Source organism: Amblyraja radiata, chromosome 6 (genome assembly GCF_010909765.2).
Source record: "Amblyraja radiata isolate CabotCenter1 chromosome 6, sAmbRad1.1.pri, whole genome shotgun sequence".
Classification (NCBI taxonomy): Eukaryota; Metazoa; Chordata; class Chondrichthyes; order Rajiformes; family Rajidae; genus Amblyraja; species Amblyraja radiata.
In genome coordinates, this window is record NC_045961.1 from 39,680,654 (window position 1) to 40,146,357 (window position 465,704).

General features: G+C 42.1%; 2 protein-coding genes and 1 long non-coding RNA gene across 12 annotated transcripts; 2 read left to right on the forward strand and 1 right to left on the reverse strand.

Annotated features, from left to right (window-relative positions):
* Window positions 1-20,255: 20,255 nt before the first annotated feature.
* Window positions 20,256-40,640, reverse strand: LOC116974275 (RPA-related protein RADX-like). Its single transcript, XM_033022582.1, has 2 exons — window positions 39,919-40,640; window positions 20,256-20,415 (listed from the first exon to the last, which is right to left on the reverse strand). The coding sequence occupies exons 1-2, from the start codon at window positions 40,364-40,366 to the stop codon at window positions 20,405-20,407; spliced, it is 459 nt and encodes a 152-aa protein (XP_032878473.1). The 5' UTR covers window positions 40,367-40,640; the 3' UTR covers window positions 20,256-20,404.
* Window positions 40,641-112,071: 71,431 nt separating this feature from the next.
* map4k4 (mitogen-activated protein kinase kinase kinase kinase 4) lies at window positions 112,072-410,414 on the forward strand. 10 transcript variants are annotated; one of them, XM_033022583.1, is made up of 34 exons: window positions 112,072-112,085; window positions 114,338-114,340; window positions 132,327-132,566; window positions 132,911-132,976; window positions 274,793-274,849; window positions 315,548-315,673; window positions 321,121-321,231; window positions 323,251-323,341; window positions 324,611-324,741; window positions 329,322-329,376; window positions 333,494-333,572; window positions 337,106-337,281; window positions 339,929-340,001; window positions 343,430-343,640; window positions 347,896-348,057; window positions 354,657-354,743; window positions 358,436-358,615; window positions 362,626-362,787; window positions 365,324-365,430; window positions 366,831-366,982; window positions 371,244-371,338; window positions 373,749-373,757; window positions 376,380-376,561; window positions 378,261-378,384; window positions 379,267-379,437; window positions 384,990-385,107; window positions 387,316-387,486; window positions 388,146-388,289; window positions 389,215-389,349; window positions 395,267-395,367; window positions 405,075-405,224; window positions 405,720-405,879; window positions 406,024-406,163; window positions 406,270-410,414. In XM_033022583.1, the coding sequence occupies exons 3-34, from the start codon at window positions 132,510-132,512 to the stop codon at window positions 406,351-406,353; spliced, it is 3,867 nt and encodes a 1,288-aa protein (XP_032878474.1). In that variant the 5' UTR covers window positions 112,072-112,085; window positions 114,338-114,340; window positions 132,327-132,509; the 3' UTR covers window positions 406,354-410,414. The 10 variants fall into 10 exon arrangements, with proteins under 10 accessions (XP_032878474.1, XP_032878476.1, XP_032878477.1 ...); XM_033022585.1 differs by having other exon boundaries at window positions 376,386-376,561; window positions 406,270-406,434; XM_033022586.1 differs by lacking the exon at window positions 373,749-373,757.
* LOC116974278 lies at window positions 160,533-175,450 on the forward strand. Its single transcript, XR_004412322.1, has 3 exons — window positions 160,533-160,543; window positions 165,749-165,752; window positions 175,346-175,450. It is a non-coding gene; the product is annotated as an uncharacterized LOC116974278 (long non-coding RNA).
* Window positions 410,415-465,704: the final 55,290 nt, after the last annotated feature.

Sequence of the window (465,704 nt, forward strand, 5' to 3'; positions counted from 1 at the left end):
ATCTATTACATTTGGTGCCCCTGATATGGCCTCCTTACGTCGACGAGACCTATGGTAGGTGACCGTTTCACTGAACACTTGCACATACTCCTATTGTTGACAATATAGGAATGCTAATTTTCTGCTTCCCACTCGTTTCAGCAGTCTTGGGTAAGAAATTAGTTGGTGTAGTTTTTGGGCACATCCTCAAATTATTTTCTCCTGTAGTTTGCTTGTCAGGATGGAGATCAGAGTCCAGTACTTGCATCGGAAGTTCAGTCTCATTCATGCAGTTGATGAGGAATGTTTATCAAAGCTGGTTGCATATGAGCAGAGTCACAATCTTGGAGATGTTGTCTTGGGAAGAGACATTAACAGGGGTTTGCCCAAAGATTTTGAGGACTATACAGAAGTATTGCTGGTACCTTTCTAGTGATCTGAAGATGGATGTCACTGCTCATTGGTATATTTAAGCACTCTGCTAGGTTCAAGAGCATAGTCTTTAAATATTCTTTTGCTCGAGTAGCAAAGGTAATAATGGTGAATTGGATGCAAAAGGTACCTTTGCTAAGAGGTAGTTCCTAAGATGTAGGAAATAATCTACATTTATTATCATCATATATCTAGACTGTCAGAAGAATGTGTTGTGCACGTGAATCAGGTTGTATAAGGATATTGATCTGGGTATTTAGTGTGAAACAAATTCTTAGAAGCTTCATAGAAAGAATTCAGAAGCCAAAAATCTTGCTTTACTGCTAACAATAAAAGCTATTACATAGTTTCAACTTTCTAACTATACCTTTAATATGTTGACTGCACGCCTGGAAGCTTGATGGGAGTGGAGGAAAAGAATAATATCCTCCAACCAGAGACTTTTTCAGAAAATCTTTTTCACATTGTGATTTTGCCCACTGAAGAAACCTTTTGACTGTGGCATCAGTTGTGTATGGTCTTCCCTTGTGATAACCTGCATTGGGAACACACACCAAAGCACACAATTAAAGCGTAAAATCACCTCACTAATGTAGAAATTAACTAATTTTAATCTTACGATTGAGTGCTTTTCATCAGGGGCAGTTAATCCACAATGCTAGTTTTACTTCTTGTCAATTAATTTAAAATCTAGCTCCTGATCTCCAAAAGTTTATCCTAATCTCAATCAAAAGAAGAAAAAGATTTTCTCTGTAAGTATAATGTCTTCATATATTAATCCACTATTTTCTTTAATAAAATAATAAAACAAAATTGGAATAAAATCAGGATCTGTATATTTTAGCAGAAAAGAAAAGTAGCTCCAAGTTAGCTAGCTGATTTTAACAGAAAACTTTGAGAGGCAACATGTATCAAATTTACTGTAACATTCACATAGAAGTTATACAACAAATAGAACTTTGAGAAGATAGCATGGCAATTCACACGTAAAATGTTAAAGACCTATCTTAACCAGTAAAATAATACAGGCAACAACCACGTTACGGCCATCGAGTTACAGAAATTTTCCATTGCAGAATTCAGAAATCACTACCCAAGAATTTGAAATGTGCAATGAAATTCGCCCTCATGGAATTTGTAAATTAATTAAGATGTTTTTGGCTCAGCTTGTGTTTTCTTGATATATGCGCATAATTTGCAGCTTTGCAAAATGGAAAATAGCAATATGGCCTGTTTTCTGAGAATGCAAATACCCCTTCCCCCCAACCCCATCCCCACCCCACTATCACCCCCCACCATCCAAACCCCCATCATGAGGGTGTGCCTGTAGATTGCAAGGAATTCACAAATAATCAATTTATTAAATGTATTGGAAAATAGCATCTCCAATGAATTTGATTCCACATATTTTACAAATTTTATCGAGGCCCATCTAATCAATAAAAACACACGTGATTGCATATGCTTCCATCTTAAGCAAAAAACGATGTGCTGGTGGAACTCAGCAGGCCAGGCACCATCTGTGGAGGGAAATGCACACAATAATTTTTGGGTTGGGACTTTTCTTCAGTCTGAAGACGGTCACGCACCCAAACATCGTCAGACCATTTCCTCCACAGATGCTGCTTGATCTGCTGAGTTAAACCAGAATTTTTATTTTGCCTATCAATGCCAGCTCTCAGAGAATTCTCATTCTTCCATTTGCTTCTCATTAACTTAAGGGCCTGTCCCACGAGCATGCGACTCCATGCGGCAAGCGCGACCTAACGTGGTCGCTTGAGCCGTACGGCCTTGCGGGGCCTGTCCCACTTCGATCGCCGGAGCCGTATGGAGTTATGCGGAGCTGGTCCCGACATCACGCGGGGCTCCGAAAAACTGACACTGTCCAAAAATTCCGCGCGGCAACGGCCTGCTGGCCTGCAGCCGCATTGAGGCCTTACACACCGCCTCGACGGGCGTACGCACCGCCTCGACGGGCGTACGCACCGCCTCGACGGGCGTGCGCGGCGTCCTGATGCCGTACGCAGCGTCTTGACGCCGTACGCCTTCGCTCGAACTTCACGTCAACTCGTACGGGATCACTCGACCTCCACACGGCCCCCGCTTCCGGTTTGGTCGCGCTCGCCGCATGCAGTCGCATGCTGGTGGGACAGGCCCTGTACGGGGATCACTCGACCTCCGCGCGGCCCCCGCTTCCGGCTTGGTCGCGCTTGCCGCATGCAGTTGCATGCTCGTGGGACAGGCCCTTTAATGTCCTTCACATACTCATCAACTGATTCTCTTGCCATTTACCTACACTAAGAGCAATTTCAAAAGTTAATTAATCTACAATTATGCCTTTGGGCTGTAGGAGGTATCCAAAGTATCCAGGGGTGGTAGCGGGGAGGGGAGAAGAAACCCACATGGTCACAAGGGGTGTGCAAATTCCATGCAGATAGCATTCAAGATCAGGATCAAACTTGAGTCTCTGAAACATTGCAGGCTTTTAATGTATTTCCTTGTAAAGATATATCTCCCTCAGACCTTTAAATTACAGATTTCCTTGTCAAGTATGATCAGTCCAATAAATTGGGGTAAGGCAAAATTTTATGGTATGAAAGACGGACTTGCTCAAGTTGATTGGAGTAGGTTGTTTGAAAGAAAAGGAACGTCAGGAAGGAGTAATGTTTAAAAACTCAGGACACGCATGTCCCTGTTAGAGTGAAGGGAAGGCAGGGAAACGTAAGGAAGCTTAGATGACGAGGTAAGAAGGAGACATGGGCCAGGTATAGGCAACTGGGATCATGTGTATCCCTGGAGGAGCTTCGGGAACTAACGAGCAAACTAAAAAAGGAAATCAGAAGGGCAAAAAGGGAACAGGAGATGGCTCTGGCAGAGAGCATTGAGGATAATCCCAAAAGATTTTATAAGTACATAGACCGAAAAAGTGTAACCAGAGAGAGAGAGAGAAAGAGAGAGAGAGAGAGAGAGAGTGGGACCTCTCATGAATCAAAGTGGTCAACTCTGTATGGAGCCACAGGAGATGGGAAAGGTCCTCAATGAGTATTTCTCCTCTGTTTTGAAAGACAAGCAGATTGGGTAACTAGGGGCTGACTTGGGGAAGTCTCTTGACAGTCAAAGAGGTGCTGAAGGTCCTGATGCGTAGACAAATTCCCGGGCTGGATCAAATATATCCGAGGACACTGTGCAAAACCAGTGAAGAAATTGCGGGAGCCCTGGCTGAAATGTACGAGTCATTAAATACAAGTGAGGTGCTGGAAGACTGGAGGGTGGCAAATGTTGTGCCTCTATTCAAGAAGGGCAACAGGGAAAGGGCTGGGAATTATAAGCCAGTGAGCTTAACATCTGTAGTCAGAAAGTTACTGGAGAGAATTCTGAGGAATAAGATATCCATGCATATAGATGGACAAGGGCTGATTCGGGATAGTCGGCATGGTTTTGTACATGGGAGGTCATGTCTCATGAATCTGAGTTTTTGAAGATGTGACCAAAAAGGTTGATGAGGGCAGAGCTGTGGATGTTGTATATATGGATTTCAGCAAAGCATTCAACAAGGTTCCACATGCTCTGGAAGGTCAGATTGCAAGGGGAGAAATAGCTTCATGGAAGTATGCAGAGGGTGATAGTGAAAGGTTGCTTCTCAGACAGAAGGCCTGGGACTAGTGATGTGCCTCAGGGTGTAATGCTGGGCCCATTTCTGCTTGTCCTCCATATCAATGATTTGAATGAGAATATATATAGCAAGATTTGCAATTTTGCAGATCGTGAAGATGGTTGTCAAAAATTGCAGCGTGATCTTGATTGGTTGGCCAGGTAGGCTGAGGAATGGTTTCTGAGGATGAAATTTAATCCAGAGAAATGTGATGTGTTGCATTTTGGAAAGTCTAACATGGACAGGACTGACGCAGTGAATGTTAGGGAGCTGGGAAGTGTTGGCGAGCAGAGGAATCTCGGAGTGCAGGTCCATAGTTCCTTGAAGGTGGCATCACAAGCAGATGATGGGGTGGTTAAAAAGGGTTTTGGCACATTGACCTTCATCGTTCAGAATATTGAATATAGAAGCTGGGAGGTCATATTGCAGTTATACAAGATGTTGGTGAGGCCGCATTTAAAGTATTGTGTTCAGTTCTGGGCTCCATGTTATAGGAAAAATGTTGTTAAGATGGAAAGAGCACAGAGTGGATTTACAAGGATGTTGCTAGAACTCAAGGGTTTGAGCTATAGGGAGAAGTTGAGCAGTCTGGGACTCTATTCCATGGAGTACAGGAGGATGAGGGGTGATCCCATAGAAGTGTATGAAATCATGAGAGGAATAGATTGGATGGATGCACAGTCTCTTATTCAGAGTGGAGGATTTGAGAACCAGAGGACATCGGTTTAAAGTGAAGGGGAAAGATTTTATAGTAACCTGAGGACTAATTTTTTCACGCATGGATATATGTAAAGAGCTACCGGAGGAGGTAATTGAGGCAGGAATTATTGCAACGTTTAAGAAGCAGGTACATGGATAGGACAGGTTTAGAGGGATATGGGTCAAACAAAGACAAGTGGGGCTACTGTACATGGGACATGTTGGCGGTGTGGGTAAGTTGAGCTGAAAAGCCTGTTTCTACACTGTATGACTCTATAACTAAAAAGAATAATCAAAAGATAGTTTTATTTGAATACTATTTACCTGTGATAAAAATTTGAGTCTTATTAGATGAAGTCAGATAGGTATTGCCATTGATTTTCTCTCTGACAACTCTCATCTGAGTGCACACCAAAAAAGTAACTAAAAACACAAAGCAGATAAACATCACTGTTAAACTTTTGATTTGTTGTAGAATAAACATTCAAGGCACTTCATAATGTAGTACCGATTTATATTAAACAAATTACATCACTTTTGTTCAGGTCACAAACTATCAAAACAGTTGACAAAACCAAAATAGTGAAGATGGTGGAAATCTTACTGATAAAGATGGAAACACAGCATCTGTGTAGAGAAAAGCAAAGTTAACATTTTGTTCAATGGTCTTTCCTTAAATATGGGAGAAGTTATAGATGTGCAAGCTTAAAGTTGTGAATTTTTTAAACTTTAATCAGTTTTACATAACTGCCTGAAACTTCCACAAACCATAAATCGGTGGTATAAAATACCTCGGGCCGGGACACTCTTGGCAAGCAGGCCTGACACGCCCGCAGCAGTTAGACGATGGAGGAGGACTCGCTCCATGGGGCGCCGGGGCCTACGAAGTACCGGTGGTCAGGTCGGAGCCTCGAGGTCAAGTCGGGCCGAGGACAAGTCGGAACCCCGGGGTCAAGTTGGAGTCCCCGTGGAGGAGGTCAGGCCGGAGCCTCGAGGTTGGTCGTGCCGAGGATGAGGTAGATCCTCAAGGTCAGACCAAGGTCGAGTCAGAGCCTCAATGTTGGGTCAGGCCCAGGACGAGGTTGGGTCGGAGCCTCGAGCAGAGTCGAGCCTAGAGGACGAGATTGGGCCAAGGACGGGATCGGGACGTGGTGTATGGGCTGCATCGCCGAGAACAAAGGGGAACCTGGCGTGAAGGGGCCGCCGAGAACAAAGGGGGACCTGGCGTGGGGAGGTTGTCGTGAACAAAGGGGAACCCAGTGGGGGGGGGGGGGGGAACGAAGAAGGGATGAGTACTTTTTGTAACTTTGTCGGTGCCTTTGTGGTGACTCTTTTGTGTACTCTGTATGCAAAAACAAATATTTCACTGCACCTAGCTCGGTACAAGTGACAACAAAGTATCATCATCATCATGAAATACTTCTCCCATTTGCAGCAAATTCCTGTGCTTGCCATACTCCCAAGAGTCGCATATCATTAAAAAAAATCATTCTGTGCAATTATTGAATTTCCATCATTACCACTGTTAAAGCTGCATTCCATATACATTCACAACATTAAAATCACTCTCCAGTAGAACTCAAACACACTTGCACTTAAATGGTATGAATCTAAATTGCAACTAAACTCAAAACTCTGAATGTTATCCTATCATCTTAACCTATACCCTCTTATTTTTTGATAACACTACGAAAAAAAAATGATTTTATCTATCCTATCAATGCCTTGTATAGTTTTATATACAACTATCAGCCTCCTTCACGACATGGAAAACAAACCCAGGTCATCTGATCTCTCCCCTTAAGTAAACTCCTCCGATCCAGGTGAATCTCCTCAGTATTCCTTCCAGTACAACTACATTCTTCCTATTGTATATGACCAGAACAGCACACTATGCTCTAAATGCAGTTAAAACAAGTTATAAACTTACCACATAATGTCCCAACTTGTATATTCTATTCCCTGGCCTAATGATGGCCTAATGATGGCAGCATGGCACTGGCCTTTTTCACTACCCTATCTATTTGCATTGCCAGTTCATGGAACTGTGGACTTGAACCCCATTGTGTTCAACATTTTTTAATGACCTACTATTTCTTATCTCTACTTGACTTCCCAAAATGCATAACCTTATACTTTCCAGAATTATATTCCATCTGCTATTACTCCACCCAACCTTTTATTTGCTATAGCTTTAGACAACCTTCCTCGCTATCCACAACACCATTGTTTGTGTCATTTACAGACTTACAAATCATACCTCTTACGTTCACATCCCAGTTACCAGAAATATTTAAAATCTTTTGAAATTAGTTCTTACATCTATGCTTTCTTCGCTAACTGTTCCTTTCATTCATTGGCCAGATAGCCTTGTTTACAGTTTATCCCCACGTCGCCCTGATTTTACCCTATGAACGACATCTCCCTGTCCCATCCTCCCTGCAGCTTAACAAGCTTAATTTATTTTCTTAACAAAACACAGCTAGAGTAACTCAACGATTCAGGCAGCATCTGTGGAGGAAATTGATAGGTGACATTACAAGTTGAGACCAATCTTCAGTTCCCTGTGTCACTCATTTATGATGAAGGGTCTTTAGCTCTGCTTGTCTCTCCACAGTTGACATAGAAACATAGAAAAATATGTGCAGGAGTAGACCATTCGGTCCTTCGAGCAGCACCGCCATTCAATGAGATCATGGCTGATTATATAATATCAGTACCCTTGGAAGTGACCTGCTGAGTATTTCTAGTATATTTACTTTAAAATTAGTAAGCGATTTAAAATTTGCTACTTGAAATCTTGCACCCCTACTTTTCCATTAAAATCTTATTCTGGTGAGAGGAAACATTCTATGTGCCTCTTCAGACTTTGTAGATAATGGACAACTAGCCCAAATTCATATATGATTCTCATATTCATTTTAACATTCATCAGCACAGCCAGCAGAGGTGGCTGTGCTGATGAAGCACAGCACCATAAAGCATTAATTCAAGCTATTAAAAATATACCTCAGTAATTAAAATAAATTTTCAGCAATACACTGTGATATAGCAAGAAAATAAATTAACTTCCTGGCCAGCGATAGGGCACAGCATTTTGAGTACACTGACAAAGGCTCTGTTAATTTACTCTATCATTACAGAAATAAAAATAAGTATATGATATCTGTGAGAAACATATCCAAAGTTTGTTACCTGGGTGAAGCCGTTCGTAAATTTCTGGTTGGGATGTGCAGTAAAGTTCCAGAACAAATGGTTTTGCACTAGTTTCATCCACCATTTCAACAAATCGTCGAACCCAAAATTCATCACCATCTTCTACACATAATGGGCAATAGAAACATGATTAAAATTATATAATTGTCACAAATTCCAGAAAAGTAATTTTATTGTGGAAAGTTATTCATGGTTGAAATCATTTTCATTTTTCAAATGCCACGGCTAAGTGAAAAATGATAATGAAGAAAGAAAATGCTGCTCCAATGCGTGCATAGGACTGGTTTCTACAACTCCCCCAATTTTCTTGACCTGAATCTAAACTCAAAGTAATCAAACAACCCCACCACTTCCCTCCACCCAAATTAAAAACAGAAATTCTCTGTGCAAGATCAAAATATTAAAAATAATTACAACGCTGACCATTTAAAGAATGAATTTAAATATGTACATTTTTTGTCATTCTAAATGTATTCCAGATTCATTTGTTCAAAGCACCAATTTAAGAAGATGGATAATTTATTCACTGGAAATAGACCAAGATAAATCGAATAATAATTTTGAGTATCCATGAATCAACATGTTTGGAATTACATCTCAATTACCCTTACGTGGGAAAAACTATAGAACGACAATTTAATGATTCAAATGAATCAATTTAATGCATTTAGTACTTATACGTTTGTATAAGTGCTAAATGCATAAAATTGATTCATTTGAATACGTATGTATAAGTGTACTGGACCACCAAGTTAGAACAGCAAAGTCAATAGAAGTGAGTAAAATAAGGATTTGCCAATCTGAAATACTTGAAGTTACATCTAGTGTACAAATTGCAGTGTTTCATTTATATTTTCAAAGAACCTTGAAAAGTAGACACAACACCAAAATCATAGAATCATAGAGTGATACAGTGTGGAAACAGGCCTTTGGCCCAACTTGCCCACACCAGCCAATATGTCCCAGCTACACTCGTCCCAACTGCCTGCGCTTGGTCCATATCCCTCCAAACCTGTCCTACCCATGTACCTGTTTAACTGTTTCTTAAATATTGGGGTAGTCCCAGCCTCAACTACCTCATCTGGCAGCTTGTTCCATACGCTCACCATCCTTTGTGTGAAAAAGTGACCCCTCAGATTCCTATTAAATCTTTCCCCTTCACCTTGAACCTATGTCCTCTGGTCCTAGATTCCTCTACTCTGGGCAAGAGACTCTGTGCATCTCCCTGAACTATTCCTCACATGGCTTTATACAGCTCTATAAGAACACCCCTCATCCTCCTGCACTCCATGGAATAGAGACCCAGCCTACTCAACCTCTCCCTATATCTCACGCATCCGTAAATCTTCTCCGAACCCTTTCAAGCTTGACAATATATTTCCTACAACATAGTGCCCAGAACTGAACACAATATTCTAAATGTCGTCTCACCAACGTCTTATACAACTGCAACATGACCTCCCAACTTCATGTCATCAAACCGACAGAAAACAATGACAACCTAATTGGCACCAATTCCAATTAGTTTACATACAAAAGGATCATAAGGAATTAGATACATTACGAAGATTCATACTTGTGATTTTTAATCTATTCATGAAGTAGTGTGAGAATCTAAAATAAACAGTATGTCAGCTCATAATGGTTTATTGGATAATAGGACATCAGTACATCAACCTTTTGCATGGCGCATTGTAAGATCAAATGGTCAATTTCTTGAAGAATTAAGCAAGGCAAAGAGATGATCAAATTCAGAGGAATGAAGCTGGAAGAGAACCAAATTCAGCTGAACTGATAACAGCAAAAAAATGAACAAAGGGGATTACAAAAAAAGAATGCTATTAGCCTACTTTAAAAGTTAATTAATAGCTTATTGTGACGATTAATTGTGTCATCAAGAACAATATCTGGGCTACCCACTCCTCCTGAGAAGGGGCTATGTTCAAAAGGCTTCAAATTGTTCAAGGTACTTAATTGGGATTTGAGATTTTTTTAATGTTCAGAGGAATTATTTGCACTTGATAACGCTAGTCCCCTAATGCAACTGTATAACGTTGAAACTTTTGGTTTAAAATATAGCAAAAATCTTGATGCTGCAAGTTCACATTCCACGGATGTTCCATCACCGAAAAAGAACATATCTTTAAGAGATGGGCTAAATATTTCAACTCTGTCCCAATAGACCATCTAGAATTAGTGAAGTAATAGATTGCATGCTGCAGTTCCCAATAAACCTTGCTCTTGCTTCAACCCGATGGAAGTTTAAAGGTCAGTGTCACAATTATCATGTGGAGAAGATGCAATACCAACAGAGGAAATGGGCCTGCGGTTGATTGAGAATCTGACCTTACTCTAAGTTTGCGAGACATGGACAGTGCACAGATAAACGATAGACACAAAACCGAAGCAGCTACTTTATGCTGACTGAGGACAAATTGCAGTGTAATGGACAGACAAAAATATTTAAAGACTCTCTTAGAACCATCTTGAAACTCTTCAGGAATGACACACAACTAGAAACAACAAACATAGAATCATCCTGTTTGGCAAATCCGCATAAAAAACGGAACTTGAGGAAGCTAAAATAGAGGAAGCAAAAGAAGAGTATCTTGAAATCAAGATCCACTGATGCTATGTTATTCATACACCTCTGTAATCTGATTGGATGGAACGATCAAAGCCAGAATCAGCGACCTCTATAGACATAGACAAGATGTCATGGACTTATTCAAGAATGAGTAGCAGCCAACATAATATTTAACTTCAAATTATCAATGGGAGAAATTAAATATTTAATTCTGATTCATGTAGAAATTATGATACCAGAGAGTGCTGATGACATCTTAAAAGAGATTGGTTTTGACAGTTCTGACACGGCAGATAGATAATTGTTAATGTGCTTGCTTGAATAATGTCAGAAATATAGAGCAGGTTTTTTTTCTATTCTAAATTCCAAGAACTGATGTATTCTGCATGTCTTGAAGCATGAAAATGTTTACAGCATTTGCATATCCTGAAAAGGGCAGCCGAGTCAAATAAAAATAATTTCAGTCATCAACAGTACAGGATAGCATGTGCAAGATTGCCTGTCTTCAGTGGCATAAACAATATTTCTACCCGTCCTCAAATATGGTTTCAACAGAAGCCATCATGTCAGACTAATCTATCCTTTCACGGTGAATGGAAGATTCAAAATAAAGAATATTACTTATTTTTCAAATAAGCACTGTGGACACATTACCTGTTTTTCTGATTCTTTCACATCTTCCAACAAAAGTGACAAGGCCTATGACATCACAAACATAACTAGTAGACGCAGTGTCAAGCCTATCCCTGAGAAAAATATATTGTTTTACAATTAGAATTAATTATTCTCCAATATATACCAGATTTGGTTAAAAAAAATCTAAGAGAATGATAGCTTATTTTGTCATAGAAAATATTGTATTACTTTGGTTCATGTTTTTAAACAAATAGCATTATCAAACACATGGCTACGTACTTAGATGGGTGATTGAGAAATTCTTGGAACCTCTGTAATTTATTTTAAATTCTTCGCAATGTCAATTAGAAATATACTTAACGAAAAAAATATTGTAAGTACTGTGTACGTAATCAAAAAAAATACAGGATTTCATATCCCATTCAAAATATCATAACTGATTGTCTACCTCTGCTGCATCTTCTTTCAGTATGTTCATAATTCCCTTGGTATCCAAAGAACTGTCTCAATAAAAAGGATTGGGGTTGAGACTCCCTTACGCTCAGCCCTAAATGGCCATCTTGATAATTTGAAACTACTGTATATGCCCTCTCTTGGCGAAAGATCAACATTTACATTCTCAAATCCCTCAGGAATTATTTCCTAACTCTCATTCTTCTAGTGGGGTATGTAGGCCTAATGTACTCAAATCTTTGTCAGATGTCAAATCTAAAGAACTTCCTTTAAAAGAACTGTACACTGATCTCAAATGTGTCTTACAATGCTTCTAAATAATTACTAATAAATGGATTACTTTACATATATACACCAATCTATTTGTAATGAAGGGTATTATATATTTTGCTCTCCTAATTGTGCAGATATCCAGAAATTTTCAGTATTGAATGCTTTTTGAAATAGCCTCTGGAATTTGAATTTGAAATTCTGGAAGATTACAAATAATGCTTTCATCATTTCTACAGATGCCTTCAGAATCCTATGATATTGGCCAGCAGATCAGAGGATATGTCAACTATTTCTCCAGGACTCCCTCTTCACAAATTATTTAAACAAATAAAATCATTCTTGATGAAAACTAATTTCAAAGAATTAAAACTTACATGTAATTGAATTCCACTAATATGAGACAACTAAAATAGAGTGGATATGGAATGAAATTTATTTTAAATTTAATATTTTATTTTAAATAAAATTGTTTCCTCTTTATTAATAATTTGTGAGTGAGTACATATTTAGAAAACCATTGCAATTGTAGCTCACCTTGTAATAAACCGATACTTAATTTCAGGAAGTTTCCACTCAGGTTTAATTTGTCTTGGTGGAATAACCTTGATATCAGTTGCTGATTTCCAAGAGTTCAAAGAAATCTCTGCAATACAACAGAAATGTAAACCTATAATAGATTATTCTGTCTATAAAACTTTAAAATATCTATTTTAATCCATTAACCAAGTTCAAGTTTACATATATTTGATGTACTATTGTTCTGTTTTCATATCAACAGTTAATGATCCATAATATCAACATTGTAATTTGAAACTGAAATATTGAGTAACCAAAATTAAAGAAATACACACTTTCATAAATAAAATGATTAAATTTATCTGCTAAATTCTCTTCGTTATCCTTTCATATTTCTGTTAAGAAATTATTGAAGGAGTCACCTCCCCAAAAAACAATGGTTTGGAGTTGATATTTTCCTAACTACTGTTAGTATAAATGTGGACTGCTATCTTGTTTGTTCAGCTTGCTTATACATAAAAGATTCAAATGTACTGCTCCAGTCAATTACATTGAAAATGTTTTTTTCCCCAAAAACATTTTCAGAAAATAAGACTTTAAGTATTCAAAATTGGAAACTAAAGATGTTTGTGGCCTGTGTGGGGCTTATTTATTTTATTAAACTCTGCTGTCAAATCCATTTGTTAGGTTAAAAGAACATGATTCAGGAGAATTAAACAGAAGTAATGACCTGGTCAGTAATTGAAACCAATAAAAGACATAATTAAATGTTTCTTTGTGATATTGACACATATGGTGCCCTTCATAATGTTTGGGACAAAGACCCATCATTTATTTATTTGCCTCAGTACTCCACAATTTGAGATTTGTAATAGAAAAAAAAAAAATCACATGTGGTTAAACTGTACATTGTCAGATTTTAAATAAAGGCCATTTTTATACATTTTGGTTTCACCATGAAGAAATTACAGCAGTGCTTCTACATAGTCCTCCCATTTCAGGGCACCATAATGTTTGGGACACAGCGAAGTAATGTAAATGAAAATAGTCATGTTTAGTATTTTGTTGCATATCCTTTACATGCAATGACTGCTTGAAGTCTGCGATTCATGGACATCATCAGTCGCTGGGTGTCTTCTCTGATGATGCTCTGCCAGGCCTGTATTGCAGCCATCTTTAGCTTATGCTTCTTTTGGGGGCTAGTCCCCTTCAGTTTTCTCTTCAGCAAATAAAAGGTATGCTCAATTGGGTTCAGATTGGGTGATTTACTTGGCCACTCAAGAATTGACCATTTTTTAGATTTGAAAAACTCCTTTGTTGCTTCAGCAGTATGTTTGGGGTCATTGTCTTGCTGTAGAATGAACCGCCGGCCAATGAGTTTTGAGGCATTTGTTTAAACTTGAGCATATAGGATGTGTCTATACACTTCAAAATTCATTATGCTACTACTATCAGCAGTTGTATCATCAATGAAGATAAGTGAGCCAGTACCTTTAGCAGCCATACATGCCCAGACCATAACACCCCCACCACCGTGTTTCACAGATGAGGTGGTATGGTTTGGATCTTGGGCAGTTCCTTCTCTTCTCCATATTTTGCTCTTGCCATCACTCTGATATGTTAATCTTCGTCTCATCTGTCCACAAGACCTTTATCCAGAACTGTGGTTGCTCTTTTAAGTACTTGTTGGCAAACTGTAACCGGACCATCCTATTTTGGGGGTAACCAGTGTTTGCATCTTGCAGTCAAACAGGTGTTTGAGGATTTTTCTTTAATATAGAGAGAATTCTTCTGTCATCAGCTGTGGAGGTCTTCCTTGGCCTGCCAGTCCCGTTGCGATTAGTAAGCTCACCAGTGCTCTCTTTCTTCTTAATGTAGCAATGTTACAAAATTTTGAGATTTAAAAAATCAAGTCTGTAATTTATCCCATCAGATAAAGCATAAAAGGAAGTTTAATTTGACACCTAATTCACTTTCATATCTCAAGTATTTAAAAGGTTATGGCCATTTTCATACTCGGAAATTAGCATATTTTTCCCTATTGATTTTCTATGGACATAACAAAAAAGCTGTGATCGTGTGCAGTCAAAAGCCCATAACCTTTTTAAAAATTAAGAGAACTGAATGAAATTTTCAGTTATCGTAGATTGAACCATTCTGAAACAAATATAAAATAATCTTACTTGGATGACCTGAAATTAAAGCATATAATTAGTTAGTTACCCAAGTGTAGCTAATTTCAAACTTCAATTACTAGATCTAAACATCTATCCATTTCTTAATAAATGATTAACATTTTTCACATCTCTCCCAAACATTGAAAATTACCACATCATTGTGGGTGGAGATTTTAATCTGGTCCAAGACCCTATACTGGACAGATCTTCGAACAAAGCCTCCACTTTAACTAAATCAGGTAGGACTTTGCATGCTTTTACCAAACAACTTGGGCTCACTGACCCATGGAGACATACATTTCCCACGACTAAATTATTTTCATTTTTTTCCCACGTGCACCGTACCTATACCCGTATAGACTTCTTCCTCTTAGATAACAGACTGCTCTCCAAAATCAAATCCAGCGAGTATCATAGTATCGTGATATCAGATCACGCTGCGACTTCCCTCGATCTTCACTTTCGTAAACGAACTAACCCCTTTAAACAGTGGAGGTTCAACTCCTCATTACTAGCAGAGGCTCACTACATGCAATTCCTGCACTCCCAAATCACCTTATATTTTGAGCTGAATGACTCGCCGGACATAGCAAGAGGTATACTCTGGGAAGCTTCAAAAGCCTATATTAGGGGCCAACTTATCTCTTTTGTCTCCAACCTGAAAAGAGCCGAGACGTCCCAAATGGCAGACCTGTTACGAAAAATAAAGGACATTGATGATAAATACGCATCTGACCCAGACCCTAATTTTTATAAAGAACGCTTTAGGTTACAAATAGACTTTGACCTCATGTCTACCAATAAAGCCAAGTTACGACTGCTTAAATCTAGGCAACACTTTTTTGAATCTGGGGATAAAGCTGGGAAGCTTTTGGCCCATCAGGCCAGAACCGAGGCGACTTCACGGCTAATTCCAGCCATTAGATCCAGCTTAGGGGAGATTCATACCGATCCTCTTAGAATTAATGAAGCATTTGCTAAATTTTACGCTGAGCTATACACTTCCGATTGTCCTCCCACTGCAGATGACATGTTCCATAGTATGATGTTTCCCCGAATTGACGATGAAGCCACGAAAGTCTTGGGTGGTCCCATAACTGTCACTGAGGTCCAAGCAGCCATCACATCGCTGCAAAGCGGAAAGTCGCCCGGCCCTGACGGCTTCACTGTAGAATATTACAAAGCTTTCTCTGTTCTCCTCGCACCAGTCCTGAGAGATATGTACAATGAGGCGTTTTTACATCGCCGCCTACCGCCCACCTTGTCGTTGGCTACTATCTCCCTAATTCTTAAAAAGGAGAAAGATCCTCTGCTTTGTAGCAGCTATAGACCAATTTCACTCTTGAATGTGGACCTCAAAATCCTCTCTAAAGTTCTTGCGCTCCGTCTTCAACAAGTGATGCCCTTTATTATCTCATTAGATCAAACAGGGTTTATGCCAGGCCGACAGTCCTCCCACAATACCAGGCGTCTCCTTAACATCATCCATTCACCAAGTAGTGAGACCCCGGAGATAGTGGTCTCCCTCGACGCCGAAAAAGCTTTCGACAGGGTCGAGTGGAAGTACCTATACGAGGCGATGGACAGGTTTGGCCTTGGCAATAGTTTCATTCATTGGGTCAGTCTATTATATTCGTCCCCGGTGGCCTCAGTACAAACAAACGACACACTGTCGCCCCACTTCCCCCTTCGGAGAGGTACCAGGCAGGGTTGCCCGTTATCACCACTTCTGTTTGCTGTCGCGATAGAACCCTTGGCGGTCTGGTTACGCTCAGAGAAGGGCTTTAAAGGTATTACACGGTTTGACACAATTCATAAAGTCTCATTGTATGCGGATGACCTGCTCCTGTACATCTCGAATCCAGTCAGCTCTCTCCCTGTGATTATGAATATTTTAGAACGGTTTGGGGTGTACTCTGGTTATAAACTTAACTACCAAAAAAGTGAATTATTACCGATTAACTCATTGGCTAAGCAGCTCCCTCGCTCTTTAACCTCATTCAAATGGGCGGAGGAAGGATTTCGCTACCTCGGCGTTTTTATCACAATACCTATATTTGATATGTTCCGCACAAACTTCCAGCCTCTGGTTGAGAAAGCTGAAAGAGACTTTGACCGCTGGTCAGTCTTACCGTTATCCCTCGTGGCCCGGATAAATCTGGTCAAGATGGTCGTCCTACCCAAATTCCTGTACCTTTTCCAGCATGTTCCTATATTTATCACTAAATCTTTTTTTGATAAATTAGAAAGGAGAATATCTAAATTTTTATGGGGTAGCAAACCGGCCAGAATTCGAAAGACGCTACTTCAGTCTCCTAAGAGTGACGGCGGTTTGGCACTTCCTGACTTTAGGCGATACTACTGGGCTGCTAACTTGCAAAAAATCCTGTACTGGATGAATGATGATTGCGACCACCTACCGACCTGGGTACACATGGAAAAGGCGAGTTCACATCTCCCGTTGCGGTCTGTCCTATGCTCTCAACTCCCCCTTTCTATAACATCTGCGGGTGCAGGCCCAATTGCGTCCCTCTCGCTCAAGATATGGAGTCAATTTAGGAAAAACTTTGGTTTACAAGGCCCTTCCATCTTGACCCCACTGCTTAAAAATCACATCTTTAATCCTTCAAGTACAGACTCCGCATTCAAAACCTGGCATAGTAATGGCATCAGTAGTATCAAAAACCTATACAAGGATGGTATTTTTTCGTCTTTTGCAGAGCTTTCGCACAACTACAGCCTCCCAAACTCCCACCTTTTTCGTTTTTTCCAGATTAGGAATTTTGTGAAGAAGATATTCCCCCATTTCCCAAATCGTCCCCCTGAAACCCTGACCGATTCCATCCTAGCTCTAGATCCCAACCGGAAGAAATGCATCTCTTTTTTGTACAACTTATTAGGGTCGGTTATATTGAAACCTCATACCTCATTAAAAGCTGCGTGGGAGGGCGAGCTGAATATGAAACTAACAGACCAGCAATGGGACTCTGCCTTGGATTTGATCCATTCTTCCTCCATATGTGCCCGTCATGGCCTAATCCAATGCAAAGTCCTTCACAAAGTCCACTACACAAACGCAAGATTATCTAGAATATACCCCGCTGTTAAAGACACCTGCAACAGATGCAATCAATCCCCTGCCAACCATAGTCATATGTTTTGGTCTTGCCCTAAGCTAGCAACCTTTTGGAGGAGTGCTTTCGACGTGCTAAGCAGAGCCTATGGCCAGACTATTCCTCCAAACCCACTGTCAGCTATTTTTGGTATTCCCCCCAACACCAACCTCTCTGTTGCGTTGAAGCGGGTCCTGGCTTTTACAACCCTGTTAGCCCGGAGACTGATTTTGCTTAACTGGAGACTTACCTGTCCCCCGACACACGCCCGCTGGATCAAGGAGGTGCTCTACAACTTAAAGCTTGAAAAACTTAGGTTCTCTCTCAAAGGCTCTACCAAGACATTCCTAGATACATGGAACCCTTTCCTGGAACTTGTTAACTCTCTTAACTTGTTTCCGGACTCGGAAGAGGACTGAGTGTCCTCTATCACAGCTCTGTCTTATTGCAGCTGCTATCCCCTCAACCCCTCCCCCCCCCCTCCCTCCCCACAATCTATTTATTTATCTATTTATTTATTTATTTATTTTTTCCTCCTTTTTTTTTTTTTTTATTTTTTTTTTATTATCGTATTTGTGTGGATGTGTACGTATGTGAGTGTTGTTTGTTCCCGGGTGGCGAGGGTGGGTAAGGGTAAGGGTAAGGGTTTTGAGGGTCGTTTACATACTGTTGTACAATTATGTCCTGATTATCACTGTCTGTTATCATTGTATGTATGCAAATTGCTGTTAAATTCAAAATTCAAATAAAAAAGATTTAAACTAAAAATAAATGATTAACATTTTTAAATAGCCTAAGTGTCCAAATAATATTCATAAATAATTCACAATAAAACATGATTTTTAAATCTCATTTACATTAATTTATAGGCCAAATGGAAGGAATTTAGTGTTCAATTGCTGTAAATTAAAGTCCATTTAAATCAGCTTTCTAGTGGGATCCTGTGAACGCGCTGGTTTAGAACGTTCACATTGCGGTAGATTTGTGCCCTCAAATGCCCAGAAAAATACTGCCGGATATAATGGGCCCAAAATGAGCTACTCGCAATATTAAACTTTGTATAAAGGGATCTTAAGAAGCCCTTTTTAATGTTAAAATAAGCAGCCTACCTTCTATTATTTGCTCTATGCGACCCTGACAGCTGCCGGTGGTCGCGGGTTTAGAGATTGATTTTTAAACTACTATAACTATTATACGAGGCCTTTAAAACTAATAATAACTTTTGCGACGGGGTCTTCCAGCGATTTTTCGTTAATAATTAACTAGGCTGAACATCTTCGATTTGAACAGCCTAGGGAAAATCGCGTTTTAAACCCGCCCCCCTCTAAACGGCGCCAAAATCGCGCACACCCGCAGCGACAGATTTTCAGCGACGCTTCAGGTAGGCTTTGCAACATACCTACTTAATGATGTTCCAAACGGTTGATTTTGGTAAGCCTAAGGTTTGGCTGATGTCTCTAACAGTTTTATTTTTGTTTCTCATTCTCATAATGGTTTCTTTGACTTTCATTGGCACAACTTTGGTCCTCATGTTGATAGAGGAATAAAAGTTTCCAAAGGTGAGGGAAAGACTGGAGGAAAGACGAGGTGCTGAGAGCTCTCTTATACCTGCATTAAAGAGGCATTTAAACACACCTGAGCAATTACAAACACCTGTGAAGCCATGTGTCCCAAACATTATGGTGCCCTGAAATGTGGGGGACTATGTATAAACCCAGCTGTAATTTCTACATGGTGAAACCAAAATGTATAAAAATACCCTTCAATAAAATCTGACAATGTGCACTTTAACTACATGATTTTTTCTATTACTAATCACAAATTGTGGAGTACAGAGGCAAATAAATAAATGAAGGGTCTTTGTCCCAAACATTATGGAGGGCACTGAAACTTTATTTTATGTCATCCAGAAACATGTCCACTTTATTTCAAATGAAATTGAAGCAAAAAATAAAAATATTAACATAAGATGCTAAGCCAGTCAGTCTTTCTAACTAGTAGTAAATAAATGAAAGAGGTTACCAAAGACCAACATTCCATAAAAAGAGTATTTAAATGTAATTAGAAAGATGCTAAATCTAAAAAAAAAACTGGAAACGCCCATTTAAGCAGCATCCGTACAAAGAGAAACAGAATTTACATTTTAGTTCAAAGGCCCTTCATTAGAATATTTGACAAAGGGTATTCAACCTGAAATGTTATCTCTGTCCTTCTTTGCACAGGTGCTGCTTGACCTATTGTGTTTCCAGCACTTTGTGTTTTTTGCACTACATTTTTATTTTAATATATAATCTTCAATCCATTACATAATGGACATTATGAAAGATTTTGTAAGCTTTATTTAGTATGGGAGACCAGCCACAGCAGTTACGCAATGATCAAATCACTTTCAACCTGTTCATTCTTACTGCACAATATCATCCATACAAAGAAAATTCTCTTTCAATGTCCTACAATTTATTTTTACAAATAGAACATTATCACATTACCTATTTCATCATGGATTTTTAAGTCTGGGTAGGATGAAACTGGTTGCTTTCTCTTCTGATATGCATCCTTCACAGAGTACTGCTTCACAAATATTACTGACCCAACCTCAAGACTCCTGAAGAATCTTGGACAATATGAGTTCCACAGAAACATTGACACCATACCTGAACAGTCACCAACATCAAAGTGTGCCTATAAAATAAGATATTTCATAAAGTTTAGCTGTCAAAATAACATCAAAAAATAACATACATTATATGCTGCTCCAACCAAGATTTGAAAATGTCCGAAAATACTCCATGAATGTAACAATGCTAATAAAAGGTATGAAGGGGGGGGAAGCAAAAGCATGGTAAAATTGGTAGGTGTGGAGAGTATTTCAAAACTTTTAAACAGTGGTATATAATTTGTAATTTTTAATCTACCGATAACGTCTTTGGGATATGAGAAGAAACCCATGTGTTCACAGGAATAACGTAATTTCCCCAAGACAGCACCCAACGTCAGGATCAAAAGTGGGTCCTTGAAACAGTGAGGTAGCAGTAATAACCACTGTACCAGGTAATGTTGTCAACTAATAAGCATAATGTGCAAGCAAACAAGCAGTACATAATATGTTTTACTGAGGGATTTTTTCTAACATGCTATATATCTGATTGGTAGCAAAAACACCTCTGCGAAAGGGCAGCTGACAAACTGGGAAAGGCCTAGTGACGGCCTGGAGAGACTGCTGACCGGAAGGAATAGACCCCACTGGGGCTGGCATGGGCTAGCTCCTCATGCCAGCAGGATCCATCGCTAATCAGCGTTTTGGATCCACCCTTATATTGCTATGGAGGGAATCTACTATGAATATGAAGAACTAGCACAGCAATTGACAGAGCAGCAGCCCCGGCAGGACATAAGCTATGAAGCTGCATCTATGGCTGGGAAAAGATAACATCAGAGAAGGGTCTCAAGATCCCCCAGGACAGGGAAAAGTGCCTGGGAGTGCTTGGTGTGGGGCTTCGCATTGACCATTACCTTCTAAGAGGTAGGCCAAATCAGTCGAGTGAAGCCCAGTGGCAGGTTAACCACCACAGTCCACAGGGTATCAGCACCCCAGGCGAAGCTCAACCAAGTACTGTCCCACCAACGGACACGAGTCCAGAGCCCAACCAGCCACAGTCAGCGGTAGAGAGGAAGATGGAAGGAAAAAAGCAGAATGGAGCAGTCACTGGCTGTGGCTGAAGAGAAAAGATGCTGTCTGAGCTGCCACATGACCATCTAGAGGCTAACCATAAGACACACACCCAGGGCAGATCACCCTGCGGTGGGCCTGCCTCGACTGAGGGTGTCTTGTGATAAAAGGCCGAAACACCCAGTGATGTTGAGGTACACAACTGAAGATGTGTCTGATTGGTAGCAAAATCACCTAGTGGTCACCCCCAAGAATACCGGGTGTCAGTTGTGGTGAAGAACCTTAGGGATTGTAACATCCAGTCCTACTAATTAATATCATGTTCTTTGCGTGGGGGGTGAGGATTTAAAACAAATATACTACATTTCAGCTAATTTATTTTATATTTAAATCTTCAATTTCATTCCTTCCATATAACAGCAATCTTAAATTTAGAAAACGTAATCCTTTGATAAAGTTACACTTTCAATCCATTTATAGTAAAGTAGAAATCATAAGAAGGCCTTGCCTTATAAGGCCAATCAATGTTCTTGCCAGTTTTTCCATAATGCCGTAATCTGGATTTATACATTATTCTCACCAACAGTGGAGCCAATTTCAACCCTGCTCTCCAGGCAAGTACTAACTCCGTTAGCGTGATTATTCTCAGACCTGTATATGGTAAATTTATTAAAAAAAGAACAAATCTAGATTTAACCATCTGCCTGCATTTAATCCATTCCTGTTCAATCCACATATCTTAAATTCCATTATAATATCTGCCTCCACCAGTAGCCCCAGCAGCACGTTCCAGGCATTCACACCGCGTGTATGAAAAAACGTATCCCACACATCTCCTTAAAACTCTGCCCCTCTCATCTGAAAGATGTAAGTATTTGATATTTCCTGTGGAAAGGATTCTGAATGGCTACCATATTTATGCATCTCATAATTTTATTTGATTACTAGACCAAGTGGGACCCGTTGGGTCCCGTCCCCTCAACGCGCAGTTGTGGGGGGGGGGGGGGGGTCCACATCCTTCCTGCGTTGGGGCAACCCCAATTGATTGCAATGCAGCCTCACCAAAATCCTATAAAGTTGCATTAAGAATTCTTGACTTTATACTCAACTCGACCAATCCCGTCTAGGCGGCGGGGGGAGCCTCTGTGGCAACGGGAGCCTTGGCGGCAGTGGGGCCTTGCGATCAGCGTGAGGGGAAATGAGGGGAAGACAATGCGGACCCAGCGTTGGGGGACCGCAGTGAAGAACAATGGAGGACCCGGTGTGGGGGGGCGCCGTGAAGAACCAGCCTGGGGGGACCGGTGTGAGAACAAAGGGGGACCCGGTCTGGGGGAGGGGGGGCACTCTAGTTTTAGAATCCACTGCCCAGGGGATAACCCTGCGTATGTTTGTTCTGGTGAAGGCGCTGTGCACATGGCAGCCAGGCAACAATCACTTGTCTTTTTCTTTTTTTCACATTTAATTTCAAGTTTTCGTGTACCTTGTGTGTTATGACTGCTGGCAGACATATTTCCCTCAGGGATGAATAAAATAGTATCGTATCGTATGGATATGCGTTCTTTATCACGCTATCTATTTCTGTTACTACTTTCAAAGAATAATGGACTGGACCCCAAGATCCCTCTGTATGCTGTTAAGGGTTTTGCCGTTAATTGATAATTGCCCATTACATACAATCTCTCAAAGTGCAACACCTCAAACCTACTCAGATTAAACTCCACTTGCCATTTCTCTATTCATTTCTGAAGCTGATCTACATCCCGCTGTATACTTCCACATAACCCACAACCCAGCAATCTTGGTTTCATCTGCAAACTTACTAATCAACCTATCTGCAATTACGTCCAAGTCATTTAAATATAATCACAAACATCATAAGTCCCAGCACAGATCCCTGTGAAGATTCACTGGTCACAGACCTCCAGCCTAAATAGTGTCCTTCCACCATAACTGACTAACTGATAGAAGACAAAGGGTTATGAATCCATATGACCGTCACTGTTAATCTCATGCATCTTCTGGATCAGCCTACCATGGGTACTTTATCAAATCTATATAATCAAAACTCATCTTGACCACTTCCTATCTGCGCTGTATATTGATTTTAGAAAAAACACTACCCTGTATTGCTGTGATTTTTGGCCATCTTACAATCCTCCTCTGCTGAGTCAGCCCCGAGGATTTTTCCCATTGATGATAAATAAAAAAGTTATGAGTGTTTAAAAAACCTTAAGATCAACTGATTGGTCCTCTCGCTTGTCAATCACTGCGATGAAGGTAACGCCCCTTCCGGGGGGGGGGGGGGGGGGGGGGGGTGGGACAGGACTATAAAACTCCGGATGCCTGTACGCGAGTCAGTCACTCTGCAAGATCGCGAGAGAGAGGCCACGACTGTCATTCTAAGCTGTGAATCAACTGAACTGTGAGTCTGCAATGTACTTGCAATAAATGATTTGTTAGCCCTTAATGACTGCCATGAGTTGTTTAGCCTGCTGCCCTTGAAAGTGCAATGCTTAATTGGAAATGAAATGAAATGACAATGCCATGAGTTGTTTGCCAGCAGCCCTGCCTGTGCTGGAAACTGCAATGCTTTATTAGGTCCGACTGTGTTTAGTCCAAAGGTCCTGCTAATTTCGTGACTTCTGCTTAATGGACAGGTCGTGTTGATTGCGTAACTTCTGGTGAGTGCAGAGGTCGCGCTGATTGCATAATTTCTGGTGAGTGCAGAGGTTGCGCTGATTGCATAATTTCCGGTAAGTGCAGAGGTCACGGTGATTGCGGAAGTGTCGCTGACTGCGGAAGCCCCACAGTGCAGAGGCCGCGCTCAGCCGTGTGAGTAGATTCAAGAAAGTTTACTGTCATATCTACGGTGTGTGTCAGTGTGTGTAAGAGTGTGTGTGTATATGTGTGTGTGTCTGAGTGTGTGTGTGTATGTGAGTCTGTATGTGTGTGTGTGTCTGTGTATGTGTGTGTGTGAGTGTATGTGTATATGTGTGAGTGTATGTGTGCATGTGTGTGTGTGTTTGTGTGTGTATATTGGAATTGGTGGAGAGGTGGAATATTGCGTTTGGGACCAGCCCTCCCCTGTGAAGCTGGAATCTAATGAGTCCCACTTCGTCTAGTGCCTTACTAAAATCCATATAAATAACATCCACCTCCCTTCTCTCATCGATCACCTTTGTCACTTCCTCAAAAAACGTGATCAAGTTAAGGCCCTGTCCCACTTACGTGTCCTTGGCATGCAAATTCCGCGAACTCGTCATCGCATTGAGGCACACGGGCATCGTTTGGCCGCGCGGGGCCGGTCCCACTGAGAAGTGCGGAGGGGTATGGAGTTGTGCGCGGTATCGCACTGCGGTCCGGGATTTTGTACCGAACAAAATCTTCGCACGCCACCGGCCTGTCGCGTAACTGACGGCCAAAGTGGGACAGGCCCAAGACCCTGGCACGACGCAACATCTCACCTCCAACAGCAGCAGAAGCAGGCAAACGATCGTCGAACTCGGCCTGGAGCTCAAGGCCGTTGCGGATCCGCCCCCACTTCTACTCCCAGAGCGGGGCCAAGAAAGTTGAAGATAGACACAAAATGCAGGAGTAACTCAGCGGGACCGGCAGCATCTCTGGAGAGAAGGAATGGATGACGTTTCGGGTCAAGACCCTTCTTTCAAACCGAAGAAGATTCTCGACCCGAAACATCACCCATTGCTTCTCTCCAGAGATGCTGCCGATCCCGCTGAGATACTGCTGCATTTTGTGTCCATCTTCAAATGATGTCACGTGCTCCAGACGGCTGTGCGGGCGCATGAAGATGCGCGCGACTCTCGCAGGACCGTCACGCCTCAACGCGATGATGAGGTCGCGTAATTAGCGTGTCAAGGACACGTAAGTGGGACAGGGCCTTTAGTAAGACATGACCTCTGTGTACAAAGCTGTGCAGATTGTCCCTAATAAACCCATTCTGTTCCAAATGGGACCAAATCCTATCCTGAAGAATCCTCTCCAATAGCTTCCCTACCACTGATGTGAGGCTCAAACACTTTTCATTCCCTGCATTCTTTCTCCTTCCCTTCTTAAGCAAAGGAACAACATTAGCTACTCTCCAGTCCTCCAGGACCTCAATTATGGCTATGATTTAAAGATCTTTGTCGAGGCTCCTGTAATCTCCTATCTTGTTTCCCTCAATAACTTGGGATATATCCCATCAAACCCTGGGGAGTTATCCACCTCAATGCTCTTCAAGAGCCTCCTGATCTCCTTCTTCTTAATCTCAAACTGCCCTTAATCTGCACATTAATATTTGTACACTGATCTCACTACCCTTCAAGTGCTTCTCATTGGTGAAAACAGATGCAAAGTACTAATTTAAAACCTACCTTGCCTACATCCCGATTCCAAGCACAAATTCCCTCCCTTATCCTTGAACGACCCTACCTACTCCCTGGTTACACTCGTTTTAAACATAGGTATTAAAAAAAACCTTGGCATTTTCTTTAATCTGACCTGCTAAAATCCACTTCAGCCCTTCTAATTGCCTGCTTGAGCTTTCTTCCCTGATTTATATTCCTCAAAGGCCCAGTTTGAATTACAACCCATTTGCATATTATCAAAATCTGCACCTTCAGTATTAACATACCCAACACCCTCACATAAGGCAGCTGAGTTTAATTTGTCAGTCTTAAAAATATACAATTAGGCTACGAATTCCGAACACAGAGGATTAGTTTCTGTATCCATATTATTAACATCCAGCTCTCTCGCTTCATCATCAGCGACAAAACCTCAATGTTATTATACCAATTGACTGACATCTCGCTTGGCTCAACCAGCCACATAAAAACGACCATAAGAGCAGATCAGAGGCCAGGTATACTCCAACAAATGGCCTAAACTCCACTCACCAAAGCCTTTCCCAACATTGAAATAAGAAAGAGCAGCCTGTTTAAATAGTTTAGTTTACTGTCACGTGTACCGAGGGACAGCAAAAAGCTTCTGTGCATGTTATCCAGTCAGTGGACAGTACAAGATTACAATCAAGCCATTTACAGTGCATAGATACATAAGGGACTAGTGTATACAGGGGATACAGTATATAGATACATGCTAAGAGAATAATGTTTAGTGCAAGGTGAAGCCAGTAAAGTCCGATCAAAGATAGTCCAAAGCAAAGATTATAGAGCAGAGCAAGATGCGCCACTCTGCGAAAAAGCGTCGTATGACATGACGCCATTTTATTGAGCTGCAATTTACAATAATATTAATAACATTTACAATAATATTAGCTAAATATGTGAAGTGATCGATGCTATATAAAACACTGTTCCCTACAACACTGATTACATCAAAGATGATAAAGCGGATCAATCTTTGGAACGGATTATACCAAAGATACTAAAGGAGCATTGCCCGCTGCCTCGGGAGCACCGACCACGGGCAGACGCTTGAGGCTCTCCCGCCAGCCACCTTCATCTGGTATCGGGGGGGACCGAGAATCAGTCCTGGATCAACTCAGGAGTGGAGGAAACGTCCTCTTCCCCCAAAGATACTAGAGGAGCATCTAGTATGTTTGCTTTTCCCTGTGACCTGATGTAAGAGCAGATTGTATAACTGTGGAGTCCGTCCCCGCTACCAAAGATGTCGCGTTTGGCATAAACAAATGGCGGCCGTGACGTTCCGTTACGTACTACACGTCAGTCCATTGGATTTCGGAGGAGTGGTCTATCTTGCTCTGCTCTATAATCTTTGGTCCAAAGGTCTCCAATGAGGTAGATAGTAGTTCATGACTGATCTCTAGTTGTGGTAGCCTGGAAACAGCTGGGAAGAAACTGTCCCCTATTATGGAGGGGTTAAGCCCCTGTCCCACTTTCACAACCCAATTGGCGACCTCTGCCGAGTTTGCCTTTGCCTCATACTCGCAGCATGGTCGCCACAAGGTCATAGGAGGTCTTCGTAACTCTTCCTCATGCTCGTGTGTGATCTCCACGTACTCGTGGCCTCAAGTAGGTTGCGCCGTTTTTTCCAGCCTGATGTACACGAGTTAAAAAAAAGGTTGGCACGGAAAAAATTGATACTTTTTACTCTTACGTAGGTCGTAGGTAGGTCACTGGCCCGAGAAAAAAAAATGCAAACATGACATAATTTTATCATGTGATCATTTTCCACTCGTAGCTAGTTGTAGTTGGTCTTAGGTGTGGAAGACTGAGGTCGAGGGGGGTCGTAGACATAGTCGAAGGAGGTCGTAGACATCGTCGTAGGAGGTCTTTTACTTCGGCGAGTCAACACGACCTTGACATTTATTTCAACTCGTCTAGGGTCTTCTAAACTCGTGGATTAGGTCGTCCAAGTGGGACAGGCCCTTTAGTTTTCTCACTTCTATACCTTCTGCCCGATGGAAAAGCGGAGAAGTGGGAGTGGCCAGGGTGCGACTCGTCCTTGATTATGCTGCTAACCTTGAATAAATGAATTAATACTTTATTGTCACATGACAAGTCACAGTGAAATTCTTTGCTTGCAAAAGTCACCACACAAGGGTGCTAACAAAGTTCCAAAGTATACACAGTATCCGCGCCAGGTCCCCCCTTGTCTTCCGCCTCCCTCTACCCCCCTCCTCCTCACAGTGCCCCACCCCCACACCGGGTCCATTGTCCTAGCCTTTCCCTCACAATGGTCGCCCCACCTCAGATCGCCATTGTTCTTCCCTCTCCCTCACGGTGGTCCCTCCACGCCGGGTTCTCCTTTGCTCCTTCCTTCGGCAGCAGCATCCTCACTCCATGTGGTCCGTCCTCTTCCATCGGCCAGCGACCCAATTGACTGCCACATCAACCTCTCCACTATCGCTGCCGAACGCCTCCGTGGTGTCGATGCAGGCCCTCAGCTGGATGGCACCGTCGATTCGCGAGCTCTGACCTCGGCCAATATCTCCAGGCTCCATCAGCTGCGAGTTCTGACTTAGGCAATAGTCTCCGCCGGCCAAGGGCTCCGACCCTCGGGAGCACTTGACTCGCCGACTTTGACCTACGGGGGATCTGGCCTTGGCTTCTCCGTGGAGTGGCATCTGCTGCAACGGTATAAATGGAACGGAGGTGCCCTCGTCTCTCACGGTAGTCCCCCCACTCCGGGTCCTCCTTTGTTCCTTCTCTCGGCAGCAGCACCCTCAGTCTACATAGTCCGTTCTCGTCTGTCAGCCGGTGCCCACATTGACCACCGCACCCACCTCTCCACTATCACTGCCGAGTCCTCTCCGGGACACCTCCGTGGCGCCGACAAAGGCCCCAGTCGCTTAGCTCAGTCGACTCACAGGGCCTGACCTCGGCGTGGTCTCCACTGACCCAGGCTTCGTCAGCCGTGAGCTCAGACCTAGGCCGCAGGCTCCAACCCACAGGGGCTCCGGCCTCGCCTCCACTGACCTACGGGGGTTCTGGCCTCGTCAGCTGCAATTTCTTGCCATCTTGGATGGAGCTATTCCCAAACCAAGCTGTGATACATCCTGATAAAATGCTTTCTATGATGCACCTGTAGAAGTTGATGAGAGTTCTAGAGGACATGCCGAACTTCCTGAGCCTTCTAAGGAAGTAGAGGCATTGCTGTGCTTTCTTGATCATTGCTATAATACGAGTGGTCCAGGAGAAGTTGTTGGTGATATTGACTTCTAGGAATTTGATGTTTTCAACAATCTCTACTTCGGCGCCATCAATGCAAACTGGGGTTCGCTTCCTGGTCAATCACTATCTGCTTTATTTTGCTGACATTGATAGAATGGTTGGTTGAGGTTCTCAATCTCCTTCCTGTACTCCATCTCATCATTATTTGATATCCGGCACACAATGGTGTCATCTGCGAATTTGAAAATAGAATTAGATTTGTACATGGCTGCACAGTCGTGGGCGTACAAGGAGTAAAGAACAGGGCTGAGAACGCATCCTTGTGGAGCACCAGTGTTCAGTGTTGAGGATTATCGTAGAGCAGGGGCCTCCAAACTTTTCAGCATGAGGGCCACGTTATATATTTGGTACATTTTTGCGGGCCGTACATTAGGAAAAAATAAAGAAATGTCAGTTTTATAAATTTAATGAACTCAAAAAAGAACTTAAGTAAAACAAATGGAAGAAATTCAAAACAAAACTTGTAGCCATCAATCAAGGTTTACCAACTAAATCATAAATGCAATGCAACCACATTAATGGGAAGGATGGAACTGCTTTTTTGATTTTGACAGTGGTTGCGCTGCCGACTGGGATCGGGCCCCGTGTGAGTGGTGTGGAGATCCTCCAGTTCTCACTGTAAACACAACCCTCCCGAAATTCAGTCTACCCGAGGGGGTTCGCCTCGGGAATCACAACAAGTGCTTTTCCTGGGAGGTAGCTCCTGCTTCGGGCAGCTGAAGCCAGCCCTGTGCATGTACATAGCGGATAAAAACAGATTGGACAAACTAATCAGGAAGGCCGGCTCAGTGGTCGGGGCTGAGCAACGAACGGTCCAGCAGGTGGCAGAGGCCAGAACTCTAAATAAACTAGGTTCCATAATGACAAACCCCACTCACCCACTCCATGCCCTGAAGGTGATCAAGAGCAGCATCTTCAGCCAGAGGCTGATTGCACCAATGTGCAAAACGGAGAGATACAGGAAGTCCTGTTTACCAGCTGCTATAAGACTTTTTAATGAGCATAAATAACTGCACTTTTTTAAATTAATTGTATTTTAACTTGTATTTTAACGTATTTTAACTTGTTATGTATGAAAGCGTGGTGTTATGTTTGTCTTGTAGCTGTCGTGGCAAATAATTTCCTGAAAAGGATTATTAAAGGAATATTCTATGTATGTCTGTGTATTGAGGTGTGAGACAATTAGGGCAACAGTGGATGTGGGATTTGCATGGTGGCCGGAGGGTTGCTGTCAATCAATCGCTTATCCAGGTGGGAGTCTCCGGATTCTCCCGTTGGATCAGGGCGAGGTGGGGAAGGAGGGGGAAATTTGTTTGAAAGAACTTCATCCTCCCCTCCTTCGCTGGTTTCTGTCAGCTGCTGTGCCGATCCCCCAACAGGACACTGGAGGCACAGCCCAGGGAAGGACAGGCTTGGCACCAGCACAGACTCGACTCTATCCTGCTCCACTTCGTTCCACACCACAAAGCCAGCGAGCACCTCGCACCATCTCTCCTTCCACCGATCTTTAACCCCTGCAGCCCCGGAGTTCCTTCCAGCACTTGAGCAGATAAGATGTGGCCCGCTATCTGCTCACAGACATGGGTCCTTGCCTCTATGCAGAACAAGTTTGCCGACCCCTGGCCTACGGCAAACTGACATGTAAGTTCCCGCGCTACCACAGAACCCGCTAAATAGCCCGCCACACGGAATGCGTTAAGAGTTTGCTGCGGGCCGGATAACATCTCGTGGCGGGCTGGATGTGGCCTGCAGGCCAGTTTGGAGACCCCTGTCGTAGAGGATGATTTGTCCCCTATCCTCACTGATTGGGGTCTGTTGATCAGAAAGTCGAGGATCCAGTTGCAGAGATGAGTAATGACACCAAGTCCCGCGGGTTTGGTGATAAGCTTGGATGGTATAAAGGTGTTAAAGACAGAGCTGTTGTCTGGGAATTGGAGACTGACAGAGGACTCTCTTACCCAGGTGTTCCAGGAATGACTGTTGGGCTAGGGCGATGTCCATGGACTGTTCTGGTAGGTTAACTGCACTTGGTAAAGGAAGCTGGGTAGACTGGATTTAATGCATTTCACAATTAGCCTCTCAAAACATTTCATGATGGTGGCCACTGGACGGTAGTCATTTAGGCATGAGATCTTGATAGCAATCTATTCACATGAACCTTCAACACCTGTGCACTCCGTTTGGAGAGTACACCAAATTCAAAATGCACTCTAATTAATTATCAATGCTACTTTCACGTTGACATCATCTCGCACAATAGAGACTTCTGTCACCATGGACATTAGTAACAGGGCATGGGAACAACACTATTTTAGGTTCCCCTGCAAGTCATACTCCATCCTGATTGTGGCTTGTCCAGATCCTGGAACTCTCCACTCAACAGTAAAATGGTAGTACAAAGACTATTGCAGAGGTTTAAGAAGACAGCTTGCCCTACCTTCTCAAAAGCATCAATGATGCTTGATAAATGCTGGTTTCCTGTAAATGAGTAGAAATTAATGCAATTTTCCTCAAGTGATCAGGGGGAAGCACCAAGGCATTCTATTTGGTCCATGCTGCATTTTGTGCACAGCTGTCACTAATTCAACCTTCCATCATGTCAGAATGAGCAAGGCAAGAGGTTAAGGAATATTTACCTTTGATTCAAGAATCAGATTTTGTATGCATACCAACTTCCTTTTCCATAACATTAAATGCCTCTGCATGTCTGCTGTTGTTGGCATTTTGTTGGCTTTTTTTTTCAATTCTTGATTTGAACATCTCAAAGCTCTCCGGCGTTTCTGCCCATCTTCAACATCTACTTTCAGCTTATTTGAAATGATATCAGTTCCTATCACGACACCCATCCGTTCCGTAATACTTCCTCTATGACTCTCAGGCCTCGGGGCTGTGGCAGCGTTCCGGCGGCAGCGGCGACCCGACCCGACCTCGGAGCTGTGGCGACCCGACCCGACCTCGGAGCTGTGGCGGCGTTCCGGCAGCAGCGGCGACTCGGCCTCGGAGCTGTGGCAGCGTTCCGGCGGTAGCGGCAACCCGACCCGGCCTCGGAGCTGTGGCAACGTTCCGGCGACCCGACCCCGGAGTTGTGGCGGCGTTCCGGCGACCCGACCTCGGAACTGTGGCGGCGTTCCGGCGGCAGCGGTGACCCGACCTCGGAGGCTTGGCCGCGGGCCCAGGTGGACTCGGCCGCGGGCCCAGTGGACGACATCGTCGGGAGCTCGCAGGTCACAGGTTGGTGACCTGTTTTTCCGGAGCTCCCGCAACAACAGCTGCGTCCGCTGGACTGGAAGGCCGCAGCTTCGGCGGCTTCGACCACCCCGGGCCGCGGAGTTATAACCGGCCCGATTTTAGGAGTCGCGGACTGTGGTAGGAGGTGCCTGACTCAGATGTTAAGGCCGCTGAGGTCCTCCAGTCCCGACGTCGGACTTCCATCTCCCCGATGAGCGGGCCTGAACATCAGGCCGCCCGTAGCAACGACTGCGGCGGGCTCTTGGGAGGCCCCGACCACGGGTGAACATCAGGAACATTAGAGGAAGATGACTGACTTTGGTGCCTTCCCTCACAGTGGGAAACTGTGTAGAGATGTTTTATGTTGAACTCTATCGTGTGTTGTGTTCTTTATTTTTATTGTATGGCTGTATGGTGATCACATTTCACTGTGCCAACTGGCACATGTGACAAATAAATGTATCTTGTATCTCAGCATCATCAAAATTAAGGAGCTGGTCAGATTTGGGAAGTGGAATAGAATACACTCTGTCTGTATCAATCGTGCTGAAGTGGAGATGGTTGAGAATCTCAAGTTCCTTGGTGTAAATACCACCACAATGTGTCCTGGTCAAATTAACACCATAGCCAAGAAAACACACCAACTACTCTATTTCCCCAGCAGACTAATGAAATTCAGAATGTCTCAATTGACTCGTACCAGTTTCTATAAATGCACCACTTCAAGTGCATCATTGCTCGGTATGGTCACTGTTCTGCTCAACACTGCAAGAGCATTGATAATTCAGCCCAGTCCAACTTGCAAACCAGCCTCTACCCACCTCCCCCATGCCCGACCCAACAACACTGCCTTGGGAAAGCAGCTGACATAATCAAGGACTACTCACACCCTGGTCATTATTTCTTCTCCATTCTCCAATCGGGCAGAAGATACATAAGCTTGAAAGCAGATGCCACCAAATTAAAGAACAGCTTCTTTACTGTTATTGTAAGGAGGAGGAGCCATCTTGGGGAACGGCTGCTAACCAGCAGCCGTCCGTTTAATTCACTTTTTTTTTGTAGTTCTAGTGAGTCCTGTGTTTTGTCAGGAACCCCAGTTTTCCAGGAACATCGGGCCTCCGTAGAGGCAATAGCGGAGGCCTCAATAGGCCTGACTTTGGGAGAACTGTGGATGGGGACTGGACATTGTGCCTTCCCCCACAGTGGTAACCATTGTGGGGGGATGATTTTTGTGTGTAAGTGATTATTTTAGTTTGTGTCCAAGATGGCTGTCGGAAGGGAGAGTGTAAGCTGGCGCGGTTTAGCTGCCGCTGCTCTCTCTTCACATTGTGTTTTTGATTTTTTTGTCTTTGGATCGAATTCTGTCTTTAATTTGTATTGTATTGGTGATGTCTTTATTATTTATTTTACTCCGATTATATGTTTTTTACTCTTGTTAAATTCTGTAAGGTGTCCTTGAGACTTTTGAAAGGCGCCCATAAATAAAATTTATTATTATTATTATTATTGTCAGACTTGTGAAAGAACCTCTCATATGCCAAGGATGAATTCCTAATCTCCCAATTTATTTTGTTGCAGCCCTTGAACTTTATCTGTACTTTCTTAGCAGCTGTATCAATATATTCTCCATTCTGTTTCTTTCTCTCCCTTGCACTACATTGACGTACTTATTTATGGTATGCTTCGACTGGATAGCACACAATCTTTTCACTGTAACTCAGTGACAATAACTCAGTATTATGTGACAATAATAAACCAATACCAATTATGTCCTTTGTATTAGTCCCCAATTAAGGGCACTAAAATAATAGATTACATATTGGCTTCTATGTCTTCGATTACAGTCATAAGAGTGGTACAGTATTCTGAGTCTTCAATTGGACAGGCTCTTCAGCCCACCAACGGGTGAGTTAGAGCCCTTGGGGCAGAAAGTAAAGACATGCTTATCTGCAAAGAACTTCCTGGTCTTCAGAAACAGCACATTCTCTCTCTATCAAATGAACGACGTATTCAAAAGTGATCATCACTGAAGTATGTGAAATGTCGTGTGAAAACCTCCGGTCACATTCTTTGGCGTGGACTGTTTCCTCCATAGGGGTGAAAGTCGTGTTGACTCTTAATTTCCTTACAAGTGAAGCTTTTCAAATGTCCACAGCATATTTCTGCCATGTGTCACAATTTTCAACATACTGGATTATCAGATATATGTCCTGGAATTGTAGTCACAAAGAGATGATTTCATATTTAATCTCATTGAAGAATAGCACTGTTATTTCCCATGATCAATGGCTTTGTATCGGTGAAAACAGCCACTGAGAGGGATTATTAATATGGCTTCCTATTAATAACAGACCTTTTCCCTCACAGGATTTATTTCCATTTCCTCATTGTTAAGGATAATCAAAGAATTTCCAGATTGTCAGTGGCTTGTTTTCAAGATCGACACAAGACCTTCTTCAGAAAGATGGAACCACCTGACATTTTCTATGGCCAAGAATTGAATACTTGATAGACATCTATCTTCCATTCCCTTGGCTCCTCATGCCAGTACATTCTCCAATAATATCAGTTTGGCAAATATTCAATATAAAGCATATTACTCATGAAGATGGTCATGTCAATTACACCCACAGCTATTTTGACTACATACCCTAACACCATATTTCCTCTAAGTACCCATTCCATTTTCTCTGGTCTATTATATATGCTCTGATGGCATCTCTAACTGTTGATCCATTTCTCTTTTATTTCAGATTTCTATAAACTGCACTTTTATATCTTAAAGATCCCACGCATTTTTCCTCATCTGATTTACAGGTCCTCTTGATGGAGCAGCTGATTAACAAGACTTCAGCAGTGAATCAATCTTCCAAATTGGCCTTTATTTTTGTTAACCATGGCTTCCCTTCCTTTGGAAACCATAGTTTACACAGCTCTCACTACATCTGTTCCATATCCCGTACTTCAACTCCTGCCTTCTCTTCCCATCCACAGCAAGGTTAGAATTGCCCTGGTCCTCCATCTTCCTAACCATCAATGTTCCATCTCTTCCAAAAGTTCAACATGCTCCCACCATCGGATACATCTTCCCAACCTTTTAACATTCTGAAGGGAGCATATCATCTTCCCAACCTTTTAACATTCTGAAGGGAGCAGAAACAAAGACTCCAGTAAGAGCAAAGGAGGGGGGTTATGCATCTACGTTCACAACAACTGGTGCACAAATACCACAATCATAGACAGATACTGTTCTGCTGATTTGGAGTACCTGATAGTTAGATGCAGGCCTTTCTACCTTCCACGTGAGTTTACCATGGTCATAGTTACAGCTGTGTATATCCCACCGGATGCTAATGCTAGCATAGCCCTAGGCTACCTCCATAGTGCTATCAGCAAACAAGAGAACACCTACCCCAAAGCAGCCCATATGATAGCTGGTGATTTCAATCACGCAGACTTAAAATCAGTTCTCCCCAAGTTTGAACAACACATCAAATGTGCAACCAGGGGAGAAAATACATTAGACAAGGCCTACTCAAACATCAAGAAGGGGTTTAGAGCCACACCACTACCACACTTAGGCCAGTCGGATCACCTATCCATTCACTTAGCACCAGCATACACCCCCCTCAACCCACCACCAGGACTGTTAAAACTTGGCCTGAAGGAGCTTCCTCACAGCTACAGGACTGCTTTGAAAGGACAAACTGGGACATTTTTGGAAATCAGGACTTGGAGGAGTACACATCCACGGTACTCTTTTACATCCAGAACTGTGTTGACAATGTCACCGTCGACAAACTCATCCGGGTGTACCCCAACCAGAAGCCGTGGATGACAAAAGAGGTCCACACTCTCCTCAAGGACCGCAACACCGCCTTCAGGTCTGGCGACAGAGCCCTGTACAGCGCTGCTAGAGCCAACCTGAAGAAAGGCATCAGGGATGCCAAAGCGGCCCACAAGAGGAAGATAGAGGACTACTTTAACAACAACGATCCACGGCGGGTGTGGCAGGGCATCCAGCACATCACCAACTACAAGCCCAGCAACAGCACGACGGCCGACGGCGACGCCTCACTGGCAGAGGAGCTGAACTGCTTCTTTGCTCGCTTCGAGGCAGAACCAGAAGAGCTCGTCACCATTCTCCCACCAGCCCCTAACAACAACAACTACACCCTCACTGTGCAGGAGCATGAAGTGAGGCGGGTGCTCAGGGCGGTGAACCCGAGGAAGGCTGCCGGCCCGGATGGCGTGACAGGAAGGGTTCTGAAGGAATGTGCAGACCAGCTCTCCGAGGTCTTCACGAAAATCTTCAACCTGTCCCTGTCCAAATCCATCATCCCACCGTGCTTGAAGTCTGCCACAATCATCCCACTACCAAAAAAGCCTGTTATCAGCGGCCTTAACGACTACTACACCAGTCATCATGAAGTGTTTCGAGAGGCTGGTCCAGCAGCACATCAAAGCCAGCCTCCCGCCCACCTTCGATCCACACCAGTTTGCCTACAGAGCAAAAAGGTCCACTGAGGATGCCATCGCCACTGCTCTTCACACTGCACTGACCCACCTCGAACACCAGGGGAGCTATGTGAGGATGCTTTTCATTGACTTTAGCTCCGCATTCAATACCATCATCCCCAGCAGACTGGTCACCAAACTCATGGATTTAGGACTCTCCCAACCCATCTGCCTCTGGATCAAGGACTTTCTGTCTAACCGCCCCCAGACCGTCAGACTGGGCCATCACCTCTCCACCCCCATCACACTCAGCACCGGCTCCCCACAGGGCTGTGTGTTGAGCCCCCTCCTCTATGCCCTCTACACCCACAATTGTGCCCCCGCCCACTCCACCAACACCATCGTCAAGTTTGCGGACGACACGACTGTGGTTGGACGTATCTCAGGAGGAGATGAGACAGCCTACAGGGAGGAAGTCCAAAGACTGGCAGCGTGGTGTTCAGACAACAACCTCATCCTAAACACCACAAAAACAAAGGAAATTATCATAGACTTCCGTAAGAACACTGCAGCCCCCAAACCCCTATTCATCAATGGGGACTGTGTGGAAAGGGTCTCAGACTTCAGATTCCTGGGCACACAAATTACGGAGGATCTCTCCTGGACTACAAACACCACCACAGCAGTCAAGAAGGCCCAGCAGCGACTCTACTTTCTGAGGATCCTCAGGAAAAACAACCTGGAGGAGAAGCTGCTGGTGTCCTTCTACCACTGCTCCATCGAGAGTGTGCTGGCGTACTGTATAACCACATGGTATGCCAGGTGCTCTGCAGCGGACAGGAGAGCCCTTCAAAGGGTCATCAACACCGCACAAAAAATCACTGGCTGCCCACTGCTCTCCCTGAAGGGCATCTTCAGCTCTCGCTGCCTTGGCAGGGCAGCCAACATCCTGAAGGACCCTTCCCATCCTGGACACAACCTGTTCCACCTGCTGCCCTCTGGCAGACGGTACAGGTCTTTCAAAACTCGCACAAACAGACTCAGAGACAGCTTCTACCCCATAGCCATACGTGAACTTAACAATGCAAAATAAGTAATAACACTCACATTCAACTGAATGGTTCTACCTCAGCTGCTATTGGTATTTATCTGTAATTTTTTTTTAATATGTATATATTTTTACCTTTTCTTATATATTTAAAATTGCTCTTGTGAATCGCACCGTGGGATTGACTTTTAAATTTTGTTGTACCATGTGCAATGACAATAAAGAGATTCATTCATTCATCATTCACAACATCCTGCTTCAGCCTTTCATCTCATTTTCTTATGCAATTTCAGCAGACATAATACCTCCCCTTTTACATTTTCTCACCAACCAGACCCAAACGCATAGCTTCTTGGTAAAGAACAGATTAATTAGCATTTCTTCCAAAATGTGCAGCACTCATTGCTGACAAAATAGTTTCCCATGCAATGGAAAAATCAAACGCAGGTCGGGTGCCTGCATTACAGAACGCCTTCATTCAGTTGATCTTTCCAATATGCCTGTAGCTTTAGTTTTCCAACCACTCTCATTCTGACCTCTATCTTTAGCCTCTTAGACTTGCAATAAAATCCAATGTTAATTCAAGAACATGCATTTTCACTTGGCATATTATAGCACTCAGAATGTTGCTTGTGGCTTCACACAGGCTCAGAAAACTAATCTTTGCCATTTGCATCAAAACTGGCAAGTGCCAATTAAATTCCTTCAAATTATAACATAAAATTGGCCGACTCTCTTCACTGATGCTGCTTGACTTTCTGAGCATTTCAGTATTGTTTTTATTACTGATTTGCATCATCATTTTGCCTTTCAACCTAACATATCTTGGGAGGAAATGAAACTGATTTCTGTGTCACTCAAATGAATTGGGATTTTGATACTTTGGGTAATTTCCTACCAGCTTATTCCTGTGATGGCTTTGGTGATTATTCAACCATTTGACCTGAGGATCTCTCTTCCAGTACATTTATTTGTCTCTGATGAAGAATTTTGAGTTCCCTTTTCTCACCCATTGATAATGACTCCTCCAGGCAGCCATATGATATTATTGCTGGCGACTGGCTGCCTTTGAGTTGTCCTATAAAAGATGACACCCTGTTCAGATTGGTGTGCACCAAATTGTTGGAATCTGCATTCAATCAAGCCTGAAGAAGAGTTCCAACCCAAAATGTCATCTGTTCATTCTCTCCCCAAATCCTGTCTGAGTTCCTCAAGCACTTTGCGTTTTGTTCATGATTCCAGTATCTGCAGTTTCTTCTGTCTTCAACCAAGCCTGGTCAGTTAAATAACAATGCAGGTCATGTTTCAGCACATTTGTGGGTGTTAACCATCCTAACACCATTTCAAAATTAGATTTTGACTAATTTCATTATCTATTGCAATGGACTTGATGAGTCATTGGCATGAAGAAAAAGTTCAATTTTTAGGCAACTGAGCAAACAATTACATGAGAAATAAATAGTTACATATTTTTATATTGACTATTCATGATGGAGCAGTCAGATTAATTGTCTCCTATCCACATCCAACAAACTTGAGAAAACCTTTTCTATTTTCTTTATAATGAACAAAGATACATGTTTAAAAATAAGGGAGCTCATTTTTACAGTCCCTGTAATCTTTGAATCCAATACAGTTAGTAACATTGAACTGATCATATTTTGGATTTTAAATCCAAAGAATACAGAAAAAGTGTATAGGCGATTCATGGTGTTGCTGCCAGGACTAGAGGAACTGAAAGGGAGAGTTAGGGTAGGCTGGGATTTTATTCCTCAGAGTGCAGGAGGCTGTTATTTTATAGAGGTTTATAAAACATGGGGGGCATATTAAGGTGAATGCACAAACTAAAGGGCATTGGTTTGAGAGGAGAAAGGTGTATCAGAACCTGAGGAGATACTTCCCCCACCCACATAGAGCACAGATATGGAACCTGCTGTCCAATGAAATGGTTGCTGTAGATACAATGACAACCCTTTGAAGATATTTAGACAGATATATGGCACGGAAAGGTTGAGTGATATGGTCCAAATGTGGGCAAATAGAACATAGGTGGGCATTATTAAAGATTAGTAGGGCCAAAGGGTCTGCTTCATCGTTGACTATAAATCGACATTGGGGCAGACCTTCCATGTTGACTTGGTCTTGGCTGCAAGTTTGCACGGTCCATTTCTCCCCATAATAGTCGCTTTCCTCCCAAAGTGGCAGGTAATGGCTTGTGGGGCTGAGCAAAGGGCGGGATGCAGGTTGAGCCAGAGTCAGAAGTGGGGGAGGTGTGCAATCCCTCAGCACCTCGACTTTCTCCATTACTTTCACCCCGTCCGCCCGTACCGACCACTGCCCCACCCTGAGCCGGCAGCCCAGGCGCACATCATTCCTCTGTACCAAGCGGTTGAGTTGCGGTGCGAGCAGACATTTGAGTGGAACCGGATGGTCGAGTCCTCCGCCGTGGAGGGTCACGTCGTATCGGTGGGAGCGGGCCTCGTTCAGCAGGTAGCGCTCCACCGCCAACACCCACCAGAGTGAGTTGTCAGCGGGCCACGTCGGCGTCGATTCGGTCTTCTCGGCGGCCATGAGGTCAAGAACCGCCTCACACACTCGGTCTCCTTGCAGTCGTTGGGCGCGCACCCACCCGGGTCAGAGCTCCAACTGTCCGGCGCCCGCCCGCCCGGGTCAGAACTCCAACTGTCCGGCGCCCGCCCGCCCGGGTCAGAACTCCAACTGTCGCTCGCCCGCCCGGGTCAGAGCTCCAACCGTCCGGCGCCCGGGTCAGAACTCCAACTGTCGCCCGCCCGCCCGGGTCAGAACTCCAACTGTCGCTCGCCTGCCCCCGGTCAGAGCTCCAACCGTCCGGCGCCCGGGTCAAAGTTCCAACTGTCGCCCGCCCGGGTCAGAGTTCCAACTGTCGGGTGCCCGAACGAAACAAGGACTAGCCGCTTCTCTGCAAACGTCCCCACGCCCAGCTAGATTTATTCGCTCCAAAACTATTCGGTCCATTAACTGCTAAATGTCAAGGCCTCGTCCCACTCTCGAGAAAAACATAATGCCAGGCCTAATGGCGGATTGGATTGGATTCAATTTTATTGTCATTGCACTTTTCAGTGCAACGAAATGGTTTAGCCTGCAGTCATCACATAGAATAAATAACAAAACAAACACTCAACAGTTTAAAGTCCAAAAGTAATTGTCTCTTCCCTCCTTGCTCTCCCTCTGCGCGGAGGCAATCCTGGCCTCCGATGTTGTGACCCCGCCGGGTGATGGTGAGCAAGTCCCACGGCTGAATCCGAGCTCCGCAAACGGGCCGGTTCAAACTCCGCGGCCCGGGGCGGCCGAAGCTGCCGCCCTCGAGTCCAGCGGACGCAGCTGTAGTTGCGGGAGCTCCGGAAAAACAGGTCAGCAACCTGTGACCTGCGAGCTCCCGACGATGTCATCTACTGGCCGAGCCTCCGAGGCTCCAAAGTCGGGTTGGAAGTTGGGTCGCCCCGCAACCACAGCCCCGAAGTCGGCTAGCCTCATGTTGGTAAGTCCTGGCTCTGCTTCCGGAGCCTCAAGGTCGGTCCCAGTTGGAGGCTGCCAGCTCCGCGATAGGTCCTCAGCGCAGACGGAGACGGAGACGGGGGATACGGTAAGAAAGGTCGCATCCCCCCCCGAAGGAAGAGTCAAAAAAACATGTTCCTCCAACCCCCCCACACATACACAACTAAAATAAACCGAAATAAACTGTTACAACGGGCCAAAAGAAAACAAAAAAAGAAAAGACAAACGGACTGTAGGCGAGCCGCAGCTGCAAGGCAGCGCCGCCATGGCCAGCCCCATACCTCAAAGACGCTCTGATTGGTAGTTTATTGATTAGATACTGTATATCACCCTCACACTCGATAGATATGGATTAAAAGTTAGGGAATTGTAAGTGAGAATAGGTACAGGATATAAATGGGGGAACCGTCATAAGTTTGAAGGGAGACATTCATCCCATCGAGTCTATACCAACTCAGTGAACTCCCATTTCCCTGTAACCTATCTCTCGTATAGGCCCTTTAATTCCCTACCTACCCAGAGTAAGGGTCATTTATGTCCATGGGGCGTGGGAGGAACAAACGGGAGAATATGGAATGGAGGGTTATGGTCTGAGCGCAGGTATATGGGACTAGGGGAGATTATGTGTTCGGCACGGACTAGAAGGGTCGAGATGGCCTGTTTCCGTGCTGTAATTGTTATATGGTTATATGGTTAATATAAAGATGGAGAACATTCAAAACTAGGCACATGCAGCATCTGAAGTTAGAAATGAACTAGGATCACCAGGGCTGTGAGGCAGTGATACTTGCTGCACCAACTGTGCTGCTCAGCTCCTATTGTACTGAGAATTTTAGGAATGACAGAAATGAACACTTTCCTGCACAACCAATTACTTTTAGCTATCACTCTGATTTATTATGACCACGTTCAATCCCCCGTCCACATGCCACTTTCAATTTGATGCATAAATTGGGGCTCCTGGAAGATGGATAACATTGAGCAGATGCTTACTTTCATGTGAGACCTTACTCCTTTTTCTTAACTTTTCACCAAATTTTTCACCTTGGGGGTTGCTGTTGTAAATATTACACTGGGAACAAAAGAATAAACGATTTTAAAGTTGGAAATCAGCATTATATCTGTCACATCCAGAAAATCATCGAAACTGTAATAGATTAATTATTTTGTAATCTTATGTTCCACTGCAGGAAGGCTTATTTTCAATAGAAAAACATCCCATATTGTCTCTTGATAAAAGGTATCTCATTTGCATGTGAACTTGAAGTTCGTTATATTAGCTACCATTCTATGTGAGACATTGCATTCTGGGGAATGTAGCGGGGACACAGGAGCCCCGCCAAAAATGAGTCGAACACAAAGTTGTGAGAACGAAATGTAATTTATTATTGTCACTGTGCTACTCCTTACTCCAACCCCGTGACTGGGTGTTACTCGACTTAAATACCCAGGGCTAGACCGCATGACCAAATGCCTCCCACTTCGAAACGTTCAATACCTCCCTCATGAGCCGAGGGTTCGCTATGCCCGTGGCTAATCACCAGGTGCCGCCACATGACCACCCCCAACAGAACCAGAGGCACAGAAACGAACGGGACGCCGAACGGGGTGTCCTGACCGCGTAAACACGTCCATCCGAACAGAGTCCTTAACCCGTTCGGAGAACTTACAGGAACCCGCGACGTGGAGGCTGGACCACCCGAACTGGCTCACTCAAGTCCAAATGGGCCGGCTTAAGGTGCTCCACGGACACAGTCTTTTGCCGGCTCCCCATGTCCAGTACAAATGCCGCTGTCCCGTGCCGCAGCACCCGAAAGGAACCTTCATTGGGCCGTTGCAAGGGCGTTGCGGCGCAGAAAGACGAAAGGGCAGTCCGCCAGCGTCAGCGGCACATGGAAAGGGGCCATGCCATGCCAAGAAGTCGGAACGGGAGACAGGGCACCGACCCTCTCCCGCAAGAGCAGCAGCATGGAGGATGGCGGTTCCGGGACCCATCAGCCGCCAGGACGAACGCTCCCGGGACGGTGAGCGGAGCGCCATACACCAACTCTGCCGAGGATGATGCCAAATCCTCTTTAGGGGCAGTACGAATCCCCAACAACGCTCAGAGCAGCTCATCTATCCATTCCGGGCCCGTAAGGTGAGCTTTCAGGATGGCCTTGAGACGGCGGTGGAACCGCTCCACCAACCCATTCGAATGGGGATGGTATGCTGTCGAATGGTGGAGCTGCTTCGCCAGCAAGCGGGCCATCACGGATCACAGCTCGGATGTGAACTGGAGGCCCCTGTCCAAAGTGATATCCAGGGGAACCCCGAAGCGGGCAATCCAATTTGCCACAAGGGCCCGAGCGCATGACTGGGCGGAAGTGTCCATGAGCGGGATGGTCTCTGCGTTAAATGATCTACCACTGTCAGTAGATGCAACAGACCCCGGGATGGCGGCAGCGGCCCCACAATGTGCACGTGGTCGAACTGCCTCTGTGGTACCAAGAAATCCTGTATCGGTGCACAGACGTGCCGATGTATGTTGGACGACTGGCACGGGACGCACGTCCGTGCCCAGCGACCGACCTGCTTCCGCAGACCGTGCCAGATGAACCTTGCCATCACCATGGCAACCGTGGCCCGGATCAATGGGAGGGCCAGACCGTGGATCACCTCGAACACACGAACGCGCCAGGCTGCCGGGACAACTGGACGCAGCTGTCCCGTGGACACTTTGCATAAAATGGAAACACCCGAGGGACCCAACAGCACATTCTCAAGCAACAATCCGGAGATCGCGGTGCAGTAAGCTGGCATTTCCTCGTCCATCAGCTGCGCCATCGTCAAGGTGGAGGAGTATATCCTGAAGGCCGGGTTAAGCACGGCTGCGATTGCCAGGCGGGCCCATTGTGTCCGCCACCAGGTTGTATTTACCGGCAATGTGCCGGACGTCGGTGGTGTATTCAGATATGGTTATCAGCTAGCGCTGCTGCCATGCGGACCAAGAATCCGAGGCCTTGGTGAATGCGAATGTGAGGGGCTTATGGTCCATGAAGGCCACGAAGTGCCGGCCCTCCAAGAAGTACCGGAAATGCCGCACCGTAAGATGCAAGGAGAGCAACTCCCGGTCAAAGGCACTGTAGCGACACTCCGCTGGGTTCAGCAGTCAGCTGAAGGCAAGAGGCGAGAGACTGCGGAGACCGAGGCATCCACGGTAAAAGCTGTGGGGGCGTCTGTTCGCGGGTGCCCCAGCATGACCGCCCGAGCCAGTGCATCCTTTGACCCTTGCCTGGTCTGCGGCTTCACGGAGCCTCTTCTGGGCGTGGTCCTAGGCCACTGTGTCTTCCAGTGTGCTGCATCGATTCGGTCCAGGGCTCCAGCCACAGTTTGTCGGCACGCGCCGCTAGCCTCAGAGGATCTTCGAAGCTCTCCCCCGAGAGCTGCCGGCGGATGTCACGTGGCAATTGCTGCAGGTAGGTGTACTCGAACAGGAGGCAGGGCCGGTGGTCGCCCATGAGCGCGAGCATCTCGCTCATGAGGGCCGAGGGTTTACGGTCGCCGAGCCCGCCCATGTTGAGAACCCGCGCCGCTTGCTCCATGTGACTCGGCCCGAAGATCCGGAGCAGCAGCTCCTTGGGGCCTGCGGCGGATTATCCAGGCACGGCACGACCAGACCGGCCGTTTCCTGGTCGAGAGCGCTTACCACGTATTGATACCGGGTCTCGTCGACTGTTACGCCGCAGACGAAGAACTGTGATTAGACCTGACGGTACCATACCCCCGGCTGCGAGGTCCAAAAGGTAGGCAGCTTCAGGGCGACTGCGTTGAGCTCGTCCTCGTAGGCGGCAGCGGTGGGTTGAGCGAGGTGCATTTTTTGGGGGAAATTTTTCCAGGATTCCAGTCCTGGTCATCGGGGTCACCCGTGTAGCGGGGACTCAGGAGTCCAGTCAAAAATGAGTCGAACACAAAGTTGTGAGAACGAAATGTAATTTATTACTGTCACCGTGCTACTCCTTACTCCAACCCCATAACTGGGCATTACCCGACCTTAAGTACCCAGGGACAGACCCCATGACCAAACGCCTCCCACTCCGAGCCGTTCAACTCCTCCCCCATGAGCCGAGGGTTCGCTATGCCCATGGCTAGCCACCAGGTGCTGCCACAGGAACAATGATAGCAGATGCCATACCAGTGTGATTTTCACTGCAAACTGAAGAGTGTTCTGTGCTTTTTATTATTGATTTACTGGCTATCCTCTTCTATATTCAGCCATACAATGAAGGACATGCATTGCTTAAGCCTTCACCATCTTAAAGTTACTGAAGGTTATAGGAAACAATTTGTCTTAAGGGCCTGTTTCACTTACGCAATTTATTCGGCGACTTGCCAGCACCCGTCATAGTCGCAGCAGGTCGCCGTAAATTTTCAACGTGTTGAAAATCCAGCGACGACCAGAAAAACGTACAACTCATTGGGCGACTACTCACGCCCAAACAAGCGACATGTCGCGGGGTGACGCCTGTATTGTCGACCATGCTGTGAGTATGAGTCAAGGGCAAACTCGGCAGAGGTCGAGAATTAGGTTGTGAAAGTGGGACAGGCCCTTAACATTCCCAAGGTAATTCTGCTATGTTTGAGAAAGAAAAAACTAATCAGCCCATAATGTGCAGGGAATAGATATTTGTAAGCATAAATGCATTAAACTAAAATTTAAAGGTTATTTGCAAAAATTCTAAAACCTAAATTAGAACTGGTTCTTTCTGACCGTCAATCAAAAAGTAAGTGATCTTTTGGCACTTTATGAGTATGTTCCGAATTTCTGTTGCTTTCAAGTTCTCACTGCTTCTCTTTGTACCATTTTCTGATGCTTTCTTTAAAGTATCTGTGACCAAGAACTAATTTTACTTCCCAACACTGAGGCAATTTTATTTGTATCACTGTTGATGGTGCAAATGATATTCAACACAATTATATAAGACAATGGTAGTTATACCTATATTTAGGTATATACCTATATACCTGCATGGGGGAACATTTGAAGTTAGTGCTTGCAAAATGACTCATAAATGTATGGCGCAGAATGCTGGTTGGCACAGCGCTTGCTGTTCCCTCCATGTGGATAAACATCGGATGCCATACTGCCTGAACCCAAAATTCATCTTACCATGTTGCAAAGCTGAAAATTCCTTTTCAATTTTTAAGCTGAAGAATGAATGTTTAGTAACCAGTTGAATCAGGAAATCACAAAAGAAAATCTTGACTTGTTTTTGTAGGTCAGTATTGAGTGTGAATAGCTAATCACTGGCAAGAATTTTTGGTCTTATTATAGTTTGTCAAACACGGCAGAACTATGGTTCTCAGTCAAGTTGCTGCAAGAAGGAGCTTAATTTTTACTTGCAATAGTACTCAGTCAGATCTATAGCATAAAATGTAATAAAATGAAAAAGAAGGGAGAGATGCTGGAGGTACTCGATGGGTCAGACATCATCTGTTGAGAGAAATGAATAGATGACGTTTCAGGTTTAAACCCTTCATCTAGACCCTTCTTCCACCAGGGTCCCGAGCTGAGAAGTCAACTATTCATTTTTCTCCACACATGCTGCCTAATCTCCAGCAGCTCTCCTTTATGGCTCCAGGTCCTGGCATCTGCAGTCTCTTGTGCCTCCAAAGTAAAATGAAATTGTGCTGTATTTAATGTTTGGAATACAAGGTATAAATTCAATATCATTAGAATTATAGTTTATGTTTTCAATAATGGTATCGATATTATAAAGATAGTCGTTGTTAAAGGCAGAGAACTAATACTTGTGAATGCCAGTCACTCATTTGTTATATCATTGATTTCACATGATTAAGTGGGTTGTGCTAATCTACAGGGTTGTTTTAGCTACCAAACGTGCTATTTTTGAAAACTATAACAGACATTTGAAGCTATCCTGCACGTGAATTAGTGAGGATTGATATTATAGCATAAGTAACAGATACGGTAACACTGGAGCAAATGTACTGCTTGCATGAGTAATTAACTGTCTGAACTGAGTGGGCCTGATACGAGAGGGTGTGGAACTGAGAAGGAATGAAGGACTGAACTCTGTCTGGTTTCCTTGGAGACGTTACTTGGTGACATTGATTTTTACTAGACTGGTAATTCAATATACGTGGTAGTATTCCACAATGGACAATTAATGTAAAAAGCATATGTATTAGTGTGCAAGGATTTAAAAGGTGAGGCCCAGCATAAGAAAATGTTCCTTGCCTGCTTTGGTAATGCATCCAGTTCAGTGACACATTGCAAGTGTGGTCTGAATTGTTAATAGAGTAACAATGATAGAGAAATTGTGTGACACATAATAAATACAACAGTGACCTCAATACAAACTACTTTTATATAGCTTCAAAGTACAGTGTTCAGGAGTATTAGACTAAAATAAATTACATTAAGTCAAGCAAGTAAAGTTAACAATATTTTTAAATAACAAAAAAAATCAAATATCACGAGATTGAGGTCCTTATTGTACCTGACATAAAACATTATTTTAAAACAATTTTGGAACACTTCAGAAAATAAAATAATAAAGATCCATTAGAAAAAGTGCAAAAAATAAAATGTCAAGTTATTTATTGCATTTATCTAGTGAAGCAATTGGTTTATTTTTAACATAATTCTAATTTCTACTGTAACATTTAAGGAATTTGTGTATAATACTTCAGAACATCTGTAATCTGTGAAGATTATTCCAATGGGTGACTGGTGAAATTTTACGAAATGCATTGATAAATAATTTGCATGTATTAACTATTCCTGATACATAATTGCAGAATAATAATTAAGAACAAGTGATTTATTAGGCTGTAATCCAATCTGAGGTTTCAAATAACTTCATGTCAAAGAGTAAGCCCAGGGAGTTTTGATGTCATTCAAACCTTTGAGATGGATTCCTGTTTTAAATTGGCTTAAATGCACACATGTTACTTGTAAAGTATATCAGGCACTTGATTTTTATTTAAAAAATATCATTTTTCTTACTGTCACTATGAGTGTTTCTTAGTCTGAAGGTTTTCCCAATGTCTCCTGAATTTGAAATGGATAACGTGTGATGCGGAACAAAGGCTGATTATGTAATTTACAGACACTTGCTTTTAAATTACACCTTTATCGTAGTAAACATCTCAATTAAGTTAAGTCAAAGAAATAGACATTAAAAAGAAATAGACGTTAAGAATGGTGACTAAATAAAATACCTAAATAAAGAATGAAAAGTTAATTGATGCATTTCCAAGAATTGACGGATGGCTGAAATGAGATGATAATTTAGGAGATTGTAAAGCAGCCAGAGGCAGCAACATTGTTTCCTTCAATACTGTAGGACTGGCAGAAGGTACAAACATAGCAAATAACAATGTCATGAAATAAACTCACCATGAGCTCAAGCATTTTAGATTTGACATGTTGCCGATTGATAGAAAATATAGATGAGTGAGCATGAGCTGATGGGCGAGTCAAATGGTGCATCATAGGTAGCAAGGAGGATCTGATAAAGAGTGGAGGATAGGAGATTTTTGAAGAAAACATGAGAATTACTAATTCTGGATATGGCAATGATAAGGATGAGATTTGTATCAGCAGCAGCTTTATGAGGTGCCGTTCCTCATGAGAGAAAGAATTGTTGCTGATTCACTGACTACAATTTGCCAGGTGGATTTTGTGCAAGTCATGCGCAGCCTCATTGATCTGGACAATGGAAGTGCTTTGGAAGAGTGAGGGAAGGTACTATCTCTCTTCCAAAGAGAGATCTCATGCGAAGAGGCTGCTTACCATGTTATTTAACATTATTAATGTTTTGGATCACTGCAGGATTCCACTTGGGAACTTACAAACCAATGTAACAAACATTACATTTTCCAATTTTAGGTGAAGAAGAGGAACAGCACCTCATATTCTGCTTTGGTATTTTACAATCCAATGGTATGAACGTTGAGCTTCAAATATTTGGTAACAACCCCTCCCCCCCTCTTTATTCCCCCTCTCTTTCCCATGCCCCACTCTAGACGCACCCATTTTTGCCACTTTCCCTTTTTCACGGTCGTCTTCCACCTATATTCCTCCCTCTGGTATTACATTTCACTCATCTCCTTATTTGACATGCTTTTGTCTCCTTTTCATCTTTGTCCACTCATCTACCAATCAAACCCCTTCAATTGTATCCACCTATCACTTGTCAGGCTTCGTCCTGCCTCCACCTCTTTTCCAGCTGTGTGTCCCCTACTACAATAAGTAAAAAGAAGGGTCCTGACCTGAAACATCATCTATTCGTCCTCCAGAGATGCTGCCTGACCCACTGTGTTACTCCAGCACTTTGTGTTTTTATGAAAACTGGCACCTGCAGTTCCTTTGTCTTTCCAATTTGGATTACATGGGAGGACTATGATTTTTGCATGCTTTTAAATATTCCTCAAAGCATGCAAATAGAGTTAATTTGCATGCTTTGAGGAGTATTTAAAAACATGCAAAGATCATAGTCCTGGCATGTAATCAAATATATAATGTCATAACGAATATACTATCACATTATATGATGTACTTGCATTGATAAAATACTAAAGTAGGACTCAGCACAATGACACTCAAAAACATTTTTGCAGAATGTGATTTCCCATGTGTATTTTCTGTTGCTTTTATTAATGGGAGAGTGAAAAGTCAAAAGGCAAACTTCCACTTTTTGTAGTGCAGGAATAGTTAAAAACTAGGAAATAATTTGAGCAGTTTTCTTTTGGCAGTGGTGGAACAAAGCTGTTGCCATGGACAATGCTAATTAGCTGCACAATAATTGCATTTTGCAATTGATTATAATTGTGCACGCATCTTTCTCTTTTATAGCATAAATTATCATGTGAAACAAGAGCTGTGAAGTCAAAACTAGAATAAGTCAATCAAAAAATATTGCTTGTCACTCCTCAAATGCTTAACTAAGTTCACAAAGGATTGGGGAAAAGGTTAACTTTAAAAGTAATGCACTACAATGTCATGATGTGAATAGAAAAGTTGAACAAATTCCTTGGTTGAGTGCTATCTGTTGACCACATTAGAGGAAAGATGTGGAGGCTTTGGAGAGAGTGCAGAGAAGGTTTACCAGAATGCTGCCTGGATTAGAGTGTTTCAGCTGCAGGATAGACTAGGATTGTTTTCTCTGGAACATTGGAGGTTGAGGGGGAGATTTAACTGAAGTATATAAAAATATGAGAGGCATAGATAGGGTAGACAGTCAGAATCTTTTTTCCAAGGTGGAAATGTCCAACACTAGAAGGCACAGCTATAAGGTGAGAGTGGAAAGTTTCATGTTGACGTGCAGGGCAAAATTTTACACAGAGGGTAGTGGGGGCCTGAAAGGCATTGCCATGGTTGGTGGAGGTGGCAGATATAGTGGCGTTCACGAGACTTTTAGATAGGCACTTGGATGTGCAGGGAATAAAGGGATATGAATCATGTACAGGTAGATGAGATAAGTTTAACTTGGCATCACGTTCGGCACAAAGATTGTGGGCCAAAGGGTCTGTTCCTGTGCTGTACTGTTCAATATGTAGGAAGAAACTGTGGATGCTGGTTTACATCAAAGATAGACACAAAATGCTGGAGTAACTCAGCAGGTCAGGCCTCTCCCCCCCTCCCCACTGCTGAATTACTCCAACGTTTTGTGTCTGTACTGTTCTATGTTCTGTGTACTGCATCAGTACTGTACAGATGACTCCCGTCCCCCTCCTCCTGCATTACAGGAGCCCGAGTAATGGAATTAATAAATCACTACCAATAAATCTGGGATATACAAGAAAAATTTCTCTTCAGAAATCTAGTGGAAAAAAAGTAAGGAAATAAGGACATTTTTTTCAATTCCCATTTCTTGATGTATGTGTGGATGACGTGACTTCATTTTGCAGTAAAAATCTATATGGACCACTCTCTGGGAATGCAATTCCATCAATAACCTGGGTGTCACCTTTATTTTAACATCATTTTGTATTTTATTTAGATGAAAAACTGTCAGCAGGGAAACTATAGCATTCATCTCTGACCCCAAACAAACTGCTACAAAGTTTCTGAGGCTTGCTCTTCCCTGAGGTTGCTCGTGGTTTCAGCCCGTTGACAACGAACACACATATTTTTTGCTTAACTGTGGCAAAAACTTCAACATTCAATGCAGAAATATCTCATGAGGCCAATTTGACTCAGTTCTCAGTGTGATTCAATCAATTCCCTTCTCCAATTATTCCCTCTAACCTATTCTCCCACTTGCCCATCAACATCCTGCACTTCAACTAGCACTTTGTTGGGAGAACCCATGGGAAACTCACTCAGTCATAAGGAGAATGTGCAAACTCCACACAGTCCAACACAAACAAACTGTTTTTCACTTCCAACCACCAGATGGCAGTGCTAATCAATGGCAGGATACAATAGAATATGTGTGCATTTTAAATAAATCCCTCTGAGGACTGCCCACTGTAGCATTCAAAATCACCACTATCTATCCCTTAGTTTCTTGAACCCTGCCAGATGCACCACTCGAGTGGTCTCTGGCCTTTGGTGCCTTGGGTCTGCTCCTGTTAGCAGCCCATCCAAAATTTGCAGATAATGGTAGTAATGAAAATCAAAGAGAGCCCAGTAGTCTTACAGTCATACAGCATGGAAATAGGCCATTCGGCTTGACGCCCAAACCAACAAAGTTGCCCCATCCTACACTGATGCCACTTGCCCAATCAAATATTCACTCACTTTAGAAGGTTGCTATCCTATTTGTGCTTGGGAAAATCAGAGAATTATTGGCACTAACATGCACACCGCACCTACATGTTGCTTGCTAATTGCTCCCTTAATCTATTTAATGGCTCAAGTTCCCACCGTGTTTATCTCATCTAGTGATTGGGCAGGTTATAATATCGTTATTGTACATGTGCGGAGTATGTCTTAAGATTATGTGTTTGCTTTTATTGGACAAGATAAAACACTTCACAAATTAGTATTTCACTTCATGATTACCACACCCAGACACAAAACAAAATAAATCATTACATTGTCCACAAATATGTACAGTAGCCTTGTTATGGTGTTAGATTAACAACTTGGATATGCTTTAGAAATTCAATAACATGTTTCTGAAGCTCCACGGAACTGTAGTGCTTTGTAAAATGAATTACAACCACAATCAGTAGATTATGACACACCCTGAGCAGAGTTGCTTGTATGTTTCTGTGTGCTTCATGTATTCATGTCCAGAGCATATAGAACATGCAGGGGTGGTGTTAATCAATGTAAAATGCAGAATGATGCCTGCCCTGTTAAATTGATTAATGTACACACAATTATCACTCGTTGGGGGCCACAGACATGAAAATGCGGTCTAAATAATTGAACCGTACCTGCATCATCAAATATTTGCAATTTGTTAGGACTGGAATCTCACAGGTGGAGCAGCATGGCCAGGGAGGGAACTGCGAGGAGTCTCTGGAAGAATTCAATAACATAAGTACATTTTTCATGGGGTCTGCTACATCCAACATTTGAGCTGCAGCAACCGTAGACATAACTGGTCATTTATAAGGTGATGGCTCAAGAACCCAGAGTCAATGATTTGCCCTAGATAATTTTGTTTTTGGTTCAGAGATACAGTGCAGAAACAGACCTACGGTCCAACGAGTCCATGCCGACCAGCGATCCCCATACACTAGCGCTATCCGGCACACAAAGGACAATTTACAAATTTTACGGAAGTAAATTAACCTACAAATTCGTACGTCTTCAGAATGTGGGAGGAAACCGGAGTTCCCGGAGAAAACCCACATGGTCATGGGGCGAATGTACAAACTGTAGAGACAGCACCCATAGTCAGAATCAAACCCGGGTCTACCACTTTGCCACCGTGCTGCCCCTAGGTAGCGATGACTGACTTACACCACCTCCTGCAGTTTGAGTTCCATTCATGTACCTATGTTTAAATCACTATTATCCTCAATCTCCAGACATTTCCAGGTAACAGCAACTAACACCTTCCACATGTAAAAAAATACAACCTTGATTCTCACTTAATAGAGAGGAATTCACCTTGTTATCCTCAAATATCAAACAGCGTTGGCACATGAATTTGCCAGTGCTTCTGAGATTTAGGAACAATAAACAGCACTTGTGCTGCTCTGGAGCATTTGTCAATGTTAGGTGTATATCAGCTTAATACAGTCTCACTGAAGTTGGAGATGGTGTGTTCACTGCCAACATATCTGCGTGGTAAGCCCTCATACTATACACCTGGGAACTTCAATCATAAGTTATAGCAAATTTGGCTATTTAGCTCATCAAGTCTATTCTGCCTTTCAATCACGGCTGATCTATCTTCCCCTCAAAATCCCATTCTCCAGCCTTCTCATAACCACTGACATGTGTACCAATTAATAATCTGTCAATTCCGCCTTAAAAATATCCATTGATGGCCTCCACACCCTTCCGTGGCAATGAATTCCACAGATTTACCACACTCTGACAAAATAAATTACCCCTCATCTCCTTTCTAAAGGTACGTCATTTTATGCTGAAGCTACAGCCTCTGGTCCAAGACACTCCCGCTAGTGGAAACACCCTCTCCATATCCACTCTATCCAGGTATTTCATTATTCGGTAGTTTCAATGAGGTCTCCACTCATCCTAAACTCCAACAAGTAGATCAGTGGATGACGCCATCAACCTAGGCCTGCACTTCATCCTCCAGCACCCAGACTGCAAGGGGACCTATGCAAGGATTTTGTTTATGGATTTTAACTCTGCATTCAACACCATTGTGCCATAGCTACTGCACTTCAAACTTTCCCAGTTAACGCCTCTGTCAGTGGGGATTACCAACTTCCTGACAGACAGGAAGCAGCACGTGAGGCTGGGAAAGCACATCTCGGACCCGTAGACCCTCAGAATAATAATAATGGATGGGATTTATATAGCGCCTTTCTAGAATACTCAAGGCGCTTTACATCGCATTATTCATACACTCCTCAGTCACACTCGGTGGTGGTGAGCTACTTCTGTAGCCACAGCTGCCCTGGGGCAGACTGACGGAAGCGTGGCTGCTAATCTGCGCCTACGGCCCCTCCGACCACCACCAATCACTCACACACATTCACACACAGGCAAAGGTGGGTGAAGTGTCTTGCCCAAGGACACAACGACAGTATGCACTCCAAGCGGGATTCGAACCGGCTACCTTCCGGTTGCCAGCCGAACACTCTCCCGTCTCCTTTACTCTGCACCAATGACTGCACCTCCACAGACTCCTCTGTCAAGCTTCTCAAGTTTGCGGACGACACAACCCTGATTGGACTGATCCAGGATGGGGAGGAATCTGCCTACAGACAGGAAATGACACAGCTTGCGTCCTGGTGCCTTCGTAACAACCTGGAGCTCAATGCTCTAAAGACGGTGGAATTGATAGTAGACTTTAGGAGAGCTCCCCCTCCCCTTCCCCCACTCACCATCAACAACACCACAGTCACATCTGTGGAGTCCTTTAAGTTCCTTGGAACAATCATCTCCAAGGACCTTAAATGGGGGGCCACCATCGACTCCACAGTCAAAAAGGCCCAACAGAGGATGTACTTCCTGCAGCAGCTGAGGAAGCACAATCTGCCACAGGCAATGATGGTCCAATTCTACAAGGCCATCGTAGAATCTGTCCTCACTTTATCCATCATGGTCTGGTTTGGCTCAGCCACCAAGCACGATAACCGGAGGCTGCAGCAAATCGTTCAATTAGCTGAGAAGGTTGTTGGCTGCAACCTTTCCTCCATTGAAGAACTGTACACTGCAATGGTCAGGAAGCGAGCGGGCAGGGCCGGATTTAGATGAAGAGAGGCCCTAAGCTATTTCACTTGTGAGCCCCCCTCCCCCTCCCAATCCCCCACCCCACGACTAGAGGACCATGACTACCCGACAGTGACAGTGTGACACTTTTAGATCCTACTGTATGTTGTCATTAAACAGTTGGTTTTAAAATACATATTGGATTCATCGCAGAGCAGGCGATGCCTTACCTGGATCGCCGTTTGAAGCTCCGGAGTGTTGGGCCTCCTGCTTCAACATCATGGAGCTATGGTTTGCGGAGCTCCCAGCTTCGGGCCTCGCTGATTTCAACATCTCGGAGCCCTGGGATCCCTTTGCTGAGGGCCGCCAGCGTGAATCTCCGCCCAGCTCAGCCTGTGGACTTTGGCAGCGCGGTCTCCGGTAGGAAGTGGCCGATTCGGAAGTCCAAGCCGCTGAGAATGTTCTCCCGTTCCGACGTCGGATGGTGACCCCAAATTTCATTGTACCAATTGGTGCATGTGACAATAAGTGTCTCTTGAATTGAATGTGGAATATTAAGAAATAAAGAAACTACAAATACACGAAGAGCAAAAATGTTTTTTTCTCGCCTTCTTCATCGCAAAATCATCCAGAAGTTCACCAAGATCTGTTTGTCTGGATTTGTCACTCTCAATGCACAGAATGCTCATTTCAGCCAACCTCTCTTGAGACATTGTGGACCTTAATTCATTTTAAATTCTTTTGAGTCTTGAAAAAGACCTCTCTCCCGAGCAGTTGGTGACCATTAAGCTAAGAAACAGCCGCAAGATTGCTTCCACATTAGGGAAGGCCATCTGAATTGTTTCCTTGTATATTATTTGATAAAGGTCTGTATGAGACAGAGAGTTCTCTTCTGTATGCCTATGGTTGTCTCACGTACGAGTGAAAGTGCAAATGTTCGTCAGTAAGTTTCAGGTCAACATCCTCTGGGTATGCTTCCATCAACAGTTCAACACCTTGCTGAATTTCTTGCTTAGATGCGGTCAGATTAGCAAGAAAGAAAAACTGTTGTGCAACTTCACTGTACACAGTATCTCTTCTTTTTAAATTGGTTTCAAGTGCATCTAGTATAGGAATAAAGGATTTTATCCTAAACTTATCTCTTGAAGAGAGTTTATCTAAAGCATTAGGACCAGGTGCACCTCCATCATTTCCTTGCCATTTCCTTACTCTTTGTCTCCCTGCGGCAGTTCTGTAGTTAACATCGCCTTATTTCATCATACGTTGTATACTACAAATTCTCACTATATTGAGGGCACAAGCTTAACCAGTTGTGCTGTGGCAAGAGGAGGATAAGGAAGTAGAAGATGGCAGTCAGTGACTGAAGAGGCATTTTCTCAATGTATAGTTTCCATCTTACTCCCTGAATTTTGTATGGTAACCTCACTCACCGAGTTTAGACAAAAATACAACCATTTCCACGTGCCGTAGTGTCATACAGCGTGGAAACTGGCCCTTCGGCCCAACTTGCCCACGACAACCATCATGCCCCATCTACATTATTTCCACCTGGTAGCGTTTGGCTCATATCCATCTAAACCTATCCATGTCTGAATGCGTGAGTCTGAAGCTGGGTCTCGACCCGAAATGGCACTCTCTCCAGAGATGCTGCCTGCCCTGCTGAGTTACATCCAGCTTTTTGTGTCTATCTTCGGTTTAAACCAACATCTGCAGTTCCTTCCTACACTATCCATGTACCTGTCCAAATGTCTTTTAAATGTTTTGATAGTATTCTGCCTCAGCTACTTCCTCTGGTAGCTTGTTTCATAGACCCACCGCCCTTTGAGTAAAAGCGTTGCCCTACAGGTTTCTATTACATTTTTCCCTCCTCACAAACCTATGTCATCTGGAATATCATAACATTAACCAAGAAATAATGTTCCAAAGTCTCAAGATAAGGAATTAGCCAATCAGGACATGGATGAAGAGCAATGTCTTCACCCAGAGATAGTGAGTCATTGTCATTTGCTATCCAGGAGGGCTGTGGAGGCTTGGTTGTTAATGCATTCAGGAAAGAGATTGATTTGTTTCTAGATATTAAAATAATCAGGGGATATTGGTCTGTGCAGGAAAGTGGCACTGAGGTAAAAGACCAGCCAAGATCTTGTTGGGTACTATAGCTGGCATGAAGGGCTGCTCATTCTACACTTGCTTTGCTGCTTATGATCTCATGGCAGTGAACTCCTCATTTAACAAGAAGCGTTGCCATTTTCCCATGCCCTTGAATTGTCCATTATTGCTCAATAACAACCTGGAGATCATCATTGACCAGAAACTCAGTTGGACCAGACACTTAATACAGTGGCTGCGGAAACACATCAGAGACTGTGCATGCTGCAGCGAATGACTCAACTCCTGGCATCACAATGATTTTCCATCATCTATAAGGGATTATGTGGAATTACCAGAAAGGCTCCTTACAAACACACTTAGGATTGTTTTTTTAATTGGTTCTATGAGTTCATCGTGGAAGACAGTAAAGAACAGTCTAATATAAAAATGTATGGAAATACTGGAAATATTCAGCATCAGTTGGGAGATAGATTTAATGGTTGTGATTGATGATGACATTTGTCAAAACCAATTGATCATCTCTTGTGAGGTCACTCAGCTGCAGCCTCCAAAGCACTAAGGAATGCTCTTTTCTTGCTTTTGCTAATACAGCTCCTAAAAATGTGAAAGAAGTTTAATTCATTCCGCATTCTACTTTCTTTGCTTTTGAAGCATAGTCTGCAATATGCATCAAATAGATGTCAGTAAAATAGCCACCCATCACATTGAAGGGTTTTGATCTCTACCATGTGGAGATCAGCAATTTCTTGAGCCTTTGTATTCCTGCAAGCTAGGCTCCTGATCACACAGCAGTCACACAAAAATCACAAGCACTGTGACAAGTTAAGAAGACAATTGCCACACTTGGTGGCAATTAAGGGATGACAAATAAATGCTGACGTCTAGTGGTTCATCAGCTATGAATGGAGTGAAATCTCTATGGCCATTGTGATACTGATCATCTCAAGATCAATGGGCAGAAATCTTGAAAGAAAGAACTAAACAAATCTCCATGTAGTAACTAGTGACTTTATTCTTTAGAGATACAGCGTGGAAAGTGGCCCATTGGCTCACCGGGTCAGTGCCGACCAGCGATGACCCCTTACACTAGCACTGTCCTAAGCACTAGGGATAATTTACTTTTTTTTTTACCAAAACCAATTAACCTACACACCTGTACATCTTTGGAGTTTGGGAGGAAATCAGAGCAACCGGAGAAAACCCACGCTGTCTTAGGGAGAAAGTAGAAACTCCGTACAGATAGCACCCGAGTCAAGATTGAACCTGGGTCTCCAGCGCTGTATGGCAGCAACTCTACCGCTTTGCCACTGTGCATTCAAATAAATGGTGGTCAAATAAATAATATCAACCATCTAAGACTGTAGAACATGGTAAAGTGACCTGGCTACATTCCAGACATGAATGTGACATGGGAAGATGCTGAGAACAATCTTAAAAAAACCCAAAGAAACCACCAACAAATGGCAATACAAACGGGATACAATGCAAGTTTTCACAGTGCAATTATCTCCTAAAGTCACGTGAGAGACAGAGTTGATTGTAGTACTTGACAACAAAAAAACCAGAGGAAGATTGGAATCAAAACAGAGGATAGAAGATATTAAAGAGACAATAGCTGATAGCATTATCTGCGATTGTGGGTAGCAAATAAGGAAGACAAGGTTAAGTATAATTAGGGTATCCATTACGCAAAATGTCTTCTCAATTTCTTTTTATTGTTTTTGCAGATAGTATTTGATTATATTTTAGCAAAATAGTTTGTTGCTTTGAGAAACTAATATGTTTTATGAAAAAAATTGCCATTGACTTGAGTTTTTTCTTTTTAAAAGATTTTATATTTTGTGCATGTTGTGGAGATGTGAGCAGATTGTCCAAGTACTCATGTGTAAGAAAGAACTGCAGATGCTGGTTTAAATCACCGGGTGGCACCCGCAATGGCCGCCTCGCCAACAGTCTGTCTCATCCCTTCCTTCTTTGCTGTTATTTAGTAGGTGTTAGAAGTATGTTTTAGTGTTCTGCAGCTTGTTAATGTGGAGGGGGGAACTTTTTCTTAATCTCTGACCTCAGCGGAGATGCAATTTTTTTCCATATCGTAGCTCCGTCCGCACTGCGACCTAACATTGAGGAGCTGGCAGTCTCTGCTGGAGACTGACTTCGGGTGCTCCAACCGCTGGAGCCTGCGGACTTAACATCATGGAGCTGCCGATCCTTGTTGGGGATCGACCTTGCAGACTTTAACATCGTGGTGCTCACAGTCCCTTGTTAGAGACCGAGTTCGGGAGCTCCAAGCCGCAGGAGCTTCGACGAGGGAGCGTCGATCGCCCCGGCATGGGAGCTTCGATTGCCCCGACTGTGCCCCAACTGCATATGGTTCAACTGCCCTGACTGCTGGAGAATAAAGAGGAAGAAGATTGGACTTTACTGCCTTCCACCATAGTGAAGAATATAGGGAATCTGCCGTGGTGGATGTTTATGTTAACTTTTATGTGGTTGTGTGTCTTGTTGCTTTTTTTTAGTATGGCTGCAGGGTAATTTGAGTTTCACTGTACCTTAATTGGTGCACGTGACAATAGACTGACCTTTGAACCTTTGAAATCAAAGGTAGACACGAAATGCTGGAATAACTCAGCGGGACAGGCAGCATCTCTGGAGAGAAGGAATGGGTGACGTTTTGGGTCAAGACCCTTCATCAGATTTCTGTGTGAAGAAGAGTCTCAACGCGAAACATCACCATTCCTTCTCTCCAGATATGCTGCCTGTCCCGTTGAGTTACTCCAGCATTTTGTGTCGATCGTCCAAGTACTCATGTTTGATTAATGGATGCAAAGTGAATGAAAACGAATGGGAAACCATTTGTGATTGCAAGTGATTTCCACCCATTTAACACCTTTTCAAATGTTCTGATCAGGAGTTTTCCCTCGGCACCAGAGGCAATCAAGGATAGGAGATTAAAAACATGGACAAATTATAAAATGCAAGTTCCCATTGTTTACAACTTAATAGCATTCAACCATCCTTGTATCAATTTAAAGGGCATGAAGAGCTGCCAATCTGTTTTTGGAACTGTACCAAAAGAGACCCAGTCTTCAGCAATGTTCTCAGGTTTTTCTACCATTCCTGTCCTTGTTGATCTACAATAACGTTATTTTGGTGTTAAAGTCTTTGTCGATGTCTTCAAACCCAGCTCATGCTATTTTACGTGATTATCACCTTTGCTTCTGTAATCTCCCAAAAAGATGCAAAATGCTGGAGTAACTCAGTGGGTCAGGCAGCATCTCTGGAGAACATGGATTGGAGGTGATTTAGGTTAGAACCCTCTTCAAACTGTAATCTCTAGGCTGAGCATCTCTCCACATTTTCCATCCATCCACACCTAGAATTCCAACTAACAATTTTTTGTATTTTCTGTTTACAGGATGTGGACATTGATGGCAATGCTAAAATCCATTGTCCACACCTAATTACCCATGAACTGACAGCCATTGAGTCAACCACATAAAAGTCAGATGGAGGGCATACTTCAATCTCTGACAGATATTAGTGAACCATGTGATGTTACAGCAAACTGCTGGTTTCATGCGGCCATCTTATTGCAGATTAATTACTTGAATTAAAATTTTCCTGCTGTTGTGTGAGTTGAAAAATATCTCTGGATTAATTATTTGAGCCTCCAGATGCTAATCCAGTAACCACTCTGCTGCTGGGAAACAAAATATTACAGATCTGAAAATTCAGGTCCGAAGAAGGGCCTTGAATGTCACCAATGCATTCCTTCCACAGATGCTGCCTGACCTGTCGAGTCCTCCAGCACTTGGTATTTTGTAAAAAATATTACAGATGTTGGCAACCTGAAATGTTGAAAATATTTGGCAGGTCAGGCAGCACCAGTGCATTCCGTGTGGTATATTCCCTTCGCATTGCTTCAATATTATTCTGAAATTTGATATTTCACCTTCTACCTCAATCCTCTTTTAAAGCTCTCCTTTTGCCAAGCCATTTGCCAGAATTTCTAATACCACCTGGCTCAGCATCCATTTTATGATTCCATATTTCGAAGTAGTTTGTGACGATTCAGCTTTTCTTACTACACTATTGTCCGGGATTAAATCAATGAATTTAGCTAAGGTAGGCTTTGAATCCAGTACCTTTCTAATCAATACAAAACTATATGGGAGTTATTGGGAGAACAGTAATCCCTCTTCCAAGTCAAGATTGATAGATTACTAGAACAGTAAAACCAGGGGGAGCATAGATAAGAAAGAAAAAATGGGCGTAGAGGTCACAGTATGTGATTAACTCACACAGTTTCTTGTAAAGCTGATATCATGTTTTTTTTTTGCTGACTGCTGTTTTAAATAAATTACATTCAACCCAGGTGCTGATCATTGGCCGTTGGCTACAGCCGGGAGCCAAATATTGCAGGTGGCTGAAGTTGCTTAAATAGAAGGTGCAGCGTAGCTTCAAGAAGTGATGGCAGTTTCTTCAGAATTAATTCTGTGCTCTTACAGGTTGAAGAATGAGTGAACACAGTGGAGCTCATAGCTCATAGCTCAATGTTTCCTGATGATGTACTGAAGGCCTTTGAGAATATAATGGGACGGGTGTGAGCTATCCCATACTCCTGAGGGTACACAAGACCCAACAGGCACATGCTCTGCAAAAAGTGGGAAAAATAATGGCAATGCCAGTGCCAAGGCTGTTCTTCATTAAATATGGATGCGGTGCAGGAAATTATTAAATCATCTCACACAAGGTGTTGTGGTGAGTATCTGCATATTCAAATAACACATCCCACCAGCTGCACCAAAATCATAATACCCTGTTTCAAAGCCTTGTCAGTCACCTGCCAACATTGAATATCAATCAGGACTCAGTTTTAACAATCATTTGCTTTACCCCAGAATTACACGGCTAGTGAAGCCACTGACTAATAGCTCCATTGACATTGGTTCAATCCTTACCTCATATAGCTATTTGGAGATTTGCACTTTCTTTCAGTAACTGCGTGGATTTCCTATGTGCTTTAATTACTCCCACAATTCAAAAGCATGCAGTTGGTAAGTTAGATAAGAAGACACAAAGTGCTGGAGTAATTCATCTGGTTAGGCAGCATTCTGAAGACATGGGTAGGTGACATTTCGGGTTGGAGGTCCTTCTTCAGACTGATTGTAGGGAGGAGGAAAAGCGAGCAAGTAAGGGCAAGACAAGGTCTTGCAGACCACAGTATATTCCACAGGGTGTAGTAAATGGTTAAATCCAGGGGGATGATGAAAATATGGGAAGAATAAAATCAGATTTACAAAAACTGGTGGTTGATGGTCAGCATGGACTCGATGTGCTAAAGGTGTTCGAATTGGCAGAAACACTTCTTCCTCATTAACAATCAGTACGGGAGCACGTCAAGGCTGTGTGCTCAACCCCCTGCTCTACTCTACTCATGACTGTGTAGCCAGACACAGTGCGAACTCCATCTTCAAGTTCGCCAACTTGAGTATAGAAATGAGATCGACCGATTAACCAAATGGTGCCAGCACAATAACCTGGCTCTCAATATCAGTAAAACCAATGAACTGATTGTGGACTTTGGAAGAGGAGGGATGGGGACCCACAATCCTGTTTATATCAACCGGACAATGGTGGAGAGATTCAAAAACTTCAAATTCCTGGTCTTGCATATTTCCGAATATCTTTCCTGGACCCAGCACACTGATGCAATTATAAAGAAAGCACATCAATGCCTCTACTTCCTGAGAAGATTACGGAGATTCGGTATGTCGGAGAGGATTCTCTTGAACTTCTACATGTGTACAGTAGAGAGCATATTGACTGGTTTGGCAACTTGAATGCCCAGGAGCGAAAAAGACTGCAAAAAGTTGTGAACACTGCCCAGTCCATGACCTCCCCACCATCGAAGAGATTGATCGGAGTCGTTGCCCCAAAAAGGCAGCCAGCATCATCAGAGACCCACACCACCCTGGACACACACTCATTTCACTCCTGCAATCGGGAAGAAGGTACAGGAGCCTGAAACTGTAACGTCCAGGTTCAGGAACAGACTCTTCCCCACAGCCAAGCAAGCAAGAATTTAATTGTCCTATCTGGGACAGCGTGTGGCCAGGATGGTGGGGGGGAGGGGGCGGGCGGTGTGAATAACCGGGGGGGCAGGGGGGTGTGAGTAACCCGGGGGGAGGGGGCGGGTGGCTGTAAATGTTGGGTGCCTTTTTGAGGCAGCGGGGGGGGAGGGGGTGTGTGAATAACCCGGGGGGGGGGGGGGGGGGGTGGAGGGGGCAGGGTGGTGTGAGTAACCCGGAGGGGGGGGGGGTGCGTGGGGTTTGGCACTCGGCATCTTGAGAGCCCATTGTGATTGGTGAACTGTGAGTGGCATTGTGACATCATCATTGGAAAGTCCTGGAAAAAGGTTGTGTGTGAGAACTGTTTTTGCCTTGTTTTAAACTTGAATCGTCAATAACATGTGAAATATAGGATGAAATATTAAGTGAACCTGGTTACTGTGTGGAAGGGAAAAATGTGAGTCAGAATATGTAAAGTTTTAAGCCTTAGCGCGTAGCGTTTTGACGAAGGTAGAAAAACACATACGAAACAGGCACACACGCACGCATACATACAAGATGAGACTTTTAATAAGTACTTGACTAAGTGCAGGCCCTCCCCCTGACGTCACTGGACAGTGATGGAATATTCCATTTCACTCTACTGTTGGGGGGGGGGGGGGGGCATTGTGAACACACAGGGAGCTGGTGTTTTAAAAGGTGGTTATGGCTTTTTTTGAAACATTAATCATAAATAACCCGGGGGTGAGGGGGAGAGGTGTGTGAATAACCGGGGGGGGAGGCACTCGGCAGCTTGAGGTCATTGTGATTATCATCACTGGAAGCTCCTGGAAAAAAGGCTGTCTGTGAGAAGCTGCGGTTACCGTTGGTAACGTCCCATTGCGATGTCATTGTGGCACTCGGCAGCTCGAGAGCCCATTGTGATTGGTGCACTGTGAGTGGATTGTGACATCATCAGTGGAAAGTCCTGGAAAAAGACTGTGTGTGAGAACCGTTTTTTGCCTTTTTTTAATCTTGAATCATCAATAACGTGAAATATAGCATGAAATGTGAAGGGAACCTGTTTATTGCGCTGACCGTGTTTATGTGAGTAATAATCTGCAAAAATGTCAACTGTAGCGTGTAGCGTTTTGACGAAGGTAGAACCATAACATTCCACCAGTTACCCGTTCCCCCAACGCAAGCCATTCCCGCAACACAATATTGCACCACTCACGCATAGCCCTCAACTGCACAGTCGCGCCTCATTTCTCCTTATCCTCCTCCTCTTCACCCTCACTCTTCAATCTCTAGAGAGGGAGGGGGGTTAGAGAGGGGGGGGGGCAGAGAGGGAGGGGGTAGAGAGGGAGGGAGAGGGTGGTAGAGAGGGAGAGGGAAGAGAGGGAGGGGGAGGGGTTAGAGAGGGAGGGGAGGGCAGTAAAGAGTGAGGGAAGAAGGAGGGGGGTGTGGAGAGGGGCAGAGAGGGAATGGGGTAGAGAGGGAGAGGGGGGGAGTAGAGGGAGATGGAGGGGGTGGAGGGAGAGGGAGGGGAGTAGAGTGGGGGGGAGGGAGGGTAGAGGGAGAGAGTGAGGGACTGAGAGGGAGGGGGATAGAGAGGGAGAGGGTTAGAGGGAGGGGGTAGTGTGGGTGGGAGTGAAGATAGATAGGGAGGGGGCATCTCCCTCCTCCACCCCTCCCCATCTCCGTCCTCCACCCCCCCCCCCCCATCTCCCTCCACCACCCCACTCCCCACCCCATTTCCCTCCTCCTCCCCTCATTCCCATTCCCTGCCCCAGGACCTAGCCAGGTCGTAGAGCAGCACCAGGGCCTGGAACTCGGCCTGCTTCTCGTACTCGGCCCAGCCCTGGTTGTAAACTCCAGCCGTCAGCTTGGCCGGCACCTGGGCTCCAGTGCAAGCCCCGACTTCATCTCTGGGCTTGTCCCTGACCCCGGACCCAGGCTCTTGGTTCTAGCGGCGGCTTATTAGCTCCACCTACATCAACCGACTCCAACTGGTCCAGAACGCAGCCGCCCGACTCATTACCCACACCAAATCCTGGCATCACATCACTCCAGTCCTCAAACAACTTCACTGGCTTCCCATCTCCCACCGGATCAACTACAAAATCCTGATCCTCACCTACAAAGCCCTCCACCATCTGGCCCCCCCCATATCTCACTGACCTCCTCTCCCCCTACCAACCCTCACGGTCCCTCGGATCCACATCAGCCGGTCTCCTCTCCATCCACGTCCAACCTCCGCAGTTTTGGGAACAGAGCCTTCTCCAGGGCAGCTCCCAGGCTCTGGAACTCCCTCCCCCAACTGATCCGCAATTCTGTGTCCCTCACCATCTTCCAGTCCCGCCTCAAGACCCACCTCTTCACCCCTGCCTATCCTTAGCCCCACGTCCCCCTCCTTTTTCATCTGTGCATTAATTGCCTCATATTGTGTTTTGTATTGAATTCAGTACACTTTGTGTACTAGTCATGTCTCTACTATTTATTTCATCCCTCTTACATGTTTTTCCTCTACCTGCTAAATTTTTGTAAGGTGTCCTTGAGACTCTTGAAAGGCGCCCATAAATAAAATTTATTATTATTATTATTATTTCTTGGCCCCGGTCACGGACCCATCCCGAGCCCCGGGCTCGACCCTCACGCTAGCTCCAGAACAACCCTCCCAACCAGCGGTCGGGCATCGGGCTCCGGCACCCGCCGCCACTTCTCGCGAACGCTGGAGTGCCCCTCCCTCCTGGAGTGTCCCGTCTTGCCTTGCAGTAGAGAGTCACTTGGGTTTTTTTCCCGAAAAATGTGAGTTGTCGGGCTGTTTTTTAAACTTTAAACGATTATTAACTTCGGAAATATAGGTGGGAATGCGACGGGAAGATGGTTATCACCTCAACGGGATAAATGTGAATAGAATGTGTGAAAATGGGAAGGCTGTGGCCTAGCGTTTGGAAGAAAATCTGAATTAACCAGATATTAACACACACACACAGCCACAAACAAGAAGAAGACTTTTAGTGCGCGTGTGTGTGTGTGTGAGTACTTGTGAGTATGTGGGTATATATACACACTGAACTTTTTTCTCTCGTTTATTATATTGTTTACAGTGTACTGTTTACATATTCTGTCGTGTTGCTGCAAGGAAGAATTTCATTGTTCAGTCTGGGACATAAAACACTCTTGACTAAGGCCTTTTTCTATGCAATTTCCATGACTCAGCCTCACTCTGTGATAGGCTTCAAACCTCCTGCTCACATCTATTCATCCTTGATAGTCAATTGGTCCACACTCATGGGGATACTTCATTTTTGCAGGAAAAGAAAACCCACAGCAGCAGGCATCAGTAAAGTGCAGGAGAAGAAGTGCAACTCATTGCTTGTACACGTGGTTTGTGAGAAGATGGTTTTGATACTCAGATAATTTTACCATTGATTGCTTCAATATTCACTGCTCATGTCATTTAGGGCTGCTCCTTGCAATGAAAACCAGCACTCCATTGGGTGTTGGTGAACGGAATAAAGAAAAAAAAACTGCTGATGCTGGAAATCGCAAGCTCAAATCTATGAGTTTCCCTTTCTGCGAATGCTGTTAGACCTGCTGAGTGTTTTCAAACATTTTGTCAGTAAGAAGAAACAACCCAGCTATTAATCTGTAAGGTGTTAGGGATTCATTTAAATCAGGGATGTCGGGGCAGACAGGCACACACAAATAGTCATTTAAAACATATGTCATATAAAGGATGACTGTGCAAGGCTGTTTGTGCCCTTCCATAAGCTGATAACCCTAAATTCCAGGATGGAACAATACTTTAAGTAAGGGAGGAATGATGCTACTCTTGTTGGCTGTATGTCAAATTGCACGAGGTTAAGGCAGAACACTGACTGGATTGTCGTTATGAGAAAGGAAGTATAGAATGACAATTAATTAGACATCAATATCTATCTACTCATATGTATGTAAATATGGGAAAACTATTGTACCAAAGTGCTGCTTGTTGTGGCCCTTCTATTGGAAATACATCCAGGACCTGACTTTCTGCCTTTAAGAGGATGATTAATGTTGAGAAATGAACTATATAGAGATCCCCTCCCCCCAAGTAAATGGGGAAATCTTCATTGGAGATTTGAGGAAGTTTATCAAAGCAAAGTTCATTCTAATTTAATGTTGACACCATAATTCCCTAGTGCTTCAAGTGGTGAATAGATTCACAGTGTGGAACTGAGCCATAAAGGAAGGATGGCTTGATAGCTTGAACTAGTTGATTTCAGTCTGTGTAACAGCATGCAGACTATAATTAGTGCATTTGTTTGCATATGGGCACATTTGAAGACTTAGTTCCAAATCATTATCATTTAGTTTACTGAAGCATACTGAAGATTAGACCGCACATTGAACATATGCAAAACAAAGGACCTCTGCCACCTCAGCACCCCACCATACCCTGTTGGATCGATCAAGACATCAATAACAAATGCTTCACCACCTCAGACGACCAGCACAACCTTTGTCCATCTGAAGAAAGAAATATTTGATGATAAAGACCTCAGACCTGGCATGAAGTTTTTGGTCAACCAGGCAACAGTGAGAACCACAAGTCTACTTGTCGGGAGATCACAGAAGCCCATTGTGAGCAGCAGAATATGTGCACCCACTTGCCCATCTAGCTGCCTCCCTGCCTCATATGTGACAGTCTACGCTTCCAACTTTGGCTTCATCAGCCGCCCCAGTGGGCACAGAATCAAAATGACAACAAGTTATCCCAACTCTGATGGGCTGCCTGAGGAGAGGAAGATAAAAATGTCAGCAGTTCAGGCTAGGGTGCCATAATTCTGCCTTCATCCAGTGAAGGCAGAATTAAGTGGCGGAATCCGGTGGGGACACCCCTCAACCAAAGGACAGGATTCCAACCCCAGGGGACTGACTACATGTGTGGCAAGGCAGTTTTCTTTAAAGATAAATGCAAACACAACTGAGTATGACATTATTGAATGTATAGACACTGAAAATCTATGAAGAGTTTCTGCACAGTTTTAGTTTTGTATATATGTTATTCTGAATAAAGTCTATTTTTTGTAATTTAAAAAATTATGTCAAGTATTTATGAAGTTATAAAATAGAAGGTCTCTGCTCAAAATTCTTTGGGACCTACAAAATTATAATCTGATTTTAAATGCTGATCTTTAACAGGGCTTTTTTGCAATACCTGACAAAATTCACAAATATATTTGTAGGTAACATTGTAATTTATGCTGTAGAAAACAGTCCATTCTTGCATGTACCCAAATAGATGCATCTGGCAGTATAGGGAATCCTGTCAGCAGGAATATTGGATAAATTAGTATTCAGATTTTGGATGTTTTTGCACTTTGGCTATGCAGACTAGGCTTTACTTTAGAATTTTGACTTTAGAGATACAGTGTGGAAACAAGCCCTTCGGCCCACCGAGTCCATGCCCACCGGCGATCACCCCATGCACTAGCACTATTCTACACATTAGGGAAAATTTATAGTTTTACTGAAGCCAACTAACCCCAAAACCTGTACATCTTTGGATAGTGGGAAGAAACTGGAGCACCTGAAGAATACCCACATGTTCACACATGCAAATTCCATATGGACAGCACCCATCGTCAGGATCAAACCTGGGTCTCTGGCGCTGTAAGGCAGCAACTCTACCACTGCGTCACATTGCCGCCCTTAAAGTTATCTCCTTCTGCACTGGAGAGTGTGATCAGTGCCACTGAAAGAATATCGTCAAAATGACAGCAAGTTATCCCAACTCTGATGGGCTGCCTGAGGAGAAGAAGATAAAAATGTCAGCAGTTCAGGCTGGGATGCCATAATTCTGCCTTCTTCCAATGAAGGGGCGGAATCCGGTGGGGATACCCCTCAACAGGGCTGCCAACTCACACGCATTGAGCGTGAGAATCACGCATTTCGACAAATTCTCACGCTCTCATGCTAATCACAAATTTATCACACTCTGTCATGAGAAATTCTGTGATCAACGGGAATTTCAAAACTCATATCAACTGCATGGGCCGCGGGTGTTGGTGAGCCGGGGCTGAGGGAGGGATGGAAGCAGGAGCAGAGGCGGGGACAGATGCGGACGGGGAACCGGGGCTGGCGAGTGTTTGCTGGGCTGGCGAGTCGCTCGCTGCAGCTCCAGCCATGGAGCAGCCTCAGTGCAAGAGTCCCGATGCGTCGGAAGCGTTGCGCCACTGCCGTTAGAGTCTCTGTGCCGAATTCACCCTGGTGACCGGCATGGATCAGGCAGTGTCACTGGAGAGAAGGAATGGGTGACATTTCTGGTCATGACCCTTCTAAGGGTCTCGACCTGAAACCTTTAGAAGGGTTTCTTTAACATCCCCTCTCTCTCCGTCCCTCCCTCACCTGAGTGGTACTAGCTTCAAAGTCATCTTGTTGGGTCTCATTGTTGGAGAAGGAAATGCAGATGCTGGTTTAAACCGAAGAGAGACACAAAGTGCTGGAGTAACTCAGCAGGTCAGGCAGCATCTCTGGAGGGAAGGAATGGGTGATGTTTCGGGTCGAGACCCTTCTTCAGACTGAAGGTCTAGTTAATTGGCTTGGTATAAGTGTAAATTGTCCCCAGTGTGTGTAGGATAGTGTTAATGCATCCTGGAGTAAAACCAGTGGCTGCTGGAAGTAGGTACCAAGCACTGGGTAGAAACAGTGAAAGATAGTGGCCTTCAAAAAATGGGGGTGGGTGGAGAAAGCATCCTGCTTGCCTGCTAGATTTTCACTTACTGTAACTGCAGGAAAAATGTTCCCTATGTTGGGGGAGTTCAGAACCAGGGGTCACAGTGTAAGAATAAAGTGTAGGCCAGTTTGGACTGAGATGAGGACAAACTTAATTAGCCTGATTTGTAATTAGTTGACAAAACGTTAATTTATTAATCCAGATGAGAATATCCAGGGGGATGGGATAAGTGTAATATTCATTCATTCTTTCATTCAAGATGGCGGCGCTGGCTTAACAGCTGTGGCCCACCTGCAGTCCGTCTGTTTTTTTTCTTTCGTTTTGTTCCTTGTCATGTTTTAGTTAATTTTGTTTTATTAAGTTGTGTATGTGTGTGGGTGGGGTGGGAGAAACATGCTTTGGTCTCTTCCTTCGGGGATGCGACTTTTTCTTCGGTCGTATTCCCCGTCCCCGTCTCCGTCTGCGCCGAGGCCTAATGGCGGAGCTGGCGGCATCGGAGCTGTAGCAGCGGCAGCAGCGGCGGAGACCCGACTCAGCACCGAAGCTGTGGCGGCGGCGGCAGCAGCAGCGGTAGCGGAGACCCGACTCGGCCCCGAAGCTGTAGCGGCGGCAGCAGCAGCGGAGACCCGACTCGGCCCTGGAGCTGTGGCGGCGGCAGCAGCAGCGGAGACCCGACTCGGTCCTGGAGCTGTGGCGGCGGCGGCAGCAACAGCAGCAGCGGTAGCGGAGACCCGACTCGGCCCCGAAGCTGTAGCGGCGGCAGCAGCAGCGGAGACCCGACTCGGCCCTGGAGCTGTGGCGGCGGCAGCAGCAGCGGAGACCCGACTCGGTCCTGGAGCTGTGGCGGCGGCGGCAGCAACAGCAGCAGCGGTAGCGGAGACCCGACTCGGCCCCGAAACTGTGGCGGAGGCGGCGGAGACCTGACTCGGCCCCGAAGCTGTGGCGAAGGCAGCGGCAGTGGAGACCCGACTCGGCCCTGGAGCTGTGGCGGCTGCAGCGGCTGCAGCAGCGGTAGCGGAGACCCGACTCGGCCCCGAAGCTGTGGCGGAGGTAGCGGCAGTGGAGACCCGACTCGGCCTCGGAGCTGTGGCGGAGGCAGCGACCACCCGCGGGGTTTGAACCGTCGCCCCGGCGCAGAGGGAGAACAAAGAGGGAAGAGACAGAGACTTTAAGATTTTGCCTTCCACCACAGTGAGGAGGTGTTTGGTGAACTCACTGTGGTGGATGTTAAATTTGTGTTGATTGTGTGTTTTTGTCATTTTTTAAATTATATGTATGACTGCAGGGAAACAAAATTTCATTCAGACCGAAAGGTCTGAATGACAATAAACGAATCTAATCTAATCTAATCTAATCTAATCTAAGTGTAATATTTAAATGACATGCAAGGTGTCAGGCTGTCTGTCACAACATACAGCCCCGATAACCCATTATTTCCTTCAGTTAAATATTTGGAAGGTAGCACTATTGTCATTTGCCACTCAACTATTATGTTAGTTTACCTCACTGACTATTTCTAAACTCCCCCCCCCCCCCCCCCCCCATCCCCAAATTCCTTTGACAGGTTGAATAGAAATGTCCCCAATCTCGTTGTTTTATTAATTGAACACGTAGATGAACATCCTCAAGAAGTGTAATCAGGTAGAAACTGCTTCAGATGCGATGTTTAAGAGCTTGTTCAAAGAAGGGGCATATTTTAAAGGAGTGACAGAGATACATGCAGGGGAATGTGTGAGGAGGTTATTATTTGTCTTTAGTTTTAGCTTGAACCAGGACACCTGAAGATTCAAAGTTTAATATACTAATTGTGCTGATACTGACTCCAACCAACGACATAATGAATATCATCCATTCCGGAGGTTTTATTTTTCTGATGCCATTTAAACTTAACTTGGATTTCAATCACTTCAATGTAAAAGTAATTGGGAATGGGGAGCATTGGAACAAGAATTTGCCCTTTGTACATATTAACTGTAATATAATAATGTATGCATGTTGGTAGGTGCAATCAAAACAAAGATCTTTTTTTTAATCATTGTTGTGTTATGAATACCACAGAAAATATTATGTACTCTCAAGATCACATAACTGAATGTATTGAAAGTATTGGGGGTGAAAATGACTTCAGGGCAGTTTGTTGGGAAAATGAAGGAAATGGTAACAGAATAATTATACAGCTGAGTGAGTATAAATTTATGGATGAGAAATTGTGTTCAACCAATTGATGATGACTTTGACAAAATAACTAGCATGTTATATAACAATGGAAGCCAATGGATGTAGCAAATTTTGTTATACAAAATTTGGTCCGTGAAGTGCCCCATAGAAAATTACCACATTAGATAAGCACCTGTGGACTTGAACGTAATAGGTTAAGTCTAGGGGGTCAGATATGGGGCTTTATGTGTGGGCCAGATAAATTGTCAGTGTAGAGGAGCTAGGAGCAAGGGCAAGTGTGCACCCAGAGTTAAGGACTGGAATAGTACTAGGTGTGCAGTCCAATCTGGGACAATGGGAGTGTTCAGCACTGGGAACCTAAGCAGGTAAGCAGCTATGATCAGGGTAGAATAGGGGGCCAGGTGTAAGGCTGGACTCAGGGTCAGGAATGAGAGAAGGTATGCAACTGGAGTCAGGGTCAGGAGTAGTACTAAGTGTGCCATGAGACCCAGGTTGGTCAACATGGGCCAAGTGTTTGATTATAATCTGGCTTCCATACATGAATAAACTAAGATTATTCATGTGCTGCACTTGTTGATCAGAGCCTGGCTCTACTGTGGAATGTAATTAGGAATGTAATATAGCCTAACCTTATTCATAGCTGATCCAATTTAAAGCATAAATATTGCATTCAAGTGTAAGTTAAAAGACTCGCTGCTGTATGCACCAGATTGCTGGCAGCCCTGCCCCTCAACCAAAGGACAGGATTCCAACCCCAGGGGACTGACGACATGTGTGGCAAGGCAGTTTTCTTTAAAGATAGATTCAAAACTACTGAGTATGACATTATTGAATGTATAGACACTGAGAATCTATGAAGAGTTTCTGCACAGTTTTTATATTGTATATATATTTTATTCTGAATAAAGTTTATTTTTTGAAATAAAAAAATGATGTCAAAGAAAGAAGGAATGAAATTAGAACCAAAATCATTTTAAAAGCACATCCGTGCAGATGTTGGTTCTGAAATTCAAGTAATTATTTTCCAAAAGTGTAACGCAACATGTGTGGTCATATAAGGAAGGCATGAAATAAACCTCAGGCAGACATCTGTGCTTTATGTCAATTTGCATTTGTTATAAGCACATTTCTTCTGTGAGTTAACCTGTGCCTATTGGAACAGGAATGAAGCTTTCATACTTCATTTTTATTAAAATCTGACAGCTTGATAGGTGGGGGGTGGGGGGGGGGTTGAAGATAACAACAGTTTTCTATATTAAATGGACTATGTTTAATTATTCTTAGAACACAATAAGTTATATTTCAGAGAAGGTATATCAAAATGAATGAAGTCATGTCTTGGTATCAATAAAGAGCTATTAGACAGCCTGCATTAAAAAAAAACAAATCCCTGGATGGAATTGGGCAGCACAGTGGTGCAGTGGTTGAGTTGCTGCCTTACAGCACCAGACCCAGATTCTGTCCTGACTACGGGTGTTGTCTATACGGAGTTTGCACGTTCTCCCTGTGACCATGTGGGTTTTGTTTGGCTGCTCCGGTTTCTACCCACACTTCAAAGATGTACAGGTTTGTTGGGTAATTGGCTTCGGTAAAAGTGTAACTTGTCCTCAGTGTCGGATAGTTTTAGTGTACGGGGGAATTACTGGTCCCCGCGGACACGATGAGCCGAAGGGCCTGTTTTCACACTGTATCTCTAAAGTCTAAAGACTCATTTAATCAGGCAACATCTGTGGAGAGAAATGAACAGCTGTCATTTCAGGTTGGGACTGGGGTACAGAGACTGGAGTACAAAGGAGATAACTGGTGGAAAGAAGTGAAGGGAAAGGGTGGGGAAAGAGATGGCAAGTGATAGGATGATCCAGGTACATTCCATCCCCCTTCTCTCTCCTTCTGATCAACCTCAATCTCACATGCACTTTTCAATCCACTCCCCTGCCCGTTGCCTATTTCCAACGTTGCCTATTTCCTTCGCTCCATAGATGCTGCCTCACCCGCTGAGTTTCTCCAGCATTTTTGTCTACATTCGATTTTCCAGCCTCTGCAGTTCCTTCTTAAACATTTCACCAACGCAAAAATTGGGGGAGGGAATGATCAAAATGAAAACAACTCTCCCAAACAAAATAAACAACAAAAAAAACATTGTTCATATGGCTTGGTTTCCTTCAGTTTTGGCACAGCTTTCCAAAGACAATTTCTAACTTCTAATCTTTCACATGTGATTGTATTAATGTTGATACGTAAATCTAATTGGAGACCATGTACAATGACAACCAAAGCAGTATGCATTTAGTGGAAAAAAATCCCCCCCAAAATGCTCAAAAATACATATATTTTACAAATTCCTCAGATGTAATGGTTCCTGCTGTGTCTTTTGACTAACCTATGTAGAGTTTGTTTCAGACTGCAATAGACTTTCATCGTAGTAGTGAATAAAGTTTAGCAGATGTCAACGGTGATAACATTTGCAATTACCAACATTTGATGGCTAACCCTGTATTCTATAATATAAACCAGTAAAATGAGGTGATAAATTGTTGTATGAAAGTGATTCACAATCTGAATCCGTGACTTTAGTTGCTTCAAGGCTGTGTGGAAAGACGAGAGATGGCAGATGCTGGAATCTGGAGCAAGAAACAAACTGCTGGAGGAACACAGAGGGCCAAGCAACATTTGTGAGGGGAAAGGAAATTCCCGATGCAAGGTCTTGACCTGAAACACGATAATTCCTTTCTCGCCACAGTTGCTGCTCAACCCGTTGAGTTCCTCCTGTGGTCTGTCTTTTGTTCAAGGTTATGTGTTTTGCTATTATGTACCTCCATGTGATCATAATTTGAATTTATACAAAAAGGATCTTCAAATTTTAAGAATGTGGTGTATATATTTCCTCTCTTGCAGCATTTTGATTAATAGAATTGCATTGCAAAATCTGTAAATGTATAAATATTCATGAAATTATTGCTTTTGATAACAGTTGCTCAAATTCAGCTTGTGAAACACTATACTAGCCAAAGCATAGCAAATGATGATTAACTGCACTAGAATTTCTGCAGACTTAGCACAGTGTGAAGCAAGGATGATAATATGGTAACCTACAATTTTATGCCAATTTACCATAGTATGGATAACGTTTGCCAAGCACATAAGAGCATTAATTATATCGGTTCATATTTTCCAACAGAAATTTGCACAGCTGTTAAGTTTTTATATCGACAGACATAAACATGAATTGAACTAATTACTGAGTGAGGCAAACCATCTATTTAATTTTAGCATCATTGCATTTTCTGAATGAAACAGTAAGTGCTGGAAACATTCAGCAGATCAGGAAGCATCTGTGGAAGTGGAAACTGAGTTAATATTTCGGGCTTCATGCTCACAAATACTTCCTTATTTTATTTCTGATTTCCAGTCTCCACACATTTTTTTAAATGTTCCTTTATTGTAATATCTTGATCTGGACTGACCAGTCATTTACTGTCTAGAGCTATACTTTATTGCAGAAATGGAAAGTCATTGTTTTAATGTCTGTACCTCTCCTCTCAATCTCTCCCCCTCCCCAAAACCTTGATAAGGTTCTCCTGGTCCATTTCGATAAATAGCAAGCACTCGAAAGACCAATGCTTTGATCACTATAATCATGGTATCATAGTCACACAGCGTTGGAACAGGGCTTTTGGCCCAATTTACCCACTCCGACCAACATGTCCCATCTACACTAGTTCCACCTGCCTGCTTTTGCCCCATATCCCTCTAAACCTGTCCTATCCATGTACCTATCTAAATATTATTAAACATTGTGATAGTATCTGCCTCAGCTTCTTCCTCAAACAGCTTATTCCATGCACCCACCACCCTTGTGTAAAAAGGTTAGTCTAACATCGGTGGTGGGTAAAATGTTAGAGACAATTATTAAAGAAACACTAACGGGGCACTTGGATAAACATGACTTCATCGGACAGAACCAGCATGGTTTTGTGAAGGGGAAGTCCTGTTTAACGAATCTGCTCGAATTCTTTGAGGAAGTAACAACCCGGGTGGATAAAGGGGAACCGGTGGATGTGGTATACTTGGACTTCCAAAAGGCTTTTGACAAGGTGCCACATAAGAGACTATTGCTAAAAATAAAAAATTATGGGATTGGGGGTAATATATTAGCATGGGTAGAGGATTGGCTAACAAATAGGAAGCAGAGAGTGGGGATAAATGGTTCATACTCGGGATGGCAACCGGTAACTAGTGGGGTTCCGCAAGGGTCGGTGCTGGGACCCCAGTTGTTCACAATTTATATAAATGATTTGGAGGAGGGAACCAAGTGTAATATATCAAAATTTGCGGACGATACAAAAATGGGAGGAAAAGTAGGGGATGAGGAGGATAGGAAGAGTCTGCAAAAGGATATAGATAAGCTAGGTGAGTGGGCAACAACTTGGCAGATAAAATTTAATACTAATAAATGTGAAGTCATTCACTTTGGGAAAAAAAATGATAGGGCAAGTTATTTTCTAAATGAGGAGGAGCTGCGTTGTAATGCAACGCAAAGGGATCTAGGGGTATTAGTACATGAATCACTAAAAGTTAGTATGCAGATGCAGCAAGCAATCAGGAAGGCCAATGGAGTTTTGGCCTTTATTGCTAGGGGGATTGAGTATAAAAACACGGAGGTCTTGCTGCAGCTGTACACAGTATTAGTGAGACCACATTTGGAATACTGTGTACAGTTCTGGGGTCCATACTTAAGAAAGGATGTACTAGCCCTGGAGGCAGTGCAGCGAAGGTTTACAAGATTAATTCCTGCAATGAGGGGATTGACATATGAGGAAAGGTTAAGTAGGCTGGAACTCTACTCTTTGGAGTTTAGAAGAATGAGAGGCGATCTCATTGAAACATATAAGATCGTGAGGGGCCTTGATCGGGTGGATGCACCGAGGATGTTCCCAATGATCGGGGAAACTAGAACTAGGGGACATAGTTGCAGAATAAGGGGGGGCTCTTTTAAAACTGAGATGAGGAAGAACTTCTTCACCCAGAGGGTGGTTAATTTATGGAATTCACTGCCCCAGGGAGCAGTGGAAGCAGAAACGTTAAATATATTTAAGACTAAAATAGATGGTTTTTTAGCTGCCAAGGGGATAAGGGGCTACGGGGAGAGGGCAGGGATATGGACCTAGGTATGGTTAGTATAGTAAGACCTGAGTGATCTCCTGGACAAGTGTCGATCGCCTGGATTGGGGTCGGAGAGGAATTTCCCGGATTTTTTTCCCGAATTGGACCTGGGTTTTTATCCGTTTTTTTGCCTCCCCCAGGAGATCACGAAGTTCTTGGGGTGGAGAGGGGTGATAGCGGTATAAAGGGGAGGGTAGTGTCTTGTGTTCTGTGTCTTGTGTCTACTGTTTGTGGGTAAGTGTGTCTGTTTAGTGTTCAGCCATGAGCGAATGGCGGTGCGGGCTCGACGGACCTGGTGGTCTACTCTCGCACCTACTTTCTATGTTTCTATGTCTATGTTTCTATGTTACACCTCAGGTTCCTGTTAAATCTTTCACCCCTCACCTTGAACCTATGTCCTTTGGTTCTCAATTCCCCTACTCTGAGGAAGAGACTGTATTTACCCAATCTATTCCTCACGATTTTGTGTACAGATGGTGATGTTGACAGAAGGATGAAAATTGATCAAAATGCCAGGGATAATTTCATTGCTTGTTTTCATGTTACTGCCATGTTATCTGCTATATCTGTACGAGGCTGTGCTTTAATATCAAAAACTAATTAAGCTGTTGTGGATTATTTTAATATTTTAGATAGGCAGGTACGTTGGAATAGATAGACACAAAGTGCTGGAGTAACTCAGCGGGTCAGGCAGCATCTCTGGAGAAAAAGGATGGGTGACGTTTTGGGAACCCTTTTTTGTCATCCATCCTTTTTCTCTAGAGATGCTGCCTGACCCGCCGAGTTACACCAGCGCTTTGTGTCTCTCTTTGGTGTAAACCAGCATCTGCAGTTACTTGTTTATACATTAGGTACTGTATGTTGGAATGTTGTAAATCTCCTTGCTATGCTTCCTTTCTCTTCCTCCACCACTGTCCCCTAGCCACCGATAGCAGTTTGGGCATGTTAGGAGTATAAACAATGGGTCTTCTTCCCATATGCTGTGTTATAAAAGGATCTCTAAATTGAGATTGTAGATACTGTATATTGTTGTATAGTGCTGTCATTAAAAAAAATTTTTTAACTGCAAGTGCGATACCACATCACAGTTGGATATCGCATATTCTTCCAGTAATTATTCAAACTACTTTCCAAGTGCACTTCCCAGGCTTTACCTGTCTTGTTGCCATCACAAACCGCTGGCCCTGTGTTCCATGAAATGGGGAACATAACACACACCAATTACACTGCTCTCACAAGCAAATTCAATGTCATGAATGCTGCTCCCTTTACATCCCACATAGGGTTGCCAACATTGCCTTCCAATGATTAGGGACAATTGTGGTTGGGGTTCCTTGGTGGGCAAGGTGCATTTAGAGATTCCTGGAGCAATGGGCCAAACAATCATTGGCACTGTATAAAATACACTGTATGAAATTAGAGGAAATATTTCAACAAAGTGAATGAAATGCACCATCTGTACACAAAATCGTGAGGAATAGATCGAGTAAATGCAAAAGGAAATTATTTTTTAAATGCATTATAGCCATTTTTATCTTTTCAAAAAGTGAGTGATTCACACTTTAATCTTTGAGACCAAACATTTCCCATTTCCCTAAGTCAGGAAGCTGGATGTATTTCCTTTCTCCACCATCAAAAAGGAACAACCTCTCAGAGTGTCAGTTCTATCCGGGAATCCTTCAAGTTCATGACCATATGCCCAACAAGATTAAAGTCTGGGAGAGAAGCTCGCTAAGTATAATTATGTCTTTAAAAGAGCTCTTGAATTAGCAGTTGATGCCAGTGAAAGACAGCTAGATAGTTTGCGCATGTTAGGAGTAAGCTTGCTTCTAGTGGTTTGGTCCAGGTTATTGCTTACTGCCCAGACCTATCACTGGGGTCTGACATTTTAGACTTTAGAGATACAGCGTGGAAACAGGCCTTCGGCCCACCGAGTCCGTGCTGACCAGCGACCAACCAATACAAGACCACTATCCTACACATGATGGACAATTGACAATTTTTTTCACTGAAGCCTAATTCACCTACAAACCTGCACATCTTTGGAATGTGGGAGGAAACCGGAGCACCCAGAGAAAACCCACGTGGTCACAGGGAGAATGTGCAAAAACCGTACAGACAAGCACCCGTAGCCAGGATAGAACCCGTGTCTCTGCCACCGTAATGCAGCAACTCTACCACAACGCCACAGTGCTGCCCTGGATGGTGTGTCTAGATTGGGCCTATACATCATGAGAAGTCTAGGCCCAATATTGGATAGACTCCAGTAATAGGCCAGACTATGTGGGGAATAAAAATTCTTACCTCAGGTCTAGCTCCACAGCATCTGTGCCACACAGCCCAGAGATTCAGGGTAATCCGGTGATGATGTTGCAGCTCACAGTTGTTAACGAGTTAAGGGACTGTCCCACTTAGTTGTCATTCGCACGCCATTTACACAACCTGCTAGCGTGTGGGTAGCGTGTGGGTAGCGCGTGGGTAGCGCGGGACGGGCACATGGAGTGGTGTGGAGGAGTGTGGACGTCGTCCTGTACGAAATCTTCGCGCGCCACCGGCCTGTCGCGTAATTGATGGCCAAAGTGGGACAGGCCCAAGACCCAGGTGCTGCGCAACGTCTCACTTCCAACAGCAGCAGAAGCAGGCAAACGATCGCCGAGCTCGGCCTGGGGCTCATCTTTGCGGTCCGGATCCACCCCCACTTCCACTCCCAGAGCGGGGCCAAGAAAATTGAAGATAGACACAAAATGCTGGAGTAACTCAGCGGGACCGGCAGCATCTCTGGAGAGAAGCAATGGGTGACGTTTTGGGTCGAGACCCTTCTTCAGACTGAAGAAGAGTCTCGACCCGAAACATCCTTCTGTCCACAGATGCTGCCAGTTCCGCTGAGTTACTCCTGCATTTTGTGTCCATCTTCAAATGACGTCACGCGCTCCAGACGGCATGATGACACGCGCGACCGTCGCGCGTCAGTCACTACTGGCCTGTCACGTAAATGACGGCCTAAGTGGGACAGGCCTAGGCTTCCCTGTGGCATTCCGCCCACAATCTCTGCTGATTGTAAAGGGAGATTGGAGCCTCAGGTCAATATCAGACATAAAAGACTGATTCAAAAGTTATTTAAAAGATATGATAAAAACAAGAAATGCTGCTCAGATTATACCTGCGGGGAGAGAAGCGATTAGCATTTGAAATCAGGTGTCTTTCAGTAATACTGTCCAACTCTAGTTGTACACACATACCTTCTTAAATGGCTTATTCTGATAGAGACCAATTCTCTAATGGACACAAAGTCCTGGAGTAACTCAGCAGGTCAGGCAGCATCTCTGGAGAACATGGATAGGTGACATTTCGGGTTGAGACCCTTTTTCAGACTTGATAGGTGATGCTTCGGATTGAGATTTGTATCAGAGATGCTGCCTGACCTGCTGAGTTACTCCAGCACTTTGTGTCAGAGACCAATTATCTGTCTACTTGCAAGAAAAAAATAATGCAGGCTAGGGAGGGTGGAGGATGGGGTGAATTTGGGATTGGGTTTTTGAATCATAAGTAAAAAACTTTGGAAGCAATGAACAGCATCATTAAGTCTTAAGTAGGGAAATGTGCCGGGAAGAGGAACATGAGGACTTTCCTGGTTCTTAGTAAAAGCAGAATTATTTACGTAGCTTCCTTCAAAACTTCAGGATATCCCAATGTGCCTTATGGCCAAGGAAGTATTTTTGAGATATAATCATAGTTACAATGTAGGGAAATGTAGCAGCCAAATTGTACAAGCAGGTTTCCATAAATATCTGAGATAATCTGCTTATAGTTATCTTATTTGTGGAATAACTATTAGCAGGTGAACATGGAGAGGTCCCCTGCAATTTCAATAGTGCAAATAATTCTCCATGCCCACATACAAGATCAGAGGGGGGGATTTTAACCTATCTATTCATTTCAAAGTAGTATGCTGAAGTGTCAGCTTGGTTTATACTTTCAAATCAAGCGAGACTTGAAACAACGATTTTTGACTTAGAGACAAGACTCTGCCCACTGACCCATGACTGAAATGTGAAGAATGTTTACTCTCTGCTTCTCAATCTTTATTTTGTGCCATTTTAGTTCACAAACCTAAATTCTGCAGAGAAATCACAACAGAATCTTGCCAGCTGAAGCTGTCCTTAGCATGCCAAACATTTTCCTCCTCTTCTCTTGTTATTTGAAACAAGGGACATCAGCTTGTCACATAACCCCAAATGATCCATAATGCTGAGCATGAGCATAGATTGTGGTACAATGGATGAGCATCAGGCATTGGGCTGTTGAAGGCAGTAAAATATAGAGTGTAAGTGAAATTGCACATGGAAATGGAAGTGTGCAACTACTTGACTGAGATTTCAGTAATTGAAAGCCTTGCGTGAGCATTAATTCTCACAAGGTTTTCCTGCAAATATTCTTCAGTGCAATGCTACTGAACTGCTTTGCATTACCCTTCTGTTCAGAAATGAAATTACTGCAATTACTAATGAGATCTAATTTGTGGAATTTTAGAAAAGCCTTTTCTGATTTTGCAGAGGAGCCATATTGTGATGTAAATGAGTATGCAATTGTAAACGACTTAACAAACACAAGTCTGGAGTTTAAATGATCTTTAATCATAAGGTGTAGTAGAGCGGTACAGTAGGTTGTTAGTTCGTTGTTACCACTAGCATGACTATGTACTGTAGGAAATGGGTGTTAATATAAAGTGTACAGTAAGGTGGAGTTAATGATGCTACACTACTCTGATTGGGGGTTCACATGCAATAACCAATCTACAGCAATATTGATTTGATGCCTGGCCTGTCAAATTGGAATAACAACGCTGCTCACACCGCGTTCAAGTCAACTATGGAGGACATAGTTTTCAGCTCCTGTTCTCTCACCTACCTCCATTAATCCACAATGACACCTACTTTATTTGGATGCATCAGCAACCATTTGTAATTTTTTATTATTACAGTGCTGGTTGGAATGAATTATGAATTAATCTATTATCACTCTCATGTCCATTTTTCTAGTCTGCAGAAGAATAGAAAATGTGGACAATGTTTTAGCAGAACTTTCGCAGAACCCCTCCAAAACAAAGGATGCACTAGACTGGGATCAATAACTCCTATCACTTTGCTGAAGGTTGAAAGTAGACTGACTAACTGGTAATCATCGGAAATAACATTGGCTATTCTCTAGGCCTCTGGGCCTCACCTGTGGCTAGAGATGATAAAAAGATCTTCGTAATACCCCAGTAATCTCCTTTGTTGACTCTCACTGTAAACCTGAGATAGATCTTATCAGTCCCTGGGGATTTATCCACCTTAATGCTCTCCAAGAGACCCAACACCACTTCCTTCTTGATTTCAAAATGTTTTGAGCATTTAGTGCCCACTCTTTTTCTTCTTCTTGTGTATGGCATGCACAGCCTAAAGTTGTAGGACAACTTGTTCTATTTGATCTTATTTGATTGTGCACGCCGGGTTGATTGCATTTGTCGAAACAGAGCGGACCACATGAAGGTTGCAATCTCCCACCCCGTACCTACTCTGATCGCACTATGATGTGCCAAGCCAAGGAACGTGTAATTAATGCTGATAGGTTGTTGAAATCATGATTCTATGAAATTTGCATTCCAGTTTGCAAGCCCAAAGCACACATATCAATAGGTTTACACAATGGATTAAATCCTCACAAAAGCATAAACCTAACACCATGTTGGACACAAGTGAAACAGTTCCGCCTGCCTGCACCAAGACACCATCATGATTTTTAAAGTGTAATACTGTCCTTAATTGACCGTCGTAAATCTCAAATGGTTTATTCCACACATCCTGTTGATGCAACATAATTTCTTTCCTGAAAGAAAGGACAATGAAGTCTGGTCACGTGTCTTCCTTATTTTTTCCCCGCTGCCGCTTGCCTTCAGATTTGGAGAGGCAAACAGATGCTTCCTCGTCTAACAGTACAATATCCTCTGACTTTTTTATATAATGTTGTGATCGTGCTTACACGTCTGCACATTCCTTTGGCTGAGTGTAGTGCTCGTGCTGTACTGGAATTTGTGCTTTCACCCTCAACCTTGGTTTTGTTCCGTGCAACTTATGTCCTTTGAAACTATTCCAATCCCAACCAAAGAGAGAACAATTAAACTAAACAAACCAAAAATATAACCGTGTGCAATTAAGATATTTATGCAACCTATGAAAATGTAAGTTGTTAATAAAAACATACTAATAAACTATCATTTCAGTTAATTTGAGTCCAAAGAAGGGTCCCGACACAAAACATTATCTATCTATGTTCTCCAGAGGTGCTGCCTGATTCCTGAGTTACTCCAGCCTTTTGTATCTGTCTGCAGTTCCTTATGTCTACATTTTGATGCTCCAGTGCAAAATCTCCTCAAGGTATGCCTGCCTTGAAGAAGGTCTCCTCCTCTCTCTGACTGTTCTGTGAGATCCTTTCTCGCTGTGCATCTCTATGATGCCTGCTGTTCTTTAGTCTGATGCGTCCTGACCCGAACCGTCACCCGTCCATGTCCTCCAGAGTTGCTGCCTGATCCGCTGAGTTACTCTAGCACTTTTTAATCATTTCAGTTATATATTTTATATTCAATGGTGTGGATTGACTAATGTAATTTATAAATAGCTAGAGGAAAGCAGGTTTTTTAAGACATAGAAGCAGATTTTGGCTGTCATTTATTGCAACAAACTCTAACTTCATATACGTAGGTGGACAAAAATGCTGGAGAAACTTAGCGGGTGAGGCAGCATCTGTGGAGCGAAGGAAATAGGCAATGTTTCAGGTCGAGACCCTTCTTCAGACTACATATACAGTATTTCTTTAAAGAATATAGATGTTGCCCAAGATTTTCCATGACAACACACCCCAAATATGAATGGTACAGAGACAAGAAAAATGTGGTGGCATGGATTTGCACTGATGCCCCATCTTAATAAAAAATCAAAATTATTTCCCTGTGATAACCTTGTTGTTATCTGCATCTCTCCAGTCTGTTCAACTGCTTATCGTATGCATGCCAATCTGGTCTGATTACACTTGTTTGGAGTACCTTGATATCTTCTTAATGTTAAAGCCACTGTGTGAATGTGAATCGTAACAGGAGTTGAAGTTGCAAACGCTAAACATCTCTGTGTTCATCTGTTTCCCTCCTCTGGGGAGTATTGTGAAGATCAGGATCCACTGGATGAAATGTTTATGCAGAACTATGAGGACCTGATCAATTATCAAGAGAACATAGTGTCAGGATTTAAACATTGCTACTTGAATTTTAACAGAATAAATCATAAATAAATAAATGGATTTCCTTCTTGGAACTGTAATGCTTTCATGAATTGAGGGTTAGTCCAATAAATGCAGAAAGAAAGTGGAACAACACCATTACATGTCAGGTAGTTGGAGGCTTGAATTAAAGTGATTGAGTCTCTGAGGACTGGAGGTACATGGATATAGTGGTGCAGATCAACTTGTGGGAGCTAACTTTTGCAGCTCATTGCTTGTGTGTCCATTATCTATTGGGCCCAGGCCAGAGGATAGCTTTAGTACTCAGGATGATGCATTACATTATCACAAAAGCCAAGGTTATATCACAAACACCCCATGTGACCCATTTGTGCGGGCATGATTTTAAGTGGGCTGAAAATCGACATTAAACGAATTTGAAGAGGTCCGATTAATTCATGAAAACACTGAATTAAGATGCTCATGGAAATCTATAGTAGCCATTGTGACTACCAATCTAACAACAACTTTGTATCAAATAAAAATGGCTGCCCACAATATTTTGTTGCTGAAGAAATATCCTGAGCTCCACATTTACCAGGGGGTCTGACCTCTGTGCTTCATTGTGTTGTAGGTGCAGTTCATGTACTCTCCAAATTTGGGGTTAACATTAACTTGAAAGCCCTGATTCTTGGGGAACTCAAATGAGGAAAGTTGTTTCTACTCTTCCTGGGAATGGACCCCACCGCACCTCCTGAAATCATACCCATTCTAAGAAATACTATCTGTCTGACAATTTCTTTCTCGGGTAAGAATAGGATACAAGATGCTTGACAGTCTGCCTACAGAACAATTACCTCATAGTTGTGATTCAGAAAAACAGATAGGTGTCCCATTAATTAATCACAATGATGTATTGAAATAACCATCTTATAATTAATAAAGTTATTTCTTGTTTCTATATATGTAATTAATAAGTAATAGATCATGAATGTAATTATTGATTTTTTGTATTCTTAGTTTATAATCCCAGCAGCTAATTTGTACAGAATTCCAGGATAACAATATCAGCAGATACTGTATGGTGACTTGGAATGAGGCAGGGGATTAACCTGGACCGTATAAAGAAGATCAAGCTTGAGGGAACACACAGTCTGATTTGTAAGTTCTTAAGACTGTTGTGACACTTCAGGAAATTAAAGAATAATTTCCTGAACACTGCTGTGGGCAATCAGAATAAACAAAAGGATACTGACCATCTCCCCTTTTTTGGGGAAATTTTCATTTTGAAAAATACATTTTTTCAGAAAATTGAGGAAGAGTCAATATGACAAAATAGAGATCCCCAATCAAATCCAAAACTTTCAATTGTTGCAAGAGGTATGCCAAGTAATACCTAATTAAAGTTTATTTGTTCAGTTTAAGGGCATTACCGACCATTCCAGCATTTATTATCCACGTCGTAACTGCTCCTGAACTGAAGAGACTCTTAAGAACCAACAATATTGGTCTGAAGTTACATGAAGACCCTACTGAATAAGGACAACAGATTTTTTTTTCTCTGAATGGTATTAATGAACTAAAGCGCAATAACCCAATAAATTCATTGTTCCCATGACTTAGACTAGCTATGTTTAAAGACCAAGTTTGCTCATAACCACATAAGACATATGAGCAGAATTAGGCCATTAGGCCCATCGATTTTACAGTTTACAGATGCCAATGAACCTAATAACCTGCATGTCTTTGAAATGTGGGAGGAAACCAGAGAATACCCATGCGATCACAGGGAGAATGTACAAACATTCTGCAGACAATACCAGTAGTCAGTATCGAACACGGGTCTCTGATGCTTTCAGGCAGCAACTCTACCGCTGCACCACTGTTCTGTCCTGATCTATATTTTCCTCTCAACCCCATTCTCCTTCAAAGTGCTGGGGGATCTTTGAAGTGCAGGCAGCATCTGGAGAGGAAATATACATCGACCCAAAACTTTGCCTGTCTATTCCCTCAAGAGTTGCTGCCTGACTCATTGAGTTCCTCCAGCACTGCTGACTCTTGTGTCTCCTTCTTAATAAATTTGTACTTGCCAAGCAAACCACAGCTTATTGACTTGTATTTAGCCAATTTTAATTTTACAAAGTTATATTCTCAAAGCAGTATCCCACAACAGGTCTGTGAAAAGCTTGATTATTACTTGTGGCATAATTTATGTAAAAGTAATTAACATATTAATAGGATTATGACTCATTTCCATGTTGGCTTTATAAGATCTCTTACGTTTGTTTTGAAAATCCTTCAATCTATTTAAAGGAGCAATGACAAAATATGTTACTTCAAATAGAATTAAGAGTTGTCCAGATCGCAAACAAAGTTTATAACTTGCCTTTACAAGTGAAGTATGGTGGAAAATATAATAGCCATGCTGTAAACAGCAATAAGGTGGTTAGTATAATAATAAGCTATTCCAGGCCACCAAAGAAGTTAAATTTTGTTATAATCTTACCACACTCTGCAGTTCTGCATTTGTTTATTTTATTGTTGTATTTATTCGTGCGGACGTGGCGCCGACGGACGAGAAACCGAAGCAAAGAAGTTGAAGCCAAATAACCGACACGGCTGTGGGTCGGGTGGAGCGGAGGTGTGGGACAATGTTCATCCCTCCACAGTGATGTGATGGATGCGGGGGTCTGGACCAATCGCTGACAAGTCCCGCCCCCGGCACCGTCATGTCCGTTATTTGACTTTTCTGTTGAGCGGCATTCGGTTAGTTGGCTTGTAAGTGACGCTACCTTTTGGGTAGGTGGCGTTTCGGCAGAGCGGCCATTCAGTGAGTTTGCTTTTAGGTGACGCAGCCTTTCAGTTAGTTGGCTTTTAGGCGTCCCTCCCTTTCGGTTAGTTTGCATTTAGGCGTCCCACCCTTTCGGTTAGTTGGCTTTTCGGCTTCAATTCCATTCGGTTATTTGGCATTTTGGCTTTGTTTCCATTTGGTTATTTGGCTTCCACTTCTTTGCTTCGGCTTCTCGACCGTCGACGCCACGTCCGGGTACCGTATTTCTCATTAATGTATGTATTTTGCTGAATCGATGACCTTCATGTGAACAAAAAACATAATTGCACAATAAAATAATCTGAATCTGAATTGGAATCCGAATTATAATAGCCCCTATGAGTTGCACTGGTTACGTAATGTAATTATCTCACAAAAAACAATGTTGGAATCCACGACCCAGAGCTCAATATGCTGAGCCATCCTGTTGAGTCATAACTAAGGCAAACCCTTAATTACTGGTTGTTATAACAAATTGGGAGCAAAAAGAAAACTGAAGCATCAATCATTGCATTAGTATTGGTATTTCTGTGAATACATGTAATACTGTGAATTTATGGAATTCCCTGCCACAGAGGGCAATGGAGGCCAAATCACTGGATGGATTTAAGAGAGAGTTAGATAGAGCTCTAGGGGCTAATGGAGTCAAGGGATATGGGGAGAAGGCAGGCACGGGTTATTGATAGGGGACGATCAGCCATGATCACAATGAATGGCGGTGCTGGCTCAAAGGGCCGAATGGCCTCCTCCTGCACCTATTTTCCATGTTTCTATGTTTCTATGGTACACTTTACTGAGCATAAAATCAGACAAGGGAAGGGTGTTTATGAGACTAGCTAAAATCTTATGCCAAATTACTGAAACTATTCATTTACCTTAGCTTTAAATTGTGAACATTGAATTTTGTTTTCACGCTCTGTTGTGTGAATCTAATTCCAATATTTCAACTGCTTGCCCAATCCACTCATTTATTTGGCTGTAACACATTATTTATTCCCGTCAACTGACCAATGTCCTCACACCATATGACAGATCAGCATCTAACTCAACTGCTTGACTATCTCAATAATCTGCCCATCTTCTGCCCCATCATTAATCTGATGTTCTTCAGCTTCTGCCTGACTCTCCCATCATTAACAACCACTCTTCCCCATGCAATTGTCTCTCCAACCTTTCCAACCATCCCACTCTCCAACCTTTCCAACCCCCCACTCCACAAACTCCATCTCCAATTGCACCATATTGCTAACTCCAAGGATACTTTCCCCCCACTTACTTCTTCCAAGATCTCCACAATGACAGGAGATAGCAGAGGAAAATACTGTTCTACTGCCCATCAAGCCTTCTGCCTTTTGCACAAAAGAATATTGCAGGCCCATTAGGAAGTCAATGCAAGTTCTACTGTGGGTCAGATCTGGCATACAAGCTATAGTTTGAGAATTCTTGAAATTGATCAGTGACAGAGCTAAGCAATCCCATAACCTTCCGAAATCTTCTTGAAAATATTGGAGGACAATCAAGCAATTAATTGGAGCCGACAATTCCATAAATACCCCTGTTCTTAACTATGGAAGAGCAAAGTATGTACATACAAAATCAAGGGTGGAAATGTCCAACATAGGGCATAGTTATAAGGTGAGAGGGGAAAAGCATCATGGAGATTTGCGGGGAAAGTTTTTTACATCAAGATTAGTGGGGGGCTGAACACATCAGGGCTAACAAAATCAAGGGATATGGGGAGAAAGCAGGAATGGGGTACTGATTTTGGATGATCAGCCATGATCATATGGTGGTGCTGGCTCGAAGGGCCGAATGGCCTTCTCCTGCACCTATTTTCTATTTTTCTATGTAACACATTGCCAGGGTTGTTGGTGGAGGCAAATACGATAGTGGCTTTTTTGAGGTTTTTAGATAGCCACATGGAAACGCAGGGAATAGAGGGTTATGGGCCATGTACAGGCAGATGAGATCAGTTTAACTAGGCATCATGTTTGGCACAAACATTGTGGGCCGAAGTGCCCATTCCTGTGCTGTACTGTTCTATGTTCTATGTGTAGGAAGGAACTGCAGATGCTGATTTACAACAAAGATGGACACAAAATCCCGGTGTAACTCAGCGGCCTGTCATTATGTTCAATGTTCTATAAAGGAGAAAGTATCAATGATAATCTGCCTCCAAAGTACCATGTATTATCCATTCAATTTGATTTAATGAACAAAGAATAATGGGAGACAGCATGGTTTTTCAAGGAGAACAAGAGCACAGTGCAAAGCATTTCACGCTAATGGATGTGTCTGGTGTTCTCCCGGGACCTGGAACAGCCAGGCACCGTATACAAGAAATATAAGAAAGAAAAGAGAATTGCTGGAGGCACAGAACGTTGTGCAGATGGAAGTAGAGTAGACGTTGCCTGAACAAAACAGGAGCAAATGGTTTTATATTGATTCAGTATCATTTTCAGAAGGTCAACTACTTTGGATCACAGAAATATAGAATCAGAACATTTGTTTAATGATTAGAAACTATGCACACCTAAGGAAAAAATAAAGCTGGCAGTGTCCATGTAGGCACAGCACTAAAATTGAATGAAAGTAATGAAAAAGGGAACTGAAATGTTTTAGTGCTTGAATACAAAAGGACACTTTGGTTGTGTAGAACTTTGGTTAGGTGACATCTGGGCTAGTTCTCAGCAAAGTAAAAGAAACAGTACTGACCTTGGCACAAGACAGATTTACCAGAATAATATAGCTTAAAAGTCTTAGATTACAAAAGCAGGTTGCATAAAATTGTCTAATATTTCATGGGATATGATCAGATAGACAATGGAGATAATAATTCCTCAAGATGAAATCCAGAGCAGAGGGCAGTGTTAAAACTGGAACAGGGCCATACAGGAGCAAAATCAAGAAAAACATTTTCATACAAAAGTTAATGAACCTCTCAAATGCTGTCCTCTATATACTGTGGATTTAATGACATGTTTTGATTATACTGGCAATCATATATGGGTGTGCTTGCTCCTGTTTGGAAATTTGCCTAGGCTTTTCTGTTTGGAATTTGCCTCTAATGATTCATTACTGCACTAATCATGCCCTATTTGAACATCCTAAATCTTCCCCACTTGCCGGCATAATCCACGGCCTTCTGTAATAGGCACAGGAACATATTGTGCTACTTTGTTGGTACCATGTCCATTTTAAGGGATATTCTTCAGACATCAGGAGTCCTGATTGTTGCTGCACAATGCACTGAAAGCTGTTCAAACACCTTCTTAAGATTATAGAATCTGAGGCAATGTCCTCTCCCATCATAGGACAAATCCAGGAGATTTAGTTTTGTTTAGTTTAGTTTAGAGATAAAACATGGAAACGGTCCCTTCGGTTGACCATCGATCATGTGTTCACACTCGTTTTATGTAATCCCACTTTTGCATCCATTCCCTACACATTAAGAGTAATTTACAGAGGCCAATTAATCTACAAACCTGCACATCTTTGGGATGTGGGAGGAAACCGGAGCACCCAGAGGAAACCCACGCAGTCACAGGGAAAACGTGCAAACTCCGCACATATTACACCTTAGGTCAGGATGCAACCAGGGTCTCTGGTACTGTGAGGCAGCGGCTCGTCCTGCGGGCCACTGTACCGTGATGTTTGCGGCAAAGTGGAATACAAGCCACAAAGTAGCTATAGGTGTATTCAACACTGACTTGTGATCGCATGAAGTTACCTGACATCAAATCAAACAGAAGCAAGAATTCTCCTCCTGATTATCACCCACCATTCCCCCCTAGCTGATCAATCAGCATTCCCCCATGTTGAACAACACTTGGAAGTAGTACTGGAAGTAAAAAGGCCACAGAATTTACTCTGAATGGTGAGACTTCAAAGCCCATCGTTAATTGGCAGTTTGGTACCACCACCCCTGACCAAGCTGATTGATATCTGGAAGGCAGAGCTGAAGAAGGATCCTGACCTGAAACATCATCTGGCCATTTATTTCGCAGATGCTGCCTGGCATTTCACTGTGCTGCTAATTCACTCCAAACAACAAAGACTGGATGCTGCAAAGGGATATGACCAAAGATCCTATAGCAAGCAAGATAGACCACTCCTTCTAAATGCAATGGGCTGATGTGTAATACGCAACGGAGCGGAACGTGGGCCTTTTTTTGATCTATTTCAGTAACCCGACCCGACCCGACCCGACCCGACTCGCAGTGTAATCAAAGTTGCGGGGGAATAGTTTGTGTTAATAAATTATAATTCTGAAAATGAGGTGAAGATTTTTCCCAAATAACTTTTATTTTTACGAGGATGTTTCCGTAACCGGCTTCCGTCTCCGCACTAGTATCCTATGGGATCTTTGGTGCGGAGACGGAAGCCGGTTATGGAAATGGGGCCGAAAATGACCCATGAATCTGCCCATGACCGTACTTCGTCTTTTTTGTCGAGTGATCTATCTTGATTGCTATAGGACCTTTGGATAAGACTACATAGTTTCCTGGCTGTAACACTGAAGACCTGAGATCCAGATTCACTTTACCTGGAACACCATATTCTGCATTCATTTTATTTTATTTTTTGCATGACCTGCTGTACTGACGTGTCATATCATTTTTCCTGTGTAGCATTCAAAACAAAGATTCTCAATATATCTTGGTACACGTGACAATAATAAACCAATACCAATACCAAATAAGATGCTGCAGAAACTGCAGCATTTTCAGCAACACTGCACCGTCACGGCCTAGTGTTCTGGCATGGGATTTGAACACATGATCTTCCTCCATTTTAGAGCAATCCAAAAGTGTTTAAAATACCAAGCCCAGATTAACAAAGAAACCCATCCTTTAATATTGTAGTCGTCAGACTATTAGTATCTGAATCGTATGCTGTCAGGTAAGAAAAGTGGCAAGTCTAGTTTCGACCACAGTATCTTGTAGTTGCAGGAAAAGGGTGACTGGGATTATTAATGAGTTATTTGTTTCTACAACTGGTTGAGTCATGATGCTGGGAGGCAAATTTTAGAGAAGGTAACAAAAGTAGAATTAAAAACAGGAAAGAAAAGGAAAATAAATTATTAACCTTTAGCTAAACACAAAGTGCTGGAGTGACTCAGTGGGAGAGGTAGCATCTGTGGAGGGCATGGATAGGCAGTATTTCAGGTTGGGACCCATCGCCAGCCTTTCTTACTTTTTACATTATTTTGGTTTAGTTCAATAAACCAGAGATTCAACATGGAATCGGGCCCTTCAACCCAATGAATTGCTGCCGCCCATCGATCACCCGTTCCCACGAGTTCCATGTTATCTCACTTTTACATCCAATACTCCCTACAGACTAGGGGCAATTATTTTTTTTCACAGAGGCCAATTAACTTACAAACCCGCATCTCTGGATCGTGAGTCCGAAATAAAGTTTATTATTATTATTATTATTTTTGATGTGGGAGGAAACTGGAGCACCCGGAGGAAACCCATGCAGTCACAGGGAGAACGTACAAACTCCGCACAGAGAGCACCCGAGGTCAGGATCAAACCCGGGTCTGTGACACTGAGGTAACAGCTCTACTGGCTGCATCACTGTGCCACCCTGATGTTACGCTTATCCCGTTGATTGTGAGGGATTCCCCCAGGTGAAGCTCGTCATTTTTCCTTGCATGCTAAAGTTGTGCCGGTTGGTATTTTAAATGATCACTGTAAATTCTGCCCAGTGTAGGTGGGGGGCAGGATAATTGGGGGCGACGGGTGGGATGGTGAGGGGTAGGAGGAGGAAATGATGAGAATGTCAGAGGAAGAATGGGATTAGTATAGATGGGCGCCTGATGATTGGGAATGAGGTGGTGGGCCGAACATACACGTTGCGTGTCTCATTGACTTGATACCTTGAATACTGTTAGCACTTTTAATCACGACATTATTATGCCTCTGAATTATTCTGAAGTTTGTTGATTTTAGCTATAAAAAAACATTCTTTAGGTTGAGGTGTGCAAACTTTAACAAAGATTAAAGTTCAGGTTTTCATTTTGTTAGAAATATTTTGTTACAGATTTTGTTGCAGAAATTAGGCCATAAAATGTCACTGCTGCCAAGCAATTGATCTGGTGAGATTCGTCCATTCCTGAAGTGTGCCTCTGGCAGTATGACATGAAGGATGGAGCATGATCGCTCCTTGGCTAACTCGAGAGCTGTCACAGTTGCCAAATTAGACAGTAACCCATTGTGAAACATTGCGACATATCGTCGGGGTGAGGTTGAAACTAACAACAGTCAGAAATAAAACGTGTGTAGTTCTAAATGAATACTCTGCACTGGCTTCACAGAATTCCGAGGTGATACGTTAAGGAGCAAGAGAATTAAGTTTTGGAAAAAATAAAAATGGAGGACAATATTGTAGGATCCAGCATTTTTTTAAAGGTTGATAAATTAATGGAATCATATTAAAAATGTCACAGGCTCATTTTCCATTTCGCCTTGGCTAAGGACATAGTTTTAGAGGATTAAAAGTGTTCTCATGCTTCACCATTGTTTAAGAAAGGAGAAAGGAACACTATGAGTACTCTAGCCCGGTCAGTCTATTAAACGCAATGATCAAGTTATGGCAAAAAACTTTGAAGGAACAGCACTGAACTTTTGTGCAGGTTACAAGGAGGGTAAATGAAGGTAGTGAATTTATGTAGCCTGCATAGACTTCAGCAAGGTGTTTAGTCATATCTCACATAGCAAATTTATCAGAAAAGTGAAAGGTTATGAGATCCAAAGTAAAATGATAAGTTGCATTAAAAAATGTTCCAATGAGGGAAAAGAAAGGTTCATGGTGCAATGCTGCTTTAGTGACTGTGCAGTGGGATTCTGCTGGCCTCAGTAATAGGTTTGCTTTTCACGCTCTTTATGGGACAACATTCCGGAAGTGGCGGCGCTGTGAAACGGCTGCGGCTCGCCTGCAGTCTGTCTGTTTTTACTTTTTTGTGTTGTTTTTGTTGTCTAGTTCAGTAAAATTTTTGGTTATTAGGTGGTGTTATGTGTGTGGGGGGGGGGGGGGGGGGGGGGGGTGAAACAGGGCTTTCTGTCTCTCCCTTCGGGGGAATGCGACTTTTTTTGTCGTATCCCCCTTCTCTTCCCCCGCCTGAGCTGAGGCCTAATGGCGGAGCTGGCGGCCTCCAACCTGCGACCAACCTCGAGGATCCGGAGGTAGAGCCAGCGAGGCTGGCCGTCTTCGAGCTGCGGCGACGTTCGGGCAGCGGCACGACTCGGCACTCCGGCGAGGGCGGATGGCGCGGGGCTGAGACACTCCCGTGCGGGCGGCGCTGCTACCGGCTGGAAGGCGGTCCCGTGAGGGCGGCCTGGGTCCCGGCTGGAAGGTGCTCCGGTGTGGGCGGACCGGCGCCCGGCTGGAAGGTGCTCCCGTGTGGGCAGACCAGCTCCCGGCTGGAAGGTGCTCCCGTGGGGGCAGCCCGGTCCGGGGCTGAGACGCTGCCATGTGGGCGGCCCGGGGCGGAGACGGTGCTCCGGTGGCTGAGGCGGCGTTCTGGCGGCAGCGACCTGAATCCGGGGCTTGGCCGCGGGCCAGTGGACGACATAGTCGGGAGCTCGCGGGTCTCAGGCTGGTGCCTGTTTTCCGGAGCTCCCGTGGCAACAGCTGCGTTCGCTGGACTGGAGGGCGGCAGCTTCGACCACCCCCGGGCCGCGGAGCTTGAACCGCGGGACTGACTTACCATCGCCCGGTGGGGTATCGCCTCAGCGCAGAGGGAGAAGAGGAGGGAAGAGACAGTAACTCTAAGACTTTTGCCTCCATCACAGTGAGGAGGTGCTTGCTGAACTCACTGTGGTGGATGTTAATTTGTGTTTATTGTGTGTTGTTTATTATTACATGTATGTCTGCAGGCAACAACATTTCGTTCAGACCGAAAGGTCTGAATGACAAATAAAGGATTCAATTCATTTCAAGATTAACAAATTTCCTAATGATACCAAAGTTGTTGATAGTGAAGAATACATTTCCAATCTGCTCTCAGGTGTCATTTGAACTTCTTCAGTAAAATTCTTTAATTATGGGCCCAATCTAATAAACACATTTCCCCCAGGTATTAACTCTGTGAGCCTTTCCTGAACTCTCCTCATTGCAAGTATCTCTCTCCTCAAGATGATTTACAGACATTCAAATAAAAAAGTGATTAAGAATTAATAGAATTTTACTTGGTTTGATGACTAAAATGATATATGATTTACTGATAAAAGACCGTGACACGAAACGTCACCTATCCATGTCTTGCAGGGATGCAGCCTGACCCGCTGAGTTACTCCAGCCCTCTGTGTTTCGCTCAAGATTCCAGTATCAGTAGTTCCTTGCATTTCCATCTTTTTTCTCGTTAGTGGAATATCAATTATCCCCAGATTTTACTTTGGAGTCACGTGAGTGACTACGTGAAGAACCCCGCCATGAAGCATGCGTGTCATATCGCTTTCACGCTTGCGAAACGACAGGCGGGGTGGAGTGTCCCCCACAGCGGTAAGTTTGAAACCGCGACCTGCAGATAAGTGATTTACTCTGCGGTAGTTTTTGTCCCCGCGCTGTTTTTACACAGGGGGGAAAGCTGGACAAAATAGTGTCCACAAGTGCTGCGAGTAAAGCTGGCTGGGGAGGACCGCGAAGTTGCGGGAGCCAGCAGCAGCTGAAGGCACAAGCCCCGTAAGGGATGAGATGTGCCGACTTTTGGTCCCGCGCCGGCCAGAACACCACGGCCGGGCGGGAGACTATTCAAATGGGGCCTTCGACTTTTTGGACAAGTCGAAAACGGCAGGAGACGGGGTGGAACGACGTTCCCCCGTAGCGACAATTTTAACTTGGACCTGCAGGTAAGACCTGCGGTCTTTTTGTGTTTTTACCATGCTAATTACAGGTGGAGAAACCAACGGGCTGCGACAAAGCTAGTGGGCTAGATGGGATCAGCTGTGCCCGATGTCGCCTCCGCACCGGCCAGATCCACTCCACAGCAGTAAGGACAAAGCTGGTGAGGGAGGACCGCAGAGCAGCGGGCAGCCAGCAGCAGCCAGCGGCACTCGGTTCACCGATAGTGGGATCAGCTGTGCCCGATGTCGCCTCCGCACCGGCCAGATCCACGCAGCCAGGCGGAAAGGCTAGACACAAAAACAAACAAGGTCGTGAACTCAGAGGAGTCCGACTTTGAACAACCGCGGGCGGCCAGCGACCGAGAGCGCTGGAGCCGGATGGAGCGGTGTGTGGAGCATTTGCTCCAATGTGACAGACTCCGGGAGATGGAGTCGGTCACTGTGGGCCCTATGATAAACCCACAGCAGTACCTCTTGAAGGGCTGCACAGTGCTTCTACCTCATCAGAGGGGAGCACTGCGGGTCAGTTCTGGGCTGACCTGGAAGAGGGGTCCGCAGAAGGAAAGACAAGTGTGCAAGGGGTGCAGGAACAAGAGAACCTACTGGACTAATAAAATGGACTCCATCAAACACTACAGCCAAAGGCAGCACCCCTACGCACCCACCAGCAGAACTGGTGAAAGCTCGAATGCCCGGTATTCAAAACATGAGTCTTTTTAGGCCATGGCCCAGGCCGGCCTTCTTGGAAGATGCGGGGACCTCCAACGCCAACCAAACCGAAAATCCAGACAACAGCGCAACAACAGCAGCGAAGAACCTACAAAAAGAAGTAAACCTGCCACTGGTAACTATGGAGGTAGGTGGGTCTGGTTCCCTACAAAATACAGGGAGCACGGAGGTTGGGGGGAGACTACACTCTTTTCTGAATGCATGGAGCATGTTAACAACCGATACTTACATCTTAAGCAGTATCCAGGGATATACAATAGAGTTTATACACAAGTACAGCCCTCCAGTTCAACATATACCGAACCGAATGTTCGTGCCTTCTGATAAAGAAAAATCAAAAGCGCAAGCTGAACTGGAGCGGCTTTACATAAAAGGTGTAATTGAGAAAACTCAACACGAACCATTAGAATTCGTGTCCAATGTATTTATCAAAAACAAAAAAGATGGTGGTTGTCGCATCACCATAGATCTGACAAAATGGATACCTTTGTTACTGCTAAACAATTAATTTCCAAAGGTTGCTTCATGGCCAGCATCGATTTAAAAGATGCTTACTATTCAGTGCCTATACGAGGTGACCACAGATGTTACTTAAAATTCAACTGGATGGGCAACTCTGGCAGTATAAAGCACTGCCAAATGGATCATCAGCCCCAGGCTGTTCACAAACATTTTGAAACCAGCCCTAGCGTTTCTACGGAAACGTAAACACATGGTCATGGCATATTTAGATGACATACTCATTGTGGGCAAAACTTTGGAATTGGCCAAACAAACTGTAACAGCCACAAAACAGTTATTTGAAAAACTGGGATTTATTATCCATCCAGTTAAATCTAAACTAACGCCTTCCACGACTATGGACTATTTGGGGGTTTCACCATTGACTCAGTTCACATGTCGGTGACTCTGCCTAAGGGAAAGGCTAGAGATTTAATAGAGGCTTGCAATAACCTCATTGACATCAGCAAACCATCCATCAGATTGGTAGCAAAAGTAATTGGCAAATGGTGGCTGCCTTTCCAGCCACACAATTTAGACCTCTACATTACCAAAACAAAAATACAAGCACTCTAAATTAATGCAGGTCACTTTGACAGACATATGAAACTACCAATCAAGCTAAAATGGTGGATAGATAACATCTGGCTTTGTTCCAATCCAATCATTGTCAGTAACCCTTCCATGGTACTACAAACTGATGCCAGTGCACTTGGGTGGGGAGCCACCAATACCATCACCAGCTGTGGAGGTAGATGGACTGCTCAGGAGGCATCATTATTACTCACACTGGGCATAAACTACCTGGAAATGTTGGGTGCATTCTATGGCCTAAAGTCATATTGTACTGGATCATATCACCAGCATGTTAGACTACAGATAGACAATACCAAAGATCATAGAGGAGCAAGATAGACCACTCCTCCGAAATCCAATGGACTGACGTGTAGTACGTGACGGAACGTCACGGCCGCCATTTCTTTGAGCGACACGCGACTTCCGGTATGCCAACCGCTGTGATCCAAAGCAAAGATTATAGAGCTCCTCTATAATCTTTGATCCAAAGCAAAGATCCTCGAGTATCTTGTAGCGGGAACAGCCCCCTCCTTTGCGTAGTTTCCCTTGCATTGTATTGTGCAGTTTCCCTTTAACACACACTGCACAAAATTAAATTTAACGTATATATATTTTATATATTTATATGAATGTGTGTCTGTGTGTGAGAGGCAAGTTAGATATAATAAAGTTTATTCTCAAGGATCAGAAGCAACTTTGATTTAAATCATCACTATTAATTCATTTGTCTTGTAAGATGATGTGCATAAACCATAAAGGCAATTATATATATAATTATATAGTAATAATAAATATATGCATATATATATATTTATACACATACATATATATACACATACATATATACACACATACATATATACACATACATACATACACACGTATACACATACATATGCACACATACATATGGATAAATTTATATGCATACATACACACATATATAAACATATATATACATACATACACACATATACATGCATATATACACATACATGCATATATACACATACATATATATTTATACATATGATCATTTTCCAACGATCAATAGATTTACGATCAGTTCCTGTGGATTGGAGGGTAGCTAATGCTATCCCACTTTTCAAGAAAGGAGCGTGAGAGAAAACGGGGAATTACAGACCAGTTAGCCCGACTTTGGTGGTGTGAAAGATGCTGGAGTCAATTATTAAAGATGTAATAATGGGGCATTTGGATAGCAGTAAAAGAATTAGTCCAAGTCAACATGGATTTATGAAAGGGAAATCATGTTTGACTAATCTTCTGGATTTTTTTGCCGCAAGGCTTGGTGTTGGGGCCGCAACTGTTTACCATATATATTAATGATTTTGAAAGGGAATTAGGAGCAAAACTAATGCATACATACCTACATATTTAAATTCATCTGATAAGTTGGTCAAATAACATGGGCACCTTCTTGCTTTTTTTGAGACATGGATTTTTTAAATGTGAATGTCTCATAGCAACACATTTGTGGGTCAGCAGTATTTTGTACCAACCCCCACAATTTCAAATAATTGTAAATTGAACTTCTTAAACAAGGAAAACAATTTTTATTTACATCATTTTGTGTGGCTGTCAAGGTGGCTGTGTTGACTGTAATTATGAGACTGCCGGGCAGTATCACTGTGAATGGCAGTGGCTGTGTGTTTTAATGCAAGTGTGAAAAGGAGAGTAAATTTAAAGAGACAATGTGAGAACCATCAGGGTTTCATCCAAGAACCAATTTAAAGGCAAGGTTCCATCAATTACAGTATTTTAATTGAAAATCTTACTCTTAATATTCTTCCTAATTAGGCTTTTTGTGTTTCCTCTTGAACCTTGTGTCTCCCAGAGCCTCTGGGGAGGTTCTAGAGATACAATAATCCAATCTTGAGGCAAATAACCATCTTTAAAACTGGCATTGCCTGCCTTTAATTCTACATTCTCCGAGGATGCTGGATGCCACGACAATCTCTTGCAACAAGTACAGAAAGGCAGGCAACTGCAAAAAGATCAGAGAGGAAAGAGTATGGAAGGGAAAGGCTTTTCAGAATCAGAATCAGATTTTATTTGCCATGTTTTGCAACATACGAGGAATTTCATTGGCCAGGTCAGTCATACAATTAAAAGCAACAGCACTCAAAAACACATTTTAATACGGACATTCACCACAGTGACTCCTACACATTCCTCACTGTGATGGAAGGCGAAATAAAGTTCAAGTCCCTTCCTTTTGTTCTTCCTCGGTCGGGGGCCTCAAGCCCCCCGTTCAAACTCCGTTCAATGGTGAACTCCTCTTGGTCTCCAGGCCTATAGTGCTGCACAAATCACTGCACCACATGCATCTATTTATTCCCTTTTCACATGGTTCATGCAGCTGGATATTGACTTGCCGACATGGAAAGAGATGCAGTCAGCATTCAATAGTTCAGACTTCTGGGTGAATTAAGGGGCTGCTTGATGGGCTGAGGGTATTCGAGATTGGCTGATTGTCATTCTTTTGGAAGAACTGATGGGAGTTCTTATGGAAAAGCTGATGAATTGACTACGGGATGAGCTGGTGGGCTCGAGGATTGCTGGATGAGTGTTCTAGAAACATAGAAAATAGGTGCAGGAGGAGGCCATTTGGCCCTTCGAACCAGCACCGCCATTCATTGTGATCATGGCTGATCAGCCCCAATCGATAACCCATGCCTGCCTTCTCCCCATATCCCTTGATTCCACTAGCCCCTAGAGATCTATCTAACTCTCTCTTAAATCCACCCAGTGATTTGGCCTCCACTGCTCTCTGTGGCAGGGATTTCCACAAATTCACAACTCTCTGGGTGAAAAAGTTGTTCTCTCACCTCAGTCTTAAATGGCCTCCCCTTTGTTCTAAGACTGTGGCCCCTGGTTCTGGACTCGCCCAACATTGGGAACATTTTTCCTGTATCTAGCTTGTTCAGTCCTTTTATACATTTATATGTTTCTATAAGATCCCCTTGCATCTAACAAGAGTGTTTTATTGTCATGTAGAACAATTTCCTGCATCTAGCTTGTCCCAGATAGAACAATTAAATTCTTACTTTCAGCAGCACAACAGAATCTGTAAACATAGTACACTGTAGACAATATGATAAGATCCCCCCTTATCCTTCTAAACTCCAGTGAATACAAGCCTAGTCTTTTAAATCTTTCCTCATATGACAGTTCTGTTAGGTTATTTGATGGTTAGGACAGGTTTAGAGGGGTATGGGCCAAATGCAGGCATGTGGGACTAGTGTAGATGGGACATGTTGGCCAGCGTGGGAAAGTTGAGCTGAAGGGCCTGCTTCTAAGCTGTGAGACTCTATGACTAGGTGATCTGTTGAGGCTGGTGGTATGCCATGAGGAACAATGGGCATGGACCTTTGTAAACCACCACCTGGTTGAGTCTCCTTGAGTCTCCATCGGCATTGATAACATCAGTCAGGGGTTGATGATCTGCAAAAAACAAGTTGGTCTCATTCTTGTTCTCTCATGCGATACAGGCAGCAGATCTGAACTGCCTGTGTTTGCCCTCTTGGCTGTCTTGTCAAATTACACTGGAGATTAGAGTCACCCCTGAAACAAACAGTGCCTTGTGATCCACAGGGGAAAAAATAAAATTTAAATGCAGAACAATGGATGGTTTAAATCAAAGAAAATGATACAAAGAGGCCATTAGAGCAATACCGATCTAGGAAACTGACAGCAGATTTTACAATGCATTTAAACCTCTCCCATTTTAATGAGATGCATTCCTGGAATATGTAGGAAGTTTATTGTAACCTAGTGCCCTAGTGGATTAAGGGCGGCATGGTGGTGCTGCGGTAAAGTTGCTGCCTTACAGTGGGTGCTGTCTGTACAGCGTTCGTAGGTTCTCTCCATGACTGAATGGGTGTTCTCCGAGGTCTTCGGTTTAATCCCACACTCCAAAGACATACAGGTTTGTAGGCTTGGTATAAGTGTAAATTGTCCCTAGTGTGTGTAGGATGGTGTTAGTGTGCGGGGATCGCTGGTCAATGCGGACGCGGTGGGCCAAAGGGCCTGTTTCCGCGCTGTATCTCTGTAAGAAATAGAAGCAAGGATAAGCCATCTAAGTTCAAACCACTATCAGTAAGATTATTGTTGATCCTGCAACTCAACACCTTATTCCCACATTCTCTCCATTATCCTTCATCCTTATCGTATTTGAAAAAAAATATCTCTCCTTTCAAGGGCTCGACTTCCACCATCTCACGCGATAAAGAATTCCAAGATTTCCAGCCCTTGAGTGAAGAAACTGCTCCTTGTCTCATTACTAAATATCATGACCCATATTCTGAGACTTTGGCCCTCGTTCTAGATCACCAGACCAGCCGCAATCTCCACCCACGAGCCCAATCTAAACAGAGATAGACACAAAATGCTGGAGTAACTCAGTGGGTCAGGCAGCATCTCTGGAGAAAAGGAATAGGTGACGTTGCAGGTCGGAAGCCTTCTTCAGACTGCGATCTGACACTTCTTCTTCTTCTTCTTGCGTATGGTGTGCACAGCCTAAAGTTGTAGGACAACTTGTTCTATTTGATCTTATTTGACTGTGCACACCAGGTTGATTGGATTTGTCGAAACAGGGCGGACCACGTGAAGGTTGCAATCTCCCACCCCGCGTTCTGACACCAAAGAGCAAAATGTCCAACGTAGATACAATAATAAATATATCGCCATTTGCATTAGTTTTGTGCAGTTAACAAATCACAATTTCACACAATGTACATAAGACAGCAGTTATTTGACAAATACTCTGCAGTTCGGTGCAGGAGATCTTGTCGACGAATATTCTGGACCCACTGTTGACATCTGAAATTACAGGAGATATCATTTAGGATTAACTAATAAGAAAAAAGATGATCATAACTACATGCCTGAACAATGGATGATATGTCACTTAAATGCAATTGTTTTCAGTTGTGTGGAGAGACCTGTATGTTGAAGATGCTTTTTGCCTCTAATATGTCAATTTACCTTAAATGTAGAAGAGCTTATTAAAATCTTCTTACAAAGACCATTAAGTATTTTCTTTCTATCCTCTTTTGGACCCAAGGCATAGCTGAGCTGCCAACTCTCACGAAGAGGTAAGGGAGGGAGAGAGGGAAGGGAGGGAGAGAGGGAGAGAGAAGAGAGGGAGAGAGAGAGAGATCGAGAGAAGAGAGGGGAGAGAGAGATCGAGAGAAGAGAGGGAGAAGGGGGAGAGGGAGATGGGGGGAGAGGAAGAAGGGGGTGAGGGAGAAGGGGAAAAGGGGGGAGAGGGAGAAGGGGAAAAGGGTGGAGAGGGAGAAGGGGGACAGGGAGATGGGGGAGAGGGAGTGGAACGATAACACATTATAACGTGCAGTCATCCCATTCCGACCAAAGATTATAGAGCAGATCTCCTCTCCTATCTTTGATTGCGGCCGCCGCCGAACCCCCCGGCCCACCATTGCACCCAATGTGTCCCACGGGCCATATTTTGGAGACCAATCCCTTACAAGAACAAAACCAAAAACGTACAGAAGTGTTAAAATTGTCTTTATTATAGTGGTAAGTAAAGATCTATTAAAAATAAGTCTAATAACTTTCTAATGTACCGACAAACCTAATTTCCCAATGGCCGTTGATAGAACAGAAAATAACATTTTCACGACAGAATATCGACAAAAAATAATAATAATATTTTCTTACCTTTCTTTTTTATCGGGGAACCTAAAGAATGACAGGTCTGGTCGTTTAGATTTACGATTAGAACAATTTATTGCGGAGCAGTGAGATGAAGATTTACATGAGGACGCCATGACAGTGTGGGGGAAGCCCAAAAAAATGCTCAATAAAATGGCGTCGACAGTCACACACGTCATACTACGCGTTTTTCGAGGAGTGGTCTATCTTGCTCCTCTATGATCTTTGGACAATACCACCGTGGTAGCATACATTAACCACATGGGTGGAAACAAATCGACATCATGTGACAATCTGGCTAATACAATTTGGCAATGGTGTATCCAGAGAGATATTTGGATATCAGCCATTTACCTACCAGGAAGACTAAATTTAGTGGCAGACACCAGGTCACGCAAATTTAATGAAAACACCGAATGGATGTTGAATAAAAAAGTATTTGCTGATATTACAGCAAAATATGGAACACCAGATATCGATCTATTCGCATCCAGACTTAACCACCAGTTATCAAATTATGTTTCATGGGAACCAGACCCTGGGGCAGCGGCGACAGATGCATTTTTGTTGCATGGGGGGGGGGGGGGGGGGGGGGGGGGGGGGGGGGTGGGGGGGAATTGTTTATTTATGCATTCCCTCCTTCCTGCCTCATCAGTCGGGTATTAAGGAAAATACAACAAGACTCTGCGTCTGGTATTGGTAGTACCCGATTGGCCTACTCAACCATGGTTCCCAGTGGTATTAAACATGGTATTAGAACCATGTATCACCATCCCACATAGACCAGATTTATTGCTACATCCCGTAACAAGGGATAGCCACCCATGCCATAAACATTTGAACTTATTAATTTGTAGAGTTTTAAAAACACCTCTACTACAACTGGGACTGACGGACCGAACAGTGAACATGATCTCGGCGGCCCAAAGACAGTCAACCAAAAAACAGTATCTGGTCTATATCAGGAAGTGGGCGATGCACTGCCATAAAAACAACATCACCTACAGAGACATGAACATCCCGTCTGTTCTGGAATATCTGGCAGGCCTCCACTATGATGAGGGGCTCAGTTACAGTGCCACCAACTGCGCCAGAAGTGCCCTATCGACTTACCTATGGCAGGGGACAGAGCGTTACTCTGTTGGGACTCACCCACTGGTAACAAAACTTATGAGGGGAATTTTTAATACTAATCCCCCAAGAACCAGGTACTCCCAAATATGGGATGTAAGTATTATCCTGAAGATGCTCAGGAATTGGTCTCCAGCAACAGCTCTGTCCCTACACAGACTGACATTAAAAACAGTCATGCTAATGGCATTGGTCACGGCACAGAGGGTACAGTCACTGCATAAACTAAGACTGGACAACATGACTTCCTCAACAGAAAATATTACGTTTCATATCTATGAGTTAGTAAGCAGAACAGACAGGGATCAGCAGGCCTCAATATACAATTTAGATCATACCCAAACAGATGACCGTCTGTGTATAATAAGACATCTGTCGTTATACATGGAGAAAACGAAAATCCTAAGAGGCAATGAGAAGGCACTTTTTGGTCAGCCACTAGCAACCACACAAAAGAGTGACGGTCCAGACCATCTCAAGATGGCTGAAACAGGTGCTAACACAGGCTGGGGTGGATACTAATATTTAAATCTCATTCCACCAGGGCTGCAGCTACATCGGCAGCGATACAGTTGGATGTACCAATGGACCAAATCCTCAAGGCAGCAGGATGGTCTGGGGGAAAAAACATTCCAATTATTTTACAATAAACCAGTAATGAAACCTGGAACATTTGCAGAAACAAATTTAAGTTCTGTAAATTAATTTAAACCCATAAAAAGGGGTTATAAATTTGTGTTAATAAATTTTATGATTTCAATGTCGAATTCATGTCCAAATTATGTCAACACAATTCCTCCTACAGTCATCAAGGCAGACGTGATGCATGGACTCGTTTCCACGGCATGAAATCACAGAGCTTTAAAATCTTCACGTAGTCACTCACGTGACTCCGAAGTAAAATAGTAAGATCAAACGAGAACTTACCAGTTTGAAGTTTGATCTGTATTTTATGAGGAGTTACGATGAGGGATCACGTGCCCTCCGCTCCCACCCTTGATCATATACTTAACTGGTATCTCTTCTCTAATCTTACTATGTTTAGTCATTACAGTCATCTGTGATTTCACACCGCTGCTTTGAAGAATGACACGCATGCGTCGTGGCGGGGTTCTTCACGTAATCCCTCATCGTAACTCCTCATAAAATACAGATCAAACTTCAAACTGGTAAGTTCTCGTTTAATCTTACTATTAAATGGGATGAGAATGTTTGGAGAATGGGATGCAGGGGAAATTAGTGGAGGAAAGGGAATAATTAGTGAGCCAGTACAGATATAATGAGCCAAATGGCTTCCTTTTCTGTCATGAAGACATATGGATATATGAACACGTATGAGCACTTCGGGATGAGCTGACTGACTGTAATAGGCAGGGTTAGATAATTAGAATTCATGATACAAAGATTGGTGGAGTCCTGGTTAGCATGGAGGGTAGTCTTAGGGAAAGAGTGATCTCAATGCGTTGGTGACAAGGATAGATAAATGGCAGATGGATGTGAGGGCATTAATTTTGGGTGTACTACTAGTTAGGACATATACTGTACATACTAAGGTATTAGGGAGCATTGAGAAATGGAGGGACCTTGAAGTACAGATCCAGAATTCATCACATTTAAAATCTGCCTACATTGGAAGAAACCTTTGATATGAACAGAGATTTTGCCTCCACCTATAGAAACAATGAACTGCAGATGCTGGTTCACACAAAAGAACACAAAGTGCTGGAGTAACACAGTGGATCAGGCAGCATCTCCTGGGATAGGCACAAAACACCTTGGTTCACATTTTTTGGGTTGGGCCCCTTCTTCAGATTCCAGAGATGCTGCCTGATCTGCTGATTTACTCCAGCATTTTGTGTCATGTTGATTCCACAAGAATTGTGTAGTGTTCACTCCTTTAAATACTGTCATGAACAGATAATTCTTTGATAGGGTAGATTAATGAGAACATGTTCAGGTCTGAGTGTTCAAGAAGGAACTGCAGATGCTGGAAGATCTAAGGTACACAAAAATGCTGGAGAAACTCAGCGGGTGCAGCAGCATCTATGGAGCGAAGGAAATCTGAAGAAGGGTTCAGTCTGAAGAAGGGTTTCGGCCCGAAACGTCGCCTATTCCCTTCGCTCCATAGATGCTGCTGCACCCGCTGAGTTTCTCCAGCATTTTTGTGTACCTATGTTCAGGTCTGACTTTGCCTCTGTAGTTATTTTGCCTCTGGGCCTGTTAGGCAGCCGCAGCTTGAGATAGCCATCTTGGCCTGTGACTGAACTGCTAAACGGTCACAATTTCTCAGGAAATTAGTAAGTTTTTAAGCTGTTTCTTAAATTTACACACTACAAAAAAAAAGATATTCAACACTGCAAGCAAAATGTGAAGGCAGTTCAACAGTGTATCACCAGACTCACTATGTTTAGTTTAGCTTAAAGATACAGCATGGAAATATGCCCTCTCACCCACCAAGTCCGTGGTGACCAGCGATCACCCCTAGTGCACACTAGGGACAATTTACAATCTTTACTGAAGCTAATTAACCTACAAACCTGCACGCCTTTGGAATGTGGGAAACTGGAGCACCTGGAGAAAACGCACGCGGTCACGGGGAGAACATACAAATTCCGTGCAGACGTCACCCATAGTCGGGATTGAACACGGGTCTCTGGTGCTGTAAGGGAGCAACTCTACCGCTGTGCCACTGTGCCACCCCAAAATAATGTTATGAAAGAAATACTAAAACATATAAATCTGACGGTGCAGAAGCTTCAACATTCTGACTTCCAGCCAAGATTTCAGTAGTAATTGAAAAAATATGTTCGACTAATATTTGCTTTGAAATGGAGCGACTTTGTTTTGCAAGAGGATGCAAGTTATTTTGATTTTTTTTTGCCTTGTACTGTAACTTTTTAACTTGAAGGATTGTCTCTGTTCAGTCTGCACAGCTTTCTCTGTAAATTAGCATCACATTCAATAATCATATGTCATAAAACTAACCAAACTAAAACATCCTGTGATTATCAAATCATCTTCTTCTCTTAAGAATGGGACTGATGAATGATGCGCTTCCATCCTAGTTTTGGGGGTAAAGAGATAGCTAACAAGACCAATGGGGGATCCATGTACTCCCACTCAGATGGGACAGGAGGTGTAACTTCAAGGACAGTTATTGAAGTGGTGCACTTCTATGCAAGGTAACTATGTGCTTTGCAAAAGCATCCCTATAGCTCCTCATTCTGCACAAACGGTAGAATTGCTGCCTTACAGCGCCAAAGTCCTGGGTTCAATCCTGACCTCAGGTATTGGTGTACAGAGTTTGCACGTTCTCCCTATGACCACGTGGGTTTCTTCCAGATGCTCTGGTTTCCTCCCATATTTCAAAAATGTGCAGATTTGTAGGTGTGTAGGGAGCGAATGAGAAAGTGGAAAATCATCGAACTAATGTGAACAGATGATCAATGATTGGCATGGACTCGGTGAGCCGAAGGGCATGTTTCCACAATGTATCTCTAAACTAAATCGCTCCTCTTACCTTAAAAAGGATATAGTGGCTTTGGAGGCAGTCGAAAAAAGATTCACAAGTATAATTCTTGGATGAGAGGACTGGCCAGATATGTTGGATCTGTGTTCTTTGGAGTTTGATACAATAAGGAGTGATCTTATCATAATCATCATCATAATCATACTTTATTAGTCACGTATGTTTTGCAACATGCGAAGAGTTTGTTTTGCCATACAGTCATACTAATAAAAAGCAACAGAACACACAAAATACATTTTAACATGAACATCCACCACAGTAACTCCTCTACATTCCTCACTGTAATGGGAGGTGAAAAAAAGTTCAATCTCTTCCCTTCATTGTTCTCCTGCGATTGGGAGCCTCGAGCCTTCCATTGACGGGACGATCTTGACTCCCGTAGCCGGCGGTAGGCCTCCTCATCGAGGTGATCAAGCTCCTGCATCGGGGGGGATGTCAGCTCCCCTGCGCCAGCGATCAGACCCCGGGTCGAGGCATGTCGAACCTTCTGCGTTGTTGAAGCACCTGACTCGGCCTCTCCTGAGACTGCGAACTCTTGATGTTAAAGTTGCTGGCCGCGGTTGGAGCATCAATCCCAGGCAAGGAATCGTCTCCAATGGTAAGTCCACGCCCCGTGGTGGGGCTCAAAGTCAGTCCCGAGCAAGTCTTCCAGCTGCACGACGTTAGGCCACATTGCAACCGGAGATATGACCCAGAAAACAATCGCATCTCCGGCAAGGTAGGAGATTGGAAAAAAGTTTCCCCGACCCATCCCCCAGCCCCCACATAAAACAAACCAGAAAACATTAACACAAACTTTTAAAACACGCTAAAAGTAATTTAAAAAAGGACGAAAGGACAGACAGACTGTTGCAGAGGCTGCCATCGCGGCGCCACCCGGTGGTAATTGTTGGTTATTGAAACATTATTGAGGGGGTTATTACAGGGCAGACATTGAGGTGTTTTCACCATTGGGAATCTCGAACCAAGGGCCATAGTTACATGATAAGGAACTCATCATTTAAAACATAGCATAGAATTGTTTTTTGCAGATGGTGGTGAATCTCTGGAATTCTCTATCCCAGTGTTATGGAGTCTGAATCATTAAACATATTTAAGGTGGAGGTAGATTTGTTTTTCGTAGATCAGGGAATGAGTGCTATGTAGAACTGGCAGAATAGGAGTGGACACCAGTGTCGATTAGCCTTGATCACACTGAATGGCGAGGGAGGCTTGAGTGACCAGATGACCTCTTTCTGCTCCTATTTTCTTGTGTTTTCCGTTTTGAGCAGGCATGGGTTAACAATTCCCAAGAATCAATAGGGATGATGCATTTCTTCAAGAAAGCTTTGCGTTCACCCTTGAATCTTTTACTCTGCTTGCCTGTCAATTTTCTCCTGTTTTAGAGCTCAGGGCAGAGTGCTGGGCATTGGAATGACTGACCGAGAGTAACTAGGGCCTCAATGTTGGAAATGTTGATCTGTGAGAGGTCACTGAAAAATTTGACTACACTTCAAATAACTTTGTTGTATTTGTTTTGTGGCATTGTGTTGAAATCTCTCTCACTTTAATGATAAAACTTCTAGAGTTCAAGAATGAAGTCCATTCTACAGTGCAGCCTTAGAAAAACAAACATTTGCAAATTCATCAGGAACACAGCCAGATAAGATCAACTCTCATATGTCTGGCACTGTCTGCAACTTTTGCAGCCAGACTGTGTATGCATAATTCACTGAAGTGACTTCAAAACTTGATTAATTGTTGTTCAACCTATTCATAAGATAAAACAATGTGCAAACTTGTAAATTGGCGAAATAATTCATAACATACTTTTACTTATATCTGTAAGGTTGTTACGCACAATTAACCATATGCTGGTGTGCAGAAAAGTGAGTGTCTTCCTAAAGAGGACTCACTTAAAATTATACCACTAAGTTCAGACCAATTAAAGTATGTCAAAGTTTTATTTTGGGGACAAGATTGGGACGCCACTCATGGATATATTTGCATCACCAGTGCACGAGATGAGTACCCAACATCCTCATTTAGACTGATTTTGGTTATTCGAAAAGATATTTTTGCGTGGAAAACATGTTACATGATCAAAACTGGAGGCCGTTTCAATGCAGATCAGAAAGCAAGCGATCAATCAGTCATGAACGTAAAAGATAAAGCGTGAGAATAAAGTAAATATTCTGCAGGAGGGACAGCATTTGTGGAGAGAAAAGTTCGCTTCAGAGGATGGTGACCTGTTGTGGGTATTTGTAAAATGTGTTGCTCATCCTTGCGAGTGGATGGAATGTTGGAAAAGGCCGAAGGGGAAGATGGAGGAGATATTTTGGACGCCTTTTAATTGAGCTAAGGTGCACAAAAATGCTGGAGAAACTCAGCGGGTGCAGCAGCATCTATGGAGCGAAGGAAATAGGCAACGTTTCGGGCCGAAACCCTTCTTCAGACGGGTTATTTGATACGTGGTTAGCAACTGCAAGAAATTACACGGGGCGAGCGCAACTGCGAGATCATCAACAAAGAGCGCAGACATTCAATGCAATTTTCGTGACAAGTGTCATGCGCAAACTTTAAGTGCAAGCCTGTTAATTTAAATAGAAAAACACAACACACAAATTGCAAGTCAGTGTCAGACTTGCAAAACAGTTTTGAAATTCTGAAATAAGAGTACGAGAATTATTTGATAATCCTACATATATGGGCACTGTGTCCCACAATTTTAACAAGGAGTTGCTTCAAGGTGTAACTCGTATTTACAGTACATCGCCGTGTGTTGCATTTGATTGGCTTAACATTACGATGTGTACGGCTCTTTTGGGAGATAAAATTGCCATTAGTAAAAAAAATCAGGCTCAATGTGCAAAACTGACAAGAAGCAAACACTCAGTGAAATTTCAGCGAACGTGAACGTGTAGGCGTCAACAAGAAGTTTTCAAGAAGTCTGAAGAAGGGTTTCGGCCCGAAACGTTGCCTATTTCCTTCGCTCCATAGATGCTGCTGCACCCGCTGAGTTTCTCCAGCTTTTTTGTGTACCGGCGTCAACAAGAAGTTTGTTTACCAACATTTGATCATAATATAGGAACGAATTGCTTCATACTACTTTTTGATTAATTTCCCCGGAGTATGCAAAGGCTTTTTATCAGTTGTATTCCTGCCGAAAATGTTCGTTTTATCGGCGATACAAGCTACTTTAAGAGGGATACAACATTGACTGAGGTGTACAAGATTTGCTTTAGATACAATTTATACGACGAACGAAGCGGACATTGCGACAATGTATTCAAACCTGCGGTCGAAGACAAACCTGATGGGGGGTGGCGGGGAGAAGAAAGGAAAAAGGAGGAGGAGGAGCCCGAGGGCTGAGGGATGGGAGGAGACAGCCCAAGGGCTGAGGAAGGGGAGGAGACAGCAAGGGCTAACAAAATTGGGAGAATTCAATGTTCATGCCCGCAGGATGCAGACTCCCCAAGATGGAATATGAGGTGCTGTTCCTCCAATTTCCGGTGTTGCTCGCTCTGGCCATGGAGGAGACCCAGGACAGAGAGGTCGGATGGGGAATGGGAGGGGGAGTTGAAGTACTGAGCCACCGGGAGGTCAGGTTGGTTATTGCAGACCGAGCGGAGGTGTTCGGCGAAACGATCGCCCAACCTCCGCTTGGTCTCACCAATGTAGATCATCTGACATCTAGAGCAGCGGATGCAATAGATGAGGTTGGAGGAGATGCAGGTGAACCTCTGTCACACCTGGAACTGACCAGGCACAGGCGTTGGCTCTGACCCAGTCCTTCCATAAAGAAACACCATACCTATTCTTCTGGGTGCAATACCTCTCTCTGGCCCTCTACGCCATGGAACACAGCAATGTGGTCCATATAGCGATGGGCAGTAATGCAGTGTAGAATACTGCATTGCAGAGCAGTGCAGGGACCCTTCCCTTGGAACATCCCCGACACCTTTTCAGAATCTTATCATTTATAAAGAATACATTGATTTCATCAATTTTAAATGCATAGTTTTAAGAACTAGCAGAAATAGAGAAATGAATTCAAAAGTAAAAGTATTTTTCTCTAAATAAAAACAATTTAAAACAAATTATTACACATGGAAGTAACTGAGAACATTAAATGAAAACTTTTTTTTTTTTTTTTTTAAAGCTACTTTCCTTCTTCCTGACCTAATTTAGTAACTAAAGGGCCTGTCCCACTGTGGGGGCCTAATTCGAGAGTTTAGAAGAGTTTGCTCACGACTCATACTCGCAGCATGGCCGAAACGAGGTCCTAGGAGGTCCTTGTAACTCTCCTTCATGCTCGAGAGTAGTCCCCACGTACTCGAGGCCTCAGTTAGGTCGTGGCGTATTTTTCAACGTGCCGATAAATGCCCGCGAGTAAAAAAAGGTCGCCATGGAAAAAAATTTTTTTTTACTTGTATGTTAAGTCGAGGTAGGTTTTTTTAAATTGTCATATTTTAATGGATGTGAGCTTGATTAATTAGGTAGGTCAAAGGCCATCGAAGGTAGTCGAAGGTAAAGCTCGTTGAGAAAAAACAGTTAAGTGTCTCCACTCCTTCTCCCCCCTTCTCTCCCCTTCTCTCCCCCTCTCTCACGCTCCCCCCTCTCCGCGTTCTCTAAAGGACTTACCGTAACTGTGCCAGCTGTCTTTTACCTTCCTGTTCATCGCGGGTGTGAATTTCAGACAGCGCTTCCCCGCTTTCCTTGGCCCCCGCCCTTGGGACGTGTTTGTGTGTGTGTGTGTGTGTGTGTGTGTGTGTGTGTGTGTGTGTGTGTGTGTGTGCAGATGGTCGATCCGGCTCGCGATTTCATCGCTAACGGTCGATTCAGCTCGAGGTTTTTCAGGCGAGTGCCCTCGAGCTTGAAGGTCGAAGATAGTCGCTGAAAAGTCACGTTAGTGGGACAGGCCCTTCACACTGCTTGTCAAATTCAGTGTTGTATCTAAACGATTTAATGCTGGGGAATCTCTGAAAAGTTGGATCCACTTGTTTTTTCCATGGGGAGTCCAGTGGCAGACTGAGCTCTCAGATGTCCCCTTACAATCCCTCAATATATCTTGGCCTTCAACATTTCACCACACACACACGCACAAGTCAAAAACTTTATTTCATTTTAAATGACTGAACCCTACTGTTTCCTGTTGGAACTGCCAACCATTGGTTGGTAAGTTGCAAAGCCATTGCAAATTAACTGCAGTGTGCAGATGCATAATGCAGGGTGATGAGAATGTGGAATATTAGTATAAATGGGTGCTTGAGAACTGACATGGACTTCATGGGCAGTAGAGCCTGTTTCTTTCCTATGACATAGCAAGTGTGACGTGGCCCAATGGTTTTGATTGATCAGACATACATTGATGAGAAAGACGATTCAACTAATCTAAAGCTGATCCATCTAGAAATATTATTGTATTGCAATGCACTACTTTTTATTTTCTTCCCATCTATTACTGATAATCAGGAAGTTTTCTCAAACATTAATCATTCTTTGTGTGAAGACTTTCCTAATATTAGTCATAAATTTGTCCATCATGCAAAATAATATTCCAGAATTATTTTTCTATTTTCTCAACTATCCGAAACCCTTCTTTAAGACCACCTCTTAAATACCCTCATCTGAGGTGACGCATCCATCTTTCTCCAGTCTTTGGAGTAGCCTTGTGATTTTTCTCTGGAGTGTCTTCAGTGGTAGCACATTTCCTTTGCACTGTGTTCTGTGTTCTGAACTGGACATGTTTCTCAGAATGCAGATTGACAAAACACTTAACATTGTGATCATAATTTCCAACAAATGTTGTTTGGAGGGAAAAACACATGTTGAGAGAGTATGATTGAAGCAGAAAAGGACACAAAGTGCTGGAGTAATGCAGCGGGTCAAGCAGCATCTCCAGAGAACATGGATAGATAGCATTTCTGGTCGGGAACCTTTCTCAGATGTCACCAATCCAGAGATGCTGATTGACCTGGTTGTGAGACCTGGTTTCGGCCCGAAACGTCGCCTATTTCCTTCGCTCCATAGATGCTGCTGCACCCGCTGAGTTTCCCCAGCAATTTTGTGTACCATGCTGATTGACCTGCTGGGTTACGCCAGCACATTGTGTTCTTTTGTGTAAACCAGCATCTGCAGCTCATTGGTTCTATACTTTGATTGAAGCTGAGATGAAGTTTATTATGATTGAGGATTTTGTGTACTGTATTATGCTTTGAAGATTGCGACTGTCGATGCAGAATACAGCTTATGAACGAAGGGGTGAAGTGCTGGGTCTAGGAATCCTTGGTTTGCTTACCTTCTTCAAACATGTCTTCTGAGCAACACTGAACCCACCTGACCTAACAACGTTGTTGAGGGTGGCAAACACCCCACTTTCATTGACGCATCTTCGCGCAAATGGATGAATATTTCATTCCAAACCACTGTCCTCTTCCATGACTAACTGCTATCCCTTACACCACCGGAAGTTACGATGAGGGAAATTCCATATGAATCTGGATTGCATGGAAAATCAAAATATTTTTTAAATTGTCATATTTTAATGGATGTGAGCTTGATTAATTAGGCAGGGCCTTGGGGACATTGACTTTCTCCAAGGCCAAATTGCACACACCCTTACTCTTGTTCAGCCTCGGTGTAAAAAACGGAACACTCAGGACACCCACCAGCTTCTCTGCAAGGGGTTCAAACCAGGATTCTCCAACATAAGCAAACTATTCTGTTTTTTGCAGCAGCTTTTGTTATTTGGTCCTTCAGTTAGACCTATTTCCACCCAAAATAATTCTGGTATGTTTCATTTCACTTGGTATGCAAGGTTTTAATCATGCATTGCAGATTCATTATGAACAAGGGAAGCAAGAAAATATGACATTGCATTTTTCTGCCAACTCTTGGCCTGACTGACTCAAGGGGCAGACAACATTGTGTATAACAATGGGTATAACTTGTTTATAACTTGGGAACCTATGGTCCTTGAAGACACCAGGGGGTATGGTCAGTCTAGTTATAAACAAGGACAGTCTTGTTATAAACAAGACTGCCCAGACCCCCTGGATTCTTTAAGGACCATAGGTACACATGCACTCATTATCAGGTTAGACAGAGGTTCACTTGCACCTCCTCCAATCTCATCTACTGTATCCATTGTTCAAGATGTGGACTCTTATACATCGGCGAGACCAAATGCAGACTGGGCTATCGTTTTGCGGAACACTTTCGCTCAGCCCGCGTGAACCAACCTGATCTCCCGGTTGCTGGACACTAATTCTCCTTCCCATTCCCACATAGACCTTTCTAGGTCTCCTCCATTGTCAGAGTGAGGCTAAAAGCAAATTAGAGGAACAGCATCTCATATTTTGCTTGGGCAGCTTGCAGCCCAGTGGTATGAATATTGATTTCTCTCACTTCAGGTAACCCTGGCATTCTCTCTCTTTCCCTATCCCTCCCCCACCCAAGTCACACTAGCTTCTCATTTTCACCCTACAAACAGCTAACAATGACGTTGCTTTATCATCGTTACTTTTTTGCATATCTTTCATTCATTGTTCTTTATCTCTCCACATCACCGTCTATATCTCTCATTTCCCTTATCACTAACCAGTCTGAAGAAAGGTCTGGATCCAAAACGTTATCCTTTCATTCTCTCGAGAGGTGCGGCCTGTCCCGCTGAGTTACTCCAGCTTTTTGTGCCTATTTCAGTTTAAACCAGCATCTGCAGTTCCTTCTTACACAAACTATGTAGTGTAGTCATTAAACTATACTGCGTCTTCTAAGAATATTTGCATATCACCAAATGATAAGGATAACTTATGTTACATTTTTGTAGTAGCAGCTTCTTTCTGACAAGCTGATTTATGGAGCTCACTGTGTCCAGCGAATCACAGACTGATAAGAATCAAAAGACAAACAGATTTATCTCAAGCAGAAAGAGTTCATTATATTCATAAGGTGGCATGAATCTAATTGTACCATAAGTAGCACTCACCGAGTCAAGTGGTCAAGTGGGTTCTTAGACTCTCAAGATTAATTAGAATCAGGAAAATGTTTCAACTGACAAATATATAACTTTTTTTCCCAACTCTGTTGCATTTATGAAAGTGAATGCCAGATGTCACAACAGCTGCCACTCAATTATGTTTTCAAAAGAAAGCAGGTAGGATTTGTAGGCGAAAACCACAAAGTGCTAGAGGAACCTAGATGGTCAGGCAGCATCTCTGGAAGACATGGATAGGTGACTTTATGGATCAGGATCCTTCATAACTAATTTTAGTTGGGTGGAGGTAAAGCTGTAAAACAGGTTGGAGCAGAACAAAGCCTGACAAGTGATAGGTGGATACAGGTGAGGGATTTGTAGGGACATGTTGCCACTTTGACAGATCCATGTGTTCTATAAGGGTTCTGTTCATGAGAACTGTCTGCAAACTGAATTTCTCCAGAAGTCAAAAATGAATAACTTTTCCCAAAAGTATTAATGTAAAATCTTTAGCTTCAACAGCTGTTAGAGATTGATTTGCCAAGAATAGACTGGGGAAGGTCAGAGTAGGTGGTAGGATTTGTTACCAGCAAATGAACTGTGACAGATGTTTGTCTGAATGCAGCCTGGACCGAGTGACAGGGGAAGCTGATCTGCTAATCGGCAAGAAAACTATTGGCAATTTAATAAAAGAAAATGTACATTCATGAGAATTCATTTTCAGCTGAAGGAGAGTTTGGAAAAGGCACTGGTGATCTCTCAATTGGTTCCTAGTGAAGAAATGTGAGTACTATACTTGAGAGTAGAGTCTAGGAGAATCTCCGTGGTTGGATTTCTCCAAGTCAATCTTCTGTAACCCAAGGACCCCTCTCTGTATACATGCAACAAAATGTAAACCTGAATCCAAGCCTGGATTTGTTTGAGAAAATGATTAGCTCATCAAATTGATCATGGTCTGCTGCAGGTCCCAACCTGAAAGATTACCTATACATGTCCTCCAGAGATGTTGCCTGACCCGATCAGTTACTTCAGCGTTCTGCATTTTTTTTTTTGTAAACCAGCATCTGCAGTTCCTTGTGTCTGGATTCTGGTTCAATGGTTCTTTATCGTCACATTCTGTATGCACAGCACAGTGAAATTCTTTTGCACAACCACAAAAGCAGTGTCACCACAAATTTGGCGTTGTTTAAAAAAAAAAGAAAAAAGGAGAAAACACAAAGAGTCCAAAGTCTAGCCCACGTGTCGGAATTCCTGGAGCGTCCCAATCCAGGTAAGTTTAGGTAAGTCCCATCCAACATCCCTCTCTTCTGCCGACCATCTCTGTTTCCTGGTGGACGCCACCTATGGCTTACCTTGAAAGCTCTGTAGGCAATACAGAGCTTTCCTGACGGCCCACGCTTCGCATCCGTTGCTGTCAGCAGCTCGACTTTCTGGTCTTCAGGGCTCCGAGCTTCCACCGCACGTGGCAGTTTGGGTCTTTGTTCTCGGTTGTCAAAGGGTTTTTGTTCTCATTGGCCCCTGGGCCCGTCCTTATTCCTTGTTCTCTGCTGTCCTTCTCCTCTCCTGAGGAGACTAAAGAAGGTCCATCTGTCTCCTCAGATTCTGGTGAACTTCTACCGCTGCACCATCGAGAGCATCCTTACCAACTGTATCACAGTATGGTATGGCAACTGCTCTGCCTCCGACCGGAAAGCACTGCAGAGGGTGGTGAAAACTGTCCAACGCATCACCGGTTCCTCACTCCCCTCCATTGAGTCTGTCCAAAACAAGCGATGTCTGCGATAGGTGGATACAAGGACTGCTCTCACCCCAGCCACAGGCTGTTTACCCTCCTCCCATCGCTACAGGTCTCTCCGTTGCCGGACCAGCAGGTTCAGGAACAGCTTCTTCCCTGCGGCTGTTACACTACTCAACCTTCTGTACTTGTATACTGCACAATGACAATAAAGATTGAATCTGAATCTGTCCTTCTACTGTCTGTCCTCGATCTTGGCGATCACTTTGGCAGCCAGGCTCAAACTTGTGCAGGGAGGCATCACTTTGTGGCAGTAGCAGGGAGAAACTCAGGAAAAAGATGCAAAGTGCTGGAGTAACTCAGCGGGTCAGTCTTATGGAGGGTCCTAACCAAAAACAGCATTTATCCATGTTCTCCAGAGATGCTGCCTGACCCGCTGAGTTACTCCAGCACTTTGCGTCTCAAGTATCTGCAGTTCCTTGTTTCTCCAAGAAACTCAGGAAATGGCTTTAGTAAAACTAGGCTAGGAGGTAGAGCTTGCATATTTAGACCCACTGCCTGCAAATCTCTATCTAAAACAGGCTGCAGAGTGAATCCCACTCCCACAATTGGGTCCAAATTGTGTTCAAAACATTTGAGGGGGATCTCTCCCATCAATTATAAATGTAATACATTGGTGTGGTCTGAACACGGCGGTACGGTGGTGCAGTGGTAGTGTTGCTGCCTTATAGCGCTTGCATAGAAACATAGACATAGAAATTAGGTGCAGGAGTAGGCCATTCGGCCCTTCGAGCCTGCACCGCCATTCAATACGATCATGGCTGATCATCCAACTCAGTATCCTGTACCTGCCTTCTCTCCATACCCCCTGATCCCTTTAGCCACAAGGGCCACATCTAACTCCCTCTTAAATCTGGCCTCAACTACCTTCTGTGGCAGAGAATTCCAGAATTCACCTGTGTGAAAAATGTTTTTCTCATCTCGGTCCTAAAATATTTCCCCCTTATCCTTAAACTGTGAACCTTTGTTCTGGACTTCCCCAACATCGGGAACAATCTTCCTGCATCTAGCCTGTCCAACCCCTTAAGAATTTAGTAAGTTTCTATAAGATCCTCCCGCAGTGCCGGAGACCCTGGTCCAATCCTGACTACGGGTGCTGTCTGTACGGAGTTTGTACGTTCTCCCCGTGACCGCGTGTGTTTTCTCTGAGATTTTTGGTTTCCTCCCACACTCCAAAGATATACAGGTATAGAGGTTAATTGGCTTGGCCATATGTGTAAATTGTCCCTAGTACGTGTAGGATTGTGTTAATGTGCGGGGATCGCAGGTCGGTGCGCACTCGGTGGGCCGAAGGGGCTGTTTCCACGCTGTATCTCTAAAATCATAATCATAATCATAATAGTACTTTATTAGCCAAGTATGTTTTGCAACATACCAACTAAACTAAACTAAAATCTTTGCAATAGTTTGACGTGGGAACGACAATGAGCTGTCATTGATAATATGCTCCATTCCTGCAAATACACTGTAGTAATAAGAAGAGAAATGTAACTTGTTCCTCATTGTACAGAAGAGCCATGAATGAAAGGAGGATAATAAAGGAAATTATTTGTGAGCCCAGCCTTGAATCCCTGGATTAATATTTTTGATCCTGCTATTGCTGTCATTTATATTTTTGTTCTGGTCAGCAAGCAACAAAAGCTTTTCACTATGCCTTGGTACACATGACTATAAATAAACTTTGACTAACATCTGATTCAATGCAGAATTACTACTAGAAAACTTCAGGATGAAGAACACTTGCAAACCTCTTCCACCCAGATTTTCTGTTAAATCAGGCTGCGGAGAAGCCGAGGCTGGTGCCTTGCAGGTTGGAACCCACGGCCGGCCCCTGGGTTGATGGAGCTCACGGCTGGGGTCTGCGTGGGCGCCATGGAAGCAGCCGGAGAGGACCCGAAGGCAATATTGGAGAGCTCAGAGCGGTGGTCGATGAGGGCTCCGACTGACAGACAAGGACGGACCACATGGAGTGAGCACGCCGCTGCCGGGGGAAGAAACAAAGGAGGACCCAGCCATGAGAAAGAACAATGAGGACCTGGTGTGGGGGGACCTCTGTGATGGAGGGGGAGGGGATGAAGGCAAGAACAAAGGGGGACCTTCGTAATTTTGTTTGTGACGACTATTTGCATACTTTGCATGTGACAATAAAGTATTCATTCATCCATTCATAAAAATCTGCTTCCAACTTAGTATAGAAAATGGCAAATAATTGCTGTTGAATGTTGTATCCATTATTTGGAATTTTTTCCAATTTCCCCTTGAGGAAAAGCAAAATGCTTATCTTGATGTATACACATTTGTACTTCATCCTTTCAGCCTGGCAACACATAATGCATGGTCCTTTCTGTCTGTAACAGTAGACTATTGTCTGGGTTATAATGGAGCCAGGTCTGCTCCTAGAAAACATTAGCTGGAGTAACATTCTGCCAAGGACAGCATTAGTATCATTCCATATACGTACCGGTTTAGCAATGAGTATATAGTTGTCACTGTGGTATAATGGTAAATTGTAAATTGTAAAACAGTCAGGTATTAATATATTTACTTACCTGGAAATCATTATTGCAACAACTTTTGGTATCTCTGTTGTGGTGAATCTATGTTAGGTTGACAAGTTAAACATGGCTACTTAGTATATACCTACTTTCTCTGTAAATCTAATGGAAAAACAAAGGAAAAAATCAAGACTAAAGCCAACCTAAATAATTAGAAAAACTTTACTTAAATACCCTGTTTTAGTGCTGAATACTCCAATGTGAACATCTCTTTTTAGGAATGTATTCATATTATTTAGTATTTAATTTTACACGTGGTTACATCATGGGAGTTTCCTGCCACACCATACCAGATCCATTGTAATAATGAATCGACTGGGCTTATATTCACTGGAATTTAGAAACATATAAAACATATAAAATATATATTAGGGGATTGGTCAGGCTAGATGCAGGAAAAATGTTCCCCATGTTAGGGTAATTCAGAACCAGCGGTCACAGTTTAAGAATAAGGGGTAGGTCATTTAGGATTGAGATGAGGAAAAACTTTTTTCACCCAGAGAGTTGTGAATCTGTGGAATTCTCTGCCACAGAAGGCAGTGGAGGCCAATTCACTGGATGTTTTCAAGAGAGAGATATGGCTTTTAGGGCTAATGGAATCAGGGGATATGGGGAGAAAGCAGGAACGGGATACTGATTTTGATGATCAGGCATGATCATATTGAATGGCGGTGTTTGCTCGAAGGGCCGAATGGCTTACCCCTGCAAACTATTTTCTATGTTTCTAACATCAGTTTCACAGAGGGATAATGATCATTAAGATAAGATATTCAATATAGGAACAGGCTCCTCAAAATGTTGTTCAGATAGAACACCTTGAATGGTATGGACGTATTGGGCCAAAGGGTCTGCTTCCGTGCTGTATGGATCCATGTGATTGAATATATCTTTGCATTTCTCCCACAGGCACCCTGCACTTGCTTCTTATTATTTCTGTGAATAAGAACATCAAGTAATTACTACGCGTCCACCGTGGGCCAACGCCGGAGGAGTTGTCCATCGCGGTCAGAGGAATGAGGAATGCCCGCAGTGGATGACGGAGGACCCTCTTGGTATGCCCGGCTTGCCCACCGTGAACTCTGAATTGGCCCCGAGTCACTGGTGTCGACGCCACCAAGAGCAAGGAGGGACTGATTGTGAGGCGGACCAGCGAGAGCAATGGGGAGACCCGGCGGCGGATCACCGAGAACAATGGGGGACCCAGCGTGGGGGGTGTTGCGAGAACAAAGGGAGACCAAGTACTGGAGGGGCCGCCGAGAACAAAGGTGGAACTGGTGGAATGGGGTGGGGGTGGAGGGGGGGGGGATGACACAGGCAATAAAGAGGACAGCATCGGAAATGTCCTAATTCTTCAGGGAACGGGGGTTCCCCTCCCCTAATATAGATGAGGCTCTCACCTGGGTCTCTTCCATACCCCGTAACACTGCTCTCTCTCCCCATCCGCCCACTCGTAACAGGGGCAGAGTCCCCCTAGTCCTCACCTTTCACCCCACTAGCCGTCACATACAACAAATAGGAAAATGGGAAGGTTATTTTAATCTGTCCCATATATGAAGTGAAACCTTATAAGCTTGCACCCTAAATTAATCTACATATCTTTCCGAAAGAGATTAATCAAGGATTCATTTGTAAGCTATGTGTGCAAGGGTGAAGATGTCACAAGCATAGGTCATTTTCAAACAGAGTGCATTGTCTAATGATGTTCATTCCGATTACAAGGATCATGGAAAGAGTTGCCAATTGTTCTTCTCCCTGCACCAGCACTGCCTAATTACCTTCCTAAAACGTTGATAAGACTCTTTGTTCTTTTTACCTCTCTATCTTCATCAGTCTATCAGTCAGATGGCTTCATCATAATTTATTATCATGGCAAACCTGTCCAATTCAATGGGAGACATTCTCTTTGCCCGGTCCAACCCTTCCCTATCGCTCAGACAACTTAAACCTCACTTGCTTCTTCCCTTTCCCAATTGGAAGAGGATGGAGGATCTTCAACCAGAAATGTTAACTCTTTCTCAATTTCCACAGAATCTATCTGCCCTGTTGAGTGATTACAGCATTTCCACTTTGCTTTAAATTTCCAGCATCTAGTTTACTCTTCAGTTTCATTAGCTAGAAAGCAAGTCCCAAAGTGACCGGTGGCAAATGCAACTACAACTACTGCCTAAAACAATAATATACAGAGAATTAAGGTTACTCTGGGGTGTAAGCTGCCCAAGCAAATTTTATGGTGCTGTTCCTCATATTCCCCCAACAGCACCTCATATTTTGCTTGAGCAGTTTACACCCCAGCAGTTTATAGACTTCTCCAACTTCAAGTAACCCTTGCTTTCCTTCTCTCTCCACCCTTCCCCTTCCTAGTTCTCCAACCACCCTGACTAAATTGTATCTTTGTATGCTTCGTTGTCACCTTCTCCTAGCTAACAATGATATCTCGTTTTCACACCCTACACTTCTTTATCTCTGTGTTGTATTGTATTGTATTGTATTGTATTCAAATTTATTGTCATTGTCTCAGTTAGAGACAACGAAATGAATTTCCCTTACAGGCAGTATCATAAAAATAAAAATAAAAAATAAATAAATAATAATAAATAATAAAACATATTAAAAATAAAATAGAATTTAAAAAAAAGCACAAACACTGAAAGTCCACGACACAACATAACACAGTGGCACCAAGGTGAGGAAGGCACCATAGTCCAGCCAGCATCCCCTCCGTTCTTCCCAGATGTTCACTCGTGGTCGAGGCCTTCCTAGCACCCGCAGTCGCCGCCCCGGGTGGCCCGATGTTCAGGCCCTCACGCCGGGCTGGTGGAACGCCGACGCCGAACCCCGACGGTGAACATCCTCCTCCTCAGCGGCCCGGACCTCCTGATCAGCCGTCTCCCGCAGCCGGAGTCCGCAGCTCCCGAGTCCGCAGGCAGAGTCGCAGGACCCCGCGTTGTCTATCAGCGCCGCCCGCGTTGGGAGCTCCGCAAACCGCAGCTCCATGATGTCGGTGCCACAGGTCCAGCACTCCGGGCTCCAGACGGCGACCCCCGGTAAGGCATCGCCAGCCCCGCGATGTATCAGCGCTGTCCCGCCGCTGCTGGAGCTCTGGTCGATCCTGGCAGGAAAGTCCACGCCAATCCAGTAGGCCGCTGGGGGGGGGGGGGGGGGGGGGGGCGAGGACGCGACTCGAATAATAGTCGCGTCTTCACCAGGAAGCGGCTGAAGGACGGTATCCCCCGCACCATGCCCTCTTCCCCCACATCAAAACACAAAAAAAACACAAAAAAACACACTTTTACATAACTAAATAAACAAAAAAACAAAAAGATACCGGGCTGTAGGTGGAGGCTGCTGGCACCAGCGCCACCGGAAGTACAACACTTGTGTCTCTCTCTCCTCTGATTCCTAGTCTGAAGAAAGGTCTCGACCCGAAACATCATCCATTCCTTCCTATACTTAAATATGGTTATTGTGTCGTTGTTTATCCGAAGGCCTGGGCTTTAAATCAGGAGATTAATTTCAATTCTCAATGTGGCTGGGAAATCTAAATTCAAGTAATTAAGTAAATTTGGAACAAAAGGTTAGCATCAATAATGGCAATCGGGAAGCTACTGGACTTTTGTAAACGTTGATCTGTTGGTAGCTACCTTTGCATGGAAATCATACAGATCATAAATGCCAGCTTCAATTCCCATTTGATGCTGAACTAGGTACGAATAACGACTATTTCAGCCTGTGAGACTAATGTCCCAAGGGCAATTAGGATATACAATGAAATTAATTTGGGTAGTTCAATCCAATTCACAATTAATATGAACCTAGAACCATCTTTTCCCAAAATGAAAACAAATTTCAAATGAATTGTCAATCTCACTTTAATATGGCAATATCTTTGTTTTAATAAAAGGTTCCTTTCTAGGTGGGGAATTAAATGACAGTTTGGGTGATGGTATTGTACAGGTATAGATGATTTTCTTTCAATTGGAAAATTTATAAGATGAACACGTTGTGCCATTTAATTCCAAAGAATTATCATTCTTATTTCAAATATCGCAGGAAATACATCTCGGTTTGCTTTCCACATGGTACCTATCCTGAGCTTTACCTGAGAATGCTTTGTTGGAAGTGACCCAAGGGTGTGAAAGTGCATAAGAGGATGCAAAGGAATTTCAACAGGATGCTGCCTGGGATGGAGCAGAGAAGACTGGAGAATCTTGCTCTGTTCTCCCTACAGCATACCTGGTTAAGAGGGATACAACATTGACTGAGTTGTACAAGCTTTTGAGGGCAGACTTCAGGAAACCTTTCCCAACATCAGAAGTAAATGAAATGAGGGGACATAAATGTAGGATATGGCATAAGAGAGTGAGTGAGATGGAGGGATTTCTTCATCCTCCAGAGAGTATAGCTGGAACGAACAGGGTTCCCGACCTGAAACGTAGCCTATACCTGTTAGATAAATCAATAAAGCTAGGGAAGCGTCTTGTTAAAACTAAGACCTGTGAATTTTTAAATACTTATATAAAAAATAATAACATAGCTGATATTTGGAGAATAGCAAATCCATGTGGTAGGGAATACTCATTTTATTCATCAGTTCACAAAACTTATTCGCGAATTGACTATTTTTTATTGGACACAAAATTAATCCCGTATACGAATAAACCATCATATCATAATAGTATTATTTCTGATCATTCACCATTGACTTTTATACTTAAAATTGAGGGAATGCCGAGTATAAAACCTTTTTGGAGATTCAATGTACATATATTAAATAACCCGCAGGGTTATGAGTATATAAAAGAACAAATAAAACTTTTTTTCGAAATAAATGACACGCCGGGTATTTCTGCACCGCTATTATGGGAAACCTTCAAGGCATATAATCGCAGTGTCATAATTTCTTACCAAAGTTTTCAAAATAAGGAAAATAAAAGAGAACTTCAGCGGATAGAACAGAAAATAAAACTACTAGAACTGGACAATGCAACTGACCCAACCATAAATAAACATAATAAGATAACTTTATTGAAATATAAAGTCAATAGAATACTTTCGGCTAGAGTAATAAGATTCAGATTCAGATTCAGATTCAATTTTAATTGTCATTGTCAGTGTACAGTACAGAGACAACGAAATGCATTAGAGACAACGAAATAAGATCATTCCAAATTACAAAACAAGCACACTTCGAATTTGGGGATAAGCCACATAAACTACTTGCGAGGCAACTGAAGCAACGAGAAAAGGAAAAAACTATTACTAAAATTAAATCGGATAAGGATGAGTTTTTAACACTGCCTAAGGATATTAATAAGAGGTTTGCCCAATTTTATCACAATTTATATACATCTAAAATAAATACAGATGTAAGTAAAATTACAAATTTTTTAGATAACTGCAAGCTCCCAAAATTGGATAGTTTAGAACAAGAGCAATTAGGAGCACGGATTACTAATGAAGAAATAAAACAAATAATAAACTCACTGAAAAATGGGAAGACCCCAGGACCAGACGGTTTTAGTAATGAATTTTATAAAAGATTTCAGGAGTCAATTGTACCAAGATTATTCAATTTATACACGCAGGCTTATACTGAAAATAAACTACCAGAAACCCTAGCAGAAGCAACAATAACACTTATACCAAAAAAAGATAAAGATTTAGATGAACCGGGTTCTTATAGAGCTATTTCACTACTAAATACGGATCAGAACATTTTAGCAAAGATTCCAGCTAGAAGGCTAAATAATTATATTAACAATTTAATAAATACGGATCAAACGGGATTTATACCCAAAAGACAATCATTTAATAATTTGAGAAGGCTTTTCAATATAATGCACTCTCATAATGAGGACAATGAAGATATTTCAGTTGTCACGCTGGATGCAGAGAAGGCATTTGATCAAGTGGAATGGCAGTATTTATAAAAGGTACTCCAAAAATTTAATATGGGAGAGAATTTTATTAGATGGGTTAAACTACTTTACGATAGACCTACGGCAAGAATACTAACTAACAATACGCTATCTCCCAAAATTTTACTTATCAAGGGGTAATAGGCAAGGGTGTGCCTTATCACCATTGCTATTTGCCCTTATGATAGAACCGTTGGCCGAAAGGATTAGAAATCACCCGAATATTCACGGATATAACACTAAGGACTCAAAGAATAAAATCTCACTATATGCTGATGATATCCTTTTATATATTACTAATACACAAACGAGTATACCCACCTTATTAACACTAATTGAGGAATTCGGCTCTTTTTCAGGATATAGAATAAATTGGAATAAAAGCGAAATTATGTCTTTAAAACCACAGGATTCAAGACACTTACTAAAATTCCCCTTCAAAATTGCAACAGAAAAATTCAAGTATCTGGGTATTCAAATTACGAGAAGACACAAATCATTATTTAGTGCCAATTTTATACCACTATTAAATAAATTGAATGATATGATTAAATTTTGGAAAACGCTTCCGCTCTCATTGATAGGTAGAATTAACGCTATAAAAATGACTTTCTTATCACAATTAATATATTTGTTTCAAGCGATCCCAATATATATTCCAAAATATTTTTTCAAAAAACTAGATTCCACTATCACTAATTTTATATGGGATTACAGAACACATAGAATTCAACGAAAGCATTTGTGCAAATCTAAAGAAGTTGGGGGTTTATCATTACCTAACTTTATGTATTACTACTGGGCAGTGCATATTAAGAACATAATGTACTGGCTGGATAGTTCCACTCAGCAGTTGGAGTGGATAAGAATGGAGAAAGATGAGTGCTATCCGCACGATATAGGAACGATCCTGCTCTCACCGATAAAATTGAATAGTATAATATATAAGAAGAACCCAATTATTCACAATATAATAAGAATTTGGAAACAAATAAAAGTATCCTTGAAATTAAATAATTTATCAGTACTAACCCCACTATTGAACAACCCCGCATTCAAACCTTCTCTCATCGATAACACATATCAACAATGGGATAGACTGGGGATTAGGAAAGTAGGGGATATGTATGAATTGGGCAAACTGTTATCATTTCAACAATTAAAATTAAAATTTAAATTGAAGGATAATCAATATTTTAAATATATACAGGTATGTGACTTTATGAAGAAATATATACATAGATTTCAAACTATATTTTTAGACCCTTTAGAAGAAGCAATGAATATTAAGGCTGATTCACAAAAATTAATATCATACTTTTATAATAATATATTATATAGAGAATCACCCTCAACAGAAGCACTAAGGGAAGATTGGGAACATGAGCTAATGATAAAGATCTCGAAGGATAGATGGGAAAAGTATCTGATGAATACACATAACTGTTCTATTAATGCAAGACATAATTTAATTCAATTCAAATTATTACATAGACTATATTATTCAAAAACGAGGTTGAATAAATTTTATCCAAACGTCTCTCCCAGATGTGATAAATGTTTGTTTCAAAACGCTAATATAACACATTCATTTGTAGGATGTACAAAGTTGAATACATTTTGGAGTGATATATTTGATATATTTACAAAGCTCTTCAAGTCAAGAATAGAACCCAAAATGGAATGGATTATATTTGGAATAATAGGAGAAGATACCAATTTAAATAAAGACCAAAATGTTTTTTTAAATTATGGGTTAATAATTGGAAAGAAATTGATACTTAAATTTTGGAAAAATACAACCATACCAACTGTTAAAATGTGGATTAGGAATATGATGGACATAGCACGCCTTGAAGAAATGAGACTCCGACTAATAGATAAATATGACCAATTCTTAAGGAGTTGGTCTCCTTTCATCGACTTTTTGGAATCATGTGATGCAGCGGTACCATAAGGATTGCTGATTTCAGTTCATGACGTGGATAGATTTACATCTCCGAATATAGATTTGAAAAATTCTCTTTTAAGGGGCCTTCTCTTCTATTTCTACTTTCCACTTTTTTTTTCTTCTTTTTTTTAATTATTATTTTTTTATATACACACTTCACGTTTTTCTACTCTCTACCATCTATTTTTCTACTTTTTCCCCTTTCTATTGTTTTCTTTTTCTTGTCTTGCTTACTTCCTTCTCATAACATAAAACTAGAGGTTGTACATAGAATGGATTACGGTATGACATAGTTGGCACCTAAAATTAGGTGCCACTGTATTGTTTTGTATTGTATTAACTTCTAATAAAATAAACAAAAAAAAACAACAACAAAAAAAAAAAATACTTAAATATGGTTATTGTGTCGTTGTTTATCCGAAGGCCTGGGCTCTAAATCAGGAGATTAATTTCAATTCTCAATGTGGCTGGGAAATCTAAATTCAAGTAATTAAGTAAATTTGGAACAAAAGGTTAGCATCAATAATGGCAATCGGGAAGCTACTGGACTTTTGTAAACGTTGATCTGTTGGTAGCTACCTTTGCATGGAAATCATACAGATCATAAATGCCAGCTTCAATTCCCATTTGATGCTGAACTAGGTACGAATAACGACTATTTCAGCCTGTGAGACTAATGTCCCAAGGGCAATTAGGATATACAATGAAATTAATTTGGGTAGTTCAATCCAATTCACAATTAATAAGAACCTAGAACCATCTTTTCCCAAAATGAAAACAAATTTCAAATGAATTGTCAATCTCACTTTAATATGGCAATATCTTTGTTTTAATAAAAGGTTCCTTTCTAGGTGGGGAATTAAATGACAGTTTGGGTGATGGTATTGTACAGGTATAGATGATTTTCTTTCAATTGGAAAATTTATAAGATAAACACGTTGTGCCATTTAATTCCAAAGAATTATCATTCTTATTTCAAATATCGCAGGAAATACATCTCGGTTTGCTTTCCACATGGTACCTATCCTGAGCTTTACCTGAGAATGCTTTGTTGGAAGTGACCCAAGGATGTGAAAGTGCATAAGAGGATGCAAAGGATTTTCAACAGGATGCTGCCTGGGATGGAGCAGAGAAGACTGGAGAATCTTGCTCTGTTCTCCCTACAGCATACCTGGTTAAGAGGGATACAACATTGACTGAGGTGTACAAGATTTTGAGGGCAGACTTCAGGAAACCTTTCCCAACATCAGAAGTAAATGAAATGAGGGGACATAAATGTAGGATATGGCATAAGAGAGTGAGTGAGATGGAGGGATTTCTTCATCCTCCAGAGAGTATAGCTGGAACGAACAGGGTTCCCGACCTGAAACGTAGCCTATACCTGTTCTCCTGAGATGCTGCCTGGCCTGTAGAACTACTGCAGCACTGTCTTCACTTGGAATGAACAGCCTAAGAGCGTGGTTGATGTTGGGTTGCTGATAGCATTTAAGTGTGTAGATGAATATTTGAATCGGTGTAAGAAGTCGACAGCCGAAGTGAGGGAGATGGGATAATTGTGGAAGGGTGGTACTCAGTGGTTTGCGCGATGCGAGTTGGCCTTTCAAAAACATTTAGTTATCTCTTTAGCATTTATTACGAACAGTTCGTTACGTTTAACTGGATTTTTACTGCAGGTTTGTCTTCGACCGCAGGTTTGAATACATTGTCGCAATGTCCGCTTCGTTCGTCGTATAAATTGTATCTAAAGCAAATCTTGTACACCTCAGTCAATGTTGTATCCCTCTTAAAGTAGCTTGTATCGCCGATAAAACGAACATTTTCGGCAGGAATACAACTGATAAAAAGCCTTTGCATACTCCGGGGAAATTAATCAAAAAGTAGTATGAAGCAATTCGTTCCTATATTATGATCAAATGTTGGTAAACAAACTTCTTGTTGACGCCGGTACACAAAAAAGCTGGAGAAACTCAGCGGGTGCAGCAGCATCTATGGAGCGAAGGAAATAGGCAACGTTTCGGGCCGAAACCCTTCTTCAGACTTCTTGAAAACTTCTTGTTGACGCCTACACGTTCACGTTCGCTGAAATTTCACTGAGTGTTTGCTTCTTGTCAGTTTTGCACATTGAGCCTGATTTTTTTTACTAATGGCAATTTTATCTCCCAAAAGAGCCGTACACATCGTAATGTTAAGCCAATCAAATGCAACACACGGCGATGTACTGTAAATACGAGTTACACCTTGAAGCAACTCCTTGTTGAAATTGTGGGACACAGTGCCCATATATGTAGGATTATCAAATAATTCTCGTACTCTTATTTCAGAATTTCAAAACTGTTTTGCAAGTCTGACACTGACTTGCAATTTGTGTGTTGTGTTTTTCTATTTAAATTAACAGGCTTGCACTTAAAGTTTGCGCATGACACTTGTCACGAAAATTGCATTGAATGTCTGCGCTCTTTGTTGATGATCTCGCAGTTGCGCTCGCCCCGTGTAATTTCTTGCAGTTGCTAACCACGTATCAAATAACCCGTCTGAAGAAGGGTTTCGGCCCGAAACGTTACCTATTTCCTTCGCTCCATAGATGCTGCTGCACCCGCTGAGTTTCTCCAGCATTTTTGTGTACCCTCAAATAACAACTACCATTTCCCACAAGTTTTATTGAAAGCCTCACTGAAGAAGGGTCTCGACCCGGAACGTCACCTATTCCCTTTCACCATTGACGCTGCCTGACGCGCCGAGTTACTCCAGCATATTGTGTCTAATCTCAAAAAGGTTGCTGTTTAATTAATTGAACATTAATTGCCTCCCATGTATGGACAGACAAAAACGTAGCCCTCAGATTACACGTTACACTATTCCTATTGATAACACCAAAATATTCTCGGTGATGCTTTCGTCCGGGTATATTTTATTTACCTTTACTCCAACTCTCCCTTTACATAAATAACCATGCGTAACTTGTGACACTCTTGTTAGAATTGACAAACAGTAACATTAAACCAGAATTGCTGATATTAAATTATTGGAAAGTTGACCCAAAGTCTTGTTTTTCAGCCGTTACCACACCCCTCTATGAATATGAATAAGCTTTTTGTCTGGCTTTGCGAGGAGTCTCTCCCTCTCCCTCTCTCCCAGCGCTGGGGAACTGCTAGAATGATGTTACCCAGAAGCCAAAAGCTTGCGTGTTTTCCGCTGGTGTTTGACGCGTTGTACGAGTTTCTGGGCGCGCGGACGAGCTGTGCGCGCACACATGCCCCGACCCTGTTCTTTGTTTGCACGGGCAAATAGTTAGCAAAAAACCTCCCCCAACCTCATATAGCTGGCGACATCGGGGAACAAAAATAAAGAACAACAGCAGCAGCAGCCGTGCACTATATCCGTGCGGTTGCGCGCATTCATTGGCGAGCAGCGCATCTGGTGACCAGATCATAATCTTTGGTCCAGATTGTTAGCAGCGGCATCGGCAACTGCAGGACGGGCTGTAGGTGCCGCGCCCTGACTCAGGTCTCCGGCTCGTCCTGTCCCGGGAGCGCGCATCTCGCTGGCAGTGCGCGTGTCCGCGTCCACATGCACGCGCCTCGCGCGCTCCTGCGTCCGGTCGCGCGCCTCCCGGGGCGGGGTGGTGCAGAGCGGAGACTCGCTCTCGTCCAAGTCACTCATTCAGGCAGATAGACAGAGCGGTTTCCTGTGTTTGTGTGGCTCAGGCGAGGGTGAGCTGGGAGAAGCAGCAGCTGTTGCCACCTGAACATGGTCTAAAGAAGAGGAGAGAACTTCCCGGCAGCTCGCATCCACGCCTAGATGCACGGATCATACCCGACCGGAGAGTAAAGAGGGAAGAAAATCCGCAAATTTAACGAAGATGGCGAACGACTCTCCTGCTAAAAGTCTGGTGGAGATAGATCTCGCCTCTTTACGGGTGAGTATAGGCTTGGCTTTGAAGGAGGGATAACAGTTTCATAGAAAGACAATGTGAACTCTTCAGCCGGAAACAACAACCAATTTATTCGAGCTTTAAAACTTATTTACACATGGCATTGAGGTTGTTATGTTAAAATCCAGCCAGTTGTCAAATTATTTATGCAGTTTGTTGGGCTTTGATGGGGAAAAGCAGGAACAGTTCGGAGCTTTCTTTGTTTGTGCATGTATTGGCATGTGCATGGAAATGGGGCGCAACAGCTGCATCTCACTCACCATCATCCGGCTAGACCAGATTTGGGATTTATACCAATAATTACATTTTAAAAACATTTATTTTTCTAGGACCCAGCCGGCATATTTGAATTGGTTGAAGTGGTCGGAAATGGCACATACGGACAAGTGTATAAGGTTTGTTTAGTTGTTATTCCTATGCCCTTTTTTTCTTGTACATGTTGTATTTATTCCATCGAACCAGAATTTGTATGATTTGGAACTTGATTTGTTTGTTTAAATTTGCAATGAGAATTTATATATTTTTGGCTTCATTATTGATGATTGTGATTTCAAGAGTATTACATCCAGACAACGACACAAATATAAAACTGGAGAAGACAATACATGTTACATATTATCTATTATTTCCTCTGTAATTCTGTTACTATGTGGATTGAGCTATCGTTACATGTCAGTTTGTAACAAACTCTTTGGGCTATTATATGATCGACATAGCCACAAACAATGCATCACTCGTGTAATGGTTGGTTGTATCGACAAAGTGAGAGCAGATCAGGCTGAGTTTAGCTTTATTTTTTCAACCTCTTGCTAACTTTTGCCAAACTACAGTGGTTCTTGTTACATTCACCAGAAGAAGAAGGGTCTCGACCCGAAACGTCACCCATTTCTTCTCTTCAGAGATGCTGCCAGTTCCACTGAGTTACCTGGATTTTGTGTCTATCTGCAGTTTAAACCAGCATCTGCTGTTCCTTCTTATACATACATCCACCACATAGTTGTGTTCTGGATATTCTGGCTAGCAGGGATCTAGAAATGAGCAAGTCTTTGTTGATTGTGCTTCCTTTCACCAATTACTTCATTCAATTGGACCACTGCCACTGAAGATGCAGGAAGAATTGGATGGAGACTTTTTTAAAACATTTCACTAACAGTTTTTGCAAGTAAGCAAGGCTTTAGTCTGATGGTAAGCATGATAAATAATGTCACAAACTGTAATCACTTCAGAAAATGGAAGGGGAGATGAGAGGAAGTATGGGTTGTTAAAGTCTTTTTGTTTAGCACTAATCACATTCACCATGCACAAACTTAATGCCAAATCTAATGTGAAAAGATTTATTTGAGTGAAAAGGTGGCTTTGTTTTGATTTTTTTTTAAATATATACTATTATGTAACAAGGTTATTTGTTCAAAAGGGCTTTTATTTTGGATGTTTTGGCTGTTAGGCAACTTTGCATCCAATTCTATTCAAAAGATTCACAATGAATGTTAAGTACTGGTTCTTGAAAACTTTTTTTTGCAGTTCTAGGAGATTTTCTGTTGCTGATTTGTATAGTTTGTTAAAACATCATCTTATTTTGGGAGGTTTTATAGTAACCCATTGTGTTGTTTGTTACAATTGTAGCATTTCTAATTCCTTCATTCCAGATAAAAGATTTGTTTGTGCACGTTCTACTCTTTTGTCCTACACCGTGGCTATTGTGCAAATTTGCTGTGTGTCCATGTTTTTGGAATACTGTATTTTAATACTTGGCTGTGCTCCAACTTTCAGAGGACCATTAGAATTTGTAGTGCTCATCATAGAAACATATAAAATAGGTGCTAGAGTAGGCCATTCGGCCCTTTGAGCCAGCACCACCATTCAATATGATCATGGCTGATCATCCAAAATGAGTACACTGTTCCGGCTTTTTCCCCATATCCCTTGCTCCCCTTTGCCCGAAGAGCTAAATCTAACTCTGTAATTTTAATTACCTGTAATGATGCTTGTGACATGCCTTGTTTTGTCAAAGGTAAATGTAGGAGCATGGTTTTGGAGATTATATTGTGAATAAAGGAATTCATAAAATACAATCACAGTCATAGCACAGAAACAGGCCCGTCAGCGCACTTGCCAATATTGACCAAGATATCCCATCTACACTACACCTACACCTTCCCGTGTTTGGCCCACATCCTTCTAAACACTTCCCATTAATGTCTTTTTAAATGTTGTTATAATACCTGCCTCAGCAACCATCTGGCAGGTCACATACCTACAGTGACAAAGACCCAACATTTATTTTTTTGCCTCTGTACTCCACAATTTGAGATTAGTATTAGAAAAAAAAAATCACATATGGTTAAAGTGCACATTGTCATATTTTAATAAAAGCCATTTTTATACATTTTGGTTTCACCCTATAGAAATTACAGCAGTGTTTATACATCGTCCCCCCCCCCCCATTTCAGGGCACCATAATGTTTGGGACACAGCAATGTCATGTAAATGAAAGTAATCGTGCTTAGTATTTTGTTGCATATCCTTTGCATGCAATGACTGCTTGAAGTCTGCAATTCATGGACATCACCAGTTGCTGGGTGTCTTCTCTGATGATGCTCTGCCAGGCCTGTCTTGCAGCCATCTTTACCTTATGCTTGTTTGGGGGGCTAGTCCCCTTCAGTTTTCTCTTCAGCATATAAAAGGCATGCTCAATTGGGTTCAGATCGGGTGATTGACTTGGCCACTCAAGAATTTACAATTTTTTAGCTTTGAAAAACTCTTTTGTTGCTTTGGGAGTATGTTTGGGATCATTGTCTTGCTGTAGAATGAACCGCCGGTCAATGAGTTTTGAGGCATTTGTTTGAACTTGAGCAGATAGGATGTGTCTATACACTTCAGAATTCATTATGCTACTACCATCAGCAGTTGTATCATCAATGAAGATAAGTGAGCCAGTACCTTCAGCAGCCATACATGCCGAGGTCACAACATCCCCACCACTGTGTTTCACAGATGAGGTGGTATGCTTTGGATCTTGGGCAGTTCCTTCTCTCCTCCATACTTTGCTCTTGCCATCACTTTGATATGTTAATCTTCATCTCATCTGTCCACAAGACCTTTTTCCAGAACTGTGATTGCTCTTTTAAGTACTTCTTGGCAAACTGTAATCTGGCCATCTTATTTTTGCAGCTAACCAGTGGTTTGCATCCTGCAGTGTAGCCTCTGTATTTCTGTTCATGAAGTCTTCTGTGGACAGTGGTCATTGACAAATCCACACCTGACTCCTGAAGAGTGTTTCTGATCTGTTGGACAGGTGTTTGGGGATTTTTCTTTATTATAGAGATAATTATTCTGTCATCAGCTGTGGAGGTCTTCCTTGGCCTGCCAGTCCCTTTGCAATGAGTAAGCTCACCAGTGTTCTCTTTCTTCTCAATAATGTTCCAAACAGTTGATTTTTGGTAAGCCTAAGGTTTGGCTGATGTCTCTATTCTTTTTATTCTTGTTTCTCAGTCTCATAATGGCTTCTTTGACTTTCATTGGCACAACTTTGGTCTTCATGTTGATAAATAGCAATAAAAGTTTCCAAAGGTGATGGAAAGACTGGAGGAAAGACTAGGTGCTGAGAGCTCTCTTATACCTGCATTAAGGAGGCAATTGAACACACCTGAGCAATTACAAAGATCTGTGAAGCCATGTGTCCCAAACACTATGGTGCCCTGAAATATGGGATGATGGGGGGGGGGGGGGGGGGACTATGTATAAACACATCTGTAATTTCTACATGGTGAAACCAAAATGTATAAATATGGCCTTTTGTAAAATCTGACAATGTGCACTTTAACCATGTATGATTTTTCACAAATCTCAAATTGTGGAGTACAGAGGCAAATAAATAAATGATGGGTTTAAGAAGGAACTGCAGATGCTGGAAAATCGAAGTTACACAAATGATGGGTCTTTGTTGCAAACACTAGGGAGGGCACTGTATCCTCTGTGTGGAAAAAGTTGTCTCTCAGGTTCCTATTAAATCTTTCCCCTCTCACCTTAAATCTATGTCCTCTGGTTCTTGATTCCGCTATTCTGGGTAATATCCATTCCTCTCATGATCTTATAAACCTCTATAAGATCACCCCACATCCTCCTGCATTCCAAGAAATAAAGTCTTAGCCTGCCCAGCCTATAGCTCAGGCCCTGAAGTCCTGGCAACATCCTTATAAATCTTCTATGCATGCTTCCCAGCTTAACAACGTCATTCCTACAGCAGAGTGACCAAAACTGAACACAACATTCCAAATGTGGCCTCGCCAATGTCTTGTACAACTGTAACATAACATCCCAACTTCTAGACTCAATACCCTGACTGATGAAGGCCTGTGTACCAAAAGCATGTTTGACCACCCTATCCACCTGTGTCGCTACTTTTAAGGAATTATGTACCTGCACTACTAGATCTTTCCATGCTACAACATTTCCCAGGGCTCTACCATTCACTGTGGCGATCCGACTCTGTTTAGACCTCCCAACATGCAACATATCGCCTTATCTACATTAAACTCCATTAACCATTCCTCTGCCCATTTGTCCAACTGATCAAGACCCTAATGTACTTTCTGTTAATAAATTGAAATTAATTGATAAAAATGTATTAATTTAATAAATTAAATAATTCATATAAATCATTATTTTGCTATCATTCCAATTTATTCATTTTCTTGAGAGGTCATATAATTTGCATCCTTTTATACAGTTTACATTTGTATTGATTAAGGTATAATTGTCAGAACGGGGTGGCTTAAATATTTATTAAATATTTTCTCATTTTTTGTTTGATTTTTTTGCTGAGTGTTATTCCTTGGGTGCCATGTTTCATATCTGAAAACACAAGGCACTGCAGGCACAAGAAACTTCTCATATCTGAATAAACTAGGAACTGCAGATGATGGTTTACAAAAAAAATGACACAGTACTGGAGTAACTCAGCAGATCAGGCAGCATCTCAGGAGAACATGAATAGGTGATGTTTTGGGTCTTGACTCAAAACATCACCTATTTATGTTCTCCAGAGATGACTTGCTGAATCACTCCTGCTCTTTGTGTCATTTCACATATCTGAACTTTGCCAGTGAGCGTATTATTATCACAACAGAATCTAATCCTTTTCACTTAATCTCCATTTGCACTTTCCAGGTAGGCATCAAAGAAAAAGAGCAACACCCAAACTGGTTGTTTTTGTTGCTTTTCGTGTTACGTGCAGAGTGGGTGAACTGTCTAGGGATGGTTCAAACTAGGATCTGATCTGCAGGACCCCCACTAATCGCTGTGGTTTAGTGCCATGTTAGACAACCTGTTTTGTGCTATCTTGGAAATTTACTTTGATTTATCTTATGGAAGATGCAGTTCCCTTAGGAGTGCATAATTTACCATCTGTGCGAAATTTTGGAACTGTGGATAAACTATTTGAGGAAATATCCTTTTTGTATTCCTACTGTGTAATGCACTGAAGAAATTGCATGGTCAAATAAATAATTTGTCCTTTCCAAGTCTAGCACAAATTTCTTTATGGTAAATATTGGATACCTTAATGCTTGTAATTCTTTACCTCAACAATGAAGAATTTTTAATATTGTTTTGTATCCGATTATGCATGTATGTCATATCTGAGGATGCTTCCTGTTGGGCCTTTTTAAATTAGGTCTTCGGTATCATGGGACTACTGAAGGTTTAACACCTACTTAATGAATAGATTGAACGCAACTGACTACATGAAATAATTGACAATTCTATATTTAGTAGACTAATGAAAAGTGCTCAAAAATGCTAACTTTTTAGTCAGGATAAATGCACGTAGCAGAGAGAACTATGGAATGAATTATGCCTACACTGTTAGAGCACATTTTGTGTGGTTTGTGAAGTACATCTGAGCCTTAATCATGAACAAAACCTTTGTGATGTATACATTTTCTGGTTTGCATAAGAGGCGTACTATATTTGTTTAGTTCAATTAACATTGGTATTGCCTATAGTTGTGGCTATTATATCAGATCTGCAAAAAGGACACTTATGAAAACATGGTGATCTTCGTGAAAGACTGATGGATGCTGATTTCATACATTCTTTTTTGTGGTTTGTCATTACATAGGTAAATGCTCCAAATTTCGAACGCATCCAGTGGCTGATTATTGGTTCTCTATTTATACATTTTTCATTCTTACTTGAACAGAGAAAGTGGCTTTCAGTTCTTAAAAGGACTGAGTTAATGTCATCTAAGTTGTGTTCAATTGCACTTCTATGAGGCCGTATAGTTTGTATTGTAACTGTTAGTTATTTAAATGACTTGAGTAGGATCAGGGTTAAGGTTGTAGAAGGTTTAATATAAAAGTATGACATATTCTGACTTGGATGAAGGATTGTGTGGTGTACAGAAATTTGCTGGTGAAGTACAGAAAGGTGGGTTAACGCAAAGAGTTGGCAAAGGGCTTGAGTGTACAAGACAGGTGAAGTATGATGCGAGAAGGGTGAATTTATCAACTGTGAAAGGAAGAATGAAAAGTAAAATTCTTACTTAAACAGGGTGGTCTTTAAAATATAAACAAAATGCTGGCGTAACTCAGTGGCTGAGGCAGCATCTCTGGAGAACATGGATAGGTGACATTTTGGGTTGGGACCATTCTTCAGACGGATTCAAGGGAGAGGGAAGCTAGAGGCACAGAACAAATCAGACAGGTCATCGATGACTCGGGAAAGGTGGAATGAGTCCAGGTTAAAACGTGGTCAGAGAGCAGGAGGAATTACAGAGGGGGAGCAGGGAGCGAGGGTGCTGCTGAACTCCTGTCGGAGAGTGGATGAGGACTTCAACGTAGGCATACCTTGAGGCGATTTTGCAGTGGAGCAGCCAAAATCTGTAGGAAGAAACTGCTGCAGCTCAGAGAACTTTCAAAGTAGGGTAACCTGGTACACAAAACTGAAGAAGTTAATATGCAGATGGAGCATATAATAAGGACAATGGAATTGGCCTTTTTATTGCAAGGGGCTTTGGAGGATAAAGCAGGGAAGCTTTGCATCTTCCCTGGATGCAGGTGACATTGCACTTGGAGTACTGTTTTGCTCTCCATATATAGATACATTTGTGCTTGTGTTGAGGCAGTGGAGAGAAAGTTGATTTATAGAGTTGTGGAACTGTTCAGCTGGGCCACAAGCCCTTTAGCCCACTTTGTCTGTGCTGACTATGTTGGTATACGGGGCTAATCCCATTTGCCTGCATTTGGCCCAGGTCCCTCTTTAACCCTTCCTATCCATATCTGTTCAGCTATCTTTGGAAAGATACTCTGAGTGAAAATGTTGTCTCTGAGGTCCCTTAAATCTCTCACCTTTCATCTTAAGCCAATGTCCTCTAGTTTTAGAATCCTCTTCCCTGGGAAAAAGACGGTGAGCATTCAGTTTATCCAATCCCTTAACAATCTTGTACACCTCTACAAAAGGTCCTCCTATGATCCAAAGAAAAAGTCCCCAGCCTGTCCAACCTCTTCCTGTAACAAGGAAATGAGTCCAGGTAACATCCTGGTGAATCTTTTCTGTACCCTTTCCATCTTAATTTTTCTTCTTGTTGATTGGCCAGAACTGCCTGCAGTCTACCCAACAAATGAGGTCTAACCAACAACGTACAGCTACATCATGCTGTGCCAACCTTTGTACTTAATACCTTTCCCAATGGAGGCAAGTGTGCAAGGTGCCACCTTTACCACACTGTTCACTTAACGCGCCGTTTTGGGGAACCTGATCTCCCTGCTCTGCAACACTCCCCAGTGTTTTATCTGCATATACTGTGCAAGTTTGTCCTTGTTTGACATAATGAAGTGCAACATGTCACATTTGTCAGAGTTAAATACCATTTGTCATTCCTCAGTCCACTTTCCCAACTGATCTTTATCTTGTAAACTTGGATATCATTGTTCACTGTCTACTATACCACTGTGAAAAAAGATGTTTATATATGAAGAAAGTTTGAGCAAGTTGGACCTGTACTTGAAATTTAGAAGAATTAGAGGTGAAATTATTGACACAATAAATTCTGAGAGTCACCGAATGTTGAGAGAATATTTTTTCTAGAGGCAGTATTTGAAGTTGGGCATTAAGTTTTAAGAATAAGGGATTGTCCATTTAATACTGAGAAGAGGAGGGATATTTTGTCATGGGCTATAAAACTTTGGAATTCTCCTCCCCAGATAACTGGAAGAGGCGTCATTTGTATTCAAGACTGAGATTGACAGACAGCTGAACTACAAGGGGAGTAATGAGCGTGGACATGGTTAAGCTTGTTAACTGCAAATTATGTACAAGACCATAAGACATAGGAGCAGAATTATGCCATTTGGCCCATCGAATCTGCTCTGCCATTCGATCATGGCTAATCTATTTTTCCTTTTAAACTCCATTCTCGTGCCTTCTTCCCTTAAATTTTGACACACCACTGAATCCTTGCTTTAAAAATACCCAATCACTTGACCTTCGCATCCATCTGTGACAATGAATTCCACAGATTTGCCACCCTCTGGCTATAGAAGTTCCTCCTCGTCACCATCCTAAAGGTGTGTCCTTTTATTCTGAGGCTGTGCCCTCTGGTACTAGACCCCCCCCCATTACTGGAAATATCTAGATGAGATAAATAAGGTAATTTGCCAGAGAATAAAAGTGCTATGTAATAGTGAGAAAACTGCAGTAGTTAGATATCTGAAATAAGAGAGTAGCTGAAATTCTCAGCAAATCAAATAATATTTGGAGAGGAATATAGACTTGGTCAGATCTGATGCAAACTGTAAAAGTTAAATTTTCTGAAATTATTCAGTTCATTGTTGAACCCTGAATATTAGCTTAGTTTATTGTCATGTGTACCGAGGTACAGTGAAGAGCCTTTTGTTGCGTGCTAACCAGTCAGCTGAAACACACTACATGATTGCAATCGATCCTTCCACATAATTCCATGACAAGATGCACCTCTCCCATCATAATTCCAAAGAGTTAATTCCTTCTACAACTCCCTGGTTCATTCCTCACTCCCCACCAACACATGATTGTCTTATCATGGTACCATCTCATGCAGCTGCTGGAGGTTCAGCACTTGCTCTTTTATCTCCTCCTTTACACTAACTAATGTCGAAATATGCTTTTGTGAAACTGTAATCTGGTCATATTACTTTCCGATCTAGTCTACCGCATTGGATGCTCACAGTGTTGCCTCCTCTATATTGAAAAATCCAAATGTGGTTTACATGACCATTATCCCTAATCTCCCTGTTGTCTTTTAGTTTAATTCTCTCTTATATTCACATTCTAACCAATATCTTTGATGTCTGAAAGAACTGCAGTTGCTGGTCTAAATCGAAGGTAGACGCAAAATGTTGGAGTAACTCAGCGGGACAGGCAGCATCTCTGGAGAGAAGGAATGGGTAACATTTCGGGTCAAGACCCTTCTTCAGTGATGTCAGGAGAGTTGGCAGGACAAAGATATAATGTAGTCAGAGACAGTAAGACTGGTGGGAGAACGAGGGAGGGGATATAAAGAGAAAACGAGGGCTATTTGAAGTTAGAGAATTCAATGTTCATACCGCTGGGGCGTATACAACCCAAGCGAAATATGAGGTGCTGTTCCTCCAATCTGCCTGTGCTTGGTCTCGCCGATGTAGAGAACTTGACACCTAGAACAGCGGATACAGTTGATGAGATTGGAGGAGGTGCAAGTGAACCTCTGTCTCACCTTGAAAGACAGTTTGCACGTTACTGTCCTCGGGACTCGGCATTGAATTCAACAGTTCTGATGAAATACCACCAACCTGTTCACTCTCTGTCCAAATACAGGCCAACGAGAGTATTTCCAACATTATTTATTTCAGCTTTCCCATAACGGCAATAGTTCCAGTCCTATTTTTTTTTTTTTTTTTTTCCTTTTCTGTGCTTGTTTATGCATTTGTTTATATCATCTGCACTCTGGTAAACTACAATGAACAAGTCTTCAATCTCTGCCTCAGCGGCCACCGCCACTATTTGCATTGTTTAGTCTCGCATCTCCTTCCTGCCACAGACTCGGCCCATGTTATGTACAATTTAAAATGTTCAATTTTTAATTTTTTATCCCTCTTATAAAGGCTCCTGATAATTTAGCTTCCACTCATCTTTTCATTGATGCTGCCTAATCTGAGTATTTAGCACTTTTTGTAGTATATTTAGTAGCAGAATACACACTGGATATTCAGTAAGCCCATGGTTGTATCAGGCTTCATGTAATAAAAAGAAACCACAGATTCTGGTTTATACCAAAGATAAACAAATGCTGGAGTAACTCAGTCGGTCAGACAGCTGGAGAAAAAGGATAGAAGAAGGGTCCTGGCCTGAAATGTCACCTTTTCCTTTTTCTCCAGAGATGCTGCCTGACCCGCTGAGTTACTCCAGCTCTTTGTGTCTGACTTTGGTTCAGTCATTGCTGGCCATCTTTATTCCATTTGCCTTACCTAATCTGTCATTGGTAGACTTTAACTTCAATTCACCTGCATCCAGTTCTAAATTTCAAATATGTTGTAGAAACCAGTCAGCTTTAGTAATATTGTATTGGATTTTATGCCATGGAAGTTGTGACATTGGTTTTGGAGATTTATAATAAATCATTTTCATTGATAGTTATATTCTGGAATTTTATTGGTGCTTTCAGGATTGAATTTCAAAGCACTTTCCCTTATTCCATTGACAATATATCTGCGTCTGAACCGTTGACATTTCTGGCTTACTCATGTTTATGGATGCACATCAGGATGTTGTGTAATTTGTACTAATTTGAGGTAGTGCAGAGATATTTAATCACAGCAAAAATTAATCACCAAGCCGGAGGTGAGTAGTGTATAATTGCACCTTGGGGCAGTATTGTATTTTTCACTTCACTGGAGTTGGTCTACAGGATGTGACTGTCCTGGAATTTGATACTTCTATGATGCTGCTGGAGTTTGTGACTCATTTGACCTGAGATTTGACACAACTAAGTTTCAGCCCGCTGGTGCTCTGACCTTTCCCATATCCTCTCCATCTGTAAGACTTGTCTACCTCTGCATCATCACCCGCTTCACCCTTTCAGCACATCTGCTTAAATCCTCATCTATATTTTTGATGTGTCCAGTCTCATCTGCTTCAGTGTGACTCGTACAGCAATTCGAAATGCACACTACTTTAAATTTGAGTTATCTAAAACTCTGCCTATGGTATGACTTGTACCAAGTTCCTTTCATTAATATGCATTTCAGAATGAATAACTGTAGTATGTATCTTGGAAACTGGGCACACTATCATCCGTATCAACTATTTAGTTGTGGCTATTTGAATGGCATATTTGGCCCTGGGTGTCTACATGATAAAGTGAGGCTATTTCCATTTTAATGAAATGCCCAATAAGAGTAGAAATTGAAATATTTTGAGCACATTAAAAGAGCAAATTGCTTTGGGGTTACTGAAACTTTGGTCAGAAGTGGTGCCTGATTATTTGCAGAATGAGTACCAACTTCCTGTGAATAGTCATGACTTCACCTTGATTTATATTAAATCCTATATATTTAGCTTTGTCTAAAAGCTAAAATTTTAAGAATTCAACATCAAAAATAAAATTATGCATCAATTTATGCCTGTCCTTGAGTTTTGCACTGTCTTTTTGAACTGCATTTTATCTCTATAAAACAATCTTAAGTTTTGTTTTTGCTGTTTTGTTTGTGGATATAAAAGTTGTGTTGGTAATGTAATGTGCTCTTCTATCAGAGATGATGGAAGTTAAATTAGACCGAAGATAGACACAACAAAATGCTGGAGCAACTCTGAGTCAGGCAACATCTCTGGAGAAAAGGTGACGTTTCGGGTTAGATCGCTTCTTCAGACTGAATAAGGGTTTCCCAAAACGCCACCTATTTCTTTTCTCCAGAGATACCTCCTGACCTGCTGAGTTACTCCAGCATTTTGTGTCTGAAGTTAAATTAGTATTGGTAGACAATTTGGAGGCAATTTGCCATGAGCTGAGAAGGGAATGTTATTGTGAATTGTAATATGTATTCAAAGTATTAAAATGTTTGGATATGTTACACTTTTACAGTTAACTCGACCTAATCTACAGGAGATGTATACAACTAAAGCTTGATATACTAGAAATCAGTTAAAATTAGTCAAAGCGATTTTGATCCAAAGTGTTAGCATTGTAGTTTACTCTGTATTGTCCAGAAGTATTACAATTTGAAAATAACTGAGCAGCAAAATGTTTATTGTTGTAATGAGAATTTTCAATAGCATTTCATCTCCTCTTGGATGCACAATTTCAGAATTTCAGGTTTCACAATTTCAGAAACTTCAGGTTTCCTTAAGGCTTGGAAATTTCAAGCAATGACACACTTTACAAAATTAATCATATCCATGCATAATAGTTGTACTTTGGGAACAATTTAATTAGCCTAAACAATAACAGTCTATTTCCTTAGAAGCAAATAGTTATGATAATTTCCTTTTGGGTGCTCTTTCAAACCTTGTGCCCTTCGTCAATGTAGTCATGAATGGCACTTTTTCCCCCCAGAATTGTCTATTCATAGTCACACAGCACTGAAACAGGCCACTCAACCCTCGATGTCTGTAAATTTCGTAGAGTGTTTGGAAACGGGCACTTAAGCCCAACGTGTACATGCCAACCAAGATGTCTACCTAGGCTGTGGTTTGCCTGCATTTGGCCCATATGCTCTCAACCCTCTACTATTCATGTACCTGCCTAAATGTCTCTTAAACGTTGTAATTGCATCTGCCTCCACAGCTTCCTCTGTCTGCTCATTCCATGTACCCACCACCCTCATGGAAAAGTTGCCCCTCTGGTCCCTTTTTAAATGTTTTCTTTCACCTTAAATCCAAGTCCTCCATTTTTGGACTGTCCTGCCCTCGGAAAAAGGCTGGGACCATTCATCTTATCTTTGCCATGAAAACTATGGAGTACCCATATTAAAAATCCCATTCACCAGCACTTGCTTTAGTCCTATTGCCCCTGTCCCACTTAGGTGATTTTTTTTAGGCGACTACAGGTGACTAGGCTGTTGCCACATGTTCGCTGGGGTGTCGCCTGTAGTCTCCTCAGTTGCCCAAAGAATTGTAACGTTTTTCTGGTCGCCGCTAGAATTTGAAATGTTCAAAACATTTTGGTGACATTTGGCGACATTTGGCTTGTCGTAGCTTGTCGCCAGGATGACGTAGCTTGTCGCTGGTGCTGACTTCGGTGAATTCCATTGGCGACTACCTACGTCAACTGGCGACTGAATTGTCTTCAGTTGTCGTCGACAGGGTCGTAGCTTGTCGAAGGTGGTTGGCGTAGGTGGACATTCTAATGGGTCGCCGGTTGTCGGTAGCTTGCCATCGACTAGGTGGTAGACAGTCGCAGGGGGGTCCAGTCGCCATTTTTTTGGCGACGTGCTACGACCATGACAGTCGCCGAAAAAATTGCCTAAGTGGGACAGGCTCAGTAGCCTGCCATGTTAAGATGATTCAGTGCTCATCCAGATGCTTTAATGTTGTGAGGGTGTCTCCTCCATCACAATTTTAGGAGTGCATTCCAAACTGCCACCTCCCTCTGGGTGAAGACAAATCTTACTCACTTTGGGAAGCTTAAGTTGCTGGCAACTGCATGTTGACCAAATTCAGAGTGATAATAAAGAGAATATGAAATGGGGTTCTAACCTTTTCTTAAGAAGTAGCTGTGGAGCTGTTTGCTAAACGTATTTCACATTTTTGTTTATATTTTATTTAGTTGAGTTTGCAACATAATAGAAACTTTAATGGAGAGATATTGAGTTACCACTGCATGATGTAAGGAGATGCCATGTAGATTTGAAGGTGAGGGTTGCTTTTTTATCGGTTCTGGTGATTGCCATCTGATCTCCATTTGAGACTAGAATGGGCTTTTGCTGTGGACGGGGGGGGGGGGGGGGGGGGGTTGAGAGGGAGAGAGACAGAGGGAGAGATCCATTCTGAAATTAATCTTACACTATTGAAGTTGCCATTGTCATGTTTTTTGTTATTAAATGGATGATTCTGTTGATGTATACTTGATACTGCAATTTTAAACAATAAATAACAATTCAATGCAGATTTCTAGGATGTTGCATTGAGCTTTCTTGTATTGTCAACCTCTAAAATGCTTTGTTTCTTACATTAATGTGTTTGCTGACAAAGATATCATTTAACAGAACAGTGAGTGGGCAGAGAGACCTATGATTTGCTGGCATTTGTTTCTGATTGCTAACAATAGTATCTTGCATTTTTCCAAAAAGTGTATATTGGAGACATTTGAAAGGTTACCAAGAGCTCTGTTGGCATTAGATCATTGGTTTGGAACACTGAAATCAGTGATGGCAGTACAGATGCTCCCCGATTCACAATGATTCGACATACGATATTTCGACTTTACGATGGTGCAAACATTGGGTGACGGCAGTGAGCGGTAGCTCACTTCTGGTCACGTGATGAAATTGTATTAAATGTGTTTTCGACTTACGATATTTTCGATTTACGATGGGTTTATCGGAACGTAACCCCATCGTGGGTCGAGGAGCAGCTGTAATCCAGAGAGAGAGAGACAATATTAGTAGTGATGTATTCTGTTTGTAGTGGGGGTAGTAAATCTTTCCTTTCATTTAAGCAGTATGACAAAGTTAATATTTATTTAACATTAATTACCCACCTGTGTAAATCAGTGGGATTTTTTTTTATCCAGATGTTTGTTAGTCTTGAATACTTGTGTTACTAAAAAAACTGAAAGTCATGTGGAACTAAAACTTGTTTTTTTTTTACTAATATGATTAGAAGAACAGTGGAAGGAACAATGCAGTGCAGCATAATTTGGAATAAAGATATTTATATTTTAATGGCTAGATGGTTGAACAAGCTCCTATTTGGCTTAAGTTAATGTCTGTGTTTGAACAATTTAAGCAAGTAAGTTTCTAGGTTGTGACTCCTGAAATACGCAAGATAATCTGAGTTTGATTTGTGTGTAAATGTGTGATTAAATGCATGATGAAGACCCAATTGCTTCTGCAAGATCACACACAATCTCTACTAGTCCAGTGTAAAATGCAATAGGATACCTATTATTTGTGGAATCGTGTTGTGGACAGGAGTGTGAAAGGAGAAAATTGGTATCAGGCCAAATGAAAATTAAATTAAAGGCATTGAAATTATGGAACTTTAATTTAGAAATGAAAGCTGCTGCATTTCATTTGATTAGTTCACACAGCAATTTTCACAGCATACTCCATGAGTGGCATTGCTCTGTCTTCACTACATTTTGTAATGGGATGTCATTACTGACACCAAATGTAAACTGTGTGATGGAATAATACCTATCCAGAAGTTCCGTTGATGATTGATTTGATCCGTTTATGATCCAGTTTCACTTGAATCTTTGACCAGTTTCTGTTTGAGTGCCAGATCCCACAGATGTTACTGTGGTTGAGTAAGCTATGTTTGCCCCTAGTCTGTTCTGGTATAAGGCCAAGGCATTACCCGATGAACCATTAAATGGTTTGGTACTAGTTCTTTAATGTGATTTGTAAGGGGAATTTAGAGAAAAATTAATCAGTTCCAATGGTTGGGACCTACAAAATAGGTAAAACACAAAGTGCTGGAGGAACTCAGCTGGTCAAACAGGATCTGGGTAGGTAATATTTTGGGTTGAGACCATTTTTAATCACCCAGGTGATGGGTTCCCTTTCTTTGAGTTTTGTTTTGTAAGTGAATTTAGTTTTGTAGCATTATTTCCTCACCAATCACTTTGAATTTAAATATTGGACTCGTGGCTGTTTAGGCCATTGTCCTAAACATTGGCTACTGCACTTTCTTTTGCTACTGGGATTGGTAATTTCAGTTATAGTGGAAAATGCTTTCAGAATTACATAATTGGAATGTCTGTAATATATCAAATGAACTTACCAGCAGCTTGGCTCATTTTAAAAACATTACTGGAAATATTATTTACACTGCCCTCATGTTTTAATTTCCTTTAATATGGATTATCTTTCTCAGAGGGAGCTTTGCCTAATTTCATTTTGCTGCTTTTTTGGCACTGGTCAATGTTGCTGGAGCAACCTATGCTAGAACAATAGGTGGGCTGCAGTTAAAGGTCATTGAGGACATCTGTTAGCAGAGTCAAAGATTGTGTTTCTAGGAGGTGGAAATCTCTATTTTACACTTAATTGTTCGAGAAAATGTTTTAAAAGTCTAGAAATGTTTGCAATGACTCTAGCCCTCATACTGCTAGATCCCCCTTCCTCGTCATTTGGCCATCTGGTTTTACTTAAAGTCAAATGCAGTCGTTTCACCATGAGCTTTTCCCTTAGGCTATATCAGCCTTCAATCTGAAACCAGATGGGCTATACTCTCTGTCATGTGAGATTGTTTCATGAATTGATATAGGTTTTAGGATTAACAGCTGATTTACTGGAGAAGCCTATCTCTTTTTCCTGATGCTCAAAAAAAAAAAGATTTTCTTTTCAATAGTTGTATAATATTTTTGACCACAAAATGAAAATGTATCTGTAATGCTATTAGTTTGGTAAATTTAGTGTATAGATAAAAAGAACGGGAAATTGAAAATCCCGTAATCTAGGTGTGTTTTCATTAAAAAAAAAAAACTGCTTTCAATGTTAAAACAACAAGCTGGTAGGAAAAGCAGAATAGGTGGGAGAGTGGTGGGTATAAGGAATGAGCTGTCAGAGGAAGCTGCAATCATAGGTACAATTACAATATTTAGACATCATTTGGACAGGGACACAAATGGGAAAGGTCAAGAGGAATATATGTAGTTAGAACTGTTTCTTCCTCTCCCCTGACACCTCCAACCTTGTTAAATGGTTTTAAAGTCACCGAATGCCTTTTTAGCATTTTAAAAGATGAAAATATTTGGCAAAAATCATACCGTGGGTAACTTCAGAGAAAATCAAAATCAACAAACAACCTTCACGGAGTTAGTAATGTTAGAATATGTGACAATAACAATTACCTGTGCAGTGCGAACATTAATTTTATTCTGTTCACCGTCATACTCTTTGTTAATCCCGAGATAACATTTCTCATATTAAAGTAAAAATGGAAGAACTTGGTTTTATTGTTGTTACTCTGTCTGTTCACCTGCTACCATAATGGTGTGATATTAAAAACTGTTGGAGATTGTGCACAAGGGAACAGTTGTGATCTTATGATCAATAAACAATGCATTGGTGTTGGATTTGAATCAATTTTGATAATGATCTCTGCCTTCGGGGGCTATCACTGCATTAATGTTGTCCTTGCTGCATTCTTAATTAAAGAATGAAAGACTGATACTTGTTACATTATTTACGATAGAAGATTATCCTAGTTTTCGCCTTGATCTTGTTCCTCTTCCGGCTGAAAATTGTGCGGCAAGATGTATGTGAATCATGTCCATGACCTCTTCAGAGAGTAAAATGTGCAAACTTGTGCTAACCCATTTGGCAAGTGTGCTGGTGGGAACTATTTTTGTTAGACTGATTAAAGTTGTGGTTATTCTTTGGATTCAAATCTTATCAAAATTAAAATGGAGGTAATCATTTGCAGAATTCAGTTACATTGTTGAATGCCCTTAAATATATTGTAAGCTTGATCATGTAAGGAAGTTTTCTTTTGCTTCGTTATAACTCAGTTTGAGCAAATGAAAAATCAGGCTGACAACTTGACTGTATTTCCCTCAATTTAACACTCAGCTGTGAAATCTATAAATATGTTGTAAGGCCTAGTTACAATATTTGTTAGAATTGATTGGGGAAAACATTCCCTCATATTCTGCTTTGACCAATCGTGAATTTAGTTATTGCCGTATGCTTACGAAGTAATTGAATGTTTTATTCAATAAAACCAGTAGCCAATGATAGACACAAAATGCGGGTGTCTAAAGAATGGGCTCGACCCGAAACATCACCTATTCCTTTTCTCCGGGGATACTGTCTGACCCACTGAGTTACTCCAGCATTTTGTGAATATCTTTGGTATAAACCAGCATCTGCAGTTCATTCCCAACCTGCTTAATCCAGTAAAGTGTTGCTTAAAGATTCCTAATGACTGGGCTTAGTTTCAATTTTCAGATACTCACAAGATGGGTAAATGTTCTGATGCACCTTTTCCTAATGATGTTTTGCTCTTCAGTCCGAGTGCATGAGGAAAGCAATAGATGTGGAATATGTGATCACATGTGAAGGCATATATATTTTTTAATCAATGCCTACTGATTATTAGCATGTTTTTAAAAATACTAACTTGTAAAAACAAAGTCAAAGCAGCGTATGGTTGCTGGCATTGAAGTCCATGCTGTGAATGCTTTAGTTTTGATTGTGCACCCATTGCGGTTCTCAATTAGAGCTTGCGACATAGTGTAGTTTTCACAGTATGCTATTCTTTATATTTGTAGGTTAACATGAGAGGGACTTGGGGGACAAACTTCACATTTACTTACTGATTTCATTAATCTAGACTGTTCAAAATCTAGAGATGGATGTGAGCATTAAAACATCTGCTGATCTTCCCACCTTTTAGTGTTTTTTACTACTCCGATTTAAATTACATTTTAAAAATTTTAAATTCTCATTTGCACCTGCATTTTCAGATCAATAGCTTGACATTTATCTGCGTACGGTTTGCACATAACTTTTCTTTCACTTAGATTATTCAGTATAAATGAATAATTTGTCACCTAACATGACATGTGTGGGTGGTGCAGCAGTTAATGCGGTGGCATCAAGGACTGGGGTTTGATGCTGACCTCGGAAGCTATCTGTGTGGAGTTTTCTTTTTCTCCCCATGATCGCATGGGTTTCCCACAACCTGTTGGTCTGCGAGAAAGTTAATTAACCACAGTCCTCATTTCGGACCTCTTTATAACAGACTCCAGTTATAGTGGACAGACCTACTGACCTTCACCGTCAGGCTGGCTTGCCGATGTCGGCCTGCACCGCTTCCCTGTCCGCTTCCAAGACGGTCCAACTGCCACTGCTGCCAGCCCACACAGCTTCCTCAGCCGCTTCCAGGCTGTGCCTGCCCCCAGCCCCTCCCACCGACCCCTACCTGCACTCCAGCCACCGTGGTCTGTTAGAACGGGGGTTTACCGTTCTAAAATTTGCCCTTGACATAGATAATGGACAAAGAAGAGGAATTGATCAGCATGAGAGAATAAGATGCAGGGCTATAGGGAAATAAGACGTGTGGAATAGGCAGAAAGGAATGTTTTACTGGAGCCAGCATGTCGCTGCTGGGCCAAACTGCCTTCAGTATCATATAGGTGAAGAGATTAAGACTAATCTAGAATTCTTACTGGGAAAAGAAGACTATTTTTCCTTTTCATTTGGGGAATTTCTCCTCTCCATTATCACATACGAGTTAAGTAGGTAAAGATTTTATATCCAACTAGACCAAGCGGGACCCGTTGGGTCCCTGTCACACGGGAGGCCTGGTCCCCCAACGCAATATTCCACCACTCGTCCATAGCCCCCAACTGCACTGACGTGGCAATAACTAAAAAATAAGATCAATGTGAAAGCATCTCACTCTCCCTCTTAAGTCCCCTATTCACCTCCTCCGTTATCCTCTCTACCCTCCAGCAACCCTCCTCTGCTTCCTCCTCTCACCCCCTCCCTCGCCTCCTCCCTCTTCCCCTCCCCTCCTCCATTACCTCGCCATCCCTCTTCCTACTTATATCCTCCTCCATTCCCCCCTCATAGAAACATAGAAACATAGAAATTAGGTGCAGGAGTAGGCCATTCGGCCCTTCGAGCCTGCACCGCCATTCAATATGATCATGGCTGATCATCCAACTCAGTATCCCGTACCTGCCTTCTCTCCATACCCTCTGATCCCCTTAGCCACAAGGGCCACATCTAACTCCCTCTTAAATATAGCCAATGAACTGGCCTTGACTACCCTCTGTGGCAGGGAGTTCCAGAGATTCACCACTCTCTGTCACCACATCCCCAGCACTCCCTCCCCCACTCCCTCCCTGACCTCTCCTTCCCTCCACTTTCCCTACCCTGTCACTCTCTCCATCCCTCCATAACCCCCCCCCCCCCCCGCCTGCTCCCCCACTCCTCACCTCCCCCTATCCTTTCCCCCCCCCCTTCCCTACAATTAAAATATCCTTGTCCTGGATGCCTCTCCTCTCCCTTCCCGTGTTCGTCCTCGCGAGCTCAGTGCCGCTCCTCGGGGCGGTGGCTGTTGGGGCTGATGGGCCAAGCAGCGCAGAGCCGGGAGGGAGAGCTAGATAAAACAGCTAGACATAGAAAATGCGATCGCCTCCTCTATTATAAAACATAATAAAATTGCTGCTCTCAAATATTGGTTAAATCATATACTTTCAGCTCAAATCTTAAGGCTTTTCCAGCATACTAAACAAAAACACTTTGAATTTGGAGACAAACCACAGAAATTGTTAGCTCATCAACTCCACAAACTAGAAAACAAACACACCATTTACAAAATCAGATCAGACAAGGGAGACTTGCTTACAATACCCAAGGACATCAACAATAGATTTTTACAATTTTATCAGACATTATAGTCATCAAAAATAACAGCCAGCTCTGCGAACATGCAAAACCTTTTGCAGAAATGCAACCTCTCTGGTTTAAACGAGAGAGAGAGAGAGAGAGAGAGAGAGTTATTGGGCGCAGAAATAACTACGGTAGACATTGAAGAGACCATTAAGTCTCTGAAAAACGGGAAGACCCTTGGCCCCGATGCCTGAACAATGAATTTTATAAAAAATTCAGTGACTTGGTCTCCCCACGCTTACAAACTTTATATAGCTACGCCTTTAAACAACAGCTATTACCACCAACACTGACTGAATCAACAATAATACTTATCCCAAAAAGAGATAAGGACCTTGAAGACCCTGGCTCGTATAGAGCCATAGCCCTTTTAAACACGGATTAGAAGATATTAGCTAAAATATTAGCCCACAGATTAAGTTTAGTTATCGATAAATTAATACACCCTGACCAATTAGGTTTTATATCTTTTAAAACAATATATTTTTATTAGATACAAGCACATATCATAATAAAAACATTTCATGTATATCAATCATACATTAATAATATCAGTTACTAGTTTTTTTTATAGATAGAAAGTAAGAGAGAAAAAAAAGGCATGCTAAAGAAGAATGGAATAATTTACTAATAATACATCATTGGAGATAGGTTCGTAAGTTATAAAGTATAACTTTTCATCTAATCCTGAGTTCAAGCTTCAGTTAGTTTCCCGCCTGAATCAAAGCCTGAATCTTTCTAGTCGGTGAAATTGTTAGGTTTTCCCACAGTAATATGATCCAATTTGATCTATATATTTGTTTTCTTCATCTTTATGCCTCTGAAAAACAAACCGGAAATTAGTTGATTAGTTGTTGAGGTATAATCTTAAATAAATTATGGGAGTTCAATGCAGCGGTTAAGAGCGGCTTCACTTTCAATTTCAAAAATATACTATGTATTTACTGAACATAATGAATCATTATCTTTCTCTGTGTTAATCGTACCATTTAAATCAATGCATTTGGTAAGGATCAATGCATATGTTTACAGACCTGGATAAACACACAGTTTTGGATGAGGTTTAAGATTTAAGATAGACACAAAATGCTGGAATAACTCAGCGGAACAGGCAGCATCTCTGGAGAGAAGGAATGGGTGATGTTTCGGGTCAATGATATTCTCTCCTGCGCCACAGCCACCAGGGGCAGTGTACAGTGTGAATAATTTTAGGTGTACGGGAAGGATCTGACAGGGTGGCCACCTCTCAGTGCCAGCCAAATAGGCTTGATGCTTGTTTAGGTTCGGCTGGTGAGGCATCCTGCCAAATGATTGACAATCTGCTCAAGAAACTTTCCCCATGATCTTTGACTTTCTGCATTCCAGCGGGACATGCGGGATATTCTATGCTCACCACTGCCTGATGGACTTGTGGTCAAATATGCTTATCTGCAGAAACCTTCTAGTAAAGATAGGTAATGTAGCAATGTACAACTGAATTGAGCATTGTGTGGCGATGAAGTCTGAAGAAGGGCCCTGAGCCGTGTAACCATGTTCTCCAGAAATGTTGCCTGACCTGCTGAGTTACTCCAGCACTTTGTGCCCTTTTGTGTATTACCCAGCATCTGCAGTGCTTTGCTTGACTCCAGATTTGCAGGGGAAGCTTTGTTTCCCACCTGTTAATTTTGACAGCATGACTGATGTCTGTCGAGTTGCTGAAATCAATTGTAGAAGACAAAGTACTGGAGTAGTTCAGCTGGTCAGGCAGCTTCTCCTGGAGGAAATTTCAGCATCTGCACTTCCTTGTTTCTCCAGCTGAATCCAATTCCTATTTCCTCCCTAAACTCCATTTTGCAGAGTACATCCACATAGTAAGCGTATGATATATTGTTAAATGTCTTCTCCAGGTTCAAGCCGACCAGGCGCAGCCCATCCTGCTTTCCTACATGTAGGCAATAGTATTCCAGAGCAAGGCAAGACTCTTGGAGAATCCCTCATTGGGAACTGCCCAGGTTTGGTCAGAAGGAATCGCCTGTACCAGAACAATTGGTGATGACCTTGTAATCCACCTTCAACTGTGATACGAGTCATTCATTTCTGATGCCCTCCAGCTTTCCCCTTCTGCTTGTAGATCACATTGGTGATGCCCTTCCTCAAGGATTCTGATATGCTGTTAGTTTGAACCATTGTACAGTATATTTGCATTAAGATTGGGCCCGCATAATCCCACAAAGCCAAATATAACTCAGTTATGGTGCCTTAGTTTCTGGAAATCTTATTTCAAGGAAAGTGGTGAAACTAGCGAGCTCCTCCAGTGTCAATAACTAGTCCAGACTCTCCCACATTTTGTGGTCTAAAACCTCCAAGACAGAGATAGAAAATCCCAGGAAGCTGTGTTGTCTGTGGTCTTTTTGATGCTCAAACCTACAAAGAAGTATTGCAGATCCTCAGTGGGAATGTAAACATTTTGGAAATAATGTGAGCAAATGTTATCCTGAGTGGCTAGATTTTTACTCTGAGTTCCTCCTCTACACTCAACATTGCATATGCTTTCCAGGAGTTGACACTGTTTCCTTTGTCTTACTTCCTGCATGCATTTTGAATATGAAGAACTTGTCGATGCCCTCTCTTTTTCCACAACATTGGATCACAGGGATTTTGTATCTGCGTAATCCCTCCTCAGTCTTCACTATACCTGTATCTCATTGTGCACTTGTACATATGACAGGCTTGACTTAATTTATTTGATGGTTTCTGGGGCAGGAGCCTCTTTATTGGTGTGTCAGAAAAATGCCAACATTTGTTTTTCAGTGTGAGGGAGGGGAGGGGGGTTGTTGAATCCTTGCATAAATGCAATAGTTACCACAGTAACATGTACATTTCATTTTCGTCTACATTAATTTTGGGAATTTAAATATTACATTACATTTCTGAAAAGTTTCTCTTTTATCCTTAAGGTAGACAAAAATGCTGGAGAAGCGCAGCGAGTGAGGCAACATCTATGGAGCAAAGGAAATAGGCAACGTTTCGGGTCGAGACCCTTCCCTCACATCAGTCTGAAGAAGGGTCTCGACCCGAAACATTGCCTATTTTCTTCACTCCATAGATGCTGCCTCACCCGCTGAGTTTCTCCAGCATTTTTTGCCTATCTTTGATTTTCCAGCATCTGCAGTTCCTTCTTAAACATTCTTTTATCCTTAAAGTCAGTTAACAGACAAAAATCCAACATCACCTCTGTTTATTTATTTTCCAGATTGGCAAATGCTTGCATATGTTAGTGAGTTGCCCTGAGGCAAAATAGCAGCTATTTTATGAAACAGTGGGTTTCTATGTTCATAATTTAAAGTTGCATGCTTTTAATCAGTTCTGCGAATAAAGGTTACTGAACTAAATATGACTCACAAACAGTCCATTACTCTTGCTAAGAGTTGATATTGAGATGCAAAGTAGCTTTCATTCTGATTGTCTGTAAAACGTTTATTGTATGAAAGCATGAACCATTTAAAAATTGCCATTTTCCTCATTAACAATTTATAATCAACTGAGATTAATAGAGGCTTGAATGAAATTAGTGGCTTTGCAGGAAAGAATCTGAATACTGTATTTTGTGCATGAATATTGTCCTTGTTGCTGTAATGATCAAGACAAGGCAATCTATTTGTGTGGGGGGGGGGGCAGATTGGAAAGTTACACTACTAACATTTATTCTTTAAATATTCAATATGATCTTGAGGATTTGCTACTTTCCTTCAATCGTGTGAACTAAAGTGTAGGATGACTTCAGTTCAGTTTAGCAGTTCTTCCTCCCCCTCCATTTATCTACAGTGCCCTCCATAATGTTTGGGACAAAGACCCATTATTTATTTGCCTCTGTACTCCACAATTTGAGATTTGTAATAGAAAAAAAAAATCACGTGTGGTTAAAGTGCACATTGTCAGATTTTAATAAAGGCCATTTTTATACATTTTGGTTTCAACATATAGAAATTAGAGCAGTGTTTATACATTGTCCCTCTATTTCAGGGCACCAAAATGTTTGGGACACATCAATGTAATGTAAATGAAAGTAGTCATGTTTAGTATTTTGTTGCATATCCTTTGCATGCAATGACTGCTTGAAGTCTGCAAATCATGGACATCACCAGTTGCTGGGTGTCTTCTTTGGTGATGCTGCCTGATCAGATAATTTACTTCGGAACTTTGTTCAGCATTGCGGGAAAGATACTGCCTTTAGAATGAGGCATTAAGCCAAGATTTCTCTCACATTTAGACAATTAAAACTGTTGTCTATGATATCTTAAAGACGAATATGAGAGCTACACCTGAAGTCCTGGACAATATTTATTGATAAATAGACGTCACTATTATAATAAAGACACATTAATTGATTGTTCTCGCATTGCTCTCTTTGGAAGCATGTTGCCATGTTTTCAGCAATACGATATTGTCAACAATTGTTGTGGCAACCTGGGCTCTGTTAGTAGTTCTCTTTTCAAGTCAAGGCATTTGAATGCAATTCCCACTCCAGAGAGATGTTTGCAAATATTTAGTCAGACACTCCAGTGCAGTACTGAGGGATAGATAGTACATGACATTGAAAGCTGCCAACATCCTTAAATAGATGTGGAAAATAATCTTCAGTGTCCTATTGAATATGGTTTCTGTACTCAACTTTACTTGTATTGATATTTTGGGTAACATGCTGTTTGCATGCAGAGGTTGGCAGTTCATTTCTACATTAGTTCACGACCATGACTGCAATTCGAAATTATTTCTCTGATGGCGAAGCACTTTGGGGGCGATGTTGATGGTGCTATATAAATGCAAGTATTTTTCTCTTGGTGTTTGCAAAGCTCGTTCAAGTTATGAATTTGGATTATCTTTGCAAGTAAAATTTGATCCACAGGGATCACTTGTGAGGCTGGCTTGCCCAGAGTTAACATGCTGCTCTCTGGAGAATGTTTTATTTGGTATTTAACTCTTCTCATAGTTCATGCATTTTCCCAAATGCTACATGCAATGCAGTGAAGAAATACATTATTAACATTACCCTGAAATATGTAATTGAAGATTTTAACCTTTTTGGCAGCAGCTATATACCTAGTTGTTTGTTTGTGACTTTGATACAAATACATCTATAGATGCTCCTGAACACATCATCAGTGATGTAACCTGGGGGTCATTGGGTGTTTTGGGTCTTTCAACATCAGACACCCTCACCCAGGCGACCCAGCCGTGGTTGATCAGACCACGACTTGTGTTCAGGTAGCATTCGCTCCTCCCCATGGACCTCTCCTGATCCAGAGCCATCTCGAGGCCTTCTCCACTGCCTCTGTGGCGTTCTTGATGGCCTTTCTCCTCACCACTCCGTTGATGCCCAGTGCACTCAAGGCTTCGTAAAGCGATTGCCCTGCAAAACCTCTGCAGCCGACCTCTATGGGCATACAACTTGCCTTCCAGCCCTGCTTGCGGCAGTCTATGACCAGCTCTTCACACTTGGCCATCTTCCTCTCGTGGGTCTCCTCCAGACGGTCTTCCCACGGCACTGTCAGTTCCAACAAGATGATGTTTTTGGTCGCCTCTAAGACCAGGAGGATATCTGGCCTCAGGGTGGTCGTGGCAATGTGCTGTGGGAACTTCAGCTGTTTCACCAGGTCTATGGAAAGCTGCCAGTCCTGCGCAGTCCTGACGGATTCCTGGCTGCAGAGGTTCTTGGCAGCTGCACTCCGGCCTTCACGAAGGTGATCATCTGGGTGGTGGGGCGTTCTCGTCTACAGCTGCTGATTCCTATGCTGATGGCTTCTGCAATGGGTTTAAGAATCTGGTCGTGACGCCAGGTGTACCGGCCCTTCCCAAGAGCCTTTGGGCAGCAGCTCAGGATGTGTTCCAACGTCCCCTTGCCTGAGCATTGTGGGCCATCAGGAGATTCCGCTTTGCCCCAGATGAAAAGGTTCGATGGGCTGGGCAGGACATCATACACTGCCTGGATCAGGAACTTGATGCGCTGTGGTTCAGCCTGCCAGAGCTCAGTCCATGTGACTTTTCGGTCCATGGCCTGCTCCCACCTTGTCCAGGCTCCCTGCTGCCTCAATCCAACCGCTCTGGTACACCTCTCCTCCTCCACCACTGCCCTCACTTCCTCCTGGACCAGCCTGCGCCTCTCCTTCCCCTTGGCCTTGTCGAACTGGGGAGTTGGGAAGATTCCCAGGCAAGCTCTTTCCCGAGTCACTGCTCCCACCAGGACTCTGTGGCGTATCCGAGACTCCGCTTGCAGCACGGCTTCGCCGGCTCTCCACCCCTGCTTGAGCCACCTTGGGGTCGCAGGAGTCCCTGTACAGCATCACCTCTCTGGCCCGAGTCACCTTAAACTCTTCCAGGGACTTCAAGAGCAGCTGGAGCTTGGTGTTTTTTCTGTAAAGTGCGATGCTGCTAAGGCTCCTGGGCAGTCCTAGCCACCTTCTGAGAAAGCTGCTGATTTTCCTCTCCAATCTCTCGACTTATTTTAGTTCATTCACAAAATATTCAACTCTGTTTTCCAAAGATGGGAAGAACGTCACCAGTTTTTGTTTGATGGAAGAATATTTTGGGTTTCCATATAACAAATGGAAGTTGAAGCAGTTCTGGAAAGAAAAATTAAAAAAAATGTTTTATTGAAGACATCAATTCCTTTAAAATAAAAATGGAGATATTCCTCATTTGACCAAACAATATCAGTGGAGAGGGAAAGTTCTAGCTAGTGACCCTGTGCTTCACATTAACCCGTGTTGGGGGGACCTTGCCGAGCAGGATTTGTCACTATTATTCTTTGGGGACAGATGAAGCATTACATACTACGCTAATTTATGACTAATACACTAACATTTCATCAATCACTGGATTTTCACCAACTTGGAGATCCAAAGTCAGTCGCTAGACCCATGCCGTTTACGTAGCAGTACACTGTAGAAAGTGGCTCGGCTGCTAAGAAATCTGATGTTTTCACAAATGTAAGAACATAAGAAAATAGGAGCAGCAGAAGGTCACTAGACACCCCCTAGCCTGGCCTGCTATTTAATATAATGGTAGATCCGTGTTGGCTTTCTACTCCCCTCCTGTTCACCAATTCCTTGACATTTCAACTCTTTGTCTACCTTACATTAAATTATCTGGTCTGTTCGTCCCTTGTGGGGATGTAGAATTCCAGAAATTCCCTACTCTTTGAGAGAAGACATTTCTGTGCATCTCAGTTTAAAACACCTCCATTGTTTTGTAGCTGTGCTTCCTTGTTTGTATATAAACCACTGGTGAAATTATCTCTTTGTCTACCCTGTCAAGCGATGTCAGGATCTTGTATATTTGAAGAAGGTTTCCTCTCATCCTAAAATCCAAGGAATGAAGATACAAACTGTCTTGCCTTTCATAGTCGGGCAACCCTCTCATCCCAGGAATTAGCATGAAGTATCTCATTTAGACTGCCTCCAATGTGATTACATTTTGTTTTAGGTAAGTTGACTAAAACTGTGAACATTACCAACCATCACACCAACCCAGAGTAAAAGAACGTACCTTTAGAAAGGAGATGAGGAGGAATTTCTTTAGTCAGCGGCTGGTAAATCTGTGGGAATTCATTGCCACAGATGGCTGAGGAGGTCAAGTCATTGGGTATTTTTAAAGCAGAGATTGACAGGTTCATGATTAGTAAGGGCGTCAAAGGTTATTGGGAGAAGGCAGCAGAATGGTGTTGAGAGGGAAAGATAGATCAGCTACGATTGAATGATGGAGTAGACTCGATCTGCTGAATGGCCTAATTCTGTTCCTTTGACTCATGAACACCTTAAACAACTAACAAAACCACCTTTTTTTCTAAACTCTGACCCTATTGCAATAAAGCTATGATGGTAGCTTTAAGGTAAGGTAGACAAAGATTTGAAAGGTCAAGGAATTTTGGAACAGGCACAGAAGGGGAGTAAAAGGCCAACACAGATCTAGCATTATCATTACATTAGCAAATTTGCAGATGACACAAAGCTGGGTGGCAGTGTGAACTGTGAGGAGGATGCAATGAGGATGCAGGGTGACTTGGACAGGTTGGGTGAGTGGGAAGGTGCACGGCAGATGCAGTTTAATGTGGATAAATGAGAGGTTATCCACTATGGTGGCAAGAACAGGAAGGCAGATTATTATCTGAATGGTGTCATTAGGAAAAGGGGAAGTACAACGAGATCTGGGTGTCCTTGTTTATCAGTCACTGAAAGTAAGCATGCAGGTACAGCAGGCAGTGAAGAAAGTTAATGTTGGCCTTCATAACAAAAGGACTTGAGTATAGGAGCAATGAGGTCCTTCTACAGTTGTACAGAGTCCTAGTGTGACCACACCTTGTTGTGTGCAGTTTTGGTCTCCAAATTTGAAGGACATTCTTGCTATTGAGGGAGTGCAGCGTAGGTTCACGAGGTTAATTCCTGGGATGGCGGGACTGTCAGTGTTGAAAGAATGGAGAAACTGCGCTTGTGGCGGCGCGGCTCTGGCTGCAGCGGCTCTCCGGCAGTCCTGTTTGTTTTGTGTTTTTTGTGTTATTTATTTTCGTTTTGGTTAGTCTAGTTTTGGTTTTTAGTTTCTGTTTTGGGGGGGGGGGGGTTGAAACGGGGCTTGCTGTCTCTCCCTGTGGGGGAATGCGACTTTTTTGTCGTATTCCCCTTCTCTGCCTCCGTCTGCGCTGAGGCATAATGGCGGAGCTGGCGGCCTCGAGGCTCAGGAAGCAGAGCCCGCCAGGACTCGCACTGGGCTCGCTCCCGTGAGGTCGGCCCGGCTCGGGGCTGGAACAGTGCTTTCGTGAGGGGCTGTGACGCTCCCGAGAGGACGGCCCGGCTCGGGGCTGGAACAGTGCTTTCATGAGGGGCTGTGACGCTCCCGGGAGGGCGGCCGGCCCGAGGAAGGAACGGTGCTCCCGTCGGAGTGGCCGAGCTCGGGGAGGTATGGCGTTCCCATGTCGGGGCGGCCCAGCCCGAGGGAGGAGCGGCGCCCATGTCGGGGCGGCCCAGCCCGAGGGAGGAGCGGCGCCCATGTCGGCGCTCCCAGCCTGAGGGAGGAGCGGCGCCCATGTCGGGGCGGCCCAGCCCGAGGGAGGAGCGGCGCTCCCAGCCTGAGGGAGGAGCGGCGCCCATGTCGGGGCGGCCCAGCCCGAGGGAGGAGCGGCGCCCATGTCGGCGCTCCCAGCCCGAGGGAGGAGCGGCGCCCATGTCGGGGCGGCCCAGCCCGAGGGAGGAGCGGCGCCCATGTCGGGGCGGCCTGGCGCGAGGCTGAGACGGTAACGGTACTCACGTGAGGGCGATCCGGCTCGGGGCTGGAACGGTGCTCCGGTGGCTGGGACGGTGTTCTGGCGGCGGTGGCCTGAGTCCGGGGTTCAGCCGCGGGCCAGTGGCTGCGTCAGCAGGACTGGTGGGCGGCAGCTTCGACCACCCCGGGCCGCAGTGTTTGAGCCGCGGGACAGTTGTAACATCGCCCGGGGGGTATCGCCTCAGCGCAGAGGGAGAAGAGGAGGGAAGAGACTGGAGACCTAAGACTTTTGCCTCCATCACAGTGAGGAGATGCTGGGTGGACTCACTGTGGTGGATGTTAATATGTGTTTATTGTTGTTTTTTATTGTATGTATGACTGCTTCAATTTCGTTCAGACTTCGGTCTGAATGACAATAAAGGCTATCTAATCTAATCTAATCTAATATACACTGGAATTTAGAAGGATGAGAGGGTATCTTGTTGAGACGTATAAGATTATTAAGGGATTGGACACACTGGCAGCATGAAACATGTTCCTGATGTTGGGGGAGTCCAGAACCAGGGGCCACAGTTTAAGAATAAGGGGTAGGCCATTTAGCACGAAGATGAGGAAACGCTTTTTGCACCCAGAGAGTTGTGAATCTGTGGAATTCTCCGCCTCAGAAGTCTGTGGAGGGCAATTCTCTGGATGCTTTCAATAGAGAGTTAGATAGAGCTCTAAAAGATAGCAGATTCAAGGGATATGGGAAGAAGGCAGGAACGGGGTACTGATTGTGGATGATCAGCCATGATCACAGTGAATGGTGGTGCTGGTTCAAAGGGCCGAATGGCCTACTCCTGCACCTATTGTCTATGTCATTTGCTACCTTAACTTTGTTGGACCTGCCTGCTGACATTTTGTGATTTGTGCACTCTAACTCCTCCATCCTTCAGTCGTTCACTCATTTGTAATCTCTCTATTTAGATCATTTGCCCTTTGATTCCTCTGGCTGAAATGCAGGACCTAGCAGTTCTCACATTGAACTGTCATTTGGGCGCAAAGTATTGGAATAACTAGGCAGGCCTCGCAGCATCCCTAGAGAACATGGACAGATGATGTTTTGGGTTTGATCCCTTGTTCAGATATATATGAGATATAGATGAGAACAAAAACACAAAAGCTCCCGTTCCCGAATCATAATGTCTTCACCACAACATGTCTTTCCACTTAATTTTATATTATCGGCAAGCATGGAAACCGTGCATATTTGGCCCCCTTTAACATCATTAATGCATGTTGACCAGGTTTGATTATGTCCAGCTTTACTAACTGATTAGTTATTCCCTCTTTGATTATAGACTGGAGCATCTTGCCTACGACAGATGTTGATCTAATTGATCTATGTTTCCCTGCCTTTGTTCACCACAGATTGTGCCTCTTTCTCACAGAATCCCTCTTTCCAATTGAGATAAATTCGCACTGAATGTTATGGACCAGTTGTTTGAATATGTCCCACTGTTCATCTAATGACCTGTCTCTTAACTTATTTTCCCAGTCCAAATTAGACAAATCCTTCACACCATTATAATTGCTCTTATTTAAGTTAAAGGCAAGTACTGGATATGCTAATACTTCACACATTGTACGGCAGATATAATATCCATCCACCCCATACATTATCCTTCTGAAATGCATGTCAAACATTCCTCTTTGGAAAATTATATATTTAATAATAATAATCTAATACTTGGCCTTAATGTTTGTTTTTTAACTAGCATTGAAAATAATGGTCATTTTATTACAGTTCAATACATTGTCTGTTTAAATGATTTGATCTCTGTGAACACCAATAATAGCACATTTTAAATTTAATTGTATTGGTTAAGTACTCTTCAGATTTTAAACCCTGATTATGGCTTTGTTGCAGGGATAAGTGGGGATTAGATTGCTTCATGCTTTAAATGCAGCAATTATTTTGATAGCTGTGAGAGCAATTCTTCAAAGATTTTTGAATGTTTTTATCTTATGGTGCATATTTGTGTATTATGTATGCATTTCCCACAGATTTCTATATTGGAATTATCTGCATTTTCGTACCATCCTTTGGATAACTATAATTTGAGAAATGCAAGTATCACTATGAACCACTGTCACTCTTTTCTGCATTTAGCACAGCAGCACAACTCTTTGTAGAATACATTTATTTTCAGATTGTACGTACCTATATCCAGTTGTGAAGATTTCGCTTATGAGAGCATGTGCTTTGTAGTTTGAATTGTAAATGTGTAGTAGAATAGACTTGTGTAATTTTAAGATTTGTTATTTAGTTTAATTTAATTTAGAGACACACAGAGTCCACGCCAACCAGCGATCACTCCGTACGCTAGTTCTATCCGACGCATTAGGGATAATTTACAGAAGTCTATTAACTTACAAACCTGCACATCATTGGATGAAACTGGCGCACCCGGAGAAAACCCACGTGGTCACGGGGAGAATGTGCAAACTCTGTACAGACAGCACCCGTAGTCAGGATCGAACCTAGGTGTCTGGCATTGTAAGGCGGTGACTATGCCACTGTGCCACCCTCTATGTATCATGCTGTGTATCGTGATCCTCTGTAAATTCCTTTGGAAATTAAAAAATGTGCTTAAATAGTTTATCCATTACTAATTATTCTGAAAATATTCTATTTATTCACAGAGCTCAGTTAATGTGATTCAAAATTAACCTTATTGACACTACTGGTGACATTTTTTTTAGAAATCTAAATCCAGTTGCATTCTCTCTGGTCTAGAAATTAATTAGAAATTCACTCCTAAAGGAAATCACGATCATTACCCTGATGGAGATTTTATTGAAGCAAGGCTTCATCTTTGTCTTTCCTTTTGCAAATCAATGCTCAGCTGTAATTCTCACCATTGTTGACGGACCTCTTTAAGGAAGTGTTGTTTAATTTAGTTGTAGTTTATTTAGCTTGATAATTGTACATAGGCCTTGATTAATAGGCTTTCTGTACATTTGTAGAAAAAAGGCATTAAACAAGTCGGAATACAACAGGGCTCTCACTTAACTTTTTTTCCCTGTTGCCAGCTGGGCAACCTTGACAGCTTTTTAGGTTGCCAAATGACAGTTTAGGTGGTCATTTAAGACGGTTTGCATGATGCGTGCGATAATGTGCTCGGACGAAGTGCGTAGTTACCAGTCGGAATTATGCTCAATGAAGCATTCACATATTATGTTCAAGAAGGAACTGCAGATGCTGGAAAATCGAAGGTAGACAAAAGTGCTGGAGAAACTCAGCGGGTGCAGCAACATTTATGGAGTGAAGGAAATAGGCAACGTTTCAGGCCAAAACCAATCAGTCTGAAGAAGGGTTTCGGCCCGAAACGTTGCCTATTTCCTTCGCTCCATAGATGCTGCCCCATCCGCTGAGTTTCTCCAGCACTTTTGTCTACATTCACATATTATTTCTGCTTCAAATGTATTCATCAATCAAAACATGATATATGCCACAATGACATGCAGTAAAATTAAAATACAATATCTCAACTCTTTTTACACGTTGCAATTTCTATTAGTTCTTTCCACTTCCAAACAAAAATGTGGTTGGATTATTCAGCATATGATCAACCTGTGTCAATTAATCCTGGACCATGGTAACATATATGCTTAACCATGCACACTGCAGATTGATGCAAGCATGTTCTTTGTGAAGGACCGAAAATGATCATGACATGGCCTTAGCATGGGTTGTTATTGCTATTGGTATAGAAACACTCTCGCTTCCCACATAATTTATCCATAACAAAGTATACAGGTTGCAAAGAAATTTCTAAAGGCATTTTATAATAATAGCTGTTAAAACCGACTATACCCATCTGACAGGTTAAACATTACACTAACTGACAAGAGATGGCCAAAGGACATAACTGCAGCTAATGTTCTTTTGGTAATATGTTTAAAGGTGTCAAAACAAATAATAACATTGGGAATTAAACTACATTTGATTGCATTCCGTTATCAAACAGTCAATGTTCGCTCTGAAGACCATGAAGCATAATAGGGTCAGGGTGTGTGAATGAATCAGTGGGTGTGTGAATCAGAGCGGGGTGGATAGATGGGGGGGGGGGGGGGGGGGGAGGGGGGGGGTTGAGAAGGCAATCGGTGCGGAATGGATGGATTGAGGTGGGTGAATTAGTACGTGTTGGTTGGAGTATGTAAAATTGTGAGGGAGAGCACGGGGGATGTCAGTGGTGTTGAATGGGGGGGTTCAGTACGGGAAGGATAGGGAATCAGTACAGGATGAATGGGGGGTCAGTACAGGACGAATGGGGGTAGACAAAAATGCTGGAGAAACTCAGCGGGTGAGGCAGCATCTATGGAGCGAAGGAAATAGGCAACGTTTCGGGTCGAGATCCTTCTTCAGACTGTTCCCCCCCATTCTTCTTGAATGGGGAGGATCAGTACAGGATGAATGGGGGGGGGGATCAATACAGGATGAATGGGGGGGGGGGGTGGTCAGTACAGTGTGGATCAGAGGGTCTGTGCAGGATGAATGGAGAATCACTACAGGATGAACGAGGGGATCAGTACGGGATGAATGAGGGGATCAGTACAGGATGCTTGTGGGGATCAGTACAGGATGCTTGTGGGGATCAGTACAGGATGCATGAGGGGATCAGTACAGGATGAATGGGAGGTTCAGTGCAGTATGAATGGGGGGAGAAGTGCAGGATGGATGGGAAGGGGGGTCAGTACAGGATGAACTGGGGGATCAGTGTAGGATGGGGGGGGGGTGGCAGGAGAATCAATACGAGGTGGGTAGGGTGATGAATAGATTGGGGGGGGTAGATGGGGAGGGAAGCACAGGGGATGTCAGTGAGGATTGAAAAGAGGAGGGAATGGGGATCAGTTTGGGATGGAGAGGATGGGTCCCAGGATAAGATGGGTGGAAGGGGGCGTACGAGAGAGCGAAAGAGAGAGAGAGAGAGAGGGGGGGGGGGGGGGGTGAAGGGGCAGAGGAGATGGGGAGGAAGGAAGGTCAGCGCTCCTCGGACAACATCGCCCCGCTGCCTTGGCCGTCCCTGTCCAACGCCAAAGTGCCGCTGCTAAAGGGGGTGGCGGTTGGATCTCCTCGCCACCGCCTCCGCTCCTCCTCCAGCCAATAGGAAGGTGCGGGGCCCAGCGGTGCAGCTCAAAGACCCTATAGCTATAGGATCTTTGGTGCAGCTGCTTCAGACAGCGGAAGGAGGCCTCCGCCTCCCTCTCCCTCCCTCCTCCTGGCCTCGGCGTGCGAGAGGGGTTGTTTTGAAAGCGCCGTTGGCGGATTGGCAAGCAGCGGCTGTTATCAGGGCGATAGCGGTCGCTACCTGCAAATCCGCCAACGGCACTTTCAAAACAACCCCTCTCGTATGCCGAGGCTGGGAGGAGGGAGGCCGGCCTCCTTCCGCCGGGCAGGGTGCGGGAGGAGGAGGCGGTGGAGCCGCTGTCGTTGCCGCTGTTCGGGGCCCGTCATTCGCTCCGACCCTTCGTCACCAAGCACCTAGTATCTTTGCACCACAATACAGCCGTCGCCGACACGAAACGTCACGTTCCTATTCGCCAGAGATGCTGCCTAACCCGCTGAGTTATTCCAGTTTTTTGTGTCTATCGGTATAAACCAGTATTTGCGTGCCATGCCGGGCAAAATGACTCGGCGTTTAGGTTGCTGGCGGCACTTTGGGTGGTCAATGGCACCTGGGCAACCGCTAATTTCGAGCCCGGATGCAATGACAGCTTTGTGTTTAGAGTTACTTCATTGTAATGATCAACAAGTTGTCCATAAGTCCAAATATGACAATATTGTGACCAGGTTTGTGGTAAAGAGTTGGCAAAATAACTTTTTTTTTAAATTGATACTCTTACAATTCTGGGAGTAAGATTAGTTGGTTCATTTAATGATTGTTTCTTGACTTATTGGAGTTTCGTTTGCCACCAGTGTGCATAAAACAAACTAAATATTATATTGCTCCTATAAAGTCAACAAACACATTTGAAGCCAGATTCAGATCATTAGGTTTATATTTACAAGCCTAATATCAATGCTTTTGAATCTGATTGTTTACATTAGTTAGGGAAGGTCCCTTGAGGTCAAGCATGAGAAACTCACTGGAAGAATGACTGTGCTGATTGTTAACAGTGTGTTGGGAGCAGTAGTCATGTCGTAAAATTGCTAGATTCAGTGACCATTTGTTTTGAGCTAGAGTGATTATTGTGGTCAACTTATCAACTTCACCACCAATTTTCATCCTGCACTCAAATTTACTTGGACCATCTCTGACACCTCCCTCCCATTTCTTGATCTCGGTCTCCATCACAGGAAATAGATTATTGGCTGATGTCTATTACAAACCCACTAACACTCAACTATCTCAACTACACTTCTTTCCACCCTGCTTCCTGTAAAGACTCTATCCCCTACTCCCAATTCCTCCGTCTACGCCGTATCTGTACCCAAGATGAGATGTTCCATACCAGGACATCCAAGATGTCCTCATTCTCAGGGGTTCCCCTTTTCCATCATAAATGAGGCCCTCACTTGTGTCTCCTAGGTACCCTGCAGCTCTGCCCTTGCTCCCCCTCCCCCTAGTTGCAACAGAGACAGCGCCCCAAGTCCTTACCTTCCACCCCATCAACCGTCTTATACAACAAATAATCCTCTGAAATTTCCGCCATCTCCAACGGGATCCCAAGCAACATTCTCCCATCTCCACCCCTTTCCGCCTTCTGCAGAGAACGTTCTCTCTGCAACTCCCTTGTTTAACTCGTCCTTTCCCATCCAAACCACCCCCTCCCCGGGTACCTTCCTCTGCAACCACAGAAGATGCAACACCTGTCCCTATACCTCCCCCCTCGACTCTATCCAGGGACCCTGACAGTCCTTTCAGGTTAGGCAGAGGTTCACTTGCACCTCCTCCAACCTCATCTACTGTATCCGTTGTTCAAGATGTGGACTCCTATACATCGGCGAGACCAAATGTTGCTTCGCGGGACACCTTTGCTCAGCCCGCCGAAACCTACCTGATCTCCCGGTTGCTGGACACTTTAATTCTCCTTCCCATTCCTACACAGACCTTTCTGCCCTAGGTATCCTCCATTGTCAGATGCAAGAGGCTAAACACAAATTGGAGGATCAGCATCTCATATTTCGCTTGGGTAGCTTACGATTGGGCAGTGGTATGATTATTGATTTATCTCACTTCAGGTAGTCCCGACATTCCCTCTCTCTCTCTCTCTCTCTATCCCTCCCCCACCCAAGTCACACTAGTTTCTCATTTTCACCCCACAAACAGCTAACAATGGCCGTTTCCTTTACTATCGTTACTTTTTTGCACATCTTTTATTCATTGTTCTTTATCTCTCATCATCGTCTATAACTGTCGTTTCCCTTATCAATCAATCAATCAACGTTTATTGTCATCTTGCAAAGCAACAGTTGTACAGTGCAAAATTAGAAGACGTTTCCCAGAGAATACCAGAGCATTGCACATAAAACTTAAACATTTCACACATAAACAATCCAGTCCCTGATAAAAACAATACGAATAGTTAAAAAGTGCAGGTTAAAAACAGCAACATTAAAATACAAGTAAAAACAGTCATAAATTGTCCAGGGCAGCTGATTTACGTGGCCAGTGCCAGAGTTGTTATTAAAGTGTCAGTGCAAAAAAGCAGCAGCCTCACAGCCTGTGGAAGGAAGCTGTTTAGCAGTCTGGTTGTCCGGGCTTTGATGCTAGGGTATCTCTTGCCTGATGGCAGGAGATCCAGATGTGTGTGGAGGGAGTGCAGTCTGTCCTTTGCTATGCTCAGTGCTTTTTTTCAGGCAGCGGCTCTGGAACAGTTCTTGTACCGAGGGTAGGGAGACGCCAATGGTCCTCTCTGCTCCCCTCACTACCCTCTGCAGGGCCTTCCTGTCTGAGCAGTTGCAGTTGGAGTACCACATGTTAATGGAGTACGTGAGTACAGACTCCACCGTCCACACACACACACACACACACACACACACTCTGAAGAAAGATCTCAACCCGACACTTCTCTCCAGAGATGCTGCCTGTTACTCCAGCTTTTTGTGTCTATCATATGAGCTGACTAACATTTAACCAGCTGAAAATTACATAAAGTTTGAAACTAAAGGATTTGTATATTTGATGCACTAACTAATGACTTGTAATAGTACGGGAAAAATATGTTCATTTTTTTTCTGTGAAAATTACTTCATGACCTCCAATAATAATTATGTGTGGTTGTATTTCCATGAAATTCAATGTTTAGAAATAGTTATTGCGTCTTTCTGCAGAACTTGATCTTTAACCTTGAATTTAAAAATAGAGTTTGAAATAGTAAAAATCAATACTGTATATTTACAGATTTGGTTTGGGCAGTAAACCACAATGACAAAAGAACATCCTATTTAGGCTCGATGCTGAGTTTGCTATTTTCTTTACCAGATCAATGATGGAATTCTCTGGGTCATGGATGGAAACATGGAGACAAACCATTTGGCCCACTGTCTCTACCCCACCCCACCGCACCCCCACCCCATTAACCACATTGTTTTTACACTGGTACCCATTTTCTCATGTTCTCACATTTCAATTCTTCTTCATGTTCCCATCAATTCCTTCTCATTTTCTGCCTTTAACCTACATATTAGAGGCTATTTGCAGTGGCCAATTAACCTACTAACCTACCCTTTTTTTTTGATTGTGGGAGGAAAGTGGAGCACCCGGAGAAAGTCCATCTTTACAAAAAAGTAAACTGCTGGAAGAACTCAACTGGTCAGGCAGGAAATAGGCAGACGACAAATGGGTCAGGGCCTTTCTTCAAACTGCTTTGCCTTTTGTTTGCCTCTTATTATGTGGCAGTGGAAAACGTTGGACACACTAATACTCATCGTTCCTCATGAAGCTGAGTATACATATGTATCTCTAGATGATTTGGGTGTAGTTTCCTATGAATAGTTGTCAGAAGCACATTCTCAGATAATGAAGAGCTGGATGTGGACTTCTCAGGTGGTCCTGTTATGGGGAGATGACAAGAGAGTGGGGTTAGGAGGGAGAGGTGGATAAGCCATGATGAATGGTTGAGTAGACTCATCACTTATGGTGATGGTGATGGTGATGATGACTTGGTCTTGATGAAAGTCTAGCCTATTAATAATTGATTTGATTTTGAAAAAAAAATTCTCATGCTAACCTGATAACCATGAAATGGATGAATTTGTATCATACTGCCTCCTTGAGCAATGCCAGTTTCGTTTGCCATCAGAATTTGTTGAAATGCACTGTAACGTCTAGGTTCCAGATCAGCTTCTTCACAACAACCATCGGGCTATTGAACACTACAGATTACAACTAAACTCTGAACTATGAATTGTGGGTTGCACTAGGGATTTGGGGTTATGCTTTGCACTATATTGTTTTTTTTTCATTTATCAAACTTTGTTTTGTTTATGTTATCTATTGAGTACTGTGTTTATAACCTGTTCTGCTGCTGTTGCGTAATGATTTCATTGTTCCATTTCGGGACATACGACAATAAAACACTCTTGGCTCTTGTATACAAAATAAATGGTGTGGATTACAAGAGCGTTAGTTTCTAATAGACAAATAGCTTTGCAAAACAAAATAAAAATAAATAGCTGGAATTTATTTGGATGGTGATATTAGATCTGAGTAATGTGTACATTGTCCGAATTAAAGCTTTTGCTACTAACAATTTAGAAAAAACACAATTATTGTTACTATATGCAAATTCCCGTTCATGAGATGGGACAGGTTCGCACGTGGGGAGAAGTAACTTAAAATGCCCATCTCAAATGTTATTCCAGGTCCATTTTTAAAGGATCATAAAAAGTCTGAAGAAGGGTTTCGGCCTGAAACGCTGCCCATTTCCTTCGCTCCTTAGATGCTGCTGCACCCGCTAAGTTTCTCCAGCACTTTTGTCTACCTTTGATTTTCCAGCATCTGCAGTTCCTTCATAAATATATTTAGTTGGAAGTGTGGTTTTTGAATATGTAATTTTAGTGTACAAAGTAATGTTTAAAGTACAAAATGTCTTACCATTGTGTGATGTGGTGCCCACTTGGAAGAGATTAAATAAGACCAGAAATGCTAGTTTTGTGCTGTTTCTGGCTCATAATGTGGTGCTTGTCGCTTGCTGAGTTATTCCTAGGGCCACGAGTTTCGTCATTTCCTTAAAATTGGTTCTAGTCCTTTCACTAGAACACTAGTCTATCAAGTGTTGAACTTAAAAAGCTGTTTCATTACTTGTTTTCTATCCTGTCCCCTAACTCCTCTCCTGCTGTGTATCTAAAGTTTCCTGATTTTATATTGTCATGTTGTATGGGAGGTGATATAATTGGATTGGTCTTCCATCTGAATATGGAGAGCATTTAGTCTGGTGAAAAGCTTAAATATAACAGGTACTGAAGTTAAAGTATGCTTCTTTAAGTTTAAATCCCTGTGCCATAAATGTTTCAGTAGGCTTAATTATTCTGCGCCGTGTTAACACTGCCTAAAATATGAAGAGGATGCACTTTTACAGTGGAACATACTAAAGAGAATGGTTTTGAGTTGACCACAGCAAGTATTTCTCTGGGACCCTTCAGCACTGTAAAACATCCCGTAATATTTCAGCATGCCATATATGGAGCTAATAAATTGGATAACCTAAACTCCTCTTGTAATGTACTGTTTGCAAAGATTCACAGAGGTATACTGCACAGAAACAGGCCCTTCAGCCTAACTCGTCCGCGACCCAGGGACAGCCATGGATCTTTTTGGATCCCTTACAGTTTACTGACATCTTTCTTATAGGAGGGAGACAAGAACTGTACATACTCAAAGTATGTTTCCAATCGTGTGTACAGCTACAACATGAATTCCCCACTTCTGTGCTCAAAATCCTGATGATGAACACAACCATACCAAATGCCGCCTTGACCATCCAGTCAACCTGAGTCACTGTTTTCACGGAGCTGTGTACCTGCACCTCTAGGTCTCTGTTTACAATCCATTCCTGTTCCCTTTTAGATAATTTTAGATAATCACCTTCCCTGTCCACACCACCACAAATTTAGTTTAATCCGCACCAATCCCTGCGGTACCTCAATTTTTAAAGGTCTCTGTCTCCAAATGGCCATCTTACCCTGGATTCCAAGTGATCTAACCTTCCAGAGCACCGAACATGCGGTACCTTGTTACAGGAAGAGGAGGGTAAAAATTGAGGGGAAGCATGACCCTGGGCAACTGAGGTACAACTACTGGCAATTTTTTTAAATTAAGGTGCCCTGAGTTGAGAGTTGGATCTCCAAGAACATGTGGTTTTAGTGAAGGAGGTAGACATGGAGGTGCGAAGTAGTGAGGCCTTAAGATTTGAAAACACACGGATCTCTTGGGCAGTCCTGAGAGGTGTGATCATTAGAGTTTACTTGGTGGTTCATTTATATTGGTTGCAATTGCTATGTATCTTGTAATGTAGGGTGTGAGCATTGGTGACAGAGCAAATAAAGGATTGATATCTTTGCTCAGGGTCGGATAGGATACGAAGTTGCCAGTAAAAGTCCATGTTGAATATGAGTTACAGTTCCTAATGTTGTATGGTTTCAATTGAGTTTAGTTAATTTTGCTTATTATATCTATATAACTAAAAGTCTCATCTTGACCACTTCCTGTCAGTGCTGTATATTGATTTTAGAAAAAAACGCTACACTATATCGTTATGATTTTTGGCCATTTTACTCACAGTCCTCCACTGAGGCAGCCCCGAGGATTTTTCCGATCGATTAAAAATAAAAAAGTAATTAGTGTTTAAAAAATATTGAGATCAGCTGATTGGTCCTCTCACATGTCAATCACCATGATGAAGGTACTGCCCCTTCTGGGGGGGGGGGGGGGGGTCAGGACTTTAAAACCCCAGATGCCTGGACATGAGTCAGTCACTCTGGAAGATCGCGAGGGAGAGGCCACAACTGTGATTCTAAGCTGTGAATCAACTGAACTATGAGTCTGCAATGTACTTGCAATAAATGATTTGTTAGCCCATAAAGAAAATGAAATGTTGTTTGGCCTGCCCTGTGCTTGAAACTGCAATGGAAATGAAATGAAAATGCAATTAGCTGTTTGGCCTGCCCTGTGCTTGAAACTGCAATGGAAATTGAAAGGAAATGAAATGAAATTGAAATGAGTTGTTTGGCATGCCCTGTGCTTGAAACTGCAATGGAAATGGAAATTAAATTAAAATGAAATGTTTGGCCTGCCCTGTGCCCACATGGCCCCTATTAGCCGAGAAACCAGTCCCTTTTGCCCACAATGCACATATTAGCCCAGGGGGAGCATTTTGGCCCAAAAGGCCTGTGCCAGGCCAAGAAAAAGTCCAGAAAAAGTGCCTTTCACTCAGATTTCATTCAGATTTTTTTTACAATAAAATTCAGATTTTAGCCCAACAGGCCTGTACTAACCCAGGAGGAGTCCCTTCGGCCCATCAGAAAATATTCCCCCTGCAAGTATTAAACCTCACTCCGGTATTTTTCTCCCTCCCTGCATTGGCTCCCTGTGAGATCCAGGCCAGGATAGACTTTCTTCCTTCATTGCTGTGATCTACAAAAAAAGATGAAAAATGTCTAAAATTGATTCTCCACCCTCTCCCCCTTCTCTCTCACAGTGTCTCTCACCTGTTTTGGGCAGAATTTCTGGCAGTTTCTGAGCTGCCAGCCCACCAGGCCTGTGACTGAGCTGCCAGCCCACCAGGCCTGAGTGACTGAGCTGCCAGCCCAAGAATCCATTCGGCCCACAATGTTTATACTAGCTCTCTGGAAACCAGTCCCTTCGGCCTACACTGCCCATACTAGTGCTCCAGAAAGCTCTCCCCCCCCCAATTGGCCACCAATATTGGAATTGGTGGAGAGGTGGAATATTGCGTTGGGAGATATTCTATAGATGGTCCTGCTGCTTGGAAAAACAAATCAGGGAAACTAGAGACAGTACACCAAGAGTTTCAGATAAGATGCCTCTTGAATGAACATTTCTAACTCAAGTTCAAGTTCAAGTGAGTTTATTGTCATGTGTCCCTGATAGGACAATGAAATTCTTGCTTTGCTTCAACACACAGAACATAGTAGGCATTTACTACAAAACAGATCGAGGTGTCCATATACCATTACATAAATATATACACGCATGAATAAATAAAATGATAAAGTGCAAATAACAGATAATTGGTTATTAATAATCGAAGTTTTGTCTGAGCAAGGTTTAATAGCGTGATGGCTGTGGGGAAGTAGCTATTCCTGAACCTGGTTGTTGCAGTCTTCAGGCTCCTGTACCTTTTACCTGAAGGTAGCAGGGAGATGACTGTGTGGCCAGGATGGTGTGGGTACTTGATGATACTGCCAGCCTTTTTGGGGCAGCGACTGCAATCAATCCCCTCGATGGAAGGAAGGTCAGAGCCGATGATGGACTGGGCAGTGTTTACTACTTTTTGTAGTCTTTTCCTCTCCAGGGCGCCCAGGTTGCCGAACCAAGCCACGATGCAACCGGCCAGCATGCTCTCTACTGTGCACCTGTAGAAGTTAGAGAGAGTCCTCCTTGACAAACCGACTCTGCGTAATCTTCTCAGGAAGTAGAGGCACTGATGAGCTTTCTTGATAATTGCATTAGTGTTCTCGGACCAGGAAAGATCTTCAGAGATGTGCAGGCCTAGGAATTTGAAGCTCTTGACCCTTTCAACCATCGAACCTTGATATAAATGGGGCTGTGGGTCCCCATCCTACTCCTTCCAAACTCCACAATCAGTTCCTTGGTTTTGCTCGTGTTGTGGGAAAATAAAGACCAGCTAAAAAGAGCCATGTTAAATAATGAATTTTAGCAGTTACTTCCAGGGGGGAGGGAGGAATTTGAGGAATTCTTGGCTTGAGATGTTGAATCAAGATTAAATACCCTTCACCTCTCAATTTGCCTGTAAGAAATTATATTGGTATCTTTTTTAGATACAGATTATCTTTTAGTCTCTGTTTTCAGAGCACATACTTAGGATGGACCCATTGAGCCATACACAGGCCTTTTGCTGGCCACGCTGACCAAGGTACCTTTAAGGTAGTCCCATTTGTCTGCGTTGGCCCATATCCCTCAAATCCTTTTGCTATCCATGTACATGTCCAAATATCTTTAAAATTTTATTGTACCTATCTCAACCACTTTCTCTGGCAACTTGTTCCATATACGCACCACCCTCTGGGGGAAATTCTCTCCTCGACATTTTAAACCCTTGCCTTTTTGCCTTAAACCTATGTTCCCTAGTTTTTGGTTTGCTTCTCTGAAAAAAGACTGTTTTCACCTTATCTGTGCTGCTTGTGAATTTATAGACCTCTATAAGGTTGCTTCTTAAGGGCCTGTCCCACTTGGGCTATTTTTCAGCAGACTGCCGGAAAAAGGAGTGGAGACACTTTCAAGAAGCCAGACAACTTTTAATAAGCCAGAGATACACAGCTGTGAAGTTTGGCAGGCATTTAACATTACCGGTCGGTTATCCTTGGTTCTGAAAACTCAAGCTTACGTTTTTTCCCCCCAATGAGCCTATGAAAATACCCGGTCAGCAAAGGCGATTAACTAAAACTACCTACGACTACCTCGACTACCCATAACTACATGGCGACCCCACTACAACTGCACCTACGACTACAGGATTATCGATTTTCTCCATGGTGACCAATATTTGGTCGCAGAAAATGTTTCAACATGTTGAAAATTTTGTGGTGACCATACTGAGTAACTAGTTCCCAGAATGCAGGAACTCCTCACGGCCATGAAGGAGACTCACCAGAGACCACCAGCAAACATGTGGTGATCATGAGGCAAGCGCAGAGTCTCCTGCACTCGCCTAAAAAGTCACCTAAGTGGGACAGGCCCTTTAGTCTCCTACACTCCAAGAAATAAAGTCCACGTCTACCTAATCTCTTCATATAATTCACACCCTCGGGTCCTGGCAACATCCTCGTAAATCATCTTTGTACTCTTTCCAGATAATGACCATCTTTCTTAAAGCAGTTAACCAAAACTGAGCACAATAGTCCAAGTGAGGCTTCACTAACATCTTGTAGAACTGCAACATAATGTTCCAACTCCTGTACTTAATTCCCTCACTGATGAATGGTTATGGCAAATACTGCATTCAAAATTCTGTCCGTCTGTTTTGTCACTTTCATGGATGTGTGTACTTGTACTCCTTGGTGTTCAACAACACTCCCCAGGGCCCCACATTTCACCCTGGTTGAACTTTTCAAAATATAACAGCTTGCGCTTATTTGAGTTGAACACCATTTCTCATCCCACTCTCCTGTCTGATTAAGATTTCACTGTAATTGTTAACGACCTTCTACACTTTCAACAAAATCACCTATTTTAGTGTTCTCTGCAAACGTGCTAACCATGCCTTGATGTTATCCAAATTGTTTAAACAAATGATGGACAACGATGGGCTATCTTTGATCCCTATGGCACACCCTTTGTCACAGGTTTCCAGTCTGAAAAAAAACCTGCTGCCATAACCATCTGTGTCCTACTATCAGACCAATTACGTGTCCAATTAGCAGGTTTGCCCGAGATCCCATGTGATCTAACCTTCCAGACTAGCCTACCAAGTGGGACCTTGTTAAAGGCCTTGCTAACCACCATAAAGACTATATTTATTACCCTGTCCCCTTCAATCTTCTTGATTACTTCCTCCAAAAAAACTACAATCAAACATTTGTGAGACTTGATTCCCCATACACAGCCATGCTGGCACACCCTGATCAGTCCTTATCTATTCAAATGCTGCCGATGCTAACATCCTGTATCCCCTCAAGTAACATACCTTGTATGGATTAATCATGATCTTTCATTTTTGGTTACAAAATATCGCTTGGCGCAAGTCTCTTAAGAGAGAAAGAAACAAATTAAGAATGAATTGCACGTATTTTGTGTCTTTCACACGTAGGGGATGTGCCAATCTACTTCAGAGTCAATTAATGACTTTGTGGTGTAATCATTATTCATTGCTTGGTTAGTGGTTTTGATATAAACTAGTAATGCAGGGAGTGCAAGTTCAAATTCTCCCATTGACAGCATGAAAATTTCAATTCAATTTGTGAGGTACTGCTGGATATATTCAATAGACAAAAGACAATAGGTGCAGGAGTAGGCCATTCGGCCCATTCAATGTGATTCAGCACCTCAAGCAATATTTGGAGAGAGAATCACTTAATGATTCAAGTCAATGACCTTTAATTGGAACTAAAAACAGCTTTGATTTCCAGTATTGTTTTATTAATGTCAGATCAGCAATGTTTTGCTTTGCATAGATATCATATTAAAGCTTTGTTCTCCAGAGCTAGCTGCACCCCAGGTAAGTAGCTCGAGTGCACTTAAATCATTAATTTCAACACGGCAATGTTCATATTTGGTTGGACATGTCTTGGGTAAAAAGGACAAATCCAGTCATCTGGTTCCTCCTCAGTTAGGCCATTGTTAACCCCCTTCTGACACACTGCTGATGATTATCAACAGTTTTATCAAATGGTGCATACATGGCAGTTCTGATCATGGCATCTTAACTTGTACTTTGCACTAAAGAAGGTGGTTGTTGATAGTTGATCATCCTGGCCTGCAGCTTTTCAGGATGGTTGTGGCTCATGAGGGTGATTCGGGTAATATATTAGCCTTGCCAATGACATTGAAATTGAAATCATAGATAGACACAAAATGCTGGAGTAACTCAGCGGGACAGGCAGTATCTCTGGAGAGAAGGAATGGGTGACGTTTCGGGTCAAGACCCTTCTTCAGTCTGAAGATGGATTTTGTGTCTATCTTCGATTAAAACCAGCATCTGCAGTTCCTTCCTACACACAGGACTGAGATGAGGAAAAACCTTTTCACCCAGGGAGTTGTGAATCTGTGGAATTCTCTGCCACAGAAGGCAGTGGAGGCTAATTCACTGGAAGTTTTCAAGAGAAAGTTAGATTTTGCTCTTAGGGCTAAGGGAATCAAGGGATATGGGGAAAAAATCCAGAACGGGGTACTGATTTTGGATGAATAGCCATGATCATATGAATGGCGATGCTGGCTCAAAGGGCCGAATGGCCTACTCCTGCACCTAATTTCTATGTTTCTGTGAAATCATACAAATGTTTGCTACTTGCAATGTGCAATAAAATGCTGGCCATTGTTTGTCCCTGATTCTATATCTATGTAAATTGGCAAACAGTTTTAAAAAAATGCTTTTAAACTCACGATTGAGAAGCATATTTCATGCTACACTCCAAATAATTATTCTAATGCTGAATATGAAAGATTAGTCAGAAGAAGGGTCCCCGACCTGAAACATCACCTATGCCTTTTCTCCAGAAATGTTTCTTGACTGGCTGAGTTACTCCAGCATTTTGTCTATCTTTGGTATAAACCGGCATCTGCACTTCTTTATTTCCACATGAAATTATTCAGATTTGATTTGGATTGGAGATACAGCGTGGAAACAGGTCATTTGCCCACCGTCCACGTCGACCAACGATCTCCGTGCACTAGTACTATCCTACACACACTTGATACAGTTCACAGATGCCAATCAACCTACAAACCTGCACTTCTTTGTAATATGGGAGGAAACCAAAACTCCCGGAAAAAACATACGTGGTCACAGGGAGAACGTACAAACTCCGTACAGACAGCACCCATAGTCAGGATTGCACCCGGTGTTGTAAGGCAGCAACTCTACCGCTGCGCCACTGTGCTGCCCCTTCTCCAACATAATAAGGAAGATTTTTCCTGAATTATTTTTCAGTGCAATGAAATAGTGTGCTGATTGAATAAAAAATAATCCTTTATAATTGATAATCTGTAGGGGTGCTGTTGCATTTAATATTGCATTATTTATCAGCATTCATAGATATAATACTCCAGATATTTTTACTGTCAAAATTGTACTTTGTAAAGAATGTTTGTACCACTTCTAGAAAAGATATGTTATACGAAAAGATATGTCGAGAAGGTTCCCGACCTAGCATGCCATTTCCTGAGTTTCTTGGAGAAACATGGAAGTGCAGATGCTGGTTTCCAAAAAAAGGACAATGTACTGGAACAACTGAATTGGTCAGACAGCATCTCTGGAGAACATGGATAGGTGACATTTCCATGTTCTTCAGAGATGCTGTCTGACCCACTGAGTTGTTCCAACACTTTCTCGTTTTTAAAAATAAAACCAGCATCTGCAGTTCCTTGCTTCTCCCCCCCCACCCCCCACCCCCCACCCCCCCACCCCCCACCCCCCACATAAAAAGACTAGACCTCCAAAACAAAAACTTTCAACACACTTTAAAAAAAAAAAAATGTGAAAGCACAAACAGCGGCAGGCAGGGCTGCCCTACTCGACGGTGCCCCCAAGATACTTGAAATACGGTTATGATTTTAGCGTAATCTACCCACCATATTTTTAACAAGCAATATGGGGAACATTTTCCTCACCTTTTCCTGCAACAATATCTGTAATGTTGTTTAATTTTAATTAAATGAATGCAAGTGGTGGACAAAAAAAGATTCTTCATAGATCATTAGGCAGATCACTGATATCTTACCAGAAGAAAGGAGCTGCACAAAGTTTTGTCAATTGTTCTTGGCAGTCCATTTATCATTTGGAGGGATTGTATTCTTCCTGGCTCTTAATATGGTTCCTCTTCATAGTAAATTAACTAAAATTAGATTTATTTTTCTGCTGTTTTCAGTCAGACTGGGGAGTCTATTGACAATTGACTTTGTCCCTGAATTTAGATCCACTTTGTGGAAATTTATTGAGAAGACGTAGGTAACATCTGAGGTATGAGATTCATTGTCCTGTGGGCATTCAGAGTGGATTACACAGATTGTTAGGTTAGCCCTTGCCAATGCCAGATTTGTTTATCTCAAGTGACTCCAAGGGTTATTATGACATACGGAAAGCAGAAGCTGAATTTCCATGACCAACTTTCACAGCTGATAAGAATGATACTGTGGATAGGAGCCATTATCATTTGAGGTTGGTAGCTTCTTGTTTTAATTGTTAGCCCAAGGTTGGAGGATTTGTCAGTTTTCACTTTGTTGTTTATCAAAGCAAAGCAGATTAAGTTGAGGCAGCAATTTGATATGTTATCAAATTGTATTATTGATACAGGTTGGTCATGACGTGACATTATTTATTTGATGCTGATTGTGATGCTAAACTGTGTTTTAGGTGAGTTAGGGATACATATATATAATCTGCAAATCCTAAACTTAGCATGTCTTTTACTCTGGAAGTAGCTGTTCTTTTGGCTAAGGGGATCAGAGGGTATGGAGAGAAGGCAGGTACGGGATACTGAGTTGGATGATCAGCCATGATCATATTGAATGGCGGTGCAGGCTCGAAGGGCCGAATGGCCTACTCCTGCACCTAATTTCTATGTTTCTATGTTTCTATGTTTGTTTGGTATGGAGGAGGAACAGCAACCTCCACACTGGAGGTTTTCTCAAGGATAGGGGATTAATGGGGAGGGCAGTTGTTGAGATTAAGGGCATCTTGATTATGCAACTATCATCTTTGATTAGGTGATTACTACCATAGGATGTCAGGGTTAAAAACTCAGTTCCATTTTTAATTAAGTTATTGAGTATGTCATTGCCTTTCTATCCATTCTTTTTCACTTCACTAGGTGGAGCCTTGGATTCTAGTGGCTCAATAAATGTAGACTTTCTGGAAATTGGCTCTTCAGCTCCTAAGGTAATCCCATTTTGCCCATGTCCCTCTAGATGGCTTCTATCCATGTCCCTGTCCAAATATATTTTAAACATTGTAATTGTACCCTCCTTTGGCACTACCATCCCATCATCTTCTGAAAGGTTTGTCCTCTCGGGCCCTTTTTACATCTTTCACTTTCGATCTATACCCTCTAATTTTTGACTCCCTGTGAAAAGACTGTGAATTTATCCTTTATATATGTTATATCCATTGAAAAAAATCCCAGCCTATCTAGTCTCATGCATTTTTCAGTCCTCCCTGTCCCAGTAACATCTTTGAATTTGATAAAATGTAACTGATGATCAAAGATTCTGTTATACATGACATCTGTCAACAGCTAAATTAGAGTGTATAGACAGAGCCCTTTTATTAGTGGTATAAAAATCGTTTGACCCATAGCCTAATCTTTCATTACTAAATCACAAACAATTAATAGATCATTGTTTGCCATTGTCGTATATCTGCTCATCTAGTGTTTTCAATTCAAGCTTTTCAATTTGCTTCTGTCACCTGCATGTTATTTTAAAATTGAAAATGGTTTCAAGAAATGAAAACGCACAAAGATCCAGTTGCACAAATTCAAAGATATGTCCTGGGCTCAGCCATTGATTAGCAAAATTAGCAGCATCTTTCTTTCCTCAAGTTTTAGGAGATTTGGCAAGTCGCTGAGTTCTCTCCCAAACTTCTGCAAGTATATGGTAAAGAGCATTTTGACTGGCTTGGTAATCTGAACCTCCGAGAACAAACAATGCTGCAGAAAGTGATGGGCATTGACCAGTACATCGAGGATACTGATCTCCCCACCATTGAAAATGGAAATGCTGCCTCAATAAGGCAGCTTATATCGTCAGAGACTTCCACCACCCTGGCCACTCTCTCATCTCGTTGATGCTATTAGGAAGAAAATGCAGGACCCTGAGGACCATTATCTCCAGTTAACCAGCTGAACGCTGCCCTCAAACCTATTTTTCATTGTTCTGTTTCCAGACAATTAAGCTCTCTTCTTGACTAGATAACTAGATTTTCAATCTCCCAAACCTTTCTCCATGCATCAAATGTACCAAGCTAGCAGTAATAGAATTAATGCTAATCTCAAGGCATAAGGTTTAATAATTTTCAAACTGCAAAATTGAATATTTACATTGTTCTCCAGGAATACCTCCTTTGTAACTTTCAAAATAGTCTCATTGTTTAAAATAGATGTGGTTAAATGAAATACTAATGTGCAATACTGTACTTCCGTTTTTTTGAGAGACAAGATTTCTTCCAGCATCCTGCCACTGGAACTAATCCTTTAACATATTATTTGGGTGATTTAGAAACATTCGTTAGGTTTTGGTGTTAAGAACATACCATCTTCTTATGCAGTCCATCAAGATTGAGGAAGATTTCCATTTTGATTTTGTACAGCCAGGAATTACTGACAGAGGACTTTGTCTTGCAGACATCAAATACAAGGCTCATTCTTTGAAATGCTCCAGTTTGCAAGTCACAGTTGCATGAGGTTGGGGGCACAAAGTCCTGGAGTAAGTCAGCAGATCAAGCAGCATCTGTGGAGGACATAGAAATGCTACATTTTGGGTCAACCCAACTTCTTCAGATTGATGAAGAAGGATTCAAACTCAATGTCCATGTTTTCCAGTGATACTGCCCGACCCGTTCAGTTACTCCAGCAACGTATTTTTTTGTAAACTGACATCTGCATTTCCTTGTGTCAACAATTCCTTTGTTCTCTACTTCCAAACACCACCAGCATGCTAAGGTTCATGTGACCAATGTCTGATATCTGCATAAAAGTAGGATTTTTTTATCTGTGTTTAATGTGTTTAGAAGTTAGCCAGACTATAGAGCTGTGTGCAGCAGACTTGCCATTGAATGAACCTTCATATTGACCTTGTAAAATGGTTTTACAATACTGCTGAGCTAAGGACAATTTTGGAAGGCTGCACAAACCTCTGTGCAGTTTGCTTTTAATTATTTATAGAATGTCCTGCAGATTGATAATTTACAAAGTGGTATCTTTTTTGTGTTGTAGATAGGTACTAAATAATTAAGCTTTAATTTTAGGTACACTCAATTAGTTTGTTCATATTTACCAAGTGAAAGCAAACCGTGCAATTACTCCTTGGATAGTGAAAAGTTGATAGTTGATGCCAAAAGCAAAAATAGGGACAATGACAAAGCAAACCTGAAATGTGTTTTTACAAGGAAATTACTTATTTAAATAAAAATATACAACTGTGATGCACAGAAGGTTAATTTGTAGATTGATAGAGGTGAAGGAACAGATGTTGTAATATCAAATCAACTATTTCCAGTTGACGGGTTGTAATCAATATTATTTGTTTTCTTTTGTTACTGATCTGCCCTTCCAAATTATTCCAATTCAATTGAGTGTGAGCTATTTCTCTGGTTATCTTAGAGTGATAAAGAATCTTGGTAAGTGCAGAAACAAACGGAAAATTGTGTAAAGTAACTAAGCATGCACTTTAGGTGTGAGAATCATCTTGTCTAGTTTCACATCTTGGTAACATCCAGAATTTGGGGACTCATTGGGACTAAATATAACACCGTTCCAATCCTGATTCCAATTTTTTTTCAAAATAGCATGAATTCTGAACTTGTATGACAGGAATGTACAAGTGTACTTATTAGTGTATTGAGCCAGGAAAATTTACTTTCATTTTGATTTTTTTTTAAAAGCATTATTTGCTCCTGTGGAAACTTGGTAAACTGTCATAATATGATTGTTGGTTGTGCTCCAACAATTCCCTTTAATTTCCCTTTCCAAAACTATTGTACAATTGGCATGAAATCTACAATATAATTATAACTTTCACTAGTCATCAATTTATTAGAAAAACTTTTCACTAATCTTCATGACCAAGTAGCAATGGTTGAACGTAATATCTAATACACTGCTCCCAATAGCGTTCAATTTCATAATTTCACTGATTTGCCTGATGCAGGAACATTTCAATCTCAGTAGTAACATTAAAAAAAAATAAAAGGCTAAGTCTGAAATATTGATATAAAAAGATTGCTGGCCTGTTTGAATAACTTTGCACAAACATTTTTGTTGCTGATGTAGGTAGTGGGAATGTGTGTGATTATTCTTTTAGACATTTATATGCTTGTTTAAGTACATTGCCTCCGAATAACCATTGTTGCATCATTGTTGCATTTTTTCAAGTTGTTTTTAGCGATTCTACGTTTAGTACTGTTTTTGGCACTTGTGCTGATTCTATTTTCTACAGTTAGCTCTTTGGGGTATTACATTTATTTTTATTGAGTTCTTCAATGCGTAAAGCTATATTTTGTGAAGCCATTGTTCAAGATGTATCCTAAGCTCATTGTATGTTGCTATACATTCTCCTGCCTAATTAATGGAGTCATTACACACATTGATTATGAATAATGAGTAGTGGAGACAGATGGACCGCAATGGTAAGCAGCCCAACCGGTTTGTACCTGGGTTTAGGGTTGCTTGGCTTCTTGGGCAACTTGTTGAGATCCAGTTGGTTGCAGCTACTGGTCTGCGGCTAGTTTGTAATGCATGTTGAATGGACATGACACAGCTTCATGTATTGGAGTGACAAGAGACTGCAGCTGCTGAAAGCAATCTGTATGCAAAACATCAGCTCATTCCCTCCATAAATTATATCGCGTGAGTTCTTCCAGCAGTTTTTTTTGCTCGGCTTAATGTACACTTGTATAAGTTGTATTACATGATGTTGAGCAAAAAAAGAAACCACATGATTGCTAAATATCAGTTATTTAAACTTGTAGATTTCCCATACACTGGTCATCAGTGATTATTTTCAATGTGCTGCACTTCACAGAAAAGGTATTCATGATTTTGAAGCGGGTCATGTGTGGTGCTTTTCTCTTCAATGTAGGAGAATCTTTCTGTCTGTTGACTAGGTCTGAAAAATAGTGTGATTTTGCTGCTTGGACAGGGTGGGCAAGTTGCTGCAAGGAGAACACATTCTGGCTTTTGATGACCATTGTGTGGCTTCTGATTTAACACTCTTGTCCTGTGAAAGATCCTCTTTCCAGTTTGGCCTCTTGCCATGTTAGTTGATGCAGCTGTAGGCTTATGTGTTAGGATCCCCAGGACAAGCTGAAATATGCTAAAAGCTGTGTAGTATTATCAAGGTTCTAGAAGTGCATGGACGACAAAGAGCACTGTGGAGGATACAGCCGGAGAGGTCCTGGTGGAATTGAGTTCTCCATCCTTCTCCCTTTTCTCGCCCCCTATCCACCCATTCCCTGGGGTCCAACCAAGCTGGAACCTCTCCCACACTGAGAATCAAGGGTTTGGCCGAGCCAGAACAAGCTTACTTGAAAAAAGATACCGATTGGCCTGAAACACATCTTGAGGCCCATGTTCATTCACTGTTTATATCCGACTGTAGGCTAGTGCATCTATGACCATAGATCTCTCAATGTACAACACTGAGGAACACAGTTAGTAAATGAGTCCTTGCCAGCAGCGATAGCAATAGGTTGATAGTGTTAGAAATGTTTTAAAGAAAAATTGTTACAGGCAGAGCCTAGTTTTTAGTAAAAAGCATTGCAGTCATTTGATAATGAACATGAGTGATTCATAGATAAAGCTGTTGTTGGGAGGTATGGTGGTTATTGAAGGTGAACGGGGAGGAAATATGTCCAGCTTCCTGACTGTGAGGTGTGGGAAATGTTTGTCTCCTGAGAGAAAGGTGTGAACAGCTACGTGTTTTTTTAAAGAGAAAGTACTTGGCACTCGAACTCCTTCAGAAATATACGTGAAAGCTATTTTCAGAGTTAAAAAAATTGTAATAGATTAACTCTGCTTAAAGGGCTCCACGGGAACCTAGTAACCGATTGAACCATTGAAATGAAAACTTTCTCAACAAAGACGATGATAAATTTAGAAAAGAAAAATATTACAGATGTTGGAAAACCTGAATAGAATAATATAAATGTTGTTAGCAGAATACAAATGCTCTCAGCAGGTCAGAGAGTGTCTATGGTGACGAACATTGTGTGATGCAAGTCATTGACTATTGGGATTTATAGATATAGTGTGTAAACGGAGCCCACGCTGACCAACGATCATCCCAGAAACTAAAACTATCCTACACACGAAGGACCATTTTACAACTTATCAAAGCTAATTAACCTACAAAACTGTACGTTTATGGAGTGTGGGAGGAAACCGGAGCCGCCAGCAAAAAGGCACCACAGGGAGAACACACAAACTTCGTACAGACAGCACCTGTAGTCGGCATCTAACCCGGGTCTATGGCTCTGCAAGGCAACAACTCTACCGATGAGCCACTGTGCTGGTGGCCTGAAATGGTTACCTCTGTGTCTCTCCACAAATGCAGTTTTCCCTGCTGAAAGTGTCCTCCAGTTTCTAGGTTTAAGTTGTGGGCAAAGTGAAAGGGAGCAGCAGAAATGTGGTGATTGGAGCAAGAAGATGGGAGTAACAAAAGCCATGGAATTTATGCCTTGTACATGGAACCATCATTTGCTGGTTATAAGTAGTTAAATAAAAGTTTCTTGTAGATTCTAAAAATGGCCATTTCCACAAAAAGTGAAGTACCACTGAACTTCAGTGACTAGAATGTTATCTGATTAGTAAGTTCATAAAATAGAGTTTACATGCATTGTTACTTGTAGTCACTTTGGGACAAATTTTGTGATTCCTCTGCCCATTGCTGCTTCCTGCATGATACAAGAGATTGTCTCTCATCTGATGTGTAGGAAGGAAATGCAGATGCTGGTTTAAACCGAAGATAGACACAAAGAAGAGTCTCGACCCGGAACATCACCCATTACCTCTCCAAAGATGCTGCCTGTCCCGCTGAGTTACTCCAGCTTTTTGTGCCTATCTTTGCCTCTTATCTTAAATGGGCAAGTTGTAAATATTCTTGTAGAAAGTGATCAAACATTTACAACTTGAGAGACGCACAGCTTTGAAACAAATAATTTCAGAATTTGATGTGCATTTTCAGTCAAATTCACATTTGACCTTTTGTTGTAGATCTAACTATGATGTGAGGGGTGTTATGGATTGTTTCAGCCAATGAGGCTTTGAATTCCCAGAATAAGCTTGTGAAATAAGTGTACAGAAGCTATCAAAGCTTTCATTCGTTGATCATGCATGATAATGTCCATAACCTGCAAGTTACCCACTGACTTGATGGTTCGATTTAGTGTTATTGAGGCTATGGCATCCTACTTTCACTGAACAGATTTGGAAAGATACAATGTTGAAATCAATTCCATTTATCAACACTGAAATTAATTTGTCACTACTTGGGTGCATGATGGCACAGAGGTCGAGTTGCTGCCTAACAATGCCAGCGATCCGGGTTCAATACTGACTACGGGTGTGCGTAGTTTGACATTCTCCCTATGACAGCGTGCGTTTTCCCCGGGTGCTCCGGTTTCCTTCCACACTCCAAAGAAGTACGGGTTTGTAGATTAATTGCCTTTGGTAAAAACTGTAAATTGTCCTCACTGTGCAGGGATCGCTGGTCGGCCTGGACTCTGGGCCGAAAGACCTGCTTCCACTCTGTATCTCTGAAATAAATTCTGTTAATCTTTCAGAATTAGCTGTTTAATACTTTGTTTAAATGGTTGAAGAAATTGAGTTCTCGACGGTGAGGAGATCAATGGCGGTTTTTGCTTCTGCAGCCAATCAAAGAAAAATGCTCCTTGATGTAAAACTAAGTGCAGGGTCATGCAAGCTGCGATTGTCAATTATTATTATTTTGTTTGGTTTTAAATGTGCTAATTAAAAGTGCTAATGTATACTTAAATAGATAAAAGCATTAACATTAATTTGATTTATTTTAAGAAATGGTGTGCTTCTCTGCATCCTAAATATTTGGCCAGTATTTCACATTGAATTCGCTGGGAATTTGGATCCAAACACTTGCAACTTGAGAGACATTTGCAACTTGAGAGTGGCAATTCATGGTGTAATTTAGAGGAATCCCAGCTCTGCTGAATCTGCCAGTAAATCCTGGATTTAAGACGTGGCAAAAGTCAGCATGGTTCTGCCCAATAACTTTAAGTAAGTGGAGAAACAAGAACTGCAGTCTGAAGAAGGGTTCCAACCCAAAACATCACCCACTCTTTTTCTCCAGAGATGCTGCCTGAGCCGCTGAGTTACTCCAGCATTTTGTGTATCTTCCTGAGGAACTACAGATGCTGGTTTGCAACAAAAAAACACAATGCTGGAGTAACTCAGCGAGTCGGGCAGAATCCCTGGAGAACGTGGATTGATGACATTTTAGGTCTGAAGACTGGTGCCAACCTGAAGTCACCTATCCATGTCCTCCAGAGATGGTGCCTGATCTGCTGAGTTACAAACGTGTTATGTTTATGTCTACTTTAAATAGGTGATTGGGTAGTCATGGTGGTTTAAGTGTCTCATACCTGACTCAATGAAATTCTTTGAAATGAACTATTTTGTGGCTTCTGTTGATTACTTCCTGATTCTAGTTTGTCCCAAGTGCCCTACCACTGAAGGACCTCTGAATATCACTGATACCAGGTAGTTAATCTGGGTGAGAAGCGGGATGATCACAGAGTTCAGAGGGCGCACTAGTGCACAGCTTCATGCTCACAATGTATTCCCAGAGTGTTTATGGGATCAGCAACTAAATGGGTCATTGTAGCATTGTCTAGATACAGCAGTGCTGTTGGTAACACAACTCTCCCTCGGGCAATGATTTTGCTATGGCAACGAGCGCAATGGTGTTTGCTGCTTTGTGGAACCAAATGGAGAGAGCAGCAGCAGCTTCATCACATTCAACAGGAGGAAATGAGAGACAATGTAGGATCTGGGCAGTCAGTCAGCATGTGAAGCAGATGCCATCACTTCCCAGCTATGACCTGTGCTTTCCAGTGCTGCCCTGAGCATCACATCTCTGGACTGAGCAGCTGCACCACTTACCCCAGTCTGTATAACTCGAGCTCTGTAATGTTCAAAAATGGATCTGTAAGATTTGCAGTGCTGAGGAGAGAAGGTGAATGAGTGGGATTAGCTGGATTGTTCTCACATGGAGACAGTACGGACTTGACTGGCCAAATGGCACATTTCCAGGCTGTAACTGCTCTGTGGTTATGTGAAGCCTAGTCGTTCACAATTGGGAAACTTGCTCAAGTTTACTTTTGCATAGAGAGTTTCAGAAGCATGGAAGCAGATGAAGCCACAAAGGACTCCAGATTCTGCAATCTGGAGCTAAAAACAAACTGTTACCAAAACAGTGAGTCAGGCAGAATCTATGGAGGGAAAGATTTTGGTCAAGAGCCATCCAGAGGAATATCTCATTGCTTAGCCTTCTGCAAAATAAATGTAGCAATATTTGGTTCATCTACCAACATGGCAGATACAGAGTTAAATTTACTACAAAAAAATTAGGCTTCATCTGCAGTCCAGATACTGTTTTTAACAATGTAATATGTCTTAATTCTTGCCCAACCTGCCCGAGCACTGAAAATTAATCTTATTGGCATAGATTCTCGATCATTCAATCTTTAATTCTCCCTAGTTTCTGTAAAACCTGATTCCTTCTGTCTCCTATTTTGCTCTCACAAAACAATCACATAATTACATTCCCCCTTCACATTGAATTCTGAGATGAAACCTGCATTTCTTGGTTTTTACAGCACACTTTTAATAATGAACAGCTGATTGGTGAACCTGCGCAAGATAATCACTGATGAGGTGTTTGTGCAGTAATCAACCAGAACCAGAAGCAGGCATAACTGCTTTCTCCTTTTTTAATTGGTACCTGTTTACTTGTGGAAAGCAGCCAGAGCTGGTGCAAAAGATGAAAAATTAAATGTTGAAGGCATTGTCACTCAGCTGCAAATCTCTTTTTATATAATCCCGTATGCAAACCTGAAATAAAAACAGACATTTGAGTCTGAAGAAGGGTCTCGACCCGAAACATCACCCATTCCTTCTCTCCAGAGATGCTGCCTGTCCCGCTGAGTTGCTCCAACATTTTGTGTCTACCTTCGATTTAAACCAGCATCTGCAGTTCTTTCCTACACTTAAAAACAGAAATAGCTGTTGGTAATGGGAACACTGCAGCGCTAGAGTTGTTGCCTTACAGCGACAGAGACCTGGGTACGATCCTGACTACGGGTACTTGTCTGTACATAGTTTGTATGTTCTCTCTGTGTTTTCTTCGGGTGCGCCCCACATTCCAAAGACGTACAGGTTTGTTGGCTAATACGCTTGGTATAATTCTAAATTGTCCCTGATGTGTAGAATAATGTTAGTGTGCGGGGATTGCTGGTCGGCACAGACTCGGTGGGCTGAAGGGCCTGTTTCCCCACTGTATCTATAACTAAACTAAATTATCTGTGGAGAGAGAGAGAGAGAGAGAGAGAGAGAGAGGAAAGCAAAGTTGGCATTTGAGATTTGTAACTGCATCAAACAGAAAAAATGAGGCGTAAAAGCTACTAATGTTTTTTTTTATTTTACATTTGCAGCATTCTGAATTCCTCATGTAAGAGCACACTCTGCAGGCTGATAAATCACTTGGATGTTGGTAGCCTTCAATCTCAGATTACCCAAGGTGGTGATAGAAATAATGGGTACGGTGCAGTGGTCATTTTAGAGAGAGAATACAGCATGGAAACGGGTCCTTTCATCCACTCAGTCTACACTGAGTAGCAACCACCCATTCACACTAATCTGATATTATTTTAATTCATCTTTATTTGCTTCATATTTTCATCACTTTCCCCAGATTTTACTACTCACCTACACACAAAGGGATGTGGGGCGGGGGAGGAGGAACTGGAGGACCCAGAGGAAGTTCGTGCGGTCATGGGGAGAACGTGCAAACTCTGCACAGATGGCACCTGAGATCAGGATTGAACTTTGGTCTCTGGCGCTATGAGGTAGCAGCTCTATTAGTTGCATGACTCTGCTGCCCCTGAAGGTTTTAGGATTTAGAATTGTTTATAACGGATTGGAGAACAGTTAATATAACACTGCTAGCTAAGAAAAACAGGAATTGTTAAACCTGACAAATTAAAGTTTATTATTGAACCTGTATTAGCAGAATATTTGGAAACAGTATTGGTCAAAATCAATATGTTTAAGAAAGGAACATAATAAATACCTCATAAATTTACTGGAATCATTCAAGGATATTGCTAAAATGTTGCATTTGGACTTTTAGAAGGCTTTGGAACATGTTGAGTAGAAAAAATGCTGGAGTAACCCAGCAGGTCAGGCAGCATCTCTGGAGAAAAGGAATGGGTAACATTGGGATCGAGAACCTTCTTCAGACTGAGAGTCAGAGGAGAGGAAAACTAGACGTACGATAGGGTACAAAGAGTAAGAGAATGAAAGGTATGAAAAGGAACAAATCAAAGCCAGCTATGATGATCAAGGAAAGGCAGAGCCCACAATGGTCCTTTGTTGGCTGGGGAAAAGGTGATAAACGAGAAACCTAGCAGGACTACAGTGAAACTAGCAGGCCGACTAGGGTGGGCGGAGTAAGAGGGAATGCAAGGGTTACGTAAAGTTAGAAAGTTATCCACATTTGTCCAGATGATATTCTGCCTCTTCCATGTGCCTATCTCAAAAACGTCTTAAATGCCACTATTGTATTCTGCTTCTTCCACTACCCCCAGGAAATGCGTTCCAGGCCCCCACTACTGTGTTTAAAAAGAAATGCCTGCATATCTCCATTAAACTCTCCCCCTCTCACCATATAGCTATGCTCTCTGGTGCTGCACATATCCACCCTGGGGACAAAGGTTCTGACTATTCCCCCTATTTCTGCATCCCATAATTTTTATATACTTCTATCAACCGCCATTGTTTCAGAGAAAACAATCCCAGGAATGAGTGGGTTAACATATGATGTGCATTTGACGGCACTGGGCCTGTATTCGCTGGAGTTTACAAGGGAGAGGGGGGACTTCATTTAAATTTACCAAATAGTGAAAGGCCTGAATAGAGTGGATGTGGAGAAGATGTTTCCACTAGTGGGAGAGGTCATAGTCTCAAAATTAAAGTATGCTCCTTTAGGAAAGAGATGAGGAGGAATTTATTTAGTCAGAGTGTGATGAATCTGTGGAATTCATTCCCACAGACGGCTGTGGAGGCCAAGTCAATGCATATTTTTAAGGCAGAGTTTAGATAGATTTTTGATTAGTACAGGTGTCGGGTTGTGGGGAGAAGGCCGAAGAATGAGGTTAAAAGGGAAATAATAGATCAGCCATGATTGAATGGCAGAGTAGACTTGAGTAGCCAGGGTGCGACGTCCTTAATTATGTTGCTGGCCTTGCCGAGGCAGCATGAGGTTTAAATGGAGTTGATGGAAGGGAGGTTGGTTTGTGTTAGTCTGGGCTGCATCCACAAATTGCTGCTATTTCTTGTGGTCCTGGATGGTGCTGTTCCCACAGCAAGCTGTGTGTAGCAACCTGATAAAATGCTTTTGATGACACATCTGTAGATGTTGGTGAGCACTGCAAGGGACATGCTGAACTTCCTAATGGCCGGTTCTCACAGTGCGACCTGACGCAAGATGTCACCAGAGTGAAGTGGTCGTGGTCCAGCACGAGTTCCGCACGATATAACGGGGGGTAGATAAAGAGTTCCCACGGTACTCGGCAATTCTGTCATTTGTGCGAGTGACTTGTCCGTCTCCCGATCTTTCCCGTTAATCGTGAATGAACATCGTGGACTGTAGTGTAGTTAATCACGTGGCACAAATGATGTCACTTTTTTTCACACACTATATAAATATCCTCCGTTCGTAGAATTGGCTCATTTGCAGACATGCCTATACAAAGTTGGTTCGAGTACAGGCTGGTTGTTATTTTCATTGACGCGCTGTATGCATTAGCGCAGCATGTGCATCGAAAACGCTTGCGTGAAGGCAGAAGGGTGAGATTAATTAAAAAGAGAATTAAGAGGAAGTCTCACTGGGTTAAGCCCATGTTTCAACGGAGACCTCAATTTGGACAATATGAGCAACTGCTTAATGTGCTGTGCGAAGAGGATAAAAGTGCATTCAAAAACTTTGTCAGAATTTCACCTGACCTCTTTAATGAGTTAAAGAATAATTTGGGACCTCTGCTGAAGAAGACTGACACTGTAATGAGAAAGGCACTGGAACCAGGGTTGCGCATAGCAATCACCCTCCGCTACTTGGCCTCAGTCGATTCTTATAAAAGTCTGTCTTACAACTTTCTTGTCGCCACCAACAGCATCTGTGGTATTGTCCGAGAAACCTGTGAGGCGATCATCCAATTTTATTCAGCTGAAGTGATGGAATGCCCCAGTACACCAGATGCGTGGAAGAGAGTTGCACTGGGGTTTGAAAACAGGTGGAACTTTGCTCACACATGTGGGGCTTTGGATGGCAAGCATGTGGCAATTCGTAAACCACCCGGAGGTGGCTCAAATTATTTCAATTACAAGAAATTCCACTCAATTGTACTCATGGCGGTGGTTGATTATAACTACAACTTCCTGTATGTGGATGTGGGCACACCTGGAAGTGTTGGTGATGGCCGGATTTGGAAAGAAACCTGGCTTGGAAAGAAAATGGAAGGTGGAACAGCAGGCATGCCTGATCCAGAACCTCTGTCAGGAGAAGACATCCCATATGCGATGGTTGCTGATGAAGCCTTTGCACTACGGCCCTGGATTATGAAGCCATATCCACAGAGAAATCTAACTAGGGAACAGAGGATCTTCAATTACAGGCTGTCAAGGGCCAGGAGGGTAGTAGAAAATTATTTTGGCATCTTGGCAAACAGATTTAGATGCTTGCTCAAGACAATGGAGCAGAGGCCCAAGAATGTGGAGAGTATAGTATATGCAGCATGTGTTCTGCACAACCTGATCTGAATGAGAGGTGCAGCTGTTGGATCAGCAACATCCATCCAGGACGGTGACATAGTGGACAGTGACACAGGGGAAGTAACACTAGGTGCTTGGAGAAGTGGTGCGAACAAGTTGAAAATGGTCTCACTGCAGCGTTTGAAAGGTAACTCGGGCACATCCAGTGTGAAAGAGCAAAGAGACCATCTCTGCGCTTACTACAATTCACAATTGGGGAGTGTGCCGTGGCAGGACAGCTATATTGATGGGTAGTCGACCACAGGAACACTACTGCATGTTATAAGCTGACTTCCTAGTGTTGTCCTCTGAAAAGTGCTTCCTATAAGATGTTCGTCCGCAAAACCTGCCGTTTAGAACATTGCATTGTCCCTTTAAATGCCTGAGTTCACGCTTGTAGCGGAGGTTGATGGATATAATGTGTTTTAAATAATCTCGCGTGCCTCATTTGTTGTATTTCGTGTTTGTGAGGCCCTTTTACAGACAAATGTTTCGTGTGATGCATCTCCTCTCAATATGTGACAGAATTCGTCTTCTTATATTGTCAAATAGGAATAAAGACTTTGTATCACATTTACCGTGCTGATTGTCTTATTTCATTTTCTACCAAGAGGTGAAGAACACGTTTAAATAGCTGAACATTTCAGGGTCCTGCACACTCAAAAATGTAAATGAGTGAAAATGTGATTATATCACCTCCATTAAGGTATTTTGTGTTTCAGCATGAGAGGGATTATAACATTAGAGACATTCATCTTGTAGTGATGTATTAATGACGATTTGCAGACATCAAGCTGATAGTAAAAAATAACTTTATTTAGCAGTGAGGTAAACAAGCAATGACAATCAAAATGCTGAGGTAAAAGCTTTATCACACTTCAGGATATAATAAAATGTGGAGCCACCAACAGAAAACAAAAATGCACAAGAGTAAAGGATCACCCTCTCCCTTCTCCAAGGAGCCCACAGGCAGTGGTATCTCTGGCATCTCCTCTAGCCTCTCCACCTGTCTCTCTTGCTGAGTCTCCTCCTCATTTACCTGCATGGCTAAAAACTTTCTGACTTTCTTTGACCCCTTTCTTTGCGCTTTTCTGAGAGGCATCTCTGCAAGTCTTACTGTGAAAAAGATTCTCAAACAATGACAATTAGGTGGGACGTCCTCGATGAACACATGGTCCATTGGCGATATTGAGACCACCTTTTTTACTCACCTTATGTCCCCTCTGTCAAGCTTCCGGGTTTACCGTTCGCAGGAGTTCCCACGGTACCCGCAAGAGTCATTACGGATATCGCACGGATATCGCACTGGCATCTGCGTTCATACAATGTTGCAACGCTCACCAAAAAGTGGTCAAGTCACTCTTGGAGAAATTCAAAATTTTTTGAATTTTCTCCCGACCTTACAAAGTTACACGACTACCTGCCGTTAGCGCCACGGAGGTCCTCGGTGGTCCACGAATGCCGTACTGTTATCGCAGGAGGTTCCCACGATGTTAAACTCTTGTTAAGTCTTGCGTCAGGTCGCACCGTGAGAAAGCCCTTTAAGCCTTCTAAGGAAGTAGAGGTGTTGGTGTGGTTTCTTGGTTATTGCTTCAATATGGGTGGTCCAGGAGAAGTTGTTGGTGATATTGACTCCAAGGAAATTGAAGTTTACAACCATCTCTATTTTGGCGCCATCAATGCAAACTGGAGTATGTGTATCGATTTGCTTCCTGAAGTCGATCACTATCTAAGGTAGACACAAAATTCTGGAGTAACTCAGCAGGACAGGCAGCATCTCTGGAGCGAAGGAATGGATGACGTTTCAAGTCGAGACCTTTCTGCAGACTCACTATCTCATTTTGCTGACATTGAGAGAGAGGTTGTTGTCTTGACACCAGGACAGTAAAGAAGGGGGCTGAGAACGCATCCTTGAAGATCTACCAAAATGGTTTGCGAAAGAAATGCATAGCACTCAGACGATACCCTTGCAAACAAAGATAATTCCTGTTATTTTTACCAATTATTCATCTTCAGCCAATGAATTGGAAACTAATTCCAAAAACCCAAACTTGATCTCAAAGACTTCCAAATACTCTTTTGAATTTCTTTCATCCATGAGATTCATTTTCTCCATTATAAATGGCTGACCACATGAGATTGAAAAGAAAAACTTGTCGAGGCAAAGTAACCTTAGTTTGCTGTACTGTTCAATACTATAGCTGACCCTGTTGAAATTCCATTTCATCTTCCATTAACCATGTCCCCTTATCCCTTTAGTGCCCGAGAATGTGCCTTTCTCAGTCTTGAACATTGTGCATCCATAACACACTGAGGAATCAGCCTTCGAAGGTTTATTGCCCTGTTGTTAAAATAAATTCTCCTCCGTTAAATCCTAAAGGCTGCTTTCCTTTCAAAGCCTTTTAGTTATGGACCATCCTCCAAGAGGAAGTACCCTCTTGGTATATATTTTGTTATTTCCCACTCAAAGGCATGTGTGCCTCAATTATATCACTTAATATTCTTCTGAAAGGGATATAGGCCCAACTTCCCTAATTGCTTCTTTTGATTGTTCTTAACTTGCTCTCCTGGTATCAATATTAGCTGACTCTTTCAAGTCGTCTCAAAAATCCTGCCCATGAGCCCATTGTCCTTTGAAAATTACTTCAATTGTAAATATTAGTGGTTGAAGTTTTAATTGCAGTGAGTCTTGGTAGCTTTATGGAAAATTATCTTAAAGTAAACATCCTGTCTGCAATATTAATCCTATTATTAAAAACTTTATTCAAATAATATCTTCAAAACTGAAATATTCCAGAGTACTTTCAAGCACCTCAATCTATTGCTCCTGAAACCTTTATCCAGTCTTTTATTACCCCTTTACTTGTCTACTGAATCCTGATGAAGGATTTCATCCCAAAGCTATAACTGTGCCGTTGGCTCCACGGATGCTGTCTGACCTGCTGAGTTCATCCAGTTATTTGCTCCAGACCCTCGTGTCTCTTGTTTATCAAATTGGTATGTTTAACATTTTCCCTCTTATGCACTATAAATTTCTGCTGACTCAGAACTTCCGTATGTGTCGAAAAGTAGAGTAGCAAAAGTTGTGAACAAGCCTATTAGAGGCAGAGAAAAGAAATTAGAACGGGGAGTAACAAAACTCTATGAGAATCATTGGGCAAAGAAGGAAATCGAGAGTCTAATAGTAATATGAAATGTGATATTTTCTAAAGAAAATGTACTGGAGAAATGAGTAGAATTAGGCAATAAATCAGATTCTGCTTTATATTTTGTGGTGGATCCTATGGACGTTGCCTCGTGGATCATGAAGAGATGGGCGTCTTGATGGAAATAGGGGATGCATTGCAATTTTCCAGAATTACCTGTAATTTGGAAGGCATAAAATGCAAGTTGTATGGAAGTGTGAGGTGCAGGAAAAAAAGAATTAAAGTCCAGTTAGTTATTGTCAGTGGAGGTAAGTGGTTGGATTTATAAAGGGAATAGCAATAGGATGCTTAGAAATTATTAGCATGGATATTGTGGTTTTATGAATGAGGTCCTACTGAACAAATTGAGTTTTAAGGTGGATAGCATAATTAAGTATTTGGAAAGACATTCAATAAGTTGTACCAAAAAAACCGTCACTCAAAATAAGGGCTTGTGGATTCGCCGACTGTTTTAGGATATTTCAGAATGGCCGTCTTAAATTTCTTTTCCATTTGTTCTTTTTGTAATACTCCTGTAATATCTGTCCTCTGACATAAATTTCTTCTGGCTAACTATTTTGTGAAGTGCTTTGGAGCATATTTGGTTTCAAATTTGACATTTACATATAAATAATTTTAAATAGGATAAATGTCGCAGAGGGCAATTGGAGGTGGGTGACGGGAAAGTACATCGTACTGGGAATTGTTTCTGCACGGTGAATTGGTTAATAATCTTTTTTACTAACATTTCAGTATTTGCTAATTACTGATATGGTGTCAATGAATGGAAGCTTTTAAGATTCACTGTAAGTGTGAGAAGTGCCAAATTCTCCTTTCGGGTGAGAATTATTTTAAATCATTGGAAAAAACTTGAGAGTAAATTACAAATCTAGTTAAGGAATTTGCATGAATGTCGTAACAAATCCAGTTATTTACTAAGGACCCAGCTGTACTTTACTCGTACTTACTGTCAGAGCTGTTTGTACTATTCAGAAGTGCTGCTCCATGTCAAATTTAAACTGTGCTTCAACTCTTTAATGGGCAACATCAATGGTTCTTTATTGTCACGTGTGCACTACACAGTGAAATTCTTGCACCTGGCGCCATTCACAAAAGACCTTCTACATAGATTTTGCAGATTGTGTGGAAAATGAGACAATGTTACCAGTTGCAGAGACCTGGGCAAAAGATGAAGCAAAGCCATAGGTGGAAATATAAGATATGAAATGCATCCGGTCACTTGGCAGAGATGGATTTTATAAAAGGGCAGTGTGGGTGGTTATTTCTGAGGAGATCGGCATGGAAATGTTTTGGTTGGTAATTCACAATCTTAAGGCCCGAGTCGGTGAAGACGTGGCTGCAGCAAAGGGTTAGAAGATTCCCAGAGTCATGAGTGTTTAATTGTCATTTAAACTGGCAATGGGACAATGAAATTATTTGTTGCAGCTTAACAGGCCCATTAATGAAGTAATATGCATAAATATATAATAAAACAATAAATTAATAACAGTAATACTGGGTCACCGTCTAGACAGATACTTGCAGATTTCTTGGAAGGAGAAGATTTGAATGGATTTGCTGAGGACATGGTTTAGTTATTTGAATTTTATATTTTGAGGCAAGGGAGGCTTGGGCACTGAAGTAGGTCAGTAAGAATAGATGCAATGGGTGAATGGGATCATGCATTCAACAGAGGTTTCGATATGTGTGTAGATTGGCAAATAGGAAGTTGGTGTGGACAATGGTTGAGTAATTGATTCTGGAGATGATAAAGGTATGAACAGAGGTTGATGGGGTGATGGTGGAGAGGGCAAACAATATTCGGTTATTTGCCATTTGCTGCTGCAATCATAATATTGCCTTCACATCCAGGCATGATCATTTTCTACACCCTCCCACCCTTTCATAAACTCTTACAAAAAAAAATTGTCTACACCCTCTCTGTAGTTCACATGCTAGGTCTAGGTGGAAGAATTCATTGCTTTTAATTTTCAAATTATGTTGTCCAGAATTCCAAATCTCATCCCTCGTTTTTCTGTCTCTCAACCCATGCTAAATATTCAAATCACAGTTTCAAAAAGTATTTTTGTAACCTCTTGCAAATTGTTCTTTGGCTTACTGCTGACTTCCCTTCTCCTTCTCAAGTGCATATAATTTATACATTAATGGTACCTTATAGTTGTGGGTTATCAGCATTTTTTATCACTGCAATTTAGCAGTTTAAGGATACACATCTGTTAAAATTGTCTGAATATAATTAATGCAGGCAAATCTATCATTGTCCTTCAGCGAGAATGTTGGTTAATCATGACATTCTCTTGTGAATTTATAAATAATTAACACTATTTTCACATAATATATAGCATACATTTGGATTCTGGACTGGAGGGAATCATTGCAGAATTCATTGTGGCATTCTCTACTTGAATGCTCATTGTTCCCAATGGATCTAGTTCTATGTCCTTTTGCAAGAAGTGTGAGTATCTGAAAGCAATAAGCTTTCCTTAACCCTTCCCCACTGTGACAGTAACTTTATGGTTTAGCTCCGTTCATTTAGTCTTACTCCTCTAAACTGAATGATCGTTTCCACCCCCTCCACCCCCCCCCCCCCCCCCCCAAATGCCAAATGTAAGATAATCTGCAACTATCTGCATTTGTGGTTCATACATGCCTTTTCAATTAAGTCTAACCTTAGTGTGTTTAAATGTTCTGCAATTGATCTACATTGGAAAGAAAATAGTCACAACAGCCTGGTTTAATTGACACTCTGGAGTAACTCAGCGGGACAGGCAGCATCTCTGGAGAGAAGGGATGGGTGATGTTTTGGGTCGAGACCCTTCATCTGAAGAATAGATGAAGGGTCTCCATCAGAAACGTCACCCATTCCTTCTCTCCAGAGATGCTGCCGGCCCTGCTGAGTTACTCCAGCATTTTGTGTCTATCTTTGGTGTAAACCAGCATCGCCAGTTCTTTTCTACCGGTTTGGAGAGATAACGCAAGCAGGTGCGACTAGTGCAGCTAGGGAATGTTGGCTGATGTGGGCAAGTTGGGCCGAAGGGCCGGTTTCCCCACTGTATGACTCTGTATGCCTCTATTTAACTTTAAATATATAGTTCTCATTACAGAAGCTGCTGGAGATGTTCAATTGTGGAAGAGAAGTAACCGGGTTTTTAATGACATGCTAAGAGAGATATAATTAAAACTGAGTAATCTCTTTGACCCCAAGCTAATATTGTGCTGTCAGTTCCACCTTCCATGATTATTAATTTCATGGAAATTCTTCAGTTGGGCTGCTCAGCTAGCCTGATTCCTTCACCATTCCTAAGCATCATGGATCCTCCTTTGCTGGTACCAGGTTGAATATCCTACCTGGGATTCCTCTGAATTTGGCTTGGAGTCTGGTAATTCATGAAAACTACCAAGGCTCTGAGAATGTGAGCAAATGCTGGTCAGTGCTGGAAGGAAACGTGGGCCCCAGGGAGCCTGTGCTGAAAGGCCTCAGGAAATGCTAAACGCTGATGTTCCAGCAACAAAAATTCGCACCACAAAGCCTGCTAAATCTTCGTTGACAGTTTTCTTTGAGGCCAGTGGCGAGTGCTGTGCCACTGCTGCTGATTGCAAAATGCATATCTATATAAAGGGATTTTTCTTCACAGCTTAGTTGCAATATAATTTCCACCCCTTGTCTGGCTTGTTGCTTCTAGGGAAAATAAAGATCTAGTTAATTGGATTTTATGGAATTTGGTGCAGGATTCTGGAACAAAAATGTCAAACAGCGGGAGATGATTAAATCGGGGCTTTTTGGCAGTGACATTTTATTGGAAAATGTTTTAACTGGTCAGTGGCCCTGGAAAGTATTGGAGCTGTGCTAACTCACCAAAGCATTTATACAGTGGGGTTAACATTTTTATTTTGATGAGTGATCAATGTTAATCAGATATCCAGACTCTATTTTGAAATTCACCTTCCTGTTTCGGAAATGTTTCTGAATTTATTGAACAATATTTTGTGCTTTCTAAAAAATATTTACTGGAGTTAAGGAATGTACTTGTATTGCAATACTATGACCTATTTCAGTTCATTTCATGTAAACTTCCACTTTATTTAACTTTCATGTTATACTTTGATTTCTAGCTGTGCTGCAATTTTAGGCTATGTTCTCTATTCATGCCTCCTCAATGTAATGCTTCAGCAAGTTTTAATTTAACACTGTTTTATAGGTGTTAACTTGTTTTCCACTGCTAGAAATGTGACCTTTTGTTTTGCAGGATGCTTGAAAATTGGAGTTGTTAGCCCTTTTATTGAGTTGGAGGATTTCTGGCAGCATTTGGTATGCCTGTATAATTGTTAGTGTGATAATAAGGGGAAGCGAACTTGTCTGATGTTTATAAAGACCTACAGAGACCTATCAGTTAGTACAAGGAGCTTCCTGTCTGGTGTCCAGATAATGAGAAGTCCATTAACATTGGCTCTTCACTTGACATGGGTTCCTTTAGCTCAGTTAACAAAAAAACCCTGCAGTTCAACACTTATGCAGTCAAGTTGACGGGGTTTTAAAATTTAATATTCTAATATAGTTCTATTTTAAAAGACAAACTTCTGGAGGAACCCACGTTTTGGGTATTTTGTCTGACATCCTTGAGGCAACATTAAAATGTTTTAAGGCAGTAGGATGTTAAAGCTTCTGTCTAGAATATATAGGGTGAATGCACAGAATCTTTTATCCAGTGTTGGGGGAAATCAAGAACCAGAGGCTGGTTTAAAGAGACGGGGTAAAGATGTAATCGGAACCGGAGGCAACTTTTTCACACACAGGGTGGTGGGTACATGGAACAAACTGCCAGAGGAGGTAATTGAGACTGGTACTATAACAACATTTAAAATACATTTGGACAGGTACATGGATAGGAGAGGTTTAGGGGGATATGGACCAAACACATGCAGTGGGACTAGTGTAGATGGGGCAGCTAGGTTGGCGTGAGCAAGTTGGACTAAAGGGACTGTTTCCACGCTGTATAGCTCAATGTTAGGGAATAATGTGAACTAGTCCCAATGCAATGAGATTTTGTTTTGCTTGTATTCATATTTTGAATCTGGGTGCAGGCTTCAAATGGCTGACCTGGCCAAGCACCTTGATAGTAACGTCATCACTGATTTAGTTGTGCTGGACTTTTCTAAAGCATTTGATGTCATCCCACACCAGAGACTGCTTCAGAAGCTTGACTTCTATGGTATTCATTCCAACACGAAACGATGGATTTCCAGTTTCCTGACAAAACGTCTTCAGCGTGTGTGTGTGAATGGAAAGAGCTCCAATTGGCATCCAGTGTTGAGTGGTACACCTCAGGGCACAGTACTTGGCCTACACCTATTTTTGCTTTACATAAATGACATCCATGAAAAAGTCGCAAATACGACCAGACTATTTGCTGATGATTGTTTGCTGTACCGTCCAATTAAGTCAGCTGATGATGAAGATGCTCTCCAAAAGGATCTCGATACTTTGGTTGAGTGGTCACAACAATGGGGCATGCAGTTCAACCCTTCCAAATGTGAAACTATGCGTGTCACCAGAAAGAGGAATCCAGGCGAAACATCTTACAATATACTTGGTGCCACCCTTGAAGAATCCAAACAAACCAAGTATCTTGGCATCAAATTGCAGAATGATCTGCGTTGGAATGGTCAGACTCATGCAACGGTGAAAGCAACAGGTGTCCTAAACTTTCTGAGGCGCAACTTTCATCATTGTTCAACTTCTGTCAAGGAGAAGCTATACTTCACCCTCGTTAGACCTCATTTGGACTACGCAGTTGCAGCATGGGACCCATACACAAATAAAAAAATTTCTTCCATCGAACATGTCCAAAGACAGGCAGCTCGATTTGTTACTAACACCTATGAGAGAGAAGCGAGTGTCACCAAACTTCTGAATTCTCTGGGGTGGAACCCTCTCCAAGACAGACGTGAAGCTCACCGTTTGACCTGTTTTTACAAAATGTTAAATGGTCAGCTCGACATAGATTACAAGACCTACACCAAACCCAAACCAATTAGGAGCAGACGAGGGCATTCGATCCAATTTGTGATCCCAGCTACAAAGACAGATGTGTACAGCAATTCGTTCTTCCCCCGCACAATTAAAGCATGGAATAATCTCCACCCAACTATAGTTACCCAACCAGATGCAACTAAATTTAAAGTAGCTCTTTCTTCCCAATAACTCTTTCTGGCTTAAGCCCTCCCTTCACCACCTCCAGTTTAAATTCCATTTGGAATATTTTGGAGGACCAAGAAACCAAAAACCAAGAAGAACCTGTCATTACTTATGAATTACTCGCAGACAAACTTTGGTCAGGGCAGAGTCGGTTTAATTAATTGTTCAGTTTACCGCCGCAGGAAAGAGTGAATCCTGATATATGGCAGCTATTTGGGAGTGTGTTCCTTCCAGGAAAAAAACATAAATCGCACAGTTTGGGCTATTTCTGTCTTAATTGACCCTGGATTAACTATTCTGTGGCAGGAGAAAATAAGCACCGAGATGTGTACCCTTTTATATAAAAAAGCAACACAAATAGTTGTGAAAAGGTCTTCCAAATATCTGCAGAGCTTGAATTTTGTCATCTTAAGCAATAAAGATAGGAGAGCAACAGTTTTTGTTATTTATGATTTAATTTTCTCCTTTCTTTCCAAAAACATCTTAGTTAACAATAGGTGAACTTGAAATATAGGGATTTTATAGAACATGGCACAGGAACAGGTTTTTCAGCCCACAATGTCTGTGCCGAACATGATGCCAAGTTAAAGTAATCTTCTCTGCCTGTACGTGATCCATATCCCTCAATTCTCTGAATAGTCATATGCCTATTTAAAAGCAGAGATGGTGTCTGCCTCCACTACTACCCCTGGTACCCACACCACTCTAAATAAAAACTTGCTCCGCACCTTTCCTTTAAACTTTTGTTCCTCTCACTTTAAAGCTATGCCCTCTAGTCTTAGACATTCCCACCCTAGGACGAGGTTCTGACTGTCTACTCTAGGCGTGATCACTTTGCCAGTAAAAGGTGCGAATCAGGCACCCACCATTCGGGGGAGTGGGTGTTTAAAAAAAAAAACTGCCTTTCATATCTCCTTTCTCATTTTCATTCATTCTCAAGAAGGAAAATATCATGTTATATATTCATATCTAGTCAAATAAGGATGACGGGTTCTTATTCCCGAGCCTGTGTTTTCCTTGAACAAAATTGAGGGGGAAACAAAGTTTTCTCCCCCTAAGGTTAAAACAGTAGTAAGCAATTTTGATATTGAATTTGCTTACTGAAACGTGTACTACTGAAACGTGTACTAGTGGGGTACCGCAAGGCTCAGTGCTGGGACCCCAACTATTTACAATATATATTAATGATCTGGATGAGGGAATTGAAGGCAATATCTCCAAGTTTGCGGATGACACTAAGCTGGGGGGCAGTGTTAGCTGTGAGGAGGATGCTAGGAGATTGCAAGGTGACTTGGATAGGCTGGGTGAGTGGGCAAATGTTTGGCAGATGCAGTATAATGTGGATAAATGTGAGGTTATCCATTTTGGTGGCAAAAACAGGAAAGCAGACTATTATCTAAATGGTGGCCGACTAGGAAAAGGGGAGATGCAGCGAGACCTGGGTGTCATGGTACACCAGTCATTGAAAGTAGGCATGCAGGTGCAGCAGGCAGTGAAGAAAGCGAATGGTATGTTAGCTTTCATAGCAAAAGGATTTGAGTATAGGAGCAGGGAGGTTCTACTGCAGTTGTACAGGGTCTTGGTGAGACCACACCTGGAGTATTGCGTACAGTTTTGGTCTCCAAATCTGAGGAAGGACATTATTGCCATAGAGGGAGTGCAGAGAAGGTTCACCAGACTGATTCCTGGGATGTCAGGACTGTCTTATGAAGAAAGACTGGATAGACTTGGTTTATACTCTCTAGAATTTAGGAGATTGAGAGGGGATCTTATAGAAACTTACAAAATTCTTAAGCGGTTGGACAGGCTAGATGCAGGAAGATTGCTCCCGATGTTGGGGAAGTCCAGGACAAGGGGGAAATCCTTTAAAACCGAGATGAGAAGAACTTTTTTTCACACAGAGTGGTGAATCTCTGGAACTCTCTGCCACAGAGGATAGTCGAGGCCAGTCCATTGGCTATATTTAAGAGGGAGTTAGGTGTGGCCCTTGTGGCTAAGGGGATCAGAGGGTATGGAGAGAAGGCAGGTACGGGATACTGAGTTGGATGATCAGCCATGATCACATTGAATGGCGGTGCAGGCTCGAAGGGCCGAATGGCCTACTCCTGCACCTAATTTCTATGTTTCTATGTACTACTGAAACGTGTACTGTGTCCCCATTGGCGTCAGTAATAGGTTGAGGGAAAGCATAAAATGTTAGAAACAATCAGCAAGTCAGTCTGCATCTGTGGAAAGTAAAAGGAACCCTTCTTCAGATCTGACCTGAGACATTGCCTATCCATATTCTCCAAGATGCTGCCTGACCCATTGAGTCTTTGTGCCTTTTTTATGTCTACAGTTCCATGTGTCCACAGAACTCTACACGCTATTAATTTAATTCTGACCCTAAATGTGAAACTTTTTGTAACTAGTCAATATCTCTTTCTCCACATAATTCATATTTTTAAATCTGAGTTTGGAATCGCTTATTAATAACAACTCAATTTTAATTATCATCTTTCCAACTTTTGTCTCCTGCAAAATGGATCTTAATTGGAACCTTGGTTTGTTCATTGAAAAGTAAGTTATTTTTGTGGGGGAAGCCATTTGAATCCACACTGAGGAGAAGATAAGCTTATGAATGAAAAAAATGAATACATTACTAAATAATACAAACTAAATTGCGTATTTGAGTTTTTCATTCAAAAGAAATTATAAGTAACACATTGAATTCTTGATCTTTAAGCTCATTGGTCAGTGCACCAACATGTTTTAATTAGCAATACTGAAAATCTGCAGTTTGGCTTGCAATAAACACGACTGAAGGTTTTTATCTTGCATGCTGCATTTATACACGTGCTTTTTTTGTGTTCTCTCTCTCTCTTTGCTTTCCCACAGCCCCCCCACCGTCCCCCATCACACACCACCTCTATGATTTAATAGCTTTTCTATGAACAATGACATGTACAGTGTTACAATCGGAATAGTTAATAAAACAGTACAGCCTTTCTTGGTGGAAGAGGCTGGCTTCTCTTTCAGTGTTAAGTCTTGTGCTTTCTTCATTGAAGTGATCATGCATGACTCCATCCTTGTGGCATTTCCTCAGGAAAGTCTGCTGCACTGTGCTCCTTGATATTAACCAGAATATCCTGATGACGCATGTGAAAATGAATGCCAAGACAACATCAAAACAATTTTTATTGTCTTCCTTTTAATGTATTCATGTTCCCTTACAAATTGGCACCACATGATGTGTTTGAGGAGCACAGGTTCAACTGGCATGTTTTGAGTGTAAGGGGAGAAGATTGTAAGCGGCCCCAGTGAAGGTTATCCATAAGCATAGTATAGCCATTTGACTTTGAAATTTGTCAAACAAAATTCCTGGTGTCATGTGCAATCAAAAGTTAGAAGAGTTGAGTATTGCCTGTCAACGGAAAAAGATTGACAAAAGACATCTGAAAATAACCTTTGCTGACTTCGCCTCACCTTTTCAGTCCTGTGTGAGCTGGTTCCCTCTTGCATTTCAACTTTAAGAACTCTTTAGGTTGGAAACTGTATCTGAAAATCTCATAACTTCCAAAGCCTTTCTTTAAAGAAAACATTTCACAGTGTATATATATTGTGTCAAACATGATGCCAAATTAAACCAGCCCTTTCTGCCTGCACATGATCCATATCCCTCTTATCCTTTCATATTCATGTATATCTAAAAGCCTCTTAAACCCCACTGTCATGTTTCTACCACCCTCAGGCTGTGCAACACTCTCTGGGGGGATGAGGGGGTGGTGAAGAAAGCACTTGCCCCGCATTTCTGCACTTGCCCTCATTTTGAAGCTATACCCTTAAGTGTTTGATACTGCCAACCTGGTAAAACATTTTCTTACTGTTGATCCTGTCTACTGAAATGAAACATGTTTTCCCATTCACTTATTATTTAATGTTCTTCATTTTCCTTTCCATCATTTACTTTATTATTGTGGGCATGTGGCTGAAACTTCATTTCATGAACCATTTTTTCAAGGGTATGTTGCAACGATGCAGCTATAGCAGCTGATGAAAAGTACGAACAAAGTTCCCTGGTATCGTTGTTTAGACTATGTTTGTAATTCAGGATATTATTGCGACAACTTAATTGGTGGTAGTGAGACTGACTACAATTAAAGCAACGTACAAAGTGAGTTGAAGCAATGACAATTATGAAACGGTCGGCACATGGAACTGCAGATGGAACCTTGCGTAGAACACAAAGTGCAGGGGTAACTCAGCTGGCCAGGCAGTATGTGTAGAGGACATGGATAGGTGATATTTTGGATCGGGACCCTTCCTCAAACTGTAAGATTATAATGTGATGTTTGATCAAAATATTGCTTTGAAGGTAGGAGAAATCTCCTTTGAATGCACCTACCTGAGAGGAATGCAATGTCTTTTTAATGTCTATCTTTAAAAGCAGCAGCTCGGGTGATATAACATTCACACCATGCTTCAAATGAATGTCAATTTAAATTTGGATTAGTAGCATAATATTTCTAGGGGGGGGGGGGGGGGGGGCATATTTACTATCCAAACGACTTCCATGTGCCACCAGTGAGAAACTAGTTTTTACTTCCGTAAAGAGAATGAGACTTTCAGTTGGGCCTTGCTGATGAAAAACTATAGTCTCTTGCTACCTTGCTCAAAACCTTAGATTCTCCTGTGCTTATTTTAAAGCATGAACCCCTCTCCAAAAGGTTATTTTATTTGAATGGTTCAATCCAAAATTTCCAGTTACTTAGCTCCAATGAGACATGAGTTCTCGGAGCCTGGTGATGTTCTATGATTTGTTTAAGGTTGGTGGGACAATTATTATCTTAAGAAATCGTATCAAGCGATTAACTATTGCAGCCTTGTATGTACCACCTTGTATGTGGTAGTCAGTTCAGAGACAATGGACTTGATAAAGACATGTTACCTTGATGATTCCAGCTTAAATGAATTTTATAATACTTCACATTACATGTGCATAAACAACGAAATACATTGAGAGCAAACAACCTCCTATAAGGACTTGTGCAGCTGGAGTGAAATTGGTTAAGCAGAATACATGTAAAGTAAAGTTAATTCTTATGTTTTGGGTGAGATTGCTGCATTAACACAACTAAAACCCCAAGAAGACAAATGTATTACGTGTTTTTAATTCCCCAATGTGTGATACAGCATAATTGCGGCAGAAACTCTTGGTGAGGGAGAATTTTATTGTGAAATTGGGTTCTCATATTTTCTTTTGGTGCATTCCTGACTGATTATGAGGAACAGTAAAATAAATATTAGACAGTTTTAGTCTTCAAGTATTTGGGATATTTTAGTTTATGTGGGTTACTACATTTCATTATTTGAAATAGAAAATCATGTGATTTCAATTTCTGGAGGCAAATATTGATGGAGTCTTAGATGGAATGGAATGAATTCTGCTCTTGTTGAGTCCACATCACAAAATTGGAAATTGTTCAGCCAGAGCTGAACACACTTCTTCTCGGCATCTGCATACAATGGCATCTTGCACTTCTTGTGCATAGTGGTGGAAAAAGGGCTACGACGTGAATGCTCTTTCCTTGACCCCAATTCTGCTCTAAACCATTTGCATTCATTTCTACTAAAATTACATCTGACTAGTCAATCAACCTTGGCTTTAAATACTAAACTTTAATTCACAATGGGATATTTACGACAAATTTGAAGTGCAGATTTTCTTTCCAACATTGTGTACTATTTCCTAACCATTTTTACACATGTACACTTCATTTGTGATTGGCATAAAATCAGACAATTGCTACAGCAACTACTAAGTTTTCCATTCCATCAGGTAGATCATCTGAGTGATTTACTTTAAGCAATAAAAATTTGAGCTGTATTAACTTGCAGGAACAGTAAAATAAATATTAGACAGTTCCACCGCACAATTAAAGCATGGAATAGTCTTCACCCTACTATAGGTACCCAACCAGAAGCAATTAAATTTAAGGTAGCTCTTTTTTCCCCAAGAACCCTTTTTTGTTTAAGTCCAAATCAAGAGTCAAGAGTTTTATTTTCATGTGTCCCAGATAGGACAATGAAATTCTTGCTTGCTGCAGCACAACAGAATATGTAAACATAATACAGAACGGGAGATAAAAGTTCACTGTGTCCATAGACCATATATATATGCACAATAAATAAACAGATAAAATGCAATAGGCTGTTATTTTTCAGAGTTTGGTGGTGGTGTTTAAATTCTGTTTAGATTCCATTTCGAATATTTTGGGAGGACCAGGACACCAAGCAGCAAGAGTTACTCCAGCTCCAGCGAGCGAGTCTGCGTTGGTTTTCAGCGGTCGCGGCGAGTGGACAGCAATGGCAGCCACCATGCAAAGGGAGGGAGGAAGTGGCCGACGCCGACCAGTTGCAGTGGCAGTGCGCATGTGCAGGTCGGCACATGCACACAACCACGGTCGATGATGTGCTGGCCAAAGATCCTCACTTTCGGATCTTTGGTGCTGGCTGTGGTTGTGCGCATGTGTAAGGCGGTCGGCCGTGCCGGCGGACGAGGAGTGGGCAAAGACCCGAGACACGGACAGCGGGCGGAGACTCGAGACATGGATATGGATAGCAGGCGGAGACGGAGAGTGACAGAGATTGAGAGAAAGATAGAGAGCAAAGATTATAGAGCGGAGCTCTATGATCTTTGATAGAGAGGGGCCCGCTCAGAATTAAGCGATAGGTGTCCCGGGTGCTTGCCAAGCCGGGCAAAATGGCATGGCTTTTAGGTTGCCCGGCGGGGCTGTGGGTTGCCTTTGGCAACCGGGCAACCGCTAATTTCGAGCCCTGCATAATAAAATATATATAAAATAAAAACCATGCAAAAACTCTCCAAACATGCTCAGTGCCTTTACATTCAATAATGTGATACTTAATAGTGTTTGCAACTATCTTAAAATAAAAGACCCTGGACACACTGTATTTGTGCTGATCTCAATTACTTTATTTTCTCGCTAGTAGATGAGGTGAAGGGCTCACACATTTCATTTGCAATGTTGAGTACAGCAATCCTAAATTAGGTTGATGCAAACCAGCCTTTTTTCATGAAGATTAAAGGTTTCATTCCAAAGGTCACTCAACACCTGTAATTGATGATATAATTATGAATGTAAATTGGGTAGGGGTTCTGATTTTAAAATATTGTCTGAGCCAGAAGTCAAGGGAGGCTGTTTATTTCTAAAGGCAGCAGGACAGTATCCTGCACAATGTGTACTGCACAAGGCAGCCAGAGCTGAGCATTTGATATATGTCCGAAGGATGATGCTTCCACAAGCTGAATAATTGGAATTATTAGTTTTATTTATGGAACATTTTGGGTGGAATCAGCAATTTTATTGCTGTCCCTTCCCATAATATGGGACAGTTATTGACACTCTGGGACCAGGACCACTTCAGGAGATTCAGAAATGTGAATTATTATGAAACCACACTTGCATTGAACGGATACTCTGCTTGAGGCTCCCTGCGGTGTAGCAGGTTTTTCTTTTGATAAGCTTTGCAAAGTGGCTGACTTTGAAATTTGCCACTGCCTGCAATGTCCCGGCATAGTTTTTGGTTTATTTGAGTTGAAAGTGTCAAACAGATCTCAGTCCTGGCACAAAGCTACAGTGAGCACGTTTCACATCTCAGGACACTGGAAGAACAGCATCTCATATTTCACATTGCAACCCAGCGGCATGAATATTGATTTCTCTAACTTCAAGTAACCCCTGCATTTCCTCACTCCCCATTCCACCGCCACCCAAGTCGCTCCAGCATCTTTTTCACCCAACAACCAGTTAACAATGGCCTGTTTCCTCTATCATCGTTACTTTTTTTGCATTACTTTCATTCGTTGTTCTATATCTCTCTACATCATCGTCTATAACTTTCATTCTGAAGAAGGGTCTTGACCCGAAATGTCACCCATTCCTCTCTCCAGAGATGCTGCCTGACCCGCTGAGTTACTCCAGCTTTTTGAGTATCTTCGGTTTAAACCAGCATCTGCAGTTCCTTCTTACACAATTCCATCAATATTGTTTCTAAAAGCTCCTCTGAATTTGCTGGACGAGAAAGCATTTCATGTTCTGCCTCCTCTCCCACATCGCCATGCTGGGTAGGTACACATTATACACATGCCTGACACCTTAATCCTGAAATGGATGCTCTTTTGAGTTCTGTCATAAGAAAATGGCACAGAGGAAATAATTTGAGGGAGTGCTCTAGACGTTCGAGAATTCTAATATCCCCAATACTTCCAGGGAATCTCTGGGCTCACGGCCACTCATGTGGAGGACCAGCTGTGATTTTTAGTTTAGTTTAGCAATACAGGACAATTTTACTATTTTTACTGAAGCCATGAACCTACCATCCTGTACATCTTTGGAGGTGAGAGGAAACTGGAGCACCCATAGAAAACCTATGCAGTCACAAGGAGAACGTACAAACTATGTACCGACAGCACCAATAGTCAGGATCGAGCCCAAGTCTCTGGCGCTGTAAGGCAGCAATTCTACCGATGTGCCGCCCGTGCCGTGGCCAGGCATTGAGCATGCAGAAAAGCTCTGTAAGCAGTGCAATGAGCAGAACACATTGCAAACTAACATCCATCTGCCCACCCACCTACCTGCCTTTCTTTTTGTGAATATCTGGCCTAAAGTTCAGTTTCATTTTGGCCTCATCAGTAACTTGAGAGCCCATAAAACAGAGTAGCAGCCAGACATCTTTAGTCATGAGTGATTGACGGAGAAGAGAACTGGGCTATTAGTTCTCCTGCAAGTGGCAAGTTCTTAACATTTCATTAGCTGAAATATCTTGAATCGTGTAGAGGCACAAACGTTGTTAATAAATGGATTCTTTATTCAGGCATTGTAGGTTAGATATACATGCATGATTAGTATTCTAACATAATAGTCATTGTTGTTGCTGAGAGGCTGTTGCCTCGTGGGCTCGGTTGAGCTGCTGAGGTGGCACGACACTCTCATGGAGGAAGAGGAAGAGAGCGAGAGAGGGAAGGTCGGTTCTTATATACTAGGGCACACCCCTATATCCCGTGACTCCTTCCCATGACTGCGGAGGATTCGCATAGCAAGAGTGGCCTAACCACTAGGTACCTCTACAGGACCCCCGCCAGAACCGGAGGCAGGAAAATGAGCAAGTTGACAAAACGCGGCATCGTGACTCATAAACTTACAGGCAGACCGTGAGGGCAGACGTCGAAAAGGGGTGCTGAACAAGATCAAGGGCGGCTCTTGCTGTGGGGTTGGTGGCACTCCGGCTGTGAGTCGGGATGGAGGGGCCCGCGGGCGCAGTCGACACTCCGGCTGTGGGCGATCCCGAGGCATGCCAAGGGGTGCCAGAAGACCAACACTAGACGAGGGATAAACCAGTCATGTCGACCATTGTGAGAAAGACGTCATCAATAACAAGAAACTAATAGCAATATTAAGCTAAGGCATTACAGACTAAAATGGAAAAAACTACAGTAAGCACAGGTCCGTTCGAAGCTTTTCAAAAAGGGGGGTGGCATGACAGGATTACAAAAAATGTAGTGAAACATCACGAGCGCAAAGCGTAAAGTCCCTCGATACCAGGGTCCAGTGCCCGCTTAAGGGCCCTGGAAGCTCAGGGGTTTTAGATGCTCTCTGATGCATTCAGAGCCTTATTTTGGAGCATTTCTGCATCAAATTTATGACCAATATTTCAGAAATTAACAGGAATCTGAGAGGTAGGTTTTTCACACAAATGTGTATGGAACAAGCTGCCAGAGGAGGTAGTTAAGGCTGGGACTATCCTACTGTTTAAGAGACATTTGGACACGGACATGGATAGGACAGATTTAGATGGATATGGGCCAAACGCGTGTGAGTGGGACTAGTTTACATGGGACATGTTGGTCGGTGTGGGCAAGTTGGGCTGAAGGGCCTGTTTCCCACTGCATCATTCTATGACTAAAAAGTGAAGAAGTAAAATGCATGTAGATAAGTAGAGCAGATTTGAAAAAGGAGTGAAATGTAAAGGCAGAGAAAGGTTTATGGGTGGAAAGGAACATAGGAAAGGAGGGGGAGAGTGGGCTTGGACAGATGGGTGAAGGGAAAATAGACACAAAGTGCTGGAGTAACTCAGTGGGTCAGGCAGCATCTGCAGAGAATATGAATAGGCGACGTTTCACAGAGTGCTGGAGTAATTCAGCGGGTCAAGCATCATCTCTGGAGACCATGGATAAGTGACATGTCACAGAATGCTGGAGTAACTCAGTGGGTCAGGCAGCATCTCTGGAGAAAAGGTATAGATTATATTTCGGATCAAGACCGTTCTTCAGTAATATTCATGATGTGACATGCATAGACATTCCTGAATGTTACCCAAACCATCGTGAGCTACTTTGTTGCGGTGCTTGCCCTCTCCTATAACATCTCTGCTGCCTTGGGTGATGCAGGACAGGACACAAGCTTTGGGACACGGTGTGAAGCTGTTGCCGTCTGACTCAGCCTGGTAAAAATCTGGATGGAGTGGATGTGGAGAGGATGTTTCCACTAGTGGGAGAGTCTAAGACCAGTGGCCACAGCCTCAGAATTAAATGACATTCCTTTAGGAAGGAGATGAGCAGGAATTTCTTAAGTCAGAGGGTGGTGAACTGTGGAATTCATTACCACAGACAGCTGTGGAGGTCAAGTCAATGGACATTTTTCAGGAGGAGATTGATAGATTCTTGATTGATACGGGTGTCAGAGGTAATGGGGAGAAGGCAGGAGAATGGGTTTGAGAGGGAAAGATAGATAGTCATAGAGTGATACAATGTGGAAACAGGCCCTTCGGCCCAACATGTCCCATCTACACTAGTCCCACCTGGCCACATTTGATCCATATCCCTACGAACCTGTCCTATCCATGTACCTGTCTAACTGTTTCTTAAATTTTGCGATAGTCCCTGCCTCAACTACTTCCTCTGGCAGCTTGTTCCATACACCGACCACCCTTTGTGTGAAAAACATACCCCTCAGATTCCTATTAAATCTTTTGCCGTTCACCTTAAATTTATGTCCTCTGCTCCTCGATTCACCTACTCTGGGCAAAAGACTCAACCATATCTATTCAAATCATGATTTTATACACCTCTATTAGATCATCCCTCATCCTCCTGTGCTCCATGAGTCCCAGCCTACTCAACCTCTCCCTATAGCGCTGGCCATCCAGTCCTGGCAACATCCTCGTAAATCTTCACTGTACCCTTTCGAGTTTGATGACATCAGGGATAGTATCAAAGCGAAGGATGATGCGTACAAATTAGCCAGAAAAAGCAGCATACCGGAGGACTGGGAGAAATTCAGAGACCAGCAGAGGAGGACAAAGGGCTTAATTAGGAAAGGAAAAATAGATTATGAAAGAAAACTGGCAGGGAACATAAAAACTGACTGCAAAAGTTTTTATAGATATGTGAAAAGAAAGAGATTAGTTAAAACAAATGTAGGTCCCTTGCAGTCAGAAACAGGTGAGTTGATCATGGGGAACAAGGATATGGCGGACCAATTGAATAACTACTTTGGTTCCGTCTTCACTAAGGAAGACATAAATAATCTGCCGGAAATAGCAGGGGACCGCGGGTCAAAGGAGTTGGAGGAATTGAGTGAAATCCAGGTTAGCCGGGAAGTGGTGTTGGGTAAATTAAATGGATTAAAGGCCGATAAATCCCCAGGGCCAGATAGGCTGCATCCCAGAGTACTTAAGGAAGTAGCTCCAGAAATAGTGGATGCATTAGTAATAATCTTTCAAAACTCTTTAGATTCTGGAGTAGTTCCTGAGGATTGGCGGGTAGCAAACGTAACCCCACTTTTTAAGAAGGGAGGGAGAGAGAAAACGGGGAATTACAGACCAGTTAGTCTAACATCGGTAGTGGGGAAACTGCTAGAGTCAGTTATTAAAGATGGGATAGCAGCACATTTGGAAAGTGGTGAAATCATTGGACAAAGTCAGCATGGATTTACAAAAGGTAAATCATGTCTGACGAATCTTATAGAATTTTTCGAGGATGTAACTAGTAGCGTGGATAGGGGAGAACCAGTGGATGTGGTGTATCTGGACTTCCAGAAGGCTTACGACAAGGTCCCACATAAGAGATTAGTTTACAAACTTAAAGCACACGGCATTGGGGGTTCAGTATTGATGTGGATAGAGAACTGGCTGGCAAACAGGAAGCAAAGAGTAGGAGTAAACGGGTCCTTTTCACAATGGCAGGCAGTGACTAGTGGGGTACCGCAAGGCTCAGTGCTGGGACCCCAGCTATTTACAATATATATTAATGATCTGGATGAGGGAATTGAAGGCAATATCTCCAAGTTTGCGGATGACACTAAGCTGGGGGGCAGTGTTAGCTGTGAGGAGGATGCTAGGAGACTGCAAGGTGACTTGGATAGGCTGGGTGAGTGGGCAAATGTTTGGCAGATGCAGTATAATGTGGATAAATGTGAGGTTATCCATTTTGGTGGCAAAAACAGGAAAGCAGACTATTATCTAAATGGTGGCAGACTAGGAAAAGGGGAGATGCAGCGAGACCTGGGTGTCATGGTACACCAGTCATTGAAAGTGGGCATGCAGGTGCAGCAGGCAGTGAAGAAAGCGAATGGTATGTTAGCTTTCATAGCAAAAGGATTTGAGTATAGGAGCAGGGAGGTTCTACTGCAGTTGTACAGGGTCTTGGTGAGACCACACCTGGAGTATTGCGTACAGTTTTGGTCTCCAAATCTGAGGAAGGACATTATTGCCATAGAGGGAGTGCAGAGAAGGTTCACCAGACTGATTCCTGGGATGTCAGGACTGTCTTATGAAGAAAGACTGGATAGACTTGGTTTATACTCTCTAGAATTTAGGAGATTGAGAGGGGATCTTATAGAAACTTACAAAATTCTTAAGGGGTTGGACAGGCTAGATGCAGGAAGATTGCTCCCGATGTTGGGGAAGTCCAGGACAAGGTGTCACAGCTTAAGGATAAGGGGGAAATCCTTTAAAACCGAGATGAGAAGAACTTTTTTCACACAGAGAGTGGTGAATCTCTGGAACTCCCTGCCACAGAGGGTAGTCGAGGCCAGTTCATTGGCTATATTTAAGAGGGAGTGAGATGTGGCCCTTGTGGCTAAGGGGATCAGAGGGTATGGAGAGAAGGCAGGTACGGGATACTGAGTGGATGATCAGCCATGATCATATTGAATGGCGGTGCAGGCTCGAAGGGCCGAATGGCCTACTCCTGCACCTAATTTCTATGTTTCTATGTTTCCTATAACATGGTGCCCAGAACTGAATACAATACTCTGAATGCGGCCTCACCAACCTCTTATGCAACTGAAACATGACCTCCCAACTTCTATACTCAGCCTGACCCGCTGAGTTACTCCAGCACTCTGTGAAACGTCACAGAACAGGGCTAGATTAGCAAGTTTGCTGATGATACAGAAGTGAGTGGATTTGCAAATAGTGAAGATGGTTGTGAAAGATTGCAGCAGGATCTGGATCAATTAGCCAGGTGGGCAGAGGAATGGTTGCATGGTTCCTTGAAGGTCGAGTCGCAGGTATATCAGGTGGTCAAAAAGTATTTTGGCACTTTGGCCTTCATCAGTCAGAGTATTGAGTATAGAAGTTGGGAGGTCATATTGCAGTTGTATAAGACATTGGTGAGACCGCATTTAGAATATTGTGTTCAGTTCTGGGCACCATGTTATAGGAAAGATGTCAAACTGAAAAGAGTACAGAGATCCCCATCCTGGATCAGTCCAATCAGGGTTGTGTCATACGCAAACTTGAGAAACTTGTCTGAGATGTCTGTGGAGGTGCAGTCATTGGTGTGGCGAGAGTAGAGGAGAGGGGAGAGTACGCATCTTGCGGTGCTCCTATGCTGAGTGTTTGCGGGTCCGAGATATGCTTTCCCGCCTCACATGCTGCTTTCTGTCTGTCAGAAAGCTGGTGATCCACCAACAGAGGGGTTCAGGCACAGTCAACTCAGAAAGTTTGGGGCGTAGTAGCTCTGGCATAATGGTGTTGAATGCAGAGCTAAAATCAACAAACAAAATCCTCGCATAGGACCCCTGGTGGTCCAGATGCTGGAGGATGAAGTGCAGGCCCAGATTGACTGCATCATCCACAGATCTATTGGCCCAATATGCAAAATTCAGAGGGTCCAGCAGAGGGATTGTGATATTTTTCAGCTTGGCCAGCACAAGCTTTTTAAGGGTCTTCATGACTACAGAGGTCAGTGCGACAAGCCTGTTGTCATTAAGACCAGTAATCCTTGCCTTTTTGGGTACAGGGACAATAGTGGAGACTTTGAAGCAGGCAGGGACAGTACATCTTTGCAGGGCCTGGTTAAAAATTAGTAATTGGGTGTGAAGTGGTGATTGGAGTGTGGTGGGTGTAGAAGGGCCCAGTCATTGCAGACTGAGGTCAGGCTGTGAGTGGGTGTGAAGTGTTGGTTGGGGTGGGAAAGGGTCCACTCTTTTCATACTGGAGTCTTGTCTTAAGTAGGTGTGAAGTGGACAATGGGAAGGAGAGGGTGCAGGGTCCATTCTTTGCAGACTGGGGTCTGGCTGTGTTTGTTGGGGAGGGGGTTTCAGGGTTACGTTTCTGATTTTCAAACCTGCAGTAAAACTCATTCAGGTCGTTCGTCAGCTGATGATTCTCCAAAGAGCGGGGGGCTTTCCTCTTATAGCTGGTGATTTCTTGCATGCCCTTCCAAACTGAAGAAGAGTCATTAGCTGAGAACTTGCTCCTCAACTTCTCAGAGTACCTTTCCTTGGCAGCTCTGATTCCTCTTCTCAGCTCTTTATGGATTAGGCTATCTTTTAACTCTTTAACGATTAGGCTATCGGCTTGACGCATATTTGCCCCCTCCTCAGCAGCAACATCATCAACGAACTACTGCATTACTGTGGACAGATCCATGATGACCCTGAAAACATGCAGATTTTTGTAATATTCAAATTATATTTAAAAAATGCTGCAAAAAGTCACAAACTTTGTAATTCATATTTTTCAGTATTGTTATCAAGGCAAAGAAAGCAGTTCCAATTGTTTGATATTATTTGATATTATTAATGAGGAAAAAATATAATAGTTCTAAAACCTACCTCAATTTTACAATCTCATTGAAGATATTCCCCCTCCCCTCCCCCATCTCTCTCTCTCCCTCCCTTCCCTTCCCCTCTCTCTCTCCCCCTTTCGGGCGATTTCCGACAAAGTGGAAAGGCTGATTGCGCTCCGATTTAAAAAAAATAAAATAAAAACATTCTGGGAATTTTATTTTTACTCTGGGGGAAAAAAAGGGGGGTGCGGTCGCACCCAACGCACCCCCCCTTCGGACAGCCATGGAGCAAACTGCAAATATACATCAAAGTCCAAAGTGGTCGGATGCCGAAAGTTCCGTGGTTCGAATCAAGCAGGGTAGGACAGGAAACCAAAGTTCAAAATGTCCAATGTACTATGAGAAGCTGTGATTACAACTGGAGATTGTAGTAACAGCCGCCGACCACGGGTGGCGCTGTAGACGTCGGTCGGTCGCTCGTTGCACAACCAGAGATTGCTCTGTTGACAGCGAAAAGGGGTGCGGAGTCGCCCATCGACCAGAGGTGGCGCTGTTGACGAAGGTCAGCAGGTCGTGCGTTGCTTCAGGCCAGCCGCAGCGGCCATCTTTGTAGTCGCTGGAGCGGCCATTTTAGTAATCGCCGTGGCGGCCATTTTTGTAGTCGCTGCAGCGAAATCCGCACTGCGCGAGGAGAAGAAGGACGTCTTCGGGCAGCCGCCCCAGATAGGCCCGCCCTATTGGGTGGCCGGGCCTTGAGCAGCAGCCGGCGGGGCAATGGATGGGCCCCGCTCTCTCTCCCCACTCCCGAGGTCATCAGGCGGGAGTCGGTGATGCTGGGGGCGGAGGGCTGCTACACTCGCAGCCTCTGCTGCAGCTGGTGGGGGGACGGCGGCTAGTGGGGGAGCGATGGCAGACAGGATCTAAGTTGATTTGCTTATTGAAGTGCTGTGGAATCCAAAGAGGACCAGATTCTGCTACTGGGCGTCATGTGGAAGTTATGTGGTAGAGCAAAATAAAAGAGTAATCATTATGCATTTGTTAGTGATTGAGAACTTTTGACATTCCAGGATTTTCATCAGGTTTGGTGACTTACTACTGGAAGTTCTGGTAATAGTAAGGATATTTTGGCACATTGACCACTGACTAGAATAAAGAGGTCACCTCACTACTTTCACTTAGAACGACCTCAAAATACCACTTCAATTGTGGTGAGCATTCGACATACCATTAACTGTGTTAAAATGCTGCTTCAACATAGTTAATAGTATGCCTAATGCCTACCACAAGTGAGTGAATCCTCACCCTGTCAGACAGTGGCGAGTCTGAAATTTTGATATTCTCTGCTAAAGTTAGAAGTCGTAGGACAATGCATGGATGAAAATAAAAATATATATTTTCATTCAAGAGAAAATGGTGATGTGGTTAAATTAAATCTGCCGTTAAGCGATGTTCTGTGCAATGCTTTATCCTGCAAGACTAAAGTGGATAACCAGAATGGTCATTTCACTTTATTGTAAATATAGGTATACGTTATATTGAACACCTTGGGAAATTGAATTCAGCAATGTTGGCTTTCATTCTTCAAATGAAATTTGGGTACTTGGTTCACTGCTGTTAATGTTTTGCACGGACTTCAGTCAACTTGAACACCAAGACGCATCTAGTTGCTTTAGATGGTGGTAGTAGCAGAGTGACAAGAATGGTGTCCAAATAGACCAGTATAACAAAGATAAATGTTGATGGCGTTCCAAGTATACTCATAGTCATACAATGTGGAAACAGGCCTATCGGCACCAACCAACATGTCCCATCTATGCAAGTTCCACCTGTCTAAATGTTTCTTAAACCATGCAATAGTATCACCGATTTTGGCATAGTTCACTTCGATGGGACCAAACCTACAGTTATCCATTTAATTTACAAAAAAGTTTGTATTTAAAATGTATTATGTCAAAAAAGCTAATTTATTGGGGTCATAGAACAGAACATAATTATGATGTGAATTTTATTTCAATTATCTTTTCCACCTCAATGATGATTAAGCAATTTAATTGCTAACTTTTCCTATAAATTCTAGATTGACGTTTGCAAATTAATTTTCAGGTACTCAAATTTTTCGTGGCATGGATCTGAGTAAGATGGAAAATTCTAAAGTCCTCTAGGTGATGATGCTTTGATCCTGGTAATTGGCAAGAACATGCTTAGTCATCTTGGTTTTTGGGCGCAAAGGAATTTGCAGAGGTTGAGTGAAAGAAAAAGCCAGTGGTGCAGAAATTGGCACATGTATTCTCAGAATTTTAGAACTCTGAAATCAGGTTCCGATTATAATGAGTTGAGTCAGCATTCAAAGAAAAGATGAATATCACAAATTTAAGTGATGAATGCAGACCAAATTCACTAGTCACCCTTTTGATTGAGCCTTGGATTTGCTGAGGTAACTGTATGAGTCCGATGGAAAGAGCTGAGAAGAAGTAAAAAATAATTTGGCAGAGATGCATTATTTTTGGAACTAGTTGTCCAGCAGGCATCTTGAACTATTGTGTGCAATGGATGTGGCTTGTTGATCATAAAATCAGCAAACACACAACAGATTTCTATCCATCTGAAATGCGTTGACTCTATTTCAAATTTCTGTAAACACTTTTGTTGATTCAAATTTGTGCAATATAAGGCATAAGGGATTAAAATATTACAATGCTAGAAAAGGCAAAGAAAATATATTGAAATTATCACATTGGTTTAGTTTGGCATACTGAGCCAGTTTAGTATTGGCAGACTGAACCAGTTACTTAGAATGGTAAAGTAATTACTTAACTGACTGAACAAGCTAAAATTGGTGCTATGTCCTGTATTTCAAGGATGATATGTTATGGTTCTTGGTCTGGATTTTGCTTCATTTACTCTGCATGGCAGCAGCTGATAAATAAATACATCGACAGGCTTCAGCATGTGTAGTTACTTATGAGCCATTGGCTTGGATCACTTTTGGCTGCAGAGTACCCTGTAGTCCCAGTAAACATCTGTTTTGGTTAGTGTTGCAAAATAACATTTCTAGTCAGTCGTGAGCGGCCTGCAGTCATAAAGATATGTATTTAATGACATTGATGCTGACTGTTCACTTTACATTTGAGACTGGCGGGACGGCTTTGCGATCAATCTTGAGAATCACTCGAAGAGATCATCTACACCAAGCGTTAGTAGAACATTTCAATTGGTATAAATTTATAATTGGTAAAATGCTAGTCATAAATGGGGTCAAAATGAGCTCATGTAATATTGAGACCTTTAGTTAGTTGAGTCGGAATAGAATTGGAAACACATGACAAGTTTGCATGTCTCTCAATTAGATTCATTAATGCTATGCTGTTTATATATTTCCAAGAAAAAGTAAATGGTATATAAGACTAAAACTAACAATGTAAAATGTAAAGCAGTTCCTTCCTACACATTTTGTCTGTTGCACTGCAAAATCTCTTCAAGGTATGCCTACTTTGAAGAGGTTCTCTCTGACGAGAGTTCTGCAACACCCTCTCTCGCTGCCCTCCAGCTCTACACCATGTTTTAACCCACTCACTACCACAGTCGTGAGGGCTCTCTCTCTCTCTCTCTCTCTCTCTCTCTCTCTCTCTCACACTCTCTCACTCTCTCTCTCACTCTCACTCTCACTCTCTCACACACTCTCTCACTCTCACTCTCACTCTCACTCTCACTCTCACTCTCACTCTCACCTCACTCTCACTCTCACTCTCTCTCACTCTCTCACTCTCTCTCACAACTCTCACACTCTCACGCTATACAATACGGTTTTATTCGTCACATTGCACATAAAGTGCAAGTGAAATTAATTTGTCAGCAGCGGTACAATGATAAAGAACACACAAACACAATAAAAAACACTCTCACACTCTCTCTCACTCTCTCCGTCCCTCCCCCTTCCTAGTTCTCTGACCAGTCTTGATTGTCCATCTAATTAAATTGTATCTCTGTGGGCTTTGTTGTCACCTTCTCCTTGCTAACAGAATTAGAATCAGAATCACACTTTATTCGCCAAGTATGTTTTGCAACATGCGAGGAATTTCATTGACCAGGTCAGTTATACAATAAAAAGCAACAGATTACTCAAAAACCCATTTTAACATGAACATCCACCACAGTGACTCCTACACATTCCTCACTGTGATGGAAGGCAAAATAAAGTTCAAGTCGCTTCCTTCTGTTCTTCCTCGGTCGTGGGCCTCGAGCCCCATTGACGGGACAATCTTGACTCCCGTAGCCGGCGGCGTTTGGTCCCTCCGCGTCGAGGCGATCAAGCTCCCGCATCGGGGGGGATGTCAGCTCCCCCGCGCTGGATGATCAAACCTCGCGTCGGGGCTGGTCGAACCTTCCGCGACGTTGGAGCTCCCGACCCGGCCTCACCCAAGACTGCAAGCTCTTAGTGTTGGTTCCGCGGTGGTCGCGGTGGGAGCAAGCCCAGGCAAGGGATCAGCTCCGATGTTAAGTCCACGCCCCGCGGTGGGGCTCACGACAGTCCGAGGAGGCTTCCAGCTCCATCGATGGAAGGCTGCAGAGCGCCCGGAGAATGTGATGCAAAAATTGATCACATCTCCGGCAAGGTAAGAACTTGTGAAAAAGTTTCCCCGATCCCCTCCCCCCTCCCCCACATAAAACAAACCGAAGAACATTTAACACACTAAAAAATAACAAAAAGAATGAAAAAAGGAACAGACTGCCGGCAGGGCAGACATCGCCCTGGCGCCCCTGGTGTTCACAATGATCTATTCTACATTTTCCCCTTTCGTCTTTGTAAAGGAGTGTTTACTGACACACTGTAACCTTTACTGGTAGTTTATTATAGCACATGGCACACACGTCCCAGCACTGACTGCATCCAGCCTTCAGGCGTACTGGAACCTAGAGGGAGGAACAAAGGGAGGATACTACAGTTATACTAATATGATGGGGCGTGGTTAGTGGTGATGAGGTAACTACATTATAGGTTGCATGCATAACCCATCTACATCCTTTCCCTTACAATTCAAACAAGTTACTACAGTAGCAGGTTTATTATACAGTACCTGCAAAGCTAAGCATATTCTCCGTAGCGAGCCGGAGGTTTTACAATCCGACCCGAGCGAGTGCGCACAGCACCTTCACCCTCCCCGCCCGAAAGAATAGGAGGAGGGACAGGAACAGAAACAGGAGGGGGAGAGAAGATGGGTGGGGAACCCAGCTTGAAGGGGGAACGGAGAGGCACAGGAGAGCCAGGTGAGAATGAAGGGGTAGAACGAGCTGAAGTTGGAGAGAGAGAAGACCTTGCAGGGGACAACAGAGCCTGGGGAGCAAACCCGGGAGGAGCAGGGGGGGCTACCCGAGGCAAAAGGACCGACCGTGGCGTGCAGGGAGCAGATGGTACGTTAGTGGAGGAAGGCTCGACACGCGATGGAGGGGTATACGGAATCGCAGGAGGTGGTTTGGGCTCGTTAACCGCCAACAGGTGCTGGCGGCTGCGTCGGTATACAGTCCCTTCGAAATCCACGAGGTAGGACCGTGGCGCGCTGTCAAACCCGCCGACAGTGGCAAGTCGGGAGTAGCCGGTGGGCGTCTGCAAACGGACGACCTGTCCAGGCATCAGTGGAGAAAGAGGGCGGCAGGATTTATCATGCGATCGTCGCTGGATCTCGTGCTTCTGGGCAATACGTTTCTGGACATCAGCAGGCTGCAGGACTTTAGGCATCAGGGACTGCTGGGCAATAGGCATCGGAGGGCGGACAACTCGGGACATGAGTCGCTGGGCAGGGGATCCCATGGTACTGTCTCTGGAAATGTTCCGAAGGTTCAGGAGACCCTGATAGAAATCCCCGTTCGAGAGGCGGGTTTGTTCAAGCAGGTGCTTAGCGCTGCGGACTGCCCGTTCAGCCAGACCATTGCTTTGCGGGTACTCCGGGCTGCTAGTGAAATGATTAAAGTTCCACTTTGTGGCAAACGCTCGAAACTCGGCGCTGGTGAACTGGCGACCGTTGTCTGTCTGCAGCCGGACAGGGGAACCAAACGTGGCAAAGTGGCGGCGAAGCTTGCTGGTCACCATCTCGGAGGTGATGGCAGGGAGGAGGTCCACCTCGAACCAATTCGAGTAAGAGTCTACTAGCACAAGGTATTGCCTCCCACGCCAGTCGAAGATATCGGCCGCCAGAGAAGACCAGGGCATGTCAGGGGCAGGCTGCTGCAAAAGTGGCTGTCTTTGCTGATGCGGGGCAAGCGAGTGACAGTCCGGACAGGAATCCACCCTGGCCTGGATGTATTTAGCCATGGCCGGCCAGTAGTACTGTTCCTGGGCATGTGAGATAGTGGCATCTGCCCCGGGATGACCCATGTGGGCGGCATCAAAATACAAGCCACGCAGCGAGGCCGGGATGACAACTTTGTGTCCTTTGATAATAATACCGTCACGGAGAACTAACTCATCATGGACCAAAAAATAGGGGTGGACGCTGGCAGGCAACGAATTCCGTTTGGTGGGCCACCCGCGCTTGATGACAGCAGCAAGCTGTTGCAGGTCGGGGTCGTTTGCGGTATGTTCAACCAAGCACTGCAGCTGGTGAGAAGGGACGAAGTTGACGTTCAGTACCTGTAAGTCCGACTGCTCGAAGGGGTGCTGGTCGCAGGAGGCCCGGGGGGCCCGGGACAGTGCATCAGCCACATGCATCTCGGTGCCCCTCTTATATATGATTTTAAAGTCAAAGCGCTGTAGCTGCAGCATCATCCGCTGGAGCCTGGCAGGAGCGCAGTGTATTGGTTTGTTAAGTATCGTTACCAGTGGCTGGTGATCCGTCTCAACGGTGAACCTGGTGCCAAATAAGAAGTCCTTAAACTTCGAACACGCGAAAACCACCGCCAGCAGCTCCTTCTCTATCTGGGCATAGCGCTGCTCTGTGTCCGTCATGGTCCTGGAGGCATAGGAGATGGGCAGCAGCGAGTCACCAGCGTGGGGTTGCAGGCAGGCAGCACCCAGACCAAATCGAGAGGGGTCGCAAGTGACCACGATCGGACGCAGCAGATCAAAAAACTTCAGGGTAGGTGTGCTGACCAGCCTCGTCTTTAGCAGGTCAAACGCCTGCTGGTGGTGTGGAAACCATGCCCAGGCAATGTCCTTCTTTGTGAGCTGTCTCAGGGGTGCGCTCAACTCGCTGAGGTCGGGGATAAACTTCCCCAGGTAATTCACCATACCCAGGAAACGCTGCAGACTGACAACGTCTGTCGGGGCGGGCAGCTCTGAGATGGCGCTGGTCTTTTGCGGGTCTGGCTTCAACCCTTGGGCCGTGAAAATGTGGCCGACATATGTGACCTCAGGCACCCGGAACTTGCACTTTGACCGATTGAGCTTCAAATTTATCTGCCGAGCACGGTCCAAAATCCGCCGGAGGTTGTGGTCATGTTCGGCCACATCCCTCCCATAGACCAGAATGTCATCCACAATAATCGCGCAGGGCAGACCTGCAAATAATTGTTCCATTGAACGCTGAAATACCTCGCTGGCAGAGTTGATGCCGAACGGCATCCGTAAAAACTTAAACCTGCCGAAGGGCGTGCTGAACGTGGTCAGGTCCGTGGAGCGTTTGTCCAGTGGTATCTGCCAAAACGAACTTCTGGCATCGAGGACGGAGAACACAGTAGCTTGTCCCACCTGGGCGGCAACATCTTCGACAGTCCTCATGGGGTAGTGGGGCCGTTTAATCGCCATATTCAAGTCCTTAGGGTTGATGCATACCCGTATCTCATTTTTTCCTTTCTTCAACGTGGCGACCATGGTGGAGACCCATTCGGTTGGATCGCTGACAGCCTCCAGCACTCCCATGTTGACCATGTCCTTCAGCATATTTTCCACCTTGCCCTTCATGGCAAAAGACACTCTGTGGGGTGGACGGATCACAGGCACCACAGATGGGTCAGTCGCGATCTTGTACACCAACGGCAGCTTCCCCAACTTGTCGTCAAACAGGTCTGGGTATTCAGATAGTGGATCCATCACAGCTTGCACCTCGTGGACCGTAGGGTCAAACGACACCAGACCAAGATCCTGGCAGGCCTGGTTGCTAAGCAACGTCACACAGTCACTGTCCAGAATGAAGAAAGACAGGTCCTGGGAAGATTTCTGCAGCACGCAGTGGAAAGTCGCCCTCCCCACAGGTGTTAGTTCCTCTCCCCCATAGGCACGCAAAACAGAGCGGTCTGCAATCAGCAGCTCATTATTCCTTATCTGGTGGAACAGCTTTGTTGACATTACGTTCACTTTCGCCCCCGTGTCAAGTTTAGCAGAGAAGGACTTATTGTTTACAGTTATGTTCACAGAAGGATCGGGGAGGCGAGATCGGCTGTGGAGGAGAGTGTAAATACTTACATCTCCCGTGGAAAAGCTGAGCTCAGAGTCGGGGGCAGCGTCAACAGAGGGCTGAGAATCCATCTCGCTATCAACTTGCAGAAGGTTGTTTAGGAGTTGTCTGGGAGCTGAGGGCACTTTCCCACGGGACCGGCAGGCAGCTGCAAAATGGTTTCTTCTCCCGCAGAAATTGCAGGTCTTCCCAAGGGCTGGGCACTGTGATTCTGAGGAGTGCACGTAGTTGCAGTTAGGACACTTTTGAGATCTCGGGTCCCGGGGTGTACGAACGGGCCGCGGTGGTGGCGAAAGTTGTCCTTCATCCGTCGTTGTCCAGCAACACCAGTTAAATTTATGGCTCGGTTGTCAGACCCCCTCTGTCCATGAGGAGGGGTGACCACTTCGGCAATGCGGCACGCATGCATTGCCTGAGTCAGGGTTAGGTCAGGCCGTTGCAGCAGGTCGGCACGCAGCTTCTGATCGATCATACCGGTGACGAGAATGTCTCTGGTGAGCTGGTCGCGCATGGTTTCAAATCGGCACCGCTGGGCAAGGTGCCGCAGGTCGGCAATGAAGCATTCAACAGGATCATCCGGCTGTTGCTTGCGTGAGAAGAACCTGGCCCGCTCCAGTATACGGTTGGAGGGCAGGTCACATATCTCCGCGAATTTGCGCAAGAGACATACCGGGTCGTCGGCCGATTCAGCTGGCTCGACCGGTTGGTCGTTGTCATCCAGGACCGCTGGTTCGTAGACAAAGGCTTGAGCTCTCTTCATTGCGTCGGGACCGGCCAGGTTGAGCAAGAGTGATGCTTTGACCGCGGCTGGGTCGTTCCGGTGCGCAATATTGACGTAGTGAGTGTAGTCCATCACAAAAGTCGACCATCGCTCCGCAATGTCAGCGTCGAAGACAAGGGGAGATGGCTTTCGGCATGAGGATGCCATGTCAAGGGAAACCCAACACTGGGCACTAACGGGGACAAAATAAATGAAAACCGGTAAACGGGAAACGCGAGTTTTAAACTTCTGACGCCATGTAAAGGAGTGTTTACTGACACACTGTAACCTTTACTGGTAGTTTATTATAGCACATGGCACACACGTCCCAGCACTGACTGCATCCAGTCTTCAGGCGTACTGGAACCTAGTGGGAGGAACAAAGGGAGGATACTACAGTTATACTAATATGATGGGGCGTGGTTAGTGGTGATGAGGTAACTACATTATAGGTTGCATGCATAACCCATCTACAGTCTTCATCCCCTTTCGACGTTTTGACGTTTGTTTTCACACCTTACACTTCCTTATCTCCGTGGTAGACAAAAGTGCTGGAGAAACTCAGCGGGTGCAGCAGCATCTATGGAGCGAAGAAAATAGGCAACGTTTCGGGCCGAAACCCTTCTTCAGACTGATGTAGGGTGGGAGGGGGGGGGGAGAAGAAAGGCGAAAGGAAGAGGAGGAGCCCGAGGGCTGAGGGAGAGCTGAGGAGGGGAGGAGACAGCAAGGGCTACCGGAAATTGGAGGTCAATGTTTATGTCGCTAGGGTGCAAACTGCCCAAGCGGAATATGAGGTGCTGCTCCTCCAATTTCCGGTGGTGCTCACTCTGGCCATGGAGGAGACCCAGGACAGAAAGGTCGGATTCGGAATGGGAGGGGGAGTTGAAGTGCTGAGCCACAGGGAGATCAGGTTGGTTAATGCGGACCGAGCGGAGGTGTTCGGGAAACGATCGCCAAGTCTACGCTTGGTCTCACTGATGTAGATTGCTGCTGTACCCGCTGAGTTTCTCCAGCACTTTTGTCTACCTTCGATTTTCCAGCATCTGCAGTTCCTTCTTAAAATCCTTATCTCCGTGTCTCCCTCTCCTCTGACTCTCAGTCTGCAGAAGGGTCTCTACCTGAAACATCACCCATTCCTTCTATCCAGAAATGCTGCCTGTCTCACTTAAATACTCCAGAATTTTGTGGCTATCTTCGGTGTAAACCAGCATCTGCAGTTCCTTCCAACACAAACTTTACTGATAATTGGTTGCATATGTGTACGAATTTAGTGGTATATACAATCACATTTGAAAATCTTTAGTTAATGCAATACTTGATGTAATCAATTTTGAGGAAGCTGCATTATAAGGTTTAAGTAAAAAAATAGACATGTTGTATATTATGACAGTGATCACGATAACTTCAACCAGTGGTTGGAAGGGGATGCTTCCGACATTGAGTCATTGCCGACGTCCGATCTAAGATGGGGAAAGGAGATGTGTTCAAAAATTGACAATTGATAAAAAAAATGGTATGTGAATTTCAGTTGTTAAAAAAAATCAATTTAACAACCTGATTAATAAAATTGAGACTTTGACCGTGTGCCACAATTGCAGTAGCAAACAATGAAAATGAGACATTGGGAATTTTTTATCCATTGTTTCAAACTATTGCCCAGCAACATGGAACTGAATTCATTACCTTCTCCTAATGAGGTGATGAATTTGGTTCCATGTTGAAGGGCTGCATATAGTTGTTCTAAGGAAGTAGTCTAGGTGCCTTGTTTTATTTGAAACTTGTGATATGGAAACATACAACTTCTGAGTGAGATATTGCCATTTGATATACTTTGGGTCAAAAATGTCAAGTTTGAGAGTATTAGAATGTTTTTTTTTTTAAATTGCCCCTGCCTATCACAGTTGACACTTATACAATTTGTTATGAATTTAGTCTTGTTGCTGAGCCTCAGGAAAAGTTAATGTCTCATATCTAATCACCACACAATGCCTCTTTAACTTAATCTCCTGGCCAATTCTGAAGTCTGTCTGATCTGTTCACTAACTGTGATAACAGTAAGTTTCTCTCATCTAAATATTCAGTGAACAGAGCACTTTCTCCCAGAGAAACCCAAGATTTGGCCATAGGACATTTATAGCCGCGAGTTGAACCTTGTGGTGCCTTTGCCATACGATCTTTGGGATTATTTTGTTTCTTTGTTCAACTTTGTTTATAATCAAACAGCATGCTGTCATCTTGGAAGCCATCTTCCAGTCCTTGCAGTTAGGCTGTGGGCCGAGGAGCTTTATTCTGCAGTTTTGTGACCCAAGTCACCAAACTACATTAAATTTTCACATATTGTGTAAAAATATTTATATAAATCACCCCTGAAACTCGATATGAAGAAGACTTGCACATTTTTATTAAATTAGCGAAAAACCGGAAAAATGTTGGGAATTTTTTAGTCCAATCAAAGCACGTTTAACATTGAGTTGTCTGCCAGTTGGCCAATCACGCGCTTTGTTTCAGGCTAGCACACAAAATGGCTGAGGGGGCTTCACAGATGCCTGTTTTACTGGAGATTCCGATTTGTTGTTCTGTGGAATAAATGTCGTGGAAACTTGCAGCAGGTTAATTGTATTTAGTGGGAAAAGCATTAAAAAGACTGAAGAAAGTGCTGCGAAGTGGATTAAAGTGCAAGAAAGCCTTCAAAGTCCCCGCTGATGTGCTGGAACACAAAGAAGGCCCCCATGAATCAACTCTAACTGAAAGGTAAGACTAAAGTCTGAATTTATGAAAGTGTATCTGTATGGACTTTAATTAATTTAATTGCACCCTTTTATAATGTGAATAAATTCATTCATTCATTCATTCATTCATTCCTTATTCATTCATTCACTTACTCATTCATTCATTCATTCATTCATTCCTTATTCATTCATTCACTTACTCATTCATTCATTCATTCATTCATTCATTCATTCATCCATTCATTCATGAAATTGAGGGCCTAAACTATAACATAGTCAATTAAACATTGTCACTAATGCCAGCCTGTTGTAGAGTAATAAGTCTTTAACAGCTAATCTCGGAGCTGCCTGCGGAAACTTACCGGGAAAAAGTGCTCCGATCGCGGGGCCTAGGTACTCGCGGTAAAGTGAAGCCGCGGTCTCAATTAATAAGCGGCCGATTCGCAATCGCGGAGCCGCGGATCATCTCCGGGGGGGAGGGAGGGGGGGCTGTACATAGTGCCGTCTGTAGCGGTCGTTTTCAGACCCCGATAACGGGAGAAAAACGGTGGGATATCGATCGCTATTTACCGCGAGTACCTAGGTCCCGCGATCGGAGCACTTTTTCCTGGTAAGTTTTCGCAGGCAGCTCTGAGATTAGCTGTTAAAGACTTATTACTCTACTACAAGCTGGCATTAGTGACAGTGTTTAATTGACTATGTTATAGTTTAGGCCCTCAATTTCATGAATGAATGAATGAATGAATGAATGAATGAATGAATGAATGAATGAGTGAGTGAGTGAGTGAGTGAGTGAGTGAGTGAATGAATGAATAAGGAATGAATGAATGAATGAATGAATTTATTCACATTATAAAAGGGTGCAATTAAATTAATTAAAGTCCATACAGATACATTTTCATAAATTCAGACTTTAGTCTTACCTTTCAGTTAGAGTTGATTCATGCGGGCCTTCTTTGTGTTCCAGCACATCAGCAGGGACTGAAGGCTTTCTTGCACTTTAATCCACTTCGCAGCACTTTCTTCAGCCTTTTTAATGCTTTTCCCACTAAATACAATTACCTGCTGCAAGTCTCCACGACATTTATTCCACAGAACAACAAATCGGAATCTCCAGTAAAACAGGCATCTGTGAAGCCCCCTCAGCCATTTTGTGTGCTAGCCTGAAACAAAGCGCGTGATTGGCCAACTGGCAGACAACTCGATGTTAAACGTGCTTTGATTGGATTAAAAAATTCCCGACATTTTTCCGGTTTTTCTCTAATTTAATAAAAATGTGCAAGTCTTCTTCATATCGAGTTTCAGGGGTGATTTATATTAAAAAATTTACACAATATGTGAAAATTTCATGTAGATGACTTGGGTCATGAAATCCTATTTCTAGACACATTTTTGATGCTCGGCCCACAGCCTAAGTTAGATGATTCACCAAATAAATCACATTCTGAGTGCAAGTTTGTCATCTAGATCTTCTGTGTGCAATTCCATTTAAATGTCACATTGATCCAGAAGATTATGTCTGTGGATCACCCGTGGGCCATTCTAATTGATTTTACCACCATTAGTACAGATTGTTGAATACAGATGGATTTTCTTTCCAATGAGCTAATCTTGTATCACTTTTCAGGGTTTGATCATTTTTAGAGGCCTTTGAATATAAAATCAGAATTAATACATCCATCTGATTCTAACTTTGTTGATTGGAGTTGCAACCAGATTTTTAATTTCCAATGTGAGCCAACATTGTTGGCTTATATGTTCTTTTGGTATCCCACTGGGAAGATGATGTTTATCTTCTGCCAAATTGATTCAGATTTTTGTGTTTGCTTTGTTTTGTTGTTGCAGTCAGAGTTCAGACATTGCAGTACACAAGAATATTCAGACATTGTAGTGCACAAGTATATTCAGGTTCCATTTTGTTAAGTATATGACAATTTCCATTGTGATAATGTATTAATTGAAAATGTACCTGCATTTTAAGACTAAAGATGCTGTGATGTTATGAGAACAGCTCTGAATTTAGAAACTTTGAACCCTGAATGAGATGGGATGTTAATCATCAGCCAACTAATGTATTTGAAAATAGAATGCTGGGTTTCCTCACTGTGGAGCGAGTTTACATTTCAGGGTCAACGATCCTGCTTCTCAATCTACAGATATTGCATAAATACTCCCAGCATTTACTGTTTTTTTCATATTGCCGGCATCTTTCCAAAGCCTTTTGTTGATTTACACCATTTACATTTGCAGACATCTGAAGAGAAAGAGCAATGTTTTAAGTTGTAAGTAGAATATGGTTCCGTGGGAGTTTTTGCCCATGGCTTTGAAGGATGTGCAGAAGATAGGCAGTAAACCTTGCAACTTAAAATTTGAGTTGTCCTACATTAGCTATCTACCCAGCAATTCAATCATTCATTAATTCTCACTTGGTGCAATCCAGTCTGGTGGTTGTTTTAAACAAGGTCATGGCATCTTCATTAATTCCCTAAAATGTAGGTGAGATTGCACAACTATGTGCATGATACTTATGCATACAGTATTTGAGAAGTACTATGCCATTCTTGCGATTAAAGTCATGCAGCAGAAACATGCCCTTCTGCCCAACTCATCCAGGCTGAACAAGGTGCCTCATCTATGTCAGTTTCATTTGCTTGTTTTTGGCCCATATCCTTTCAAATTATTTCTGTCCAAACTGCTTTTAAATGCTGTAATTGTACCTGCCCCAACTACTTTGTCTGGTAGCATTCATGCTTGAGTAAATTGAGTGGCATTCATCGCTGGATGATTGGGAAATGTCAGATTGTGCTTGATATTGTCTGGCCTTGCAAAAGATTCAAATTGATCTAAACAGAATTGTGGACCATCGTCAGGAGCCTGAAAGACCCCAAATACTTCCCTTAACTACACAATTCCTTGTTCCATAGTAATATAACATTTCACTGACCATCTCTCACTTTACTTTGAATCTTTCAAATGAGAAAATAATTCAATGTCAATTGAATGTCTGGATGGGATCTTTGCTTTGGAGTTTCCATACAGCCATGGGATACAGCATGGAATTATGCCTTTCGCACCATTGAGTCAGCACCAATCCTCAATCCGCAAATTACTTGCTTTTATATTAGTATTACCTGAACCCATTGCATTTTCACTACGTTCCCATCGTCTTCCTTCCCGTTCCCAGCTTCTACCAGAAAATAAACATTGAGGGACAGATTGCGGCCACATGCAAAGCAGAGGATCAGCACCATATTCCGCTTGGGTAGCCAATAATCCATAGGTATGAACATTGAATTCTCCAAAATGAATTAACCAACAACAACCCTTTCCCCTTGCCCTGTCCCATTTCATCTATATCCCTTCCTCTGACTTCACATTTCATGCCTCTTCTCTTCTTGTCCCATAACCTTTTGCCTTCTGCCAATCAAAACCCCCACCACTGTGTCCACTGATTACTGGCCCAACCACATTACAAGCACATTAATGCCTCTACTTCCTCAGAGGACTAAAGATATTTGGCATGTTTTCATTGACTCTTACTAATTTCTACAGATTCACCACAGAAAGCATCCTATTAGGGTGCACCACAACTTGGGTTGGCAACTGCTCTTCCCAAGACTGCAAGAAATTGTATAGTGTGGTGGACACATCTCTGTCCATCACACAAACAAACCTACGTCCGCCTCCCCCACCATTGACTCCATCTGCGCTTCATGCTGCCCCGGGAAAGTAGCCAACATAACCAAAAGCCACTTATACCCTGGTTATTTCCTCTTCTCCCCCCCCCCCCCTATCAGCAGAAAAGCTAGAAGCTTGAAAGCACGTAGCACCAGATTAAGAAATGGCTTATTTCCCGCTCTTGTCAGACTACTGAACGAGCCACTCATAAATTAAGGATGTATTCCCAAACTACTTTGTTGAAGTGCTTGCGCTTTAAAAATAAAATTACACTTTTTCTCTGCTGCTGTTACACTATATTCCGCCCTCCGTTTCCTTTTTCTTTTTCCATGACCTATTGTATCATGTATGGTATGATTTTTTGGAATCATAATATGGTATGATTTTTCGCAAGAGATTTTTTCTATCTCTGTACCTTCTTAGGCCCCCTTCGGTCGTGGCTGACCATGGGTGTCTCCAGGGTGCTATTCCCTATATGGAGGATGCCTGTGCATGACTTTATTTAATGTGGGGAGCCTGGTGCACAGACAACTCCCCACGGTCCTTGACAGATCTAGGTCAGGATCCAGTGGCATGGAGTCCAAGACGACCGGAGGCCCTTTTCTGCTGCAGCCTTCATCCGCCTTCCCAGCTGTTGTGACGCTCCACTAAGGTCAGCCATCGTCCCCTGCCTGTTCCACCGTTGAGGTCTTGGTTGGATTGCTCTTTGTCAGAGACCTCCCCCTCGACCTTACCGCCATGGGTGGCCCTACCAGGAGCATAGCTCCAGACGGCATCCCTCTCACGATCTCAGGTCCACACAAGCTTCTCCACCACGACAAGGTGACAATCCACGGAGAACTCTCTGTACTGGTGACCGTTAATAAATGAATAGCAATACTAATACTTGGTTTGCTATAGTGTAGGAAGATGCGGGTTTAAATCAAAGATCAATCACAATCACAATAATACTTTATTAGCCAAGTATGTTTTGCAACATACGAGGAATTTCATTTGCCAAGTCAGTCATAAAAATAAAAAGCAACGGAACACACAAAATACATTTTAACATAAACATCCATCACAGTGACTCCTCCGCATTCCTCACTGTGATGGAAGGCGAAAAAAAGTTCAAATCTTTTCCCTTAGCTCTCCCGGGGTCGGGGGCCTCGAGCCCTCTGTTGACGGGACAATCTTGCCTTCTGTAGCCGGCGGCGTTTGTGTCCTCCACATCGAGGCGATCAGCTCCTGCATCGGGGGGATATCAGCTCCCCCGCGGCGGATGATCGGACCCCGCGTCAGCGCTGGTCGAGCCTCTGCATCGTTGGTGCTTCCCGACCAGCCTCTCCTGAGACTGCGAGCTCTTGATTGTAAAGTCTGCAGGCCGCGGTTGGAGCTATCCCAGGCAAGGGATTGGCTCCGATGTAAGTCCACGCCCTGCTGTCATGCCCAAAGTCAGTCCGAGGAGGCCTCCAACTCCATCGATGGTAGGCCGCAGAGCGACTGGAGAATACATTCCGAAAATTAATCACATCTCTGGCAAGGTAAGAAACTCAAAAGTTTCCCCCCCCTTCCCCCACATGAAACAAATCGGAGAACATTTACGCAAACTTTTAACACACAGATCGGCCGACTTGGGGCTGCTGAATATCCCGCGGTCTAGGCATAAGCTTAGGGGCGACCGCGCCTTTGCGGTTGCAGCTCCTAGACTGGAACAGTATCCCCCTTCCCATCAGAACTGCCCCCTCCATTGACTCCTTTAAGTCAAGACTAAAATCTTATCTATACTCCCAAGCCTTTCCTGACGTCCACTGAGCGAGGGCTATATGTATATATGTATTTAGTCTGAAGAAGGGTTTCGGCCCGAAACGTCACCCATTTCCTTCGCTCCATAGATGCTGCTGCACCCGCTGAGTTTCTCCAGCATTTTTGTGTACCTTCGATCTTCCAGCATCTGCAGTTCCTTCTTAAACACTATGTATTTAGTTTGTTTGTTTATACTATCCTTATAACAAATGTAAAGCACTTTGGCCAACGAGAGTCGTTTTTTAAATGTACTATATAAATAAATGTGACTTGACATGTGACTTGACACTAAAAATTGAAAAAAAAGACGAAAAAACACAGACCGTTGGCGGGGCTGCCAATCGTGCGGCGCCCCCTGGTGGTCACAAAAAGCTGGAGTAACTCAGCGGGACAGGCAGTATCTCTGGAGAGAAAGAATGGGTGATGTTTTGGGTCATGAAGTCTGAAGAAGGGTCTTGACCCGAAACGTCACCCATTCCTTCTCTCCAGAGATGCTGCCTGTCCTGCTGAGTTACTCCAGCTTTTTGTGTCTCTTGGTTTGCTTTTGTATTGACTTTGAAGAGTAGATTCTTTTTAATAAAGCCTGTGTTATAAAATTTACAGTTCTCTTTGTCACTGCAGGCACCAATATCCTGCATTGGATTCTGATAGCTGGCTTGCATTTGAAATTGCAAACAATGCATGGCCATTGCCCTCACATTCTCAGATGATTGTTTTGAGGTCTTGCAGCGTGCTGTGTAAAGTGAGCAATATAGCTTATGTATTGCTATATGTAATGAATATTCCTCCACGTCAGGAATAGTTAAAAGTAGACTGCTAAGCTTTGTAAGGATGACCTTGTGGAAATTCATACACAAAATGAAAAAATGAAGAGCTATTTGCAGTGCAAGTGGTGTTTCTTTTGCAAATCTGATTCTAGTGTTGTCTTCTAAAGACTGTTTTGAGTAGGAGGATAATAAGGGCTAGGAACTACAATCCTGAATAAGCATTCTGAATCTAGATATTGGAATTTAATTTTGTAAATTCTGGATAGGTGGTAATTTTTATTTTCACATTACCAATTATTTTAAGCTTTGGAGTAACTCACTGAACATTGTTGTATTATTTTTAATAATTCCACAAGTAACGCCTTTAGTCTGTATAACTTCAGTGCTTTGTAACGATGAGAGGCAATACAGGAACTTAAATAATTTCTCATGTTCAGTCAGGGAATTCCAGTGCCGTGTCCAATGCCACATTGAAGTATTAGTCTCTTGTAATGATACAAAAATAATCTTTGCTTTTAATTTATTTTTACTTTGGTATTCCAGGGTGATTGAAGCTGTTTGTCAACACTTAGTATTTAGCAGTAAGAGTTGACTTGATCTGTTTATAGTTTAACAGAGTAACCCTTCCCATAAAACTGCTTTGATCCTATATTACAGGGGCCTCCAAACTTTTCAGCATGAGGGCAACATTATGTATCTGGCACTTTTTTGCGGGCCGTAGGAAAAAATAAAGAAATGTCAGTTTTATAAATTTATCATGAAATATAATTATCATGAAATATAATTATCAAGCAAGTAAAGAAAAATATGGTAATCATGTATTTTTACCATGGTGGCGGCCCGGCACCAACTCGCCCTGACTCTCCTGCAGCTCTGGGCGCACACACATGCCCACACGCTCACCTACTCATCCACTCACTCACTCATAGGTCGCTGTCGCTGACCTTCACTGTCTTCCCGGGGCCACCGATGCTGCTGCCGCTGACCCGCATTTCTACTCCAGCCCCCGATGGGCCTCCACCAGAGACTCCGTCGACCCTCGCCTCTCCATCAGCGGGCCAGAGCCGCCACCTCACCAGAGTTCCAGGCTCAGCACCAGGCCCACAACCTCCACGATGCAGACAGCACGTGGTCTGACTCTGCTGGGTCCCAGTGCTCCACCCCTTCCTACAGGGAACCTCAGTACTGATGGGTCTTCCCTTTCCCCCTCTTAACCAGGTTATCCGACCACACACTGCGCTCCGGTGAGATCCGGCAGCACTGCATCCCCTGGGTATTAGTCACGTACAACTAACGGTAACCTGTCACAAAACCCTCAACCCAGCTGCACACAAACCCTCAACTTGATAGCCTACGGCAAACTGACGTGTAAGTTCCCGCGCAACCACAGAATCCGCTATATAGCCCGCCACACAGAACGTGTTAAGAGCTTGCTGCGGGCCGGATAAAATCTCGTGGCCCGCGGGCCATAGTTTGGAGACTATCGAACATAGAAAGCATCCAAGTCCTTTTTAGAGATGTGTTCAAAAAACCAACAATGCTAAACCAATGGAGGTTGTGTTGGGAGAGCTGACTAAGGTTAGAGAAGAGTTTTAAGATGGTCTTAAGGTAAGGTAAGGTAAGGTAAATTTATTTATATAGCACCATTCGTGCAAACAGCAATTCAAGGTGCTTTACATAAAAGAAAAAGTAAAAAAGGCAATACATTACATTATAAAGTTCAACACAAACGTCCCCCCACAGCAGAATCAATAATGTCCACTGTGGGGAAAGGCACCAGAAAGTTAAGTCCTCTTCCTCTGAAACACCCGAGGTCGGGGCCCATTTTTGGCCTTGCAGCCAGTCCGATAATTTTCAGGGCCCTCTTGCCGTGAAGATGGAACAACCGGCGTTGGGTGAAACAGTCCTCAAGCGGCTTGGAAAGTCTGGAGCAGCTGCCTCCTCCCCGGAGACCGGGGCACTCGTAGTCCTCAGGCCGCGCCGGTTAGAGCTCCAACCCCGGCAACTCGAACCCTGGCTCCGCGGCATTCCAAATCCAGCGCCGCCCACGGCCGGATGCCCGCAGCCACAGCTTCGCGATGTTGGGAGTCGGCGGCCAAAGCGCTCTGGAGCTTACCGCACGGCGACACGGTATGGTATCGCCCGCTCCCTGTTGGTATCCCAGCGCTGCGCCGCTGCCGAACCTGTAGTCCCGGCCGGTCCCGACAGGAAACGCCGCTCCATTCTCGATGGTAGGCCGCGATGACGGGGCGAAGAAGCAGCTTAGAGGGATGCTGCCTCTCCGACTAGGTAGGGGACTAAAAATTAAAGTTTCCCCCCCCAACATAAAGACCAACTTAACTAACTAACATTTTTTAACAGGAATTAAATAAAATTAAAAAAGGTGAAGAGACGGACTGCGGGCAGGCTGCCATACACAGACGGCGCCCACTCCTGCACATCCGCCCATCGGGGTCTTAAGGAGATGCCCAACTTAAAGGCGATAGATGTTCGTGGGGAAATCCTGGAGCACATTCTACAAGGCTAAATGCGTTGCTAAAATTACTGGCATGAAGGGCCTGCTGGTATGCTAATGATTTTAACTCTCCCTCCCATTTCCATACTGATCTGGGCCACCTCCATTGCCAGAATGAGGCCACACACAAACTGGAGAAACAACACCTCCTATTCCACTTGGGTAGCTTACATCCTGGTGTATGAACATTCAGTTCTCCAATTTCAAGTAACTATATATTTCCATATCACTGACTTCTTGCACCAATGATCAATGAAATCATCCCCTCAACTATGGTCAGCATGACTCCTTTCCTTCAGACACCATCCCACTCCATGAGCAATCATGACTGTTTGATCAGCATTTGATAAGCCATCCATCCAGCTACAACTTTCATCCATTGATTGCAAATGTGAATATAATCTTCACATGAAAACCCATTATGAATACCATTCAGTCATATTAACATTGCATTTTGTTCTCTTGAACGTTAAGTGTAAAATCAAAAGAATTGTAGATTTGGCAACATCTGTAAAAGAAAAACAATGTTTCAGATACAAGCCCTTTCATCTGAACTGGGCAAGTGAAACACATTAGTTTTAAGTTTCCAACTGGCCAATTCTGAAACAAATGATAAGTGTGGTGATTATATTTTCAGGTTTACTATATTTATATCCGAACTGGCCATTTTCATCTGTAACATTAAGGCATTTTTCTCTTCCACTGATATTGCCTGATCTGTTGGGCATCTCCAGCCTTCTTTTGGTTTCAACAACAGCTCTGAACTTCATTTCACAGCACATCAATGCCTCTACTTCCGTGGAAGATTGAGGAGATTCAACATGTTGGCGAATACTCTATTGAACCTCAAGGTGTATGGTGGAGATCATATTGATTGGTTGCATCATGGCCTGGTGCAGCAACTCAAATGTCCAGTAACATAGGCGATTGCAAAAAATACTGGGCACTGCCTAGGTCATCACAGGTACTGATCTCTCCACCATTGAAGGGATCTATAGGAGACGCTGCTTCGGAAAGGCAGTAGGCATCAAAGATCTTCACCACCCTGGCTATGCTGTCATTTCACGCCTACCATTGAGAGGAAGGTATAGGAGACTGAAAACAGTGACCACTAGGTTGTTGATGCTTCATTGTAACAACCATCGACTACATCCATCAACTAAACCATAAGTTGTCCTAAGACTTTAGGCTGTGCACGCCATACGCAAGAAGAAGAAGAAGAACTAAACCATGAATTAAGAACTATCCTGGTTGCACCAGGGACTCCAGATTTTTGTTTTGCACTAATATTGCTTTGAATACTTTTTTAAACTGCTTTCATTTATTGTATTATCTACTGAGTACTGTTTACAGATCTGTTATGCCGCTGCGAGAAAAACAATTCAATGTTCTGTTTTCAGTACAGAAGACAATTAAACACTTGACTCTTGACTTAATATAGTCGTTGGTTTGGTCTCCCTTTCTCTAATGCTCGTCTTTAAAAACGATTAAGTAGATGCTCTGTTCGTATTAGAATCATTTGGGCAACCTTGTCAGAGATATTTCCTTTGTTCTACCAACCACATTCTGCAAATTTAAATTAGTTTCTCGCTCATGAACACTATTGTTTTTCTTCCCAATTATGCTGCCTGGCCTTCCAAGTTTTTGTGGCATTTTTTAACTTTAGCTTCAGATTTCCAGTATCTGAATTTCATTTTTCAGTATTTAATATCAACATTTATTTTGACCCATCCTCTCTCTGCACTCCAGCTATGCTCTAGTCCCATGCTTACACCATTTGTTAATTTCATTGCCATTCTGCTTCAGTGGCAGCAGAGCTGTTAACCATTGGACCCACATTTTAGAATTGCCTCAGTTAATTTTTCCTTTTAAAAACGATCTACTTTGCATTATAATTTTAAAAGCCATCTCAAATTGATTACAACCAGTGAGCAAATCCTTCTAATTTCTACCTTCATAGCTCGGCACCTGTTCATTATTTAAACAATTCCTTATCATCTCTCCTATCATGGTCTAGTAATCATTGCTCCTTAATTAAAAGACAAATTGGGTCTCCTTTTCCATGTTAAATAATGCTGTAATAAATGCTGATGTCTAAGAACCAAAACAAGACGGTTTCCTTAGAAATGGTGGTGCCAGAGAAACTATGTTTGAATGTGAGAGTTAGGCAAACAAAATTTACATAAATAACACCAAAAGGCATCAATTTTAAAAGGCCAAGCCAAGAAGATAAACTGGCCAGATTTTGTACAACTGCTGGGGGGGATACATTAACATTTAGATTTGATGGGATCTTAGCCACTTTAACATGCATGATCTCAGAATTCCTGCTAAAATTTTAGTATCTGACATAATTGTAGTCATGATGTTTCTTTCATTATATAAAAACTTAAATCAAAGTACAGGCAGCTCGCATTTTGTGCGTGTTTGATTTATACGTTTTAGAAAATACGTGCTTGTATATACTAAAACCTAACTCACGTGCTGTATTTTTGGAATAACATGCCAAATTTACACCTGTAAATGTATATATTTAATTTACAGGGTTTGTCAATTACAAACTTTCAGGAACAGTCTCAGTCTTGGCCTCTTATCACAATTTTTCGGTGACTCATTTTGAGTTCACAAAATTCTGCAGATACATATCCTCATGGGTGAAGCTTTGTTCATTCCTGTAAAACTTGATGTTTGCCATATTCTCCTGCTAAATTGCCAGCTTTGAAATAAAGAGGGCAAATTGTATCTTAGAATATTTTGCAAGTTACATTGCCACTCAAATTCAACTCAAATGTTAGCCTTTTGAAAAATACCGTGAACTACTTTATCAGACCATGTGATGCCTTGGAAGGTATCATAGTGTTCTTTGTCCTTCACAGTTGCAATGTGGAAAGTGATTGTTGAAGATCTATGTGTAAGAAAATACAATATCAAAGAAAAAAATGAGTTCAAATTATTATGAAGTCAGTTTTATTTTGAATATTCATTCATGATCAAATATACAAAGTTACAAATGTATCTTTTAATAATACTTATTGCAATGCTTTGATTTCTAAGGGGGTTGGGTTAAGTTTGTTTTAACAAGGTGTCTCTTTGATCTTTTCTGAAATGTAAATATTGTTCAGCATTCATGTTATGCTTAATCTTTCTTTTGAAAACGATGACATTTGTGCTGATGCCAGATCAGGTGTGCTGCCAATTTGACATTCGAGGTGTGATGATCTAGAAGACTGGCTAAAATAAAACTTCCATTTCACTCTTTGGATTGCTGCCATATTCTCAAGGACAAAAGAACATTAAAAAACTGGCCAGTGAATGTAAATGCAAGAAGGTGGGAGAATGGAATGGAATACTTTATTATCACATGTGACAAGGCACAGTGAAATTCTTTGCTGCATACCCAATGTACACAAATAGCGGCCACCTACGGTGCTGACAAAGTTACAAAGCACGCCAGCTCCTCCTTTTGTTCTTCGCCCCCCACCGGGAATATAATTATCCAGAACTAATCAATATAACCGTGATGAATACACCAATTCTAAACCTTGTAGTTATTCAAGAAAAATAATACTCCACATAAAAGTGTAATGCTTGCAGTGTATAAAATTACTATATTTGAGTACGGTTTACAGCTTAACATTTTAACAGATAATTTGTACCTGGTGTGTTAGCCGCATCTTTACTCTAATGTTGATGCAACTAATTTTTGTAATTACATTAAACACTTGTTATAATGTACCACGTCGGGGGGAGAGAATTGTCTTTATTGGCTATTGTCTGTTATAACCAAGTAAGGCATAGTTTGTTTTACGCAAGTATGTAGCTGAAACAAAGAAGTGCAGATGATGGTTAATACACAAAAGAGACACAAAGTGCTGGAGTAACTCAGAAGGTCAGGCAGCAACGCTGGAGAATATGGATAGATAACGTTGGGAACCTTCTTTAGACTGATTCAGTCTACTGAATCTCTCCAGCACTTTGTATTGCTTCACCTTAAAATTAGACGCTGATAGTCTGCAACAGCAAGCCCTTTTTCATGCATTGACGTGGCTGTTGTTCCTGCTCATGTTGTAGCCCTGGGGACAGCGCCTGCTTCAGGCGGTGGCGTCAGGACCTCTTTCTGTGCTCTGAGTCTATAACTCTATCAAAGTTACTTGATAACAAACTAGTATGCATTTTTATCTTAATGGTTTGGAAGTTTTTCTAGCCAATTTAACATAAGATTGCTATTGCTAATGTTTGCTGCTTCAGGAAATTAATATCATAATTGTGAATTATTTGAATCAAAAACCTGAAATTACCCTTCACTTCACAAGTAATCAAATATCTTTGGATTACCAGTTAATACCAAATGTCTGCGGCAGTTGATCGCCATTGAGCAGTTTACTAGAAGAGGTTCAGACAAGCAAATGAGACACAAAGCAAAGCAGTGTTTTACAGACATGCACTGGGTTTTGCTTAGTTTGCCTTAGGTTGTTAAGGTATCAGGTGAATTTGCTTAACTCCTTGCATTCTTAAGCTGTCAAATGTTGCAGAAAACTTAATTTTCAGTTTAAAATGATTATTTTCTGCATGCTTGAATTGCAGTTTACAATGCCGTACTTTGCTTATCATTCAATGCTGTTTACCATCATGTTAGTTCCTCAAAGTTGAACATTTTGCCTTTGCTACATTATTTTATGGCAAAGTGTTTGCATTATGTACTGTTGAAATGTGGTTAAATAATATAAACAGTAAGAAGAGATACAGTAAGAAGAAATAATGTAGCAAAGGCAAAATGTTCAACTTTGAGGAACTAACATGATGGTAAACAGCATTGAATGATAAGCAGAAGTACGGCATTGTAAACTGCAATTCAAACATGCAGAAAATAATCATTTAAAACTGAAAATGAAGTTTTCTGCAACATTTGACAGCTTAAGAATGCACGGAGTTAAGCAAATTCACCTGATACCTTTACAACCCAAGGCAAACTAAGCAAATTTGAAAACATCGGACGGGTAAAAGATCTTGCTCAATATTGTTGTATTATTCATCCCTTTTATGTGCATCTTAAGTAAAATTGGTCAAACGGAGAAACCCATGGGCAATTTGGAATTAAAGATCAGGTGCATTCTCATGACATCTGTTAAAATTAGCCCATTGGCAGCAAATTATATAACTTGTGGGATGCCTCTGTGATTACTTATTGTTAATCATTAATTATCCCTGCACCTTTTCAATATGTACAGTGAATCTACTGTGTTATGATGTCAGCTGATATTTTGCTGCATAGGTTTGCTATTCACTAGGGGAAGAAAAACATTTTATCTCCGTCTTCCCTTGTCTCCTGGTGCTCCCAATTTTAATTGCAAATTCTTTGCCAGCATGCACACAATCCAACCCCTTCACAGAGATGGTGCCAGTGCGTGGCAATACTTTGCGTGATGATCCCAAAGAGGATCTACTACAATCGATCCCACTATTTAAAAACTATGTCTGGCAGGATTTTTCACTATTCTGCACTTTTAACTTTTCGCTTTGCACTTTGTGTTATACTTCTGTATGGCGTGATTGTACTTGTGTATAATATGATTTGCCTGTATAGCACGCAAAACAAAGTTTTGCACTGTATCTTGGTACATGTGACAATAATAAACTAACACCAATGGGACTACAGTTAACCAGTTGTTCTACTTGTCAACCAAAGTGGGACATAATGATATATATGTGGCTGAGCCAAAGTCTTGAGCAAAGATGAGATGTTTCACAATTGATCACCCTGAATGCAGCCCTGTGCTACCTTTAGTTTTTCTGTAGCTTTGTGGAATTTGCCATCAAGAGAACCACAATCAAGAGTTTCTTGTTCTTTCACTGAGGCATCAGCTTATTCTGTATAAGTTTAGCAATATTGATGGAGACAAGAAAACTATACATTTCTATAAAATATATTGTTGGCAAATGCCCAATTGCCTCCATCTAAATCTTAAGAGTGAAGTGAGAGTGTTTTATTGTCATATGTCCCAGAGCGAACAATGAAATTCTTACTTGCAGCAGCACAACAAAATATGGAATATCTGTATACAGTTGTTTGCTTTCTACATACTCCCACTACTTTGATCAAAGTGCAGATTATTCTTTGGTCTCTTCATTCAGGTATGAGCAGTCCAATGCAAGTGTTCCTTTCAAGCATTAGTTATAATTTCCAAACAGAAAAGTAACCATTGTTCTTTCTAGGGCATCTAATTAATAATTTAAACCCCAAGATTCATAATGGCATTAAGCTTATTGCAAAGTACCTTTTTACAATTACATGTCAAGCGCTTGGAACTGAAATGCTATACACAGCAGTCACTGGAGATGTGAAATAAAAGAGAATGCTGGAAATTCCCAGAGATGCAGACAGCATCCACGGAGAAGAAAGTACTGAGTTAATGCTGCAATTTGTCTGATCAGAACTAGCCAATCCAGTATTAAAGAGGCAATGTTACGTTCAGCAACTTCAGATAACATGCTTTCCCAGTTTGTGTCACAGATGGCTGGTTCCAATGTAAGGTGGCCAACTTATAATGTTGGTTCAATTTTCCTCTGTACACAGATGATGCTGTTGAGTACTTCCAGTATTATTAGGGATTTTCAGCAATTTTGATGTTTTAAATCTCAGCTCCCTCATTCTTTTCCCCCTCTCCCTTGTTCTTCATCTTTGACTACAATTCCCAAGATAAATTCATCATGATTAACCATCCTCACTCAGTTGGCAAAACACTGTCTGTGTCATTTAGTCTCACCTGGCCTTCACTCTATTACCGTCATTCCATTTGTTCTATTCACCTCCCTCCCCCCTTCTGGATAGAACAAGAAGATCGTGTGGAGATCAAGTGGAGTGGAATGAGGCAAAAAGACATCTTAGATTTCTCACTTGGAGCATTTGGAACACAATAGGCAATTTAGTAAGCTAATGGCTGCTCTGCATGTAAACTCAACTTTGTATTCCAGTTTTACCCATGGAAATATTTTACCTTGCACATCAAGAATATATCCACTTCTGTCTTGAATATATTTTAAAGCTCTGTCTAAACTGGGCTTTGAGGAATAGACTGTGTAGGACGGAACTGCAGATGCTGGTTAATAGTTAGGAAAAGGCCAGAACAAATCAGGGCTGACAATAGATGACCAAGCAAGGGTGAAGCCCATGATGACCCATTGCTGGTTGGGGAAGAGGTGATAACAAAGGGATAGGTTCCAGAGACTCAAGGCCCTCGGCAAAAAAAATTATGAATCTTAAACAAGTGACTCCCTTTTCAGAATCAGAATCACACTTTATTCGCCAAGCATGTTTTGCAACATACGAGGAATTTCATTTGCCAGGTCAGTCAAGCAACAGATCACTCAAACACATTTTAACATGAACATCCACCACAGTGACTCCTACACATTCCTCACTGTGATGGAAGGCGAAATAAAGTTCGTCCTTTCCCTTAGTTCTTACTCGGTCGTGGGCCTCGAGCCCCCATTGACGGAACGATCTTGACTCCCGTAGCCGGCGGCATTTCGGGCCCTCCGCGTCGAGGCGATCCGCTCCCGCATCAGGGGGATGTCAGCTCCCCCATGCTGGACGATTGAACCTCGTGTCGGGGCTGGTCGAACCTTCTGCGACGTTGGAGCTCCCGACTAGCCTCTCCCGACTGCAAGCTCTTGACAGTAAGGTCCGCGGTGGCCGCGATGGGAGCGATCCCAGGCAAGGGATCAGCTCCGATGTTAAGTCCGCGCCCCGTAGTGGGGCTCACGACAGTCTGAGGAGGTTTCCAGCTCCAGCGATTGAAGGCCGCCGAGCGCGCTGGAGAATGTGATCCAAAAATAATCACAATTCTGGATTCATTCACCTTCGCTTCTGTCCTGTCAGGACTCCTCAATATCTCTTGTTTCAATCACCCATCCCAAATTCTAGTGGATAGGCCGAGACTGCCCAATGTTTCCTTTTGTGCTATTTATTTAATAATAATAATAATAATAATAATAATAATATATTTTATTGTCATTGCACATAAGCGCAACGAGATTTGGTATGCAGCTTCCATCCGATGTCATAACTTAAATAACTAATAAAATTTAGATTTAGATACCCCGAGAACATGGTTTATAATGGACATATTTAAAGGACATCATGAAGAACAACTTGGACACTTAAGCAAATGGGTAATGAGGAGACAGCAAGGACTAACAAAATTGGGAGAATTCAATGTTCATGCCTCCAGGAAGCAGTCTCCCCAAGCGGAATATGAGGTGCTGTTCCTCCAATTTCCGGTGTTGTTCGCTCTGGCCATGGAGAAGACCCGGGACAGAGAGGTCGGATACAGAGTGGGAGGGGGAGTTGAAATGCATGAGGCATTCCACACCAGGGCATCTGAAATGTCCTAATTCTTCAGGGAACGGGGGTTCCCCTCCTCCACCATAGATGAGGCTCGCACCAGGGTCTCTTCCATACCCCGCAACACTGCTCTCTCTCCCCATCCCCGCACTCGCAACAAGGGCAGAGTCCCCCTAGTCCTCACCTTTCACCCCACCAGCCGTCACATACAACAAGTAATCCTCCGTCAGTTTCGCCACCTCCAACGTGACCCCACCACTCGCCACATCTTCCCATCTCCCCCCATATCTGCCTTCTGAAAAGACCACTCCCTCCATAACTCCCTTGTCAATTCTTCCCTTCCTTCCCGTACCACCCCCTCCCCGGGCACTTTCCATTGCAATCGCAAGAGATGCAACACTTGTCCCTTTACCTCCCCCCTCGACTCCGTTCAAGGACCCAAGCAGTCGTTCCAGGTGCAACAGAGGTTTACCTGCATCTCCTCCAACCTCATCTATTGCATACGCTGCTCTAGATGTTAGCAGATCTATATCGGTGAGACCAAGCGGAGGTTGGGCGATCGTTTCGCCGAACACCTCTGCTCGGTCCGCAAGAACCTACCTGACCTCCCGGTGGCTCAGCACTTCAACTCCCCCTCCCACTCCATATCCGACCTCTCTGTCCTGGGTCTCCTCCATGGCCAGAGCGAACAACACCAGAAATTGGAGGAACAGCACGTCATATTCTGCTTGGGGAGTCTGCATCCTGGGGGTATGAACATTGAATTCTCCCAATCTTGTTAGCCCTTGCTGTCTCCTCCCCTTCCTCAGCCCTCCTGCTGTCTCCTCCCATCCCCCAGCCTTCGGGCTCCTCCTCCTTTTTCCTTTCTTCTCCCCGCCCCCCCCCCCCACCCCCGATCAGTCTGAAGAAGGGTTTCGGCCCGAAACGTTGCCTTTTTCCTTTGCTCCATAGATGCTGCTGCACCCGCTGAGTTTCTCCAGCTTTTTTGTGTACCTAACATTTAAAAGATGTTTAGGCACATGCAAGGATAGGCAAGATTTAGAGGGATATTCGGCAAACATTGGCCGGTGGGACTAATGTAGATGGGGCATCTTGGTTGGCCTAGGCAAGTTGGGTCAAAAGACCAATTTCCATGCTGTTTGACTCTCAGGCCAGGTCGGGGGGAGTTCCTCCTGCCACGGGTACCATGTAATCCCGTGCTACTTGCTTAATGGTCGGATAGTCGGCGACTAAACCGTTTCCCCCACCTGGTTTGCCAGGTCAGGAGGGGGCTGTAGACCCCCAGCAGAGCCAAAAACATGACCTGTCAAAGGGCGGATGAGCTTCTAGCGAGCCAATGGCCATCTACACTTCAGTAGAAGTTGCCATCACTGTCGTATATAGCATTGTAAGGAATGCTGATAAAGCACACACACCAAAATCCTATACTTCCAGCGGCGGAAGTCCGCAGGAACTGGAGGACACAGATGTGCATCCGTCACCGTTCCCGTTGGAAACCAACACCACGGTGTCGCTAATGATTTTTAACGATGACGATGAATGACTCTAATGTGAGTACTGGAAAGAAGATTTCAAAACTGTTATGGAAGGAAGCAACCTGTCTGCAGCGTAGTATAACACACTGGAGTTGCATTAATGTTTTATAGTCTTAGAACTTATCTCACTTGGAATTGTTCACAGCATGTAAGACTTTAATTATTTGGCTGCGGTTGGACTGGTGCCTGCTGTATGCCCTGGGTGTGACAACTCTGCCACTGCGCTACCATGCTGGCCCCTTAGATTCTAGATTAGTTCACACTGATCAGGAAGTGTGAATCAAGATCCCCTTACCAAAAAAGGAACTAGTGCCTATTCCCAGCATTAATGATGGGTGAACACCCAGGAGTTCTTGTCCAAAGCTAGGTGCTATTTTGGGATGTTCAAAGATAACAGATTGGGGCGTCTCTTAAGTGCAATAAACTTTGTGAAAAAAGTGGTGTTGAAACTATAGTTCCCATTTCTGGTAGTTCCTGTGGTAGCCAACCTTATTATTGTTTTTTCAGGAAGGGACAAGATGAAATAAAATGGCCATGGTTCTGTACCTTCAGTGCTCCCATCAAAGAAATGGTGATTAGATGAGTACCCGGCAATTAACTAATTTTTGTTTGACTCCTGAAAAGAAAGTAAATAAACAAATGAGATTTAAAAAAAAAAGTAAATCTCTGGTTTTAGGTAAATCCAGCGACTGTTTACTTTCACTTGTCTGTTTTGAGGTTGGTGGTTACAATTTTGCTTTCTAATAATGAAATAGACTTTTAGTAATGTTACAAAAATGTTACAATAATGTCCTACTTTGTAAAGCCCCAGTCCCACTTTCCCGAGTTACACACGAATTCTCCCGAGTTTTCCCCTTGATTCAAACTCGGAGAATGTCCAAAGCGAGTTCCTAGGAGTCCGTAGATATTTCGTAGCGGCTCGTAATGCCAGCCGTAGGTACTCGAGTCATCAGGTAAGTCGGGACTTTTTTTCAGCATGTTGAAAAATGTCCATGAGTAAAAAAAATAGCCCTGAGTACCGCTGGCTATTACCGTAATACTCTGAGTTTGAATCAAGGGGAAAACTTGGGAGAATTTGTGAGTAACTCTGGAAAGTGGGACAGAGGCTTAAAGCAAGTGATTTAGAATTTCCTTCCAATCTTTCAGAGCTGCTGGATCTATTTTCTGGGGGGAGGGGTGGGAATTAGATGTTGCTTGGGCTAACTATAAGATCCTCTGTTGTGCAACTCTCAATTTATTTAAAAGTAGCATTTAAAATTTGCTCTGAGGCAATTAATGACTTCAATAGAACCATTCCCTGAGGTTCGCATTTAGAGCTAAGATACTCAGTTTCCAACGATGCACACCTTTGATAAATGAGAGATAGGCACAAAATGCTGGAGTAACTCTGGGACAGGCAGCATCTCTGGAGCAAAGTAATGGGTGACATTTCAGGTCGAGATCTCCTTTAGATGAGGAATTTCTTTAGTCAGAGACTTGGTGAATCTGTAGAATTAATTGCCACAAATGGCTCTGGAGGTCAAATCAGTGGGTTTTTTAAGGTGTAGATTGATAGATTCTTGATTAATAAGGGTATCAAGGGTTACGGGGTGAAGGCAGGAGAATAGGGTTCAGAGAGAAAGATACATCAGCCATGATTGAATGGTGGAGTACACTTGATGGGCTGAATGGCCTACTTCTGCTCCTGTAACTTATGAACTTAGGAAATGTGGTACCCTGGATTTCCCCTCAAACTACTTTTAAATCTGTCACCTGCGAGCATCCCTAATTTTGTGGTGAGAATGTTCTGGGTCCAGAGTGTCGTACACAGAAATCTGAGTTGATATTGCAGTGGAGTAGTGGTAGTGCTGTATCTTCAGAACAGCTCCATTTTGTCTAAGAGCATAAGTTGTAGCAGCGGGAATAGACACTCCTGCCAAGTCTGCACCACCATTCCCATATCCTTTGATTCCCTTGTATAGAAATCGATCATTCTCTATTTGAAAGGAATACACTGTCTGAGCTTCCACAGCTGTCTGCGGAAAGAAATCACAAAGGTTCACTACACTCTAAATGAACACATTTCTCCTTGTCTCAGTCTTCTGGGGCCTATCTGTTACTTTCAAACTTACCCACAATCCTGTTCATATTAATGGGACGATGGCGGAGAGAGTCAAAAACTTCAAATTCCTGGGCGTGCATATTTCCGAAGAACTTTCCTGGACCCAGCACACTAATGCAATTATAAAGAAGGCACATCAGCGCCTCTACTTCCTGAGAAGATTACGGATATTCGGTATGTCAAAGAGGATTCTCTTGAACTTCTCCAGGTGCACAGTAGAGAGCATACTAACTGGTTGCATCGTGGCCTGGTTCAGCAACTTGAACGTCCAGGAGCGGAAAAGACTGCAAAAAGTTGTGAACACTGCCCAGTCCATCACCGGCTCTGACCTCCCCACCATCGAAGGGACCTATCGAAGTCGCTGCCTCAAAAAGGCAGCCAACATCATCAAAGATCCATACAATCCTGACTACACACTCATTTCACCATTGCCATCGGGAAGAAGGTACAGGAGCCTGAAATCTGTAACATCCAGGAACAGCTTCTTCCCTACAGCCATCAGGCTATTAAACATGACAACAAATAAGCTCTGAATTACAACAGACTATTATTATTTTTGCATTATATTTGTTTATTTATTGAGTATGTGTGCATGTGTATATATACACACTAGCAACTTTTTTTCTCCAGTTATGTACTATGTTTACATATTCTGTTGTGCTGCAGCTAGTAAGAATTTCATTGTCCTATCTGGGACATATGACAATAAAACACTCTTGACACTTGACCCTTTTTCTTTGACTCTGTGAGGGGAAACATCTCCTTGCATTTAGCTTCTCAAGCCTTTTGGGAATTTGGTGAGGTTTGATAAGATCTCCTAACCTTCTAATCTCTAAGGATGCAGTCCCAATCTACACTCTGCTCATACAACAAACCCGGCATCATTTGAACTACTCCATGTCTATTTCAAGTACTTTCTTTTTTGAGTAAACAGATGAACACTACACAGTACTGGTACGATACATTCAAACTTGGCACTGCAGTGAAATAGAGTGGGAGCATATTCCTGGCATTTAATCTTCACTTTAGTCACTTTAGAGATACAGCGCAGAAACGCCATTCAGCCCACCAAGCCCGCTCGGACCAACGATCACCCGTACACGGGCACTATCCTACACACTTGGGACAATTTACAGAAGGCAATTAATCTACAAACCTCCATGTCTATGGAGTGTGGGAGGAAACCGGAGCACCCAGAGAAAACCCACGCGGTCACATAGAGAACATACAAACTCTGCACAGACAGCACTCAGAGACTGGATCGAACAGGATCAGTTATGTCTTAAATAAAATGAAATGGTCTTAATCATGTCACTGTTTGTGGGAGCTTGTGTGTTAGTTTAGTTCGGTTTAGTTTAGAGATACAGCATAGAAACAGGGCTTTCGGCCCACTAGGTCCGAGCTGACCAACAATTGCCAACGATGGAGTTCGTATGTTCTTCCTGTGACCACGTGGGTTTTCTCCGGGTGAGTTATATGTTGAATGTAATGCACCCTCTGTGAGAAAGATGAGGTTGGACACAAATTAAGGAAAGGAAGAGTCACGACTGGTCCTTGTGAATGTGAGAGTAGCATAGAAATTAACAAATAAGATGTTGAAACTTTTGATTTCTCTGTAGGAACAGAGCACTGTAAGGCAGCAACTCTACCGCAGCTCCACTGTGCAGCAACCTTGCATTGAATGTGTTTAGTACCTTCATTACACTCGTGGATTTTTAAAACTTGGTAATCTTGTTCATGGAATACCGGAGTCACTGTGTTTTCTTGCTATGCAGGTTACTTTCCAGCCGTCTTCTATGTTGCCTCCAGAAAACGTGCTTCCATAACATGATACACCATTTCTCTGCATGTAGAGTTAAATTGCACAACATTTGATGCACAGTAAATGTGAGAATTTAAAATGCCAGTTAAATGCATTATTATCTTCGATGTGAAGCTAATTAAGTTTTAGTATTCATTGGACTAAAGTGCATAATTATTTTCCCTTTCAAAAGCAGTTGAGCAAAGAAGGATTTTTAAGATTTTACTTGGTTGAAACAACTGGCCTCCTCCTGCACCTATTTTTTATGTATCTGTACCACCACAAAGAAACTTGCTATTGTAGAAGAGAAATTGTATCTCATTTTAGTTTGCAGTAATTTGAAATATAATTCTCTATACAGCAAGAAAGGTTATTTATTGGTTATCAACTTTAAGGGGCTATCCCACTGCTGCGACCTAATCTGCGAGTTTAGAAGAGTTTGCCCTCGACTCATACTCGCAGCATGGTCGACATGTGGTCCTAGGAGGTCCTATGAGGTCACTGGAACTCTCCTTCATGCTCGAGGGAAGTTCCCGCATACTCGCGGCCTCAGCTAGGTCGCGGAAATTTTTTCAGCATGTTGAAATATTTTCCACAAGTAAAAATTGGTCGACATGGTTCTTTTGAACTCGTAGTGGAGTGGAGTGGGGTCGCTATGTAGTGACAGGTAGTCGAGGGCAGCCGTAGGCAATCTCCTTCGCTGACCGGGCATTTTGATTGGCTCATTGGAGTTTTCAGGATCAAGGAAAACCGACCGGTAAAATAAATGCCTGCTAAGCTTTATTATATTTCTTAAAGGTTTCTCCACTACTTTTCCCCACCTTCACCTCTCCCCTTCTCCCCTCTCTCCCCTTCTCTCCCCTCCCCTCCCCCGCGCTCTCTCAAGGACTTACCGTACACTGTGCAGCCGTCTTTTACCTTCCTCTTCATTGCGGGTGTGAATTTCAAACAGCGCTCCCCCGCTTTCCCTGGTCCCCGCCTTTGTGATGTGTGTGTGTGTGTGTGCGCATGTGTGTGCGTGCGGTCGATCCAGCTCGCGGTTTCACCGCTGACGGTCGATCCAGCTCGAGGTTTTTCAGGCGAGTGCCCTCGAGCTTGAAGGTCGAAGACACTCTTTAACTCGCGGATTAGGTCGCTGCAGTGGGACAGCCCCGTAAGGTATAGTCCTGGTAATACGTAATCATTCCACATGTTCTTAAACACTTGAGGCTTATTTTTGTGGGTCACAGTGTAATATTTTATCTGTCATATTAAAATCTTTTGTCTTTGTTCCATGTGAGTATTAGCAGAGAGATAACGTTGTCCTTGTACTACACAGAAGCATTATTCACATATTAAATGTAGAGCCACTGGGGCAAATAGTGAGTAAACCAGGATTCAATTATAGATGCATGTAACAGTTGAACATGTCTACCTCTTCCAACCCAGTGGTATGAATATTGATTTCTCTAAATTCCAGTAACCCTTACTTTCCCTCTCTCTCCATTCCTCCCTCACCCTAGTTCTCAGAATAGTTTCATTGCCCTTCTGATTCATTTTACTGATGGTATGCCTCCTTGTCACCTTCTCTTCAGCTAACAATGAACCATTCTACATTTCCTTATCATCGTCTGTTTTGACCTGTCATTTTCACACTTTACCCATCCATATCTCTCAACTCCCTTTCCCCTGACAGTCTGAAGAAGAGTCTCGGCCCAAAACATCACCCAATCCTTCTCTTCCGAAATGCTGCCTGTCCTGCCGTGTAACTCCAGCATTTTGTCTCTACCTCTTCTGGCAGGAGCCAGGCAGAGTAAAGTGGTAAAAAAGAATTGCATATACTTTCAGAAAAATAATGGGTTGAATCTAAGATTAAAATCTTCCTGTAAATGAAAAATGTTGTAAGCTTAGGATGTTAGCACCCCAGTGGTATGAACATTGACTTCTCCAATTTCAGGTAGTCATTGCTTTCTCCTTCCTTCCCCTCCCCTTCCCAGCTTTCTCACAGCCTATTGTCTCCGCCTCTTCCTTTTTTTTCCTGCCCCCCCCCCCCGACATCAGTCTGAAGAAGGGTCTCGACCCGAAACGTCACCTATTCCTTCGCTCCATTGATGCTGCCTCACCCGCTGAGTTTCTCCAGCATTTTTGTCTATCTTTGATTTTTCCAGCATCTGCAGTTCTCTCTTTAACATGTTAGCGATGGGGTTCATAGGAATACAAATTTCAGCCATGTTTTCTCATTTTACCAAGTTCTGCTTATTCACGGCCTCAGGAAGGATGGAGTCCATAATGGCCCGTTGTTGGCTCCGGAAGATGTGCTAACGACAGGGATACAAGGATGAGAACAGTGAGGGCAAGGGAGGGGAGGTGGGGGGGGGGGTGCAAGGAATGCAGGAGTTACTTGAAATTGGAGAAATCAGCTTTGACCCCCATGGGCTTTTGTGTGTGTCTCGACATCAATCTTTTATTTGGCTTCATATCTGTGAAATGCTCTGGAACATTTTTGCTCCGAGAGCATTTCATTAAATGGCATTTCATTTTCTTGATTTTGCTTTGTTTTGATCATAATCACGATTAAAAGCAAAATTCTGTCCGTTTTTGGCCAGTAATGTCGGATCACACTTGCTGAAATAGCAAATAAGAAAGTTTGCAGTGGCATCCTTCTTGACAAAGATGCACTGTATTCTGACATTGAATGTACGCGTCTGTACTATTTAAATCTTTCCATAGAACACTCGACTACTGTGCTTAGAAGAAATGCCACGACTGAATACACACGACATTGTTTAAAAAGACCAGAAACAGATGCACCTGTGAAAAACTCAGAGCTTTTATTTTTCAGCTTTATTTTGCAAATGTAGTGGTTTGCTTAGAATGTAGATGAGCTAACAATATTTAATCTTGCTGAAATCTCATTTTCACCAGTACTCAAGCAGACATGCATCAAAACTCTTATCTGTGCCCTGGTATTGATTAAACTCTACATTGTGCACTCGGATTCTCATTCCGATCTGTTTATGTTACATTAATTATCTTTAATGGAATGCCGTTTTTGAATAATGATGTAAATTGGCTTAATTACTCCCTTGAAAACTAGTTTCTCGTTTTGAAATATGCAAATATATGTACTTGATTTATGTTTTGAACTCAGTTTGTTAGTCGTTAATGTAATTTAGGTACAGTAGTTCAGTAGTTGTTTTTGGTGTTTGAGATATAGGATAAATTATGAAAATACCAGCTTAAATCTTTGGATGATTTGATATTCATATCAACAATATACTGTGAATATATTCAGCAAGAGAAAGCAATATATTTTATGCTCTTCAAATATAAAATTTTCTAATGGTTTGGGACTATTGTCTGATGGTTTTTGAGAGTATTCTAGCAAGAAGTTGATGCTCTACAAGGTAGAATACTATTCCAAAAATAATTTGTTTCCAAACATGAAAGGATCATACTTTTTTTAATTTTGAGGGTCCATCTTGTGCAGTGAATCATTGCCTTTTGATGTGTTTGCGTTTGTTTTGTTTATGCAGAGGCCCTGGTGTATCTAAAGGATGATTTGTTAAAGTGTCTAAGGAGTGTGGTTATGTATTTTTTCAGAAACTTATGCCATAGCATAAATATGCATGAGACAAAATTAATTTCCTGCACAATGTTCAGTTAGATAACGCTTGATTGTGTTAGATGTAGAATGTAACATTGATACAGAAATGTTTTCAATGTTAGGCATAAATTTTATGCAGTAGGTGATTGAAACTAGGGTGAAATCAGTGGAGGAAAGTTTTTGGTCTTAGCAGACAATGAAACTTGGGTTTGCCAATTTTGCGGACTATATGTATTGTTCCTAGTGCCGAAGGACACAAGGAGGTACACAAATATGCTGGAGAAACTCAGCGGGTGCAGCAGCATCTATGGAGCGAAATAAATAGGCAACGTTTCAGATCGAAACCCTTCTTCAGACCTTCGATTTTCCAGCATCTGCAGTTCTTTCTTAAACAAAGGACACAAGGAGCACAGGTTGTGATGCACATTTAATTGTGTTATTGCCACATTTGGCCACATGTTTCAATGTAGAAAGTGTTTTCCATAAGTAAAAAAGCAGGCCCACAGGTGTTTGATTTTAACATATTATACCTGAATCATTGTGCAGGATTCTGTTACTGATGGATTTGGCTTGGGCTACTTCTGTGAGCTTATTGATTCTTTGGATGTTCACCTCTGCTATTGTGATGTCCAGTGGGGAATGGAGAAGTTTAGTTCAGTTATTGTCACATTTAACTAGGTACAGTGAAAAGCCTTTGTATGCGTGCTATCCATTCAGAGAAAAGACTATACATGGTAACACTCAAGCCATCCACAGTGCACAGCTAAAAGATATAGGGTACAGCATTTAGTGCGAGATTGTCTCATTCAAGATAGTTCAAAGGTCTCCAATGAGGTAGATGGGAGATTAGTACCACACTCGAGCTGGTGAGAGGACCATTCATTTGCCTGATAACAGCTGGGAAGAAATAGTCCCTGAATCGGAGGGGTGCGTTTTCAAACTTCTGTATCTCTTGCTTGACCAGCGTGAGACTGATCCTTGATTATGCTGGTAGCCCCGCCGAGGCAGCGTGAAATGTAGATGGAGTCCAGCGTGGTGTAAATGGAGTCAATGGAAAGGAAGCTGGTTTGCGTGATGGTCTTGCTGAATCCACAGCTCTCCGCAATTTCTTGTGGTGTTGGATGCATTCTTCTGTGTACATCCCAGCACTCCCACGACAAGAGCTGCCTCGATACTTTCAGCAACTGGTTCTGCTTGAAGATCATTTCTTTGTTTCAGCAATGGTGGCACATACCACAGAGTAGTTTGTGGTTTACAGACAACTCCCAGGTGATGTGCACAAATATGCAAAAGACTGCAGTTCGTGACGTTTATCGGCACTGGATCAAATTATGCAGCCCTGGGTGGTGTCATTTTATTGCAAATGCTTAAGCAGTTTTTTGACCATTTGAGAGATGTTATTTCCTGAAATAACAAAAAGGACATTTGAATTTTGGTCTCCGTCGGGGATTTGTTGTATAAAAATCTAATATTATTGTTAAGGGTATATGTCTATATATTTAATTGCGTTTATTGTTTGGTGGAGGCTGCATTTGCACTAGACTACAAGGGTTGTGATGATGCTCCATCTCTAGCATATCATTCTGTATAGTATCTGGTTTGCCCAGTGTGTGGGTATTGGGACCATTAATGTTAATACAGTAGATTTCCTTCTTTAGTTTGGGTTGTGGAGGAAACTGTTGTCCCACGAACTTTCACTGTGGTTTTAAAGGATGGTTATGAACCGTTAATTCAAATCTCACATCCTTGGGCATGTGGCCACGTTTCTGGTGATGTTAGGTAACTCCAGGATTTTAACCCAACAACAATGAAGAAAGCAGATATATTTGCACGGTTAGTTGGTAGCCTGGAGGGCAAATTGCAGACTTAATTGCAACTGTTAGACTTTTTTTTCCCCAAAATGATTGAAGTTGTGGTTTTGGGAGTTGCCTTTGTAAAGACCATGGTATGTTGTAGCAATGCATTGTGAATTCTGAAACCATGCTGCGCTGTTGTTGGAAAGAATTAATATTTAATAGTGGATCAGTTTGCAATCAAGTGGACTGCTTTGTCTTCCTTGGTATTGAGCTGCTTTGCGTGCATGCAAGGGTAGAGTTTTCCATCACATTGCTTGTAGACAGTGGAGCCTTAAGTGAGCTGGGAGGCGAGTTATTTGCCAGTGCATAATTTTGGTTCAACAAGAGGTCTGTTGGCCTTCACTCTGGAGTGTAGACACCATTCTGGAGACCTTCATTCTGCAGAGTGAACAGCTTCCCATAGTTCCGAAGATTAGCTTCATTCCCATGGGAAGTTTGTTGGAGGTGGGGAGCAACAAATGATGTATGTTTTACCCTTTTCACATCACCTGAAAGCTTATATCATGAATGTAACACTTAATACAATGCAGCCTCATTGTAATTCCTGCTGCTGCTTGTCAGACTTGTAATGTATTATTGGAAAATGATGGGTGGTGATCAGAAAGAGGTAAAAGTGTGGGAACAGATGAGAGTCTTAAGGATTTTGAAAGACCGGACTGAAGTTTATAATGGAATAGTGCCAGAGGGTGGAGTAAAGCTGGCTGCCCAAATGGCAAATGTTGCTCGTGGAGCGATTTCAGGGAAACAGAATCTGTGGTTTATAATCAATTTAAAGTGAACAATGTGCTGCTGCTTTATGGGGATAGAATTCGTAATGGTGGATAAATGCTTGTCCTGCTATTTACATGAGAAAAATATCGAGACATTTTGCACAAGGAAGAGGGTGCCTTAAATTGCAAAGCATCACAGATTGTTGGACAGTGTGCACAGGGTTGTTCGCCAGGGGTACACAGTACCTCCTGCTCGGCATCATCTGCATTTCATGAAATTGCTGGAATTGTGATGTAGATGCAAATAACAAAGACAAATTAGAAACATAGAAACATAGAAAATAGGTGCAGGAGGAGGCCATTCGGCCCTTTGAGCCAGCACCGCCAGTCATTGTGACCATGGCTGATCGTCCCCTATCAATAACCCATGCCTGCTTTCTCCCCATATCCCTTGACTCCACTAGCCCCTAGAGCTCTATCTAACTCTCTCTTAAATCCATCCAGTGATTTGGCCTCCACTGCCCACTGTGGCAGGGAATTCCATAAATTCACAACTCTCTGGGTGAAAAAGTTTTTTCTCATCTCAGTCTTAAATGGCCTCCCCTTTATTCTAAGACTGTGGCCCCAGTTTCTGGACTCGCCCAACATTGGGAACATTTTTCCTGCATCTAGCTTGTCCAGTCCTTTTATAATTTTATATGTTTCTATAAGATACCCCCTCATACTTCTAAACTCTAGTGAATACAAGCCTAGTCTTTTCAATCTTTCCTCATATAACAGTCCCGCCAACCTAGGGATCAATCTCGTGAACCTACGCTGCACTGCCTCAATCACAAGGATGTCCTTCCTCAAATTAGGAGACCAAAACTGTACACAATACTCCAGATGTGGTCTCACCAGAGCCCTATACAACTGCAGAAGAACCTCTTTACTCCTATACTGAAATCCTCTTATTGTATTCTTCAAGTAAAGATACAAAGCGCTGGAATAACTCGGTGGGTCAGGCAGCATCTCCGAAGAGCAGGCATAGCTGGGGCTCATGTGAGTTATTTGGCTGCACCTTTAACCTGGAGTAACAAAAGAGGAGATGTTGAGGGTCGGGACAAGTTCTGCCAGGTGGAGGAGAGTAGCATAATCGACGTGAACTGATCGCCTCACAAGACAGACACAAAAAGCTGGAGTAACCCAGCGGAACAGGCAGCATCTCTGGAGAGAAAGAATGGGTGACGTTTCGGGCCGAGACCCTTCTTCAGACTGGTTAGGGATAAGTGAAACAAGAGATATAGACGGTGATGTGGAGAGATAAAGAACAATGAATGAAAGGTATGCAAAAAGTGGCCATGATAAAGGAAACTGGCCATTGTAAGCTGTTTGTAGGGTGAAAATGAGAAGCTAGTGCGACCGGTGGGGGAGGGATAGAGAGAGAGAGAGAGAGAGGGAATGTCGGGACCAAAGATCTTAGAGCAGAGCAAGATGGGCTACTCCTGCGAAATACAATGGGCTGACGTGTAGTACGCTACGGGGGGGGATCCTGGGCATTTTCCCCGCCCATTTTAGTAACCGGAGCCTACCTGACCCGACCCGACTTGCAGTGTAATCAATGTTGCGGGGCAACAGTTTGTGTGTGTGATATAGGGTTAGATTCATAATTCTGTCAGTTCATACTTCTTGTCAAGAATAAAATTTGACTCTGGTAATTGTCTTTTTTAATGTTTTTTAAATCATTTCTTTTTAAATGGCTCACAAGCAGTGTTTGAGTTGATTTTGTAGTAACCGGAACCGACCCGACTCGCAGGGTAATTAACATTGCGGGGGAAGTTTTTGTGTGTGATATAGGGTTAGATTCATAATTCTGTTAGTTCATAATTCTGTTAATTCTTGTTAAAGAATAAAATGTTTATAAACACACATACATGAATGTGATATAAATGTATATAATCATATAACACACACAATTATATTTCTTCTGATCCAATGATGAACTTTATTTCAGACTAGACAAGGGACATTAAATAAGAAACATTGTAAACCTCCCCGCAACTTCACACACATTAGGCCTTATCCCACCCCTCAACTTCCCCCCCCCCCGGCACTCCCTCGCCTGCCCCCACACTACAATGTCTTCCCCCCTCCTATGCCCCTCTCCCCGCTGCCCCAGGCCACGCACTCCCTCTCCCCGGGCCGCGCACTCCCTCTCCCCGGGCCGCGCACCCCCTCTCCCCGCTGCCCCGGGCCCCACACTCCCTCTCCCTGCTGCCCCGGGCCCCACACTCCCTCTCCCCGCTGCCCCGGGCCCCACACCCCCTCTCCCCGCTGCCCCGGGCCACGCACTCCCTCTCCCCGGGCCCCGGGCCCCACACTCCCGCTGCCCCGGGCCGCGCACTCCCTTCTCCCCGCTGGCCCCGGGCCCCCACTCCCTCCCCAGCTGCCCCTGGCCCACACCCCTCTCCCCGCTGGCCCCGGGCCCCACACTCCCTCTCCCCGCTGCCCCGTGGCGCGCACTCAGCTCCCCCTGCCGGCCCCACTCCCTCTCCCCGCTGCCCGGGCCCCACACTCCCCCTCTCCCCGCTGCCCCGGGCCCCACACTCCCTCTCCCCGCTGCCCCGGGCCCCACACTCCCTCTCCCCGCTGCCCGGGCCCCACACTCCCTCTCCCCGCTGCCTGGCCCCCACCCCCCCTCTCCCCTCCCCGCCCCCCCCTCCCCCACACCCCCTCTCCCCGCTGCCCGGGCCCCACACTCCTCTCCCCTGCCCCGCCCCGCACTCTCCCCCGGGCCCCACACCCACTCTCCCCGTGCCCCAGGCCCCACTCCCTCCCCCGGGCCCCCCCGCTCTCCCCGGGCCCCACACCCCCTCTCCCCGCCCCGCCCCAGGCCCCACACTCCCTCTCCCCGCTCCCTCCGGGCCCCACACTCCCTCTCCCCGCCCCGCCCCACACCCCCTCTCCCCGGGCCCCACACCCCCTCTCCCCGCTTGCCCGGGCCGCACACTCCCTCTCCCCGGGCCCCACCACTCTCCCCGCTGCCCCCTGCCCCCCCCTCCCCGGGCCCCACACTCCCCCTTCCCCCGGGCCCCACACCCCCTCTCCCCGCTGCCCCGGCCCCCACACTCCCTCTCCCCTGCCCCGGGCCGCACACTCCCTCTCCCCGGGCCCCACACCCCCCCCCCACTCCCCCCTCCCCGGCCCCACACCCCCTCCCCTCTCCCCGGGCCCACACCCCCTCTCCCCCTGCCCCGGGCCCCCACACCCTCTCCTCGCTTCCCGGGCCCCAAACCTCCTCTCCCCGGCCCCACACTCCCTCTCCCCGGGCCCCACACTCCTCTCCAGCCTCCCCCCACCCCCCCTGCCCCCGGCCCCCCTCTCCTCTCCCCTCCTCCCCGGCCCCACTCCCTCTCCCCTCTTCCCCTCCAAACCCCCTCTCCCCGCCCCCACCCCCTCTATCCCCTCCCCCCCTATCCCCCGGGCCCCACCACCCTCTCCCCGGGCCCCCACCTCCCTTTCCCCGGCCCCCCGGTCCCCACCCCTCCCCCTCTCCCGCCCCTCCCCCCGGGCCCCACTCCCCGGGCCCCTTCCCCCCCCTCTCCCCACACCCCCCTCCCCTCTTCCCCTGCCGCCAGGCCCCCCACTCCCCCCCCCTCCCCCCCCCCCGCCCTCTCCCTGCCCCACACTCCCTCCCCCCTCCCCACACTCCCTCTCCCCGGGCCCCACTCCCCCTCTCCCCTCCCCCACACTCCCTCTCCCCGGGCCCACACTCCCTCTCCCCGCTTCCCCGGGCCCCACACTCCCTCTCCCCGGGCCCCACACTCCCTCTCCCCTGGCACCACCTCCCTTCCCGCTGCCCGGGCCCACTCCCTCTCCCCGGGCCCCGGGCCCCACACTCCCTCTCCCCGCTGCCCCGGGCCGCACACTCCCGCTGCCCCGGGCCGCGCACTCCCTCTCCCGCTGCCCCGGGCCCCACACTCCCTCTCCCGCTGCCCCGAGCCGCGCACTCCCTCTCCCCAGGCCCCACACTCCCTCACCCCGCTGCCCCGGGCCGCACACTCCCGCTGCCCGGGGCCGCGCACTCCCTCTCCCGCTGCCCCGGGCCGCGCACTTCCTCTCCCACTGCCCCGGGCCGCGCACTCTCTCTCCCGCTGCCCCGGGCCGTGCACTCCCTCTCCCGCTGCCCTGGGCCGCACACTCCCTCTCCCGCTGCCCTGGGCCGCCCACTCCCTCTCCCCGCTGCGGAAACAAAAATCCGATCTTTGGCCGGAAGCAAGATGGCGGAACAAGATGGCGGAGCAAGATGGCGGAACAAGATGGCGGGGACTGGTCGCTAAAATGGGTCCTATAATCACCCATGAATCCGCCCATGAGCGTACTACACGTTTGCGTGAGAGTAACCCATCTTGCTCTGCTCTAAGATCTTTGGTCGGGACTACCTGAAGTGAGAGAAATCAATATTCATACCACTGGGCTGCAAGCTGCCCAAGCGAAATATGAGATGCTGATCCTCCAATTTGCGTTTAGCCTCACTCTGACAATGGAGGAGACCGAGGACAGAAAGGTCTGTGTAGGAATGGGAAGAAGAATTAAAGTGTCCAGCAACCGGGAGATCAGGTTGGTTAACGCGGGCTGAGCGAAGGTGTTCCGCGAAACGATAGCCCAGTCTGCGTTTGGTCTCGCCGATGAATAAGAGTCCACATCTTGAACAATGGTTACAGTAGATGAGGTTGGAGGAGGTGCAAGTGAACCTCTGCTTAACCTGAAAGGACTGTCGGGGTCCCTGCATAGAGTTGATGGAGGAGGTATAGTGGCAGGTGTTGCATTTTCTGCGGTTGCAGGGGAAGGTACCTGTGCCTCCCTCTGCCGCACACTCCGCAACTTATCTCTTGACTTATTTCACTTTCTTTGTTAAAGATGAAGCTATGGGAACTAGAATTGACCCCAGCCATGCATTCCTTTTTGTTGTTGACGTCAAACAGTCCTTGTTCCAAATGTACACTGGCATCATTTGTTTTCCGCTACATCGACTGTATCGGGGCTACCTCTTCCACCCATGCAGAACTCTATTGCCACTAACTTCCATTCTGCCCTCAAATTCACCTGGACTCTCTCTGACACCTCTCTCCCCTTTCTTGATCTCTGTCTCCATCACAGCAGACAGACTATTGACTAACATTAAATATAAACCCACCGTGTCCCACTGACACCTCCTCCCACCCTGCCTCTTGCAAACACTCTCAATTTCCCCGTCTCTGCCACATTTGCTCCCAAGATGAGGCCTTCCATTCTCTGACATGAGAGATTCCCTCTTTGTTTAGTAAATATGGTTTCCCTTTTCCTTTATCGATGCATTCCTCACTCATGTCTTCTCTGGGACCCGTGGTTCTGCTCTCACTGCCCCTTCTCACCCCCCCCCCCCCCCTCCAACAGAACAAGGATAGAGTTCCCCTAGTCTTTACCTTTCATCCCAGCCTCTGCTTCCAACACACAATTTTCTGACAGTTCCTTCATTGTGATCCCACCACCAGTCATATTTTCACATGCCCAGCCCTTTCTGCCTTCTGCAGAGCTCATTCCCTCTGCAACTCTTTGGTTCACTCATCCTTTCCCACTGAAACAACCCCCTCCTTAGGTTATTTTGCCTTTAACTGTAGGAGATGTAACATCTGTCCCTAGACCACCTTCCTCACATTCATCCAGGGACCCCAGAAGCCCTTCCAGGTGAGACATATGCACCTCCTCTAGCCTCATTTTTCCTCATTCGATGCTCTCGATAATAGACAATAGACAATAGGTGCAGGAATAGGCCATTCGGCCCTTCGAGCCAGCACCGCCATTCAATCTGATCATGGCTGATCATCCCCAATCAGTACCCCGTTCCTGTCTTCTCCCCATATTCCCTGACTCCACTATTTTTAAGAGCCCTATCTAGCTCTCTCTTGAAAGCATCCAGAGAACCTCTGAGGCAGAGAATTCCACAGACTCACAACTCTCTGTGAGAAAAAGTGTTTCCTCGTCTCCGTTCTAAATGGCTTACTCATTCTTAAACTGTGGCCCCTGGTTCTGGACTCCCCCAACATCGGGAACATGTTTCCTGCCTCGTGTCCACACCCTTAACAATCTTATATGTTTCAATGAGATATCCTCTCATCCTTCTAAACTCCAGAGTGTACAAGCCCAGCTGCTCCATTCTCTCAGCATATGACAGTGCCGCAATCCCGGGAATTAACATTGTAAACCTACGCTGCTCTCCCTCAATAGCAAGAATGTCCTTCCTCAAATTAGGAGACCAAAACTGCACACAATACTCCAGGTGTGGTCTCACTAGAGCTCTGTACAACTGCAGAAGGGAGTCTTTGCTCCTATATTCGATTCCTCTTGTTATTAAGCCAAATTCGATTCATCTTGTTATGTGGGATCCTTTACATCGGTGAAACCAAGCATAGACTAGACAACTGTTTAGATGAACACTTGTGCTCAGTCCGCCAAGGCCTACTGGATCTCCTGGTTGCTAACCATTTTAACTCCTCCTCTTGTTCCCACACCGACCCAACTGACCTGGGCCTCCTACACAGGCAGACTGAGGCCACACGTAAACTGGAGGAACCGCACATTTTATTCCGTTTCGGTGGCCTACAACCCAACAGCATGAACATTAGAGGTAAAATTAGTTACCTAAGCCTCCAACCTTTTAGGTAACTAACCCACAGCAACCCTTTCCCCTTCTACCTATATCCCTTCCTCCAACTTCACATTTCTCACTTTTTCTATCTCTCACCCTGTTGTCTTCTTCCCATCTTTGTCTTTTGTCCACCCATCTGCCATTGAATACCACCCTCGCCCAAAATATAGTTATCAATTGCCACGCTGTGTCCTGCCCCCACCTCCCTTCCAGCTTTCTCACCCCTCCTACAATCGGTCTGAAAAATGGTACTGACCCAAAATGTTGCCTATCCGTGATCTCCAGAGATGCTGCAAGACCGGCTGAGGTACTCCAACACTTTCTTTTGTTTTGTAAATCAGCATATGTAGTTCCTTGTGTCTACCATGTGACAGACAGTCAACAAATGTAGTTCAGAAAGCAAATAGTTGAAGTTGTGAAATCCATATTCTGCATTATATTTTATCCGTGGCACTTTTTTTCTGTTTGTAATTAGTAAGAATTAAGTCATACAATTTTTTTTTCCCCGTTCTTGCTCTGTATCTCATTGGTTAAATGACGCATTTACTGACATCCTGGAATCCCCATTGGCCTCACTCACCCTTGCACAATCAGTCCTGCAAAAGTAATTGAATATGAAGGACCAGCGCAAACTCTCAACCGTACTCACCAGAAAATGCTTTGTTCCAGCAAACTCATGTTCTGGAATTCCCTCTGGATTGGGGCGGGGGAGGAGAAGTTAGATATGCAGAGGAGAATCCTGCCATTTGAAAAACTTGTAATAAAAATGTATGCTTGGAGTAGTTTTTTCTGCAATCATAAAAATTGCATGTCAAAGCAGATCTATCCCTTCTGGAATTAGATCTTATTGTCAAACCTAAATAAATACTTGCAGCAGCCGGAAGAGATAGAAGGGTGATAATTTTAATTGCTTTTAAAAGATATTTTCAAACTAGTTAAGTGTCTATTTAATATATATGGAGTAGGTTTATATGTATGAAATTTCTTAAATATCTGAAAGTGCATTTTGAAGTGAAAAGAACAGGGTTGTTGTATCTGGAACTATTACTCTATATTTATTTACAAAAAATCCTGCTTTATCCAAGCAAAATGATTATTTCAAAAGTTGCTTCTCCCAGCATAAACAATATGTTGATAAGTAGAAGTGCTGCATCATCGGGGGAAAATAATACTTAAACAGAAAGTGAGGAATGTAGTTTGTTTTCTTTATGGAAATTTGTAACTGCTCTCAATGACTCTTTAATCATCATCATCAGGAAATGAGATGTGTGCCACTTGGTGTGGCAATTGTTGGAAATTGAAATTGTAATACAGTTTGCACATTATATCTCTGAAATTTTATCTGCCAAGTGGGTAAAAATGATGCATTGTATATCATTCAGGAGAAGAAAGATCTGTGGTAAGGTTCGGGTTAGTTTGTGCTGAGTTAATAGATCTCAGCTGCGTAGTGGAAGATTACATTTTCATCCTATTTGTTACTATTTCCCTATCCTATTCCCCCAAAACTTAATTCTGTATTGGAGCCTTTTAAATTTTGATTTTTGCAATCAGGTGATCTAATTTAAATTTATTTTTGCCTTGTGATTTGAGCAGCAGAGAGAAACTGTGGCACACAGCTGGTAGAGCTGCTGCCTCACAGCACCAGAGACCCGGGTTTGATACTGACTTTAGGTGCTGTCAGTGTGGAGTGACCACATTCTCTCTGACCACATGGGTTTCCTCCAGGTGCTTCAGTTTCCTCCCACATCCCTGAAGACGTGTGGGTTTATAGGTTATTTGGCCTCTGTAAAAATGTGTAGGGAGTGGATGAGAAAGTGGGATAACATAGAACTAGCGTGAACAGATGATCGATCGCTGGTCGGTGTGGACACGACAGGCTGATGGCATGTTTTCATGCTCTGTCTAAAATAAAAATAGAATCTATGTACAGAAAAGTTAGTTTGGTACACCCATGGAATCTGGTCATCTTTAAACCATACCTAAGCTTAGGTCTGTAACCTTACACTTTTCTTCCAGGTTCTTCCCTCCCAGCCTTAGTATTTTGGGACACCTTCACCAGATGATTATTTTATGTGATAGAATGTAATTCTCTTTGTTTTCAAGGAAGCAGTATTGGTGGGATTTAATTGGTGTGCAAGATTAAGGATATCTTGTTTTAAACTGGAATGACTGCCTACGGTTTTAGATAGTTATCTTGCTATTTGGATGAATAGGGTGGAGTTTCATGTGAGCTACTTAACGAATTGTTTGAAGTGACATATTTCATAAATGCAAAGTATCTTCCACGATGTAGAGAATCTTTTTAAAATTTCAAGATCATGATTGTATGGTCCCAAATAGCAAGGCCCCTGCCTGTCTGTCTAGATGGATCTTTTTTTAATGCAAAAGATTTAAGGAATTTGGTTGCTTGGTGAAGTGAGGAAATATAATAATCATTCTTTAAAAAGAATCCTCTTTCATCTGAGTGTTCCCACAAAAACTGAGGAGTGTTTGAATTTTGACAGTACAAATGTCTCTTTTCTTTTAGAATTTACCTGTAGATCTTTCTCCCGTTTGTAGAATCCTTATGGATTGAATATGTTGTGTGTTTGTGATTATTTCTCAAGAATTTCTCAAGTTAGTGGCATGATATCTCAGCGGTAAAGTTGCTGCCTTACAGCGCCAGAGACCCGGGTTTGATCCTCACTACAGGTGCTGTCTGTATGGAGGTGGTGCGTTCTCCCTGCGACCGCATGGGTTTTCCCTGAGTGTTCCCGTTTCCTTCCACACATACAGGCTTTGGTAAAAAATTATTAATTGTCCCTAGTGTGTAGGATAGTGCTATGTATGAGGATTGCCGGTCAGAATGGGCCAAAGGGCCTGTTTTCAAATTGTATCTCTAAACATAGAAACATAGAAATTAGGTGCAGGAGTAGGCCATTCGGCCCTTCGAGCCTGCACCGCCATTCAATGTGATCATGGCTGATCATCCAACTCAGTATCCCGTACCTGCCTTCTCTCCATACCCTCTGATCCCCTTAGCCACAAGGGCCACATCTAACTCCCTCTTAAATATAGCCAATGAACTGGCCTCGACTACCCTCTGTGGCAGAGAGTTCCAGAGATTCACCACTCTCTGTGTGAAAAAAGTTCTTCTCATCTCGGTTTTAAAGGATTTCCCCCTTATCCTTAAGCTGTGACCCCTTGTCCTGGACTTCCCCAACATCGGGAGCAATCTTCCTGCATCTAGCCTGTCCAACCCCTTAAGAATTTTGTAAGTTTCTATAAGATCCCCTCTCAATCTCCTAAATTCTAGAGAGTATAAACCAAGTCTATCCAGTCTTTCTTCATAAGACAGTCCTGACATCCCAGGAATCAGTCTGGTGAACCTTCTCTGCACTCCCTCTATGGCAATAATGTCCTTCCTCAGATTTGGAGACCAAAACTGTACGCAATACTCCAGGTGTGGTCTCACCAAGACCCTGTACAACTGCAGTAGAACCTCCCTGCTCCTATACTCAAATCCTTTTGCTATGAAAGCTAACATATCATTCGCTTTCTTCACTGCCTGCTGCACCTGCATGCCTACTTTCAATGACTAGTGTACCATGACACCCAGGTCTCGCTGCATCTCCCCTTTTCCTAGTCGGTCACCATTTAGATAATAGTCTGCTTTCCTGTTTTTGCCACCAAAATGGATAACCTCACATTTATCCCCATTATACTGCATCTGCCAAACATTTGCCCACTCACCCAGCCTATCCAAGTCACCTTGCAGTCTCCTAGCATCCTCCTCACAGCTAACACTGCCCCCCAGCTTAGTGTCATCCGCAAACTTGGAGATATTGCCTTCAATTCCCTCATCCAGATCATTAATATATATTGTAATAGCTGGGGTCCCAGCACTGAGCCTTGCGGTACCCCACTAGTCACTGCCTGCCATTGTGAAAAGGACCCGTTTACTCCTACTCTTTGCTTCCTGTTTGCCAGCCAGTTCTCTATCCACATCAATACTGAACCCCCAATGCCGTGTGCTTTAAGTTTGTATACTAATCTCTTATGTGGGACCTTGTCGAAAGCCTTCTGGAAGTCCAGATACACCACATCCACTGGTTCTCCCCTATCTACGCTACTAGTTACATCCTCGAAAAATTCTATAAGATTCGTCAGACATGATTTACCTTTTGTAAATCCATGCTGACTTTGTCCAATGATTTCACCACTTTCCAAATGTGCTGCTATCCCATCTTTAATAACTGACTCTAGCAGTTTCCCCACTACCGATGTTAGACTAACTGGTCTGTAATTCCCCGTTTTCTCTCTCCCTCCCTTCTTAAAAAGTGGGGTTACGTTTGCTACCCGCCAATCCTCAGGAACTACTCCAAAATCTAAAGAGTTTTGAAAGATTATTACTAATGCATCCACTATTTCTGGAGCTACTTCCTTAAGTACTCTGGGATGCAGCCTATCTAGCCCTGGGGATTTATCGGCCTTTAATCCATTCAATTTAATAATAATAATAATGGATGGGATTTATATAGCGCCTTTCTAATACTCAAGGCGCTTTACATCGCATTATTCATTCACTCCTCAGTCACACTCGGTGGTGGTAAGCTACTTCTGTAGCCACAGCTGCCCTGGGGCAGACTGACGGAAGCGTGGCTGCCAATCTGCGCCTACGGCCCCTCCGACCACCACCAATCACTCACACACATTCACACACATTCACACACAGGCAAAGGTGGGTGAAGTGTCTTGCCCAAGGACACAACGACAGTATGCACTCCAAGCGGGATTCGAACCGGCTACCTTCCGGTTGCCAGCCGAACACTTAGCCCATTGTGCCATCTGTCGTCCCATCTGTCGTCCCATCTGTCGTCCCAACACCATTTCCCGGCTAACCTGGATTTCACTCAATTCCTTCAACTCCTTTGACCCGCGGTCCCCTGCTATTTCCGGCAGATTATTTATGTCTTCCTTAGTGAAGACGGAACCAAAGTAGTTATTCAATTGGTCCGCCATATCCATGTTCCCCATGATCAACTCACCTGTTTCTGACTGCAAGGGACCTACATTTGTTTTAACTAATCTCTTTCTTGTAGACGAAACTAAACTAACATGCTATTGACCATTTTGATAGACTGCTTGCCTGCCATGATGTGAGTTAACTTGAATATTTTAAAGTTTAACTTTGATAGAATCCATCTAATTTTGCCCTAAAGGATTCCATACTTCTGACCATTCTCCTTCCACAACATCTAGCTTGAAAAACCAGAGTATGCAACCTTTGTGCTGCACTTCCATCACCATCTGCTTTCAAGCTTCAGTGCTAGTGAAATACCTATTTTTGCTGTCTCCATTGCTACGGTTATCTAAGCAGACCTCCAAATTTCATGAACTGCAGAATTATGTGGCTCACAGTTTCTTCCATATAAGTTGTTCATCTTATTAAACCAAACTTGAACCATTGGCATGCTTCTTACAAAGGTATTTGCACTGTTAATGGGTAGAGAGTTCAGAGGTTTCTTATTGTCACACGTACCAATTAAGGTACAGTGACATTCAAATTACCATTCAGCCATAAGGAAAAAAAAGCAACAAGACACACCTACATAAAATTTAACATAAACATCCACCACAACGGATTGCCCACATTTCTCACTGTGATGGAAGGCAAAAAAGTCCAATCTTCTTCCTCTTTATTCTCCCACGGTCGGGGCAGTCGAATCATCCGTCAGGGCGGTCGAAGCCCCGCGTCGGGTCGATCGAAACTCCCACGGGTTTGGAGTTCCTAAAGTCGGTCTCTGACCAGAGACTACGGGCTCCGTGATGTTATGTCCGCAAACATCCACAATTGGAGCACCGAGGCCCACCCCTGGCAAAGGGATCGCGAGCTCCGTGATGGTAGGTCCGCAGGTGACTGCGATAGAGCTCTCAGAATCTGGTCTCCAGCAAAGGCCGCCGACTCCTCGATGTTAGGCTGGAAATATGATACGGAAAAAATTGCATCTTCGTCGAGGTAAAAGATTGGCAAAAGTTTCCCCTAATGAGAAAATAGTTTTCATGTGTTGGAAGGAATTGCAGATGCAGGTTTATACCAAAGATAGACACAAAGTAAATAATTTTCATTTGCAAATAGTTTTCATTTTGGTTTTGAAGATGGCTTAATAATGTGTGTGGGCATTATTTGACGCTGAGACTGACTGTTGATCTTGTTGCGGGAGATACTTCTCTAGCAAGGGGCTGGGGCGAACTGTGCAGTCGACCAAAGAGAAACAATAGCTTACATGCATCCAACAGGAAGTGATGAGGAACACAGTTAGATATGAGTGATTTGTCAATGCATGGAGTAGTAGCTGAGGCCAGTTCTAGCCATGTCCCACAATAGCCTGGCTGACCTGTGCCCAGTCTCAAGCCCTGCATCTCAATGCTGCGTTCCTCATTGGCCCATGCAGTCTGGCTGACACCAGTGCGCTTGTACATGGCCTCTGCAAATCGATCCAGTCGCTCACTTTGCAGGAAGACTTTGCGAAATGAGAACAATTTAACCATCTGAATATCATGGGAACACCATTGGAAATTCCCAGTGTACCAGCGACAAGGGCAGGAATTCACACCAGATTCTCTGCACGTGTTATTATTAGAGCCAGGATTTTGCCATAAATGCCATGTGCCTTTTTATGCTTTTTTAGATGATTCCACCAGGATAATGTATTTTTCACGATCTAGTGCCTATATCAGCCTTTTTTTGCCTATTTGCTGAAAGGTCGTGCTGTTTTCTCTAGTTGTACCGTGATTACAATGACATTTTCTATGCTATCGTCAGTGAAATCATGCAGAAAAAGTCCCTCCACGGCGATCTTGTGTTTATTGCTTCCAATTTTGCAAACTTCCCACAAGCTATCACTTCCCTTGAGATATGTGGCGAAACATTAGTGAATAACTTGCAGGTTTTCAACAAAGTAACTGACGATATTCATAAAGTTCTTGGCGATGTAGGTAAAGACATGCAAGGAAAATGTGAGTGAGAATTTAGCTAACAAAGATCTTGAAGAAATAGAAAACATAGCTAAAGTTCTCAAATGTAGTTGTAATGCACAAGATATCGACATGAATATAGAGTCTGTAGCTTGTTCAGGTATGCACCAGTGACCTCAGCTGGGGTAGAAAGAGGTTTTTCACAACTGAAGCATATTCTGTCTGAAAGACAGAATAGTTTATCACCAGATAATTTGAAAAAAATGCTCGTAATTATGTGCAACCAGGCAACTTTGGTCATTTAATGTAGTTATACCGTTAAGGGACTGTCCCACTTATGCGACTGCCGGCACCCGTCACAGGTCGTTGCAGGTCAGCGAAAATTTGCAACATGTTGAAAATTCAGCCACAACCAGAAAGATGCTATGATTCTTTGGGTGACTGAGGTGATTACTCACGACCATACAGGCGACACCCTGGCATGTCGTGGGGTGAAGCCTGTACGGTCGTGAGTAGTCACCCAAAGGGTCTTACCTTGTTAAGGGCGCCGCTGGATTTTCAACATGTTGCAGCCCACCACAGGAGGAGCAGGAGAATTTTATGACGTGCTATTATTTATTTGCTGTTGTATAAATTTCCATTTGTTCACACACAATGAGTGTGAGAGTATGTATATTTATTGCTTATAATGGCAGGTTAGAATGTTATTGACGCATACATTTTGTTCAAGGTAGTTTATGGTCCAGTCTGTCAGGGAAAGAATATTGGATTTGCATATTTAGACCTTATGAAAGAGAATTGAAATGCAGGAATTTCTGAAGTGTCCCATACCTGAAGACAAAAATAGTGTGCAATGCAGTAGGTCTCACATGACCTGCATAGTTTTCCTTGTCTTGTGTTAGTACCAAATTAGCTTTTATTAGCTTTTAAATATTCTTTGCTTTTTAAAACAGTTTTCTTACACAGCATTTTACTTTGAATAAAAATAAGTTCAAATTCAACAAACGATCTAATTTAAAAAAAAATTTCAACGATCTGATATCTTGTTTCTTTCTTTAGGGTCGCCATGTCAAAACAGGCCAGCTGGCAGCCATTAAAGTTATGGATGTTACGGAGGTGAGTCCACATTCTTTTTGATATAATAATTCCGCTAGTTATTGATTGTGCATCCATGTTTCAATGGCATAGTGGAAGTCTGATTAAAATGTTTTACAAAACACGTAGTTTATCATTGACTGCTGGTGAGTTCATGCTCCACTAAGCACCTTAGTGGCTCATTAAGCAAATGTATAACTGCAGCATCTATTCTTATTACATCTAAATTGATATTTTCTGCGATGGTGCTAAATGCAGTGAGTAAATTCACAATATATTTGATCCAAATTACGTGCATTTATCTATGGAATTTCTTCCATGGCCCAAATGCTTTATAGGCACCAAGATGGTGGTAATGTATTTTAGAACATGTAGATGTCTGTATGCACACAGCAAGGATCCACGTGTAAGAGATCCAAGATTTGCCTTGGCTGTAGTGTAATTTTAGACTGAGTAGTGTGAATTGTTGACTATTATTATTTTGTAAAATAGCTGGTCAGTTAAGCTTTTAATATTTTGTTGTGAATTGTGTAGTTTGTAAAGAGCGTTCCACACAAAGTGGTTTATCATGGTTTGTTTTAGACTGTTTTGAATATTCAGTTGAAGGAAATTAACTTTTCAATTGTCTCCGATGTAATGTGTTTGTATTCAATAAAATAGACCTCTGCATTACGTACCGTAACAATTTTCCTTTCAGTGCCAACCAAAAATGATGAGCTGACAAATTTTGTAGGCAGTTTCTGACATCTCAACTGGCAGGAAATATTTCTTGATTATAATAGTTCCTTGAATTCCTGGCTTATTTTTTCATGGTCATTACTGTGATCTACATGACTAGAAAATGTTACTGGCCGGAAAACATATTACTTTCATCCTTTTCTTTCCTTTAAGCTTGAAGGATGATATTAAACTACTGTGCTCTGACCCCAACTATGAAGAGAATGATAATTTACCATTTTTGGGCAGCATCAATACACCAGAAGTCCCAGAATATTTCACAGTGGAAAAATAACCCATCAAAGGTTGGGGGAAGAGTTATATGTGCTGGCTGAAAGCATCATTGAATAATTGCCTTCAGAAGAAAGAGGAAAGGTTTTGGGAGAGATTTCCATCGTATCTGGCCAAAATATTGATTGTTGAATTGTAACATTAGGTCAGAACAGTACGTTCACATTTACCAAGTGAAGTTATAGGAGTAGAGGTAAGTTAAGGCCATGGAGGGATTTGCAATGAGCGTTTTGAAATTCAGGAATAAAAATCAAGTTAAGAGCAGGGGAGGGACAGAGAAAAAGAATGTCGATTGGAACAAGCTAGTTTTTGATGGATGGTGGCATTTGATAGACTTTTAAATCGATCATTAAAATCATGTGTGTAAACTTGCATCATCTGCGATGGATTGAGGCTTACAATGATATTGGTGTGAAAATGTGATCTAAATAGTGACGTGACCATTTCGGTTGAGACTAATAGTTTCCAAGGATGGGGATGCCTCAAGGTGCATAAGTTTCAGTATGGAAACGGGATTGCTTTATTTGGCACTGAAACTTGGGCAAAGATTTGATCCGAGTAGTACGTGTCAGTTAAATAGTCAAGCATGGTGGCAATCAAGGAATTAAAATGATCAAATAATTTTTCATTAAGGGCATGAAACCTGACTTTGTGTCCTGATAGTAATGATTAAGACCAACTCTCGATAAGGAAAATAAAAAATCAAGATAGTGCTCCTCTTTCCACAGTAGCCTATTTCATTTTTCATTTATTTGTCAAGCCCATCCCCTTACATATCAGCTGTCCATGCAGTCGCAGGAGATGCGGTATCTGCTCTTCACCACCTCAATGTCAACAGCCCAAAGCAACCACTCCAGCGTGACATTGATTTGCTTACTTCTTTCAACTTTTTATAATCTACTTGTTGTTAATGAAGTGGACTCTGCTTAGGAATGATCTTAAGAACACTAGACTGTTTTATTGAACATCTTAGAATCTTTAAGTGTTACCCTGAACTTCCATATCTTGCTATTTTGATTCTTCAAAACCACTGACCACTTGATTTTCTGTCTCCTACTTTGCTCTAATCAATCTCAGCATAAGCTGAGAATAGCAGCTCATCTTTTCATTAGGCAAATTCTAACTTTCTGAACCACATTGAGATACACAATTTCATATCCTGATTATTTTTTATCTTTACCAGACACACTGTTTTCTTATCCCATTTACACTTCCCATTTGTTTTCTCATGTTGTCACTTAATTTATCCTGCTTTATCACATCGCAGGGTTTCCTCTAGTTTTGGTTTTTCCTGCTTTCCTTTCTCTGGATCTTGAAAATTTTGTTATTTCCAACTTCTAACTTTAAAAGTTTATCAACTTGGAAGGTTAGTAGTTTTTTTTCTTTGCAAAGCTGTCTGGTGTATGAGCATTCATACACCAGACAGAACGACAAAGTTAAGAGGATGAGGACTTTGTGATAGGAATATTAGACTTGAGAGACACAGCACGAAAACAGGCCCTTCGGCCCACCGAGTCCATGCCGATTAACGATCACCTCTTGCCATAACAGTTTTCTACACAATAGGGACTATTAACAAGTTACAAAAAATGATTAACCTACAAACCTGTACGTCTTTGGAGTGTGGGAGGAAATCAGAGCACCCAGAAAAAACCGATGTGTTCACAGGGAGAACATCCAGCCACAATCCTAGGTCAGAATCGAACCCGGGCCGCTGGAGCTGTAACACGGCAACTCTACCACTGTGCCGGCCTATGTTGATGAGCACAACATGATTGCGATCCATGAGTAAGAGAAATTCAGCAGCTCTGCTTTTTATAGGGAAATAAAGATGGGTAAAGAAGAGTGAAATGTATGATTGAGATGTATAGAATTGTCCACTGGAATAAACGGGGTAGCTGAAGAGAGGGGTTGGATGTTCAATGACTGGAAGAGTATTTCTGTATAATTTCTTCTGGATTGCTTGAATTGATTGAAACGGCAAGGAAATAGGCTCACTGAGTCCACACCAAGCATTAATTACTGATACCATGTGTACTCCCTGAACACAAGGGGCAATTTACAGAGGCTAATTAACCCGTATGACTTTGGGATGTGCGAGGAAATGCATGCTGTCACAGGGAGAACACACAGAATTCACACACACAGCAGCTGAAGTTTGGATCGCACTTGGGCCTCTGGCGCAGTGAGGCAGCAGCTCTACTATTGTGGATCTCTATAGGATTGAGAATAAGCAGCTCTACCACAGAGAATTCATTAAATCGGATCCTTTGTGTAATGTCTTGGAGAGCTTGAGTTTCAATCCTTGCTGCTTCCTTTCCGATGATCTGGCCTGTGGTGACATCATCAAACTAATAGCGTCATGTGCTGATGACTCAAATTCTACCGTAAGTCATCTTGGTTCAGACTATCTGTTGATGAGTCAAAATTGCTTTTAATCGAACATTTGAACGATGACTATTTTGGCCTTTGTCATAATTTGAGCTCCCTTGCATAATTTCTCTTCATCAGCCATGTGTCAAATGTGAACAATTCCACACAGTATTTTCATATGTTTAGTTTGGATGAGCTTTTTGAACCATTGTCTGCAATGTTCTGAGAGCTGTAGAAGCTTTTCCACACTTCCGTATTTACAGGTTTGTTACGCCAATGTCTTTCTTTCCTGATTTCCATGTTTTCAATGCAACCAGAACTCTGCACTTCTTGTCTGGTGTCGTTCTATTTGGGCATCAAGTCTGGCCTTACAGGCATGTTGGCTCCCTGACCCTCAGTATAATTGATTACAAATCTGTAGTTACCTCACATTTCTCCACAGTCTTGCATAATCTATCTCCGTCGCATCTTCCATACAAACATATGTGAAACAGGAGCAAGGATAAGTCACATTATGCCAAAGGTAGACACAAAAAAGTTGGATTAACTCAGCGGGACAGGCAGCATCTCTGGAGAGAAGGAATGGGTGACGTTTTGGGTCGAGACCCTTCATAGTCACATTATGCTATCAGGTTACTGTTGCCATTCACTAAGTTAATGGGCAAAGTTGTACACTACTATCTCACCTTGTCCCTATTTTCTCTGATACCTTGGATGCTCAGAAAATCTATCTCAATCTTTTGGATAATTAATGGCTGAGCATCCTTTGTCCTTGAACAATGTTTAAGGTACATGGATCGGAAGAGTTTAGCAGGATATGGGCCAAGTGTGGTCAAATGGGACTAGATTTGGTGGGGCATCTTGGTCGGCATGGGCAAGTTGGACTGAAGGGCCTGTTTCCATGCTGTAGGAGTTTGCAGTTGAATTCCAAAGATTTTTGCTTTTTTAATATATTGCTGTAGATTTGCTTTATGTAATTCATGTACAAGGAACACAAATTCCTTTGATTGCAAACACTTGCTGGTTTCCAAGATTTAAAAAAAAAATCTACTTTTCCATTCTTTTAACGAAATGGATCACTTTTCACTTAATCACATTATATTTCATGTGCCAACATATTTCCCTTTTAACTCGTCTTCATCGTAGAGCACACTTTTACATCTTGCAGCTTGCGTTCTTGCCAAGCTTGGTTGGGATTGCTGGCAGACTTGGATACATTACGCTGTTCTTTTATCTAAGTCAGAAATAGTTGACAAGCAAAGACTGATTCTTGTTGGATACTGGTAGTTCTGCCATTCCAAAAACACATTTATTCCAACTGTTTTATTTCTGTACTATTTGTTAGTTTACGGTACTACGTTATATAATGTATAATGATACTTCTGTGACATTTTATTGAATGTTAATGGAAATGTAGTTATTATACATTCCTTATACACCTAATTTTAAGGGAAAAAAACATATATTCAGGGATCTCTAACAGCCAGCCTATTTGCTAGAAGAACAAGTAATGGATCCTCATTGGAGAAAATTCTGAGTGGGCGGCACAGTGGTGCAGCGGTAGAGTTGCTGCCTTACAGTGCCAGAGACCCGAGATTGTACCTTCTCCCTTTGACCGCATGGGGTTTCTCCGGATGCTCCGGTTTCCTCACACATTCCAAAGACATGCAGGTTTGTAGGTTACTTGGCTTCAGTAAATTGTCCCTCATGTTTAGAATAGAATTAGTGTATTGAGACTGCTACTGGCCGCAGACCTGATGGGCCAAACGGCCCGATTCCACGTTGTATTTCTAAACTAAATTCTAAACTATATAATTCTGAAAAGTTAATTTCAGTAATAAAAAAGTTATTGATCCTATTAAAGTATTTTGTAGATGTAATAATGATGAAGGCAAAAATAATATGGTTCATATCAAGGTTTCACAACCTCTGAGATAATGTACTAAATAATAGGAAAGGATATCAACATATGAGATAGAATGGATAGAACAATGGGTTATCAGATGGAAGAAAGATAAACAAAGGATGGAATTTTCCCAATTTCTCATGAAATGGGAGATGGCCATTTAGTCCATCAAATCGATGCCAACGGTCCCATTCCCTGCATATTAGTTAATGTTAAATAATCAGAGTGGCAGAAGGAAAGATCCCACAGGATTTGTCCTGGGGACATGGTTGCTTACCATTTATATTTAACTTTTAGATTTTGAAATGGTAATAGGAAATCGTGAGAGGTAATAACAATTGAGAACTGCGACATCCAATTGGATATCCCATTAAAAATATTTCAAAATAAAGAAATAACTCATTTATTAGAAAGCACTAAAAAATAGGTAGAGAAACAGGTTCTGGTTGTGTAAATGCAAAATTGTTAACCAGAACTATCGGTCCTGAATGAATCAAACTGATGAACTATTGATTTTCATATAAGTAAACAATTGGAATGGCTCAATGCTATGTTAACTTTGTTTTTGAGCCTTGGGGTACTGTGTTCAGTTTTTGTCACCATAGAGATACTGAAAGAATTGCAAAGAGTTACTAGAAATGCAGATTATCCTGAATGGTTTGGCAGAATGCAGCTTATTTGTCCAAATGGTTGAGGGGTGATCTTATAAAATGGATGCAGTCAACATGTTCCTACTTGTTCCTTACTTGTTTAAGTTATGGCGACCAATGGAAGATTACAGCAGGATCATGTGGGCTGAAGAATGGCTAATGGAGTTTAATGCAGATAAGTGTGAGGTGTTGCATTTTTGGAAGTCACCACGGCAGAACCTTCAAAGTGAACCGTTGGGCCGTATAGAGTATTTTAGAGTGGAGGGATCTATGAACAAATACACAGTTCCGAAAGTGGTGTCACAGTTAGTTAGGATCGTAAAGGTGACTTTTTGAACATTGGCGCTCATCGGTCAAGTTATTGAATATACCCTTTCAATATACCCTGCAAGAGGAAGGATGTCATTAAGCCGGAAAGGGTACAGAGACGATTTATGTGGATTTTGTTGGGATGTAAGGGTCTGAGGTATGGGGAGAGATTGGGCAAATTAAGACTTAATTCCTTGAAGTACAGGAGGCTAAGGGATGATCTTACAGAGGTGTATAAATTCACGAGAGTAATTTATGGGATGATGCACAGTCTTTGGCCCAGGGTAGGGAACCAAGAACCAAAGGACATAGATTTAAGGTAAGGAAGAAAGTTCTAATAGAAACATGAGAGGCTTCTGTTTCACTCAGAGGGTGGTGGGAATATGGAATGAGCTGCTGGGGAAGGCAGTTGAGGCAGTTACAATAACATTTAAAAGGCATTCGGACAGTTACATGGATAGGAAAGGTTTAGAGGGATAAGGCCAAAAGTGGGCAAATGGGATGAGCTTAGGTGAGGCATGAGTTAAGTTGAAGGAACTGTTTCCATGCAGCATGCTATCACTATCAACGTCTCTATTAAGAAATTAAGTGGGAAATTTAGGGAAAAACATTTTTATCCAGAACGTTGTGAGAATGTGGATTTCATTGGACCAGGAATAGTTGAGACATACAGTAATCAAATGTTCTGGGGCTTTTGTGGTTAATATGATTCATCATGTATACATGTTAAAGTGATTCCAGTTAATTATTTCATTATTTGTTTTATAGATAACCAGACATTTGTTTAAAACGTTTTATTTTGTTAATGCAAATCACAAGTTTTAAATTATTATAAATTTTAAATTCATTTAGCTTTATTGATTGAGAAAATATTGCACTTGGTAGTTTCAAAATACAGAATTTTCCGTAGCATAGGTTTTCCTTCACACTTGAACTAGTTTCATGTGGCTTTTGATGAGAACAATAATTATATCCTTGCAGGGTTAAAGAGATATACATGAATTAGCATGAGTAAGAATATGGTCATAAACTTAGGGTTGATTCAGCATTAACTGTTTAGATCAATAACTTCCTGTCACTCTTGGCATCAATAATGCTTCCAAGCTAACATGATTAAAAAAAAATTACTGGCATTCATCGTTTAAAGTAATGTGTATTCAGGCACAATTTACAGTTCAGGAAATGCCTTTGTTCAGATAAGGTAGCAATGTTACAAAATTTTGAGATTTTAAAAATCAAGTCTGTAATTTATCCCATCAGATAAAGCATAAAAATAAGTTTAATTTGACACCTAATTCACTTTCATATCTCAAGTATTTAAAAAGTTATGGCCATTTTCATACTGGGAAATGAGCATCTTGTTCCCTATTGATTTTCTATGGACATAACAAAAAAGCTGTGATCGTGAACAGTCAAAAGCCCATAACTTTCTTAAAAATTAAGAGAACTGAATGAAATTTTCAGTTATCATAGATTGAAGCATTCTGAAACAAATATAAAATAATCTTACTTGGATGACCTGAAATTAAAGCATATAATTAGTTAGTTACCTAATTGTAGCTAATTTCAGACTTCAATTACTAGATCTAAACATCTATCCATTTCTTAATAAATGATTAACATTTTTAAATAGCCTAAATGTCCAAATAATATTCACAAATAATTCACAATAAAACATGATTTTTAAATCTCATTTACATTAATTTATAGGCCAAATGGAAGGAATTTAGTGTTTAATTGCTGTAAATAAATGCCCATTTAAATCAGCTTTCCAGTGGGTCCCTGTGGAACGCGCTGGTTTAGAACGTTCACATTGCGGTAGGTTTGTGCCCCAAATGCCGAGAAAAATACTGCGGGATATAATGGGCCCAAATTGAGCTACTCGCAATATTAAACTTTGTATAAAGGGATCTTTAGAAGCCCTTTTTAATGTAAAAATATACAACCTAACTTCAGTTGTTTGCTTTATGAGACCCTGCGGTTACTGGCGGTCGCGGGTTTAGAGATTGATTTTTAAACTACTATAACTATTATTCAAGGCCTTTAAACCTAATAATAGCTTTTGCGACGGGGTCTTCCAGCGATTTTTCGTTAATAATTAACTAGGCTGAACATTTTCGATTGGAACAGCTTAGAGAAAATCGCGTTTTAAACCCGCCCCCTCTAAACGGCGCCAAAATCGCGCACACCCTCAGCAGCAGATCTTCAACGACGCTTCAGGTAGGCTTTGCAACATACCTAGATAAGGGGGTAATTTAAATAACTGATTATATAATTTGTTCAATGCACTTTAAAAGATGTTCAGCATGGAAATTTCTATACACTGGAAATAATTCTGCACTTGGCATGATGTAACGCCAGGTCAGTTCAGTTGATTTGGGATAATTAGTAAAATTCTACTTTTTAAACATTGACACAAGTGACTTTAGAGATACAGTGTAGAAACAAGCCCTTTGGCCAACTGAGTCGGCGCCAACCAGCGATCACCCCATATGCTGGCACTATCCTTCATACCAGAGACAATTTACAAATTTTCCAAAAAGCCAATTAACCTATAAACCTGCATGTCTTTGGCGTGTGGGAAGAAACCGGAGCACCTGGAGAAAACCCACACGGTCACAGGGAGAACCTACAAACTCCGTACATACAACACACATAATCAGGATCGAACCCAGGTCTTTGGCGCTTTAAGGCAGCTGCTGCACCACTGTGTTGCCCTAACGTGACTGAAGAGAAGCACAGATGTTCATTGCAGCTGTAAAATAAACATATCTGTATATTGAATAATTTGTAAAGGTGGATGGGATTAGGTTACAGAAATTATTTATCTACAAATAATCTTGGAAGAATAATGCACTTGTTGTATAATGTTATGGTACAAATGTGAAGGTGTGTAAAACAAGCCTATTCTCCAGAGATGCTGCTGGACCAGCTGAGTTTCCCCAGCAATTTGTGCATGTTATTTTTTGTCCAGAACCAGAGGTCACAGTTTAAGAATAAGAGGCAGGCCATTTAGGACTGAGACGAGGAAAAATTTTTTCACCCAGAGAGTTGTGAATCTGTGGAATTATCTGTCACAAAAGGCAGTGGAGGCCAATTCACTGGATGTTTTCAAGAGAGAGGTTTAGCTCTTGGGGTTAAGGGAATCAAAGGATATGCCAGAATGGAGTACTGATTTTGGATGATCAGCCATGGTCATATTGAATGGCAGTGCTGGCTCGAATGGCCAAAAAGCCTACTCTTGCACCTATTTTTTATGTTTCTATGTTACCCAGAATCTGCAGTTCCTTACCGAACAACTAGCTGGGATTTGGATTGAGATGGAGACACAAGAGACTGCAGATGCTGGAATCTGGAGCAGCAAACAATCTGCTGATAGAACTTGAGAGTTGAGCAGGTGGCGCAGTGGTAGAGTTACTGCCTCACAGCACTTGCAGCGCTAGAGACCCGGGTTTGATCCCGACTATGGTGCTGTCTGTATGGAGTTTGTACGTTCTCCCCATGACCGCTTGGTTTTCTGAAGATCTTTGGTTTCCTCCCACACTCCAAAGACATATAGGGTTGTAGGTTAATTGGCTTGGTATAAGTGTAAATTGCCCAGTATGTGTAGGGTAATGTTAATGTGCGGGGATCGCTGGTTGGATACATGAAGCTCAGTAAGCAGTAATCATTTATCGTATATCTACTTGTAGTTAGCACATTTCTATATTTTAAATTAATACCCTGAAAGCTGTTCTTTGGTAATGAATTACTTCGAATGTACTTAGGATGTGAATATCACTCAAAATAATCAACATATTTTTTTTTAAACAATCCCTTAGTTGAATGACCTAAAATGGATTCTTAGTTGGACCCAGTTTTGAGTCATAACTTGATTATCCATTGCTGTAGTGGATTACTGAGAGCCGTGCGGTGTGGGAATTATTTTTTTATTTTTTTAAGTGAGCATAAATGATCTCTTAGTTGAATTGCATGGGAACCTGCTCACACATTGATGTCTTTTCATTGCTTCTGCACTCTTATCTTGCTAGATATTTTGTTTCTCTTATTTTCTGCTAAATTTGCTGTCACCGTTCTTCCAGTTTTGAGACACATCTATCGTCCCTTGTGGGAGTTGATGATTAATTATAACTGTCCAGTTTTGTTCTTTTCACTTGTCACTCTTGTTTTTTTTATTTATTGTATTTTATTATTTTTGCTTTGATATTGAATTCTATAAACTTTAGTTAACTTGTATTCTCAATCTGTGTCAGAACTGGTCAGCCCAGTTTAGCTCAGTTTTTTTTCACTCCCTTAACATTGCTTGACTTTCAGTCACTTCCTACAGATCTGCGTATCAGAACTTTTACATTTCTTTGTGTAATTGCTCTTTAAGCATCCTAATCTATTTGCTTTTTTTTATTCCCCATTGTTCAAGTTCGTTCTGTCTGTGCCTGTTAAGCCTTTGACTGGGTGATCTTTTTGTAATTTACCCCTGCGGCAAGTCTGGCCTTACCCCATCAGAGGCATCTGTCTATCTTTCCCCACCCTTTCTGCAACTTAATATTAACGTGTTTTTCTTTGAGATCCTCAATGACCTTGAGCTCTGCTTCCCATTTTCACTGATACTCTCTGACAAGTTGAGTACTTACAGTATTTTCTGTCCAATTTCACATTTTCAGCTTCTGTAGTTCTTTGATTTTCTACTTCTCCAGTCTTCCCTAGGATCTTTCCTATTTCCTGTTTATTTTCTTCCTTTTTCATAAACTTTATCCACAATGTGCCCAGGAGCGGAAAAGACTACAAAATATAGTAAACACTGCCCAGTCCATCATCAGCTCTGACCTCCCTACCATCGAGGGGATCTATCGCAGTCGCTGCCTCAAAAAGGCTGGCAGCTTCATCAAGGACCAACACCATGCTGGCCACCCACTCATCTCCCCGCTATCCACCAGGTAGAAGGTACAGGAGCCTGAAGACTGCAAAGTCCAGGTTCAGTAATAGCTACTTCCCCACAGCCATCAGGCTATTAAACTCAACTCAAACAAAACTCTGAACCTTAATAGCCCATTATCTGTTTATTTGCACTTTATCTGCTTATTTATTAATGTGTGTATATATTTAAATAATGGTATATGGACACTCTGTTCTGTATTCATGCCTACCATATTCTGTTGTGCTGAAGCAAAGCAAGAATTTCATTATCCTATCTGGGACACATGACAATAAACTCTCTTGAATCTTGAATTATGATAGAAGCACATCGAGTAAATGCAGAGTTTTTTACCCAGAGTATGGGAATCGAGAACCAGAGGACATAGGTTTAAGGTGAGAGAGGAAAGATTTAATAGGAACCCATTCCCAATTACTCTCACGGTAGGGACTTTTTGAAATTTGATGTATTAAAATCATATTTTAGTGCATTGTGGAAGTATGATTTCAATGTTTTTTGTTTGAAGCATTGAAGCTGTTTGTAGCTGGGACACATTGGCGGGTGTGGGCAAGTTGCGCCGAAGGGCCTGTTTTCACACTGTATCACTCTATCACTCCATCATACCCCCACCATGCATAAATGCTTCAAAATCAAGTGGTCGAGTTTTATTGCCATATACTCAAGCATAGAAACACAGAAAATAGGTGCAGGAATAGGCCATTCGGCCCTTCGAGCCAGCACTGCCATTCAATATGATCATGGTTGTTCATCTAAAATCAGTACCTCTTTCCTGTTTTTCCCCATATCTCTTGATTTTGCTAGCCCCAAGAGCTAAATGTAACTCTCTCTTGAAAACATCCAGTGAATTGGCCTCTACTGCCATTTGTGGCAGAGAATTCCCCAGATTCGCAACTCTCTGCGTGAAGAAAGTTTGTCCTCATCTCAGTCCTAACTGGCCTACCCTTTATTCTTAAACTGTGACCCCTGGTTCTGAACTCCCCCAACATCGGGAACATTTTTCCTGCAGTTACAGTAAGTGAAAATCTAGCAGGCAAGCAGGATGCTTTCTCCAACCACCCTCATTTGTAGGCCACTATCTTCCATCGTTTCTATCCAGTGCTTGGTACTTACTTCCAGCAGCCATTGTTGTCCTCCATAATGCACCGAACCGCAGCCTGATCCATGCCGGTCACCTGGGCGAATTTGGCACAGAGACTCTCACGGCAGCGGCGCAACGCTTCCGACGTCTTCGACGGCCCGGGACTCTTGCAATGAGGCTGCTCCATGGCCTGGAGCTGCAGCGAGCAACTTGCCAGCCTGGCAAACACTCGCCAGCCATGGCTCCCCATCCGCATCTGGCCCTGCCGCTGCTTCTGTCTCGGGAGCGGGTTATGGGGAAGGAGGGGGGGTGGGAGACAGTGTTAATTTATGTAAATGTGAATCCATGGGTGGGTTTGGGGAGGGAGGGAGTGTAAAAAGTATGAGTATGTGAATGTTTGAAGTTCTTTTAAATGGAGAGACACAGTAATCTCGTTGTATGTGACACATGCAATGACAATAATGCATTCTGATTCTGATTCTGATTCTGATTCTGATTCTGATTCTGATTCTGCTTCCATCCCTCCCCCAGCCCCGGCTCTCAAACACCCGTGGCCCATGCAGTTGATATGAGTTTTTTAATTTTCGTTGATCACAGAATTTCTCACGACAGAGTGTGAGAAATTTGTGATCAGCGTGAGAGCGTGAGAATTTGGCGAAATGCGTGATTCTCGCGCTCAATGCGTGAGAATTGGCAGCCCTGTCTAACCCATTAGCCTGAGTGTTTCTGGAATATTTGCAGTTACTGTGGTCTGCAGGGTACCAGAGTTCATTGCAGCAAATGGTTAAAGACAAATGTGTTTAATTGTGTTTAAAGACAAAAATTGGAAGACATTTATAAAATACCGACAGCACAGTGCAGATTGGCATACAAATGCCATTTGATGCTCACTATAATTGCAGCTATAATTAAAAAGACGTGTACTTCAAAATTGCAAGTATAAGGTAGAGTGGCATCAAAGGTATGATCAAAGAGTTACAATTATTTGACTTTTCTTCAATGGGGCCGTTCAATTCCCTCTTTTAAAAATGGACGTCTGCTTTCCGGGTGGCTAGCTATCATTATTCATTGTATCAATAGTTCAAAGATGAATGCACCAATTCCAGAGATGGCTGATTCCCCTGATTTTTTTAAATGCATTTATTGTATTTTGATTTAATCTATGATTTGGTGGGCTTCAACCTAAAATTATTTCCACCAAGGATTCAATTTTGCTTTGCACTTCTACATGCAGGCATTTTTGGTTGATAAAATGTAATTATAATTTCTAACTACAATCTTGTATTTTGACATAATGGAGAGAGTTGTATTAATACCACTAAAATAATTAAAATTGGAATTTGTTTTGTATTTTCCTCCCAAATCAATACACACTTGTGTAAGTTGATGTGTTCAATATTGTTCCAACTTTCCAAATCAGCAAACAATTCTTTATAGAACTGTTGCATTGATTATTTGTATTTCTGGCTAAGCTCTCTTGAAGAGCTCAACTCAACAATAGGCTGTATCAATAAGGTTATTCGATGAGCAACTATTCTTAACTTGGTTCAGTACTTGCAGCTGTTTTTTGTAAGAGCCTGGAGTGGACAAATAAGTTTCAGAAAATAATGACGTATTGCGGCAATACTTTAGTGTTTACTTCCAAAAACACAAATGTTTTCCATCTGTCTTTAATTGCACTTAAATAATTTTGGTTGTGATTTCAAAGAAGTCATTTAGGTACCAAAATGTGTGAAACAAAGGGTGAATTTTAAACTTAATTGCTTCGGGCTGGAATCTAGCTGAACATATTACTCACCCTGATAAATACGGAGTGGGAATTGGTTCAGTTCTGCAATGTGTTGGAACTCACTTCTGGAAACTGCAGTTGATGCTAGGTCAGATGTTAATTGTTACAATTTTTTTAATATTATTAAGAAATATTGAGTAGCTGTGTGGAGTTAGGTCTAAAAGATCTAAGTGGTCTATTCCTCTCAAGTTCTTAGTTGATTAGCAAGAGATTAAAGTTCCACATTTAGTGTAAGACGCCAAATCATCCACATTTCTCTCCTGCTATTCAAGGCCTTTGCAGTTTGATTTTTGAATAATAGTTTGAGGACTTTGTTATCAATATTACTCTGTTATAAGCGTAATAAGCGAGTTGTGTAAAATCACACTTAGGTAACCAATTCACAATAGGTGGGCCCGTTTCCTGAATGACCTGTTATTGCAACAGGAGGATGGCAAGGACTTCCCGTCCACTTCATATTACCCGGGCTCGCTGCTCTTCCATTTTCGGCCACTGTTGGTGTGACACTGGGAAGGAGAGTGAGAACGAGAGAGACAGTAGAGAGCAACTCCCGGGCCCAGTTGCTGGCATCTTCCACAAGGTGCACCAGTGAGCCCTTCTTCACCTGTTGATGCACCATCCGGTTGTCACGGCTCTCGTTGTAGCCACTGGGGACACCACTTTCTTCAGGCCGCCACCACCGTCAGTTTGCGCTCGGTCACCTTGAGGCTCTCTCCCCTCTCTCCAGCAGCGGCTTCATGTTAGCCGTTGCTTTGTCCGCTTCCCCCTCCACTGCCGCCACCTCTTCCCTTCGCTTTGTCCACTCTGCCGCTCCTCTCTCCAGCGGTCCACCCTTCACCGTACCTCCTAACCTCAGAGGCGGTGAACAAAGTGACAGATGTCTGTCAAAGGACTGTTATTCACCTCGGCCATTCCCTCTTCTTCCCTCTCCCATCGGGCAGAGAATACAAAATCTTGAATGCATGTACCACCAGATTCATGAACAGCTTCTTCATGCTGTTAATAGAATGGTCTTCCCATAATTTATGAGGGAAGCTCGATCTTCCAACCCATCTTCATTGCGTTCTTGGGTATGGCTTGATTGTACCTGCTTTTAGTGTGATTTCATTTCATTGGATAGCATGCAAACAATAGTGCATCACTGTATCTGACCTGCCTCACCCGCTGAGTACTTCCAGCACTTTGCTTTGCTTAAGATTCTAGCATCTGCAATTTCTTGTGTTTCTGAATTAAACGCAAAGAGGCTGAAATGGATCAAGTATAATGGTAAAGATCAGTCAATACAAATGTTCTGTTTCTGTGCTATCAATTCTAATACAATAACTATTAATGCTATGACAGGAAAAAAAATTGCAATCTGTTCTTAAAAATATGCTATAATTTCTGTTGTAATCTTTGTTGTGGTGTACAATCTCACATTATTCTACCAATGTTTATTTTCTATAGTAATGCATGTACTTGTATATTACTTTCAGAAATATATCCTCACATTTTAAATTGAAATAGCTTAATCTGTAAAACGTTGTTGTGTTTTGGATTAGATGCAGAAAAGCAATTTCTGCCAGTAGGTACAGCTGATTGTACCTTCCATATCTTTCATATTTCAGTAGATTTGTGGATTAAAAACAAACAGTTATCAATACTTTACAAAATGTCAACGACTCAGTTATACCAAAAGAAAATTTGGCAAATTTATTCTGGAAACAAAAAAAAATGCTGGAAATACGTAATTGATTAAAAACCCCCATCTATTGATGCTTCTGGACACATCAGTGATGTAACCTGGGGTCATTGGGTGTTTCGGGTCTTTCAACATCAGACACCCTCACCCGGGCGACCCAGCCGTGGTTGATCAGACCATGACGTGTTCAGGTGGCATTCGCTCCTCCCCATGGACCTCCTCTCCTGATCCAGAGCCACCTTGAGGCCTTCTCCGCTGCCTCTGTGGTGTTCTTGATGGCTCTTCTCCTCTCCATTCCGTTGAAGCCCAGCGCACTCAAGGCTTTGTAGAGCGATTGCCCTGCAAAATCTCTGCAGCCAACCTCGATGGGCATACACCTTGCCTTCCAGCCCTGTTTATGGCAGTCTATGACCAGCTCTTATGTAACAGTACGTAACAGCTTTAACAGCAACTATGGAGAGAACAATGTATTGATGTTTCAAATCAATGACCTTGATTTCTTTTACTCGTAATTGAGCCTGTGCTCAGAGGGCTCTTGCTCTGTATTGTTTAATCGGAAGATATAACTTTATCATTTTGGCTGGATTTTAACGATCCTATGGCATTATTTCAAAGAAAGGCTGGGTGTTTTTTCTGATAACCTGTCCAATGTTTTATTCCCCAATTAATATTGACTGTTCTGGCTTAACTCTGAAACCCGATTATTTTGTGAGGTCCTGCAGATGCAGATGCTCATCATCAACTTGGTCCAGGAGACTTCTGTAGCTCTGAATTGGGAATTTGTGGAGCAGTGAGTTTATCCACATGGATGTGGAGCTGCTCAACCAAATTTGGGTCAATGTCCTCTTTATATATTTTTTTTAAATGGAAGGAAATGTATGTCCTCCTTAACCCAAGTCCCTGTTGTATATGGTGAAACATTGCTTGCTCAGCAGAGATGGTTAAATATTTCATGGCACATTCTAATAATCCTAGTACATTTCCATTATTATTCTTATCTCCTGCCTCCTGTTTTTCAATTGGTAACTGTCCTATCACACTTACCTTCAATTACATCCACCTCAGCTTTGCTGATAATCGAAACTGGTAGATTAATTTGGAGAATTTCAACTCCACTAGACAACATTCATTGATACTATTTGTCAACCATGCTGATTCGTTTAAAAAGGTTCTAACTGCATCAGTTAGGAATAAATGTATTCGTTAGGATTAATCAACCCTTAACCAACACAGTGACTGTTTAATCAGGTCACATTTGGATTCAAGTCATACTTGAGTCACACTCGTGATAATAGACTATGGTATCCGTTCCACAACTGATGTCTATAGTTTAAAGGCTTACCATTCACACATGTCGTAAATAATACAGTGAGGTTTATACAGTGGAATGGTAGAAGAGGTGGGCATTCTCTGGGTCGGTTTATCCTCTCAGCAATCAGTCCTGACGGGCTTTAGCTAAATGGATTGCAGAGATGAACACTACACCAGCAAAAAGACGGCACAGTGGTGCAGCGATAGAGTTCATGCCTCACAAAAGCAGAGACCCAGCTTCGACTCTGACTATGGGTGCTGTCTGTACAGAGTTTGTACGTTCTCCCTGTGACCACGTGGGTTTTCCCCGGGTGCTCCGGTTTCCTCACACATTCCAAAGACGTGCATGTTTGTAGGTTAATTAACTTCTGTAAATTGCCCCTTGTGTGTAGGATGGGATCGCATAGAACTAGTGTATGGTTGATTGATGGTTGGCATGGACTTGGTGGGCTAAAAGGTCGTGTTCCCACACTGTATCTCTAAATCTATAAAAATTAAAAAAAAGTAGTTTTCAATTAATCCAGACATATTCTTAAAACAATGGAAAATTTTCAGATGTTTCAGATTCTCAAGCGGTTATGTGCCACAGCAGAAATTGATGTCCAGCAAGTTTGATTACTGTGTAAGAAGGAACTGCAGATGCTGGATTAAACCGAAGATAGACACAAAAAGCTGGAGTAACTCAGCAGGACAGGCAGTATCTCTGGAGAGAAGGAATGGGTGACGTTTTGGGTCTGAAGAAGGGCCTCGACCCATAATGTCACCCATTCCTTCTCTCCAGAGATGCTGCCTGTCCCGCTGATTTTCTCCAGTTTTTTTGTATCTATCTTAAGTTTGATTACTTTTGGGTTCCTGACAGCATTTACATTTACAGTTGTCAAGCTAGGTTTTTGATTAAATAATTTTATCCACGTTTCAATCACCTCAGAGTCCTCATTCAAATCTATTGTCTATTCTGCAGTTTAGAATGGAGAAAGCAACTATTTATTTTAGGGATGTCAGTTGAAAAGAGAGCTCATCTGGAAGGCAGATGGGTGAATGAGATCAGTTTACTTGTAACCTACAAGCAAGCATTGCATTAATGTGACCAACATTTGTACTGACTACCGGATGTGTATAAAATATCTTTAAAGTTCTTTTTTTTTGGTTCCCGTTTGTCCATATCTACTCTGTTCAAAAATTTAAATTGATGCACTGCTTTGCTTGATTGGAAGCAGGCAGTGTTACTCGTAATTTTAAACATATTGAAGTATTTTTTATCCAAGTATTTTTTTTTTTTTTTGTATTTATTTAAGTAATTTCAGTAAAATTTGCATTGAATACTTTGCAAAACATCTATAAGTGTTTCTTTTTGGTAAAGGAGGTTTGAAAAAAGTTGGATGTAGTTAACCTGAATTTTCAATATTTCAAGTATAACTTCATTAAGAAAGTAATTTTGTTTAAAAATACCAATAAATAGCTGCACTCCTCCTAAGCTCCTGAAAGGATCATGGTATATTCTTCACTTTCTGACCTTTCTCCATCTTTTATTTTTGTGAAAAGGGATAGCGGCCAAAATATCATCAAACCTTGCAGCTATCACATCTACTTGTAATTTCATTGATGTTGTGCAATCTCGTATTACCTTGGAAGGTCAAACTCTGTTCAAATTCAGATTTTCATAGAAAATAGGTGCAGGAGTAGGCCATTCGGCCCTTCGAGCCTGCACCGCCATTCAATATGATCATGGCTGATCATCCAACTCAGTATCCCGTACCTGCTTTCTTTCCATACCGCCTGCTCCCTTTAGCCACAAGGGCCACATCTAACTCCCTCTTAAATATAGCCAATGAACTGGCCTCAACTACATTCTGTGGCAGAGAATTCCAGAGATTCACCACTCTCTGTGTAAAAATTTGTTACTTGATATTAGGCAAATGAGAATATATGACAAGGGTGACCATGATCTTGGTTTTCCTGTTAGAACCCTGCACTTATTCTCCAACCCTCGGTTTTCCAGGTATGATCCTGTATGCACTTCTCTCTGGGTGCTCTTTGCTACAAAACTAAATCGAAAAAATAAGTACATTGCTAAAATATAATAGCAGAAAATGTATGCATCATACAGAAGAAGAGAAATGAATGAAAAAATAATAGCATTTGAACGGTACAGATGGGATTATGTGCACAGTTAGGGTAAGGTATAAGCTTTTCTGCTATCAAGGCCCAGTATCATGGTACACAAGAGACTGCAAATGCTGGAATCTTGAGCAAAACACAAAGTGTGAGAGGAATTCAGCAGGTCAGGCAGCATCTGGGGAGGGTATGGACAGATGATGTTTCAGGTCAGGAACCTTCTTCAGACTCGTGACACGAAACACGTCTGACCATTCCCTCCCCAGATGCTGCCTGACCGGTTGGGTTCCTCCAGCATTTTTATGTTTTTCCTCATTGTCATAAATGTTCGATTACATTAGAATGACATTAGAAAATGTAATTCAATGTTAATTTTCAGTTTTTAAGATTATTTCTTTTTACTATTTTAATAGTACTTTGGGTTTAACTGTTATGACTTTTTACTTGGGCAACAGTGGTGGCTATTATTCAGTCTGGAGGTATTCACGATTAAGCTTCTTCACCATTTCTTTTCGCTCTATGGTCTGAGTGAGTTTACCTTCACCTCTCGGCACCAGTTCCTCAGCTCAGCATTCCTGCCTATTGTCATATGTTTAATTAGACACTTTTTATATACTGTAATCTTCTATTACTTGGAACTTATTATAATTTGCTATCTTCATCTCTTCTAGATCTTGTTTCTAGACTTCCAATTCTGTTTAGTTTATTGTCACATGTACCGAGCTACAGTAAAAAGTTTTTGTTGCGTGCTGATCAGTCAGCAGAACGACAATACATGATTACAATCGGGCCATTCACAGTGTATAGATACATGATAAGGGAATAACATTTAGTGTAAGATAAAGCCAGTAAAGTCCGATCAAACATAGTCCGAGGGTCACCTATAGTAGTTCAGGAACGCTCTCAGTTGTGGTAGGATGATTCAGTTGCAACCTATACATACTCTTGTATGTAGCTATTACTTCTGATCATTGCGTTTCATTATATTATCTTAATTTGATTCATATTCCCCATATGAATTATTTCATCTCATCAATATATTACAAGCAATTTGCTCACTAAACGCTGCAGACATGGAAAACATTGCAAAAAATACACTCACTACTCCCACATTTCATATAAGAATACAGTTTAGAAATATTATGAAAAATTATTTGCCTTTGTTTTTCATCCATGCTTGACATTTCACAATATTAAAACAGCACATAAACGTCACCTTTTCCTTCGTTCCATAAATGCTGCCTCACCCGCTGAGTTTCTCCAGCATTTTTGTCTACCTTCGATTTTTCCAGCATCTGTAGTTCTTTCTTAAACATAAAATCTAGTATACTCTTTTTATCCAAGTAAACTGCAATGTATTACAAGTATAACAGTAACAGTGAATTGAATATATTTTAAATAGGTTAATCCTATTGATTTTATTTTTATATTAATTTCTTTCTAAATCACACTAATTTGATTCCTAAATCTCTAAATTATAGTATGTTTTTTTACGTGATCAATTCGGATTCCTTATAATCGAATAATTTAATTTTCTTAATGTAATTTAACCTATCATGCGTTGCACAGTGCACATTTGGGGTGAAAGTTTTGTTTTTGAGCGATATATCTGCTTGAAGATAGCTCCAATCAACAATTTCAAAGCAAGTCATATTGCAATAAATAGCATCTGAGGCACCTCTCCAATCATTATTTCCCTTACAATAATTACAAAATTGTTAGGTACTTCAGTAGATTATACTTAAGCAGAATCATCCACCTTATTATACCATGAGCAACTTGGCTGTTCCAATGTTGTCAAAACATGAGCCTTCCATCAAATTGAACAAATTCCCATATCCATTTTATCCAATCAATCCTATCCGACACTCAAAGTAAGCCTACATTTAAAGTTTAATTTCATCCCATCTGGTTTACAAATGTGCTGTTACAACATTTGTGTACATACCATAAATATGTTGTCTGACAAAGTTAACATTTACATGCTTTGGACCAAACCCGTAATGGATAAGGTGATTTATAAAAAAGGTTGGGTGCAACTTACTAACCCAACACAGCTGTGGTGTTCCTCTCTGTGCCCCACATTTCTCTGAAGGCATATTTCACAACAAAGAGAAACCTTGCGTTTCAATCTCATAGAAATGTGATCGATGACAAAACTGGAAAAAATCCATCACCCTTGCCCACAATTTTGCTGCAAATATTCATTGCAGTGAGAAATTGCTGAAAAATGATGCTTCACAATCATAAATCATAACATAAATAATAACAAGTAAAAAGGCTTTGCTTTGATCAAGGCACTTTTAAATCTAGTTCCTTGACATCGTGCTTTAATATAAATGTTACCTGCAAGTATTGATCTTTGCTTTCATTGTTTTACTTTATCAATCATTGCCTTTCCTCAGGATAACCCTTTTTTGGACGTTTTTCATTTTGCAACACCATGAACAGCAAGCTTGAAGATAGTTAGGGAAGCTATTTACTCCACGCTATTATTTAATTCAACTGTAATGATGCAGCACTTTGGCTATTCTTTTGTTACTTTATTTACAAAATGGATCGGGGTAAAGGAAAATCAATGGGGAATATAGATAGTATCTCGTTTATAGAATATATCAAACATCAACATTCTCTCTCTTTTGTCTTACTTATAGCTGTAGAATTTGGAGGAATTGTATATTCAGGATTTGAAACCTAAGCCTGCTCATAAAGGTGAAAATTCTCTTTTAGTGTGAATCTATTCTAGCACATTATCTTGAGACAAAATGTTAGAGAACATTAATTTTGATGTGGAAAGAACTAGTATGTCAGTCCATCAATTCACATACTGTGAGTGGATCTTGAGCCATCTACATGTGTGAAATGGTAAACTCATCAAGATAATCTGTTGGTACACAAAAATGCTGGAGAAACTCAGCGGGTGCAGCAGCATCTATGGAGCGAAGGAAATAGGCGAAGTTTCGGGCCAAAACCCTTCTTCAGACTGATGGGGGGTGGGGGGGAGAAGGAAGGAAAAAGGGAGGAGGAGGAGCCCGAGGGTAATCTGTTGACCTTTTTCATACACTTACCTAAACAGTCTGAACATTCTCTCACCATAAGTACACTGGCACTTTGCTTACTACTCAGGATGCATTACTCGGGGGCAATTCCGTTAATGGAATAGAGTTAAAAGGGGCAGTCGCCGCATTTTATGTAGAGGGATATATTACTGACAATACTGGTGTCCTCGGAATCTGGCACAAATCTATTCCCTCACAGCTGTTGTGTGGAGTACGCGGTTGAAGGCTCAGCACTTTGCTGGTATTCTTGCAACAATGAAACTGCCAAATGGATCTCATCTCTGCATGACAATGCGGACTGGAGTTGGTGGTTGAAATGAGAGGTGTGGATTGCTTAGGTTCTCAACACAGCGAGCTGCAGCCTGAGAGAAGGTCAAGAACATAGGAATAAGAACAGGAGTTGGCAAACAGGCCCCCTCGAGCCTTCCTACCATTCAGTATAATCGTGGCTAATCTTTGCTGGTCTCTTCTATGCCAGTTCCCCATTTACCCTCAATTCCTTAATTTCTCACATTTATTTATCTCCACCTTAAATTTGTTTATTGATTTGCCCTCCAACACCCAAGGGCAGAGAATTCCAGTGATTCACCACCCTTTGAGAGAACACAGTATGGGAGAGGTGCCGGGTGGTATGTACCTGTGAGTGTTTGGACTCCAGGACCATGATTGAGCACTCTCACGACTAGTGCTAAGAGGAGTAACAGTGTGCTGTGATTTTGTTAGGCATTATATAAATAGCTCTGAAGAGTTGAGATTGCCCCTCATTTCCCATCACTACCACCTTTTAGTAAAATACTTCCGATGATGAATCTTGAGAAAATATATGTACCTGTTGGACAAGAGCTTATTAGTATATTTGAAAAAAAAATTTCAAATGGTATAAATGGAAAATAAAAACAAAAATCCTGAAAACATTTGGCATTTCCAAGTGTTTTCAGTATTTTCTGTTTTTATCTCAGAGTATTGCATATTGTACAATCTGGTGCCAGGTGTGTCTATGTTACCAAAAGTAAATATATCAATTGGGTTTTAAGCATGAAGAGCTGGAAAATTGTCAAGCCAGAGTGTAGCAATGTTACAAAATTTTGAGATTTAAAAAATCAAGTCTGTAATTTACCCCATCAGATAAAGCATAAAAAGGAGTTTAATTTGACCCCTAATTCACTTTCATATCTTCAATATTAAATATGTTATGGCCATTTTCATACTCGGAAATTAGCATCTTGCTTTTCCATTGACTTAACACAAAAGCTGTGATTGAGGACAGTCAAAAGCCCATAACTTTCTTAAAAATTAAGAGAACTGAAAGAACTTTTCAGTTATTATAGATTGAAGCATTCTGAAACAAATATGAAACAATCTTACTTAGATGACTTGAAATTAAAGCATATAATTAGTTAGTTACCTAATTGTAGCTAATTACAAAATTCAATTACTAGATCTAAACATCTATCAATTTCTTAAGAATAGATTAACATTTTTAAATAGCCTAAGTGTCCAAATAACATTCACACAAGAATTCACAATATAACATAATTTTTAAATCTCATTGTCATGGATTTATAGACCAAATGGAAGGAATTTAATGTTTAATATCTTAAATTAATGTCCATTTAAATCATCTTGCGAGTGGGTTTTTCTGGAACGCGATCAATTGGAACGTTGCGGTTGCGGTGAATTTAAACCCCATATCGGCAGGAAAAATACTGCCAGTTCGTATGGGGAAAAAATTAACCGTTTCGCAACGTAAAATTTAAATTAAAGGCATCTTAAGGAGCACTTTTATACATAAAATAAACAGCTTTCCTTTACCCGTTGTCGGCGTTGACGGCTTTAGAAGCTGATTTTAAAATTACTCCAGCGCTGAACTTGTCGGGCAATTAAAAAAAAAAATACACAGAACGGCCGTCGGAACAATTCTTCAGCAAAAGCTTGCACTCCAACAAAATATAATCCATGACAAGATAGGAGAAACCCGCGTTGTAACCCCGCCCCCCCCCCCCCCCCCTCAAAGGCGCAAAAATCGCGCACACGGCCAGTGGCAGAATTACAGCGCCGCTGAAGGTAAGTATTGTAACATACCTACAGAGTGGTTATCTGCAATTCTGCACATTTCTATTAATGCCTCTGCTGTTAAGGTGCAGGGCAGATTGCTGCCCAATCTTGGAAACACTAAAATGGAAGTAGTACTAAGAGAGCTATTAGAACAATGTTGGCAAAACAGTTGTTTGATAGTTTCCCAAATTAATTTTTTGCCCTTTCTCGCCTATGTCTAATATATAATACATATAATATATATAACGCAGCCAATGTAAACATTCAATTTTATACAATTGATTTATGTTGCTATTGCTTGGAGAAGCCATACCAGTATGAAGGGATGACCAAATTTGCTGGACTTTGTGAATTAATATTTTCTTTTTGGTCTCTAACTATTGGAATGTAATTTCTACTGAGTTATTTAATTGTGAACAGTTTAGTTGGCTTGCATGGTTTGTGCATTTACAATGTGAAATGAAAAATATGTGAAGAGAATGAAGTAATAAATTAGCACCATAATTGGAATTGTTTTAAGATGCTGTTGAAAAAATGCGCGAAATTTAGAGGAAAAATAATGGTTTCACAATGGAATTCTGGCACGGTATAGCCTAATAGAAATAAACACATTCTTTTGTAATCCAGTTCCATGCTCATTTTTGCACACTAAAGTTAAGGCACGTTGCTGAAATGGACAAAATATTGATCAGCATCCACTTTTATTACTTTTCATGGAAATAATGAAAAGTGCAAATGTAATAATTCTGAAATAAAAACAGAAAACCCTGGGAAGACTCAGCAGGTCAGACAGCATCTGTGGAAATGAGAAACAGAGGCCTAAGAGCCGAATGAATTATCACTTATTTATATTTGATGCTCCCAACAGAGGAAAGGCAAAATTGTCTTTATCTGCACCTTGGTCATTGTACTTAAATTTCACAATCCTCGCTAAAGGATATAGTAGATTGACCAGTTTGTTTAGTTTAGGTGTCAAATGTTCTTTGATGTGATGTTGTCACCTCCCACTTTCATCAACATGTCATGCCGAATGTTGAAAACAGCAGATGCCAATACAAAATTTGTCCCATTTAACCTGTTAAATTTTAGACCCCCCCTGCCCCCACCCTTCAGTTACATGTAATATACCCCATAGTACATTTCATGTCGTTTTTGTCAGATACACACAATTACAATAAGGCGTATGTACAGTGAAAATCTTGTTTTTGTGTGTTGTCTGAGCATCATTCAGACAATGCACAAATCAGACATAAATTATTTGTAAATTAGACATCCAGCAAGAAAGTAAAAAGAGAAAAACTACAAAAAAGGACATTAGTCCGACTCAATTAGGGGAAAAAAGTCTATAATCGTGAGAGATAGTTCTCAGTGAACTGTTGTCAATGTCGGAATATGATTGTGCAGGTTGGTTCAAGAACCTGATAGTTAAGTCATAAGAATGAGAACAGGCACTTCACCCCTTCAAGTCCTTGCCGACCACCAATCACCTGTTTGTATTAGTTCTATGTTATCCTACTTTCTCATCCACTCCCTGCACACCAGGGGCAATTCACAGAAGCCAATTAACCCACACGTCTTTGGGACGTGTGAGAAAACTGAAGTTCACACAGTCACCAGGGAATATGCAGACTGCACCCGAGGTCAGGATTGAACCCAGGCTTCTGGCGCTGTAAGTAGCAGCTCTACCAGCTGCACCACTGTGCTGCCCCTGTAGGAAAGTCGCTGTTCTTGAACCTGCTGGTATCTGACTCCCTTCTGCCCAACGGTTACAGGAGAAGGGGGCATAGCCCAGATGGTGGGGATCTTTGATGATAAATGTTGCGTCCTGAGGTAGTGCCTCATGTTGATGCGTTGACTGGTGGGGAGAGCTGCTGGTGATGGGTAGGGCTGTGTTCACCAATCTGCAGCCTCTTGCTTTCTTGTGTAGTGTGAAAATTAGTTTTCCATGTTCATCCGTTAATCTATATTATTAAATAGACTTGCAATCTATTTATGTGGCAGTGCTATACAATTTGGCAGCCATGTTTCTCCATATGGTAACAATGAAAGTCGTTCCAATATGCTACAAAATCTCGAGTTAAGATGTCTGAAATTTAAAAGTGCACGTTGCTTTTGTTTGATTTTTGCTAAAAGTCACACTGGTAAACTACAACTTGTAATCAAGGAAGAGCAATTGTCAGAGGTGCTGAGAGCAAAACATTTTTCAATTTCAGATTTTGATTAAAGCTAATTAATCTTGGAGCAACCGACGACATTCTATGATTGGCTTGCGTGCATCTGGGGATAGTGAACTAATTCCTTATTCCTGATTGCTGTAGAGTGCACCACGCTGAAAATTAGTTGTGCAGACATGGAGCTGGGATTTTGAAATATTTGCAGTTGGAATGCTTCTCAAGAGTTAGCTGTGCCTCCTCCTAGGATGTGCCATTACTTAAATCCCACTGACATTCAGTCTTACCCATAGAATTCTCCCTCCCCCAAGGTTATAGCAGGGTTCCATTCCGAGGAACGGTGATAGCCCAAGCTATTGGGAAGTCCTAGTATCACAGAAATGCCTATCACTGGAGAGTGAGCAAGCACAGGAACAGTGGCCACGAGCCAGCATCCCAGACTCAATGAGTGAGGGGTTTGCTCAGCTATCCCAGTTCTGCTCGGTTCAACCCAGCCCCCAATTGTGGCTACGTGGCGGGTGGGAAGATAAGGCACATGGCGATGCCTTGTTCCCAATGAGCAGAAGATGTCAGCAGCCAGCAAATCCATCTCCATCCATCCCAACGGTTTCCCACATACTCTTTTGTAGGTTGGGTGATCATAACTTGGAGAGGACCCAAAGAGAAAATTATGTGGCCATCGAAGAATGAGCATATCGATGAATGCTAAATTAAATTGTATATATTGTAAACCCTATCCATAAATTTTAATGGGATTGAGAATAAAAATTAAGGTACAATATTGAGCATGTATATTTTATTGGCGGTGCAGCGTGCATAAAATGTGCAAGTAAGTGTGTCGAAAATATTTTGTCAAATTGTGGCAGAGGTTAAAGCCTTGAGTGATTTGGTGAGGGCTTCAAATGCGATTTCTGACAGCTGAACAAATCTGTCAGATGCATCTCTCCGAATCAGCATGCTTTTCAGATTAAATTTGCTGTTCCCTATTGATTTAGATTGTTTTGAATAATATATATGTTTGCTTCATGTAGGTACAAAGAGATGATTTCCTACACAGAATTATTTACTGTAAAGTTATTAACGAGAGATTAAAATATAAAAGACACACATTGTAGGAGTAACTCAGTGGGTCAGGCAGCGTCTCTCGAGAACATGAATAGTTGATGTTTCGGGTTGGACCCCTTCTTCAAAATGGCTGTCCAGTTGAAGAGAATATCTTGTTTTCTGTGCATCCAGAGCTTAACTGTTGCTGTTTGAAAGGCATCGGACCCTGCTATGGTGTACAGACTTCAAAACCTAGGTCCTGGAGCATATTTAATTAAGTAGGAAATATGTTTTAACTTTACAGACCAGCATTATTAGAGGTGTGCACTTCTGGGTGGGGGTGGGGGCGGATAGCTAAATTCAGATATTTTTTGGGGGTATTCTCATCAACCTATTCAAAGGGAATACCTTTGGAACTTAATGGTAATGGAAAACAGTAATGGAAAACAATCAGATGTTGTTAGTTTATGTTTAGCTCTATAACTTCCCTGGGGGCACATGTTACATAAGAAATTCAAATGTGAGCAATTTAGCACCACCTGATTTTTAGGTAAAATTAAATTAAATTCTCTCCACATGGCGAGATTCTATAGGCAATTTCTTCAAAGCTGCATTCAGTTGCTTTTATGCTACCACCACATCTGGTTTGGCTGGGGGCGATAAGGTTAGATATTTTAAGCAGCATGGATGACAATTTTAGTCAGTGGTATGATGTAGCGTGAATGCTAACCTTTTAACTTTCATTTAGGTGTTACGGTGCCATTGAGGATTTTTAGTTATTTGTTAGGTTTTCAGTTTTGTTAAGCAATGCTTTGTTTCTCTTGCTAGATTTGTCATAATTCATGTGAATGAATAGACACCTACAGTACAAATATCAGGGAGCAAATGTGATCATGACTCAGATAGGGCTACAAAACAATAAAGGCAGCTGTGTGATGGGATTGAAACCATGTAAAATTACCCACCTTGTGCATTCTACCGTTGCAATGTTTTGTGACCTGAGGGATTGGCAATTATTGTTGTTTGCCACAGACTATTCTTGATCGTCTGTTGGAATATCACGTTTATTTTGGAATGTTACAGATTTAATACCAGCCTGTGGAATTCTCTGCCTCGGTGGAGACAGGTTCTCTGGATGCTTTCAAGAGAGAGCTAGATAGGTCTCTTAAAAATAGCAGAGTCAGGAGATATGGGGAAAAGTCAGGAACGGGGTACTGATTGGGGATGATCAGCCATGATCACATTGAATGGCGATGCTGGCTCGAAGGGCCGAATGGCCTACTCCTGCACCTATTGTCTATTGTCTATTGTCTAAACTGCAGAAACTAGATGAAGAATGAAAATAAGTGCAAGAGCACAGTGAAAACTTGTTTTTGTTTACAATGTTTGTAATCATTTACTTCAAAAGAAATAACTGCCAAATATTTTTATATTTCAAGTTCTTAATTAAAATCTTAGTTCTTAAATTAGTTCTTAATTAGGGGGCTCTCTGCCCTCTAAAGCCTCCAACCTTATCGTTCCCCAGTCCCGCAAGGCTCGATTTTATTTTCTCTCCCAAAATCCACAAACAGAACTGTCCTGGCAGAACCTGTTTCTGCTTGTTCATGGCCTACCAAATTAATTTCCACTTACCTCGACTCCATAATCTCCCCCCTGGTCCAATCCCTACGTCCAATACACCTCACACGCTCTTGTTGCAGTCATGTTGCAACTTCAATGACTTCCGTTTTTCAGGCCCCCACTCCCTCATCTTTACTATGGATGTCCAGTCGCTCAACACCTCCATCCCCCACCAGGAGGGTCTTAAAGCCCTCTGTTTCTTCCTCAACCGCAGAACCAGCCAATTTCTGTCCACCAATACTCTCCTCCGCCCAGCAGAGCTGGTCCTTACCGTCAACAACTTCTGCTTCGACTCTTTCTACTTCCTCCAGATCCAAGGCATAGCTATGGGCACTCGTATGGGCCCGAGCTATGCCTGCCTCTTTGTAGGGTACGTTGAACAATTCCTGTTCCAGGCGTACACTGCCCCTATCCCCGAACTCTACCTCCGCTACATTGTTGACTGCATTGGTGCTACCTCCTGCACCCATGTAGAACTCACTGACTTCATCCACTTCACCACTAATTTCCATCCTGCACTCAAATTCACTTGGACCATCTCCGACATCTCCCTACCGTTTCTAGAGCTCACCGTCCCCATCAGAGGAAATAGACTATTGACCGGCATCTACTATAAACCTACTGACTACCAGAGCTATCTTGACTACACTTCTTCCCACCCTGCTTCCTGTAAAGACTCTATTCCCCTACTCCCAATTCCTCCGTCTACACCGCATCTGCCCAGGATGAGGTTTTCCACACCAGGGCATTAGAGATATCCTCGTTCTTTAGGGAACGGGGGTTCCCCTCTTCCATTATAGATGAGGCTCTCACTAGGGTCTTCTTGATATCCCACCGCTCCGCTCTTACTCTCCCTCCCCCCCTCTCGTAACAAGGACAGAGTCCCCCTTGTCTTCACCTTCGACCCCATCAGCCGTCCCATACAACATATAATCCTCCAACATTTTTGCCACATCCAAAGGGATCCCACTACTGGCCATATCTTCCCATCTCCACTGCTTTCTGCAGAGACCGTTCCCTCCGTAACTCCCTGGTCAACTCATCCCTACCAACCCAAACCACTCCCTGCCCAGGTACTTTCCCATACAACCGCAGGAGATGCAACACCTGTCACTTTCTCCCCCCTTGACTCTATCCAAGGACCCAAACAGTCATTCCAGGTGAGGCAGAGGTTCACTTGCACCTCCTCCAACCTCATCTACTGCATCCGCTGTTCCAGGTGTCAACTGCTCTACATCCACGAGACCAAGTGCAGGCTCGGCGATGTTTTCTGAACACCTCCGCTCAGTCCATCTTAACTAAGCTGATCTCCCAGTGGCCCAGCACTTCAAGTCAAGTCAAGTTTATTCGTCACATATGCATATGAGATGTGCAGTGAAATGAAAAGAAGCAATGCTTGTGGATTGTGCAAAAAAATGGAATGGAACAGAATCAGAATTACATATTTGTGGGAGAAAAAAAAAAAGAAAAACAGCAATTTAAAAAGACACCACACAACAGTAAATTGGTCCAGTAAGTTAGTCCCTGGTGAGATAGGAGTTTACAGTCCTAATGGCCTCTGGGAAGAAACTCCTTCTCATCCTCTCTGTTTTCACAGCATGGCAACAGAGGCGTTTGCCTGACTGTAGCAGCTGGAACAGTCTGTTGCTGGGGTGGAAGGGGTCCCCCATGATCTTGTTGGCTCTGGATTTGCACCTTCTGATATACAGTTCCTGCAGGGGGCGAGTGTAGTTCCCATAGTGCGTTCAGCCGAATGCACTACTCTCTGCAGAGCCTTCTTGTCCTGGGAAGAGCAGTTCCCAAACCAAATTGTGATGTTTCCAGACAAGATGCTTTACACAGCCGCTGAGTAGAAGCACTGGAGGATCCACAGAGACACTCTGAATTTCCACAATTGCCTGAGGTGGTAAAGGCGCTGCCTGCCTTACTCACCAGTGCTGCAGCATGTGATGTCCATGTCAGATCCTCTGAGATGTGGACTCCCAGGTATTTAAAGCAGCTCAGCCAAATCACAGTATCCCCATTTATCTTCAATGGTGTGTACGTCCTCAGATGTTGTGCCCTCCTAAAGTCCACGATCAGCTCCTTAGTTTTTTTGACATTCAAGAGGAGGCTGTTGTCCTGACACCAGAGTGCCAGATCAGCCACCTCCTCCCGGTAGGCCATCTCATCGTTATCGGAGATCAGGCCCACAACCACAGTGTCATCAGCAAACTTGATTATAGAGTTGGAGCTGAACCTAGCCACACAGTCGTGTGTGTACAGGGAGTACAGTAAGGGGCTGAGGACGCAACCCTGGGGCAATCCTGTGCTCAGGGTGAGGGACTTCGATGTATTTCCCCCCATCTTGACTACCTGGGGCCTGGCGGTGAGAAAGTCCAGGACCCAGGCACACAGATTGTGCCCCAATTCCAGCAGCTTCTCAGCAAGTCTGGTGGGGACTATCGTGTTGAAGGCTGAACTGAAATCTATAACAGCATCCTCACATAGCCCCCCTTCTGGCTGTCAAGATGAGAGAGAGCGGTGTGCAGAACCTGGGAGACCGCATCGTACGTGGATCTGTTCGGACGATATGCGAATTGTAGCGGGTCCATGTTGCGAGGGAGGAAGGCGCAGATGTGTTTCTTGACCAGCCTCTCTAAGCATTTCATGACTACCAAGGTGAGGGCCACCGGACGCTAGTCATTCGGACAAGCGGGGGATTATTTGGTACAGGTACAATGATTGATCTTTTGAAGCATGCAGGGACCAAGGACTTGGCCAGGGGAGAGATTGAATATTGTAGTGAGCACCGGAGCTAGCTGCGTAGCACAAGACTTGAGTACTTGCCTCGAGATGCCATCTGGGCCTCCAGCTTTCCTCGTGCTCACACGTGTCAGAGCCCTCCTCATGTCGTGCACGTACAACGAGAATGTGTGCACATCCCCAGCGGTGGACCTCCCTCCAGCTTTGTTAGCCAGCACGCTGGCTGTGTTGCCGATGGCCTGCAAGCCTGGGTGATGCCCATCTTGAACCGAGCGTAGAAAGAGTACAGGTCAGCGTGGGAGGTGCCGGCACTTCCAGTTGAGGGGGGGCTGCTCCGGTAGTTGGTTACAGTCCGTAGCCCCTGCCACAGGCGTCTGGTGTCCTTCTGCTCCATCAGTGACTCCATCTTGTCACTGTACCTCCTTTTTGCGTCATGCACCACCCTTCGCAGTCGGTAGGACCCTACCTTGAACTTCAACTCCCCCTCCCATTCTCAATCTGCCCTTTCTGTCCTGGGCATCCTCCATTGCCAGTGAGGCCCAGTGCAAATTGGAGGAACAGCACCTTGTAGTTTGCTTGGGTAGTTTACACCCCAGCAGTATGACCGTTGACTTCTCCAACTTCAGGTAGCCCTTGCTCTCTCTCTCTCTCCTTCCCCTCTCCCTTCCCAGTCCACCCACTAGTCCCACTGTCTTCGCCCAATTTCTTTCATTGCCCTACCCCCTCCCCTGACATCAGTCTGAAGAAGGGTCTCGACCCGAAACATTGCCAATTCCTTCTCTCCATAGATGCTGCCTCACCCGCTGAGTTTCTCCAGCATTTTGTGACTACCTTCCATAATTTATGATTGGTTTCATAATGGTAACATTTAAGAACATCAAATAAATCATAGCAACTGTTTAGTCATTCATCAGTGGTGACCTTTTGAGCAATTCCGCTGCTTTCATTGATATTTTTTCTTCTTGATGTTTTGCATCTTGATATTTTATAGGTGTACTGATGGATTTTAATTTGGTTTTTTTTGTCACATTCGAGCTGGAGTGCATAATGCCCAACTCCTTCAACCAGCAAATAAAAAATTATGGATTACAATTTTCTTAAAACAAATGGTTACAAAACATAATTCAACTTTCTGTCAAATGACATGATATTCTTATCTTGGGATATTGTAGCCCTATGGTTTAGTTACCAGAACTGCTATGTGAAGGTCTAGTCTTTTGATGTGCAGGTGAGTTTGAATCCCACTGTACCTAGGCAATTAAAATGAATATTACATAAAATGAAAGGCCATATCAGTAATGGCAACTGTAAATGCCCAACTGGTTCAGAAAATTGCTGATCGTAATCGGCTTTTGTTTTTGTAATGATGGAAGAGACTGCTGAAGTTGGAAACTTAAGGAAAAAACTGCTGAAATAACTCAGTGGGTCAAGCAGCAGTAGAGAGAAATGGACAGAAAATGTTTCAGTTTGGGAACTTCCTGGGATCGGTCGAAGAGGGGTCCTGACCTGAAATGTCACCGAAGCATTTGCCTCCACAGGTGTTCTCTAACCTACTGAGTATCTGCTTTATTTTTTGATCTTTGTAATATCAGACTCAATGAAATCTGTCTGACTGAAATTCAGGGATAATTGAGGATGCAGTAATGATAACCCATCCTGTCATCAAAGCAACACCACTTTTAAAAATACATATATACACCTAGGAAAATGTTATACAGGAATGATATTTGGATCTTAATAACTTTTATGAAAGTTCAAACTTTAAACTTCCTTATTAATAATTTTTTTAATTGACACATGTGTCCTTGAGCTGCCGGTTTTTCTTGTCAAGTTAGACATGGTACACCATGGGACTGATGAGCTGCTCAATGATTTAGAATTAGAGGTTTCACTGAGTGTTTTGAGATGTCTGGTGAGACTTCACTCCCGGCACTAACTTCTCCCTCTAATGGATTTTGCTGCTTTTGGGGCAGGGTAATGCAATACTGCTGCAGCGGCTTAGAGGCAAGATCGTAATGATCTCATATCAACAAAATGCACTATAGGGAGTGAAGGAAATGTGGCTTGGAGACCTCCAATGGATTTGTCAGACTACATGCATTCTGATTATTATGTATGTTTAATTGGTTAATGTAACAAGAACTAATAAGCACAGAAGTACACAGAATTGGAATTAAGACGCATAATGATAATGGATAATAATTGGAGCAAGATTTATTTTTTAAATGCAGTTGATTTTCAGTTGCGCCTCACAGGAAGAGCAGAAGTTTGAAGGAAATCAGGATTAGTGGATTAGTATTTTTCAAGGCATTTAGGGACAAATTTAAACAAAAGCATGTGATTTTTTAATAAATGCACATAGAGGTGTGGGCCCGTAGACTGCAAGCTCGAGGTGTTAGATGAGTGAGGAATCCAAGGGTGCAGAGGGGTGATGAAATGGGAATGACAGGTTTGGTTGGTGGTTGCCTGCATTGGGGAAGACAGATGGCTGTGGATTTAAGCATTTCTATCCTCATACCTCCATCAGCCGCTGCAGCACAAAATCATCTACTGTTATTCTTTTAAATTGTATTCTGGAATCTGGGCATCACCAGCAAATATGATGTTTATTGGCCATCTCTGATTGCCCTTGAAAAGGTGTTAATGAGCTGTTGTTTTTAATTCGCTGCAACCCTTCTGGTGAAGGTAATCCCACTGCGTTGTTGAGTTGGACATTCCAGGATATAGACTTAATGGCAGTGAAGGGCCACCAATTATATTCCCAAGGCAGAATGGTGTGCTACTTGGAAATAGTCAGGGGAGCCAAAGTGAATAACTGCATGATATTTTGTAGATGGTACTCCTCCCACTTCCCAAAGATATGCAGGGTTGTAGGTTAATTGGCCCCTGTAAAACTGCCCTTAGTGTGTGAATCCCCAGAAAGTGGATGAGAAAGTGGGATAACATAGAATTTATAATGGGTGAATGGTCAGTGTGGATTCGGCGGGCCAAAGGGCCTGTTTCCATGCTGTATCTTTCATTCAATAGAATCAAAAAAGTGCTCTGTACCAATATATGGTTGGACTAAAATACAATTCCATAAGAAATAAACTATTTTACAAATTGCCTTTAATATGAAGAGGGTTCTGAACACAAAACATCAGGTTTTTTTCAAGAATTGGAATCTAGGACAGTAAAATTATTTAATGTGATGACAGTGCCAAATTGTTATGCAAATTCATGGACAGGTAGTGAGTTGTATAAAATTTTAACCTGCAATCTTCCTGTGTGTTTGGATTAAGATCATAATTGTTAATGTTATTGGTCAATTGGGCACTTACCTCCAATGCCATCTGGTGAAATGCACACAATCTTTCACTTGAGGTGTGCACAAAAGAGCTGTGTCTGTAAAAACAAAGGACAAATGTGCTCAGATTGGTTCTTTCCATACTTAAAACTAGATCATTTTGTACTCTCGTGAACAGCTGAACTATTGAATAATGTGTTAGGAAATTAATTTCTTAACATCCCTGTTTAACAAATTAGCATTTGTAGGTGCTGGAATTAGACCCATTATCTTGTAATGTGTGCATTGTAAGCAGCTGCAGTAAAACAATAAAGTAAATAATCTATCTTACTGCAGCAGGTTTCTTCAGAATGCATAAATTAAAAAAAGACCTTAACCAGTTTTTAATGCACAGAATTCTATTGCGATTATTTGAGAACATTTGAGAAAATGCATTTATGCTCTTAAATTTCAGAATAAGTTCTATTTAAAATTGTCATAGTCATATTGCAACGAAACAGGCTCTTTGGCTCACGGTGTTGATGTTGACCATCAGTTACCCATTCACATCAATCCTACTGATCCAAAAAGCCAATTTTTGTTCTCTCCAACTACAAGCTGTACGGTTTTCCTCAATTGTGGAAAAGTTTGTAATTTATTGCAGATTGTAATTGCCTAAAGATAGGAAATTTTAAATACCATCCTATTTTAAGTTGCTATTTGTACCATAATACTTACAATGGATATTTGCTATATTTGGCAAATGGTACAATCTTCTAACCATTATGTTGTCAAATATAGCAAAAAACTGGGTATAATGTGCTGATTGTTTTGAGTTTCCTTAAACTCTGGTACAATGTTCAACGGTAAGAAGCAACATGTATCCATCCCAGTGTTCCCGTTATCCTGTTTTGTGTTGGTACTTCTGTGGATTGAACAGTACAAGTATTGTGAAAACTTAATCTGCCTCCAGTCTATATTTTAGTGACCAGCACCAAAGAGCCTGTAGGGGTCTGTGCAATGGAGCAATGGAGCAATTCATCACTTAGATGAATACATTGTGATTATGCTCAGATGCCAGCTAGAAGTGATGGATCTGTGTAATTTATAAAGCAAGAATTTCAGATGAGCTGGATCAGCTGAAGCTTCTTGATTTACACAGATAAGTCATTGAAGGTGGCAGAGCGAGTAGTTCAGGGACATTAAAAAAGAAAATTAATTTTTTGTATTTGTATATCAAATGCAAATGCAAAATGTACAAGTTCTTAATCAAGTCTAAATTATAGTCCTATTTGTGTTGGCACTTCATTATAGGACTGATAAATGGTAATGAGCGTGGAGTTATAGTTTGGAGAGACTTGAAGCTGAGATTTTTTTTGAGTGAAGCTCTGCAGATTAAATGATAACACGTCTTCAAAATTAGAGGTTCATAATGGATAAATTGTGGTGTTTTGTTTATATGTGTTGAGAGATAGTTATCATTAGTTAATGTTAGGATAATTACAAACAGAATTGATGAGCAATGTGAAAATAAACCACATAAAGAGCAGATATTTTTCTCTTTAAATTATTTTCTCTGTAAATTATTTGAAGGGGATATTTGAAGATTTAGAATGAACATTGGCAAGAACATAAACTTAGTTACTGACACAGATCTTTTCCACAAAGAATACAAATTTTATCCTCCTAGAATTATGGTAAATCAGAGCCTGCATTAGCAGGGGTGATGTAATTGTAGATTTGTTGCCTTACAGCACCAGAGACCCAGGTTCAATCCTGACTACAGGTGCTGTCTGTATGGAGTTTGCACGTTCGCCCCATGACCGCGTGGGTTTTCCCTGGGTGTTCCGGATTCCTCCCACACTCCAAAGACGTGTAGGTTTGTAGGTTAATTAGCTTAGGTAAAGATTGTAAATTGTCCCTAATGTGTAGGTTCGTGCTAGTGCCCGAGGATTGCTGGTCAGCGTGGACTTGGTGGGCGCTGTATCTTTACATCTGAATATTCTTACTCCCTGTCGAAGATCCTGTCTTGTAGCTTGTTAGGATTTACGGTGCCCTCCATAATGTTTGGGACAAAGATCCATCATTTATTATTTGCTTCTGTACGCCACAATTTGAGATTTGTAATGGAAAAAATCACATTGTCAGATTTTAATAAAGGACATTTTTATACATTTTGGTTTCACCATGTAGAAATTACAGCTGTGTTTATACCTAGTCCCCTCATTTCAGGGCACCATAATGTTTGGGACACAGCAATGTCATGTAAATGAAGGTAGTCATGTTTAGTATTTTGTCCATATTTTATGCAATGACGGCTTGAAGTCTGCAATTCATGGACATCATCAGTTGCTGGGTGTCTTCTCTGGTGATGCTCTGCCAGGCCTGTATTGCAGCCATCTTTAACTTATGCTTGTTTTGGGGGCTAGTCCCTTTCAGTTTTCTCTTCAGCATATAAAAGGCATGCTCAAATGCTTCAGATCGGGTGATTGACTTAGCCACTCAAGAATTGACCATTTTTTAGCTTTGCAAAACTCCTTTGTTGCTTCAGCAGTATGTTTGGAATCATTGTCTTGCTGTAGAATGAACCACCAAAGGTCAAAGGTTATTTATTAGTCACATACACCTAGGTGTAGTGAAATGCTTCTTGCCAGTGCAGCACATAAAGAAAGAATACAGACATAACATTAATAAGAGATTAAACATAAAGCACATCCCCCCACAATGGCTCCCACCATGAGGGAAGGCACAAAGTCCAGTCCCCAACCCCAGTTCACCCATAGTCGGGCCCATTGAGGCCTCCACAGTTGCCTCTACGGAGGCCCGATGTTCCTGGCTGTTCTCGCCGGGTGATGTTGCTCCGGCGTCGGGGGAATCCTCGCAGTGGCTTGGGAACCCTGGAACGGCCGCTTCCGTACTGGAGGCCGCGGCTTCCGAAGCCAACAAGGCCGCGCCGATTGGAGCTCCACAACTGGCGATCTCATCTAGAGATCCCAGGCTCCCAGTGTACAGTTCGGCGCCGCCGCCCGCAGCCGGCCGCTCCTCAAACCCGCAGCTCCGCGATGTTTTACTCGGCGGTCTTCAGCTCACCGGAGCTCCAGCGCGGCGACCCAGGCAAGGCATCGCCCGCTCCACGATAGCGCTCCAGCGCTGTGCCGCTGCCGAAGCCGTGGTTCTGGGCAGTGCCCGACAGGAAACGCCGCTCCAGGCCCGCTGGTAGGCCGCGAGGACGGGTCGAAGCTGCAGCCCGGAGAAAAGCTGCATCTCCGACCAGGTAGGGACCCTGAAAGGTAGTTTCCCCCTTCCCCCCCCCCCCCACCCCCCACATAAAAAAGTCTAGAACTCCAGAAACAAAAACACTTTAACTAACTAAAAATTAAAAAAAAGATGAAAAGACAGACAGCTGCTGGCTGGGCAGCCACGCACAGGTCAGCGCCCACCAGCCAAAGAGTTGAGGCATTTGTTTGAACTTGAGCAGATAGGATGCGTCTATACAATTCAGAATTCATTATGCTACTACCATCAATGAAGATAAGTGAGTCAGTACCTTCAGCAGCCATACATACCCAGGCCTTAACACCCCCACCACTGTGTTTCACAGATGAGATGGTATGCTTTGGATTTTGGGCAGTTCCTTCGCTCCTCCATACTTTGCTCTTGCCATCACTTTGATATAAGTTAATCTTCGTTTCATCTGTCCACAAGACCTTTTTCCAGAACTGTGGTTGCTCTTTTAAGTACCTCTTGGCAAACTGTCTTGTAACATCTTGCAGTGTAACCTCTGTATTTCTGTTCATGGAGTCTTCTGCAGACAGTGGTCATTGACAAATCCAAACCTGACTCCTGAAGAGTGTTTCTGATCTGTCGGACAGGTGTTTGGGGATTTTTCTTTATTATAGAGAGAATTCTTCTGTCATCAGCTGTGGAGGTCTTCCTTGGCCTGCCAGTCCCTTTGTGATTAGTAAGCTCACTAGTGCTCTCTTTCTTCTTAATGATGTTCCAAACAGTTGATTTTGGTAAGCATAAGGTTTGGCTGATGTCTCTTAACAGTTCTATTCTTGTTTCTCAGTCTCATAATGGCTTATTTGACTTTCATTGGCACAACTCTAGTCCTCATGTTGATAAACAGCAATACAAGTTTCCAAAGGTGATGGAAAGACTGGGGGAAAGACTAGGTGCTGAGAGGTCTCTCATACCTGTATTAAGGAGGCAATTGAGCAATTACAAACACCATCCATGTGTCCAAAACATTACGGTGACCTGAAATGGTGGTACTATGTATAAACACAGCTGTAATTTCTACATTGAGAAACCAAAATGTATAAAAATACCCTTTAATAAAATCTGACAATGTGCACTTTAACCACATGTGATTTTTTTAATTACAAATCTCAAATTGTGTAGTACAGAGGCAAATAAACAAATGATGGGCCTTTGTCCGAAACATTATGGAGGGCACTTAATGTGTGTGCTACTTTGTTGACAGACAATCAGATTCAATGCAATCCTAGTCCCGATATTGTGCATACTTTGCAGAAAGCTTTCAGTTCCTGAATGTCATTTTATAGCCAAAGCTTGGCTAATCACAAGTTGAATATTTGATGCACATTTTGGGCATGTATTTGTTCTGGTAAAATCTTCTAGCAGGCATTTAACTGGGGGCTTTCTATTCACATCCAAAACAAGTGTCGATTGTCCATTATAATCAAGTGAGGGTGGTAAAGCTAAACCCTATGCGCCTGGGACTGGGTCTGATATTCATGCTGCTTGATCTCGTCGCTCCCGCAACCGGAAGTACGTCATGTGGTGCCAGCGATGTGATGGTTGGAGGCGGGGGAGGAGGGGGGGTTGGGCAATGCAATGGAAGTCTTAGAATCCGCTATATAAGCAAATAACCAAAATCCATTATATAGAGGTCCGTTATTGCTAGGGTTTACTGTATCTAACTTTGGATCTTGTACATGTGGTAATCATTTATAATTTCCAAGGGTGAGTGGGCAGAGTTTGAATGCCAGCCTCATTGAGCAGACTGAATGGTGAAACAACCATGCAGGTATCTGTTTCTTAAAGCACCTCCAGCTTCTATTCCCTTGACCTACTGCCCACTGAATGCCACCAGACAAAATGTTTTGGAATGACTATTTTCAAAGAACTGTCTTTCAAAGAACAGTCCACCAATATATTTTGACACGTTTGTTCTGTTTTTCCATTGTTAGGAAACCATTATAACACTTTGAAATATTGTCGCAAAATATTTTTAAGGAGATGTCACGGGTGGTATTGCTCTGTCACTGTTATGTAATTATGAGTACATCCACATGTTTATTAATGTACTTGGTTTAGTGCAAGATTCTTTATGATATTTGAGAGGAAAGTTGAATTTTCGAATATACTGGTGATACAAGGGCTTTAAGCTGATGATCCAAAGTGTGAAGAAGGAAAACACCAGGGCAGATAGACCAAGGCCAATTTGACAATTTAGTGATTTATCTTGCAATGAAATACCTAGCAATTTACATAAGCTAGAAATTTCAAGACACTGTAAAACCTTTTAATCAATTTTTTTTGTGTTTTGCAATTATCTAATGAAGTACATTTTTCTTTCAGGATGAAGAGGAAGAAATCAAACTGGAGATCAATATGTTGAAAAAGTATTCTCACCACAGGAATATAGCAACTTACTATGGTGCTTTTATAAAGAAGAGTCTGCCTGGACACGATGATCAACTCTGGGTAAACAGATATATTTATTATTTATATTGCTTGAAGGATCCTGGTGATTCGTGTTGAGTGAATGAATTGCTTTGAAGTGTAGTTGATTTGGTCATTGAGTTTGAAGAAATGAAGGAATTATTCATCACATTATTCTGTAAATAAAGGGCCTGTCCCACTTGGTGATTTTATTTGGCGACTGCCGACATCATTGACTGACGTATCAGGTCACCGAAAAATTTATGGCGTTGACGCAGCGTGATGACATATGATGCGCGGTGTTTTTTCACGTGTCGCAACATTTTTTTGTTGCCGCTGGATTTTGAAATGTTCAAAATCTTTTGGCTACACTGATACGATGCCGGCAGTCGCCGAAAAAATCGCCAAGTGTGACGGGCCCTTAAAAATGCTAATTTTGTGATGCTTTGTGGAAGCTTTTATCATGCTGAAATTCGCTCTTAGTATTAGATGTGCCATTATTCTTCCAGCAAATTGTGGCAAGTGCAGATTTTTCTTTGGTTATTTTTTGTGGAGTAATAATGGAAATTGTAAGATTACAAGTACATTGCAACGCTTGGAAGGTGATAAATTAAATACAATTAAAAAGCAGATACGGCTTGAATCAGTGTTCTTCCTTAATTGACACAAAATTAAGTTCCTCCATATTGCAACATTTCACCGAACATTTGCACTCGGTCTATCAAGGCCTGCTGGACCTCATGGTTGCTAGCTATTATAACTCCCATTCCCATTCCCACACTGGCATTTGTGTTCTGGGTCTCCTCCATTGCCAGCATGAGGTCATTCATTTGGAAAGGAGGCACAAAAGATTCACCAGAATGTTAACTCGACTTGTGGGCCTCAGCTGCACGGAGAGCCTGGACAGGCAGGAGCCATTTCTTTGGAGGATAATAGGCTGAGCAGTGACCTTATTGAAGTATTGAAAAATGAGGGGCATAGATAAAGTGAATGCCCAGAGTAGAAGATTCTAAAACTAGAAGACATAGACTTAAGGGTGAGAGTGAGGAGATTTCAGAGGATCCTCTGTGCAACTTTTTCACTCAGTGCAGTTGATATCTGGAATGAGTTGCCAGAGGAAGCAATAGAAACAGATGCAGGTATAACTTTCAAATGACATTTGTACAGATACATAGGTACGAAGGGAATAGAGTGGCAAATGGCACTACCCAGCGTGCAAATGTGGTTGACCTGGACAAGGTCGGTCAAAGGGCCTATTTCTATGCTATATATCAGTATGACTTTTACTCCATGGCACCATAAACTTTGTGCAAGATGATAATGATGTTCATGACCTGCAAAGCAATATTTTAGTTTAAGAAATGCTGGCTGAACTATATCAAGGCTGGCCAGTGAAACCGGGGACATTATTGGCGAACCATTGAATGGGATGGATGATAATCTTATTCCATATCTTTTCCAATGTAGATGAAATCATGTGTAATAGTTTTCAGTTTCGAAATGAGGCTTGTTTGGAAGTAAAATCATAACAACTTACAATACTTAGTCTAAGTTCGTATTTCCTAAATCTTTTAATATTCTACAATCTCTTGAAAAAGCGTGTTCTCTACATATTCTTCAGGAGACCAAATTGCTGCTTGTTTATTTCTGATAACATAGAGAACACCCAAAATATTAAAAACATACCCTTTGACATCATCTGCAGGCCCACTTATATCAGTAATATTGTTTTATCTAGTGGCCTCACTCAAATCACCTGATGCATAGAAACCATGTACTCAATGTACTTCAAGCAGAATTCTTTTCAGGGGCATTATTCTTGTAGAATAGTACTTTGCTGCTGACTCTGCCAAGGCTGGTGAAAGGAATTTTGTTTGAGGAACATGTAGTCTCTGAGATTCAATTGCTGCTTCATTCTGGTAAATGCATCAAATTGTTCTTCAACAATAATTATATTTGAAGTAACTTATCTATAAATTCCAACCAATGTTGATCCAACTGGAGCAAGGGTGCTTTGCTTCCCATTTATGAACTGCTGCAGCGATAGCATCAAGATGAGCACCTGGCAGAATGATTTAAGTCTTTACATGACCATCTGCAGATAGTTGTAAACATTGATGCATGTTTCTAGTAATTTACTGTATATTGTTGCATCTCATGTACCGATAAAGCTGCAGCAAGTAAGAATTTCATGGTTCCGGTTCATGTCATGGCGAATACACACCCTTGACTCTTGAGTTTGCGTTCTTTTAGAACATTAAGTGGAGGATTGAGGATTTCCGATGTAGGGAGACTGCATTTAAGCACTTTTCGCTTGCAGCTGCATAGACTGATATAAAAGCATTTTGCATCTCACACCATGGAATGCATCAGCACTAGTTCCACAATGTCCAATTGTGGTAAATGTAAACCCACTGCTGTTGCTAGGATGAATCCTAAAGCAGAAGGACAAGCTGTCTTAAGTCCATAATTGCAGCGTTTCGATCTGCTGTTAGAAGAATATTCATGCGGGCATGCAAGCTCAGTGTTCTTGTACTTGGTCTTTTGAAGCATTCAGCTTGTTTTTCTGTTACCATTGGCAGCTGTTCCTATTAGTCTATGACTCTGGATTGCCTGTGATTGTGAAAAGCAAACATTCTGTAAATGGGAAATAAAAAGTGAAAAAGTTAGCTAAACACTGCGACTGAGCTTTTGAGTTTATTGCAGTGTGGACGGATTACAATAATAAAACTTAATTGGCTAATGTAATTGTATCTGAGTGATGAAAACAAAATCCTTGTGTGTGATCTGTGCAACTCGATGCAACATATGACACTAATTGCATTTGTTGACCTAGTTCCAATAAAGGTCACAATATAACACACACACACACACACACACACACACACACACACACACACACACACACACACCCACACACACCCACACACACACACACACACACACACACACACACACACACACACACACACACACACACACACACACACACACACACACACACACACACACACACACACACACCATATAAAACAGTGGTAGAATGTTCTTAATTAGGTTTTATTGAGAGGAAAGTCATTAACAGTAGAGTGACTAATGCGGTTGTAGGCATTATACTCTGAAACATTTTATGGAAATGCACAACATCAATTCTCCATGTACAATGGTGGATCAAGTTATTAACTAATTTTCTATAGAGACAAGGAACTGCAGATGCTGGAATCTTGATTAAAACAGGTCAGGCAGTATCTGTGAAGGGAGTGGACAGACTCATTTTCTATGTGCGTTTGGATGAGGAAATAACCATGCATTTGGATAACATTTCGTTTTCTTAATAGTGTCAGAGGAACCTTTAACGGAGGGCTACCAACATAATATTTCACACAAGATGTGTTGAGAATGTGATAACAATAAAACACAGAACAGCTCTCTCTTCTGGCGGTATGCTGGAACATTATCCCTGACGAGAGGATGTTTCCTCTTGTGAGAGAAGCCAGAACTCGGTCATTATTTACAAATTGGGGATTAGCTTAGTTTTAGAGATACAGTGCGAAACAGGCCCTTCAGCCCATCGAGTATGTGCCGACCAACGATCACCTCCCAGGGCTCTCGCTTAACTTTTTTCCCCTGTTGCCAGCCGGGCAACCTAGGCATCTTTTTAGGTTACCAAATGACAGTTTAGGTGGTCATTTAAGACGGCATGCATGACACGTGCGATAATGTGCTCGGACGAAGTGCGTAGTTACCAGTCAGAATTATGGTAAATTAAGCTTTCATTTATTATTTCTGCTTCAAATAAAGTCACAAACTAAACATATTCACCAATCAAGACATGATATATACCACAATGACATGCAGCAAAATTACAATACAGTATTTCATCTCCTTTTACACGTTGCAAATAATGCAATTTCTATTATTTCTTTCCACTTCCAAACAAAATTCTGGTTGGTTTATTCAGCGTATGATCAACCTCAGTGAGACCAAGTGCAGGCTTGACGATCGCTTCGCACAACACCTACACTCAGTTTGCAATAACCAACCTGATCTTCCAGCGGCTCAGCACTTCAACTCCTCCTCCCATTCCAAATCCGACCTTTCTGTCCTGGGCCTCCTCCATGGCCAGAGTGAGGCCCACCGCAAATTGGAGGAACAGCACCTCATATTTTGCATGGGTAGTTTACACCCCAGCGCTATGAACATTGACTTCTCCAATTTCAGGTAGTCCTTGCTTTCTCCCTCCTTCCCCTCCCATTCCCAACTCTCACGCAGCCCACTGTCTCTGCCTCTTCCTTTCTTTTTCCTGACCCCCCCCCCGACATCAGTCTGAAGAAGGGTCTCGACCCGAAAAGTCACCTATTCCTTCGCTCCATAGATGCTGTCTCACCCGCTGATTTTCTCCAGCTTAGTCTACCAACGGGATCCCACGGTTGGCCACATCTTCCCATCTGCTCCCCTGTCGGCTTTCCACAGAGACTGCTCCTTCCGTAACTCCCTGATCATTTCGTCCCTTCCCACCCAAACCACACCCTCTCCAGGAAATGCTACACTTGTCGCTTTACCTCCCCCCTTGACTCCATTCAAGGACCCAAGCCGTCTTTCCAGGTGCGGCAGAGGTTCACAGAGTGCCAAGGATAGATAGGTATGTTGAGTAGAGGTTGCATTTCATCCAGGTGGAGTTGAATGCCCTACTCCTGCTTCTAATTTGCATGTAATGAAATGTATGAGTGGACCCTGACCAAAATCATGTGTGGAAATAAGCTTGCCACCAAATGAGTCAAACCACCATTTACTTATAAAATGATTGCAGGTGTGTCTGACTTCTACATGCTGTTAAATTACATACTACGTAACATGAAAACTATAATCTTAAAACAGCTGAGGAAATAGGTAGGGTAGGGTACATTTTTATCAATTACAATGTGTTTTGCATTCATTAGAGGCCTTGCTCCATGTATGGTGTGCTGTACAATATAGTGCACTATCAAAATAGATAAGTTATTAATGGTATAGACAATACTCTGTTCAAAAGATCAATAGTCTTATTTACTTTGTTCCTCCCACACTGTTGAGTGCATTGGGCAGCAAGCTTTCACCATTCTGTTTGGTTATGTGCAACGTCTTCCACCCCTGATAGGTTTGCGTCCCGGGCTTCCAAATCAATAGTGGTCTTTATAAAATTACTTTTTGTCTCTAATCTTGACGTGATATAAGACACATTTGAAATTTTAGCTCTGGATTTTTATTTCACATTGTCAAGTAAATCTTCTTTATGCAAAGCTTGTATGCATTCATTTATATTTTAAGTAAAGCATGTATTGATCTTGGTAAAGTAGAAATTAATAATTTGTAATAGTGTTTTGTGAATTGAATAACAATTATGGAGGTGCAGGACAGAAATAAGAGGTCACATCTCGATCATAATGGTTGTTAATTGATGCCACTGAAGTAATTTGCTTTAATTTTTATAAAACGTTTTTTTCAAATAGCTTGTAATGGAGTTCTGTGGTGCAGGATCCATTACCGACTTGGTAAAAAACACAAAAGGAAATTCCCTGAAGGAAGACTGGATTGCATACATCTGCAGAGAGATCATTCGGGTGAGTGTAGGTTTTTGAATGAAGTCCAAAGACTGGTTGAGTACAGGTGTTTATGATCAAAGTAGAAGAGCAGAGCTTATCCAAGCAAGGAAAAATCCATTACCATTGCATAAATACAGTGGATTTAGTATCAAAAGGACCTTTAGAGATTCTGTTTCAGCATTTTGGTCTGGCCCGTATTCAAATTCATATGGGAGTTGAATTTGGAGAATTAATAACAGATTCATAATTTAAACCAAAAGTCTCTGGATGTATTGATGGCAAAGTCCTTGAACTAAATTGTGTATTTTGAAAACAATGTTCAGATTTTGTGTATTACTTCAATTCTGTCGTTTGGTGTCTTCCAAATTGGTGTAGCCACCCAAAATTACTTTTTAAGCTCTTTTGTTCACAAGATTTTTCTCAGAAAAAGCATTCACAGTCTGGGCCAACTGCCATCTGTGTTGCCCTTCAGACCTTGAAATGCATTTAGAATGCAGAAGTATTCCAGGCATCACACAAGATCTGATTTACTTCCTTTCTTGGCAGCGGTGGCCTATACAAAATTTCACCACTGAAGATAGGTTCAGCTAAAAATATTGTTCATATGAAATAATGTCCTTTCCTACCCCAGTAGTTCCAGATAATATAGTTAACTAGACCAAGTGCAGACCCGTTGGGTCTGTTCCCCCAACATGCGGTTGTGGGTGGGGGTAAGGCGGCATTCAGCGTCACACACTAACTATCCCCCGCCCCCCCCCCCCCCCGCACTCATGCTAATTACCCCCCTTGATATTATATTAATATTATTAATTTGCTCCTTTTACCCCATTACCACCCTATCTACTGACGCATAGCCCCCAACTTGCAGTCACATCTAGAGAGGGGGAGGGGGGGGGGGGGGGGGGGGGGGGGGGGGGGTAGAGAGTGAGGGCAGAGAGAGAAGGGGCAGAGACACAGAGAGAGACAGAGACACAGAGAGAGGGGCAAGAGGGATAGGGGGGAGAGAAGAGGGAGAGGAGAGGGGGGGAGAGGAGAGGGGGGGAGAGGAGAGGAGGGGGGAGGAGAGGGAGGGGGGAGGAGAGGAGAGGGGGAGAGAGAGGAGAGGGGGAGAGAGAGGAGGGGAGGGGGGGAGGAGGGAGGGGGAGAGGAGGAGGGGGGGGGGAGAGAGGTGAGGGGGGGAGAGAGGTGAGGGGGGGAGAGAGGAGAGGGGGGGGGAGAGAGGTGAGAGAGAGGGGGAGAGGAGAGGGGGGAGAGAGAGAGAAAGAGTGAGGGATAGGGATGGATAGGGAGAGGGAGAGAGAGAGTGCCTTTTTAATTCAACCCAAACAACCATTTGCAGGCAGTGCTTTTTTACTTCAAACTAACTATATTTTCATTTTCAAACCAAATTAAGGGTACTCACAGTGCTGTAGACATTTGTTCAGTGTCATTCAGAGCTCAGAGTGACAGAGACTAATTGACAGAGCTCCAGCTTGCAGAGACTAATTGAGGCACACCACTTCCTGGTTTTATAGTCCCTTCCCCTGCCTCCAGCGGGGGCAGCAGAGATAATGGGGAATTTAGTAAAAACATTAATATCTCCGTCATATTTCATCGACGGGAAAAATCCTCGGCACACACATGGCGGAGGGGGGCTCTGAGCGAGGTGGCCAAAAATGACGGCCGTAGGTGGCGGCGTTCTCTCGGAAATCGCAGCACAGATCGCCAAAACCGGTCAAGAACAGAGTTTTAGTAATATAGATAGATATGGCAGAATTGTATGCTGTGACTAAGTGTGCAACAATTGTAAAATTCAGATTTTAGGCTGGATTGTTTAGGTACAACCTGAACTTTGCAGATCTAATTAGTGCCAATTCATGTTCGTTTAATATTTTGGCTTAGTACTATATTATTTTCGTATGTAGGTTCTTAAAAATGTTAATGCACAAAAGCAATGAAATAAGCAATGAATTAGCAATTGAACATAACTGCAGGTTAGATTTTTATCCTGTTTAAAAAAATATATAAATTGTGCACATTTATTTCAATTCTTCTTAGGGATTGTCACATCTTCATGTCCATCATGTTATTCATCGTGACATCAAAGGCCAGAATGTATTGCTTACAGAAAATGCTGAAGTGAAGCTGGGTAAGAAATTAACAACGGAAAGCTTAAATTTTAGAATATTAATGTTTTAATATATGGTACAACACCTGAGAGAAAATTCACTAGCAATAAGCCAAATATTCATGTACGCACTTGGATGGAGCAGGTTAAATGGAAGATTTGAGGCAAGTATACAACTTGCAGAAATGAGTTTGAGTTTGCAATGAAATTGGCACAGTCATCAATTCTATAATTATGCAATGCTGTGTAATGAATGATGTGTAATCCCTTGAATTGTCATGCGTTTTTCTTTTTGATTTGTTGCCGTACTATGAATATACGATGAAACAATTTTTTAAATGTGCAGAAATAAATAAGAATTGGTGACAATTTAGATACTTTCTCAAAATATTTTTTGTTCATTCTGTTTTTCAATAGTAATAGTACGTCTAAGTCAGCCTAATTCTAGGTTTGATAATAACCCATCATTTACTTTTCATATAATGGAAGAGTGAGTGTAAAGTATTTAATGGCTTTTGAAGAAATTTTAGGACGGAACAATATCACTACTGGGAACTCCGTCCATTGTTTTGACTATTAATCATGCCTACTGAAATGGATCAAATGTGCATTAAAAAAAGTCAATCATTTATTAATAACATTACAGGGAACATTTATTTCTTGAATTTAAAACATGAAGGAAAGATAACAGATTTAAAATTTTCATCAAAATTATTTGGCATTATGAAACTTTTTTAATCAGTTAGCCTTATAACAAATAGCATGGTTTGTTGAAGCTTAATTTATCTGAACCTATTCTCAAAAGGAATCTTATATTGAATTTGAAATCCACACACTTTGAGGTCAACTTATTTCTTGTTCATAAGTTATAGGAGCAAAGTTAGGCCATTCTTAAATTTGTAAATATATATTAAAAAAAAAACTTTAATAATTGTTGGTTCTCTGGTTATCTATGCCACAAGTTGTAAATGCCCAGTTGAATGGAACTAAACTGCATGCATTTGGAAGACAGTAATTTCTGAGGAGCTCCTCAAATTATCCATATATTTGTTGGCTCTTTCAGAAGGAAAATAGAACTAACCTTTTATGACATTGGCCGTGGTTTTGTTAGTCATGTTACAGTTAGGTTGACACACACATCTCCGAAATTGAACTTATTGATTTTATATATTAATGCAAATGTAGAATTTGTCAACAACTTTGTGTACTTATTGAATAGACTAATTCTAAAAAATGCTCATTGTATTTTACCTACATGGATCATGGGGAACCCTGATTTTTTCTTTACAGTTGATTTTGGTGTTAGTGCACAATTGGACAGAACTGTTGGTCGAAGGAACACCTTCATTGGAACACCCTACTGGATGGCACCAGAGGTCATTGCTTGTGATGAGAATCCAGATGCCACATATGATTACAGAGTAAGATGTTAGATTTCAACACTTTCCGAATTGGTATTGTCTTGAAAATTCTTAAAATTCAATTTTCTCTCATTCATTCGCCCACTATTTATAAAAAGACTAAAACAAGATGATCATTTTATGCAGTCAATGATCCTTTTATTTGCAGGTAGCAGGTGATAAAATACATTTTTTTCAGTCATGGTGGACCATCAGCAAAATGCTTACTGAATGCCAAGAATTTTACCAAAAATGGGGTTGTTTCATTTACTTACTCAAAGATAAACAATGGAGAATAATGAAATGAAATTGGGGTGGCACAATTCTGCCTTACAGCGCTAGGGACCCGGACTAGGCGTGCTTGTCTAAATGGAGTTTGTACATTCTCCCCAATGTATAGGATAGTGTTAGTGTGTGGGGATCACTGGTCGGTGTGGACTGGGTAGGCCGAAGGACCTGTTTTTGCACTGTATCTCTAAACCAACGTAAACTAATGCTAGCTATGCTTTGAATTTTTTGTCCTGTAATATTCTAACATCATGCATATCCAATAATCACCATTCATCTGCGAGTCCAGATATTGGTGTCCACATATGGCCATATGTATAAGTTCAGCACGAGCCTCAGTAGACCTCTCTGGTGAATATTACGGTAACATCAGGGCCAAGCCAAATTCGCTTCTCATTTAATCACAAAGTGCTGGAGGAACTCAGCGGGTCAGACAGCATCTGCGGAGAGAATGAATAGGGGATGTTTCAGATTGGGACTCTTTATCAGTGATATGGACGAGTGGGGCGAAAGCTGGAAAAGAGAGGTGGGGGGTGGGATAGAGCCTGGCAAGTGATGGGTATATACTGGTAGGCCGAAGGGTGGAGTATGTGACAAAGATTAGAGATGAAAAGAAGACAATGGGTGTCAGATAAAAAGAGGAGAGAAATATAAAGCTGGGAAGGAGGGAATGTGGGTGGTAGGAAAAATCTGGTGCTTTGAGCAAGGTTCCAGCATCTGCCGGTTCTTCAAGGTTTCAAGGTCAGTTTATTGTCACATGTACCAATTAAGGTACAGTGAAATTTGAGTTACCATATAGCCATAATAAGTGAAAAGCAACAAGACACACAACCACAGAAAAGTTAACAATCATCCACCACAGTGGATTCCACATTCCTCACTGTGATGGAAGGCAATAAAGTTCAAGCTTCTTCCTCTTTGTTCTCTCGGGGCAGTCAAACTATCCGCAGTTGGGGTGATCAAAGCCCCCGCAGCCGACAATCGAACCCCCTATCGGGGTGATCGAAACTCCCGCAGGGGGTGGTTGAAACTCTCCGCGGCATGGAGCTTCTGAATCGGCCACTTTTTACCAGAGACCGTGGGCTTCACGATGTTAAAGTCCACAGGCCCCGCGGTTGGAACTTTGATCCCCGGCAAAGGGATCGCAAGATCCGCAATGTTAAAGTCCCGCAGTCTCCCGCGGTTTGGAGCACCCATTATGTCTCCAGGAAAGGCCGCCAACTCCACGATGTTAGGCCGCAGTGGGGATGGAGATGCGATACGGAAAAAAATCGCGTCTCTGTCGAGGCAAGTGATTGAAAAAAAGTTTCCCTCAGCCCACCACCCCCCCACATAAAACAAACCAAGGAACACTAAAACATACTTTTTAACACATACAAAAATAACAAAAAGAAGAAAGGACAGGCAGACAGTTGGCGATGCAGCCACTGCCAGTAGCGCCACCCGGATGTGCCTCGCTTCTCATTTTGTCTTGTCTGCATGCATTCTGCTCTGTGGGAAGCAAATGTGTAGTGATTGGGGACGATAATTGAGTTTTTTTTTTACCCCCCCCCTTCTAATCTACTGCTTCGCAGGTTTTCTCTGAAAAGTAAAACTTGCAAGCTTCTTTGCAACTGATGATATGATGGTTTATGACCTTGTGTTCATCTAAAACTCTGCTGCCTGTGTCCTAACCCACGCCAATCTCTCTCAACATCATTTGCCACTTGTGCTGGCATCCAGTTGAAGCGATACCTTGAAGGTCATGAAAGGTCTCGACCTGAAACATCACCCATTCCTTCTCTCCAGAGATGCTGCCTGTCCCACTGAGTTACTCCAGCTTTTTGTGTCTATCTTAAGAAATTCTCACCCTTGTTTTCCCTCACTCTGATAATTTCTTATCAACTTACAATAACTGTTTTGCAGAAGTTTTTTTAATTTTCCATTTATGCTTTTCTACTTTGCATTCAAATCCAAACATGATGTATTTTCAAAAATTGTCTTTTTAATCCTTACAATTCCACTTGAACTCCCTCAATGCCTAATTAAAATAATGGAGCATAATTACTAATTGGTTTACCAAAATGTTTCGAATTGTGGGTTTATACCTATTTTAAATTATATTTTTGCAAAATCTTTCATTGGAGCCACCATTTTTTAATGATGAAATATGATATGGTTTAAAGTGAAATTTACATTGATCCCACAGCAGAGCAGAGGGGTTAAAAGAGGAAAGTAGGGGAAAATGGAAAAATAACCTCATATTGATGTTTTAATTGATGCAACATGCTGAGGTATACTTCATGCAGAATTGTGGTCCTTGCTGTTTTAAGTATAAGAAAGTTAACCTGATCCCTTTTATTAACATGGACTATTTTTGAACTAACCATTATTTTAACTCAATTTTCAGCCACAATAACTTCTTCAAAACAGGTCTGTCCAATCTTTAAATAAAAAGTGTGATCTGTTCTGCAGATGACTGCTCAGTCAAACCATGCACTTGAAGATGTAAATGCTTTACTTGAAGTTAATGTATTTCTATTTCACTTGCTGTTTTTTTAACAGTATATCCTAATATTTTCTCAATCACATATTTTTTCAATGTATTCAATTTCTTTTTAAAGAGCATTATAATCTCTGCTTCAGTAGGTATACGCAGCAACACATTTCGTGTTCCATTAAATTAATTTACATAATACCTTCTTAGTTCCTCATTCCCCTTAAGATAATCTCATATATCCTGATGTCAATTTGCCAAATATGGGCAAAAGCCTCTTGCATTATACAAAATCTAATATATCTTTGTTAGAATCCCCTTAACCTTTGCTTTGTTTTCCCACTGGAACAATCTTTATATAACTCCTTTCATGGGTGTTCTAATTCTATTAGATTTACATAGTGCTATTTCCTTACAATATCTTCCATTTAAAATTTGAACAGAAATACATGTGATTGACCATAGCTAACCTTCTTCTAAAAAAAGAACTTCTAGATTTTTTCTCAGTATTGTTTCATACTTCCCTGCACCAAATTGTATCAATGGTCAATAGATGCAGGAGTAGGCCATTCGGCCCTTCGAGCCAGCACCACCATTCAATGTGATCCACAATCAGTACCCCGTTCCTGCCTTCTCTCCATATCCCTTAACTCTATCCCTAAAAGCTCTATCTAACACTCTCTTGAAAGCATCCAGAGAACCAGCCTCCATCGCCCTGTGAGGCAGAGAATTCCACAGACTCACAACTGTCTGGGTGAAAACGTTTTTCCTCATCTCCGTTCCAGATGGCTTTTCACTTATTCTTAAACACTGTCCCCTGGTTCTGGACTCCCCCAACACTGGGAACATGTTTCCTGCCTCTAGTGTGTTCAAACCCTTAATAATCTTATATGTTTCAATAAGATGCCCTCTCATCCTTCATCTGTTTGCCTGTTCTTTACATTCTGCATTCTTATCCACAATTTACAATATTTCCAGTTTAAATATATCTTCAGATATTAACTACTCTTTTGTGTCTATACTCAAATGATTCAAGTAAACACCACAGATCATTGTGACAAACCACTCTTTCCAAGGCTTTCCCCTTTTTTTGTCTTTTTATTGTTCTTGATTGGCATTAACATTTTCTGGATGAGATCATGAAGGTTTTTTCTGTGCTTGATACTATATGAATTTCACCAGTTACTAGAATGACATACGTTTCCCCTCCATTGATTTCATCTACACTTCCCGCTGCCTCGGTAAGGCTGCCAGCATAATCATGAATCAGTCTTACCCTGGTCACTCCCTTTTCTCCCATGTCCCATCAGACAAGAGGTCCAGAATTTTGAAAACACATACCTCCAGATTCAGGGACAGTTTCTTCCCAGTTGTTACCAGGCAACTGAATGGTCCTCTCACCAGTTGGAGTGTGGTCCTGACCTCCCATCTATCTCATTGGAAACCTTTCAACTATCATTAATCGGATTTTATCGAACTTTACCGTGCACCTTAATCCTTCGTCTGTGCACTAAGGGAGGCTTGATTGTAACCATGTATGATCCTTTTGACTGTAGATCACAAACCAAAGCTTTTTACTATACCGTAGCACATGACATTAATAACCTAAACTAAGCAATTACAAGAAATTTCAATATTTTCAGTGCACTTGCACCCATGTTGCAGACAGCCTTTTGCTCAATCATCATTGCATTCACTGTATTCCAGGAATTAATCTTTATCTTTTTGATTTCTATTCGTCATTTGACCTGACATTATTTTCACGTATATCAAAATAGAATTGTGTTACATTGCCATATTTTGCCACATTAGAATGAAAAATTAACTGTTTTCACAGAGTGACTTGTGGTCATTAGGGATCACGGCTATTGAAATGGCAGAAGGAGCACCTCGTAAGTAATATCATGAAACATGTAACATATATTTAAATGGGCAATTTCTTGATTAAAATGTTGTATTAATGGTGCCAAAACATGAATCCAGCCAGCCTAATGGCATGACATTTTATCTTCCTGTCTGAATTCTAAATTTTGAGTTTGGCAAAGTTCTCAAAACAGCCTTTCAGTAATAACTGCAAAAGCAGTTAGAAACATAGAAAAATAGGTGCAGGAGTAGGCCATTCGGCCCTTCGAGCAAGCACCACCTTTCAATATGATCATTACTAATCATCTAAAATCAGTACCCCGTTCCTGCTTTTCCCCATATCCCTTGATTCTGTTGGCCTCGAGCTATATCTAACTCTCTCTTGAAAACATCCAGTGAATTAGCCTCCATTGCCTTCTGTGGCAGAGAATTCCACAGATTCACAACTCTCTGGAAGAAAAAGATTTTTCCACATCTCAGTCCTAAATGGCCTACCCCTTATCCTTAAACTGTGACCCGTGGTTTTGGACTCTCCCAACATCGGGAACATTTTTCCTGCACCTAGCCTGTCTCTCATCCTTCTAAATTCCAGTGAATACAAGCCCAATTGATCCAATCCTTCAGTTGAGCAAGACCGGTAAATGGACAAATTATTGCTGTAGAAAATTGCATACAGCCAACTGCTAAAACATTCAATGATAAAGGAAAAGTGGATGACACAAATACAATGTTGATGGTGTGGGAATTAGCTAATGATGAAGTGCAAAGGGGTTTGTGATGTTTAATTAATCTCTTAATGTCATATCACATGGAGTGATCAGCATAGCAAATAGAATATTATAAATTGCATATAAATCAGAGTATTATACTAAAACTGCATTGTTCATATCTTGTACTGAATGCTGTTCAGTTTTGTTGTTTGAACCACAGAAAGGAGATTCAAATTAGAAGAGAATGGAGCCAATTCTCTTATATTTTAAAATCAGAGATGAATGCAAAAGCTAGTCTTTCAGCATGGCCACAGATGCAGCGTTATATTAGATGTAAATGAGCATAGGTGAGGTAAATCTGAAGCCGTTGTTTCAAAGCAACGTATTTGTGATATTTGTGCAAGGATACAAAGGTAGTTCTGCTATAATATGATAGTTGCATTCCTTAGAAACCTTATGTTTTGAAAAATTGCATTATAAAAACAATCGTCAATGGGGATAAGGGTGTTTATGGGTTGGAGAGTTTCAGACTCACAGTAACAAAGTTAGTCTTCCCTCGCTGGATTTTCAAAAATAAAGGTTTTTAAACTAAGTTTATTTTTGTTACCACAAGCTAAACATATTAAAGGCTGAATGCTACATTGAGTAATAATGAACAAGTGTCAATAGGAGCAGTCACTTAATTTCAATGGCCCCCTGCAGTGAAAGCAACGTCTGTTCTCGAGAGACAATGTTGTCTGATTACAGCAGGGATGCTAAACAGAAACAGTTTTCTTTTCCAATACAGAATTTTTATCTGCTTGTCAATTTCCAAAATACGTTTCAAGTGACTCTCTAGTACCTGATTGAAATTGCACAATTTACTTTGGAATAACCAATTAGGCCTGCACAAATAATGTTCATCAATAACATTATATCCAGTCATGTTGAGGAAATGAGAACCATCTGTATTTGTTAAAATTGGTGAAAGGAGCAATTTATCCAAATATCAGGAATAACATGGCACAAAGTACTTTCAGCAGTCAAAATAGACACAATGCTGGAGTAACTCAGTGGGTCAGGCTTTCATTCAACATTCAAGAGATTCAAGTTTCAATTTTGGACACTGATATAATCACAGTAGCTAAGATGTGTTGAACAACCTCCCACATTGACCTGCCTCACGCAACCACAATATTGTGAATCTGCTTTTTGACCTGGAACTTGATTATGATTCATTACACTTTCATTTGTATTCTCTCTGCAAATCTATGATGGTATTTGAAAATTAAAAGAATTGTAGATGCTGGAAATCTAAAATTAAATTGCTGGAAACACTCAGCTGGTCAAGCAGCTCTGCGGAAAGAGAAACAGAATTAACATTTTGAGTCAAAGTCATTAATTTAGTCTCTTTCAGAAGGCTGAGTGCTTACAGCATGTGATTCTCTATGATAAATATATTATTTTATATACAAAAATATACCCACTACATGTGTTATTCTATAACAACTTTTCAGTTCAATTACAAAAGAAAGTAAATAATCAGTATAATGAATGATTCATTATTGTTCATTTGATACGCCAAACTCTCCTGTCAGATCACATTACTGGCTAGGACTAGCATTTGTTACCTTCTTGCTCGTGTCAAAATAGCGTGGATAACTTGCAAAGCTTAAATTAGATATTTGTTAAAATAATGTTTTCATATACCCGGCAATAGCTTAAACAAAGACCAAATCATGCTTTGTAATTTGGGTACTTTAATTGTTTTCCAGACTGAATGTAATTGTCAGTTAAAGGCTAAATCATTTTTAAACTTAAGTCGCTGTGAGGTGAGGTGAGGGAGAATATATTTCTGTTTCATTGTTTATTATCATTGGGGTGTTGACACAATTTTTAGTGGAATCAACTGAGCCTACTGGCTAAGACATACTCAAACATAAATGAGACTTTCTTTTCGATAAGCAGTAACTCTGATAATGAAGTGTACAATATGCAGCATAGGGGAGTCAATCAGCCCATGGAATCAGCCTGTCTGGCCTGCCTCCACTCACTGCTCCAAGGGGTTTGAGTGTCCAGTCTGAAGAACGATCCCAACCTGAATTCATACCTATCCATGTTCTCCTGAAATGCTGCCTGACCCGCTAGTTACTCCAGCATTTTGTATCTTTTTATATCCAGTTTGGGTGCCCACCTTGACTCATCATTCTTGCGGCCCTACAAGGTTTGGTTTCATTTGCTGCTGGCCCACAGTCCCTAAGGTTCTACTTCTCATGGTCATAGAGTCATACAGTGTGGAAACAGGCCCTTCAGCCCAACCTGGCCACACTGACCAACATATCTACACTGGTCCCACCTGCCTGTGTTTGGCCCATTTCCCTTTAAACCTAAGCTATTCATGTCCCTGTTTAAATGTTTCTTAAACATTGCGATAGAAATTGCGTTAGCTGGTGTTAGCTTTTTGGTCTTATCACTTGCCAGGCTTTGTCCTGCCCTCATCTCCCTTTTCCAGTTTTCTCCGCCTACTACAATCAGTCTAAAGAAGGGTCACAATCTGAAACATCACCTATCCATTCCCTCCACTGATGTTGCCAGACCAGCTGAGTTATTACAGCACTTTGTGTTTTGCTCAGGATGCCAACATTTGCACTTCCTTATGTCTCATGCAGGGAATAAATATGGTGAATCCACCAAGTTTTTTCCCCCAGTTACAGAATCAAGAACCAGAGGACATAGTTTAAGGTCAGAGGGGAAAGATTTAATAAGAACCTGAGGGGCAATTATCTCACATATATGGAATGAGTTGCCAGAGGAGGTAGTTGAGGCAGGTACCAAACCAGTTAAAATAATTTGTACCGGTACATTGATAGGAGATGGTTAGTGGGATAAGGGCACACATGAAAGCAGGTGGGACGAGTGTAGATGGGGCATCTTGGTTGGTGTCGAAGGGCCTGTTTCTGTGTTGTATAACTATGATTAATGCGATTAGTCAAAGGAAAATCCAATTAAACATCTGCTCCTGCACTGATCCCAAGGTGCATAACACACGTACATCACCTGAGTTCTACAGGGTCCAAGTGACTCGGTTTAAGAATGGACCATTTAAGTAAAATACCTTTTTTTCTCTTTAGTCTTTTGAAATATCAATGTCATTGGAAAAATATAACAAAACACAGGAGATGTGATCTGGATGGAACGAGGCAGTGAAGTATTGTTGACAGGGTAGGGAAGAGACCAAAAATACCGATCTCTGTTTATGCACCACAGCTTTGGATCATAAATCCTGCCTTCCCTCAAAAACGTTGTGCCTTCGCTGGATTTGAATTAGAAGTTAAATGATAGAAGATGGGTGAAAGATGGGAAGATTAACAGATAAGCCTAGAATGAAGCATTTGTTTCCATTTTGAGTTGCATTAATATAGTGCTGCCAACTGTTCTTGTGTGTTTCCACTTTTAGCTCTGTGCGATATGCACCCAATGAGAGCACTCTTCCTCATTCCCAGGAATCCACCCCCACGTTTGAAGTCCAAGAAATGGTAAGTACTTTCACATCATAGGGTAATGTTTGCCTATGATAATTGCATTATTTGGTTCAAGGCCTCCTTAGTACATCATTTCTCATTGTAGTGGTCAAAGATGAAACTCTGCCATGAATGAGAATGAATTCCGCACAACATTAATTCAAAATGCTAATTTGATTCATTCACCATCATCACGATAACCGGGTTAAATAACAGGGTTTCATTTTTGGTGCCTTAACCATGGTACATTTCCTTTGCAATCTAGATTTTTTTTTGTCTTTTCCCCACCTGTTTGGTGATCTATGTAAATTTTAGACGCTTGTTTTTGATTTTATTTGCAAAATGTTATTAAATATGTAGTTTTGGTTTTGACATTTTGCAAATATTGAAATCTAACTGCATAGAAATGAGATTTCACGATGGAAATTGTTGCCAAGTATAAAAAAAATAGACCAATAAATCTACTTCCTACATAGTTTTGAAGGTTATATTTATTCATGAACAAAGAATGTGTTGAATGAAAAGCCACAATGAAAATTAAGCATCAATTAAAAAAAATTGTTTTTTAATTGAAAGTCCATAAAGTTTACAGTAATAATAATTACATTCCATCTGGTAATTGTCCTTCGATAGACACAACATGCTGGAGTAACTCAGTGGGTTAGACATCATCTCTGGAGAAAAAGGATAGGCTTTTCGCGTTGGGATACTTCTTCAAACCTATCCTTTTTCTCCAGGATGCTGTCTGACCCACTGAGTTACTCCAGCACTTTATGTTCTTCTGTGTAAACCAGCATCCGCAGTTCTTTGTTTCTACAAGTAATTGTCCTGTATTGATGTACCTAAACATTGGATAAACATCCAATTTCTTTTCCTGATGAAGCCCCTTATGAAATGATAAATCTGAGAAATGCTGATGAATTAAAATTGCGCCAATTTCAAGCAGAATCGGACTGGGGTGAATTGCAAAAAGATAAACACTCCTTAATTTTATGTTGGATTCTAAATTAATATCAAAAGGTAACTTCATTCTGCACTGATCCTGTGGGAACCATTAATTGGTTATTCTGAACTTCCAGAATAGTTAAGAATGCCCCTTCCCTGGACCCATTTCCATTCTTGCTCAGTCACCGGAGCTTTTCCATTAGACTGGTTTATTATGTGATTGCGTAAATTTTTTATTATGATTTAAATCATTTTTTGCTTTCCAATTCAAGATTTCCTATAAATCCAGTGGTTAAGTAAAACTATATCCAAACATTCATTTGAGTTTTCTCTTTAATCTTCTTGTATGTCAGTCATTGGAAAAATATAACAAAGCACATGAGATATGATGGAAAGCGGCAGTATTGCTGACAGGGTTTATGCCTTTTATCTTCTCGCCCCATAATTAAATTCATGCTATGATTAATTGAACATTTGGCTTAGTGAATTACTTTAAATGGATAATTTTGCAGAATGTTTGTGGAAGCCTTTCCTCAAAACCGAGAGACTGCTGTCGAAATATATTTCCTCCTGTCTCAGCATGAGAGGGCAAACCACCTTGGATGTGATTTGCAATTAGATAATTATTCAGTGCAAATTTTTTAAAAGGATAACATGTTAGCAGTTTCTTATGTAGTCACATAGCTGTAAAGAAATCACCACTGCACTGCTACTCTCATTCTTTTCATGTTACCTAATTGACCCTAAACTTTACTGTCTTGAAGAGACCAGCCTGAAAGCCAGTTTTACCTTATTTCTCTTTGATTTTTTGTCAACATGAAGTTAATTACTTGTATTCCTGCTGACCAATGGAAATAAAAAGCATGTTTTTTTTCATTGATTACTGGTTTATATAAAATATTACAGGATATAAATGTTATCAATGAAAATAATGTACACCCCTGCTCTTCCTGGACAATAATAGGAATTTGAAAATAAGAATTGTGTACACCATAATGTACACCAATAGTAAATAATTGTAAATAAGTGTGGAAGGAAGTGAGAAAAATCTACTCATTCAGCCATTCAACTACATCCTTCACATTTAATGTATTCAATTTCACAATTAGCTGGATTTTGAGCTATTCTTATGTTGATCCTAGTAGGTAACAGGGCAGATTTATTTCAGAATAATCATTGTTCTCACAGTGCACCAGTCATTTTCTTCTTAGCTGTGTGACTGGCTTATCCAAAGATCAAAATAGGAAACCAACTGATAAGTCACGGGAAATTATTTATGATAAAATGCATGTCATTTCAGGTTTTATATTATACTTGCCGCTTAATGTTTATGCTCGGGAAGCTGTACATATGACACTGCACTGATCCTTTCATAGGATTTTGCAGAACCAGCCCACATCTATTTCAGTAATGTGCAGTTTTTATCCAGTCACATAAATTAATCCTAGTCTTTTGCTGTGATCTAGTTTCCGTTTCATAAAAATTAAATACTTGAGTAGGAATTATATTCTATTTTTTCCCCTGAACAAAATAGAATACATTTGCTTCATCGCCTCTGGTGTTTTGTATTTTTTAATTAACGTGTGATTTTCATTCTTTCTTTGAGCGTGAACCTTTTGAATTTGAGTGGTAAATTTAGTTTCCGCTTTCTCTACCCAAAAACATGAATTGTTTTTAATTTTACAAACTGCATCCTTTGTAGTCATTATTTTCTCTACCTGCGTTAATTGCAGATTTGACTGGTATGTAGTTGGTTTCTGTATTTATGTACCAAAAATTCAAGTGTTCTGCAGTAGGTCTGCCTATACCTTTTGTTCCCATAATCCACTCCTTTCAGAGACTTTATGTCGGTTATGTTGACTGGTTTCCCAGGAATCGCACGGTTATCGGATCATGTCAAATAACAGGAACTCCAAATAAATCAGATGAATGCTTAGATATTTTTAAAACGTATTCTAAGCCTACTAGAGAGCGTACTGTACTGCTGCTTCAGTCCGCGCTGACTAGCGATCCCTGTTACACGAGCACTCACTGCACACTAAGGCCAATTTATAATTTTTACCAAAGCCAATTCACCTACAAACATGTACGTCCTTAGAGGGTGGGAGGAAACCGGAGCACCCATGGAATACCCACGCGGTCACTGGGAGAACGTACAAACTCAGTACAGATAGCGGCCATAGTCAGAATCAAAGTCGGGTCTCTGGTAAGGCTACAACTCTACTGTTGCACCACCTTGCCACCACTGAAATGCTACAAATGTCCGAGAATCCATTTGTGCTGCAGTTGTTTCCTCAGAAAATGTACACAGAACTTTTGCGGTCCCCTGCAAATATGGGAATGTATGCTTCCTTGTAATACAAAATAAATACCTGCAGTGTATAGAAATCAACCAAAGAGAAATCAACTGTCATTTAATATTAATGCAATTGGGAACACAGCATAATGTTGTTCAACTGGTAAGGATGCAGTTTTGTGCTTCAGTGAGAGTTCTAAATGGATGTAATGTCATCATCATGCAAATTGATGTAATGTCAACATCATGCAAACTAAATTCCAAATCCATTTTTTGGTAAAGCTCACTTTTTATTATATATGTACAGGTCAAAAAAGTTTTTTAGCTTTATTGAAAGCTGTTTAGTGAAGAATTACGTGCTGCGACCTTCAACTGAACACCTGTTAAAACATCCATTTATCCGTGATCAGCCCAATGAACGGCAAGTTCGGATACAGCTGAAGGATCACATTGACAGGACAAGGAAGAAGAGAGGTGAAAAAGGTAGGTGGTACAATGCTGATGTAACTACAAAATATGTTAAATTAATATAAATAGTAAATAATGTTGTTCACTGGAATATAATTCTCATTTGATCTGGACAAGACAATCTCCTTCATCCCAACATTCCATAAGAGGGGAGCATCAAAATATTAAATTCATGTTCATAATTCAATAAATGAAGTTTTAAAATCATCAATTTTTAAAAAATGATTCTCATTATGTTTAATCATGCAATGATAGAAATTAAAACAACAATATTCTCGTCACATATTTGGCAAGCCTCCCTAAACCATGAATGCTTCAGTTCTTATATCCAAATGCTCCTTGATAATACCCATTGTCAAGTCTCTATCCAAGTTGGTTCATTACATGACTTTTCCCAATAATCCATGTTTGAAGGTGATGTAGGACATTCCTTACAACTAGGACAGACATATCATGCAATTAAATGGCGGGTTGCATTTGTTGGTAGCTTTTTAGTTAAATAATTAGCCTTAAGGAACACCATTTTATGACTAGTTAATTTCTTTGCCGTTTGTGACATATTGATATATTTTAAAAGGTAAAATCTGCAGTTAAATTGTGTTGTTTAAAAATGGAGATCTGGGAGTTCACATCTGCATCTCTGAAGTGGCACGCAAAGTTGGCACTTTAAAAAAACAAGTAAGAATCCATTGCTTTTTAAATAGAGGAGAAAGCTACGTTGAGGTTTTCTCAATTATTGATTAAGCTTCATCCTGTGTTGTTGCAGTACTGGGCACCCAGAGCTGCTAAGTAGTACGGATTTTCTGTATTTTGTACGGAAATGCGGTCAGAATACGAATGTATGGGTTTGCTTTGTAAAATACGGATTTTTTTAAATCAGCCTGACTTCCTGTTTCATCTTGCTGCTTAAAAAATGCAAGGATATAAAAAGTAATTTAGCTCTAAAAATTATAGCGGATTAAATCTATTAATATTTTAAATTTCAAGATGTGCATGGTTATTTTTGTGAGCTTTGATCTGCCTGTCCCGCTACAGGTTTAAACAGCGTTGTCAGTTTAACACTATGGGTTCTAATTATAGGGCTACCAGCTAGAGCACTATTGCATTTACACATAGCGCTGTGGGCTTTACACATAGCGCTGTGGGTTTTACACAGAGCGCTATGGCCACAGCGCTATGTGTCACAGACTGTTCGGGGAGGAGAAGTAGAGAGGGAGTGGGAAGGACGGTGGGAATAAGAGAGGGGGGGGAGGAAAAAAGGAAGGAGAGAGGGAAGGTGGGAGGGAAAGAGGGAGGGTGGGGGGGAGAGGGGAGGGGGAGTGAAAGAGGGAGGGGGAGTGAAAGAGGGAGGGGGAGGAGGAGGGAGAGAGAGAGGGAGGGTAGGAGGGAGAGGGAGGCTTTCAAAATGGCTTATACATCCTCATCTCGTGCTAAAAGCAGGAAGCAGCCGTTCAAACAGCAGTATACAAAGATATGGCAATGAATGCACTGTCAAGTAAGGTGCGTAGAAGACATGTCCATTGGAAGCAAAGTTATGCATTTTGTACTCTTACATGGGTATGACCGCACATAAAAAATAACACATTTTTCAGCAAAATGGCACTTCGTAAAAATACTGATTTCCGCAGCAAAATACTGATCTTCAGGTACTAGAATACTGAAATGCTCTGACAAAAACGTGGCAGCTCTGGGCACCACAGTTTGCACATTGAAGAAGGATTTCATTAAAGTGGAGATACAGGAGAAGCTGGAGTTGTTTACAGTAAAATTATAGTCAAATAAAGTATGCTGAGTTATGACATGAGTAAATGGGAATAATTTTTTTCCCACTGCCAGGAGGGTTAAAAACCCAGGAAGTTCAAAGGATGAAAATGTTTGTCAAATGTACTTGTTCTGCATTGCATTGGTGAAATGGTGGAAGCAGTTTTAGACAATGGACAATAGACAATAGGTGCAGGAGCAGGCCATTTGGCCCTTCAAGCCAGCACCGTCATTCAATGTGATCATGGCTGATCATCCCCAATCAGTACCCCATTCCTGCCTTCTCCCCATATCCCCTGACTCCGCTATTTTTAAGAGCCCTATCTAGCTCTCTCTTGAAAGCATCCAGAGAGCCTGCCTCTACCGCCCTCTGAGGCAGAGAATTCCACAGACTCACCGCTCTCTGTGAGAAAAAGTGTTTCCTCGTCTCCGTTCTAAATGGCTTACTCCTTATTCTTAAACTGTGTCCCCTGGTTCTGGACTCCCCCAACATCGGGAACATGTTTCCTGCCTCTAGTGTGTCCAAGCCCTTAACAATCATATGTTTCAATGAGATACCCTCTCATCCTTCTAAACTCCTGAAGTAATGTTGGAGAACCTCCTTCCTCTTCTTCCCGATGTCGTTTGTGCCTACGTGCACAACTACTGTCAGCTGTTCACCTTCTCTCTCGAAGATGTTCAGAATTCGGCTCATTTTATATTGACTGAGAATATTGGTTTAGTTTGGCAAGCTTTCTTACCAATTAACACAGCTACAATGGACCATATGATGACTTCTTTAGTACTGGATAGGATTTGGTATTTTCCTTCCATCAATAAACGTATCTCCTTCCCACTGTTTTGCGAGTGACTTGAAGTTTTTGAATGATGTTTGTAATGCCTAATGTCCAATTTGACTTAGATGAAACTGAATATGAATACAGTGGAAGTGAAGAAGAAGAAGAGGAATTGCCTGAGCAAGAGGGAGAGCCAAGGTAATAGTATGTTGCTAAAAGTATTTTTTTGGACAGTTGTAATCTAAGTCACAAGAAAGCCCACAATTAATTTGTTTTGCTTTTGTTTCTACATTCTGTTTTTACAATTAATACCTTTACATTCTCCTTTGCACCTAGTTTTCACTTATTATATTTTTGGTGTTTTTGTAAAAACAGTAGTTCTCAGGTGCATGATTCTCTAGTTAAGTGAATGCCCAACCAACATTCCCTCTGGATAAAGTGAATCCAGGTTTAGAATCTCTTGTCCGACATTCTGTGGCCTGGTAGTTTCACCGGAGAGCCTCACTGAGCATGATCTCGGTAAATCTGGACATTGTGGATGGCACTGTGGTAGAGTTGTTGCCTTAATAGGGAGGGAGGGAGCCAGGTTCGATCCTGATTACGGGTGCTATTTGTAGGGAGTTTGCATGTTCTCCCTATGACCACCTGGATTTTTCTGGGTACTCCGGTTTCCTCCCACTTTCTAAATAGGTGCAGGTTTGTAGGTTAATTAGCTTCTGTAAATTGTTACTAGTGCGTAGCATAGGTCTAGTGTACATGTGGTCAGCGTGGACTCGGTGAGCTGAAGGGCCTGTTTCCACGCTGTATCTCTGAAACTAAAATCTACAACTATATCTCCCATGATCTGGCACGTTTTGAATCTACAGTACTAAATCAGAACTGTACAATTTTGTAGCTAATTAACCCAACAGTGTGACTGTCACAATCTGAGACAGCATTTTTGACTCAAAGTACTTGGGGTTACGGACGGTTCCAAGAACCCTTGCCCAACCCAGGGAGTGTCTGTACTTAAAATAAAATAGCTGCCCTACTCAGAGGAAGATGATTAGTGATGATTTTCTGTGGTCAGCACCAGTGAGGCCCTCAAGGGAAGACACAAAGTACTGGTGTAACTCAATGGGTCAGGCAGCCTTTCTGGAGAACATGGATAGGTGACATTTTGGGTTTGGACCCTTCTTCAGAGTGTGGTGGTGATAGGGGGAGGAGAAGAGGAAGAAAACTGGAAGGAAGAATGTGCAGGACAGTGTGGCAAGTGATAGGTGGATGCAGATGAGAGGGGTTTTGGATTGACAGATGCTTGGACAAAGGCCAGTGATGAAAAGACGAAAGATATGAGATAAGGATAGAAGAATTGCCCACGTGCTGGGCCTGTAGTTCCAACATGACTGTTAGTAAGGTGAACATTTGTGTTTTTTTCCTCTGCACTTTCTACTTCTATCTGTTCCCCAAAGGGAAATGTGCCTGTTCTCTATTCTGTGCCTCCCTCTGGTGGCACAGAGCAGAAATCCGTGTGAAAATCTGATATTTGATCAGCCAAATGATATCATCAATAATTAAATGTTCTTAACGGTGTCTAACATGTCTTAGTCACGCCATAAGTAATCTGAAAATTCGAAAAAAGTGGACACAAAATAAATGTCTGAGATGATTTGTTCTAATCATGCAGTTGAGGAAAGTTTAGACTGTAAATAGACCAGGAGAGGAACTGAAGGCTATGATTGCGTCCTGGTGTTTGCATCATACCGTTGTAAGAGAACAAGAAAATAGTTCAACTTTCTATCAGAACAAAACCTAGAAAAACGGCTGGGTGCAGTTTTTTTACATTTTAATGAATTGATTTAAAAAGAGAGAATTAAAAGGTTTTGCCCCTTTTGAGAATAAAATAATGAAATAATGGCACATAATTTTGAAAGAAATTATTTGTATTTGGAGAATCCCTTCAATAATTTATGCAAGCATAATAATGTTTTTCTGGCCAGTCAGAAGTTGATATAGTAAATCTACCTCTTCTTTCTATCAATGTCTCAGAGTGGATCCATTTTCTTAGCTTTTCCAGACCTTGTATTTGTTGCCTGATGTGCTCTGGTGGAGGCATATGGTTTTGAATTCTGTTCTGTTTGTTGTCCTCTGGTTACCATAAATTAGGGACAGGGACTGCCTGAAAAGGGCTTGAATTCATTCGATGACCAGCATCGGTGCTAGAAGTTAAACTCAACTATCTAAGGGTTACCATAAATTAGAAATAGGGGCTGTCTTAAAAAGGTTGCAATCCATTCTCTGGCCAGCCTCTTTCAGTGGAAGAAGTACATCTCAACTATTTATGAATGGATAGTTGAGTAAATTACCCTTAAGTGAATTAATGCAAAGTTACCAAAGTGCTTGCAGCAAAGAATAAAATGATAGGCTGAAAAGATTAGGTAAAGTAGGATGAATGCTCATACGGAGGATGAATAACAGATTAGACCTTAACACAATCTGAAAAGTCTATCTAATTGAAAGTAATGATGTACTTCGTCATAAACTAATGTGACTGTCTGCAAGAGAGAAGTGTAACCAACAAACTCAAAACTTGGTGCCATTTCATAAATTCTGAGGAACCTAAGAAATCCTGATGCATGAAGGAATATAATTTTGCATTGGGTTCGATGGGTACATGTAAACTTTAAAGCATTGAGCTAATCAAGAAGTTATCAGATGATAAAAAATTATGTTGAATCAATATTGAGAAATTAAAGTTCTTTATAAGCAAAAGAGAAAAATTGAGGGAAGAAAAACAACAATGACAGCTGCTGCTTGTTAGTCGCACATGAACCTGTACATGGCCTTAAAGCCACCTCATTCACAGTCTTCCAAGTGAGGCAAAAATAGATGGATTTTGGAAAATGTGTGATATTGCTGTGTCCATGGCAAATGATCAAAATCAGACCTAAACCTATGATTTCATAAATTGCCATTGCAAAGCAAATAAAAACATGCAGTTGCTGTAAATCTGAAATAAAATTGGGAAATGTTGTAAACAGTTATAAAGTCAGGCAGCACCCGTGAAGAGAGAACACATTATAGTTTTGGGTTGATGACCTTTAAAGGTCACTGAAAGGCCATTCACCTCTAATGTGACTCTGTTTTTATTTCCACTGATGCTGTCTGACCTCCTGAGCTATTTGGAGAAGTTTCTGTTTTGCTTAAGTACATTGTACTCATGCATCTGCATTGCTCACCCATCTCAATTAACTCAGTTAATCCCATACATAATTTAAATTGTAACTTTTAAAAGCACCCAGTGATGAACTGAAACAAAGTACGGTATTTAGTTGTGCAAGATAATGAAGTATTGCTACATTCCAGTTTAATTTTCAGGATTCTATTGATGCTGTACTTTAAACAATATAACCACGATCTGGCCCTTTTGCAAACATGATTTGAAAGTACAATCTCTGCAAAATGTGTGTGCCTTTCCGATCGCATAACTAAGCATTTATCTATTCTGAAAGCCATTGTCATTCGTGTGACTCATGGAACTATATCTAAATCCACTTGCACTCTAATTTCCTCATTTAAATTACTTCTACTCACAGTTATCTCTGAGAAAAACGTGGAGTAAAATATATGATATCGTTTTTGTTTAGTTCAATTGTAAATGTGCCTGGAGAATCGACTCTTCGTCGTGACTTCCTGAGATTGCAACAGGAGAACAAGGAGCGTTCTGAGGCAATGCGCAGGCAACAACATCTTCAAGAACAGCAGCTCCGGGAACAGGAAGAATATAAAAGACAGCTCCTTGCAGAGCGCCAAAAACGAATCGAGCAACAGAAAGAACAAAGGCGACGGCTTGAAGAGGTATTTTTTTTAAAGAGAATATATATAAGGTCAACTTAGTTGGCTGAGTTCTCCTGCTTGGAATTGCTCCTCATGGTCCACCCGTGCTTACACGGGACAGGAAAATTAACCTTGGTGTCCCTCCACAACCTGGACTCACATTGATCAGGCTCCACCCCAAATACCTGTAACAAAATTCAATAAGCAGCAGGACTGGTGTAGCATTATATGGATGTGGAAACTGTCATTGTTTAGTTTAGTTTAGTTTAGAGATACAATGCAGAAACAGGCCTTTCGGCCCACCGAATCCGTGCCGACCAGCGATCCCTGCACAATAACACTCTCCGACACACATTAGGGACAATTATACCAAGCCAATTAGCCTACAGACCTACACTTCTTTGGAGTGTGGGAGGAAACCAAAGCTCCTGGAGAAAACGAGGCAAGTTACAGGGAGAACACACAAACTCCATACATACAGCACCCTTGTCAGCATTGAACCTGGGTCTCTTTCGCGGTGAGGCAGCAACTCTACCGCTGCGCTATTGATTGATTTTAATATTTTTTATGTTGCTGACATTGACATTTAAAATATGAAAATGCTTATAAATAAAAACATTTAAGCATAACATTTATTTCTTAAAGGTAATTTTTCTCATTTACCTCTCAATCTCCATTGAAATTGTTGAGTTTTGAATCCTGTGCTTTGCCTGAATTACTATGACACAGCTGTGCTGCTGTATTAGATATAGAGACTGGAACCAAGCTGCTTTGTAGCAGATGAGCCATGACACAAGAATGCCAGCAGTTTCAATAGCAGACCAACAGTGCGTCCATTTGTGGCCACCACAATAGTCTGCATAGTCAGGAAGAAGGTGATCTGCATAAATATCTATTAGAAATGCCTAATATTGAAATACCTTTCATATTCATGTTGTGCATTGTGGCAATAAACAAGCATTTAGTAATAGCTTGAATGAAAATTGTAATTTATAATTTTGTGAGGCAAACTTTATATTTGTGCATATCTACAAATGTTTTAATAATCAATGTTATTTTTAAACTATATATGGGAGAGGGTAATTATTTTAAGAGATATTGAACTTGAATCAACAGAGAAATGGATTATTTAAATTGTTTCATTCTGTTTCGGGACATATGACAGCAAACCACTCGAACCTATCCAATTTATGTACCTGTCTAAATGTTCTTAAGCGTTATGATAGTACCTACCTCCTCCGGCAGCTCGTTCCATACACCCACCACCCTTTGCCCCCCAATCTAATGGGGATTAATGGAGATATAGCAAGGCCAGGGTGGGCCGAAAAGCCTACTATTCCTGTGCTGCTCAACTGTGACTAAAAACAAATGGAAGTAAATTAATTCTGCTGACATGGTTATTTGTACCATGTTTAGTTTTCACCATGCTTCTCCGCATTAAGTTGGACACTTTAGAATGTTCATAGTCAAGTCAATTTTAGAATTTTCTTGTTCAAGTATGTTCGTAATAACTGTAGAAACCCGTGTACATAATAAAAACACCACTGATACATTTATGGTGGATGATTGAATGGCATTTGTAAACATGGATTCAATTGAGGTAGAAGCAAAATAAAGTTGTAATGAATTGAATGGGCAATATTCCTCAAAGTATCCTAATAGTGATCTGGGCTGACAAATACCTTCTGTGAATTAGAGAGAGTAGATAATTTTGTAATCTTTTCATTTAAGTGGGAATGATGCTCAGTGCTGTAGTTGCAGTTTATCCATTTGTAGATTCCTCGTGAGCTTGGGAGGAAAAAAACAAAGAGCTGAGAGATTTAGAAATTGTCATTGTATTGTCCATTCATTTACTTTTAACAATGTGCATATTTGAAACAAAGTGATTATTTTATATTTATTTTTCAATATATTTGACTTAAATAAATGGATACTCTTATCAAATTTTCTGCTGACAGATTTTATAGTTGGCCTTTAACAGTTGTTACCTCAATTTATTCTTTGCAATGTCTTTATTTCAGTTTTATTAACAGAAAACTAATTACTGAATTTGATTTTTTTTTCCTTCCCACCACCTTGATGTTAAGGAATGAATCTGTTTTATTCTTCAATCACCAGTTTAAAAGTAACATCAGTACTTTTTAAAATTATGGGTACTATTAGTTTTCATTGTTCGCAGCTTTGTTTCATCTCCAACCTCTTTTCAAGTGAAGTCTCCCATTATATGTGTAACCACATTTGGTTTAATCTAGACATGATCCACATTGACTTAATATCTTTACAGCATAACTTTGCTTTTCAAACCTGGTATTGTTTCACAAAATAGTGCCGAAAGTTATGATTATGTTAAAAAATATTGAATATTAATAGTCAGGAAAAGAAGAGCCAGTAATATGAAATAACATTATGTGGAAAATAATGTGAGGGATGAAAAGGAGTCATAACTCAGTCTTGAACTTTCATTGTGCGTGATTTTTAAAAGATTTTTAAAAATATGAATAGGATTAAGCATCATTGGCAAGTCTGGAATTATTCTGAAACTTAATTCCTCAGTGACCTGTGAGCTACCTTGTACAGCTGCAGACTGTGGTGGTGCTGTTAAATCGGGAGTTCCAGGGCTTTTAACCTGGCGTTGATAAAGAAATAACTTAACGTCTCAGTGAAGGTAGACAAAAATGCTGGAGAAACTCAGTGGGTGAGGCAGCATCTATGGAGCGAAGGAATTGGCTACGTTTCGGGTCGAGACCCTTTTTCAGACTGATATGAGTTTGAATTTGTAAGTGGAGATGTTCCATGGCCATTGTTCTTGGTAAAGGTTTAGAAACTACTATTAATCATGCCTCACTGTTTTGCTGCTATGCATCCCACTAAAAGAAAGTGCAGCTACATTGTATAGTGGTGGAAGCAGTTTAAAGCAGTCAATGGATTACTGATAAAACTAGCTGCTGTACACTGGATGGTGATAAGCTTTATAAGATGGGTTAATTTAGCCAAGTGCATTCGATTTGTGCTCCTGACATCCACTTGCTAGATGTGACAAGCTGAAAGAAGTAAAAAAGAGAGCAACTAGTTCAGAATACCCAGCTTCTGACTTGCTCTTTAACAACACTGTTGGCATAGCTGGTCCATTTAGGTTTTCGGTAACCTTCTCAAGGTATTGATGGGAGGGGATCTGACTATGGTATCCCATTGATGTCAAGAGGACATGGTTAGAAGTTTTTGTATAAGTCTATCAAGCCTAGCATTTGTGTCAAATGAACTTGATGTCAACCAACCCAAGCCCAAATCTTGTTGGGATCATGTATGCTGTCTGAATTTTTTTGTCTGAGGAATTGCAAATTAAGTTCAGAAATCATTCGTGAGGACTCGCGTCTAACCCTGCAAGAACAAAACATTGGGAGCAAGTATGGATGATTTTGCCCTCAGCTTTCAGTACCTTTCAATGGTGCACAGTGAACTGTCCTACACTAACCCAACATCCATTCCAGAAAGAAGGCGCAATCTGCTGGAGTAACTCAACGGGTCTGGCAGCATCTCTGGAGAACATGGATAGGTGACGTTTTGGGTTGGGGCCCTTCTTCAGACTGGTTGTAGGGAGGAAAGAAAGCTGGAAGAGAGGAGGGGCAACTCTCTCTTCCAACTTTTTTTCCCCCATCGACAATCAGTCTGAAGAGGGTCCCGATGCAAAATGTCTCCTATCAATGTTCTCCAGACATATTGAGTTACTCCAGCACTTTTTGTTTTCTTTGTTTAAAAAATATAGTTTAAGGCCTTGAAGATATTTAACTACTTTACACCCACAGCTTTCTGCAGTAAATAGTTCTGAAGATTCTTCTTATCTAGGACTTAAATGATTGAGACTATATTCTGAGACCGTGGCCCTTTGCTCTAAACTAAATTAAGAGCAGATATCTTCCAGTATCTACCCTGACAGCTGCTGATAAGGGAGGGAAGATCGTTTATGAAGCAACCAGTGATGGTTGCCTCTATTTGAAACAATCCAAAAATACAACCTGGATCTGCCCTTTCCCTCGTTGACGTAATATTTAGAAAGCTTTAGCTGTTGATATGGATTAGAAAATAGCTGCAAAATTTTACAAAATATTAATCAAGTTTCACTTTATTGTATTGACTTTATTTTTACATTTGTCTCCCATTACCTGGTACCAATGGAACAGACTACTGAAAAACCTCAATGAACATTGACAGCAGAATTGATTTATGGTATATTCAACAATTTGGCAGTTGTTAATAAGATTTTTTTAAACCTGCGCAGCAACAGAGAAGGGAACGAGAAGCACGAAGGCAACAGGAGCGTGAACAAAGGCGGCGAGAGCAAGAGGAAAAGCGAAGACTGGATGAATTGGAACGTCGGAAAAAGGAGGAGGAGGAAAGAAGAAGGGCAGAAGAAGAAAAGAGGCGAGTGGAGAGAGAACAGGTGATTGTTATTGTCACTTCATACACAAGGAACCAAGAATTTGTGCATGCTTGTTCATGGTGGTGTTTGGATTAATGTCCATTTACAAATAATTTTAATTTTGTTTTTTTTCACTTCATTTTGCTGCCATCTCAAAGGGGATTGTTTCCATATGTTTTGTTTCTCTTCTGTCGTCATATGATTTGCTGGAAAGTGAAATTCAGACACATGTTCAAAATCCTAATGCAACCTAGCATGAATTTGTTACATCCTGAATTCATGTGTTAAAACTTCTGTGGTGAATTTTTAATAATTTTGATTGATCATGTAACACTTACTGCCATCTAAATAGTGAAACATTGCAGCATGGAGCAGATACGAAACAAATAGAAAGACAAATGGTATATTGTCCTGTGGAAAAGAGTAAGAAAGTCTTGCTCAGATTATCAAGGCAGTTGGCAATGGATATTGAGTCTTGTATACAGCCTTGGAGGAAGGGTGGATACAAAGCAACATAGATTAATAGACAATAGACAATAGGTGCAGGAGTAGGCCATTTGGCCCTTCAAGCCAGCATCGCCATTCAATGTGATCATGGCTGATCATCGCCAATCAGTACCCCGTTCCTGCCTTCTCCCCATATCCCCTGACTCCATTATTTTTAAGAGCCCTATCTAGCTCTCTCTTGAAAGCATCCAGAGAACCTGCCTCCACCGCCCTCTGAGGCAGAGAATTCCACAGACCCGCCACTCTCTGTGAGAAAAAGTGTTACCTCATCTTCGTTCTAAACGGCTTACTCCTTATTCTTAAACTGTGGTCCCTGGTTCTGGACTCCCCCAACATCGGGAACATGTTTCCTGCCTCTAGCGTGTCCAAGCCCTTAACAATCTTATATGTTTCAATGATATATCCTCTCCTCCTTCTAAACTCCAGAGTGTACAAGCTCAGCTGCTCCATTCTCTCAGCATATGACAGTCCCGCAATCCCGCCATTGAGTAGATCTATTCTTGGGTTGAAGAAATTGGTCTTATGACGAGAAACTAAAAGGATTTTACTCGAGTTTAGAAAAATGAAAGGCAATCCCATATGAGATGAACAAAATTCTGAGGGAGATTGACTGGGTGTCAAGATGCTGTTTCCTTTACAAGTTAAAACAACTTAAATTTAAAACTGTGGTGTAAACATGGAGTGAAAATAATATTAGTTGTTGGCTCCTCAAAAAGAAAGATGAACAGTGATTAATAAGCATAAGATCTTAGATAAGCAGAAATAAACCTTTTGGCAACTCTCAGTCTCATAAGATCATGGCTGTTTCTTACATGGGTGCCACTTTCCTGTAGTAACACCATATTCCTCGATTTCTTTAAAAGTGTATAGGTTTGTCTTGAACATAGCAATCTACATTTCTTCACAATCCTCTTAGCAGAAAATGTTAGTGATTCATTGTCGTCCCGTGAAGAAATTGCTCCTTCTCATCATGTCTGCCCCGTATGGCTGACCCTTATTTTGAGACTGTGCTCCCTGATTCTAGCCACTGCAGCTCTCCTTAGAGTTTTGTATGTTTCAATAGGATTCAAATTTCTTAAGTTTAGGCCTAGTGTGTTATATTGATGCCAACAGACCCCTTCCAGTTGTAGAAATTGAGTTGAGGAATAGTTCATAAGTGAGAGGTGTAGAATCAGCCCATTCGGACCATCAAGTCTCCTCCGCCATTCAATCATGGCTGATCTATCTCTCCCTCCCAACCCCATTCTCCTGCCTTCTCCCCATAACCTCTGACACCTATACTAATCAAAAATCTATCCATCTCTGCCTTCAAAATATCCACTGACTTGACATCCACAGCCTTCTGTGGCAAAGAATTCCACAGATTCACAACCCTCTGACTAAATTTTCCTCATCTCCTTCTTAAAATAACGACCTTTAATTCTGAGGCTATGACCTCTAATCCTAGACTCCCACCAGTGGAAACATCCTCTCAACATCCACTCTATCCAAGCCTTTCACTATTCTGTATGTTTCAATGAGATCCCCGACAAACGCTCATCATAGGTTAACCTACTCATTCCTGGGATCATTCTTGTAAACCTCCTCTGGACCCGCTCCTGAGCCAGCACATCCTTCCTCAGATATGGTGCCCAGAATATTCCAAATGAGGCCTTACCAACGCCTTATGGAGCCTCAGCATTATATCCCTGTTTTTGTATACAAGCCCTCTTGAAATAAATGCTAGCATTGAGTTAGCTTTCTTTACTATCGATTCGACTTGCAGATTAACTTTTTAGGAATCCTGCACCACCAGAGACTTCCTAGTCTCTTTGCAGCTCCGATTTCTGGATTCTCTCCCCATTTAGAAAATAGTCTATGCCTTTATTCCTATTACCAAAATGCATGACTCCACACTTTGCTACACTATATTCCATCTGCCACTTCTCTGCCCACTCTCCCAACCTGCCCAAGTCCTTCTGCAGAGTCCCTGCTTTCTCTGCACTACGTGCCCTTCCACCTATTTTCGCATCATCTGCAAACTTGGCCGCAAAGCCTTCAATCCTTTCGTCCAAATCATTAATATACAAATCTTCATTGCCTTTAATTTGCTTGTATTTGCCCTTGCGTAGGCAGACAAGACCTGTAGGCAATATTCCTTGTGTAGTGTCACTGGGAATCAATAGAATTTACCACTCACTCTTGTACTCATCCTTTTGCATTGAAGATCAACATACCGTTTGCTTTTGTAATTGCTTCCTGTACTTGCATGATAACACATTGTCATTCACAGACTAAGTTCACCCTGGTCTACATAAATACCAGCATTTATTAATGTCACCATTTAAGTGATGGGCTACTTTGTATTTCTATTTTTCTCTACCAATGTGGATGATGCTACATTTTTCCACATTGTATTCCATCTACCGTGTCCTAACTCATTCACATAATTTATCTGCATTCTCCTAACCCCCCTCTGCATCTACCTGACAACATGCCCCACCATCCAGCTTTGTATCATCAGCAAGATTGGATATATTACATTGGTCCTCATATCCAAACTTTTGATAAACATTCTAACTGATTTGTCAAACATGCTTTCATTTTTAGACCGGTGGAATTATGGAATGGGGCAAACACTGCATCCACTATCTCGATCATAACTGCTTTCAAATCATTGGGATGTTGGTCATTTGTAACTTGAAATTCATTACTTTAATTCCAATTAATCTGGCTAATTTTCTTTGCTCATGTCAATTTCTATCCGTTTTCACTTTCGAGCTATTATTTCTGTTAGGTTTTCTGTGTCGTTTTCTATGCATGCAATAACAAATAATTCATTTCCTCTTTTTTATTCCCTAAAGTAATTTTTCCAGTCTTAGCCTTGAATGGACCCACGTGCTACATTCATCTGGAGCTTCTCTTTTACTTTTTTGAACAATTTCCCCCTCTTGCTGTGTTAGAGGTATACTCCCTTACATTGTCATGTTCTGTCCTTTTATGAGCAGACCTGGTTACCATTATCCATTTCATAATCATGAGAAATGTCCTTGTTCCTTCTCTTTATATTTCCAATTTTCTTGTTTTTGGTACCTGCTTTTCTCCACCAACCCTCCCACTTCCCACCCTGCTTTTTAGTTTAAAATCTAAGATACATCCCATAGTTATTTAATTCATTAGTGGTGGTGCCAGCCCGATTCAAGTTCACAAGTTATAGGAGTAGAATTAGGCCATTCGTCCCATCAAGTCTACTCCGCCATTCAATCATGGCTGATCTCTGCCTCCTAATCCCATTTTCCTGCCTTCTCCCCATAACTCTTGACACCAGTTCTAATCAAGAATTTGTCTATCCCTGCCTTAAAAATCTACACTGACTTGGCCTCCACAGCCCTCTGTGGCAATGAGTTCCACAGATTAACTATCCTTGACTAAAGAAGTTCCTCCTCATCTCCTTTCTAAAAGGGCGCCCTTTAATTCTGAGGCAATGACCTCTGGCCCTACATTCTCCCCCTTGTGGAAACATCCTTTCCACATCCACTTTATCTATGCATTTCGTTATTTCAATGAGGCCCCCCTCAACCTTCTAAACTCCAGTGAGCAAAGGCCCAGTGCTGTCAAGCGCTCATCATATGCTAACTCACTCATTCCTCGAATCATTCTTGCAAACCTTCATTCAAGTTAAGTCCCAACCAATGGAACAACTTTTTCCTCCAGTACTGAAACTAATGTCCCATGATTTGAATCTAATTTTTCTTGCACCAATCTTTGAGCCACGCATTTAATGCTATGATATTATTGACATGTTAATTTCTTGACTTTCTTTGAGCTGCATTTCTGTTCCTGAACCAAAATTTGTCACAGATCGGAATAATTTTGGGCAACATCAACATTTTATAACTGCACCGCATGCCCTGTCCTGCTGTGCCTACTTGATTCTTTAACCTTGCGTCTTACATCAGCAAAGTACTTTCCTCTCCAGAATTCACATTTGGTAAACACTGGACAGTGGGCCCTGCGGGATGTTCTAAAGCAAGCTGTGATTTACCACTGTTCACAGATTTATATTCCCAGGCACCACTGTCAGAGCTGCTTGATCTTTTCTTAACACAAATATATTTCAGACATTAAAAAGTAGTTTAAACAAAAGCCTCTGAGTGGTGTCAGTATTATGTTGCCTGCATTTTTCACCTAAAAGCTAATCTGATCAAAATGATTATAATTAAATCAATGTTATTTGGATTGTGCAGCACATAGGTATTATCACAAGAACTGAAACTGCTTACTCAAATTAGTATTTGCCGCTTTCTAATTAGTCATGTCTCACTGCGAAATTGTTTGAGCTTCAATGATTTCATAGTGGAATTGGAATAGTTTTGCACTCAAGCTGGTTAATTTCTTGACCGTCAATTTGTGCTTATGGCATTAACATTTTGGTGGTGCAGAAGAAGGAAGAGGCTGGCAATATATTAAATGCGTTCAATAGGAAAGGGAAACACACCATTTTGACAAAAGGAAGTAAATAGAACATGGAGCATTACAGCAGAGGAACGGGCTATATTGTTCTATGTTAGCCAACATATCCACATTATGGTAACATAATGAATGTTTTATATATATATATATATATATATAAAATGTGTGTGTGAATATATATATATATATATATATATACACTCGCATGATATTTTATTTACAGTCGTAAAGTCTAGGATCACATGGGGCATTGTCCCTTGCGGTCAAAGTGCATGTGCGATGATGCTGGTGATCTTGGGCTTGTCACGGTAGCAGAGTCCTGATCTTCAAAGGAGGAGGCATGACATCTTGGGCTTCTTTCCACAGTTCATTCACCCTTGCCTCGAGAGGAGGCGCTGGCAGCCTCGGGTTACTTTCTGGCTGCTGGTTTGGGCTTGAAGAGGCGACACTGGCAGCCTTTGGATTATCCTGGCGGCCAGCCTTTGCCTCTGTGAGTGTGTGGGCGCTAACCCTCATCTGTGGGCAGGAAGAGGTTCTGGCATATCAGACTTGCCCTGGTCAGTCAGTCTTAGCCTCAGTAGAGGGGCTGGGTATTTAGGGTTTCTTATCAGAAACTCAGTCTTGACCACATGGTGGTGCTGGTGGTGGTCTCAGATTTATCCCAGTGGCTCAGTCTTCCTTGAATCTGTGAAAGGGGAACACAGCTAGCAGGGAGATGCCCCCACTTTGTCTCCTTCCTTCTACCCTCTGGCTACAATGCTTGTGTTTACTAGGGTGTAGCTGACAAGGTTCAAGTGGCCAACCAATATCAGCTGATTGGACCCAGCTGTTATCAATGATGCTGGTAATGGGCCTCTCCTGGCCTGTCAGCTAGTTAAAGGAATCTGAGCACCATCCAAGGGAGAGGGTGCTATCACAATATGATATTTATAATGATATTGTATCAAGCTGACCCAGAGCTGAATAATACAAGGGAAATGGTGTCCTCCACAAACCTATTCTTCCTGTATGCAAAAAGAAGAGATCTAGATTGTCCAGAACATTGGCACAGATGTGAGCTATTACCAATCTTTCAAAGTACTACATTATGGTTGATGCTAGGTAGTAGTCATTCTGGCAAGTTACGTTATTTGTCTTGGGAACTAAAATGATGGAGGTTTCCTTGAAGCAGGTGAGGCCAATAAACTATTGAAGCGAGATAGATAGGGGTAGAAAGTAGCCCACATTAAACTCCTTTTCCCATTTCCCTGCTCATATCTTAGACTTTAGAGATACAGCGTACACTATCATACACACCAGGAACAATTTACAGAAGCCAATTAACCTGTACGTCTTTAGAGCATGGGGGAAAACCGGAGCACCCAGAGAAAATCCAGAGAGAACATACATACTAGCTCATATCAGTACTGGTCACAGATCTCCATTCAGAGAAACAGCCCTCCACCACTACCCTTTTATTTATGCACAGGCTAATTTTGAATCCAATCTGCCAAATCACAAAGGAGATAATTTGCCTAGTTTGGCTATTAGTCTCTGGTATTAGGTCTCTGAAGCCTGGTTTTAAATTTTTGTATAGTTCCAAGAGAAATGAAGTGTATCTACTTTCTCTCTAGCTTAAACCTGGTACATTGCTCAAAATTTGCTGTGTAATTTTGCAACAGGAATATATCAGACGTCAGCTGGAAGAGGAGCAACGTCATTTGGAGACTCTGCAGCAGCAATTGCTCCAAGAGCAGGCCATGCTATTGGTAACTTGTTCAGTCCATTGTATTACTGATATAGTTGACAGCCTGTGTGCAATCTTGGTTTAGTAGCTGCATTGTTTGTACATTAACAAGTGGATTTGTACATCGAGTTTAATATAGCAGTCTGACAAGATGAGAGAATGTTTAACAGCACAAGTTTGTCCCTGAATTGTGTTAGGAACTTTAGTTATATAATTAATGCTGATATGCTTTTTACAATAAAATGGAGGCACTATTTGGAGTGCTAGAGAATGAGCAGAGCTAATCGAATGGTATAAAATTACAAGGCCAAGATATGGTAGACAGTCTGAACATTTTTCTCAAGGTAGAAATGTTAAAGACCAGAGAGCAGAGCTTTAAGGTCAGTCACTTTTATACAGCATGGAAACATTCCATTCTGCCCAACTTGTCTATCCATTCATCATGCCCCATCCAAACTTGTCTCATTTGCCAGCGCCTGGCCCATATTCTTTTAAACCTTTTTTATCAATGTACCTGTCCTAATGTCTTTTAAAGCATGTAATTGTACCTGCTTCAACTGAGAATCAGAAGAATCAGAATTACCTTTATTGTCATTCAGACCTTTCGGTCTGAACGAAATTTCGTGCCTGCAGTCATACATATAATAAAAAGAACAAAAACACACAATAAACACAAATTTAACATCCACCACAGTGAGTTCACCAGGCACATCCTCACTGTGATGGAAGGCAAAAGTCTTAAAGTTTTGTCTCTTCCCTCCATGTTCTCCCTCTAAGCTGAGGCGATCCAGGCCTCCAATGACGTGACCCCGCCGTGCGAGGGCAAGCAAGTCAGTCCCGCGGCTGAATCCAGCTCCGCAAACGGGCTGGTTCAAACTCCGTGGCCCAGGGTGGTCGAAGCTGCCGAAGTTGCCGCCCTTCAGTCCAGCGGACGAAGCTGTTACTGCGGGAGCTCCGAAAACAGGTCACCAACCAGTGACCTGCGAACTCCCGACGATGTCGTCCACTGGGCCCGTGGCCAGGCCTCCGAAGTCGGGCCTCCGAACGCCGCCACAGCCCCGAAACCGCTGCTGCCGCCGGAACGCCGCCACAGCCCCGAGGCCGCCAGCTCCGCCATTAGGCCTCAGCGCAGACGGAGACGGGGGACACGACAAGAAAAGGTCGCACCCCCCCCGAAGGAAGAGACTAAAACCATGTTTCTCCCACCCCCCCACCCCCCCACCCCCCCACCCCCCCACCCTTACACAACCTAATAAACTAAACTAAACTAAAACAGACAAAAGAAAACAACACCAAAAAAGAAAAAACAGACGGACTGCAGGCGAGCCGCAGCTGACAGCTCGTTCCATATACCCACCACCCTGTGTAAAAAGGTTGCGTATCAAGTTCCTACTAAATCCTTCCCCTTTCACCATAAACCTGTTTTCTAGATATTGATTTTCCCTACTTCCCCTACATGGAAACAACACTCAATGCTTTCACTCTATCCCCCTCATAGTTTTATACACCTATCTGAGACTGCAGCTCAGCCTCCTGCACTCCAAGGAATAAAGCCTTAACCTGCCCATAGCTCAAACCCTAGAGTCCCGGCAACATTCTCATATCGTCTCTGCGCTTTTTCCAGCTTTATGACCTTCTCCGTATAGCAGGGTGACCAAAACTGAACATGATACTACATGATCCAACTGTAGCAGAACGTCCCAACTTCCATACTCAATTCCCTGAATGATCAAGGCCAGCATGGTCAAAAGCCTTCTTTACCACTCCATCTACCTGTGACGCCACCTTTAGAGGACTGCATACTTGTACTCCTCGATCACTCTGCTCCACAACACTTCCCTGTGCCCAACTTCCACTGTGAAGTTTCTGCCCTAGTTTGATGAGCCAAAATGGAACACTCCGCACTTATGTGAATTAAACTCCATTTTCCATTCTTTGACCAACTGATGAAGATCCTGCTGTAATTCCTGAAAATCATCTTCACTATCTATGATACCACCTATTTTAGTATAATCTGCAAATTTACAAATCACGACGACACTCATCCAATTTGTTGATATAGATGACAAACAGCAATGGGGCCCTCCACCAATCCCAGAGACAAACTGCTAGTCATAGACCTCTAGTACAAACAAAAAAACTTCCACCAGAACCCTGTTTCTTACCATTGAGCCAATTCTGTATCCAGTTTACCAGCTCTCCCTGAATCCCATGGCACTAACCTTCCAGAGGGGACTGCCATGCTGAGTCACATCAAAGGCCTTACTAACCATGTCCATGCACTGCCCTCATCAACCTGTGTGGTTACTTCAAAAACTACCCAAGTAAAATATGTGAGGCAGGATCTCCCAGTACAATATCACACTGACTATACCTCACCAACCCCTGTCTTTCTAAATGCTCCAAATAAATAGAGGGGGACAGTTTAAAGCAGATGTGCGGGGCAAGTTACTATTTTTACACAGAGCAATGGGTGTTTGGAATGTGCTCCTCAGGATGGTGGGGGGGAACAGATATGACAGTGGTGTTTAAGAGGCTTTTGGTTAAGCACATAGATATGCGGGGAATGGAGGAATATGGATCGCATGCAGGCAAAGAAGATTAACTTGGCATCATGTTCGTCACAGATATTGTGTATAGTCTATGAATTAAATGAAATCCCTTAAATAAAATCCTTTCTGTAGAAATTAAAATCATTAAAAGTTACAAACTTTTAATTGTTACTTTTAAGGGTAATGCAATTAGTTACCCTTTCCCCTTGTTCTCCCTTGCCCGGAAATTGTGGCTTTTTGACCACTTTAAATTGTCTTTAGTGTGTAAATGTTAATGGCAGTATGTGGAGAATAAATATTGGATTAGTATAAACGGCCAATTGATGGTTAACATGGACTCAATAGGTTGAAGGACCTGCTACCATATTGTATGATTCTACGATTGTTAGATGATGCAAAATATTAAGTAATTTCTTTGCTTTCTAATATAAATCTGATAATTTTAGGTCAGAGTATAATTAATCTGGACATGATCTAATACCATTCATTGACATAGTTGCATTTCCTAATGTGTGCCACATATTTGACCAAATTATGGGTTTGTAAAATGGCAAAATGATTGGAAGTAAATAAAAATTATGTTAGGGTCATTTTTTTAATTGACAAGGAGTAAGTTTAATATTTTTTAACATGACAAACTAAATATACACTTGCATATGTTTAGCACAAATGGTTTTCTCATCTTGTTTTTGGTAATCAAAATCAGTTTTCTTGTAATGTTACCAATTCTAGACCAAATTGATATAAAATAATATTGAATGTGAACCTCTCATATGAATGTCATCTACTCTATTAGTAGCGAGGCACATTTTCATGGTTGGCAATGTGTTTAGTCACTGATGAGTGCTCTGAGTTTCTCCTCAGCAGGAAATTTGCGCATATTAATTGGATGTGAATTTCCTGACTGATGGTATGATATTTCAAGGTTGAATGCTGGCACCTCTCATTCAAATATTTTCTGTGAATCAACAGCACATTTGCACAATGGCCTGTGAATTAGCAGTATTTGTAAATTCTGCTTCATGTTTTTGACTTTTTGAAATACATAAATTACCTGTGCGGGTATTTCTGCAACTAGAAATACTTGCATGTCTGTTTGGTGAAGTATGTAAACTTGTTGATATACCTGCTGCCTTTTAAATAATATGTCCTTTTCTTAAAGGAATACAAATGGCGGGAGATGGAGGAACAGCGACAAGCCGAGAGATTGCAGCGCCAGTTACAGCAAGAGCAAGCTTACCTTCTGTTGCTCCAACATGACCACAGACAGCAGGAAAGGAATAAATCCTACCATGCTCTTGAACCTAAGCCTAATTTTGAAGCAACAGATAGGAGTAGGGAGGTAAGAGATAATTTTCACTTGACGTTTGTTTAAAAAGTAGTCTGCAGCAAAGGAAGTTAAAACTATCAACCTATGCTTTGCAATTGGTAAGAGATATTTAGTTTAAATCATTATTTACTACCTGAAATCAACACTCTACAGCTCAGAGACAACTCTGAGCAGTTGAATGCATAAACAAGAACCTGCTCCCACCCAGCATCACATTTCGAAATTCCAGCAGATACAAATCCAGCCTATCCAATCTTTCCTCGTAAGTCAATCTGCCTAATCCAGGTATTGATCACTGATGTTCTTTAACATCTGTCCTTAAATAAGGACATCTGTACTGTCCAATCCAACAGATGTTATCTGCGTATAGAAGTTGCAAGGTTATGTAGCAGTTGTATAAGACGTTGGTGACCAAATTTAGAGTATTATGTTCAGTTCTGGGCACCATGTTATAGGAAAGATATTGTTAAGTTTGAAAGGTTCAGAGAAGATTTATGAGGATGTTGCCAGTACGAGAGGGTGTGAGCTATAGGGAAAGGTTGAGTAGGCTGGGTCTCTATTCCTTGGAGCGCAGGAGGCTGAGGGGTGATCTTATAGAGGTGTATAAAATCATGAGAGGAATAGATTGGGTGGATGCACACAATCTCTTGGCCAGAGTAGGGGAATCGAGGACCAGAGGACATAGGTTCAAGGTGAAGGGGAAAATATTTAATAGGAATCTGAGGGTAACCTTTTCACACAAAGGGTGGAGGGTGAATGGAACAAGCTGCCAGAGGGGGTAGTTGAGGCTGGGACTATCCCAACATTTAAGAAACAGTTAGACAGGTACATGGACAGAACAAGTTTGGAGGGATATGGACCAAGCGCAGGCATGTGGGACTAGTGTAGCTGGGACATGTTGGTCGGTGTAGGCACATTGGGCCGAAGGAGCTGTTTCCACACTGTATCACTCTATGACTCTATTCTGTTAGCTTTCCTAATTATTTCTTGTACCTGAATCCTCTCCTTTTGCAAATCATCCACAAGGGCATCTAGATCCCTCTGGGATTTGGAGGGATCTAATTGCAGCCTCTCACCATTTAAATACTTTTTACTTTTTCTGCTGAGATGGAACTTTTTACACTTCCCCACATTCATTCTTTAGTTTTCATATCTACTCGTTATGTCTCTGTGTTGCTTCCTTCTGTCACCTTCACAGCTTAATTTCCTTCCTTCCTACCTATCTAATTCAGATGTAACTATTTATCCCCTATGTTTCTTCCAGTCGCTTCAATTGTAAGAGTAGTTAATGGTTGAGTTAACTTTTTTTTGTAGTCAGGAACTACGCAAGTAATCTTCCTCATTGTCAGTTGAATGCCAGGTTTGTACCAATACTAAACCCACTGTGGCAAGGTTGATGCATAACTTTTGGGTGCAGTCTTTCTTTTTTTTTAAATATTTTATTTATTAGAAGTAAGTACAATCATATGGCACCAAAGTGCCTAATATATATTTTCATAATACATTTTATGTACAGCTTCTTATTTTTTTTTTGTTATAATAAAGAAAGATAAGAATAAGAAAAAGAAATTAGATAGTAAAGGATAGAAAGACGTGAGATATATAGTGTGTGAAGAGAAAGAAAAAAGACGAATGAATGAAGAAAGTTGAAGAAAAGAAAATAGGAAAAAGAGAATAAGACATAAAGAAAAGAAGTAAGGAGATCATTGTTTATAATCTTGACCATCCCTCGTCCAGTCCTGAAACAGTTAGCTTTTACAATTGTGTTGTACCATATGATTCCAAAAAGACGACAAATGGAGACCAACTCGTTATGAATTGGTCTGATTTATCCATTAGGAGGAATCGCATTTCCTCAAGATGTGCGGTGTCCGGGTGCAGTCTTTCTAATATCACTTCAGGAACATTGTTGGGGGACTTTAATTTTTTACCATGCCCAGTGCTCTTAGCCTCACTATAATGTGATACGGAGGAGACTGAATGTAGAGATTAGGAATGTAGAGATTAAGAGAATGCAGAAGTATTTTAACCTCCACTGTTGTACTGGGCAACACCTTTGGGAGGGATGTTTTTGGAACCTCTATGTTCTTCATTCACTGTTGAATTTCTGGTCGGTGTTAGAGGTACAGATCTTTGCTCTATTGATAGAAATGTGCAGCATTGAATCAGGACATTATACCCAACTTGTCCATGCCTACCAGTGGGCATCCTTCCTTATTAACCATCAACCAACCCTATAGCCCTTTATGTCCATGTTCATCCTTAAGTTTTTGTAACTGCAGTCCAACAAACCAGCTTCAACCGCGCTCAGGCAGTACATTCCAGTGCGTCTGCTGCGCGGTGTCATTCTTCCTTTAGCTTGCTACTTTTCACAAATAAAGTGTACTGCACAGTAGCTTCCATGCTTTGTTAGTGGTTTCTAGTATTTTTCAGGATGTTACTGGCATTGGTTTACTTCGCCTAGAAGACTCTTGTTGGAGTCTTTGAAGGAGGTGATGAAATCTATAATTTTATTTTGTTGGAGCAGAGGCCATGTATTTTATGTATAAAATGCCAAGTTCCACCAAAAGTTACTTTCAGTTGCTGTACCCATACTATAGTGGCGTGTTCTCCAAATGAGACCTATCTAGGGATTGTAGAGTCAGAATTATTGGTTGAATGATACAATTCTTTATCCAAGGATCTGGCAGTAAGTACAATAGTTAGGACAAGAGTTAATGAATTGTTACAAAAAGACAACTTGTCGATTGTTCTCTTTCTGGAAAGTGCATCTGCCACTCCACTAGGTCTGCCTTGTGTGAATCTGGTATCAGCCGGATTGTTGTCAGATGGAATAAATATTTCCTAACCTTGATACTAGTCGCTAAATGTTGGCAGGTTAATTTCATAGGGTCTACAAGTCTCAGGTTCAGGAAGCCTTTCCATGAAGCAATGCCTGATTTACTTAAGTGTTCCTTTCTCCTCATCTTGTTCCACCTTGCATCAGAGGGCATAAACATAGAAAATAGGTGCAGGAGTAGGCCATTCGGCCCTTCGAGCCTGCACCGCCATTTAATATGATCACGGCTGATCATCCAACTCAGTATCCTGTACCTACTTTCTCTCCATACCCCCTGATCCCTTTAGCCACAAGGGCCACATCTAACTCCCTCTTAAATATAGCCAATGAACTGGCCTCAACTACATTCTGTGGCAGACAATTCCAGAGATTCACCATTCTTTGTGTAAAAAATGTTTTTCTCATCTCAGTCCTAAAATATTTCCCCTTTATCCTTAAACTGTGACCCCCTTGTTCTGGACTTCCCCAACATCAGGAACAATCTTCCTGCATCTAGCCTCTCCAACCCCTCAAGAATTTTGTAAGTTTCTATAAGATCCCCCCTCAATCTTCTAAATTCTAGCGAGTACAAGTCGAGTCTATCCAGTCTTTCTTCATATGAAAGTCCTGACATCCCAGGAATCAGTCTGGTGAACTTTCTATGTACTCCCTCTATGGCAAGAATGTCCTTCCTCAGATTAGGAGACCAAAACTGTACGCAATACTCCAGGTGTGGTCTCACCAAGACCCTGTACAACTGCAGTAGAACCTCCCTGCTCTTATACTCAAATCCTTTTGCTATGAATGCTAACATACCAGAAGAAATCAACTATATTCTGAGAGACTGAAGTCACAGCTGTGGGCTTTTTGCATGTGGAGGACATCTTAGCCAAGCTCATTCCTGTCCTTGTATAATGTTCATGCTTTCAGTTTTAGCACAGGATGCTGAACGTGAGTTTTCCTTTGTAATCCAGCACTATAGAATAATTGATTGCAGTGCTCCCATTATTTCCTCTGTTCAGGTCACTTCACTCAAATTATACCAGGGATTTGGCAGATCAGTGTGACTCAGGAATTTAGTCGATGTACTTGCAGCGATTTCATTGAAATTCTGTACATGTTCAATTATTTTAATGGTTGCATTCCGATTTGATAGAATTGTATATGTAGCAAGTTATGAACCTAACTTTAATCTTGCATGTAGGTTGATGAAAGATTTAAGAAGAATAACCAGGGCTCACCTCAAGCACAATCAAAACAGAATAGCAACATTTTGGAACCCCCAGTGCCTTCAAGATCAGAATCATTTTCAAACGGAAGTTCTGAATCTAATCCCGTTGCATTACACCGGCCCATGGAGTCACAGGTATAGTTTTACAGCATATACGATGCCCCTGTTGATCTAACTACGTTTGCTCCCAGTTAACAGTTTAGCCTCTGCATTGGACAGTGGACAGAAACGGTAATTTCTTAGACATTTTCTGAAAATCACCATGGGTCAAAAATATTATGCAATTTTGAATTTATAATCTCAATTTTCAAGCTTTCTTAGTGTACTTTCCAACCATTAATAAATTCAAAATGCTTTTGGTATTTATGGTAGAGTTTTAAGTATAGAAAGTCAAATTGTACTGTGAATTAATAATTTTTCCCTTTGCTCCATCCAAAGTACAGATTGTACATATGATATTTGTGTGAACGTCATTTCTAATTGTGTAAGCAGAAGAAAATTGCCGCTTCAAGTGAAGTTTAAGTTAAAATATTTTTCCAAAATATCCTAATGAAAGCCAGCATAGAAAATGCCTCCTTTACCTTATTTAGGATTGCTGACACCTTTGAGGATCTGTGGAATTGTACACCAAGGTGTCTCTGTTCCTTAATATTCTCGAAGGTCCCATCCTTATTAGATATGAATAATCTTGTACTTGCCAATATTAAATTTGATCTCGCACAGCATCACGTAATTTACCAGATGATCAGTATCATTATGTAACCCAAGACTATCCTCCTCACTTTCAGCAGCACTTTTTTTGTCATCTACAAATTTATTGATCATAATGTATATGTCAAAACAATCACTTTATTTCCAATCACAAAAACAACTCTCCATCATCACTCTCTCCCATTCTCAAACCACATTTGGATCCTGTTTGCCACCTTGACTTGGATCCCTTGAAGATTGGCGGCGCGACTCACCCGTTGCAGCGGCCCCTACAGCCTGTCTGTCTTTTTTTTATTTTTTGTCTAGTTAAATGTAGTGTTTGGTGTTTTTTAATATTGGTTTTAAATGTGTATATGTGGGGGGAGGGGGAAACTGTTTAAATTCTTCCCTGTCCGGGAGACCCGACCTTTTCCCTGTCGGGTCTCCGTTGTCGTTGGGGCCTAGCACCGTGGAGCGGCCTCCAACCTGAACGACCCGGGGGGCTCGGGAGACTGTGGAGCTGCGGACTACTCACCATCGTGCGGCTGGCCGGCCTCGGAGCGTGGGGAGCGGTGGTGACTCGCTGCTGCGACTCGACTCCTGGGGCTCGGAGGCTCCAGCAACGCAGCCGCAGGTCCGGTGGACTGGGACATCGGGAGCTCACGGGTCCGGGTGGAGAGAGAGACCGCTTCCCGGAGCTCCCGCAACGCGACTTCTCCAGCCCGTGTCGCGGGGTTGGAACGACCCGGAGCGGGGTCATACATCGCCCGGCACGGCTTCATGGCCGTGGGACATTCCAGCGCCCGCCGGGGGCTCCAACTTTGTGACATTTGGACCGGGAGCGGGGCCGTAAATCGCCCGGCACGGCCTAAAATGGCCGTGGGACTTATCATCGCCCGCCTGGGGCTTGGACATCGGGAGAGACATGGAGAACAGGGGAGAGAAAAGACTTTGCCTTCCATCACAGTAGGTTCACTGTGATGGATGTTTGTGTGAACTAAATTGTGTGTATGTCTAGGAATTGTCTTTGTTTGTATGGCTGTGGAAACAGAATTTCGTTTGAGCCTCACTGAGGCTCAAATGACAATAAATTGTATTGAATTGTATTGACTTGACTATAGCATTTTCACCTGGTATGTCCCTTGTGGCTAATGACTAGAACTTCAGAGTCTCTCCTGTGGACTGGGTGCTGGTGTGCTGCAAAGAAGGCACGCAAGAGATTAACAGTTTTACATGGCTGCAAAACATTAGGTTAGATGTGATAATAGAAGTAATGAGGTGGTAAAGTTAGAAACAATTGCTCTTTCTTTTTGTCTGTATTAGAGCTGGCAATTTCTGCACATCATTAGTTTTCCTTATTCTATTCGTATAGTCTGACCTCCTGGGCATCGCAACACATTATGCAGACAAAGTTATTTGTTACTGTCTATCTTCCACTATAACAGAACCAGCAATGCTCAAAATAAATTGCTACTAAATTTTGATTTGATTTAAAAATCTCAATGAGAGTTTGAGACGGTTTCTGTCATATCTAGTTCAAAAAGGTTGAGTTTAATCAAGCAATGATAATGGACAATATAAAATTGTGTTTTAATTTTGGTATCAAAACAATTAAGGCACGAACAGTAATTTGCATAATTTAAAAATGACGTTTGTTGCTAATGAAACAGCTGTGTTCTACATATTGTCTTCTGTTTAGGCTGCAGTGTGTAAAAAATTTATTTAAATATCTATATGTTAACTTTAAATAACCAATATTTTTAATATTTTAACTATATTTAATCAATTCTCTTTTTTAAATTTGCCACATCCCTCCTTCCAATTCCCCCATCTTCTCTAACATTGACAGCCTTGTTAAACTTTAATATCAGTTATTTATCTTTTTTTGACTGGATTTCATATTAAATTTATGTGATGTTATTTATTTGATTTACCATTGTTATATTTCCGGCGTGAGTAACATGCTGTTTTTCTATTCAAGGTTCCAGTGAGACCAACGCCTCGATCCCCTGTGTTGTCTCGTCGGGATTCTCCATTGCAAGCCAATAGTCAGTCAAGTGGCCAGAGTGGTCCAAAAACTTCCACAAGGTTTGGATTTTGATATATATGACGATTCACTTATTAAATGTGATCTTATTCATAAACTGTACATCATGCATGTAGGCAGCCTTCGAGGTACTGAGACCCCACTTACATGACATTTTTCGAAAAAAAGATGGATTTGTACTGTTACATATATTCAACCAGTGACAGCTGGATGGGGACAAGGTTTGTTAATTCTGGCAATAAATCACGGAATGCTCACTTCAAGATACAGAGATACTCAAGTTTGACGAAATGGGCATAATATCAGCATATTAAGGCATAAATATGCTTTTCAAAGAGATAGGATTGCATTAACACGTTTGATTTGTTTTACAATAAATTGACAATATCCTGTTATTTATTTCAGTAGGACTTAACAAATTTAGTACATGAAGTAAAAGTGAACTCAAAATTAATGTCAAACTTCTGTCTTCACCAAGTCTTTTTGCCCTCTGCTGGGATATAATGGGTAACAGAATTTACTTATGACGAGGCACTAGTTTAAAACTGCATGCAATTTACAACCAGACTCGCACAAGTAAAGGAGAAATAATTGGCAATATTGGAAAACTAAAAAGTGAAAGGAAATTTTAAACAATGTTAATAACTATGCATTTTAGCATCAAGTTCAAGTTCAAGTTCAAGTTAGTTTATTGTCATGTGTCCCTGTGTAGGACAATGAAATTCTTGCTTTGCTTAAGCACACAGAAAATAGTAGGCATTTACTACAAAACAGATAAATGTGTCCATATACCATGATATAAATATATACACACATGAATAAATAAACTGATAGTGCAAATAACAGAAAGTGGTTGGTAATAATCAGAGTTTTGTCCGAGCCAGGTTTAATAGTCTGATGGCTGAGGGGAAGTAACTATTCCTGAACCTGGTTGTTGCAGTCTTCAGGCTCCTGTACCTTCTACCTGAAGGTAGCAGGGAGATGAGTGTGTGGCCAGGATGGTGTGGGTCTTTGATGATACTGCCAGCCTTTTTGAGGCAGCGACTTGTTTATACATCCTTGTTTATAGTGAGATCTGCATAGTAAGGAAGGTTAGGGAGATATTTTGCATTTCAGAATTGAAACTTTTGTTCCATCAATTAGGGAAATGCTGCTATTGATATTATTAATTTATACATGTAATTGGTGCAGCTGGTTTGCTAATGTGTATTAAATTAAACATTAAACTGTGTTGAATGTTAGTCAATATTGAACTTTTATCAAAATAAAAGTTCTTTCAATATTTTGATTAAACACAAATTTCTTCTTTTTCTATACACTCCAACGTGCTAATAAGATGAAATTCTACAGTTCAGATTAATTTAATTTATGTGCATTGATTTTGCACACAGAAGTTGCAAAGAGCAATATTTCCATATTTATCTGCTTTCCCTTTCTGCAGCAACATAGAGCCCAGACTGTTGTGGGAGAGGGTAGAGAAACTCGTGCCAAGACCAGGCAGTGGCAGCTCCTCGGGCTCCAGTAACTCCGGCTCACAGCCAGGATCTCATCCCAGCTCCCAAACTGGATCTGGTGAACGTTACAGGCTACGATGTGAGATTTTACTCTATCAATTATATTATTCACTGCATTGCGTATTGCCTTCCTAATAAACAACTTTCCTCAGAAACCATTTTGGTTTGAAAAAAGCAAAAATATCTGAAACATACACAAATTTAAGGTGGTTGATTTTGTTCATATAAATAAAAAAAGGCTTTATTTTACTTTATCGTTTAAAATAAGATTGTTTAAATAATTGTCTGTAGTTAAATGTTTATCAGCCTTGTACCATTCAAATTTAATATTGCAAAGAAAATTAATTCTTTTAAAACATCATCTGTAATGTCCATGAGAATTGCCATTCAAGCTTATTGTATTGTATTAAAGATTAACTCTGACATTGTTGGATACAAGTCCTGCAATAATCAAAAATCAATCCAAGCTGAAGTAGTACATGTTGGTCCAAATTTGGTTGAAATGAAGACAACATCTTTGGAGTTTGCTTCTGTTATGTTGTGCAGCTGGCAGTGAAATGTCAAGTACATATGTGGACTTGTAAACATGTAAATCCAGAAGTTGTCATCGGTGATAACCCTGCTCTGTGGAATGTGCAATTTTACAATCTTGACCTGCATTGACTTCCAAAATCAATGATCTGACAGGATCTTGAGAAAATTTATAAATTTAATATCACTGTATATATCTGTAAATGGTGCAGTTTGTCATGAGGTACAGGCTTTCAATTGGTTATTAAGCTGTCATTATTTCTTAACAAACTCTTGGACTTAAAAAAAAAAAAAAATTTTTGTTTGGGGCTTGTATTTGTTCAATGTAAACTTCAAAATAACATTCAAATTCTATTTTTAAAATGTTTGCTCTTTTCGATGCTAGCTTCATCTAGTATATATTTGTAATCTTCATTTTATGTTCATTAACATGTTAGTAAAACATGTGCTCTTTTGTTTTTCCTCCTTGCTGTTTTACTATCTGAGAATCCTTCAGTGCCCAACTTGAGGATAATGTTACGGGACACTAGGGATCCCCTAGAACTTATGCCCGAAGGCAGCCAATGCTGGAAAAGGGATAGTTCATATCACAGAGATTGCTAGACCTTTGTGGGCAGCTTTGTTTGACATCGGTGGTGAGTGCCATTGTTTTGTCACTGACTGCATTTCCACCTCAGGATCACATTCATGTTCAGATTCAAATTAACAAATGCACACATTCAATGTATTGTAAGTATGATTTCATAAGAAACTGACTTAGGCCATACAGCCCCTCCAGCCTCCTCTGTTATTCAGCAAGTTTGTGTGATTGATTTAATTTTTTTTGCCCCAACTATATTTTGCTGTTCTATCCCACAAATATCTTGATTCGTCTTTAGTCCAAAAATTTGTCCAGATTTGAATCTAGTTCATGGATCAGCATCCACGATGTTCTAGTCTGGAGGATTTTAAAGGTCTGTAACCCTCCTATTTAAAAAAATATATATTCTCCTCCTCTCATTATTACCCTGGGACTACATTCCTCATTTGGATCCCCTCATCAGACAGTTCCTCCATCAGCCAAGTTTGGATTCTTAAATGTTTTAATCAGTGCACCTCTGAATTGTAAAAACTCCAGAGATTATGGAACCATTCTGAACAGGTGTTCACAAGATATGTCCTTCATCCTCAAGAATCTTTCAACTATACCTTTGCTGCACTGCCTCCAAAGGAAGTGGTTCCTGAAATGGAGAGAGCAAGATTGTTTATAGTAACCCAGATCTAGGCTCCCAAGTCCAGCCCCATTGTAATGAAGCTTTTCTATTCCATCATTCCCTTGCAATAAAATACATTACAATTGTTCTTTTAATTACTTGACCTGCATGCCAACAATGTGTTCCCTAAATGAGGACATTTAGTTATCTGTATTCCAGCATTTAGTAGGCTTACATATCAAATCATACTCTGCTTTTCTGTATTTCCTGTCATAGTGGACAATTAGCTTTTCCTGTTTATATTGCCAATTTTGTGCCATCACATCATGTGCCATGTGATATGACGGCACATGTGAAAATATGAAACTTCATTCTGAAGTTTGTGCATCTCCCCATGACCACATAGATTTTCTTTGGATGCTCCTGTTTCCCACATATGCAAAAGATTACTTCAGCATTGTATATAATAGAATAACAAAGGGAAGTTAATGGGTGTGAGGCAGAATAAAATGCAAGGCTACAACGAAAGTAGAAAAGGTCTTGGAACTGGTGGGAATGTGTCTGGAGCTGCATAGACTAGATGGGCTGAATAACCAGCTTCTCTACAGTAATAAATAAAATAGTATAATTGATAATCCCTGAGCAAAGCCACGTTATCGCTTATTTCAATATAATCTTTTCAAACATACCCTTTGTTTTCTGATGGTTGTTCAATCTTCCATACATTAAATGTTACCCCATCAATCACGACTGAGCTTTTTTTCCCTCTCAACACAATTCTCCTGCCTTCTCCCCATAACCCCTGATACCCATACTAATGAAGAATCTATTAATCTGCACCTTAAAAATATCTATTGATGGTCTCCATAGCCCTCTGTAGCAATGAATTCCACAGATTCACCACCCTCTGACTAAAGAAATTCCTCCTCATCTCCTTTCTAAAGGTACGTCCTTTTATTCCGAGCTATGGTCTCTGGTCCTAGACTCTCCCACCGGTGGAAATAATCTCTCCACATCCACTCTGTCCAGGCCTTTCACTATTCTGTGAGTTTCACTGAGGGTACCCCTCATCATTTTAAACTCTAGCGAGTACAGGCCCAGTGCCATCAAACGCTCATCATAAATACGTTAACCAAACATCCCTTGGATAATTCTCGTAAATCTCCTCTGGACCCTCTCCAACGCCAGCACATCCTTCCTCAGATATGGGGCCCAAAACTGGTTACACTAATCCAAATACGGTCTGACCAGTGCTTTATGAAGCCACGGCATTACATTCCTGTTTTTGCATTCTAGCCCTCTCAAAATAAATGCAAGCATTGCATTTGCCTTCTTTACTACCAATACAATTTGCAAATTAACTTTTTGGGAATCCAGCACCAGCACTCCCAAATCCCTTTGCACTTGCAAATGCCTTGTGGAAATCCAAATACAGTTTATCTATCATGTTGTTTGGATCTTCAAAGAACTCAAATTTGTTAAATAGTGTTCCCCTTTCATAAAAATCATACTGGCACCATTTAATCCACCTACCAATGTCATTGCTTTTATTTGAGTTTATTAACCAAACTAAATGTGAAATTCATCATGTTATAATCACCAGAAAATATCTCAGAGAATATCTTATTGTGAGATTATTCCTGTTTCATTACATAATCAGATCCAAATTTTTGTTTTCCTTTTGGCGCACAATGTATTGTTCTAGGAATCTAATTCTGCTGTATTTCATGTAGTTGTCCTTCAACTTATCTTTTCAATTTTGATTTGTCAACTCTTTATGCAGTCAAAACTCACCCATTATTATTTCATTACCTTTGTCACAAGTTTCCATTATTTCTTGATTTCTCTCAATTGTTGTGCCCAATATTCTGTATCTTCACCAGAACTGATCTTTTGAGCCAGGCTCTTTTTTTTTCCAAATGCTGTTCCTTTACTATCAGTCACGTTCTCACTTTTTGCCACTCCTCTATATTGTATTTCCATTGCATCATACCCTAGAAAAGAAACATAAGAGATTAGATACTGGAATCTTGAGTTAAAAAAAAAAATCAAATTGCTGAAGGGATTCAGCAGGTCAGACAGTATCTGTGGAGGAAAATGGACAGATTAAGCTTTGGACTGAAGATGGATTCCAACCCATAACAATGTCTGCCGACTTCCTCCAGAAATGCTGCTTGACCTTCTGAGTTCTTCCAGCACTTTGTTTTTTACTCGAGTGCCCCAGAATATTTGGCAGCTAGGTCATATTTATGAATTCCTATGCAGCTGATTCAAGTATCTTTCTGTAAATGTTTTGTGAAATTCGATGATGAGCCATTATTTTTTTTCTTAAACTTTTCCCTAATTTATCTTTATTTACTGTTGCACAATTACCATTATGAGTTCCTGTCTCCTCATTTCACATTCAGTTTCATAATGCACACTTCCATGGACTACCTTGTCCTTTCTTTCTCCTTACATAATCCCTATCAGCCATCAATTGGTAAATAGCCTTATTTTCTTCAAAAAAAGTTGCGCCTTTGCCACTTGAAATTTACGTGGTTCTTATGTGGGATTTGACGTCTGATATTTTGTTTTTCAATGCTTAGGCTTTTGATTTAAATTTTTTTTTCACAGCTTCATCAAAATCTGAGGGTTCACCATCTCAACGTCATGAAAATGTGAATAGAAAGCAAGAAGATAAAAAAGATTTAGGGCCAAGCCGACCAGCTGTAAGTTCCTTAAAACTTAAGTGCTTTTAGTCGTTTCAACAGCGCTTTTTATTTTTTGTGCTTGGTTTCTGGTGCATGTTTTCTTTGGAGTATAAATGCAAATTTACTGCCGTGTTTCCCGGCGATGAAGACGCACCTGTGTCGAAGACGCACCCCATTTTGAGTTGCTAAATATTGAAAAATAAAAAAACAAACATTTGCCATGGTGGCGGTCATTTCCATTCGGTGTGGTGGCGGCCATTTGCATTGCATATTGTTTTGCATTGCGTATTGTTTATACACGGTACGCAATGCAAAACAAAGATAATGTATAAACCAGTGCGGTAATTTAAAAAAAACAGCGTTTGGAATAAAATAACATTTAATTGTGCACGAAACAAAGATTACAAAAACGAAAAACATTCTAATCTCCAAATCCGAAAAATTCACTACTGTCACCCGAATCTTCAAAGCATAATAATTCATCAGGGTCATCACTGCTGTTCGAAATATCACTATCATCAAATAGAATGTCATCTTCTGAGCCATCTAACACGTTACAGATGCCATGTTTTTTAAAAGCTTTGACGACAATTTCAGTCTTAACACGGTTCCACGATTTAAAAACCCACTCGCACACCTGAGCAATGGATGGCCTTTTCAAACTACCTGTTTTTTGTTAGATCATGGTCTTTCCTCCTCATCCACTGATTCCATTCCTTTTTCATAAACAATTTAAAGGGTTTGTTGATGGCGAAAGGCTGAAGTTGGCAAGTTAATCCACCGGGGATCGCTGCAATTTTCGACCTCACTCTCTTTAGCCTTTCTTTAGTAGCCGTAGTTAGGTGGGCGCGAAACTGGTCCCAGTAGGGATGTTTTTTTAAGAAGGCCACCGGGATGCCGTGACCAGACCTTATCCAACCATAACTTCGTTCCATCCCCATCCATCCATCCCTTTAACAATCCCAGGTGGAATTTTGTCTTTTGGTATGGTTTTCCTCTTAAAAATAAGTAGTGGTGGTAATTTAATCCCATCCACACAACATGATAGCACTGCAGTGTAGCGGATTTTGTTGTGTCCAGAGGTCTTTATAGTTATGGATATGGAGCCTTTGATATCCACTGTCCTATTTGATACCACATCAAACGTTAACGGCACCTCATCCATGTTTCCAATTTGTCCCAGTTCATAGTCAGTCTCTTTTCTTGCATTGATTACGTAGCTATGAAATGCAATAATTTTGTTTTCATAATCTTCAGGCATCTTTTGAGCGATTCTTTGTCTTAGTTCTCATTGAAAGTCCATTTTTCTTCATAAATCTACAGCACCAACTTGACTTGCCATGAAAATCACCCAGACCTTGTGCTGCTGCCCTCAACTTTGATTTGTTAATAATAGTCTTTGTTGACATTGACCTGCCCGCATTTCTCTCCTCAACTATCCAATTCTTAATTTCTTCCTCGAGTTCTGGCCACTTTGCTGCAGAACAATGCAGGCTCCGTTTAAATCTTATCAACAAGTCCTCTTGCTTCCTCCAATAACGTATCATTTTCTCAGTTGGCGGTGGTCCAAAATGTCTCTCAGCAGCCCTGTTGCCATATTCTTTCGCATATCCAATAGCTTGCAACTTATAGCCAATGGTATAAGAACGCCTTGATTTTGCAGACGCCGTAATATGGACAGTGTTAAACAATTTACAGTGTTACACAATTTAAATAGAATTTACAGAGCTCCTACCTAGACCAGGTGTTTGAAGTGGCAAAAATCAACCGCTTCCGAACGCATGTCGCTTCTCGTCAAAACATATGATTGGATTGCCGTATAGTACTGAAACACTTCCTATAGGCCAGGGGTGTCAAATTTGCGGCCCAAGGTGCCACATCCGGTCCGCGAAGGAGTCTGACCTGGCCCACGGGATGATTTCCCCGATGCCAGAGCGGGCATGAAGTCGCATTTTGCCTGTGACCTAAAATTAGTTTAAATGAGTTTAACACCCTGCTATAGGCCTATGAACAATCTAACCTTCGGTCTCCAAGATACAGGTAATTTTTCGGGCCTTATTTTAGGGTAGAAAATAGCGTCTAGGACGCCGGGAAATACGGTAAATTAACATTTAAAATGCAACTAAACTTTGAACGCTATTTATTTATATTTCAAGTTGATATTGAAATGCAGGGTTAATTAGACTATGTTTGTTTTCATGACATAAAACCTTAGCTCAAACTGAATTTTAAATGGTTCTATGCGCACATGCAAATAACATATTTTTCTATATATTATATACAGTGACTACTAGTAAATATAAAAGACATGAATGCAATGCAAATGTATTTGTTTATGTTGGCATTTTCTTTTTTCTCTTTGTACCCTACTGACATGACCAATGGCACATGATTCTATCACATTCATTTGGGCTGCTGAATATTGTAGGGTGAAGTGGTAAGCTATGCTACTTTAACTGTCTCCTTCTTGCCTGCTTATACTTTTAATTGAATGTTTTTTTTAATGCTATTGTTTGAGTTTTTAGGGTTGTGCTTGGGTCGATAACTTTTTATTGAACAAATCTGATTAATCTTACTCTAATATGAGTTTGTTTCTTTCATATTACAACAAATATACATTAATACTAACAACTTTTATGTATTAAATAATTGTTGTCTGTCTATAGCCTAAATCCAGAAATCGAACATTTTGCAAAGCATAAGTTTGTTTGATGTCTTGAGAGGATGCCTTTTTTTGGTCATAGTGCTATACTGCATGGAAACAGGGCATTTTGACGCACCTTATCCAAATTGGCATAGTGGGCTTGTAATGTCAAAATAGTAAAAAGAGGATTTTTTTTTTGCTGTTTATTCTTTTAGCTTGCTGGTTTTTACAGACTAACTCAGTGTTACCGATACTTATATGATTTGGAGTCGGAGAGTGGGCAGCTGATGTTCTATGATAGAATGAGTAGCGTGCCTTTGAAGTTAAAGCTGTGTCAAGTCTAAATGTTCAGTTTAGATGAATTGTGGGACTGCGTTGTTGGTAATCAATAGACAATAGGTGCAGGAGTAGGCCATTTGGTCCTTCGAGCCAGCACCGCCATTCGATGTGATCATGGCTGATCATCCCCAATCAGCACCCCGTTCCTGCCTTCTCCCCATATCCCCTGACTCCGCTATCTTTAAGAGCCCTATCTAGCTCTCTCTTGAAAGTATCCAGAGAACCGACCTCCACCGCCCTCTGAGGCAGAGAATTCCACAATGTAGTTCAATAAATCTTTTTTTTTTTAAACCTGTTTTAAAAAAATGAGCTCTCAATTGACAAGTAATTTTCCCTATCACCCAATAATATTCATTTATGTTGATAGCAATCTGACTATTTTTAGTCAATGTTTATCTTTGGTTTAAAATAATTTTTGAAATTGGATCTGATTTCCTTTAATTATTCACCTACCTAATGTTTAAAATGTTTTAATTTGCAATCCATGATGCAATTTGCAATCATTTGATCTTTTGTTGATACATTTGACTGAAATCACCTTTAACTCCACATGTCCAGATTTTACTTTCCCTTTATATCTTAATGCCCTGGTCAAACAGCATGGAAACAGGCCCTTCGGCCCAACTTGTCCGTGCTGACCAAAATGCTCCATCTCTGCTGTACCCACCTGCCTGCTTTGGTCCATATCCCTTTCCACCTTTCCTATCTATGGAGCTGTCCAAATCTATTTTTAAATGTTGTTTACATCTTAAATGTCCTTGCCAGTTTATTCCATGTTTAATATCTTTTTGGGAGAAGTATTCCTATTTTGATATCCTATCTCACTGTGTATATATATCCCTTATTATTATTTAAGTATTGATTATGGCCCACACAAGAGATTAGTGTGCAAAATTAGAGCACATGGTATTGAGGGTAGGGTATTGACATGGATAGAGAACTGGTTGGCAGATGGGAAGCAAAGAGTAGGAATTAATGGCAAGGCAGTAGCTAGTGTGGTGCCGCAAGGCTCAGTGCTGGGACCCCAGTTATTTACAATATATATTAATGATTTAGACAAAGGGATTAAATGTAACACCTCCAAGTTTGCTGATGACACAAAGCTGGGTGGCAGTGTGAGCTGCGAGGAGGATGCAATGAGGCTGCAGTGTGACTTGGATAGGTTTGATGAGTGGGCAGATGCAGTATAATGTGGTTAAATGTGAGGTTATCCAGTTTGGTGGCAAGAACAAGAGGGCAGATTATTATCTGAATGGTGTCAGATTAGGAAAAGGGGAGGTGCAACGAGACCTGGGTGTTCTTGTACATCAATCAATGAAAGTAAGTATGCAGGTGCAGCAGGCAGTGAAGAAAGCTAATGGCATGTTGGCATTCATAGTGAGAGGATTTAAGTATAGGAGCAAGGAGGTCCGACTGCAGTTGTACAGGGCCCTGGTGAGACCACACCTGGAGTATTGTGTGCAATTTTGGTCGCCAAATTTGAGGAATGACATTCTTGCTATTGAGGAAGTGCAGCGTAGGTTCACCGGGTTAATTCCCGGGATGGGAGGACTGACATATGATGAAAGAATGGGTTGATTAGGCTTGTATTCACTGGAATTTAGGATGAGAGGGGATCTAATAAAAACATATAAATTCTAAAGAGATTGGACAGGCTAGATGCAGGAAAAATGTTCCTGATGTTGGGGGAGTCCAGAACCAGGGGGCACTGTTTAAGAATAAGGGATAGGCCGTTTGGGACTAAGATGAGGAAAAACCTTTTCAACCAGAGAGTTGTGAATCTGTGGAATTCTCTGCCACAGAAGGCAGTGGATGCCTATATAGCTCTTAAGGCTAATGGAAACAAGGAATATGGGGGGGAAAGCAGGAATGACGTACTGATTATGGATGATCAGCCATGATCATATTGAATGGCGGTGCTAGCTCAAAGGGCTGAATGGCCTATTCCTGCACCTATTTTCTATGTTTCTATGGCAAATGTCAGCATTTGAAGCCTTGCTGCTGTTTGATGTGCAATTGTTTGCTTCATGTTAAACACTCAACCACAATATTTGAACAGTGACCTGATTATTTTAGTTTCAGGATCTTGCTGCCTTAGCGAAAGAGCTTCGAGCTGTCGATGATGTCCGGCCTCCTCAGAAAGTTACTGATTATTCTTCGTCAAGTGATGAATCAGGAACTACCGATGAAGAAGACGATGACCTGGACCAAGATGGAACTGATGAAACGGAACCCATGTCGGATGATGCTAGGGCAGTGTATGTAATTCTGGTTAAAAGTAATGAAGTGCATGCAATATATTTCTGCATTATTTATCTTCATAATTATTAGTTGTTGAGAGAATGACATCATAGGATAAAGCTGTTGAGTCCATCTCTTTTGTGATGGCTGTTTAGCAGAGCCTTCCAACCAACATCACTCACCCTGTTCTTCCTGTAGATCTGCAGACCCTTTGTAAAATTGATTCTCTTTTGAAAGTTAATAATGAATTGCCACACCATCCTTTCAAGTATTGCATCCAGTTCTCATAACTTTGCTATTTTTCTTTTCCAGAAGTTTCCTCATGCCGTCTCAGATTCTGTAAATCACCTTAAATTTTATGTCCATTGATTACCAACCCTTCTAGCACTGGAAACATCTATCAAATCAAAATCATTCATCATTTTGAACACGCCCATCAAATCCCTTAATCATCTCGGCTCTGAGAAAAACGTACCCAGTTATTTTAATCTCTGCACAGAATTAAAGATCCTAATCCCTGCAATATTTTTGGAAATACTGTTTTTGGAAATACTGTCTCAATGGAGTCGCAAGTCAGCAGATTCTGGAATCTTGAACAGAAAGCAAACTGCTGGAGCAACTCGACAGGTCAGGCAGCATCAGTGGAGGGAAATGGACAGACAGTGTTTCAGGTCAGGATCCTTCAAGTCTAAAGAAGGGTCCTGACCTGAAACATCACCTGTCCATTGCCATCCAGGTGTGCTGCCTGGCAGTGAGTTCCTCCAGCAATTTGTTTTTTGCTCATAACTTACTCAAGACACCTACTGCTGGAACTACCACTGTTTTCCAGCTAAGGCCTAACCAGCATTTTATCAAAAGTTAGCCTAACTATTTAGTACCCTGAGTCTTTGTTACAAGAACCACGGACCCCAAGTGCGTTTTATTCAGCAGTCTTTTCAACAGGCTTGAAATTGTCCATCCAGGTTCTCCCCAAGTTACTCCAGGGATCCACTCCTGACAATGGTTCGTATCCCGAACTATTCACAAATTGGAAATGCGGCCACAAATAGAGTTCTGACACGACAGCAGATTACTCCAGAAGTGGGTTGTCCTATAGGAATAGATAGCCTGAGGAAGCATTTTAAATCTCATTTTGCCATTCTTAATAATAAAGATGATATTAACAAAATACAGCCTGAACATATTTCCAGCTAATAATGGTAATCTTGTAAAAGATTTTACTGCAGATGAGGTTTTAAATCTTTTGAATATTTTAAAAAGGACACAGTTGCTGGCTCGGATATCATGTTTCTTGATAGGATTTGTAAAATGGACATCAACATGTTAACAGGAAAATATTCTTCCTTGGTTTGATGTGGCAAAAGTCCAGCTATAGTTTGAATCGACCGCCTGCAGCCCCACATTAGCCAGCAAATTCCTCCCACCGGTCCCCCGAATGCTCGTTTGTATGTATAGTCTGTACATAAGGCAGCCTATCAGGCTTTCATAACCCAGGGAGCATCTGTACATCTCGACTCTCCCAGTCCCTCGCCCCTATTAAAATATATATTCATTAAAATAGTTGGAAATGGTTTACATGTAATATCTCATTGGAAGTATGACTAGTTTATAAACTATCGAAGGCTCTTGTATTTTATGCCTTCTCCATAATTTATATGGATTTCCAACCCTTGCCCACTATTACATACCATATACCTGTGGACTTTTATTTATCAGGTCGTCAAAGCTGAGCAATGGAGAAACTGAATCAGTGAATACAATGATAGTTCGTGATGATCTGGAGCTGTTGACTGAAACTTCTGTTACTCCCTCTAAAGATGGCACTTTAATAGTTCGACAGGTAATGTATCTGACAGAAAGTTCTGTCTCTTGCCCATAAGCTCTTATTTACCCTTAATTTTTAAACATTATTTTTAACATTAATAGCCAGTAATCAAAATAATTTTATCAGTTCTTCAGGCAGTTTTTTTTTTAAGCCAGAGCACAGGGCATTTAGATCTCTGCAATTTACCTGCATGAATTGCAATGTCCATCGTAACAATAAATTAGATGGGCAGGAGGTGACTGCAGTTCAAAATCCTAGAAATGCATATGTTTATTCCCAAGTCTGACACTAGCTTAAGATGTTTCTAAATGAAACTAACATGTCTGCAAGCCTCCTTTAATGTGTCTTCACTCTAACTTCAATTTTATTTTTAACTAAAAGCTCACATTTGCAACTGTCGGGCATTAACTAGCTTTTTACCTTCATTGAACTTCATTGTTTGCCTTTCATAAAAAAAATGGCAACATTTAGTGAGAGGCATGTTGACATTCCATATCATTTGTAAATGTTATCACACTAATTCTTACAAGCAGGGCATATTACAATATTGAGTACCCTACAGTGCATCACATCAAACTTGCAAAATCTGTCACTTTTACAGTGAATCATACAACACTGATCTCATCAACATCCAAAGAAAAAGGATTGGGAATACATTCAATGTGCTTTTAAAAAAAATTGATGGCACTTATTGTTAATGTTCTACCTAGAGTGTAGTATTTATCTACTAAATGGTTTTGTCAAATTTTACCACATTTGTTTATTAGTAATAGTTGTGCTTAGATGAAACCTGCACAATCCAACTTTGCTACATTAACTCTTCTGCCAATTAACTGCTAGGGTGATAGGTGTTCGAGCAACTTTTCAGCAAGACAAGTATGCCTGTTTTTTCTACAGAGCGCAGGTGACTTAAAGCGTGCCAGCCACCATGAGAGTAATGGCTTTGCATCCCGCATTCACCTCTTGCCAGATCTCATACAGCAAAGCCATTCCTCCACCTCCCCAACCAGCCAGCAGTCTCCTATCATGTCCCCTCAGCTGCCCCTGGACGAGCTTACTACTAATGAGGTATGTTTGACACCATAGTTAGCGGCTGTTCCGTACCACTCCTGTAAATTAGTTGGCCACAACAGAATTCCAGTCAATCTCCATTGTTTTTCATCTTTAACTTAAACTGTGTAACAATTCTACACCACAATTGTAGAAAAATACTAAATCCTATTACTAAGTAGAAATTTTGGATCCCCAAACTTGCCAGTTAATGAATATTATAAAGTTTGATCTACTAAAACAAATTGCAATGGAACAAACAATCTGTTCCCATTCCATAAACAAATATTATGCCTCTGAGTAAAAACAAATGTAGATTTATTTTATGGTCAAGGTTCTGGATTAGACTTACAAAGTCGTCTCAGTGTGCTTTTTGTTAAGGACCTGGTCAAAGAAATTACCATAAACATCTCTTCAGCAATCATCGCTTCAGTAGGTTGGCAATAATTTGCACAGAGCTATTAAAAATAAAAAAACCATTGCAGATTATCCAGTAAATGATCTTTTACTTAGAAATTGGAGTTTGTGTAATGATACGACAAATAAGGCGTGCGCAGATCTTAATATTAGTGAGCAAAATTATTTTAGCAGTAAAATATCAGATTGATTACAGTATGTCATTCAACTGTATTCTCTCATTGTTCTGCCTTTGAAATCCACTAACTTCAATGCCAGGTCAGTAATATATGTTAGTCTCAATATTTAAAGATATCGCATTCAAAGGTAGTGGACCATTCATTACAATGTTGCCCAAAGAGAAAGTACCAAACTCTTCCCTGGGAACATGCAAGCAATAAAACAATTCTAAAATAAATATTTTTTATGACGTCCCAGGTGAGAAGCTAAGGTCGCCTTGCGTATTTTGTCCATTGCCTCATGATGGCACCCATTGATTCCCGCCCTTCTGTCCCTCCCCATGTTCTCTCTGCTCCAATCCAGGTGGCAGATTGACTCTTTCTCACCTCTCCCTTCCTTTGGCACCATTCCTCACTTCTTGATAATCCATGGTCAGTACACCTGACTCTATTCATTTCCTTCACCACCTATCTCTCAAGGTGTGAATATCTATTGCAATGCGTAAATTATTTTTGGAAAAATTAAGTGGAATGTTCTGCATGTAGTGCCAAACCCTTCTCCAAAAGACTACTATTGGTCATTATTAATTTATTGAAAATCAAATTTGTGACATTCCATATTATATAGCTGAAAACTAATTGAATATTTGTCCCTTGTCTTTTTCCCAATTTATGGAACACCTACATGCAGTAAGACAAACAATTATTTTTGCTTCTGGTCACTAGCTTTTAGATTTGTGCCCAGTCACCTGAAATGCTCTCCTCCTTTACACTTCATTACATATTGCAGTCAAGAGAGTATTTTGCATCATCTTTCTTGGATCCAAAGTGAATTATATCACAATTTATTACATGAAATTAATCTCTCATTTCATTTAATCTGTTCATGTCCCATTATAAAATTGTTTCTAAACAACTCGCTCTGCCACCCGTGTCCCTGACGACTTAATAATACAAACCCCCTACTTTTTATCCAAGTCACTGATGAAAAAACAGAAGCGTTAGTGCAGATACTCAAAGCACCATGCCGCTGAAAGTACATTCTGTTTATCCATATTCTCTGCTACCATCCAACCATTTTACATAGTTACCTCCCATTTATGTTTTTAGATTTGCTTTTTGTACAGATTTTGCTTCATTGTGCTGTGAAGGTCATTCTTATTTGATTTGACTTTCAAAAGTGGATTTAAGGTTTGAATTTTCTGCTTAGATCTTATTTTAGAATGCAAAGATTATTGAGAAGTAATTACTGTATTCTAAAAGTAAAGCAAAAAGCTGCAGCTGATAGAAATCTGGTTATACTTTATTAACTTCCATTTTGTCAGGTCTAATCCAAAGCTGAATTGCTTGTGAAACGACATCAAAATTTGTTTACACATCTTGTTTTAATGCCTCCTGCCATTCCCAACTTCACCGAAACTTGATGTTGATGGAAAAAGTTTAACCTCCATCCTACTCTGTGTTAAATAATTGTTGTTGGCCACCAAATTTGTTTAAAAAAAAAAGATGTATGCAAGTTGAATGCCTATTTGGTTTCTCTGTATAAAAAGAAAAATCATCCCTTTTGGCACAAAAAATGTGATTTGGCAAGTGTGATCAGTTATTCCTTACTCCATTTTTATCATATTGGTGAAACCATCCTAACATTTATAAGCATTAAACTGGCAAGTTTTTCTTTATCAAAGTATCACTGTCATTTCCTATAATTTTACTAACATTCCATGTCATTTCATACTTTGTGCTTTTGCGATTAGTTGCGTGTTTGGGTGAAACAAGCATTATTAACCCTTTGATCACTGCAGTCACATTTCTCCATTACGGTCTAGTATTGCACAGATTTTAATTCTCCCAGAAATAGTTGTGAATTATTTGGCCTGGTAGACTATACCAAAATTCTTCTCCAAATGATACATTGAAGGCTAAGCTGAAATACGGTGCAAAGAGGCTCTTGTGGCAGACCTGATGGGCTGAACAATGTTTCTATGCTGAACACTCAATTTAATTTGCCACTGACTTAAGTTTTGTTATGTTTTATATTTAAATGTGTAACATTTTTCATTGCATGTATTGGAAATGTAAATATTTCCAAAGAGAGACTTACAGTTGTCAGAGGGTTATGTGGAAAAAAGGCAATTTTTTTGAATTTCACCAGAATGTTCTCATGCATAAAATGGATTTGTAGCATGTTGTTGATTGATGTTTAATTTCAATGTATATATTTTTTCTGTCTCGAGTGCATAAATGCGCAGCTACTTTCAGTTTTACTCTGGCGTATACATAGCACCAGCCCTTCCCTGCAACCCCAGTTTCCAGCATAAACTCCCTCACATGTGGTTCCTCTCACACTAGTCTAAACCTGCCTCTTTTCGGTGGTACACCTGCTCCTTCTCTCACTCAGGCTGGCCCCCCTTCCACCTTTTCCCTGGATTCCTGCCTCTCTTGATCTGACTGGCTCTTTCCTGCTCCAGCTTCCTACGGTGGCACAGCGGTAGAGTTGCTGCCTTACAGCGAATACAGCGCCGGAGACCCGAGTTCGATCCCGACTACGGGTGCTGTTTGTACAGAGTTTGTACATTCTCCCCGTGACCTGCGTGGGTTTTCTCTGAGATCTTCGGTTTCCTCCCACACTCCAAAGACGTACATGTTTGTAGGTTAATTGGCTTGGTAAATGTAAAAATTGTCCCTAGTGGGTGTAGGATAGTGTAAATATGCGGGGATCGCTGGTCGGCGCGGACTCGGTGGGCCGAATGGCCTGTTTCCACGCTGTATCTCTGAACTACCCGATTGCCCAGACACATATCTTTCCTTATTCCATTGCCTTCCTATGAAGGTTCCATTCCCCTTCAGCTCCTCTCTTTAGCTCATCTTTCTTCCAGTCCCTCTCCTCCTTTCCCCAACCTTTGTCTCTTTTTGTCCCCTAAACAATATGTTATTCTTGTGAAATCTTGGCTATTCCATTTGTTAACATTTTAAACATCAAAGCTATTGATGTTACGGGGCATAATTACCCGTGTTCAATTTTGGTAGTTATTATAAAATGTCATTGTAATTTAAGAGTATTTGCATTTGACTGCAGCAATACCATCCCTTTACTAATTGAAAGTCTGCAGTTTCCAATGAAAACCAGTTCAATGCATCATAAGTAAAGTTAAACACAAACTCTGTTGAATTTGGCTGTTGTAATTTTGTTAATAGCAAATTGTTTCTTAACAAACAGCCAGGAGGATGAAAGTAGTTGCTGCAATGACTTCTCTGACCAATCGTGCTACTGGTTATTGCAAGATCATAACGTTACTATGGGGCAACAGCTAGATTTGAGAAGGACTTTAATATTTCCAGCTGTGCGATCCAGGATATTTCAGTAACCTCACTACAAGTGAATACATTGTTTGAGTTCTATCCTGTCGAATAGTTTAAATTCCAGCAGAATATTCCTGCCAAGCAGAGTTTAGCACTTCAATACTGAAATGCATTGAAAAGTCAGCTATTGAAATAAAATGGTTTAAAAACAGATCTTTTTTTGATTTAGTACATTCTTTTTCTAGGTAGCTTTTCAAATATTTAACTATTGCAATGTGTTAATGTTGTTAAACACCAACTTTATTGGTTTAATGGTATCTTTAACAGCCGTAACTTTTAAAGGAAGAGCTTTGAACCATTATTTCTTCTGTTCAGCCCAGTGTCCTGCAACAAATCATAATGTACATTATTCAGAAAAGCAAACTTAAACTATCAAATGCCCAATAGTTGCCATTACTAAAAGGTGTATTCTTCCTTCTAAAATATTTTTTTCTTATTGGTTTTCGGATGCATAACATACCCTAGTACATTTTCCAAAAGAAAGTTTCATCTTTTCATCTTTCAAAATATCAAATTATTGCAGACAAATTTATAGCAGTAAAACTGTAATGCTAGTTGCCTTGTACAAATCTCCGATCATGTCTAATTACGTTTACAAATTTAATTGCACCAAATTACATCATTTACATTGGAAATGAAGTGCAGCGGTGAACCTCATTAATCATCCAGTGGTCTTAATTTAACACCATGTTGTGAGATGCTGAACTTGTAGCAGAAATAAGCTGTAATTGATTACCTGCTCAGATTTAGACAATATAAATTTAAACTGATGAACATAAAATTATATGTTACCTTTTATTGAAGTAGTTGTGTAAAGTGTAAAATAATTTAATTCTCAAGACGTTTAAAAACAACTCTAAACTGCATAGGGATTTTTTTAATTACTTCTGTACAAAACAGATGGCTTATTAATAAATTAAACAAATTAAAAACAGATTAATTTGATACTTTTTAATATAAAAATCTGTTGCCCTGTCTACCCAAAATACCTGTATTTAGTTTAGTACACTTTTTGCATTTTCTACTATGTATGTAAAAGTGTTTAAGAAAATCTCACACCCATGGAGCACTCCCTTAGAAAGGAAGTGAGGAGGAATTTCTTTAGTCAGAGGGTGGTGAATCTGTGGAATTCTTTGCCACAGACACCTGTGGAGGCCAAGTCAATGGGTCATTTTTGAGGCAGAGATTGACAGGTTCTTAAGGGCGTCAGGGGTTATGGGAAGAAGGCAGGAGAATGTGGTTGAGAGGGAAAGATAGATCAGCCATGCTTGAATGACGGAGTCAATTTGATGAGCCGAATGGCCTAATTCTGCTCCTGGAACTAATGAACATCTAGCTCCCATTTAATTTAAATGTTGTTAAAGATGTGTGCTTTAACAATATTTTTCTCAAGCACAGTGGATCTTATTAAGATAAGATTTTTTTTTGAGGTGATGTACTCTATAGATATTTTATAAAAAGAAGCCAGACAAAATATTTTCGTGCAAAACAATTATGATCAATTACTAATCACTAAGTATAGCTGACAAAGTTCAAATATTTTGCAGAGGTATCTTTCGGGATGCATTCTGCATGATGTTTCTAGTTTAATTGCTGATAATTTTAATTGCTTACGATTCAATGTTTCTGTTCTAGACCCAGTCAGCAGGAAACACACTTCAGAAACACAAGTCTTCCTCATCTTTCACGCCATTTATAGATCCCAGGTTATTGCAAATATCCCCATCAAGTGGGACCACTATATCATCTATGGGTAAGTGGGAGATCATAGAATGATTTTCATAGTAGGAATATATCGCATGGACAGGATTTAAAAAAAAGATTATGACGTTGATTGTGAATTGAATGATGTTGATGTTGAAAGTGTATTGACAATCAAATTATGTGAAGCATCATGTTTTGGAAATAAGTGACTGAGACATCTTAAAAAGGATGATAAGCAGTGGAATAGACTGCCTGAGCAGAATTGGGGGAAGGGGTGCTGGATGAGTAGGAGCACTGTAAAATGATGCTCTTCACTCTAACAATTAAAATATATTTTCCATGGCCAACATCTCCACACATTATTAAGGTGAATATTAACCCCCTTGTATTCAAGATGCACTACTTGGCATATTGCTGCATCAAACTGCAGCTTTTTAGTTCAGCGATTTTCTGGCGTTATTGGCCTGAAAAGTTAACTTTTATTTCTCTTACTTTTATTTTTAAGAAATCAGTGCTGAATTAATCTTATTTTTTTTTAAGGTGAGGGGGGAAAGATTTAATACCCTCAGGGGTACCTTTTTCATACAGAGGGTGGTAGGTATATTGAACAAGCTGCCGGAGGGGATAGTTGAGGCAGGTAATATTGCAATGTTTAAGAAACATTTGGACAGGTACATGGATAGGGCAGGTACAGAGAGATATTAGACAAACACCCGTAGGTGGGACTGGTGTAGATGGGACATGTTGGTCGGTGTAATGGCAATTTCAAACTTTTCCAATATCCAACTTTCCGTGCCATTACTACACAGGCAGGTAAGAGTGATTGTATGCAGACGATAAAAAGAAACTGATCCTCTATTCATTATTTCCAGTTTAAGTGATTCTTTATTGAAGTAGTTGTGTAGGCAAAAAAATGAACATACCAGATCCTCTTTATTCTTATACAAATTGTAACTTTCCGTTCTTACTATCTCATCTGGTAAGAACTGGATTATCTCTCCCATGCCTGCTTGTCTGACCTGCCCACACCATCCCCTGGTATGATATATGTAACGTTCATCTACATACCTCCCCTGGTATGATATATGTAACGTTCATCTACGTACCTCCCCTGGTATGATATATGTAAAGTTCATCTACGTACCTCCCCTGGTATGATATATGTAACGTTCATCTACGTACCTCCCCTGGTATGATATATGTAACATTCATCTACGTACCTCCCCTGGTATGATATATGTAACGTTCATCTACGTACCTCCCCTGGTATGATATATGTAACGTTCATCTACGTATCAAAAGTCCACCCCCAAGTGTTTAAAATATTACTGCTAGAAATATCTAGACAAAATAATAATATAATATGCTAACAGTAACTAGCCTAAGCATGAATGGGTCCTACAGTCGGTGTGGGCAAGTTGGGCCGAAGGGCCTGTTTCCACGCTTTTTCCATGAATCTATAAATTCTAGCATTTTATCTAAAAATGCTTAATCTGACTTTAATATATCATTTTGTTTCTGTTTAATAACTTAAGTGCTGTAGCATGCTTTTCTTTCCCAGAATTTTTTGAAAATAGTTGATGATTCTGCCATTTTGCTTGTTGTTTACCTACATGATTTGATATCTGTTTTTAAAATTGTAAAGGAGCAGATAATGTAAAACATTTGAAGTTATCTCATTCAGTAAATATATCTGAAAATCGAAATAGCGGGTTAGGGTTCGTGGACAACTAGTGAACAATGGTCCTTTGGGAGACTAAGAAAACAATTGAAATTGATTAATTCAAATGCACATTACATTGCTAACCCACAGAATTAATATTTGTAATATTATCAGTTATTTTCAGTATGGCATTTACTAAGAGTAGTTTATTGGGGAAAGCCAGGTCATCTTGAACTCAAGGTGCCCCAAATTCACTTACAGTTGTGTTTTTGTCTTTATTGAGTGATGTAGGATTAATGCAGAAAAGTGACACTGACTAAAGGATTAGCCAAGGTTATTGGATGCGGGGACAAGCATAAGGTGCTGAATGCCCAACAACTATCTCAGTTTCTTACATTTACTTTATAGTTTTAAGAAATTAATCTGAAGTAATTAAAAATAATTCCAACACAGAAGGCTATCAACAGAATGAGAAAATTTATAGTTTCGATCTGGATTTATCATAGTTATGTAAGAGTTAATGGAGGGAGGGTGATGCGAATGGAATAAGAATTGAATCTGTCGCAAACTGATTTTTAAATGTTGTTTTTCTAGTTGTTTTTTCAAATGACCAGATTAGACCAGAATCGATGAGGCTGGATCCCAGTAGAAAAGGCTCAGTGGTCAATGTAAATCCAACCAATATAAGGCCTCAGAGTGATACACCAGAAATCCGCAAGTACAAGAAGAGATTCAACTCGGAGATTCTTTGTGCTGCCTTATGGGGCAAGTTCTTTCAATTTTCTCTCCGCCTGTATTTGTACTTTAAACGTAACTTAAATGTAACTACCTAATGTGAGAGGTAGACACATAGTGCTGGAATAACTGAGTCTGAAGAAGGGTCCCAATCCGATATGTCACCCATCATTTTTCTCCAGTGATACTGCCCTACCCGCAGAGTTATTCCTGCACTTTGTGTCCATCTAGGGTATAAATCAGCATCTGCAATTACTTGATTCTATATCTTAAATTTAGTGTGTGCATGTTAAAGTTCTCAATGTTATTTCTTGAATCGTAATTTAAATTTAATACGACAGCAACGCCACCACAATGTAATTTAACTTTGCACCAATGCAAAAATGTTGTAGAATAAATCTGAAATTGCAAGGTTTGATTACAGGGAAAATATGTGGGGGATGGTGTTGGCGAGATTGCAATGAGAACTGACATGGGGCAAATGCCTGCCTTCTATGCCATAAAATATGTGCCTAAGTGTAAGAGGTTGGGGATTCTCACTCTGAAGTGGAGTAGGGCATTGAATTTGAATATGTGCGAGAAATGGTTGTAATAAAAACAAACTATTCTGGACCAGTACTGCAGCTTTAATGTAAATAAATCCTTGTACTATGAAAGGGTGTTTTACTTTTTATGAACCATTTCTTCAGGTGTAAATTTATTAGTGGGTACCGAGAGTGGGCTGATGCTGCTGGACAGAAGCGGTCAAGGAAAGGTGTATCCTCTAATCAATCGGAGGCGGTTTCAGCAGATGGACGTGCTTGAAGGCCTGAATGTGCTGGTAACAATATCAGGTAAATATTCTTTGAAACCTAGAAATACCAAACTCATTTTGTGGTGTTTTCTGTTTCATGGTAAATTTTGCTGAATATGTAATTTTGTTTCACAGCATTGCTAGTTTTATACTGCCTGATCTTCATCAAGACTACTCCGCCATTCAGTCGTGGCTGATCTATCTTTCCCTCAACCCGATTCTCTTGCCTCCTTCCCATAACCCCCGACACCCTTACTAATCAAGAATCTTCAATCTGCACCTTAAATATATCCATTGACTTGTCCTCCACAGCCTTTCTTGACAGTCTGCTCATTTCTGAAATGACACTGGAAATAGATGCAGAAAAACAAACCCTATGAAAGAACAGGCAATCTCAGACAGAATCAACTAGATTTCCTTTAATTATGTGTATGTCTTATTTTTCAACGTGAATTCCAGGCCTACATGCATCAGTGAATATAATTAGAATACCAGTTTGTTTTTTTTAATTATTCTCTCAAATGAAGTTCCTTGTATTCAGAAGGCACAAAATGCTGGAAGAACTCAGCGGGTCGGGCAGCATCTCTGAAGAATACAGACAGGTGATGAACATTTATCCATGTACTCCGAGATGCTGCCTGACCCACTGATTTACGCCAGCATTTTGTGTCCTTTTGTGTAAACTAGCATCTGCAGTTCGTTGTTTCTACCTTCCTTGTATTAGGGCATGCCAGGATAATTTATAACAATGTATTGCCAAATAAATTTATCAAATGGCATATAATAGTAAAAGTAGCAGGAGTGATTCAACAGAAGCTGTATGCCCAGATCGTTGCCCATCGGATTATGGACATAAACACCTTCAATTTTTCAACATGAAAAGCGAAACAGCATGTTATGGTAATAGTTGTACTCTTATTCTGATTTTCTAATCTATAACTTTTATTATCTATTTAAATTTAAAGGGAAGAAAAACAAATTACGAGTATATTACCTGTCTTGGTTAAGGAACAAAATATTGCATAACGATCCCGAAGTAGAGAAAAAGCAAGGCTGGACAACAGTCGGTGATTTAGAAGGATGTGTACATTATAAAGTTGGTAAGAACATTATTTAAAACTATAGACTAGGCAAAGTAGCAAAATATCAGTACATTTGACTTGCATCTGTTGCTTTTCAATGTCTGTTTCACATTATGATATTCACACTCATTTATGTACAATACATGTGTAAAATATTTATTCTTGAACTAAAACTTGCCATTGTATATCCATGAATGTATCATTGTAAAGACACTGCAGCAGATGTTAGTATTCAATGTTTTTTTGATATAATAGCTGCATTGCTTATTATTTATTTGCAATGGCTAAATTGTTACAAAGGGCATCTCGTAATAAGAACAAGAAACTGCTATACTATGAATTCTATTCCTTCAGTGTTCTACTGAGAAATCGTAATATTATTGTACTTGCGATATTAAGAGGATTTTTGACATTGGTATCCCAAGCAAGTTATCTTACATCAAATTGAACACACTATATGCATCCTTTTGCAAAACTGCCTTCAACACTTTGTGATGATATTTCAACTTATGCCCTATACTCTACACATAATCTGTAGGCTCATGTTGCAACCAAAACACCAGACTTTTGTCATTCACTCACAGTAAAACCAGAATTAACCAACAAAGAAATGATGGGGACCACAAAAATTAAGAGTTGACACACTGACATTGCTTTTGCTCTCACTGACTCATGTAAGTGGTGAAACTCAGCATTATAGTGGATGTAGTTATCATTTCCTTGCTGTCTCAAACCGGCTTCTTCAAAACATTGGGCATTGAGTTCACGGCAGAGTGCACTTGACTTAAATAGTTAAATGTTTACGTTTAGATAAAAAGTTCTTCTGAGAATAGTTTTCTTACCTAACTGAAGAGGAGATGTAGAATTTGTTAAAATTATAGATATTTAACTTCCTGGGATACACATAACTTTGAAGTCTGGCAGAAGGTTCACCATTAGTTCATTAATATACTGAACACAAAATCTCTCCCACACCTGACTATAGTGCATTCAGAAAGTATTCAGACCCCTTCACTTTTCCACATTTTGTTATACAGCCTTGTTTTAAAATGGATTAAAAATTTTTTTTTTAAATCATCAATCCACATATAATACTCCAGAATTAAGAAGCGAAAACAGGTGTTTAGACATTTTTGCAAAGTAATTTAAAAGAAATAACTGAAATATCACATTTAGTATTCAGACACTCAAAATTGAGCTCAGGTTCATCCTGTTTCCATTCATTATTCTTGAGATGTTTCCACAACTTGACTGGAGTCCACAAGTGATAAATTAAATTGATTGGACATGACTTGGAAAGTTACACACCTGTCTATATAAGATCCCACAGTTGACTGTGCATGTCAGAGCAAAAACCATGCCATGAAGATGAAGGAATTGTCCGTAGACCTCTGAGACAGGATTGTGTCAAGACACAGATATGGGGAAGGGTATAAAACAATTTCTGCAGCATTGCAGGTTCCGAACAGCAGAGTGGCCTCCATCATTCTTAAATGGAAGAACTTTGGAACCACCAGGACTCTTCATAGAGCTGGCCGCCCAGCCAAACTGAGCAATCAGGGGGGAAGGACCTTGGTCAGGGAGGTGACCAAGAACCCGATGGCTACTCTGACAGAGCTCCAGAGTTCCTCTGTGAAGATGGAAGAACCTTCCAGAAGGACAACTATATCTGCAAGACTCCACCAATCGGGTCTTTATGGTAGCGTGGCCAGACGGAAGCCACTCCTCAGTAAAAGACACATGACAGCCCGCTTGGAGTTTGCCAAAAGGCACCTAAAGGATTCTCAGACCATGAGAAACAAGATTCTCTGGTCTGATGAAACCAAGATTGAAATCTTTGGCCTGAATGCCAAGTGTCACGTCTGGGGGAAACCAGGCACCGCTCAACACCTGGCCAATACCATACCTATGGTGAAGCATGGTGGTGGCAGCATCATGGTGTGGGAATGTTGTTCAATGGCAGGAGCTGGGAGACTAGTCAGGATCAAGGGAAAGATGAACGGAGCAAAGTATAGAGAGATCCTTGATGAAAACCTGCTCCAGAATGTTCTGGACCTCAGACTGGGGCGGGGGTTCACCTTCCAACAGGACAATGACTCTAAGCACACAGCCAAGACAACGCAGGAGTAGCTTTGGGACAAGTCTGTGAATGTCCTTGAGGGGCCCAACCAGAGCCCGGACTTGAACCCGATCGAACATCTCTGGAAGGATCTGAAAATAGCTGTGCATCGACGCTCCCCATCCATGGGAGGATCTGCAGAGAAGAATGGGAGAAATTATCCAAATACAGGTGTGCCAAGCTTGTAGCATCATACCCAAGAAGACTTGAGGCTGTAATCACTGCCAAAGGTGCCTCACCAAAGTACTGAGTAAAGGGTCTGAATACTTGTGTAAATGTGATATTTCAGTTCTTTATTTTTAATTACTTTGCAAAATTTTCTAAATACCTGTTTTCGCTTTTTTATTACGGGTTATTAAGTAGATTGATGATATTAAAAAAAAGAATTTAATCCCTTAGAATAAGGCTGTAACGCAACAAAATATGGGAAAAGTGAAGAGGTCCGAACACTTTCTGAATGCACTGTATGTCGACCTTTCCGCCATATGATTCATCTTGCAATAGTCCCCTCCTTACCTGGACCTCACTGGCGATTGCCCCATCCTTTCCCCTCACCTCTTGAGCTGGTACATGGATAGATAAGGTTCAGAGGGACATGGGCCAAACGTGGGCAGGTGGGACCAGCGTAGGTGGGGCATCTTGGTCGGCATGGGCAAGTTGAGTTGAAAGGCCTGTTTCCATGCTCTGACACTTTCTACCGGCTATCTCTTCTCTTCAGTCTCGAAGAAGGGTTCCCACCTGTAGATTTCACTCTACTGATGCTGCCTGACCCTAATCTCACCTTAAAGGGATGCCACAAGGCTCGGTGTTGGGACCCCAGTTGTTTACAATATATATTAATGATTTAGACGAGGGAATTAAATGTTACATCTCCAAGTTTGCAAATGACACAAAGCTGGGTGGCAGTGTGAACTGCGATGAGGATGCTATGAGGCTATAAGGCGACTTGGATAGGTTGGGTGAGTGGGCAGGTGCAGAGCAGAGGCATGGCAGATGCAGTATAATGTGGATAAATGTGAGGTTATCCACTTTGGTGGCAAGAACACCAAAGTGGATAACCTTAGTAATCCACTTTGATTATTATCTGAATGGTGTCAGGTTAGGAAAATGGGAGGTGTGACTAGACCTTGTACATCAGTCACTGAAAGTAAGCAGGCACGTACAGCAGGCAGTGAAGAAAGCTAATGGCATGTTGGCCTTCATTGCGAGAGGATTTGAGTTTAGGAGCAAGGAGGTCATACTGCAGTTGTACAGGGCCCTGGTGAGACCGCACAGAGTATCGTGTGCAATTTTGGTCTCCCAATTTGAGGAAGGACATTATTGTTATTGAGGAAGTGCAGCGTAGGTTCACCAGGTTAATTCCCGGAATGGCGGGACTGACATATGATGAAAGAATGGGTCGACTGGGCTTGAATTCACTGGAATTTAGAAAGATGAGAGGGGATCATAGAAACATATAAAATTCTAAAGGGATTGGACAGGCTAGATGCAGGAACAATGTTCCCCATGTTGGGGTAGTCCAGAACCAGGGGTCAAAGTTTAAGAATAAGGGATAGACCATTTAGGACTAGGACATTTTTTTTCACCCAGGGAGTTGTGAATCAATGGAATTCACTGCCACAGAAGGCAATGGAGGCCAATTCACTGGATGTTTTTAAGCGAGAGTTAGGTTTAGCTCTTAGGGCTAGCGGAATCAAGGGATATAGGGAAAAAGCAGGAATGGGGAACTGATTTTAGATGATCAGCCATGATCATATTGAATGGCAGTGCTGGCTCGATGGATTGAATGGTCTACTCCTGCACCTATGTTTCTATGTCTCAATCATGGACATTTGTTTATTGGCTTCCCAGCATTGTTACAATGGTACAGAAGCAGACTTTCCCACACCTAATAACTTTGTTATTAGGCTTTACGGGTCCTGACCTGAAACGTCACCTATCCAAGTTTTCCATAGTTGCTACATGACCAACTGAGTTTCTCCAAAACTTTGTGTCTTTTTTTGTGAACATGTTTTCGTTTTTGAAGACTGTTTTTTGTTTAAATTAATGCCTATTATCCACATAATTCCATAACTCCTGAATATACTCCAGAGGATTTCATTCTTCAGATTTTATATTTCTTATTAAACACCTTTTGCGAATTAGTGTGACACATGATGTACATTCTAGCCAATGGCTAAAGTGGTAGGGCAAATTATGTGTCCTTGGAGACAGGGAACAGAAATTAAAAAATAGAGAAATGAAAATGTTTACATTTAAAAAAAAATTAACAATGATAAAACTTCCTTGTTGAAAATGCAATGCAATTTCCTTTGGCTTCTCCTTTGACCAAATATTAGACACTTAAACAAATCCCAGAGTAGTAACTGCGCATGGTACGATGCAATTGTGCTACAGTGAAGAAAATCAAACTGAACTTCAGGGACCATGCACAATGCACACTGTAGACAGAAGGAGCTGCAAATACTGGAATCTTGCATAGAACACAAATAACTCGACGGGTTAGGTAGCATCTCTGGAGGGGTGGATATTGTTCTCCAGAGATGCTCCCCGACCAGCTGACTTACTCCAGCATTTTGTTTTCTGCACAATGCAAGTTGAATACTCATCTACATTTAACACAAGAAACCAAAGTTAAAAAATTAAACCCAGTGCTAGAAAATTCGAGTACAATTCTTACTTTGATTTTGTCATCACAAAGATAATTAGCACAACACATCTTGCAAAATTCCATAGATTCTCAGACTGCTCTTAAGATTGGATGGTAGCAAATGGAAGGAAAGAGAAAACAATGCACTGATGTCCGTAGTAAGGAAAATACAAAAATCGGCTATTAAGGAATTGTCAACAGATAATGGGGATCCAGTGGTACGGATGCATTTGGCCTTTTAAAATGTATTTGATAAAGTGCCACCCAGATGGTTAGTAAACAAAAGGAGAGGCTGTGGGTTTGGAGATAATATATTGGTGTGGGTGGACAAACATTTAAGGGCCTGTCCCACAATGCGAGTTCACCCAAGAGCTCTCCCGAGTTTAAAAAAAAATCAAACTCGTGGTAAGTACGTAGAATGTATGTAGCGGGTACGTCGGAGCTCGTGGATGTCTCGTAGCGGTTCGTAATGCTAACGGCAGGTACTCGGGGAAACGTGGAAACTAGTGAAGTTTTTTCAACAAAAAAGTGTAAAAAATTTCCAAGAGTAAAAAAATACTCGTGATGAGGTACCACGAGTTTGATTTTTTTTTTAAAACTCGGGAGAGGTCTTGGGTGAACTCGCATCGTGGGACAGGCCCTTTAACCAACTAAAGATAGTAGGATAGACCAAAGACAGAATGGCTCATATTTTGATTGAATGTCCATGATAAGTGGAGTGCCATGGGAATTAATGCCAGAGTCCCAGCTGATCGCAATCTATTGTAATAATTTGGATGAGGAAACCAAGTGTAATATATCCAAGTTTGTTGATGTTCTAATCTGGATGGAAGTTTGAATTATGGGGATGACATAGCAAGGCTTTGAGGGAATATAGATAGAATGGACATGAACCTGGCAGACGGATGGTATTGTGACCCAGCTTGATAAAACGAAAAATGTAAAATAAATGATAAGAAATTGAAAATGCAAGGATTATATTTCTCCTGGCTGAGGTGTCCAGACCCAGGGTTCAATGTCCCCAAATAAGAGGTCCTTGATTATCTGTTCGATCACATTTCTCCACTAGTCAGGTAGTTAATTGGTCTTACCCTATTTAATGTAATATTGTCTGAAGCTGTTTTACTTTTATTGATAACAATGCTAAAATGTATTTCCTTTTCCAGTAAAGTATGAAAGGATCAAGTTTTTAGTGATTGCTTTGAAGAATTCTGTTGAAGTCTATGCATGGGCACCAAAGCCATACCACAAATTTATGGCCTTTAAGGTAAATAGTAAATCCTGAAAGTTTCTGAAGTGACTAGAAAAGTTATTGCATGCTAATACTGATAATTTTGTGCAAACCTTCCAATTATTCCTTCATGCCAAAGGAGAAAAAAGAATGATAGTGTGGAACCATAGATATTTATGATGAATTATATTCTGTAAATCATTTGTGTGATTCACTTGGATTGCAAAATTCCAATGATATCCATTGATTAGTGCCATGTTTGACTCATTAAACATCAACCAACTTTATCACTCTCCACTGTGGCTGCAATGTTTCCAACCTGTAAGATTTACTGCAGCAGTTTGTCAGTGTCGAGCTGCTGCTGCTGCTCCCGGTATTCGAGCGTCAATTCTTCTTAATGTAGCAGGCACAGAAGCTGCCTGAGGTGCCAGAAGATTTCATTATGAACCGCCTAGGTTTGATCCGGCTGGCGTCCAGATCGCTCCCGCTGAGTCTATTAGTGACCCTGATTGCCTACTACGCAAATTCCGACAGTAATGTGAGTTACGCACTAACTTGGTCATGGAGAGGCATTTGTTCTTTTCCCGAAGCCAGAGACAGGGTGAACCTGTGGAGATGTATGTCAGTGCCTTGAAGCACATTGCCAGTCGATGCGATTTCAGGGATATATGTGATAGCCTAGTCCGTGACCGTTTGGTCTATGGTGTCCGCAATGATAAATTACACGACGAGTTACTGCGGGATGCTGAGCTTACTCTAGAGACTGCTGAAAACCGCTGTTGCATTGCTGAAATGGCTGACGCTCATACAAAAGTTTTAGGGCACTGCTGAAATTAATGTCGGCATGTCTTATCAAATCTCTCGCTGTTCTCCTCAAGTGCCCAACAATTCTATCGTGAGACTAATAGATAATTGTTTTACCTGTGGGGGTTCGCATGCTGCTGCTCGTGACCATTGCCCTGCATATGGGAAATTGTGTCAATTTTGTAACAAAAGGAATCATTTCATCAAATGCTGCCGCTCGCGTGACTTCAAACCAGGCAATCTGTTAATTCACTTGGCCATGAGAACTTGCTCTCAGAATGCTCTCAACTAGCTCCCACGGATTTGCAGGCTGCTAGCGAAGGTTTTGACTTGGATGTGCATTCCCTGTCTGACTCAATACACAAACAACTAGACCCCAAGGTCACTTTGCTCATTAATGGCAAGAACTTTTATCCGAAAGTTGACACGGGCCAGATGTAATGTGATCTGTCTAGCTGTGTTGAAAAAGTTACGAAAAACAGAGACTGTCACTCCTACGGCTGCCCATTTGCAGGAGGTCCAGTGCACACTATCGGTCAAGTTGAGTTACGCTGCTGTCTTAACTCACGTGTCCACAACCTGAGTTTCTATGTTGTTCAAGAGGATGTGCCGTCTCTGCTGGGTGCCAATGCATGTCAAGACATGGGACTTGTCTCTTTCAGCCCTTCTGTTTGTCATCTGGCTACAAACTGTGACTTTAGCCAACAAAATCTGACACAATACAAAATTTTGTTTGATGACAAGCTGGGCAGGCTGCCTGTTAAGTACACAACTATCATTAACCCTGAGATAATCCCAGTTGTTCGTCCAGCACACAGGATTCCCCATACAATGCGGGGCCGTGTTCAAAATGAACTCAACAGAATGGTGTCTCGCATTGGGTTTCCACCATGGTCGTGGCAACGAAGAAGAATAAAGACAAAATACGGATTTGTATCAACCCTAAGGACTTAAACACAGTCATTAAACAACCTCACTATCCCACACTGTGGAAGAGATTGCAGTGCAGATGGCTGCGGCAACCAAATTCACTGTTCTAATTCCAAGAATTCATTCTGGCAGATTTCGCTGGAACACAACTCATCCAAGTTAACCACCGTTTGGGCGATACAGATTTCTTTACATGCCTTTTGGCATAAGTGAAGTATTTCAACAAGTTATGGAGCAGTTGTTTGCAGGTTACCCACGCTTCATTGTAGTGGATAACATCCTCGTTGCTGGACGAACTGTCGAAGAACACGATGCTAATCTGACAAAGGTCCTGGATCGCGCCAAGGCCATTAACCTCAAGCTAAACCCTCAAAAATGTGAATTCAGGGTAATTGAGGTGAAATACATAGGCCATGTGTTCACTAAGGACGGCCTAAAAATGGATCCGGCGAAAACCAGTGCTATCAACGAGCTCCCAGCACCCACAGACGTGCTCGGTCCACTAAGATTCCTTGGCATGGTGAACTACTTGAGCAAATTTATTCTGGACTTCAGTGAAATATCAGCCCCGTTGCGCCAGCTTACACACAAAGACACTGGCATGAGCAACAGCAGAGGGCGTTCGACACTCTTAAGCAGCAGATGTCTTGTGCTCCTACTCTCGCTTATTTTGATCCCACTTCTGACACCATGTCAATAGTCAAATAGGTGCAGGGGTAGGCCATTCGGCCCTTCGAGCCAGCACCGTCTTTCAATGTAATCATGGCTGATCATCCCCAATCAGTACCCCGTTCCTGCCTTCTCCCCATATCCCCTGACTCCGCTATTTTTAAGAGCCCTATCTAGCTCTCTCTTGAAAGCATCCAGAGAACCCGCCTCCACCGCCCTCTGAGGCAGAGAATTCCACAGACTCACCGCTCTCTGTGAGAAAAAGTGTTTCCTCGTCACCACTCTAAATGGCTTACTCCTTATTCTTAAACTGTGGCCCCTAGTTCTGGACACCCCCAACATCGGGAACATGTTTCCTGCCTCTAGCGTGTCCAAACCCTTAACAATCTTATATGTTTCAATGAGATACCCTCTCATCCTTCTAAGCCCAGCCGCTCCATTCTCTCAGCATATGACAGTCCCGCCATCCCGGGAATTAACCTCGTAAACCTACGCTGCACTCCCTCAATAGCAAGAATGTCCTTCCTCAAATTAGGGGACCAAAACTGTACACAATACTCCAGGTGTGGTCTCACAAGGGCTGTACAACTGCAGAAGGACCTCTTTGCTCCTATATTCGATTCCTCTTGTTATAAAGGCCAACATGCCATTCGCTTTCTTCACTGCCTGCTGTACCTGCATGCTTACTTTCATAGACTGATGTACAAGGACCCCCAGATCCTGTTGTACTTCCCCTTTTCCCAACGATGCCATTTAGATAGTAATCTGCCTTCCTGTTTTTGGTACCAAAGTGGATAACCTCACATTTATCCGCATTAAACTTCATCTGCCATGCATCTGCCCACTCCCCCAACCTGTCCAAGTCACCCTGCACTCTCATAGCATCCTCCTCACAGTTCACACTGCCACCCAGCTTTGTGTCATCTGCAAATTTGCTAATGTTACTTTGAATCCCTACATCCAAATCATTGATGTATATTGTAAATAGCTGTGGTCCCAGCACCGAGCCTTGCGGTACCCCACTAGTCACTGCCTGCCATTCTGAAAGGGACCCGTTAATCCCTACACTTTGTTTGCCAACCACTTCTCTATCCATGTCAGCACTGTGCCCCCAATATCATGTGCCCTAATTTTCCCCACTAATCTCCCATGTGGGACTTATCAAATGCTTTCTGAAAGTCCAGGCACACTACATCCACTGGCTTTCCCTTGTCCATTTTCCTAGTTACATCTCAAAAAATTCCAGAAGATTAGTCAAGCATGATTTCCCCTTCGTAAATCCATGCTGACTCGGACCGATCCTGTTACTGCTATCCAAATGTTTGGCTATCTCATCTTTTATAATTGACTCCAGCATCTTCCCTACCACCGATGTCAGGCTAACTGGTCTATAATTCTCACCAATTATCACCAATGCATCCACAGAAATGGAAAATTATCACCAATGCATCCACAATTTCTAGAGCCACTTCTTTAAGTACCCTGGGATGCAGACCATCAGGCCCTGGGGATTTATCAGCCTTCAGTCCCATCAGTCTATCCAACACCATTTCCTGCCTAATTTGGATTTCCTTCAGTTCCTCCATCACCCCAGATCCTCTGGCCATACTATATCAGGGAGATTGTTTGTGTCCTCCTTAGTGACGACAGATCCAAAGTACCTGTTCAACTCATCTGCCATTTCCTTGTTCCCCATAATAAATTCACCTTTTTCGGTCTTCAAGGGTCCAACTTTGATCTTAACTAATTTTTTCCTCTTCACATACCTAAAGAAGCTTTTACTATCCTGCTTTATATTCTTGGCTAGCTTACCTTCGTACCTCATCTTTTCTCCCCGTATTGTCTTTTTGGTTATCTTCTGTTGTTCTTTAAACATTACCCAATCCTCTTGCTTCCCGCTCATCTTTGCTACGTTGTACTTCTTCGCTTTAATTTTTATACCGTCCCTGACGTCCCTTGTCAGCCATGGTCGTCCCTTTCTCCCCTTGGAATCTTTCTTCCTCCTAGGAATGAACTGATCCTGCACCTTCTGTATTATTCCTAGAAATACCTGCCATTTTGTTCCACTGTCATCCCTGCTAGTGTATCTTTCCATTCAACCTTGGCCAGCTCCTCCCTCATGGCCCCATAGTCCCCTTTATTCAACTGTAACACTGAGACCCCCGATCTACCCTTCTCCCTCTCCAATTGTAGATGGTCTCCAGTAAACCTGACCATGTTATGGTCACTGCCTCCTAATGGCTCATTAACCTTGAGTATCACATCCGGTTCATTACATAACACTAAATCCAGAATTGCCTTCTTCCTGGTAGGCTCCAATACAAGCTGTTCTAAGAATCCATCACGAAGACACTCTACAAAGTCCCTTTCTTGGGGTCCAGTGCCAACCTGATTTTCCAAGTCTACCTGCATGTTGAAATGTCCCGTAACAACCACAGCATTGCTTTTGCTACATGCCAATTTTAACTCCCGATTCAACTTGAACCCTATGTCCAGGCTACTGTTTGGGGGCCTGTAGATTAGTCCCATTAGGGTATTTTTACCCTTACAATTCCTTAGTTCTATCCATACTGACTCCACATCTCCTGTTTCAATGCCATCCCTTGCAATGGAATGAATTTCATTCCTCACCAACAGGGCAACCCCACCCCCTCTGCCCACCTGTCTGTCCTTTCCTGCTGTTGGAATAACTTAGTTCACACACAGTGATTAAGTTCCAAAGAGTTTATTGGCGTTACAGCATAGGTAACTTCATCTTAATACATAACTCAAGACTGAGGGAGAAAGGGCTGAGAAGCTTTCTATTAAACTAGTGGACGTAGCTACAAAGTATGACTCATAACATGAGTGACACTGATCTTCAGTCAGTACTGCAGACTGTGGCATCTCCTAAACCAACAGTTACTTCCATACTGAAGAACAAAGGGGGAAGGTGTCAGAAAATGAGCACCATCTGCAGACCCTGCTTCAAGTTGCAAATTTTCCCGATAGAAATATGTTGGCGTGGATGCAAGGTGAAGATACCCTGACATGGACTTCAGTGTTCAGTAAAGTTGCTCACAATCACCTTCCCAAGAGCTCCATGTGATGTAAAGTAAGTGGCAGGCTGTGCCAGCGATGATCACTTTCCAAAGCTAAAGAAAATGATGTTCATTTGAGATGGTAATATTAACCTAAAGCAATTAGTCACAGTGGTGCAACGGTAAAGCTGCTGGCTTACAGTGCCAGAGACCCTGGTTCGATCCTGACTACGGGTGCAGCCTGTATGGCATTTGCATGTTCTGCCTGTAACTGCGTGGGCTTTCCCTGGGTGCTCCGGTTTCCTCCCACACTCCAAAAACGTGCAGGTTTGTAGGTTAATTAGCTTCTGTAAAATTGTCCCAAGGTGATAATTTGTAGTTGTGGACGGTGTGCCGAAGGGCCTGTTTTCACACTGTGTCTGTAAACTAAAGTAAATTTAATGGACTGTTGTTGTCAGATCCCACTTTTGTCTTGTTGCTATGAATTGAATCCCACGTGTGGCCTGTTTCACAGTGCATCTTCTGGTACTCGATCCTGTTCTGAGCGCACCTTATTGTCCACTTCTATTTGTTGGAGGAATTCAAAAATAAGTACTGCTGCACCTGTACATGACACGGAACTAAACTAAACTAATCTAAATCCATCTGCAATATTTGGAAACAAAGTTGTACAGAGACTTTCACCAATGCACAATTATCAATACCCCTTGGTTGTGCGTTTCCTTTGAATGGAAAGCTAAATCTGAAAATTAGCTCTTTGGAAAATGTAATGCACAGGAGTCTAACTGTGACTTTAATGCAGCATGTACTTTATTTAAGCTGATCAAACATTTTTTGTTCCTTAAATCAAGAGAATCGTTTAGAATTTATTTATTTGCAATGCATGTGCCTCGTGGTTATTGAAATTACCATATCAGCAATATAAAATTATTTTGTTGAAGCAACCAAAAACAAAATATGCTTTTCTATCAGAATCGCTAGTATTATCCTAAGAGACCCTTCCCATGGCTATTGTGCCAGTGAGTTTTCAAATGTCATGGAGCTCTCCAATAAAACTTTGTTTGTCCTTCATATTTCATGTCTATCTTTTGCACTTCTCTGCTTATTTTGCACCCCCAGTAACTTCTGTAAGAGTACATCATACCCCTTGCTCTTGCTATCATTCTCTCTATCTGACTGGATTCAGTGGACATGGAATATCACACCAACATTCAGGTAATTGATCTCACAGACTGACTGAAAATCCAAGTGATCCTGCTCAATCTTAATGCAGCAGCACCTAACACGGTGAATGGTAGGGCTCTAGGGAATGTTTTAGACATTCTCTAGAGCCCCAGGCCACTTCCAGGCCATGCCCGCCGCTGCCACTGCCGACTCTTACCTGCTCTCCGGCTGCCTGCGGGCCACGACCAATGACCACCGATCCTCGCTTGCAGAATGGTCTTGACCCAAAACGTAATCTATCCATGTTTTCCAGAGATTCTGCATGACCTGCTGTGTTACTCCAGCACTTTGTGTCCATTTGTGTATTATCCAGCATCAGTAGTTGTTTTATTTCTAGTATATGCACAATGATAACCCATGATCGGTTATAGTGGACAATTGGCAATAACGGACACCATTCCTCCTCCACGGTCCGTTATAACGAGGTTTTACTGTACTTCTGTCAGGTCTCCTTTCAACCTCTGATGTTCCAGGGAAAACAATTTAGGTCTAACCAACCTTTCCCTGTAGCTATTGGCCTCTAATCCAGGCATCATTCTAGTAAACCACTTCTATGCCCTTTCAGAAGTCTCTATATCCTTCCTGCAAGAGGGCACTCAACTACACAAATGCAGCCTAAAGTCCAAATCCTATAAAGCCGTGTAATGATGTGATGTATAATGTCGTTTATAGGCTCAAAAGTTATTAGAGCAAATTAAATGAATATAGACTCTCGTTTTGTATGATTAAATAAACTGGATAGAAAACTGGAAATGTTGTATTCTGGCTGGCCTTCCTCCGTGGAAATGTCAATATGATAACTCAAATTCAGTTTTGATTGTCTATCCGGAAAGGGAAGATGCCAGTTCAGACTACATGGTTGATTCTTCATTCCATGAAGGCAAAAAAAAAAAAAACACTGCTTTTCCTGACTCCCATGTCCCAAGGTCAAACAATTTTAAGGAAGGCAATTTCAAAGCAAAATCTTTTTCATTGCTCATCATTCCATCATAATAAGGTTGATACATACTAAATATATATTTCACGCTGCAGTCATGTCAGTTTGAAAAATAAGCAGATTTTTACATGGGACAAAAAGCTGCTTGGCACTTGTCGTTGCACGCCGACAATTCCATATCAATCCGTGTAAGAGCATTAACAGTTTCCTGTTGAATTATGAATGATTTTCAATCTCAGGGCACTTTGGTGATGGAACTTTTAAAACACTGTTGAGGTTTTCTGCACATAAAAACGATTGGGCGCAGCAAGTTGGATTATATAAGTTGATTTAAATTTGATTTAAAAGTGCAAACTATTACGTTTCTCATCTCTCGCGATCTCCCCTCCACAGCCTCCAAACTTATAGTTCCCTAGTACCGTACTGCCTGTTTCTATCACTTTCCCAAAATCCATGGGCAGGACAACCGTGGCAGATCCATTGTTTCAGCCTGCTCCTACCCCACGCAACTCTTCCCTCCAAATACCTTGATTACATCTTGGCCTCTCGTCCAGTCCCTTCCCACCTACTTCCCAACTACTCTTCAATTCTCTCAATACTCTCTTCTTCCAGGCCGAACTTGTCCTCACCCTCAACAACTTCTCGTTTGACTTATCAAGCTTTCTTTGAGTGGGTCTCATGGGTCCAAGCTTGACTTGTGTAGCTGGGATACGTTAGCCTGGTGTGGGCAAGTTGGGCCAAAGGGCCTGTTTCCACATTGTATCACTCGATGACTCTAAGCTATGCCTGCCTTTTTGTTGGTTATGTCGAACAGTCCTTGTTTCAGATGTACACTGGCACCATCCCCAACTCTTTCTCTGTTGCAACGATGACTGCATTGGGGCTGCCTTCTGCACACTTGCAGAACTTGTTGATTTTATTAACTTTACCACCAACTTCCAACCTGCCCTCAAATTCACTTGAACTATCTCTGACACCTCTCTCCCCTTTCTTGATCTCTGTCTCCATCACAGACTATTGACTGACGTCTACTTTAATCACACTGACTCCCAGTTATCTGGACGACACCTATTCCCACCCTGCATATGGTAAAGACACCATCCCCTACTCTCAATTTCTCCATCTTTGCTGCATCTGCTCCCAAGATGAGGTTTTCATTTTAGGACATTAGAGATGACCTGCTTCTTTAGTAAACATGGTTTCCCACTGCTGTCTAAATGGATCCCTCACGCATGTATCCTCTGTATCCTGCAGTTTTTTTCCCGTCCTCCCCCCCCCCCCCCCCCCCCAGACGGAACACAGATAGTGTTCCCCTGGTCCTTATTTTTCATCCCACCAGCATTTGCATCCAACACATAATTCTCTGACATTTCTGCCATCTTCTATGCAATCCCACCACCAGTCACATCTTCCCATCCTCATCCCTTTCCGCTTTCTGCAGAGATCGCTCCCTCTGTGCAATTCTTTGGTTCACTAATCCTTTCCCAACCAAATCACCCCTCCCCGGGTACTTTCCCAGGAGATGTAACACCTGTCACAATGCCTCCTCACTCGCATCCATCCAGGAACCCCAGCAGCCTTCCAGGTGAGACAGAGATTTGCATGCACCTCCTCTAACATCATCTACTGCATTCGGTGCTCCCGATGTGGCCTCCTTTACATTGACGAGACGAAGCATAGTCTAGGCGACCCTTTCACTAAACTCTGCTACGACCTGCTGGATCTCCCGGTCATTAACCATTTTAACTGCACTTGCCATTCCCATGCTGACTTTACTATCCTGGGCCTCCTCCGATGCCAGAGTGAGGCCACATGCAAACTAAAGGAGCGGCACCTAATATTCTGCTTGGGAAGATTACAACGCAATTGAACCACCCCCCCCCCCCCCCCCCCCCCCCACCTTACTTGTATCCACTTATCACATCACTTGCCAGGCTTTATCCCATCAACACACCTCTTCCAGCTCTCTCACCCCCCCCCCCCTCTCCTAACTACAATCAGTCTGAAGAAGGCTCCCCACCCAAAACATCAACTATCCATGTTCTCCAGAGATGCTGCCTGATCCGCTGAGTTACTCCAGTACTTTATTTGTGTAAAGCAGCATTTTGTATCTTTCAGTGCAGCGTTTTGCCAAATTTGATTTTCATTTGTTCTTGCAGTCTTTCACAGACCTGTTACACAGGCCATTATTAGTAGACCTCACTGTGGAAGAAGGACAGAGGTTGAAAGTGATCTATGGCTCCAGCGCTGGCTATCATGCAGTTGACGTGGACTCTGGGACAGTCTATGATATTTACCTGCCAACACATGTAAGATTGTGCCCACTCATTTGTTACAGATAAAGAAAACAATCTTTAAAGCTTTTCAGTATATGAGATTCAAACACTTGTATGACATGTCATTGTTCTCACAGCTGCTAACTTGCATGGTAATAAGAACAGAGTTTAATTTCAATTAAAATAAATCTTTGATCAAGATGGAATTTATTGAATTCCACTATAGTTGTCCATTCATAGAAACTATAGAAAAGTTAGTGCTCTGTTTCATAATAAGATCAAAATGATATATTTGGACTAATAGTTATAAATTTTGAACACTTGTTATTCCAAATGTCAAATGAAAACTTAGTCCTGGAATATCAATGATATTTTTATAGCTCTAATGCTGTCTAATGTTGTACCAATTGTAATTTATGATATAATTGCAGAATGCTGTTTAGTTACACAATATATAAAATAAAAATGTCTGGACTCAAGTTTGCTTCTTGAATGTAGTGGAATAAACTGGAAATGCTTTTCCAACAGATCCAAAACTGCATCCAACCACATGCAATTATTATACTTCCAAATACAGATGGAATGGAATTGTTGGTATGTTATGAAGATGAAGGAGTCTATGTTAACACCTACGGGAGAATTACTAAAGATGTGGTTTTACAGTGGGGAGAGATGCCTACATCAATCGGTATGTAAATGTGAAGACATTATTCCAAAATGACATCTGCTGAAATAACTTGGGAGCATGTGAAGGGTTACTCATAACTTGGGAGCATGTGAAGGGTTTATTCATAAATCCTAATTTTTGAAATTGTGATTATTTTTTAATCAGCTTACATCCGATCCAATCAGATTATGGGTTGGGGAGAAAAGGCCATTGAGATCCGGTCAGTGGAAACTGGACATTTGGATGGTGTATTTATGCATAAAAGAGCACAACGACTAAAATTTCTTTGTGAGAGAAACGACAAGGTAAGTGATTTTTTTTGGAGGGGGAGTGGAAAGGCATTAAAATAGTGATTAAACTTGAATGCGTACAGTCTCGTCTTATGTGTCATGTCTTCTATTTTCCCTTCAGGTCTTTTTTGCTTCAGTTCGTTCTGGTGGAAGCAGCCAGGTTTACTTCATGACTCTTGGTCGGAGTTCACTTCTCAGCTGGTAGAAAAGCAAGTCATAGTTTGAGAGAAGCCAGTGTCTACTCAAGATCTTTAAAGCCTTGAATGAACTAACAACTGGAGGAAAACAAACTGCACTGATGTAATGCATTGCCCAAACCTATCACGGACATTAAAGTGAACTGAAACAAGGATGCAATGCTACTGGTGCTGTGATAATTTTACTGTCAGGTGACCGCCAGTCTAGAATAGAAAAGAAACACCTCATCTCAGTTACAACATCCCTTGGCTTAAGATGTCTGCTTTTTACTTCAGAAAAGAGCCCAATGAATGCAAGAGGTTTGTTCTAATGTAGTCAGGCAAAGGGGAAGTGGAAACTGGTTGATAGACAATAAAGAATTGTGTATCACGGATAAGGGGAAGCTGAATTTTTTTCAATGTATATCATTCTAAGCAACTTTTTCCGTAAGGTGACATGTTTTAGAAAGAAAATGCAAGTTTGAAATTTTAATTGAAATGTGAATGACAGATTGGGAGGAGGTCTTTGCAAGGGAAAGATGTTTTTACTCTTTTTCTGTATATCAGGTTTTGCTTGTGTTCGCAATCTTTTAAAAAAAAAAAAAAAGTAAATTGAAATTCGTGCAAAGGACGAGTTTGCACGGATTTATGGGGAGACCAGAAACTTGATGTTTGGTTACAGTATTAAAACTGCCTCTCCGTGGTTAGACTATTTGTAGTAGTGCAAAAGCAGTTTAACAAATCTTGCACTCATAAATTGCCCAAACTACTTTAAAACATTTATTTTGCCTACCTCATATGTTTAAGAAAGGATAAAGAGGTGGTTTAGTCATTTTAATGTTATTTGTATCTGAAACTTGCATCATTGTCTAATTTAAAGTTTATTAATACCAAATTTAGGATAAAACGTTTGTCAACTGTTGGTCAAATTGTAGCTCGTTTTAGTAGGCAAACAGTGTGATTTTTTTGTAATTGGAATATACCAGCTGTGAGCAGAAACAGACAAATTTATGGTCAGCTTTGTGCGTATGAACATAAGATGGAGGCAAGTAATCATCTGATCTACAGTGCCCTCCATAATGTTTAGAACAAAGACCCATTATTTATTTATTTGCATCTGTACTCCAACATTTGAGATTTGTAATAGAAAAAAATCACATGTGGTTAAAGTGCACATTGCCATATTTTAATAAAGGTTATTGTTATACATTTTGGTTTCACCATGTATAAATTACAGCTGTGTTTATACATAGTTCCCCCCATTTCAGGGCACCATAATGTTGGGGACACAGCAATGTCATGTAAATGAAGATATTTTGCTGCATATCTTTTGCATGCAATGACTGCTTGAAGTCTGTGATTCATGGACATCACCAGTTGCTGGGTGTCTTCTCTGATGATGCTCTGCCAGGCCTGTTTTGCAGCCATCTTTAGCTTATGCTTCTTTTGGGGGCTAGTCCCCTTCAGTTTTCTCTTCATCATATAAAAGGGATGCTCAATTGGGTTCAGATCGGGTGATTGACGTGGCCAGTCAAGAATTTACCATTTTTTAGCTTTGAAAACCTTTGTTGCTTTAGCAGTATGTTTGGGATCATTGTCTTGCTGTAGAATGAACCGCCGGCCAATGAGTTTTGAGGCATTTGTTTGAACTTGAGCAGATAGGATGTGTCTATACACTTCAGAATTCATTATGCTACTTCCATCAGCAGATGTATCAACAATAATAAGTGAGCCAGTACCTTCAGCAGCCATACATGCGCAGGCCCTAACACCCCCACCACCGTGTTTCACAAATGAGGTGGTATGCTTTGGATCTTGGGCAGTTCCTTCTCTCCTCCATAATTTGATCTTGCCATCACTCTGATATTAGTTAATCTTCGTCTCATCTGTCCACAAAACCTTTATCCAGAACTGTGGTTCTTGGCAAACTGTAACCCGCCATGCTATTTTTGTGGCTAACCAATAGTTTGCAACTTGCAGTGTAGCCTCTGTATTTCTGTTCATGAAGTCTTCTGTGGACAGTGGTCATTCACAAATCTACATTACAAACGTCAGTGAAGCCATGTGTCCCAAACATTATGGTGCCCTGAAATGGGGGGAGGGGGACTATGTATGAACACAGCTAGAATTTCTACATGGTGAAACCAAAATGTATGAAAATACCATGGCATGGTGGCGCAGCAGTAGAGTTGCTGCCTTACAGCGAATGCAGCGCCGGAGACCCGGATTCGATCCCGACTACGGGTGCTGTCTGTTCAGAGTTTGTACCTTCTCCCCGTGACCTGCGTGGGTTTTCTCTGAGACCTTCGGTTTCCTCCCACACTTCAAAGACGTGCAGGTCTGTAAGTTATACCTTTTTAACAATTGCTTGTGATTATGTTTTCCTTTAGAGTATCTGAAATACTGATGAGGTGCTCTACTTTGTATTTTTGGTAAATGTAACAATTGTCCCTGGTGGGTATAGGGTAGTGTTAATGTGCGGGGATCGCTGGTCGGCGCGGATCCGGTTGGCTGAAACCGGTTGGTTTCTGCACCTCTAAACTAAACTAAACCCTATAATAAAATCTGACAATGTGCACTTTAACCACATGTGATTTTTTTTCTATTACACATCTCAAATTGTGAAGTACAGAGGCAAATAAATAAATGATTGGTCTTCGTCACAAACATTATGGAGGGTGCTGTAAATGTGGTTGAAGCAATAGCCACAATTGTGATCCTCCATTTCAGTGCAGAGCAACAACTAACATTCTTGTTACTCAGCAGAATTGGATTTAAGTAACAGTTTGAAAATAGTTTTACTAAGCTATTCTATTGCATTAAAATAAACTGTAAATGTAGTAGGGATCAGGTGGTTGATTTACGATGCAATGCACTAAAAACACTTAATTTCAAGAATGTAGTAAAACTGCTTATCAATACTATATCTTCCCATATTTAGATCCAAAATTCCAGCTGTGGAATGATTTTTTTAATATCGCTGTAAACAGAATTTTATTTTACAAATGTTAGACATTTACAAATGTGTCTACAGTAATAATCTGTTGAATTGTCACTCAATTACTTGAGATACCTATAGTGTATACTATACTATACTGTTGTTGTAATAATGCGCAGTAGCATTATATTGATCCAATGATATGTTAAACTTTTTTTGGTACTTTATAAACAGCTGCCTTATGCTGTTATGTGCACAGGTTCTCAAACTTTACAGGGCTTAGTTCTCTTAGAGGAGACTATTCTTTCTGCAATGAAATTTTCTCAGTATGGTACAAGGAGATCAAATGTGTACCGTGGGAATCTTTCATTCACTCATGTCACTGTGATCTTTCTCTCTAGCAGCTCCTGTTCACTGAATAATTTGCAATGTACTCCTAGGTCATCCATTTGGAACTGTAAAAGTAATTGTAGAAACTTCCTGACATAAGTAGGTTTACTGTGAGCAGAATATTTTTGGATTTAAAAGAAAACACTGTTAAATGTCCTGATGTTGGAAGCAATTCCTCTCAGCAGAGTCTGTGATTGGCAACTCCCATCTATGAGAAGTGCCACGGTGGTGTAACAGTATTAAAATGCCACTATCTCTTAGTTTTTTAAATAATTTCAACACATTGTTTCGGTGCTTTCTGAGTAGGTGAAAATGCCTATAATTTTAAATTCTAATACTTTGTTTAAAGTCAAATAACCTTTGTTGTATGACTGCAGTGTCTCTATCTTATGCATGTTACGTTCGAGAAAATGTTTACAAAATTTGTTTTGTTACACTAATGTGCATCACACCTATTTATGTTTTTTTTTCTGAAATGATCTGATTTAGTTTTTAGTTTTGTATTACGAGTACACTTGATGTTGATAACCCTGAACTCTGCTGATAACCAAGAAACTGATATAAAAATAAAATGAGGTATACTGTGTCTAACTGCAAAGCAGATTGGGAAATACAGTTACAAGTAAACCTCTTCAAACACCCTTCTGCAATGTGGTCTAACTTATGTCCTTTGTGTATTATGAGAATTCCTGTATTTTCCCTGAAGTTCATCTTTTCTTGAATAAAATCAACTTAATGCACATTGTGCATAACACAACACAATGGGTTTTATGAAGCTTGTGCAGTATTTGTTTTCTTCCTTCTGACAATTCAATGTCCTGCACTTCAGAGGAAAATATCTACTCCCAAGCTAATTTAAACTAACTTGTTAAGGCTGTGCACGAATATCGTGAGTGACAATGTTCGTAAGGTTAATGGTCTAACATTCCAAAAGTCAATCTATCTTCCATTTGAGGCCTCCCTGCCACAGTGCAGGTACAATCAGGATAAATGCTCTATCTAGCAAATGCTTCTTTACTGTAGGGGAAACATCTACAGAGCCAGAGCAATAAAAGCAATAAATGTTGAAAATACATAGCAAGTCAGGCAGGACCTGTGAAAAGAAGGAAAGATTTAATGTTTCAGGTCAATGAACTTTGATGAGAATCAGGAAATTGTTTTTTGAAGTGGGTGAGGTGAGCAAAGGAAATGTCTGCGATAAAGCAAAAACCAAATGGGATTAAATGACAAAAGTTGTGGTGGTGTCAGTCCAGCTCCAACTTTTCTATGGAATCCAAGGAGTGTTTGGCAGAGGCAATTGGATGGGAGGGATTTACAATGAGAAATGCAGGTGGTTTAGTGCCACATTGCTTGCTATTCCCCATCAGGTTTTACTGAAAATTAATTGAGTAAAAATAAAAGAGAACTCAAGAAATAGCAATTTAAAAATTATAGCAAGCTCAAGTAATTAAAAATCCTAAATAACCTTTCTGCATGCTTCTGCATTCCACAAACTGCAGAGCAAGTATTACCAGACTCTTCATCTGGGGAGATATTCTGTAACTTTGTTACTCCTTTCCTCAAGTCGCCTGTGGAAAAGGTTTTTTTTAAACACTACTTTTAAATTTATTTCCGAAGAAATCTTTTTTTTTTTAAACATAACTCCTTAAATATTTTTGTGTTTCTGAATCTCAAATGCTCAAAGTATTTTATAAACAACCTGGCTGTTCAAAGCTAAGAGTTGATCTTTGCTTTAAAAGGGGTTTTGTGGAAGGGATTGTTTTTTGGCCACCTACATCAGTCCATGGTTTTTTTGTATGACATCATATTGTGGCGGATCCCAAGGGTCGGGCCATCCCAACTATCAGACCCCTCGGCACGGGAATGGTTGAGTCCAGAGGCGGCCCTTAGCTAGAGGAATAAAAGGCAAGGGTTTGGGTGCCATCTTCCTCTTGCGGACCTCTCTGATACCAAGAAGGACATAATAAAAGGTACCTCCTGAAACACCTGGCTCCTCGCTTTCATTTCGGGACCTACGCCCCACTTTGGTGACCCCTGACACTCCATTATCGTCATGATGGAGACAACCGCCCGTCCTCGTGGCGGTTCACCATTGCGGATGTCTCCCAGCCATTGCTCGGGGCCGACTTCCTCCGGGCGCATTCCCTCCTGGTGGACGTCAGGCGTCAGCGCTTGGTCCACGCCGCCACGATGGAGCCGATCACGTTGCGATTGGATGAGCTGGTTGGACGCCCCCTGTCGTACGTGGATTCCCGCTTCGCTTGGATCTTGGCCGCGTTCCCGGATATCCTGACCCCATAGTTTCGGTCATCACGGGGTGGTTCATTTCATACCAGCTACCGGCCCACCTCTCCACGCACGAGCACTCCACATGGTACCTAAGGCAAGCGGGGGCTGGCGACCTTGCGGGGATTATCGGCGGCTGATAACCGCAACAACCGCAGACCGATACCCCGTACCCCATATCCTGGACTTCACCGCCCATTTGGTCGGGGCTACTATATTCTCCAAAGTGGATCTGGTATGGGGTTATAACCAGATCCCGGTCCAACCGAAGGATGTACACAAGACGGCAATCATCACGCCGTTCGGGCTGTATGAATTCATGCGGATGCTGTTCGGCCTTAGAACGCTGTGCAGGCATTCCAACGGTTGATGGACGGGGTGTGTCGCGGCGTCGAGTTTGTTTTTGTCTACCTCGACGACATCCTGGTGGCCAGCCTCTCGCAGCAGGAGCGCTGCACCCAACTCCGGCAGCTCTGTCAGCGGCTCAGCGAGCATGGCTTGGCTGTCAACCTCGCCAAGTGCCGTTTTGGTGTAACCAAAATCGACTTCCTCGGCCACCGCGTGACTTCGGAAGGCACGGTTCCCCTGCCGGACAGGGTCCGTCAGTTTCCCCATCCATACACGGTGTGCGGTATGCAGGAGTTTATCAGGATGATGGCATTTTATCATCGTTTTGTGCCATCCGCGGCCAACATCATGCGGCCACTGTAGCAACTTCTGGCGGGTGGGCGTAAGGACAACGAGTGGACCAATGAGGTGGTGGCAGCATTTGACGGCGCGAAGAAGGCCCTTGCTCGGGCCGTACTGCTGGTGCACCCGCGGGAGGATGCCCCGACTCCTCTTACGGTGGACGCCTCGGAGTTGGCGGTTGGTGCCGTGCTGGAACAACTGACGGACGGAGGTTGGCGGCCCCTGGCCTTCTTCAGCCGGCACCTCAACCGCGCTCAGACTAAGTACAGTGCGTTCGATCACGAGCTCCTGGCTCTGTACCTGGCAGTGCGCCACTTCCGCTACTTCCTGGAGGGCCGCCGGTTCACCGCCTACACGGACCACAAGCCGCTCACTTTCGCCCTGGCGAAGGTTTCCGACCCCTGGTCCACATGACAGCAGCGGCAATTGGCGTACATTTCCGTCCTCCATCCGCTACGTCGAGGGGAAAGAGAACTGGGTGGCCGATGCATTGTCCCGCACCGCCATCGACGCCGTGTTTGAGGTGGCGCCCGGAATTGACTATTCTGCCCTGGCGGAGGCGCAGCTCACGGACGGTGAGATGCCCGCCTACTGGACTGCCATCTACGGCCTTCACCTCGACGATGTCCCTCTCGGTCCTGGAGGGGCAACGATCCTGTGCGATGTGTCGTCCGGTCCCTGCCGCTTGGTGTCGGAGGGTTTTCGATGTTATCCACGGGCTGGCTCACCCATCAATCCGGGCGGCAACGGTACTAGTGGCCGCTCGGTTCATGTGGACGGTCTGCACAAGCAGGTTGGCCACTGGGCTCGCACCTGCATTCCGTGCCAGACGGCGAAGATCTAGCACCATGTCCGGGCGCCCCTCCAGGAGTTCGGCCTACCTCACCGGCGATTCGACCATCTCCACGTGGACATTGTGGGGCCTCTCCCGCTGTCCCGGGGCATTACCCACCTCCTCACGATGGTGGACCGCTTCACGCGGTGGCCGGAGGCCATACCTTTGGCCGACACGTCAACGGCTACGTACGCTCGTGCATTGTCCGCGCACTGGATTGCTCGCTTTGGGGTGCCGGCGCACATCTCATCAGACCAGGGGGCCACAGTTCACCTCCGAGCTGTGGTCGGCCATTTCTCACTTGCTGGGTGTGCCGCTGCACCACACCACGGCCTATCACCCGCAAGCTAACGGACTGGTGGAGAAGTTCCACCAGCAGCTTAAGGCAGCGCTGAAGGCACGACTCTCCGGCCCGGACTGGATGGACGAGTTGCCGTGGGTCTTGCTGGGCATCCGGACTGCTCCTAAAGAGGACTTGGCCTCATCATCAGTGGAGCTCGTTTACAGGTCGCCATTCACGGTGCCCGGGGAGTTCATGCCGTCGGCGCCGGAGCAGCAGGGAACGCCCTCATCCACCCTAAAGCACCTTCGCGAGCGAGTTGGCAGGCTCGCGCCCGTCCCGACGTCCCGCCATGGGACATTTCGCTCGCACGTGCAATCAGCCCTCCGGGACTGCCCCTACGTTTTCCTGCGCCGTGATGCCCACTGGACGCCACTCCAGAGGCCGTACGAGGGCCCGTTCCGGGTGCTGGAACACGGGCAGACGACCTTTGTGTTCGGAGGCCGTGTCGATTGACTGGTTGAAGCCGGCACATCTGGACATTGACCAGCTGGTTGCCCAATCTCGGCCTCGAGGGCGCCCCCCTTCACAGCTCTCTCCGCCTGTCACTCCACCTGTGCCTCCGCCAGCCCCTCGGTCGGCTGACTTCCGCACGCGGTCCGGCCGGGTTGTGCGCCCGCCGGTGCGTTTCGTGCCTCCGGTTCTGGGGGGGGGGGGCAGCATCTCTGGAGGATGTCTCAAGCATTTCTGGAGATTCCTCTATTTTTTGAACCACCCCCACCCATTTGTTCATTGACACTCACCTTCCCCCTTGATGGCTTGTGGCTCTCCAAAACCATTCTTGTCTCATCCTTATAGTTCCTTTTGACCCCATCTGTGCTCCCTTAAATACAAAGCATTGAGATTTGTGTTGTTCTTTAATTAATTCAGAAGTTATGCAATTCTAAACAAAAAGAACAGATCTTACAACACAAGGTTGAGATTTTTTCCAGCTATTTATCACCTGATCAGACCAGGCCACAATTGAGTTCCACTGCTTATCATCCCTGAAATATGAGACCACACCCCCCCCCCCCCCCCCCCCCCCCCCTCCACCACCCCTGCCCTGAAATCCCTCTATGCTACCTTCTCATCTTCTCAGTCCTTGCCTTCATAACACATGGACTTGTTTGATTGAGACTGCGGCTCTGCTTGTTTCTCCTCGCCCACCAAGACAAAAGTCCTCTTGTATTCATTTATATTATAGTGGTGAACACCCAAAATATTTCCTGTGTTTTCTCCAACACATGGTTCCCTCTTACCGTGTCATGTTATCTCCCCTTCAATTCCTTATGTGAGCCATACAGGCGTTTACTCTTTTTTCCCTCCACATCTTTAGTTGTCACATCTTTACCAGTCCAGGTCTGGGAAATCACAGACCTCCTCTGTTCATCTCTCCAACTCTTTTTGAGAATGTATTGTGTGGGGTATCCATAGTACTCATTTGGATTTCTCTTAATTATGGGATATACAAAAGTAGTTACATTTATAAGTAATACAAGGTAGTTAAATTTATAAATGATACCTAGGTCAGAGTGATGAGATATCTGGAGGAGGTAGTGACAAACTAGTATAGAAAACTACAAAATTTGGATTTACACTGTTCTCGTAGCAATTAAAATTGAATTTGGTTCAGTTTAGTTTATTGCCATGTGCACTGAGGCACAGTGAAAGGCTTTTGTTGTGTGCTATCCAGTCAGCGGAAAGTCTATGCATGTGATTTTGGATATCGAAAACAAAACTAGGATGCATGCTATATTATTGGAAGAGGATTGAGGGAGAAGCTGAAAGAGCTCTTCATTTGTTGGTTGATTCCTAGTTGACTCCGTAGTCAATCCCATGCATCCAGAATGACTGCTGCTGCATTCCCCTGGTTTCAGGGGATCTGAGGTGGCTGATTAGGCCAATGTGGGAACCACAGACTCTTCTCTAGATGGGGAGGGTAAATGAAGGGTTTGTGAGGTGGTGCACTCCTTCCACTATTTAATAAACGTATATATGCACCCCCAATAGATGGACTAAGTTCTCAACGCCACCTGGCAGTTCTTCCACCACTTTTGATCAGTCATGGGCCAGGAAATAATGGGGAATGTTACACTTCTTCGAAGAGACTTTGAGCACATCCTTGAAACGTTGTCTCAGCCCATCTGGTAATCTCATCCCTTCGCAGTAATAACAGAGTAGACAAAAATGCTGGAGAAACTCAGCGGGTGAGGCAGCATCTATGGAGTGAAGGAAATAGGCAATGTTTCGGGTCAAGACCCTTCTTCAGTGATTTGAGGGTGGGGGGGGGGAAGAAGAAAGGAAGAGGTGGAGCCAGTGGGCTGATGGAGACCTGGGAAGGGGAGGAGAAAGTAGGGACTACCTGAAATTAGAGAAGTCAATGTTCATACCGCTGGGGTGCAAACTGCCCAAGCGAAATATGAGATGCTCCTCCTCCAATTTATGGTGGTCCTCACTCCGGCCATGGAGGAGGCCCAGGAGAGAAAGGTCAAATTCGGAATGGGAGGGGGAGTTGAATATAGTATTAACAGAGTGTCTGCTTTGGGAGTTTCGTGTTGGGCATGCAACATGGCCTTTCACAACATTGGAAAAATATTATCAACACTTTCTCCATAAAATCCTCCATATCCACTACCAGGATAAGCAAACCATAATTTTCTGTGCCATAAGCCTTTAAATGGATGTAGAATAATGTGGAGCAGCTCAGTACGAGGAGACAGCAGAGGTTGCTTGTTATCTAATTCAGGTTGATCAGACTGCTGCTGGTTCCACGAGGAAAACTACCGAGGAATATTTTGACACTAAGTTTTTTTATAAGATTCCAAATAGATGGCCTTGTACTCCATATTGTCTATAAATTACATCTAATGATTTAGCTCCAAGTTTTGCTTCAGTAAGTTGCCTCCTTCAAAAAGATTCGAGAGTATTTGAATTTGACCCCAATAGGAAAAAGATGCATTTTTCAAATCTGGGCATATTGTTGGGTAAGTTAGCCGTAAAAAACTGCCTTCTGGGACAGGATAACCAAGTAAGTTATTTGCGTTAATCCCTTTGTCATGTATCTGTACACTGGATGGCTCGATTGTAACCATGGATTTCCGCTGACTGGTTAGCACGCATCTTGTTTCCACTTGTGGGAGAGTCTATGTGGAGGCCAAGTCAATTAATATTTTTAAGGTGGAGATTTACATATTTTTGATTAGTTCAGGTGTCAAAGGTTAAGGAGAAGGCAGGAGAATGAGGTTGGGAGGAAAAGATAGATCAGCCATTATTGAATTGCGGAGTAGACTTGATGGGCTAAATGGCCTAATTCTGCTCCTAGAGCTTAAGGTCTTCACTGTACACGTGACAATAACCTAAACTCAACTGTACAGATTACTGAAATATGTATTTTACCCCACAAATTTGTTACATAGATACATACATAGACAATAGGTGCAGGAGTAGGCCATTCGGCCATTCAATGTGATCAGAGCTGATCATCCACAATCAGTACCCCGTTTCTGCCTTCTCCCAAAACCCCTTGATTCCGCTAGCCCCTAAGAGCTCTATCTAAAGGGCCTGTCCTACTGTACGAGGTAATTCAAGAGCTCTCCCGAGTTTAAAAAAAATCAAACTCATGGTAAGTACGTAGAATGTACGTAGCGGCTACGTCGGAGCTCGTGGATGTCTCATAGCGGCTCCTAATGCTAACTGCAGGTACTCGGGGAACGTGGAAACTCATGAAGTTTTTTCATCACTGTGAAAAATGTCCACGAGAGCCCCGAGTACCTACGAACGGCTACTACCATAATTCTCCTAGTTCGAATCAGGGGATACTCGGGAGAACTCTTGAATTATCTCATACAGTGGTACAGGCCCTTAACTCTCTTTTGAATGCATCCAGTGATTCGGCCTCCACAACCTAATGAGGCAGAGAATTCCACAAATTCACAAAACTCTGTGTGAAAAAAAAAGGTCCTCATCTCAATCCTAAATGGCCTACCCCTTATTCTTAAACTGTGGCCCCTGGTTCTGGACTCCCCCAACTTCGGGAACTTGTTTCCTGCATCTAGCGTGTCAAATCCCTTAATAATTGTATATGTTTCTTTAAGCTGCTGTGTTGTAATCACAGTAGTTCAAAGTTGATGAAAGCTGGTTTCTATATTGCATAATTGAATGACGTGTTTGCTTCAGTCTACTTCCTCTGACCTGTGCAGCCGATTTTGTTAAACTCTCCACTGGCTTCTGAGTCTAAAATTGGGGAGAGTACATTGAGTTTCCTTTTGTTGCAGTTGCAGCATGATTGTGTTAATGGCTACATTTCTCTCTTTGTGCGCATCTATCAGCAGCAAGATATGTGCTTCCGCAGCACAGTGCAGAAATGCTCCAGGTAAGAAAGAAGAGCAGGTACAAGTAAAGTTTGTAACTCATAATATCAGCTCGTGTTCATATTGAGGAAGGTACAGATTTCATAATGGCAGTTTCAAAATGTTTATAGTGGTTTGAACGTTTTGCTATAATCTGTGGAAATAGTTGTTCAGTGATCATTGTAGCAAAAAAAAACTATTAAATTACTTATCTTTAAAATGTTTCAAAGCAAATTTAACTGAAGTAAGAAAGGTCATTCTTCTGCAAAGTTGTAAAATTAAGTTGAGCAAGTTGGAGTTTGAAAAGATCAGAGAATATTTCAGAAATGTTTTGCTTTCATGAAAAGCCTTCCTTGGAACATGTAGCACACAAAGATCATTCAGCCCGGCCACTCCTGGTCAGCACTTACCCTGCACTCAAGCTTCATCTCATCCTTCCTCATCTGCTTCAATCACTATAAGACTCTTCTCCTGCTCTCTCATTTCTATATTGTCTAGTTTGTATACTTCAATCACTTCCCACAGCAGTGAGTTCCACATCTCCCCACTCTTTAATTCCTTATATGATTTTTTGATTGCTATCTTACTTTGATAATCTCAAGTATTTATTTCCCCCACCCACTCTAGTGCAAATGATTTCATAATTTCAAGCTTTTTCTATTCAAGACAACATGGCACCTCGAACATTGCGCTTCTAGAAACACTCATATCTTTTGTTGTTTCTTGCACTATGCCAGTATATCTCCTGTAATATAATGGCCATAGCGTTACACAGTATTGGGTCTAATCTAAGTTAGGTAGATGTTTCACACAAAGTTTCAACGTGGGCGGCGCGACCGACGTTGCAGCGGCCTCTGCAGTCCGTCTGTTTTTTTTTGTCCCGTATAGTTTATAGTTTGTAATGTTTTTTTTAAATTGTTTTAACTGTGTATGTGTGGGGGGCGGGGGTGGCGGGAAACTTTTAAATCTCTTCCCTGTACGGGGGACCCGACCTTTTCCCTGTCGGGTCTCCGGTGTCGTTGGGGCCTAGCACCGTGGAGCGGCCTCCAACCGGAGCGACCTGGGGACTCCAGTCGCAGAACCTGCGGACTTACCATCGTGGAGCAAGCCGAGTTCGAACGGGAGGAGCTGTGGTGGCGCGCGGCTGCGACCCGACCCGACTCCGGAGCTCGGAGGCTCCAGCCACAGGTCTGGTGGACGGTGACATCGGGAGCTCGCGGGTCCCTGGTGGAAGACTGCTTTACGGAGCTCCCGCAACGGCATCTTCTCCCGCCCGAGTTGCTGGGCTGAAAATGACCCGGAGAGGGGCCTTGCATCGCCCCGCGCGTCCTTAATGGCCGCGGGACTTACCATCGCCCTCCGGGGGCTTTGACTTTGACATCGGGAGACGAATGGAGAGCAGGGGCGAGACAAGACTTTGCCTTCCATCACAGTGAGGAGGAGATTCACTGTGATGGATGTTTGTGTAAATTGTGTTGGTGTGTGTCTTGGTTCTTTTCTTGTTGTATGACTGCAAAAAACAAATTTCGTTTGAACTTCATTTGAGGTTCAAATGACAAACGGTATTGTATTGTACTGTAAGTTCCAGTTACACCCTTTGAGAAATAAGCCATTTTGTTTGATTTGAAAATGTAGCATTATTACCAAAATCACAAAAATACTTTTCTATTTGTTCTTGCAGATTCCTTTCTTCTTTTTCACTAAGATGCTCAGATTCCAAGTATTATGCGGCTTCTCTTAGTAAAATATAAAACCTTACATCTACGTGCAGGAGTTCATTTATTTGCTTCTTCTGCAAGTATATTAATCCCTCTATGTATTTTTTTTTTTGCTTCAGTAATACCTACAGTATCTTCCTCTTGCTCTTGCAGCCAGCTGCGATAGAGATGCTGCCTTACAGTGCCAGAAACCCAGGTTTGATCCTGACTACGGGTGCTGTCTGTGTGGAGTTGGCACATTCTCCCTGTGACCAAGTGGGTTTTCGCCAGATCATCTGGTTTCCTCCCACTTTCCAAAGACATGTAGGCTTGTGGGTTAATTAGCTACTGTAAATTGCCCCTAGTGTATAGGATGCAACAGTGGACTTGGTGAGCCAAAGAGTCTGTTTCCACGCTGTATCTCTAAACAAAACTCTAGACTAAGATGCTCATCACAAATTTTGAATGTGTATTTTCAATCTCAAATTGCGTTTGCTAAAATAAAACAACTGTGGTTCCAGTACCGATTCTTGTATAACTCTAATTTCTACCTAAATTTACTCTAAATAACCACATTTTATACTAATTGATTTTTATCGCAGCCAGCCAGCACTGGTCTACTGAATTCTCATTTTGATATCAATCTATTATTTTACTAGACTGAGTGGGACCCGTTGGGTCCCATGTTCCCACGGGAGGGCTGGTCCCCCAATGCAATATTCCACCTCTCCACCAATTCCAATATTGGTGGCCAGTGGGGGGGGGGGGGGGGGGCATTCTGGAGTGCTGGTATGGGTGTTGTGGGCTGAAGGGACTGGTCTCCAGAGGGCTAGTATGGACATTGTGGGCCAAATGGATTTGTGGGGTGGCAGCTCAGTCCCTCAAGCCTGATGTCCTGGCAGCTCACTCACGGCTGGCGGGCTGGCAGTTGACTCACGGCTATTCCTTGAAATTCCATTTCAAGCAGGGTGCAAACCACCAAATTCAAATCCATTTTCCTACCATTTCAAGCAGGGTGCAATGCCACCGAATTCAAGTGCTGTTTCATACCACTTCAAGCAGGGTGCAAGGCCAGCAAATTTTAGTGCAGTTTCATACCATTTCAAGCAGGGTGCAAGGCCACCAAATTCAAATGCAGTTTCATACCATTTCATGTAGGATGCAAGGCCACCACATTCAAATGCAGTTTCATACCATTTCATGCAGGGTTCAAGGTCACCACATTCAAATGCAGTTTCATACCATTTCAAGCAGGGTGAAACCACCATAAAACCACACAAAACACCACATTCACAGTTCAGTAGACATTCAGTGTGATTCACAGCTCAGACAGAGTCGTGACCTCTCCGTCCCCCATCATGCAGAGACTGAGCCACACCCGCACTTCCGGGTTTTATAATCCCTCCCCCCTCCCACCGGAAAAGGTGTGGCCTTCATGGCGTGATTAACAGAGGAGAGATTCTCAACAGTTTTTAAACACTAATAACACTTTTATTTTTTATTGATGGGAAGAATCCTCTGCACCGGATGAGCGGAGGGGGACTGAGTAAGATGGCCAAAAATCACAGCCGTTAGTAGTAGCGTTTTATCTAAAATCAATATACAGTGCAAACAGGAAGTTGTCAAGTTTAGAACACCGGCCATTTGCAATGCTTTTTCTTCAACCCAAACCGTCACCAGCCATTTGCAGTGCTTTTTCTTCAACCCAAACTGCCACCAGCCATTTGCAGTGCTTTTTCTTCAACCCAAAATGCCACCAGCCATTTGCAGTGCTTTTACTTCAACCCGAAACCCTACCAACCATTTGCAGTGCTTTTACTTCAACCCAAACCGCCACCAACCATTTGCAGTGCTTTTACTTCAACCCAACCACATTTTCATTTTCAAAACACATTAAGGGCACTCAAGGTCAGTAAAACCACACTCACAGTTTAGTAGACATGTGTTCAGTGTTATTCACAGCTCAGACTAAGAGACGTGACCCTCTCACTTCCCTCATCTTGCAGAGACTGACTAAGGCACAACACTTCCGGGTTTTATAGTCCCTCCCCATCCCACCAGCAGAGAGAATGTCAACATTTTTTAAACATTAATAACTGTTTTATGTTTCATCGATGGGAAAAATCCTCATGTCCTGCGCAGCGGAGGGGGACTCTGAGTAAGCTGGCCAAAAATCACAGCTGTAAGTGGCAGCATTTTTTCTAAAATCATGAAACAGAAAAACAGGAAGTGGTCAAGATCTTACTTTTAGTAATATAGATTTGCAAATCGAGATGTAGTCATTCGATTACATTACTCTTGCCCACATATTGATTACCCTGAAGAAATAGCAGGAGACTCAGACAAGAGCTTTGAAATCCAATCTGACTCTCATACTCCTGTTCTCTGGAAATGTTTCCTCATTTTTTTTAGTATTATTTTAGTTCTGTCATTTTAGTGGCATCAATGTAAAGCTGACAAGTTAGACATTTCTTTGGCATGCTCCACCTCCCTTTTTAAATTAAATATGTCATTAAGTATCTGACAATCTTGCATTCTGCCATTTTAATGACTTATTAACTATATGTAATAGTGTCTCGGCTACCTTTATCTGTATTAAAATATATATACAGATGTAATTCATGGTGATCAGTGGTCACCACCTTGTAAGCTTGATTAGTGTTTTGTGGGAGAGAGATTTTGTTTTGTTAATAGACCACTGATCTACAATTTTGACTCTTCACAAATGTCTTCTTAAAACATTTCCATTCTCCTCCACACAGATCCACAATATTGTATTTAGTTTATTAATGCCTCTACCTTTTTGCTTTGATTTCATCCTGGCCATTCTGTTTTCCTTTTAATTATAGGAATTTAAATAAATTTTACTCGTTAATCTTTCTTGATAATTTACAGTATTTCAGTTCCTTTTTGGTTTAATTTTCATAGAAACTGAGCCATTTCTATTCCTTCTCTCATGCTGAACATGTTTCTGGTTTTGCCATTTTAATGTTAAAATTCTCCTTATGTTATTTATAAGTAACCACTTTGTATGAAGGAAGCAAAACCAAATAGCTTTCAAGCTTTGGTATCTTCTACCTGACAGGAGAGGGGAGAAGATGGAATGACCAGGATGTGGGTGGTCCTAGATCTGTTGCCTGCTTTTCCAAGGTGGTGTGAAGTGTTTGTCGACTCAATGGGGAGGGTGGGCGGCGCAGGGGCGCAGGGGCGCAGCGGGGGGTTGATTTGCCTGATGTACTGGGCTGCGATTTTGTGCAGTCTTGGGCAGAGCAGTTCCCAAACCAAACTGTGGAGCATTGGGATATTATTATTTTTATGGTGCATCTATAGAAATTAGTAATTACACATTTACTTAGCCTTCTGAGGAAAGAAAAGGATTAGTGTGCTTTCTTGGCCACAATGTCAATGTGTTTGTGCCAGGACAAATTGTTGTGGATATTTGTGCCCTGAAATTTGAAGCTCTTGCCATTCTCGACTTCAGTGATATTGATGAAGACTGGGGCATGTACTCAACCCTGCTTCCTGGTCAATGGCCAACTCCTTTGTTTTGTTGATATTGAAGGAGGGGTTGTGGTCTTGATACCATGTTACTAAGCTCTCTATTACCTCCTTGTACTCCGTCTAGTCATTGTCTGAGATATGACCCACCACAGTGGTGTCAACAGAAACTTATGAATGGAGTTGTAGCTTAATTTGAACGTATAGTGAGGCAGTGAAGGCAGCCTTGGGAGGCAGCAAGGTTGAGAATTATTGCAGAGGATGTATTGTCAACTATCCTTACAGATTGAGGTCTATGGGTCACAAAGTCATGGACCAGTCATTGACTCAAAAACTGTCACAAAGGATCTCATCTGTTTCTTCAGACCAGAGGGGAGAGAACACTCGATAATTTTTATACTCCAATCAGGAATGCATATCGCTCTGTTCCCCATGCGGCTCTGGGACTCTCTAATCATTGTTTAGTTCACCTTATTCCGACCTACAGGCAGAAACTAAAATCTGCTACGCCTGTGGTCAGAACAATGAAAAGGTGGACAAGCGAGGGCATTGAAAATCTACTTTGAAGTCCTGCTTTGACTGCACTGATTGGAATGTGTTCACGGAAGCAACCACAAGCCTTGATGAATATACAGACACTGTGACATCATATGTCAGCTTTTGTGAGGACAGTTGCATTCCCACTAGGACCCGGATCAGGTTCAACAACAACAAGCCCTGGTTTACAGCAGAACTCAGACAGCTCTGCCAGTCTAAAGATGAGGCCTACAGGAGCGGGGATGCAGACATCTACAGGCAGGCCAAGTACAAGCTGAGAAGAAGAATGAGAGTTGCAAAGGAAAGGTACTCTTGAGAAGTTGAGGAGCAAGTTCTCAGCTAATGATACTTCTTCAGTTCTTCAGCTTTCAAGAATTCTCCAGCCCCCCACTCCTTGGACAATTGTCAGCTGACCAATGACCAGAACGAGTTCTACTGCAGGTTCAATAGACAGAAACATAACTCCCTCTTTCCCCCACACACTCCTCCCCAATCACCACAACAGCCTGACTCCAGTCTGAAAAAAGACTGGACCCTTTCCCACCTAATCCTCCCCAATCACCGCTTCACACCCACTTACAGCCTGACTCCAGTCTGCAAAGGCTGGGCCCTCATCCACTACCCACCCCCTCCTAGCAGCCCAACGTCAATCTGGCCACTTCTCCATCACTAACAATAGCAATTGAGGAGGTGGAAAAGCTATTCAGGAGACAGAAAGGTTGGAAATCTCCAATGTTTCCCCCTCTACCCTCAAGCTCTGTGCCGACCAACTGGCACAAGTCCACACAGACATTTTCAACCGGTCCCTGCAAACCTGCACTGTTCCTGCCTGCTTCAAAGTCTCCACTATTGTTCCCGTACCCAAAAAGCCAAGGATTACTGGTCATAATGACTACAGGCCTGTCGCACTGACCTCTGTAATCATGACCATTGAAAGACTTGTGCTGACCCACCTGAAAAGTATCACAAATCCCCTTCTGGACCCCCTGCAGTTTGCACACCAGGCAAATAGATCAGTGGATGACGCAGTCAACCTTGGCCTGCACTTCATCCTCCAGCACCTAGACCGCCAGGGAACATATGCAAGAATTTTGTTTGTGGATATTAGCTTTGCATTCAGCACCATTATGCCAGAGCTACTGCACTCCAAACTCTCCCAGTTGACTGCCAGAACTCCTCTGTCAGTGGATCATCAACTTCCTGACAGACAGGAAGCAGCATGTGATGCTGGGAAAGCACATATCCGACCCGCAAACGCTCAGCATAGGAACACCGCAAGGCTGCGTACTCTCCCCTCTCCTTTACTCTCTCTGCACCAATGACTGCACCTCCACTGACTCCTCTGTCAAGCTTCTCAAGTTTGAAGACGACACAACACTGATTGGACTGATCCAGGATGGGGAGGAATCTGCCTACAGACAGGAAGTGTCACAGCTGGCGTCCTGGTGCCATCGCAACAACCTGGAGCTCAATGCTCTTAAGCCAGTTAAATTGATAGTAGACTTTAGGGAATCTCCCCCTCCCCCCCCCCACTCAACAACACCACAGTCACATCTGTGGAATCATTTAAGTTCCTTGGAACCATCTTCTCCAGGGACCTTAAATTGGAGGTCACCATCAACTCCACAGTCAAAAAGGCCCAACAGAGGATGTACTTCCTGCGCAGCTGAGAAAACACAATCTGCCACAGGCAATGATGGTCCAGTTTTTTACCGCCATCGTAGAATCTGTCCTCACCTTCTCCGTCATGGTCTGGTTTGGCTCAGCCACCAAGCACGACATCCGGAGGTTGCAGCGCATCATTTGATCAGCCAAGGAAGGTCGTTGGCTGCAACCTTCCCCCCATCAACGAACTGTACACTGCAAAGGCTAGGAAGAGAGCAGGTAAGATCGTCTCTGCCCCCTCTCACCCTGGCCACAAACCCTTTGAAGCACTTCCCTCTGGAAGGCGACTCCGGACTGTCAAAGCCGCCACAGCCAGACATAAAAACAGCTTTTTTCCAAGAGCAGTAGCTCTACTCAACAGTTTAAAAGTCTGTAGCCTCCTTGTGATCTGGTATTTTATTACATTCTTCACATGTTTAAATTATAATGTTTTATTTTTAATTGGCTACAGTATATCGTGTTGTTACTTGCGAGCAAAGCACCAAGGCAAATTCCTTGTATGTATACATATTTGGCTAATAAAATGTATTACATTCAATTCAATGTTTCCACATGTGGGATAGGTATAACATCAATAAAAGAACAGGGAACTAGATAAACAATAGGGATTTCAGATGAAAGTTCTGTACGTGAAGGGGTAGTGAGAGCATGAAACTCAGTACCAGAGGGAAGCAGAACAGTAGAAGCTGACAGTTTTGACACATTTAAAGACAGGCTGCCCTCACATGAGGGAAAATAATTTTCAATAAAAGTTAGCTTAGGACGTATTTCTCTCTCCACAGATGCTGCCTGACCTGCTGATTATCTGCAGTATTTTTGTTTTTTCCCCTAAACTACTTGTATCTGCAACGTTTTGCTTTTGGAACAATTATGGATAAATTGATTATCATAATGGTCCAGTTGGGAAGACTTTGGATTTTGAATGCAGGGCAAATATTACATTTTGTTATTCTGTTCCAACAAATGCCATGTTCATCTATAATAGATTTGTGATTATGAGCAACTATTTTCCAGGTAATTAATCCAACAAGTCAGACTTTTTTTTTAAAAAAGGTTATGTCCTGCATGTCATTTCATTGAAAAGTAAAATATTGCAGATACTGTTAATGTGAACTGAAGCAGAGAATGCTAGAATGCCAGCTGAACAAGAAGCATACCTGGAGTGAGAAACAGTAACGTTTCAGGTTGATGACTTGTTCAGGTTGATGCCCTTTATTCAACGTTTCCCAGTCATAATGAAAGGTCATTTGAGTTTTTGATGAAATGTAATTGATGTGCAATGTTATCTCTATTTATCCTCTCAACAGATGCTGCCTGACTTTTTGACTTTAGAGGTACAGCATGAAACAGGCTCCTCATCCCAACAAGTCCAAGCCCACTAGCGATCACCTCGCACATCAGCACTAGCTTACACACTTGGGACAATTTACAATTTTTACTGCAGCCAATTAACCCACAAACCCAGACATCTTTGGAGTGTGGGAGGAACCTGGAACACCCAGGGAAAAACCACACAGTCACAGGGAGAACGTACAAAATCCGAACTGATAGCACCCGTAGTCACGATCGAACCTGGGTCTCTGATGCTGTAAGGCAGCAACTCTACCATTGCACCACTGTACCGACATCATTTTTTCTGCAAATCAAATAACATTTGATATACCAAATTACTGCTAAATACTTCTAGTATTCTATTTTTATTACATTTCATAAATTCTGTGTAACCTTATGTCAGTTATGGTGAATATCGGGATACAATTTTAGATAATAGACCTTCTATCAAAATATTGAATTTGGTTCAAAATCATTGCTTAAATCTGAGTGATGCCACATTACATAACTGTAAATCTGATCCTCTTGTTTACAGTGAATAATCATAGCCACTAGGTGGCGCTGGAATCAAACCTTTTAATCTCAGCGAGTTAAAGGCTTTGTTTTCATAGACAATATTTCTTAAGGTTACATCGAAGAACTGAATATAGTGTCGTGTAGAGATTGTCGATTGTCCAATCGTCACCTCCCCTGGAAACAGCAATTCAGTCAGACATACATCACCATAACTTACCAATCACAACACCATCCATCATTCTATAAAAAATACACTGTGCTGGACTAACAGATCAGGTAACATCTCCGGAGAACATGGGTGGGTGACATTTGGGTCCAGCACTCTTCAGACTGGAGAACGACACCTATCCATGTTTTCCGGAGATGTTACCTGACCTGCTGAGTTACTCCAGCACTTTGTGTCTTTTCTTGTAAACCAGCATCTGCAGTTCCTTGTGTCCATCATCATTCCATATTTCAACACCTCCAGAACATCAGATTTTTCATAGTACCCAGCCACCTTTCAGTCGGTCACTAAAAGTTGGTTGAATACTATGAAAAATGTGATAATCTGGAGGTGCTGAAATATCAGTGAGTTTTCATAGACAACATTTCTTAAGGTTACATAGAAGAACTGAACATAGTTTTGTGCTGAGATTGTTGTTATTGTTATTGCAATTGTTTTATTTATTCATTGTTATTAAGAATATTTAAATTCAAACTCTTAATTGTCTTATTTATTTATATTTGCTTGCTTAATTTGAAGTAAATCAATTAAAAAATATATGCAACATTTTTACATTTGAAAATTGTGGAAAAAAAAACTTTAAGCCACTTTAGAATTTTCATAAATTATAATTTTCTGAACTATATTGAAATCATATTTTTTATTTTCCATTGAACATTTTTTCACAGGGCACATGCAGATTTTATATCCATGCAATAATACTATCGAGGCTGTTGCGGGTAAGTATTTGTTCTTCACAGGGAAGTAACAAAAATAAGCATCAAATTGTGCGTTGTGTATGCGGGCCAGTGATTCCAGTGTGGCAGTGTCAATTCAGTCTGAGGAAGAGTTCCATCCAGAAACATCGCACATCCATTTTCTCCAGAGATGCCGCCTGACCGGCTGAGTTACTCCAGCACTCAGTGCCTATCTTTTGAGTACATTATAGGCTGCTTATCAAATAACACAAGGTACAGTGTTGGATGATGTGCTCCAGAATCTGATTGGGAACTCCCGAGCCCCATGATCTCCCAGTGAATCTGATGGGGTACTGGTTCTGCTCTGGAATGAGGGAGGGATTGTCTGTCTGCTTTCTAGTTCCTCCTCATGCACGCATTCACGTTGCCCTTGGACATGTTCTTCTCCTTACTAGCTGATGTGCATGCCCCCCCTGTAAAATGCACTCAGTCGTGAGTTGTGGGAGTATAGCTGGCACTGATTATTTTCATCTCAAAATGTGTTCCATGATGGTATGATTTCCTTCAAAATTTTCATCATAAGACAGATGGGGTGATTTGGTTTTGTCTTGTTCTGGTTGAATTCTCTGGGGATTGAATATTATAAGAGCAGTGGGTGATGCATTTAAATGTGCAGTTGGGACAATGGAGTCAATTATAACAGCAGTGATACTCACAAATTACTTCCCCATCAAGGGTCTTCAGTCTATGTTTGGAAATATCTATGGTTCCCTGCACATCATGGTCACATTAGCCACCTCAGAACTCAATGAACCAGAGAGGAAGCAAGTCATCTTCGATCATGAGGAATTGCTTATGAAGTAGAACAAAGCTTCATATTGGAATGTGTCATTTATAAAACACCACCTACAATGACAATGAAATGGGTATTGTCATAAAATTGAGGCATAATTTGAGTATTGCCAGAAATTGTCACAACCATAACTCCACTGATGAGCAGAAATTGCCTGATACTTGTCTCAATGACTTTGACAATTGGAATGGTTATTTTAATTAATTTGGGAGTTTATAGTGTTTGATACTATATCAATACTGTCTACCTCAGAACACTTTCCTTTATGACATTATTTCTGATCTTGAGCTACCCATGGCTTGGTTGACAGTGTAGTAAAAAAAACACATTGTTTCCATTGTACTCTGCACTGGTGCTGCACTTGTCACAGCAACAAATGCTTAACAATTTCAGTTGACTGTCTCCTCAGTGATGAACAACTTCCTAGCTTACTTCGGCAAGGTATTATCATTAGCTAACTTGAAGAACTGAAAGTTAAACAAAGAGGACATCCGAGATGTCCTCATTCTTTAAGGAACGAAGGTTCCCATCTTCCATCATAGATGAGGCCCTCACATGTGTCTCCTCGTTACCCTGCAGCTCTGTTCTTGCTCCCCCTTCCCCAAGTCACAACAGGGACAGAGTCCTTCTAGTCCTTGCATTTCACCCCATCAGCCAGTATATGCTCCTCTAACATTTTTGCCACCTCCAACGGGATCCCACCACTAGTCACATCTTCCCATCTCCCTTTCTGCTTTCCGCAGAAACCGTTCCATCCTTTCCCATCCAAACCACCTCCTCCCCAGGTACTTTAGCTTGCAACCGCAGAAGATGCAACACCTGCTCCGATACATCCTCCCTCGACTCTGTCCAAGGACCCCGACACTCCTCTCAGGTAAGGCAGAGGTTGACTTGCACTACCTCTAACCTCATCTACTGTATCTGCTATTCTAGGTGTGGACTCCTATATATCAGTGAGACCAAGCGCAGACTGGCTGATTGTTTTGCTGAACACCTGCCTTGGCCTACATGATCTCCCGGTTGCCAAACCTTTTCAGTCCTCTTCCCATTCTCATACTGAATTTTTTGTCCTGGGCCTCCTCCACTCTCAGAGTGAGGTCACACGCAAATTGGAGGAACAGAACCTCATATTTTGCTTGGGCAGTTTACAACCCAGTGGTATGAATATTGATTTATCTAATTTCAACTCTTGCATTCCCTCTCTCTGTCCCTCCCCCACCATAGTTGTCCTACTAGTTTCACTGTTGTCCTGCTTAGTTTCACTGTTTCACTCATTATCACCTTGTCCACAGCCAACAATGGACCATTGTGGGCTTCACCTTTCCTTGATTATTGTTGCGGGCTTTGATTTCTCCTTTTGCATACCTTTCATTCTTTTGTTCTTTGTACCATATCTCTAGTTTTCCTCTCCCCAGCTCTCAGTCTGAAGAAGGGTCTCGACCTGAAATGTCACCTGTTCCTTTTCTCCAGAGATGCTGCCTGACCCGCTGAGTTACTCCAGCATTTTGTGTCTATCTTTGGTGTAACCCAGCATCTGCAGTTCCTACACAAGACCATTCACATTTCAGAATGGAACTTGACACTTACTTATTTCTTGCCTGTCACTCAAAAGTGCTGTCAATCTTGCTGGGATTTGTAAAATCTAGTTAGATTTCCTGAAGCAATCAGTGAGTAGAGGGGTTTGTGTAGGGAGTGGTGAAGAACATGTAACACGTTTTTCACGCACTGATGTTAAATTTCTTAAACTATTGACAGGGACAGAATTAGAATGAATTCTTGGAATTTGAAAAATTAATTTTGATATTAAGTTTGGAATTCAAGGCAAAAATTAAATCACAGCGACTTGAAATTAGGTTGTGGAAATTAGGTTTTAATAAAAACGGGCAAATTCTGAAGTCACAAATTAAATTGGGTTTATAGTAGCTCCACATATTCAGATGTTAACGTTATGTTCCTCTAAAAGTGTGAATTAACGTGGAATAATTTGTCAATTGCATTGCCATGTTAGATATATCAGTTGCCACTGCCATAGATAAAAATTAGTTTAAGCCATTTTAGATCTGTTCATTTGATACAAATACATCGATAGATGCTCCCGAACACATCATCAGTGATGTAACCTGGGGGTCATTGGGTGTTTCGGGTCTTTCAACATCAGCCACCCTCACCCAGGCGACCCAGCCGTGGTTGATCAGACCACGACTTGTGTTCAGGTGGCATTCGCTCCTCCCCATGGACCTCCTCTCCTGATCCAGAGCCATCTCGAGGCCTTCTCCGCTGCCTCTGTGGTGTTCTTGATGGCCTTTCTCCTCACCACTCCGTTGATGCCCAGTGCACTCAAGGCTTTGTAGAGCGATTGCCCTGCAAAATCTCTGCAGCCAACCTCTATGGGCATACACCTTGCCTTCCAGCCCTGCTTGCGGCAGTCTATGACCAGCTCTTCATACTTGGCCATCTTCCTCTCGTGGGCCTCCTCCAGACGGTCCCCCCACGGCACTGTCAGTTCCAACAAGAGGATGTTTTTGGTCGCCTCTGAGACCAGGAGGATATCTGGCCTCAGGGTGGTCGTGGCAATGTGCTGTGGAAACTTCAGCTGTTTCACCAGGACCACGGAAAGCTGCCAGTCCTGCGCAGTCGTCAGGATTCCTGATGGATTCCAGGCTGCTGTGTTGGTTCTTGGCAGTTGCACTCCAGCCTTCACGAAGGTGATCATCTGGGTGGTGGAGCGTTCTCGTCTACAGCTGCTGATTCCCATGCTGATGGCTTCTGCAATGGGTTTAAGAACCTGGTCGTGACGCCAGATGGCACAATGGGCTAAGTGTTCGACTGGCAACCGGAAGGTAGCCGGTTCGAATCCTGCTTGGAGTGCATACTGTCGTTGTGTCCTTGGGCAAGACACTTCACCCACCTTTGCCTGTGTGTGAATGTGTGTGAGTGATTGGTGGTGGTCGGAGGGGCCGTAGGCGCAGATTGGCAGCCACGCTTCCGTCAGTCTGCCCCAGGGCAGCTGTGGCTACAGAAGTAGCTTACCACCACCGAGTGTGACTGAGGAGTGAATGAATAATGCGATGTAAAGCGCCTTGAGTATTAGAAAGGCGCTATATAAATCCCATCCATTATTATTATTATAAGTGTACCGGCCCTTCCCAAGAGCCTTTGGGCAACTGCTCAGGATGTGTTCCAACGTCCCCTTGCCTGAGCATTGCGGGCAATCTGGAGATTCCGCTTTGCCCCAGATGAAGAGATTCGATGGGCTGGGCAGGACATCATACACTGCCTGGACCAGGAACTTGATGCGCTGTGGTTCAGCCTGCCAGAGCTCAGTCCATGTGACTTTTCGGTCCATGGCCTGCTCCCACCTTGTCCAGGTTCCCTGCTGCCTCAATCCAACCGCTCTGGTACACCTCTCCTCCTCCACCACTGCCCTCACTTCCTCCTGGACCAGCCTGCACCTCTCCTTCCCCTTGGCCTTGTCAAACTGGGGAGATGGGAAGATTCCCAGGCCAGCTCTTTCCCGAGTCACTGCTCCCACCAGGACTCTGTGGCGTATCCGAGACTCCGCTTGCAGCACGGCTTCGCCGGCTCTCCACTTCCTCCCAGTTTTCACCTCCACCTCTGCTTGAGCCACCTTGGGGTCGCTGGAGTCCCTGTACAGCATCACCTCTCTGGCCCGAGTCACCTTGAACTCGTCCTCCAGGGACTTCAGGGGCAGCTGGAGCTTGGTGTTATTTCCGTAAAGGGCGATGCTGCTAAGGCTCCTGGGCAGTCGCAGCCACCTTCTGAGAAAGCTGCTGACTTTCCTCTCCAATCTCTCTACGATGGATATTGGGACTTCGTAGACAAGCAGTGGCCAGAGTATTCTTGGCAGGATACCATGCTGGTAAATCCATGCCTTGAACTTGCCGGGTAGCCCAGACCGGTCCACTGCTCTCAACCAGCTCTCCAGCTCCTGACAGGTTGCCTGGACAGATGCTGTATCCTTCAGGCTGCTGTTAAACACCTTGCCAAGACTCTTCACTGGCCTTTCGGAGACAGTTGGGATTGGTGTCCCTTCGATGCTGAAGCGGAACCTGTCCATGACTTAGCCCTTCTTCAGCACCAGTGACCTTGATTTTCCTGGCTTAAACCTCATCCTTGCCCATCCAATCAGCAACCCCTGCAGGATCCACCTGCCTCCTGGCACTGATTCAGTGGTGACAGTCAGGTCGTCTATGAAGGCTCTGATTGGTGGTTGGCGCATTCCTGACTTGGTCCGAGGGCCCCGGCACTCTGGCTCAGCAGACCTGACGATCATGTTCATCGCCAAGGCAAAAATGATCACAGAGATGGTACAGCCTGTGATGATCCCAACCTCCAGTCTGTGCCACTCTGATGTTACTGACCCTGATGAGACTCTCATGCTGAACTGGTTGTAATAGTCCAGCATGAGATCTGCCACGGCCCGGCACATGATGCTTGGCCATGACTGTCTGGATCAGCTTGTGCGGGATGGAGCCGTAGGCATTGGCCAGGTCAAGCCAGAGCACTAGGGTACACAAAATTGCTGGAGGAACTCAGCGGGTGCAGCAGCATCTATGGAGCGAAGGAAATAGGCGACGTTTCGGGCCGAAACCCTTCTTCAGACTGATGGGGGGTGGGGAAAGAAAGAAGGAAAAAGGGAGGAGGAGGGGCCCGAGGGCGGGCGGATGGGAGGGTGGGAGGAGACAGCTAGAGGGTGAAGGAAGGGGAGGGGACAGCACAGGCTAGCCAAATTGGGGGAATTCGATGTTGATGCCATAAGGGCGCAAGGACCCCAGACGGAATATGAGGTGCTGTTCCTCCAATTTCCGCTGTTGCTCACTCTGGCAATGGAGGAGACCCAGGACAGAGAGGTCGGATTGGGAATGGGAGGGGGAGTTGAAGTGCTCTCCACAAGCCAGAGCACTGTCAGGTCACCCTTGTTCTCCCTGGCTTCTCTGATGAGTTGGGTCACCACTCCCGTGTGCTCTAGACACCCCGGCACTCCAGATAAGCCTCCCTTTTGCACTGAGCTGTCGATGTAGCCATTGCTGGAGAGGAAGTTGGTCAGCCGCCTCGCCACTATGCTGAAGAAAAAAATAATAATAATGATTAGCACTACTGCACTAAAGCAAATGGAACTGACAATTATTTTAATGCTATCTAGTTTCTATCCAAATCATTTTTAAATATGTGTTTCATTTAACAGGTTCAAAACTAGAGATAACTTGCAGAGTATTATCTGAACTTCATACAGTTGGAATATTGGTGTACTGGTTGGCTAATCACACTTACATTGAAGACTATAGCAAAAACAATAGAGTTAAAGAACATAAAAAGTATGTATACTTCAACTAATATGATTTAAAATAAATGTGTTTACTACAATGAATATCTTAATTTTTTTTACTTATAGACGTGAAGTTCGTACTCCAGGTATATTGCTTAATGATTGCGTTTAACAGGTATCCAATAGCACCTAATAAATACCACACAAAACAACAAAAAGTTGTTCAATAAATTAAAGAAAACAATATAATGCAAAAACAAAGTCTGATGTCCTTGTGCAGAGTACCTGGAGGATCTTGAGTGTATCCATAGTTACTGGATTGCTATTATTTTCTTCAATGTTTTCAGATCTACACTGGGTAAAGAGATATTTTTAAGCATAAGTTTTACTGGAGGACAAAATGTCTGAATGAGGGGTTGCGTAGCTTTGGATCCTATGTGAGAATAAGTTAAATAAGAAAATTGTTTTGAAATAAACAACCTATTGCACAGTGAAGTCATAGAGAAGAGAAATAGGAACAAGCAATGGAGGATAAAAAAATCAGAGCGTTTCTGATTGTGGAAATTAACTTGTACATACCCACCACTTCCACACTCTCAGGACATCAGGAAATGGCTGTAAGTTAATGAATGATCATTCAATGAATGATCTTTAAAATGCTAGTACAATTGTAGTGTAGGAAATAATAACATTGCAAATGATCATGAGATCCTAATAAAGAAAATAACCAGCAACTGTGCAAGAGATTGTATTTGCAGGAAACTTAAATGAAGACAAAAGTTTCTGGCATTTGTGGAGATGCTAGCTGACCTATCTATATGGAGAGAGTAATTCAGTGTGGAAACAGGCCGTTCGGCCCAACTTCCCCACACCGGCCAACATGTCCCATCTACACTAGTCCCATCTGCCTGTATTTGGCCCATATCCCTCTAAATCTGTCCTATCCATGTACCTGCCTAAATGTTTCTTAAACATTGTGACAGTATCTGCCTCAACTACCTCCTCTGGCAGCTAGTTCCATACATATAGAAGCAGGTTTACCATTTCAATGTTTTTCTGAGAATAACAATGAAATTGTAAATGGCAGACCAAACATTCACTTCATGCTGCATTGCGACCTTCTTGTTTTCTCTTTCGGGCTATACGGCTATTTCTTGCTTTTCTTTTTTACTATTAAATTTAAAATTAGAAGTTGTACATGAAATTTAATATTTTATTCATGTCTTATATTATTGTACACTACTTCTAATAAAAATATTTTAAAAATAAAAAAAATGTAAGCAGGGCTTTGTCCACAGACATATTCATGCCTGTACACTAACCTCTTTGTCAAGAAAATGGGAGAGAAAGCAATGCATCCACGTTGACTGTCCATTTACCTCCACGGATGCTGTCTGACTCACTGAGTTGACTCACCAACAGCAGTTTGCTTTTGCTCCACGTATCCAGGTTTGTTGATGAAATAGCGATCTGTGGCACTGCAAGCATGTAGATTAAAGCATTAATCCTAGATTAGTTCACTTACTATGTTCAATAGGCCTCACCTCTATCTTTGGTGTCTTCTAATTGGAGCAAGTCTGATTGACATAAAGCTCTTGAAATCACCATAAATACTTCAACATTACTTCAGCTAGCCTTTATAACCGAGAAGGACAACAACAATGATTCCCTTCCTATTTGAAATAACGTTTTTCAACCTGTTGATTCTCACTCGTTGTCATTGAAATTTTATCCTGGAGTTCCCTATCTAAAACTATGCCAAGGGTACCTTCACGAGGATTATCTTTAGACAATGGCCAACATTGTCTTTCCAGAACAAATATAGATAAACATCATTTTTGTACAAACTATTATATTCCATATACTTTTCAGTCTCTGTCACTTCTCTCCCCTTTCTTGATCTTTCTGCCTCCATTATAGGGGACAGACTTTCAACAATTTATTAAAAACAGTGTTGAGGGATCTCAACCTGAAACATCACCTTTCCATGTTCTCCAGAGACGCTATCTTGCTTACTGTTACTCCAGCACTTTGTGTCATTTTATGTCATTTCAATTGCATGTTTGAAGAAGGATCCCAACTCAAAATGTCACCTATCTATTCCCTCCACAATTTCTGCCTGACCCACTGAGTTACTGCATTACTTTGTGTTTTACTCATTTCATTGGTTACATAACTCACACTTCTCATTTTCTTCCATGACTTTGTTCCATACCCGCAGTGTACGGTGACAGTGAGTCCAAAGCTGTGTCTCTATCCCATAGAAACTTTATGGTAGCTGCAGCAAGCTTCCCCGAGGACATGGTCCTCAACGTTGGAATGTGTCGGTCAACAACATTTGGTGCTTGTGCTGGGTGATCAATAAGTTCAAGAAGACAAAAGTGCACATTTCACTGAGGGAATAACTTTTTTGAGTAGCTGATGTTTGTTCCAGCATTCAACCTTGTTAACACCCTGTGAGCTCGGGTCCTGTGTTATAAAACTGTATGGGATAAATGTTGACAAATAGCACCGTTTTGAAACCTTCTCAGCAAAGTTGATTAGTACGAGTGTCAGAGGTAATGGGGAGAAGGCAGGAGAATGGGGTTAGGAGGGAGAGTAGATCAGCCATGATTGAATGGCAGAGAGTAGATTTGATGGGCCGAAAGGCCTAATTCTGCTCCTATCACATGACCTTGGGACCTTATAAATGCACAATCTAAAAGGAGAAAACATTGCAGTCAGATGGAGAAACAAAGAACTGCAGGTGCTAGAACCTTCAGCAAGACACAAAGTGCTGGAGTAATTCAATGTGTCAGGCATCATCTCGAGAGATCATGGATAGGTGATGTTTCAGGTCGGGCCCCTTATTCAGATTGATGGTACTGGGGAGAGAAACTTGGAAAAGATGGAGGGGGGGGGGGGGTGGGGACAGAGCCTGGTGAGTGATAGGTGGAGATGTTGCCTAAGCTCTTGAGTTACTCCAGAATGTTATGCTTTGCCAGAGGCATTCAAGCCAGTCTGATTCACTAACAGACAGAACAGGTCAAGCATCCCACCCACTCAGTATCTCTTCGACCCAATATTATAGTGAAGGCAACGGCAACTGAGCAGGAATTGGAAACCTACCCATCTTTTGAATTTTGTATGTTGAATTACTGTACTATCTCTTTCCATGTTTGTACCTGATTTCCCTAGAATTAAATTAGTGCCATATGACCTTATGGAGAAAGGGTATCCACTCTACATTGAAAAGGTAACCATGCCACAAATGTTTTCTTTGTAACTTTGGAGTTTCTTAAACATTATAACGGAGTCCTGTTGATGCTTCAGATCATCAGACATACCTGAACCAATACCTTGAATAGAATAATCCATATATTGCTTCAGATCATGATGCCTGAAGAAATGTCCGTGGATGACTCTGTTAGGATTAATATTTTGTGTCTTTGAACTGCATGTAATGAATCAGATTAGTGAACAGTCATTTATCTCTGCAAGATAACTATTGACCCGAGTCTTCAAAATGTGATTCTGTTGATGGGACAGATCAATTGACTGAAACCTACCATGTGTACATTTTAATTGTTTCTTATTCACATTTGTTTGAATTGTCAGGGAAAGACGAGGACAAGAAAAATCTTACCTCGAAGTTACTCTGAGTTTCTCGCAAGTTGAAAGAAAGGATTTTGAAGTAATCTTTTCTTGTATTATGTTAAGTGAGAAATTTGATCAAGAAAGATTTATTTCCATCAAGCCAGTGGGTGAGTTTTTCTATTTTGGAATGAATTATACAATAATATTAATCAACTCATGCTTCTTTTTCAGCTAATAGACCAAAAACAGCTTGTAATCTATTAATGACTCAATGGGTCAAGCAGCATCTCTGGAGAAAAAGATGAGTGACGTTTCGGTCCGGAACCCTTCTTCAGATCCCAGTGTCTGAAACATCAACCAGAGAAGCACTTTGTGCCTATCTTCAGTATAAACCATCATCTGCAGTTTCTTTCAGCACATGTATTATTTTAATATTCTGTATTCCATAGACTCTGAAGAAAAAATAAAAGGCAAAGCGCTGAATTGTGCTGATGTGTTTCCCATGTTTATGATTGCTCATCCCAATTTAGTTAGTTCATCCTGGATCCCATGTGATCTCTAACCTTTGCAGATCAGCCTACTTTGTGGTACCTTGTCAAAGACCTTGCAAAAGTTCATGTGCACAACTTTCTTCATCAATCATCTTGGTCTCTTCAAAAAAACCTCAATCAAATTTGCGAGGCACTATTTCCCATGCACAAAGCCCAAGCTGACTGTCCCTACACAGTCCTTACTATGGATCCTTACTATTACATACTATTCCAGCCCTTACAATTGCATGTGGATCCTGTCTCTCAGAATCCACTCCAGTAACTTATCCTTCACTGATGTTGGGCTCACTCGTCTGTAGTTCTCAGGTTTTTCCTTTGAAGCTTTCATAAAATAGGGACACAACATTAGCCTCCCTCCAGTCTTCCAGAATCTCACCCATGGCTGTTGATGATGGAAATATCTGTGCCAAAGCCTCCAATTTCTTCACCAGATTTCCACAAGCTCTAGGGTTTTTTCTGCCTTTTAAAACCAGCGGCATCTCCACTTCTATAATGTAAACTCTCTTGAATCTACGGCCATTAACTTCCCTAAGTTCCCTAGCGGCCTTGCCTTTGACATGGTAAATACAGAATACAGGTAAGAAATATTCTTTTAGGACCTCGCCCATCTCCTGTAGCTCCTAATGTGGCCAACATCATTGATCATTAAGGAGCCCTATTCCCTCCCTGGTTACTCTTTTGCCTTTAATATTCTTGGAGAATCTCTTTGGATTCTCCTTTGTCACATCTGCTAAAGCTATCTCATATCCTCTTTTTGACTTCCTGATTTCCCTCGTGCCCTAAAGTTGCTCTGAAGAGGCTTTTCTGTCTATAGCTATTCAATACAAGCAAATTATTTCAGAGTTTTTTTTGCAACCTTTACTGCGGAAGAATGAAAGTTTCCAAACTAGTAGATTACATCCGAAAAAGCTGTCATCACATCTTTATAGAAAGAAGTGTCTGGTCTTTTGTGGCGAAGAGAAAAGCACCTTGGAAATAACACGTTTGTTTGTAATATATGTGTGTAGGCAGTGAGACCACTTCAGAGTACACTTAAGAGGGAAAGAACATTGTTCACAATGTTTTGCAGAGTACAGATTTCCTCTGTTCCAATGTAGGTTTTGGTTTGACATTCTACACAGGTTTTGTGGTGTCTAGCACATAGGCAGCGAGCAGGCAGTCTATCAACCCAGTCAGATTGAAGAAGCATTGTTAGGCAATACAGGAAGTGAGAGGAGGGAATATAAATTATATCTAAATCATTCATATTTTTAAATACTTGTATGAATGAAGGAATAAAGTTTTCAGAAATGGGAGCTGGAGGTGCTCTGTTGAAAACTTAGTTTATTAAACAAGGCTCCATTGGTCTTTGACATTTCTGACAAAAGAGTGTTCTCAATGCCTGGATGACAGAGCAAGCCCTGTGGGGTAGCAGAATGTTTAATGACAGCAACTTTTCAGATTATTACATGTAACTCCATACGTATGAACCCTAGAAGATGGTCACATGGACAGCAGCGCCGTTCGGTCTGCAAATACTATCTTACAAATAATATTTTACAGTAAATGACATGGGGTTCCAGAAACCAGAAATGTGTTTATTGTACGTTAATATCTGCCTCCTAATGCCAAAGATGCACAATAGAACAAGGAACAATACAGCACAGGAACTGGCCTTCAGCCCACAATGTTTGTGCCGAAGCTGATAGCAAGTTAAACTGATCTTATCTGCCTGTACATGATCCATAATCCATATCCCTCTATTTCCTGCACATCCATTAGGTGATCCTAAAGCCCCTAAAACGCCACTATTGTATCTGCCTCCATCACCATCCATGGCAGTGCGTTCCAGGCCCCCACCACTCTGTGTAAAAAAAAACGACCCCGCACATCTCCATTAAAATTTCCCCTTGTAGCTAATGCCCTCTAGTGTGAGACATTTTCACCCTGGGGGAAACAATTCTGACTGTATACCCTATCTGATCCTCTCATAATTTTAAATACTTCTATCAAGTATCTCCTCAACTTCCAACTTTCCGGAGAAACCAAACCAAGTCGATCCAAGCTCTCAATAGCCGAAGCCCTCCAATCCAGGAAGCATTCTGGAGTAAATTTCCTCTGCTGCCTTTCCAAAGCCCGCATATTTCCTGTAACAGGGTGACCAGGACTGCACACGATACACCAAATGGTGTCTGATTGACTGTGTCAAAATGAAGGTACACATTATCACCCCAAAACTGAAGGGAAGGCATCACTTGCCTGAGTACTGAAGGCTTTCTTCCCCGCATCAGAAACACAGAACCTCCCACCTTCATGCCCATCCCAGCATGGTGACCATGAATTACGTTTTTTGCCCTACAAATGTAAAGCAATTTACACCTTTCCCAAATCATTCCTGTCTTTGGGTTTAAAGCCATTTAGTTTTTATTGAGAATCTAGAGAAGCTTTCTTTGGTTAAATATCGTCATTAACATTTATGTACGTGTGAAGGAGGTGTGTTATTTGCTGCCTCATCAAACTTCACCTCACTTTGCCAGTAAATGAAACCACTTCAGTCTCGGTTCAAATGTACATGACTATATCTTGTAATTATAATTTGACTGAGAAGAGAATGACAGATCATGTTTTTTATGATTACGTAAAAATGTTAAATTTGTCTGTACAGCCAAAGGATTATAGGAAAGCTTACTAAATGTTCACACTAAAACACTTCAAACATAAGATTCATTATCTTACATGGGTTTATCTTCTGGTAATATAGATCTTTTTTTTGCAGTTTCAAATGGTGATTCGGAGATCGCAATTGCTGTTGCTGTGGTAGCCAGTATCATTCTGATCAGCGTGCTCATTTACAAGCTTTTAAAATTAAAGTCTCCCCAGACTTATGTTATCTTTCATTAACTGAAAATTACAGGTAAGCTTAGACTTGTTACTGTTGCATTCTATACCTGCCAAGCTTTGTCTTGCCCCTCCACTCTTCCAGCTTTCTTTCCTCTTCTCTGTAATCAGTCTGAAGAATGGTCCCGACCCAAAATATCACCTATCCATGTTCTCCAGAGATGCTACCTGATCAGTTGAGTTGCACCAGCATTTTGTCTTTGCCAGGTTACCTGTTGTTTAGGCAGTCATCCACTTAAGCTGAACGCTGTTGCACTGGGTATCTGGTGGAAGTCATTCCTCAGACACTTCCACTGCAAAGAATGCCTAGTGCCTTTGTTCCAAGCGAGAGGTGGAACATTTCAGCACTTAGATCTGGGTGTCAGCTTTGTCCATGGCCAGCATGGTGTGTTTGACCATTGCTAGGAGCTGGCAGTAGACATTCTCTGTGGTGTGGATGAGATGATGGTCCACTTTTTTTGTGCACTGTTTGCCAAAAGTTTGCAAGGATCCTTGTTGAGGTTTGTTCCATGCAGTGCACCACAGAGGATTATTTGCTCTGTGGGTTGTTCCCAGGGACACATACTGAGACAAACATCAAATGCTGCTAGAAAATCATCAACACGCTGAATGGCTCCTGAAACCTATTGTTTTTTCTATGCAATGGGATGTGCATAAGTGACCATGTTCTCCAGCCACCTATCCATGTTCTCCAGAGATGCTGCCTGACCCACAGAGTTATCATCCCACTTTTTTTGTAAACCAGCATTTGCAGTTCCTTGTTTCTCGATTCTACATAAAGCTGTGATCAGCACCGTGTTGTCACCACCCAAGTGGTGGATAAAAATGACATTCAATTTTTCTGCCTTGTTTGATAATTTTTATTTAAAATTAATTTAATTGTCTGTTCAATGTTTCAGATATTACAAATCCTGACACTTAACATGTTTATGTTCAGCACCCTGAAGCTTGATTTGCTCCTGAAGTTCGTCCTTTGTTTTGACAAGACATTTCTGATATCCTCTTGATACCTGCAAGTTCCTTGGTGTGTTTGATATCAGAGACTCTGGCTTTGAAAATAAGCAGCTCTCCCAAAAAAAAGCACAATAAATATTTTAGCACAAATAATAGCTGTGCTACCTGGAAGTTGTGTAATTCTGACTGCATAGATGACATAAGCTGAATTAATTTAATACATTGGTGTGGTCTGAACACGGTGGCATGATGGTGCAGCAGTAGAGTTGCTAGCCTACAGCGCCAGAGACCTGGGTTCGATCCTGACTATGGGTGATTGGCTGTACGAAGTCTCCCCATGACTGTGTGGGTTTTCTCAGAGATCGTCGGTTTCCTCCCATACTCCAAAGGCGTTCAGGTTTGTAGGTTAATTGGCTTGCTGTAAATGTAAATTATCCCTAGTGTGTGTAGCATAGTGTTAGTGAGTGGGGATCGCTGGTCGGTGCCGACTCGGCGCGCCGAAGAGCCTGATTCCACGCTGTATCTCTAAACTAAACTAAACTAAACACAATTTCATTTATGGTAGCACATGCCAAGAAATTGATTTGCTTGGCTTTTTTCTTCTGCTGTGAATAAAGAGGACCCATATCTTTCCCTTTTGGTTTATTCAGTTGTAAGTTACGGGCTGGTGAGTGCAGAAACACAAGATGCTGTCCAATATAATTACAGTCGCTGTAGTTGCGGTGTTGTACAGGAGGCTGGAGGATTCATTTATTTTGTTTCCGGAAATGTTGCTTTTATATTCTATGTTGCCATTTCCCAGCACTCAATAATATGCCGGATATTCACATTTCAGGCTCAAAAGACTTCTTTTTGATCTCAGTTTTGTAACACAGCATAGAATTATGACATAACTGCACGCAAAAGCAATTAGCAGCAGCATAGGCTAATGATGCAAAGCAGACGCTGGTCACGCAGTAGCAGACGTTGACCTAAATTCAAGAGGCTTGCTGTGAATTAGCAATCTACTTAGTATACTTTTCCTTCACTAACGAGAGAAACGTCCCTGTCATTAATGGGGAACATTCCTGACTCATTTCACGAGAAAAAAACATTATCGACCTATTATATTCTTAAGAATAGAACCATCCTGTTCCAAGGACTACTAAACTAAACTGAACTAAACTAAACTGAACTGCTGAAAGAAACATGTACCGTAAGTACACCGTGATCTTATAAGGAAAGCAGTGTTAGTAAAAGAAAAGATAAGGCCCATACCAACTTAATTAAGTCATGTCATCCAATTAATCTGGTCAATGTAATCATCACAGGTAGATGATGTAGTTAGTACAAATGCCCAGAAAAATATTAGAAGACTGTGTAGTTAACAAAAAATAATTTTCATCAAGTGATTTACATGAGAATGTACAAGGCATAATTAGTAAGTTTTCAGATGACACTAAAATAGGTGGTATAGTTAGAAGAAACTACTTTAAAAAAAATATAGTCACTGATTTTGACTTGTTCGTCTGCAACTCATTTGTTTCTAGTATTGTAAGAATTGTATTTGTGTTTTGGAAATTCTTTGTCAATTAAAACCTCTGTAGAAATTACTTTTCATAATTAAAAATGCTTCATTTTAAAAATACATCTTTTTAAACTGCTTCATAATACAATGTAACTGCGTTATATTATTGCTCGGACATTAAATGCTTATTCGTTATCAATAACTGTTTTCAGTATTAGATGGATGGTCAGTAATAAAGTTGAAAGTTTAAAACATAAACATTCATGCCATCTGTAAGACTTTCTGATTATTATTGGCATTTTTATTTCCGTCGACTCCAGAGCTGGTGAATACTTCTCAGTGGATATTTCTGTGCAGCCCAGACAATGCTATGAGAAACTGGTAAAAGACCAGTTGTTTTCTCAACTCTATCCCTTTCAGCCATGTCCAAAGTAAGCAACACAAACTCTCAATATTTTCTGCTCATTGCCGTATTCTAACCTCTTGGGAAAAGAATCTCTTGGACCAATTCAGAAATAGTTTCTCTCCAATTCCCAAAGGGGATGAAAAATAAACTATGTCCAAATATTAACCTTCTTTGGGCTGCGATCTTGCTTCTTTTGGTTTTTGTCCAGCTACTTCATGATGGTTTGCAGGAAATCGGCCCCTGGAGTATAATGTAGAAATCTAAATTAAAGTGAATGACACTCAAGTCTGAGTCTGAAGAAGAGTCCCGAACCAAAATGTCCTCTATCCATGACCTCAGAGATGCTTCCTGATTTGCTGTGTTACTCCAGCACTTTGTGTTTTCTTTTTGGTCCCTCCATTGATTGGCAAGATTATTCTCTAACAACATTTTCAGCTGGGAAATTTGTGCTCCCCTTCCACTCATTACAAAAATGTGATAACCTGCCGTGCAACACATCATACAGGGAGTGACAGTTTTTACACTACTACACAAGCAGAACAGTAGTTTTTGCTTTGTCCATAAGAGGTCACTGTTATATTTTCACCATTGTCACATAGTGCTGGTTAGGGACGTAATCCTTGTAGAAGCACAAGTTTGCGTATAGGAGCAAGGAGGTCCTACTGCAATGGTACAGGGCCATGGTGAGACCACACCTGGAGCATTGTGTGCAGTTTTGATCTCCTAATTTGAGGAACAACATTCTTACTATTGAGGGAGTGCAGCATAGGTTCAAGTTAATTCCCAGGATGGCGGGACTGACATATGATGTATTCACTGGAATTTAGATGAGAGGGGATCTTATAGAAACATATAACATTCTTAAGGGATTGGACATGCTAGATACAGAAAAATGTTCCCGATGTTGGGGGTGTCCAGAACCAGGAGTCACAGTTTACGAACAAGGGGTAGGTCATTTAGGACTGAGATGAGGAAAAACTTTTTTACCCAGTGAGTTGTGAATCTGTGGAATTCTCTGCCACAGAAGGCAATGGAGACCAATTCACTGGATGTTTTCAAGAAAAAGTTAGATATAGCTCTTAGGGCTAATGCAATCAAAGGATAAGGGGAGAAAGCAGGAACAGGGTACTGATTTAGGATGATCAGCCATGATCATATTGAATGGCGGTGCTGGCCGAATGGCTACTCCTGCAGCTATTTTCTATATTTATCAATCTTTTTTTATTTTTTATTATGTTTATTTTATTAGAAGCAATTGTACAAGAATAACATAACAATTATACAATTTTCGTACAGCTTCATTTTTAACATTTTATAAACTGATAAATGAATCAGGAAAGAAAAAGTAAAAAGGAAAGAATGAAGAAAAAGAAGAAACATACAAAAAAGAGAGAAGAAAAGACCCCTGAACTACCAAAGAAGTGAGAGAGAAAAAAGAGAGAAGAAAAAAAAGGAGATATGTCCTAATATCCTTCCGCCTCCATTCTTGTGTGTATGTTTTCACATAATCTCGGATTTGAAGGTATCTAAAAAGATTGTTTGCGTTCAAGTGGTATTTCTACTGTAGTTCTTGAAAAGAAAAGAAAATCCCCTTCTTATAGAGGTCTCCACAGTATTAATTCCCAGGTTTTTCCATTGAACAAACACCCTATCTAAAGTAGACGGTTTAAGCGAGGGATTGTTTGCAATAGGAAGAAGGCGAGACAAGCCTCAGTTTAAGACTTAATTTCAACTGTTTCCAGATACGTAGAGTACTGTGTATTATCGGATTTTGCTCATACGTTGACTTATTCAGATGTATCGGAGATAGGAGGATCGAGCCTATGTTAAAAGGCAAACAATCTTCCATCTCCATTTTTAACCAATTTACCTGTTGACATGTATCGTCCAACCAGAAGATTATGTTTTTAATGTTGGTTGCCCAGTAGTAGAAAAGAAAGTTAGGAAGAGCTAATCCTCCATTTTCTTTGGATTTGCACAAATGTCTTTTGTGTATTCTATGGGTTTTGTAGTCCCAAATAACGTTAGTGATAATAGAATCAAATTTTTTAAATTAACTTTTAGGGAGATATATCTGTATTGATTGAAATAAATATAGGAGTTGCGGAAGGAAGATCATCTTTACGGTATTTACTCTACCCATAAGGGAGATAGGAAGTGTTTTCCAAAATTGAATGTAGGCATATAGTTTAGTAATTAATGGAGGAAATTTGTTTTAAATAGAGAAGAGTGTTTTCTTGTCACGTAAATTCCAAGATATCTAAACTTTTCGGTAACAATTCTGAAAGGAAATTTTTGGAGTTGAGAAGGGTCTTGAGCTTTTATTGGCATATTTCACTTTTATTCCAATTTATTCTATAACCTGAAAAGGTACCAAATTGTTCTATAATGTTTAGTACATTTGGGATACTAACTTGGGAATTAGTAATGTATAAAAGTACATCATCTGCATATAACAAAATCTTATTGGTGGTATATTTAGTATTATATCCGCGAATGCCCGAATGTGTACTAATACTCTCAGCAAGGTATTCTATGGCTAAAGCGAATAACATTGGTGAAAAGGCGCATCCTTGTCTGTTACCCCTGGATAAGTGATAAATGTTTACATTATTTACAAACATGGAAACGGTATCTGGATCTTCATTGGTTAAATGGCCCTAAAAACAACCTTGCCAGGATTCTACAATGGCACCCACAAGAGAACAGGTTACTTTGGATCTGTTAAGGCCCATCGACTGATGGATTACCCTCTTGGATCCTAAAAGGGGGTGGCACAGTGATGTAGCAAGAAGGGTCGCAACCCGAAACGTCGCCTATTCCTTCTCTCCATAGATGCTGCCTCACCCACTGAGTTTCTCCAGCATTTTTGTATACCTAGCGATAGAGCTGCTACCTTACAGCACCAGAGACACGGGTTTGATCCAGGAGCTGTCTCTAATGAGTTTGCATGCTCTCCCTGTGACTGCATGGGTTTTCTCTGGGTGTTCAGGTATCCTCCCACACTTCAAAGACGACAGGTTTGTCGGTTAATTGATTTCGGTAAAATTGTAAATTATCCCTAGTGTGTAGGATGGTGTTACTGTGCGGGGTGATCGCTGATTGGCACAGGCTCGGTGGGATGAAGGGCCTGTTTCCGCATTGAATTTTAAAAAGTCTAAAGTACTGCAGAGATAGTCTCATTCAGACCAGCCATATATTGCAATGCTGGGAAAAAGAGCATACCATGGGACTAAAGACTGATGCAACATATCCATTTAAATCCTTTGCCTGATCCTGAAAGTCCATCCAACTCAGCCTCAGGTCAGGTCAGCATGTCAATTCAATTTTTCTCCAAAAATTACTGACATTGGGTGTTGACAATCAAGGAAGGGAACATTTTGCACAGGAAACAGTAAATAGGTCAATTTTAGCAACGGTGAGAAAGAACGTGTATTTGATCCATTTGTAAACCATTGTGAAATAGATGCAATAATATCATCTGTAACCTTCATCTGTTTTCTGCTATCAGTGCCAGAAAATGGAAATACTTTTAAAAATAATTACCTAAGCTACAGCCAATAGTTTGATCTTGAAATTTGACCACACTCAAAAGGTTCTCTAGAATTATGGCACATGGAACCAACAGTGCAGGAATGGACCTTCCAGCCCACAATGTTGTGTTGGACATGATACCTAGCTGAATTTATCTCATCTGCCTGCAACTGATCCATATACCTCCATTCCCTGCAAATGTGCCAATCTAAAAGCATCTTAAACATCACTATCATATCTGCTTCCACTACCACACATGGCAATGCATTCACAGGCCACCCACCACCTTCTGTGTAAAAACAAACTGACTCTGAACATCTCCATTAAACTTTCCCCCTCTCACCTTATAGCCTCTAGTGTTGGACAGTTCCACCTTGGGAGGAAAAGGTTCTGACTGTCTATCCTATCTATGCCTTACATAATTTTATATCTCCACAGACACCTGTGCAAGCTTCTCAAGCTTGCGGACGACACAACCCTGATTGGACTGATCCAGGATGGGGAGGAATCTGCCGACAGACAGGAAGTGTCACAGCTGGCCTCCTGGTCCAATCGCAACAACCTAGAGCTCAATGTTCTTAAGACAGTGGAATTGATTGTAGACTTTAGGAGAGCTCCCCCTCACCCCACTCACCATCAACCACACCACAGTCACATCTGGGGAGAGTTTTAAGTTTCTGGGAACCATCATCTCCAAGGACCTTAAGTGGGGGCTGCCATCGACTCCACAGTCAAAAAGGCACAACTGAGGATGTACGTCCTACGGCAGCTGAGGAAGCACAATCTGCCATAGGCAATGATGGTCCAATTCTACAAAGCCATCGTAGAGTCTGTCTTCACCTTCTCCATCATGGTCTGGTTTGGCTCAGCCTCCAAGCACGACACCTGGAGGCTGCAGCGAATCATCCGATTAGCTGAGCAGGTTATTGGTTGTAACCTTCCTTCCATTGATGAACTGTACACTGCAAGGGCCAGGAAGCGAGCGGGCAAGATCTTCTCTGACCCCTCTCACCCTGGCCACAAACTCTTTGAATCACTTCCCTCTGGAAAGTGACTCCGGACTGTCAAAGCTGCCACAGTCAGACATAAAAACAGTTTTTATCCACGAGTAGTTGCTCTACTCAACGGCCAAAAATCTGTTGCCTCCCTTTGATCTGGTATTTTGTTGGTTCACATGCTTGATCAATGGTGTTTTATTATTAATGTTTTATTATTATTAATGTTCAGTGTTTCCTGAGTCATTCGTAACTGTCAATGTATGTCATGTTGTTACTTGTGGGCGGAGCACCAAGGCAAATTCCTTGTATGTGAATACTTGGCCAATAAACTTACTTATGTCTCACCCCAACCACTGATGTTCCAGAGAAAACAGTCCAAGTCCGTCCAGCCTCTCCCTGCAGCTGATACCCTCTAATCCAGGCAGCATTCTGGTAAACCTCTCCAAAGCTTCCACATCTTTACTGTAATGGGGTGACCTGAACTGCACGCAATACTCCAAATGTGCCCCAACCAAAGTCCTGTAGAGCTGCATCAAGACTTTATTCAGGCATTTATGCACACCTGACTAATGTTTTTGGTACAATCACCCAGAGGCTATTACACTGAGTGCTATGGCCTACATTCACAAAGTCTAACACCGGGTGTCCCAAAGAAGACAGTGCATGAGTACCTCAGAGTCAGGCAGCATCTCAGGAGAACATGGACTGGTGACATTTCAGCTTGGGATCCTTCTTTAGAATGATTGTAGCGGTGGGGAGGGTGGTGGAGAAAGTTGAAAGAGAGCAGGGTGGGACAAAGCCTGGCAGGTAATAGGTCAACACAGGTGGGTGAGGACAGTTGTTTGATAGGCAGATGGTTGGACAAATGCCAGAGATGAAATGACAGAAGGTGTGAGACAAAGGGATTGTGAATTGTGAAGCCAGAGGAAGGAATATAGGTGGAAGGGGAGAAATATGTGTGATACCAGATGAGGCACAGGGGAAAGAAGGGTGGAGGAATGTTAATGGGTGAACAATGGAGAGAGGATTATTTAGTAGTTACCTAAAATTGGAGATTTCAATGTTGATTCCATTGGGTAGTCAGCTACCCACGTGGAATATGAGCTGTTGTTCCCCCAGTTTGCATGTGGCCTCACTCTGGCAAAGGAGGAGGCCCAGGACCGAATGATCAGTATGTGAATGGGAAGCCGGGTTAAAATGGATAACAAGGAGGGATCCTGCAGGCCTTGGTGGATCGAGCATAAGTGTTCAGTGAAATGGTCAATGAGGCTACACTTGATCTTGCCAATGTACAGGAGGCCACGTCAAGAAAACTGGATGCAGTAGATGAGGTTAGACGAGGTGTACATGAACCTCTGACTCACCTGGAAAGACTGCTGGTGTCCCTGAATGGTGGTGAGGGAGGAGTTATAGAGACAGATGTTCCAGCTCCTGTGGTTGCAGGGGAAAGTACCTTGGGAGGGGATGGTTTGTGTGGGAAGGGATGACTGAACCAAGGAGTTGTGGAGGGATGGTCCCTACAGAAGGTGGAAAGGGGTGGGGATGGGAAGATGCGACTGGTGATAGGATCATGTTGGAGGTGTCATAAATGTAGGAGGGTGATACGTCGGATGCAGAGGCTGGTGGGGTGAAAGGTGAGGGCCAGAGGAAGTCTATCCTTGTTCTGTGTGGGGGAAGGAGGAATAGGATCAGAACTGCCGGACACACAGAGGAGACATGTGTGAGGGATCCATCCATAACATGGGTCTGGAGGTCCTAGCATCTGCTAAATCAAACCATTACTGCCATGGCTCTATCGCTTGAAGAGGTGCTTATTCTTTCCAACCAGTCAATCAGTCGACTCTGGAGAGTTTACTACTATTGGGTTATATCAGACTAACATCGTAGACGCCTTGATTTGCAGATTAATAACTCAACATATTAGAAACTATGAAAGGACAGCAGGAATCGTCCGTGGCAGAGAACCTGGTTACCCTCTACATCAGTAATGGAGCTACAATGGGAGGTTATGGTCAAGGAATGACAGTAGAATTAAGTAACCAAAGATCTTGATTCAATGCGGTAAAAAGTTTTGTAAAAACTAGCTAGTAAATGGATCACCTACGCCAACACTCTGCTTCATATCCAATAACTCCATCACTGTGACACTAATTATCATTAGAACCCAGTCTGATGAAGGGTCTCGACCCGAAACATCACCTATTCCTTTTCTCCAGAGATGCTGCCTGGCCCACTGAGTTACTCCAGCACCTCTTCTAATTAATATTAATTGGCACTATCAATCACCATTCTTATTAAGTTTCATGTGGTCTACCACTCATTCACAAATACATCACCACACTAATACCCCCCACATACATCTATTATTTCCATACTCTATTATGCAGATGAGAAGAACACATCAGGCGCATTGCAACACATTCAGTCACATGCTTTCTGTGCAAATGGCATACTGTGGCGCCATCATGTGTCTGAGCCACTTTGGTCTCGAACAGTCGTTCGTCGGGCCCGAGCTTTCGCGTGCACCTGGCGTGAACTGGGCCGACCAATCAACGCCGATCTGGGTGAACAGCTGACGGGGTGCAGCAGACAACTGAGCTAGGCTTCACTTCACAGTCAACACGTTAACACACACCTTGCCCTTTTATACTAATTATTGAGCTGTATCGTTTAAATATTAAACTGAGTGTTTATACAACATGTGAACCTCTTCAATACAATTCTTTTCTGCAATGCAGACTTTGCTGCAGCCCATACTGTGTTCATTGGCTCAGTGATCACAGTCAGAGTATAGAAACAGACTCTTCAGTGTAAAATCGATGCCACTGAGATGTGTCTTTAATTAATAATCTCAAAGCCACTTCTATTTTTAAGTTCAGATTCCTTTTCAAAAGATATCTTGCTTCACTGACTTTTGGCATAATTTAAGCATTATCAAAAATATTTTGACCTATTTTAAAAACAACAGCTATCAAACTGTTGAGAAATGTAATTAGGGCGCAGCGGTAGAGTTGCTGCCTTACAACGCTAAAGATCCGGGTTTGATCCTGACTATGGATGCTGGCTGTACGGAGTTTGTACGTTTTCCCCAGGTGCGCAAGTTTCCACCCACACTCCAAAGACATACAGGTTTGCAGGTTAATTGGCTTCGGTAAAAATTGTCCCTCGTGTGCAGGATAGTACTAGTGTACAGGGATCGCTGGTCGGCACAGACTCAGTGGGCCGAAGGGCCTGTTTCCACTCTGTATTGCTAAACTAAATTAGGAAAACCAATTGGCACATGGATGCAAGCAATCCAAATTTCTCTAATTTGAAACATTATTTATCTCAGTAAACATTCCAGATCATTTATATTGATATCTCCTGAGCAGGATCTTCAAAAGCAAAGTTTACATTGTGCTTCTTAGAATTATAGATTTCAGTGGCATATCAGCATGGTTGATGTCTCCAGAATAATGGCGCTGCCACTGAACCTGAGCTATATTATTAGCTAATGAATTGTGAATGTAAGGTGATGCATTGATCATTATTCTCCTTCGATCGAATGAAAAATGTTCAAGTATTTTTGGTGTGAAGGTTTTTTTGCTGATATATAAGTTTGGTGGTAAATTAGAAATGGGAGATTTTCATGGAATTTCTTCGAATTATTATTGATAGTTACGTATTTTGTTGGTCTATTTTGTATGTCTTCCCAAATATCATGTGAGAAGTGAAAACTGAAAAACTGTAGATACTGGAAATGTGGAGAGACATTGAGTTTGCTTTGCAAACCGATGATGCATTGTCAGATGAAGGGTCGCTGACCTGAAATATTAATTTTGTGCGGATTCTGCCAGGACTGTGTGGGGGATCTTGGTGGGATGCACCAAAACCATTCAATGGGGGAGAAAACCTACATTAGTTTCAGAAGAGTCAAAATAGGAATGAAAAGGCAGGGTATGACATCTTGTTGAAAGTCATTAGTAATCATCAGTAATGCCTTCTGACATTGTCAACTGACTTTCTCCAGAGAAAAATATACATAAATAAAGAATATGCAAGTACAATTGCAATGACATAGGCCAGCAATATTGTATCTTTGCACACATACTCCTATCTTTTTGTTTATTTCCAGACAAGTTTCTTGACTCTGTATTTCATAAACCATTTCCTTTCTTCAGAGAAACCAGTTTCTCTTCCCTACAGCAAAGCTGTTCAGGATCATTACTGCAGAAAATATGCAATGTCAGGCCTGTTTTTTCATAACTTCTCCAAAAAGGTCATTGTTCTTGAGTTCAATCATGGCAGACGGGCAGAATCTGGGATGAGTGCAGTTACTTTTAATGTCCCTGTTTATTTTTGCTTAATATTGCAGCATATTTTGTCATGCGAATGGCAATATTCTACCTGTTCCTATATATGTTGTGTTACTACTTGGTGACTTTAAAAGTGGATAAATAAAAGAAAAGTCCAATCGCCATTCTACATCATTTTGCTTCATCTCACTCTTTGTTGCTTTGTTAAACTTTGACATGAACATTTTGTTTTGGTGATAAGAATAATTTTGTCCTAAAACCGGAAATCTGTGATTGATAGTAAAGTTTACGAAGAGGCATAGTGCAATACAGCACCGAAACAGGCCCCATGGCCCAACTCTTCCATGCCAACCAAGATACCTAATTTAAGGTACCCCATGTGCCTGCATTAGGCCCAGATCCCTCCAAACCATTCCAATTCATGTACTCATCCAAGTATCTTTTAAATGCTGTTATTGTCCTTGCCTCAACTAACCCCTCTGGCAGCTTGTTCCATATACCCACCATCCTTCGAATAAAATACTTCTCCCTTGGGTTCCTATTACAACTTGCTCCTCTTAGGTTAAATCAATGTTCTCAGTTTCTTGACCCCCCCCCCCCTACCCTGGGTAAAAGACTTACTCCATCTATTCTTCGTGTTTTTATAAGGGTGATGTTACCTCTGTAAGATCATCCTTCATCCTCCTGCCCTCCTAAGAGTGAAGCTATAGAATGGCCAACCTTTCCCTGTAGCTCATGCCCTTGTGCCCTGGAAACATCCTTGTGCCCTGGAAACATCCAGCTTAATGACATCCTACCTGTAGCAGGGCGACCAAAACTGAACCCAATACTCCAATTATCTCACCAATGTCTTGTACAACTGTAACATAATGTCCCAACTCCTATACTCAATATAGACCCAATGAACAGCAGATGCTAGTTTACAAAAAAAGACTCAAAGTGCTGCGTGTCAGGCAGCATCTCTGGAGAACATGGATAGGTGATGTTTTGGTTCATGACCCTTCTTAAGACTGATTGTGTCGGGGACTAAAATAAGCAAGTGATTGATGGATCCAGATGAGAGGGTTTTGATTGGCAGATGGGTGGACAAAGTCTAGAGATGGAAAGGCTATGAAATAAGGAGAGAACATGCGTGAAGTCCGAGGAAGGGTGATCGGGGAAGGGAAAGGGTTATTTGTTGGTAAGTTGTTTAAAATTGAAGAATTCAATGTTGCAAGCTACCCAAGCAGAATGTTCCTCCAGTCTGCAACTTCACTCTGACAGTGGAGGAGGCCGAGGCCAGAAAGGTCAGTGTGGGAATGGGAAGGGGATTTAAAAAGGATAGCAAGGCCACGGATCAAGTGCAGGTGTTCGGCGATACCGTCACCTACTCTACACTTAGACTTGCCGATGTAATGGAGGCCACATCGGGAGCACAATTTAGCATTTGAAGTTAGAGGAGGAGCACATGAGCTTCTGTCTCACCTGGACGGACTGCTGGGGTGACTGCATGAATGTAAGGGAGTGATACAGGAACAGGTGTTACATCTCCTGTGTTAGCATGAGAAAGTACCTGGGGAGAGGGTGGTTTGCTTGGGAATGGTGAGTGAACCAAGGAGTTGCAGAGGGAGCTGAATTACGCTTGTGGCAGCAGTTCTGCAGCTGTCACTTGCTCCACAGCTGGATTCAATGATTTGAATAGAGACCTATGGACTAATAGATTGTGTAAGTAGCCTCATTAAGTTGGTTTGTAAAAGTAGTTCATTTTATTTTAATATTTCTGCAATTTTTATGTGTTTTTATTATTGTAAATTATTTAAAACAATTTAAATTGTTTAAAAAAATAACTTGGGCAGAACATTGGCGCTGTGGTAGAGTTGCTGCCTTACAGCACCAGAGACCCGGGTTAGATCCTGATTACGGGTGCTGTCTGTACAGAGTTTGTACACTCCCCCCGTGAACGCGTGGGTTGTCTCTAGGTGATCCGGTTTCCTCCAACGCTCCAAAGACGTACAGGTTTGTAGGTTATTGGCTTTTGTAAAAAATGTAAATTGTCTCTAATGTGTAGGATAGTGGTAGTGTACGGGTTAATTGCTAGTCAGCGTGGACTTAGTAGCCTCTTTCTGCACTGTATCTCAAAACTAAACAAATTTTAAATAAGTTTTGTGGCTTGGAAACTTTGGCAGGATGCAAGTTCTGCCCACAGCTGTCTCCTGTCAAAGCTAATCCTGATCAGACACCCGTATAGTGCAGGGAGAAAGCTTGTTGGACTCTCTACGCCCCGCCCTGGTAACTACAGACAGTGATCCTGGGTGGTGAGCCAAATCAAGCCCAACATTTAGTTTTTAAATTATGTTGTTTGTCATTCTTCAAAGCAGCGGTGTGAGGTCACAGAAACTATAATGACCTAACATAGTAAGATTATCAAAGAGATACCAGTTTTTGATATGATCATAGGAGGGTGGGAGCGGAGGGCACGTATTCCCTCAACGTTCCTCCTCATAAAATACAGATCAAACTTCAAACTGGTAAGTTCTCGTTTAATCTTACTATTTTACTTCGGAGTCACGTGAGTGACTACGTGAAGATTTCAAAGCTCTGTGACCTCATGCTGTGGAACGAGTCCATGCTTCACAACTGCCTTGGGTATTGGGAGAAAGTATCATTAGCAATTTTAAACACACTCATACAAAGACTTGTGTGATATAACGAAAAATAAATTTATTAAATTGAAATCATAGCCCTGTAACCTTTCGGGCAAATTATATTATTGAACGTAAAATGCTTTCAGAAAACGATGATGGCTCCAAAACTGGTTTGTTATAAAACCTTTGGAAAATCCTTTCCGATGACCATCCTGCCATTCTGAGGATTTGGTCTGTTGGCACCTCCAGAATTTTTGCTGCGGATGTTGCTGCAGCCCTGGTGGAATGAGATTTAAAAACATTAGTGTCCTGCCATCTTTAGGACACATTTGAGCCACCTTGAGATAGTTTGGGCCGTGACCCTTTTGTGCGGTTTCTTGTAAGAAATTAACAGAGCCATTTCCTGACTACGAATGCTCTTGGTATATTCCATGTATAATTGGATATGTCTAGCTATACACAGGCGTTCGTCATTTGGATATGCCATAAATTCAATCACTTGACCCGATGAACCTGGTCTGTTTTGTTTTATTAAATCATGTATGACAAACACCAGTTTCTCGGGTGAGATGATCAAGGAGTCCAGGCTCAGTTTGTTTAATGACTGGACTTGTTGTGCGGTAACTAACGCCATGAGCATAACCATCTTCATGGTCAGTTTCTGAAGTGATAATGCTGTTATGGGCGACCAACTCCTCAGCATGTTCAAAACGACACCCACATCCCAGATTCTGGAGTACCTGGTTTTAGGGGGTTTTGCATTGAATATGCCCCTCATAAGTTTTGTTACCAGGGGGTGCGTTCCCACCGTGTGCCGCTCCGTTCCTTGCGATAGGTAATTGGAGAGTGCACTTCTGGCACTATTGATGGCACTGTAGCCCAATCGTTTATCACAATGGAGGCTGTTAAAAATTCCAATACGGCCGGAATGTTCTTGGCCCTTTGGTCTAGGTTGTTGTCAAAGCAGTATATGCCCCATTTCTTGATGTGTCCGAGGTACTGCTTCCGTGTTGACAGTCTTTGTGCGGATGTGATGAGATTCATAGTCCTGTCTGACAGCCCCATGCCGTGTAGTGGGTCTTTCAGACTCTACAAATCAACAAATCCATAGTCTTATGGCATGGGTGACTGCCCCCAGTCACTGGATGAATTAATAACTTTTGGGGCTATGTCCAATAAGGGAACATGGTTCTAACACCATCCCCTGTATGACCGAATACCACGGTTGAGTAGGCCAATCGGGTACTATGAGAATTCCAGATGCCGAATCTTGTTGAATTTTCCTTAGTACCTGATTGATGAGGCAGAACGGGGAAAATGCATAAAAAAGCCATTTCCCCCAATGCAGTGAGAAAGCATCTGTAGCTTCTGCCCCAGGGTCTGGTTCCCAGGACACATACGTTGGTAATTGGTGATTCAACCTGGATGCAAAAAGATCAATATCTGGTCTACCATATTTTGCTGTAATTTCAGCAAATACATTTTTATTTAACATCCATTCCGTGTTTTCGTTAAATTTGCGTGATCTGGTAGGTATGTTGCCGATATCCAAATGTTTCTTTGGATACACCAATGCCAAATTAAATTTGCCAATTGATCACAAGATGTCGATATATTTCCACCCATGTGATTAATATATGCCACCGCGGTGGTATTATCAATTTGTAATCGTACATGCTGGTGCTTAATTGCTGAGCAATATGACTTAAGGCCATAAAATGCCCCTAACATCTCTAGGTAATTAATACCACGTGTGTTAAGTAATACTGTAGTTCAAGTATAGCTTCTGTAGGCAGCTCCATAGGCCTATCAAAATGACCCTTGTTAAATTTGAGTGCTCTAATTTTTGTTCTTTGCAAATTTTGATAATGTAATGGCCCAAATTGTGTGGCCGGGAATGTAGCCACAATCTTCCCAATTATCCGGGCTACCCGTCTAATAGAGGGTCTGTTGGTGTTAAGAAGCTCGCTGCAATCCTCCTGTAGGGCTACGGCTTTATCTATTGTTAAAGTTACTAACATATTGACCGTGTTAATGGTGAATCCTAAATAATCCATGTTAGTTGCTGGTATCAATTTAGACTTAACTGGATGGATGATAAACCCTAGTTGTTCAAACAATTGTTTTGTGGCAAGTACTGTTTGATGTGCCAATTCGTAAGTTGTGCCAACAATAAAAATGTCGTCTAAATATGCCATCACCCTATGGCTTTGTTTACGTAACAATGCCAAAGCTGGTTTCAGAATTTTAGTAAATAATCTGGGGGCTGATGTTAGACCATTTGGTAAGGCTCTATATTGCCAAAGTTCCCCTCATCCAGTTAAATTTCAAATACCGTCTGTGTTCCCCTCTGATGGGTACTGTATAGTATGCATCTTTTAAGTCAATGCTTGCCATATGGAACCCAGCTGACACTAATTCTTTAGCAGCGATAAAGGTATCCATCTTAAAATGAACATATTGAATGAATGTGTTTAGGGTTGAAAGGTCAATGATAATCCGGCAACCCCCATCTTTTTATTTTTACTAAATATGTTTGATACAAATTCTAGTTGTTCATGAATAGTATGCTCAATTACACCTTTTGTATACAATCGTTGTAGCTCCATGTGGGCTTTAGATTGTTCGGTTTTTGTAAGGACGAAATGCCTTTCTGGTGTATGTTGTACTGGGGGGTTATTGGAATGAGTAAATTCTATCAGATAACCCTGAATACTGTTTAGAATATAGGAGTCTGTAGTGATTTTACACCATTCGTCACTGTAGTATTGCAACCCCCCCCCCCCCCCCCCCCGTCGTGGGCTCTTTTTTACAAAAGAACCCCACCCACCAACCTCCATGGTTACTGGTGGTTGTATTATTTTCTTTGTTTTTTGAAAAAGGGGGGTTTACTGGAGGTTGAGGCTTACGCATCTTCCAGGGTGGCCGTCCCTGGCCATACCCTAAAAAAGGCTGCTGCGGGTTATATGGGCTCTGGCACTGGCACTGGTATAAGCCACACTTTTCGGTCTTCCATGTGGCTGGTACCGTGATCCAAAATAAGCTTTTGCACTGGCTTTGATGAGCTCCAGTGTCTTGGCTTCTTCGTCCAGTTTTTTGACCTGTTTGCACAAGTCTTGCCCAAACAAAAGGGTTGGGGTTTTAACGGCTCTTTGTTTGCAAATTGTTGCATATTTAGCATCCAGTGCTGGCTGAATAGCAGCCTTCCGCATGCTATTCAGCTCATATTGTACATTACAAAACAGGGCTAGTGCGTCTTGGTGGTCTTTAGTTAGCTCTGTTTTGTCCAGGGTGCGGGTGTAAGCTGTGATCCCTGCCGTAAGCCCCTTTAAGGCTTTCTGGATTTTGAGATCATGGTTCCTGATGTCCCTCCCCATATGCTTCCAAATGCATTGGTTGACACTGGGGACTTGTAATGCATCACAGTTTCCAGGTGGCAGATGTCTGGCCAGTGTCTCTGTGAATATTTGCTGTTGGAGTTGATGGCCAGACATATAATTAATACTGGCTGCCATCCTGGAATCCAAGTCTGCCCCTGTTTGACTTGGTTTGAAATAATCTGCCACCATGTGCAGCAGTGTATCTTTTTCTGCAGATTCAGGATCATGTGAAGCTGTATGATCAGGGTCTGGCCCATCAGGGTCCTGCCCACTCTCCTCCGAAGAGTTTGAGATATCAGGGGGTCCCTCACGGGGTACCCATATGGGGCTTGCCTGCCCACTGTGGCTAGTCTCCACATTCATGGGACTGCCACTGTGAAGGAGCTCCTCCAGCAGCTCCTTTAGACGGTCTTTATGTTGAGCTGCACTTGCCATTCTTGGCTGCTCCCATTCCTGCAGCCTTTCAGCAGTGTGCTGCTCTTTCCTGCATCCCCGCTGTCCCGTCCCCGGTACTCATGGGTGCTGGTTTGCGGGCTTTCCTCGTCCCGCCGCTGGCCACACCGGTCCTGTCTGTAGGTCCACCGCTGTTCCCGGTCAGCTGTTGCTCCTGGCTGCTCCGTATGCAGCCACTCATAGCGGGTTTGTTCTGTCTCCCGCACCCGCTCAGCCCTGGTCCGATATTGATACGGACTGGTCGCCCACTGCTGCTCCAAGTCGGGCTCTTCTAGATGGTGAGTTTTCTTTTGAACTTTGCCTCCCTTCCGGGAAGTAACTTTAGTCGGTGCCAGAACGATTTCTGGCACAGCTGATTCCTCTACCGAGGCATCTAGTGCCGACGGCTGCTGTCTCTGCCCTTCATCCACGCTTTCAACGCGTTTCTCGGGCAGCTTTCTAGCAGACCGCTTCCTTTTCACTCTGTCCATTTTGCTGTGAATAAAAATGCAGAGTGCCTTACCTGCCTTTTGCTGACCCTTTTTTCCTTCTCCCGCTACTGGGGGACGTCCTTCCCCCTCCTGTTGACTCGTGCAATGCGTGTAGCGATATGACACGCATGCGTTGGAAGCGGGGTTCTTCACGTAGTCACTCAGGTGACTCCGAAGTAAAATCTGAAGGTCTTCTTGCAGGTTGTTACGACTCCCGAATGCAAGTACTTCAGAGCCACGTAACACAAGTCAAAAACCAGGTTCAGGTTCAAAAAACAGTTTTAATTATTCATTGGAACACAAAACTCAAACCTGATTTAAACAACCCAGTCAGGGATATGGATAAACCGACAAACAATTTAACAATGCTCCAGCCAGCCACGCTATGGGCCGTCGAACCGGAGATTCCAAAACCTGCCCAAAGAGATACAACCCTGAAACCAAAATACACGAAAACTCTAAGGTCAGCCCTTATCCGTCCCAATTCAATATCTGTTAACAAGGAATGGTGAAAATACACAAAGTTCTATGCCATGTGGTCAGGCTTCCTCGGCCCCCACACCAACAGTCTGCTCATCAGTCAGAGTCTACGACGAAGAGAGGAATCCTGGGAAGTTCTGGTATTTATACTTCAGATGAGTCACCCGTCACCTGACGCAGCTGGGCCAATCGGGTACAGGAGCCTTTAACCCCTCGATTCCAGACTCACAGCCACGAGGCCTGTACTTGGGATAGAAACAGAGAAAGGTTAGTACATAGCATTCACCAGGAGGGGGAAGCGCCTAACACCCCCACCCAAAGATACTGAATAAGTTTCTGAAACTGAACTAAAAAAACACCACCAAATTTCAGCAACTATTCAGTAACACAGACATCACTGGCGCGACAATGCATCAGCCAATACATTATCCTTGCCACGGATATGCCAGTCAAATGAGACAACCGCAAGGGAAGCGTCTCCAAAGCCTCAGAGTTACTCAGCTTTCCCTGCGTTACTGCCACAGACAACCGTGCCTCCCCCACATCACCACCCGTGTCAGGGGGCAGCACCACTGCAGCCAAAACAGGCTTAGAAGGACCTAGCTCCGACCCATCAACCTCCACAGGCTCCTTCCTGTCGAACCAGTCCTTCATCCTAGACTGAGCAGAGGCAAGATTACCCATTGCCAGTTCGCATGCCCTCCTCAGTCTAGAGCGAAAAGTACAGACGTGGTCTAAAATACTACGTTTTGTATCCTCCTGCAACCATTTCTCCTTCAGGACCCTCAGCGGACCACGTACAGTATGCGCGAACACCAGGTCAGCAGGACTGTACCCTAAAGACTCCTGCACGACCTCACGCACCGCAAACATAACTAGATGAACTCCCTCATCCCAGTCTTTTTCAAACTCCAGGCAGTAAGTCCTCAACATAGATTTCAAAGTCTGGTGAAACCTCTCGAGAGCTCCCTGGCTCTCAGGATGATACGCACTGGAGTAACAATGCTTAATATCTAACAACTTCATTACCTGACCAAAAACCTTCGACATGAAGTTAGTACCTTGGTCACTCTGCACAACCTTGGGCAACCCGAACAACGAAAAAAACTTAGTGAGAGACTTAACAATTGCAGGGGCAGTAATTCTACGCAAAGGGACCACCTCCGGAAAGCGGGTAGTCGCACACATAATTGTTAATAAAAACTTGTTGCCCATCCTTGTCCGAGGTAGAGGGCCCACACAATCAACTAGAATCCGCTCAAACGGCTCACTGACCACAGGGATTGGATATAAAGGCGCAGGAACAATCGATTGGTTCGGCTTTCCTGCCACCTGGCAAATGTGACAACACCTGCAGTGCTGTTTCACGTCCTTTTTCAACCCTGGCCAAAAAAAATTCCGTAAGATGCGGTCATACGTCTTATTGACCCCCAAATGTCCACCCAGAGGACCATCATGAGCCAAACAGAGTATCTCGTCCCTATACCGACGAGGCATCACAATCTGATCAACCACGCTCCAATCATCATGCCCAGATATATCCAAGGGAGACCACTTTCGCATCAGTAAGCCATCCCTTAGAAAATACCCCTTTGCTGTGGAATCCATATCCCCCTCAGGCACTGCGCAGTCGAACAGATCAGATAAACCTGGATCACTCTTTTGCTCCTCAACCAGCCGGTCACGTGACAGTGACACCGGCACATTTCCAGACACTATCCCATCTTGAGATGGAGAAACACCCTTCACAACACAGGATCTATCATCCTGATCCCCAAAAATGCTCTCACTCAGGTCCACCTCATCCTCAAACTTCGCCTGGCTCTTAGCCATAGCCCTCGTGACAGCACAAGCTGCGAAGACCTTTGGATGCTGCATAGCCAATCTATCAGGACTCTGCACCATCGGAACAGCCGTCACCTCAGGAGTGACTAAAACTCTACCTCTTGCCAAGTCATTCCCCAAAATCACAGAAACTCCCCCAATGGGAAAACACGGCCGTAACCCAACAGTTACCCGGCCTGAAACCAACTCGGACTCGAGACGCACGGTATGCAAAGGCACTACCATGTCATCCATCCCGAATCCTACCACTGGGACACTTGACCCAACCGATGATTCCCCAGAAAACGGCAGTACACCATCCAATATAAAGGACTGAGTAGCACCAGTATCACGCAAGATGGATACTGGAACTCTGTCACCCCCATCCTCTAGAGAAACAAAACCATTCATGATGAACGCAGAATAATTCCTACACTCATCAGACTCAGGCACCTCAGGTACGACAGGTGCCTTCTGTGTTCCCACCAAAGCCACAGGCTTTGCATTTTTCTGCTTCAGAACGGGACACGACTTTAACATGTGCCCTCTCCTTCTACAATAGTAGCACACAGGACCTTCATCAGTCCTTACATTTCCGTCAACCTTATCAGCTCGGACCTCCCCCTGTACCAACGTGCTGCCATTTGCAGGCACAGAAACAGCTTTGACACTGCCACCGGCGACACCACCACGATCAACCGGCCGTGCACCAAAACTATAGGATCGCCCAACAAAATCAGATTTATGAGTCAATACATACTCATCTGCCAACACTGCAGCCTTAGACACCTCATTCACCTTCTGCTCATTAAGGTAAGTAGTAACCCTCTCAGGGAGACAGTTCTTAAAGTCTTCCATAATCATCAAGGCCCGCAGTAGCTCAAAATCCTTCACTCCTTGAGAAGCGCACCACCTGTCAAAAAGTGCCTCCTTCTCCCTAGCAAACTCCACATAAGTCTGACTATCAAACTTCCTAAAGCGCCGGAACTTCTGCCGGTACGCCTCTGGAACTAATTCATAAGCCCTTAATACTGTAGACTTCACACACTCATAGTCCAGACTGCTTTCAACAGATAAAGACGAGTACACCTCCCGTGCTTTACCCACAAGGACACACTGCAATAGCAAGGTCCACACGTCCCTAGGCCACTTCAAGGACAAAGCCACCCGTTCAAACACTGTGAAATACTTGTCCACATCCTCCTCACGAAATGGGGGAACCAGGCGGATGTTCTTGCTCATATCAAACTCCCGTTCCCTAGAAGAAACCCGGGAATTATCTATTTCTTTTTCCCGCAGCTGAAATTCAGCCCTTTTGGTTTCCTCCTCAAGCCGTTTCATTTCAAGAACATGCATGAGCTCTTTCTCTTTTAACAAAGAGGCAATTCTCTGTGACTCAAGCTCCATCTCCTTCAGTTTAATGACGGCCTCCATGTTCTGAACTGGCTGAACAGAAGGTGGGGGACTGTCTGCACCACCAGGCAAAACCCCACCCTCCACCAACGCAGCCCACAACTCCGATTTAATGGAGTGTTTCTTTGAATGCTTGTCAATAGTCACGGCATAGTTCTCAGCCAGCAAAATCAAATGCTCCTTCGTACATCTATCAAACAACTCCCGACTAGGAGCCTCAACAAATTCTTTCACCTTAAATTCCATTTCTAATGTAGCCCCAAACCACCAGCTAAAACCTGGGCACTAATGCTACCACAAACAGGGAAGAAAAAATTCCTTCACAACACACAGACTTCCTCAGTCCAGAAGCCTACCAAAAAACCCCCCTAAAAACGTCTAGGGTCCTCAAAATCCCGGACGAGCCCCCATTTTGTTACGACTCCCGAATGCAAGTACTTCAGAGCCACGTAACACAAGTCAAAAACCAGGTTCAGGTTCAAAAAACAGTTTTAATTATTCATTGGAACACAAAACTCAAACCTGATTTAAACAACCCAGCCAGGGATATGGATAAACCGACAAACAATTTAACAATGCTCCAGCCAGCCACGCTATGGGCCGTCGAACCGGAGATTCCAAAACCTGCCCAAAGAGATACAACCCTGAAACCAAAATACACGAAAACTCTAAGGTCAGCCCTTATCCGTCCCAATTCAATATCTGTTAACAAGGAATGGTGAAAATACACAAAGTTCTATGCCATGTGGTCTGGCTTCCTCGGCCCCCACACCAACAGTCTGCTCATCAGTCAGAGTCTACGACGAAGAGAGGAATCCTGGGAAGTTCTGGTATTTATACTTCAGATGAGTCACCCATCACCTGACGCAGCTGGGCCAATCGGGTACAGGAGCCTTTAACCCCTCGATTCCAGACTCACAGCCACGAGGCCTGTACTTGGGATAGAAACAGAGAAAGGTTAGTACATAGCATTCACCAGGAGGGGGAAGCGCCTAACACAGGTCAATAGCAATGGTAAACTTGTTTAAGAAGGAACCGCAGATGCTGGAAAATCGAAGGTAGACAAAAGTGCTGGAGAAACTCAGCGGGTGCATCAGCATCTATGGAGCATACACAAAAATGCTGGAGAAACTCAGCGGGTGCAGCAGCATCTATGGAGCGAAGGAAATAGGCAACGTTTCGGGCCTGAGTCTGAAGAAGGGTTTCGTCCCGAAACGTTGCCTATTTCCTTCGCTCCATAGATGCTGCTGCACCCGCTGAGTTTCTCCAGCACTTTTGTCTAACAGCAATGGTAAACGTTCCTGCAATTGCCAGGATTCTTGTTTTTAGACAAAGAATTCTCGTCAACAAAACAAAATGTTCATGTCAAAATTTATCAAAGCAACAGTTTTGACTTGTAGCAAATCAATTCCATCTAACAGCACAAATATCGCTCAAAAGAAGTGATACTTATGACATTGCAGCTTGGAATAAAGCACTCCAGTAGTAGAGTGGGGCTTCATTGCACAATTCTCTGGCACACACACAGGAGTGCTAGTGGCTGTGTCACGACACACACCTGTACTCATCCATTGCATTATCACACATTCTCAGACTGTTTAAAGATGATGGTGAGACTGACTGTGCATTGTGAAATGTGAAAGACCAGACCTGCCACAGTGGGCAAGTGTAGGACCAGAGGGCACAGCCTCAGAATAAAAAAATGTACGTACTTTGGGCATGGAGATGAGGAGGAATTTATTTTGCCAGATGGTGGTAAATCTGTGGAATTCATTGCCAAATATACAATGGTGAAGGCCAAATCATTAGGTATATTTAAAGCAGTGATGGATGTTTAGTAAAGGCATCAACATTTATGGGGAGAAGGAAGGAGAATTGGGTTGAGAGGGAAATATAGATCAGCTATGATTGAATGGTGGTGCGAATTCGATGGGCTGTAT

Coding starts and splice junctions, on each gene's coding strand:
- LOC116974275 (XM_033022582.1), bottom strand. CDS start 40,366: ATGGCCGCCGAGAAGACCGAATCGACGCCGACGTGGCCCGCTGACAAC.
- map4k4 (XM_033022583.1), top strand. CDS start 132,510: ATGGCGAACGACTCTCCTGCTAAAAGTCTGGTGGAGATAGATCTCGCC. Junction 348,058..354,656: donor GGCGAGTGGAGAGAGAACAG/GTGATTGTTATT, acceptor ATTTTGCAACAG/GAATATATCAGACGTCAGCT. Junction 366,983..371,243: donor TGAACGTTACAGGCTACGAT/GTGAGATTTTAC, acceptor TTTTTTTCACAG/CTTCATCAAAATCTGAGGGT.